The 573,140-nt window shown below is 46.1% G+C and overlaps 8 protein-coding genes, 4 long non-coding RNA genes and 5 other non-coding genes across 54 annotated transcripts; 6 read left to right on the forward strand and 11 right to left on the reverse strand.

Annotated features, from left to right (window-relative positions):
* The first annotated feature begins 525 nt into the window (after nucleotides 1–525).
* DIS3L (DIS3 like exosome 3'-5' exoribonuclease) lies at nucleotides 526–31,239 on the forward strand. Of its 10 annotated transcripts, none has more exons than XM_081511784.1 (18): nucleotides 526–764; nucleotides 2,103–2,256; nucleotides 10,398–10,526; nucleotides 10,893–11,023; nucleotides 12,495–12,630; nucleotides 14,943–15,119; nucleotides 15,879–15,957; nucleotides 17,032–17,211; nucleotides 19,263–19,432; nucleotides 20,527–20,688; nucleotides 22,595–22,842; nucleotides 23,858–23,950; nucleotides 26,756–27,289; nucleotides 28,059–28,213; nucleotides 28,317–28,495; nucleotides 29,452–29,597; nucleotides 30,377–30,551; nucleotides 30,639–31,239. In XM_081511784.1, exons 5-18 carry the CDS (start codon nucleotides 12,544–12,546, stop codon nucleotides 30,942–30,944), a joined length of 2,691 nt encoding a protein of 896 aa, XP_081367910.1. In that variant the 5' UTR covers nucleotides 526–764; nucleotides 2,103–2,256; nucleotides 10,398–10,526; nucleotides 10,893–11,023; nucleotides 12,495–12,543; the 3' UTR covers nucleotides 30,945–31,239. The 10 variants fall into 10 exon arrangements, with proteins under 10 accessions (XP_081367910.1, XP_081367903.1, XP_081367905.1 ...); XM_081511786.1 differs by lacking the exon at nucleotides 526–764 and adding an exon at nucleotides 852–1,362; XM_081511785.1 differs by lacking the exon at nucleotides 526–764 and adding an exon at nucleotides 882–1,203.
* LOC145514293 (uncharacterized) lies at nucleotides 13,087–17,554 on the reverse strand. The gene is made up of 2 exons (XR_014060024.1): nucleotides 17,392–17,554; nucleotides 13,087–17,115 (listed from the first exon to the last, which is right to left on the reverse strand). It is a non-coding gene; the product is annotated as an uncharacterized LOC145514293 (long non-coding RNA).
* Nucleotides 31,240–32,402: 1,163 nt separating the features above from the next.
* Nucleotides 32,403–70,159, reverse strand: TIPIN (TIMELESS interacting protein). Of its 13 annotated transcripts, none has more exons than XM_081511793.1 (10): nucleotides 46,688–46,732; nucleotides 42,701–42,804; nucleotides 40,992–41,120; nucleotides 40,501–40,641; nucleotides 40,306–40,384; nucleotides 40,022–40,097; nucleotides 37,791–37,913; nucleotides 37,510–37,573; nucleotides 34,574–34,780; nucleotides 32,403–33,233 (listed from the first exon to the last, which is right to left on the reverse strand). In XM_081511793.1, the coding sequence occupies exons 4-10, from the start codon at nucleotides 40,631–40,633 to the stop codon at nucleotides 33,043–33,045; spliced, it is 873 nt and encodes a 290-aa protein (XP_081367919.1). In that variant the 5' UTR covers nucleotides 40,634–40,641; nucleotides 40,992–41,120; nucleotides 42,701–42,804; nucleotides 46,688–46,732; the 3' UTR covers nucleotides 32,403–33,042. The 13 variants fall into 13 exon arrangements, with proteins under 13 accessions (XP_081367919.1, XP_081367920.1, XP_081367921.1 ...); XM_081511794.1 differs by having other exon boundaries at nucleotides 46,635–46,708; XM_081511795.1 differs by having other exon boundaries at nucleotides 46,499–46,708.
* LOC145516002 (small Cajal body-specific RNA 14) lies at nucleotides 36,956–37,091 on the reverse strand. Its single transcript, XR_014061188.1, has one exon.
* Nucleotides 70,160–70,247: 88 nt separating the features above from the next.
* MAP2K1 (mitogen-activated protein kinase kinase 1) lies at nucleotides 70,248–146,519 on the forward strand. Of its 4 annotated transcripts, XM_081511819.1 has the most exons (12): nucleotides 97,145–98,340; nucleotides 101,134–103,032; nucleotides 109,322–109,532; nucleotides 110,784–110,930; nucleotides 118,517–118,594; nucleotides 119,157–119,208; nucleotides 138,367–138,491; nucleotides 141,352–141,553; nucleotides 142,555–142,619; nucleotides 144,342–144,403; nucleotides 144,805–144,850; nucleotides 145,491–146,519. In XM_081511819.1, the coding sequence occupies exons 3-12, from the start codon at nucleotides 109,521–109,523 to the stop codon at nucleotides 145,602–145,604; spliced, it is 903 nt and encodes a 300-aa protein (XP_081367945.1). In that variant the 5' UTR covers nucleotides 97,145–98,340; nucleotides 101,134–103,032; nucleotides 109,322–109,520; the 3' UTR covers nucleotides 145,605–146,519. The 4 variants fall into 4 exon arrangements, with proteins under 4 accessions (XP_081367941.1, XP_081367944.1, XP_081367943.1 ...); XM_081511815.1 differs by lacking the exons at nucleotides 97,145–98,340; nucleotides 101,134–103,032 and adding an exon at nucleotides 70,248–70,806; XM_081511817.1 differs by lacking the exons at nucleotides 97,145–98,340; nucleotides 101,134–103,032 and adding an exon at nucleotides 80,983–81,099.
* On the reverse strand, nucleotides 142,637–151,800 carry SNAPC5 (small nuclear RNA activating complex polypeptide 5). 3 transcript variants are annotated; one of them, XM_081511821.1, is made up of 4 exons: nucleotides 151,687–151,800; nucleotides 150,345–150,431; nucleotides 149,428–149,567; nucleotides 142,637–145,696 (listed from the first exon to the last, which is right to left on the reverse strand). In XM_081511821.1, exons 1-3 carry the CDS (start codon nucleotides 151,774–151,776, stop codon nucleotides 149,445–149,447), a joined length of 300 nt encoding a protein of 99 aa, XP_081367947.1. In that variant the 5' UTR covers nucleotides 151,777–151,800; the 3' UTR covers nucleotides 142,637–145,696; nucleotides 149,428–149,444. The 3 variants fall into 3 exon arrangements, with proteins under 3 accessions (XP_081367947.1, XP_081367946.1, XP_081367948.1); XM_081511820.1 differs by having other exon boundaries at nucleotides 149,428–149,570; XM_081511822.1 differs by lacking the exon at nucleotides 150,345–150,431.
* Nucleotides 151,801–152,929: 1,129 nt separating this feature from the next.
* RPL4 (ribosomal protein L4) lies at nucleotides 152,930–157,660 on the reverse strand. Its single transcript, XM_081511814.1, has 10 exons — nucleotides 157,602–157,660; nucleotides 156,062–156,233; nucleotides 155,762–155,868; nucleotides 155,262–155,400; nucleotides 154,793–154,917; nucleotides 154,382–154,511; nucleotides 153,970–154,126; nucleotides 153,565–153,648; nucleotides 153,333–153,453; nucleotides 152,930–153,250 (listed from the first exon to the last, which is right to left on the reverse strand). The coding sequence occupies exons 1-10, from the start codon at nucleotides 157,602–157,604 to the stop codon at nucleotides 153,020–153,022; spliced, it is 1,269 nt and encodes a 422-aa protein (XP_081367940.1). The 5' UTR covers nucleotides 157,605–157,660; the 3' UTR covers nucleotides 152,930–153,019.
* On the reverse strand, nucleotides 154,253–154,322 carry LOC145515958 (small nucleolar RNA SNORD18). The gene has a single exon (XR_014061153.1). It is a non-coding gene; the product is annotated as a small nucleolar RNA SNORD18 (small nucleolar RNA).
* On the reverse strand, nucleotides 155,005–155,076 carry LOC145515957 (small nucleolar RNA SNORD18). The gene has a single exon (XR_014061152.1). It is a non-coding gene; the product is annotated as a small nucleolar RNA SNORD18 (small nucleolar RNA).
* Nucleotides 155,462–155,560, reverse strand: LOC145515962 (small nucleolar RNA SNORD16). The gene has a single exon (XR_014061157.1). It is a non-coding gene; the product is annotated as a small nucleolar RNA SNORD16 (small nucleolar RNA).
* Nucleotides 155,942–156,012, reverse strand: LOC145515959 (small nucleolar RNA SNORD18). Its single transcript, XR_014061154.1, has one exon. It is a non-coding gene; the product is annotated as a small nucleolar RNA SNORD18 (small nucleolar RNA).
* Nucleotides 157,661–157,909: 249 nt separating the features above from the next.
* Nucleotides 157,910–199,951, forward strand: ZWILCH (zwilch kinetochore protein). 10 transcript variants are annotated; one of them, XM_081511808.1, is made up of 20 exons: nucleotides 158,130–158,195; nucleotides 162,425–162,476; nucleotides 166,632–166,727; nucleotides 168,365–168,448; nucleotides 170,304–170,422; nucleotides 173,571–173,797; nucleotides 174,280–174,350; nucleotides 175,566–175,721; nucleotides 177,034–177,105; nucleotides 180,941–181,034; nucleotides 181,547–181,596; nucleotides 182,251–182,356; nucleotides 182,886–182,965; nucleotides 184,545–184,701; nucleotides 185,216–185,244; nucleotides 188,596–188,732; nucleotides 189,601–189,696; nucleotides 193,726–193,838; nucleotides 197,769–197,883; nucleotides 198,790–199,951. In XM_081511808.1, the coding sequence occupies exons 6-19, from the start codon at nucleotides 173,593–173,595 to the stop codon at nucleotides 197,855–197,857; spliced, it is 1,455 nt and encodes a 484-aa protein (XP_081367934.1). In that variant the 5' UTR covers nucleotides 158,130–158,195; nucleotides 162,425–162,476; nucleotides 166,632–166,727; nucleotides 168,365–168,448; nucleotides 170,304–170,422; nucleotides 173,571–173,592; the 3' UTR covers nucleotides 197,858–197,883; nucleotides 198,790–199,951. The 10 variants fall into 10 exon arrangements, with proteins under 10 accessions (XP_081367936.1, XP_081367934.1, XP_081367937.1 ...); XM_081511811.1 differs by having other exon boundaries at nucleotides 173,571–173,770; XM_081511812.1 differs by having other exon boundaries at nucleotides 173,575–173,770.
* LCTL (lactase like) lies at nucleotides 198,725–214,873 on the reverse strand. The gene is made up of 13 exons (XM_081511813.1): nucleotides 214,756–214,873; nucleotides 213,967–214,130; nucleotides 213,314–213,401; nucleotides 212,711–212,820; nucleotides 210,960–211,088; nucleotides 210,762–210,857; nucleotides 209,330–209,384; nucleotides 209,078–209,239; nucleotides 202,862–203,136; nucleotides 201,933–202,059; nucleotides 201,556–201,755; nucleotides 200,760–200,823; nucleotides 198,725–199,077 (listed from the first exon to the last, which is right to left on the reverse strand). The coding sequence occupies exons 1-13, from the start codon at nucleotides 214,871–214,873 to the stop codon at nucleotides 198,962–198,964; spliced, it is 1,704 nt and encodes a 567-aa protein (XP_081367939.1). The 3' UTR covers nucleotides 198,725–198,961.
* Nucleotides 214,874–220,383: 5,510 nt separating this feature from the next.
* On the forward strand, nucleotides 220,384–323,426 carry LOC145514301 (uncharacterized). The gene is made up of 6 exons (XR_014060027.1): nucleotides 220,384–220,486; nucleotides 254,103–254,212; nucleotides 265,625–265,752; nucleotides 285,931–286,081; nucleotides 287,598–287,868; nucleotides 321,466–323,426. It is a non-coding gene; the product is annotated as an uncharacterized LOC145514301 (long non-coding RNA).
* LOC145514300 (uncharacterized) lies at nucleotides 294,993–302,757 on the forward strand. The gene is made up of 4 exons (XR_014060026.1): nucleotides 294,993–295,866; nucleotides 297,434–297,647; nucleotides 297,881–297,994; nucleotides 302,485–302,757. It is a non-coding gene; the product is annotated as an uncharacterized LOC145514300 (long non-coding RNA).
* A 13,452-nt stretch (nucleotides 323,427–336,878) lies between the features above and the next one.
* SMAD6 (SMAD family member 6) lies at nucleotides 336,879–429,668 on the forward strand. 3 transcript variants are annotated; one of them, XM_081511826.1, is made up of 5 exons: nucleotides 336,885–338,663; nucleotides 346,423–346,479; nucleotides 350,164–350,241; nucleotides 427,188–427,354; nucleotides 428,162–429,668. In XM_081511826.1, the coding sequence occupies exons 1-5, from the start codon at nucleotides 337,841–337,843 to the stop codon at nucleotides 428,462–428,464; spliced, it is 1,428 nt and encodes a 475-aa protein (XP_081367952.1). In that variant the 5' UTR covers nucleotides 336,885–337,840; the 3' UTR covers nucleotides 428,465–429,668. The 3 variants fall into 3 exon arrangements, with proteins under 3 accessions (XP_081367949.1, XP_081367952.1, XP_081367951.1); XM_081511823.1 differs by lacking the exons at nucleotides 427,188–427,354; nucleotides 428,162–429,668 and adding an exon at nucleotides 411,689–412,637 and having other exon boundaries at nucleotides 336,879–338,663; XM_081511825.1 differs by lacking the exons at nucleotides 427,188–427,354; nucleotides 428,162–429,668 and adding an exon at nucleotides 411,689–412,637 and having other exon boundaries at nucleotides 350,164–350,229.
* LOC145514303 (uncharacterized) lies at nucleotides 358,090–371,314 on the reverse strand. Its single transcript, XR_014060028.1, has 3 exons — nucleotides 371,146–371,314; nucleotides 361,990–362,079; nucleotides 358,090–359,796 (listed from the first exon to the last, which is right to left on the reverse strand). It is a non-coding gene; the product is annotated as an uncharacterized LOC145514303 (long non-coding RNA).
* Nucleotides 429,669–573,140: the final 143,472 nt, after the last annotated feature.

Genomic DNA, 573,140 nt, shown 5'->3' on the forward strand with positions numbered 1-573,140 from the left:
CATTCTGTTTTTCACTTCCAGTACAGCATTCAATAAATTACATGAGATATTCAACACTGTCATAAATAGGCTTTGTGTTAGATGATTCTGCCTAACTCTAGGCCAAAATAAGTTTTCTGAGCAGATCTAAGATAGGATGGGTTAAGCTGTGATGTTGGGTAGGTTAGGTGTGTTAAATGGATTTTCAACTTGGATGGGTTTATCGGGACCTGATCCCATCGTATGTGGAAGAAGATCTGTATTATCTTCGTCTCCCTTAAGTCTTTCGCGTGGTTTCCACCCCTCCCAGGCAATTCCACCCCCAGGCAACCGTTAAGGAGGGGAGAAACTGAGGCAGGGTTAGGGGGAGACTGTGAGCTCGGCTGGAGTACCCACACCGCCGGCCTCTTGCTGCTCTCAACACCGGGCTACGGGCCGTTAGGGCGGTTTTCGGTGTGGAGCCCTGAGCGCTCAGGCCGCCGCCAGGAGGGCCTGCCCGCCTGGAGCTCCGCGGAGACCAGGCCGAGGGGGCGGGCCCGAAGCCTCGGCCTCGCCTCCGCCAGCGCGGCGCCGCGGCTGCCGCTTCCCGGCCGCTCGCGGAGCGGGCGTCTCCCGGGGCCTGGAACTCTGTCCGAGCGCTGCCAGCATGCTGCAGAAGCGGGAGAAGGTGCTGCTTCTGAGGACCTTCCACGGCCGGACGCTGCGGATTGTGCGGGAGCATTACCTGCGGCCCAGCGTGCCCTGCAACAGCTCCCTCTGTCCGCAGCCCGCCACCTGCCACAACGGTCAGGGCCCGGGGTGCAGAGGGCTGGGGGCACCGGGAGCCGAGGTCGGGCGGGAGCTGAGTGGTCGGGGCTGGAGCTGGAGCTGGAGCGGCGGGGCCGGGGTAGAGCGTCGGCCTTAAGGTGGAAGGGCGCGGCCCAGAGGCGGAGAGCGAGGCCGGGGTGGCGCAGAGTCCGAGGCCCCCCGGCCTCCGCCCGCCTCCAGGCATCACCTCCGACCCGGCTGCCGCTCGCGCGCAAGGGGCAGGCAGCTTCCAAACCTCCGAGAGCTGAGCCGGCTCCGCGGTCTCTCAACCCCGTCTCTCGACTGCTCTGCGCCGGGAAGCGGAAGGGCCGAGGGGCAGGCGCCCCCGCCGCGCAGAGGCCTGGTTTGGGGGCTCTCCGAGGGGCCTGTGGGCGCTGGAGCGTCCGGCCCACAGGCTCGCGGTGGTGAAACGAGGAGGTCCGGAGCTGTGGGCCCTGCAGTGCCAGCCGGAGCGCAGGAGCAAATGCTGCTGCTGCTTCTCGTTGTACTTTGCTTTGCTCCCCACCAGTTTCCTGACCTACCTGCACCGAGGCCTCAGACATTTACCAAGTGGAGAGCCTCTTGACTGTAGGATTTGTGAGTCGTCTGGGCCCTCGTTGTCCAGGAAGGTCATGGCGAAACTGGATTTGGGTCGGCTGCCCACTACACCTCCCTCCACTTGATTTCTAGGCTGCTGGGGTGGCCCATTTAACGATGGAGGTTGTAGGTTCTCTTCCCCGTGGTGGGAGAGGAGCTTGGTAGTCCTTTTCAGCGAATATCTGGAATCCTCAGCTTATGGTTAAGGTGAACATTTCAGTTACAGCTCGGCTAACCAGCTCCGAGACACAGGCAGGGTTGGAAGTCCCACCTCTGCCCTTGCTTGCACTGAGCATCTTTTCTAGTCAATTCAGCCTTCCTGGCCCAAGGAGACTTCTGAGCAGTTCGCAAGCTTGAAACAGAACCGACTTGAAATGCCTGGGCATAAACAAGTGGTTGACATGTTTATTTGTGGTGCCCCACTGGAACGTGAGTGTAGGTCAATGAGTTAACACAAAAAAAGTTAAGTTGTGCTTAGGATTTGCTTGTTTTTGTTTTTTAATCTGTCATCGGCACGACTGGCAACACCATAGACCACATTGAGCTTTTATTTATCATAACTTCAGAGAAATGAAGGTGCTGAATTTACCTCTACCAAAGTGGATTTGTCTTTTAAAAACTTCACAGTGTTGTTAAAGATTAGAAGTTGTTCTGCACATGGGGACACCGTGACATTGAAATCATAATAAACCAGGTTTGCAAACGCTGTCTGATCTCTTCCGTTTTGAATTATCCTTCAGATGGAAAACTCTTGTCTAGCGACGTGACTCATTACATGGTTCCAGATTGGAAAGTCGTTCAAGATTACCTTGAGATCCTTGAGTTTCCTGAGTTGAAGGGAATTGTTTTCATGCAAACGGCTTGTCAAGCTGTGCAGCATCAAAGAGGCCGGAGGTATCTGTTTTGCATTATTTATTTATTTATGGTGCAGGGTTTTTTTTCCCCTTTAGGAAAGGTCCCTTGTTGGAGAGAAGTGAAGTGTTGGAGAGAGAGGGGAGGAATTCATTATTTTCATCAGAAAGGACTTTTTGAACTAATTTGGCATTTTCTTTGCCGGTGAGGAATGCAGTAACATTCTTTTATATTTCTTCTTCAACACCTGGCCCAAAGATCTGACTGTAAATCAATAAATAAACTGCAGTGTCCCCAGGATGTGGATATTTAAGATTCTTGGCTTTTGGTTTGCATTTTTATAGTAGCAGACCTATTGCTTACTTCTGGTTGAAAACTGCGTATTATTTAATCTTATTTATAGATATATTGTTTCAGAAACGTACATTATTTTCCCCCTGGGAAAAAGAAAGTGTTTTAAAATTTGAGGCTCCTTTATTGGGGAGGCAAATTTCTTTATAAATTTATTTAATCACTTGTGATTTATTCAATGAAACCAGAATTAACTTGTTTTATTTTTAGACTACTGGTATAACCGCCAACCATAGTAATTGTATTTGCTAAACAAAGAATTTCTGATTGAACTCAGTCTAAAATGCTTGCCTTATACGTAAAGGAAGAACAGTTTTTCACCTTTTAAACAAATACACTATAAATGGTTTTGCTTCTCTTACCTTGGGAAAAGATTTATGATTTGAACTTGATGACTGTATGGAAACAGCACATTAGAATTATACACCCAACCTCTTAACACCCCAAGTTAAGCAGAAATTATGTTTATTCTTTTTTAAATATTGTAGTTTCTTCAGACATTGGTAGTAAAAGATGAAGTGTGTTTATTTATTTGTATATGAAAATGATAAGTTGTCCTTATTATGTGCTCAGTTCAAAAAAATATGCATTTAGTAGATTGTGTGCAGGTTTTTCAGATAGAATATTTTTATATGAGCTTGAAGTTGATTTTGTTCAGACAAAAAGATACAAATGTTTATACGCACCCAGGTTTAAATGCTGCTCCAGGTGTCATATTTCAATTTCTGCTACTAAAATCAATTTGCTGTTATAGTGTGAGTTGCTAACACACTGCTGAGCCTTTTCAACTTCTGTTTTCTAAATTATTTTTAATATTAAGGATTGTTTTAAAAACCAATTCCTGGGACATTTGAAAGCAAATAATTGGAATTTAAATAGTCTTTTTTTCCTGAACATTTCAAAAGTAGTTAACTTGAAAAATTACTAGTTTTCCATTACTTCACCGTGTCTCTGAATGTACTAAATGTGAAAACAAAAGCTGAAGAGTCATGGAACAGACTCACAGGGTAACACCCTGGTTTTGCCATTTGGTGAGCACTTTTTGAGCTCCTAGTTCCAGGCCTTCTGAAGTACAAAGAGAAGTCTTGGTCCCTCTCTCAACAAACTTGTTGTCTTGTTGGAGTTAGATGCGAGAAGCAAGAAGGGAATTGTGGCATACCTTGGACCCATGTAAGATGATTTAATGTGGACTGTGCAAAGTGCAGAAGTGAACATGGGCTGTGGGAGTTTAAAATGCCTTCTGAAGGAAATAGTTTTGAGACTGGTCATAATGCAGGGAGATGAACATGACTGATGGCGAGGAATAAGAAGCAGCAAAAGGAATCAGCAGGTTTGGGACTTGGTGTTTTATTTACTTGTTCGGTGGCCAGCAGGTGTATTCAGGTCGAAATAGCTAAAGGAAGTTACCTAAGCCCTGGAAAGTGTCATTTATTAAAAGCTAGCTTTATAGTTGATGACAGCCATTGAATGTGTAAGATTCAGGAGATTTGCTTGATTAATTTGGCCTTCGTAAGTGTTACATGTATGTAAATCATTTGAGTATTTGTATTTAACCAAAGGTGGCCTAGCAGAAGTGGTAAAGAACCCGCCTGCCAATGCAGGAGACATAAGAGACGCAGGTTCGATCCCTGGGTTGGGAAGATCCCCTGGAGGAGGGCAGGGCAACCCACTGCAGTACTCTTGCCTGGAGAATCCCCATGGACAGAGGAGCCTGGCAGGCTACAGTCGATAGGGTCACACAGAGTCGGACATGACTGAAGTGACTCGGCACGCTTGCGGCCTAGCAGAGGCTCTCTGGTGCTTTGCTTCAATTAATGTTGGGAAGTTTTGTTTTTCAGTTCTTCCTTAGAGATTTTTGAGATGCTGGTAAATAATTCATTCTATTTGGCATGCTTTTAGGAACATTATTGCTTAGGAAAGTTTGTCAAGTGAAAATACCTGGTCTGCTCTAGTGTCTGGAAGAAGGATGCCTTGCTTTCTCCTTTTGACTCCTTCCTAAATGCCATCTGTGTAGAATGAGTCTCAGTCTCTTAGTACATAACATAAGACTGAGATCAAAGTGTTACAGTTGGAGAGGATCTCAGAGGTCAACATGATCTAACTCCCCATCCTCCATCAATGTTACTCAACATGAGTAATGAAGTCAACTTTGTTTCTAAAAGAAATTCTCATGGATACCCACTGTTAATTTAAATTAAGTTACTTAAATATGTTTCAACATAAATTTAGGCATAAATCCTTATACCTAACTACTTAATGCAACCCTAAACCCAAATCAGACCTTCAAATTAAACAAAGCTACAAAATCAGAAAACTGCAAATGAACATTAATTCAATGGGACCAATGTTCATCTGTGTATTTGAGAGATTCTATGTTGCAGAAACTGTGCTAGCACTGAGGATACAGTGGAGAACAAAAGCAGACGTGCTCTTGATGGGGAGACAGGCAGTAATAGATATTCAGAGAAACAGATGGGGAAGTGCAGCTGTGACAAGCATGCTGAGGCGTGGGGTGGGGACTTGGCTCAGGAGAGCCCAGGCTAGGCACCGGAGGAAAAGCTTTCCTGAGTGAGAGGCTTGTGTTGAGCTCTGAGGGATGTGTGAGTCCCAGGCAAAGAAAGGAGAAAAGCTTTCCAGGCAAGGAAACTGTGCCATGCGAGGTCAGGGGGAGGGAGCACGTGGAGAAGGAGGCAGGAGAGGGCCCTGGACTGGACTAAGAGAGGGCCCGTGGGCCTCAGGGATGTGGTGAAGGGTTTTAAGCAAGGGGGATAACATGATCAGATTCCAGTTTTGAAAAGTTTACTGCGCCAGTGGAAAAGAGGCTTGGAGAAAAGAAGAGGAGGTACTTGCTTTAGTTCACATGAGAGATGTGGCTAGCTTAGAGACAGGGAGAGAAATAGACTTTTCTAAGAGGTGTTTAGTAGGTAAGATCTATAGAACTTTGTAAGTATATAACAGAATGGAAACATGTCCACACAAAAACTTGGAGACAGATGTTCATAAGAGCTGTATTCATAAGAGCCAAACTATGGAAACAACCCAAATGTCCAGCTACTGATAATGGTTACAGAAAAGGTGGTTTAACCATACAACCATACAATGAAATATTATTCAGCTATAACAAGGAATGAAATAGTGATAAATGCTACAACATGGACTTGAAAATATTAGGCAAAGTGAAAGAATCCAGCCACACACACAGAAATTCTATATTGCATGATTCCATTTATATAAAATGCCTAGAATAGGTAAATCCAAGAGACAAAAAGTAGGTTAGTAGTTGCCAGGGGCTGAGTCAAAGGGAATGGGAAGTGACTGCTTGATGGGTATAAGTTTCTTTGGGGGCTGATAAAAATGGAATTAGATAATGGTAACGGTTACATAACTCTGGGACTACACTAAAAACCATTGAATTGTACATCTTAAAAGGGTGAATTTTATGAATCGTATCTCAATAAAGCAACTGTTTTTTTAAAAAGTCTATAGGGTTTAGTAATGGATTTATGTAAGTGAGATAAGGGAGAATGTAGTGTCAAGAATGACACTAAGGTTTCTGGCTTGTGTAACCCGATACAGAGGCGGAACACTGGAGGAGGTCAGGGGTGGGAGGGTGGTCTTGAGTTTGAGGTGTCTTTGAGGCTTCCAAAAGGGCAGGTCTTGACACCAAATGGCATTGCAGCTACAATGGTCCAAAATGTGCTCCATTTAAACTGTTTTAAGAATATTGCCTAATGCAGGCAAATACTGTTTGATTCCACTTATACGAGGTACCTAGAATAGTCAAATTCACAATCAGAAAGAACATTGATAGATACCAGGGGCTGAAGGGTGGGGAGAAGAGAATGGGGAGTTAGTGTATAATGGGGACAGAGTTTCAGTTTAGGAAGGTGAATAATTTGGGAGATGAATAATGGATGATGGATGAGAGTTGCATGGGTTGACTGTACTTAGTGTCACTAAACTATAAGTTAAATATGGTTAAGATACTGTGTTTTATATTATATGACTTTTACCACAGTAAAAAAAAATTAAAAAAGAAAGAATACAACCTAATATAAATGGAAATAGAAATTTTTGAAATTCTTGTAGAAAACTTAGGGACCTCTGAAAGCAAGTCTAGGAGACCTCACCCAAGTTCTGCAAAAACTGAAGAAATGCAGCATTGAGTACCCACTTCCTTGTATATCTCCCATTGGTTGTATGATGCCCACTTCTCATCCCCAGAGAGAGGAGTCAGCAGGGGAAGGGATGTTGCGTCTGCAGATAAAGCTCACTATTGAATAAAATTAGAAAAAAAAAAAAATCAATCTAGAAAAGGTAAGTTTTGCTGTCCCCCGAGAAACTGTCTGTAGATAATGGAGATTTAGAAAACACTTTGGCCAGACCGCGAAGAGTCAGACACGACTCAGTGACTTCACTTTCACTTTTCACTTTCATGCACTGGAGAAGGCAATGGCAACTCACTCCAATATGCTTGCCTGGAGAATCCCAGAGACGAAGGAGCCTGGTGGGCTGCTGTCTATGGGGTTGCACAGAGTCGGACATGACTGAAGCAACTTAGCAGCAGCAGTTAGCCAGACCAGGAAATGAGGGTTTTTCTGTAAGACTGGAATTTTTTTAAACTTCAGATAATTTTATTGTACTTGACTATTTGAAACTCTTGTCATTCAGGCCAGATTTGTTTAAGGCACTATGATGTTCTCTGCTGGCTCCATGCAGGATGTTCATATATCTCATTCCATCATGTGCACCACCAGCCCTGACTAGCAAAAAATACAACTGTATTCTATGGATATGCTATTAAATTATAACCATAAACCCACATGCCTACAAGAGCACTTGACTGTCACACTCAGAGTGATTCGCTGTTTGTTTCCTGCTTTCTCCATTAATATTCTCATTCCATTTGTTCATTTGTTTTATCTGGCTGATAGGTAGCTGACAAATGGAAGCACACTCTAAAAGTCTAAGGAAAATATATGGGAGTAGAACTTCAAATTGAGAAAATTCTTTTTGCAAAGTGATAGATTTTTCTAAACATTGGCAAGGATTGTCATTATGCTTATTTGGTGGTAACCTCCCCAGGTCTGGCTTGTGGAGCACCAGGTATTTGGAGAGGACTGGATTTGAGAAGCCCCAGGTTTAGAGTATGGTTGTGCTAACCAATGCAGTGATGTGTGAGAAGCCTAGCAAAAGAGCAACTGGGTTCTGAAATGTCAAAGTTTGTCCCAGGGCATTTCTATCTTGTATTTGGTTCACTGTTGTTGCACTGGGTTGTGAGTTCATTGACTCATTTGAAGACATTTTTTGAGTACCTGCCACAGGTTAAGTACTAGAGATATAAGGAGGAAGCGTGCTATCTGCTCTCTCGAGCCTTCTGTCCCCTCTCTTTCCTCCCTGGGACCCTTTGTCCATTTAATGCTCACCCATCCTTCAGGTATGTTCCCTCTCTCCTGGGTTCCCATCACACCCTGCACATTGCCTTTCATGGCACTTATCCCACTGAAATGGGTTGTTCTATCCTTTTTTGTGGTTTTATTTTGTTTTGACAATTAGTGTAGCTATTTTTTTTTAATCACGGTAAAATATATATAATATAAAATGTACCCCTATCTAAGTATACCATTTGGTAGCATTGAATACACTGACACTGTTGTAACAACCTGCCTTCAGAACTTTTTCATCTTCCCAAACTGAAACCCATTAAATGTTAACTCCCCCTCCCCCAAGACAACCCCCCCCCCCGCCCCCACGCAACCACTGTCCTACTTTCTGTCTCCGTGTATTTTGCTCCTCAGGAAAATACATGTAAGTGTAATCATACAATACTTGTCCTTTTGTGACTGGCTTGCTTCACTCAGCATAATGTCTTCAAGGGTCATCTGTGTTGTAGAATATGTCAGAGCTTCCCTTTTAAGGTTGAGTAACAGTCCATGGTATATATATACCACATTTTGTTTATCCATCCATTCCTCTGTAGACACCTGGGCTGGTTCTACCTTTTAGCTAATATGAATAATGTTGTTGTTATGAACATGGGTGTGCAAATATCTCTTTGAGACACTGCTTTCAGTTCTTCGAGGTCTGTACCCAGAAGTGGATTGCTGGGACATGTGGTAGTTCTAGCTTTGACTTTTTTTTTTTTTTTTTTGAGGAATGGATGGTTGTGTTGCGTTCACCATGAGCAGGGCCATGAAGATGAAAGGCAGCATCGGGGATATCTGGCAGCATCGGGGATATCTCGATGGTTCCCCTGAGGGCGCTCAGCAGAGCACAGAGAAGGAGTTTGCTAACTGGAAGGTGTTTAGTCTGGGATAGCACAGCCAATACCTGCACTGAACTCAGGTGCTTTATTAGGGATGTGGCTAAAAGGAGCAAAGAACTGGAAGAGATCAGGAAAAACAGGCCATAATTTTTCAATATCTTCTCTGAATTAATAAATTTCAGATGTTTATAAAACCTCTTCTAGAATTTTTTATTGCTTAACAAGAAAAGTACTCATTTAAAAAATTCATACATGACAGAAATGTGTGAAGCAGAAGGTGAAAGTCCTCGCCTAACCACCTGGTAAGGAGGGTCTGGGTCTTGTTAGCACAGTGATGGAGACTCTTCTGTGCTTATTCTAAGAGGTTTTGAAAAATTATTTTAAGTGTATCTTTGTGAAAGTGGGAAAATTATACATTTAATATGTTCTAGGCATTTCCAGGGGAAAGGGCCAGCTTTTGTTTACACAAGTGGAATTCTCTTAAGGAAAGCTACCATTCACATAAATGAAGCTGAATCCTTTTGTTCATTAGGACAGTTTTATAAGTTGTAGTTACTTGATGGTTCTTTTGTTGATTCCTTTTAAAGTGGCTCAAAATTAGAATTACTAAGAATGTAAAATGTGTTTCTTGTTTTCCAGTGAAGTGTTGAGATGATACAGATTTGATAGTTAGCATTTATTTAGAGGAAAAAAGTTAAAGTTCTGCCTTTGCTTTAATGAAAAGACTCATTTTTAAAATCCATGGTGGCAGGCTGGAGGTAGGAATGCAAGGACACAAATTTTATTATATTAAATGCCAGTCATCTACCTTGGATAATTTATGTGTTAATTTAACATCTGATTTAATATTAATCCATTTTTAAATAAATAATTGATTTCCTTTAAAATAATTGTGAATATTATATATTTCATATTACCAGGACGATTAAAAAGCGCCTTCTTAGAAACTGACTTAAATGAGACTTCACATTTTATTTGCTTTGGCTGAGATTAACGGGGAGATCTCCTTATGGGGAAAATCCTTAAAACTTTCTGTTAGTTGTCTGACAGATGAAGCTAGCCTCCATTCATGTAAATGGTGTGGCTGCATCAATAAAATTCACAGATAAATCCCCAAACTTACCTTTCATGCCTTTTCCAGGTCTGCCAGCAAAAAATAAAATGTATTAATACCCAATGCCATTTATAGAATAAAGTGAAGTACAAAAATACAGCCCTAAACTCTGCTTGCCTCCGTGAGCCTTTGACTAAGGGGCTACATGAGGCAAGGTTGTATAATTACATAATAAATAGCCAGAGGCCTCAGAAAGGGAAAGGTCTCAGAAATGTAGAGGAATTTAATTGATCCACGAACTAACTAATGAGGCTCTGGCCACGCCCATTCCAGCAGGCGAAATGGAGAAACAGCAGCCCAAAGCGCACTGCACACACTAAGGCTAAGTGTTTCTTGGGTTTTAAATAATCAATCTTTCACTCTAAAATACCTCATCTTTTTTGAACCTTAGCAAGAGCTGGCAGGAGATGAGTACATGCTCCATGAGATTTATTCTTCTTCTCTGTGTCTCAGACAGTATAACAAATTGCGAAATCTCCTAAAGGATGCGCGTCATGATTGTGTCCTCTTCGCTAATGAATTCCAGCAGTCCTGCTATCTCCCTCGGGAAAGAGGGGAGTCCATGGAGAAGTGGCAGAGCAGGTATGGCCCTGAATAATAGCTGGGTTTTCACCCCATCAGCTTCTTTCATTTCTCTGTCATTGGTTATTTGGGAGTTGATCTAAACATAATGCCAGAACAAACCAACAATTATTCTGGAACTGTGATTAATACTGAAATGCTTAATGTGTCAATATTCTAGAGATGTCATTTGAATACAATTTTAGAAATTGTAATTAAGGAGACACAGGTGCCTAGAGTAAGTTTTGGGGAAGGCAATGGCAACCCCACTCCAGTACTCTTGCCTGGAAAATCCCATGGTCGGAGGCTGCAGTCCATGGGGTCGCTAAGGGTCGGACACGGCTGAGCGACTTCACTTTCACTTTTCACTTTCATGTCTTGGAGAAGGAAATGACATCCCACTCCAGTGTTCTTGCCTGGAGAATCCCAGGGACGCGGGAGCCTGGTGGGCGGCCATCTATGGGGTCGCACAGAGTCGGACATGACTGAAGCGACTTAGCAGCAGCAGCAGCAGCAGAGTAAGTTTGCCCCAGGCCCCTAAAGGCTAATAGGATCCAGAAGTCACAGCTTTAATGCAAGTGTGTGTGTGAGGCAGGAAGAGGTCCTACTTTTAAGATCATCTCACTTTCTCTGGTTTAAGTTGCTTTAATATCCCCATTAAACTCATAGTTTAATTCTAGTCAAGCTGTTTTAGGAAGTGGGGGTCATAGTTGAGTCCACCCAAATGCAGAGCCCTGAGGTAAGGATTTGGGAGAAGAGTTGTTTATGTGAGAAGCAATTCCCAGAAGCAGGAGTGAGGAACTGGGGAGAGTGATGCAGAGAAGGAGGGAAAACAGTAAAGGATGTGTTAACTGCTAAGGGAAACTGAGGCTCCATCTGCTGGGACCCTCTAAGAAAGAATGCAGAGCGTGCCCCAGAAGTCACCTCCAAGGGTGGAGGCGAAAGCACTTAGTTACCACTTTAGCGGAGGGTCATTCCCTGAGGGTGTTAACTCCAGTCAGCAGGCCCTTGAGAAGGGATGGAACCGTCACCCTGCTTCAGCTGAAGTCAGAGGCAGTCTTAGGGTGCAGGTGCTGGGCACCCATAGCTTCTGCTACACTCTTCTGTAGAAGCCAAAAGAGACTGTAGTTTTAAAATAGCTTATCCGTACAAAATATTTACATCATCTTTTTCCTTGTAATTCTATGTCTGTGTAGCCATTAAATATTTAAATTCTCTAAAGCAAAATAAGCACTGATATATACTGAGTCTTTAATGGACTAAGTTCCTACAGGGCTCAACAGCAGAAAGGGAAAAGCAAATCTTTTCCTAGATTGGGTCATGTGTGAGGACTCACACTTACTAACTACACAGCCTTGCATGCAGTCAGTACTCAGTGAATATTTTTTAATTCTAGAACTAAAGGAACCTTACATAGCATCTTCATTTGCAGAAAGGGAGACAGATGCCTACAGAAACTGACTTTCCAAGTCCATCCACTTCATTGGAAACACGATCCTTTCTTGAATACATCTCCAGACCTAGACTCCATTTTCAATTCAGATTCTCCTCAGGAAGATTTTCAGACATTTCACGTGGTACCATATTGGATTTTGTCTTTATTGGGTTATGACCTTCAGCTACTAGCATCCAGCCTACTTTTTCTCTTAGCCAAAGGCTTGTTTGTGGTGCTGTGTGGTTCATCCCTCCAATTAAAAGGTGTTAATGGTGGCAGAGCCTCATGGTTTCTAGGCCATATCAAGAAATGGATGAGGTTTCTGTGGTACTTGGATGTCTTGGAAAACAAGAAATCTCAAGCACTTTCTGATTCTTGTTTTTATCCCCCAGAGTATCCATGTTTATAATGGGTACTCAGGAAGTATGTGTTGAATGAATAAATGGTTGTCTGTTTAAACCAAAGGGTAGCAGATTGAAAGCCAAGTATGAAGTTCTGATCAAGAGCTTGGGTTTTTCTGCCTTGGGAGGGCTCATGTGCCCCTTGCCTTCTAGGAGCATCTACAACGCAGCCGCTTGGTACTATCACCACTGCCAGGATAGGATGCCCATCGTTATGGTGACAGAAGATGAAGAGGCAATTCAGCAGTATGGAAGTGAAACAGAAGGAGTGTTTGTGATTTCCTTCAAGGTATTTCCAGCTGGGGTGTGTGTGTGTGTGTGTGTGTGTGTTCATTTCCACACTGGTGCTCATAAGGCTCTGGACCCCTTTGGCAGTACAGAAAAGGGAAAATAAAGAATGAAGACTTTAAGAAGTTCCATGTCTTTATCACTCTCCACCTAATTAATCTTATCTTTGGCAAATTTGGGCAAACTCCCCATGACTGTAAGGCCTACAGTTTCTAAGACTGCAGACCAGTAAACCCCTATTGACAGTGAACACATGTTTAGAGTTATAACAATAATACCAGTAGTAATGATGATAGGTTGAATCTTATAAAATTGTCAATATTCTGTTGTTTTCGACTTAAAAATGGCAGTTTTACATGGTTCTACCTAAGAATAATGGCCAACATTTATGTATGCCAGGCACTGTTCTGAGTATATTATTTCATTTAATTCTAGCAACAACCCTTTGAGACAGGTGTTAGTATCCCCATTTTATTGGTGAGGAAACTTAAGCACGGAAAGGCTAAAGCAACTTGCCCAGCGTCACAGAGAGAAAGGGATAGAACTGGGATAGGAACCCAGGCAGTCTGACTCCAAAGCTCTTAATCACTATGCTCTGTTGACTCCAAAACGGTTTTGCTGAATATACACAAAACATAGTTTTAAAGGCCAGTCTTCTTTTTCTACTGTTCCACTGTTCCTCATACTGTTTACTTGTGACCTTGAGCATGGGTCAGTAAGGGTAAAGGAAGGGGTGACCTGTGAAGGTTGTTGGAGCAGCTTGGTGTCCATGTAACAGACAGGAGCAGCATTATCAGTGACAGTTTTTTGAGCTTTCTGACCAACACAGTTCTCCTATTTCTTAGGTACTTTTTTGGAGAATAGGATGCCTGTTAATCTCTCAAGAGATTACTGGCCACTTCTGCCTGCCCAGTTGTTCGATCAGGTTTCAATGGTGAATATTGTTTTTTGATTCAGAAACTGGAATGAGGCCCTCCATTACCTCTGTCAGTTTACAGAACATCTAGTTGGATTTTGAATTGTAGATCCTATAAAGGTTCCCATGTGCATATATTGCTAAAGATCTGCCGATAGAATTTTCTTGGCCCTGCTATAAAGAAAAAGTGTTCTGACATGCCAGAAAAATCCAGGGGCGCTGGATATTAATGGCAGTGTCACTTATTTTTTCTGTTGCAATACATCATGTCTTGTTCCTGCGGAGGACAGTTGACTAAAATTACGTTTTTCTACTTTTTGTGAAAATTACTTTTCTCTGTAGCCCAGTAGCATAGTACAGTTTGATTTTGTATAGCATTTCCTAAGCAAACTGTGTGACCGAGGGCTTTATAGCAGTGTATGATAGCAGAGAAAAAGAGATACTGTGAAGTTCAGATGAGCAGGAAGCCCAGAATTTTCTGTGGAGATGTGAAGGTAGATTGGAAGGAGTGAGGACAATAAATTCCTCTTGAAGAAGTGAGGACATGTAGCCTGGACACAGGAAGTAGATGAAACACAGGCACCCTCACCACACCAGTCTTCTCTGGGTGGTGACTTTGGTGTCTTATCTAGGGCCTCTCTGCAAGTTACACCAAGAAGTACAATAATATTCAGTAATGTTCTACTTGGAGGGGACCCTGACAGTTGTTTGGGAATTATGTTTCATACCAGGTCATCACATTGATAGAGCATCCCCACAAGTGTCTCCACATGAAAATTGTGGCTATATCTGTATAGTCACAAAAGAAGATGTGGTCCTCAGGGAGTTTGTGAGGCTGGAAGGCCTAACACCAAAAAACAGAAACCTCTTTCCTTCCTTCCTCTCTGCGCATCTGAGATTGCCTGTAGGTTGAGGGAGGGGAGACTCTGCCTTATTATACTTTACTCCTCACCATGTTTTGCCAGGTTATTCGGATTTCTTATAAATCTCAAACATTTCAAGATGAAAAATAAACATGCACATATAGGAGATTTTCCTCTCCATTCAGTGAGGGTTGTTATCTGCAGCAATGAGATCCCTGTAAAGACATGCTGCCCGGACATGTGCACATACTTGCATGTTTGTGAAGAGTGAGGGAGATCTGAAAATGCAGAGTGATCGGGGGTAGAAGCGTTCCACGGTAGAAACAGCCTCCCTGCGGTTCCTTGGGCAAGGCTGCAGGGATGAATGGGATGGTAGAAAATGAACTGGTAGCATGAGGCTTGGGAGGGTACTGCCCATTTAACACCTCTTCAAAACTGCACGCCAGCAGTTCCTGTTCGGGAGTTTTCGTAATGCTGCTATAACAGAATCTTTATCTTCTGACCATATTTCTCTTGTGCCTTTATTAAATGCAGAACTACCTGGACAATTTTTGGCCTGATTTAAAGGCCGCCCATGAGCTCTGTGAGTCTATCCTTCAGTCTCGACGAGAAAGAGAGAATGAGAGTCAGGAGAGCCATGGGAAGGAGTACCCAGAACATGTACCCCTGGAAGTGCTAGAAGCCGGCATCAAGTCTGGGCGCTACATCCAGGTGAGGGTGGTGATGGAGAATCGGCACAGGACCAGCCAGTGTGTTTCCTTCTCTTTATTTAGTTCCTGTCCCAGGCCTCTGATTTCAAAGGCTGTCAACGAGATGGCCTCAGTAAGCCAGTCGCCAATGTTCAAGGTGATGTGGGAGTCCCCTCCGTAGGCATTACCCTTGGATTTGGAGCCACTCTCTAGTGTTCTTAATTAGGTTACATACTAAGCATCACACAGGTAGCCTTTAAATACCTCCTGTGGGCTTCCCAGGTGGCATTAGCGGTGAAGGAACCACCTGCAAATGTAGGAGATGTAATAGATGCTGGTTTGATCCCTGGATCGGGAAGATCCCCTGGAGAAGGACATGGCAGCCCACTCCAGTATTCTTGCCTGGAGAATCCCATGGACAGAGGAGCCTGGTGGGTTACAGAATCCACTGGAGAGGCTAATGCTTCCAATTGGTAATGAAGTTTACAGCATTCCTGAGAGGATATTTTGGGGAAGAAGATATTGTAAAGACTTCTCATCACTTAGGTAAGATCAATCGTAGCACTTGCAACACTTGGTACAGCTAAGAGTAGGTCAAAATCATGGTCCGTTCTCTGGAGAACATAACCATTGGTCATGAATTCTTATTATTATTCCTAGAGAAAGGGATCATAAACCTTATAAGAATATAATGGGGATAATTTCATAAAATTTTTGAGCTGTACCTTTTGGAGGTTAAAACAGACAGAAAAGAAGCTTTTCATATTGATTTTGATTTTAGGGAACTCTGAATGTCAACAAACACAGAGCACAAATAGAAGCTTTTGTTCGACTTCAAGGAGCCAGCAGTAAAGATTCAGGTCCAGTATAAACCTTACGTAAATTTCCATACTGCTCTTTTATTCTGATATTACACTCTGAAGAAAGCAAAGTTGAAATTGTCACTCCACATGTGCCATGTCAGATATCCTCACATACACTGGTTGTGTGGGATCATGGGCTGTTTTTTATTTTTTCTTCCCTAGCTTTTTGTCTGTAATTTCTGATTTTTTGGTAATAACTCTAAAAAATGGTAATGGCTACTATTGTATTGAGTGCTTGTTATATATCGGATACTATTCTAAGCGCTTAAAGTAGGTATTGTTATTATTTACTGCCTTTTACATATGAAGAAATTTAACGACAGAGAAGCGAAGTAACTGTCCCAGGATGGAGTACCTGGTAAGCAGTGGGGCTGAACCTGTGAGGTTTTAAGACATTGTCCTGTACTGCATCACTGAGCTATATTGCCTCATTGGAGTCTTTTAAAAAGTAACATAGATGAAAAAAAATGTGTGAATAAATTGTATCATAATTGAGTGTACTGTCAGTTCTGCAGTGACAGGGAGAGGCTGGAGGAGAGTGAGAAGCAGTGGCTTTCTCCGGGCTTCTGCTCATCACGCTTCTAGTCCTGCAGCATCTGCAGTTCAGCGGCTTGCTGACCGCTTCCTGGCCACGTGGCCCCTGAAGGTATGGGACAGAGTCCCCGTGTGGGCTGAAACTGTCTCATGCAGGGAAGCTGCCTTAAAAGACAGTTGAGGGACTTCCCTGGCAGTCCAGCAGTTAAGACTCTACACTTCCAGGGCAGGGGATGCAGATTTGATCCCTGATTGGGAAACTAAGATCCCATATGTCAAACAGTGGGGCCAAAAAAGAAAAGATCGTTGGGAGTGGCTTTATGAAAGCACATCATACAGCATGGCCAGCAGCAGCGTTTCTTCCTTCCTAACCTGCAGAGCACGAGTTTGCCTTCAGTTTGACTTCATCTTTGAAAGCAGGGAGCTTTTATTTGCAATAATGCTGATTAGATCTTGAACATATTATGTTTGAAAGGCCTCACTGGTGTGGTCTCCCCTTTGGCTTTATGGGGTTTCTCTGTGCTGCTCCCAAAACAGATCTCATCAGTGACGTCCTAATCCACGGGATGAAGGCTCGAAACCGCTCAATTCATGGAGACGTGGTGGTTGTCGAACTGCTCCCTAAAAGTGAATGGAAAGGGAGAACCACCGCCCTGGGTGAGAATGATGGTGATGACAAGGCCTTGGGCGAATCCCCGAGTGAGCCCATGCCCACAGGTGAGCCAGCCCAAAAGCTGCCTGGTCGTCTGAGGGGACTGTTTATTTTTCCTCTCCTTAGTGCAGAAATACTGCAATTATTAATATATGATATCGTCTCTTTTCCTACATTATCAGTTTCCCCTCTCTGCAAGTTTATTTATTCTCATCAGCACCCAAATAGGCTATAATATGTCTCACCTTAAAACAAAATAAAAACCCTCTTAGGTCCCACATCCTCTCTAGCTATCGCCGTTTTCTCTGCTTCAGTTTCTGGCGAAACTCACTGAAAAAGGAATTCTCTCTTCTCTCCAGTTCCTCTCTCCCTGGTCTCTCCCAAAGCCACAACATCCAGGCACCACCCCCTCCTACCTCTTGTCCTTTGTCAGAGTCACTGGTGACCTCACTGCCCACAGTCCTCGGGACCTATAGCCTGTCAGCAGCATTTGGCTGGCAGAGCACTGCCTCCTGTTCGGCTTCTGGGCTCTTCTCCTGCACTGGTGGATTCCTCCTTACTCCTTTGCTGGTTCTTGCCCATCTTCCTGTCCTCTCGGATGCACCCGGCCTCCTCTCTGGATCTCTCACTCTCTGCACACTCTCCCTAGGAGCTGCCCTCCAGTCCTCTGACTGTCTCTCCAGCCCAGACCCCTTCTGCAGCCAGTTTTGTCTACTCAGTCGTCTGTTTGGCCTCCTCCCATGGATGTCTAACAGGCACCTCAAACTTAGCACACCTAATAACAAACTCCTGATTTCTGCCCCCCAACCTGTTTCTCTCCAACTGTTCCCCATCTCAGTAAATGGCAAGACTGTTGTTACAGTTGGTCAACCCAAGACCTTGGAGCTATCCTCACCTTATTTCACACATCAGCATGTCCACTCTAGCTTTAAGGCGTGGTCTGGATCCAGCCACTCCTGCCCTCTGCCACTTGGCTCCTAAGTCAGTGCACTAAGACCTCTGGGTGAGATTTTCCCAGCAGCCTCCTCACTGGCCTCCCTGTTCCTGTCCTTGCTCCCAGAGAGTCTTCTCTGTAAGGGAGCTGCAGTGATCTTTTTAAAATCTTTAGGTCCTGTCAGGTCTCTGCTTCTGCCACAATAACCAACTTGCCCTTTACCACCTGAGAAACAAGCTTTCCCCCAACCTCCTCACACCTCCTTTCCTCACTTCAGGTCTCTGCTCAGAAGTCACTTCATTTAAAATAGCTGCCACTCTGACCCTTCATCCCTCCTGGTCACCTTACGCTACTCTGCATCTCTTAGCAGTCATCACTACCTCACATATTTGTTTCCCACCCCCACAGACACCCAGACTGGAGTGTAAACGCCAAGAAGTCAGAGACTTTGTTCTGATACAGCTGTATTCCCTGCTAGAACCTAGAACAGGGCCTCATCCCTAGTAGGGGCTCCATAAATACTTGTGAAAAGCAAAGATAGCACTTTACTATTACACTTTGTCTTGACTTCAGTCTGTGATGATTAAAAGTTTTACGTATCAGACTTATGATTTGTGTAATTTTTCTGTAAATAATGTTGAACCAAGTGATTTTGGCTGGTAGGAAAATGCAAGACAGTGAAAATGTACAACAGAAGGCATAAGTTTAAAAAAGTGAAAATCAGGGACTCCTCTGGCAGTCCAGTGGTTAAGACCTCATGCCTCCCCTGCAGGGGGCATGGATTCGATCCCTGGTCAGGAAATTAAGATCCCACATGCCATGCAGTATGGTCAAAAAAAAAGTGAAAATCATTAACTTTTCCCAACATACCTAAAAAAGGAGATTTGTGAAGTAAGGGCCAAAGAGAAAGTGGGACTAATGGCTTCTAAAAGTCACACCACACACACACATACACAAAAGGGCATACTGACAATGTTTATTTAAAAAATTACCTATCTTTAAAAAAAAAGATCCATCCTTCTTAGAAGGAAGGCAAATGTTTGCATCTCTCAACTTGTGTGGATGTGCTTGAAAAAATTGGATGTTGCATTTCCTGTTTTCTTCCTCACTGCTGAGCTGGTCAGAGTCCAGTTAGGTGACACCTTACCAGTGAAGGCTTTCTTTTGTTTTGTTTTCCCAAAGGCAGAGTGGTAGGCATCCTTCAGAAGAACTGGCGGGACTATGTGGTGACATTTCCATCCATAGAAGAGGTCCAATCACAGGGCAAAAATGCTCAGAAAATCCTAGTTACACCTTGGGATTACAGAATTCCCAAAATCCGAATCAGCACTCAACAAGCAGAAGCCCTCCAGGTACCTCCTTCTGTTCGCCTCTTGTCTCTGTCAGCTTTTGAGCAGTACCAGGAAACATCGTTAACTTCTTTGCATAAGAAGAGATAAATTATTGATGGCATGTGGCATTCTGAGATCCTGTTTTCTAAAAATCCTAAATATATAGAACCATCTATTAAGTAGTCCTTGATTAATAAATGAAGGCCAGAGAGAAACCGTCCTAGAAAGAGCTGTGCAGGACACCTGGAGAGAACATTCATTATCCAGCTGTCCAACACAGAAACTTCCAATAGATACACTTTGCCAACGCTAACAAGCTTTCTTCCAGCAAGTGATATAGAAATACGATTGCTCTGCCCTGTGGGGATGATATAGTGGTACTTCACAGAATCGATTATCCATAAAGAAACAGAGCCCCGGAGAGAAGACATAAACAAGAAAGTTAGAAATTAACCTTTACTGTGGCAAAGGGTGTAGGCATCACCCAGTCTGATTTGCCCGATGCTCTGTAGTTTGTAAATGAGACACTGAAGCAGGGTGTCCCCAGCCAGTAACCTGTCCGTCGTGTACCTTTCCATCCCGAAGCCTCACTCAGGCTCTCTGAGACCAGGTGCAATAGCTGCTTTCCGTATCTGTGGTTTGCTGGAATATGAGGCAGTGAGGTTCAGTTCACGCTGATAACCTTCTCCCCAGCAAAAGATGACTTAAGAAATTAGAAAGTAACTCCAAAACACACAAAAATTGAAATGTTTTGTTTTGAAATTTAATCTGGACTGTGCATGGTTGGGTTTTTCCCTTGGGCTGCATATGTTAACTAGAATGTGTCACAGTTGGCTCTCCTTCTCAGGCTTCCATCGCCAGCCCACTTACTTGGTGCAGAGAGGTAACGCCTCCCTTCAAAGCACTGGGTTAAGCATTTACCTACCATCTGGCAATTTAGTAAAACAGGAAGAACCCAATCAAAGGAAAAAAAAAGAAAGGAAGATGGTCATTTGTATTGATAAATGGGCCCCTCTCTGTGGAGCTCAATGCTGTTTGTCCCTTGTTTGTTTGGCGTTGCTGATGGACCCACTTAACTCCTGACACTGGGTTTGTGTTTCCCCCTCTCTGTGCAGGACTTCAGGGTGGTCGTGCGCATTGACTCCTGGGAGTCGACATCCATGTACCCAAATGGACATTTTGTACGGGTTCTAGGAAGAATCGGAGATCTGGAAGGGGAAATTGCCACCATCCTGGTGGAAAACAGCATTTCAGTTGTCCCCTTCTCAGAAGCTCAGGTCAGACTTCCCCCAGTCCTTTGGTCTGATAAAAGACAGTTTTCTACTTTTTTGTTTGTTTGCCTTTATTGTTGTTCTGTCAGTAAGAAAGAAAAATTTTTGTACTGTGTAACAAACTACTATCTAAACCACAGCTAATAGGAAAAGTTCCCTCCTCTTTAACTCTGTGCTTGAACTAGATTGAAGTCAACTTCAAGTGCAGTTAGTGTCTTACAGCCTTATAGCTCTAAAATTTTTACATTTTCCAACTGTGCTTACAAATGGTATGTCAGTATCTTATAGTCAGTATGTATCCATCCCCCGTAACTACATGGGTACCCAGTTGTTACAGACCCACTGGGCTCTGCTCCCTTTCTTGATCATTCAACCGGAGGCCTGCAGAAAGCTATAGGAAGCAGCTTCTGGGGTATACATCTCTGACCCGTGGGTCAAAAAAACCATGCTCATGATGAAACAATTTTTGTAACCTTTACAGAAAACAAAAATTGTGTGAACATAAAACATCAGCTATTTCCATCATATTATGATCTGTTAAAAATCCTCATAAATCTTGTTTATTATTCTTGCATAGCTATATTCATAGTGCACACAGGCTATTTTTTGCTTCTTTCACTTAAAATTATTTCTGTGTGTTGACATAGCCTACTTATTTTTAATAACGATGGCAAATTACTCTATATTGATGTACTCTAGTTTGCTTAAACTTTCCTCAGTTGTTGAGCATTTGGGCTTTTTAATGTTTCAGTATTATAAAAGGTGCTACTTCAAATGTTTCATAAACATCACTTTTTTTTTAATCTTTTGATCATTTTCTTTGGAATGTAATACTTAAAGTGAGATTACCAAGTCAAAGGGCATAAAAAATTTAAATAGCTTTTGCTGTGAATTGGCAGGTTGTCCTCCAGAAAAATTGGGCCAGTTTTCATTGTCATCAAGAGCATATGGGTGTTCTTATTTTCATTATAATTTTTGACAGAATAGTAACTATAATAGTAAAAATACTTTAGAATATCTTACATTATTAAAATTTTATGTTTAACATTAGTATCTCGAAATCATTTGTTGACTTGTTTTGACAGCTTAGTGAAAATGTTGGAACAAAATAAAACATGAATTAGACTTCATAGGACTAGAATTCTTCCCTTTTAGCCTACTTAACTGCAAATTGATGGCTTGAATAGGTAATAATGCAGAAAAAAATGCCCAAGATTGATCCTGTTTTAAAAAGGGAATATGCTTTTAATATCTGGGACATGTTGATTTTTTTCAGGGCTTGACTTGAATTATAAGCTCAACTACCTTTAAACAAATGAATCATTTGAAAATGGGGTAGATATTGTACTTTTTATAAGCCACCCATTCATTCTTGCTCCAACCCTCACAACTAAAGAGACTGTAAATGCTCTGGAACATTTCCTGTTAGACTGTAGAGCCTTCAAGGGCATGCTGATTGTGTCTTTCCTATTGAGTCCTGACTTCCCAGAGCCTCACATGGCTCCTGACACATATTAGGCACCTAGTAAATAATTATTGCTCAAAAGAGACAAACATAGGTAGAAGGTAGTGAGTAATGAGGGGCTTCCCAGGTGGCACTAGTGGTAAAGAATCTGCCTGCCAGTGCAGGAGATGTAAGAGACTCGGGTTCAATCCTTGGGTCGGGAAGATCCCCTGGAGAAGGAAATGGCAACCTACTCCAGTATTCTTGCCTGGAGAATCCCATGAGCAGAGGAGCCTGGTGGGCTACAGTCCATAGGGTCACAAAGAGTCAGACACGACTGAGCGACTTAGCACATGCACACAATGAGTAATGAATGGGGTTTCTATGTGGTCACATGGAGAATGTTAGAGAGTTTTTGTGGAAACTTCTGGTGCCTGAATTGCTGAATCTTGGCCTCTGCTTGTACAGATGTGTGAGATGCCAGTCAACACACCGGAAAATCCCTGGAAGGTAAGTTCCCAAGAGGAACGAGAACGTGAAGACCTGAGGAAAACCCACCTGGTGTTCAGCATTGACCCCAGCGGCTCTGAAGATGTGGACGATACCCTCTCGGTCAGAGCCTTGGATAATGGCAACCTGGAGCTTGGAGTCCATATTGCAGACGTGACGCACTTTGTAGCACCACACTCTTATATTGACATTGAAGCTAGGACAAGGTACTGCTTTCAGAAATCAGCACTAGGGTTGTGTGTGAGTGACTATAACGTGTTCTGCAACTGTGCTAAGTCACTTCAGTCGTTTCTGACTTTTTGCGACCCTATGGACCATAGCCCACCAGGCTTCTCTGTCCCATGGGATTCTCCAGGCAAGAATACTAGAGGGGGTTGCCATTTCCTCCTCCAGGGGATCTCCCCGACCCAGGGATCGAACCCAAATCTCTTACCTCTCCTGCATTGGCAGGTGGGTTCTTTACCACTAGCGCTGCCTGGGAAGCCCGTGCTAGTTTCAGATTTTTAAAGATTTCACAATTGGGAACAGTCCTGAAGATCCTTCCAGGGGAAAAAAAAAAAAATTGAAGTCCACTTCCCCTTTTCCTTTAGAAAAGTAGTATCGTGATCAATTTACCTTTCCTTTATTTGCTCTTTGGCTGCGTGTGGGCTTTCTCTAGTTGGGATGAGTGGGAGTTACTCCCTAGTTGCGATGTGTGGGCTTCTCATTGCAGTGGCTTCTCTTGAGGGAGGTTGCAGAGGCTTAGTTGCTCCATGGCATGTGGGATCTTCCCAGATCAAGGATTGAACCTGACTCCCATGCACTGGCAGGTGATTCTTAACCACTGGACACCAGGGAAGCCCCTGCCTTTCCTTTTTTAACAAAATCTTTTCACATGTTGTATCCTATAGTGAAATGGGTTAAATTTTTCATGTAGTAATATCCTATTTTATATAAATACTGGATCATTACACTTTAGCTTTTCTTACACAACTAAGATTTGTGCCACTCTTTCTTTCTCTTTTATATCAGTGGAAGAATATTCAGCCCAAAGCAGTATCACTTAGAAAAGTGGGAACACAGGAATAGCTTTATTACCCAGTCTGCTGCACTTTATGAAAAAGCAACAGCCTTGGGGAATTGGTGCTGAGCTCTCAGCCATTTCCTCACCGCAGCCTGTGCCGTCAGCAGTTCTGCCTCTTGCTGCTGAAGGTCATGGACCTGCATGTATGTCATTCACAGGGCCACCACTTATTACTTAGCAGACCGTCGCTATGACATGCTGCCCACCATCCTCAGTGCTGACGTGTGCTCCCTCCTGGGAGGCGTTGATAGGTGAGTTTGTTCATTATTGTTATTGTCAGAACTTGTCTTGGTCCTTCTGTGATGCCTGGTGGCTCTTGCTTCTGGCCTCTTCCTCTTTCTAAGCTGCTTTCCCACCGCCCTTCCCACCCCTGCTTTCCCCACCAGTCCTCTGTTTGCGGGCAGCTTTATTTCTCTCACCTTCCCTTCCCTTCCACTCTTTTCTTTTTGTCTCCTTTCCTTCTGCCTAGCTCAGAGGCTGCTTCTTCCTCTTGTTGACTTTTTAAAGTCAAAGTCTAAGAACAAATATGTGTCACTTTGTACATATATGTTCCCTGGTTGAGGCTGTTTTCACAAGGATCATGAACTTAGGGAGTTTTGTGTTTATTTGTTGTAGTTAAAGTTTATATCTGTCCTTGAAGCTGAAAATTCACACCTTCCAAAAGATGTTTAGTGAAAGGCTCCCACCTGCCACTTTCCATCCGTTACCAATTTCTTATGTATTTTTCTAGGTACAATACTGTAACAGAAAAGCACTCTCAGTTTTCCACCTTCCTATTTGGGGAAACACCCAGTTCTTCCGTGCTATGTCTTTCTTTCCTGAAAGTCTCCTTTGTCTTTACAGAGAGCACATTACATCTGACACTGCTCGCCACCAGACATGTGGAGGTCTTTCTCCACACCAAGCTATTCTTTGCAACACCAGCTGGGTGTCCTACAATTTAATTCAATTCTGATGCGATCTTCCCCAGAGATGGCATCAGGTTCCACAGAGTAAGGGCTCAGTCTCACACAACTGTCCCCCTCTCCCCAACTTCAGACACTATCACAGGCCCAGATTGTCACCAGCTTCTGACTGACCAGCTGTAGATTAGAGCAGGGGTCCCAAACCCCCAGGCCATGGACTGGTACCAGTTAGGAACCAGACTGTCGCATATTAGGTGAGCAGTGAGCAGGCAAGTGGGTGAAACTTCATCTGTATTTACAGCCACTCCCCATGGCATTACCACCTAGGTGCCACCTCCTGTTAGACCAGTGGTGGCATTAGATTCTCATAGCACGAACCCTGCTGCTCTTGACTCATCCTGTAACCACCCCCGGTCCACCCCTGCTTTGTGGAAAAACTCTTCCATGAAACTGGTCCGTGGTGCCAGAAGATTGGGGACTGCTGGATTAGAGCTTTCCACTACCTCCTCCTTGCACTTCAGATGCCAATTGAAAGTCCACATTGTTACCTGTACTTCCGACCAACTGGCTATAAATCAGAGATACCCAGACCTCCTCCTCAGGTTCAATTAATTGTTACAGCAGCTCTCAGAACTCAGGAAAACAATTTACTTATGTTCACTGTATAAAAGTTTATGATAAAGGCTACAGACGAACATCCAGATGAAAGCGTTGTGGAGGGCGAGGTCTGTGAGAGGAACACAGAGCTTCTAGGCCTGGGGCGCCACTCTCCTAGCACCTCCACGTGTTCACCAACCCAGAAGCTCTCCACACCTCACTCACTGGGGATTTTATGGAAGCTTCATCACATTGGCATGATCAGTTAGTAACTCCATTTTCAGCCCTTCTCCTTCTTGAGAGAATGAGGGACAGGATTGAAAGCTTCTAATCATGGCTTGGTCTTTCTAATGACCAGCCTCATCCAGGAGCCCATCTCATTAGAACAAGACATGCCTGTCTCCCAGGAAATTACAGGGGTGTCAGGAGCCCTGTGTCAGGAGGTAGGGACAAAGACCAACATAAGTTTTCTGTTATTTCACACACTAATGCACATATTTGGACATGTGGTCTTTCTTTGTCGTACAAATGGTGACCATATATATACTCTTCAGACCTTTTTTAACTTAACAGTGTATCTTGGAGATCACTCCATATTAATAACAGTTCTCTATCTATGGAAATTTGGATCGTTTCCAAGCTTTTGCTATTATAAACAAAACTGTACTGAATTACTTGGAATATAGCTCATTTCACATTTTTAAAAGTACAGTATCTCTGGAAGATAAAGTCCTAGAAGTGGAATTTCTGTGTCAAAGGCTATATGCATTTGTGTTTAAAAAGTAAATCGCCTTCCATAGAGGTTACAGTTACATTCTCTGTCAATGTATGAGAGTGCTAGTTTCCCCACAACCTTGCCAACACAATATATTGTGTTTTTTTATCTTTGCCAATTTGATAAATGAACATGGTATCTTAAAAGTGGTTTTGATTTGCATTTTTCTTTCTGAGTAAAGTGATTTTCTTTGTATGCCTAACAGTCATTTATGTATCCTGTTCTGTGAACTCTTTCATGTTTTTTGCCCCTTATTCTTTTACTTTCTTGATCTATTAGCAATTGGTATGTAAGAGCTCGTCACATGTTAAGAGATTAGCTCTGTTTTTTATGTCAGTTGCAGATGTTAGAGTGATGGTGGTAAAGTCGTTCTTTACTAAGTGAACTTTTTTGCTCATGAACCTGTCATCAAGACTGATATCCTAGTTCAGTGTTACCTAAGTAGCATTCGAAAGCTTGGACTCCTCTTTGCTAGAGGGCCCAGTAGACTTAACTCTAATTCTATCAGTGCTGTGCTGTTGTAAGGAGCATGGAGAACCATCAAGTTGGGCTTGTAACAGTACGTGTGAACTCATTTCAGATTTGCTCAGAGGTCCACAGAACCTTGTCTAACCTTGTTTTAATTTTAAATATCTTTCACTTTTGCAGCAGAGTGTTGGATTGAAACATCAGACCAGAAACCCATAGCAGTGTCATTTCTTTCATTACATTTAGGCTCTAGTTCTGTTCATTTCAAAAAATGGTAGAATTAACAATGATGAATGTGACTGTTTTTGTAGGTATGCTGTAAGCGTCATGTGGGAATTAGATAAGACCTCCTATGAAATTAAGAAAGTGTGGTATGGCAGAACCATTATTCGATCAGCATACAAACTATTTTATGAAGCAGCCCAAGACTTACTGGAGGGAAACTTCAACGTTGTGAAGGATATTCCGGAATTCAAGGACCTGGATGAGAAGAGCCGACAAGCCAAGCTGGAGGATTTAGTGTGGGCGATCAGAAAGCTGACAGACATAGCCCGCCACATCCGAGCCAAGCGAGACCACTGCGGTGCCCTGGAGCTGGAAGGGGTGGAGGTTCGCATCCAGCTGGATGAGAAAAAGAACATTCACGACCTCATTCCCAAGCAGCCCCTGGAAGTCCATGAGACCGTGGCTGAATGCATGATCCTGGCCAACCACTGGGTAGCCAAGAAGATCTGGGAGAGCTTCCCTCACCAAGCCTTGCTGCGCCGACACCCTCCTCCACACCAGGAGTTTTTCTCTGAACTCCGAGAGTGTGCTAAAGCAAAGGGCTTCTTCATAGATACACGGTAATTTCTCTTTTGAAGGGGCAGGAAAAGGGAAGGGGTTACTGTACACTTATGTATTTTACAGTGGTTATTAAAATGTGACAGCCAGATCTTTGACCAAAAAGAGAAAACTTCTTGGCTTTTCTTCCTTTACTATAATGTAGGTAAAGAGGCTTCCTTTTTCCTTTTTGGCTGCCCTGCATGGCTTAGGGGATTTTAGCTCCCCAACCAGGAACTGAAGCATGTAGTTTTAACCACTGGACCACCAGGGAGTCCTTGGCTCAATAATTCTTGATTTTAAAAAAGAAAAAGTTTATTTATTGACCTATACAGGAAGTTTAAGGTTAAGGGTGATAGGAATTTAATTCGCAAGGTACCTGGCCACCCACTGTGTGCTGAGCATTAACTTCACTTCATAGGTTCAGCACATTCTTCTTCACTACTTAAGAAAGGTAGTGGAGGGAATTCCCTGGTGATCCAGTGGTTAGGACTTGGTGCTTTCACTGTGGTGGCCGTGGTTCCATTTCTGGTTGGGGAACTAAGACCCTGCAAGCCATGCAGTGTGGCAAAAACAGAAAACAATGTTATTTGAATTCTGAAATTTTCTTTGTTTAAATCTCAAAAGCAAGTTAGATTTCTGTAGTTGAAAAAAGTTGCTTCTCTGAAATGTGTCCCAAATAAACTATGGGCAGATAAGCGTATTCAGTTGGTGAATAAAGGGTTCCCCTCAAGTGTTGACTTGTAAACTATTGCTAGGGGGCAAATAAGAATTTTTCCATTTTTTTGTCAGGTCCAATAAAGCACTGGCTGATTCTCTGGATAATGCAAATGACCCCAACGATCCCGTCGTCAACAAGTTGCTTCGATCAATGGCTACACAGGCCATGTCTAACGCTCTGTATTTTTCCACCGGATCATGTGCCGAGGAAGAGTTCCATCACTATGGTGAATGATTACAATTTTCTTATGTTGTAGCCAAAGCCTTGAGCAAACTGTTTAAGAAAGTTTTTTGTTGTTGTTATTTTGATTTTTTGGTTTATTTTTTAAGGTCTTGCATTAGATAAATATACTCACTTTACCTCTCCAATAAGAAGATACTCAGATATTACAGTACATCGATTACTAATGGCAGCCATTTCAAAAGATAAGAAAATGGAAATTAAGGAAAATTTATTCAGCAACAAAGATCTTGAGGAGTTATGCAGACATATCAACAACAGAAACCGGGTAAGACGGATTTTTCATTCTCTCACCCATCATCTCTTTGCTAACAGAATATCAACTTTATTGTGTAGTGGAACGTAGTACTGTACATTCCAGCAAATGAAACTCTAGAATTATTCCAATCAGTGAGAAAGATGAAAAATCATAAAGTTTGTTGAGTAGCTCTCAATACATTTACAAATGTTCTGAAATACTTAATGTGGATTTATGAGATTCAATGAGTCAGATTTTTCCCCCCAAAATATAGAAATGTGAAAGATTATCTATCATCTTACTACCCAAAGATAATAACAATTCTAGACAATGCTTATTTATAAAAATAGCCAATCATACCTGCTATTTGAAGTAGACCTTTTTTCACTTAACATGTTATTGATAGCACACCTTATCAATAGTTACATCATTATTTTAGAAACTACTTTGTATTTTATTTCATATTGTTGTTATTGACCATGTTATACAACTTAGATAGAACTAGACCATTTGGTGATACATCAGATTGGAAACTACCTAAATGTTTAACATTATCTGTATCCAGTTAGAACACTAGTTTGATACTATACAATCTTATAGCCACTACTCATGTTGGTTTAAAATAAAAATTCAGCTCCTCAGTTGCACTAGCCACATTTCACATGCTTAATAGACATGTGTGGCTAGTGGCTACCTATGGGACAACACAGATACAGAATGTTTCCATCATTTCAAAAAGTTGGGTTAGGCAGCAGTGTTCTTGGCAATCTAGTTTACAACCATCCTTATGTATACATTTTTACAGACGTCTCACATTTTGCCTGGATAAATTCCTGGCAAAAATGAATTACTGAATCAAAAGGGGTACACAAAACTTTCAGCTTTTTTTTTAAAGACATTGTTTCTTTGGGAATATGAATCACATGTTTCTTCTGGGGTGTCAAGAAGTCCATCATCATGTTTGGGAGTTGTGCTTCTTCTTACAGGCAGCACAGCATTCTCAGAAGCAGTCTACTGAGCTCTTCCAATGCATGTATTTTAAAGACAAAGACCCAGAAACTGAGGAGCGTTGCATATCTGATGGGGTCATTTATTCAATTAGGACAAATGGTGTGCTTGTGTTTATACCAAGGTATGTTATTTCTAACAAAAAAGTTGCTACGAAGTCATAGTTAACCTTAAAGTATAGACACAGTATAGAAATGGTGGGTTCAACCCCTGGGTTGGGAAGACCCCCTGGAGAAGGGAAAGGCTACCCACTCCAGTATTCTGGCCTGGAGAATTCCATGGACTATATAGTCCATGGGGTCAGAGTCGGACATGACTGAGTGACTTTCACTTTATAGAAATGGTACATTAGATATCATTCTTTAAAGCACTTACTTTAGCAACTGTTTTGAAGTTACCATATGTACATAATGTAATATATAATTCATTATGTAAGTATAAAAAAAGAGATCCCTGGTAGATGGTAAAGAATCTGCCTGCAATGCAGGAGACCTGGGTTCAATTTCTGAGTCAGGAAGATCCCCTAGAGAAGGGAATGGCAACCCACTCCAGTACTCTTGCCTGGAAAATTCCATGAACAGAGGAACCTGGCAGGCTACAGTCCATGGGGTCATAAAAAGTTGGACACAACTGAGCGACTAACGCTTTCACTCACTTCTGTGTAAGTCATAGGATAGTTTTACTTTTTTCTTTAGCAAAACATTTTGTTTTCATCTGCTCAATGAAATAGATATTTGGAGGTAAATCAGATGTAAAGTTCTTTTTCTGTTGGGTTTGTTTGTTTTTGGAAGTTTTTTGTTGTTGCTTTTAAGCTGTAAGAAAAACTAGCATTCTAGATAAGTATACAAGATCTGCATACTAAGAATATACTATCTCTGAATTTTTATTCTAACAATAATTCAGGTTTGGGATTAAAGGTGCTGCTTATCTAAGAAATAAAGATGGTTTGGTGGTCTCATGTGGCCCAGATGGCCATTCTGAATGGAAACCAGGATCCCTTCAACGCTTTCAAAACAAAATCACCTCTACCACAACAGGAGGGGAATCTGTTACATTCCATTTGTTTGACCATGTAACAGTAAGTCTGTATTTACATTATGCATTGCTTTCAATACAACAAGCAAAGAATGTGACTTAGTAATATGCATTTTCTCCTCTATGATAGGTGAGAATATCAGTACAGACCTCACGTTGCCATTCTGATACAATACGGCTTGAAATAATAAGCAATAAACCACACATGACACCAGATACAGAACTTTTTCAGCAGAGTTCCGTCTTGCTAAAGAGTGATTTAGTGAAAGAAGTAACTAGATCTGTGGAGGAGGCTCAGCTTGCTCAAGAAGTCGAAGTAAACATCACTGAAGATTATCAAAAATACTGCCAAACGAAGGGAAGAAGCCTGTACACACTTCTAGAGGAAATAAGAGACCTAGCTCTCCTGGATGTTTCCAACAGTTATGACATATGAAAGTCTTCTGACTTCATTAAAAGAGAACTTTGTCTTACGTGGATGTTTTACTTTCTTTTAAACATCAAGATAAAATTTCCTGTGCCATTCAGTGCCACCCAATCCCTGATGGGGTGGGGGGTGAGATTGGGTAGATATTTCACATATTTGTGAAATGTTTTCTTATCACTAAGTTGCATTAAAGTACAATTAGGTCAGTATGGAAAGTGGTTTTTCAGATACTGAATCACTGAATCCTGGCTCTGCAAAACAGGTTGCCAGTCTTGTTAATAAACCCAGAATTGACTTTTGGCTAGCTTGTCTCAAATCAGTTCTTTTATTGCATTAATTTTCCAGTAATTTCTACACTGGGCCATTTGGGTCACAGGTCCCTCTGACATCTGCCAGATTAACTTTTCAGTCTCCTTCCAATAGTAAGACTCAGTCCTGTCCACGTGTCCACTTTAAAACTCTCGACTTCATATTTGACTCAGTCTCCCCTGCTGTCCCCAGCACCAGTTGGGGATGGTGCATAGGGAGTAGGGTGGGATGCACAGGGTAAGGTCTGTTCTCACACCTCCCTTCCATCCTCTCACTGAGCGGCATACTCCTCAGATGAGTTGCTCAGGCCTTGCCCTTGCTGGAGACTTATTCCTTAGCACCATCACTCTGCCAGTCTACCCCCTCTCCCCAAAAGCAACCTTCCCATGTCCTAGTTTGTAAAGATTAGCTTTGCCTTTCCCTCTCCTCCGTGGAAATCTCCTAAGAACCAGACAAACCTTTAAACTTGATTCTCAACATAGTACTGTCTGTAATTACCCCTCCACCAAGTTGATCAACTGAGGCTGGAAAAATTCCAATTAGGTCTTCCCGCCACGTGGCTCTAACACTTCAGCCTTATATCCACCATTCTCAAATCTCTTATTTCCTAGATTTTTATTTCTATATTATTGCACATGTTCTTCCCAATCCTTGGCATCTCTACCAACGCAAGTTCTCCTGTGAATCCTCCCGAGGTGCCCATGATACTTTGCAAGTCTCTCTCCAACTAACTAGTCAGTAAGGTACCAACCTTCCCTGGTGGTTCGGTGGTAAACAATCTGCCTGCCAATCCAGAAGCTATGGATTTGATCCCTGGTCTGAGAAGATCCTCTGGAGAAGGAAATGGTAACCCACTCCAGTATTGCCTGGAGAACCCCATGGACAGAGGAGCCTAGTGTGCCACAGTCCATGGGGTCACAAAGAGTTGGATACAACTTAGTGACTGAACAACAACAAAAAGATACCAAGCAACATTTGAACTTCTCTAGGACCTATGCAGGCCAGGCAATACATCAGCTTTTCACTGACCCTTTGAACGTATTAAAGTGACTTCTCAAAAGCCATGTAAATACATATATAACAACTGTAAACATTTTACCCTAAGTATATAGTGTAGCACTAAAGAGCAGTAAGAAACTTTTATAAAGCCTCTAGGGATAGTTTGTGAGATTTTTATTTAAAAAAAAAAGAACATTAGTATTTATTACACATATTTACATCTTAAAACACCACCCAATTTAGTAAAAACGGGGCATTCAATGTAACACTAGCAGCAAAAGCTACTTATTAACTACCAATCATTTTTACAAGGTCATACTTATATACAAATAAACACTAAGGAGAAAAATAGACAACAAAAGTTAATAAGAAACAAGTATAATTATAAATAAGGCCTCCCTAGTGGCTCAGCACTAAAGAATCCGCCTGCAATACAGGAGACACTGGAGACGCAGGTTTGATCCCTGGGTCGAGATCCCCTGGAGGAGGAAATGGCAACCCACTCCAGTGATTCCTGCCTGGAAAATCCTATGGACAGAAGAGCCTGGCGGGCTACAATCCATGGGGTCACAGTCAGACACAAATGAGCAACTGAGCACATAGCATAATTAAAATAATACCAGATTTTAAATAGGAATCTAAAAGTTTCACTATATAAAGATTTTCACTCAAAGCAAACAAAATGCACTGCACAGTCATCTCAAATTTGGAAGATAGCAAATTAATAGATGTTCTCAGTTGAGGCCTATCCAACTTCAGGAACATTTCTAGATGAAGCCTTAAGTTACTACTGTACATTTTAAAAGGATTGGTCCAGTTGCGTTTTCTCGACTTTTAATTCCTCCTCTTCATTTACAGTACTGGCAGCACCATCATTATGTGGACTGTCTAGAAGGTCTTTGTTAAATCCATTTGATTCTTCCTCCTTTTGCCCCTCACCTGTACTACCCTCTTCAGGTGTCTGTGTGCTGGGTGTGTTCACTAACAAGTCTGCAAGAGAAACCATTATTACCATTACAAGCACCGGATCCAATCTTACCTAGTACAAACTTCTTCACAAGTCTAGATCAATAAAAATGAAATCTATGATCACTTTAATGTTAATTATGATCCCTTTCTTCCAAATAAAGCCATTTTTATACATGTATTATAAAATCCATTAAAAATGCAAGTCAAACTCAAACTTTTGACGTAGCCAAATGCAACTGTTCCTATTCAAAAATCACAATTACTAGATAGGTTTTTAAAGTCAAATGTTCTTTTTTTTTTTCTTTTTTTTCCCACCCCTCCCCCTAAAGTCAAATGTTCTTATGAGATATATAAGTGATCTATAGTAAAAAATATTTAAGATACTCATTTCTATTCAGAAAACCTTAAAGTCATAAATAGAAGATGTGCCTTAAAATACTTATCGCCAAGTAAACTTTGATAATGACAGCAAGGAAGAACTGCCATCAACAACAGTTCATCTTCATGTAATTTTTCACAAAGTAGTATAAAACATCCATTTGTTAGGTTAAAAATTAAATTCATTCTAACCGGAAAAAAACTGATAATACCACTGAATAATTTTCACTTGAGAATTTCATTATTTTGGGTGAAACTTGTTTTATAACATGGTATCTTCACTACTATAATTCTTATTTTCCCACTTCAAAAGGAAAAACTGGACTGGAAACTGACAAAGATAAATGTGATTATGTGTGCTTCATTCAAAAGCAATTTGCAATTATTTTTAAATACAGCTTTACCAAACTTGATTATCCAGTTTCTAAACCCACAGTCTGTTTTAAATCAGCAAATTTTAAGGCAGTTTTAAAAGAGATAAGGGAATCAACAAGAAAGCAAACATGACAGCTCACAACAGAAGTGACACAATGCAACAAAAAGCATTTTGGGACCTATTCATGTCACAGCAAATGGCTCTAAAGTCCTCAATGGGTGCAGAGTATTTTATATGTTTAGGAAATAACAAAGCAATTAATGTTTTAATTATGATCATTAACATAAAATTATATGTCACATGCTTTAAGGAGTCAGGGAAGAATATGTTTTTGAAAGTTCCAGAATCAATTTTAAATGATTATTAGAATAATTTTTTAACAGATGCTTAGCTACCCAGAAAACTATCTTGAACTTGTATTCTTTGAAGATTCCAACTAGGTCTCTCGCTCACTCTCTCTCTCTCAAATATACATAAATTTAATATACTATACCATATTTTTCTATTCTTCAAGGCATTTTATTTGGAGGAATAGTAAAGATGTTAAAATTTCTAACATGCCCTTGATATATTAATGGTAGCTCATAAAATGCAGCATAAAATTTACCATTTCCCAGGGACTGACTGTTACTCAGTAGCTTTGCCTGTCTTCTTTCCAAGGCCAGTTGTTTATTTCTCTCAATTCTTTGTTGTTGTTCTTCTGTTAGGCTTCTACTTGACTCAGAAGCAAACTCTACACTTTCATATGAGCTTGTCAGAAAGGGATCTAATTCGGTAGCAGTTACATCATGGCCAGTATTTTCCTCTACTTCATCTGCAGTAGAAAAGAAAAAGTATATCTGTAGTTAGAAAAAGCTTCTGCAGCTATTGACTGAAAACCAGTTTAAAACAACAAGGTACCAGATATGAAGAAACAATTTGTGAGGTATGAAATCTCAGATGCTTGACACGCTTGACTCAAACAAGTAGAAGGAATTTTTTTTTTTGGATGGATTTTATTTATTACCCTATATCTACAATTTGAGGTAAAATATAAGCAACACATAAAAATGCCTATTTCTGCTACCATGTAATATAATTCTCCATTGTGAATATTGTGATAAAGGTAGTGAAAACTCTATGCCATCACATACTCTAGCTTTTCGTATAGCTGGTATCTTACATCTCTTACTGTTGGTGAAATCTTAACACATGTACGATTCTCCTACAAATGGCGCAGAATGTCAGAGGGTGCCTGGTCAGCTGACTGACCCCTCACTGCTCACATTGGGGCCTCAGTGTCACTGGTTCAGCCGCAGAGTAATGAAAGCAATGAACCCCCTCCCCCACCCCGAGTTCTGAGCCAAGCTGGGGTAGTGTTCCAAAGAATTCCACACCACAACCGGGCACACAGCAGTGAGGCTCTAGTGTCGTTCAGCTCGCCCCAACACTCATACCTGACCTCAAACTTCTGGTACGCCATGCATTTTATTTGGATGAAAAGTAAATGTGGATGGAAGAGGTTCTCTGTATTCCATCTATAAGCCACACGCTGAGATTACCAACCTCTTACTGGCTGTTAGCTGATCCTGATGGTTGTGTTTTAATGATGATAAAAACATATGAACCAAGTAGAAGGAATATTTAAAGAGTTATTTTAAGTCAAATGGGATACTGATTTAAAAATATGCATTAACAGAGAGCAAAAGTTCGTAGTTGCTAATGAAAGAACTTAAAGAATCCAACGCATATCCTTTTTTTACATTAAAAACATTTTACTAGCTTGCTACATTGTTGGTATGATACACAGTAATTATTTTATATAGGCTATTTTTATATAGGGTAAAACCGAGACAAAGGGAAAAGGAAAAAGAAATTTAGAGATCTGTAGACATAGTTCCAAGCTAATTTTTTTTTCAATTCAGTGCTCTCTACATTATTAGTCTTAATAAATTCTTAAAGCCCTATACACCAGTTATCTCAATGTAGGATGTTCCTAAAATGATCCACAGGGGTATGAAAAGTAAATACTAAATCTTCCCTATACTTCATTTAAGACTTAAGAAAAATTTATATTTCTTCTAACTTACATTTAGAAGAAGAACTGGCAGTGACAACCTATCACTTATCCTAAGCTACCTTCAAGGCAGAGTGGAGTTGAGTCCTCATTTTTTAAATTCAGCATATTATGACATATAGCTGACATTCTGATGATCCAGTTAAGCAAACTGACATGCTATCTATTTTAACCAAAACAACCCTAACAAAATGCACAAGTGGTAACTTTAACAGATTTTTGCAAAATAACAGAACATCTGTAGGTAGAAGATAACAGAAGTATAAGCAAGAACTAAGAAGATGGCAAGGCTGACACATCACCTTCTCTTTGTATCATTCACATTATGGAGTTTAAAAACAAAAGATAACTCATCAGATCTGACAAGTGGGGAAAAAAAATTCATATCACCAAGACAACCATTTGAAATATGAATTTACATTTACTCTCCTTTCCTGGGGGGGGGGGTGTATTGTACAGTGTTGTTGTTATTTAGTCACTATGTCCAACTCTTTTGTGACCCCACGGACCAGAGTTCACCAGGTTCCTCTGTCCATGGGAGTTCCCAGGCAAGAATAGTGGTGTGGGTTGCCATTTCCTCCTCCAGGGGATCTTCCCAACCCATGTCTCCTGCATTGGCAGGAAGATTCTTTACCACTGAGCCACCAAGGAAGCCCATTAGCACATAGTACGAAGCTCAAAAAGTTCAATGAATAAGCTAACTAACCCAGTAGGATATGCTGTGGGATTCAGAGTCTAATATCCAATTCCTTTCACATATCAAATCCCATGCCAACATTTCATACCATACCTTACCAAATAATTAAACCTTGAATTATTTAAATCACAATCTTTTACACCTTTAAGAGCAATTTATAAATAACTTTCAGGGATTCTATATGGGGCCTGTATTTTCTACCACATCTATTAAAAATTTTAAAAACAAAAAGCAAACATGTATGGAGCCATCGCACAGAAAATCTGATAACTATACAGACCCTGTCGGCAGGAACCATATGTTTTGATGTATGTGACTGCCTATGGTTGCACTGTACAACTAACAAATGCAATCAATACCAGGAACAGTCACATAAGTCTAATTAAAGTCACATATACAAGATCTGTACTCTTGTGTGAAATGTGAAGTATTTCAACATCAAATTATTCTAATTTCCCAGAACCACTTTTTTATAATGGGCATGTATATGAACACTGTATCTTTTCATATATTTTTATTAACAAGCACTACAAAAGATCAATGGGTCATGACCAACAGTTCACAAAAACTCATGTTCTTTGTGAACATGTAAAGATATTTTTACATCTCTTAATGGCATACCACTGTGTATTCTAGATGTACCAAGGCATCTTAATTCATTCCTATTTACTATACTGTAATTATATACTCAAAATAGACTAAGAACTCAGTCCTGTTAACACTGCCAACCCCAACTAGATCCATTTGTAAAAGCAAACTTATTATCAAGTAGATAAACCTATATTCTTACCATTATTGCTAACAAAATCTTCATGTAAAATAGGGAGATCAAGTCGAATTCGTTTTAAACAGGTCTGAAAATAAAAGACATTTTTACATTTTCACTTAGATTTGGGAGAAAGTGGTCACTGATTTTATTCTTAGTTTCAAAAAAAGTTGCTCAAGTAACTACTATTAACTCTCTACTAAGACTGCAAAATAAAGACCCCAAAGAGCTACTTAGCCTCAACTAAATATATCCTTACACAATTTAGCATTGTGAATGATATTCATAATAATCTCAACACCTACCTGAACTTCCTTTTTATTTCCCAGATATTCAACTCTGTCAATAAAATCTTCAAATTGCAGTTTAGGGAATAGCCTATGTGCCCAGTGCTCCATGTGTCTGATTAGTGTCTTCAAGTCCTCAGCCTGGCACATAAAAATAAAAATGCTAAATAGAAAATTCATTCTCACAAGTGACCTTGTCAGCAGATTTCAGAATTGAACAGTAGTACCAAAGTCACTGGTGTCCTTCTGTATCTATAAGGTTAATAAACTTTTGGAAGAAACTTTAAGAAGAAAAGTATGTATTAAGGGCTTAGAGGATTGCAGTTGGTTTAAAACCTGCAGTAGGCTTTAAAAATCAGAGGAAAAAAGAAACCTAGTATGAAAACTTAATAAAAGTTAAAAGATAATCAGGTGTCTTTTCAGGACCATGAAGTAATACTTGAAAGTAAATTTAATAAAATATGACAAGGCTATCTTTTAGAAATAACTATACAAACTGACAGGACCCTAAAAATCATACACAGAGAAGAAAGCACTGAGAATCAGCTCTGTGCAAATATACTTAGAAATTCCAAGGGCAAAGTACTGAAGACCAGCAAGAAAAGGGCAAACATTCTCAGACCACAGTACCTCTCTGCATTTGAAATTTCAATTTAACATTAAAAAAAAATTTTAATGAAAAACAAAATTTAATAAACCAGAGTAATGAAAAAAGTTTCAAATTCCTGATTTTACCATAAAATTTTTTTTTTCTTACAGAATTTTAAAATAGGAGAGTGGTTAAAAGCTCTGGATCAGACTGCATAGATTCAAATCTAAATTCTACCACTTAATAGCTGTGTGACTTTGAACAAATCACTTTACCTTTGTAATTTTTCTTCATGAATAAAATGAGATTATACACACCTATATACTTGTTAGGAGGATTAGGTAATACAAGTAAAGTGCCTGAGACGAAGCAAGCCCGCAAATGTCCACTATTATTGTGATGGTGGTATTTGATCTTGTCTAATAAGCTCATGGTTAAAACAATCAACTCTACCAATAACTCAATATGTAATACTGAGAACATAATGTCTTATTGTTCCCATTCTGATAAAGATAAAAGTTCTTTCAAAGGCTCAACCACCTAGGACCATCTTCCAGTTGTTGATCAGCCACCTCACAATGTCATGTTAGACCCAAGGGACAGAGAAGAGACATACCTAAATATAGTGTAAAGTCCCAAATCATATCTGGAAAAAAGGCATCAGTGATTCAACTTTGTGAGAAAACAGTAAGAATTTTCAAAGGCAAAGTGTAGAAGACTAGACAAACTCAGAGCTCACCCTCACTCATTGAAGGAATCCAAAATATTTATCCTTCATATCAGTTTATTTATCTTAACAAAGTACTTATGAAAATGATGAAGATGTCACAGATTCAAAGCGCCAGTTTATCATTACTACCTGAAAATTTCGATAAGAGCAATGAATTAACTGAGCTGGGCATGGTTTTAAAATATTTTGACTTAGGTTTAGTTTTGTGGCAAAAAAGAACACAGGCTTATATTCTTCCTTACTGTCCACCGAAACTATGAAAATGTAATACAGGTTTTTCAGCCTCCTAGGTTTAAAATTTGGGGATTTTTACTTCTGTACCTCCCAATTACCTCCAAGTATTATATGTTGTTCATCCCCCTGCTATTAATATCCTATCTAGGCTATTTCACTTTGTTCCCCTGGGAGTGAAATAGCCTCTGAATTACTGTCTGCCTCCAGTCACTTCCCTCTTTCCAACTCTCCTGAACGCCACACCAAAATCATGCTCATGCTGTATTAATGTTCCTCTAGCTGGTCCATGGAACAAAAGTCAAGGGTCTGCTCTTAACCACTGGCAGTGGAAGCTTAAAACTAAAACTCAGTTTCCTTCACTACATAATGGGACCAACACCTACCCCAGAGGTTGATAATTTAAGAACATATTTGAAAATCCTTCCTAAATTATTACAAAGCTCTACAAAGATATCATCTGCAAAAAAATTATATCTGCATTCTACAAGAAATTTTTAAATGTTCACTTGCGCAGAGATTGACAGTCCCTAGGTGTCTTCAATGTCCTTTCCACATGTCAGAGTTTCTAAAGAAATATGATGATTAATGATAGTATCTGTGAAACATTCTAAGATTCCTGAGAACACGATAATGGGCACACAGTCTTACCAGTATTTTAAGAAACAAAGGTCTAAAATAAAATCAGACATTTCTTACCTCATGACCTTTACCTTTGAATTTTGCCTTCTCAAACACATGCCTCAATGCTGGGAGCCCTCTCTCTGAAATTAATCTGTGAATAGAAAGTATTTTTAAATTTCAAGTTTTCTAAAGCCATCAAGGCCAAACCAAGACCAGAAGAAAAAAATACTATGTTAAACTGAAAAAAATGCCTTTAGAAATGTCTGATCCCAAAATCATCCCAACCAAAAGCTTATAACATAAGAGGGAAGAGATGATGGAAAGAAAAGTATAAATGTTTAAGGAAATAGTAAATGTACCTCTCAGCATTCAGCTTGGGTATATTCCTTTTAACTGTTCTCTTCGGAGGTACAGGAACAGGCACTCCTCTCCCTGACTCTGGTGAAATATACCAAGATTTAATATTACTTATTTAAGCCTCATTTATAAAATGTGTCCTTTTGTAAGCTGACAGAGGGATAGCTGAACATGGACACCAATTCGGTGTCACGGACCTTCTTCAGGTTCAGCACCTTCACCATCTTCTCTCTCTGGAGAGGCTGGAGGTGGGAACGGAGGAAAAGTTTCATCTTCTATATGCTCATAATCTGGTAGGTCAATCAAGCCATTCTCCTGTGGTTCTAGCATCTTTTCCTCTAGGGAAAAAAAGAGTAAAACGTTTATTCATACAAGCAGTTTTTCTATTACACAGTAAAGTTCCACTTGCAGCAAAATGCATGTTTTTCAGTCAGTTAAACCATATTTCAAACTCACACATCGTGAAACAAAGTGGAGAATATAACAGTTACAGAAAAAAGAACCCCAGTTAGAAACTGGAAGAACCGAGTTCTAATGGACAGCCTACTACTAAATAACTATATTGGGTTCGAGTGAAACATTTTGCCTTAACTGTTGAGTTTCCCCATTATAAAATGATTTTAACTTTTCAGAGGGTTTCAAACTGTGGTCCAAATGGGGTGAAACAGGCAGGGTACAAGAACCTCACCTCCACTCCAACCAGAGCTTTTTAAAATTATTACTGGGAATTCCTGGTGGTCCAGTGGTTAGGGCTCTGTGCTCTCACTGCCGGGGGCCTGGGTTCAATTCCTGCTCTGGGAACTTAAGATCCCATAAGCTGTGCAGTGGGGCCAAAAAAGGAAAAAATATAAACACTGTTTACATATTGGCTTTCTAGTAAAGTTTCCCTTGAAATGGAAATAATTTCTTGATTGGTAACTTGAAAGAATGCTTTTCATACCATCTCACTTGACTTCTCAGAAATATTGACACTTTTGATCAGTTCCTTTTGCTGGAAAAGTATTTTTGTTGACTTCTGAAACATAGTACTCACCTGGTTTTCTTCCTTTCCTGGACACGCCTCCTAAATTTCTGCAGATTCATCTTCCTCTAACCTGGTTAATAAGTATCCAAGATTTCATCCTAGGCCCTCTTCACTCAGTTATGCACATGACTCTGATTTATAGATGACTTACTAATTTTTTATTTCTACATAAGCATCAAATCTGAGCTCTAAATCCCTACTTCTCATTCTACAGCTCTAAAATTTTTCAAAGGCATCTATAACTTAACATGTATAAAACCAATCTTCTAAATTTTCCCCATTCAGTAAATGACACCAATCCAGCTACACAAGTCAGAAACCTGCAAGTCACCCTTAGTACTTCATTCCCCTATCCTACTTACCCTGTCCATTTACTTCCAGATTATTCCTTGAGCCTGCCATTTCTATTTCCACAACTACTTCCTAACATTTATTGGATTATTCCATTACTCCTATCCATTTTGCCCTTTCACTCCATTCTTCCGTATTACAGCTTAACTAACCTTTGGAAATGTCAAGCTAATCACATCACTACCAGGCCTAAACACTTCAATGACTTTCTGCTGCTCTTAGGATAATGACAAAACTCTAAGGCCCTGCAGGGTTCTGCACCTTCCTACTTCTCTACAGACTTCACACCATTCTCTATGCTTTGTCTATCCCTCAGGCCACTAGACCTTTACAAAGGCTCTTCTCTGACTCCTCATCCCTTTCAGATCTCAACTGTCAAATCAGGAAAATCTTCCCCAATTTTCCTAAATTAAATCCTCTATAATAAGCATTCAAAATGTCAAGCAGTAGTTTCATAGCACTTACCCAGACCCAATAGCAGGTTCTATTTGTGTCATTATTTGATTACTGTTTGTCTCCCGTAGGAGACTGCAGCCCTAACAGGGCAATGACAAGGCGGGTCCTTGGTCTCCACTGTGTCCCCAAAGCTGACACACAGCTGCTGTTGGAGAAACAGTTCTTGATCTTGGCCCTCCCAACTTGAACTAGCAGAAAACCTGGGCAGCTTTACAGCCCCAAAGGAGAGCACACCTCCCAATGCCTACTTCAAATATGGCCAAGAGGGAAATGGACAGGAAAGGGACTCTTGGAGGGCAAGGCTGGAACCCTGGAGGAAGAGAACAAAGTGTCGGGCCCAGAGAGGAACTGAAGTGACCAACTGATCTTTCTCATTTCACTGCCAGAACAAGTAGCCCAAGAATCTTCACTATCCAAATCCATGTTTACTGAACTCAGATACTGAGAGTTACTTTTAGTGAGTTCAGGTCATGGGTGGTGTAATGCTTTATCCCAATCTATCAGATTCCTGAGTTTTGGCTAACAAACAGGAGAGTTCATGGAAGAAAGATATCTCAAAAAGTTACCTGAATCTGTTCAGTTCCTGAGTTTGGACAGGGAGAGTTCTGATGGCAATGATACTTGACACTTGCAATTTCCATCTAGCAGGATTAATAACTGCAATGAGCCACTAAAAAAAACAAAAATAATAAAAAATAATTGTTGAATGCAGGAATGAAGAATTTCAAAATTTCCCCAAAACTGTAAAACTACTAGAGCCAGATGATTTCCAAAGTCTCTCCAATTCTAAATTTCCAAGACAACAAGTACATAAACACAAAACAAAGTTATCAACCATAGATTTTCAAAACTGGAAAGGCAGTTAAAGGTCATATTGAAGTTTCTTTGGTTTTTAAGTAAAAATAGAAGACATATTTTTCATTTTCACCAAGAACATTATTGAACAACGTATTCACTGTTGTTCCACTACCTTCTGCCATTTTTAAGGCACGTTTGTAATTCCATCTTCTCAAAACTTTTTATCTTTTTGAGGAAAGAACAGTTCCAGGTGCCTTTTACAGTCTTCCAGAGAATGGAAATTTTTTTTCCATTAAGAGAATTTTGTACAGACCAAAATAAATGGAAATCCGAAGGTGCAATGTCTGGTGGATGAATCAGAACTTCCCAGCCAAGCTGTAACAGTTTTTGCCTGATTATCAAAGAAATATATGATACCAGAAAAACAAACAACCCTATCAAAAAGTGGGCAAAAGACCTAAACAGACATTTCTCCAAAGAAGACATACAGATAGCTAATAAAAACATGAAAAGACGCTCAACACTGCTCATTATTAGAAAAATGAAAATCAAAACTACAATGAGGTATCACCTCACACTGGTCAGAACGGCCATCATCAAAAAATCCACAAACGATAAACACTGGAGAGGGTGTAGAGAAAAGGGAACCCTCTTGCTCTACTGGTGGGAAAGTAAACTGATACAGCCACTATGGAAAATATGATTCCTCAAAAAATTGGGAGTAGAACTGACCTATGACCCAGCAACCCCACTATTTGGCATATACTCTGAGGAAATCAAAATTGAAAAAGGCACATGTACCCCAGTGTCCTCTGCAGCACTATTTCCAAGAATTGGGACATGGAAGCAACCTAGATGTCCATCAACAGATGAATGGATAAAAGAAACAAGTGATACATATATACAATGGAATATTACTAGCCATTAAAAGGGACACATCTGAGTCAGTTCTAATGAAGTCGATGAATCTAGAGCCTATTATACACAGTGAAGTCAGAAACAGGAAAACAAATATAGTATATTAATGCATATATATAATCTAGAAAGACGGTAGTAATGCATCTATCTGCAGGGCAGCAATGGAGATGCAAACATAGAGAAAAAACTTATGGACAAGGAGGGGGGCAGGAAGGAGAAGGTGGGATGAATTGAGAGAGAAACATGGAAGCATTATATACTAGTAAAATAGATAACCAACAGGAATTTGTTTTATGACTCAGAGAACTCAAACTGGGGCTCTGCAACATCCTAGAGGGGTGGGAGGTGAGAGGGAGGCTTAAGAGGGAGGGGACATACGTATACCTATGGCTGATCATGTTGATGTATGGCAGAGGCCAACACAATATTGTGAAGCAATTACCCTTCAATTAAAAATAAATGAATTTTAAATAAATAAATGTTTTTAAAAGAAAGAAAAGAAACATGTGGTCTTGCATGCTATTTGTTTTCTGTTGACTAATTCCACACGCTTTTTGTTAAGTGCTTTCAGCTGGTCTAATATGGAAACTGGCAGATTTCATTTTCTCGAGCTCCAGAATCACTGTGGATAGTGACTGCAGGCATGAAATTGAAAGACGCTTGCTCCCTGGAAGAAAAACTATGACAAACCTAGACAGCTTATTAAAAAGCAGAGACATCACTTTCCCAACAAAGGTCCATATAGTCAAAGCTACAGTTTTCCCAGTCGTCAGGTACGGACGTGAGAGTTGGACCATAAAGAGAGGTGAGCATCAAAGAATTGATGCTTTTGAACTGCTGTGCTAGAGAAGATTCTTGAGAGTCCCTTGGCTGCAAGGAGGTCAAACCAGTCAATCCTAAAGGAAATTACCCTGAATATTCATTGGAAGGACTGATGCTGAAACTCTAATAATTTGGCCATCTGATGCAAAGAGCCAACTCATTGGAAAAGACCTTGACGCTGGGAAAGACTGAGGGCAAGAGAAGGGGCAACAAAGGATGAGATGGTTGGATGGCATCACCGACTCAATGGACATAAGTTTGAGCAAACTCGAGGAGATACTGAAGGACAGGGAAGCCAGTCGTGCCGCAGTCCATGATGTCACAAAGAGCAGGACAACACTTAGCGAATGAACATCAAATTGGGACCAGTATTTGTTGGAATCAACCCTTTGGTTTTCCAGAAAGAGCTTATAAGAGACGACTTCCTTCCAATCCTACCATATACACATCACCTTCTTTGGATGAAGACAGGCCTTTGGTGTGCTTGATGGTTCACTTCCCTTGCCCCAGGATCTCTTCCATTCCACATTATTGTATCCATTTTTAATAAAAATATCCATTTTTAATTGCCTATAACAAATAGTTTTAAAAATGGAAGGTTTTTTGTTACATTTTAGTAAAGAATTGCATGCAAAAATAAGGTCAAGAAGGTTTTTTCCACTTATGTGGAATTCAAACATCAAAGCGATGAACATAACCAAGCTGGAGCAAATGATTTTCAAGGCTTGATTTGGATATCTTGAGTATGTCAGCTATCTCCCATGCAGTATAATGTTGATTGTTCTCAATGTCTCCATTTATTCACTGGTCTACCAGACCATGGAGCATCATCCAGCGAGAAATCTCCAGCATGAAACTTTGTAAACCACTTTTAACACTTTTGCTCAGTCACAGCACCTTCTCCATACACTGTACAAATCTTTTTTTGAGTTTCAGTTGCATTTTTACCTTTCTTAAAATAATAAAGCATAATATGCCAAAAATGCTTTTTTCTTCCATCTTCAATATTAAAATGGCTACACAAAAATTCACCAATTTTGGTTAAGTTTTTTTTTAAACGCATGCTGATATGACAGCTGTCACAATACAATCTAACAAATTTGTTTTCAATTAAGTTAAAGACAACTAAGTGCTATTAGAGCCATTATACAAAAAAAAAAAGAAAGAACTTTTTGGCAAACCTAAAATAATCTAGTTTCATATCACCAAAAAGTATATTTAGTCCCAATCTGGTTAAGCCTCCTGGAAAGAAATGTGGTTCACATCTTTGAGGCCAAAAGGGAGCTATGAATGAGGTAACAAGGCACAAATCATATTAAGTATAACTTAGTCAAGCCCGGAGTGGGACTTGTCAGTAAACCGGTAGTGAATACGACAGTTTCTTGCATAGTCTCTTTTTAGACACTGATGAAGCTCTCTTCACTTCCCCCTCTAGGCCTCAGAATCACAAAGCAGTGAAGGTAACAAAGATATTTAATATACAAATTCATTCCCAGTCCTAGGTGTCCAACGTTCAACTTTTAAGTTATCAAAACGGAAGACCTTGTCGCCAGAAGTCCTACCAAACTGACTCCATGACCTTCTTTGCTACCCAGGCTTAAAACCACAAAACTTCCCATCCTATCACTCTTCTCCAATCTCCCCTCTTTCAACCGTATTCATTCAACATTCACAGGACGCCTCCTGAGTTTAGAAATCGCGGTACAGAAGCTGGAGATGCAAAAGATGCATCTGACATACGTTCCCTTCCACTAAAAGGTTTGGTTTAGAGAGTGGCAGACTCGAACGTAAACGAAGTAAAAGCGGCAGCTCTGGTCCCCACCGACCTCCTCTCTGCACAGGTCGTGGCCCGTCCGGCCTCCCTTCCCTGCAGTCCTAATCCGCCCACGTCCAAGTCATGTCCGCCTGCTTCCTCTCTCCCTCCTTGCGACTGCCCAGCATCCCCGCTCCCCCGCCTGATACCTCGGCCTCTCTCCCCGCTCAGTAATTTCACTGGCCCCTCGCCCCGCTCTCACCTCGCTCGGGCCGCTGCCGCCAAAAGCGCACAGTTCCCCGCGGCCGAAAAACCGCGTTTCTTTCGAACTCTCGCGAGAAGACTCCTTGGCGTTCGGCGCCAAATCTGCGCGCACCCTGGGCGGTGCCTACCAGACCCACCTCCCCCAGGTCCCGCCCACCCATGTCTACCCAACCTTTCCCAGGTCCGGCCCATCGCACTACTGCCCTCCGCACCGCATCCGCCTTCCTGAGTTCCTCTGAGAAGTGTAACTTCTTTGCTAGTATGGTGTTCGTGTTGCTTATGCTCTATGCACTTTAGACTTTGGAAATAGATCTCAGGTTTTTTAGAGAACTGGATTGTGGATGGAATATAAAGGATAGAGGCAAACAGAATTTTGTAAGAAACTACCAATTCTTCAGATTTACTAACAGAATTCCTTGAACATGAATTCTCAGGTGGCTCAGTGGTAAGGAAGCCGCCTACCACGGGATCCCTTGGAGGAGGAAATAACAACCCACTCCCCTATTCTTGCCTGGAAAATCCCATGGACAGAGGAGCTTGGCTGGCTACAGTCAGACAGAGGAACTCTGGTGGCAAAGAGTAGAACACCACTGAGCCACTGAGCATGCACCACGTGAATGTAACTGCCACAGTTGTAAGGCACTGACATATTAATGTCTGATTGTCCTTTTTCACGTAGGAGAAATACTAGATATACATTTTCCTTAGCAATTGCACCAGACATGTAAAAAAAAAAATAGCTTTCACATAGGCCATGTCATTAAAACTTTTAGAATTGTTTGGTGTTTTTATTTTTTATTTTTATTTTTTTTTAGTTCTACCAGTTTATTGCTACCAACCCATCTCCCTCCACCCTCATGCACGCGTGCTCAGTCATGTAACCCCATGGACTGCAGCCCACCAGGCTACTCTGTCCATGGACTTTTCCCGGCAAGAATACTGGAGTGGGTTGCCATTTCCTTCTCCAGTGTTTGGTGTTTTTAAAAGTGAATAGTGTTGAAAACACATGAGGCCATCAGTTACAGGCAGCTGCAGATGGAATTGGAAACTCTGGCTTCAGTGTGGTCAGGTTTCTCCAGTATTACCTCAATGAGCAGGGACACCTTGTCCACATGCTGAGGAAGCTTGACCCTGTGGAACAACAGACCTGCTCAGCCCATCATGCTCCATTCTCCCCAGACAAATACTTTGACACCGCATCACGAGCAAGGAACACTTCAGGACCTCCCTGGTGGTCCAGTGTCTAGGACTCCATGCTCCCACAGCAGAGGGCCCAGGGTTCGATCCCTGGTCGGGGAACTAGATCCCACATGCCACAACTAAGACTGGGTGCAGTCAAATAAATAAATATTAAAAAAGAAAAAAAGATAAGAAATACTCATCAGGCTTCACTGGTGGTTCAGTGTTAAGAATCTGCCTTGCAATGCAGGGGGCTTGGATTTAATCCCTGGTAGGGGAACTAAGATCCCACATGCAAGTGAGCCTGAGCGCCACAACTAATGAGGCCGAGCATCACAACAAGAGAGTCCTTGCTCCACAACAAAAGATCCCACACGCCGCAACTAAGACCCAATGCAGCCAAATAAATACATAAAAAAGAAATGCTTCAAGGTGCTCAGGACCAGGCAACCATGTCCCATTCTCTGAGGATCTATTAAAATTTCATGTCTCTTCAGCTGCCTGCTAGGCTTCAAGAGACTTTCTGAAACCAAACTCTCCAATCTGTGAGCCCTGAAGCCTTTCTATGACCCTTGCAGTCTCATCATGCTTATTGTGAGGCCATCATGGTAGCATCCCCTTTAAAGGGAAGATGTTTGAATCTTCTTTTCATACTTTGAATCATTCCCTGGTTATTAAAATTATTTGAAAGAGCTAGGGAAAAAATGAAGTGTTAAAGAAAAAGTAGACTATTAAAGAACAAAGATTGAGTATAGGGTGTAAAAGTTTTTCTGGCAAGCTGGGAACTCAGTCCAGAGGTGAGGTTCGAAACAAGAGAAATGAGAAAAATGTTTTAAAACTGAAAGACCATGAACTATTTCTAAACCAAATTTAAAAAGCCAAGCCTCTGTGTCTTCTCAGTTAGCTGGTGTTATTTGGGCTTATCACTTAGGTATGTACTAGAGTGGCTGGTAGTAGTGGTCTGCTGTGTACTTGAGGACTCCAGTTCAAGACTGCAGCATCAACATGCCCCTGTCATGTACATAACATGCCCAAGTTGGGATCGTATCACCCAGTCAGGTCTGCATCAGGATGAATAATCAAGGTGACCAGCCCAGGGATTATTAATTAGGATTTGGCCAGCTACAAATAACAGGGGAAAAAAAGCTAAAATAAATGAAATAAACTAAAATAACAATAAACAAGGTAGAAAGTTTGTCTCTCATGTACAAGAAGTTGGGAGGTAGTAAGTTCATTGTTGGTATGATGCTCCATGGTGTCAGGAAACTGGTATCCTATCTTCTTGCTTTACCACAAGAGCATTCCATTCTCAAGTTCACCTCATCATCTGAAATGGCTTCTACAGCTCCAACTGCATTCCAGCCAGTGGGGAGGAGGAAAGAGAGAAGGGCATGACTCAACATTTCTAAGAACATTTCCCAGAAGTTGCATACAAGTCTGGTTACATTCAGAACGTAAACCCATGGCCACACACAGCTGCAAAAGAAACTGGGAATATAGACTTTATTCTCGGTGACCATGGCCCAGTAAAAATTCAGGGTTTCTATTACTGTGGAAGAAGGGGTGAAAAGATGTTGGGGAGAAATTAGTTGACTGCCACAGATAATAAAATAGAAAAAAAAAATAAACTAATGCTTTTATTTTGCAAATCTGGAAAATTAGAGTGGTTCCAAAAATATTAAGAATATTAATAGCTAGTACTTTCACAATAAGGCATGTAAGCAATTTCAGCACAGGAAACCTATTACATCACTGTATGAGACCTTTGGGAATCTTTCCTGGACTTTATGGCTTCCCTGGTGGCTCAGATGGCAAAGAATCTGCCTGCAATGTGGGAGACTTGTATTTTATCCCTGGGTTGGGAACATCCCCTGGAGAAGGGAATGGCTACCCACTCCAGTATTCTTGCCTGGAGAATTCCATGGACAGAGGAACGACTAACACATTCATTCACATCATCCTCAAACTATAACATCAGCTCCACTGAGAACTAAAAGTCTGACCACCATCAAATCACTTTATTGCTTTGTTTGCTCCTTTGTAAGACGAAAGGTGTAGATTAGCTGATTCCAAAGATATTGTTTTAATGGAAGATATTGAAGAGTAATAAATCAACAGGTATTTATTGAGTGTTATGTGTTTTAGGTTATAAGCCAAATTGGTAAGATAACCTTCAAAACATACTTTCTATGTTTGCCAGGGAAAAACTCATCTTCTCAGAGTCCCACACAATTAGATATGTCTTGGGTACCCCAGCTCTGCAACTAAATGGGCTTCAGGTCAGAATAGGGTGAAGTGAAGATGGAGGCACTGCTTGCAGTCCATTCTGGAAAAAAAAAAAAGAAACAAGCTTCCAAGGGCAGTGAGGCTAGAGGTGCTAGTAGTCATATGTCCAGTGTCAGTGGTGAGAGTACAAGTGCACTTTTGCCCAGTGGTGGCACCAGTAGAGTCTGCACTAGAGTAGGCGAACAGCAGTTTTGACATCAGCCTGTCAGCTGCCAAACCTCATTTCCTGACCACTCAGAGACTCTAGGATCCATCCATATCCTTTAATAAATTTCTTTTCTGTTTAAACTACTAATAATGAGCCAGACTTCAACAGTATGTGAACCGTGAACTTCCAGATGTTCAAGTGGGATTTAGAAAAGGCAGAGGAACCAGAGATCAAATTGCCAACATCTGTTGGATCATCGAAAAAGCAAGAGAGTTACAGAAAAACATCTATTTCTGCTTTATTGACAATGCCAAAGCCTTTGACTCTGTGAATCACAATAAACTGTGGAAAATTCTTCAAGAGATGGGAATACCAGACCACCTGACCTGCCTCTTGAGAAATCTGTATGCATGTCAAGAAGCAACAGTTAGAAGAGGACATGGAACAACAGACTGGTTCCAGATCGGTAAAGGAGTATGTCAAGGCTGTATATTGTCACCCTGCTTATTTAACTTATATGCAGAGTACATCATGAGAAATGCTGGGCTGGAAGAAGCACAAGCTGGACTCAAGATTGCTGGGAGAAATATCAATAACCTCAGATATGCAGATGATACCACCCTTATGGCAGAAAGTGAAGAAGAACTTAAGAGCCTCTTGATGAAAGTGAAAGATGAGAGTGAAAAAGCTGGCTTAAAGCTCAACATTCAGAAAACTAAGATCATGGCATCTGGTCCCATCACTTCATGGGAAATAGATGGGGAAACAATGGAAACAGTGACAGATTTTATTTTGGGGGGCTCCAAAATCACTGGAGATGGTGACTGCAACCATGAAATTAAAACACACTTGCTCCTTGGAAGAAAAGTTATGACAAACCTAGACAGCTTATTAAAAAGCAGAGACATTACTTTGCCAACAAAGGTCCATCTAGTCAAAGATATGGTTTTTCCAGTAGTCATGTATGGATGTGAGAGTTGGACCACAAAGAAAGCTGAGCGCCAAAGAACTGATGCTTTTGAACTGTTGGAGAAGACTCTTGAGAGTCTCTTGGACAGCAAGAAGATCCAACCAGTCCATCCTAAAGGAAATCAGTCCTGAATATTTATTGGAAGGACTGATGCTGAAGCTGAAACTCCAGTACTTTGGCCACCTGAGGCAAAGAACTGACTCATTGGAAAAGACCCTGATGCTGGGAAAGATTGAAGGTGGGAGGAGAAGGGGACGACAGAGGATGAGATGGTTGGATGGCATCACTGACTCGATGGACATGAGTTTGAGTAAGCTCCAGGAGTTGGTGATGGCCAGGGAAGCCTGGCGTGCTGCAGTCCATGGGGTCACAAATAGTTGGACACGACTGAGCAACTGAACTGAACTGAGATCAGATTCTGTTATTTTCAGTGAAGAATCCTAACCTACAAGGACCGATTATAAATGATAGAAGACAAAATGTGGTTAAATGCTGATTTGCTTAATCCAAAAGTTAAGTGCTAAGCAAAGATGAACAAGAGCTGGAGAAGTTGATGAAGATCTTCTGGAAAGATCTGGAACTTGACCAGAATCTTGGAATTAGGTAGGATTTGGATAGATGTATGGGAAAGTGCCCTAAAATAAGAGAAATAACAGAAGCATAAAGAATGTTGAAAAGAAAGTGTTAGTCACTCAGTGTTGTCTGACTCTTTGCGACCCCATGGACTGTAGCCCCCCAGGCTCCTCTGTCCGTGTAATTCTCCAGGCAAGAATACTGGAGTGGATTGCCATTCCCTTCTCCAAGGTATCTTCCCGACCCAGAGATTGAATTCATGGTCTCCCACATTGCAGGCAGATTCTTTACCATCTGAGCCACAAGGGAAGCCCCCGCCAACCACCCCCCACCCCGCAAAAAAATGTTGGGGAAATAAAGGTGGGATAGCTATTTTAAATGGAGAGATCTCATCATAATTTTTTTCATAGCTCCTAAAAATTTTTAAATCTTGTTTTTACATAATATTTGATACCTAAAGAATAATATATAATGTTTATGTATATTACAAAGCACAATAATAGAATATACAAATCTGTGACCATACCATCCAATCTAAGAACTAGCCAACATCTTATTGTTGTTGTTATTCAGTCATCTAGTCATGTCTGATTCTTTGTGACCCCACGGACTGCAGCAGGCCTTCCTGTCCCTCACCATCTCCCGGAGTTTGCCAAAGTTCATGTTCATTGCATCAGTGATCCTGTCCAGCCACTTCAGCCTCTGATGCCCTCTTCTCCTTCTCTCCTCCATCTTTCCCAGCATCAAGGACTTTTAATGAGTCATCTGTTCACATCAGATGACCAAAGTACTGGAGCTTCAGCTTCAGCATCAGTCCCTCCAGTGAATATTCAGGGCTGATCTCCCCTAAGATTGACTGGTTTGACCTCCTTGCTGTCCAAGGGACTCTCAGGAGTCTTCTCTAGCACCACAATTTGAAGGCATGAATTCTTTGGCGTTCTGCCTTCTTTACAGTCCACCTCTCCAACCATCGTGACCACTGGAGAGACCATAGCCTTGACCATCCGGATCTTTGTTGGCAGAGTAATGTCTCTGCTTTTCAACACACTATCTAGGTTTGTCATTGCTTTCCTTCCAAGAAGCGATCATCTTCTGATTTCATGGCTGCTAGTCACTGTCCACAGTGATTTTGGAGCCCAAAAAGAGGAAATCTGTCACTACTTCCACTTTTTCCCCTTCTATCTGCCATGCATACCAACATCTAATATCTTTTTATCCCTTCTCTGATTCTCCTTCCTACTGAGATCACCATTATCCTGAATTTTGTATCCATCATTCCTTTTAAAAATAGTTTTTGTCTATAGTTATAGGCCTGAACAATATAAGCAATATGTTGTTCAATATTGCCTGTTTTGAGTTTTATAAAAACTTATATCAAACTGTAGGCAGTCTGCTTGGGCTTACTTTCCTAATTTCATATTTTATCTGGTGGTTCTTCTGGATTGTTTCACACAGCTGTAGTTTAGAAAATTTTTATTGCTCTGTATGATTCTTTACTGAATGTATAACAATTTATTTAACTAGTCTCTTATTGATAAACATTTGAAATGGTCTGAGACTTTTTGCAACTCTGGACAGAACAATGCGGTTTAGATTCTTGTATATGTATTTTATATACGCATTCTTAGATATGTATTGTTACATATGTATTTTTTATGTATCAAAGGAACAAAGACCTTGAGCAGACATTGGAAGGGTAAGCCTTTGAGATTTTAATTTTTTTTTTTCCCCACTGCACAACATGCGGATCTTAGTTCCCCCACCAGGGACTGAACCCATGCCCCCTGCATTGGAAGCATGGACTCTTAATCACTGGACCACCAGGAAAGTCTCAGAAGGAGATAGCCTTTGATGGCAACACTTCTCTCCACTCTAATATGCAGGATGAAGCATTTAGATATAGGTGTGTTATTAGGTTTTTGATAGGAAGTTATGGATCAGAGAAGATGATTAAGTCACTCCATGGCTGAAGTTTTCCTAGGTAAATGCAACGGAAGGAAAAAGGGACAAGAGATTTGAAGTATTTGCAGGAAATGATGAACCTTAAAGTCTGAACTGGATGGAGTAATGACAGAAGGAGACTGAGTGAAGGTTGGGACTTAATTGAAGTTGAGCTCTGGATGGGGCCTATGGTTTGTTTCTAGGAGAGCACTTGAGCAAGTAAGCCTGAGACAGAAGACAGATAGGCCCCAGGCTAGGCATTTACAACTGGGTTTCTGTTTACGTTTCTTGGGATAAGAAAAAGAGGGGCTTCAGGCTGGACACTTACAACTGGCCTCCTGTATGCATTTATTGAAGTGGATAATAGGTGGGTTCCAGGTTAGATATTTACAACCAGCCTCCTGTTTGCTCTCTGAAATGGAATTAACAACTGAAACAGGGTAAATAGCCAGGCTTTGTCTCCTGTGGACTCCTTAAGATAATAGTCTTGGTAGTAACAAAGAGAGGCTAAGCCTTGTTTGAATAAAGGATCAGGAGGTCATATATTTTCCACCCTTGGGGCAAGGGAGACATTTCACATGTGCAGAAAGGCTCCTTGAGGGTCAAAAGGGGAGGGCACCGCCCCATAATATGTGATGCTAATATGCGACCCCATAGGCCTCTGGGCTGAAATCCACCTTGAGAAAATGTTGCCCACACATGTCAGGGGCGGTCCTAGGACAGGTCAGGTGTGGAAAAAGAAACCAGACAATTGGCCAAAGGGAAGATAAAGACCCAGAAAAACTGCCATATATAAATGACTTAACTGCCTATTTAGTGCACTCCTCCTTACTTGGGGGGATGCCCACACACTTTCTCTCTGGGTGTACATGTCTGCCTTGCTTCTGTCTTAACTAGATAAATTGTTTATCTGTGTGCTTTCCCACGTGTTGTTGTGGTATGTCTCTAATGATAAACTTTGCACCTGCATTTTCAGTTTTTGCCTCCTTGAGAAATGCATTTTTCATTGGGGACAAAGATCCCAGGAAAAATAGCTTCTTGTCTCTCTCCTTTGTTGATCTGATGGCTAGGATTCTCAGTTTTCATCCAGGCTACTCAGGTTCAATTTCTGGGCAGGGATTTAAGATCTCTTCATGTCACTGATCAGATCAAGCCCATTTTGGTCAAAGGATAGAGTGTTTTAAATTTGTGATATTGGAGGTTGTACCATGCAAAGGTCCAGGATACCAACTGAGGTCTCCTTACTCCTCAAAGGTCAAATGAGGAGTAAGGAGATGAACTCAAATACCCATCACTTCATTTTCTGTGGAAGTTGAGGCCCTTCCCAAGATTTTTGTAAATCCCAGTGAGACCAAGGTCCTCAGGGTCATCTGGGACTCTGAGCTCCTGAATCTCACATCTTATTTCTGTTCTGAATTGTTTCAGTTTATGCCCTTTCTACAGTTATAACAGTAAAAGTCACTCATTCAGTAGATGTACCCCACTTTGTGGGATTCTTAGAAAAGAGTTACGTCGTATCTGGCAAAGCTTTTATCTCCGTGCCACTTTCTCCCCTTTTCTCTCTCCTTCCCATCTCCTCTGTTATGGAGAACATGCTTCCATTTTCTTAAGCTTGGCACCAATTGACAGCCTCAGGATAAGGATAGGAGGCAGTGTCTGTGGGTGTTCACCAACTTCAAGCACTTATTAAAATACAATATTCTTCCCAGCAAGAATGCTTCTTTCCCTAAGAGGACTTTAGTGCTATCGATGAAGGTAGTAAAATGTTCTTCCAATCAACAGAACCTCCATTCAAACAGAAACATACTCCAGGTGTGGTGGACTAGAAGCAAGTCATCTTAAAGACTGAGACCAGCAATATTTGACTTTCACATCTCATATTTTTACAATTATTTCTTCTGTGTTCCCAATAGTAAGGTATTTTGCACTTCTGAAAAAAATATTTGAAAAAAAGAAAAATGTTTTAGATCACTTTTGATACTTTCATAATTTTAAAATGTTTTAGGTTCAAATGCTTTAAAAAGAGCTTTCACCAGGTGAGGGAGCTGGGGAGCTCTTCCTTCAGTGTTTTCATGACCCAGGAGCATATTTTGAAGACTCAAGGCTTAAGAGATGTTATTCAAAATATGAAAGAAATTTTTCCTGATGACATTTGAATGGCAAAAGTTTCCAAGATAGAATACCAAAAAAACCCCAACTTCATCAAAATGAAAAACTTTCGCTCTTCAAAAAAAATAAATGAAAAGACAAACCTCAGGCAAGGAGAAAGTGAAAGTGTGAAAATGTTAGTTGTTCAGTCGTGTCCGACTCTTTGCAACCCCATGGACTGTAGGCCACTAGGCTCCTCTGTCCATGGAATTCTCCAGGCAAGGGTACTGGAGTGGGTTGCCATTCCCTTCTCCAGGGGATCTTCCCTACTCAGGGATCGCACCTGTGTCTCCTGCATTGCAGGCAGATTCTTTACCACCTGAGCCACCAGGGAAGCTGCAAATCACATATTTGACAAAGGATTTTTATCTAAAGTACATAAAGAACTTTTTAAAAAACAAACCTCAATAATAAGACAAACAACCCAGTTCAAAATGCGCAAAAGGTTTAAATATTCACGTCACCAAAGAATATATATATGGATATCAAATAAGCATGTAAAAAATGCTCAAAATCATTAGTCAGTGTGTGCATGCCCAGTCTCTCAGTTGACTCTGCTGGTGGGTTGCCATTTCCTTTTCCAGGAGATCTTCCCAACCCAGGAATCAAACCTGCATCTCCTGTGTCTCCTGCATTGGCAGGTGGATTCTTTATCACTGAGCCACCTGGGAAGCCCACATTAGTCAGTAGAAACGTATGAATTAAAACCACAATGAGGTACCAGTATGCATCCACTAGAACAACACATATTTTAAAGGACTAATCATACCAGATACTGGCAAAGATGTAGAACACCTGGAACTCCCCTACATTGCTGATGGGATGTAAAATAGCTTAAAAAAAAATTCACTGTATTGCATTTTTATTTATTTAAAAAATTTTTTAATCTGTGTCATATAGCTTGTGGGATCTGAGTTCCCCAACCAGAGATTAAACCAGGGCCCTCAGCAGTGAAAGCGCAGATTTCCATCCACTGGACCAGTAGGGAATTCCCTAAAATAGTTTAAACACTTTGGAAAATAGTTTTGAAATTTCTTTAAAAGTTTAACATACACCTACCATGTGACACAGCCATTGTACTCTTGAGTATCTAGAGAGAAATGAAAACATATACATATAACAACTTGTACATAGATGTTTATAGAAGCTTTATTTGTAATATCCAAAAAAATAGAAACAATACAAATATCCATCAAAAGGTGAATAAACTAATTATGATGTGTCAATAAAATGACTTACTCCTTAGCAATCAATGAGCTACTGACACACACAACTACATGGGTAAACCTCAGCAAGTATGCTCAGTGAAAGAAGCCAGACACTCTCTCCTCAGTAAAAGCACATTAAGGAGTACATACCATAAAATTCCATTAACACAAAATTCTAGTTATATATAGGATAGATATAAAAGGTCCAACTGTATAGCATAGGGAATTATGTTCAATATCATGGGATAAACCATAATGAAAAAAATTTGCATAATTGAGTCACTGTTGAACAGTAGAAATTAAACACAACCTAGTAATTCAACTATGAAAGTGAAGAGTGTTAGGTGCTCAGTGGTGTCCGACTCTGCGACCCCATGGACCATACATAGCCTGCCGGGCTCCTCTGTCCATGGGATTCTCCAGGTAAGAATACTGGAGTGGGTAGCCATTTCCTTCTCCAGGGGATCTTCTCGATCCAGGGATCGAAATGGGTCTCCTTCACTGCAAGCAGATTCTTTACTGTCTGAGCCACCAGGGAAGCCCCTCCAATAAAATGTAAAATAAATAAAATTTAAAAAATGAAAATTATAGTAGGGGCAATGGGCAGATGCAGAGGGGCAGAATTCTGAAGGGGCACAAGGAAACTGTTGGGAGGCAGTGGATGTGTTTATTATCTTGATTGTGGTGATGGTTTCTCCACATATGTCAAAATTGTTCAAATGTTATTTTTTCCATGTATGCCACCTATCATATGATTATGTCTCAATAGAGCTGTAAAAAAAAAAAAAAGCTTAAAGTATAAGAAATGTTTAAAAAATATAGAAGAAAATTCCCTCAATAGAATTTAAACTAATTTGAATGTATTTAGTGAGTTCCCAGTTCTAAAAGGTATATAGCACTGAATTTGGGACCTGTTATCTTATAGAAGGGCTTCCCTGGTGGCTCAGATGGTGAAGAATCCACTGCAGTGCGGGAGGTCTGGGTTCGATCCCTGGGCAGGGAAGATCTCCTGGAGGAGGGCATGGCAACCCACTCCAGTATTCTTGCCTGAAGAATCCCCATGGACAGTGAAGTGTGGTAAGCTACAGTCTATGGGGTCACAAAGAGTCAGACACAACGAGCGACTAAGCACAGCACAGCACCTTACAGCAAGTGAAGGAGTAATCCGTTTTTTTTCTTCATTTTTTTGTATTTTAACACAAATAAAACCAAACCAAAACCAAACAAAAAAAGAAGTGCCACAATTGTTAGAAGAAGAGGAATAAGGACCATGTGAATTGACTGATTATTTCATTTTATAATCAGTAGTCTTAATCCTTCAAAATAAGAATGCTTCTTTTTATGTTTACATTGCAAATGGCCAAAAGGCTTGAAGTAAAACAAAATGATTTCATGTGAAAAAAATGACATCTTTTTTATTGCCTATGAGGACAGAAAAGTTATGAAAGGAAGTTTTGAGTGAAAGCCTAGAAATATTTCTTTTTTTAAGAAGGTTTTGCATGGGGACTTTCCTGGTGGTCCAGTGGTTAATACTCTGTGCTTCCAACACATGGGGCCTGGGTTCAATTCCTGGTTGGGGAAGTTCTGCATGTCATGAGGTGCAGCCAAAAGAAAAGGATAAAAAAAGAGAGGGCATTGTATTACGTTACAGATGGAGCTTTTTAGAAACTCGATAAGGATTTTTCCTTCTCTATTACAGGACGATTCAATAGATAGTTTTACAAAGACTATAGAAAACTACATATGGAGGACCGATTCTTTGGTTTCAGTGAAGCCTCAGGGAGGTAACTTATTGCTATGGAAAGAGCCTGAGCAGGTGAGACACTAGACCTGGCTATGGTTTAATATTCACCATTGATCTGTACTGTAACCCAAGCTTTTCTGGCTACCAATATCTTCTATAAAGCAGAGATCACACTGGATCGTGGTACTTAATTTATATGCCCTTAGACATTGTTTACTGGATCTGTTAAGAAAGAGAAGGGACAAATTTACCCATTTAACAAATATTTACTGTCTATATGCCAGGTATGGTTCTCAGAGCCAGTGACAAAATGGCCAATACAACTGATGAGGTAAACCAACAGGGAACCAAAAAATAAGCCAGTAAATAAACAAAGAAGATAATGAAAGAAGAAAACAAAGTGGTATTGTGACAAAGAGTGACTATAGGGACAACGTAGTGAGGATGAGGAAGCAACACTTGGGCACAGCGCATAGCAAGAAGTAGGCGGCCAAGCATAAGGTCTCCACACTGAGTAAACAGGAACGACATCTGTGTTCAGAAGGAGGAAAGAAGGTCATGGTGGCCAGAGTTTGGTGACTAAGTGGGAAAGTAGAATGAAGTGAGGTCTGATGGAGGCAGAGCTGAAAAGTCTGATGAGGGTTTTGGAACTGGAGCCACCAGTGGGCCTTGAAAAGAGACTAATGTGTGTTTGTTAAGGTCCTTGAGCTGCTCTATGGAGAATGGACCTTCAGGAGGCCAGAGTGAAAGCAGAGGGCCAGTTAGGATTCCTATGTTTGGGAGACAGAACTTATAGGCAGCCCCGCCCCTGATGTTTGCAGGACCCAGGGCGAGAGGCCACATGGACGCCCAATACCAAATGCTTACTCATGCAAAAATGATACATTAAGCTTCAGGTCATCAAATAAAATGTTCTGTCCTCCTATCTTGAGAAATATACTTTCACAATAATATGGGAGTCCAGGTTGGAATTGAGATTTCTCAAATTTCCTAGAGAGCTAGAATGCACCATAGGAAGAGCTGGCCCCTAGCTTTCTTCTCACTGCTGCCCCTTCTCTTCTCCCCTCCAACTCCATCATATACTGCAAGGGCCTTCACCCCCAGGTGCGTGGACATCCAGCCCACGAGTCAAGCTCTATCCACACCTCCTCAAATAGTTCCTTGGCCCCTCTTAGGCCTGGGGGAGTCTACAACTGGGTGCAGTATGTCACTCTGTTCTCAGGAAGGTGGACCAGGGAAAGAGGCCCTGAACTGTTTGGGCAGGAAATTCTGGAGTCTTGGGGAACCAGAGAATGGTCTAGAAGTAGACTAGACTCTGTGCAGGCATGACCCTTTGGTCCTGAGGACTCCTCGCAGTGTGGTAGGCGGTATGGTCAGACAGGGGCCATGGTGGAGGCTCTGAAGCCCAAGGCCAGGAAGGACTCTGCAGTTTTTTCACAGTTTGGATGTGGGTGGTGCTTCAAAGAGAGGAAACAGGATGGTTAGAGCGGGGTGAGGGAGTGGAATCAAGTGCTCCAGTTGAAATGTTTTGAGTTTGTGATGCCCACCGAGACATCCAAGTACTAGAAATTCCAAGGAGGCAGTTGGCTGTATATGTCTGAAACTCAGGGGGCTTCCCAGGTATCACTAGTGGTAAAGAACATGGCAGCCAGTGCAGGAGGCATAAGAGATGTGGGTTCAGTTCCTGGGTCCAGAAGATTCCCTGGAGGAGAGCATGATGACCCATTCCAATATTCTTGCCTGGAGAATCCCATGGACAGAGGAGTCTTGTGGGCTACAGTTCATGGGCTCACAAAGAGTCGGACACAATTAAAGTGACTTAGCACACATTCATGTCTGAAACCCAGGAGGAGAGGTCTAGACCAGCAGTAAAAAAATTGGGAACTCATCAGCATAAAGATGTTGGAGCATGTAGCAGAGAGTGTAGACAAAAAAGGGACAGAGTCTGAGGCACTGTGCCTGTGCTTGGTCGTGTCCGACTCTTTGTGACCCCATGGACTGTAGCCCGCCAGGCTCCTTTGTCCATGGGGATTCTCCAGGCCAGAATACTGGAGTGGGTAGACTTTCCCTTCTTCAGGGGATCTTCCCAATCCAGGGATTGAAGCCAGGTTCCTGCATTGCAGGCAGATTCTTTACTGTCTGAGCCACCAGGGAAGCCCATGAGTACTGGAGTGGGTAGCCTATCCCTTCTCCAGGGGATCTTCCCGACCCAGGAATCAAACTGGGGTCTCCTGCATTGTAGGCAGAATCTTTACCATCTGAGCTACCAGGGAAGCCCTCTGAGGCACTATCAACTAACAAATACTCACCAACAAAATCTGGAAAACACTGAAAAGCACAAAATAAAAAATAAAATAATCTCACCCACACTTTTGTGTACTTAGTCACTCACTCATGTCTGACTCTTTACAACCCCATGAACTGTAGCCCCTGTAGCCTGCCACGCTCCTCTGTCCATGGAATTTTCCAGGCAAGAATACTGGAGTGGGTTGCCATTTCCTTCTCTATAATTTTACCTCCTAGAAATAAACACTGTTAGCATCTTGAAATATTTCCTTTGTCTTCTCTCTCTCTCAATCTCTCCCTCTCTCTATCCATCATATATATTTACACTGTATTTTAATAATAAAATGGTTCAGTTCAGTCGCCCAGTTGTGTCCGATTCTGCGATCCCATGAACGGCAGCACGCCAGGCCTCCCTGTCCATCACCAACTCCCGGAGTTTGTCCAGACCCATGTCCATTGTGTCGGTGATGCCATCCAACCATCTCATCCTCTGTCGTCCCCTTCTCCTCCTGCCCTCCATCTTTCCCAGCATCAGGGTCTTTTCAAATGATTCAGCTCTTTGCATCAGGTGACCAAAGTGTTGGAGTCTCAGCTTCAACATCAGTCCTTCCAATGAACACCCAGGACTGATCTCCTTTAGGATGGACTGGTTGGATCTCCTTGCTGTCCAAGGGACTCTCAAGAGTCTTCTCCAACACCACAGTTCAAAAGCATCAATTCTTTGGCACTCAACTTTCTTTATCGTCCAACTCTCACATCCATACATGACTACTAGAAAAACCATAGCCTTGACCAGACGGACCTTTGTTGACAAAGTAATGTCTCTGCTTTTTAATAAAATGGTGCTCATATGTATATAATTTTTATAAGTGCTTTTGTCACTATTTTTGGAGCATTTTCCCCTGCCGTGACATCACTCTTTTAAAGAGAGATTTTTAAACCGATGCACTAAGTTTCATCATGTAGATGTATCATAAAATCCTCTATTTTGGGCCATTAATTTCTTAAGATAACATAATTTATTACTTTTTTAGCACAGAGAAATTCAAAGAAGGGAAACAAAAATTGCCATTATCTTCCTGCCTAGGAAATACCTGTTGACATTTTCAAAGAAAATGAAAAAAAAAAAGCAGTTCATTTATATGGACAGAAAAATCTAACAAGATAAAAAAAGTACAAAATGAAAAGTAAAAGCTTTTCTTCCCACTTGGTAAGTCTTTCTTTCTAAAGGTAATTACTGTTAACAAATTCTTGATTTTTTTCTTCCAAGATGGGGAGCGGGGAATGGGGAAAAAACACTGAATTCAACAAAAGAGAGCAAAGTTAGTATAAAAGAAAAATTAATTTGTGTTTACAGCTTGTTATTATGAGTAATGCTGAAATACACATCTCTGTTATATATAAATCTTTGTGCACATCTCTGATTATTTCTCTAAAATAAATTTGAATTGTATGCATTATGGACATTGTATGAAATTGCTTTTTTTCCCCAACGGTTTTTAAACTAAGTTTGAATGACATTGAGTTTTGTCAGTTTCTAAGTTTGGCCCCAGATTTGTAGAACTCAAAAACGTGGATTACAATCTACTCAAACCATTGAACTTATGCCAAATATGGTTTGAAGCCATATTTGAAATTGAAGGTAAGAATGAAAATTAGAGAAAGAGGTGGTAGATAAAGGAACAATCATATTGTCGTTATTTATGATAAAGATAAAGATCTTTACGTTATTTACGTTAAAGATCAAGATCTTTAGTGTCATTATAATTGGAGATACTTGAAAATGTCACAGCCAAACTTACCTGATGACTATCAAATAAAACAAATTTTACCTATCTATTATTCGGCAAGGTTCCAAGAGGTTCTAGAAGATCGTTAACCTGGGAATTAGATGTGTTCCTGTTCTACCCCTAACTAGCTATGTGACCACAAAGGACACCACTAAACCCTCCAAGGCTCAGTTTTACTATTTAATTCAAGCTCTAAAGTTCTAAAATGAACTGTCTCCCACTCTCTTTACACAGAAACCCATGCTGCTGCTAAGTCGCTTCAGTCGTGTCCGACTCTGTGCGACCCCATAGACAGCAGCCCACCAGGCTCCGCCGTCCCCGGGATTCTCCAGGCAAGAATACTGGAGTGGGCTGCCATTTCCTTCTCCAGTGCATGAAAGGGAAAAGTGAAAGTGAAGTCGCTCAGTCGTGTCTGACTCTTTCCGACCCCATGGACTGCAGCCTACCAGGCTCCTTCGTCCATGGGATTTTCCAGGCAAGAGTACTGGAGTGGGGTGTCATGGCCTTCTCCCATATTGGGTACCAAACAAGGATCTAGTTATAAAGGTCTATCTATTCAGAGAAAGCACACGAAGGAGCAAGAATAAATAGCAGTATGGCTCAGTAGTAATTATAATGACACCAAATTGCTATCAGTATGATAACAATAATAATACTTTATGTTTTATGAGACTGTACAATGAAAACAATCTGGAACGTCACAGAGAAGAGATTCCTTGCTCCCTGGGAGTATGAAGTGAAAAGTGAAAGTGAAAGTCACTCAGTTGTTTCTGATTCTTTGCGACCCCATGGACTATACAGTCCACAGAATTCTCTAGGCCAGAATCTTGGAGTGGGTAGCCTTTCCCTTCTCCAGGGGATCTTCCCAACCCAGGGAGTGAACCCAAGTCTCCCACTTTGCGGGTGGTTTCTTTACCAGCTGAACCACAAGGGAAACCCAAGAATACTGAGTGGGTAGCCTATCCCTTCTCCAGAGGATCTTCCTGACCCAGGAATCGAACCGGGGTTTCCTGCATTGCAGGTAGATTCTTTTCCAATTGAGCTAAAACACACTGATGTACCAATTAGTATAATTTAAAATATCTTAAAACATACATAAACCTGAGACTACGCGTCACGCACTGTTAATTGTTGGGGATGAAACTCTCTTTAGACAAATTCTAAGCTCTCTACAAGGTGACCTGGCCTCTGAGCAGGAGTGTGAATTATAAAAAGATTGATAGATGTCACGATGACTCTACCTGTGTAAGCCCTGTGTTCTCTTATCATAGCTCTCAAATCTGTAGATTAAATGGTCACTCTCATTTTAAATTTCCTGCCTGTAATCTTTGTAAAGCACTTGACGGGAAAAGGATGATGCTGGGGTTTTCCGTTGAGTAGAAGTAAAAATGAAAAAAAAAAAAAACTGACCAGTGATGACAAGCATTCAAATAAATGTTCTGGGAAAGATTTGTTTCATCTCAGATCAGATTCGAGATTAAGAATATCCGGGATCCTGGACTGTGATTGCAAAGGAAGTGAAGACTTCCTTCCCCACAGCTGCCCTCGAGGAAGCTGGTATGTCCCAAGTATATCTTCTTTCATTGTGCTCCTCAAGGGAGAAAAGCAAAGTAGCACATCTCTCACGGATGCCAAGCCAGGGTGAGGTCCCTACCCCCACTCCCCTCCAAAAAAAGGTGCCAGATCTGACATCCTGTCTGGTTGAAGCCACATCCTTAGAGAACAACTGAAATTGTATCACCCCTCACCTTGCTGGGGCACCCTTTTCTTTAAAGGAAGGGCAAGTGACCATTAAGTGTGGCTCCCAAAATAACCCAGTGGTTTCATTGCATTTGGAATGTCTGACATGTAGAACTGAGAAAGTGGATGTACTGCCTCTGAAGGGGGAGGGGAGGGTAGTGTTACCCTTTCCACTGTGACCCTTCACTCAGTTACTCAATAGGAACAGCTGCCAAACTCACAGGAGCTTAAAAATCTAGACAATGGATTATATTCCTTAGCTGTTTATTTAAACATTAAAAAAGTCAGCCCCACCCTGCAGAATGAATTATAGGCAAAGGGAGTTTTAATGATAGTAAAAGCCTTTAATAAAAAGTCAGAGTTCTCTCATGACTAGAGAGTAGGAAAATGTGGTATAAAAATGAAGAAGGAAATTCCCTGGCGATACAGTGGTTAAGACTCCAAGCTTCCACTGCAGGGTGTGTGGGTCTGATCTCTGGTGGGGTATCTAAGATCCCACATGCTACTTGGAGTATGGCAAAAAAAAAAAAGGAAAACGTAAGGTGGAATTTCCTCATATGGATTAACTTTCGTTTACCATAACTTGACCGTTTTTTATTTTGAATTTCCCAGTTGAATTTGTCATAATAAGAGAATAAAAGGTCTTAATTTGTAAGAAGCAAATATGGACTTGCTGCTAAAATAAAACTCATAGACTGATAATATCATAAAGTTCACTGATCTTAAAATATTAACTGTGTGAGCATGGTTAACATGAATACAGGACTCCATAATGTAAATGGTAGTGTTTCATGAATGGTTCTTTATTATCTTTTTATACTATTCTAGTTTTTTCCCCCATATTAAGCTGGCACTAGTTACATAATTTTTTTTTAAACCCACAAAATACTCAGAAGGCCTATATGTTTTAATGTGAGAAAGGCCTATATTTTCTTTCAATCTGAAAAATGAAATAGAAAAAATAAAAATACATTTCAGTTGGTCTAACCTATTTTCTGACAGGAAAAAAAAATCTTCTTGTGATTTCTTTTTCTCCCATGTTTTATGGAGATGTAATTGACCTAAGACCTAAGACAGGAGGAGAAGGGGATGACAGAGGATGTCATCACTGACTCGATGGACATAAGTTTGAGCAAGCTTCAGGTGTTGGTGATGGACAGGGAAGCCTGGTGTGCTGCAATCCATGGGGTCACAGAGTCGGTCGGACACGACAGAGTGACTGAACTGAACTAAATTGACATATAACATTGTGTAAGTTTGTGTACAAAACGTTGATTTGACAAAGCAATATATTGTAAAATGATTATACCATAGCATTAACTAAGCCTTCCTTGCTGTTCCATAATGACCATTTCTGTTTTGTGTGAGAACATTTAAAATTTACTGAGCAACATTCGATTATATGCTGCAGTATTATTAGCTATACCATACTCTATATCAGGTCCTCAGAACTTGTGAATTTTATAACTGAAGTTTGTACCCTTTCACCAATATCTCCTCATCTCCTCTTCCAAAGTTTCTTGTAACCTCTACTCTACTGTTGCCCTGAGTTTGGGTTTTATAGATTTCACATACAAGTGAGATCATACAGTATTTGTTTTTCTCTGTCTGACTTATTTCTTTTAGAGTAAGGCCCATTCACATCATTGCAAATGGCAGGATTTCCTTGTATCTCATGGCTGAGTAATATTCCATTCCAGGTCTTCTTCCTCTGTTCATCTGTTGATGGACACTTAGGCTGTTTCCGTATCTTGACAACTGTGAATAAGGCTGTGTTGAACATGGAGTGCAGAGATCTCTATGAGATCCTCATCTCAGTTCCTTTGGATACATACCCAAGAGTGGAATTGTTGGATCATTTGGCAGATCTATTCATTTTTTTTAGAAACTCCACTAATTTTATGGGGTTTTTTGATGTATCAATTTGCATTCCCACCAAAAAGCCCAGGGGTTCCCTTTTTTCCACACCCTGCCAACATTTATCTGTTTCTTTTGATCATAGCCATTCTAACAGGTATTAGGTGATATCTCATTGTGGTTTTGATTTCCATTTCCTTGATGATTAGTGATGTTGGGTAAATTTCTTTTTTTTTTTTCTCTAGTAATTGTTTTATTGAGGGGTAACATAGGTCCAGAACACACATTTGTTTTATTGAAAGATAATAAAAATCATAAGTGGAACACACTTTCCTGTGATCTCTACCCAGAGCAATAAAGCAAACATTCAGTTCAGTTCAGTTCAGTCGCTCAGTCGTGTCCAACTCTTTGCGACCCCATGAATCACAGCACACCAGGCCTCCCTGTCCATCATCAGCTCCCAGAGTCTACCAAAACTCATGTCCATTGAATCGGTGATGCCATCCAGCCATCTCATCCTCCATCGTCCCCTTCTCCTCCTGCCCCCAATCTTTCCCAGCATCAGGGTCTTTTCCAGTGAGTCAATTCTTCGCATGAGGTGGCCAAAATATTGGAGTTTCAGCTTCAACATCAGTCCTTCCAATGAACACCCAGGACTGATCTCCTTTAGGATGGACTGGTTGGATCTCCTTGCTGTCCAAGGGACTCTCAAGAGTCTTCTCCAACACCACAGTTCAAAACCATCAATTCTTCAGCGCTCAGCTTTCTTCACAGTCCAACTCTCACATCCATACATGACTACTGGAAAAACCATAGCCTTGACTAGACGGACCTTTGTTGACAAAGTAATGTCTCTGCTTTTTAATATACTATCTAGGTTGGTCATAACTTTCCTTCCAAGGAGTAAGCATCTTTTAATTTCATGTAGAAAATTCTGAAAGAGATGGGAATACCAGACCATCTGACCTGCCTCTTGAGAAACCTGTATGCAGGTCAGGAAGCAACAGTTAGAACTGGACATGGAACAATAGACTGGTTCCAAATAGGAAAAGAAGTACATCAAGGCTGTGTATTGTCACACTGCTTATTTAACTTATATGCAGAGTACATCATGAGAAACGCTGAGCTGGAAGAAGCACAGGCTGGAATCAAGATTGCCGGGAGAAATATCAATAACCTCAGATATGCAGATGACACCACCCTTATGGCAGAAAGTGAAGAAGAACTAAAAAGCCTCTTGATGAAAGTGAAAGAGGAGAGTGAAAAAGTTGGCTTAAAGCTCAACGTTCAGAAAACTAAGATCATAGCATCCGGTCCCATCACTTCATGGGGAATAGATGGGGGAACAGTGCAAACAGTGTCAGACTTTATTTTTTTGGGCTCCAAAATTACTGCAGATGGTGATTGCAGCCATGAAATTAAAAGCAAACATTACCAGCACCCTCAAAGCCTCCTTCAACTCACCTTTCGATTCCTCTCCTCCTCAAGGATAACCTTTATTCCAGCTTCCACCTCCACAGACTAGATTTGTCAGTTTTGAGTAAATATATGTATTATATATATGATATATACATATATATATATTTCTCATGTCTAGTTTCTTTTACCCAACAGGATGTTAATGAGATTCATTCATATCACTGCATGGTGTTGGTGTTGTTCAGTCACTGATTCATGTCTGACTTTTTGTGACCCCATGGATTGCAGTATGCCAGGCTCTTCTGTCCTTCACTATCTCCCAGAGTTTGCTTAAATTCAAGTCCATTGAGTCAATGATGCTATCTAAGCATCTCATCCTCTGCTGCCCCCTTCTCCTTCTGCCCTCAATCTTTTCCAACACCAGGATGTTTTCCAATGAGTTGGCTCTTTGTATCAGGTGACCAAAGTATTGGAGCTTCAGCATCAGTCCTTCTAATGAATATTCAGGACTGATTTCCTTTAGGACTGACTGGTTTGATCTCCTTGCTGTCCAAGGGGCTCTCAAAAGAGTCTTCTCCAACACCACAGTTCAAACACATCAAGTCTTTGGAATTCGGCCTTTCTTATGGTCCAAATCTCACATTTGTAACTGACTACTGGAAAAACCAAAGCTTTGACTATATGAATCTATATTGACAAAGTGATGTCTCTGCTTTTTAATATGCTATCCAGGTTTGTCATAGCTTTTCTTCCAAGGAGCTAGTATCCTTTTATTTTATGGCTACAGTCACCATCCGCAGTGATTTTGGAGGCCAAAATAAAATCTGTCACTGTTTCTACTTTTTGCTCATCTATTTGCCATGAAGTGATGGGACTGGATGCCAAGATCTTAGTTTTTGGAAAGCTTTTACCCTTTAGCTGTCATTCTACTGTTTCTTGCTCAGCTTTCCCATCAAACCCTAAACAATCACTAATCTACTGTCTGGCTCTATAAAGTTGCCTATTTTTGACATTTCATGTAAATGAAATAACAAAATATGTGGAGTCTTGTGGTTGGCTTCTTTCACTTAGCATGATGTTTCCAAAGTTCACGAATGCTATGCCACAGATGAGCACTTCATTCCTTATTATGGTCAAGTTATATTCCATTGCATGGATGTGCCACATTTTGTTTATCTGTTGATGGACATTTGGGTTGTCTCCATTTTTTGACTATTATGAATAATGCTGCCATACATTTGCATAAAAATTTGTGTACAAGTTTTGTATGGATATTATGTTTTCATTTCTCTTGAGCACATAGGAGTGGAATTGCTGGGTCATATGGTAACTATATTTAATTGAGGAACTGGCAAACTGTTTTCCAAAATATCTGCACAATTTTACATTCTCATGTTAATCTTTAAACAATTTATAAAATATGTTTTAAATTGAATAAATTATACACATAATAACAAAAAATTCAAACAGCATCAACAGCTAAAAAATGAAAAGGAAACTTTACCCTCTGCAGATTGCAAATGGCTAGGTGGCTAGGGCTGCTCTGGACCACTGGGTGTAGATGCTTACATTGTTTTGCACACCTAATGCCTTTAGGACTGAATGGAAAGGGAAAGAGGAAGAGGTGAACTGAATGTGTATTTTGAATCACACAAATCATCTTCATCTTATTAAGCTCTTTATTCACATCTTTTTTCTTCAAGTTTTATAGAACTGGAATTATTGGTTGAAAGGACTTTTTTCAAAAGGTTTTAAAAATATATTCCCTATCTGGTCTCAGAAATGCTCCAATTTAAAGTCTCATCCGCACTGAATACTCATTTCCATGTACCCTTGTCAGCAGACTAGTAGTGTGTATTACCGTTTTACATGTTAACTTTCTACTTGCCAATTTGCTACACACAAGGAGTCTCTTGACAAGTTGTCTATTCCCCAACGCTGCCTCTAGAAACAGGAAGGGGTTTTTTTCTTTACTCATTTTATTACTTTAGCTCCATCATTGTGACTCGGCCCTGGGGCTACAGCCACCGTAGAGGAGGAGACCACGTGGCGACCTAACGGATCAAGCTCACCTCGACTAGCTACGGGAGCCAGGATGCACGACCTCCTTTCCCGGTGGGTCCACCTGGGAGTCTCTAGGCGGCAGAGGGCGCTGTGGAGCCAGGGCCGGACCCCGCCCCCAGGGCAGCGCGCCGCGCCCCGTGACGTATTTCCGCGTCATCTGCCGCCGAGGCGTGCTCTCATTGGCTGTTAGAAAGGCAATAGGGGCGGAGCCAGGTGGGCGTGTGGAAAACGCAGCCTCCTGGAATTGGGGGGGCGAGGCTTCCCCTGTCCCCAGCCCTCCCGCAACCCTCCCCCACCCTCCAGTCCCTCTCTGGGACTGCTGCGCTGAGCCGCTTGGAACGCGGCAGTGGCGGCGGCGCACTTTCCCAGGCTGTGGCTGGAGCAGCGTTGTGGTGCACGCGCCGGGGGACTGGTTGACTGAGGGAGAGCGGGAGGGAATCCCGGGCTGCCGAGCTGCGCCAGCGGGGAAGACCTTCGGTTCCCTGTGCACCGAGCAAGTGGGCCGGGGGTTCCCCCAGACCGCCACTGGCCCTTTGGCCCTGACGGGACCGCGCAGGGCGCGCCCCCCGAAGGCAGCCTTCGGGTTTGCGGCCCTGACTTGGCCCCGCGAGGCCGGCGCAGGGCAGCTCGGAGGAAGCTAGAGGGGCCGCCCTCAGAGTTGGGAGCGCCTTTCCTGGGTCCAAAATGCCCAAGAAGAAGCCGACGCCCATCCAGCTGAACCCGGCCCCGGACGGCTCCGCGGTTAACGGGACCAGCTCGGCGGAGTAAGTCTTGGGGTGGGGGGCGGGCTGGGGAGGCCCGGGCCGGGGTGCAGAAGCCGAGTCGGGTGTGCGCCTAGCGCGGGGCTCTCTACTGGGGTCATCACGTAAGTCTCGGGCCGCCGGGCGCGAGGAACTCCCGGCCGCCGAGGTATCGGTGACTAAGCACTGATTGTGCTCCTGACTCAGACCAGTCCGTGCACCCAACGAGTAGCGATGCCCCATCCCCACCCCTTTACCGACCCTTTCAGTCATCCCTGACCCCTGGTCATTTTCCCTCTCCCTAAAAAATAAAAACTGGTTCATCGCCCGCCTCTCCCCAGCTCTTTCTCCTAGATTCCCTGGGATTCTGGTGTGTAACGGGGGGAGAAGGGAGCCGATATTTTGGAAAAATTAAGATCGCATCTGCTTCTTGAGATCAACTCAGGATGTAGAATGTGGAGTTGGGGCCGGCGAGCAGTCCTCGCCTTCATGCTTGACACCTGTGGGCTGGGAGTGGCTAGTCGCGGCCGCTGCCAGGCCAGCGAGGACGTGTGTACACCAACACCCCCGAGGCTTTTTACTGGTCGACTTTGAGGGCTCCCGTTCCTTGGCCTTCTTCCTGGAGACTCTTGTTTTGAAGGGAGCTGCTTTTCTTTTCTTCATCTAACTTTTCATTCATTCACCAGATCTCTTCTCATCAGTGTCTCTCCTGGGCTGCTTTAATTCACCATGAGCCCTAATTTCGGACCTGAGACATGACACCATGTTCTTGGAACTCACACACAAGGTGCTCCATCTCTGCTACTTCCAGTGTTCATCACAAACCAGCAGTTTACTTCTTTAAATAGCGATGAGTCTGTTTCATGGTTGTTTCTGAGTTCGTGCAACTCTTTTGCATCCTAGGTAAGGGACAGGACTGTGTGAAGGAGAAAGATCTGGCGAGCTGGAGAAATAAACAGAAAAGATAAAGAGTTCTTAATCTCTTACCTGCACCCCTGGAAACTTTAGGAAACCAGCTGATGAGAAGAACAGATTAGGCCTGGACCTTCTGCCCTTTGGTGATTTCTGTAACCTTTGTCTCTCTCAATTTTAATAGCCTGGGGACCTGTTGGCTTGGCGGCTCTGTCCACCCCTATAATGATCACAAGGCCAGTGGTGGACAGACCTGTGATGTGAGCTCAACCACATTCCTCAGACAAACTCCTTTCAATACTGAAGTGTCTGTTTTACTTGATATTAACTTGTCCACATTAGTGGATAACTTTGCAAACATTGATGCACACTTAGTGTACAGAATTTTATCCCCTTAAAATAGTCTGAAACCATCCTCACCTGCACCACCACCACCAGAGCAGGGCAGGACAAGACAAGTTTTGACCACAGTGGATTCTGACTGAATGTTGTGTCCTGACCATCGTGCTTCCATTCGTTTTGGAAGAAGGTAGAGAGTGAAAGTGGGGCTTCCCAAGTGGCACTAATGGTAAAGAACCCACCTGCCAATGCAGGAGACAAAAGAGATGCAGGTTCGATCCCTTGGGTCGGGAAGATCTTCTGAAGGAGGGCAAGGCAGCTCACTCCAGTATTCTTGCTTGGGAATCCCATGGACAGAGGAGCCTGGTGGGCTACAGTCCATAGGGTCTCAAAGAGTCGGACATGACATGACTGAAGTGACTAAGCAGCAGCAGCAGCGGTGAGTGGAAGTACCTGTAGTCATTCTGTTGTTAACTGTGACCCCAGTGTTCTTACAAAGTGACTGTAAGAACTTACAAAGTTCTTACAACTGTGACTGTGTTCTTACAAAGGGGAGAAGGAAGAAAAAAACTCCTGGAGTTGGTGGCAGATATATTTGGTGGGACTGGGAGATTCTAAACAGTGGGTAAAAGGCTGGACTCTGGAGTCAGGCGAAGTTTGTGATTTTGTGGTCTGGGTCAGGTCTCTCTAGGGCTTAGGTTTAGTTTTTTCATCTGTGAAAATGGGTCTAATGGTAGACCTATTTAGAGTGGTGAAGACTGAATGAGCTAATAGTAAATCTTCCGTCAGTGTTCGCTGCTGGTACCTTTGTTACTGGCTAGAAAATGCTAGCCAGGGAAACTTGAAGGTAATTTCCAGTCGTGGTGGTAGATAAGATGCCTTAGCTTCTGGATAACCGATTCTCCCTTACCCAGTTTTCTGTGCCATCTGCATCTACCTCCATGAGTCATTGCTGTGTTACAATAGGAGACATCTTTGTGTAGGCTGCCTGAGACAAACAGGGACTGTTCCCCTACATTTCCTGCCTCTCTCATGGGGGGAAAGCTCTACACATCTATTAATACATCTTTCCCCCTTTTCAAGCAAAGCTGATGTACTCATGTTTCTCTCAGTAGATCAGGGCATGATTTGGCACATTATCATAAAGTGTGAACTAAAGAAAAAAGTCCATTGACATTAAAGAACTCTTGGTACTAAATTGGCAAGGTTGTTTCTCTGTGACTCCCTGGCACTTGGACTGCTCTCTAATGTAGCACTTAGCCCATTCAGACAAAGTTATGTTACATGGGACCTGAATTCTATGCAGCTTCTGGGGGTCCTTGAAGAGAAAGACTGCAAAAATGTTTCTTTTGCAAGTTTGCAAAAATACATACATAAGCATATTGCAAGGGTGCTAAATGTTAGAGTGAAATAAGTTGGAAACAAGATCATGTCATTTCCCTGTTTAAAATGTTTTCATTGGGAATTCCCTAGTGGTCCAGTGATCAGGACTTCCTGGTTCCACTGCTGAGGGCTTGGGTTCAATCCCTTGTCAGGGAACTAAGGTGTAAGATCCCACAAACCTCACAACTCAGCACCCCCCCCCACCAAAAAAAAAAAAAGTTTTCATAGTTTCATTGCAGTTAGAATAAAATAAAGTCCAAATTCTTTATATTGGGCTATGAGTCTGCTGTATCCCCCCTTCCCCGCCCCATCTCTTTAACCACATTTCCTGCTGCTCCTTTCTTCCGTTACACTGGTCTTCTTTCACTTCCTCCATGGGATGGTCCATACTCCCTCTAGGCCCTTGCACATGCTGTTCCCTTTGCCTGATATGAATCATCCCTTCCTCTTCCCAAGCTGCGAAGGAAGCAGTCTTCACCTCTGTGAGTAAATGTCATTTCCTTAGAGATGTTCACAGACCACCTAATCTAAAGTGGGTCCCTTTTTCTCATGTCACCTGACTTTTTTAATGACACTCATTCACTGTCCATAATCTTTTACTGGGGTATTTTAAATATTTCTGTCTTCTGTACACCTTATAAACTATAAGATTGGACTGCCCTTTTTTGATTTGCTGTTCAATAAGTAGTGCCTGGAATAGTACCTGGCAAGTAATAAGTGCACAAATGTTTGTGGAGTGAATTAGTGAAATTTCTAATATTTGCACAGTCTGTTTATCAAGTCTTTTAATAACTTTTCATTTTTTTTCATTTCCCCCTTTTCTTTCATTCCCTCCTCCCCACTTTCTTCTCCCCAAGACACCATCTCACTCACTCTAGATGTTTAATATAGGGTCTTATAATTCTACCTATTTGTTGGGTATATGTGTGCTTTTGGGAGGTAGATAGTATTGTTTTGTGTGCTTAGGGTGCTGTATACTATTGGGCTATTATTCAACCTTGAAAGAGGAGGAAATCCTGCCATTTGCAACACCATGGATGGACCTGGAGGACAGTATGCTAAATGAAATAAGCTAGACACAGAAAGAAAAATACTGCATGATCTCAGATTTTATGTAGAATCTAAAAAAGTGGAATACATGAAAGCATAGAGTAGATAGGTGGTTACCTGGGGTGGGGAGGTGGGGGAAATGGGAGGATATTTATCAAAGGATACAAAGTTGTAGTTAATAGGGTGAATAAGTCTAGAGATCTAATGCTTAGCATGATGACTATAGTTAATAATACTGTGTTGAACACTGGACATTTGCTGGGAGAGTAGATTTCAGGTGCTCTTGTCACACACACACCTCAGATGGTAAATGTGTGAGGAAATGTGTATGTTAATTAGCGTGACTGAAATAATCATTTCACTGTGTGTATATAGTGAACCATCATGTTGTGCACTTTAAATATTTTCATTTTTTATTAAAAATCCTATTGTGCTATAAATCTGCATCAGTTGGGATAGACTAGAAAATCTCAGTAGTTTAACATGTTTTCAGGTCAATGGGAGGCTCTTTTGATTGGATTCCAATCAGGGACTCAGGCTGAGGGAGGCACCATGTCTGAAATATGCTTAATGAGCAGGGAATTTTGAGAACCACATGCTGGCTTTTAAAGTTTCTGCCCAGAAGTGTCACTTTTGCTCCCATTTTTGTAAAGCAAATCACATGGCCATGCTGACCTTCAAAGGGGACAGGGGCCTTCTTGGAAGGAGAAGAATCAGCAATATTTGAACAGAAGCAATGACCACCCTTTTATTTCAGATTTTTTCTTTTATCTTTTTCAAACAAGTACCGTATTTCTGAGCTCTGTTCATAGTGTTCTATGTGTATCTAGTTAATTATTTCTCTTGGTTGCAGAGCAATCAGTCATGTGCATGTACCACATTTTACTTATTATTCCCCTAGAATAAGACAGTTTTGTCATTTCTAACCCCTTGCTGCTTCAAACAGTGAAGGCATCACCATCTTTAAATCTGCACTTCTTTTTGGACTCTTGAAGAGTTCCCTGTGGAATATACTCAGAAATGGGATTGCTGAGTCTCAGGGTACTTTGCCTCTCCTTCCATGATAAGGCACTCAATCTTCTTTGTGCTTTATTTTTTTTCTGTTTCCTTTTTATTTTTGAAATTGTGAAAGCATGAAAACACATTTACAGGAGACTTGGAAAATACAGAACAAGTTACATATAGTTCTACTATATATTACAATTATTTTTTTAAGTAGATAAATTAAGATTTTTAGTTGGAGTTTCAATATCAAACTCTCAAAAATTAATAGAATGAATATATAGAAAAGTAGAAGGATATAGTGGATCTGAAAGGCCCCATGAACCAAGTCAGCATAACGTAACAGTAGGATACAAAATCTATTCAAGTTCCCATAGACTATGAACTAGGAGACATTGAAACATATCCAGGGACATAAAACAAGGTGCAAAAATTTCATGGTCTAAGGGAATTGAAATCATACAGAGTCTGTTCTTTCTTTGTGTTTTAAAGAGCACTTTTAACCCCCACAAGGAGAAGCCTGAGCTTCTTGAGCTCTGAGTAGAGTTCGAAGTTGCAATGCAGGGTGCTCCCCAAGACCTCACCTTTTCTTTTACCTTAGGCAAGTCCTTTGTACTTTCTGACTTTTCCTTATCTGTAGAGTGAGGATGAGAATGGTTTATAAAATCTTTGTCTCAGTGGTCTACAAGAACAGGCCCTGCCTGATCAGGTTCTTAGTTTTCCTCCATTGTCCCCTTCACTCTTGCGCTCCAGTCATGCTGTTCTCTTTGCTGTTCCACAGTTGGTCAGGTGCATTCCAATCTCAGAACTTTTGCTATTCTCTCTGCCTGGAATTCTCTCCTGCCAAATACCCACATGACTTGCTCCCTCACTTCCTTCGGAACTCTTGCTCAAATGTTTCTTCACACAGGCCATTTTTGATCACTCTGTTTGTAACACTCCCTGTCATGCTTGACTCCCTTATTTGCCCTATTTTTCTTTGCAGCACTTACCACTAATTAGTGTTGCATTGTCTATAAATATTTATCTCCACCTCCCCCTGCCCTAAAATGTATGCTTCATGAAGGTGAAGGTTGGTTTGTTCTTGCTCAGTGAGTAGATCAGTGTCTGGCCCATAGCAGATACTCAGTAGATATCTGTTGCCTAAATGATTGAACCGTTCCTACCTTGAAGGAGTATCGTGAAGATTAAACAAGATAACACATACGGAAGTGCTTTGAAGGCCACAAGGTGCTGAATAAACAAGGTACGTTGCTTGGCCTTTGTGGCATCCACAGCTTTTTGATTTGCATCAGCACTTTCTGCCGGTTTGTAGGAACACACATCTGTTAGTGAGAAGGCCCTGAAGGAAAGGGGCAGAGAGGTTGAAACAGGTTGTTGTGCTTTTGGGGGATCTCTTACAGCCTCAGGAGCTTCCCTGATAGCTCAGTTGGTAAAGAATCCGCCTGCAATGTAGGAGATCCTGGATGGATTCCTGGGTCAGGAAGATCCACTGGAGAAGGGATAGGCTACCCACTCCAGTATGGGCTTCCCTTGTGGCTCAGCTGGTAAAGAATCCACCTGCAATGCTGGAGACCTGGGTTCGATCCCTGGGTTGGGAAGATCCCATGGAGAAGGGAATGGCTACCCACTCCAGTATGGGCTTCCCTTGTGGCTCAGCTGGTAAAGAATCCACATTCAATGCGGGAGACCTGGATTTGATCCCTGGGTTGGGAAGATCCCATGGAGAAGGGAAAGACTGCCCTCTCCAGTATTCTGGCCTGGAGAATTCCATAGACTGTATAATCCATGGGGTTGCAAGGAGTCGGACATGACTGAGCGACTTTCGCTTACAACCTTACCTGGGATGTGCATTATGATAACTAGAAGCTTTTGAAGTGGTTTTAACTGACTTTGTAGTTCTGAACTTAGATGCTTCTACTGGTTTGTTGCTGCAATAACTAATACTGATGCAGTCTTTTGAGGACAGCTTCAGGTAAAAAGTAGGGCCAGCTGAATCCTGTGTCCTTGGGAAGAATGTCTCTGCTGTTGTTGCAGCAGATACAGAAAGAGCAAAAGGTTCATAAAGATGACTTAGCCTGGGGCAAGGAGATGTGTAAGGTGCTTGTTTGAATATAAACACGTACAGCATTCTACTTTCACTTATTTGTGCATCCTTTGAAAACAGGGAGAGAATACTTCAGTAGAGCTTCCCATCTCAAGCTTGATTTTTTTCTGGTTGATCCCTTTATTGTCCTCCCATTGCCCCAGCATCATGCTTTTTACCTCTGTCTGGTCTTGCTGCTCACATGGTTTCCTTTGTCTGGAATGCCCTCCTCCACTTTCCTGTGTGATTTTATTTTTGTCTTGTATTTGCCACCACACTTTAGGTGAGGGGAGGACCTATAACTATGAGGAAAGGAACCATGACTATCTTGTGTACTGATACTTCCCCCACATCTAGTCCAGGGCCTGAAATGAATGAATGCTCTCATTTTTAAAGACCTAGAATAGAGTTCATCTTCCATGTAGCCTTTTCTGAGTAACTCCATGCTATTCTAGGACCCGAGTTTGAGACTTAGTTATGCTACTTATATATTGTTGATCTTTGGCATGTCATTTATTTATTAAAAAAAAATTTTTTTTTTCATGTTATTTAACTTCACTGAGTCTTAGTTTCCCTCATTAGTAAAGTAAGGATGATAATATAACAAACCTGTGAGGGAAGGAGGGCAGGTGAGCATCATCCAAAATAACGTTATACAAGTACTTTGATTGTTGGAAGCTGTCTACATGGGAAGTGTAATTAGAGGTGCCGGCTTTGTTTTCTTCCTTCTCAGTTGACTGCTACCTTTTGTTCTTAATACCAAATTGCAAATGTTAATAAATCATGTTAATTTGTACATTTTATATGCTGCCTATTCTTTGGAGTCTAACCCAAACCTGCATCTAATCAAGCCTTGAGATCTGACTTCCTGTTTACAGCAAATATGGGGACAGAGAAAAGAGTGAAATGACACCGGGAGGAAACAGACAAATTCAGGGTATGGAGTATTCTCTAAGACAACTGACCCAGTCCCTTTAAAAAGTCAGTGTCACGTGGGAAAAGTAAGCAAGGGTGCTGTCTTAGAATAAGAGACTAAGGAGACACGCCGATCAAATGTAGTGCATGAACACTACAGTGTTGGGCACTGAATCAAAAAATGGAATAGCGGTAAAAATGATTTCTTGAACAACTAGGGAAATTTAAATAGAGAATTATGGTTAATTTTTTAGATGTAATAATGGTATGATTATGTAGGAGACTGTTGTTCATAGTTGATGAGTGAAACTTTGAAATGGTTCAGGAAAAAAATTACACTCACATAGTAGATAAAGCAAATGGGGCAAAATTGTTCTCAGTTGTTTAGTTGGTTAGTGTATGAGTTTGGCTCTCCTTTCCATATTTCTTATGTTTGAAAAATTAATAATAAACTTTTTAAAAGTACCCAGAGATTAAAATTCACCCTAAATCTTATGTCCTTTTAAATGTTAACTCACATTTTCTCTCTCCCCCTTTGTACTCTGGCCTGCGTGTTTGTGTGTGTGCTTCGTCGCTCAATCGTGTCCTACTCTTTTAGGCCTCATGGATTGTAGCCCGCCAGGCTTCTCTGTCCATGGGATTTTTTCCAGGCAAGAATAGTGAAGTGGGTTGCTATTTCCTCCTCCAGGGGGTCTTCCCTGACCCAGGGATCAAACCCGAGTCTCCTGCATCTGCTGCATTGCAGAAGAATTCTTTACCATTGTACCATCTGGCCTATATTGTATAATAAACATCACATTAAATTCTGTATTATTTTGAAGTCATATGCTTTCTTATTCACTAAATGTTCCTTGTGTCTTTTTTTTCCTCCATTAATTTGATTACTTGGGACCATGCCTTTATGGACCCCTGGGTCTACATCACTCCATTCGCTTGGTATAGTAAATCATTATTGGTAAATTGGACAAAACCAAAATAACATTTAAACAAACTAACCAACAACAACAAAAAACTCTTCCTTGCAAGCTTCCATTGGTATGACTTGGTAGTAATTTCTACCATATCCATAGGAAGCACAGGTCAAGCAATGGAGAATCTTTCCAACATATTGAGAAAACCTGGAGAACCCACAGACTGGGAAGATGAGGTGAGCTTGAGAAGAAAGCTTAGAGTCTCAGTTTTGTTTCTCTTAGTCCCTTCTAGAAGCTGCCAGTTTTGAAAAAATCATCCTAGTCTCTTTCTGCTTCTTGATTATGTTTTTACTTCATGTCCTATGTCCTGTCTCTTTTGTCTGAAAGCCAACGAGAGCTGTTTGAAGGCTTACATACCTGATTGCTAAATTAACACCTTTCAGAATGAATTGCATTTTTGTTTTTAAAAGAGCAAATGTTCTCTGAATCCTGGTGCAGGGCCTACTGCTAAAAATGCTGATCCTGCCTCTGATTTCTTGGTGAAGCTCCCAGGGGTATCCTGCCTTGATGTCAGCAAGGGAGTCAGATAAGAAGATATTGCATGGGGGTTGAAGGAAAATCAAATAGAGTGATTTCTTCCCTCCGAACCCAACTCTTTTTTGAATATTTGCTTGCTCAAGTACAACTTTAAAAGAAAATTGAATATACCAGTACCTTTTTAAGGAAACCTGCAGACATTAAATTTTCCAGTTTAACTTTTCTTTATTCCATTCTATGCACATATAGATAACTGTGATCAGTTCATGGGTTCCCCTCCTACCCCATTTTTACTCATAGACATAGTTCTCATGCTTGTCATTTATTTTTGGCTAAAGAGTAGAATTTGATAGGACCTGGCTTCACAAATGACACTTTCTTGATTATTTAGATGGCTTCCAAAATTTTATTATTTACTGATACTCTTATGAGTATTTTGAACTAATTTGTTTTGTTCTTTTAAATTAATTCATACACCAAATCAGAGGCAATGAACCATGTTACCCATTTTGTTATGTATTACTGAATATGTTCCATAAAAAGACAGAACCAATTTACACTGTATATTTCAAATGGTTCCTCAAGCTTTAGGAAGTTGTTTTTTTTTTTTTCTTTTTTTGAAGTTTAGTGATTTTTTTTTTGATAGTTTAATAGGGCTCCTTCTCAGTCTGCTTTGCTTTATTTGCCAGGCTGTATTTTTGAAATGGGATTATTTTCCGTCTAAACGAATATTTAATGAATGCATTTTGAATGTAATTTGCTCTGCTGGATGGTGTAGATAGGTGAGTAAGATTGTTTTTGCCTCCAAGGATCTTAAAATCTCATGTATGGAGAGGTTGCAAGTTCACAAGGAGGAGGAAACAGATGGCTGTAGAGTAAGAAAAGTGCCCCAGGAGAAAGAGGTACAAAGAAAGTACTGTCGATGCTCATTGAGAGAAGGAAGAACGCACATCCAGTGGGGAAGATTAGGAGGGCCTTCACAGAGGAGATGACATTTGAGCTGGGTCTTGAAGGATGGCTAGTATTTCCATGGGAATGGGGGAGGGAGGGGGCCTGGCAGGAAGAGAGCTCAGGATGAGCAGCTTCACATAAGTGGGAAAGCTTGGGGTGTGTAGAGGAGCCGGCAACTAGTTCAGTGTGCTGGATGCATAGCTGCAGGTCGCAGGAGATGAAGCTGGAGAGGTAGGTGGGAAGGTTTTGTGGTACCAACCGAACACTTTGAAAAGTTTCATGCAAGCTTTTTTCTTCTCAGACCATTTTTTAATAGATACGTCTAGATAGCTTTGATGTGCTTTGTATTTTATTTATTTTTTGTTAGTTTGTGTCTTTTATTAGCAGTAGACAATTACTTGTCTTTTGGTTTGTTGAAGCAATAGGTCAGTGTGCTTTGTATTTTTTCAGTTTTATAAATTATGTGGCTACTACATCATCCCATTGTGATGTTTCCCTTTTATATTGTGTTACTTAGGAAAAAACACATATATTTTTTATTTTTCAAAGTATGTCTTTTGTATGGTACAACCTACTTTTCTTTAGTATTCATACATGTAGCATTATTTCATAACTAGCACGAGTATGTGGCTTCATTTTCTTCTAGCCTTTTCTGTCCCTTATATGGTCTATTTGGAATTAATGTGTTTGGGGTGAGGTATGGGTCTATGTTAATTTTTCTACACAATGAGGTCTAATATCTTCATAGAGTTTATTAGATAGGATTTTTATCTCTTGTATTTTCAGGTTTATTTTATGTGGTCTTTATGGTATTTTTTAAACCTATTTCTAAAATTTCTTTTTAACTCTTACATACTTTTGAGTCTTTTTTTTTTCTTAAATTGGGTAGGGTGAAAGAAAACTTTAAAAATTGTCATGGTGTATATTTCCATTTATTAATGTCTCCCCCTCTTTTTCTATTATGGTGTTACAGTTTCTTTTGAATAATTCTCTTGTGTCCTGAGTTAATATTTCAAATACCTAACATTTTGATGCTGTTGTGATTGAACATTTTTTAATTTGTGTATTCCATCTTGACTGTGATTTGATTTGTATGAATTATTTATATCCTGAGGCTTTATTAAATTCATTTATTGTATCTAGTAACTTTTGATTGAATATCAGTATTTCTAGATTTATTAGTGTCATCTGCAAAATGTAACTCAATTTTTCCCCTCTCAGCACCATTTCTATTTTATAGCCATTTCAACTTGCATTGCTCCCAATAGCAGTTCTTGTGTCCCAGGGGAACACTTCAAACTAATGAGGCTTCCCAGGAACCTTTGGGCCTAGAGGCTTTTCTGCTCTTCCCAAAGAGTTGTGAAAATAGGAAGCAGCTGTCCAGCTTTATAGAAGCAGCGCCTGTTAGGGCTGGCAGGGTCCTTACAGATCCTCTAGCCCTGTGCCTCCTTTTGCAGTATAAGGAAATCAGACCCAGAGAGGGGAAGGAACTTGCTGGGAGTTCACACAGCTGGAGTTAAAGAAGGTACCTGAAATTTTATCCCAACTCAGACATATTTTCATTTGGTACGCTTACTTGGTCTGAAAAATTTCTAAGTTTACCCAAAACTGAATTTTGGTAATTTTACTCAGTCTTCTTGAAAATTTTTATAAACCTCTTCAGGTAATAATCTGAAACTCTGGAAAAGGGTATCTATATATCACCACTCACCTAAGGTGTTTGAGGAAAAAGGGAATGAGGAAATGGAGGGAGGAAAGGATATTTTATTTTTGTCCAGAATCCTTAGTAGGAGGGCCTATTTTTAAGCTTCATAATGTCAGTTTTTAAAGCAGTGGTTCTCAGAATAACCACAGACAGAAATCCCTGTGAAATGAATGCCTTTCTAGAATTGACCTATTTTGAGTTCAAACCAAGAAAGGTTCAGAATTTCAGATGCTCTTAAGCACATGTACTTTTCAGACAAAGTAGAACAACTAAGTTGAGTGAATGATCTGCATAGGTTCCAGATTCTGGTTAAATCTTGAAATTTGAGGAGTTGTAAGGAGAAGACATGAGTAATCAATAACATTGTTGTACTTACATGTTGACTGGATCCAGGTTCATTATGTTTCTTTATTGAGTTAGAACTTAAATTTCCAGGTTTTGTTTTTTTTTTTAATTAGATTCTACCCTCACCATATTTGAGAGTTCCGAGTTGAAATTATTTGCCCTATTTGATTTCATATCTTCCTTCAGTAAATAATCCTTCAAGGTTGTCCTTGTTGGGGAGGCCTCAGAAGTTAGCAGGATTTCTAAACTAACTATAAACCTTTTGTCTAATGGCTTACTCAAATCCAGATTGAAATCCTACCAAGATGCTAGCCTGTATTTCAGCTCCTCTGTCTCTTTCCCTCTCTCTCTGAGTCTGTGGAATGCTAGAAAAACAAGAAGAGGGTAGTTTAACATTCCAGTAATTATTAACAGTAGAAAATACATAATGCTTATCGTAGGCATCCAGTTGAGTCCACTGATAAAACTTGGACATTGGAGCCACAGAAAAGTTCTATTCACCAAAAGAAGGACCAGCGGATCGTTGGACCAGGCTCATAACACATTATATTGGTTTAGATAGAGAGTGCAACACTTATATTATTTTACTGGAACACTTCTAAAACGTAGTCTTTTTTTTTTGCCTTATTTTATTTTGGTTACTAAATTAGTGCAGGGTTAGCCGTAAGTGCAGGTTGTAAAAAGGCAGTCCTGAAGCATTTACAAATAAAAAAGAAGTTATAAAATATTTATTAGGGGAAGTCAAGGGGAGAGTTAGCGAGGAAAGTACCAAAAAACCACCAACAGGTGTTTTGGTTGCACTGAACAAAGTTTCAGCTTGATAGGCAATCAGGGGGAAGGGTTTTGTGAATTCCTGAAATGTTAGGTGGCATGCGAGGTGGAGGGGACACAGGGTAAGCGGAAATCAGCAGTTCCGGAGACATAGAAGACTTGGGTTACTGGAGGTTCACCCCTTGCTGAGGATCTGTAACAATTCCTGAGCAGGTGGCTCTCTTGAAAAACAAGAGCTGCATCTGTAGGGCCCAGGTATGGAGTAATCAAGTATGGGTCCTAGATCAGGAAAGGCAAAAGATAGGATAAAGGCAAAAGACATAAAACTTTATCCCTGAAGGACATCGTAACTGAAAAAATAACTACCACTGATTGAGGAACTTCCTGATCTGTTTCATCCATTATCTTAAACTTGCACTAAAATTCTGCAAGAAAGGTCATAATATTCTGTTATACAGATAAGGAAAATGAGGTTCAGGAATTTGCATATTTGCCTAACTAGTAAATGGTGGAGCTAAGTTTGGAACCCAGGTTTTTCTTGCTCTAACACTCAAGCTCTTCCCACATAGCCTTCCAAAGATCGCATAAAATGTTAGAGGTCATCTTCGAGCTACTTTTGCCAGAACTGTAGCCACTAGCCATATGTAACTATTTAAATTTTAATGAATTAAAATTAAAGCTAAGAATTGGTTCCTAATTTACACTAGCCACATGGAGGACTCAGTGGCCACATGTGGCTAGTGATTACTGTACTGGATAGCACAGATTACATTTTCATCATTGCAGAAAACCTGTTAGTATCTAGAGGTTATCCAGTTTAACTCTTATTTATTTTTGTCCCTTTATTTTGCAAAGGAGAAAATGAAGGACAAAGGAAGTCACTTGTTCAGTGTCTCCAGAACTTTGGGCTGGTTGCCTGGTAGCTTTTCCTATGTTCCACCCTCTTCCTTAAAAAAAAAATTAGCAGAATAGAGATGTGCAAAAGCAGTGACTCCTACTCTCTCAGCTTTGCCTGGCCTTCAAACTAGATTCTTCCTCCCAAAGTACAGTCCTGAGTTTTCACAAGTTCAAAGAACATGTCGGGGTTAATTTCCCCCAGGGAAATGAAAGATGTTTGTTGGAAAGGAATTCCATGCTAAATGTATGAAATAGCACTTTGATTCCTTCTGGTTCTTTCTCTGCTTTCCTACTAAGCACTTTGTAATTGAACTTGCAGCTGCCAACCATTTGTCTTCCAAATAAGGCCAACTTCAAAACAGTTCAAATGACAGAGGTATATATACTTTGAATGCCAGCAGCTGCTTGTTATTTGCTGTTTATTCGAATGGCATTTGTGTTAGGGTCAAATAGATTTAGATTATGCCCAGAATTACAACAATAGATTTCTAACTTGTGTGTTTAGAAGATTAAGATGTATTAACATTCATTTAACTGATATTTAGTACATACCTACTGTGTATCAGGTACTGGGCTGAGAGATGGACAAAAAGGTTTGCTGAAAATTGGAAAAGATGACAATGTTATGACCAAGTTGAATGTGTTTTAAATTTTCTGATTTTTATTGTCGGTATTTGCCATCCATATATATACCTACTTAGTCCTAAATTCAATAAAAGCTTCAGTTTGGATCATAGCTTTGAAATAAAGTGAAGAATCACATGGAAATGTTCTTTTAGTAGATGCTATTAAAGACATTTAAATTATATATTCCAGTGTTTAAATGACAGTCTAAAATGTATGTGTGTGCTTGGGGGATGAACCTGTGAGAAAAACCAAGGCATTGTACTGGGGCAGTATTTTTAGGAAGCCTAAATGTGATGTTTGATTTCAGTTTAACAGACTCATAGCTTAAAAAATTGTCTTTCAGAAACAGAGAAATTAAAATTTGGGGCTTTTTCCAAAGGAAATGTTGAAATCACACGCATGAGTATGCTCAGAGAGATTAAAAGCAAATTTGAGGAGCTTCTGTGATGACTCAGTGGTAGAAAATCTGCCTGCCAATGCAGGAGATACCAGTTCGATCCCTGGTCTGGGAAGATCCCACATGCTGTGGAACAGCTAAGCCTGTACACTACAATATTGAGCCTGTGCTCCAGAGCCTGGGAACCACGCACGACGACTGAGCCTTTGTGCCACAACTGCTGAAGCCCGTGCACCCTAGAGCCCGTGCTCCCAACGAGAGGAGCCGCCACAATGAGAAACCCACATAGGACAGTGAAGAGGAGCCCCTGCTCACCACAACTAGAGAAAAGCCCATGCAGAAAAGAAGACCCAGCACAGCCAAAAATAAATAAAATAAAAAAACAGCAAAGAAAACAAATTTGACTGATAGCAAGGTGTCCAGGAGAGTGCCTGTCTTCCCTGAGAGCACAAAGTTGGGGCGGAGAGGACCTGAAAGATGGTGGAGACAGTAGAATGGACTCTTGGGGGGCTCTGACATCTGGTCTTTCTGTCTGAGATCAGGGGATGGGTGGGTGGGGGAGGCAGAGCATCCAGAGGACTTAACTGTATTGTTATTTAGAGTAGGGTCTAATTGCTAGAAAGTTGGGGATGGGATTATAAGAGTTTTGGAGTCAACAGACCCAAAAGCAGGATGGTCTGAGGAAGACATACAGTTCACCTCTGAGTGGTACTTGTCTTTGGTGTTACTGCAGTGAAGAACCCAGCTTCCTGATCAGATTTTGAACAAATGTTTCTGCTCCCCCACGCCAGGTGTTTCATTTGAATCTAGAGACTGACCCCTTTTTCGGAAGGATTTGAAAGTCTTCAGAATTTTCAAGCTGCAGTACTTTTGAATAATAGTACCTTGTGTAGAGCAAAAGTGTGAGATCTGAATTCCTTTTCTACAACTATTAACTAGCCACATGACCATTCTGTGCCTACTTTCCTGCAAGGTGGGGTTGGTGGTAATGCCTTCTTACCTTTCAGGGTTTAGGTAATAAGCTCCACATGACCATATAGGTCATCCCTGGGCCCATTTTCAAGTTCTAAGTAGATTGTAAGTAGGTTACATTTTATTGTTGAATCTTGGAGATCTTTGTTGCAGTCCTAATTTGGGGTAGATAAAGAATCTAGGACTAGAAGAAGACCTTACTAGAAGCTGACCTTGTCACACAGCAGGTTCTGCTTTGAATTGTGAATGACTTCTGAGTGAACATAGCCTGGAGACAGTGAGGCTCAGGGGAGAGGCCTTGGAACCAGCACTCTTGAGTTTGAATCTTGACTCCGCCTGTTTTCAGTGATTTTGTGCAAGTTTTTTCATATCCTTGAGTCTGTCTCCGTATCTGTAAAATGGGCACAGTAATCCCTACCCAGCAGAAAGGATTCATAGATACTTGGTGTGTATAAACTGCTTTTTGATGATTAGCTGGACTCATGAAAAGGACCAGGACTGGATTCCTGTCCCAGGGTACCTTATTTTCTGTCAGGTGAGAAGGAAAGAAAATTCTCACCTCCCAAAGAACTTCCAATGATGAGACTCTTCAGCTGTTCTTTATCTACACAGACTTAGAATAGAGACAACATCAGGCATACTTGCAATATCTGGGGATGTGCAGGAAGGAAAAGAATTATTTTCAGTGAAACAGGAGGCTGCAAAAGGTGCCTGGGAAACAACTGCCACAGTACATCCTAATATAGACTCCTCCCAGCGTCTCTAGGCAGCCATCTGCCTGGCAGGCACCACCCAGGAAGCTCAGCTTTCATCTCCAAGAGTTTAAAGAGGATTTCCTGGGGAGGGTGTGTGTTTGTGCGCGTGTGTGTAGGAATAGGGAGGGGTAGTCACTGTCATACAGGGAAGGTATGGCTTCCCTTTCTTCCTGTGGCTCAAACCAGATGTTGAGGGTCAGTTCCAGGTAGGTCTTGGGTTCAGCTTCTCCTTCATGTTTCTTCCAGAGGCCTTCCTCAATGGGTCCTGGCCTCTGCTCATACTGTGTCTTCTACTGGGATTCCCCTCTCCACCTTCAGTACATGTTGAAATCCTTGTTGTTAAGTCGCTCGGTCGTGTCCGACTCTTTGCGAACCCCATGGACTGCAGCATTCCAGGCCACCTTGTCCTTCACCATCTCCCAGAGCCTGCTCAAACTCATGTCCATCAAGTCGGTGATGTCATCCAACCTACTTATCCTCTGTCGTCCCCTTCTCCTCTTGCCTTCAATCTTTCCCAGCATCAGGGTCTTGTCTAATGAGTCAGCTCTTTGCATCAGGTGGCCAAAGGATTGGAGTTTCAGCATCAGTCCTTCCAATGAATATTCAGGATTGATTTCCTTTAGGATTGACTGGTTGGATCGCCTGCAGTCCAAGGGACTCTCAAGAGTCCTCTCCAACATTACAGGTCAAAAGCATCAATTCTTCAGCACTCAGCCTTCTTTATGGTCCAACTCTCACATCCATACATGACTATTGGAAAAAAACCATAGCTTTGACTATATGGACTTTTGTTGGCAAAGTAATGTCTCTGCTTTCTAATATGCTGTCTAGGTTTGTCATAGCTTTTCTCCCAAGGAGCAAACATTTTTTAATTTCATGGCTGCAGTCACCATATGCAGTGATTTCAGAGCCCAAGAAAATAAAGTCTGTCACTGTTTCCATTGCTTCCCCATCTATTTGCCATGAAGTGATGGGACCTGATGCCATGATCTTAGTTTTTTGAATGTTGAGTTTTAAGCCAGCCTTTTCACGCTCCTCTTTCACTTTCATCAAAAGGCTCTTTAGTTCCTCTTCGCTTTGTGCCATAAGGATGGTGTCATCTGCATGCTGCTGCTTCTGCTGCTGCTAAGTCACTTCAGTCATGTCCGACTCTGTGCAACCCCATAGACGGCAGCCCACCGGGCTCCGCCGTCCCTGGGATTCTCCAGGCAAGAATACTGGAGTGGGTTGCCATTTCCTTCTCCAATGCACAAAAGTGAAAAGTGAAAGTGAAGTCGCTCAGTCGTGTCCAACTCTTAGCGACCCTATGGACTGCAGCCTACCAGGCTCCTCACTCCATGGTATTTTCCAGGCAAGAGTAGTGGAGTGGGGTGCCATTGCCTTCTCCGGTCATCTGCATATCTGAGGCTATTGATATTTCTCCCAGCAATCTTGATTCCAGCTTGTGCTTCATCCAGCCTGGCATTTCGCATGGTGTACTCTGCATATAAGTTAAATAAGCAGGGTGACAATATACAGCCTTGACATACTCCTTTCCAATTTGGAACCAGTCCATTGTTCCATGTCCGGTTCTAACTGTTGCTTCTTGACCTGCATACAGGTTTCTCAGGAGGCAGGTCAGGTAGTCTGGTATTCCCATCTCTTTAAGAATTTTCCACAGTTTGTTGTGATCCACACAGTCAAAGACTTTAGTGTAGTCAGTGAAGCAGATGTTATTCTGGAATTCTCTTTTTTTTTCCTATGATCCAACGGATGTTGGCAATTTGATCTCTGGTTCCTCTGCCTTTTCTAAATCCAGCTTGAACATCTGGCAATTCTTGGCTCACGTACAGTTGAAGCCTAGCTTGGAGAATTTTGAGCATTACCTTACTAGCGTGTGAGATGAGTGCAGTTGTGTGGTAGTTTGAGTATTCTTTGGCATTGCCTTTCTTTGGGACTGAAATGAAAACTGGCCTTTTCGAGTCCTGTGGGCACTGCTGAGTTTTCCAAATTTGCTGGCATATTGAGTCCAGCACTTTCACAGCATCATCTTTTAGGATTTGAGATAACTCAACTGGAATTCCATCACTTTCACTAGCTTTGTTCATAGTGATGCTTCCTAAGGCCCACTTGACTTTGCACTCCAGGATGTCTGGCTCTAGGTAAGTGATCACACCATCATGGTTATCTGAGTCATGAAGATCTTTTTTGTATAGTTCTTCTGTGTATTCTTGCCACCTCTTCTTAATATCTTCTGCTTCTATTAGGTCCATACCATTTCTGTCCTTTATTGTGCCCATCTTTGCATGAAATGTTCCCTTGGTATCTCTAATTTTCTTGAAGAGATCTCTAGTCTTTCCCATTCTATTGTTTTCTTCTGTTTCTTTGCCTTGATCACTGAGGAAGGCTTGACATCCTAATCTTGCTCAATTTATAGGTCAGCTCTTCTGTAAATCCATCACAGACTTGTCTTCCACCCACTCCAGGTAGTGGTCATCGTCCAGAGCATGCGCTACATATCCCATCACTTGTTAGTTGTTTGGGTAACTCTGTCCAGTTGGACTGGACTTGAGGAAGTCTGGGACTGGATCTTATTCATCATTATTTCCAGTGCACATCCTGTTCCCTAGCGTCTGGTTTGGTACAGTTTTGTTGAATGACTTAAGCCTTGAGATAACAGAGGGCAGAAGACACTCCTTTCGCAAGGTCGAGACTTGGCTAACTCTTGTGAAGTCTGACTTTGACTTGGATTTGTGATTGGCTGTTTTCGGTTGATAATATCTTGGTGCAAGAGGGTCGCAGTGTTGGTGGCAATCGTAGCATTTGTTCTGCGAGGCTCTGTGTGCCCCTTCTTATTTTTACGTCTGTTTGTTTCTTCATTCAACCACATGAGGCAGGTGCAGTGTGTGTTGTCTCAACCAGGTAGATGAGGAAACTGCTCCTGGTTAAGGGCTGCATGTGTGTCTCGCAGGCAGCTAAGTGCCTTTTTAGTCAGTACAAAGCCCAGTGAGGAAACTGGCGGTGACATTCTGTGGTGTTCCCTGAGTCCCATGCCTGGCACAGAGGAAGGCTCGGGGAATGTTTGGGGCCGGATGGATTGGCAAGCCTCTTTTGCATGCTGAGCTGAACACTTATCCCCAGCAAATGCTGGGCTCTTTGATGGATATGTGACATTGGTGGCACCTGTGGCTCTTCACACTCTCCCCCCATGCCTCCCCAGGGACTGGGATAGTACAGATGGCCACAGACATAGGATTGTCAGCTCTGCATCCTCTCTGCAGATCACATTTGGGGAAAAGTTAAGTTTATGCAGTAATATAATTTCGGTAACATGGTTTCATACTGCTGGTAAGTTCTCTAACATTCTGGATAAATCACACTTAAGCAGAATTCATTTGGGAAAAGGGTTTAATTTCACTGTAGGTGGCTGTGATTCCCACCCACCAGCCCTCTTGCCCCCCTAATAAATCTAGGCTGATAAGGTGAATGCAGCACTAAGCCAGGCTATTTCTGGACCCAGGATAGCATCATGTTATATTAATCATCCTTTTCACCACCAGCACCTCTCATTCCTTCTCCTCCAAGCACAGCCACCTGTCTGTCCTTATATATTAGATGTGGAAAGGATTTTGAGAGTCGAGTCTCCTGGATGTATCATGAAGAGACTGAGGTCCAGAGAGGCTAGGAAGCTTACTTGGTGTGGTACAGCTGGTAAAGACCTGAAACGAGATCGGAGGCCTCTGCTCTTTAGAGCAGGGCTGGGTTCTGCTCTGTCCCAGTGCCTGCCTGCCCTTCGATCTGTCTTACAAGTAGGTCAGAGTCTTATATGTTCAGTTTAAAATGAGGAAAAATGACCAGTTGTTCATTGTTAAAGGCCTCTAGCGCAGAGTGAGTTCATTCCCTGTGAACCCTCACAGTGACTCTTAACATTTCTGTGGTAATGGCCACTGAAGTCTTGACAGATTTCTGTAGAGTCAGCTGCAGTCTAAGGGTAACCCTGTGTGGTTTTGACTACTAGCATTCAACTTTCTGGGAAAAAAGAAAAAGAGGGAAGTATATGTGGAGGGAGAGAAAAAAAACTGTTAATTTGGCTCTTTGGCACTAGAAGTCATCCAACTTTGATGTTTCAAATATGGCAGACAGATACAGAATCCAAGTCAGGTGTTTAGACTGCTGAAGATTAGTAAAATGTAACAGTAGGTGCAAGTCTGGTGTGTGAAAAAAATAGTGCTTTTCGTTTGTCGTGGAAGCTTCCATGTTCTACATTCTCCTGCTAGGGGACTTGAGGATGTTTGGAAGCTCAGCAGTTAGTATGTTGTCATCTGGTCTCTGGCCCTCCTTTGTTAGGGGTGGGCCTATTCCTTCTCTGAGTGGGAACTGTTGGGAGGGATACACATGCCCAGCCACGCAAAGGGGCCCGTCGACCTGTGCTGGGTTTTGTATATAGCAGGAAGTCCCACTGTAACAGCAGATGATAGTTCACTGCATAGGTTTCAGTACGTGTTCATAGTAGGTGTGCAGTGTTTATTCATTTCTTAATTTAAAGATATGTCTATATTTTTCTTTTCTTTCTTTACTAAGAAGAGCTCAAGTCTCTTTAATTAAGGGGAAAAAAGGAGCTAATGATGCCATGCTCCTCTTTCAACACCATGACTAGCTCCCGCCACAGATACAAACTCTGTTCTGACTCCTAGTGGGTGCTCTTGTTTGGTGGTGTAGGAGTGATCTGCGGAGGCAGACAGCTGAGTTTGCAGTTCTGGTTCCACTCCTGCACCCCTGTGTCGATTGGGCTCATTACTTAACCTCTCTCATCCAAGTTTGTTGCCAGTGTTTGGGAGCCTACCTCTCCTGGAAGTTTGATGTCAGAAATTATCTTGACCATGACCCTTTGCATGGTCTCCCTTGGAAAAGCTCCAGTGAAACTGAACGTGAACTACTTAGGAGACAGACCTCTTGGGGCCGGTGTGTGTGTGTGTGGTGATCTTCACATGCATCTGTTGTATTTCACCGCCTGCCCTGTGAACTTCTGGAGATCAGGACTTCAGTCTTGATGCCCCATCTTTAGCCCAGGCCTGAAGTATAGTAGGCAGTCCCTAAACATAAAATGTATGCGTGAATGTCAGTGTTACTTTACCAAGGTCACGTGGGACAGGAGGTTGGCTCCAATGGGTTTTCTCTGATGTCAGATGCACTGTTATGTGCATTGAGTTTCTTGATACTTATGCTTGAATAATTTCTACTCTTTGTTCTTTTTTACTATTAAGCAAAGCTGGACTAGTTGGAGCTCCCAGATAGAGCCAAGAGATATGGCCCCTACCTGACTCTGTGGTAGGTAAAGTGCTTAGTCCCAAGCCAGTGTGAAGAAAAGTTGGGAATATTAATTATCTGATCAAGTAGAGTCTAGTTACTAGACTGTAAATGATAGATGGTGAGCAGGGATGCCATAAATATGTTAGGGTCTGAGGGCCTGAGGAGTTAAAACTCCTCTCAGAATAGCCCAGGCAGCTCCTAGGAAGTAGCTTCTGAGGCAGGATGTGGTAAACCAGTGAGTAAATGAGAGCCTTTCTCCTTTGGAAGAAAAGGAAGTGGGTGGGGAGAAGTGAAGAGCCTGGTGGACAAGTCTTTTTTATCTGCTGCAGTAAGAGCATCCTTCTCTTTTGAATGCCAGGCAGAAACTGCAGAATTTTAACCCAAAGTGACCAAGGTCCAAAGAATGCTTCGTAAGCCTGGTTTTGCTGTCTTGTTTTTCTCTACATCTGATAACTCAAGTTTAATATGCAGTGGAGTACTGTCTTAGTAGATTTTGTTTTGTAATCTTGGTCATTCATTCTCAAAATTCTCCAAGCGAGGCTTCAACAGTATGTGAACCAAGAACTTCCAGATGTTCAAGCTGGATTTAGAAAAGGCAGAGGAACCAGAGATCAAATTGCCAACATCCATTGGATAATTGTAAAAGCAAGAGAGTTCCAGAAAAACATCTACTTCTGCTTTATTGACTATGCCAAAGCCTTTGACTGTGTGGATCCTGACAAACTGTGGAAAATTCTTAAAGAGATGGGAATATCAGACCATCTTACCTGCCTCCTGAGAAATCTGTATGCAGGTCAGGAAGCAACAGTTAGAACCAGACATGGAACAACAGACTGGTTCCAAATTGGGAAGGGAGTACATCAAGGCTGTATATTGTCACCCTGCTTATTTAACTTATATGCAGAGTACATCGTGTGAAATTCCAGGCTGGATGAAGCACAAGCTGGAATCAAGATTGCTGGGAGAAATATCAGTAACACTCAGATATGCAGATGATACCACCCTTATGGCAGAAAGCAAAGAGGAACTGAAGAGCCTCTTGATGAAAGTGAAAGAGGAGAGTGAAAAAGCTGGCTTAAAACTCAATATTAAAAAAACTAAGATCATGGCATCATGGCAAATAGATGGGGAAGCAATGGAAATGGTGACAGACTTTATTTTCTTGGGCTCTGAAATCACTACAGATGGTGAGTGCAGCCATGAAATTAAAAGACGTTTGCTTCTTGGGAGAAAAGCTATGAACAACCTAGACAGCATATTAAAAAGCAGAGATATTACTTTGCCAACAAAGCTATGGTTTTTCCAGTAATCATTTATGAATGTGAGAGTTGGACCATAAAGAAAGCTGAGTGCTGAAGAACTGATGCTTTTGAACTGTGGTGTTGGAGAAGGCAATGGCAACCCACTCCAGTACTCTTGCCTGGAAAATCCCATGGATGGAGGAGCGTGGTAGGCTGCAGTCCATGGGGTCTCTAAGAGTCGGACATGACTGAGCGACTTCACTTTCACTTTACAGTTTCATGCATTGGAGAAGGAAATGGCAACCCACTCCAGTGTTCTTGCCTGGAGGATCCCAGGGACGGGGGAGCCTGGTGGGCTGCCGTCTATGGGGTCGCACAGAGTTGGACACGACTGAAGCTACTTAGCAGCAGCAATTGGAGAAGACTCTTGAGAGTCCCTTGGACTGCAAGGAGATCCAACCAGTCCATCCTAAAGGAGTCCTGGATATTCATTGGAAGGACTGATGCTGAAGCTGAAACTTCAATACTTTGGCCACTTGATTCGAAGAGCTGACTCATTAGAAAAGACCCTGATGCTGGGAAAGATTGAAGGCAGGAGGATAAGGGGACAACAGAGGCTGAGATGGTTGGATGGTATCACTGGCTTTGGACATGAGTTTGAGCAAGCTCTGGGAGATGGTGAAGGACAGGGAGGCCTGGCGTGCTGCAGTCCACGGGGTTGCAAAGAGTCGGGCATGACTAGCGACTGAACTGACTGAATGTACAGTGGAGTACTGTCTTAGTAGATTTTGTTTTCTAATCTTGGTCATTCATGTATTCTTTAATGCTCTTTGAGGATTCACAATTAATGTGAGGTGTCATCCACAATCACACTCTTTTTGTAACCAAGAATAAGTTAGAGGAAAGGTATTCTTGTTTATTTTAGAAAAGCATCTTGTTAATGTGGCCAGCTATTTGTTTCAGAGCACATTCTCACTGTGTTCATAACGGTCTTGTAACACAGGACAAGAGTATGCTTCCATGTAATGCATGTGAGAGAGCTTGTTCAAGGTTACATGATCAGTTACCAGCAGAGTTGTTGGAGGCTCTAGATCTCTTGATTTCAAGTTCAGGGTAATTTCCACAATCTTGGTGTCTTTTGTTAAGACTGTGGTTATACATTGGAGGTAAATTATTGACAGAGGGTGCAATTCTGCAAATAAAAAAGCCCTCAGGGATTCAGTAATGCATATATGAAATAAGATGGGCAAACTGAATTTGGTGAGCTTCAAGCATAGCTGGAAAAGCAACTATCACTTATTAATGTATTGCATGGATAGCGATAATGTGAATCAGTGTTGGGTTTAGGAATCGGCTCCGGAACTATGGTGTGACAGGAGAGAAACGCTTCTGTCCTTAAAATGAGCTGGTATGCATGATGGACTTGATTTGACTGTACTATCAAAGGCTTCTTTGAGCCAGTCTTTGGAACAGATAATGAGAGGTTGATTATCTAAAAGAGAATTCCCCGGTGGGCTTCCAAGGAGTTGGAAAGTTGAACTCAGCTGTTTTTAGACTTCAGGTTTCTACATACTCTCAAGGAAACCAGTATCTTCTGAGTTGTGCAGTTCTTGACTCTTTCTGTTATGACTGCAAACTAGAATTTATTTTAAGTTGAGGTATAGTTGACTTACAATATTGTGTTAGTTTCAAGTATACAGTGTGGTGATTTGGTTTTTTGGCAATTATATTCCATTATAAGTTTTTACAAGATACTGTGTATAATTTCCTATGCTATATATAGTAAGTCCTGTTGCTTTTCTATTTTATGTATTTCTGTAGTTTATGTCTGTTCATCTCTCCTAATTTGTCCCCCTGGCTCTATATCTGTGAATCAGTTTCTGTTTTGTATATAGATTCATTTGTATAATTTTTTAGATTCCACATATAAGTGATATCATATAATATTTGTCTTTCTCTGGTCTGATTTGTTTCACTAAGAATTATATTCTCTAGGACCATCCGTATTGCTGCAAATGGCAATATTTCATTCTGTCTTATGGTTGAGTAATATTCCACTGTATACACGTACCACACGTTCCTAAGCCGGTCGCCTGTTGATGGGCACTGGGGTTGCATCCTTGTCTTGGCTGTTGCGAATAGTGCTGCTATGAACATGGAAGCGCAAGTATCTTTTCAAATTAGAGTTTTCTTTTTCCAGATGTATACCCAGAAGTGGAATTGCTGGATCATATGGTAGCTTTATTTTTTGTTTTTAAGGAACCTCCATACTGTTTTCCATAGTGGCTGCACCGGTTTCTGTTCCCACCAGCGGTATAGGAGGGTTCCCTTTTCTCCACATCCTCTCTAGCATTTATTATTTATAGACTTTTGTTCATAGCTATTCTGACCAGTGTGAGGTGGTGTCTCATTGTGGTTTTGATCTGCATTTCTTCTGCATATTGAGCATCTCTTCATGTGCCTTTTAGCCATTTCTGTGTCTTCTTTCAGTCAATGTCTGTCTAGGTCTTTTGCCCGTTTTTTGATTGGGTTGTTTGCTTTTTTGATGTTGAGTCACAGGAGATGTTTGTATATTTTATATATTAACCCTGTGTCGATTGTTTGATCAAACTAGAATTCTTTACTTCTCTAAATGTCTGCTTTGCATGAGCACGTTATTGGTGATTTGATCTCAAAAGTGCATACTTAAATTGCACTCTGGTCAAATTGTGATATCTTGAATGTATTTTAAATGTTTAAATAGTAAAACAAGTATTCTGATGGCATTTTTAGAAACTAAGATGCCAGGCTGCTGTTTATTGCTAAACCATAAACAACATCCTGAGGCATTCTGGGCTGGTGTGCTAGGGCCACTTTTTAAAAATTTTTTGACTTAAGAGTTTTTATTTTTTATTGAGATATAATTGACCTATAACACTGTATAAGTTTAAGGTATACATTGTACTGATTTGATATGTATTGCAGTATGATTACCAACATAGCATTAGCAAACACCTCTGTCATGTCACATAATTAATTATCATTTCTTTTTGTGTGTATGTGTAGTGAGAACATTTAAGATCTAGTCTCTTAGCAACTTTGAAATATATAACATTGTTGACTAGAATCACTGTACTGTGCATTAGATATGCAGAACCTGTCGTCTTCTAACCACAAGTCTGTAGCCTTTGACCGGCATCTCCCTATTTCCTCCCAAACCTAGTCCCTTAGTGTGATGTACTGTACGCTTCACAATCTTGCCCCAGCTCAGCCTCCAGCCTCATCTGGGCTCTGGCCTGGGTGCACCTGCCCTCTGATCACTTGGGACGGCTTATAAGTTTCAGTGCCCTTTTGTTCATGCTGATGCCTGAACCTGGATGGAGTGCTTTACCCTCTGCTGCAGAAACTAATATCCTTCAGTTCTATCTTCAGTGGACATTACACTTTCTGACCTTTACTTTCCCTTCCTCATCTTAGCACACACACACACACACACACACACACACACACACACACACACACACACACACACACACACACACACACACACACACACACACACACACACACACACACACACACACACACACACACACACACACACACACACACACACACACACACACACACACACACACACACACAGCCTGGTGAGGGCAGGACAACTTCTAGGGCTTCCCTGGTGGCTTAGAGGGTAAAGCATCTGCCTGCAATGCCGGAGACCTGGGTTCAATCCCTGAGTCGGGAAGATCCCATGGAGAAGGAAATGGCAACCCACTCCAGTATTCTTGCCTGGAAAACCCCATGGACAGAGGAGCCTGGGAGGCTGCCGTCCATGGGGTCGGAAAGAGTTGGACACGACTGAGCAACTTCACTTTGCTTTGCTTTTTTAACTTCTAGCATAGATGGTGCCTGTCACACCATGGATGCTCCATAATGAATCTGTGTTGCATTTTCACGGCTGTAGACAGCACAGCTGTAACCTAGATATCTACTCCCATTCCTTACACCCTGCCCTCCTCTAGATTGGGGCAGTCCTGGAGATTTAGATTCTCATGGTCACTTTGCTTCTTTGGGACTCACATTTCCCTTTCTGTGGTTTTTCTCTTCTTTTGCTCTGTGTTGAATCAACTTGGAATTTGGCCTTCTTTCTTTGGTTTCCATCAAACAACAGTAAGAACAAAATATACACAAGGCTGTTTGTGTGCATGGTAGAGTAGACTGAAGGTCTGGGGTGGGGAGAATGTATTGTAGCAATAAAGACAACATAAACTATGGTGGTCTTAGGTTTCAATGACCTTTAGTACTCTGCCATGGTGCATCCTTTTCTTCCTCTTTTGCTGCTTCACAGCCACTCCCCATAGAAGTCTCTCCCCCTGCAATGTAATCCATCTCTCCGGCTCCACCCCTGCATGCTGCTCAGGCCTGCTTCTGCCTGTGCCAGAGCTCAGGAGCAGGCCCTTCCCAGCTACGGGCCAGCCTTCTGGTCCTCAGGTATCCTCCACTCTGAGGGAATTTGTTATAAGCACACTTATTTCCCCACCCTTCACCTTCTTTCAGAAGACAGAAGCGAACACTGTCAGTTTGGGTTTTCATTAAATTTTATTCTCTCTGGTCTGTGATGTTACTTCTACCAGCTAGGTTTTGACTCTGCCAGGCCAGTTGCTCTTAAGTAGAGAGCCTGACGGGTAGTTTAGGAAGTTGAGTGCCTCCGTGAGCACATGTATGGACTTCTAGCCCTGGTCCTGAGATCAGCTTCCCTGAGATTGCTAGAGGGACCAAGGCAGTGAGATTTCCCCCAGAGGTGGTATGTGCTCATAGGTGAGGTTTGCTGACCTCTCTTGTGTGTACTTTGAGCAAGGAGAAGGATGTTGCTGTAACAAACGTGTTGTTTGTGTATATAAGGGGGGAAATGGGTCTGAAAAAATGAAAAATTCTCAACATGAACTAGAATTGGAGATGTGTTTTGAGTGCTGTTTTTTTGGACTACATCTTCCTGCTTCTGGGCGCTAGCTATTGATTTTTTTTGCCCCAAGGACTCAGCTGGCCTCACCATTTTGGGTTATGAGGTCTAAGATTGTGGTCATGTTGGATCCTTTCTCCTTGAAAAACAACCTGCACCTGTCATTCACAGAACAGCGTGGGCCATTATTATGCAGGGAGTTGCTAAAATGTCTTTCTCTAGAACAGGGAATTGTTGTTTAGTTGCTAAGTCATGTCTGACTCCTTTGTGACCTCATGGACTGTGGTGCGTCAGGCTCCTCAATGGGTAGAATCACATGCAACATTGTAATAAGGCCACTTTCACCAGTTTGTCCTTTTAAGAACAGTCAGTGAGTCCCATTCGGTGGCTACCACCAGACCACCCAGTGCTACCTTTGTTTTTCTGATGGTGACTACTGGTTTATTGAGTTTTCTACCTAGGTTATCCTTGATGCTTTCTTTCATCACTTTCTGCCCCTTCCCTGCCAGCTCTCTTCGGGCCACCAGAATGTTTACTGCTCATCCCATGTGGACACCAGAATGTTTACTGCTCATCCCAGTGTCCTATCTCTTCCCTTCCCTCCCCAATCAAATTGTGTGTCAGCCTTGGATGTTCCTCTGAAAGAAGTTTCTTTTGGGGTAGATTTAATTTGCTGTCCTCTCAGGGATTTTACATCTTAGACGAACACACTTCTTACTTCAGAGTCACTAATGGGTAAATATCTGGTGTTAGGGATGAGCTTAGTGAGAGATTTGTTTGAAGAACATGAGTTCTTTAGCTGGTGTAGGGGAAAGATCAAACTTTGGAATTCCAACCCTAGCTTTGGTTAAGTCACTTAACTACTTCTGGCCTCCATTTCCATGCCTGTAAAACAGGAACAACATACCCATTTTTAAATGTTGTTGTGAGGATTAGGTGAGTTAATGAGTATACCATGACTAGCATTTAGGAGCTCATCTCTTAACTGCGTCTAAATGTTCATTCTTTGTCAGACTGTTATATCCCTCTTTTGTCCCTATTAAGTAAAGGTGATGCATACCTTTTTGTCCTCTGTCTTCTGATCTTTTTTTCTCTCCCTCTAAACTCGATCACTTTTTTCTTTGCTTTTCCTACCACTACAGAAGACTGGTCCTTTGGAAATGAACTCACGTGTGGCTAATATGAAACACATTTTGTCCACTGGGGCGGAAGGAACCGTAGGCTGTCAGTTCTTTCAAACAACAATTTGACACGCCCTGTCTGATTCAGGATATTGTTCAGTATTTAAGAAGAGTGTGTGAGTGGGTGATGCTGTCACTCCAGAGGTTCCTGTGTGTATGTGTATGTGTGTGTTTTTCAGCATGCTTGTCTGCAGAAACATGCCATGGGAAGGTTCTTTATATGATTTCAGAAGGCAGTTTGATTCCAAGGATGAATTTGGGTTGTTTTTTTGAAGGATAAGAATATGTGATTATTATTTGTTTCTTTTAGTTAGTTAGACTCATTCTCTTGAATTTTAAAAATATTCGTTTATTGGCTTGGAAGCTATTTGATTTAAAGTGAAATTAAAGATAAACATCTGTCCCAACTCTTATTTTCTGATTTTTTTACTTTTAAATTTTATTCTTGTTAGTGTTCTTTGCTCTTAATATTCTTACTCCTAGTTCTGTACCATTGTCTATATTGTAGACCCTACTGGAATGCCCTTTCTTTTTTTGCTGTCTAAATTTTATATGTTGTTCTAGAATCTTATAAAAATTACCCTGATTCCTCAGCATATTCTGAACTACAGAGCCATTTGTGTCCTAGCCTCTTTGTGAGGATTAAGGAACCTGAAGGATAGTCTTTGCTCTAAAGTCTTTTTTGGGAGTGGTGGTGAAACCAGTAAAGGCAATAAAGGTAGTATTTAACAACATTGTGCATTTTTTCTACGTTACTACTGATTTATTGCTTGAAAACATGAAAATGCAGGGATTTCATCAGTAAAATGGGGCTAACAGTGATAATTGTGCCATGGTGGTGTTAAGAATTTAGGTGCTCATCCATATTTAGCAGAATACCTGGCATACAGCAGGTATGCAATAAATCAGTAGTAGGTACTATCAAATCACATGTTATTCTTATTAACCAACAATTACTGACAATACCATAGCAATATTAAATATTTGTATTTAATATTAAATATAAATCACTTTTGGTGATTCCGGCACTTTTTTTTTTTATATTGCGTTTTCACTTAATCTCTGAAATCACCTTTTATTTACCATCACATCATTGTCTTAATTTGCCTTTCTTTGTCTGTATTCCTTTCACTATTCACTAAGGGCCTTCTAGTGTCAAATGGCATGCATTCTTACAGAAGACCTGGGGAGATGAAACAGCTGATTTAGTATCAAAAAAAAAAGCAACAAGGATGGGATAACTGTCATTGGGGTTTTTTTGTGGACAAGAAGTAATGACTAGAGTCTCTAACTGTATAACACGGAAGCCAACCTCTGTGCTTACAGACATCTATGGCCTTGGTATTTAGCTGCAGAGTTCTATCCTTGGAATACTACAGGAAGAATCTGATACTAGGATTAGAGAATTTTAGCCCTGGAAAGGACTTTAAACACCACTTAGTTTAACTCCCATACTTTACCTGAGAAAAACTGAGGGAAAATGTCTTGCACAAGTTCATAGACCAAGTAACTATTAAGAATTGAACTCAGGTCTTCTGACTCCCAAAGCCTACACACCTATTTCTCAAGTGGAGAGAGTCTGGCAGCCACATGCATGTTTTTCTCCTTTCTAGTTTCACATGCCACTGAGAAAGACCAGCTCTTTGCTGATGCAGAAACAGCATATTTCCTGTATTTATTTCTGGCCCTGGAGTGGGTCTGGGGGCTCCTTTCAACAACAGTGACTTTGAGGGTTTTCTTACCTGCACATCTGTCAGCAAACTGAGCCAGCATCAAGGAAAACGAAAAAAAAATACTTGTGTTCAATCCAGTGAAGCACATTATGAACTATACAAGGGAATGGCTGCACTAAAACATGGCTTCTCATAGTTGCTTAAGGATATAAGCCCAAAGCTGGGCTCAGCACCAACAAACAGAGGTCTGCAAAGATCTACTATTGCTGGAGGATGTGTAGAAAACTTTTTCCTACCCAAGAATTGTCACAGATACATGGTAGAGTTTGGCTGCCATGGAGAGGAGGGGACGTATATGCTCACAAGGGCTACTTAAGACTAAGACTAGACGAGAGAATTTCCTTACTCTTCCCACAAGCGTAGCACTCTACATTGCAGTCTACTCCTGGAAGAGAGCCCAGAGCAAGGAGACAGACCCCATTCTGTGGCCAGGCGTTAAGATTAAGGGACTGCTCCGAGCTGAGGGAGGAGTAGGAACGTAGAGACTAAAAAATCCTATGCAGGACTTACCTTGTGGTCCAGTGGTTAAGAATCTGCCTGCTAATGCAGGGGATATGGGTTCAGTCCCTGGTCCAGGAAGATTCCACATGCAGCAAGGCAGTTATACCCATGTACCACAACTACTGATAACCACATGTCTGATAATTACCTCAGTCTCTGTTCTGCCATAATGTCTAATGTTTAATAAAAAATTATGAGACACAAAAATCAAGAGAGGAAAAAACAATTATTATCAAGAGAGAGGGTAATCAACAGAACCAAACTTAGAGATTACCAGATGTTGAGTTTGTCAGTCAAGGTCTTTAAAATAACCATGATTAGTATCTTAAAGGTACAAAACATACATGAACAAAGAGAGATTTCAGAAGAGATGGAAACTAAAAATAGATTCAAGTAGAAATGATAGAAATTTCATATAATATGATATCAAAGGTCAACAGGCTTATTGGCAAACTGGACAGAACTGAGGAAAGAATCAGTGACCTAAAAGAAGGGTTCGTAAAAACTATCCAAGCTGAAACACAAAGAGGAAAAAAAAGAATAAAAGGAAATCAGAACAGAGCTTCCAAGACAGATTGATCTGATTATCAAGAGATACTGAGATTGAGAAAGAGAGAGGAGACAGAACTGACTGGAACTTGTAAAGAAATTCACTTATGTGATTGTGGAAGCCTGTTAAGGCCAAAAGCTTCAGGGTAGGCTGGCAGGCTGGAGACCTGTGAAGGAGTTGCACTTTGAGTCCAAAGGCAATCTGCTGGAAGAATTCTTCTTCTTCTACTGCTGATGAGGCCCATTCACATTGTGGAAGGTAATCTGCTTTACTAAAAGTGTACCAATTTAAATGTTCATCTCATTCCCCCCCCACCCCCACCCCCCAAAACCCAGAAACATCCAGAATAATGTTTGATGAACTACATTGGCACTGAGGCCCAGCAGTGCTGACACATGGAATTAACCATCATGTGTCCCTTCCTAGTCCCTCCCCTCCCCCACCAAAGGGTAATCACTTTTTAACTTTATTTGTTTTTGTTTTTGGATTTTTAAGAAATTGAAGTATAGTTGATTTACAATGTTATGTTAATTTCTTCTATACAGCAAAGTGATTCAATTATATATATCTTCTTTTTCATGTTCTTTTCAACTATGGTTTATCATAGGATATTGAATATAGTTCCCTGTGCTACACAGTAGGACCTTGTTGTTTATCCATTCTGTATTATATCCATTCTGTATTATAGTTTGCATCACTGTTTAACTTTATAGTAGCATAGTTTAGTTTTAAATTCTATATAGATGGAATGACATAGTATGTATTCTTTTGTAGCTGGCCTCTTTCACAGAGCCTGTATACATAATCCTAGAATTTTATTCCCTCGTTAGTTAACCAGCCCTTCCCAGAGCGGCCTGCAGGGTGGAGGTGGGAGGCTATAAGCTTCTCTCCACCGTGTTGTCTGGGCCTGGCCAAGGTTGGCACATCTACACTAACACAGCTGGGCTAGTGCAGGTTGGAGTCTGAAGGTTGGTAAGCTGTGCCTTTGGCCCCTTGGCCTTCCTCAGTCAGGCCCCTTTTCCTCTCTTCTTACCTTTGTAACCCCTTGCATCTCCTGCTGCCCGTGGTTTGACTATGTAGAGACCCCTGATGCCAGTTCTACTCTTTTTCCCTCACATTCCCCCTTTCCCCTCACCTCCGCGGTTGAAGCTCCTCAGCCCTTCAATCCGAATACGCCCTCAGCCTTATTCTGCACCTCCTCAGCTGGCTGTCATGTTGACAGACTCCCTTTGAGACATCTAGACCAGTCTCCCCAACCTACTCCCCATATCCCTTTTTTTTTTTTATGGGTGTGGAAACCAAGGATCCCAGAAAAGGAGGCAACTCCCAAGATATCTTGGGTGGGGATTGCATAGGATGTAGGTCAGGGGCACATCCTTAGCCTCTGGGGGCTGTTCCCTTTCTGCCTTTCTTTCCCTCTTTCTTTCCTGCCCTATTGGCCAACTTCCACAGGAGAAGGAGATGTTCACAGCTCCTCGGGCTCTCTGGTGAGGAGACCACCTGCATTGGGGTGCCCCCTCTCCTTCCCGCACAGTGAGGGGTGTCGCCCCCTGCTCTTCCCTCTGTGCTTCCTCCTGGTGGAGGTGAGGCCTACCACCCACGGCAGCCGTGCTGAGGTTAGTGTTTGGCATGCATTTGTGGCTCATTTCTGTCTGGTGTGTGTCAGTCTAATGACCCCACTCCTTGATCTGGACATTGACTCCTTCTACCTTTCAGGTCAGCTCCCCATTGCAGCGACCATCAAAGTTGGAGGTGGCAGTGTGGGGCCTTGACAGGAACTCTGTTTCAGGAGTTGGGAGACCTGCCACCCATAAGCTGCGGGACTCTGTCCTCTTTGGACCTCCATTTCCTCCCTTGTGAAATAGGTTGGATAAGGTGGTCTTTCAGCTCTCTCCCTGTGCTGCAGTGTATACTGCTTTTTGATGTGAACATTGAGCCAGGGATGAAAGATTCCAGCTGTGGCAGTGTAATTAGGCTTAGCAGATGGCTGAGTTGAGAGGGAAGATGTTCTATAGGAGTGTCCTTTCCCCACCCACTTCCCTGTACCTTCCTCGTGTTTTCAGAACGTGAATGACAGCCCGTGTTTTTCTCCAAGTTCCTTGTTTTTCTTCTGTGTTCCCGTTTCAAGCCTGTGATCTCGTATCTGGCTGAACTTGTGTTTACTGACAGCCCTGGTGCAGAATTCACGTTGCAGTGTGGTGTTCTCTTTCTGCTGTAGGGAGTGTGCTGGGGGTTGGAGCTATCACACCTGGTCCCTGAAGAGGGCCTGGGGTGTGTCAGAGATGTATTGGGCTAGACTCCAGGTTATTTTCTTAATCCCTAGTCCTCATATTGCTGATTTCAGTTAAAACCAAAGATTGTGAGAGAGGCTGGTTCTTATCCTCTGAGTGTTGGAGATTTGTGGTGTAGTTGGAGGTGAGGGGCCCCTCTCTTCCTATTTCCTTTGCGTGAAGCATTTCACCTTGGGCGGGCACAGATGAGCCCTGTTGAACATCATCTACTCCCCGTGTGAGAGGAAGCAATACTGAATACTGATGTCTTATTGATTGATTTCTCTTTAGTGAGTCATGAAAGTCGTTTTGTGGCCAGGATTTTCCTTTCACCTTCAGATAAAATCTTTTGTCTTTCATTCTCTGAAACAGTTTTTTAAAAAAACTTTTAGAGGCTTTTAATAATTTTTAAATCACAGGAAATTAAGTTACAGGAAGGACAAAAGACAGTAGTATTTGGATCCTGCTGTTGATGCTGTGGCTTCTCCTTGTCCTCCAGCCCACTCCCACCTGCCCCCACATTTGTGCAGAAATATGTCAAAATGCCTGTATTTTGTCCTGTTAGTTTTCTGTTTTGATCCTGTCCTGGTGAAGTAAGCATCTTCTTACCCTATTTTATAGGAGAGAAAACAGACTGTCAAGTTAAATGACTTGTTCATGGTCACCCAGCTACTTGGTGCCCAATTTGGGATAAGAATCCAGGATTTCTGATTTCTATGACTCATTAATTTGGTAACACTGATCCAACCCCCAGTCGTTAGCAAAGTCTTGCCACCATAGCTTGTAGCCTTTGCCATGTCTCCTCTCTCCTTGGCTCCACCCTCTGAAAGCACGAATCAGAAGCTGGTTCCTTAGCTGATGGAGTAGGCGGAAGGACCATGAAGCATAGGAGGGAGGGCAGGGAGGAAGGTGGCACAAAGCCCAGATTCAGTTTTTCTTCCTGAAAGTGAGAGAATTCCTTATTTCTGTAGAGTCAGAAAATGAGCAGAGTCAGCATCCCTCCCACCTTCCCTCCATCCACCTCCTCAACCCCCAAATGGGTGTGGTTTCTTGTGGCCAGTGTTTCTCACAAGGCAGTTGTTCAGATTGACATACAAGGGAGACAGGATGGCATCTGAGGCAAAGTACTCTTCGTGTAGGGACACCATTTATACCATTTTTTCCTCTGATTGAGCCCTGGTGTGTTAAGTGCGCCACCCTAGGATCTCACTCATGTTTGCAAGTCACCACCCTTGAAAGTATGGAACTTTTTGAAGAGGTAATACAGCATCATGATTAAGGTTAGATTCTCTCTGCCCAGGTTTGAATCCTGGCTCTGCCACTTACTAGATTACAACCTTGGAAGAGTTACTTCCCCTGTCTATGCTTGAGTTCACTCTCTGTTGTAATTGTACGGTTGTGGATTAAATGCATTAATATGTGTAAAACACTTAAAAGAGAATACAGTGTTATTAAGGAGAGCGATTATCTTTTCATCTAGCCCCCCTTTCTTCTCTCCCTCATATATGCTCAGTGTGGGGGTGTGTATGTGTGTGTGTATGTTCTTCTTTTTTGGCCGCACTGTATGGCACATGGGATCTTAGTTTCCCAACCAGGGATTGAACCTGTGCGCCCTGCATTGGAGGCGCAGAGTCAGCCACTGGACCACCAGGAACGTCCCTGTGTGTGTGTTTTCTAGAGAGCTTTTTGAGTCTGCATTTCCAGTCAGACTACTTACCTTCCAGGCAGCTGTAACCTCATCCAAGCTTTAGCTGTGAGGTCTGTCTGCATTTGACGTATGTTTCTAAATGTTGTCATCAATGGGCTCCTTTGTGGAGAGACCGCAGAGAAAGGAAACCAGAGGGTGTGCACTGTGCACTCCCAGCAACCATGGTTTTGGCGCCCCTAACCTGAGGGCCTGACGGGAGCGTGAGACTGAGCTGAGCCTTGTAGCAGGATGAGGATATTGACCAACTGTCTTAGTCTGCTTGGGCTACATCACAAAATACCATAGACTGGGCAGCTTACACAACAGAAATTACTTTTCTCCTAGTTCTGGAGGCTTGAAGTCCAAGAGAGGACTGGTTGACTTGCCAGCATGGTTGGGTTTTGGCGAGACCTCTCTTTCTGGCTTGTGGATGCTGCCGTCTTGCTGTATCTTCACACAGCCTTTCCTTGGAGTGTGTAGGGGGAAGGCCACCTCTCTTACAAGACTGTCAGTCCTATCTGAGTAGGACTGTACCCATATGACCTTCAGTTCAGTTCAGTCGCTCAGTCGTGTCCGACTCTTTGTGACCCTATGAATTGCAGCACGCCAGGCCTCTCTGTCCGTCACCAACTCCCGGAGTCTACCCAAACCCATGTCCATCAAGTCGGTGATGCCATCCAACCGTCTCATCCTCTGTCGTCCCCTTCTCCTCCCGCCCCCAATCCTACCCAGCATTAGGGTCTTTTCCAATGAGTCAACCCTTCGCATGAGGTGACCAAAGTATTGGAGTTTCAGCTTCAACATCAGACCTTCCAATGAACACCCAGGATTGATCTCTTTTAGGATGGATTGATTGGATCTCCTTGCAGTCCAAGGGACTCTCAAGAGTCTTCTCCAACACCACAGTTCAAAAGCATCAATTCTGCGGCGCTCAGCTTTCTTCACCGTCCAACTCTCACATCCATACATGACCACTGGAAAAACCATAGCCTTGACTAGACGGACTTTTGTTGGCAAAGTAATGTCTCTGCTTTTAAATATGCTATCTAGGTTGGCCATAACCTTCATTATTTCCTAAAAATCCTCTCTCTGAACACTGGGGGTTAAAGTTTCAACTTATGAATTTTTAGGGGACATAGTTCAGTTTATGGCACCAGCCTTCTTTCCCCACAGAGTTACCCAGTGAGGAAGATTGGGAAAGTCAGCCCCGTGTCCTCTTTGGCCCCGTGTACGGTGTTATTTGTAAGGCGGTATTGGATCCTCCCATACACTGGGGAGGCATAGGGTCTCTGTCTCCTTTTCTTAAGGTTTGGAATATAATGTGAATGAAGAGTGGAAGGTGATGCTTGCTCTTACCCTTCAAGCTCAGAAAGGGTGTGCATATTGAGGGGAGGGGGGGTCACCAACTTTCTGATGTGTAATGACTGCCTGTCATGTCACCCGTGTTGTTTGTTTAGACTAAGGACAAAAATGAAACACAGTAGAAGCTCTCCTTACCACCCTTCTCTTCACAAGCTCCCAGGAGGTAATGAGCACTTTTCAGTACTTTATGTAAAACACACTAGCAGGCTGCTCTCTGCCATACCCACTCACTCTGGCACCCACTGGTTGAATTATGTGCTTACCAAGAGATGATTTATTCCCAAATTCATTTGTACAGTTATAGCTGGTATTGTAATTAAGTACTGTATGTATTTAAATATAAGATAAACTGATGAAATATTGCTGCAAACGAAGTGGTTTTCTTTTTTCTCCCCCCATGAATACTGGTTAAGAGCTGTGGAAAGACTCAGTAAGTCCAAGTCAGTAAAAAAAAAAAAAAAATACTGTCAAATTAGGTGAGCATTAAAATTGAAGAAAGTCATCCAACTCTCAAAGTTTTATTGAGATTATTATGTTGACATTTTTACTCCACTTTAAAGAATTTGGAAATGATAGGCATTGTATTCTCTTCTGGTTCATGTAAGAAAGGTGATGTGGAGCTCTTACTCAAAGACAGGGCCTTGCCCGGTGTTAGAAGGTGGGTGAATGAATGCACTTTCATGTTTGTTGCAAAAATAAAAATTTTAGGTGTATCCCTTTTGCTCTGTTTTGATTCACCTTGTTCCTGATCTGATCACATGGAGAAGGAGGGTTTCTGTTGTGATTCAGGTTAGAGCCTGTTTCGATGATGTGCTTTGGTTTCAATTTAGTGGTTTTAGGAAATAGATTGTATTTAGTTTATGGTGTTGTAAAACCAACACTCGTGGGACTTTTTGAAACTGGGGTTTTAAGGCAGAGTAAGGTGGCTCACTCTGGATTTTAGTGGATTCTCTGGTTCCTCTCGTAGGCCCAGAGCCTGTTGAGAGAGAACTCATACCCTTATTTTACAAATGAGGAGACCAGGCCTTGAGAGGGCAAGTGTGTCTGTGGTGAGTCGTGTGGGGTGGCGGAGTGAAGAGGGCAGAGCACAGCAGGTGAGACCCTCCCCCGAGCCGCCTCCATCAGTTCTCTCTCTGGCCGCAGCCTTGGAGCTCTCCACAGCAGGAGTGCTACTTTGGGTGGGCTTCTCTGATGGCGGTGTTGACCTGTGCTCCCCGCTTTGGGACAGGACCAACCTGGAGGCCTTGCAGAAGAAGCTGGAAGAGCTGGAGCTCGATGAACAGCAGCGGAAGCGCCTCGAGGCCTTTCTGACCCAGAAGCAGAAGGTGGGGGAACTGAAGGATGATGACTTTGAGAAGATCAGTGAGCTGGGTGCTGGCAATGGAGGTGTGGTGTTCAAGGTCTCCCACAAGCCGTCCGGACTCGTCATGGCCAGAAAGGTGAGGGCACTTTAAAAAAAAAAAAAAGGACTGAATCAAGCTTGCCTTGGTAGACAGGCAATTGGATTATCTCTTAGAAGACCTGGGGGCCTGGAGACAAGGGTGGAAAGAAAATTGACTTTTCATTCAGTACCCTTTTGTGCTGTTTGAAGTTTGAATTTGTGTTATCTATTAGATTATAGATAAACACACTCACAATGTGTTAGTGTATTAATCCCACTCCCCAGACTGGACAATAACAGCAGGGGACCCTTTGTTAACTCTCTGGGTGGTCTAGAAAGAAAGCTGAGATACTCATTTGCCATTTATCCAGAGCAGAGGCTGCTTTCATTTACCCAGCCCCAGGGACACACAAAACACTGACTTCACGTTGTTTCTCCGTGCTTCCCCTCCATCTCCCTGCAGTACAGCATTTTGGCTCCCCACCCTGGCATGCAGTCCTTGAGCTGGACTTCCCTCCCTGGTGACCCTGAGTCCTCCTCTTTCTGGACAGCAAATTTGGACTCTTCCATGTTTTGCAGCACACCATGTTCATTTCTGTCCATATATTTTTGCTCATGGTGTTCCTTGCATCTTTTCAAACACTTCCCATCTTCAAGGCCCACTTCCTATCTAGCTTTCTCTAGTGTCCACGCTGATAACCGCTGCTTCCGTGTCTTCTGACACTCATTGTCCATGGGTCTTTTTAGAAGCTCAGCCTTATTCGGTAACCGTTTCGTGTTTTTGTCACCTGTCTCCTCAGCTGAAACAAAGGACAACATGGGGGGTAGGGGAGATAAGGAGGCTCCTGAGGCCTTGGCTAAATCTCAACCACATCAAGTTCCTAAGGTCAAGGGGATGTCTCTTGGGCAGCTTAGATTGGCAGACCCAGTTCCTCATACCCTTCTGGTCCTACAACTCTTGGATGTCAACCAAGTTTCTAAGGCCACTTCCCCTCATCTCTCAGCTTCCCAGGTCCTTTTGTTCTTGGGAGCAAAAGGGTGCCCTCTTCCTCAGTCTTGGCTCCTGGGAGCAGAGGCACAGCTGTCCCTCCCCTGGGTATAGCTCCTCTAGTGCCAACACCTGCCTTGGTATGTTGGCACTCAGCACTCTAGTTGGCCAGTAACCTGTTTGTTGAAACTTGCCTGTTTCCTCTCTTCCTACCTCTAAGAGCTTAAGCATTTACGAAAATTTCTATCTATCCACCCACCCACCCCTCCATCCATCCATATATGTTTAAAGCTTCTCTCCCTTCCACCTTTCTTTCCCCAGCTAATTCACCTGGAGATCAAACCTGCAATCCGGAACCAGATCATAAGGGAGCTGCAGGTTCTCCATGAGTGCAACTCCCCTTACATTGTGGGCTTCTACGGGGCGTTCTACAGCGATGGCGAGATCAGCATCTGCATGGAGCACATGGTACGTGGCAGCCTGTCAGCCTCTGAAGAGCAGCCTGGAAAGTTGGGGGCTCTGGTCTGATCTTTGGTCTAAGATGTGACCTGACCGATTGCTTCCTTGTTCCTTGCTGGATCCAGATCACTGTGTGGGGCATTTAGGAAACCTGACTGTAGAAGTTGGATTAACCAAGAAAATGACAGGCCTCCTTCCTAAGTCTGTCTCTTCAGAGAGATGGCGGCAACCAGGTGTCCCTAGGTTGTACCTGGAGCACATTTCTCAGTTTTCTTGATCCCAAGGTTTTGATGTGGGTAAAGCCTGGTTAATATAGTTTAAACCCATATATTACATGCCATGCTGTGTACTAGGCACACGGTTCAGGGGTTATGAAGATGAGTGAAGGTGGGTGAGTCCCTGCTTTCAGAGAGTTTATAACTTGCTATAAGAGCAGGGTTAGCAAAATTAATACTTATGAACTAATAGTTATTGGGTATATATCATATTAAGGACTACCCTAAGCAAATTAATATTATATTTCTACAAACACCTTATTGAGCTGGGTACATTATCTGCATTTTACAAGTGAGGAAACTGAGGCTCAGAGAAATGGAATAACTTAATCAAGGTCATGAAACTGGTAAGTAGAATTAGTAAAATTTGAACTAAGGTAAGTAGAATTAGTAAAATTTGAACTAAGGCTGTCTCACCCTAGTGTACTTTGTTGACTCTACTGGATAGGGATTGGGGATCTCTTCCCATCCTTGATGGCCAGAATTTCAAAGAGAGAGGCTAGCTTCAAGGTTGCTAATCTTTTCTGTCCCTAATAGGCAGCATGGCACAGGGCACTTTGGAATCAGATGTTGGTTCGTATCTCCCTTCTTCACAAAAATCCAAGCGGACACTTAGTCTTGTTTGCCATTGTGTCTCCAAAGCCACAGCAGGCGCTCAATAATTATTTGTTTATAGATGTCACTTTCTCGTCATGTCCTTGGAAACTTTTCTATCTTTCTGATTCTCAGTTTCCTCATCTGTAAAATGGGCATTATTATACCTGTGTTGTTGTGGTGAGGATTAATTAAAATAAAAGATGTAAGTCTTCTACTACACTATCTGACTCAGAGTATACCTTCTGCAGACTTTAGCTTTTGCTTTATCCTCACTGGAGCTGACAGTTCAGAGACCAAGGCTAACATGACTGAGTCTACCTGCTTCATGGTTGCTCTGCTTTCAGTCCCTGCCTTGTGTCCCTCAGCAACTTCTCTGCTTCCTTTCTGACTCTCTAGACCTGCCCTCAACTCTGTAATGAGAGCCCCAAGGCCTGGTCTTAATAAACTCTAGGAGCAAGGCCTGGTCTTAATAAACTCTAGGAGAACCCTCCCAGGATGTTTGTCCCTTGCTGATGCCCGTGTTATCTTGAACATCTTTTCATTTTAATGATTAAGAAATGCCATACACCGTGTTTCAGGCATGTGCTGACTCTTTTTGCAGTACCATATGGAACGTAGATTCTGAAAAATGTCTTTGGTGCACCTGAAGGTCCCTGAGAAAGCTCTCGTTCCTTTTTGCTTCCATGAGAGTGAAGCAGTCTCTGTGGAAAGCATCTGAGCGTTTATGGCTTGGTCTCAACCCAGGCCTGGGTTGCTGATTATTCTCAGCTTGGTGGGGTGGGGAAGGGCAGAGGGAGGGGGCTTCTGCCTATCCTTGGGGTTTCTTGTGCTCTTTGTGCTGATGATGGTGGTTTTCCAGCTTTACCCCAAGAGTTGGATGAAAATGTGTAAATGGCAATGGAGGTCCTTGAAAACTAGAAAGGTGAGAGGGTGGAGGTGATGGTGGTCAACCAGTGGTAAAACAGGAAAGGCCTGAGCAACCTTTTTTCCTCTTGCATCTTGCTAAAATAACAGAAAATGGGTGGTGGCATGGCTTGACACAGTGGTGACTAGCTTTCGCATCTTCTACCACTTGTTGAGTCCTTTTCATGTCACGTGACTTATTAATCATATCAGCCCTGTCATATGACATGAATTGATCCCCACCCCTACCCCAAGCTGGTAGATGGAGAGAGTAAGGCCTTGAGAGGTTTAGTAATTAGTCTGTTTTATAACCAGTAAGTGTCAGAGCTGACCAGATCCACCTTCTTTAAATTCCATATTGCCTCCATTACGCTATGTAAGTCATGTACTCTCTCAGGATTTTCTCATCTCTGCAGAAAAATGTTTGGACTGGATCTTTTCTAGGGACCCCTCCCCATGCTAACATTTTGTGTTTCTGTGGTTTTTGGCCCTCATAGCCAGTCAGTTCACTACATTAGTTAATCATTAGTTAATCAGCTTCACAAGCACTTATTTTAGTGCCTATTAGTGCAAAGTGCCACGTGAGCTGCTGCAGGGATGGGAACATTGAGAGCAGTGTCACGGTGAGGGTGTCACTGTGGACATGGGGGCTCTTTGAGCACCAGATATGTGTCACCTCATACCTACTGTCTTCTGAACCATTAGAAATTCTTTCCTGAGGAACCTCCAACCCCTTTATTAGAGGGTAGCGTAGAACTAGAGGTTATTCTTCCTTTAATAGAGGAGCCAGGAGGTTGTTTGTAGGTTTGAGCATGGTTGAACTCAAGGGTGCTTGCTTCAGAGGTTAGGATCAGGCCATAAACATTGATAGTCAGTGGCCTCTTCATTTATCCAGATCCTGCTGGAACCTTTTTCTATTGGCCATATGTGGCATCTTGACACGTGGAGTTCAGTCTTTCTGTTTGTCTTAAATTGACCTCTGTTGAGACTTCCTCATACTGAAACCCTTCTTTCTTCAGTCTGGATTCAGAGATACTGATCACAGCCTCGTGCTCCTTGCCATGTTCAGCCTTTCCCTCCCAGAGGAAGCGATAACACAGGATGTCATGGGGGTTGGTACCCATTCTCTTAGCCCATTTCTAGTAGCTGCAGGTCAGTTGTTTTCCCCCATGGATTTGGCTCTCTGGGGAGAGATCCTCTCACTTAAGTTCTCAAAACAGAAGGTATCTCTGGAATTACCTGAGAAGGTAATTACCTGGGGAAGCTGAGCTTGGGAAACTAGCTGTCAGAGCCTGGAATGGTCAAAAGCTTTCTGGGCCCAAGCACAGTGTAGGACACCTATTAAGTGATATGTGTTGACTGACTGATGAGGGAGGCCAGGATGGGGGTGGGGTGTGGTCAAGCCTGGGGCTCAAGAGAGAGTTAGGGCCTCCTGTTTCTGGGACTATCTAGGCCCAGCTGAAACTGCCTCAGTACTAGTGGAGAGGCTCAGAGCTGCCAGGGACGGGACCCTGGAAAGAAGCAGTTGTGGCCTGAAGTCTAAACAGCCACGCCCCAGGGTAGCTTTCTGCTCTCGGCTGGGCACTCTCACCCCTTCCTTGGTCCCTGCGCAGGCCTCCTGCCGAAGGGCTCCTGCATTGGCTGCCTGTACCAGGACAGTTTTCTAATGGCTGGCTGCCGCTTCTCTTTAGGGATTTCTACTTTGTCTCAGCTTCCCCATTTGAAAGGCGCTGTCATGCAGAGCTCTGTTCATTAGCCATATCCCACCTTCCCAGGCTCTGTGGCCCTCTCTGTATCACAGTCTTTGCATGATGTCCTTTGTCACTGGCATTTTCCCCCAACGCTTTATTATAAAAAATTTCAGAAGTACAGAAAGTTGCAAGAATTGTGTAATGTACACTCTAAACCCACCACCTCAATTTTACCATTAACATCTTCCTGTGTTTGCTTTTATCACACCTGTCTACTTATGTATTACCCAGATAGTTTATTGGGATGCACTTCAAATTTGTCATCAGCGTGCATTGAGCCCTATCTTTTTAATGCACTTAGCTAGGGGCTGACCTTTTCTAGAAAAAAGCTGTGTTTGTACTGCCCAGTCTGGATTTTGAGACCCAAGGGGTACCTGGATGCTGCCTGATCAGAACAGGAATGTTCTTGTCTTTGGGGAGGTAGACTCCTGCCCAGGGGTAGCTGAGCAACCAGAGAGCTGGGAACTCAGGGTTGATGTTTTGAGCTCTTTTTTTTTTTTTTTCCATAAAGCATTTGTCTCTTCTATAGAAAACCTTCACAAAAGCACCACTGACTTAGTTAATAATCGGCTTCTAAAAATAAGCCCAGTTTTCAGCAGCTTTAGTCAGCGAAGGCAGGTCCTTGGCAACAGTGCAGTAGAATTGAAAGGTTGGGAGGTGAGTCGCAGGCAGCACTGGGTGAGCCTGACTGTCGTTCATGCCTCTTAAATCCCGCTCCTCCCATTGCTCATACTGTAACTCTGCTTGTAGCATAGAAGGAGGCTAAAGGGAGGAGAGCCAGCATTTCTTCCTTGTTAATAGAAATGTTTACCTATACCAAGGTACTTCACTGGGCTGCCCTCTGACTTGGCAGTGGAACCTGAGAGCCTTTTCTGCCTTGTTTGCATCACAAATTTGGGCAGAGTTGCTCTGTTCCCTAGCTTTAAGTATACAGTCTTCCCTAATAATTAGGCAAAGTCGTTCAAACAAAGGGTCTGAAATCACATTCAATTGAAAGCAAAATAGAAATAGCCGGAAACTTTCTGCACTGGAGTCCCTGTTCCTGTCAATAAGGGAAAAATTGAGAGGTGCTGTGGCATTTCTTGGAGCCTGCTGACTTGGGTGTGTTTACCTGGGCTGTGGTGCCTGCCTGATTTGGCCACCGGGGGCCTGTGGCATTGTGAAGGCAGCCAGGCTCAAAGGATGACTCAGGCACCCGCCTGGGTCATAGCCAGGGTAAGGCTCTCCCGAGGGCTCTTGGAAAATGTGTGTTTACAGAGAAGTTCTCTTTGGCTCTAGATTAATAATTCCCATCTCACAGCACATTTGAATTTTAGGGTGAATTTTGAAATCCTCCCCTGTGCTTCTTGGTTGTCTGACCCATCGTTAGGTAGTTGTGCCTAGGAGTTTTTTATGATGAGAAGTCTAATGTATTCAGGGCTGTTAGTATGCATATGAGCACACACCTGCACAATCTTCTTTTTTCATTAACATCCATGATCCATAGTTGATCTGTGATAGAAAGTCAGTGGTCCAAACTGTCCTTTCTATAAGCATAGAATTTTAAGTTGATAATCTGTGTCTAGCATTATTTTAGGTTAACTTTTAAAAATTATTTTTATTTACTTATTTTTTATTTTTGGCTGCACTGGGTCTTCATGGCTAACCATGGGCTCATTCTAGTTATGGTGTGTGGGCTTCTCATTGCAGTGACTTCTCTTATTGCAGAACATAGGCTATAGGGCATGTGGGCTTTAGTCATTGTGTTCAGGCTTAGTTGCCCTGCAGCATGTGGTGTCTTAGTTCCCTGACCAGGGATCAAACCCATGTCCCCTGCATTGGCAGGCGGACTCTTAACCACTAGACCACCAGGGAAGTCCCTAGGTAACATTTTTCAAGAGCTCTGTATCCCTGAATGAGTCTTACTTATTTTCCCACTTCCTTTAGAAAGAAAGCAGTGTTGTAGCTTCCTAACAAATTTTGCACAAACTGGATGCTCAGTAAATATCTGTTAATTGATTTATAGATTTAATTCTCCACTTTCATAAATGAGGTCAGTTTTTTTTTTTTTTTTACTTTTAAAAGGTAAAGCATTTATTTATTGTAGAAAATTTGTAAGTCATAGAAAAGCACAGAGAAGAAACTATCACACAACAGAAATCCCTGATAATCTTACTATATAGACCGGAACATTTTGGTAATATTTTTGATATTCTGGTTTTGTGTGAATATATGCACACTTTATTTTTATAAAAATGAGATTATGCTGTGTCCTTCTTTTGTTTATTACGTCATGCATTGTTCTCCAACCTTCTATTTCGTGGCTGCATTGTAGAGGCTGGGTGGTACTGGAAGCAGGATCTCTGTGGGCGTGTCTCTCTGCTCTTCCTACCCAGATCTCCCTCCTCAAAGGCTCAGGTTCAGTATCACTCTTGTTGTGAACCCTTCTGTTGGCCGCTTTGTCCAGGGATCGCTTCTTCCTCTGAATACCTGTAGTAATGTCTTTTCTCTTCATTTAACTGTTTGTTCCCTGCCCTGTTTCACAGGAGGATTTAAGGCACCTTGCCACTTTATGAATGTGTTCTGTCTTCCCAACCAGAGGGTATTATTTCCTGTCCTTATAGTTTTTTTCATTTGTAGTTCCTCACATATCCCTATGCCATACGCAGAGGTGATTAATAGATGGTAATTGATGATGGTAGCTGCCCAGGGTAGACAGGATACTTTAGAAAATCAGTCTGAGTTTGTAGGAATCATCTCTACTTCTGGGGTAATTTTATATTGTGAATGATAATTGGCTACATCCCAGGAGTACTAAGCAATTTAATGTTTCTCTGCTTATGATCTTGTTGAAATACCCTGTTCTTGGAGTTCCCTGGTGATCCAGTCTTCCACTCTTCCACCCTTTTCTTTTCTCCCCTTGCTCTTCTCCTTTTACGGGTATGGAAATCATACTCATTCTTTGAGTAAGATTTCAGCTCAAATGCTATCTTCTGAGTGAAGTCAGAATTTCCCTTCTTCTCTGGGTGTGTGCTGCACTTTTACTATATACATTTATTCTGTTTCATTGTGTTTTGTGGAGTGGTATAATTTCCTACTGCTGCTAAGTCGCTTCAGTCGTGTCCGACTCTGTGCGACCCCACAGACGGCAGCCCACCAGGCTCCCCCGTCCCTGGGATTCTCCAGGCAAGAACACTGGAGTGGGTTGCCATTGCCTTCTCCAGTGCATGAAAGTGAAAAGTGAAAGTGAAGTTGCTCAGTCGTGTCTGACTCTTCGCGACCCCATGGACTGCAGCCTACCAGGCTCCTCCGTCCATGGGATTTTCGAGGCAAGGGTACTGGAGTGGGGTGCCATTGCCTTCTCTGAATTTCCTACTAGTTTATAAATTTATTGAGGACAAGAGCTAGGTCTTTTTTGTATCTTTATCCTCCACAGAACCTCAAACAGTGCATGATGCTTTGTAGGATTTGTGGAATGAATAATTACTTTCTATGATATTTTTCTTTGGATTTTGTTAAGTATATTTCGTTAGGATAGTACCAAATGCAAGTTTTGACTTACATAATGATGATAGAATGGCAAACATTTATTGAGAACTTACCATGGGCTAAATATTGTTCCAAGGGCTTTGAATGTTTGAGCTTGTTTAATACTTAACAATAGTTCTATGAGTATTATAGTAGCCTTATGTAATTATTATCATTCCCATTGTACAAGTTGAGTAACTTGGTCAGTGTCCACTAGATAGTAAGTAACAGAGTTGGGAATGCAAATTTAGATAGTTTGCCTCTAGAGCACTCCTAGCCACTATGTTCTGTCAGTTCAGTAGAGTGAACCACTCAATTAGTAATTTCTGACCACTAAATTAGTAACTTATGGGATGGTTATTCATAAGCTTTGAGTTATTAATCATTGCTAGCTCCCACAATGTTTCACATTCATATCTTATTTGATATCTGGAGCACACCAAAGGGTGCCCTTCTAGGAAGATTGGTCATGTGTGAGATTTATTTTGCTGCTGAAGTTTAACACTTGAAAGAATAGTTAGAAACACTGTCACTGAATGGGCTGTGGTATTCTTGTTCTTAGGATGGGGGTTCCTTGGATCAAGTTCTGAAGAAAGCTGGAAGAATTCCTGAACAAATTTTAGGAAAAGTTAGCATTGCTGTGAGTATATTGAGAAGCTTTTCTTCCAAGTTCTCTCATTGATAAATAGGAGAGGGACAAGGAGGAAGGTGGGAAGTTGACAAAGGGAAGCTTTCTAAGAAAAGTTAGGTTTTTCACTAGAATTTTCTCTTATCTGGATTCTAGATACAATATCCTCTCCCCTTCACTAAAACTAGAAAATTAACTTTCTGTATGTTAAAATCTATCTTGAAAAATAGGACAGAGTATCCAACAGAATTCTCATTTTTGGCATCAGAAAGCCTTTTTAGATTGCAGATTAAAAAATGAATTCAGGCAAAGTGGGTTTTTTTAAGTGTAAATTATCTAAACGCACAATTACCAATTTTGCTTAAAAATCACATGCCATATACCATGTAAAGAGATGGTTTCTTAATAAGACAGATGAAGAAAATCAAACGAAAGAGAGAAGAAAAATAAGGGAAGAAGGCAAATTTGTGATGTTAGATGAAGTATTTTCTAGATAATTTTAAAATAGAAAGGTTGAATATTTTCTAAACACCACGCTTTCAGTTTCCATCTTTTTACATTTCCTCTCACCTAGGTGATAAAAGGCCTGACATACCTGAGGGAGAAGCACAAGATTATGCACAGAGGTAAGAAATTATTTGCTAGTTGTGATGTTTTGGATTTTAGCTGAAATCTAAAAGTTGTTGCATCCTCTTTTATGTTTTGTTTTGGTGTAAAAGTCATTTGCTGGTATTTTTTATTTTTACTATGACTCTTTGACTGTGTAGTTTAATGTCTGGAGCAGTAAGAACCACCCTCTTTTTGCTATGTGGTATGCCTGCATATTATGGCAGTATACATATGCCAGCATATTAAAAAGCAGAGACATTACTTTGCCAACAAAAAGTCCGTCTAGTCAAAGCTATGGTTTTTCCAGTAGTCATGTATGGATGTGAGAGTTGGACTGTAAAGAAGGCTGAGCGCCGAAGAATTGATGCTTTTGAACTGTGGTGTTGGAGACGACTCTTGAGAGTCCCTTGGACTGCAGAATCCAACCAGTCCATCCTAAAGGAAATCAGTCCTGAATATTCATTGGAAGGACTGATGCTGAAGCTGAAACTCCAATACTTTGGCCAACTGATGTTAAGAACTGACTCATTGGAAAAGACCCTGATGCTGGGAAAGATCGAAGGCAGGAGGAGAAGGGGACGACAGAAGATCAGATGGTTGGATGGCATCACTGACTCAAGGGACATGAGTTTGAGTAAACTCCAGGTGTTGGTGATGGACAGAGAGGCCTGGTGTGCTGCAGTCCGTGGGGTTGCAAAGAATTGGACATGACTGAGGGACTGAACTGAACTGATGCCTGTTACCTGAGACTGTGAAAGACATAGTCACCCAGGACACACAGACCAGATCCCCAGCTGGAACTTAGTTACCCAGCCCTCAGTGTCCTTGGCTGCCCACTGGACTAGACTGTAAATAGGCCCAATGCCATGACTGACTGGATATGAGTTTGACTATAAAAGAAACTCTGGATTTTATAAAGGATACATATACTTATCATATAACCATACCATTCTTAGATATTCAAGATAAATGAAAACATATGTGTATATAGACTCATATGCAGATATTTAAAGCAGCTATATTCATAGTAGAAATAACTAAAATATTCTTCAGCAGGCCAAGAGATAAGCAAATTACAGTATATCATACAATAGAATGTTATTCAGCAATAAAAAGAACAGACTCTTGACACACATAGTTTTTAAAAATCAATTTATTTATGGCTGCTCTAGGTCTTCATTGCTGTGTGGGGACTTTATTTAGTTATGGGGAGCAGGGGCTGCTCTTCTTTGCTGTGCGTGGGCCTCTCACTGTGGTGGCTTCTCTTGCAGAGGAGCACAGCCTCTAGGCATGTGGGCTCAGGAGTTGTGGCACACAGGCTCAGCAGCCCTAAGGAATGTGGAAACCTCCCGGACCAGGGATCAAACGCATGTCCCCTGCGCTGGCAGGCAGATTCTTACCTTTTATCTTATTCTTATTTCACTGTACCACTAGAGAAATCTGACACATGTAGTTTTGATGACTATCAAAAACACTTAATGTTAGATGGAAGAAGCCTGACACAAAATAGTACAGACTATTTCCATGTATGTAAAATTATAAAGAAAAAAACACAGATCTTTAGGGACAGAAAGTAGTTCGGTGGTTGCCTGAGGGCTTACAGAGAGATTAACATCAGTGAGGCCTGAGGAAACTCTCTGGGGGTGATGAAGTGTTATATCTAGATTGTGGTGGTAGATATGTGGGTATATGCATTTATCAAAAGTTAAACTTTCCGAAAAAGTGATTGCATTTTATAATATATGTGTGCGTGCTAAGTCAATTCAGTTGTGTCTGACACTGCGATCCTGTGGACTGTAGCTTGCCCAGTTTCTCTGTCCATGGGATTCTCCAGGCAAGAATACTAGAGTGGGATGCCATTTCCTCCTCCAGGGGATCTTCCCAACCCAGGGATCAAACCCACATCTCTTCTGTCTCCTGCATTGGCAGGCGAGTTCCTTACCACTAGTGCCACCTGGGAACCACTTAATAGTATATAAAGCCCTTTATATCTTAATGAAGTTTATTTTTTAAAAAAGATGAAGAAGCCAGAGGAAAGACAAATGGAAAACATAGTTCTCTGGTCATGTCCCTTTAGCTACAATATGCCTTAGCACAGGTCTAGGAAGGGATGGAAGAGAAAGAGAGGAGTGGACTGGTGGGATTTACTGCCTAGCTTACAAATCGTTCTGTATTCCCAGTGTTAGTCACTCAGTCGTGTCCGACTCTTAGTGATGCCATGGACTGTAGCCCGCCACGCTCCTCTGCTCATGGGATTCTCCAGGCAAGAATACTGGAGTGGGTTGCCATTTTCTTCTGCAGGGGATCTTCCTGACCCAGGCATTGAACCTGGGTCTCCTGAATTGCAGGCAGATTGTTTACCATCTGAGCCACTAGGGAAGCTCTATGTACTTATATAATACATTCTAAATTTTAGAATAGGTGTTTTTTTTTAATTAAAATTTTAAATTGGAAAATATATATAACATAAAATTGATCATTTTTACCATCTCAAAATGTACAGTTCAAGTAGAATAAAGAAATAAAATGTACAGTTCAGTGATATTAAGTACATTCACATTGCTATGCAACCACCACCGTCGGTAGGTATTCTTAAGATGTCAGATTTGCTTTAATGGATCTGTAGTTTCAAAGACATCCCACTAAAAATCCCAGTAGCCTTTGTAGAGTTGATAAATTGTATCTAAAATTTAAATGTAAATGCAAGGGACCTAGAATAGCCAAAACAAGCTTAAAAAGGTAAAACATAGTTGGGAGACTAAGACTACTGGACTTAAGGTTTATTATAAAGCTACAGTAATCAATAGAGTGTTTGTATTGGTGTGAAGCTAAGCATAATAGATGAAATAGAACAGAATGAAGAGTTCAGAAACAGACGCACACATATATAGTCAGTTGAGTTTTGACAAAGATTCCTAAGTAGTTCCATAGAGTAAGAAGAATTTTTTCAACAAATGATGCTAAATAGTTGGATATCCATATGCACAAAAATGAACGTCTGTCGTTTCCTAACACCATATACAATAATTAGCTCTCAGTGGATCACAGGTCTAACTGTATGGGTTAAAAGTCTAAAACTTCTAAAAGAAGACACAGAAGACTATTTTAGTGACCTCTGTTTTAGCAGAGAGTTTTAAAATGGGACACAGGTGCTTCCCTGGTTGTCCAGTGGTTAAGAGTCCATCTACCAATGCAGGGGACACGAGTTCAACCCATGGTCTGGGAAGAGCCCACATGCCACTAGGAAGCTAAGCCATGCCCCACAACTACTGAGCCTTCGTGCTGCAGGTCTTGAAGCCCGTGCACCTAGGGCTGTGCTCCAGAACAAGAGAAGCCACCACAATGAGAAGCCTGAGAACCCCAACAAAAAGTAGCCCGTGCTCATCACGGTTAGAGAAAGCCCATACACAGCAATGAAGACCCAGCACAGCCAAAAATGAATGAATGAATAAATAAATTTTAAAAGAGAAAATGGGACACAGAAAGCACAAACTATAAAGCAAACATCAGTAAATTGCGCTTCATCTAAATTAATAACATTTGTTTTTCAAAAGATGCTGTGACAAAAGTGAAAAGGCAAGCCACAGACTAAGAGAAAATATGGGCAAAATATATATCTATCAGAGGACTTTATTGAGAATATTTAAAGACCTCTTAAAACCTAATAAAAAGATAAACAATGCAGTTTTTTAAAATGGGTAGAGTCTTCCCTGGTGTTCCAGTGGCTGACTGCACTCTCAATGCAAACTCCCAGGTTCGATCCCTAGTCAGGAAACTGGATCCCCCATGTCACATCTAAGACCTGGCACGGCCAAATAAGTAAATAAAATAAGTATTTTAAAAATGGGTAAAAGGTTTGAAGAGTCACTTTACAAAAGAAGATATGTGAATGGCAAATAAGCAAATGAGTAGATATTCAACATCTTTAGTCATGAAGGAAATGTAAGTTACAGCTACAATGAGTTACTGCTACACACCGACTAGAATGTCTGTAGAGACTAAATATATGTTATTCAGGATGTGGAGTAATTGGAACTCTCAGTCACTGCTGATAGTAATCTTAAATGGTGCAGTTTATCAGTGTTTTAAAATGTTAAACATGAATCTATGATACATTCAATCATTTCATTCCTAGGATTTTCCCTAAAGAAAAAAAGAAAGCATAGGTTCAATAAGGCCCTTGTACCTGAATGTTCATAGTAGTTTTATTTGTAATAGCCAAAAGTAGAGACAACCCAAATGTCCATCAGCAGTTGAATGCATAAACAGATTGTGGTATATCCATACAATAGTATATTGCTTAGCAATAAAAAGAATAAACCATAGAAAAGTTCAGCAGTATGGAAGAATCTTAAAAGAGTGATGCTAAGTGAAAGAGTCAGACAAAAAAGAGCTTTGTTACATGCTGTGTGAATCTATTACATAATTCTAGAAATTGCAGACTAATCCATAGTGACAAAATACACATCAGTGCTTACCTGGAGAATGAAGGAAGGGGTGGAAGGGAAGAATTACAAAGGAGTGTGAGGAAATTGCGGGGGGGTGGGGCAGGTAATAGATGTGTTTATAATCATGATTGTAGGCATGGTCATATATATACTTATCAAGTGATACACTTTAACTGTAACTGTCAATATATGGAGTTTAATGTATGAAAATTATATACCAGTTGGGACTTCCCTTTTGGTCCAGTGGCTAAAACTTCATGCTCCCAATGCAGGGGGCCCAGGTTTGATCCCCAGTCAGGGAACTAGATCCCACATGCCACAACTGAAGATCCCACATGCTACAACTAAATAAATAAGTGATTTTTGTTTTAAAAAAGGGCAAAATTATATATCAGTAAAGCTGTAAAAAAGCCAAAAAAAATAGTCCAGTTGCTGAAAACTATCTTTTTATCAAGAGAGATATAAAGAGAGATTCTTAAACGCAGCCAGGGAAAGGGACAATTACTTTGGAAACAGTTTGCTATTTTTTTTTTTTTAATTAAACCATACAACCCATTTGCTCCATTTCTCAGTATTGACCTAAGAAAAATGAAAATGTTTTTTCGCACAGAGACTTGGGTACATATGTTCATAAGCATATTTATTCATGATAGTACCAAACTAGAAACAACCAAAATATTTATCACCAGATGAGCAAGTGAACAAATTCTGATATATTCAAACAACCGAAGACAGCTCAACAATAAAAACGAGCAAATTGTTGATATGCACAACTTGGACAAATCTCAAAAAACATTATGATGAGTGAAAGGAGCCTTATAGAAAAGAGTCCATACTGCATGGTTCTACTAGAAGAGTCAGAATTTATCCACAGTAACACAGGTAGCCTGAGGGTCTAAGGGGCTAGAGTGAGGGTGAACTTCAAAGGGGCATGACAGAAAGTGAAGCTGGGCCAGGAACGCATAGCTTCTGTTTTTAATACAGTCGTAAGTCTAGTCCTGGTTTTCTCTGTTGTGTGGCTTCTATGTGCCATGCTCTGTGTTGTTGGAGGAGGACTCACTTTATTTCCCTTCTGAAGAGAGGAAGGTTTCAGCTTGTTCCTGGAATAACCAGGTTGCTTTCCCCTTCCTCCTGGTGCTGCCCTCACTTCCCAGCAATTTCTTTTCTGGCTCCACCATTTATTGCTTTTTGGCATAAAGAGCTGCTTTGTGAGCCAGGCGGGATTCCGGACAGATGTCTTCATGGAGAGTTCACTCCTTGCCCAGCCAACAAGGAGGAGTCACTAGAAGGACTTCTGCTCTAGTGAGCAGAGTGTGTATGCTGGTAGCTGGGCCTGGCCACTTTGCATTTCAGACTCGTGCTGTTTGCAGGTCTTGTCCAGAAAGAACCCTGAAAGAATTCAGTGTAAGGCCTGGCCTGGAAATGGTCCTCCTCTTGCACAACTTGATTCCTTATCAAGAAGCACAATGAGTGGACGATTCCTGGAAGCTGAATTAGAGTGAGAATGAGAGAGTCTCCCTGCCTCTGTCTTTAGGCTTTCTCACTGCTAGTAAGTTCAGTAAGTTCCTCTTCTGCTTTACATATGTTCTTTTGCACTGAAATTTAAACTCCGTTTCTTCTTATTCTGTCCTTGAGGAAGAATGGGGAAGAATAAAAAGGCTTTTTGTTTGTCTCACATTTTAAAAAATTCTTTACTTTTTTTTTTTTAAATCTCTGGTGTAATTTTTTTTCTTTTTAAGAAAATTTTTGACTTTACCACTAGTGCACCTGGGAAACCCCAGAAAAGTATAGACAGGCCTTCAAAAACTGAATCCCCAGACTGTGTTGGGGCAGGGACCAGGAAGGACTGCTCTGGTTTGGGAGGCTGGGTCACTAAGGCAGAAAAGCAGCAGCCCGAGGCCACAGCTCCCACTGGGTGGTGCTGCTGGGCGAGCTGGCCCTTCTTAGCCTCACTGGGGGTGGGCTGCTGGCTCAGTCACCTCCCAGAGGAGTCCACCGTCACTGCCTCTGAAGCATACACTGTCACAACAGTAATGCAGGTATCAAGCACCCCTCCCTTCCTACTGAATGTGGGGTACGGGTTGGCACATCCATGTGCAAAGGTGACAGGATTTTTTTTTTTTTGGCCACGCCATGCAGCGTGTGGGATCTTAGTTCCCTGACCAGGGATTGAACTCTCTCCCTGGGCAGTAAAAGCATAGAGCATTAAGCACTGGACTGCCAGGGAAGTCCCCAACAGGATTTTAAATTGTTAGGTTGAAAGTGGTTTCTAGGTGTGCCTTACTCTAAGTAAAAGCTAATGTACAAAAAGTAACTGATAGCACAAGTTGTTCTGGGGGCACTTTTGCTTTTTAAAACATTGACTGGAAGATTTTTCAAATATAATTTCTCACAGAATCTTCAGGAAGGCAAGCAAAAATTTTATCACTTTGATTCAGACTTCTTTTTTAGGGGGTAGGAATATGCCGGTGATACAAACTTAGGTATACCTGCATTTCCAAATTACTTTTTAAGTGAGAGGAAGTATAGTAATTGTGTTTGGGTGAACAACTGTTTTCACGTACTGTTTAGGTCCTGTTTTTGCAGCTAGGTAGTGGCACGACTGAGTGACTTCACTTTCACTTTTCACTTTCATGCATTGGAGAAAGAAATGGCAACCCACTTCAGTGTTCTTGCCTGGAGAATCCCAGGGACAGAGGAGTCTGGTGGGCTGCCGTCTATGGGGTCGCACAGAGTCAGACATGACTGAAGCAACTTAGCAGCAGCAGCAGCAGTGGCCTCTTGAATGTTTCAATTTTCTTTCTCGAAGTGGGTGAATGTGTCCTTGTCCTAGTGAGCTGCACTGCTCTGGGTGTGCCTAGGGCTGGCTTTCCTGTGTTTCTGGATGGGAACCTAGAGAACAGCAGATGCTCACCCTCATTCCTGAAGTGCTTGGTCTCTGCCATCGTGGAACGGGACTTCTTAGGTAGGACAAGTATAACCTCGATATTCCCCGAGTCTGAAGTCGTGGCCAGCTGTCTGGATTTCATCCACAATGAAGTGGCCCACTGTGATTTGTCTGGGTGTTGTGCGGACGTTGTATTCTGTTTCCCTGAGTGTTCAAAGGGAGCAGCAGTCTGTGTGGTTCGGCCTGGTGTGTGTGGTTTATAGGTTGTTGATCAGGAGGTGGGGATTAGATCTGTGGTTCCTCTGGGAGTGTACATTTTCTCTGAACTCTGGGTGACGGTCTTGTGTAGGTGCATGCACATATCCCTCCATGTTTACTTGCCCTTGTAGGCACTTCCGCCATCCAAGAAGAGTAATTTGTATTGTAAAATATTCATTGAACACCTACCAAATGCAGGGGACTGGGTGAATCACTGAGGAGGGCAGAAAGGTGGCTTGTAAATGACTTGTGTCCTCTGGGAGCTTGGTGTCTAACAGGGGGAAGAGACATATCTGTAAGTGATTCCAATGGGTGGTGGAACACAGCCAGTGCCATTGTTTTGTGCATGAATCACCCCACCACCAACTGTCAAATAGAATCTGATGTGATGTAATTAGTCAGGATTCTTTGACTGTATTAGAAACCTAACTCAAGATTATTTAATCAAAAGAGGGAACTTATTGGCTTGAGTTACCAGAAGGTCCGAAGGCAGGGATGAGTGTGGGGTTGAAATGATAGTCTCAGGATTTTGGTTGCCACTTGGCTTTACTCCTCCTTCTGTGGTTGGGCCTCCTTTTCAGTCAGGTTCTCATCACTGGGGACAGCAGGGACCTCATAGCCCAACACTGCTAGTCCTTAGTGCTCCATGTCCCTGAGGAAGCTCTGCCTCATCTCCTCAGCATCTAGGGCAGTGCTTGAATCACTGGTTGGCTCTGCCTGGAGAGCCCTGCGAGTCCTGGGCCACTTCTTGTGTCCAGCGGACTAGCTTATGAACGTGTCTTGGGATAGGATGGATGGGGCCCCTTCATTGGCACCCCAGCAGGAACACACACTGGTGTGAGGGAACATGTCCCAAATGAAAAAGAGGAGTTCTGTAACTAGAAGATGGGAGGAACAGATTCTGAAAGCAAAAAAGGGTGAAAAGAGTTGTTCCACTGTAAATAATATTAAGCATTGGGTCAGCAAGACAGAAAACTGCTAACACAGGATCAAAACAATAATTAAGCATTGAAGGCAGGGGTGGGCAGATTGGCAGCTCGCAGCCTGCTGCCTGTTTTTGTATGGCCTGCAAACTAAGATTTGTTTTTCAGAATTTTGTGACATGTGATCATTGTATGAAATTCAAATTTCAGTGTCCATGAAGACATTTTACTGGAACACAGCCTGGCTTAAGTGTTGCCTGTGGCTGCTTTTGTACTGTAATGGCAGAGCTGAATAGTTGCTTGTGAAAGAGATTGTGTGGCCCTCAAAGCTTTAAAATATTTGCTCTTTGGTCCTTTGACAATAAAAGCTTCCTGACCACTGAGTTAAGGGGAAGAAGAATCCCCCAGCCGAGGAAGCTTTAGAATTGAAGCACAGAAGTCAGCTGTAAGATTATTAAGTTCTTCATTGAAAACGGTCTCCTCCCCATTGACGTGAGAGGGGTTAGTTAACTCCACTGGTTTCTATGTAGCCTTTCTACTTACGGTGGCAGGAAGTCAGAGGTCCAGTTCATCCAAAACTGACCCAAGTGGTTAGCCTATGAGTTAAGGGGTGTGTGTGGGGGGTGGGGGACTCAGATACAGCTGTGCTTCATACCATTGAAAGCAATGACTTGCATCACCAGCCCATCAAGCCGCTTAGCCCCCTCTCATTGTCAAGATCTTGTTCTGATTAAGACCCTGAAGAAAGATTATAGGATTTAGACCAATGCAGAGTTCATACAGCGTAGCCCGTGAATAATGCCTGCCTTGGAGTTGCTGGCCATTGAAGATCAATAAATGCTGATAACAGAGTTAAATTAAGCCTCAGCTGGGTTTTCTCTTCCTTCTGTCAGATGGAGCAGCATGTAACCCGCCTGATCTTTATACCCAGTAGCTGGGGCTCATATTTTTGAGGGAACGCCCAGCCAGACTGTGATTGGAGTGAGCTGTGAGGTTCTCTGCAGAGCATTAGAGTCGCTTATACCTTGGGGCCCTCCTGCTCAGAGTACCCTCCCAGAGAGTTCCTTATTGCCCGGGATAAAGCGCTCTGTGAAAACGGAGCGCTCAGGTCAGGATGAGATTTTAGCATTCTACAGAGACTGAGAGTGTTTTTGGATCCTAGTGGTGGGGACAGCGGAGAGTCTCCAGGTTACCTCAAGGGACCCCAGCAGCAGCCTCCAGAGGAACAGGGCCCTCACAGCCCTCAGGGTTTCAGCCTCTGAAGTCCTCCTGTCACTTCAGTCAGACTTGCTGTTGGCACTCATAGTCAAGATTTTAAGTGGCCCAAGTTTGTTTTGGTGTTTTACAAGTTGTTGGTGGCAGATTCACATATAATGGGTTTCTGAGTGGCTGCTTCTGTGACCCCTGCAAGGCACTGCACTCCCTGCCAGAGTTTTCCTGGCGTCTTGCCAGGCTTCCCCGAGGACTGTGAGGGTGGCCCTGCGGCTGCGCACAGTGCAGTGTCCTGAGCACAGTCCTCGTCCATGTGTGGCAGGGGGATGTCATCAGAGCCTCAACCGTGGGTGCCCCATGGTGTCCAGGGGCCACCCTGGCTGCACCTCAGCTTCCTCTGGCCACCAGGCTCATCCCCTGCCAGGTGGCGACAGCCTCAATGGGGCAGTTAACTTACAGGGAGAATCGATCCCTTTGGACTGTGTCTAGACCACCCCACCTTGCAGATGGAAAGAAACATAGTGGCTGATTAGTAGCTGGAATCCAGCATGTGGTCTCTGGTTGGAAATGTGAGTCACGTTCTCTAGAATTACCTCAGTGCTAGACCCACAGCGATGGATTATGTCTCCAGACGAGTTTGTTTCTTAGCATCTTAAGTGAGGCAGATGGGCCGTTGGAGGAGGAAAGTGCTTCCTCAGATCCCTTTAGGGAAGCATCGTGGAGGAGGTGGTATTTGGGCTGAGCTTGGAAACATGGGGAGAAGTTACGCAGGTGGCAGTGTTAGCACAAGGGATTCTAGGTAGGGAAACACATGAATCACGATGACACAGCGGCCGGGAAACACAGATATGTCCTTGCAGGGAACAGCCAGTCGTTTAGAATATTTAGAACAAAGGATTCCTGGTGGTAAGTGGTAGGAGTTAAGTGAGAATTAGTTGAAGCAGTTGAGGAGGGTCTTCCCCGCCGTGTGCAGGGACTGGAGTTTTATCCTGGGCAGTGGGGAGCTGTGCAGGGACTTGAGTTTTATCCTGGGCAGTGGGGAGCTGAGGGGTGCTCCTGCACAGGGAAGGGAGGTGAGCTGTCCTTGAAGGAAGAGGCCTCTGGCTGCTGCTGCTCAGGTGACAGGGAGGGGAGCGAGGTCAGCGAGGAGGCTGCTGCCGTGGTTTTAGAAGAAAGAAGGTGGGTCTGAGTCACAGTAGTCATCGAGTGAAGGGCGAGGAGGACACAGGGTGGGAGAGATGACCCTGGAAAGCCTCTAAGAACAGAGGCCGGGTGCTGGTGTGGGTGGAGGGGGTTGGGGTGGGCACAGGAAGGAAGCCCCTAGCTTTGCCCCTTGGCCCTCCCTAAGGCAGGGAGTGGAGGGGACCCCAAGGCTGGGCCTGTTCCCTTTAGGAAAGACCAGGCCGAGAGGTGATCCTGGCAGAGCTGTGTCCTGCTCCTTCTCGTGTCATAAAGCCTCATTCCTAAGGGACGCCTAGAGCCGGGGGACTGCCACTCTCCTCAGCTGCAGATGACTTCCTGGGGACTGTGGGCCCAGGAGAGCTGGTCTGACTTGGAAGTTTGGTGACCAAAGAAGGGGTAGCTTTTATTTACCAGTACCTTAGCAAGGTGGAACCCACTTTGCTCACCATGCCCAACGCTACAGTGACAACGTAGAATCTAGTGGAGAATCTCAGCTAGAGGGTGGGAACCAACATTAGGCTTAATAGCACCAAATTAATTAGAAACAAACAGGGTGGCATTTTCTTTTTCCACCAAGAAAAAGTCTTGGTTGAAACAAGGCTGGCAATGAGTAGATAATTGTTGAAGTTAATGTTGGTACATGTTTATACTCTACTTTTGTGAATGTTTGGATTTTTAAGAGGAAAAAATTGGAAAGAAGGAGGCAAAAGTACTAACGTGACAAGTGACATACATGGTAAGAGCTTCAGGGAGAAGGGAGCCTTGTGGGTGTGCAGTGGTCAGGTGAGGCTTCCCAAAGGAGGTGGGAGCCTCTCAGGTAGGATTTTTTTTTTTTACACGTAACAGAAATTGGGCTTCCCTGGTGGTCCAGTGGTTGAGAATCTGCCTGCCAGTGTATGGGACACACGGGTTCAGTCCCTGGTCCCGGAGGATCCCATGTGACGTGGAGCAGCTGGGCCTGTGCTCTAGAGCCTGGGTGCCATAGCTCTGAAGGCCATGCATTCTAGAGCGTGTGCTCCGCAACAAGAGAAGCCACCACAGTGAGAAGCTGATGCGGTGTACCTGGAGAGTAGCCCCTGCTTGCCACAACTAGAGAAAGCCCGTGCATAGCAGCAAAGACCCAGCACAGCCAGCCAGTCAGTCAGCCTAAAAAAAAAACCAAACAAACAGGTAACAGAAAGCAACTTGAGTCAGTATAAACAGAAGAGAGGACTTCCTTATAAGGATCTGGGGGACTTTCCGGAGCATTGACAACAGCCCAGATGTTGCCAGTGCTCAGGAAGGGTCAGGACAGGGATGGAAGACAAGTGGGATCCCGGGCAGCTTCTGTCCACTTTTGGCTGCCTTGTCCTGCGTGCTCTACAGCTTGGCTTTCTCTGCTGCTTTGTCCAGGGGCAGGAGGAGGGGCCTCCCACCTCCACCCCAGTAAGCATCACGTCTATTCAGACACAGTCCAGGTCCAACCCGACCCTCTTAGCCCCACTGCCAAGTCCTTCAGGATCCTAGCAGAACTCACCTGGTGCAGATAGTCTGTGGCTCTCCCTCCTATAGGGAAGGGAGGTAATCAAGAGGACACTTTTGAGTCACCTCCTTCCTCCCTTCCAACAAACAAAAAAGACTAGAAAGATGGTAGGTCATATAAATACAGAAGGCATCTGGATTAGAGACCAGCCAGAGCAAATAATTCAGACAGAAACATGCAGGGACTCCTGGGGAACAGCATGGATCCTCTTGGCACTGACAGTGGTTGGGGAGGTGGGGTGGGCGGGGACATAGGTAGGAGCCAGACCGAACAGGATCTGATTCTTTATATTGCTTGTGTTTTTTTTCTCAAACAAATGTTAGCTTTTATTCCCTGCCCCTAAGCTTCAGACTTAGATGACAAATAATAAGCTTCAGAGCCATTGAAATCTAAACTCAATTTCTCATATGTAGTTCCCCTTACTTATTGAGCCCCTAGTACCTGCCATCAAGTAGGAATTACTGCTCTCAGCTGACAGCCAAGGAATCCGGCTACAGGAGGCTCGTGATTTTGGCCGGGCTCACACAGCCTGTGCTGGTAGAGCTAGGATTCAAATCCAGATCTGCCTGACTCCAAAGCTGGTGCCACATGACAGTACATGCCTACTTACGGTAATTTTTGATGCCAGTTGATAGTAAGAGTCAGTGGATGTTAGGATTCTTGGTTGTTAGTGAACACAAATTAGCTCAAGCAGTAAAAGAGGTTGTTTGTTTGTTTGGCTTAGCTAACCAAACCCCAGGAAGACTTAAGAATATAGCTTGGCCTTATGGAAGATTGTGTCTAGGGACTCAAATGCCATTAGCTGTTATACTTCAGTTAAGATGTGCGATCAGTTCTCTATACCTGCATCCTTGGATTCAGCCAACCTGCAGATGGAAAATATTTGGGAAATAGTTCCAAAAAGCAAAATTTGATTTACATAGCATTTTCATTGTGTTTATAACTATTTACACTGTATTAAGTATTATAAGTAATCTAGAAGTGATTTAAAGTATACAAGAGGATGTGTGTAGGTTATGTGCAAATACGCCATCATTTTATATAAGGGTCTTGAGCATCTGCAGATTTTGGTATCCATGGAGGTGGGGGTTGGGGGTGGGGTGGGGTGGGGTCCTGGAACCTGTTAATTCTCGCTCATTTGTTTCTCTTCTGAAGTTGGCTTTTTCTCTCAGGCCAGCTGTCTCTACCACATGGGAACCATTGCCTCTGGCTTTAGTCTCATTATCAGAGAGGCAAGAGCTTTTCCCAGCCTCTGACAGAAAATCCCAAAGAACGCTCTAATTGAACTAATACTGGTCTTACTCAGACCCGCCGGGTCACCAGGAGGTTGGTGGCCCAGCCTGCATCAGGGGCCTGCCCCATGGCCAGGGAACAGAGGTCTCATGGTCAATCTCCATCCAAAGCAGTTGGCTGGAGTCAGGGAGGCACACTTTTCCCAAAGTTAGTGTATGTGGTGGGGGAGGGTCCTTCGCTTCTCAGTAGACGACACACGGAATGCCAGCTCTGTTTAGCTTAGGTTTGTCCTTACCTGGCAAACACACTGTCCTTGGTGTTTTCCTTCAGGGCCTGTCTCAGGCTAAGCTAGGAATGACTGGTGAGTGACCTTGATTTCACCAGTGAATCATGCTGACTGTGACCCAGGCATCAAGGGTAATGCCTTACTTGGGTGCAGCTTGGGTCCCCATAACTAGGGTGGTATTATTAGAAATTCTCTCCCACTTCCCATTTAAAACTGAAAAGATTTCCAGTCTAACTCTGCCTTTCCTTTTGGCATCTTCTTTTTCCCCTCTTTCCTTCTGAGCAAAATTAGCTTTCAGCAGGTAAAACCAGGTTTTTAGCTAATTTCTCTTTCTTGAAGTACAGATGATAATGTCCAAGTAGCCAACGTCGTTTTCCTGTCCACTGGTGGTTTTGTGATAGATTTGTGATAGAGTGCATATCTGCTTGTCTTCGGAAGTCACTTAGTCTGGAAGGGGAAGTATACTGCTCTAAGGCAGGTTCTTGTTTCTTTTTTTTTGGCCATGCCATGTAGCATGTGGGATCTTCATTTCCCACCCAGGGATCAAACCTGCGCCCCCTGCATTGGAAGCATGAAGTCTTAACCACTAGACTGCCAGCGACGTCCCTAAGGCAGGTTCTTTTCATGGGAAGGTTACTCTGTGGTCTTTAGCAAGGGGCTTCTACTTGAACCTTAATTTTCATATCTATAATATGGGGCTGCTCTGCCATATGTTATTATAGGGTCATTTGAAATGAGAGATCAGGGAATCCAGGATCCATAAACTCATTCCTTGACTACTCTCTTTCCCCCTTTTTCTTTCTCTCTCTCTCTCTTCTCTCCCTCTCTCTCTGGTTTAACCCCTTTACCTTTTGCTGAGGCTGTTATTACTACCTGATTTCAGATTCTGACCATTTCTTGGAATGGCGTGTGCTGATGAAAACCAAATCATGGCCTAATGCAACATCATCTTGTGTTGTCAGCATTTGCATGCCTTTTGGGTCAGGGATGAGCACTGCATTTGCAGAGAGGGGCACACAAAGGTAGAGAATGAAAGCAGTTCAGAACTAATGAATCATGGGAGGGAAGTAAAAATTAAAATGCAGTTCCTGGACTTGGTTGCAAAACTCTTGAAAGCAGAGAGATAAAAATAGCTGCTGGTTAGGACCTGGCACACGTGCTCCGAAGGCTCACAGTGTGAACTCACTTGTTAATCAGGAGGCTCTAGTTCCCGCTGTTGGTTCCTCTCCTGCAGTTAAACTTGCCCAGGAGGGTAATGAGCTGAAGCTGAGAAGGAGGCCCTTGCTTACTAACCCAGAGCACAGAATTATAATCTCACAATCAAATTTTAAAGATTTCAACCTACCCCAAGTCAGCTCCTATTCCTAGATAAAGCTTGTTTTATTGGTTACCCCCTTGACAGGTAACTCCCGGACTCTGGGCCTCGGTGTTTCTTGTCTGTGCACAGGGGTTAATAATGCTTGCTTCACACCATGGTTGTGAGGGTTAAAGATGACAGTGTATTTAAAAGGGCTGGCATAGTAGGTGTTCAATGAACCAGAGCTGGTGTGATGTCTTCCTACGTTAGCTGGCTTCTTATTTGTTCAATTCTGTCTCCTGTGGTGGTGGCAGCCTGGACAGGGACTGGTCCTGTCTACTCACAGCTCAATGCAGGCACTTTATTAGTGTTTATAAAAAATAAGCAAGTGAATTCTTTAATCCATAGAGGGGTAGAAAATGCTCAGAAGTCAAGTTGAAGTCATGTGCTCATGAGGGGAAAACGAAGAAGCTTTGAACAGTTATTACAAACTGTTATTTCTGGTTATTTCTGGTGCAGAAAATATCAGAAAATTCTTTCTTCCACTTAGTTTTTTCATAACGCCTTCTTATTCGTTTATGAAGAAGAGGGGTTTATCTTTTTTCATTGTTGCAGAGGCTGGGCAGGATCTGGGTTTCAGACCTTAGCATCTTATAGGTTTCCTAGGGAAGCTTGTCAGCCTGGGAGCTTAGAGGTTAGTGGATACTTCCTGTGAAATGCAGCATGGCCCATCACTTGCTGGGGCTCCTTCCAGCTTCACTCTCCTGATATTGGAGGGTCGGAAAGAAAACCCAAGGCCTGGAGAGGCCTCAGGAAGTAGAGAGGGACCACCTGGGCCTGTAACATGAACAGTGTTTGAGGCGGCTGCAAGGGAAGATGAGGGAAGAGGCCTGACTAAACCTCCCAGGGCTCCAGAGCAGGGCAGTATTCCATGTTGGGAAAGGCCTTCAAAAGAACCAGGCTTCTACCAGATGAAGGGGGAGGGCAGATGGGAAAGGAGAATGTTTTAGGTGCAGGGATTAGTTAGGCAGGCGAGCCCAAGCCCAGGCGAAGTGGACATGGAGACATGCTGCGGCAAGGAGTTGGAGAAGTGAGCAGGACAGTGGGCTTGGAAAGGCAGGCCGAGGGGCCTGGACTGTATTGAGGCAGATGGGAGCCGCTGCAGGCTCTGTGCAGGGGCGGTCCCACTGGAGGAGCGCCGGTCACTGTATGAGACGGGCTGGAAGAGGAAGATGCTGGAAGAGGAAGATGCTGGAGATGGGAGCAGAGGAAGGAGGGGCGGGGATTGTGGGAAGCAAATGCAGGAGGCTGCTAATGGGAGGAAACAGCTTCTCAGGCCTTATCTGACCTCTTTTCTGTCCCCAGAAAAGAGCCCGACTTTGCTGGGGTGCTGGGGAGGAGCATATCCTATCCTGGCAGCTCCAGCCACGTGTGCTGGAGTGGAAGAAGTTAGGATGTCTCCAGGCAGCTTCTTGTCAGGCCTTCAGGGTCACCTTGAGGGGCCCTGTGTGTGCATTTGGCTTCCAGGATGAATGTGGTCCAAGCAGGGAAATACCCCGTCCCCCCTGCATCTGCATGGGTGTCTCAGCCTCCCAGGCAGTGTTCCCTGGGGTGACTGGGGGAAGCAGGAGCTGACAGCCAGAGAGGGAGGAAAGTGGCATTATATAAGTTTGCAAAAAAGGAGGCTGGCTTGCCATGTGAACAGAAATCAGATACAAGAACCGCCACAGAGGCAGTTCAGCCTCTCCTGAGCAGCAGCTGTGACCTGGGGAGTGGTGTCTGAGCAGCAGGGGCAAGTGAGGGAGCGGGTGTCTGGAGCCGTGAGCTGCCGGTCTTGGAGTGCAACCCATGAAAGAATCCTTTTTTGTGATCCTGTCACGTGTGCACTCTTCAAATGCCCACAGTTCATTCGATGGATCCTGGTCTTCATCTGGTGAGGCTACGAGAGCTGTGGTGGTTACCACCGCTTTACTGATCCGCAGACTACAAAAGCCAAGGGCTCGCTCAAGGCTGCATGTGGAACATGTGGCAGGGCCAGGACTCAAATACAGGTCTCCTGTCTCTCTAGCCAGTGCTGCTCTTTTGCTTTTATAACAAGACCTAATAGGTCATTTCTGAACAGGCCATGGGAACATTGGAAGGTGAGGGCGCTCAGGACTTTGTGGTCAGTCACTCGGTATGAGTGATGTGGTAGCAGGGTGAGTGAGGGGAAAACAGGTCCAGGCATCACAAGGTCTGAATTCTGGTTCCCACTTTATCCAGTTTTTGCTGTGTGAACTCAGTCAAGTCCCTGGACCCCTTTGGGCCTTAGGCTTTTCGTCTCCACCATGAAGGGGAGGAACCAGATGCCTTCTCAGGCTACTTCTGACACCTGTGTCTATATGGGAGACACGGAGGAATGCCAGTGGGCTTGGAAAGATCTCGAATTCTGTGCTGCTGTATCCTGTGACACGTAGATGGCTGGGTCTTAGAAAGACAGTACCCATGGTACGAAGTGTGTGTGTGTCCCCGGTGAGTGTAGCCCCATTCATTCACAGGCATCGAGGAGTACTTCCTGTATATCCTGCTAGGTATTGTCCTGTATCTGCAGTTAAAGGGATGAGGCAAACTGCCAGTGTCCCTGCCCTGGTGGAGCCGGTGGTGGGTGGAGAGAGGCTGGAGCTGGCGTGGCTGTGGTTAGGACCTGACCCACGCTGGGGATGATGAGGGGCTAGGTGGAGGTGGACAGGCAAAGGACTTCCTGGGGTATAAGAGAGGGATTTTTTTGTTTGTTTACCCTTGGAAAGATACTTAAATGGAACTGTTAGAATCTGTGTAAGAATAAATAAACGCATTCTTGTGAGTATTGAAGGGGAACATAATAGAATCTTAATAGTAGCTCTGGTAGGTTGGAATTATGAGGGTTTCACTTTTCCCTCTGGTTCTCCAGATGTCCTATGTTTGTATTACGCCCGTCAAAGATTCCCTGTCAGGGTTTATGATTTTGCTCTGGGGTTTGGCCTGCTCTCGAATGGGTCTCCTTGTTTGCCAATGTCTGTCCACAAACCTGGTGCCTGGGGCCCCTTTACCAAGTCCCAGCCTCTGCTCTGCCTGCTTCATGGGACAGTTGTTTGAATCAGAGGAGATGATAAAAGGAAAATATTGAGAAATTTACCTCTTGGCAAAGGGACGGGCCAGTGGACTAATACTGGTGGTGGGAGCCGGGGTGGCTGTGGGGATGGGTCAAGTGCAGCGAAGGGGAACAAGGCTGGTGTTGGGGACACTGTCTTGACCCTGAGGAGCAGCTTTCAGGCCTCCCTAGTTCTCTGGCCCCGACAACGAGAGACTCTCCTTGACTAACAGGTAGGTGCAACTGTGCAGGCTCTTAGAGAAGTGACTTCAGTGAAAGAGAATCGAAAGTTGGCTCCCAACCCCTGGCACACACATTTCTAAAATCCCCATGTTCTGTGCTTGTCGGGTCAAGAATAGGAGTACCTGCCTCCATCCCACCCTCCTTTAGTCTTTGGTCTGTAGCCTCAGCAAGCATACAGGTTTTACTATTTTTTCCTTCCTTGTGATCCAGTGATAGGTGTTGTGTCTTGCCAACAGAGGTGGCTGAAGCAACAGACCTTCAGTCTTGATTATTCATGGTAACTGACTCCTTCCTGTGGGTCATCTGGCCAAGACTGGATTCTCAAAGAGCTGAAAACACTGGCTTTCTGTCTTGCTTCTATAGCAACTTGTCACTCCTCTGCTGACAGTTATTCCTCGAACCCTGAACCAGGGGGAATAGGGGCCTTGGTGTCCAGTGTCTATAAGCCAAGGGCTGGCTCTGTGATGGGGGCTGGGGTGTGTCATGGCATTCGTGGTCAGGGCTAGTCTGTCTGGGGAGCGCTTCCCAATCTACCTACGTCAATTCTCTACTTTTCTGTTTTCTTTCCCCTACAGATGTCAAGCCGTCCAACATCCTAGTCAACAGCCGTGGGGAGATCAAGCTCTGTGACTTTGGGGTCAGCGGGCAGCTCATCGACTCCATGGCCAACTCTTTCGTGGGCACCAGGTCCTACATGTCGGTATGAGCACCTCATTCCATTTCTCGAGGTTCTTGTCTGATCAGGAATAGGAGCCAAGTGGGTGTCTTCCCATATGGAGCCAGACCCTTGTGCTTGGGTGATGGGGATGGGGGAAAAAGAAATGAGGGATGAGCCTTGTGGTCCCTCCCTGAGGAGATCACAGTCTCAGGGGAGATGGGCTTGGCCTTTCACAGGCCCTGGAGCATAGTCAGGGCACTGGGGCCTTGACTCACTGGAAGAGACAGTGGATCACAGCTTCAACTCAAACCAGCACTTGGATGTTTCCAGAGCTTGGCTTTCATTCTGTAGACATGGGGCTCCAGCCACCCTCAGGACCTCTGCCTGCTGTCTTTAGACCCTCAGAATGACATGCCCAGAAATGCCCCCACCCCAGATTGCCTCGCCTTTTCCATTAGTAGTAAATGGCATCACTGTTTCCTTAGTTTCCCAGGGTAGAAATCTGAGCATCAGCTTTCAGCCTCTCTGCCCATCTCCCCATCCTTTCAGCACCTAGTGACCCTGACTCCTGTGAGTCTCTTCAGAATTCTTTCCCTGTACAGTCTCTTCTCTCCTGCCTTGCTGCATGTCTCTCAGGTATTGGCCCCCCTCTCACCACAGCACAGCTACCTGGTCCCCTGGCATCTGGTCCAGCTCACAGTCTGAGGTCACTGAGTCCTCCCTCCTGCTTCCAGCTGCACTGGCTGCCCCATCCCACCCCACCCCACCCCACCATCACCTGCACCCTCAGCAGCACGGGTGTGTTCTCTTGCTTCCTCTATACAACCAGCTCCCTGAGGGGCAGGGATAAGCCTGGAGGTGCCTCTGTTGTCCTGAGGGTCCAGTTTGGGGCCTGGGCCGTGGTCAGTGCTCAGGGAATGCTTGGCCAAGTGAGTGAACATGTGGTTGACGAATGGGCGGGAACATGGCTACACTCCTAAGAACGATTCAGAAAGGGGAAACGTGGCTTTTGGTGAGGGCTGACTGGGGCCGAGTAGAGGAGCCTTACTTGAGGTGAGTGGGAGGTCTTCGGAGGTGAAAGGAGGGGTTGGCACAGGGGCTCGGGGTGTCTTAGCACATTATGTTTTATGTGCAGTCTTTCAAGCACTTTCACATCCTGCAGTGATGATCCCATTTGAGCTGTATGGTTGTCCCATTTTAGAGATGAGGAACTCTAGACTCGGGGAGGTAAGGTGACCCATGCACTTCACCTTGCAGAGCCAGGGTTGAAAGCCAGGCCTCCCGGCCATTGAGTCCCACCTTGCACTGCAGGCCCTCACTTGCTCTTAGGTACAGGTTGGCAGCTGCTTTTGGCCCCCATGTGGCAGGTCCTGCTTACATCCTCTTCCTGCTTGCCTGTCCCCTGCCCACACAGTGATTCCAGCCACTGGCAACATGACTCACCAGGCGCTGACCCACATCTGCATCCCCTCCATTCCAGTGGCTAAAAGACATGAAACCCATGGGCTCTTCAGCTTCTTCCCTGAATGTCTAAAAACTGAGCAGCTAGCACCCTGGGCTACTCAACTGCCAGCTCTTTGAGTTTAAAATCAGTTAATAGGCCCTGGAACTTATATTGATCCTGGGTTTAGTGGTTTGGGTTTTTGTGGTTACGTGGTCAGTTCCAAAATAGTTCAGTGAGGGAGTTGGTAAAAAACCCTATGGGAGAAATGAATTGGATGTCTGTATAAGTGTATGAGTGCCTCCCTGGTGGCTCAGATGGTAAAGAATCCACCTGCAATGTGGGAGACCTGGGTTTGATCCCTGGGTCAGGAAGATCCCTTGGAGGAGGGCATGGCAACCCATTCCAGTATTATTGCCTGGAGAATCCCCATGGACAGAGGAGCCAGGCAGGCTGCAGTCCATGGGATCGCAAAGAGTTGGGACACAACTGAGCAACTAACCACATAAGCGTATGATGGTCAGAATAAAGATTTTTTGATAGGGTTCTTGAAATACATGTTTTGTTTCAATTAATGCTCAATAAAAATAACCACTGTATACTTCTCTCCCACTATTCCCACCAATAACAACTCATATTTGCATAACATTTTGCAACATCTAACATACATTTTCATTTGGTTTGACCTTCTCAGTGCCCTAGGTAGCAGAGCAGGTATTTTGTTTTGTTGTTACTATAATCATTAGCCCCATTTTATAGCTGAGGAACCTGAGACTCAGGATCACCTAGCTTTTAAGTCCCAGCTTGGGACTTGAACCCAGATCTCCTGACCCCAGATCCTTTGCCTTTTCTAGTTTTCCATGTTGTCCAGAAGAGTGAGTTAGTGGCAGAGCTGGTCTTAGAACTCAGCTCTCCTTACTCTCAAGGCCAGTGTTCTTTCTACCCACCGATACCTCATTTGTGACCCATGTTCCAGAAACTTATTTTGGACTCGGGACTCAAGATGAGCCTCTCATGCTGGGCTTTGGATGGGCTATCCTGCACATGCAAGACAGTGACCAGGATGGGCAGAGCTGGAACCACAGCTGAGGCTCAGCCAAGGTCCAGCTGGGTTGGATGCTGTTAGTTCGGGTAGGTTGGGGGGAGACAGCAGTTAGGGGTCAGAGCCACGAAGGCCAGCTAGGATTTGGTAAACAGATTATTGGGGGGCAGAAGGGAAGCCAAATTAAAGAGGTTAGTGGAGGTCCTGAAACAGGATGTGAGCTCTGCTGAGGAAGGGGCAGAAGATAAAATGTATTAGTAGAGCCAGGGCTGGGACCAGGCAGGGTAGCCCAGCACTCCTGCACTGCAGACAGGCCTCAGCGGGGCAGGAAGTCCCAGGCATTCATGAGGACTCACCCATCCCTCTCTGCATGGGCCAGGCTAGCTCACAGGTGATAACTGTGTCTGTCTCTCCTGCAGCCAGAGCGACTCCAGGGGACCCATTACTCCGTGCAGTCGGACATCTGGAGCATGGGGCTCTCTCTGGTTGAGATGGCGGTCGGGAGGTATCCCATCCCTCCTCCAGATGCCAAGGAGCTGGAGCTGATGTTTGGGTGCCAGGTGGAGGGAGATGCGGCTGAGACCCCGCCCAGGCCAAGGACCCCTGGGAGGCCCCTCAGCTGTGAGTGGCCCAGTGTGGCCCCAGCTTGGAGTGTGGGTGGTCCTTTCCATCAGGGGTTTCTGGAAGGCTGGCTCCCTGTCTCTGGATGCCAGGCCGGGGCAAGGGGGAAGCAGAGCATGGGGTTCCAGTGTAGGATATTATCATTACCAACATCTTCCTTCCTACCATTTGTTGAGTGCCCATTGTGTTCCTGGCACTGTGCTTAGTATTTTATATGTATTATCTAATTTAAAAAAGCATGACTTTTTTTAGGTAGATTTTTTTTTTTAACTGAGGTAAAATTCACATAACATAAAATGCACATTTTAAAGTGTATGGTTCAGTGGTTTTTAGTGTATTTCTCCATATCATACAACCATCACCACTCTGTAATTCAAGAACATTTCCATCACCTCCAAAAGAAACCATTTCCATTAGCAGTCACTCACAGCTCCCCTACCTTAACACCCTAAAATCACCAATCTACTTTGTCTGTATAGATTTGCCTAGCACTGTCTAATTGTAATACCAGTTCTGTGTGAGCACTATTATCATTTCCATTTTAGATATGAGGAAACTGAGGCACAGGGTGCTTGACTTGCCACATACACTTGTAAGTGGCCAAGTCTGACTCTGAGGAGGTAAGCACTGTGTAGCACTGCCCGCCTCTCTGGACTGTAAAGTAAACCCAGTACTTGGAAGATCCTGCCAGGACGTTCCTGTCTGAGGCCCACATGAGGGAGTGTATGAAGGGAGAAACAGAGCGGGCAGGGGTAGCTGGTGGTGGGTCGGCAGAGGGGCTGGTCACAAGTCTTGGGTATGGCAGAACCCAGACTCAGACCCTGGCCAGCTGTGGCTTTGGCTGGCCCCCTCCGTGTTCAGGCCTTATCTGTGGCTCTTCTATCTCTATCGTCCATGACTGTTCTAGTCCCTAAGATCCATGCCCACCCCTAGCCTCGAACTGGCAGTTAACCTTCTGTTTCTGAGAAGTGTTTTCTTTTTTCTTTTTATAAAATTTGTAGCTTATGGAATGGACAGCCGACCTCCAATGGCAATTTTTGAGTTGCTGGATTACATAGTCAATGAGGTAAGGTACTGCATGGCTTCTGTGACCTTGGAATTTATTTGTTCTTAAGGAAAAAACTCACAATTGATCCGTCTGGAAAACCTCTGAATTGTTCCCACAGCACGGGCTGTCCCTCCCCCAGGAGCATCTTCACGTAGCTCTGAGTCCCTCATCCTCTCTGATTCAGGAGCCTTCACGTGCCCATTGAATGCATCCTCATCCTTCATTCACCAGCATTTCTTTTTCCCACCAAGCGTTTCTTGTGCATTTACTATGTGCTGATAAGCACCGTGGGGTGGCGGTAGGAATGAGGTTGGGATCCAGAGATGGAAAAACCCAAGTCTCAGGTCTTAAAGACTGTTAGATTGGGTAGCAGAAGCAAGGCAGACACATGCGTTTTCTCTATATAAAGCAATGAACATAACAGGTGACAGTGTAGAAAGAGATATGGAAAATATTCACTATAAATTGGAAAAAGCAGGCTGTAAAATAGTATGTATACTATGATTGAGTATTTAAAAAAAACTATGCATATTACGTGCACATAAAAAGTCTGGAAAGTAATATGACATAGTGGTTATCTCATAGTGATGGAATTACAAGTGATTAAATTATTGCTAACCAACTTGAACACAAAGATATATTATCTGTGAAATATATATGCCAGTATGTTTAAATGTAAAAGGGATTGAGGAAGGAAGAGACTGACAAGTATTCCTCAGTATGGGCCTGGGGGAATTGGAAGCTATGAACTAGCACCGTGGTTGCTCAGAGGGTGGGGCAGGGCTGGAGGAGCTGGAGGGCAGGTAAGGCTGGCACCGCTAGCATCAGGAGCAGCATGGGTAGAGGAAGAGGAGGGACGAGCTCTGGCCTGTTTGGGAGGCAGCTGGAGGACCCCACTCAGCTGAGGAGCATGGTAACGGGCATTGCCCCATTCCCTTCTTTGAGACTAGTGGAGTAACTTTTCATGCTTTCTCGTTTCTAAAACTAGACCCCCAAAGGGTCAAAAGGTCCCTTTGGTCATTACAAATCCAACAGGGACAATCCTGGCTCACCACAGCAGTTTAAAAAATCACTGCCACTGGTTCACAGGTTACTGCGCTCATTCCAGCTCTCTACTGACTGCTCAGCTTTGTGCTAAGCACTGTGGGACCGAGAAGGGAAGTGGAGGATCTGATCTAAGCTGCATAAGGATGCAAGGAAGCTAGACTGTGTTGTATTTATATTAGGAAAAAGTCATCCTCTCCTGCTGGGACCCAACATTCTTCCAGACCCTCTCTCTGCCAGTTAATGTTTTATTAGCCTTTCTGCACTCCTTCCGAGCTCAGAAGGGGGTGAACATTTTACTGGCCCGCCTTCTGTGATACCCACAGGTGCTGTCAGGACTGGACTATGCCTAGTCGTTTGCACATCCTCCTAGCTGCTTGTTTCCCTGCCACACTCCCAGATTTATGGTGGCGGAGCCTCAGAGCTAAAAAGGGTCAGCTGAGCCTCAGAGAGGAAGTGATTTATTCAGTCATTTTTAGTCAGATTTAGACTGGTGAGTAGTCAGGACACTGACTTGGCCCCAGTTCTGACTAGTTTGAGATTGGTAGTTCCAACAGGGTAAGCTGGTAGCAGCCATTGGCCTCTCACCCCTGCCTTTCCTTGACTAGGTAAGGGCAGCACTGCCCAGAGGTGGGAGTGGAGAAGGGAGAGTTGGGTAGAGCAGGACATTTCTTAGGTCTTTGTGTGTACTTGCAGCCTCCTCCAAAACTGCCCAGTGGAGTATTCAGTCTGGAATTTCAAGATTTTGTGAATAAATGGTAAGTCATCTCCTTGTTCTCTGAAAGTACTTTGATTTTGTCAGGCTCCCCATCCCTCTTGGGGAGCACAGCTTTGCCTTTCAACCTTTAGCTGCTGCCCTTCTTCCAGAGCGCTATGACTCAGGTGACGTGTCTGACTGTAGCAGGGGGCAGAACAGCTGCTGCACTCAGCACCAACTGTAAAGGGACTGCCCTATTGCCTTTTGGCCTTAATTTAATTCAACAAGTGTTTATTAACCTACGGTGGGCATGACACTCTACTAAGAACAGGAAGGTGGGTAAGGGTTAGGCACTCTTCCTCAGAGCCTGTGGGGTGTGGGGAGGACAGGCATGCACACATTAAGTAATCTGAGTTAGAACCAGCAGCAGGCAACAGCTCACACTGTCTTTCTTCCTTTAAGCTTAATAAAAAACCCTGCAGAGAGAGCAGATTTGAAGCAACTCATGGTAAGCGATTTGTTTCAAATTCTTACACTGTCATTTGCTGCATTTCATTCGTTCTCCTGTCAGTCACCCATCCAGTGCTTCCTGAGCCCATACCCTCCTCTGCCTTGACTGCTGTGGCCCAGCTGATATGGGGCCTGCTGGACACCAAACACGTCTCCTAGGTCTTCCCATCAGTTTTGTGGAAAAGTGGGGATAACCCTGCAGCCAGAGGGGATCCAGGGAAAGAAAGGGCCAGCTCGCCCCACAGGGGGACATGGCCTTTCTGCAGTACTGACTGGCTTATTTTGTATTCAGCATCCTCACCAAGTAACTGTCTCCTATGTGGCAGCAGAGGAGTGGGAATCCTCTAAGTGTCGGCACTCACATGCTGTGTAGAGCCTGATTAGTGTAACATGCGCTTTCAAGGCCGTCAGTTCTCTTGTTCCTTCAACAGCTTCGAGGCAGAGCTGCTGTCTCCATTTCATGGAGAGCAGGCTCAGGGAAGGGGTAAGACCAGTGGAGCCGGGGCTCTAGGCAGGCACTTGGACAAGGGTAGGCTCCCAGAGCTCCTTCCAAGGGCAGCACAGCCTCCAGACCCAGGACTCTTGAATTTTCTTTCTTGGCTTTTAAGCACACTTTCTGTCCATTTCCTCACACACAGGTTCATGCTTTTATCAAGAGATCTGATGCTGAGGAAGTGGATTTTGCAGGTTGGCTCTGCTCCACCATCGGCCTTAACCAGCCCAGCACACCCACCCATGCGGCTGGCGTCTAAGTGGTTGGCAAGCAGCAGTCCCTGCCCAGTGGCATGCCATGTTGCTTCCGGGCGGCCTTCCATGCCTGTCTCTGTTCATATGTGCATTTCACCTATGACAAAGGATGAAGAACACAGCATGTGCCAAAATTCTATTCGTGTCATTTTCAATATTATCATCTTTACTCTTATTACTATTGTTATTCCCCTAAGTGGATTGGCTTTGTGCTTGGGGCTATTTTTGTGTATATTGATGATGAAAACATGTGCAATGTTGAATTACAGTGAAACTCGGGTGACTGTGGGTAGTCATTGTTACTGAAAACTGCACTGCTTTCCCACACTATGAACTGGCTGGTAGCCTCTGTTTTTGGGATTCTTTGACACTTGGTGGTACTTCATTCTTGCCAGGCATACCTTCTAACTGAGTAGGAAGGGCCTTGTAAGATCCTTCCCAGGCAGTGCATGTGAAGCATGCTTTGCTGCTATAAAAATGAGCATCAGAAAGTGTGTATCATGTTATTTTATTATGTTCTTGCTTTTGGTGTAGAATTCAGCAATTTTCATCAAAATCTAGCCAGAGCCCTTCACTGCCATGATAGCTGGGGCTTCACCAGTCTGTCTACTGTGATGATTTGTAGACTTCGGGCTGTATTTCTATATTTATTTTTAAATATACCATGTGGATATTTAGTGCTATGTCTCTTTAAGTTTGGATTAGTGTTTCTAAAATGGTGGAGTTACTCTGAATGTGACAAATGCATCAAGGCATTAAAATAAATGAGATCTACCTTTCACCAAACCCAAGTACTGATGCTATTGTAAACAACAGTGTGTATAGTGCCTAAAAACTGTATGAAAATCCTTTTACCATTTTAATCCAGATGTTTAACAAATCTAATCTCTTAATCTAATAAATATTCTATCAAATTCAAAGGATGTAAACGATTTCTGCTTTTGTGGTGGCATTTTCAGTGTCTGTAGTGGATAAATCATCAAATGATTTAGCAGCCAGGCATTAAGGAGAGGGGAAACGCAAAGACAGGAAGGAGGCTGGAAGGCGGAAATACCACACTAAGGACAAGTTCAGTGCTTTGGACCAATGTGGCTTCCTGTAATTCTAATCTTTGGACTTTGTCCAGTTCTTCTCAGCAAGCACCCTTATCTTCCAGCCACCTTTCCTGTGGACCTGTGAACAGATCCCATCGATTTCTTCCATCTCTTTATACAAGGGGAAAGCAGGAGGAGGGGGTAGGACTGGGGGGCAGCTGGAGCTGGAGCCTCCACCTGGGACTGTGCTGTGCTGCTTACTCCACTGAGCGATGGCTTCCCCTCTCACCAGTTACACCTGACACACGTTCGTAGAGAGGAGAAAAGCGTTTGGCACTGACTTTCGTGCCTGTGGGTTGGCAGTGAAATTGCAAAAACACCCACAGAGCCACGTCCTAACTGGCCACTTTTCTTTCTTTGAAAAGCAACTTTTGAGATTTAGGTCATATATGAGGCTGCCTAGTCAGCACCTCTTCCTTCATTTTCTTCTTTGAGAGGGTAGGTGATAGAAAACCAAAATAAACTTATGTTTAAATACTTACTTCATTTTCAAATTAAAAACAGTAAATCTCCTAAGTAGGTAGTTCCACTGCAGATCTACGAGAGCCTGAGATACAGCCAGGATTTTAAATACTGGTCAATACTATATATACAACGCTGCCTCAGCCAATCAATAATTTTTCCCCCTGAAAGGCTAACATCTGTTCTATAAGTCAACAGTCTAACTCACATGTTTTCAACATACAAACATTCAGATGAGGTTTAAGAACCACACCCTCCTCACACCCAGGGTCTTTTCCTAACAGGATGTCACCACCTCTGAGAATGTCTCATTGAAGTGTGTAAACTAAGGAATGATGTGACCTGGTGTTTAAAACCTGGATGTGAACACTTTCAAGCTCGGTGTTTTTTGAGTGGTGTTTTAAATCTCTATTCACTTCCAAAGGTACTGCACTTTGAAAGTCAAAAGATTTCTTCCTAGTAGTTTTCACTAAGAATGATCTCATTTGTAAGAATGATGTTTCCTACATCGCTCATGCTATGTTTTTAGCGCTCCCCAGGCTAAACTCCTTTTTCAAACCTCCTTCCTGAGAGAGAGAATACTTGGATATTTTAATTTTTTGGCTATGGCTTTCACAGTCTTCCCCAGCCAGGGACTGAACCTGGGCCCTCAGCAGTGAAAGCATGGGAGTCCTCACCCCTGGACCACCAGGGAATTACCAATAGTTGGATTTTTAAGTGATACCTCATTAGCATCTCACGAGGACCCCTGAAACTGCTAGAGCAGATATGAATACTCTCATTTTATAGACATGAGAGTGAGAACTCCCAACGAGGTGAAAAGCAAGCAACCAACTGGTCGTCAAGCTAGAATTCATACCTAACTTTTCCAACTCTTAAAAACCCAAGCTTGTATCTTACATTAGACCCCAAAATGTATACCTTGATGCTTTTTGTTGCAAAATGATATTCACACTGTGTTTTCCAAGAAATATGCTCATTTAAGCTTCTGGCTACTTCATGTAAGAGTAGCTCAAGATAACTTTAATGAAACATTGATTAACAAATATGTCTATGCTCTCTCCTAGAACAGTTATGTAAGAAGCTGTGCTTGAGGAGGTTGTGTTTTGTTTGGCTTTTCTCTTTCTTGGCAGGGCAAATTACTTTTATAAAATCAACTGCACATTTGTATATTCACTGGAAAAGGGACAATATGCAAAAATGAGTGTCAACTTAAAAATATGCTGCTGCTGCTGCTAAGTCGCTTCAGTCGTGTCCGACTCTGTGCGATCCCATAGACAGCAGCCCACCAGAATCTGCTGTCCCTGGGATTCTCCAGGCAAGAACACTGGAGTGGGCTGCCACTTCCTTCTCCAATGCATGAAAGTGAAAGTGAAGTCGCTCAGTCGTGTCCGACTCTTCGCTATCCCATGGTCTGCAGCCTACCAGGCTCCTCCATCCATGGGATTTTCCAGGCAAGAGTACTGGAGTGGGTTGCCATTGCCTTCTCCATAAAATATGAAGTTTCTCTTATTCTGTTAACTGTCAATTCCTTATTACAAAATCCAGTCTCCGAAGCCTCATGATCCTTCTTCAATGGCACAATTCCTAAGTCTAGAAATGGGTTTAAACCATCCTACTGTATCATTCACCCCAGAGGAACTGATCCTTTGGTCTGTTGTCTGGAAAGCCGCAAGCCACATGACAGCTATTTATCTGTAACTTATTTCTAAGCACATTTTTACCATAATAATGTCTCAACTGAGGTGTGATGACAGCCACACATAGCATGTAGGTAGTCAGTTTTACGATGTCACTGAGTGGTGGCAGCAGCTTGTGCTCTCAAGTGGCCCTCTGTCCTCCTCTTTGTCATCTTTCTCTCCCAGACTGTAGCCTTGCGCTGCTCACAAGGGTTCAGTGGCATGCAAACAGTGTTTAATTGGTTTTCTTAATAGAGGCATTGTTGGCTGCAAGGCTGGCTTGTATTTAAACTCTGCCCTTTTTGCAGATGCCAGACCTTCTCAATAGCATTTCAGAGGTTTTTTGTTTAGAACACAATTATTCAATTTGACCAGCCTATAAACACAGCACTACCCATACTGCTCACTACTGAAACACTGTATCTCTGCTTTTCTATATGTCACCAACTTTTGTTAAAGCACTCTGAAACCTGAGTTACAACTACACATTCTCCTAAAGTTCTTGCTTCCTTTTAAAGCAGGCTAGAGGGCCCATGAGAATTCTTTGAAGAGAGAAAGTCTCTGAGACTTAGAACTGAACTTGCATGACTAACCCGGGCTCTTCTCCCCTTCAGGAATCTGATTCTTCCTCCTCCTCTTCCTCCTCCTCCTCTTCTTCTGGCACATGGCTCCGTGTGCTCAACTCCAGTGCAGTTTGGTTGATTGATGCTTCATTGTCTACATGCACCAACATCTGCTTTAGTCAAGGACATTATGGATTAGTAGGAAGAACATTAGCCTGAAAATAAATTCTTAATGTTTTATAATAAAATCTCAATTGTATATTCAATCCCAATACTCCACTAAAAAGTGTGGCCACTTTCCTATTTCTCCAAATTCTACCCTGACCCTCTCCCCCCAACCCCCACTGCCAAAATGAGAGCACAGTAAATGCCCTAGATTTGATAGAATATTACCTGATTTACAAACATGGTTCTTACATAAGAATTATATACTGGCTTAGATGTGCTGCTTTCAAATGGTTTTAAATGCTTAATATAGCTGGGAGAACGTTCAAATATGGTTTATCTAGAAGATGATTTTCCTGAGGGCACTTGGTAAGAGAAGGCTATGAGGAGGACTACAACTCTACTTCTAGGCTTTGTGGTTGAAGCTACAGTCTATTACCAAATCCTAAGCTTACTAATTCACAGAGCAGCAGGAATTTTGACATATTCCTGCAAAGATCTTCACACTCTTCCCAGTTCACTGGAGTGACCAGAGAGAATGGAAGAGTAGGAAGGTGGAAGCGATTTAATAGTACAGCCAACCAAAGTGTACCCAGCTGGTAGATGTTCCCTGTTTAAAAGAGTAATGTACACTAGCCAGTTAATTAAACCAGAAGGTTCTTATTAGCACTCCCCAGAGTTCTTTGGGCTTGATAAGGTAATCTACAATTTCTGATCCCTCAGCAGCAATAACAGCAGAATGGACTGCATTCTCTCCCCAGGCTCACACTGATTAAGCTTACATCATGTGATGGTTCTGGTGCAGGCTGAGAAGGCAGCATCTCACCTCTTCTAGAACTAATCATCGACTGGAGGGCAAGCTCTTCAACCTAGAAAGAGGGGAGGACACTTTATTTACTATGTCACCGGGCTACTGATGTGGGTGAAATGTACTGAGCATCCTCTGACAGGTAGGCATCAGAAGTGAAAACAATGTAACCTCTGTGAAGCTCTAGGGGGAAGGGACGGGGCTCCTCAAGCCTTCCAGGCCTCTAAAGGAAACAGCATAGAAAGCTTCCTGCCCCCTTCTCCTAGGGTGAATAGGTGTTCCAGCTGAGGCAAGGTTTCCACTTGCCCAGACCTAGCAGCTCAGGGGAGGAAAACACAAGCATGCCTTTAAAAAAGCCAAGTGTCTTTTGATTCCACACGACCCAGTCTGTCTACCCCGTAATGAGATAGCGAAGGCAGGAAGAATGGAAAATGGCAGCCTTTCCTAGCCATTGTTGGCACACACACATCAGGCGCTTGTACAGGCACTGCCTGTGTCCTGAGGGAAAGCACATTATTTTCATAGGTCTCAGTTCACAAAGGGCCTTCATAACCCGAAAGTGCCCAGCAGGGATTAGGAGGAGCATCTCACTAAAGGTGGTTTGCTCCGCACAGGTCTGGGAAATGGCTCTGGTGGGTTTCAGTCTAAACTCAACAAGGCAGCTGAGTCGGTAACAGATCCGGGGAGAAAAGCTACCGGGAACTATTTGGCTTGGTCAAAAAGTTCGTTCATCTTATATCTTCGTTCATCGTTCATCTGTAGCATCTTACAGAAAACCCCGAACGAACTTTTTGGCAAAGCCAGTACTGTGGCAGGGTCTCTTCTGGCAGGGCCTTGCTGTCTCCTTTTGCACAGTGGAACATCCGCGAGTGGGCTGCCTTTGTAAGACCAGAGCTGTATCAAGCGACCATACGAGGTAGTAAAGAGAGACTAGTAAATGCTGCAGGGGCTCGGGAGGAGAGGCAGGGGACGTCTAGGCGAGCTTCGGGAGGTCGCCCTTCCTCAGCGCGTGGTGCGGACCGCCCACGTTTACGGGGCTGTAGTGGTCCGGTGGGGGTAGCAGTGTACTCGTCAAACTCAGATGAATGAGCCTCAGCCTAAATCTACGGGATCAATATTCTTAGAGGGGTGGACCCGTAATCTCAAATCCAGCCCTCCTCGGTGCCTGTCTACGTCCCCAGGTCCGAGCGCGACGGCCAGGTGAAGAAAAGCTAATCGGCAGCAGGCGGGCGCCGCAGACGCCTGGGCTCCGCGTAGAGCCCGGCGGCCTGGGGCGCGGGAACAACTGAATGGAAAAGTGGGGAGCGCGGGGTCACCTTGAGCCGGTTCAGCTGGTCGTGCAGAGCCGCTTTCAAGCGGAGCAGCGTCTCCTCCTCCTTGCGCAGCTCCTGCAGCCGGCTCAACATCTCGCCCCTTCACGCCTGCGGCCCGCCGGGTCGCTCGATGATGACGCCACCACCGCGCTACCGGAAGCGGAAAAGCGGCCTGGGAGGGGCTTGCGGCAATCGGGGGCGGTGCAGCCTCTTCCTACCGGCGCCTACGGTCGTTTCCCCTTCGTGGACATAAACTCATGGATATCCAAACTTGGTTGTAAACCGAAAACCTCAAACTCCGGGGATGAGAACTCTCTAAAGCGAAGGATGTTGGCGATGTAAAGGACCTGGAGATAAAAATGGTCAGATACCGAGTGTCAGGTACTTCAGCTGCGGTGCTGTTTTCATCGGTGGAAGCTACTTTAGCTCCTCTAAAATCGCAGACGCTCTGTCACCAGGAAACAGGACATCAGTACAAGAGCCCTACTGAGTTGAAGGTTAAGGCAGGCGGGGATTCCTGGTTACAGGAAAGGGGTTTCCAAGTAGGACTGTGCAGATTAGAGGGCAGGAAGGTAACTGCATTTTAAGCTGGACAGTGCTTTTTTATATTAAGGAACGGAGATCCCTTGACCTATAAATGGGAGGATAGACTGCCAGCGGGGCAAAACGAGATGCAAAACAAGACCTGACTAGGGAAGCACAGGTCACTTCCAAAGTGTTAAGACAGTGACCCGAGTTAAAAGCTTTGGGAAAACGTTTGGGCACATCCTCTGCACAAGCATACTAAACCTGAAATACCCAAGTGACTGTGGAAAAAACCACCTGGCAGTTTTTATACCAAGGGTGCAAATATTAAAACGTTGGCATCTCTTCCATCAATTTTATCACATAAGACTGTAACACTTCTGAAGGAAAAATCAATTTATTGCTATTCTTTTAAAAAATGCTCTCTGAATCTGCCCTTTTGTGGTTATGGAAAATGTCAAATCTTTATGGAACATGGCCCATTTTCCAAGGTGGTTTTGGGGGGAAGCTAAATAATGCGTTTCTGTGTATTTAAACCATCTGTTTCTCAAGACAAGTTACTCTAAAAATGGATTGTACACCTGAATTTATGGAACATCTCACTTCTCATTTATCTTGGACTTATACTAAACCCAAGGCTCCATTTTATACCAGACTTAAATAGAAATTATCAGTAAAAAAAAAAAAAAAAACGAACCAAAAATCACACAACACATCCAAGTCATGTTTCTCATTGTCTCTTTGTTCAGGTCTTTATTCAAAATTAGCTGTCCAAAATGATTCGGCATTTATGGAATAAACAAATTTAAGTTTATGCAGCAGCCTTCTTTTCTTCTGAGGTGGGTTTCTTTTCTGTGGGCTTCTTTTCAGCTGCTGGTTTCTTGGTCCCTGCAGCCTTTTTTCCCACCACAGGCTTTTTCAGCTTCTTAATGCCAACAGCCTTCTTTTCTTTGTTTCCCACCACAGGCTTCCTGCCCTGAATCCCCTTCTCATCTGATTTGGCTTCTAGTGCTGCTGCTGCCTTATCCATGCGGATTTTGTGCTGCAACAAATCAGGAAGAAAATCTAAGAATCAAATCTTTCTAAAACTCAACAGATCCAGCAAAACCCAAATTTTTGCTTACATTCTTGGCCTGTCGAAGAATGGTGTTCCGGCGCATGGTCTTTGCATATGGGTTAAGCTTCAACATGATTCTCAGGTTTTTCAGTGGATTCTTCTTCAGGACTCTGCGATGAATCTTCTTGCTATAAAAAAGCAGATACTCTTATTATTAATAGTTTATACATTTTCCATATTTCTGAAATAACTGATAGTGTGAAGCTAGACAAGAACTACTGTGAGTATCAAAACTTTACCGTGGTGCTCGGAGTGCTCTTTGGATTTCTGGGCTTTTCAAGATTCTGCTAAGGTCTGTATTGAGCATCTTGTGCATGGGGAGGCTGAAAGAAAAAACATTTAACAACAGAAGCTTAATTTCTATTTCTTAACACAAAGATTAATCATTTAAGCTCTACAGAACCCAATCAGAATTCCCACTATACTATACCTTCCCCAGAATCTATTTCCACCTATTGCATCTGTATACAAGAAAGAAATGGCAACACAATGCATTATTTAGAAAACATGCAAATCCATTTTGAACACTATCCACAGCATATATGTGGTAAAGTCCTTGCTGTCTCAAGTGCCAAGAGTAAGACACTACTTAGTGACTGAACAACAGCATAAGCATCTATGTCCAGCATACAAATTATACTCACTTGTAGTTACTCTTGAGAGAGGCTGCTTTACGCCAAGTGCCATACAGCTCATCTAACTTTCGGAAAGCACTTTCAGTCCAAATGCAGAAACGTCCCACGTGACCACCAGGAGCAAGTTTCAAAATGTTCAGCTTGCTTACATTAAGCAGAGTAATTCCTTTGTAAAGGGAAAAAGAGAATTAGGGATCCTGTATTTCAATAGGTGAAATGCAGATCATCTTTATAGCATCTAAGAAGTATTTTAATCACGAATTTAAACATCAGTGGTACACTTATTCAGCCAAGTATCAGAAGTTCCACAAAATCATGTGTTTCAGAAACACGGACCATAAAGTGGAATCTCATCATAATAAAAGCTGGGTAAGCTTGCATAATACAGGTAATTAAAACATGTAAGCAGTACAGTGATTACCAGGGATGTTTCTGAAGGCCTTGATGATACCATTGTCCTCATTATAGATGATGCAGGGTCCCCTGCGCTGGATACGGCGACGGTTTCTCATTTTGCCTTTGCCAGCTCTCATTCGCTGAGAGGCGTAGACCTAACAAAGTAAAGTTTGGTATTCTGATTGAGATTTGATTGAATTAAATTATTAAATTATTAAATCTTCATAGTTTAAAAAACTTCAGTTTTACAGATGAGGAAATTGGAGGCACAAATGACATGCCTAAATTTAACATAGCAACGAGCTTTCAAACTCAGGCAATATGGTTCCAGAGTCCTTGCTCTCATATCCACTAAGGTTTACTTATACTGTCTTTCAGTAACCTTTTGAAATGTAAAATCCGGCAACAAACTTGTGTGAAGAACCACAAAGCCTACCTTTTTGATATCATTCCAGGCCTTAAGTTTCTTCAGAAGCAAAACGGCCTCCTTGGTCTTTTTGTAGCCTTCAACTTTATCTTCAACCACCAAAGGAAGTTCAGGAACTTCCTCTATACGATGACCTGACAAAGCCAATTAACATTGACCTGATTACCTTGCACCCTTTGAAAAATTTAATCAAACCCACAAAATCAAAGTGGCACATTTGCCAAATCAGAATTACCACGAAGATCATGTGTTTCAGAAACACGGACCAATGAAGTGGAATCTCATCATTTTGACAAATGATGTAAAAATTACCTCATTACATAGTATTCACTGAGTTGTTAGACTGAAGTGGTTATAACTAGCATTTAGTAGAGGGAAATGTAGTCAGACACTCTAGGATGAAGAGAATTTACACAGGCCATCAGCTTCAGATATTAGAAAGATTTACAGGATTTCTAGAAAATAAAGTATCACAAACCTTTAGACATGACCAGCGCTGGTAAGGCTGAGGCAGCCAGTGCAGAGCAGATGGCATATCGCTTCTGCGTTGTATTCACTCTGCGGTGCCAACGTCGCCAGGTCTTGGTTGGTGCAAACATGCGGCCCCCACGACACATCTATTTTCCCAGTTAAGAATCACATTTCTCAAATTTTAGCAATTACAAACAGGTTATGCCTTGCTCAGTAAGAATTTTCGTCACCCTTCTGAACCAGCCTACTGACAGCAGGCAACTGTCGCTGAGAACAGAGTAAGACGCAAATTACGACATCATTGCAAGCAAAACCTTTTAATGCCAAGCCTGTAGACTTTAAGAATAACAGAAAAAAATCTTCCAAATATCAAATCTGTTTGAGAAGTGTTTAATCTGGATATTAGTGTCTTGAGCACAAATATTTTCACATCACTAAAATGAATAAGCCAGGTTCAGTTTGCCAAATGCTACAGCTGACCAGTCTAGGTGGTGCAACAAAGGATACATTTCCAAAAGCACCCTGACCAGAACGGTGAGTCCCGCCACCTCGAACCCTGGGAATTCGAGCCACAGCTCTGCCGGTACCCCAAGACTCAGCACTGGTTTGATGACCTGAAATTGTTCAGAAAAACAAGCTTTGGCTCCCTACCAAAGTATTCTGTGAGTACTGTGTACAGCAGCAAACAGCATCAGAACATCCAGGAAAATCATGTTGTTCAGAAACACGGACCAACGGAGTGGAATTTCATCACTGCTGTGAAGTACCCCTTAAAAAGTCAACCCAGGAAACAAGCTAAATCCATACCTGCTAATTCACTGACAGCATAGGGCTGTCTGTTATTTTTGCGCAAGTTGGTGTGAACAAAGTTAACAATATCGGGTCGAATGGGAGCCTTGAACACAGCAGGCAAAGTGACATTTTTGCCAGAGGACTCCCCCTTTTCGGAGTACACCGATATCAGTGGACGAGCACACGCCTGAAAAAAAAATTTTATATTGAGAAGTATCATCAAAAGCACTCTTCTCAAGCACCAACAAAAGCATTAAAGGTTCATTTACAGAAAGGTCTAGAATTTAATGAGGTAGATATCACTTAAGCCAAAAAGAAAGGCTAAGTTAGCAACACACCATCAGGTCTATTAACACCAGTAAGTACTTGAAAGACACCTAAATTTCTCAAGTTCTGCCACAGAATTTCCATCATTTTCAAAGAGATCGCTTTTATTATTAAACTTTCAAATCGGGCCTTGAAAAGCAAGATAATGAAAACCATAGTGTAAGGTTTGAAAATGCAGTTTAACGTCATCATCCAAACTCTCACTCCAATGTGACCAAATCTTATCTACCAGGGCTCTACTTCAACCATTCATCCTTCCCGGTCATCCCATTCCAAACACATCTTCCAAAACTTACTACTAAAAAACAGCCTTGTTACTTCTTGCTCAATTTGCTCCAAAAACTTACTCCCTGAAAAAAAGGTCCTAAGCATGACCTAGAGAACCTTGTCAATCTCGCTCCCCACACTCTCTTCCAGATTCTCACGCCTACACTCAGGGCCATCCCTTCTCCTTCCTCAGATTTAACAAATGTTCTACCTAAAGACACCCTTCCTTACCTAGACTCCTTCAGGTGTCTCTGATCACGGCTTATAAAGTCCAATTACCGCCTCCTCTCCAATTCCCTGTCTACAACACTACCATCGAATATTACAATGCATCTTGACCAACCCAATTACAATCGAAGTAGCATACTAGTGCTTTTGCATATTTTGTTCACTGAAGTACCCAAGGTGCTTTTACAAACGTTACTTATGCAGTAGCTACAAAACAATGAAAATTTAAAGCAAGAAGACCAGAATGCTTTCAGAGGCAATTGCTAAGATAAGCAGACAATAATAAGAAATAAGTGAAATAAAAGTTTTCTGTTGAACGAAATCTCTCTTAAAACTTAAGTATTCCTCACTAAATAGGGTATGGAGACACAAGACCCCAATTGACTCACCTAGCCTTAGTCTAACGCTCTGAGAATTTCCAAGTCTTCAGCGGAACCCATAGTTTCTAAGATCCACGAGAAGCTAGAATCCCAAAGGTCCCTCTGGCTCCAAGAACTATCTGGGGTTCCTCCGTGTTGTTCCAGACGCGCCCGGCGCCGGCCCGCACACGTTGCCTCTAAGATGGCTGCCGTAGAGCATTACTACCCACGTTCCAGCCACAAACACACGCCTTTGGTCCCCATCTCCTTCTCCTCGCTTCCCCTCCTGAAGACATCATGCTCTGAACACCCAAGCCCATTCCTGCCAAGCCCCGAAAAAAGAAGCAGGTCCAGAGGAGAAGAGTTCTGCTCACCATGGCGGGGTGAGGAGAAGGCCACGCTCCTCTCAACCCGGCGGCTCCCACAGGAAAAGGAAGTGCCTAGCACTCCCAGTCCATATGTAACCTAGCTCGTCCCCCAGGTGCCCCGCCTCAGAACCAAATCAGGGACATAAAATATCTCTATACCACGCTAAAACAATAAAAAAAATAGCATATTATTTCTACATATATGTCAAATTACGGTATTTATCTATTTCCAAAGCCAAAAAGAGCTCTTAGAACCCAGGGACTCCTTTTCGCGGAGTAATCCATGAGAGGCCGTGGACAACTCTCGCGAGACGAGTCTCTTTCCCCCTCAACCAGTATAATTTATTTTAATTTTTTCTTACGGTAAGGGCTAACTATTGAGACAGGAAAAACCGCTCTGTGCTATAAAACAATAGTTATAACTGTAGAATGGAGCCTGTTGGAGGGGGTAAAAGTAGTCCCGGCAAAGAGGTCACGACCCCGTACGTCAGCGCCCGGCGCGCATTTCAGCTTGGCGGTTTCGGGTCTTCAGTCAGACTGGGGCGCGATGTGGTCGGGAGCTAACCGAGCTGCTGAGGAATTTTACGCTGGTCTCCTGCAGTGAGTTGTAGCCCCTGGTTTTGGCTTGGCTGGCGACAGCACTTCTCCCCTGGGCTATCTCGATCCCCGCCCCAAGCCTCTTGCCGCAGCTTTGGGGCTTAGCGCCTTCCCAGTTTCCACCGGCGCGAATTTTTAAGCTGAGTCCGCTTTCCGGGGATCTTTGAGCAGGAGAGGCCGATTTTCTGCTCCATTGTGAGGTTGGCCCGGTTGGCCCTGTTGCTTATAGTCTCGTTTAGGAGAAAACATGTGTACTTTGTCGCCGGCGGTGGAAGGTGACGAGTTTTACGAGAGTTGTATTATTCAGTCTGATAATCCACATACAACTTGTGATATGTTAGAGGCATCGAACAGGATCCAGAAAACTAGATGTTGATATCGTTCACCTGTTTAAAGCCTTGCTGGTGTGAGACGTGTTTTATAGTTTATAAAAGATAGATATTTGAGCAACAGTTATAATGATAAGGTGATGGTGTGTCTGCTCTTCGAAACACTTGTTTTACAGTGCCCTAGGACTTCGTTTTATTCGTACAGTGATAGTGAAGTCGCTGAGTCGTGTCCAAGTCTTTGCGACCCTATAGCCTGTAGCCCACCAGGCTCCCCCATCCATGGGATTTTCTAGGCCAGAATACTGAAGTGGGTTATCATTTCCTTCTCTAAGGCATCTTCCTGACCGAGGGATCCAACCCGGGTCTCCCGAGTTGCAGGCAGACTCTACCACCTGGGCCAACAGGGAATCCTCATATAGTGACGTACTAGTAATAAAGGGGATTCCATCCAGTTCTGTATCCGACATAAAAATCTAATCCAGTAGTTCTGAAATTTGAGGGTGAATCAGAATTACCTGGCAAGTTGCCAAAACAGATTGCTGGGCCCACTTCCAGACTTTTTGATTTAGTAGGCCTGGGCGGAGTGGGATGAGATGGTTAGATAGCATCTCCGACTCAATGGACATGAAGCTGAGCAAACTCTGGGAGATGTGAAGGACAGGGAAGCCCGTGTACTGGGGTCCATGGAGTCACAAAGAAACAAGACTGAGGGACTGAACAACAGCAGTTTCTGGGTAGGGCTAAAGAGTTTCCCTTTCTAATCAATTTCAGGTGAAGCAGATGCTGCTGGCCTGACACCACATTTTGATAACCAACTGTTGTAATCTAACCCTTTTTCTAAATATCATACTTTTTCATTATTTGTCTTCATTGCTTTGTATCCTGCTTATAAAAGTGGTAATGCTTGTCAATTTTTTCAACATTGTAGAAAGATCACTAGCTTTTTTTAGTATTTATTTATATTTGTTTATTTGGCTGCACTAAATTTTAGTTGCAGCCCCTGAGATCTTCATTGCCACGTGTGGGATATTTAGTTGCGGCTTGTAGGATCTAGTTCCCTGAAAGGGGTTTGAAACCAGGCACTCCCTGCATTGGGAGCCGGGAGTCTTAGCTACTGGATCACCAGGGCAGTCCCTCACTAGCTTTTTCTTTTCACTAACAATGTGTTGGATAGCTTTCAGTATGACAGCCTATAGATCTGTTTTTAATGGCTATATAATATTTCATTGTTTGGCTATTTTATGTTTATTTAACCAGTCCCTTGTGATACAATTTTATTTAGACTCTTTCATAATTCTTTCATAAGTGTTAGTATTTCTCTCCACTTTGAAGCATCAGTTGTCTGTGTGTCTTCTCTTTAATCCCTCATATTACCTGTGTAGCCACCTGCCTACTGGAAATTTCCAAATGAGACCTCAAACTCATTATCTGCGAAACTGAATCCATCTATTCCCTGCAGTGTGACAGTTTCCTGAATTGTCTCTGAGTTAAGAGTTCCAAGTCCAAGACTGTCACTTTGTTCTATTTTCCGCCTCCTCCATCCCATCTAGTTAGTCACCAGCTACCTTTGTTTTCCCTCTGTCCTGACTGCTTTGTTTACCATCATCACTTTTTGAAGTACTACAAATTATTCAGTTATTTTCTGGCCTCCAAGTTTATCCCTCCACATCAGGAAGTCAGGGAGATTTTCTCATTTAAAATCTTGTAGTGAGCTCCTCTTAGCTTTCAGGATAAAGTTTAAGCCCTTCAGCAAAGTCTCTTCCTGTGTGCTACCACAGCACCCTGCACTCCCCTCTTTGAGGCTCATCACCCTGTATTGCAGTTGTTGGCTGCAGTCAAGACTGTGAACCAGGAACTATGCATTTGTTTTATATCTTAGACATTTAGTAAGAATTGTTGACTTAAAAAAAAAATGCACAACCTAAAATTACTGTTATTCAGGGGCCTTACTGAGTAGTATAGCCTGGCAATCAGCTTCAGATACCTCTAAAGAACTGTTCCTAATAGATAAGGGAGGAGCCAGAATATATAGGAGTTTTGCTGGGGGAAATAACAAACAAAAATGTAGTTGAACATCAAAAGTTTACTACTAACCCCAAGAACAGACATCTCAAGTTAATGATTATAGTGCTTTTCCATTTTTGGGAAGGTGCAGGAATCTGGGCTCACTGAAATTACTCCTTTGGTGTGTATCTTAACTGTCTAGTCCTGAATTCCCCTTAGGGCGCACCAAGGTAGCTGCAGTGGCTGATGGCTTGATGGCAGGCAGTATTGGTGGTTTATCAGAAAGATAGGCAACACTTTTTTGTTCACAGAGTGCCTGCCCATAAAACATACTGGTGAAATGATTGTTGAATGATCCTTGAGTTACACATGCATAGAGATAAACTTCTTTTCTCAGGGACTTACCATGGTGGTCCAGTGGTTAAGAATCCACCTTGCAGTGCAGGGGACATAGGTTCAATCCCTGGTGGGGGAACTAAGATCCCATACGTCTCTTGAGCTGCGCACCTACTGAGCCGACGCACTCCAGACCCAGAGAGTCACAACTAGGGAGCCCACGTGACCCAATGAAAAATCTTACGTGACTCAACAAAGATCCTCTGTGCTGCAACTAAGACCTGATACAGCCAAATAAATAAATATAGGGGAAAAAAGTCACAGTCTTGTCCTAAATGGCCAAAGTGAATCAGTCACAGGCCTAGTTTTTATTTCACTGAGTTACAGAGTGGATCAAATAATGGTATCCTGAAACTATTCTGTTGGGTTCCTTTAGGACTCTAAAGATTCTTTTCTCTTTTAGAGTGTAGATCAAGCTGATGTGCATTTTTGGTATCTTAATAGTTTATAGTTTACATGCTTTGGGATCAACTTTTTTAATATATATAATTTTATTTATTTATTTTTGGCTGTGCTGGGTCTTTGTTGCTGCTGGGGCTTTTCTCTAGATATGGTGAGCAGGGCTACTCTGGTTGCAATGCGAAGGCTCATTGTAGTGACTTCTCTTGTTGCAGAGCACAGGCTCTGGGGTGCGTGGGCTTCAGTAGTGTCAGTTCCTGGGCTCTAGAGCCCAGGCTCAATGGCTGTAGTGCATGGGCTTCATTGTCCCAAGGCATGTGGGATCTTCCCAGATCAGGGATTGAATCCGTGTCCCCTGCATTTGCAAGTGGATTCTTTACCACTGAAACACTGGGGAAGCTGTAGGATCAACTTTCTTCAATAAAATGATAATTACTATGTATCTTAATATTTTGTGCTTCCATTTTAAAAATGAAATGTTTTAGCATTATCCAGTTTACTAATTTTTTGATGTCAACTCATGAAAACAGGGAGGATAGCAATATTGCTAAAATTCATTTTAGCAATAGAAACTCAAGGCTTTGGACCCTTAAATAACTTCTCCATACTTACCCACTGATTTCAGTTATTTTTGCTTCCCAAAAGTCATGTAGTAAATTACATCTTAATAGTAATTGGTACTGTGTTTTTAAAGTTATAATAATAGAGGTAAGTGACCTAATTTCCTGCTGCCTCTGAGAAGCAGTTGTACCCAGTTTGGGGCAGCTGTCTATCTTTTTTCCCTTTTTTTTGGCCATACTTCAGGGCATGTGGGATCTTAGTTCTCCAACCAGGGATTGAACCTGTGCCTGCTGCATTGGAAGGACATAGTTTTAACCGCTGGACCACCAGGGAATTCCCAACGGGCAGCTGTCTATTAACCTTTACCACATCTCTTTTTTTTTCTTTCCTTATTAACCTAATGCTATTTTTCTGCTTCTCTTTTCCCAACTGTGCCTTAGGGCTGTCATGAGTATTCTGCATTTTTAGTTTCTCTCAGTAACTCCAGAGTTTAAGTGACAAAATACTGTCGCTTTATTTTTCACATGTGTTTCTGCATTTCAGGGAATTTGATGAAGAAAAGAAAGGTATCTGTAAAGACCCATTTATCTATGAGGTATGAACAATTTATTTGGTTTTAAACAACTCAGTCATCCTAAAATTGTTTTTAAAAGTTGAGTTTATCAAAGTTAATTTACATAGACTAAATCTCACCCTTTTAGAGTACAATTCTATGAGTTTTTACAAATGCATTTAGTCATATTACCACCTCCATAATCAAGAACATTCTTATGATCTCCAAAAAATCTCATGTCCCTTTATACTCAACCCTTTCCCCTGTTCCCTGGTAACTACTGATCTGTTTTACATCTGTTTTTTGTGTGGCCTTTTCCAAATGTCATATAAATAAAGCCATATGGTTTATACCTTTTCTGTCTGGCTTTTCTCAATGAGTATAATGCATTTGTTTTGTTTGTGTTTTTTTAATTTTCTTGGCCATGCCACATGGCATATGGGATCTTAGTTCCTAACCAGGAACTGAACCTTCACCCCTTGCGTTGAAAGTACAGACTTTTAACTGCTGAAGTCCTGAGGATAATGCATTTGTGATTTGACTGTGTTGTTATGTGTATCAATAGTTCATCCCTTTTTATTGTGAGTAAAGAGTCCATTATATGAATGTACTGCAGTTTGGTTATCCATTCACCATTCAGACTGGATTGTTTCTAGTTTTTAATAGTTTTGAATAAAGCTGCTATAAACATTTGTGAATTTATTAAGCATCTAACATGCCAAGTGTTCCATAGGTAAAACTTCCCATAGAACTTAATCCTCTAAAACAGTTAACAAACTAAAATAAATTATGTCTAAAAGACTAGCTGAGGATATCATTTCTGACATCAGTGTCATAAATGATAAGGGTTAATATCCATGTGTATGAAATATATGAAAAGCTCTTAAAACCAATAAGGAATAAAGATAATCATAATAGATGAATAGGTAGAGGATAAAAATAAGTGTTGTAAAAAACTGTTGAGAGTCCCTTGGACTGCAAGGAGATCAAGCTAGTGAATCCTAAAGGAAATCAGTCCTAAATATTCATTGAAAGAATTGATGTTGAAGCTGAAACTCCAATACTTTGGCCACCTGATGGGAAGAGCTGTCTCATTGGAAAAAACCCTGATGCTTGGAAAGACTGAGGGCAGGAGGTGAAGGTTGGATGGCATCACTGACTCAATGAACATGAGTTTGAACAAACTCTGGGAGATAGTGAAGGACAGGGAACCCTGGCATGCTGCAGTCCATGCGGTTGCAAAGAGTCGGTCGGACACAACTTAGTGACTGAACAACAACAATTCAGTCCGCAACAGTATTTGATCAAGAATGAAGTAGATACGAGGCTCCCCTCGTGGTTCATTGGTTGAAAATCCACCTACCAATGCAGGGGTCACGAGTTTGATCCCTGATCTGGGAAGATCCTACATGCCCTGGGGCAGTTAAACCTGTGGGCCACAACTGCTGAGCCTGAGCCTCCTAGAGCCTGTGCTCTGCACCGAGAGAAGCCACTGCAATGAGAAGCCCACATGCAGCAATGAAGACCGAGTGCAGCCAAAAATAATTAAATTAAAAGAATTTAGTAGATTAGAATAACAAAGCATCCTTTGCTCTATGTACTTGGCATCTAAATGCTTCAATTTCCAAACTAAGAAATTAAATAGGTTCAAGTAATGAGAGATAATTGTCAATAATAAGCATATTAGCGGCTGTTCACCGTCATTAGTTATCGAATAAATGAAATTTAAAAAATAACAAGATATTTTTTGCTAGGTGAGATGGTAAAAAATGTAAATAGTGTGTGGACGAAAAATGAGAATGCAGATATGTGAATATGACATTTGAAAGGCAATTTGACAGTATCAATGTGATTTTAGATATTCATCTTAAGAAAGTAATTAAAGGGGAACTTCCCTGTTGGTCCAGTGGTTAAGACTCTGAGCTTCCACTGCAGGGGGCATGGGTTCATCCGTGGGTGGAGGAGCTCTACATGCTGTGGGGTGCAGAGCAGGTAGTAATTAAAGAATATTCCTTATCAGTTGTTTATTATAGCATATAATTTGAAAATGCCCAAATGTTGAATAATATGGAATTAATTATGTGATGGTAGCTCCATGGTAGAAGGCAATGGCAACCCACTCCAGTGTTCTTGCCTGGAGAATCCCAGGGACGGGGGAGCCTGTTGGGCTGCCGTCTGTGGGATCACACAGAGTCGGACATGACTGAGGTGACTTAGCAGCAGTAGCAGCAGCTCCATGGTACTAGACAGCCTAAAAAAATTTAATGGCATGGAAAGAAGTTCATAATATAAAACTGTTAGAATATTCTATTTATTTATTAAGCAAAAACCTATTGCACTATCAAAATAATATATTTTCTATTTAAGTAGGTTTATTTATATGTCTGGGAAAAGATTAGGCAAAATATACACCAATAAGACTAATAGTAGTAGTGACTACTCTGGCTATGTGGGTCAAGAAGCCATAGTTAGAACAAGACATGGAACAACTGACTGGTTCAGAATTGGGAAAGGGGTACATCAAGACTGCATGCTGTCGCCCTGCTCGTTTAACTTCTATGCAGAGTACATCATGCGAGATGACAGGCTGGATGAAATCACAAGCTGGGATCAAGATTGCTGGGAGAAATATCAGCAACCTCAGATGTGCAGATGATACCACTCTAATGCCTGAAAACAGAGAAACTAAAGAACCTTTTGATGAGAGTGAAGAGGAAGAGTGAAAAAGCTGGCTTAAAGCTCAACATTCAGAAATCTAAGGGACTTCCCTGGTGGTCAGTGGCTAAAAGTCCCTGCTCCCAATGCATGGGACCTGGGTTCAATCCCTGGTCAGGGAACTAAATCCCACGTGCCATAACTGAAGATTAAAGATGCTGCATGCCACAACTAAGACCCGCCACAGCCAAAAAAAAAAAAAAACCTAAGATCATGTCATCCGGTCCCATCACTTCATGTTAAATAGAAGGGGAAAAAGTGGAAGCAGTGGCAGATTTTATTTTTGGGGGTTACAAAATCACCGAGGATTGTGACTGTAGCCATGAAATTAAAAGATGCTTGCTACTTGGAAGGAAAGCTATGACAAACCTAGACAGCGTATTAAAAAGCAGACTTTGCCAACAAAGATCCACATAGTCAAAGTTACGGATTTTCCAGTAGTCATGTATGGATGTGAGAGTTGGACCATAAAGAAGACTGAGCACCAAAAAATTGACGCTTCCGAACTGTGCTGAAGAAGACTCTTGGGCTTCGAGGAGATCAAACCTCAAGAAAGTCAAAGGACTTCAACCCTGAATATTCATTGGAAGGACTGTTGCTGAAGCTGAAGTTCCAGTACATTGGCCACCTGATGTGAAGAGCTGACTCACTGGAAAAGACTCTAATGCTGGGAAAGATTGAAGGCAAAAGGAGAAGGGAGCAGCAGAGAATGAGATAGTTGGATAGCATCATTGACCCAATGGACATGAATTTGAGCAAACTCTGGGAGATCATGGAGGACAGGAGCCTGGTGTGCTGCAGTCCGTGGGATGGCAAAGAGTTGGACACAACTCAGGGACTGAACAACAACAACTCTGGTTAGTAGAATATAGATGAGTTTTTAAAAATCTGTTAGCTATCTGTTATCAAACTTTTCTACAATAAATGTTTATTGCAATTGGAATGAAGAAATATGCAATTCCTGTAAAGTGACAAAGTTCTAAATTTCATGGAACAGATGCTCAGAAAAAATAATATTTAGTAAAGAGCTAATTTTATGGTTCCTAACAGTAAATCCAGTATGATTAGGGGAAGAGGATGTCAGTGTGATCCTAATCAAAAGGCCTTACAAGGCAGGGTGCTCTCTAGATGGGCCTTGAAGCATACAGATACAAAATATAAGAGCTAGGTTTTCTTGCTGTTTTGACCACTCAAGACTTGCAAGGATCTTAGTTCTCCAACTCAGGATTGAACCTACGCCCTCTGCAGTGAAAGTTTGGAGTCATAACCACTGGACTTCCAGGGAATTCCCCAGCTAGATTTTCTCAACATGAAAAACAACATGGGCAAAGAATAAATGAAATTGTATTTTTAAAACATTAAGTCTTGTTCAAATTCTCTTTTTCAGTTACTTGCATAGAACTGGTCTTTATGTGTATAAATATTTGTACATATATATATGTGTATCTGTAACATTGCTGGACCTTAATTTGTTTTTAATAGGCTGATATTCAAGTGCAGTTGATCAGCAAAGGCCAACCAAACCCATTGAAAAATATTCTACATGAAAATGAAACTGTATTTATTGTGGAAAAAGTGGTAAGTAGTGCTTGGGCTTTGTGGGTAATTCTTAACAGCCAAGTTTGGTTTCTGAGGGATAATCGCAAATGTACACGTTTTCATGTCAGCGTATTAGTGAGAGTGAATTCTAACATCTTTTAGTAATAAGTAGAATGCTGTCCAATAGAGAGATAATGTGAACCACATAGTAATTAAAAACTTTCTAGTAGCCTCATTGAAAAAAAAATGGTGAAATTAAATTTCATACTGTAAAATTTACTTTTTCTTTTTTTCAGTTGTGTGAATTTTAACACACTTATACAATCTTGTAGTCACCACCATAATCAGAACACAAAACGGTTCCATCACCCCGAAAACTCCCTTGTGCTATCCCTTTAAAATCATTCCTTCTCCCTCATTGTAGTGTGGTCTTTAAGAGTGTCATGAATGGAATCATACGAAAGTGTGAGTAAAAATGAGTCTGGCATCTTTCAGTATAATAATGCCTTTGAGATTCATTCAAGTTGTATGTGTTCAGTGGTTCTTTTAGTTGCTAATCCATCCCTGATCCATAGAGCTAAATAAATAAGTAATATGATCATTTTTGTACAAAGTCTTGTGTGAGCACAAGTTTTCTTTACTGTAAATAGCTAGGAATAGGATTGCCGGGTCTGAAATTATGTTTATAATACTTTTTTTAAATCTAATGTTAATCATTTCAATAATTAATATAAAAATCAAAATGAGATTTTAAGTTCTTTTCCATACTGCATCTTCAAAATTTGATATGGATTTTACACTTAAATCTCAATTTGATCTGGCCATGTTTAAGGTGTTCAAAAGCCACATGTGACTGGTGGATGGCTACTGTTACATACAGCATAAGTCACTATGACTCATGAATTTCTACTTTAATTTTCTCTTGTTAAATCTAACAAGAGGGAACTTCTTATTTTTTTCATCACTTTATAATTACAACCTTACACCTTTGTGTTTTAAATATGGGAACTGTTCTGGCAAAGCAGTAGCAGTGGTTTTAGTTGAGTGCTGATAATGCTGTCATATTACACAGTTACTTTTGGGCCAGGACCCATTCTTTGGGTTTATCGTTTCTTGAAGTAAATAGAAACAGTATATAATAGGGGAAAGTGGACATTCCTTTAGAAGGAATGCCTCTGTCTGCTTTATGTCTTCATGCTGTCTGGATGGGGATTGGGATAAATGAACAGAGAGCACTCTGTTTTAAATATTACACGAAAACTCCTTTCTGAGTAGGGGATTACTTTATTTGTTTTCTGTATTAGTGGTGCTTATCTATGGTGGACAGATGCTTGGAAAATAATTATAAGTGAATTATGTGGCTGAATTTAGACTTTTGTTATGAGGAGAGAGTGTGTGTAAAGCAAAAGCTGAAAGATGAAAACGAGTTTCTAGGGAAAGGTAAAGATGAGCAGAGGAATTTGTGGAAATTGGTTGAAATACTAGTGAGAAAACAGCTTGGAGTTGGGAGGACTTACCTGGAGTTCAGTGAGGTCCTGGCATTTTTGGATGGGAAACAATTAAAATGGCCTTCATTTCTGCAAAGATCAATAGAGCTTACAGCATGAGTTTTAGTTAGATGGATAATACTGAAAGGTAGAATGGAAGGGAAAATGACATTTCTTGGATACTTCTAGGAACTAGAAGGCCTAGAAGGGAATAAAATCTGGAATCTGGCAGAAGAAATTCAAAGTTGAGGATACATCTGGGTCAGATAACTAGTAAGTATTCACTGCTAGAAAAGCTTAGTGGACAAGAACTTGAGTTTTGAAGTCAGACTACCTAGATTCAGGGGCTTCCCTGAGGCTCAGTTGGTAAAGAATCCGCCTGTAACGCAGGAGACCCCAGTTCGATTCTTGGGTCAGGAAGATCTTCTGGAGAAGGGATAGGCTACCCACTCCAGTATTCTTGGACTTCCCTTGTGGCTCAGCTGGTAAAGAATTCTCCTGCAATGTGGAAGACCTGGGTTCGATCCCTAGCTTAGGAAGATCCCCTGGAGAAGGGAAAGGCTACCCACTCCAGTATTCTGGCCTGGAGAATTCCATGGACTGCATAGTCCATGGGGTCGCAAAAAGTCGGACACAACTGAGCAACTTTCGCTTTACCTAGATTCAAATGTGGGTTTTGCTGCTCAGCTGCTTACTCTATATAAGCTATTCAGCCAGCCACTAGCTCAGTTTTCAGTCCATAAAATAGGGTTAATAACAACGATCTTTCTCAGGGTTTTTATGAAGAATAAAAGAAAGCTTGAAACAGTAGCTGGTACATAGTACATCCTTAGGAAATGTTAATTCGTTTAATTTTTGTTATTATTGGCATTGCTGAGCTATTTCACTACTTAAACACGTGGATATGAGAAACGCAAATGAGAGCTGAGAGTCCTAAGAAGAATAGACTTAAGAAGTAAGGGCTGTGCATTAAAAAGAATGAAATAATGCCATTTACAACAACATGGATGGACCTAGAGACTGTCATACTGAGCCCGAGACACAGCGACTTAGCATGCACAGGCTGTGGGGCTCTGCTGGCTACTGGAAACCCTTAAGATATGTGTCTTCTTGAAAACTAACCAAAGTTGTTGCTGTTGTTTTAATTTTAAGAACTTTATCTGAATGTCTTTCTAAAAGATAGGTTTCTTCCTTAATATAATATACCATTGACTCCTGAACAACACAGGGCTTATCTGTGTTGTTGAAAATCCTGGTGTAACTTTACAGTTGGCCCTATGTATCTGCGGTTCTACATCCACAGATTCAACCAATCATGGACTGTGTGGTACTGTAGGATTAATATTTACCATTAAAAAAATCCACATGTAAATGCACCTGCCTAGTCCGAACTTGTGTTGTTCAAGAGACAACTGTATTGGTATAGCATAGTTTAGTATATACTACTACTAGGACATGGAGGCCTGGCGTGCTGCAGTCCATGGGGTCGCAAAGAGTCGGACACAACCGAGCAACTGAATTACTAGTATAGTATAGTATTAGTACTAGTATTATAGTATACAATTAATATTATAGTATAGTGAAATTGGGAACAATATTAGAATTATACTATTAGTATCAATATTATAGTATAATATAATATAGCATAGAATTAGTATAATATAGCAAATCGTTATAGTCTGGAACCATATACCCTACATTTCTATAATAATGAGGTAATTAATGTCAGCTGCTGTAACAAATCCTGGAGACTTAGAAAATGAGTAGAAAGGGCTATGAATCTTCAAGTTTGGGGAATGACAAAATCAAGGAGTCTCCCATGGGTTTCCCTTGGTGGTTTGTATATCATTTTGTACATGGTAGAGCACTTCCTTTTCTGATGGTGTCACATACTTCCTTTATCAGTAGCAACATAGATCAATATCTTCTTATAGGACAGTGGAAGTATTTCTGATGAATGGTGAGATTTATTAGTACCCCACTGGTTTCTAGCTATGATTCTTGTCATAACCCAATCATTTTGTGCTTCAGGGTTTGGAAATCCATACATTATGTTCTAGCATAGTGAAGAGTTGACTGTTACCTGAAGTGTTTTCTTACCTGGTTAAATAATTAAATGTTTTTAAAGCCTTTAGAAAAGGAAGAACCAAGTCATGTTGAAGAGCTACAGTCTGAAGAAACTGCTATTTCTGATTTCTCTACTGGTGAAAATGTTGGGCTGCTTGCTTTACCAGTTGGGAGAGCCAGGTAAGTTTTTCTTACTCTAGGGGTGGAGGGTAGGATTTAAATTCCCCTGGCGGGCTACAGTCCATTGGGTCGCAAAAGAGTTGAACACAACTTAGCAACTAAACAACAACAAATTCTTATAAACATTGGGAAAAGAATAGGTATTTAGCCCAGATCCCTCTCTTTCTCCTTCCCCCACCCCCTTGATGTATATATACTTAATGCTGTAAGGATAATTCTAAATACTTGACTGTCCCATGGGTAACTCAAGTGTGACTAAGATGACTACGGTGATCTTCCCTTTCTCCATTTCCTTCTACTGTTTACTGTTGTTGCTTCGTAATTATTTTCCTTATTTCTAATCTGGTTCCTTGCCAATCTTTTTTTTCCTCACTCCTACCAGAGTGATTTTATGAAAGCCTGATTGTGTTGCTTCCGTGTTTAAAAAGCCTTCCGTGGTCCTTTTGCCTCGTGATAAAATCCAGATTCCTTCTGAGTGACACAGGCCTCAAAGGAACCTTCAGCCTCCAGTCCAGTGCCCAGCAGGGATTTGGAAATATGCAGGGGTACTTTTTGATTGTCAGGATGACTCAGGGGAGCTGTTGGCCTGAGCCATGGATGGTAAATGTTATGCAATGCCTGGGGCTCTCCTGTCCAATGAGGAATTATCCCACCCAATGCCAGAAGTACCCCTGTTGGAAACCCTACTGCCTCTGTCTGCTTAGCCACCTTCACTACCCTCCCCCCTCCTACCATATGACTTTCCGTCTGCCTGGTCTCCCTCAACTCCAAAACCAAAAGTATTTGCTATCAAGAAGTCCTGTCTTTTGAGAATTATTTGCATACCAGTCTCCAGCACTAAAGTATAAGCTTCTAGAGGCCAATGTGCTCTGGCCTCTGGTCTGGTCATATATATAATATTAGAGAACAAAGGGACTTCCTGGTGGTCCAGAGGTTAGGACTTCACCCTCTGACACAGCAGGGGTGCGAGTTTGATACCTGGTCGGGGAGCTAAGACCCCACATCCCTCATGGCCAATAAGACAAAGCATAAAGCAGAAGCAGTGTTGTAACAAATTCAGTAAGGACTTTAAAAATGGTCTACATTTAAAAATCCTTGAAAAAAAAAAATACTGGAGAATAAGGACTATTGTAGTATTCAAAGTGACTTTCCTTTGTAGTGGGTTTTTTGGTTTTCTTTTGATGTGTAGAAACTTTTAAAATCTTTTGTAGTTAATCACTCTTTCATGGCTTCTTGATGTTAAGTCATATTTGGCATTTTTTTCTTTCCTCTCCCACAACTTGAGCATTACTTATGCACGTTGTTTTCTCCAGCCAGTGTTTGTTTGGATTCATCCATATGCGTATCATTTCTTTGCTCTCCATTTCTTCTTGCATATTTCAGACCTTCCTTCTGGGATTATTATATTTCTTTTCTGAAGTACAGTCCTTTAGAAATGCCTTTTCTGAACATATGTTGGTAATAAATTTAGTTTTCATCTCTTTGAAAAATTTTAAGCTGTATTTTTGAGTAACTTTTAATTCTGATGCACTCTCAAATATACAGAAAAGTTTAAAAGAACTGTGCAAGAACTTCTGTGTACACTTAACCAGGTTTCACCAAAGTTTACATTTTGCTGCCTCTGCTTTGTGATTCTATGGCTTATTCCTCCTCCCCTTCTCCTCCTCTTATTCCTTTCCACACCCCCATCTATGTAACAAACACATAGCACACACACACACTTTTGTAATGAAATATTGACAGTATGTTGGAGACACTGTGCTCTTTTACCCTTGAATACCTAACTATGTATTTCCTAAAACCTAATACCTTCTCTTATATAACCACAGAACAGCCATCAAAATCTGGGAATTTAACATTGTTAAAATAATACTATCTAATTCACAGACTATATTCAAATTTTTGTGTTCAGTGACTAATGACCTCAAGCTTCTCTTTATGTATTTATTGACTTCTTCCTTCTCCCACCTCTAGCTTTATTGAGAAGTAATTGACATATTCTGTTATTTCTTTTGCTTAATCTCAGAGCCTGCTTCCACTCCTATTGACCCTGTATCCCCACCATACTGAACTCTCTGCTTGTAGCTATACTTGGTCACTTTTTGGTGTGTGGATCTTGACCTGTCTGGTGTGCCCTGCTCTCACTTCTCCGGGTGAAACATTTCTGTATTTTGCCACTTAATTGCCAGATTTTTGTTTCTGGGACACTGTGATAGTGTGATGTGTAAGAAGAAGCATATCTGATCTTGGTCCTGGAACCCAGCTCCTAAAAACCTTTGGAATTTCCTAGGGGTTGAGAACAATAAAAGTGTCTTTTTTAATGCTAATGAGGTGGCTTTTGGACCTCCCCACTCCGAGTGAATTATGGATGGGGGCTGGTTGCCTGGGGAACCAAGCATGTGAGTAGGGGGTTGGAAGTTTGAGTCCCACCCCAACCTCTGGAGAGGGAGAGGGGTTAGAGTTTAAGTTTAGTCTCCTGGTGAGGGGTTGGGACTCAACCCCTCCCTAAGTTCAGTTAGTCACAATTGTGTCTATGTAATGAAACCTCCATTAAAACCCAAAAGGAGAGGGCTTGGAGAGCTTCTGGGTTGGTAAACATGTGGAGGTACGGGGAGAGCAGCTTGCTAGGAGAGGGCATGGAAACTCTGTGCCCTTTCCCCATACCTTTTCCTTTGCTTCCCTTCCATCTGGCTGTTCCTGAGTTCTACCCTTGTACAATAAACTAGTAATCTAGCAAGTAAAATATTTCTCTGAGTTCTGGGAGCAAATTAATTGAACTTAGGGAGGGGGTTATCAGAACCTGTGATCTATAGACACATAGATGACAACTTGGACTCTTGGAACTGGCAATACAAGTTGGAGGTGAGGCAGGCTTGTAGGACTGAGCCTTTAACCTATGGTTGCTGATGCTATCTTTGGGTAGATAGTGTCAGAACTGAGTTAAATTGTAGGATAGCAGCTAGTGTCAGAGAATTGCTTAGTGTAAGGAAAAAACCCCACTTTGGAATTGCTACAGAATGTTAGATGGTGATCAGAAGTGGGATCAGAGTCAGCATCATAGCTACTGTTCATGATATCTTTTGAAAAGAAAACTTGAATGATCAACAACCTCTACCTCTAATTTGTTCTTCCTACTCTTGTTTCCAAGGCAGTTAATTGGATTTTATACCATGGCTCACAATCCTAATATGACCCATTTGAAGATTAATCGGCCAGTTACCGCCCTTCCTCCTCTTTGGGTAAGGTGTGATGGTTCAGATCCTGAAGGTATCAGTTGGCTGGGAGCTGAGCTTATCTCAACCAGTAGCAACATCACAGGAATTGTCTTGTACATGGTCACCTGTAAAGGTGAGAGCTCACTTCTCTTTTGTGGAGGTGTGTGTATTTATTTATTTGTGTAATTACTGTTGCATGGTTTTTACTAAAACTCGATATATCAAGAGCGAAGTGCACACAATGAAGCTTGTGTTAGCCACCACGAGTCTACTCTAGTATGTAACCTGCAGCATGTGGGAGATATTTCAGAGACAGATTTCCAAAAGTCTAAATAGGAGTTTATGGCTGTTTTATTTGGGTTTCATTTCATTTACATGTGTGTATTTTTTGAAATTTTCATTGGAGGATAAAGAAGTTGAATATAATGATAATATAATTCCAATGTCATAATAGGCATTTAATTATACTCTTGGTAGTAGTATTGACCTTTGTTCCACTTTCCTTGTTTTAAAAACATTTCATCTGTGGTTTAAAACTAAATTTCTATAGTTATTAGTATTGTGAATTAGATTGTAATTTTTTAGCTGTAATGATGTAATTTTGAACTGAACCTGTAAAGATTTTTTTATCATGTCCTACAGTGGATAAAAATTATTCTGTAAATCTTGAAGACCTAAAAAATTCACACAAGAAAAGACATCACTTGTCTACTGTAAGTATTTCTCTTCTTTCATATTATTTTCTTTTAACTGCTATCAATCTGCCTTCCTAGTGTAAAGGATTTTTTTCATTCCTAATCAGTTCAGTTCAGTTCAGTTGCTCAGTTGTGTCCGACTCTTTGCAACCCCATGAACCACAGCATGCCAGGCCTCCCTGTCCATCACCAACTCCCGGAGTCCACCCCAACCCATGTTCATTGAGTCGGTGATGCCATCCAACCATCTCATCCTCTGTCGTCCCCTTCTCCTCCTGCCCTCAATCTTCCCCAGCATCAGGGTCTTTTCAAATGAGTCAGCTCTTCACATCAAGTGGCCCAAGTATTGGAGTTTCAGCTTCAACATCATCAGTCCTTCCAATGAATACCCAGGACTGATCTCCTTTAGGATGGACTGGTTGGATCTCCTTGCAGTCCAAGGGACTCTCAAGAGTCTTCTCCAACACCACAATTCAAAAGCATCAATTCTTCGGTGCTCAGCTTTCTTTATAGTCCAACTCTCACATCCATACATGACAACTGACGAAACCATAGCCTTGACTAGACGGACCTTTGTTGACAAAGTAATGTCTCTGCTTTTTAATGTGCTGTCTAGGCTGGTCATAACTTTCCTTCCAAGGAGTAAGCGTCTTTTAATTTCATGGCTGCAGTCACCATCTGCAGTGATTTTGGAGCCCAGAAAAATGAAGTCAGCCACTGTTTCCACTGTTTCCCCATCTATCTGCCATGAAGTGATGGGACCCGATGCCATGATCTTAGTTTTCTGAATGCTGAGCTTTAAGCCAACTTTTTCACTCTCCTCTTTCACTTTCATCAAGAGGCTCTTTAGTTCTTCGTCACTTTCTGCCATAAGGGTGGTATCATCTGCATATCTGAGATTATTGATATTTCTCCTGGCAATCTTGATTCCAGCTTGTGCTTCCTCCAGCCCAGCGTTTCTCATGATGTACTCTGCATATAAGTTAAATAAGCAGGGTGATATGACTAGATATTTTTCTGTAGTATCAAAATGTTTATTTTCATGTCAACTAATGACTGAAAATATATGCCTTATCTTTTAGCTAATCTTTGTGATGAAAAAGAATTGTCTCGTTTTTCCATTTGGCACAGCACTTTTTCTTCTTTGGGGAAAAGAATCAGTCATTTTGATAATGGGCCTTTGGCCTTGTGAAAGCACAGCTCATGTTCTGCTAAATGTGCTCTCTTTTACAGTTAACAGCCAGCGGCTTTGCCCAGTATGAGCTCTTTAAGTCCACTGCCTTGGATGATACAGTTGCTGCCTCACAAACGACGATCACTTTGGATATTTCCTGGAGTCCTGTGGATGAGATTCTTCAGACCCCTCCACTCTCTTCAACTGCAACTCTGGTAGGAGCCAACCCTCCTTTCTGTTGAGTTTACTGGGTGTGGGTTTACTTTGAACTTGCTAGTTCCCTGGACAGCTCTGAAAGGTTCAGCCTGAAGTCTCACCAGCACAGCCAGTGAAGGTTTTGCCAGGTTGTCTGATCCATCAGTTATCTACAGTGCTGCAATTAGTAATTACGTAACTTAAGAATTTTCAATAGGGACCCAAATGGAATCATCACAGTGACTTATAATCCCTGCTGTTCTTAAAAGAATGCAGATATTGGGAACACATCAAGAATCATTGTTCTGTTCAGCCCTTTCACCCTATATTTACATTTCTAGGATCTGTCTTAAGAAATTAATCAGAATTGGTAACAAAAATATATGGGCAAAGATATTCAGTGCAGTCATACAGCTGTGTTTTGAAAATATTAAAAACAAAACCTGAATGATCGGTAGAAAAATAAATAGATTTCCTGATGAAATAGTATATACATATTTTTAAATTACTATTTAAAATATCTTTAATAATGAAAGAAAATGCTTATTATTATGAAAAAAAAACCCCAAAAGTACAAAATTTATGTACAGTGGGATCTCAACTATGGTTTAAAAAATATGTACACAAAGTCCTGGGTAGTGTTAAAAGTGGTTTTCCCAGGGTTGTGGGCTGGTGAATAATTATATAATTATATTCTTAACACTTTTCTTTTCCTGCAGTAGGCACTGACATGCAATGGCATTTACTATTTTCTTTCAAATCTCTTCACCCCCCTTCACCTTTTTTTGTTTGTTTGTTTTATTGAGGGGAGGGAGAGTGTTGTTTTTGGTGTGTGGTAATGCTAACTTTGTCATTGAGTCTTTTTTTTTTTTAATTAAATTTATTTTTAATTGGAGGATAATTGCTTTACAATATTATATTGGTTTCTGCCATACATCAACATGAATCAGCCACAGGTATACATATGTCCCCCAGCTCTTGAACCTCCCTCTTACCTCCTACCCTGTCATCGAGTCTTGAAGTGTGTTTGTATTTCTACTCCTTGCCCTTTTGGAAATTCAGTGACACAAAGCAAGAGAGTGTGTGCTCTGTGTAGCTACAGTTGTATTGAGAGGGGTTGTGGTGGCCTGAATTGAGATTTCTGTATTGGGATGGCCAGAGTCTATATTTCTGGGGAAGGTATACCAAATGAAGTGTTGACCTAATTTTTCAGTTCGCTAGTGTTTTATGAAATATTTTTAAATGTGTGGGTAGTTTGAAATGCAAGTAACTGTGACCCTGATGGAGAAAAGATGGGATTACCAGTGAAAACTGACTCTGGGAACTTTTTAGAATATCAAGGTGGAATCGGGAGAGCCCAGAGGTCCTCTGAGTCAGCTTCACAGAGAACTGAAATTTCTCCTTGTAAGTATCCTTCTTGAATTTGTTACCTGCATTAGATCTCATATTTCCATAAAAATCTTTGCTATTTCATTGTTATTTAATTTTGTGTTCTTCAAAATTTGTTCCAAATGTTACATGCTTAGCAGTTGAGGCAGTTGTCCTTGCAATTAAAGGGAACATTTATCAGTGAGTTAATAGTTAATAATTAAGAGTTCTTTCACCTTTTCTACTGAAGTATTTGGATTTTATTCATATGATGGATTCCCTTCTTTCCAGGTGAGTCAGCTGCCAGTTTATTCCAAATGCATATATAATCTGCTTGTTAATAACTGGAATTTGATGCTGAAGATTAATGAGCATGTGTTTCAAGAATTTTGTGTTTCAGTAATTTTAGCTCCACTCTACAAATTCAATCCCAAAGGGGCGGGCAAGGGGGGCTCATTTTAATGCGGGAGAAATTCCGTATGTCTTAAGTTGGCATACAAAGACAGTTATATCCAGTCACTGACTACTTAATTACTTTTTTCTTTTCTTTTTTTAACAGCTTTATTGATATAAATTGTATCCCATAAAATACACTCGTTTTAAGTATAGAATTCAGTAGTTTTTAGTGTACTGACAGAGTTTGTACAACCATGACCATATTTAATTTTAGGATATTTTCATCACCCCCCAAAGAAATCCCATACCCATTAACAGAAACCTGCCAGCCACTAATTTACCTTCTGTAGTAGTTCTTTTCTTTTTCTTACTGAGGAACACCAGTGTATAGGTATAGTACGTTTGTGTTTATCCATTCGTCAGTTGATGGGTATTTCACTTGTTCTTACTTTTTGGCTATTCATGAATAATGCTGCCATGAATAGTATATAAGTTTTTATGTGACATATAAACTCTTAGGTGGAGTTGCTGGGTCATATGGTAGCTCTTTAACTACCTCTTGACTTTTAACTTTTTGTGTTTAACCTTTTGAGGAACTGCCAAACTGAGTGGTTGCATCATTTTACATTCCCATAGCAGTGTGTGAGGGTTCCAGTTTCTCCATATCCTTGCCTCCATATGCTTGATACTATCTTTTTTATTGATGTTACAGCCATCCTAGTGGGAATGAAGTGATATCTCATTATGGTGTTGTTTTCTTGTTTTTTGGCTGCTTTGTGAGGCATTTGGGATCTTAGTTCCCTGACCAGGGGTCAGACCCACACCCTTTGCAGTGGAAGTGCAGTCTTAACCACTGGACCGCCAGGGAAGTCCCTCATTGTAGTTTGGATTTGCCTTTCTCTGATAGCTAATGACATTGAACATGTTTTCATGTTCTTATTGGCTCCTACTTATTTCTTTAGCTTGATCTCACATCCTACTCTGCTGCATTGAGCTCCCTGCTTATGGTAGCTCCAGTCCCATCACGCCATCGCTTTCTGGTGTGTGTGTGTGTGTCTTGATCTGCCTAGTGTGCCCTTTTCCCACCTCTTTGCTGGGTTATCTGTGACATCTTCACCTGAGACTATTTACCGATTCCCCAGAATAGGTTGTGCTGCCATAGAACTTTACACACACCCCTTCTCAGAGGGTTTATCAAACAGTAATTTCTTTACTCCTCTGACTCCCCTACTAGACTTGAGTGCCAGGTACCTCATAGTGCCTTCACCTTCTGCCACAGTACTAGGCATTGTTCATACTTTTACCTCCTCTCATTACTTCCCTGTTTGTGAAAAACTTGATACCTTTTCTGCCTTTCTCATCTTTCTTCTTCCTTGAGAGCTCCTCTTTCAGGACCCTTCCCGTGGGCTTCTGTCATACTTCTAACCTCCTATCTCTGCCCTCCTCTCTCCACCCCAGCAGAGGCCTCATCCATTTAGTGATTTGACTAATGCCTTTATAAGGGAACTCCAGACTCCTGTCTTTAAGCTGCTACCACTTCCAATCTTTCCCACTTTAGTTCTCACTTGAGTAGAGGGTTCTTCCCTCCAATTCAGTTTGTCCAAAATGAAACTTGAATCAAATCTCCAGACTGGATCACCTTAATAAGCCCCTGATTTCTGTCTGTAATTTCACCATTCCTTCCATTCACAGGCTAGAAACCTTACCTTTTACTTCAGTAAGATCTAGTTACTGCCACAGCTAGAAGCTGCCATTCTACTGTGTGCCCAGTGTGTGGTGCTAGATGGTTCTGTTATGATGTCTGAGGTGTCAGCAACTGGTAAATGGAAGAGCTGGTTTAAAACTCATTGAAATATATGTCTGTCTGACTTGAAAGTCCAAGCTGTGTTATTAATGTGATCTCCCTTAGAAATTCACAAACTCTTCGATGTGCACATTGCCATTGTTTCTCCAAGTTCAATCCCCTGTATTTGTATAAATAGTATAAATAGGTGGGATTTTCTTTTTTTTCTTTTCTTCTATTCCTCATATATTTTTGCCTATCTATATGTCTCTCTGGAGTATACTTTTTTTTTTTCCTTTGAGGTTTCTTTCACTGTGCCCATCTTAGATAAAGCCCTTATCACTTCCCTTCTTGACCACTCTAATGATCCTTCACTGTTTATCCACAGGGACACACACTCATGGCATCTTGGGCAGAATCACGCTTTGTGGTTTAGGACCATTCTACACCTGGGAAGATATGTAGCATCCTTGCACACATGCCAGGTCGCTTCAGTCGTGTCTGACTCTTTGCAACCCTATGCAACATAGCCCGCCAGGCTCCTCTGTCCACAGGATTCTCCGGGCAAGAATACTGGAGTGGGTTGCTATGCCATCCTCCAGGAGATCTTCCCAACCCAGGAATCAAACAGGAGTCTCCTTTGTCTCCGTTTTAGCAGGCGGGTTCTTAACCACTAGCGCCACCTGTAGCATCCTTGGCCCCTACCAAACTAAATGCCCATAGTCATTGTGACACCAGAATTTATCTTCACATTTTGCCAAAGACTCCCTGGTGGTGATGGATGAGCTTACTTCCATTGAGAAACATCGTACTTCTTTTTTTCCTTAGACTCTATCCTGAGTATTTGTGATGGGGGAATTCTCAGCTGCTTGATCATGTCATTTTCCTGCCAAAAAATCAACAGTGACTGTTGTCTTCCAAATGAAATTAAAAAATGCTCTAAGATCATTCTTCCTGTTTAATCCCTACTCTTAGTAGTCTTATTTCCTGCTATTGCCTGGGTGTTTACTCCACTCTGGTGGAAACATCTCACCCTCTTCATCTTGTCTCCTGTTCTTTGCCTGGGATGGTTCCCCCATATAAGTCAAGCCAATGTTTCCCATCATTCCTCTGGCTATTCCAGCTTATCTTGACCTCGACCTCTTTCCTTACTTCAGTTTAGATACTCTACGTATAGGCATACATATTCATGTTATTTTTATGTAAACTTCCATTCAGTCTCTGTAACACACATAATTAAAGTTCAGAATACCATCTTTAGCATCAGACTGCTGGATATATATCCTGGCATTGTCAGTTACTAACTGTGTGACCTTAAGCAAGTTAATTAACCTCTCTTGGTCTCAGTAAAATGTGAGTGATAGTAGTATCTGCCTCACTGGATTTTTGCGAGGATTAAATAACATACTACATATGAAACATTTAGAATAGTTCCTGGCATCTCATTAAACATTCAAGAAAAATAGGTATTAGGAATGCCCTGGAGGTCCAGTGGTTAGGACTCCATGCTCTCACTGCTGAGGGCCTGGGTTTGATTCTTGGTGCAGGAGCTAAAATCCCACAAGGTGGGTGGTGCAGCCAAGAAAAAAGATACTAATATTATTACTATTGATAAATACATCTTACTGATAACTTTATATTTTGCTAACAAGTTTTGGGGGTTTTTTTTGTTTGTTTTTAAATCTCTCACAGGTTTTGGCTGATGGTTTGAGGACTGGTGTAACTGAATGGCCTGAGCCTCTGGAAGCAAAATCTGCTGTTGAACTTGTGCAGGAATTTCTGAATGGTGTTTGTTTTCCTGAGTCACACTTGGCTTTTGTTTATTTTTCTTAATTGGGAATTTATGCTTGCTATATTTAAATGTAAATTGTTTTTTTAGGCTTAGTGTTTTTTTTGGTAGATATACCTAAAGCTGTAGGTCTTTCATGGTGAGAGGGACAGCTTTCATTCTGATAAAAATTTCAGTGATTTTAAGAATTAATAATACATATTTAATTTACATTTTATATACTGCAATCATATTTGAGATTGTGGAAGAAGACGGATGGAACAGTAACCTTAGAGCACCTACCATGTGCTTGACGTGTGTCAGGGGCTTTCATTGTATCTCAGTCCATCCTCACATCCCTACCTAGTGGGTATCTATTCAGCCTCCATTGGAGAGTTAAATAATTGCTAAAATACCTGGTTATTGTTCTACTCTCCTCATTTGCCATTTGAAAACAGGATTAGAGTGGAAATAATTTGGAAAGAAGGAGAATAAAATCCAGAGTTTAATAAGATTTTGCCACTTTCTAGAGTTAAATAAGCTGAATGAATTTGGTGATTCTACAAAAAAAGACACCGAGGTAAGTGATTGTTATCAGGAAAGTACACTGAAAGAGCTTGTAAAATTGGGTTGTACTGTTGTCTTTCACATCATAAAATCTCAAATGGGTCTGCTACAGCCAAGGTAGCATTTTGAGGATAGTTTTTTGTTGGTCTTTGATGTCAGCACTAGTGATTACTTTCCTTAAAAACTGATGGATATATTTAAAGAGAACTAGTACATATTTATTATTAATTGTTTAACTGCAGAGAAATGGAAATGACTATGTTAATATACTATGAGGTGATATTATTATAGCATGTTAATAGGCTATGAGATAGTACATTATTATGCCATAGGTGGTATTATTAAATTGTGCTAAACCTGTTGTCATTTGACAAGTAGGAAAATGGAGACCAAGGTAATTAAATATTTTTCCAGGGTAAGAAAGTCAAGTGCTTGCTTTTAGGCATCAGAGTTTGAAAGCAATTTTAGGGGTTCTGTTTTTCACTGCCTATTTACTTGTATCTCCTCATTAATGGATGAAGTTGTAGAAGATGCATTCATGCCTCTTTTTATATGTGTTCATGATCCCACCTTTTCTCAGAGTAGCATTTGAAAGTTTACTGGTCTTAAACTATTGTGCTTTTTAAAAAATAAATTGAGTATTTTCTGGCACTCAATTCTTTTCCAGATAGTAAAGCATGACGCTGCTGCAGTTGATGGGTCTATTGAGTGTCTTCTCACAGTACGGGGTGATCTCGATTTTGCTGAGCAGCTGTGGTGCAAAATGAGCAGTAGTAGGTATCCATCAGCATTGTGAAATAAAATTTTTCCTGTTATTTCTTAACGTTTACTTTTAAGTCTTTTGAAAATAATAATGTGTATTGCTAGCCTTGTATGGATATCTGGTTTCTGTTTTATCAAACTCAGTTCTAATAACGCATTGGCATATTTTGCTCAAGAATTATACTAAGACCAGGCAATTCATAGAACCTGTCCTTTTCTCTTGCCTGAAGATTTAGGTGGGTTCTATGCTGTATTTGTATTAACTAAAACATATCTTAGTGAAATTATAATTATTAGGAAAAGGAAAAGATATTCCATAATATTTGACTGAATATATTATTTTATGGCAATGAGTTTAATTTCTTTCTTTAAAAGTGCTCCCTTTGGAGGAGGGGAGGGCTTTAATTTCTCTCTCTTTTCACCATCCATAAAATTCAGATACTTGTCTTCCCTCTTCATTTGTGTATCCTTAAAATGAATGATATGTTTGATCTGCAGAAATAACCATGAGAATAATGTTAGACTGACTTGCTTTCCAAGGTGTGATTTCTTATCAAGACTTGGTGAAGTGTTTCACATTGGTCGTCCAGAGTCTACAGCGTGGTGACATACAGCCGTGGGTAGGTTTAGTAGTGTGTGTGCTCCTTTTCTCAGCAGCAGAGCAAACCGATGAGGGGCACAAGCTCTGGAGCAGACTGCCTGATTCTGAATTCTAGTTTTGCAACTTTCTACCTGTATAAACTTGGCCAGGGTCCTTAATTCATGTGAAGCACTTAGGACCTAGTTCATAGTTTAGTGCACAGCATTTGTAAGTTACCTCTATTGTCATTACTGTTGCTGTGAACAGTCCTTCTCATACACTACTGATGAAAGTATGGATTGGAAAGCAATTATGACAATGTACTGAGATGCTCAAAATGAATCCATCCTAAGGCCATATGCAGAAGTATGTGTCAAGAGTTTACATATTGGGGGCTTCTCTGGTCTCAGAAGATTCCACGTGCAGTGGCGCCAACTAAGCCTGCGAGCTGCAGCTACTGAAACCCGCGGGCCTAGAGCCTGTGCTCTGCGACAAGAGCAGCCGCCACAGTGGCTCCACAGTGGAGAGTGGCCCCCACATGCTGCGGCTAGAGAGCCTATGTGCGCCAGTGAAGACTCACCATGGCCAAAAGAAATGAATCTTTTTAAAAAACGATTGTATCGGGATAGTCATTATAGCCTCATTTACAGTAGCAAAAATTCTAAATGAACTGACTGTTAATGGATGACTAAGTAAACCATGAAACAGCCACATAATGGAACATGTTAATAGTTGCTACAGATGATGTGCAGAAATGCTTACAATGTTCAGTAAAAGATTACACACTATTGTATGAAAGATAGAAATTTTGGAGAGAAAAACCTCTGAACAAATACACTAAAATACGCTAGTCCCTTTTGGTGGTAGGGTTACAAATGAGTTTCTCCAACTGCATTATACATTTCTATATTCTATGGATTTTCCATAATGAATTTATAGTTTTATAATGAAAAAATTTAAGTTAAAAGCTAGAAACAAAAAGATTCCTCATTTAGTAGGAATTATTTTAAATAATGCAACTGCCAATTCATAACAAGATAGAAACTTTCCTAGGTGTGAATAGAGATACACTCTAGAGCAGAAGCTTGCAAACTCTCAAATAGATTTGATCATTCTGTGCATTTTAGTCTTGCCCATTGAATTTTTCTTAGTTTCTGTTTGTGAGATATTTACAAGTGTATCATACCATGTGCAACAAGTGCAAAATGAAAATAGTATTAAAAAAGAAAAATGTAAAGGATTGTGTTGGAAATGAGAGTTAACAGAAGGACAGTAAATGAGAAAATGTCAAATGTCAAATATTTTAGGTATGTTTAAATTTAATTATTTAGCATTTGGAACACATGTTAGATCTAGTAAGTTCACAGCTCTTTTTATTCTCCAAATGATTGAGTTAGTCTTTTGGCTACTATAGCCAATAAGGAGGTTTTTGGAATGGCATTTTAGAAACTGACAGGTTTGTAGCTTAGATGCTTTCATTCAAATAATTTATAATGTCAGGAGATGAAAAATGTGATTTATAATTTTTTAGTTTTTAGTTAATGCAGTTTGCTTCTCGTTCACTTACTTGACTTTTTATATTTTTAATTGTGGCTTTATAAACTTTTCCCAATTTCTAGCTTCATAGTGGGAGTAACAGTTTACTGAGTAAGCTCATTCATCAGTCTTACCATGGAACCATGGACACAGTTTCTCTCAGTGGGACTGTTCCGGTTCAGATGCTTTTGGAAATTGGTTTGGATAAACTGAAGAAAGATTATATCTGTTTTTTCATAGGTAAGTCCCTTTCCCAACTCAGAAAATTAAAAGCAACATCATAGTTGTCAGCCATAGGTATGCTCAGATTTTATCTTTGTACTTGTCCCTAATTATTTGTAGTCCTGGCTTTGCCTCTGGTTCACTATGAGACAGGTACTTTCATTTTCTGAGCCTTATTTTTTTGTTTGTTAAATATATTAGATTAAAGATAACTACAGGTTTTGTTTGTCTTTATTTCAAACGTTTTGAGATTCTTTAGGGTTAATGTAGTAAATAAAACCCTTTTTTAAAATGACATACTGTTTTAATACTCACCTTGTTTTTATTAGGGGCAAACTATGATCAGTTTTAGAATAAGTATTAATTTATATTTATGGTGTAATGTACAAGAAAATTTGGTGATTTGTGAGAAACTGTTCAGCTTGAGCATTTCTTATATATATGAACTATGAAATGTTTTTCTTAGCTTGTTTGATTTGTAGTAGATAAAACCTAAAGCTTATTGGCATCTCTTCATTTTTTTTTTTGATAGGTCAGGAACTTGCATCTTTGAATCATTTGGTGAGTTTTTGTTCTCAAGTTGGTTTTTCTTTTATTTGGTCATTCTGCCATACAGTTATTAAGTGCCTATTCTGTGCCAGCTTATGTCCTAGGAAACAGATACATTAAGACAGGCAGTTAATTACACTGTCTAGTAAACCAAACAAAAAAGTAGCCCATTTAATGTCACTCCTCATTCTCTGTAGAAGTATGATACTGACATAAGGTTGTATCTTGCTTAAGCCAGTGTACTTCCACAATTCTTCATTTATCTGAAATGGTTAGAAAATGCCTTTCTATGTTTGGTAAGCCCTACAAGGGAATGTTTGCTTTATATTCTTTTGACCCATTTCTTTATTTGTTTTTATTTATGTATTTATTGGTTGGGCCTGGTCTTGGTTGCAGCACGTGGAATCTAGTTCACTGAGCAGGGGTCGAACCCAGGCCCCCTGTGTTGGTATTATGGGGTCTTAGCCACTGGACCACCAGAGAAGTATCTTGACCCATTTCTTTTACACGTAAAGGATTACTTTCCAGAGAATTTGCTATGCCCTTTAACATACTGATTCAAAAAATGTTTCTGGGTTTCAGGGTCATGATTATGAGCTTTTGTATTTCCCTAGTATCTTGAGTTAGAAAGTTAAGGAGATTAAAGAGCATCCATAATGACCTTTGACATTTGTTGGAAGATTCTTCTAGAAAATAGATCTTCAAATGACATCTGGTCTCATAAAAATACAAGATAGGATAATTCCAGCTTCATCTATTATGCAATGTAACAATCAACGGGATTCTGTTGAGGTTAATTTTTGATATTCCAAGTTTAAACATTTTACTAAAGGTGTACGTTTTTAGTGGAAACTTTTTTATGCATTTTTTTTAAGCTTAGAAAAGTAATAACTTTTCCAAAATAAAAATATAATGCAATTATACCCTTAATCTCATCATGCAAATGTGAGTACCCTTATTTTTATGAATTCCCCTCAAGTCATTTAATATGCCTGTTTTTTCAAATACGCTTTGACTTCAGACTTTTGACACAGTAGTTCTTAGACTTTGAGAATCTCCTAGAAGACTTGATAAAATGCTAATTCCTAGACCCCTGACTCAGTAGGTCAAGGGCTCTGGAATATGTGGTGTTTTTTTTTGGCTGCACCACATGGCTTGTGGCTCATTTCCTTGACCAGGAATTGAACCCTGGCTGTGGCAGTGAAAGCCCAGAATGATAACCACTAGGCCACCAGGGAACTCCCTGGAATATATTTTTTTAAACAAACCATCTCCATCTCCAGATGATTCTGATGCCGGTGGTTTGCAGCAATATTAGTTTTCTATTGCTGCCATAACAAATTACCTCCACACACTTAGTGTCTTAAAGCAATGCACACAAATGCATTACTTTATAGTTCTATAGTTCAGAAGTCCAGTCTGGGTCTCACTAGGCTAAAATCAGTGTGTTGGCAGGCTGCATTCCTATCTGGAGCCTGCCTGTAGGGAAAGATCCATTTCCAGCACATATGAGTTATTATTAATAGCAGAATTCAATTCCTTGTGATTATAGACCTGAGGCTGTACTGTCTCCAAGTAATCAGGAACTTCAAGCTTTATCACATCTGTGTGGGGTCTTGGAGACAAGCAGAGGTAGACCAGCCTGGGTTGTAGCATGAGCAGAGAGAATCAAAGGGGAAGGACAGTCTGGATCTGTTCCTTGTTAAAAAAAAAAAGACCTGGGTGGTCCACTTCCAGAGTGGTCAGGGGACCACTGGGAATGTGGGTGGCAGCTGCAAGGAATGTTGTAATTTGTTGTCAGTGGTGAGTGGGACTGTTTAGGGTCCTCCCTTCCTGGGACCATGACTGTTTTCCTACTTGTGTTATTTTCACATTTTGGAATAACCTGGGTCAGCATTTTAGCTGGGTCCTCTGCTTGGGTTTCACAAGGCTGAAATCAAGGTGTCATCTGGAGACTTGATTAGGGAAAGAACCACTTTCAAATTCCCTCGCTTATTGTTGACAGAATTCATTAACTCGTGACCCTTTGATGAAGGTTCCCATTTTCTTGCTAGCTGTTGGCCCAGGACCATCTCCACGTCCTTGAGGTTACTTGGGGGTTCTTCCATGTGGCCCTCTCTGCAATGCGACAGTTTGTTTCTTCAAAGCCAGCAGGAGAGCATCTCTGATGCTTAGAGCTCACTGACAAGGTCACAAGTAAAGACCAGGAGATTATCTCTCTTTTGATTAATTCAAAGTCAATCAGTAACCTAATTATGGGAGTAACAACCTACCATATTTACATATCCTGGCCTTACTTAAGGAGAAGGGATTATGTAAGATGTATATTCCAGGGGGTGAGAATCTTAGAATTGTAGAATTCCACTTACCATGGATTATTTCCTTAGGATTGATTCTCAGAAATAGGTCTGAGCGTTTTATGATGCTTTACATAACCTTGCCAACTTTCTTTTCCAAAAGGTCATACCAATTTATCAGTAATATACGTTAGTAGAAGCTTACCAATGCACTTGCTTTATTTCTTGGTACTTCAGGTTTACTATCTATTTTTAGAGGTGAATATGCCCATCAACCTAGCAAGCTTATTGAAGTTAAGAATTTTTTTTTTAATTTTTTTAATAAATTTATTTATTTTAGTTGGGGGCTAATTACTTTACAATATTGTAATAGTTTTTGCCATACATTGACATGAATCAGCCATGGGTTTACATGTGTTCCCCTTCCTGGACCCCCCACCCACCTCCCTCCCCATCCCATCCCTCTGAGTCATCCCATTGCCCCGGCCCTGAGCATTTGTCTCATGCATCGAACATGGAATGGTGTTCTGTTTCACATATGATAATATACATGTTTCAGTGCTATTCTCCCAGAACGTCCCACCCTCACCTTCTTCCTCAGAGTCCCTAAAATTGTTCTATGCATCTGTGTCTCTTATTCTGTCTCGCATATAAGGTTTTCGTTGCCATCTTTCAACTTCCATATATATGCATTAGTATACTGTATTGTTGTTTTTCTTAAGTTAAGAATTATCTTGTGGGTTTACCATTCTTTCCATCTAGAGAGTTTGGTGGGTGGTACTAGTTACCTACTTGGACCTCCTTGGTGAAGCAGTTCTGTGATTTGCCTTTACCAGAGAATATGCATAATGGTTTGCTTAGAACATTCTCAGCGAAGACTTAAGAGTTTAATTTAAGGAATAGTATTGAGAGGAGGAGAGCTACCTAGTGGCCTCTTCTCCCTAACCCCAAGCCCCCACCTGTTAATCAAACATCCCCACTCAGGTGTAGTAGGCATAGTTAATTCTTTCCAGAGATGCCTCTTGTTCTTTAACTCCTTATTTCCCATGTCCATTTTTTATTCCAGGAATATTTCATTTCTCCATCAGTAGATACACAGGAACAGGTTCATCGTGTTCAAAAACTCCACCATATTCTTGAAATAGTAGTCAGTTGCATGCTTTTCATTAAACCTCAACATGAACTCCTCTTTTCTCTAACACAGTAAGTATTTCTGTTGTTTACTTCATAAAAATGTACTCTCTTCCGAAATAGTTGCAGCCAAAATAAGTGCCCTTTTTATTATCAGTTAGGATAGAATCTGTGCACCTAACAGAAAGGTTCTAAGTCACTACCATGAGAAGGAAAGACTTTGGATTCAGAAGAAATCAAGCTGGACACTTGTATCTGGCACTTCCTTTCTAAGGAAGTTTCACTGCATCTTGTTTTTCATCTGTAAAAACAGTGTAATATATATAAAGTACTTGACATTTAGGTGCTTAATAAATACTAGTTCCTTTTCTTCATATCCGTATAAATTTGAGTCAAGCTAATCATTGCCAGCCATCTATTTGGTGACTGAATGGAATCAGATTTTATCAGACCTCTGTCAATAGTGTTGCTGAAATTTTAGAGGGTCTGTCAGTTTGGCTAAAAAATAGTTTGGAGTAATCTTTGCACATGGATCCTGTATGTCTTATTTGTATTTTTTGAGGCTTCAAACTGGAAATAAGTGAACCATTGAGTGGAAGAACTGGGTTTCTTTTTCCCTGTGAAAGAAAATGTACCATTGCCTTTTCTAGAATTAGAATTTGCCTTAGTTGTAAAGGGAAAAGTTTGAAATTGTTACTAGGATTTTTTGTTTGTTTAGGGGGTGTTTCTTCCCATTAAAGATCAGTAGTATGGGTGAGTTAACTCTTTAATTCTCCATACCAGGAAAACAGTGGAGGCTGTATCTTTGTCTCTCTTTTGTCTTACTCTGTCTTTCCGATACCTTTCTCCCCACTTACACCTTTACTTGAGCTCAACTAAAATGTATTTTATATTTATGAGCACTACTCATTTTTTAAAAGTGAATTTTTTTTCTCTTTAGATCCTGCATAAAATATTATGAACAAAATCCTCTTGATGAGCAGCACATTTTTCAGCTGCCAGTCAGACCAACTGCTGTTAAAGACTTATATCAAAAGTAAGCAATTTAACCATTAAATTATACTTCACCAGCCTTGATTCCAATTTCAGTATCAGTTCCATGGCACCTCATGACCCAGGCCTGCTTCTTCTCTGAAACCAGAATCATCTGATTCCCATTCTCTGAACATAGTCTGATAGAGTCCTCCCTCTCCCTTCTCCCAGGCCTTTGATCTGCTCTCTGTAGACTGTTGGTCTGCTATATTCATGTTTCTCTGAATTTGTAATTTCTTCACAGAATAGGGCAGAAATTTTAGCCAGAAGGGAAGTGACAGATTGGGAAGAAAGTGATTAGGTGATGACAAGTTTTAGAAAAGGCAGAGGAACTAGAGATCAAATTGCCAACATCATTGGATCATCGAAAAAGCAAGAGAGTTCCAGAAAAACATCTACATCTGCTTTATTGACTGCACCAAAGCCTTTGACTGTGTGGATCACAACAAACTGTGGAAAATTCTTAAAGAGATGGGAATACTAGACCAACTGACCTGCCTCCTGAGAAATCTGTATGCAGGTCAAGAAACAACAGTTAGAAGTGGACATGGAACAACAGACTGGTTCCAAATAGGAAAAGGAGTTCGTCAAGGCTGTATGTTGTCACCCTACCCATTTAACTTATACGCAGAGTACATCATGAGAAATGCCGGGCTGAGATTGCCTGGAGAAATATCAGTAACCTCAGATATACAGATGATACCACCTTTATGGCAGAAAGCAAACAACTAAAGAGCCTCTTGATGAAAGTGAAAGAGGAGAGTGAAAAAGTTGGCTTAAAACTCAACATTCAGAAAACTAAGATCATGACATCTGGTCCTATCACTTCATGGCAAATAGATGGGGAAATGATGGAAATAGAGACTTTTTGGAGGGGGTCCAAAATCACTGTAGATGGTGACTACAACCATGAAATTAAAAGACACTTGCTCCTTGGAAGAAAAGCTATGACCAACCTAGACAGCATATTAAATAGCAGAGACATTACTTTGCCAGCAAAGGTCTGTCTAGTCAAAGCTACAGTTTTTCCAATAGTCATGTATGGACGTGAGAGTTGGACTCTAAAGAAAGCTGAGTGCCGAAGAATCGTCGCTTTTGAACTGTGGTGTTAGAGAAGATTCTTGAGAGTCCCTTGGATTGCAAGGAGATCCAACCAGTCCATCCTAAAGGAAATCAGTCCTGAATGTTCATTGGAAGGACTGATGCTGAAGCTGAAATGCCAATACTTTGTCCACCTGATGTGAAGAACTGACTCATTGGAAAAGACCCTGAAGCTAGGAAAGATTGAAGGCGGGAGAGGGGGGTGATAGAGGATGAGATGGTTGGATGGCATCACTGACTTGATGGACATGAGTTTGAGTAAACTCCAGGAGTTGGTGATGGACAGAGAAGCCTGGCGTGTTGCAGTCCATGGGATCGCACGAGTTGGACACAACTGAGCGACTGAACTGAACTGATGACAAGTCAAAGGCGTGGCTGTGGGAGTGAGGGAAGGATTTGGTATTGGGGATTTTGGAGGAATGGAACTGAGGCTAAGACTGGCCATCCATGCAGACACTGACGTTACCTCAAATCATGGTCTTCCTGACTCTTCTCTCAGCGTACAGTAGACTTGAAATTTCTTTCATACTAAAACTGCTCTCTTTATATCCTTCCTCTGTATAAGTTCCCTCTTAGCCAGACCTCATCCCTTCCCTGAAATTGTTAATCAGAAGTTGCCAGTGGCCTTCTAATTGGCAAATCCAGACAACACTTTCCAGGAGAAGAGTGTTTCTGTCCCCTTAGATAATTAGCTGGCCCACTGGTTCTTTCTCCTTCCGTTAGCATTTGTAATGCTCTGTGGCATTTGACACTACTGCTTTCTTGAACCCATCCCCTTCCTTTATTTTCTTGACATCACATTCTGTCTTAATTTTTAAAATTTCTTTATTTTTGGTTGCCCTGGGTCCTTGTTACTATGCTTGGGCTTTCTCTCCTTGCAGTGAGCAGGGGCTACTCTTTGTCGTGGTACGCAGGCTTCTCATTGCCATGGTTACTCTTGTTGCCGAGCACAGGCTCTAGGTCGCTCAGGCTTCAGTAGCTGTGGTGCGTGGGCTTAGGTGCTCTGCAGCATCTGTCTTAATTTTAACTTTACCTCTCTGGGCCACCTCCAAGACTGAGAATGGTCCTCTTTTCAAATTCTTCTTCCTTTGCTTTATCCGTATGTGAGTATCCACCGGAACTCCACCCTCTGCCCTCTTTTCTTACTTTCTGTCTTCACTGGGTGGTGGTGTTCACATCCCAATCATCAGCTCCTCTGGGCTAATGATAATTCGTAACCTTTGTCTCCAGCTTCTCCTGAGTTTCACCCCATGTTTCTAGGTATCTGTTAAACACGAATCCTCAACTTCAATGTCCGGTAGGTAGTTCAGACTCTAAATCCCAAGTCTTCACTCCCCTTCCCAACACTTTCCCTCCTCCTGTATTTCCTCTCAAGTAGCCATCATTAATCTTCATCCAATGCCTAGAACATAAACCTAGGACATATCTTCCACTCATTGCTGTCACTTTCTCCCTCCTTGAAATGATTCCCCAGTCCTGACCTCCTTGGAAGCTCTTGAATCTGTTCCTTTCTCTGCACCTTTGCATGTGTTGAATATTTCACATCTGCTCATTTCATCCCTGGACTAAGTACAGTAAAATCCTTTTTCCTAACTGCTCTGTTTGCCTCCATTAACTTCTCTGTGTCACCACCAAAGTGCTCTTCCTGAAATTCAGATCCCATCATAACTTCCTTCTGTTTAAATGGCTCCCTTGCCTTTAGGATAGTGTTTCATCTCCTCGGTGCGGTCTGTGCACGTCCTCTGCCTTTCTGGTGCCCCTACACCTTACATGTGTCATGTTTCTTCGAGTCAGAGACCCTGTGTTCTTGCATTTCCTCAGGCACCACACATGCTTACCTGACAGTGCCTCCACCCATGTCTGTTCTTCATCCTGGATCTTTTCTGTTTAACTAACTTCTCCTTCTAATTTAGTTATAAGCTCAGCTCAAAGGCCACCATCTATGAGAATTCTTTTTCAACTCTGCAGCCCCAATCTAAGTCAAATTACCTCTTGTTTATGGCCCCCTCTTGTATCTGATATTTCTTTATTACAACATTTTTCAAAATTGAATTGTTATTATTTATTTCTATTGAATATAGTTGATAAACCGTATTGTATTAGTTGCAGATATATTAGCAGACTGATTCAGTTATACATATGTATTATTTTCAGATTCTTTTTCATTATAGGTTATTATATGATATTGAATATACTTCGCTGTGCTATATAGTAAGTCCTTGCTGTTTATTTCTTTCATATATAGTGGCCTATATTTCTTTTATATATAGTATCTGTTAATTCTGTACTCCTAATTTATCCCTCCCACACCCCTTTCTCCTTTGGTAACCATAAGTTTGTTTTCTATGTCTATGTGTTTATTTCTGTTTGGTAAATAAGTTCATTTGTATTATTATTTAGACTCCACAGTTAAGTGATATCATATATTTGTCTTTGTCTGACTTACTTTACTCAGTATGATAATCTCTAGGTCCATCCATAACACTGCAGATGGCATTTCATTCTTTTTTATGGCTGAGTAGTACTCTGTGTGTATGCGTATGTGCACATCTTCTTTATCCACTATCTGTTGGTGGACATTTAGGTTGCTTGGCTATTGTAAATAGTGCTGCTCTGAACACTGGGATGCATGTATCCTTTCAAGTTAGAGTTTTTGTCTTTTCTGGGTATATGCCCAGGAGTGGAATTCCTGGATCATCTGGTGACTATTTTTATTATTTTTTAAGGAACCTCCATACTGTTTTCAATAATGGCTGCACCAAGTTGTAATCATTTGTGTTCTTGTTTCTCGCACTCTTTTGACTGTGCTTCTTAAGGGTGGAAATTGTGACCTCTCCACCTCTCCTTCCTCAGTGTTTATCGCAGAAGGACTTCGACTATACCAAGAAGGAATTGGATTGTTTTTTCTTAGATATTTTTTTTCTTTCCTTAGTGAGAAGCCACAGAAATGGAGAGTGGAAATAAATAGTGGTCAAAAGAAGGTGAAAACAGTTTGGCAACTGAGTGACAACCCACCTGTAGACCATCTGAATTTTCACAGACCTGGTAAAGATGGTTTGTCGTCCATTCATGTAAATTATTCCAATAGAAAATAAACAAAGTTTACTAATAGAGATTATTATTAGAGCCCTTGTGCGTAGTTTTAAATAATTTTCTTGAACTCTAGATATAAACCTATTTATTCTAGGGAAAAAAAAATCATGAAAGAGGGCTTTTTCTCATTTTCCTGCCTAGAGGAAATTTTATTAAAAGAGGCCAAGCAATAGGGACATAGGTGTGAAAATAGGTTATGAAATGGAAATGCCTTGAGGAAAAAAAATGAAAATGCTAGCTCATACTTCACACTTGTGTGTGCTGTTTAAAACAGTGATGACATTTCTGACCTAATACCTTCTCTGTATCTGAAATAAGGGTTGAGATTTCTCGTATGGTATCCAAGATGTTGTCTGTCCATGAAAGGATGTCTTTTTATGCCTGGTATAATTAGCTGACCCACTGAGTGTTCCTCCTTCAATGCTACTGCTAAGTCGCTTCAGTCGTGTCCGACTCTGTGCGACCCCATAGACAGCAGCCCACCAGGCTCCCCCGTCCCTGGGATTCTCCAGGCAAGAATACTGGAGTGGGTTGCCATTTTCTTCTCCAGTGCATGAAAGGGAAAAGTGAAAGTGAAGTCGCTCAGTCGTGTCCGACTGTTAGCGACCCCATGGACCGTAGCCTACCAGGCTCCTCCGTCCATGGGATTCTCCAGGCAAGAGTACTGGAATGGGGTGCCATTGCCTTCTCCGCCTCCTTCAATAAGTACCTGTAAAACTGTTGTCTCTGTGCACATGGATTGTGTGAGGCTGTCATGTCTTATTTGTATAAGTCTTAAATGGCTGATTCAAAGATTGCAGAGATATTCAAAATGAAATCTGATAGTTTTACGACAGAATTCAAGAAGAATTTGAAAGGCTGGGAACACAAATAGTTCTATTGTAGTGATTGATATGTTGCAAAATTATTTCCAGAAATTGTTTACTCTCTCCCCCCCACACCCAATATGTTTTGATTCAGATGTAATGAAAACTTCTCTTAAGTAGAATAGAAACATTTCAATTCACATGGCTGAACTGGAAAAGTCCTAAAGAAACTGAAATTTCCTAAGAATCATCAGTTAAAATTGTGCTATCTTTTCTAAGTGTGATATAAAAGCTGGAGCTTATAACAGATTAAAAATGAACTATATAAAAGTAAATTTCTGCCTGGCAAAAAATGCCAGAGGTTAAACAACAGACAAATGATAAACTAGCAAAAGAAATTTGCAGCTCATGTTCAGAAAAGGGGTGACATTCCCCAGTATATAAAGAACTTTCAAATCAGTAAAAAGAAAAATGAGCAAGTAATATGAACTGTGGCAACTCACCCCAGTATTCTTGCTTGGAAAATCCTGTGGACGGAGGAGCCTGGCAGGCTAACAGTCCATGGGGTCTCAAGAGTCAGACTTGACTTAGTGACTAAAACCACCACCACTACCAAAAAGGAAATTCAAGTGTAATCTTAAAAATAAAAGGTGCTCAACCTCACATATAATAAGAGAAATGCAAATTTATATTATGTAGATACTTTCACCTGTCAGATTAGCAAAGATCAGCAGGTTTGGTGTCACTGTGCTGCCCTGGATTTGGGAAAATCTTACACACTGCTGGATGGAGTGTCAAGTTGTATGGCTTCTGTGGAGGGCAGTACCCACCAAAAAAATTTTGGTGAATAAAATAAAAAGAATACCTTCTTTGGACCACCAGTTCCATTGATAGGAATTTATTCCACTTATATAACCAGACATATGCAAAAAGGCCTAGAGACCAGATTACTAATTGTGGTATTGTTTGCAGTAGCAAAAATATAGGCGCGGGGCATAGCAGACCCTCTGAAAAGAGACAATTAAACTTAACCCTGAGGTGTGAAATGATGAGGGCAAGGGTGGGTCTCAGCTTTGATCATTAGAATCATCTGGGGAGCCTTTAAAGCCCTAATACCCAAGTGAATCAATCATTGGACATCAGAATTTTTAAAGTTCTCCAAGTGATTTCACTGTGCCACAAAAGTTAAACATCATCAATTTAAACATTTTATCTACAGTCATTGTTTCAGGTTTTTTTTTTTTTACTTAAAGGCAATTCATGATCTTGTTTTATTTACGATTTATGATTTTATGATTTTATTTATGATTTTATTTTATGATTTTAAAAGTTTAAAAGGCATGAATAAATGTGATATATTTTTCAAAAATGCCATTTTAAAATTTATTACATGAAGATTAAACCTCAGGAGATGAATGCAAGATTAAACACCTTTTCCAATGATGCTGAATAAGTGAAGTATACAGAACCTATTTTCTAGAGTCTTCGATGCTTCAAAAAGAATGCAAAATATTTTGGACAGTAGAGTTAAATCTATTTGCTAATGTATTGGTCCAGTGATGACTTTTATGAAAATAAGGAATTTTTATGAAATCATATATTTGTGTGCTTGGAAACACACTCAAACTCCATTTGGCTTGAACCTTATTACCTCGTCTACCCATCATGTATTATTGATGTGTTTGTCTAGAAATTATTTAGTGACCTTTGGCCCAAAGGAAGACCCACTGTTAAAGGAGGACCTCATTTGTAAAAGTCACAGATTATTCACACAAAGCTTCAGTTGTAAATATTAAAGCCCAGTAAATCATTTCTTTTTGGCCAAAGATCATAGGCATTTACAAAATTAGACTTTCTGTTTCATTGGATTGAACACTCAGGTCAAATACTAGCTTTTCAAAATACCTAATGGTATGATGCTCTTGAATAAAACAATTGACATCAAAAGCAGGAAGACTGAAGAGAGAGAAGTGTACTGTTAGCTGCCCCGGGAAGAGAGAATAATGACTTGGAGTTAATGGGGGTGGGGCTGAGTGTCCAGTAGAGTGCTGCCCACCCAGTGGGTGCTTGGCAAATGGTTGCTGGTAATGGTGGGAATATGGAAACCAAAACGTTGACCCACAAGGAAGTGGACATGGTCTCGTCTAAATGTTGATTGTATCACGTATTTTTGAAATACAACAGTCTTCAGGAGAAAAAAAATGGATGTGTTCCTAGCCCTAAGACTATAAATCCTAAGTAGAAAATGTTTTCTGAAATATATATTATGATTAGAAAAAGACAATTGTTTAACTGTAGTGAAAGAAGCACAAAAATTAAAGCAGTAGGTTCCCATATTTAAAATATATATATATATTTTTGACTATACCACACATTTTGTGGGATTTTAGTCCCTGACCAAGGATCACACCTGGGCAGCCTGCAGCGGAGTCCTAACCATTGGACCACCAGGAAAGTCCCCAAAATATATAATTAAAAAAATTTTTTTATTGGAATATAATTGCTTTACAATGTTGTGTTAGTTTCTGCTGTACAATATGATTTTCAAGAATCTAGTTTATCTCTTAGTTTTTTTTTTTTCATTAATTTTTATTTTTTAATTTTTTTTTGCCTATGCTGGGTCTTCATTGCTTCTCAAGCTGTTTTCCTCTAACTGCAGTGAGAGGGGGCTTTTCTCTGGTTGTGGTGTGTGGGTTTCTCATTGCCATGGCTTCTCTTGTTGTGGCTCCTGGGCTCTAGAGCACAGGCTCAGTACTTGTATCTTTGAGACTTAGTTACTCCACAGCATGTGGCATCTTCCTGGACCAGGGATCGAACCCATGTCTCCTGCATTGGCAGGCAGATTCTTTACCACTGAGCCACCAGGGAAGCCCTCTTAGTTTGTTTAGTCATTGTTTTCAGTGCATCAAGAAGGTTAACTATTTAAAGAAATTGTCTTTGCTGATTTTTGTCTAACAGATTCTCTTCAGGTAGAAGACACATCATTCAGACCACCTCTTGATTATTGTAAAATTCAGCAGTAACTTAGTAGAAAAACTGGGTGGTAATCAATTTTGATCTCTCTCTCTGGTTATAGATTTTTCTGAATTAACATTAAATGGTAGCTTGGAAGAAAGGATATCCTTTACCAACATGGTTACCTGCAGCCAGGTGCATTTCAAGTGAGGCGTGCTGCTGAGGCCCTCTGTAAGGTAGTGTGTACATTCTTTATTCTTTGAAAGTACTTTATAATGTCCTCAGTACTTGATGTTTTTTCTTTTTTTCTTTCTACGAGATAAATGCTGATTTCATACATTTGAAAAAGGTTTAACTTGAGGTAGTATTAACCAAAAGAATGAATGGAATAACCCTTTCTATGATCTTACTGTTTTTGTGTTTCACAAATATTAAAAAGAGTCCGATAGTGAATGAGTTTTGCTTAACATTCTTTCTTAAGCTGTGTTTTATACCCAATAAATGGATATTAATTTTAGCATTTTAGCATAGTTAAGAATAAAATGGACTTTAAAAAAACTATCCAGTTACAGAGAAGATATATGAATTAAGTATATAATATTTCTTTGAGGTATTTCAGTGAGTAAAGGATACTCCTTTAGCAGAAGAAAATTTCTCTTAGAAAAGTATACATCCTCATTTACTTAGTCCACATCTAGTGCTTTTGCATGATTGCCTGAAAGGGGTGTCATCTAAAGGATTGAGTTTGTCTGTCATATGTAGCGCAGTCCTAATGTGGTAATCATTTCTACATTAAAATAATATTTCCAGACAGATTTTATTTTTTTTTTTATTTTTTATGTTTTTGGGTTGTTTTGGCCACAAGGCATGTGGGATCTTAGCTCCCCACCAGAGATCAAACTTGCACCCCCTGCAGTAGAAAGTGGAAGTGTTCACCACTGGACCACCAGCGAAGTCCCAGGACAGATTTTAAAAAGAGACAAATCATAAAACCGTTTGTGCAGTATGATCCCTTTCTGCAAAATAAAAATCCGTGCATAATATACAGCAAAATACTAACACTGACTTTGAGAAGGGTGAGATTACAGGTGATTTTTATTTCATTTACACTTTCTTTTAATTTTCTAATTCTTAAATCCTAGCTCAAACCACCCCCCCAAAAAAAAATGGAGAGAGGTAATGGGAAGGTAATTATCACAAAACCTGAAAACAGAGATGTGCCTAAACCTTTAAAGGAGAAAAAGGAGAAAGATGCTGAAGAAGATCCTGACGGTTCTCTCTGAAAGACGCAGCTGCACCACGAGTGACCATGTCTCAGCCCAGACTCCGCAGGAGAAGCATCAGGAGAACTGCAGCGATTAATATACAGAGGGTGCAGACTGTCGGTACCACGATCTCTGTCACGATCTGCATGTAACTTAGCAAAGGCTCTGCAGTGAGTGGGGAGAGACCAACACAGCAGATGAGAAGGTGAATGCAGCTTCATCCTGAAAGCTTCAGCTGTCCGGAAAAACTTGGAACATGGCATCATCACACTTGCTAATTCTTCTCATTTGCTATAAAAATGAGAACCTGGTATACTAAATGTTGTAAAAAATTATGTAAGGGCTTTGTAAGATATTTTTGAAAATATGGATAAAGAATGCTGACTCTTGGTTCTTCAGTAGTATGATAAAGTCTATATGTATGTCAATGCTTGTGCTTACTCAGAATATTAGCAGCCATATTCCTCAGCTTCTATAATTCTTATTGGGGCGATTTAGATGATATTGGGTGCGTTCAGGGTGGTATGGCCGTGGACTCATTGGAGGGATTTAGGGAAAAAAATTCCTTGAAAAATATTTGCAGCTTTTCAAAGGTGTGATTGTATATCTTAAGAGGTGTAGGAATTTCTATATTTAAAAATTTTATGGTAATTCTTACAATAGCTAAATAATTTTAAGAGTTAAATGATAAAGATTATTTCATGTGCATTAATATTGTGGTAGACATTTATGAAATGCCTGCTTTTAGGTTTTGTGCCAGGCACCCTTGGTTACTGAGATAAATAAGGCACAGACCCTGTTCTCATGGAGCTTGTGGGCTCAGTAGTAAATTCTACATCATGTTTCTGTATTATTTTTAATTTAATGGAATATACATCTTTAATATTGCTTGATGATTTAGATGGGGGGGGGACAGTGGTATATTGGCCTGTAAAAATAGCTGAGTTGGTAGGATTTGAGCTAGCATTTTCCACCTCTGATACCACATTCAAGATGAATTTGTTAAATGTGCGTAACAGTAAAAAAAAGTTTGTTAAAACAGGAAGTGTATTTCTCTCGTTGCCCTTATGTATGGTGGTTTAGTTGCTAAGTTATCTCTGACTTTTGCGACCCCATGGACTGTAGCCTTCCAGGCTTCTCTGTCCATGGGATTCCCAGGCCAGAATACTGGAGTGGGTTGCTATTTCCTTCTCCTGGGGATCTTCCCAATCCAGGAATCGAACCCCGGTCTCCTTCATTGCAGGCAGACTGACTGAGCTACAAAGGAAGCCCCTTATATATAAAAACAAACTACAAAGAAACAGATGATATGCTTTGGCATTTCTTGATGCGTGTTTACTATCCTGCTTATTCTACATCTCTGACCCTTTTAGATCCTGTTGCATTAGAAATGCCTTCTGTGAGAGCAAGGACCTTGTTTTGTTTATTGCTATGTCCCCAGGGCTTAAAACACCCTTGAGCCAATAGTGATTGTTTAATAATTACTTGCTGAGTGAGTGAATATAATGTCTAGAGTGTTCTTGGATTTTTCTTCATTCCGTTTGGTAGAATGGTTGAATTTCTCCCTCCTTCCAACAGCCCACTATAACAGTAGTAGATTTATAAATTTACAGTATGATTCAGATTTAAACTAGAGTAGATAAAATATTTCTTTTTCATGGTAGATTTTTAGAAAATATTTTAAATGGTGATAGAAATTTGACATTGCTTCAAAGTAAAGGGAAAAAGTCCATTTCTAATCATGTGGTTTTGGAAGATTGGCTTAAGGTGGGTCCACATTTTGAGATTTTGGTAATACTACTACATTCATTAATTACATGGTTTAATCATCAAAGACTTAAACTCACCTGCAGCAAGCATCTGGTTGTTGATAGAGCAAATTTCCAAGGCTTTGAAGTACCAACTTTCCACCTAATAAAAACCCACTTGGTAAGTAAAGTTGTCTTAGACTATGTTTCCACTGTTTAAAATCATTTTTGGAATAGTGTGGGGTAAAACATTTTTTAAGAATCTGCTTATAGTTTAAATCAGTTAATATTTATTGAATGCCTATGTGCATCATTGTGAGGCAGCCAAAGAACAGTCTTTATTCTTATAATCGAGCTATCTTTTTCTAATAATGCAATTACTATCTTTTCTAGTAATGCAAAAATAGTGAGTACCTGATAACTATCAGTCACTGCTTCTATTTATAGTCCAACTAGGCTCACCCTAAAAGAATGTTGATAAACAAATGAGATTTTTTCAAAAGAAGACACTCTAAATTACAACGTACATTCCCTGCCATTGGGTGCAACAGCATAGAGAATAGAGAGCTGATAGAAAAATGTGTAGGTTATAGAAAATGGGAGGTTTTATAGAATATTTTTTATTATTGTAATCTCATTTTGGAAACAGTGCACTTGTTTCCCACTGTGCCATTTGGTGGGAAAAGAAGTGAAAAATTTTAATCACTCTAGTCTGCTCTTAATGCTCTGTGTGCTAGGATTGCATTGTCCTTACCCCCATTCCAAGCAAATAAGCAAGGAGGGGAAAAAACACCGGGCTCTGTTCCAGATACCCCTGTGAGGTGCTTGCTAAACTCTGTACTCCAGTTACCTAGTTCTAAAATCCAGAAAGAATAACATTGAGAATTATTCCTACCTCTCTAGGATTGGGAAACCCATTGGCGGTGATAATCCTCTTGTAATATTCAACTGAAGCCTTTGGATAGCGCGGTCTATTTTTCTTGTTGAAATCAATATAGTAGAATCCATATCTATCTGAGTATCCTCTCTCCCATTCAAACTTATCCAACAGAGACCAGGAAGTATACCCTTTTACATTAGCACCGTCTTTGATAGCTGCAAAGACATTTTATTCCATTTTGAATATGTTTTATTTTCTTTGAAAAACAGTATTGTGAAGATAACCTTAAATATTTTCATTTATGAGATTTAGAAACAACTTTTAGTCAATCAGTGATATCAAATTTTGCCCAAGTTGAATAAAAAAATATGTGAAGACAGTTTGTATCTTACCTTTTAGCATTTCATTTGTGTATCCTTTAATATATTGAATTCTCCACTCATCACACAATTGGGTACACTGTAATTTTTGAGATGCTCCATTTTCTGTCACATATATGAGTGGATTGCCGTATTGAGTCTGGAAGGAATCATGGCAACACATATTGAAGCCTGCCATATTCTAATTGGGCATGTTTGGCATTTAGTAGATGCCAGTTAGCATGTTTATTTAGAGGTGAATGTAGGTAGAAGGCAAGTTCATATAGAAAAAAATTATATATATATATGTGTATATTTATTTTTGGCTGCACCATGAAGCAAATGGGATCTTAATTTCCTGACCAGGGATTGAAACTGCCCCCTGCATCCCTGCACTGGAAGCATGGAGTCTTAACCACTGAACCACCAGGGAAGTCTCAGAAGAATTCATTTCTTGACAAGCCATCATTTTAGAGAAAATATGCTTCAGGTCTTTTTTTGTCCATATATTCCATTATAGGTGAGAAGGGCAGAAAAATAAGTAGGAGATTTTTGAAGTTTTATTTATAAATGTATATAGTATCTATCACATGTAATCATTGTTATATGTGATATATATGCATATTACATGAATATAATTTATATAAGATATAACAACCATGTATAAGATCTCTATAGATGATTATTAGTAGACATTCATCTTTTTTTTGGCCATGCTGTGTACCATGTGGGATCTTAGTTCCCTGACCAAAGATTGGACCTGTGACCCCTGCAATGGAAGTTGAGAGTCTTAACCATTGGATCACTAAGAAAGTCCACATTAGTCTTTCTTTAAGGCCTATATCTAGTAGCTTCTGAAGTGTAACTGGGTTTTAAAATTAACTTGAAGATGTAGGCACTTGAGCTTATGCTGTAAAAACATGAATTCAGGTAAAAAATGTCCTTCAGCTTAATGTAGTCACCTGAGCAAAGTTGAGAAGCCTCCGAAATCCCCATGGCACAGAATATAGCCATTTAGATCCCAGATCAGGCCAGTTTGGGTCAACCAGTTCTACCAAGTCACGATCATTCTGGTAGCTGGGCCCCTGGCCAGAGGGATAGTTCCTTTCCGTGATGTACCGGGTCGTAAAATGACCTAAGCCCAAGAAGTCAGATGTGCCTTTAATGTAGCTCTTCTCCTGGAGTGAGAACACTGGCAATCTTGACATTTCCAGGCCTTGCTCTGCACTCTTTCTTCCTAATGAGGAAAAAAGTAGAATTTAACCAAGTTTTATTTTCTCACAGTCATTCTGTTGTCAGGTACCACGATGATAGTGGTGTGTTCACATGAAAGCCATTATCCAGATCCTGGGCTTTGGAATGCATCAGCATGGAAATCATACTCTTAGCCTTTCAAACTGGAATTTCGTCATTGGAATGCTAGCCAAAATTTTTTCAGTTCATATTGCTTGAAAGTAATATTTTCACAGATTACTCAGTAAGTGGTGTATGGAAAATTGTGCAGCTATCTGGAAAAAATGTAGAACTAGGTTATTCTTTACATCAAAAATTGGTAATTTTGTTTGCCTTTGGGAAGGAAGGGAACTGGAGGCCAGTGGTACTCTGGCCAGTGGGGGAGAGACAGTCACGTTCAGGCCTCGTGGTGGTGTTAGCTGGTACCACCTCTGTGTTGGGCAGTGTCCTCGCTTTCAAAATTGTAAAAGTGTATGTCCTTTCACTGACCAATTCTAAATCTACTTATCCTACACTGCTCATGTAAAAAGATGTATGTACAAGGATCTTCATTAGCAAAAGATTGGAAGCAACCTGAAGGTCTGTCAGGAGAGACTGATTAATAAGTAAGTGATGGGATGTGTTACATCAGTACCATACTCTGCAGCCATTAGAATGAATGAGGCGGTGTTTCATATACCAGCATAGATGAGTGCCAAGATGGATGCTCGAGTGAAACAAATATGGAGAGCATTATGAATATATAAGTATGTACACATACCAAGCAGCAGTGTTTTTTGCTTATGCATGCACAATCCATCTCTGAAAGTGTACTTCCTTCTTGGGAGGACAGGAACAGTGAGGTGGGGGAGGGAAGGAAGCTTAACCTTTTCACTTTTTGTAGTTAAAAAAAATTTTTTTTTAATTTTCTACACTAACATTGATGTTCGCACCATCCTTAAGGGTAGATTCACCATTATGTTCAAAAAAAGAAATATTTTAGAGACAAGTTCCATAGTTTGAGGCTTAAAGAAAGACATAAATTAAGGTCAGAAGTTTGCTGCCTCCAAAACATACAAAATGAGTGCTCAGGTTAAGACTTTATTCATAGAAAGCTTAGTAAACGGCTGTCATCCTCACTGTCATGACCCTCACCATCATCTTTGTTTTTACATCATTCTGTTTCATTCTGTGTTTCTTGAGAACTACACCTAGATGTTCAAAAGATATACTTTGAAACATGTCCTTGTATAAACTACTCAAAAAAAGTTTAAGTCAATGTATAAAGGAAAGTAACATTTTTATGAGTTGATAACTAAAATGCAGTCATAAAAATGTTTCCAAAGAGGTTACTGGTTTAGATTAAATGAGTGAAAAGATTGTATTATTAAATCCATTTAAATATGAAACATTATTTTCAATTATATTTAGGAACTTGAGAAAAACCATAGGAATTGTCACTGTAGTGTCTACTACAATAACCACTCACCATATGTGGCTATTGGAATATGGCTTAATGTGAGTGCATCTTCAACTCAGTCACACTGAAGGATTGAACTTTTAATTTTGTTTGATTGGAATTTAAATAGACGCAACTGGCTACTGGCTCTCATATTGAACAGCACAGGTATAGGGCATGTAGAACATTTACATGATCACCAAAAGTTCTGTTGCACAGTACTGGTCTAGAATTACCTTTCTTCATGTATTTATTGTGAATGAAGGAGTGCTTCAGAGATACCTGGGAGTAATTTGCGAATGAGATTTCAGGCAGAGTGCTTTCACTACTAAAGAAAATATTTTCTGGCTAATCCTGTTATCTTAAAATGTAAATTATGGGAGTAGGTCTGTCTTTTACAAGGATTATATAACAATAATGTATCCTGCCTGAGGACAGTCTCTGAATTAAACATGGCTAATCCTGTTATCTTAAAATGTAAATTATGGGAATAGGTCTGGTGAAGTCTTTACAACCTCCAGACATTCTTTTGATTCATTGGAGAGTATATAACTCCACTGCTAACACTAGCCAAGGGGGTACTCTTTCTGCCCCCTTCTGATGCCTATGTCAGAAGCTTTCTCTATCTCCTTTATACTTTAATAAAACTTTATTACACACACACACACAAAGAAAATATTAACTTTTGTCAACTATAGTCAATAATGCTGGAGAAAAAAAAGAAAAAACTACTTAGAAGATCCTTCTTTCCACATTGTATAAAGGAAAAATTGAGCCCTGTTCTCACTTGAATTATCAGAGTTGGAGTTGGTGGGGTCTAGGTTTACTGACGTTAAGCCCAAGAACTTCTCTAGGATAAGTAATCAGTTTGGCTCTTTAATACAATCTCGTGGCGCCTGCAGTGGCTTCTGAGGGTCCCGAGAGCAAACACAGCATGTGAATGATGGGGTGTGTCTGTAGGAATGTTCCATGTGGGCACTGTCCCATCTGAGGGCTTTTTTCTTACACATCTTCAGGAATGATTTTCTCAAGATTTTGAGTGTATATTGCACAGATATGTCACAGAACTGGTTGTTGTCAAAAGATTTTTAGAGATTATTTTGTCTAATTCCTTCACTTTTTTTTAACTTAAAGTTTCTTTTTGTTTTAATGTTTAACATAGGCAAAATTATTTGTAAGTCAATACATTTTTAAAGAATTCTGCATGTTCTGGTTCTTTCCACTGGCAATCACCTTAGTTCCTCCAGTCATAATTTCCAAGATAATACAGCCCTTTCAAAAAGATTTGCTCAATCCACAGCTGTCATGTCAGTCAGCCCACAGTTCTTTTAGTTGGGCCTCTTTGATCTCCATTGGAATAGATACACACTTCAAAACTCCCCACCTATAATCTTTGAGATCCATTTTCCTCAAACAATTTATTTTAGGACCCTTGAAGTTAAAGATAGCAAGTACATTACTATATAGTCCTTCATCTTTTCTAATATTGAAAAGTCTTGTTATATCCAATTTTTACTCATTAGCCTAGCAAAAAATGTTATCAGTCTTACTCACCACTTCAATAGAATAACAATGATGGAAGCAAAACTTGCATTCTTAATGTGGCCACATTAACAATTTATGGACACTAATCCCTTCATTTTTAGATGATAAAGAGACAGGAAGAGGTGAAGCACCTTGCCCAGAATCACTCACTGGTTAGTGACCGAGTTGGAATTAGAACTTGCTGCCAACTCATCTAGAGAAGTCTGATAAATAAAGGGGAAATTTTTGATACATTGATGCAAACATTCTTAGTCAAACATTAAAATAATGTTGATGTGTGAGATTTTAATCTATTTCACTGTCATCCTTGCCTTTTTCTAGGGAGGCTGAAACCAAATCGTAAGTACATGTTTTAGATTGGCCAGACACCACTGGCTGCCTATCCAGTAGTCCCATGCTGGTCTGCTTCCATGTTCTCCTTCTCACCCTCTTTCCCAGGGCTACATCCTTTCTGTAAGTCTTAGTCGTCCCCCGCCCTCCCCCCCCCCGCCCTGCCTCTGAGGCTCTAGTCCTGGTGGTCAAGGGCACCTTAGGGCTAGTGACAATTCTGTCCCCTGAGGCACAAAGGGGACAGAGAACTGTACAAAAAAGACTTTCATGATACAGATAACCACGATGGTTCGATCACTCACCTAGAGCCAGACATCCTGGAATGTGAAGTCAGGTGGGCCTTAGGAAGCATCACTACGAGCAAAGCTAGTGGAGGTGATGGAATTCCAGTAGAGCTATTTCAAATCCTGAAAGATGATGCTGTGAAAGTGCTGCACTCAAGATGCCAGCAAATTTGGAAAACTCAGCAGTGGCCACAGGACTGGAAAAGGTCAGTTTTCATTCCAATCCCAAAGAAAGGCAATGCCAAAGAATGCTCAAACTACTGCACAATTGCACTCATCTCACACGCTAGTAAAGTAATGCTTAGAATTCTCCAAGCCAGGCTTCAGCAATATGTGAACCATGAACTTTCAGATGTTCAAGCTGGTTTTAGAAAAGGAAGAGGAACCAGAGATTAAATTGCCAACATTCACTGTGTCATCAAAAAGCAAGAGAGTTCCAGAAAAAAATATGTATTTCTGTTTTATTGATTATGCCAAAGCCTTTGACTGTGTGGATCACAATAAACTATGGAAAATTCTTCAAGAAATGGAAATACCAAACCACTTGACCTGTCTCTTGAGAAATCTGTATGCAGGTCAGGAAGCAACAGTTAGAACTGAACATGGAACAACAGACTGGTTCCAAATCGGGAAAGGAGTACATCAAGGCTGTATATTGTCACCCTGCTTATTTAACTTATATGCAGAGTAAATCATGAGAAATGCTGGACTGGGTGAGGCACAAGCTGGAATCAAGATTGCCGGGAGAAATATCAATAACCTCAGATATGCAGATGCCACCACCTTTATGGCAGAAAGTGAAGAAGAACTAGAGAGCCTCTTGATGAAGTGAAAGAGGAGAGTGAAAAATGTTGGCTTAAAGCTCAACATTCAGAAAACTAAGATCATGGCATCCGGTCCCATCACTTCATGGCAAATAGATGGGGAAACAGTGGAAACAGTGAGAGACTTTATTTTTTGGGGCTCCAACATCACTGCAGATGGTGACTGCAGCCATGAAATTTAAAGATGCTTACTCCGTGGAAGGAAAGTTATGACCAACCTAGACAGCTTATTAAAAAGCAGAGGCATTACTTTGCCAACAAAGTCCATCTAGTCAAGGCTATGGTTTTTCCAGTAGTCATGAATGGGTATGAGAGTTGAACTATAAAGAAAGCTGAGTGCTGAAGAATTGATGCTTTTGAACTGTGGTGTTGGAGAAGACTCTTGAGAGTCCCTTGGACTGCAAGGAGATCCAACCAGTCCATCCTAAAGAAAATCAGTCCTGAATATTCATTGGAAGCCCTGATGTTGAAGCTGAAACTCCAATAATTTGGCCACCTGATGTAAAGAACTGACTCATTTGAAAAGACCCTGATGCTGTGAAAGATGGAAGGTGGGAGGAGAAGGGGACGACAGAGGATTAGATGGTTGGATGGCATCACCGACTCAATGGACATGAGTTTGAGTGGACTCCGGGTGTGGTGATGGACAGGGAGGCTTGGCCTGTTGCAGTCCATGGGGTCGCAAAGAGTAGGACATGACTGAATTGAACTGAAATGAGGCTCAAATTGAACTGAAAGTCAGCTGGAAGTAGAAGCTGTTTCTTAGGAAGATTTTCCTTGTTCTTAAAAACATGATAGTACTATTCCCTTTTTTTCTGCTTCAGAGTGTTGATATACACAGATGTGATGCCTGGAGCTGCTGTAGCCATCTTGTGGCCTTGGAAAGTAGATGATGAGTTAGCTAAAAGTGCCAGAGTGGAAAGATGAAATGAATCTGGGTTCCCAAAGACATCCCTGAGGGCTGAATTAACTACCTGTGGATCACCCTTTTCTGGATTTCAGGTAAGATGATAAATCCTCTACTTTTCAATCCATTTTATTTGGAGTTTTCTATGAAGTGGCAGTTAAAAACGTTGAACCTATAGCATTGTCTTTATTCTCTTCCCTGACACTGTGAAGACCAGAACTTGGAAAGTATTCCTCAAGGGACAAAAAGAACCAGCAATAGGATTGACTCCACCCAAGACCGTGTCTTTGACTCCTCACTCCTACTTCGCTGCATTTGGATGGAGTGGAGTGGGGAGGAGAAGACAGGACAACAGAACACAGAGGAGAGCAGCTCAGAGAATTGCTGTTTTTCCCCTGGATTCTGATATTCTCACTTTCCAGGTCTAGAAGCTTGTTTGGGTGTCCCTCACCCTTCCGGTTCAAATAGCCAGTTCTCATTTCTTTGGGGGCTGGGTTACCCCTTGAGCACTTCACCCAAACCAGCCCAGTGTTCTCTCCCCCTGACTTCCCATCCTTTCGCTCGAGCTCCATACTGTTGCTGTAGTATCTGGAGTCTGAAAAGGTGACATGGCTCACCGATATGGTCCTTCATGACTTGAGGGTAGTCACCGGCGTAAATGGGGTTGGCAAACCAGCCCAGGCAGAAATGTAGGTATCTCTCGGCAGCCTCTATGTCCTTGGGGTTACTAAGGTCCACAGGTTCCCCCCAGTCGCAGTTTAATGAAATCCCCACCAGACCTTAAAAGAAAGAAAAGCGGGTGACAGGCAGAATGACACTGCTCCCCTGGTCACTCGTCGGTTCTCAGTGCTCTTGGTAGTAAGACTCACCTTGCTGCTGACTGCGCCACGTGTCATTGTAAGCATGCCAGACTTGGGCGTGGGCCTGAAAGAGAAAGGAGTCCTTCGGAGGTGCCTACCTTATCCATTTCTCTCCTCCCTTTCAACCAAAGGTGGGCTTTCTCTCCTTTCTAACTCTGGAGATCATTTTAAATTTTATCCTTTTCATGAGTCCAGTACTGATTAGCCCAATCTATAGTCTCCCTTCCTCTGACCTCTGTTTTCTTTGTACTATGGAGGAAACTTGGTCTAAATCTAGCATGAGCACATAAGCCACCACTTTGGGTTATTTATTGTTTCTAAGATTTTTGCTAACATGTCTGTTTTGTTCCTGGCTGTCCTGTGCTGTCACTAGGCATTACTTTCAACATACATACTCAGGAAATTAGGAAAACACCAAGCATCTGAAACAGTGTTGAGAAATAGAATGCAAAATGTGCCAACCTGCCTTTTCTCCACATTCTCCCCCAGGGACCCACTGATGTCTTCAGAGCTCTGCCCTTTAAATATTCACAGTTAAAGAAATCCTAAGCTAAATAGGCAAAGAATGAGAAAGTTCTCTTGCTGACATGAATTTGAGGGTCCGGTATGTCCCCAGTGGTCCCTTGCCTGCCCACTTGATCAAATTGTCCACCCTCTGTTGAGAGACCATTGGGGGCCACCCCATCATGCCTTGCATCCATTCCCCAGTCATCATCACCTGGACCCTCATATATGTCCTGGAATGGGACCCATTCCTTTGCCCGCTTCTCAGGCCTTTCTGATAGTTTATAATTCACCTTCAGCATCCCCTCTGTGTCCTCCTCAGTTTTTGCCCTAACTGAGCCTGGCTGCCGCTACAGACCACCGCAGCCACTGCAGCTCTTTCCAGCAGATGCCATTTTTTCCCCTCACACCCCACATACCTTAGGAGAGTGTCTGCCTTGCTCTTTGTTGTTGTTTCCAAATGATTTCTCCTTCCTCCTCCAAAAACTCCAGATCCTTTGAAGTCCATGCTATCAGACAAGCACTCCTAACCCCTTCCTTCTGCTGTCCTTCACCAACCTCCTCTTACTTCTGCTCATGCACTGAAGATTTTTGCCCCAGCTCACTGTCATCCCCCTTTCCTCCTGTCACCATGCCCCACAAGACAGTTTAGACCTGTAGGTAACAAGTTTTCACACTCATAGGCTCCAGCCCCTTGACCAGATTGCCAGCTCTAGGGAGCAGTCCTGGCATCTGGGCTGCAGTGTCCAGCAGAGCACTGGACGGGACCCTCCCTCATAGGTGCTCATGGAAGGGAAGGGGACAGTGCACAGGTGTGAAGGTATGAGACGTCCGAGGACTAGGCTCAGACTCGGGCCCCTGCGGCAGGCTTAGCTGTCACTGGGGCTCACCGCTCCACCTTGACCCCGGCCTTCACTCCCAGAAGAACCCACCTCACCTTAATGACATGATGTGCCGCCTTGTACAGGCCCGTGCCCTGGAGTTTCAGGCCAGGTGCGTGGTGGCCCGTCTCGTAGCCCCTTTCTGCCATTGTCTGCAGGGATGGCAAGTGGGGACCACAGGACCCGTGAGAAGTGATAGGGTGCACTCTTGGCTGGAAAGTGGGTTTTCCCACCTGGAGTGGGGGTCTGCTTACCCGAGGATCACTGAAAGTAACCCAGTGTTTCACACGGTCCCCAAAAGCCTCAAAGCACAGATTGGCATAATCACTGAAGTAGTTGGCCATGCTCACGTTCTGCCACCCGCCGTACTTGGCCTGGAGCAGCTGCAAACAGAGGGGCAGAGAGAGAAGCAGGTGCCCCAAGTGTCCATCTCCAGAAAAGACTTTTGGGGTCAGTGGGCCAACTCTGTGGGAGAAACTTGGCTGACTGAAGCTACAGAGGATGTTTAGAGGAAAGGGGAGCAAAGATGCAGGGTCTCAGGCATTAAAACTTGAAGATTTAGGGGGGTGGAATGGGTCAGGTGGGAGGGAGGTACAAGAGGGAGGGAACATATGTATATATGTGTAGCTGATTTACTTCATTGTACAGCAGAAGCTTACACAACATCACAACTTTGTAAAGCAATTACACTCCAATAAAGAGAGCGAGAGAAAAGACTTGAAGATAGTGGCAGTGTTTAACTGTAGAGAAATATGGAGACATATTATACCTTACACAAACAAGAGGGAGGAAGCAGAGAAAGTTTGAGATTCTCATGCTTAAAAAGAACTGTATAGAATGAGTATTTAAGAAAAATTGCCAGAGGAAAGAGGTCTGCTCATGAGAAAAGAATCTTGATTATAAATTCTGAAGATATAAAACACAATGCTGGGAATGGGGACTCTGGTTAGAATTTTGAGGGCCATTCAGGGTCTCAGAAACCTCCCAGAATCCTCTGTCATGAGAGCAGTACTGCTTCCTTCAGGGCAGGGCTCTCTCCCACCCAAGGGCATTTGCTCATCATGCAAGATTTCCCCAAGATTCATCGCTCCATCAAGATTGCCTACTGAACTCGTCTTGGAGGGTTTGAGGGAATGCTAAAGGGGCAGTGACAGTGATTAACCAGGGAGGAAGTTGGAAGGTGGTTTCCAGTTCAGCTCCCTAAAGCCTGCTCTACACCCCCAGCCCCAGCTCAGAGGCCTTCCTCCCACCTCATGCCCAACCCTCCAAAGCATCGATGGAGCTCCATCTTCTCCCTCACACCTCCCTGAAGCCAGTGTCTTGTCCTCTGACCTCCCACCACCCTGTGTCACAGGGAGGTACATAAATGACTCCTCTGCCAGCTGGGCTCTGAGGAACCTTGTGGAACAAATGAAAAACACTTCTTGAATCGTGATGCCTAACAGTGAGGTTCTTACACAGATCACTTGGGAGGGTGGGAGTGCTCATCTTTTGTAAAATTTTTTATTACTTTAGATATTTTTTTGGCATGTGGGATCTTAATTCCCTGACCAGGGGTCACACCTGTGCCTCCTGCATTGGGGGCACCGAGTGTTCACCACTGGACCACCAGGAAAGTCCCAAGGGTGCTCACGTACAAGCACAAACAGTGCTAATTCTAACAAACTAGGGAAAGAAAGGCTAAATAAACTTGTTAATGCCATGAATTCTTACTTAAAAGAGACTTCTTTCTTTATAAGTTTGAGTTGTTGCTTCTAGGTTAAATGTTTTGGGAAACATCAGAATCTTCACTTACCACTTATTACAAACATCAGTTAAATCAGTGTGACCGCCCTGCCATGGGCAAGTTGAGAGATTTCTTCTTCACTTCCTGCCATCTTCCCATCCTGAGCCAGAGCCCAGACTCCAGGCTTTGCCCCTGCCTTGGCCATCCCAAGTGCCCAGAGCAGGCTCCCTCCTGCTGAGCTGAGCTTCCTCTTGGGCCTCTGAGCCTGCACAGCCTCACCTGTGGGAGATCCCAGTGGTGCAAGGTCACGATGGGGGTTATGTTGCTCTTCAGAAGGGCATCGATGAAGTCACTGTAGAATTGGATTCCCTTCCTGTTCACCCCGTCAGCTGAAAGGGAAATAAAAGGGAACTTGATGAGAAAGGATGTTGGCTTTCTGAAGTGCACTATGCCGGGACCCTGGAGCTTTCTGCAGGCCTGAAGGCACACTCAGTCCACCAGCACTTGGGTCTCAGATGGTGGAATAGCTCCTCCTGGGAGTCCAGCCAGGGGTCCCCAACCTCGAGGATCTAATGCCTGATGATCTGAGATGGAGCTGATGTAATAAAAATAGAGAATGCACAGTAGATGCAATGTGCTTGCATCATCCCAAAACCATCCCCCAGAACCATCTGTGGAAAAATTTTCTTCCACAAAACCAGTCCCTGGTGACAAAAAGGTTGGGGACTTCTGAGCCCAGCTACCTTCGGAACCTGCGAGAGATGTGCTGGGGAAACTGTGCCTGTGGGCTGTTCTCCCCACCCAGGACTTGTGGGGTCCCCACCAAGCCAACATGACCAGAAGAGGCCACTCTGGGGCAGAGATAGGGTGGCCTTAGCTCACCTCGGACACCCGTGGGCAGGAGCCGGGGCCAGGAGAGGGAGAAGCGGTAGTGGCTGACGTGCAGCTCCCTCAGCAGAGCGACGTCCTCCTGTGCAGACGGGGGTGGTGCGGGCTGGGTCAGCCGGGCCCTGCCAGGGCGCCTCCTGTCCACACCCCGCATCTACACAACGGGGGTGATGCCACCTCCCCCTGCTTCCTCCTGGGACTATGCCAGGAGTCGAGTAAATGGCAGGATATGGGGGTGCTCTGAGAAATCCGTCAGGGTGCTGGACCCCCAATCCAGAGAGGAAGGTGGGTGCTGGGCAGAGGGAGAGAGGATGAGCTGGCCCCACTGTCTCCATGGGGCCGATTCCCATACAAGGGCCACGATGACCTGTAGGCCCTAGGGTCATGGCCTCGGCCCTTCAGCTGCCCATGGCTCAGGTGGAGCCTGCTTTCTTTTCCTTCTACATCCCACTTACTTTCCCATATCCTGGCACCCCCTCCCCAAGCCCCAGTCACCACCAGCCCCTCCCTGCCCAGCTGCATCGGGGTTGAGGGCGTTCAGCAGAGCACCTGGTTGACACTGTCACTCGGGCTCCCCCAGTATGTCACCTCCCAGCTCTCGCTAGGTGCTGCTCAGTCACACATGCACACACACACCCATCACTCACTTGGACCTTGTAGTAGCTGTTGCAGGCCACGTCTGCTGTCTCGTCCCCGAGCACGTTCCCCTTCCCGCTGTGCGTGAAGGTGTCCCAGATGCTGGGCCCTTTCCCATGCTGGTCCCAGGCACCCTCAGTCTGGAAGGCGGAACTGCCCACACCCCAGGAGAAGCCTGCAGGGGGGAGACCCCAAGCTGGGCACTGAGCCCTCTACCACTCCCCACAGGGGACTGGGATCCTGGGCTGTGCCTCCGGGGCCACAGGACAAGCCCCCTCCCTGGCAGCCTGCCCTGTCTCCCTAGGGGTAGGGGTGGGAGCATGTGTGGCAGGGGGAGGGGAGAGACATAATACATTAAAAGCATTATCTGCACTATTTTAGCTCTGATTGGCATTTACTATCTATATAGTAACTTAAAAAACATATGTTAGGCACTGTAAACACTACATATAAAACAGATAACTAATGAAAAGCTACAGTATAGCACAAGGAGCTCTACTCAATGCTCTGTGGTGACCTAAATGGGAAGGAAATCCAAAAAAGAAGGGATATATGTATACATATAACTAATTCATTTTGCTGTACAGCAGAAACTACCATAAGACTGAAAAGCAACTACACTCCAATAAAAATTAAAAAATCTGTTAGGAACTTTTATTTCAGAACAACTACATGGAGTTATTTTCACCATCCTACCTATAAGGAAGCTGAAACACCAAAACTCCTTGACAGGTCAGCCAGTGTGGGCAAGCTGACAGACAGATGGACAGATGGACAGAGCAACTGAAGAGTGGACATACCAAGTGGGAAGTTTCCATAGTAGAAGGAGGCCTCTTCTGGGGAGTCCTTCCTGGTGGCCCCCAGCCTGGACACCAGCAGTAGCACCCAGCAAAGAGTAACAACCTGCACTGGCTTCATGGCACCCGGCCCTCCCCCATACCTGAAAAAGCACATCTGACAGGTGTCAGCCCGAGCAGCCAAGATTCGGGGTAGGGGGTGCAGATCCTGGCTTGAGGGCAAAGACAAGAGAGGAGGAAGTGGGACTAGGTGGGTGCACTTATCTAATGAAGCATTGGCTCTTTGGGGGGCAGATGCTCCATGGTTTTGCTGGGACACACCAGCACAGGCTGAGACTGGGCTCCAGATACAATACTCAAGTTAGATACTCAGGAGGACAAAGACTGGGCTTGGGGAGCTCTGGGTCTGATGGGCAAGGCTTCAAACCATCCCGTGTCCCTGCCTGACTGGGGAGACCCAACCTATACTCTGCGATGGCTTCAACCCAATGAGGAAACCACTCTGGCTTAGGGATGCTCTAGTCTGACGGGGGAGACAGAACAACCCGCAGAACCCTTGCAGCACCCCATGTACACAATGCGGCCTATACAGAGAGTCAGACCCCTCCCCAAGCCGGGTGTCATGAGAAGCGTCGCCATCCCAGGGTCTTCAGTCCTAAGGGTCAAGGCAATTCCCTTCCCCTGGACTCCCCTCTCTGATGCCAGCCTAGTCAACTTACCTGGGATTATCCTTGGTCCCAGACACCCCCAGAGTAGCAGCTGGTGTCCAGGGCACTCTCCAACTGACCCCCCTAGTGCCTGTGTGCCCCCCTTCCTGACAGCAGAGCCCTCAGTGCAGCGAAGGCTCTGGGTTGGGGGTGTGACCAGTCGCCTAACCCCCCTACAAAGAGCTTCAATAGCCCCAATTCAGTAGAGAGGGCAGGAATGCTGAGCTGGCCAGCAGGGCCTGAGTCAGCAGCCCAGTAACTTGGCCCTGGGCCCAGGGCATCCAGTCAGCCCCTCCCACGGTAAAGGGGAGGCCACCCAGTCCCCTGGTCCCTTCTGGACCTGATGCACCACCTCCAGCCCACCTTAACCTGTGAAACATCAGTTGGGGGCAGCTGGGTAGGGAGCATCATGTGAGAGCATCTCTCTCTGTCTCCACCCCACCCCAGCCAGACAGAGTTCACTGTAGAAGGTAAGTTTGGTTTTCCCACTTCTCCTTCCTCTCTTTGGATCCCTCATTCATTCCTTTACTCACTCACTCATTCAATCACAACTGCCTGAGAAATTCTCTGGCAGTCCAGTGGTTAGGCACTTTGACTGCCATGGGCTGATCCCTGGTCGGGCAACCAAGATCCTGCAAGCCTCTTGGGGTGGCCAAAAAATAAAAAATACAAAAAAAAAAAAAAAAAAGTGAGACTTCCCTGGTGGTCCATTGGCTAAGACTCTATGACCCCAGTACAGGGGGCCCAGGTAACTATAGTCCACATACCACAACTAAGAGTTGCATGCTGCAACCCAACACAGCCAAATAAATAACTATTTAAACAAAAAACAAAAAAATCACCCACCCTCCCTGGAGTCTCAGCACCTCCTGCTCCCCATCCAGGCTGCCAAGCCCCTGCCCCATGCTTCCTTCACTACAGAGTTCCCACCTTTCACTCTCACTACCCACTCCCTCACCCCAACTCCCTGCATCTCACTGAATGACCAGCCTCCGTGCCTTCAGCTAATCCCCCTGTGGCTCCATAACTGGGCACTTCCTGCACCTTTGTAGTTGATTAATTTCCTTCTTCCAGAGTGAAATGGGACTTTGTCTGAGCCCCCCAGGGATTCAGGGTCTTGTGGGGAAGGGGGCAAGATGGAGAAGAAAAGTTGTACAAGTGATCAGGGCTCTAATGGACAGATGGACAGAACTGTAGAGGTGGGGCTTGCGTCACCAGAAGGGACATTGGACAAGATACTTGAAGGATGTAGGGGCACTTGCTAGATGGTGTGAAGCAGGGAGGGTGTGGGAACTGACAGAGTTAACAATATGAGCAAAGGCTCTGAGGGGTGTATGGGGATCTGGCAGCTTGGTATCTTCTCTTCCCTTGCATCTGTCCTGTAATGACCAGGCAAAACTGTGTCCTCAGGCAAGCAGATCGTTGGACCTCATCCTTCTGGCCATCTCTTCTGCAGGTGGAGGGCTGTGAGGGTCTGAAATAGGTGGTATGCTGTTTGCACTGGTGCCACTGCCTGCCTCTCCAGGCCTGTGAGCCCTGGGGACCCTGCTCTCCAGGCTGAGGTTGGCAGGAAACATAAAACTTTAAGACCTGATGTCATCTCTGAAAAATGTTCCCCCTTCTCTGAGAGCCAGGGGCCTAGTGTTTGTGTTGGGGGAGGGGCTGGTCATCTTGGCACGGTCAGGGCTGCTTGGGGTCTGTCTGCAGACCCAGTCTCCACCGTCTGATCCCCATTCTCCCCACAGGCTCCAAGCTGGAAGGGCCTGGACCTCAGAGCTGGGTGATCACCACCCCTCTTTCTGCCTCCAACCCCATCCCATCCGGGGCTGTTCGGGCCCTGCCAGAGGCTTGGAGCAAGCATGATAGAACCCTTTCCTCAGGTGTGCGTGTAGGCAGGGGGGGGGCGGTGGGACAGCGGGGGGCGAATAGAGGTGGGGTGGGGAGTATTCTGAAGGCCCTGGAGGCCAGGCCTGGCTGAAGATGAGGTGTGTTGGGGGATGGGTGGGCCTCTGCAGCTTCCCCCTCTTTCCTCCCTGCAAGGAGTTGCAGAGGTGGAGTCCCGTCTGCCAACAGCCTCTGTAGGGCCCAGTCTTTCAGGAAGGGACGTGGTAAAAGTAAAATGTCTGGTCTTGCATCCTGGGGAGCACTGATGGGTCCCAGGCACAGGGTCAAAGTGGGTGTGGGGATGGGAGAGGCTCAGTTCAGCCCGCTCTGTACCTCAGGATTCTTCAGAGGGAATCAAAGGGCAGGTGTGGGAAGGACACTGGGGATTCAGGAAACCAGATTCCTGCCACCAGGAAGTGGCTCTGGGATCCGGTAACAGTGACTGAGGCTCCCTACTTAGAACAAGAGCTATTATTTAAGGGTGCACCCTGATGACAGCCAGGGCCCAGTCATTCGCTTTCCTGGCCCTAGGAGTCAATCCTTCTCTCTCTGGGGAGGAAAGGGGTCTCTAGGTCCCATCCACCCTCTATCTGGTGGCTGGCTACCAGCTGTCTGGAGTCTTTAGCTCTGGAGTTCATTAAAGAGGTGACAGGCTGTTTTCAGGTTGTCTTGTCTCTGCAGGAACTGGGCTGAGATGGAGGGGGCAATTTGCAGGGATGAGAATAGGGTTGGTTGAGCCCATCAGGGGATTGGTTGGTGTGTGTCTGTCTATGGGTATATGTGTGTGTATCTGTCTGCAGGGAGTGTTGGGGAAGGAAGTCCATCATGGGGTGCAGAGTTGATCTGGGTAGTACAAGGACAGGAGTGAGGTGTTTGGTTTATAAGGAGCACTCTGCACCCAAGTCAGACTTTCTCCTGAGGATGGAGCAGACAAGTCCTCTGTGACAAACCCCTGGAGGATCAGTGGCCTGTGGAGCAGAAGAGGGTATTGGTTAGGATCAGAGACACTACAGTCAAATATATCTTTGAATCCCAGCTCAGCATCTGCCAGCTGAGTGTTCCATACAGGTTACTGAATTTCTCAGAGCCATTTTTCATATACAAACGGGGATGACAATAGTATCTGCTTCATAGGGTCTTTAAGCATTAAATGAAATGATAGGTGTAAATGTTTTGTGCAGTGTCTAGCAGAGAGAAAAGCCTCAAAAAACCATCTCCATGGGAGTTCCGTGCTGGTTCAGATGTAAAGAATCTGCCTACATTGCAAGAGACCTGGGTTCGATTCCTGGGTCGGGAAGATTCTCCTGGAGAAGTGAATGGCAACCCACTCCAGTATTCTTGTCTGGAGAATCCCATGGACAGAGGGGCCTGGTGGGCTGAAGTCCATGCACCACGAAGAGTCAGATACAACTGAGCAACTAACACACACTAGTGTTTAGGATTCAGCTCTTTCACTGCCATGGCCCAGGTTCAATCCCCTGTCCTGGAACTGAGATCACACAAGCCTCATGGTGAGGTACAGAAAGAAATAAAATGAAACAAAAACAAAATCACCAAACCACATCTGTCATCGATGCCATCATATCATGAAGGCTGAAGTCCACCTTGACCACTCACAAGGGCCCTCTCAGCGAGTCACAGAGCCTCAGAGGGGAGATGCTCCCTGATGGTCTCACAAGGGCTTTCCATGATCTGAGAGCTTTGTATGGGAGATGCCAAAATCCCTCCATGCTGTGGGCTCTGCAGGAGTCAGGCCTCTCTGTCTGTTGAGGCCAAAACTCTGCACCCCAGAACCCCAGTCCCTGCCTGAGGGCAAGGTGCCTAAGAGGTCAGGGGATTCTGAGGCTGCTGCTAACTCTGGCTAACAAAACCCAGGGTCTTTTATATTCTGAGTGTTGATGGTCACTTCTAAGGCCCACTTCATTTCTCTGAGCCCCTCCCTACCTTTTATTAATAAAAATGTGCAGACACACAGAAAAGTGGAAAGAATTATATTGCCCAGACCCTGTCCCCACCTCTGAGATTATCCTTGCTTTATCACACGTCCATCTCTCTTTCTCCACCCAGCAATTCAACTTACCTTTTGGATGCATTTCAAAAGTAAGCTGAGAGCATCAGGTCACTTCATCCTTAAACCCTTCAGTAGGCATATCATTAACCATGTTATGGTTCTTTTCTTTTTGAGGTAAAATTTGCTTGCAGTGAAATACACAAATCTTAAATGTACTATTCTGTGAGTTTTGACAAAGGCAGTCACGTGTAACCAAACCACTGTTAAGATACGGAATGTGAATTTGTTTCTTTCTAACTCTGAGTCATGCTGCATCTTTCTGAGGATTTTGGGGGAAATTCCCATGGGTCTCAGAAGCAGAAATCCATGTCATCTTCTTTCCCTCTTACTTCTGGCTGCTTGGAAATTCCGAGATACATTAGTGGCCTGCCTCCAGCATGTACACAGGACATGAGTTATGCATTTCTGTGTCATCTTGCTCTCCCTTCTCCCCGATTTCCTTGTCTGTTATTTTTAAATCCTGCTGAGGTATATACGACTCTACAAGCTGGTTCTCAAATCCTTTTTTTGGAACGAGACTGAAGGATTTCTGCATAAATAATCATAGTGGAATTTTCAAGATATTTCAACGGTCTGTGGTGGCCAAATATGTGGAATTGAGGCTGTTCCAATAAATCTGGAATGAATTGACACTCTATCCACAGAGTATGAAACTGTGTGTAGAGTATGCATGTGTACACACATAGGAAGAATTCTTTTCTTGTCCAGACACTGGCATTGGCAGCGCAACCATCAATTCTAAACCAAAGGAGCCCCCTCACCAATGGCCTTGCCGCCCAGGAACCCTGCAGGGCAGAAGTTGGGGAGGGGATGGCAGTCTGAATAGCGGTCTTGGAAGGCTGGAAGCTGGCACCTGTGAAGAAGCAACAGTGATGGTGATGCATCCGGAACCAGGCTGCCCAGCCAACCAGCTCTTTCCCACCGGAGCTCTTTGCTCTGGGCTCCTCTGCCGGTGATTTCCCAAGTCTTGCCTTGCATTTTCTCCCTCATCTTCACATGTGGAGAGCCCCTGGCCAGCTGCTGAAGACCCCCAGACAAGCCTTCAGGTTCCAGATCATGGAGGGCAACATGGGTGAGAATATGGGATGGGGCGGGGGTGGGGGGTGGGGGAGGGAGTCTCAGTGAAAGTGTGGGAGAAACCGCTTCAGTTTTTCTTTCCTCAGAACATTCTTTGGGTCTGTCTTCCAGACCATGCAAGACAGGGACTTCCCAGTGGTCCAGTGGTTAAGACTCCGTGCTTCCAACGCAGGGGCCACAGTTCTATCCTTGGTGGAGGAAACTAGCATGCCTCGCGGTGTGGCCAAAAAAGGAAATTTTAAAAAAATCCCTCCCTGCCCTCAAAACAGGCAGACCTCATTTCATTTCTATTTAGGAGACTGATTAGAGTCTGCCTCTTTACTAGCCTCTAATCTTGCCTGTTTTTATCTAGCATTGACTACTGTTTAAGGAATGAAGGTTTTCTTGGCTGTGTTTTGTTTTCCCTCATCCTTGCACAGAAGGTGTGAGAGTAAGCTCGAGGGTTTGTCCAAGGGCAGGGAGCAGACCTGAGGCGGAGGCTGGGGTCCCCGTCTGACAGGCCCCGGTACTGGGATGAGGCGCCATCTTGGAAGCGGGGAGCCTGGGTCCTTCTGCACAGGTGGTCTCACTGAACCCTGCTGGCGACTCCCCCTAAGGAGGAAGTACCCACGAGTACCAGAGATGGGAGCAGAAGCTTTCTGAAACAGCCAGGGATCCAAAATGTCAAAGACAGTGAAAGATTCTAAGGCTTATATAAAAATATATCCGTGCCTGCTAAGTCACTTCGGTCACGTCCAACTCTTTTCGACCCTACGGACTGTAGCCCACCAGGCTCCTCCGTCCGTGGGATTCTCGAGGCAAGAATATTGGAGTGGGTTGCAACGCCTCCTCCAGAGGATCTGCCTGACCCAGGGATCCAAGCCCTGTCTCTTGTCTCCTGCATTGACAGGCAGATTCTTTACCACTAGCGCCACCTGGGAAGCCCATGTAAACACATAGGTGTGTTAGTAGCTGAGTTGTGTCTGACTTTTTGTGATCCCAGGGACTGTAGCCCACCAGGCTCCTAGGTTCACGGAGTTCGTCAGGCAAGAATACTGGAGTGAGTTGCCATTTCCTTCTCCAGAGGATCTTCCCAGCCCAGAGATTGAACCTGGGTTTCCTGCATTGCAGGCAGATTCTTTACTATCTGAGCCACCAGTGAAGTCCTATAAACATATATATAAACATATATGTGTTTATACATATAAACATATGTAATCTATATATTATATAAATATGTATTTGTTTAAATATATATGTGTTTTTTAAGTTTACAAAATCATACAGAAAATACATGAATATATTCACATTTCAAAGAAACGGCAACCATCTCTGAAGTATGTGGAGTAAAAAAGGTTAAAGTCTTTTTCATTGTCCCTTTCTCCCACCATCCCTCTCCTAGGTGGCCACTTCTGACAACTGGCCACTGTCCCTCCCTGCATTTCCTCCCTCTTTTCATGCAAATTGGGGATATACAAGTTGCTTTGTTTGATGTTCTATTAGTGGAGCTAGACTGGTAAGTGTTTGGCAACTTTTTTTTTTTTATAATGTATATTGGAGACCTTTCTGGATCAGTGCACCCAGCACTGCCTCATTCATTTTAATGCCTTCCCAGCACTCCAGTGTATGGATGTTCCATGGCTGATCTTACCAGTCCCCTGTGGATGGACGTTTTTTTCTTTCCAATGCTTTACTCTCACAAAGAATGCTGCAATGAATATTCCTGTTCATGTAATTTCATACCCATGTGTGTATATTTATTCCTAAACATGGAATTGCTGAGTCAATTGTGCTTTCAATAGATGTTGCCAAGTTGTCTTTCTTTAGAGGTAACCTCATTCTTTTTAACTGAAGTATACTAAACACCAACATTTAACTAACATAACCAGTCAGAGATGAGATGAAACTGTGGCTCAGTATGTGGGACCCAACCGTGCCTTCTGCTTGTGACTGGGAAAGGACTTGACTCCTGTTGGGAGCTCAGTGGCAAGAAGGGTGGGTGTATTTGCTCTAGTTAATCCCTGAAGAAACCATCACTGGTCCACAACTTTACAGTTTACAAAGTAGATTTCTGTGCATAATCTATCTCACTCCTATTAAATGAGGGAGGGCCACATTACTCATTTGCATCCCAATCTATAGATGAGAAAACTGAGGCTTGAAAGAGTCACACTCAAATGACTGGCATGACCAGGATCTAAGACTCCACCTTCTAGGTGTTTTTCCACTGTGTCAACAGCCTTCCCTTTTTTCTCTGGGTCACTTCCTCTGTCTCCCCAGTTCTTACCACCCCCTATATACCAGTTCAGTTCAGTCGCTCAGTCATGTCGGACTCTTTGCGACCCCATGAACTGCAGCACACCAGGCCTCCCTGTCCATCACCAACAGCTGGAGTCTACCCAAACCCATGTCCATTGAGTCAGTGATGCCATCCAACCATCTCATCCTCTGTCGTCCCCTTCTCCTCCTGCCCTCAATCTTTCTTAGCATCAGGGTCTTTTCAAATGAGTCAGCTCTTCACATCAGGTGGCCGAAGTATTGGAGTTTCAGCTTCAACATCATCAATCCTTCCAGTGAACACCCAAGACTGATCTCCCTTAGGATGGACTGGTTGGATCTCTTTGCAGTCCAAGGGACTCTCAAGAATCTTTTCCAACACCACAGTTCAAAAGCATCAATTCTTTGCACTCAACTTTCTTTATAGTCCAACTCTCACATCCATACATGACTATTGGAAAAACCATATCCTTGACTAGACGAACCTTTGTTGACAAAGTAATGTCTCTGCTTTTAGTCGAGGAGTAAGCGTCTTTTAATTTCATGGCTGCAATCACCATCTGCAGTGATTTTGGAGCCCCAAAAAATAAAGTCAGCCACTATTTCCACTGTTTCCCATCTATTTGCCATGAAATGATGGGGCTGGATGCTATGATCTTAGTTTTCTGAATGTTGAGCTTTAAGCCAACTTTTTCACTCTCCTGTTTCACTTTCATCAAGAGGTTCTTTAGTTCTTCTTCACTTTCTGCCATGAGGGTGATGTCATCTGCATATCTGAGGTTATTGATATTTCTCCCGCAATCTTGATTCCAGCTTATGCTTCCTCCAGCCCAGCGTTTCTCATGATGTGCTCTGCATATAAGTTAAATAAGCAGGGTGACAATATACAGCCTTGACGTACGCCTTTTCCTATATATACCAAATCCTCCCCAAACATTACTGCTCTCAGAATCACCCCCAACCCCAACTCCTAGGGCTTTGATAAACCCAGGAATATGCAGTGAGATTAGAAGTGGTTCGGATTGGCCTGGAACACACCCCTGAGGCTGTCCCGGTGGGAGAATTTATAGCATCTTAGTGCTCAGTTCAGTTCAGTTCAGTTCAGTTCAGTTCAGTCTCTCTGTTGAGTCCGACTACTTGCTGCCTCATGGACTGCGGCATGTCAGGCTTCCCTGTCCATCACCAACTCCCAGAGCTTACTCAAACTCATGTCCATCGAATCGGTGATGCCATCCAACCGTCTCATCCTCTGTTATCCCCTTCTCCTTCTGCCTTCAATCTTTCCCAGCATCAGGGTCTTTTCAAATGGGTCAGTTCTTCGCATCAGGTGGCCAAAGTATTGGAGTTTCACCTTCGGCATCAGTCCTTCCAATGAATATTCAGGACTGATTTCCTTTAGGATGGACTGGTTGGATTTTGCAGTCCAGGGGACTCTCAAGAGTCTTCTCCAACACCACAGTTCAAAAGCATCAATTCTTCGGCACTCAGCTTTCTTTATAGTCCAACTCTCACATCCATACATGACTACTGGAAAAACCATAGCTTTGACTAGACAGACCTTTGTCGGCAAAGTAGTATCTCTGCTTTTTAATATCCTGTCTAGGTTGATCGTCTTCCAAGGAGCAAGTGTCTTTTAATTTCATGGCTACAGTCACCATGGCTGAAGCCCCAAAAATAAAGTATCTCACTGTTTCTATTGTTTCCCCATCTATTTGCCATGAAGTGATGAGACCGGATGCCATGATCTTAGATTTCTGAATGTTGAGTTTTAAGCCAACTCTTACTGCTCAGACAGGCTCAAGGACAGATGTGAGGCCTGGACTCCTTTCTACCCACTCCCTCAGCCCCTGGGCCAGAAAATCGGTTACTTAAGTTTCAGTTCAGTTCAGTTCAGTTGCTCAGTCACGTCCAACTCTTTGCGACCCCATGGATTGCAGCACACCAGGCTTCCCTGTCCCAGAGCTTCCCAACTCCCAGAGCTTACTCAGACTCATGTCCATAGAATCAGTAATGCCATCCAACCATTTCATCCTCTGTTGTCCCCTTCTCCTCCTGCCTTCAATCTTTCCCAGCATCGGGGTCTTTTCAAATAAGTCAGTTCTTCACATCAGGTGGCCAAAGTATTGGAGTTTCAGCGTCAGCATCAGTCCTTCTAATGAATATTCAGGACTGATTTCCTTTAGGATGGACTGGTTTGATTTCCTTGCAGTCCAAGGGACTCTCAAGAGTCTTCTCTAACACCACAGTTCAAAAGCATCAATTCTTCGGCACTGAGCTTTCTTTATAGTCCAATTCTCACGTACATACATGACTAATGGAAGAACCATAGCTTTGACTAGACAGACCTTTGTAGACAAAGTAATGTCTCTGCTTTTTAATATGCTGTCTAGATTGGTCATAGCTTTCCTTCCAAGGAGCAAGCGGCTACTCCATGGTGTCACAAAGAGTCAGATGCAACTGAAGAATTAACACTAACTAACCAGGTGCTAATGGTACCTGGTTTCAGGACCTACAGAAGCTCAGGTTCTTGATGTCTGATTGCAGAAAGAATTCAGTGAGAGACAAAGTGATAGGTAAGAATTGGATTTATTCAGATTCACCAAGAAGCACAATGCCCAAGACAGACTGTGGACCATTGTAGAGGACGATTGAGGCCACGAAGTGTGGTGTGGTTAGTTTTTATAAGCTGGGTAATTTCATATGCTAATGAGTGGGAGGATTATTCAAACAATTTTTGGGAGTTAGGTTCAGTTCAGTCACTCAGTCGCGTCCAACTCTTTGTGACCCCATGGACTGCAACACACCAGGCTTCCCTGTCCATCACCAACTCCCAGAGCTTACTCAAACTCATATCCATTGAGTTAGTGATCCAACCATCTCATCCTCTGTTGTCTGGGTTTTGGCTAGATTTAAGTCCCAGTCACGTGGGTTTGAGTCCCAAGCAGAGTTTCAGCAGGGTTTGAGTCCTAACCATGTGGGTTCAAGTCCTAAGCAGAGTTTTGGCTGGGTTTGAGTCCCAGCACATGAGTTCAAGTCCCAGTCCCAGTCCCAGTCCCAATCTGAGGTAAACGGTTTCAGCATCCCTATACAACTGCCAACTCTTCATGAAACCCAACATAAAAGCACTCAGGGCTTTTTTTTTCAGGTCTTCATTTCCTTGTGCAGGCTCATGTCACATAAAAATCTAACTCTATGGGCATGCTTTTCTCCTGTTATTGTCAGTTTAATTTTCAGACTCATTCAGGGACCCTAAGAGGGTCAGGAGAATTCTTCCTTTCCCTAAAGTTCCTGGGTATTCTCAGGATGCTTATGTAATCTTTTCCCCTTGAACCTGGTCTAGACCTAGTGACTCACTTCTAAGGAAGAGAATAAGGCAGACGTGAGGAGAGGTCACTCCCAAGGTCAAGTCACAGGAGGACTGAGTGTCTTCCAGGTCACTCACTTGCCCTCAGGAAAGCCAGCTGCCATGTTGTGAGCTATGCCACGGAGGAGCCCACAAGATGAGGAACTGATGAGCCAGCAAAGACCTGAGATTGTGAATAGCCAGGTGAGTGAACTCAGAAGTGGATCCTCTCGCAGTCAAGCTTTGGGATGACTGCAGCCCCAGCCCACTCCTAGATCGCAGCCTCATGAGAGACCTTGACCCAGAGGCATCCAGCTAAGTTGTACCTGGATCCTGAAGCACAGAAACTCTGAGATAACAAATTCTCATTAGTTAAGCCACCAAGTTTGAGGGTAACTTGCTACTCAGACAAAGGTAGCTAATGCACTTTCTACAGTCTCCAGTTTTCTATTGCTGGATGTCTGGGCTATGTTTAACTGCTCATTAATATAAAACCCACTTTAGTGAATATCTTCCTAACCAATAAACCTTTTCTGAATTTAACGTCACTTTGTAAGAGTGATCCCAGCAGGGAGATGATTGAAACCATGATTCAAATATGTCTGATTTTTCATGTGTGTTAGTTGCTCAGTCATGTCTGACTCTTTGCAACCCCATGGACTGTAGCCCGCCAGAATCCTCAGTCTATGGAATTCTCTAGGCAAGAGTACCGGAGTGGGTAGCCATTCCCTTCTTCAGGGGATCTTCCTGACTCAGAGATTGAACCCAGATCTCCTGTACTGAGGCAGATTCTTTACCATTTGAGCCACCAAGTACCCCCAAATTGCTGTCCTCTAAGGAAGCGAGTGATCCAGTTGGGCCACCAAGAGCATTCAGGTCCCCATTTCCACACACCCTTGGCCACATCTTTCTTGGTCTCCTTGATCATCTATAGTCAGCAGATAATCATAATACTTTCCCCACCTACTTCTTAGGGTTATTGTCTGACTTGAAATCAAAATTATGTAAATAAAAAGTGCCCTGGAGCATGTACAGTGCTCTTATGGCTGAGAGAGTTTAGGATTTTTCTTAGAATCTCAGGATTTCTCAGAATTCAGCCCCTCTGCATTTCATAGAAGAGGAAGCAGGAGCTTGGAATGGCCCAGGGCTGTGCTGGGGGTCACACAGTAATTCATGGCATGGCAGGGCCAGGACAACCCAGGTCCTTGGCCTCCCTGTGTGGACATCTCCTGACCTATTCAGTCTCCCAGATTGCCTGAACCAAACATTCAGACAGAACCACAGGGCTCTCTTTCAACCTCCGAGGACTCAGAAACTCCTCACATTTTAAGGAAAGCTGGGCCCCAGCCCTCCATCCCTTTGCTAACCAGGCTACCAAATGAACCACCTCATCTTCACCCCCAGTGGCTCTGCTCAGCTCACTCCTTCCACAACTCAGGGAAAGGGGCGCTCAGCTCCCACCTCCTCCTCTCTCCAGGACCCCTGTCTTAGGCCATGAACCCCGGCCCAGGCTGCTTCCAACCCCTTGTCATTGTAGCCAAGAAAACAGGAAGTGTCTGAGTCACCCACTGTCCCCTGGGCTTTGGCTGTCTGGACCCGAGTTCTGGAGTCAAGGGAGGACAAGGAGGGAGCATGTTGGCCTTATAGAAGCCAAGAATGTCTGTGGAGCCCGCGTGTCCAGCACTTCCTTGCAGCTTGTGAGACCCCAAAGAGCCTATGGCCCAAGAACCACCCCAGTTCTTGGGAAGGAAGAAAGTGTTCCCTTATGATGTACAATTTTTGTGTTGGTTCTACTTCCAAACAGTTATGGGCCATGGACTTGTCTGATGGTTCTCAAACTTGGTTATATCTTAGAATTACCTGGGCTCTACCCAGAGAGATTCAGACTTAAATTTTTTTGAAACTCAGGTCTTCCGTAATGGTTCAGTGGCTAAGATTCTGCACTCCCAATGCAGGGGATCTGGATTCAATCCCTAATCAGGGAACTAGATTGCACAGTCTGCAACTAAAGGTCCCGAGAGCTGCAACTAAGACCTGGCACAGCTAAATAAATATTCTAAAATAAAGAAATTAATAAAAGCTCCCCAGGTGACTTCTAGGCACATCCAGCCTTGATAATAACTGGGCTATCTTATTTACCTCCTTAAGCCTCAGTCTCCCAACTGTCAAATGGGGCTAAATGTGCCTACTTTCCCCAGCCACTGAGCAATATGCATTCCTAGGTGTGTGCAAGCACACTGAATAAGCAAACACTAGTGGAATATGTCTTCATATGTCCACCCATGCGAGAGCTTGGGCAGAAATGAAGCACCTGCAAGTTTGCTTGCCTTGGGACCCAGGTCAAAGTGACACTGGCAGGACCTTAACAAATGTGCTCAAGAGCCTTAGCAAGCCTGTCCCCTGTCCCTCAGTGATCATCCTCCAAAGTGCCCAGCACTGAGCAGAGGATATGCAGGGTGAAAACAACAGTCACCTCAGGCCCAGCCCCCAAAGAGCTCTTGGTCCAGTGGGGAGAAAGGCAAGAACACAACCACCCAAAATACAAGGCAGGGGGATAAAAAGGGTTCTAAGAGAGGAAGATGAAAAAGGAGAAAGAGCTGTATTCTAGCTGGAGGGAGTTGGGAAGCCTTTCTTTAGGAAAGGGCACAGCAAGCATCCATCCTATTTGGGTGTGGGATCCCCGATGGAGGGAACCACAGGAACAAAGCTTTGAAGAGAGGAAGGAAAGTGTAATCAAGACTTCCTAGGGTCACCTAGGGTGTGAGTGGTGAATGGAGGGGATGTGACAAGCAGGAGGCCAACGTGCAGCTCTCTTCTAGCCCTTCTCCTATGAACATACATGTACATACTGTATGATTTCACTGATGAAAAACAGCAAGCACTTTTGTTTGACAGTGTGATCTGATCATGTTGTGTTGTTGTTGTTCAGGTGCTAAGTTCAGGCTTTGCAACCCCATGGAATGCAGTCCTTCCCTGTCCTTCACTATCTCCCAAAGTTGGCTCAAATTCATGTCTGTTGAGTTGGTGATGCCATCCTACCATCTCATCCTCTATTGTCCTCTTCTCCTGCCTTCAATCTTTCCCAGCATCAGGGTCTTTTCCAATGAGTCAGTTCTTTGCATCAGGTGGCCAAATTATTGGAGTTTCAACTTCAGCATCAGTCCTTGCAATGAATATTCAGGACTGATTTCCTTTAGGATTGACTGGATTGATCTCGTTGCAGTCCAAGAGACTCTCAAGCGTGTTCTCCAGCACCAGAGTTTGAAAATATCAGTTCTTCAGCACTCAGCCTTCTTTATGATCCAACTCTCACATCCATACATGACTACTGGAAAAACCATAGCTTTGACTAGACAGACCTTTGTTGGCAAAGTGATGTCTCTGCTTTTTAATATGCTGTCTAGGTTTGTCATAACGTTCCTTCCAAGGAGCAAGCATCTCTTAATTTCATGGCTACAGTCACCGTGTCTCAGTATCTATTTTCAGTATCTACTGTTTCATCTGGCCATTGGTTGTGTTGTCTTGTCACCTTTCATGCCTAGTTTTGTTCGATAGTAGGATGGATGTTTGAAGGGTGACCTTTAGAAATTACTTGAGAGAATTGCCTGGTGGCCCATCAGTTAGGACTCTGCATTCTTATTGCCAAGGGCCCAGGTTCAATCCCTATTCAGGGTTCTAATATTCCACAAGCCTCTGCTGCTGTTGCTGCTAAGTCGCTTCAGTCGTGTCCGACTCTGTGCGACCCCATAGATGGCAGCCCACCAGGCTCCGCCGTCCCTGGGATTCTCCAGGCAAGAACACTGGAGTGGGTTGCCATTTCCTTCTCCAGTGCATGAAAGGGAAAAGTGAAAGTGAAGTCGCTCAGTCGTGTCCGACTCTTAGCGACCCCATGGACTGCAGCCCACCAGGCTCCTCCGTCCATGGGATTTTCCAGGCAAGAGTACTGGAGTAGGGTGCCATTGCCTTCTCCGCACAAGCCTCTAGATATGGCCAAAAAAAAAAAAAATTACTTGAGGCCTAAAATGATGTCATCATCCTTCAATTAGGAATTTTAGTTAGCTTCTGCTGGGCATCTAAGGCATCCCATGATCACCTTAGTCCAGTTTCAAGGCTGAAGACCTCATGGCTTTTCCAGATAAGCAAAGCCAACCTGTGGAATTTGTGAAGACCAGTTTGTTTCTGGTTCACTCTTACACTTTTCTTCTTCTTCTTCTTTTTGACCATGCCATGTGGCTTGTGGAATCTGAGTTCTCCAACCAGGTTTTGAACCTGGACCTTTAGCCCACTGGACAGCCAGGGAATTTCCACCATTACTCTTTTTTTTTTTAATAGTTACTGTTTATCAAATTTTGTATCAACTAATCTTTGATATTGGTTTTTTAAATGTTTTATTTATTTTTAGTTTTGGCTGAGCTGGGTCTCCGTTTCTGAGTGGGCTTTTCTCTAGCTTCGGCAAGTGGGGGCTACTCTCTAGTTTTGGTGCTTGGGCTTCTCATTGTGGTGGCTTCTCTGGTTGTGGGGCATGGGCTCTAGGGCCATGGGCTTCAGTAGTGGCGACATGTGGGCTCAGTAGTTGCGGCTTCCGGACTCCAGAGCACAGGCTCTAGAGCACAGTCATTGTGGTGCATGGGCTTAGTTAGTTGTTCTGCAGCATGTGGGATCTTCCTGATGAGGGATTAACCCATGTCTCCTTCATTGGCAGGCGGATTCTTTACCACTGAGCCACCAGGGAAGCCCTTCAACCCTCACTCTTAAATCAAAGTGTTTTAATTTCCCAGTCCCAGTTCTCTGCCTTAAGTTCTGTTCCCTGACTCCCACCTCAAGGCTCTCAGAGATTCTGTGCAGCTTCTCAGCTTCCTCCCTGATCGGACAACTCTACCATGGCAGGAGGGCCTCCCGACTCTGGGCTCTCTAGCTGGGCAATTTCTTCACATATGGTTAGCTTTTTGATGCTTTTAAGATTATTTAAAATATTGTGGCCAGTTTTTTTTTTTTAAGTTTTCTTTTTTAGCAAGGTGGGTCTGAGTCATCTAAATCTGCCTTTAAGGAAAGTAAAGGTCCTCTCTAATTCAATTCTAACATGACAGTGTTTCTACTTAATTTTTTGATCCTATAACTGTACCCTTTTTATACTGAAAAAATTATATCTAAAATATATACTTATTTGATTTTTCTGACAATAAAAAAAAAGTTCAAAACAACAGTACCAATATGACTTTAAAAACTGCAGCCAGAGGCATCCATCCAGCACCTTCTGATGAGACTCGGTCTCTGCAACTCATTGGGATCTCACTCTAGTCTTTCCTCAGGCTGTGGTGGCTGCCCCAGCACAACACCTCTCCTCTCTGGGCCAAGGGGCAAGTGAAACTAGGGGTTTGCTTCTAGACTTGCAAACCTTGTTTTTCTCTTTATATGCAGCAAATTTTAACAACCTCCTTTGAGAGGTCTTGGAATAATGTTTGGTCCAGTTTATAAACTCAAATATCTTAAAATATTTTAAACTTGGTTTAAAAATGAGACTTCCTATTTCAGTACTCTGTTCCTAACTTAACCAAGAAGAGCTTCCTTCCTACTAGGTAATCCTTACGACCAATTAAGTTAAACTCATAAAAAATTTAAATTAAATAATAGTAAATATTAAAATGGCTTCCCTGGTGGCTCAGATGGTAAAGAATCTGCCTGCAATGCAGGAGACCCAGGTTCACTACCTGGGTAGTGAAGATCCCCTGGAGAAGGAAATGGCAACTCACTCCAGTATTCTTGCCTGGAGAATTCCATGGACAGAGGACCCTGGCAGCCTACAGTCCATGGGGTTGCAAAGAGTCGGACTTGACTGAGCAACACTTTCACTTTCAAAAATTATGGTGAATTTAAAGTTCTCTTATGGGTTCTAGTTTTGTATATAAACTTGATAAGAGTTCAACCTAAAACCTTCAGTTTAATTTACTCAATTTTAAACTTTCAATTATTTGTTAAAAGGCTGTCATTCTAGAAGGTCAAACTGTCTTATAGATTACAAGCATTATAAATACCAAACATGTAAAAATTGCTTCTTTTTTTTAGGATTTTTAGTTGCAGCTTGTAGGATCTTTAGTTTCAGCACGTGAAATCTTAGCTGCAGGCTGTGGGATCTACTTCCCTGACCAGGAAGTGAACCTGGCCTCCTGCAGTGGGAGCATGGAGTCAGCCCCTGGACCACTAGGGAAGTCCCCAGGTTACTTCTTACTACAAGAATATCAGTGTTGTGGTCAAGGCGCCCAATCTTTGGTGCCAAATTTCTCACATACCTCCTAGTTCTTCTGGTGCAGCACCCCTCTCAGGCTGATACCCTGATTGCATTTTGATTCTTAAACTGGGTGTGGTGGGCACAATAATACCACCCCCTGCCAAGATGTCCATATCCTAATCTCCAGAATCTGTGAATATGTAACTTATGTGACAAAAGAGACTTTACAGACATGATTGAGTCAAGGATTTTGAGATGGCAGATTCGTTTGCATTATCCAGGCAGGTCCAGTGTAATCATAGATCCTTATAAGAGAAAGAGGGAGGCAGGAAAGTCAGAGATAGAGTGGGGGATAACAGAAGCAGAGGTTAGAGTGATGTGATTGCTGGGTGGCAGGAAGCCATGAGCCAAGAAATGAGAGTGGTGTCTAGAAGCTGGAGGAGGTATGGAAGCAGAGTCTCCCCTAGAGCCTTCAGCAGAAACGCAGCTCTGCAACACCTTGATTTTAGCCCTGTGAGACCCACTGGGGAATTCTGTTACCCAGGACTGCAAGATAATAAATCAGTATAATTTTAAGCCACTAAGTTTGTGATAATTTGTTACAGCAGCAGTAGGAAACTAATAACATTATACAATAAGTCTCTTGCATACGAACAAGTTCCATTCCAAGAGCACATTCATAAGTCTGATTTGTTCTTAAGTCCAACACAGTTAGCCTAGGTACCCAACTAACACAATCAGCTGTATAGTACTGCACTGTTATAGGTTTATAATGTATGCGCTCAGGTGAGTCCAACTCTTTGAGATTTCATGGACTGAAGCCCGCCAGGCTCCTCTGTCCATGGGATTTTTCAGGCAAGAATACTGGAGTGGGTTGCCATTTTCTTCTCTGGGGGATTTTCCCTACCCAGGAATCGAAGCTATGTCTCTTGCATCTCCTGCATTGGCAGGTGGTTTCTCTACCATTAGCACCACCTGGGAAGCCCCCTTTTCACATAAATAATACATAAAAAACAAACACAAAAAGTAAAAAAAATATTTTTAATCTGACAGTATAGTAATTTGACTATGTGGATCACAGTAAACTGTGGAAAATTCTGAAAGAGATGGGAATACCAGACCACCTGACCTGTCTCTTGAGAAACCTGTATGCAGGTCAGGAAGCAACAGTTAGAACTGGACATGGAACAACAGATTGGTTCCAGATATGTAAAGGAGTACGTCAAGGCTGTATATTGTCACCCTGCTTATTTAACTTACATGCAGAGTACATCATGAGAAACGCTGCGCTGGAGGAACACAAAGCTGGAATCAAGATCACTGGGAAAAATATCAATAACCTCAGATATGCAGATGACACCACCCTCATGGCAGAAAGTGAAGAAGAACTAAAGAGCCTCTTGATGAAAGTGAAAGAAGAGAGTGAAAAAGTTGGCTTAAAGCTCAACATTCAGAAAACTAAGATCATGGCATCCGGTCCCATCACTTCATGGTAAATAGATGGGGAAACAGTGGAAACAGTGGCTGACTTTATTTTTCTGGGCTCCAAAATCACTGCTGATGGTGACTGCAGCCATGAAATTAAAAGACACTTACTCCTTGGAAGGAAAGTTATGACCAACCTGGACAGCATATTGAAAAGCAGAGACATTACTTTGTCAACAAAGGTCCGTCTAGTCAAGGCTATGGTTCTTCCAGTGGTCATGTATGGATGTGAGAGTTGGACTCTAAAGAAAGCTGAGCGCCAAAGAACTGATGCTTTTGAACTGTGGTGTTGGAGAAGACTCTTGAGAGTCCCTTGGACTGCAAGGAGATCCAACCAGTCCATCCTAAAGGAGATCAGTCCTGGGTGTTCATTAGAAGGACTGATGTTGAAGCTGAAGCTCCAATACTTTGGCCACCTGATGTGAAGAGCTGACTCATTTGAAAAGACCATGATGCTGGGAAAGGTTGACGGCAGGAGGAGAAGGGGACGACAGAGGATGAGATGGTTGGATGGCATCACCGACTCAATGGACATGGGTTTGGGTGGACTCTGGGAGTTGGTGTTGGACAGGGAGGCAAAGAGTCGGACACGACTGAACGACTGAACTGAACTGATAGTAAGTTGAAATGTACAGTAGTACAGTACAAGAGCTGGCATATAGGGGCTGGCATCAAATGGACAGGCAAGAAGAGTTACTGACTGTAGAAGGGAGAGGAGGTGGGAGATGGTAGAGCTGAAAGATCATCAGCAACAGGAGACAGAGGGCGAGCTGCTGTCTCACTCATGCCTGATGTTGAAGGCACAGGTTCTTATTTCTTGCTGGATTCTACTCTATCCACCGTCTAGAAAAAAATGATCCAGTGATGTCTAGGTAGTTCACCTCTTTGAAAGTTCACACCTTGAAAGTTTGTATGTAGGGTACTTCCTATATAAATAGAATTTTTCACTAAACCCTAAGGCCTCTGAATTCTATGTGATCCTAAGATATTCAAATATCCATTCTATTGAACGCTGAGGACTTTTGAATGACCAACAGTGAAATCATTGGATAAATGGGAGTTCGAGGTTGTCTACACAGTTGTTTGCGCAGCACAATGCCTTGTTCTGTGTGCCCGTGTAAGTGCTTACTGATATGTGATCATTTCAGCTTGTTTCTAATCAGAAGGTATTTGCATTCTACAGCTGATAGTCCTACGTTCTTGGAAGGTGGTGTGCACAGCTACTGTGCTTCATGATATTCAGGAACCTAAGGACAGTTGAAGTCAGTTCTGGTGGCCATTTGATGAGACTGGTTCCGGTTCCCTCCATTCATTCCTCAAACACTCTCAGAACACTGTGCCAAGAGACCCAGCAGTGAAGGGTGCTGAGTCTGGACCCTTAAAGCCCTCAGCTGAAGTAGAAGCCGTGGACAGTGATCCTGACATGGTACTGTCAGGTCAGAGCAGGGACGGCCAGTATGCAGAACATTACCCAGCGTCGAGGGGAGGGGGACAAGAGGGGGTGGTCAGGGATATGGAACTCAAGGGCTGAGAAGAGACAGCACAGCAGGTTGCTTGACATCATACCTGGTCAGCCTGAGGGGCAGGGGGAAGACGGATGAGGAGACCCAGGCTGGAACGGGTGGGCATCAGGCTGAAGCCTGGTCCTTCCATCAGCTTGGACTCAGGTATGCTGGATTCCCATCCTGGCCCTGGCTTGTGACCTCAGATTCTTCATCAGAACAGAGTCATTCATACTAGCATCATCCCCTCCACAGGGAGGCAGGAGACCCCTGGGAGGGCAGAGCATGACCTTTGTCCAGGAGGCTGGACTACCAACTTCAGAAGGTAAGCCAGGCCCCAGCCAGTATAATCACTGGGTGTCTGAGCCCACCGCTCATCTTTGAGGAAGTCCCCTGCCTGTTTCCCGCTCCTCTAGGCCCAGATCCAGGCCTTAACTTGCTCTGATGACAAAACTGGCACTGCCCTTCAGTCGTGAAGGATGTGTGAGAAACAGGAGCTAGGTTCATCCTCAGCTGAAGGAGCCAGCAACTGGGGGTGGGTGTGGGTGTGTGTGTGCGGAGGGGTAGTTCTGGGAATCTCAACCCTAGAGGACCCTGGAGCCCCACTAGGGCCCAGAATTCGAGGTTGGATCCACGTGGGCTATTCCTGAACCATCCCCTTTCACAGACAGGCACACGCCTAAGGCCTGGCCTTCACTGTAGTATCATTTTCCAAGTGTGCCTTCTCCTGGTGACTTTGGAGTTTGAGCACGGCCCCTGGACACACACTCAGTGTCCCTATATTCACTCAGTTGCGCTAACGATGTTGTGTCACACATAGACACATGGACTTGTGTTCTAAGGAGGGTTACCAGGATAGCAAATAAAAACGCAGAACACCCAGGTATATTTCAATTTCACACAATTTCATACAAGCAACTTATACTTTTTTAGTGTAAGTAAGTTCCAAGGATTACATAGGACATATTTATTCTAAAAATATTATTTGCTGTTTATCTGAAATAGAAATGAACTGGGCACTCTGTATTTTACTGGTAGCCCCACTCTAGTGGGGCACCTTCCTGGTTGTTCAGATATACTCACGCCCCCCCTAGACACACACTGATGCTGTAAGCTCAGTTAAGTGGGGGGCTGTGGGGGGCTGACCTTTCTGCCTCTGCCTGGGGAGATGCTTGCCTAGCCTGGGCCCAGCATCACTGGCCAAAGTATCCAGGGAGGACTTGCAAGAGATAATGGCCTTGAAATGGCCTTGAGGAGTGAGAATGAAACCTGGAAGTTGTCCCCCATCAAGGAGGCCAGGCTGGGAGAGGCCTACCTCTGGGCTCCAAAGTCCATTAAGTTCCCATGAAGGGGGATGGGGCCAGCTCCACCTCCCCCCTCTCCCACCCCCTCCTGTGCCTCTGCCCAGGTCCCTAGTATGGTAAGAGGGCTCAGGATCAAATGTGGTGAATCTGGAGGGTGTTTTGGAAGCAGACATGGCAAGGTAAGAATCCTCTGTCCCAGACTGAATCATCAAATCCAGGGCTTCTTTCCGCCCAGCTGACAGCCTGCAGAGGGCGACCTACCCCCATGGAGCCCGATGCCCACCTCTCCATGCTGGTGGTGGTGGTAGGTGATGGGGTGAGTTTGGGAGATAGGTCAGGCCCAAGAGGAGGGCACCCACCCAGGTTTGAGGTTCTTAACTTGTCAGACCCATCACCCTCCTTATATAAAATACTGTGGATGCCCCTTTTATCATTCTGAAAAGAAATTCACAGATATTACAACCAATTCAGACACATAATAAAATATGTATATATATATATATATATATATATATATATATATATATATATATACAGCTCTAATTGTAAAATAAGGGAGAAATTAAAAGCTATTGAGAATAAAATGTAGGTCAGGAAGCAACAGTTAGAACTGTACATGGAACAACAGGCTGGTTCCAAATAGGAAAAGGAGTACATCAAGGCTGTATATTGTCACCCTGCTTATTTAACTTATATGCAGAGCACATCATGAGAAACGCTGGGCTGGAAGAAACACAAGCTGGAATCAAGATTGCTGGGAGAAATATCAATAATCTCAGATATGCAGATGACACCACCCTTATGGCAGAAAGTGAAGAAGAACTAAAGAGCCTCTTGATGAAAGTGAAAGAGGAGAATGAAAAAGCTGGCTTAAAGATCAACGTTCAGAAAACTAAGATCATGGCATCTGGTCCCTTCACTTCATGGGAAATAGATGGGGAAACAGTGGAAACAGTGTCAGACTTTATTTTTTGGGGCTCCAAAATCACTGCTGATGGTGATTGCAGCCATGAAATTAAAAGACGCTTACTCCTTGGAAGGAAGGTTATGGCCAACCTAGATAGCATATTTAAAAGCAGAGACATTACTTTGCCAACAAAAGTCCGTCTAGTCAAGGCTATGGTTTTTCCAGTGGTCATGTATGGATGTGAGAGTTGGACTCTAAAGAAAGCTGAGCGCCGAAGAATTGATGCTTTTGAACTGTGGTGTTGGAGAAGACTCTTGAGAGTCCCTTGGACTGCAAGGAGAGCCAATCAATCCATCCTAAAGGAGATCAATCCTGGGTGTTCATTGGAAGGACTGATGTTGAAGCTGAAACTCCAATACTTTGGCCACCTGATGTGAAGAGTTGACTCATTGGAAAAGACCCTAATGCTGGGTAGGATTGGGGGCAGAAGGAGAAGGGGACGACAGAGGATGAGATGGTTGGATGGCATCACTGACTCGATGGACATGGATTTAGGTGGACTCTGGGAGTTGGTGATGGACAGAGAGGCCTGGCGTGCTGCGATTCATGGGGTCGCAAAGAGTCGGACACGACTGGGCGACTGAACTAAACTGAACTGAACTGAGAATAAAATAAAATGTATTTCAGTCTGTAGTGTTTAAACATCACCACACTAGGAAGACCTTGGCATGTTTAATTACCCTGGCTTTAGCTATAAATAGAAGCATTAAGAACATGACAGGTAAAATACGGGCGGATACAGGGGTGTTGTTCTGATGAGTCAAATACCTGACACAGTTTTCTGAAAGAGGAATATTTCTTGATAAAATTCCAAACTAGACAAAGTATGCATGTTCCCTTGATTTATGTAGTAGTTGTGTATTCCTAGAAAACTCAGTGTGTGCTTTTAAAGCCGTACAACAAAACACTGTGTGTTTATATGTAAAACAGAGTCAGGTTCCAACTTGGAGATTTAGAGACAGGTTTTCTACAGGTTGGGGATCTGGGACAATTTGCTGTTTCAGGACCATCCCCTGGCCCCACTAATAGTGCCCCACATCCCTTCAGTGTGGCAACCAACACTCATACCCACAACTCTATAAAACCTGTCCTGGAAGCAGTATCTGCTCCCTGAGGGCCAGCATCAGGAGGTCATGCAGGGAACCCAGACCCCCGGCTTCCAGCTAAAATACCTGCATCCAGTTTATAGACACCCTCTGGATTCAGCTAGCCCTGGGTCTGTGCTGAAGGTGGTACTTGGAGGTTGTTGAGGGTGGGAGAAGGGAAGCCAAGGATACAGGGTTGACTCAGTCTCTAGGTTTCCTTCTCTCCAAGGACTGTGCCTGGAGCAGGTGGGGGAGGTGAGAGCCATGTGTCAAATTGTGGGGGACAGAGCAATGCAGCACTCAGATCCTCCTTCTGAAGGACTTGTTGCCCCAGCTGTTGGGAATGCTGTCAGGTCTTCTGGGATGGCTCCAGCTGCCAATAGATGCTTCACTAAGGTTATACTCCTTCCCGGATCACCTGACTTACTGAAGCAGGGGTATAAAGGCCTGGGCACCTCAGCTCTACTCAGGACCCCTCTCAAGGGCACATGTGCTCCAGAGCGCCCATGGTGTTGGACCTGCACCACAGCTCAACTTCTCCTTCTACCCACTCTTGCTTCTTCCTCTCCCTGCCACAGATGTTGATCCCAGGGCCCTCCTTAATAAACACCTCAAACTCCATCTGAGAGTCTTCTCCAAGAACCCAAGTTGTGACACCTGGTAATGAGCCGTGTTGATGAATTGTGTGACCCAAGTCCTAGAAGGTGAGCAGAGGAAAGGGGTGGGGGGCTCATGCCTGCTGGGAGCATCTGGGAGGGTCTATGTTAGTCAGGGTTCTCCAGAGAAGTAGAACCAATAGAATATACAGATAGATATATAGAAAGATTTATTACAAGGGATAGGCTGATACAACTGTGGAGGCTGAGAGGTCCCACAATCTGCCACCTGCAAGTCAGAGGCCCAGGAAATCCAGTAGTGACGTTCCAGTCCAAACCCCGAAGCCTGAGAACCAGGAGCACCTATGTCCAAGGGCAGGAGGAGATGCATGTCCCAGCTTAAATAGACAGAAAATTTACCTTCCTCCGCATCTTTTTTTATTTGTTTATTTTCCTATTTTGCCCCTTAATGGGTTAGATGATGCTCACTGAATTGGTGAGGCATGTTCTCCACTCAGTCTCCAATTCCAAAGCTAACCTCTTCTCGAAAAACCCTGAAATAATACTTCCTGAGCAATTTGGGCATCCTTTAGCCGTATCACGTTGAAACATAAAGTTAACCGTCACAGGCCCCCAGAGGAGGTGGGAAATGGGTTGTCTAGAAGGACAGCCAGGACTTAGAAGAGGAGGAAGAGAAGATTGTTTCAGCTGATCATGATCATCATCAATGATAATAATGTGCCTTTGTGATAGGTGTTTTATTTACATCTTTCACCTGTGTGGGGAGGTCTGTGGGGAAATGATGAGGCATAGGGCACCACTGAGGCCCCCGGGGGCTCTGACGGAAGGGAAGCCTGGACTGAGCGGGAACATGGGCTTTATTTGGAAGGCAATAGGGAGCCACTGAAGGCTGTAGAGAGGGAGAGGTGTGAGGCTGTTGCTGACTTCCGAGTGAGATACTCTGAGATCTGCCCAGATGCACATGGGAGATGACGGGTGTGGGGGTACGAGAAAAGGGAGGGTCAGAGACAGTCCAAAGCTCAGCCCCAGCCCAGAACTGAGCATGTGGAGAATGCCACTGGGCAGATGTGGACAGCTACGGGGACCTCCTTGGTCTTCCCCAGTCAGGGGAGGAGGGAAGGTTATCTTTTCCAGCGGATCCATCAGACCCGAGGTCCCCCCAATGTCTCTCTGTGGTTGGCCTGAGGGGAGGGGCCAGGAGAACAAGGGCTGGTATATCGAGGTAACAACACTAACTAATGTAACACAGAACACCCCCCAACACCCCACCCCCCATTTAAGTGAATTAAGTGAAAGAAAAATCACTCGGTCGTGTCTGACTCTTTGCGACCCCATGGACTATACAGTCCATGGAATTCTCCAGGCCGGAATACTGGAGTGGGTAGCTTTTCCCTTCTCCAGGGGATCTTCCCAACTCAGGGATCGAACCCAGGTCTCCGGCATGCAGGTGAATTCTTTACCAGCTGAGCCACAAGGGAAGCCCAAGAATACTGGAGTGGGTAGCCTATCCCTTCTTCTGTGGATTTTCCCAACCAGGAATCCAACCGGGGTCTCCTGCAATGCAGCGGATTCTTTACCAGCTGAGCTATGAGGGAAGCCCTAAGTGAACTGACCCAATAACAATGACTTTCTCATAATGGTAAAATGCAGGTGTTCTGGTTGGCTGGTGGTTCTTCTCCATGGTGACCAAGGCTCCTTCTAGCTTGTGTCTCCAGGAGCTTCTAAGTGCCTTATTGTTCCCTGTATTCAGTGGATGGATGGGGAAAGAGAGGGACACACCCTCTTCTTAACAGCTTTGGCCAGGAAGTGGCACACCACTTCTGCTCACATTCCACTGCAAGAACCAATCATAGGGCCATACTGATGCAAGGAGAGCTGGGAAATGAAGTTTGGGGTGAGGCAGCCACTTCCCAGGGGTGTCCTGAAGAGGGGGAGCATGAGTGTTTGGTTGAAGGTAGCCACCTTTGACCTAGCTGGGAGAAGGCCTGGCAGCAGGAAATGCCCTCCATCTCCAACAGACTTCTCAGAACACTTTCCACAGTGAGTGTTGAGGGTGCTTTGAGGCACCTGTGGGTGGAACGGACCCACAATGGACTGGGTGGTTGTGGCATGCATGGAGAGTAAACCTCATATGCTCCATGGGTGATATGGCACTTGGAGGCTGGTCCTTGTGGGCTCTGTGTGTTGTGGACAAGGGCTGAATTAGTTTTCCGTGGCTGTGTAGTAAATGATCACAGACTTAGCAGCTGAATCCACATGTATTGATTAGCTCACAGTTCTGTAGGTCAAGAATCCAGGTGGGGATGGTTGAATTCTCTGTGTAGGTTCCTGTAAGGCCAAATGAAGGTGCTCAGTTCAGTTCACTCACTCAGTCGTATCTGACTGTTTGCGACCCCATGTACTGCAGCATGCCAGGCTTCCCTGTCCATCACCAACTCCCAGAGCTTGCTCAAACTCACGTCCATTGTGTCGGTGATGCCATCCAACCATCTCATCCTCTGTCATCCCCGTCTCCTCCCGCCTTTAGTCTTTCTCAGCATCAGGGTCTTTTCCAATGAGTCAGTTCTTCACATCAGGTGGCCAAAGTATTGGAGTTTCAGCATCAGCAACAATCCTTTCAATGAATATTCAGGACTGATTTCCTTTAAGATTGACTAGTTGGATCTCCTTGCAGTCCAAGGGACTCTCAAGAGTCTCCTCCAACACCACAGTTCAAAAGCATCAATTCTTTGGCATGAAATGAAGGTGTGACTGGGCCCTTATCTGGCTGTCCCAGGGAAGAATCCACTTCCAGGCTTATTCAGGTTGTTGGCAGTTTTCAGTTCCTTGTGATTATAGGACTAAGATCCCATTGCCTTGCTGTCTGTCATCTGGGGTAGCTCTCGGCTCCTAGGAGGACCTAGGATCTCAGCACCTAGGACCACTCAGTAGTTCTTATATGGGACCTTCCATCTTTAAAGCCAGTGACAGTCCATTGAATTATGCTGCTTCTTCAAATCTGCCTCATTTCCCCTTCTGCCACCAGCTGAAGAAAACTCTGCTTTGAAAGGGCTTGAATGGTAAAATTAGGCCTACCTAGTGATCTCCCTTTTGTCATATAATGTAACATAATCATGGGAATGATATTTCATCATATTCACAGATAATACCAACACTCAAAGGAAAGAGGAATCCTACAAGATCAGAGTCATTGGGGGTCATTCTTAGAATTCTGCTTCCCACAAGGGCTGAGTCTGAATGCGTTTTGATCCTAGTTTTCTCAGTAGATATAAAGGTACTAGAGGATTACATATTTTCACATACTTAACAGGTATTTGTTGAGCACCTAATGACAGCCAAAGATGGCATGTGCATGAGGGGCCCCAGCAGCACCTCTGACATCCCCACCTGTGCTCAGGCAGGCGTCAGAGTCCCTGGCTTTACAATGACATTTATGGCCTTCATGCCGAGGCCATTTCTCTCCCCTGGTCTCCATGCCCTCACTTTCTCTCTTCCTCCTACCACCTGACACAGATAGCCTCCTGTGCCTTCCCCCAGGCCCAGGAGAAGACATCTCCCTGCCACCAGGAGGACACAGTTGCTTCCCCTGAACTCAGGCATGCAAAGTGACAGCAGAAGCAGTGTCTCTACCATCAACTCTAGCTAGGGATTCACAGAATTCTTCCACAGATGTTTACTGGGACATTTAAAACAATTAAGAAAAATACGTATTGACTGACTTCTACTGGGTCCACTTTCTCCAGGCAGTCTTCCCAGACTGCCTGCAGCAGGGCATTGTCCCTCTGGGCAACCACAGTCTGACCTGCTTCTCTCTGGCAGCACTTTACCCCTCTGCCCCACCCCACTGGCTGTCCATATCTTATCTCCATTCCTGTTCCCTGGCTGGGAGGGCTGCTAGGGAAAGTTGCCTGGGGAGACCACTGAATTTGCTATTGTTCAATTACTCAGTCCTGTGGGATTCTCTGTGAACCCATGGACTGCAGCAAGCCAGGCTTCCCTGTCCTACACCATCTCCCAGAGCTTGCTCAAACTCATGTCCATTGAGTCAGTGATGCCATCCAACCATCTCATCCTCTGTTGTCCCCTTCTCCTCCTGCATTCAAACTTTCCCAGCATCAGGGTCTTTTCCAATGAGTCAGTTCTTTGCATCAGGGTGCCCAAAGTATTGGAGTTTCAGTTTCAGCATCAGTCCTTCCAATGAATATTCAGGACTGATTTCCTTTAGGATTGATTGGTTTGATCTCCTTGCAGTCCAAGGGACTCTCAAGGGTCTTCTCCAACACCACAGATTGAAAGCATCAATTCTTCAGCTTTCAGCCTTCTTTATGGTCCAACTTTCATATCCATACATGACTACTGGAAAACCATAGCTTTGACTATACGGACCTTTGTCGGCAAAGTAATATCTCTGCTTTTTAATATGGTGTCTAGATTTGTCATTGCTTTTCTTCCAAGGAGCAAGTGTCTTTTAATTTTATGGCTGTAGTCACCATCTGCAGTGATTTTGGAGCCCAAGAAAGTAAAGTCTGTTGCTTTAGTTAGGACCACTGAATGGAGCCCTGCAATTTCCAACCTTGGCCCCCCTCCCAGCACTGGAGAAAACTGGAGGTCAGGATAGAGGCTTCTGCTTTGGAGTTGTAGTTCCAAGGCCCTAAGCTCTTCCCTTCTGAGTGAAAGTCACTCAGTTGTGTCTCTGTGACCCCATGAACTGCAGCCCACCAGGCTCCTCTGTCCATTAAACTCTCCAGGCAATAATACTGGAGTGGGTTGCCATTCCCTTCTCCAGGGGATCTTCCAGACCCAGGGATCAAATCCAGGTCTCCTTTGCAGGCAGATTCTTTACAGTCTGAGCCACCAGGGAAGCTCCAAGATCTTCCCTATCCCCCCTGCTGATCCAATTTAAACAGCTCCTATTCCATATCTACCTCACTCCCCTTGAATCCCTCTCTTTTAAATCTTCAATCCCAGTCCTATTCCACTGCATGCTGTCACCCAAACTCAAAGACCTTCTTCATTTCCTCAGTCCTAAAAAAATCCTGCCTTCCTTCCACCTCACAGATGTCTGATTGAATAATGGTGGCTGATGAGCAATGTGGGGAGAGGGCCAGCTTGAATCCTGGCTTTGGCACTGCCTGACTACGTGACTGTGGGGCCATCACTAAGTTCCCCTGAGCCTATTTCCACATGGATAAAATAGGGAAGTTTACGTTCTTTGTTGTGCAGGCCTTAGAGTGAGCTGGTGCTGCTCAGAGAGCAGACCCAGTGGGATGCAGAGCTGTGGAGGGGGCCCTGGGGCCTGCTTGCATAAGAGTTAGAGAAGGCTCCTGGACAGGAGTTGGACTGAGGGACATAGCCCAGGACAAAGTTTGACTCTCAGAGGGGAGGGGTCACTTGGGCACCACGAAATTCCTTAGGTTGTCACTTGTTCAGAGGGCTTCTTAATTCTGGCCAACGGAGGCCATGGAAGAAGGGTACCCTCTTAAAAAGGCAGAAAACTTTTAGTTTTTGTGTGGACCATTTTTTTTAATGTCTTTACTGAATTTGTTACCACACTGCTTCTGTTTTATGTTTCGATTTTTTTGGCTAAGGGGCATATAGGATCTTAGCTCCCTGCACCCCCGATTTAGAAGACATAGTCCTAACCCCTGGACTGCTAGGGAAGTCCTCCGGTAGACGTCTAGTAACCTCTTTAGTAAAGGAGCAAAGCCCTGCCCCAGATGCTTCACCTCTTTCTCTGCTACCAAACATAAGCTGCTCAGGGAAAAAAAGACAGGGTTCAGGGCACAGAGGAAGGTCTAGTACAGATGGGGGGAAGAAAATAGAAAGACTCCTGTATCCATGGAGAAAAGACAGATAAAGGAGTGGGTCCAGATCATTACAGATTTCTTACTTCACTGGGAGGGACAGGATCACTGAGAACAAGAAACGTGAGCACCTCCACCCCTCATCACCAAGCTAGCAAGCAATGAAAAACCAATGTCAACAGTAAATTGCTGGAGGAAAGACATTCTGAGATGAAGCACAAAGGGAAGACCTAAAGCAACAATGTCCATTCTTATTGTTCTCTTCAATATTATAATGGTGGTTTCAGACAACACAAGGCAAGATAAGATAAACAAAGGCCCATGGATTCAGTTTAGTCACTCAGTCATGTCCGACTCTGCGACTCCATGGACTGCAGCACGCCAAGCTTCCCTGTCCATCACCAACTCCCAGAGCTTGCTCAAACTCATGTTCATAGAGTTGGTGAGACCATCCAGCCACCTTATCCTTGGTCGTCCCCTTCTCCTCCTGCCTTCAATCTTGCCCAGCATCAGGGTCTTCTATAATGAGTCAATTCTTCGCATCAGGTGGCCAAAGTATTGGCGTTTCAGCTTCAACATCAGGGCTTCCAATGAATATTCAGGACTGATTTCCTTTAGGATGGACTGGTTGGATCTCCTTGCAGTCCAAGGGACTCTCAAGAGTCTTCTCCAACACCACAGTTCAAAAGCATCAATTCTTCGGCGCTCAGCTTTCTTAATAGTTCAACTCTCACATCCATAAATGACTACTGGCCTGTGGATTAGAAAGGGAAAAATAGCAATATTCACATATGATAAGATTGTCTTTATAGAAAATTCCCACCAAATCTACAGAAAAGCTACTAGTACCAATATGTAAGATCACAGGATATAGGATCACTGTACCAAAAAAAATTATCCTAATACTGTATACTAGCAATAACATGGAGAAGGAAATGGCAACCCACTCCAGTATTCTTGCCTGGAGAATCCCAGGGACGACGGAGCCTGGTGGGCTGCCGTCTATGGGGTCGCACAGAGTTGGACACGACTGAAGTGACTTAGCCGCGGCAGCAGCAATAACATTTGGAAATTGAAGTACATTTTTAAAAAGCACTCTCGACAACAGCACCAAAAACCATGAAATACTAGTTGCAAGACATATAGGCTGAAAACTACAATCCCGCAGGACGTTTTCCATAGAAATGAACAAGTTGATTCTAAAATTTATACAGAAAAAAAGAACTAGAAAAGCAAAAACAATTTTGAAAAAGGACAAAGTTGAAAGATTTGTACTACCTGTTTTCAAAACTTATTATATAGCTAAGTAGGAAAGAAAAGAGAGGGTATAAAACTGATGTTTATTAGCTTTTCTTTCCTGTGAGATCATATGAAATAGCTTTGGGAACCTAAGACACGGGAGAACTTGCCGAGGGATTGGACAGGTGCCCTTGGCAGGTGGGGACCTTGGATGGGGAAACATGGGTGAGTGATACACAGATCTGAGCTCTGAATGACATGGTGTCACCAATACTGGCCTCCTGTCATGAGAGCAGGGGCTGCTGCGTCTTCCTGTTTGTGGGTCCTGTAAGACCCAGCTAAATGCTAAGTCCATAGTGCGTATTTGTGGTTATAGATAAAGGGGAAATATGTATTAATACATGCATACTTTGTGTGTGTGCTGATCATCTTTTGGAGGACCATTTCTCTGTTGCTTTTCCTTCAGCCTAGATAGTAGGAGAAGGCAATGGCAACCTACTCCAGTACTCTTGCCTGGAAAATCCCATGGACGAAGGAGCCTGGTAGGCTGCAGTTCGTGGGGTCTCGAAGAGTCGGACACGACTGAGTGACTTCACTTTCACTTTTCAGTTTCATGCATTGGAGAAGGAAATGGCAACCCACTCCAGTTGGAGCCTGGTGGGCTGCCATCTATGGGGTCGCACAGAGTCAGACACGACTGAAGGGACTTAGCAGCAGCAGCAGCAGATAGTAGAGAACTGACCCAGTAGAATGGATCATCGAGTATGTGTAGGTTCTCTGTGACTGGCCAGAGCAAGAAGCTGCTGACTTCAGGGAGGAGGAATGCAGCCTGTCTGAAAAGTGCATGATTATGGATGGAAGGGAAAATACTGCATTTTTTCCTAGCAGAGAGCTGCCAGGAGTGAGCACATGTGTGTCTGTGTGTGGTGGGGGTGGGATTGGGTGGTAGGGGGGTGGATTGTGTGTGTGTAGTTGTAGGAACCCAGGAGAATGACATTTCAGTAGCTGAGCTCCAAGTCAACTCCCAAGAAACTTTTAAATTCAAAGACACTGGGTCTCACTTCCTGCCATATTTCTACTCACTGGCTGGCTGGCTGGCTCTCAGGTATTAGGGCAGAGTAGGCAGTGCTGTTAGGGCTTCTCTTTCTAGTGTCCTTGCCAGGTGCCCTGCTTTTTGCAGAGGCCACCTGAAGCTCCTTTTAGTTTGTGGTTCTGCCGTTCTCAAGGGCCAGCCACCATCTTGAAGCTGAAGTTGACTGTTCATCATGCCTCAGCAGTGGGAAGGGTAGAAGATGTACCTTTCCCTGTTAAGGGCAGATGAAAGCCATGCCCATCACAAGTGCTTACACCTGTGAAGCCAGATTTCAGTGCTGTGGTCCCACCTGGCTACAAGGCAGACTGGGAAAGGGTAGCCCCAGGAAACAAGGAGAGAGCTGTTAACTTAGAAACTGATGCTTCCAAGCTGGAGCTTGGAAACAAGGTAGAACCAGCAATGAATAGGCAGGATTTTAGGCAAAGCAGAATTCACCTTCGTGCGTGGGGAAGGTGAGGTAGGACTGAGCTCTCATAGAGAAGGAGGCAGGCCTTCCAGGTGAGTAAGAAGAAGGACCCGGCTTGGAGGCGGCCTAAGTTATTAGGAAGAACTTCTAAGGTGGCAGTGATGGTCATGGTGCAGCAGAACAAGCCCTGGCATTGGAGCCAGATGGTCCTGAGTTCAAATCCTGACTCTGTGATCAAGTGTGGGCTGCTGTGGGGGCGGCCGGCAGTGTCACCGGGGGCCTTCCTTCTTCTGGGAGGAAGAAGGTCAGGAGGTTTTCTCCAAATGCCCACCTCAGAGTGGGGAAGCGGAGCTCAAATGAGCAAGACTCCTGCCTCTAAAGAAACTTCTTTTGAACAGTTACTTTTCCCACTGTTCTCTGTTTTTTGGCTGGTCTCCTTTTCTTAACCCTTTTTTCTACCTCTCCTCTCTTGACCTTCTCCTGGTCCCCTCCCAGACAGGGCCTGACTCTGCTGCTCCTGAGTCTGCTCAGCCAGCCCCCTCCACCCGGAGGTCCTGTTCCCCTTGTCCCACCTGAACAATACTCTCCTTTCAGATACCACCTCCTCCTCTCCCTCTTAGGGCCAGGGTTGGTCTGGGAGCACGTTGTCCTGGGTGACAAGTGTATGGACCTGATCTTACAACTGCTTCCCAGACTCAGTGCTGCCCCTCTGCCTGGAGTTCAAGACCTTCTGTGATCTGTCTCAGACCTTATTCCCACTCAAACTGCCCTCGATGCCCTCAGAGCATTCACAGCCTAATAGGAGAGGGAATACTTGAGCCAACTCCTGTCCAATAAAAATATATAGTTTAAGCCACAAGTATCATTTTAACTGCTTTATAGCCAAATTATAAAAGTCAAATGAAGCAGGTAGAATTAAGTTTAAAAATGTGTTTTCTTTAACCCATTAATGAGATTTTATATTCTCTTTCCTCTACCATATCTTTGGGATCTCATATGCATTTTACACTAACAGCACCTCTTAGTTCGGACTGGCCATATTTTACGTTCTCAATAGCCGCACATGGCAGGTGGCCCCTATGTTGGACAGCTCAGGCCTAACTTAACCCTGACTCCTGATTCTTAACCCAAAACTGCATACGTAACTACAAGGTAAGGGTAATAGAAGGCCCTATTGGAGGTTAAACTTATGGAGCTTCTTCTTTTTTGCGTTGATTTCTCAGAGAAGAGGGAAGTGTCACCTTTGCCAAGGGGAGTCACACTTGTTGGAAGCTCCATGTGCATCTGAGTCCTGCACCCTGGGAGGAACAACAAAAACTCATCCAGCAAGTGGGGGATGGTCAGCACTGTGTGTGAGAAGGTCAAAGAGGAGAAGCTATGACGTGGGTCCCCAGAAGAGAACCAAGTGGCTTCACTAGGGGAGGGAGTTTCTGTGGGCCATTCATGACCCAGGAGAACAGGGCTGTGGGCTCTTGGCAGAACTCAGCTTTGAACCAAGTTCTGCCTCCCTGTGGAGTCCCGGCTGAGGGCAGCAACTTCCTGTGATGGGCAGCAGGGAATGGTTCTAGAAGAGTGTGTGAGCTCTTTTCTGCTCCTGTCAGCATCTCTTTCCACTTTTTTCTCTGTCCCCTCCCTGTCCTGGCTCCAGAGTAAAGGTGAGTGCCCCACTGAAAAAGCCTGTTTCTGGGATCAACATGTACACACTGCTATATTTAAAACGGATAACCAACAAAGCCCTACTGTATAGCACAGGGAACTCTGCTCAGTGTTATGTGGCAGCCTGGATGGGAGAGGAGTTTGGGGGAGAGTGGATACATGTATATGTATGGCCGAGTCCCCTTGCTGTCCACCTGAAACTATCACAATGATGTTAATTGGCTATATTCCAATATAAAATTAAAAGTTAAAAAAAAAAAGTGAAGAAGAAGCTTGTTTCTCCTTGAATACCCAGACTCTGGTTGGCTCTGGACGATATCCCTCAAGTAGTGCTGGCAGATGCTAGATTCCCTCCACCTGAAGGCCTGACCTCACCTGAGTGCATCCCCGCTTGTCCATGTCTTATGACTGGGTGGGCAGCCCCGCCTACCTCTCTGCGGCTTCAAACACCAGCCCCTTCCACTCAGAGTCACTCAAAATGTGTGTGAGTGTGTGAAGGGGGACTCTGAGACTGAGGGTGGCACTGGGATCTGTCTGGGGTGCAGGGTCGATGGCTGGGATCTCCAGGACGGGTCTGGTATAAAGGGTCATTCATTCCTGACAGGTGTGTGTGGGGTGCGGGGCCTGGCCAGGGCCAGCCAGAGCTTTCAGCAGGATTTAATCAGGGCTGAGTGGGGCCCCCTGAAAGCTGGGATTGTGTTCTATCAGAGGTCACTGTTTCTGGAGCCCTGTGGGGATACAGAAAGACCATAGAGCAAGAGGGCACCTGGGTGACCAGCTGCTCAGGGTGCAGCCTGCTCAGGTACGAGGGCCTGGTGGAAGGAGGAAATGGGTTTGGATGAGGGTCAGTCTATGGGAATTAGCACATTTGTAACTCAGAAGCTTGCTGAGCCTGACACAGGCTCTTGGCTGATCAGTGCCCTAGTGGGTATTCCAACCCCTGGACAGTGATGCAACTGTATCTACTCAGTTTTTCTATCCTTCCTTCGGGGCTTTGTTTGGTGGAGTTTGGGGACTGGAGGGGAGGATTTCAGGGTGTGAGTTGAGCAATGTGGCTGGAGTAAGTCTCAGGCTAGCAATTCAGTGAACATCAGAGATAGAAATGTGTTTTTCTCTGATTCTACTTACTCTCCATTGGAAGCCCTCCATGGGGAGTGGATGTAGGGGAGGGGAGTGGTAAAAACTGGTTCTCAGGTGGTTTGAGTTCTTCCCTTTCTCCCCAAGGGAGAGTCTCACGTCCATCAAGCAGCAATCTCCTGACTTTGGTGCCTCTGTTGGGGCTAGAGAAACATTCTGCTGATTCTGAGAGTTTGCTGGGGCCTGGAAATTTCTGTGAGGTGCTCACAGCTCTGTCTGACATGCTCCCCTAGAAATCCCCCTGCTTGAGGGGTTCCCCTTAGTGCCCAGATGCTTAGCAGCTTCCTAGGACATCTTGGATCTCATCATTTGTTTCCATTGTTTTTCTTCTCTCTGGCCCTGGGGCTGGGGCCTGGGTGGGCAGCGAGGGAGGTTATCCTCTGGACTCCTGGGAGCTGCCCACCAGCGCTGCTCCACTGACAAGGTAAGGTAGCATGTTCTGAGGCTCCTTGAGGGTCGGTGTGGCCTTTATTCTCTTTCTTATGGAACAGGTCACACACTGCTCTGATGTCACTAGTTAACTGCGTCCCCCAGGCTCTGGGGGTTGGTGGCCCAGCTCTGCTCTGGAAGTCCTGATCAGGACAGGGAAGAAGGGCCGGCTGGCTGCCCTGAAAGGGAAGGGTAGTCCTGGTTTGCCCAGACTGGAGGGGGCGGTCACTGGGATGAAGGACTCTCGGTTTTAAAACGGGGACAGTCCTGGGTAAACCGAGATGAGCTGTCACCCTTTTCCCCTCTGCTCTCACTCATTCCCTCTCTCTCCCTTCCCTTCCCTCAGCCTGGTATTACTGGCAGGAGGTTTGGTGTAAGGTGGACAGGGTGAAAGGGCCCTTCATTTCTGTGCTCTATGCTTGGGACAGGGTGCCAGGCAGACAGGACTTGGAAGTTGATTTGGGGGGATAAGACTGCTGGGTGAGGCCAGCTCCAGTCCTCCCCACCCCGAGTAAAAGAGTAAAGTTTGTTTTCGGTACCTCCTGCCCCCATGCTTGGAGCCTGCCATGCCTGGCTTCCATGGAAGGTGGTCCTAGGGGCTTATGATCAACAGGACCTATCCTTTCTGACTCAACCCATGAGTCCAACCCGCCTCACTGCCTGAAGCAAACTGAGGCCCACAGACGGAGTGCAGATTGTCCAAGGGAACACGACAAGTGATGATCACCCAGCAGGCGTTAGATGCCTGGTCTCCTGGCTCCTCAACAGGGTGTCTTGCCCCTTCTCAGGGTCCCTCATATTACTAAGTGCTCTTCATGTGCAGTGTCTCCTCCTCCCAGCTCCTCTTACCCAGCACCCCTCAGCTTCCTGAACTAGCAGCACTTGGCCCCTCAGACTTGGTGGGACCCCACAAACACGGAGGGGGTAGTGATCAGCTGTGGCTCACCTCTGAACTGCTGGAGGCACTCTGTGGGTCGTGGTGTCCCAGAGTCAGGGAGCTGGGGAGTGGCTGGGGAACTTGAGGGTATGTGTAGAGCCTGGGTTCCTAATGGGTGTGGGGCTTGAATCCGAGTTATTTTGTTTAGTGGGGTCGCTAAACAACTAAACATTTTGTTTAGTGCGGTCGCTAGGCGCCACAGAGGTTCTCAGACTTTAACACCTAAGACTTTCAATAATAATAGCAATGACAGTAGTAGTAGTAAGGAACGATTTCATCTGTTGGGTGCTGACTCCTCCGGGCTCTGTTCTGAGTGCTTCTGGTGTATTTAACCCGAACAACAGTCCTGTGGGGCAGGAAGTAGTGTTCTGAACATCTGTGTTTTGACTGTGTGCAGACTTTCTCTAGTTGTGGTGAGTGGGGGCTCCTCTTTTTGGTGTGAGGGCTTCTCATTACGGTGGCTTCTCTTGTTGAGGAACACAGGCTCTAGATGCACGGGCCTAGTTGCTCTCTGGCATGTGGAATCCTCCCAGCCCAGGGATTGAACTCAAGGATGACCATTTTATAGCTGAGAAAACCTGGCAGAATGGGGTCAACATTATTACATGGTCACCCCCCTGAAATCAGGGCAAATAAGGTCCTATTGTCAGGAAACTGAAATAGCTTGAAAGATTTTCTCCTAAAATTTAGAGCAGAGTAACAGCCATTTTAGAGCATTGTAATTCCCATCTTTGACAATTTGAATTTAAAAACAGGTTTTTAAACAACAACTCTTCTCCACTAAATCTTAATTAAATGCCAGGGGAAGTGATGGCTCAGTATTTCCTGGGACGCTTGGATGAATTGCCCCCAGGGGGCACTCATGCACCGCCTGGGCTGGTCTGCAGGCCCCTCAAGTAGTGATTCTCCTAAGGAGTGGGAGAATGCTTGGGGGGCCACTGAATTCAGCTCCAAAGTGTGATTCCCCACCCCATTAAGGGAGGCTCCCTGGGAGGGTCTACCACTGCCAGGCGTGGTGAAGGATGGGCTTAAGGAATTTGTGTGCAAAATGATATGAGGGGATAAATAGAATACAGTAAGTCCCCTGCATAGAACAACTTCTATTCTGAGAGCGGGTTCATAAGTCCAATTTGTAAGTCCAGCAAAATTAGCCTAGGTATCCAACTAGCACAATCAGATATATATTATCGTATAGTATTGTAATAGGTTTATAATACTTTTTACACAAATAATATGTACTTAAAAAACAAACATAAAAAATAAAAGTTTTAATATGACAGTACAGTACCTTGAAAAATACAGTAGTACAGTACAACAGCTGACATACGGGGGATGGCATACATGTTTGCATCTTTGAAAGTTTGCAACTTGAGGGTTCATGTGTAGGGGATATATATATATATATAGACCCTGATGCTGGGAAAGATTGAGGGCAGGTGGAGAAGGGGACGACAGAGGATGAGATGGTTGGATGACATCACCGACTCAATGGACATAGGTTTGGGTGGACTCTGGGAGTTGGTGATGGACAGGGAGGCCTGGCGTGCTGTGGTTCATGGCATCGCAAAGAGTCGGACGCGACTGAACTCACTGATATATATATTCTTAGAGGGTTCAAGGTTTCTATTAAGTATCACAAAAAAGGCTGGTACCCCCTCATAGTTAGAAACTCTGCTCTGGGCACCAGAGTCCCAGGACAGGGTGCTAACTCCTGAACCAGGGCTGGTCCCTCTGGCATCCTCTAGACAGGGCAGGCAATGTGAATTTCTCTGAGCACCTTGAGAAAAAGCCGATGGAACCCCCCACTCTCCTCCCCTAAAGTGAAAGCTTGCATAAGATGCACCCTGTTCCTGTTGCTTCGCCCAGCCTGCCCCTGCCCATGGGGTATCCAGACCCTGATCTGGAGGAAGGAGAAAGTCCAGTCCAGATGCTTACTTGCCCGGCATCTTCACCTTCTTTGGCCTCAGTTTCCTCACTTGTAGAATGGGGATATGAGTATCTGCTTGGTAAGGTGGTTCTGAGAATCAAAGGAGAGGATTCTCATGGGTTGGGGGCTATTACCCCTGCAGGGCTGGCACTGGGGAAACTTTGGGGCCATTCTCAACTGATGCTTCCTTTCCTCCAGGGACAAGGCCCGCTGGCCTGTACAGCATGGACATGGGCAGAACGGTTTTTCCTAACCAGGCCTTCTGGGTTGCAGCAGGACGGCATGTGTCTGCTCCTCAAATGAAACAGGTAGGTATTGGGATTAAGCGAGAATGTCAGCTCCACCTGAGTAGGAGTTTGGTTTGTTTTGTCCACTGCTGTCTCCTCAGGGTCTCGAACATTATCTGGCAAATAGCAAGTATTCAGTAAGTATTTGTTGAATGACAGATGGGGCCATGGGGAGGGGGCAGCCAGGCATGATCCAGAAAAGTGTGGGTAGAGGCTGTATGTAACATTTTCTCACTCAAAGGCCCAGTTTCAGCTCGGCCACCCACTTTCTGGGTGACCCTGGGCAAACCCCCTCTCCTCTATGGACCTGTTTTCCTCTCTATAGAATGAAGGGATTGGCCGAGGGGGTCTCCAGGCTCTGTCTGGCTCTGATGCCCTGTGCATTGGCAGAAAACAACCTGCTGTGTCTTGAAGGCAGGATTTGATAGAGGGCAGAGGGACCTCAAGGGGCTGCTCTCCCCTGGGGTAGCGACAAGAGGGTACTCATCCTATGGTGAAATCAGATCTAGGGCTCTGCAGATGGGGCCCATGGGCAACTTTCTGCTGCCACCCACAGGAGCACGTGTTCCCGTTCCTGTCCCCAGCCCTTCCTGCTGCAGGACGCTTCCCCTGCTCAGCAAAAGGAGGAGCTACAGGCACTCCTTTCTCAGTTTGTGGATAAAAGTCAAGACTCCCTGCTGCCCTGCTCGAAGCTCTGAATCTGTCTCTGGCTGGGACCCTCCTCTACCCCTTGAGCCCTTCACAGCCCCTGGACCCTGGGAAGACAGGGGGTAGACACCATGGAGCTTTTATGTAGCTCCATGCTATCATAAGCCATTAAGCACTACATCTGCTGCTACTTTCCCTTTGTCTTCTCCCCTGAATTTCTTCTGGGAGTGAGCTAATAGTTACTTTTAGTTATAGCCTGATACAAAGACATATCTAGGCAGACTTCCTTGGTGATTCAATGGATAAGACTCAGCCCTTCCACTGCAAGGGGACTGGGTTTGATCCCCTGGCCAGGGAACTAAGATGCCATGTATCGCCATATGTGGGTGCCGTATGTGGGTGTGGCAAACCCCCCAAAAAACAGACATGTCTAGGAATATAATTAGTGTTTTATTATCTAATTTAAACAATGAATTTCATTAGCAACAGAGCATGTATTTTGTTGTACTGGTGGCCAGTGGACTATTAAAATGAGATTCCTTGTGTCCTTGTGCGAAGTTCCAATGTGTTGTCCCCACCAGCCCCAGAACTGCACTGCCTTTAGCAACCCCTGAATTCATAGGAAGCACAATCCAATTGCATTGAAAAGTACTTATAACCAAAGTAGTAGGTGCTTTTAGGTGAACATCACAGAATTATAGGAGATCTTTTTTTTTTTAAGTGAAATCTGTCCTCTTCCCTCTTACTGTCTAATACTAGCAGCTGAGAGTATCATTCCGGACATTTCTGTGCATATGTCAACTATGCACATGAACATTTGTAGAATTTTTTTGTACAAGTAAAACCATAATCTATGTACTGTTCTGCAATACGTAGACCCTTCCAAGCAGGAGCATGTGAGACTTTGTCATTGTTTGCATGACCACATTAATGGACATTTGGGCCCTTTCCAGTTTTCCATTATTGCAAACAGTGCTGATATGACCCTTTGTACCTAATCTTTGTGCAGGTGTATGAATTTATCTGCAAGGTACCTTTCTAGAAGTGGAATTTACTGAGTGAAGAATATACAAAGTGAAATTTTTGTACATTTACTTGTTCACAAATATAATGTGTGTGTAATTGCTTATTTCCCCACAATATGGGGAGGACCTCTTTCCGATCTTTATTTATCTGATTGTTGAGAGTTGTATCCCAGTGTTTAAAATTTGCTTTTTTTCAACAGTAAGTGAATTTGGACATATCCTCTAATATTTATGGGTATTTTATACTTTTCCTGATATTCATTGCCCACTTTTAAGTTGTCTGTTTCTTATTGATTGTAAAAATGCTTTACATATGAACAATATCATCAAAAGAAACTTTGACATGTTATAATTACTGGAAAATATTTTTTCCTTAATTTGTTTATGTTTTATTGGTTTAGGTCCAACATCTATATAGTAACAGGTATCAGTATCCCTTTCATGGACTCCTGGTGTCTTGCCAAGCTGCATATTTAATACTATAATCCCAGTGTCTGAGAAGATCCTGAATCCACATTTTGAGATTGAGGGGAGAAAGAGTTTTTCCATTTGCAGTTGAAAAGTGAGGGCTTGTCCTTTGCTAGGTCTGACATTTGGAGGGAGATAAAGTAGCCGAGAGACAGCTTGCTGTGTTGGAGAGCCATCCTAGACCTTAGTGCTCCTTCTAGCTGTCCTGTCCTCCCTCAGCCTCAGTTTTCCTAGATGCAAAACAAGGAGGGTTAAATCAGTTGGACTCCAAGATCACTTCCTGTTGGGAATTCCCTGGTGGTCCAGTGGTTAGGACTCTGTGCTTTGACTGCCGAGGGCCAGGTTCAATCCCTGGCATGGCCAAAAAAAAAAATCACTTCCTGGTTTAATATTTGATGATCTGTTCATACATGATTTGACCTCAGACAGGTTGCTGTCCCACTTGGAATCTATTTCTGGTCCTCCATAAAAGGCAGCAGTAGGACAGGGTAATGAGTAAGGTCCTTTCCAGGGCCAAGGACTCCATGGCCTTCACTTGTAGAGCTCCAACCTTCACTGTGCCTCAGTGGCACCTAGGAGCAGTCAAAAACATGGATGCCCAGCCCCACCCTGCCCCAGGAAAATTAAATTGGAACTCCTCGAGGTGGGATTTTGATAGCTTTTAATGTTCCCAGCTGACCAATGCTCCGTATGCCTGGGGTTTCCCTGAGATTCTGCATTTCCACTGAGCTCCAGGTGATGCCGATGCTCTGGTAAGGCGGGCAGCACCAGCATCCCTGGGAAGCTGCTTAGCAATGCAGAGTCTCATACCTATTCCCTTTGGCTTCCCCAAGTGCTTCTGCATTGATTATGTGAGTATACTTATTTTCAAAAACAGGGTTTTGGAGGTTATATTGTTGTATTTGCATTTTGATAATTCATTGAACTATACACTTATGATCTTGCCTTTATGACATTACAAGGAGAAAGGACAGGGCAGAAGTAGGTCATCCTAAAGCCCAAAAAGAATCAGGAGCCCTGATGCAGCCGTACTTCGCAGTATGGGCAGCACACATAGGGCATAATTATTTGGAAGTTGAGAGGATAATGCCGTTGGGTGCTTTTGCTCTCTTTCTTTCCTTTCTCATTCATTTCATTTTTGAAGTATTGTTGATGTACAACATTATATAAGTAACTGTTCAGTCAACAAGTCATGTCTGACTCTTTGTGACCCCATGGACTGCAGCATGCCAGGCTTCCCTGTCCCTCACCACCTCCTGGAGTTTACTCAAGTTCATGTCCATTGCATTGGTGATGCCACCCAACGATCTCAACCTCTGTCACCACCTTCTCCTTTTGCTTTCAATTTTTCTCAGCATTAGGTTCTTTTTCAATGAGTTGGCTCTTTGCATCTGGTGGCCAAAGTATTAGAGCTTTAGCTTCAGCATCAGTCCTTCCAATGAGTATTCAAGGTTGATTTCCTTTAAGATTGACTGGTTTGATCTCCTTGTGGTCCAAGGGACTCTCAAGAGTCCTCCAGCATCACAGTTCAAAAGCATCAGTTCTTAGGTACTCTGCCTTCTTTATGGTCCAGCTCTCACGATGGTACGTGACTACTGGAAAGACCATAGCCTTTACTATATGGACCTTTGTTGACAAAGTGATGTCTTTTCTTTTTAACACACTGTCTAGGTTTGTCATAGCTTTCCTGCCAAGAAGTAATCATCTTTTAATTTCATGGCTACAGTCACCATCCACAGTGACTTATGTAAGTTATAGGTGTATAATAAAGTGATTTATAATTTCTAAAGGTTATAGTCCATTGAGTTATTATAAAATGTTGGCTATATTCCCCACGCTTTACAATATATCCTTGTTGCTTATTTTATACGTAATAGTTTGTACCTCTTAATTCCTTGCCCCAAATCACCCCATGCCCTTCTCTTTCGCTTTTTTTTTTCTTTTATTTTTGTCATGCCACTTGACCTGTGGGATCTTAGTTCCCTGACTAGGGACTGAACCCTGGCCCTTGGCAGTGAAACTATGGAACCCTAACCACTGGACCAGTAGGGAATTTCCAGCTTTTGCTCTCTTTCCAACACAGAAGAAGGGAGTGAAGGGACCCCACTCAACTACTAAAGAGTACCCTGGGCCTATGGGTATTTAAAGTGAATCTTGGGTGAGCCTCAGTTTCCTCATCTGTACAATGGGGCTAGTGATGCCTCCTTCTCTGAGTTATTCAGTTTTAAGTCAAATGACACTCCAAAAGCAGTTGGCCTGGCACATAGTAGGTGCTCAAGTCAATCCAGTCCAGCCCTCAGTGGGGGCTTACTATGAAACAGATAATGGCCAGATCTTGGTGATGAGTCATTCATTACCCTTCGTGGAGTCAGATGGACCTGGTTTGCCCCTCACTATTGTAGGAGCTTAGATGAGTCATTTCATCTCCCTGCACTTCGGTTTGCTTGTTCGTCAGTGCAGACAGTCAAGCCACTTTGGCAGGGTTGTTGTAAGGATTAAATGAGGTCACACGTGTGAAGCGTGGAGGCCTGTGCCAGGCCTGGAGCCAGCCTGAGTTCAGGCTGTGGGTAGCCACCTCCTCCCACTCTGGGGGAGTCCTGGCTTCAGAGAACAGTGTCCCCTTTGACTCTGTCGGCCACCGCGGTCACTATACCACAATCACAGAGTGCCAGAGAGCAAACAGCTCCTGTCAGGCCTGGCCTTTTTCTCGGCTGCTGCTGCCCTGGCCTGCCAGGTTTGGGTTGGCGGGCAGGCCGAGTGGCTTGGCTTTGATGTGAGCTGTGCTGAAGCTGGGAAATGGGGGCGCGGGGATCCCAGCCTGCCTCATTGACTCAGGGCCAGCTCCTAGTCTTTTCCCCAGAGCCTGGAAGAACCCTGCTTGGGGGCAGTGGAGGGAGGCAACTTGGCACCAGGGGGTCCTCACACCTTCCCTAAGACATGGGTATCTATTTTATAGATGGGGAAACCGAGGGGATTACACCCCAGCTCTGGTGACCACCAAGGTGCCTGGGTGGACAGGAGTGCCTCCTGATTTGCTGTAGATCTGAAGGTCCAGCCCATTTCTTAAGAGTGGCCTGGTCTCCAGGAGACACCCCCTGCCCCATTTAAATGAGTACGTCAGGCCCCACAAACAGGTTTCCTGGGCATCTGATTCATGCCTGGCCCTGAGGCTGGCCAAGGGAGCAAGGAGGATGCACCAGACATAGCCTGTCTCAGGCACAGGTTTGAACCCCAGCTCTGCCACTGGCCAGCTCCAGGGACAAGCCCCTCTGGGCCTCAGTTCCATCATCTGTAAAATAGGATGTAGGGAAAATTGAAGTACTGTGTGTGAAAAGTGATTTTTAAAACTGTACTGTTTATGCAAGAGAGGGATTATTAACATTCCTGAGCTAAAACCCCAGTCTCTGTCACTGAAGAAAAGCTCAGGAGAGAATGGATAAAGGGCTTTGGCAGGTCACACAGAAGGGATGTACTTCTAGTCAAGAGCCTGGAAGGGGCAGAAGGTTACTCATTTTTCAGAGGAGGAAAAAAGGGCCCTAGAGAAGGGTTTTGCCCAAAGACTGGAGAACCAGGAATTGACCCCAGCTCTTGGTGGGAGTCCCTAGTCTGGACTGCTGTGCAACCCTGGGAGACTGCAATAACCTCTCTGGGCCTCAGTTTCCCCTGTGCCAATCACACAGAGGGACTGCTGGGAGTGTTTTTCTTCTAAAGCATTTGTGCATCATCTGGCTTCTCTGACTGCTCTGGACAAGGTGGTCCCAGGTCCTTAGGAGGTGAGGACGGCAGTGAGAACCCCAGTGGACCATCCCAGGGTGGGACCCAAGGCAAGGAGAGAAGTCCAGGTTGCAGGCATGCAGGCCTGAGGTGGGCAGGAGGAGGAAGAGGAGGAGGGAGGGGACTGTTGCCAGCCAGGAAATGTCTGCTGGCTGGCATCAGGCATGCTTGAGCTAGCATGCTTCCTGTAAGCAGTGCACACGAGCCTAGTGACCTCACCCCTCAGACATTCTGGGACAGCACCCCCAGTCCAAAGAAGCTGTCCCATTGTCCCATGGAACAGCAAACGGGTGGCAACGCCGACCTCTCGGCATCCAAACAACGTCCATTCATTCATCAGTGTTTACCAAGCACCCATTCTGGGAAGGCACCGTGCCAGACACCGGCACGCAGAGACTTGGGAGCCAGGGCAGTGGGCTCACATTTTCCAGCTGGGCCCCCTATACCTGGAATGGGCACCAATCTCCTTGCATGCTCTTTGGATTGGGACTCTGAGGTCATCATTGATGAGTAAGATCCTGGAGAGTGTGTCAACCTTGGGGGCAGCAGGAAGATGACCCGTGAACATTGATTTGGCCTCAGTGGTAGCTGAGCACTGCCTGGAGGCAGGGTCTGCATCTATTATCTCATTTACTTGCCCAACACTGAATAGGCCATCATCCTCATTTACAGAGATATAGCCTCAGGTGAGTGACCTTGCTTCAGGTCACACAGTTCATGATGGTTTCAGCCAGGATTCAGATCTGGTTCTTTCCTGGGCACCAAGCCCTCAGATTCTGAAACTAGTACCCCTGAACCCCTAATCTCAGTTTGGACCCTCAGTTGGAAACCACTCATTAGCCTAGTGGCTTCAGGCAAGTTGCTTAGGCTCTCTGAGCCTCCGTTTTCTCATTTGTCAAGTGGGGCTGAGGGGGATTAATTCTTAGGATGGCTGTGAAGTTTAATTGGGACAGTGGATGTAAAAAACAAAAACAAAAACAAAAAAAACTTGTTCACTGGCTGAGGCAAGTGGCTTTAGGAGACCTCATCATTCAGGGGTTTCACCTCCCAGAATTCTCTGGCCACAGAGGACTTGGAAAACTCCCAACCCCTTCCTCTGCCTCCAGGTCTAATCGCTCTGAGTCATCAGCCAAAATTGACGGCGTACATCCCAGTTTGCTCGATGTATGGGCAGGGACAGAGAGGGAGGAATGAGAGGAGAAGGTACAGATGAAAAACAGGACACTGTGGCTCTGTCCCCTCCCTCTCCTCCCTCAGGAATTTGAGGATCTTGGGGGGTGAGGAAGGATCGTTCTATATGAAATAATTAGACCAGTACAAGCCACCATAACGACCTTTTCTGCTCCCATTCCATTTATGAAGATATCTCATGTCTTCAGTCATTTCACAGAGGCTCTGAATAGCTAATATTATCCCCATTTTGCAGATGAGCAAATGAGGAAACTGACACTTGGGTAGGTTTACTTGAGGCCCCTGAGTTAGTAGGCAAGTGGGATTTTAGTCTGTGCTAGTAACCCTGACTCCTCTGTGGAGACTTCCAGAGCCAGGCAAGGGAGGGGGAAGGTCCTCAACAGAGAAAAGCAGAAAGTCTTGCTTTTTATAGCTGTGCAGAACTCTTGCAAAAGTCTTGAGGCAGGTGAAATAGAAGCCACCAGAATAAAAAATCCTGCAGATGTTTGTCCCTATCCTGCACCCTCCAGAAAGGCCTACATCCCATCTACCCTAAAACCCTAAAAACCTCTGGCTGAAGTTCTCACAGCCTCGCTTGGGCTGATAATCTGGCTTTTCCATGGAACTCACCAACCTGGGGCTCTCTACAGGTGCTGGGGTCCTGACGAGGGTCTTGGCTGCCACCACTAGCTTGATGACCTTGAGCCCATCACACCTCTCCAAGCCTCAGTTTTGCCATCTGTTGAACAGGTTTATTAATGAATGTTGTAATTGGAAGATTGCAGTGGGCACAACCTGGAATGGCTGGCACAGCAAGCTTCTAAAGTTGACTTCCATTCTTCCTCCTCTCTGGGGACTTATCCCTTCCCTTTTTCTTCTGCTGAAAAATGGCATCAGATAAAGGGGAGGCAGTTCGATTCCTTAAGAAGAATCCTAAGCATTAGCTGCCAATAGCTGAGCTTAAAACCCATCTCTAGGGAATTCCCTGGTGGTCCAGTGGTTAAGACTCCATGCTTCCCGTGGAGGTGGCACGAGTTTGATGCCTGGTTGGGGAACTAAGGTCCCACAAGCAGCCTGGCCAAACAAAACAAACAATCAAAACCTGTCTCTCCTTTGTACCAGCCCTGATCAAGTACATTGCTTCTCTGAGCTGCAGTTTGCTCATCTGTAAAATGGGGATATAAGGTCAACCATCCAGAGGGAACTCCCTTCTTTCACCTGGAGGTGGAGAAGGTATGCTTAACTGAGAAGAATGCCTCAAAGTTGGGGACATCTCAGGAGTGGGGAAGATGTTTCTGAGTGAGGTTTGGAGGAGGGTTTCTAGCACTTTCTGAAATCAAATCCTTTACATTATAAGTTACTCAGATATAAAACCTGGTTCAGATATTCATAAAGAGAAACCAGTTTCTCCAAGGAGTATGGCTCCCAGGGCAAGAATACTAAGGCAGGATGGGGACAGAGGACCCAAAAGAGGAGTGGGTTGGAACTTGGGCTCCTTCTAGTTTGCCTGCCTCAGTTTAATGTAGGTCAATGCAACGAAAATTTTTGAGCTTCTACTGTGCTCAGGAACCATACAAGGCACTTTTTAGGATGAGGGGGATCATGAAGGAGACATTAACTCTGTCTGCCCTTAAGAATCAAAAGAAGTAATGATGATATGAATAGGATATTTCCATGTAACCCTAATAGGCACCTTGCACAGAACCTGGTACATGTGAGTGCATGCTCAGTCACTTCAGCTCTGTCTGACTCTTTGCAATCCTATGGACTATAGTCCACCGGGCTCCTCTGTCCACGGGATTCTCCAGGCAAGAGCACTGGAATAAGTTGCCATGATTTCCCAACCCAGGGATAGAACCTGTATCTCTTGCATCTCCTGCATTGCTAGTGGATTCTTTACCCACTGAGGCACCTGGGAAGCCCCACAGTAGGTGCTGAATATGTGTTAATTGAAGGTAACAAAACTACAAACTATGATGGGGGGGCGCAGACCCTGAGTGAGGTGATTTCCCAGAGGAGGGGTCATTTATATTGGGCTTTGACGGCAGCCTAAGAGTCCTCTTCTCCATTTGTCCACTGATCCTCCATCAAGACTGATGAAGACCCCAGCAGAGCAGAACCCTAACTTCTCCTCACTCCTGCCCACCAGCCCTCATCTGAACTCTGAGGAGTCTCCGGATGTGAGGAGGAAGTGGCCGGGCTGCGGAAGGCAGGCTCATTTCCAGTGCGGGGCCGGGCCGCCAGCCCCAGGTCCTGTTTACACAGCAAGGCGGACAGGCCGACAAGACTTGGCGGCAAATGCGCTTCTGCCTCTGAGAACAGAAGGGTCTGGCAGATCCTGGCCAGGCCAGGCGCGGAGTGGCCTGTGCCAAGGGGAAAGTCAAATGTAAAGAGTGTTTCCTCCTGGCCAGGCGGCCCCAGACTTTTGTCTCCAGTCTGCAGGCAGTTCCTCCAGTGATTCATAATCAGCGGGAACTTATAAATAAACCCCACCTCGACCTCGCACCACAGCCTGGCTGGGACCTGGGCGGGAGCGAGGTGGTGGGGGCTGAGAAACTGGGAGGCCGAGGAGAGGCCCTGAGAAGGCTTGGGGGACTGGGGTGATGCTGGCCACTCAGCAGGGGTACCTCTGACTTCCTATGGAGGGATTGCATGGGTGTTACCAGCAGTCATATCCCCGACGAGGCCTTGGGCATGAAGCAAGGAACGCTGAGAGGCTGGAATTTTCATCTGCTTCCCAGGAGGGTGGTAGATGAGACTAGGTGGAATTTTGAAATAACTGGCTTTTAAAACCTTTTGGGGGATATAATTTCAAATTCATGAAAAAGTTGCAAAAAAACCTGTATAACTTATAGCCAGGTTCATCAATTGTTTATATTCTGTTCCATTTTGCTTCATCATTCTTTTTCTCCTATCTTTTCTTTTCTGGAACCAACTAAAAATAGGCTTCCAATTATGGAAAACAGTATAAGGTTTCTCAAAGAAACTAAAAATAGAACTACTATATGACCCAGCAATTTCACTCTTGGATATATAGCTGATGAAAACAAAAGCACTTGAAAAGATACGTGTACTCCAATATTCATTTTTTTTGTTCATTCTAAGTCTCTTCATTTGTGTCCAACTCTTTGCGACCCTATGGACCGTAGCCTGGTAGCCCGGTAGGCTCCTTAGTCCATGGGATTCTCCAGGCAAGAATCCTGGAGTGGGTTGCCGTGCCCTTATCCACAAGGCCAATGTTCATAGCAGCATTATTTACAACAGCCAAGGTATGGAAGCACCCTCAGTGTCCATCAACAGAGTAATGGATAAAAAAGATGTGAAAATAAAAAAGATGTGGTACATATATACAATGAAATAGTACTCAGCCATAAAAAGAATGAAAGGTTTATACTTGCAGCAACATGGATGGACCTAGAAGGTAATATGCTAAGTGAAATAAGTCAGACAGAGAAAGACAAATACTGTATGATATGATATGTGAAATCTAAAAAATACAACGAATGAATATAACAAAAAAGCAGACTCACAGATATGGAGAACAAACCAACAGTTATCAGTGGCTGGGGGCACAATATAGGGGTGGGGGAATAGGAGGTACAAACTATATTGTATGTAAGATAGGCTCAAGGATATATTGTACAACATGGCAAATACAGCCAGCATTTTGTAAATGGAGCATAACCTTTAAAAATTATATAAAGATAGTAAAAATAGGCTTCTAGCATCACACCTCTGTGCCCCGTTTGCCTTCACTGTGCATTTCCTGACACAGCTATTGTTTGGAATTCTGATCAACCATTTACTAATGTATTCCAGGGCAAGATGTTCAGGTCTTGTGTCCTCTGTGAAGCGGGGCTACAAGGACCCCTTACCAAGGAGAGGGTGAGGAGAAGTAACAGTGGAAATATCTATCAGAACAGTAAAGATAGGCACAGCTCATTATTTTGTGCAAAGTAACTTGCATACATTATGTGATTTGACCTGCACAGACGAAACAGGCTCAGAGACAGTATATAATTTGTCCAAGGTCACACAGCAGGCTAGGCTTTGATGTATACAGTAAGCCCTGAGCTAATCCTGGGGCCTGTCCTCATCCTTATTTGCTGCATGATTGTGATCAAGGGTTGGGTTCCTAGGCCTCTGTTTCCCCTTGTGATATGGGCACTGGTATCTCCGGGATGCTGGGTGGGGAGGGAATGCAAGATGATTCTGTACGCAGCCCAGTTCTCCAGTTTCTTGGAAGAAACACTTCCTGTGGCGTGGAAGCTGCTCCAGCAGTCAAACCAGCTTCTCTGAATTCTTCAGGTCGCCTTATGATCCAGGCTTAAACAAATCTCTCTTGCAGATTGTCTCTGGAAACTGGGAAATCTGACCAGAAGGCCCTTAGCCTCCCAGGCTCTGTAGCTTCTGCAGTGATGAGGTCTGGCCACCAGATGGCTCCACAGAGGCCACTGCGCTCTCAGGGAAGAGGAGGTAGGTGTTCGTCCAGGGGTGGTTTTAATGTGACTACTCCCCTTGGGAGTGAGAGCAACCACACTGCCTTCCCTTTGGCTTTGGGTTGCAGAGAAACAGGAGAGGAGCAAGTCTCCACGGTCACTTGGCTTGCACTCTCTGCTTCACAGGGTTGTTACCTTGTTGAGCATGGCCCTAGACTGGAACAGTTGCTGGATTTCTCTAGAGCTCAGTTTCCACATTTGCAGAAAGGGGCAAGTCCCTTCTGCCTGGCTTTCTTCACGGGGTCTGGATGGCAGGTCAAACACCGAGCCTCCATTCCCACATCTGAAATTGGTAGAATAGTAGAGGTTGTTGTGTGTCATCATGAGGATGAAGAGCTGCCCACATGAAGAGATCTGAGGGTTAAGCCTGCAGCCACCTACAAGTGAGCTCTGGGATCTTCCTTCAGCTTCCAGAACAGCTTCCTTTATAAACTGTAGTGCAGGACTTCAGAGTGGGAGGCCTCAGGGCTCATTTCACCTGTACCTTCCATTCCTCAGACAGAGGAAAGTCCAGAGAGCAACAGTGGACTTGCCCATGGTCTTACCACCCCATCTGACCACACTGGAGACCACACCCACTAACCCTGGGTCAGGGGACAGCTTGCATTAACTCTTCTCTCCTCTCTGCCCAGAGACCCAGCAGAGAGACCCAGAGTTGGGAAGGGCTGGTACAGCTGAGACAGGAATGGGCACAGAGTGGGCCACCATGAGCTGAAGACCGGGCTGCAAAAGAGCTCAGTTTAGAACCCCAGGTACCTCCCTTCTCCTGAGGGACAGCCAGCGCCCCTGCCCCCACCAAGGTCTTCCATGGAAAGCCCCTGGGGGCTCACCTGCCCAGACCCTGGGAGGGGGAGTGGATTTTTTTTTGAGCTTTGAACACTCTACAGGGAACTTGCTGGATTTCTATTCCTACAGTGTATCTACGCTTTTATTTATGAAACAAGGCTTCTGTTCTCGGTTAATTAGTGGGCTCCTATAAACCCTCTCCCCCAGCTCAGGATGTGGAGGGCAGGGGGAAAAACCAATAAAAATATAAAAATATGGAACTCCAGATGCACTGGGCAGGACCAGCCTTTCTGCCTGGAGAGAGGGAGGGACGTATTACCCCGAATTAGTAACTGCCAGAATCCCAGGCTGATAACAGGCATATTTTGGGAAGAACATGCTACTAACTTGACCTCATTCATACACAACTGTAACAGACTGATGGAGTGGCTTTTTCTTCAGCAAGTTTGAATGGGGGAGGGGAGAGGGGTCCTGAGAGCCTGGGAGTGGGGTGAGGAGGAACTGGGCAGAAGTTGGGGGTAGGCAACAAAGAATGGAAGCTGAGGGCTCCAGGGACTGACAGTACTGCCCATGTGCCAGAAGGAAATGGACCACTGACTTTCAGGAGAGGCCTATCTGAGTTGGGGGGGTGCGGATGCTCAATTTCCATGAGTCAGTGTTTTCTCCTAGGGGAGAAAAGCAGGGTACGGTAACCTGCAGTTTCCCCCAGAGGAAGGGTTCCTGCAGGCCCAGCCTCATGCCTGGCTCTCTGCAGAGCCCCTCAACTGCCCTGGGGGAAGCAGGAGCTGTCATCTCCATTGTAATCCAGTAGACTGAGGCCCAGAGAAAGAGAGAGACTTGCTCAAGAGCTGAGTTAGTAACAAAATGCCTAGAAGAACCAAGGTCTCCTGGTCAGTTGCCTTTTACTCACATTCTGCCTGAATCTGAAGTTAGGCCAAACCAGTATTCCTGGCTCTGTGATCCTGGACCTTGCCAAGCTCAGTTTTCCTCATCTGTAAAATGGGAGACTATCTCTTATCCACTGGTGTTGTTGACAGGATTTGGTACTATACGAAATGGCCTGGCATATAGTTGGCATGCAACCAGTGGTGGCTGTAATACAGAGGAGTCCAATTTTACTTCAGGGCATAGTTCTTAATGTCATTTAATGCCAAGACTGGAAGATGGTGAAGGACAAGGGAAGCCTGGTATGCTGCAGTCCAGGGGGTCGCCAAGAGTCTGATATGACTGAGCCACTGAACAACAACAACAATGCAAAGAACGAAACAAAACAAAAAATAAAGACCAAACCCTTGAAAATCCTTTAGGAAGTCACCGAGAAGAGGTAAATACTTATTCGGGGTGAGTGGGGAAGAAAGTGGAAGGCTTTAGGATTGCCAAGGAGCCAAAGGGTGAGACATTGTGACAGGCAAACTGTGTACAGTGGAAAGGGTGCTGTGCAGGCCTAGCAGGTACAGGAGGGTCAGTGCCAGAATGGGCAGGGCCTTGAATGTCAGGTAGAGAAGTCCGGACCGGCTTGCTGCTGTCAGATGTTTAATTTTGGCAGTGGGGTGATTAAAGGGAGGTTCCCTGTGTGTGTGAATTTCCACCCACCCCCAGGGTTGTTTCTCTGCTGGAGAGCGGGGCCAATTTATGGCTCCTGGCTGCCCCTATGCAGCCTCTCCCAGCCCTCCTCCTCCCTGACTGTCTGGCAGCCAACGGAGTATTATGTGGGGAATCTGAGGAATTTGAAAATGCAGAATGCAAATGCCACTGTTGGAGATTTCCTTGTCAGCCTCCAGAGGGGAAAGGCCCCTCCTTGTGGGTTAAGGAAGAGTGGCTCTCTGGGTCCCCAACCCTGTGGGGATGCTCAGGGGCCAGGTGGCCAGGGCCAGTTCCTTGACCCCCATCTGTGAGAAGCAGGCAGTGTCACCATAAACAAGCACTCTCCTCTGGAGCTCTTGGAGAGCCAAGCTGGGTAACAGAGAGAAGTCCTTGGACACTGTAAAGAGCCTGTCACACGCCCTGTGTTGAGACATTAATGACGATTCCTCAGGGCCCTCGTTTAACAGAGGAGGGAATCCACAGAGGAGGGAATGGGGCGACTTTTTGTCTGGGGGTCACTGGGGCCCACCTGGACAGAGGCCAGGGCCCCAGAGCTGATGGGGACCGGGTGGCGGCCTGGTGCCATGAGGGCGCTGAGGTCGCAGGGCGGTCCCGGACCTTGCGCGTCCCGAGACCCTCAGGGCCGTGGGCGCGCCCACCGCCCCCGGATCTGCCCCTGCTGGTGTGTGTGTTTCTGTAGGGGGGAATGGTGTGGGGCTGTCGGGAGCTGGGAACTGGGAGCCGGGAGCCGCGCCCGAGCTCGGGCGCCTCTATCTCCCGCGGCCACGGCGTCTCCGAGTCTCGGCGGCCCGAGCGCCGGGCGTTATCTGCTCTCGCCCGGCCGGGCCCCTTCCCGCCTTCCCGCCAGGCCGGGGCCGCCGTGGCGACGGGCTGCTCCTGCCTTATCATCGGCTGCCCCGCCAGCGAGCTGGGGCCCGAGTCTGACCCCCGCCCCTGCCGCTCCCCGGGCGGCCCCCTCCCCTTCCGGATAGCCACCCACCCACCCAGATGCCCGCTCCCAGGGTGGCCCCCTCTCCGACGTCCCTCTCAGAGCTGCCCGATCCGGGGCCAAGCTGCGGGAGTGCTTTCCCCAAGGCGCACTGCATCAGAAAAGGGTGTTTGTCAGATTTATCCTTTTCTTAAAAGACAAGCCTAACTATGGTTAATCCCATTTTAGTCACGTTTTAAAGGATTTCATAAGAGAGGCAAAGTTATGCAAAACAAAACAAAAGCAGTCAATCCCTAAACCCACTATACATCAGGGCTGGGCAGGGGCGGGGAGGGATAGAGTGCTTATTCATCAGATCGCTCTAAACCACTTCTGCTCAGGGCTTACTGTGTTAAGTGTGACACCTCTTGGAAGCAAAGTTTTCCCACCTAAGTACTGGAATCTGTAGGCCATAAAGCTTCCCGTAGTGGGGGTGGCAGAAAACATGGGTGCAGCCCTTTGTAATAGCAATTTGGCAGTATAGACAGAAAGCCGTAAAAGTATTCATACACTTTGACTCAGTAATCTCACTCTGGGAATGTATCCCAAGGAAATAGTTCAACAGCAGTGAAAGAAAAAGACAAAAGCAGAAAACTGTGGGTCCATCCATGTGTTATTTGTAAAGCTAGTGAACGTATCTTTCTGAGTGAAAAGCTGGAGTACACAAATTGCAGGGAACTGAGTTCGTACTCACCATGGTCCCACCATGAACCCATCAACAAACCTCAAATAAGTGTCTTAACCTCGCTGAAGTTACGTTTTTGTTTCTGGAAAGTGGATAACCTCACCACTCAGAGGACTTTTGTAGGAATTCCAGGAGACAGCCTGTGAAAGCACCTAGTACAGGGTTTGAGGACAGAGGAAGAACGTAAGAAGTGTTTATTTCCCTCCTTTCTTCATCCTTACAGAAATGAAAATATGGAGTATTTCAAGTCACATTTGTAAATACTAGAGAAAGTGTGTGGGGTGCATTAAGAGCTTGGGATTTTTGAGTCCTTCAAACTTGGATTGGGCTAGAATCCTAGCACCACTTACTTCCTAGCTGTGTAATCTTGACAAGATGTATTTCCTCATTTATTAAAAAATGATTATAGAATTCACCCTGTAACTGTTGTGAGGGTTAAATGAGGTAGTATGTGGAATGTGTTTAGATTTGTGCCTGGCATATAATAAACACTCAGTAACGGGTGGCTATTATTATTATTAAATAGTATTTAGAACTAACTTCAATATGTCCAAACACTCCAAGTTAAGTGTCATTATATCTTTTGTGGAATATGATGCAGCATTTAAAAAGAGTGAGATAATCAATATAAACTGATGAGGAATGATGCACATGATAAGTAAAAAAAAAAAGACTTGCCTCTATCTGGATAAGTGACCAAAATATGAAAAATTAGAAGTAAAAATGTAAGTTTAGGGAAAGTCTTATACAATATTGAGAGTAAGGAGGATGTTCTCAAGAAAGCCAGGAAACCAGGACCATAAAGGAAAAGACAGATTAGAACATATCAGGTATTTAAATGTCTCCTTGGTCAGAGGCTCTGCAAACAAGTCTAGAGGCAATCGTAGATGAGAAGTATTTGTTACATACAGATAGAGAAAAGCTTCATTTTCTTCATACCCCTCAAGACCCCTCATGCAGAATTCCTACAAACTAATTGGGAAAAGTCAAACAATAGAAAAATAGATGAAATCACTTCACAGAAGAGGAAATGCAATCACGAGAAAGGCAGACCTCCTCCCCATTTGTTGGGGAAATGCAAATAAAACCATAAACAAAATACCATTTTTCACCAGGCACTAACTATTAAAATAGAAATGGGCATGCCCTTTGTCCCACCAATCCCACTTTCAGAACTATCCATAAGAAATAATTGTGTTGTGTTTTGTTTTTTTTTTACTGTAGTGTTCTTCATAGTGACAATCCCAGTGTCTACCTCTTAGGGCATGGGTGGGTGAATTTGGTTACATCCATGCCAATGGATACAGTAGACTTCTAAGAAGGAGCTTGTTGAATCTGTGTGCAGTGACTTGCAGGGTTGTCTGTTTTATTAGGTATAAAAAGGCAATTATGTAGTAGTGTGTAAAGTATGATCACATTTTGTGTTTAAAGAAAGTGTGTGTGTGGTGTGTATGAGAGAGAGAGAGAGAGAGGAAGCCTCCAAGCCTTCACTAGGATAAATGTTGGTTATGTTTGCTTGAACCTAAAGAAAAGTGGGTATATATACTGAAAGGGACAAGAGGTTTTGTCCAGTTTTCTTTTCTTCCAGTTTTATTGAGATATAATATTATACACGTTCAAGGGGTACAATATAATGAATGAAAGTGAAAGTCTGTCAGTTGTGTCCGACTCTTTGTGACCCCATGGACTATGCAGTCCATGGAATTCTCCAGGCCAGAATACTGGAGTGGATAGCCTTTCCCTTCTTCAGAGGATCTTCCCAACCCAGGGATTGAACCCAGGTCTCCCGCATTGCAGGCAGATTCTTTACCAGCTGAGCCACCAGGGAAGCCCAAGAATACTGGAGTGGGTAGCGTATCCCTTCTCCAGAGGATCTTCCTAACCCAGGGATCCAACCGGGGTCTTCTGCATTGCAGGCAGATTCTTTACCAGCTGAGCTACCAGGGAAGCCCAGGTGGCACTAATGGTAAAGGATCCGCCTGCCAAAGCAGGAGATGCAAGAGGTATGGTTTTAATCCCTGGGTCAGAAAGATTCCCTAGAGTAGGAAATGGCCACCCACTCCAGTATTTTTGCCTGGGAAACCCCATAGACAGAGGAGCCTGGCGAGCTACAGTCCATGGGATCGCAAAGAGTCAGACACAACTCAACGAAACAACAACAATAGTATTTTACATATATGTGTACATACACACACATATACGTATATATATGATCACCATAATACATTTAGTTAACATCCATCACCTAACATATTTTTTTCTCATGATGAGAACTTTTAAGACCAACTCCTTGAATATTTCCAAACAGCTTTGTTAACTAGAGTCACCATGCTGTATATTCCCAGAGCTCATAACTAGAAGTTTATACATTTGACCACCTTCACCCATTTCTCCCACCCTCTGCCTCTGGGAACCACTGATCTGTTTGCCCATTTGTGTAGTTTGACATTTTCTGTTTCATTTGTAGAAATTCTGAATGTGAGATTTACGAACCCTTCCTTCCCTGCATGTGAGCCTGTGGAGAAGTTCCTGCCAGCCTGTTCTGGGATTCTTGGTAGTGGGAGGAGAGAGGGAGTGTTCTCAGGTCCCCATCTCTCTCTGACCTCTGGCCTGCTGCAGCAGCATGTGTTGTTGGAGTTTGGGAAAATGACAAACAGGTTTGATCACACACAACAAAACAAGAGAGTTTGCAAGGCAAAATGATCCCTGGTTGAGTTTTTGTGAGAAGGAACAGCCTGTGTTTGTGAGTGTGTAGAAGAAGGGCTGGGAGGACCTGGCTGACTGTTGAAGTGGGGTGTGCTGAAAGGGGTTTTATTTTTGCACGTCTCTTGTTTGCATTTTTTTACACTGTGCATTATTGCTTTTGCAAGGATAAAACAATGGAGTATCTTTTCTCCTGAAGTATACTGTCATATTTTTGTACTGCGATTGCAAGGAGAAAGTGTGGACAAACACCAGAATTTGGGTTTGGATGATGGGACCCAATCCCACTACTATTTTTTTTTTTTTTTTAGATTTGTGCCTTTTATTTTATTTTATTTTTTATCGTGGTAAGTAACACATAACATAAAATTACCATCTTAACCATTTTTAAGTGTACAGTGCAGTAGTGTTAACTATCATATAACAGATCTCCAGAACTTTTTCATCTTGCAAAACAGAGGCTCTATACCAACTGAACATATTCCTGTCTCCCTCTCCCCTCAGCCTGTGAAAACCACATTCTATCAATACTTTCTTTCTCTATGAATTTGACTACTTTAGAAACCTCACAGAAGTGGAATCATGTAATATTTGTCTTTTCGTGGCTGACTTACTTCACTTAGCATAATATCCTTGGGGTTTGTCCATGTTGTAACTTATGGCAAGATTTCTTTCTTTTTTTAAAGGCTATATAACGTTCCTTTGTGTATATATACTACATTTTGCTTAGTTCTTCAGAGGAAATTTAAGCTGCTTTCACCTCTTCAGTATGGTGAATAATGCTACAATCAACACAGATATGCAAATATCTCTTCAAGATCCTGTTTTCAATTCTTTTGATATATACGGCTATGGGCTGAATGTTCCTATACTTCCAAATTCCTATGTTGAAATTCTAATCCTAATGTCATGGTGTTTGGAGATGGAGCCTTTGGGTGGTAATTAGGCCATGTGCCCTTATCCTTATAAGAAGAGGCCAGAGAGCTCCCTAGCTAGCTGCTCTCTGCTGTGTGAGGACACAGTGAGTAATCGGCACTCTGCAACCCAGAAGAGGGCTCTCACCAGAACCTGACCATGCTGATAGCTTGATCTCTGATCCCCAGCCTCCAGCACTATGAGGAATAATTTTCTGTGGTTTATGAGCCACCCAGTCTATAATATTTTGTTATAGCAGCCCAAGTAGACTAAGGCATATACCAAGATGTAGAATTGCTGGATCATCCACTCCAGTATTCTTGCCTGGAGAATCCCATGGACAGAGGAGCCTGGCAGGCTACAGTTCATAGGGACGCAAAGAGTTGGACGTGACTGAAGAGACTGAGTATGCACACATGCACATGCTAATTCTATTTTTAATTTTTTTGAGGAAATATCATACTATTTTTCACAGCAGTTATATCATTTTACATTCCCACCAACAGTTCCAATTTCTCCACATCTTTATCAGCACTTGTTATTTCTCTTTGTTTTTTGACAGTGACCATCCTAATGGATCTGCGATGACATTTCGTTATGTCTTGATTTGCATTTCTCTGACGGTTAGTGATGTTGAGCATCTTTTCATATGCTTTTTGACCATCTATATATCTTCTTTGGAGAAAAGTCTATTCAAGTCCTTTGTCCATTTTTTAATTGGGTTATTTATGTATTTATTTGCTATTGATTTGTTATGGTTATTAACCCCTTATTAGATATACGATTTGCAAATACTTTCTCCCATTCTGTATGTTGCCTTTTCACTTTGTTGATTCTTTTCACTCTGTTTCACTCCGTGTGAAAATTTTAAAGTTTGGTGTCTTCCCATGTGTCTATTTTTTGCTTAGGTTGCCTGTGCTTTTGGCGTCATATCTGAGAAATTATTGTCAACTCCAATGTTTTAAAGTCCCTTCCCTGTTTTCTAAGAGTAGTTTTATAGTTTCAGTTCTTATATTTAGGTATTTGACCCATCTTGAGTTGATTTTTGTATGTAGTGTAAGATAGGAATCTAAATTCATTCTTTTGCATGTAGATACCCAGTTTCCCCAATACCAACTCTTGCAAAGACTATCCTTTCCCCATTACATAGTCTTGGCATCTTTGTTGAAGATCATTTGACCATACGCAAGGGTTTATTTCTGGCCTCTCTATTCTATTCTATTGGTGTAAACATCTGTCTGTATGCTATTACCATATTGTTTGATTGCTGTAGCTTTGTAATATATTTTGAAAGCAAGATGTATGAGGCCTCCAACTTTGTTTTTCTTTCCCCCTTTATCTTAATGTGGCAAATTTCCATCCAGTAAATTTTGAACTGTTATCCCTGTTTAGCAGGCTGGGAAGATCCAGGGGAGGGCATGGAATTGGATTCTCACCTGGGGAAGCTCTGGTAAGCATAGACAGAGCGGATGACCACTAACTGTTTGCCCACCCAGCCATCTGCCACTATCTCTCTTGGTCTGCTCAGCCGGCACTACCCCACATTGGTTGGCTAGGGGAGGTAATGTTGTTTCCTTTTTCATCTTTCATTTCCTTCTTTTCTTTCTGTCTCCCTTCCCTCCCTCCCTTCTTTCCTGTTCCTCAGTTATTTCTTTCCCTCCTCTTCCTTCCTCTTTCTAGCCCAGTTAAATTGAGCGACTTGCCCAAAGCAACTAAGGAGTGACACAAGGCCCAGATTTACTGACTTTTGTTACTCTCCTCAAGGAAGAGGGAAGTACCATGTCTGTAACCCCTACCATTGTCCAGGCTTCAGGCAAGGTACTTTGCTCTAAAGCATGATGTGAGCTAGGTTTATTGAGTCCATTTCCTTATCTGCAGATCTGTAGATGAGGACAGTGACGCTTAGCTGGCTGGTACCCTGCATGAGCTTTCACAGCTGTTGTTTCACAGGCCTTTGTTTGAATCATGAAATGTGTCTTCCTAACAGCATTCTGAGGATGGTGCTTGTTCCCCCATTTTCAAGATGAGGAACAGGTGACTTTGAGCCCAGAGTCACCCAGGAAGTTTACACAGGAGCTGGGATCCAAACCGAGTCAAACCCTTGATCCCATGCTTCTCATCACCACACACTGTTCTGGACTCTGCTCAGGTGCCCCCCACCCCAACCTCCTGAAAGAAGCCACTTGGCCAGATCTCCACAATCATTGTCATTGTGTTCCCAGTGGCCATTTTATTGTGATTGATTAGGTTAAGAGTTGATTGTGTTCTCCTTGTCCTTTCACTACAAATGATAGATGAGGCTACAGCTTCTAAGGTGCAGAGTGCCCCATGATCTCAGACGCATAAGGGCAGGTGTGAAGCCACAGGTGCAGGAAAGCCTTGAAGAGTATTTCATCAAGTTGTGGGGAAGGGCATTCTAGGAAGATAGGACACCATAAGCTTGAAATAGTACCATCAATCAACATCTACCCAGCATTTACTCTATATATACTCTGTGCATGCATGCTAAGTTGCTTCAGTTGTGTCTGATTCTTTGTAACCCTATGGACTGTAGCTCACCAGGTTACTCTGTCCATGGGATTCTCCAGGCATGGGATTCTCCCACCTACTGGAGTGGGTTGCCATTTCCTCCTCCAGGAGATCTTCCTGGCCCAGGGATCAAACCCATGTCTATTATGTCTTTTACATTTGCAGGCTAGTTCTTTACCACTAGTGCCATTCTGTCCCTGTGACTATTCTTGGGCTTCCCTTGTGGCTCAGTTAGTAAAGAATCTGCCTGCAATATGGGGGACCTGAGTTCAATCCCTAGGTTGGGAAGATCCCCTGGAGAAAGGAAAGGCTACCCACTCCAATATTCTGGCCTGGAGAATTCCATGGACTGTAGAGTCCATGGGATCACAAAGAGTCCAACACAACTGAGCGACTTTCACTTCATATGACTATCCTAAGTACTCTGTATGTATTAATTCATTTAATCCACAAACAGTTCCCTGAGGTAGGTACTACTATTAGTCTCACTTTATAGATAAGGAAAGAGCCTCAGAGAGGCATAGGAACCTGCCCAAAGACACACAGCTAGTGTGAGGAGGGTACTGAGCCAGGCTGAGGCCCCAGGACTCCAGGTTGGAGAAAAGGCTGTGTGTGTAGGAAAGGCATTTTTTTTTTCCCAAGCAAAAGGGGGTCCTTTGTTGAAGAGGCAGCTGTGCAGAGTGCCTAGACCTTCAGAAGCCAGGTTATGAACCCTCTGTAAGCTCCCCTGCAAAATGGGAACAATGATCATTGTTCCCCTAATTTTCTCTTTCCAAGCCTTCCCCTCTTCTGCAGCAGAGAGAATTCTCAACTTTGCAGCAAAGCTCTGAGGTACCAGGCGTGTTGATCCCAGGGGGACCCTGCTCCCACAGTGCAAGCCTAAAGTGGGGCCTCTCCTCAGATCCCATTAGTTGTGTCCCTGGCAGTGCTGCCCACCACAGGACTGGGGAACTGGGGGGTTTCTTCCTGCATAGCTCCCCCTCTGCAGGGGCCTGTACATGTCAGGCTCTGAGACCCAAGAATAGCCGTGCACCCAGAGTGGCCTGGGTAAAGACCCTCGAATCCCTGGCTCCGCCCCTCACTTGCCCTGTGCCCTGGGGCAAGCGTCTTAACCTCCTGGAACCTTTGTTGGCTTCCTTGGGTTGTTATGAGAGTAAATGAGTTTATCTGTGTAAGGCTCTCAGAACAGTGCCTGGCACAGAGTAGTTGCTGCATAGTGGGTTATTGTTTTTATAATGCCACAAATACTTATGGAGCCCCTGGGTGCTGGGGAGATGGGGATGAATAAGGCAGAGCTTTTCCAGGCCCTCACGGAACCCAGCATCTAGTAGGGTAACCAGCTGTCCGTTTTACTGGAGCCCTTTCCTGGGATGTGGGCTTATCAGTGCCCAAACAGGGAAAGTCCGTGGAGAGCAGGACTGGCGGGGCACCCTACTATCTAGTAGGGATGCAGATAATTAAGAGGCCATCCCAGGTTGTCTGGCAGAGAAGTTTGGGAGTCACGGAAGCACTGAGTTGGGGATGAATGAAGCTTGGGATCAGGGAGGGCTTCCAGAAGGAGGAGGACATTTAAGCTGAGACCTGGAGGATGAGAGAGGATGAGCTGAGTGAAGGAGGGGTGCGGGAGAAGGGAGTGGAGGAGTGTGCCAAGCAGACAAACGCATGTGGGCAGAGCTGGAAGACAGTGAGAATGTGGCCCCCACGTGGGTGTTCGGGGAGGATGTGAGGGGCAGTGTGGATGTACATGCATATATTTGCTTATATACAACGGTTGTCTTTTAGGAAGAGCACTGGGGGAAAGTGCGCTGGAGAAAAGGGTTGGAAATCCTATGGAGATTTTGTACTGTGAGAATGTAATACCTACACCAAAAGATAAAATAATCTAAACCAACAACCACGCATGCCTGTGCTTACCCGTCCCCCACGCCCAGCTCATTCCAGCTGGGAGCCTGCAGACAGTGACTGCAGGACCCTCTGATAAGGGGTGTCCCAGTCCCGGGGGCACCAAGCCGGCCCAGGAAGGGGAAGAGGGCGCAGCCAAATGTCTGCCTCCTGTGCCTTCCCCCAGGCCAGCCGTAGACAGAACTAAAGAGGCCAGCTTATCAGCTGTTGCCACTATGTCCCACCCGGTGGAGCTGGGCTCATTGCTGGAAAAGTGGCCCCCAGCCCTTTGCCAGGGACAGCACTGGCCCAGGGTGGGGGACCAGAGGAAGCATTTTCCCAGGGGTCAGCCTGTGGTGGGAGGTCTGGGGGAGTGTAGCGAGCCAGGCCTGGGGTCCAGGAGTTGATCTGCTGCAGACTCACTCTGGGGTATTAAAGGATTAACTTTTTGTGTTTTAAAATTATACAAATATTGAGGGTGAGAGAAGAGGCAGAGAATGAGATCGTTGGATGGCATCATCGACTCAATGGACATGAATTTGAGCAAACTCCAGAAGATAGTGGAGGACAGGGAAGCCTGGTGTGTTGCAGTCCATGGGATTGCGAAGAGTCAGATAGGACTTGGCGACTGAACAACAACAATCTCCCAAAATGCATTCTCTTTGTAAAATAATCACACAGTTCTTCAGCGTATGAAATATAAGCTCCCTTTCTGTGGAAATGGATGTGTTAGATACCAGGTCTGGACTGTATCTGTACAGTACACACTCTCAGTCAGTCCTCACTGACCCATGGGGAGGTGGGTACCTTGTGCTCATTTATCAGATGGGCAAATCGAGGCCCAGCTGGTGAAGGTTTGTTCTTGATCCCAGGGCAGGGGAGTGGCAGAGCTGGCTCCAAGACTCCATCCCCACCAGTCCTTCCCATAAGGCAGATTGGGACAGAGGGCCTGTCCTGGGGTCAGGAGAGCTGGGCCCCCACCTGGTCTTGAAGGCTGTGTGGCCTTGGCCCCCCTTGCCCTCTCCGCTTCCCGCTGAGGAAAGGTGTGGGTGCCAGCTCTGCTCTCATGTACTCTGCTCCAGGTTCTGAGCCCAGTCCTGGGCCACCAGCCCTGCCTCTTTTCCATAGACCTATCCCTCCCATTTGCGGGAGGCTGGCCTTGGACTCTGGACGCTTGCCCCCTTGGAAGGGGGTTTTGTGTGGTTTGGGAAGGACAAAGTACAACTTCCATCAACAGGGTAGGAATTACATGGTGGGCATTCCTGGCAGGCATTGGGGAATGTGATGCTAGCCCTAGGTCCAATGCAGGCATCATTGAGCCATGGAACTGTGTTTCTAATTACAGCATAAATGTGGGTAGCTGGACCCAAATATTTTGCAGGGACCTAGTAAAAGGTTGCTAACCAGTTCCTCTCATGGTGATTGGTTGGAGCTGGGGGCTGGGGGAGATGGATTCACAGGTTGGAAGGGAAGTCAGGGAGGAGGGGCAAGGCCTTCTCAAAAAGCAGTGAGGGGTGATGTGATATGAAAGCGAAGAGGAACAGAGCCCCTGCTTTGGGAGGCAGACAGGCCTGAGTTTGAATCTAAGCTGGCGGCCTCCCGGCTGTGTAACCTTGGGCGAGTCACTTAGCCTTATCGCCTCTCAGAGTCTTAGCTCCTCAACTCCAAAATAGAGACATCCTCTTTCTTGCAAGGATGTCATGAAGACTATAGTGTGTGGGCTTCCCTGGTGGCTCAGATGGTAAAGAAATCTGCCTGCAATGTGGGAGACTTGGGTTCCATCCCTGGGTCAGGAAGATCTCCTGGAGAAGGGAATGGCAACCCACTCCAATAATCTGGCCTGGAGAATTCCACAGACGGAGGAGCCTGGCGGGCTACAGTCCATGGGATTGCAAAGAGTCAGACGTGACTGAGCGACTAACACACACACATATAGTGTGTATAGCATTTAGCATAGAGCCTTTACATGGAGGTGTAAAGAAAGAAACTCTTTATGTCCCAGGGTAAGAATGAAAGCTTGGAATTCTGTTAATTTTATAATTTTGAAAACTAGTTTCTTTCTCAGTTCAGTTCAGTCGCTCAATCGTGTCTGACTGTTTGCGACCCCATGAATCGCAGCACGCCAGGCCTCCCTGTCCATCACCAACTCCCGGAGTTTACCCAAACCCATGTCCATTGAGTGAGTGATGCCATCCAACCATATCTCATCCTCTGTCATCCCCTTCTCCTCCTGCCCCCAATCCTTCCCAGCATTAGGGTCTTTTCCAATGAGTCAGCTCTTCTCATGAGGTGGCCAAAGTATTGGAGCTTCAGCTTCAACATCAGTCCTTCCATTGAACACCAAGGACTGATCTCCTTTAGGATGGACTGATTGGATCTCCTTGCAGTCCAAGGGATTCTCAAGAGTCTTCTCCAACACCACAGTTTCTTTCTATAAAGCAATATATGATCATGGTCAAGATATTAGTATATAGAGATAAGGAGAAGAAGCCACCAGTAGTCCCTTCATCAATTATTATTGTTATTATTTATTACTAGTAAATGTTAGTGGTGGGATTTAAGGCATCAGAGAGAGGCTGATGGCCTAAATAATCTTCCCCCAAAGGAAGGCAGTCTGGAGGGCGGCTGACCCTTGCCTTGGTGATGTTGGCAGCCGCCGCTTCCCTGGAGCACACCAGACTCAGCCTGAAGGTGTGCCCTGCTCAGCCCCTCCCAGCAGCATGTCTGTGAAATGTGACTGAAAAGAGCAAAAAAGTAAAGGATTGGAGCCCCGCAGACCTGGATTCCAACCCGGCTTTGGCTCTAAGATGCTTTATAAAAAATTTTAAAATCCTTCTGGAGAAATAGTACAAAGGATCGTAATAAGTTTAGTAAAGTCTAAGGAGAAAACTACAAACTCTACCACCCAGAGGAGGCCATGGTGGCCATCCTCTGGGAGCATCCTTCCTGTTGTAAGTGTGCATTTATTAGATTTCACATAAGCAGGGTCACGTGATGTATGCTCTTTGTGTCATGTGTCGTGGCAACTGCCTAATTCAGCAGCCCCTGGTAGCTCAGTTGGTAAAGAATCTGCCTGGAATGCAGGAGACCCCAGTTTGATTCCTGGGTCGGGCAGATCCACTGGAGAAGGGATAGGCTACCCACTCCAGTATTCTTGGGCTTCCCTTGGGGCTCAGCTGGTAAAGAATCCACCTGCAGTGTTGGGAAGATCCCCTGGAGAAGGGAAAGTCTACCCACTCCAGTATTCTTGCCTGGAGAATTCCATGGACTGTATAGTCCATGGGGTCGCAAAGAGTCGGACACGACTGAGCGACTCTCACTTTTACTTTTCACTTTCACATAGAGAGGTAGAGAGGAGACAGACGGCACCACCACACTGGGGCCTCTTGTGGGGTTAACACTGAGATACTGAACTCGTATTCTGTTTGGTTTTTTTGGGGGGGAGTGGGTGGGAGGGGGCATGCCACACAGCTTCTGAGATCTTAGTTCCCTAACCAGGGATTGAACTCAGGCCATGGCAGTGAAAGTGCAGAGTCCTAACAGCTGGACCACCGGGGAAGTCCCTGACCTTGTATTATTAATGTATTCCCCGCTCTGCTGTGTCCCAGTCAGGGGCTGGGAGTGCTTCATACACACAAGAAGAGGAACAACAGGAAGGCTTATCAGCTGGGACAGGGATCAAGGGTCCTATGTATCCTGGACCATTCTCCTGGGAGCCAGCACAGCACAGTGGTTAAAGAGTTAATGCTGGCACCAGGTCACCTGGGTTCAAATCCCAGCTCTGTCCTTACTGTCTGCCTCACCTTGGGTGTGTGCCTTGACCTCCCTGTGCCTTGGTTTCCTCATTGGCAAACCAGGGGATAATAATAGAACCTCCCTTACAGGGCTGCCTGAAGTTTAAATGAGTTAATTCAAATAAAGCACTTAACATTCCTGGCACAAGGTGAGTGATTCATAAGTGGTGGTTGTTATTAATGCCACCCTTATTATTCTATGGCCACATTGCTCAGTCGGTGGAGCCAGCGGGCAGCCCCGGGTCCCTGGGGGCCAAACTGGCCTGGGGCCAGGTGCTCTAGGCTCCCACATGGTCCTGCCCCTCCCTGCTTGGAATTTGCCCTCTGTGGATCTTGTTCACCAAAAGCACCCAGCCTTTAGCAAGGTTTGGGGGAGCAGCGATTCGAGCCCACGTAAGCCCACTGTTATTCTTGGCTAAGCTTTCCATCCCCCAGGCCAGAAGCAGAGCCAGAGAAACTGTTGTTCTTGTGGTGGTTGTTTTATAAAAACTGGCCATTTAGGGCCCTCTCTCTGACTTCCCATTTCACATAGAGGAAACCCGAGGCCCAGGCAAGTGGAGTGGTCCCGTCACCTGCTGCTCGGTGGAACAAGCCTCCAAGTGCAGAGTAAGAGCTCTTTTCCAGGCCCCGGGTGGTGATCTGCTCAGACTCGACTCGGTGTCCATGGTGCAGCCTTGCTGCTGCCTGAACTTGGCTTGAGTCTCTGTTAATGCAGCTCTGGGCTCAGCTAGTGCTCACTCTCCAGGACTGTGGAGGTGTGTCTCTCACCCTCTGTGTTACAGAGGAGGCAACTGGGGCCCAGAGAAGGGGACTGGTTAGCAGCTCTGGGTCTCACCATGAGCCAGGACGGGGGAGCCACAACCCAAGGCTCCTGGAGCCTGGGGCAGTGCTGGGTCACTCCCCACCCCACCTTTCTGTCCCGTCATGCGCCATCTGAGCACACCCACAAAGGAGCTGGGCCCTGGGGGAGTGAGTGGGCACCGGAAGAGGCGCAGGGAGAATGGCTCTAAAGCCAGGCCTGAGACCAAGGACAGAGACTAGAATGTGGCTCAGGCCTGGACTATACGCCAGGAGGGGGCCCTCTATCCACCTTAGAATGAGGGGTGGAGAGGGAGAAGGCCAGGCCTGTGCTTCTGCAGGTGGGGAGACTGAGGCAGAGAGCTTCAGAGCAAGCGAGGGATTGACTGGGTCCGGAGGAGCCCACACCAGTGCCTTCTGCTCTCAGCTCTCCGGCGTCCAAAGCTCTAGTCCAGGCATCCCACGTCCCTGAGGGCACCCCCAGACCAGAGGGGTCTAAAAGCAGGTGGTGAAGCCCACTCTGCCTCCCATTTGCAGGGTCACTTTGGGCCAAATCACAGCCCTTCCTGGGCCTCAGTTTCCTCATCTTCACAATGCATTAGTGGTCATCACTGGCCCCTGAGGACTGACATAGCGGATGTGACTTTTCTTTGAAAATTATAAAGCGAAGGGCATGTGTGAGGTTCATGAAGAGAACTATGCAAAACAAAACAAAACCAGAGGGTGGAGGCTAGTTACAATCATCTAAGAAGAAAAGTTATTATGTGAGTGATAGTCGCTCAGTCGTGTCCAGCTCTTTTCGACCCCATGGACTCGAGCCTGCCAGCTCCTCTGTCCATGGGATTCTCCAGGCAAGAATACTAGAGTGGGTTGCCATTTCCTTCTCCAACAAAGTTATTATGGGAGGTATCCAAACTCTCTCTATATTTTTAATATTATTGTTCACATTTGCTTATAAAGTTATTTGTCTTTTTATTGCCCCTTAGATAGACTTTACCCCAAGTGTAAGGAAACAGAAGCAGAAAAAAGGAAGAACGAGAGAGAAGAAAGAAGGAAAAGGAAGAAGGAAGCGAGGGAGGGAGGGAATCCATAGTTAACCTTTTGGCGGAGCTCCTTTTTTCTATGCATGTGTCTCAAAATAGCTACATGTATATGTATGCGGAAGACTATAGAATAATATTTTATATATTGCTTTACACAGTTTTCTCTGTTTTTCACTTGCCAATATTCAGTAACATTTCACCTTGACAGCAAGGGTTTATGTGCAGTGCTCAGTTCCTTCACTGCTGTGGAGAATCTGTGGTGAGGGGGACACTGTGGTTTGGTGAAGCAGCCACTGTAGGTCTAAGCAGTTTAAGTGACAGATAGTGTAACACCCCAAGGTCCCTACCTCCAGGCTTCTTCCCAGGCTGGGAGGCTGGGAATGGAGCCAGAGGCCTAGGAGGCCCTCTGCAGATGAAGCGACAATGCTGGCTGAGGCACTGTTGGAAGGGCAGGGGGCACTTGGATGGTGCTGAGGGGAAGAAGCTGCACCCAAGCCCTCCTCTGCCAGCTCACGGGGCCTCCTGCCCCGTGACCTGGGGATGGCTTTCTCCCCAGAGACTTTACCACTTTGCAGAGCCCACAGAGTGCTACCCCTCCTGCTGGGGGCTACCCCAGTGTGGGCCACACAGCGTGGAGGGTGCAGGGCAGTGCCTGTAGCTACGGCTGGCCTCACTCCCTGCTCTGCCCTCTAGATCACGAGTCCCTGAGAGAAGACTTTGTTCCATGGCAGCGAGGTCCGAGACTACTCTTGGGGACCTGAGGATGGCCTCAAAGGGGCAGGGAAGAGGGAAGGGGGTAGTTTGCCTGGGACTCAAGGCATCCGATCTTACCTGTCCTATGATAGCTGGCGACAGTGAGGCCCAAGCCCCCCGGCAAGTGATGGAAGTGCCAGGCCAGATGACCAGCCAGGGTCATTTCACGCCATCTCCTCCACGGTAGAGGCTTGCTGCCGACATCACAGTCCCTGCGGGAAGACTGCCTGGGATTGATTCCATGGGCACACTCACTGTCGGGTGTGTGACTGCAGGCCAGTTACTTAACTTCTCTGGGCCGCTACTACTGCCAAGTCGCTCCAGTCGTGTCCGACTCTGTGCGACCCCACAGACGGCAGCCCACCAGGCTCCGCCGTCCCTGGGGTTCTCCAGGCAAGAATACTGGAGTGGGTTGCCATTTCCTTCTCCAGTACATAAAAGGGAAAAGTGAAAGTCAAGTCGCTCAGTCGTGTCCGACTCTTAGCGACCCCATGGACTGAAGCCTGCCAGGCTCCTCTGTCCATGGGACTTTCCAGGCAAGAGTACTGGAGTGGGGTGCCATTGCCTTCTCCCTCTGGGCCTCAGTTTCCTACAAATGCTTGTAAGAGTTGTCACATACTCCATAGGACTGCTGTGAGGCTTAAACCGGTCAACCCATGTGAAGCGCTTTGAGCAGTGCACGCACACAGGAAGTGCACATCAACACAAGCTGTTTGCTTTTCAGTTCCCCGGAGAAGATGTAGGCCAACGTATGTCCCCCTCCCTGCCCTCACCAAAGCCTTGCTTCCCCTAATTTTCTGAGCCGGCAGAATGCAGCAGTGTGACGCCATTGTCGGTGGGTGCCCTCGGCTGAGGGACTGGAGATGGGCCTCTTTCTGTTGCCTTCTCCCTGGGTGTGTCCTGCAGGAGGCTGTGTACCATGGATACTTTTCTTCGCTGTGTCACCTGGGAGAACCATTTACCCTCTCTGGAGAAACAGCTGGACTTCAGGACAGGGACAGCTCCTTCCAGGGCCAGGTGGAGGGTTCTGAGATACAGCCTGGAACGGGGTGGCTCGGCAGATGGGACGTTGTGGGCGTTATGGGCTGAACTGTGCACCCCCACCCCCATTCATATATTGAAGTCCTAACCCCTAGTGCCTCAGAATATGACTGCATCTGGAGACAGGGCCTCTAAACAGGTAATTAGGGGGACTTCCCTGGTGGTCCAGTAGCTGACTCTGCTGCCAATGCAGGTGCCCAGGTTTGATCCCTGGTCAGGGAACCAGATCCCACATGCCGTAACTAAACAGCCCAAGTGCTACAACTAAGACCCACCACGGCCAAATTAAAAAATAAGAAATATTTTTTCAAAAAAGTAATTAGGCTAAAATAAGGTCATTAGGGTGGGCCCTAACGTGATATGACTGGTGTCCTTATGAGAAGAGATTCTGTAGGACAGACACGCATAGAAGGACACAAGAAGACAGAGGAAGGAGGCAGCCGTCTGCAGGGCAAGGAGGGAGGTCTCGGAAGAAGAAACCAACCCCACTGACATCTTGATCTTGGACTTCTAGCCTCCAGAAGTGTGAGAGGCTTAAACAAATTTCTGCTTTTTAAACCACCCTGTCTGTGGTTGTTTATTATGGCAATTCCAGCAAATGAATGGGTTAGAGGTTGTCTGTCTAGCCCCATAAGTACTGTCTTTGATATACCAGGTGTCAGGACCTGTAGAAGGTGAGGACCAGGAGCCCCGATGCTTCCAAAAGAGGAGAGAGTACTTCGTTGTTGAGCCGTGGGCCCTGGGATCTCTGGGGTGATAAAAAATAGTGCTGGCCATTTCTGTCTTCGCCAGTCTAGATCTTCAAGGTAGGTATTCTTAGTCCCGTTTCTCAAAAGGAGAAACGGAAGCTTAGAAAGTCACCTGCCCAAGGATTCCTGCCTTGGTCTGCCTGTCCCCACCCCACATTCTTTACTGCACACCCTAGTGCTTCTCCATGAAGGCCTCCCACGGCACCCCAGGTGGGCCTGGGCCCTGTCACTGGGAGGAAGGGGGACCCCGGCCCCCTGCACCCTGGGGCCAAGGGAGAGCTGGGAAGGCCCAGCTTGGGGCCGGAATGTGCACCCCCAGCTTTCCTCAGCCCTTTTCTGTTGTTTCTTTGCTCAGCCAGGCCCTGTTATCTTCCTCTGAGTCTGACGCCTAGTTCTTCCTGTTTAAAATTCAGACTCTGGACTTTTCCTTTGGGGGCGGTTGTGTGTTTGTTTTGTGTTTTGGATTCTCCCTCAGCCCCTGTCTCTGGCACTTTAGGTCACCAACCCCATTTTCAGTACCCCAGAGCCCCGGCGAGTGAGGGGTCCTCTGCCCGATGCCCTGGCTGGGGGCACCGGAGTGGCAGGGAGGAGGGAGGAGCCTGTCACTTGTTCCCCGGCTGTAACAAGCAGGGTCGTTTTTTCCTGCCCCAGTGCCTTCTTCTCACCCGTGGCCCCTCCTGTACCCCAGCCCAGGCCGAGTGTCTCTGGGTTCCCTGCAACGTTCTGCCTTGAGCCCAGCACCTCCCGGGGAAGCAGATTCAGCCACAGAACAAGGGAAAAGGGTATGGATGTGAGGTGCGCTGAGGAGCTCTACTCCTGAGAGTGGAGACAGGGCCCTGGGGAACATGGCCTGTGCTACCTGTATGGAAGGGAGCGCTGAACCAGGAGTCAGGAGCCCTGGGTTCGCACACTGGCTTTCCACCGTCTGCTGTGTGAGGTTGGGCACACCACGTTCTCTCTGGACCTCAGCTTTGTCACAGGAAGGTGGCTGAGGACTTGAGCCAGCCAGCCCCTGTGGGCCTCCCAGCCTGATGAGCTGGGATATTTTAGGGGTCCACCCCATGCTCCTAGGGACTCCACATGGCATGATTGTGGGAAGACACAGGGCACAGAGAGCTGTCAGGGGGTGGGGTGTGCACAGTCTCCAAGAAACAGACCCAGCACCACCTCCTTCAGGCAGACATCCTTCTCTAAGGCTCTCCGGTACTCCCCCGTCCCCACCCCCACCAGCAACATCAGGAAGGCTTCAGGCTTGGAGTGAGACTGTGGGGAGGTTTGTAACCTCCCCAGCCTCAGTGGTGTGCATCTTCGTCAAATGGAGATGATGTCTGTTTTGTAGGGCTGCTGATGACTCCCAGAGCACGGGAGAGACTGTGTGAATGGTGGGTCTGGTTGTCATCACCTCCTGGTGGGAGAGTGTAGGTGAGGAGCTGTGAGTTCCTAGAGGACAGGCGTCCTTGTAGCCCCTTGGCCCAGGGACCACTGAGTGAGACAGGGTGTGCCTCGGGGGACATGGCATCAGGCACCTCTCGAGTCCCACCTCACATCCCCTTGTCTTACCTCTGTATTCCAGCTCCTGCCAAGGCAACCAGCTCTGCTGCTGCTGCTGCTGCTGCTGCTAAGTCGCTTCAGTCGTGTCCGACTCTGTGCGACCCCATAGACGGCAGCCCACCAGGCTCCGCCATCCCTGGAATTCTCCAGGCAAGAATACTGGAGTGGGTTGCCAGTTCCTTCTCCAGTGCATGAAAGGAAAAAGTGAAAATGAAGTCGCTCAGTCGTGTCCGACTCTTAGCGACCCCATGGACTGTAGCCTACCAGGCTCCTCCATCCATGGGATTTTCCAGGCAAGAGTACTGGAGTGGGGTGCCATTGCCTTCTCCGGCAACCAGCTCTGCACAGCTGTAAAGTCATGGCCTCTTGCCTCGCAGCTGGCTTAGCGCTTATCTTTGACCCCAGGTGATGAGAATAAGTGGATAATATTCCCCTTCCAACCTGAGCTGCCTTCTGTCTTCTGAGAGTCCTGGCAGGGCGGAGCCCAGTTGCCCTCAGTTTGACTAGCTTGCTGATGCCCCTTCGGCTGACTCTTCTTCCTCCCTTGTTTCACTCATCTTGGCACCTTATTTCTGACTTTGGGGTGTGGCTGAGAGAGGCCAGAGTCCTTGAGGAAGGTCCCCAGGGGTTGCGGTCAGTGTGTGAGCAGTGGTCAGTGTTACCCCAGGCTGAAACTTCAGACTAAACCCAGCCGTCCAAGCTGGAGTCTCAGGATGGCGTCTATTCCTGCCCAGAGCCTCCAGCCAGATTCTCTCTGTGCCTCTTCTCCCCCGCCCTTGGGCTGCATTGCCCTGCCGTGTGGATGGAGCGCCTGGATGTAACGGGCAGATTGCCTGTCCACCCAGGTGTCATGCATTCCATTGGCTCCCTGAGGAAGGACCAGACCTGAGCCAGGCTGCACCCCTTTTCTCCTTTTGTTGGCAGGTTTTAGAATATCTTTTCTGGTTATTGACTTTAGAAAAAAACAGCAGCTAGCTATTTTTCTCCATCTCTCAGCCCTTCCTCTTTGAGCCCTTAGAGAAGGCTGCAAAGCTCAGGGGCAGGGGTCTAGGAGGCTTTCCACCCCCACCCCAGAGCCTTGGAGCCATGGCCAAGGGGACAGCTGATTCCCTAAGGGCCTTGTAGAGGCCCAGCTGTTAGGAGCACGGACTTGTTACTTAACCGCCTAGGTTTCAGTTTCCTCATCAATAAAGGAGGAACGATATAGCCCAGTCCACCTCAGAGGGCCTGAGGAGACTAAGTCAGATAACATAGAAAATCGGCCTGGTACATCGTGAGCTGGGTCTACTGGATTTCGGTGTTCTGAGTGGGTCCCTGCCTCCTCAGATGACAGCATCAGGTTTTGGCAGACTTGGGTGAGGAATGAGAAGAGAAAGAACCTGGACCTTAGAGCAGAGAACCAGCTCCCAGCCTGGCTTTCCTCTGGCTGGTGGTGGGTCTCTGGCCCTGTCAGAGGCTCCAAGATACCACTTGAGCTCGGGATAATTGTGGAGAAGCTCCAGTGAGACGGAAGGACCAGTGCGCTGGGGCCTGTTCCTGCCCCAGCCGGCTTGGACACTTGGACAGGCGGGCACAGTGATCGCTGGGCAGCCGGCTCCCAGCAGCCTGCCGCCAGCTCCCCAGGCCTCCGTCTGCACGTCCTGCCCTGCCCAGCCCGCCGGGGTGGCTGAGGGTTTGGAGCCGATGGAATCAGCGTGCCCTTCCCTCCTTTGTCTGCTGGTGCTTCCTTCCCTTCACAGCGTGCTTTCTTTTTTTCTGGTTTATCAGGCCCTGGGGAAAGCCGGGGCCAGTCAGACTCCCAGCCGAGCACCCTGGGAAGCCGCCAGCCAGCCGGGAGCACAGCAGACGGCTCCGTCTCTGGGGCAGGCAGCTCAGCCATCCCCTCCTCCACCTGACCCTGGCAGCACCCGCCTGGCGGATAGCCCCTCTCCCAGCATGGGGGAAGCCACTCAGGGGCCTTGGCTTCCAAAGCCTCCTTTTCAGAGACTGGAAGACTCAGGGGTGCCTAGGATACACAGAGGTCTCCCTCCTTACTTTAGGAGGGAGGAAACTGAGGCCCAGGAGCAGGAAGTGCCTGGAGGGCCTGGCTCCCAGCTCAGGGCTCCTACTAGCACATAGCTGCCTGTCTTCTTCTTCTAGGCAACAGGAAAGTCAAGGGATTTGTGTCCTGAGAGTCCTGGCTATGCATCCCAGCCCTGCCACTCACAATGAACACCTGTGCCTTGCCTCAGTTTACAAATCTGTACAATGGGGACTGTGGTATGGGCCCCACAGGCTGTTTTGAAGACTATAGGCAATAATACAGATGACTGCCCAACCTAGAGCAGGCATTTCCATAGGGACCATATTGCCCTCCAGGGGGCAAAAACTGGTTCAGGAAGAGGGTATGAAAAGAATCTCGAATCATGGATATACATACGGTACTTAGACATACAGTATATCTGGGGTATTAGAACTTTTTAGTGGGAAGAGAGTGGGAAAAACTGTCTACAAAGTCTCCTAGAGTGCAGGGGTTGGTAATGAAACAGGTGGAAAAGCACTGCTGCTGAGTCAGTTTGTGCCTCTGCTCAGTTTCTTCCTCTCTTCTCTTGCTGGTCCTGGCCAGCACGGGCTTTACAGTAACGTCAGGAATCAGGTTATGCTCATTTTCTCAGAAACTGCTGAGAATAAACAGTGGGATCTCTCAAGTTTTGACACTGAGAACTCACTCATTTGTCCATGCAGTCATCCACTTGACCTTGGCCTGAGGTCACAAAGGTACACCTTAGACCAGGGTGCAAGGTGGCAATGAGCCTGGTTCCAGCTCTCAACAAACAGGGCAAATGGCAGGGCAATGTATAGCCTGGACTGAAGGAAGTACAAAGCCTGTGTGCAGGCTAGGTATGGTGGCAAACTTGTCCAACTAAGAGAGGAGGGGGCATTGAGGGTAGGCTTTGATGGATGTATATGTACCTCCTTCCTCAACCCCTTAAGGGTCTGTGGTCTGGAGCCTTGCCCATTGCTTGTGTCTCAGCATCTTGGTGTCATTGGCCTACAGCTGGTATTTGATGTGGCTCAGCTGGGAGGGCTGGGTGCACCCGTTTATTTGGCTTGGCTGGCCTGCCGTGGCGCACAATGCTGCCTTAGTCTAGAAAAGCTCATGGGCGCCTGAGGAAGTGGGATGGGAAAGGCTTGACCCAGTCTAGAGATTCTGACTGCACTCAACTGCCTGGGTAACCAGCAAGCCCAGCTGACCTCCTGGCCATCAAGCACATCTTGGGGTGCGATGGGGGGAAGGGCAGCAGGCACAGAGATCTCCCGGCTGATGCTGGAAGCCATCAAGCCTCGCCGGCCGACAGAGATGACTCTGAGAGCACCTGCTTCAGCCCTGAGCTTAGAATACAGACAGGGAAACTGAGGCATACAGTCAAGAAGGCCTCTGCCCCAGAACCCATCCACTTGCTGGAATCATAGAAGCCGAGTGGCACAGGATCTCAAAGGTTACTGGGTCCAATTCTATGAATTCTTTTTCTCAACATTTGTCTTAAAAAATGGGGATGGTCTGGAAAACCACACACCAGTTGAGTATCACCATAACTGCCTTTAGTGGTTGTTATATGTCAGGCATGAGGCTAAGTGCCCTGCTTCTAGAATAGAGCCCATTTTGTAAGTGAGGACAGTGGGGCTCAGAGAAGTTAAGCAACCTGCTGCAGGTCGCAGAGCTGCACAACCAGGACTGAATTCAGATCTAGGCGGATGCGTGTGCTTGTACCCCTGACCGCTTGGCAATGTGGCCTCTTGTTGCTCAAGGTGGACTTGTGGCTGAATTACATCACTTGATTCTTGCTGATTTCTATTTTCTAATTTGTCTTCAGTGACTATAAAATCCTTGTATAGTAATCAGCTAAATGAGAACATTAGTTGTATCTATGTGTGTATTTCAGTGATTCTAAACTAATATCAGGGAATTTCTGCAGTTCTCAGTGTCTGTGGGCATCTCTGTACACCCCCTCCAAGCCCACCATATCATTTTTTAAGCAGCAGCTCCCTTTCAAAAGTTATTAGAGCCTTCAGTCTTTCCTCCCTACAACTTAAGCAACTGTAAAGTCACTGGTGCCTTTTGAAAACACACTTAATTCTGAAAGTTTCCACACCCAGATGCTGAGGCTCTAGGGAAAACGCTGGCCTGGGAACCCAGGATCCTGAGGTCTGGCCTATCACCCTGCTCCTAAGCAAGCCCTTATCCAGCTCTGGGCCTCAGTTTCTCCATCAGTCAAAGACAGGTTGTGCCAGATGAGCTCTGAGGACCCGACATGCCCTCACAGTCCTGTTAGAGAAGTGTTCTGTCAACCACAGAGAGTCGGACACCTTGAGTTTTCCCAGTCTCCAATAACTTTACCCGCCAAGCTATCTTCCAGGCCACGCATTCTGGGAAATAGCCCACTGGGTAATCCCTCCAACGTGAGTCTGTGAACACACAGTTCATCAGGGTTCTGCTTTGTGTATACAGATGATGAAACATAAATACCCTCCTGCGGCGCAGCCTTAGACCTCTCACCAGCTTATCAGACTTGGATGCTGTGTCTCAGGAGTTGATCTCTAAGGGGGATCTAGCGCAAAGGGCTGTTTCATGTATGTATCCCTTCTTGGAGGATTTGCAGTTGATCAGGAAAGATAAGAGGACAATGCTTATCAAAAGGGAGAGGAGATCTAAGGGGATTTTCAGAATGAGGGACAGGCACTGCAGGATGTCTTCCTGAGGCCTCCCGCAGCCCCTCTGTGTCAGCCAGTCCGGCTGGCATGAAGGGGTCTGGCCAGTGGTGATGTCTCCATCTTTAAGCAGGCTCCCACTGCAGTCACCCTGCTGGTCTAGCCTAGGGCTGTGCTATTACTCTCCGCCTGTCCCTGATGTCCCATCTTCCTGTGGCCATAACTCCCTCTTCGGCATGATGCCTGTGTGAGTGCGAAGTCGCTTCAGTTGTGTCTGACTCTTTGTGACCCCATGGACTGTAGTCTTGACCATATAGGAAAGGCAAATTTCTGTCTTTCCCATCCATCACCAGCACCAAGTGGAGAAATACAGGGAGCAAGCAGAGCCGGGAGTCAAGGGAGGCTTCCCGGAGGAGGTCTCTGAGCAGAGTCTGGTGATCACTAGGCAGAAGAAAGAGCCTGTGCAAACATGTGTCTAGAGAATAGCAGTGTGAGAGCTGGGGAGGGCTGGTGGGAGATGACACTGTAAGTCCTGGACCTCAGAAGGCATGGAAGCTGTGCCAGGAAACCTGGGCTTGTTCTGAGTCTGATCAGGAACCAGAGAACCAGCATGGAGAGGAGAGCAGAAGACAGATCTGTGTTTTAGAGAAGCAGTTGGTATGGGAAGGGAGAAGAGCTGATGAGTTTGAGATGAGAGGGGGATGGGTAGAGTCAGGTGATTGTGAGAGAGAGCAGGAGGGGTCAAGGAAGACTCAAGTTTCTGGCTGGGGGTGGAGGGTGCAGGATCTAAACAGGTCCTCCGGGGGCAGGATGCCTTCAGGGAGACCAAGAAAGTCAGGTGGGATGTCCACTGTGCAGCAGACAAAGGTATTTGGACTGAGGGTGAAAATATTTGAGAGTCATTTGTGTACAGGGGTGGTTGAGTCTGTGACCATGGGTGAAGCTGTCTGGACAGAGTGTGTGTGTGTGTGGAGGGGGGGGCAGGCAGGGAAGTGAGCCTGAAGTCAGCATGATGCTGGGCACAGAGTGGGCATTCAGGAAGGGAAAGGCCAGCAGAGAGGGTCATGTGGGGTTTGGCCACATGGATGTCACCTATGAACCTGTCAAAACCAATCCAATGGAGAGATAAGGCAGAAGCCAAATGGACCAACTGAGGCCCTGGCATCTCTTTCATGGGCACCTGCCACAGCCTCCTGTCTGGCCCCCACTCTTTCCCAACCCCTTCGAGTCCATTCACCACACAGTGGCCAAAGGACTCTTAAATATACCCAGGTCACGGCGCTCCCAGATTTCTAATGTTCTCTGCCATCTCATCACCATCCCTACCATAGACCACCAGTCTTTGATGCCTTTTGGCCTCTACCTACTGCCCATTCTTGTTCAGGGCCCCTGTTCTGAAAAGGGGGCCTGTTTCAAGTTTCTCTGACCTGTGGGGGTGCCCTATCCCAGCTTCAGCATCTTCACACGGGAGATCCTCATGGCCCATACCTCGTTCTTTTCTCCTTAGTCTGCCCAGCCTTTGGATCTCTGGGCAAATTGCCTTCTAAAGGGGACTTCCCTGGTGGTCCAGTGGTTAAGAATCTGCCTTGCAATGCAGGGAACACAGGTCTGATCCCTGGTTGAGGAACTAAGATTCCACGTGCCATGGAGCAACTAAACCCACAAGCCACAACTAGAGAGTCTGTGTCCCCGCAACAAGTTTACTGCAATAAAAGATCCTTCATGACAAAACGAGGATCCCATGTGCCAAAACTAAGACCCAACCCAGCCAGATAAACAAATAAATATATATAAACTACCTTCTAAAGGAAGTGTCCTTGAACCCCGCACCCCAGTCCAAAATAGGGAGTTCTCTTGTTTCATATGCACTGTACCCCGCTGCAAAACACTCCTCAGAGCTGCAAATAAGTTTTTAATTGTGTTTGTTATCTGTCTTTCTCTTTTGAATGTGAAATACTGTGGGGGTCCGGGGCCAGTTCTGCTGTGTCCTCCAGAAACTGCAACGCCAGGCACGATGCCTGGCATGGAGTAAGTGCCTAGTAAATTTGCATGAATGTGTATTAGTGAAGAAAAACACATACAATAGGATGAAAAGAAGTATACGGAGCAAGGGTGGCCTATTGAGCAAGAAGTTGTAGAAAGACAGAGTGTGATCCTTGGAGGGAACAGAGGTCTTCCTCAAGCCTGTCTCTCAAGTCTATTTCAAAGAATAATAGTAATAATTGTTGGGCACAGTGTGTGGTCAGTCCGTGCTGGTAAGCAGACCTTTGCCAACCTCTGGAGTCTTAAAGTGCACCCCTACTGGGCTGCAGCAAGGTCCCACAGAGCATCCTTTCAGGATGAGGAGTCCCTCAGGGCAGGAAGCCTCTATTCCTGACCACCACCCCAATGCAACTGTTCTTTGGAGCCCAGCACCTCTTTCCCCCAGTTGAGGACAGCCAGCTGACAGTGGGGTGCTAGGGTCTCCTGTCTTCAGGCCCCTCCATTCAAAGTTCCTAGCAACCCCTGCCTGCCCTAGTTCCTGGACCACGGAGCCCCCAAGATTGAGATCCTTGTCCTAGGCCTGTCCCAGTGGGATGGACCCCCACTGGGTAGGGTGGATCCCCAGCCTCTGGGAGGCAGAGGCAGGATCCTAATAGGGTAAGCCCAGGGAAGGAGTACCACGCTCACCATTCGAGCCCCAGCCTCCAGCTCTGCTGGCCCTCCCCGCGCCTGCCCGCCACCGGATGCTGGAGTTCGGTTTTCTTGACCCGGTGGGGCTGGGGAGGGGCCACCCGCTGAGCCGCCGCCTTATCGCGCCCTGTCTCCACGCTGTCTCCTGCCGCCAGCCCCGGGCTGGCCAGCCTTCCCCCCTAACCGGCTCCGGCTCCTGGCTCCACACTGACGGGCTGGTCCCTCTGGGCTCCCTGAGGGCAAAGCTGGGGTGGGGGTGTCCCACAGATTAGAGCTGCGCTTCTCTCCACCCCCCACCAACCCCTCCCTGCGTATCTCCCTGGGGTCTGGGGAGGGTGTGGGAGATGGGGCTGCTGGTGGGTGGAGGGGCCTCTGAGAGGGCAGGGAGCCCCAAACCGCCCCCCACCCGCCTTGGCTGCTGATGTGGGAGGAGCTGGCCAACTTGGAACTGCCGCAAGGGCGTTTTTTTGGGAGATTGCCCCATCCCCATTTTATAGAAGAGATACTTGGGGCCCAGAGAAGAACACCACTGGCCAGAGCCACTCCCCGACCCCTGTCAGGACCTTCCCCATCCGGGGTCTAGAGAGGCATTCCTTTCTCAGTGGCTGGGTGCCCTCAGCAAAGAGGCGGGGCCTGCTGAGCCCCTCAGGGTGCCAACCTCCAGTGTGGTCTGTGCAGCTGGGTCCCCTCCTAGCAGGTCCCTGTCTCAGCACCCCTGCCCCCTTGCTCTGGTCGCTCCCTCTGCTTAGAATGCCCTCTTCATCTTAGATTACAGGAATCCTCCTCTCTCTCTTTAAAGTGCCACCCAAAACCACCTTTACCCCCTAGGTAGTGGTGGGACTGGAATCTTATACACGAAAGGAGGACAAGGAGGCACCTCTCTGCCCCCTCCCTGCTGCGGGCCTCTGAAGCAACCCAGGAGGTCACAGGTAAAGACGCTTGGGATGGGGGCAAGTGATCTAACCTGCTCTCTGCGGTTGTAAGGGAGGTCAGTCCTGCAGTGGACAGCTGAGGGTGAGTCTGAGTACAGATTATGTGCAGCCAACCACAGACCCCCCCTGCCCACTGCCAATGCTGTGGGGCATGAAGAGCTTAGAGGCTGTGATGAGGAACTCCGGCAGGGATAGAGCAGGCATTGTGGAGTTCTGGGGGAGGAGTGAAGCCAGGGATCACTCAGGAGGGGATGTTTGAACTGGTCTGGGGCGGATAAAAGGAAGAAAAGAGGAGGAAGGCCGAGGGCCCAGCACAGGCAAAGCCTGGAGGCCCAGCCGTGGAAGGATGGAGGGGCATTGGGGGAGGTGGTGATGAAAGGATGAGCCGGGGCCAGATTGAGAAGGTTCTTACACCCCAAGGCAAGAACAGAACAGCAGGTTTCATATTACGTGACTCTTAGTTTACCACACTAAAAACAAAAGATAATAATAATGATAAATAGTAATAATAGGTTTATACTCATCTTATAGTCAAGCAAACTGCAGCTTGGGTAAATGACTCGGCCACGACCACATCAATAACTGGGAGATCTGGAATTTGAGCCTAGATCATCCTGTCACAGAAGCCCGGGCTGCTGCCTTCCTGCCGGAGCCTCCAGAGTAGGAGTTGTGGGGAGGCCTTGGCTTCTACATGTCCCTCCCTCCTCTCACCCTATTTTTATGAATAAGAGCACCAAAGTCCTAGAGGGCCAGGCTTAGCCTCAATGTCCTTCTTCCTGATTTGACTCTCCCTAATTTCCCAGGCCAGGAGCTGGTGAATAAGGCAGACTTTCATCTCCTTGTCCAACTTTCTGCCTTCCCGCTTAGTGAGTCCTGGGCAGGGCCTAGGACTCTGTATTTTTGGTGAGCATTTTGGTGATTCTGGGTCTGCCATTTGCCCACAGGCATTTGGGGCCTATTGTAACTGTTTCCCTCAAGTCTCTCAATGGCTTCCTCCCTTCCCCCTCAGCTTACCCCCATTCCCCTCCACTTGGTGCACCCCAGGCCTTCCTCTTCAGGCGCCCCCTCTCTTAGAAAAGTGAAAACACATGGTTTCCTAGGCAACCAGATCCCTCCTCCCTGCTTGCCCTGAGACCTCCCAGTGTCTCTCAACTGTTCAGAAGAATATTTCAAATACCAGCCTCACCAGGCAGGGTCTGACAAAGGCTGAGTTCCTCTCAGAGCCTTTGCTCTGAGGGGCAATAACCCTGCTCCTGTCTAACCTGAAGGCCTGGGGTTTCAGGGGCAAGTTCCAGACCACTCCCTTGGTTACCACCTAGGTCCACTCTGTTTAGCAGAGGAACTCATTACTGTTTGGCCTTAGAGATCCCTTTAGATGGGGAAAAAGTGTGAAAGTGAAAGGAACTCAGTTGTGTCCGACTCTTTGCAACCTCGTGGACTGTAACCTACCAGGCTCCTCTGTCCATGGGATTCCCCAGGAAAAGAACACTGGAGTGGGTAGCCATTTCCTTCTCCAGGGGATCTTCCTGACCCAGGGATCAAACCTAGGTCTCCCACATTGCAGGCATATTCTTTACCTTCTGAGCCACCAGGGAAGCATTAAATGGGGAAGCTGGAGCCTAAAAAGGAAAGGGACTCACCAGCTCACATGGCAAAACTGCAGTCTGAGTGAGGGACTGAAGGAAGAAGAGGTAGGATGGATTGTGCCTGCTACCTGCGAGACACAGTGCTAGATGCTCTGGAGACATGAACATTATCCCTCCCTCCAACTCTGTGAGGTCAGTTTTATTCCCATCTTATACTTGAGAAAACTGAGGCTCAGAGAGGTGAATTACCTTACTCTAGGTCACCCAGCAAATGAATGGCAGAGCCAAGTTTCAGGCACCCTGACCCGTCTCCCCAGTGAGCCCACAGTCTTTATGCTTAGATGGTGTTCTTCTCGTGGCTGGGCAGGGATTGGGGGAATGATGTAGAGTGCTTCCTGATTGTTATTTTTACCTTCCCTTATTAGAAGATTTGGCTCATCTTCTTTGGAGGCTGGGCTCCTGATGAATTTCTCTCTCCTGCCTTCTCTCAGCCTTGGATCCCTACTCAGCATTTCTCATCCCAAGACATCTTTCACCAGGTGGGGAAGGATAGAGAAGCACCACTTGTGCAATTCATGCTTTCTGTCTGGGCCTCAGTTTCTCCACTAGTAATGCGAGGGGAGGTTGGAAATGAGAACTTGCAAGTTCAGTCCTAGCTCACATATTCTTGGATTCTCACATCAAGCATATGTGTGTGATTGTGTGTGCATGATTGTAGGCAATTAGGTGTGTGTGTGTAATTACATGAATGACTGTGTGTGGTTAGTGTGTGATTGGATGTGGGGGATGGTGAGTATGTGGGAATAACTGCACATGTGAAGGTAGATGGATTATGTGTGGATGGTTGTATATGTGGGTGTCGATGATCAGAATGTGTGTGTATGATTATATGTGTGTATCATCATCTAAGTTGCTTCAGTCATGTCTGACTCTTTGTGATCCTATGGACTATAGCCTGCCAGGATTCTCTGTCCATGAAATTTTCCAGACAAGAATACTAGAGGGGGTTGCCATTTCCTTCTCTGGGGGATATTTCCAACCCAGGGATCGAACCTGCATCTCTTATGTCTCCTGCATTGGCAGGTGGGTTCTTTACCACTAGCGTATATGGAGAAGGGTGATTGAGAATATGTAGATATGTGCTTGGGGGTGAGTGGATGTGTGTAATTGTATGTGTGCATGTATGTGGGTTGTGATATGTGGGTCTGTGTGCAATCTGGGCTGTCTCTATGTTACTGTGAGAGATTATGTGTTTATGTGGACTGTGTGTATGTGTGTCATTGTGTGTGTGGGAGGGCCATAAAGCCTCTTCTCAGCCTAGTTGATCAGCAGAAAGGGTGGGCATGACCCCTCCTCCCTGGCCGCCCATGGGTGTGGTTCAGCCAGGCACAGGAGGGGACCCCATAGGCGCCCACAATGCCAGCTGGGCAGCGAGTATATCCCTCCTGTAATCAACTCCAGACGCAGCAGCGTCGCCGCCCTCTGATGGGAGGGTGCTGGAAACACATTCTGGCCTTAGCCAGGTCTCTTTGGGGGGAAAAAAAGGGGAAGGAAAAAAATCCCCGAAAGGCAGATCTTTATTGAAATTTTTCATGACACGCACAGCAACTAATTGATTTCCTTATTAGTAGCAGATTTTTCTCCCAGCCTCTTCTGCTGCCTGAACTTATAAAAATGAAGGGTGGAGCGCCGGCTTGGTACAGACCCAGAGCCAAGTTTCTCCCTGCATCCTCCCAGGGCCAGGGAGGCAGCAAGGGCGAGATGTGTGTTTGCTTTTCCAGGTCTAACTGTAGGTAGAGGGGGTGATCACCTGTGGGATCAGGTTTCAAAAGCCTGGAAAAGCCCCCTTGCTATCCCTTAGTTTCCTCTCCCACCTTCTTGGCCTCAAATCACACCATTAACGAATCATTCTGTTTATTGGGTTAGCCAAAAATTTTGTTTGGGTTTTTCTGTAACGTCTTATGGAAAAAAACCTGAATGAACTTTTTGGCCAACCCAATACTTTGGGCTTTCCTTCGGGTCAAAATACCTTGGACTTCCCTATTGGCTCAGACAGTAAAGAATCTGTCTGCAATGCAGGAGACCCAGGTTTGGTCCCTGGGTCAGGAAGATCTCCTGGAGAAGGGAATGACTACCCACTCCAGTATTCTTGCCTGGGGAATCCCATGGACAGAGGAGTCTGGCAGGCTACAGCCCATGGGGTCACAGAAGAGTCAGACATGAGTGACTAACACTTTTGGGTCAAAATGCTAATGAGTGCAAGCAGGATCTTGGAGTACCCTTAGTCATCTACACATAGTTCACACTGTGGGATTCTGGGAGCCTTAGTTTTCTCATCTGTTCAATGGAAGACTTCTGTGATTGATGTTACCAATACTTGTGGAGATGAAAGATCAGATTTGTGACTTCCAAGGCTCTTTATAAGCTGTTCCCCTGTTGATGACAGGGCAGCACATACATCATGCACAATTCAAGGTCTGGTAGTTTACAGGGGGGGACGAGTCTTGCATTTAGCAGAGGGAAAAGGGGTTGTGCAGCAGCCAAATTCAACTGAGGTCTCTCAGGAGACCACCAACCGGAAAGTTAGAGCTACTCCTCTGTCTGGGCCAATGACAGGTGGTCACTCAGGCTTCATCTAAGAGTTAGTGAAAAGAGAAAGACAGACACTTTGGCCAGACGGTTCCAACTGATGCTTTAGGCGGCCACTGTTCACCACATTTGTCAGGGGAGGAAACTGAGCCACAAGGTGGTTTACAAACACCACAGAGCACTTAACTATGAGGGGGCAGCAGGGATGTGAACCCGACCCTGATGGGCTGTGGACATACAGGACGCTTTTTATGCATTTAACATAAAAGTGCAGCCCTTCTCACTGAGGTGAAGCTGAGAGAATCCCCAGAATATCTTGAGGGTCAGACAGATAAGGGAATAGGTGTTGGGGATAATGAGGTGACAAGTGCTATAACAGGGTTAAGCACAGCCACTGGAAAGGACACCTAATCCTGGCTGAAGGGGTCAGAGAGGGCTTCCTGTAAGAGGTGGCACCTGAGTAGGCAGAGGGGGCTGAACCCTCAGGGCTGACCTTCAGCAAGTATGTGTGGGCATGGCCATTCCAGTGGTTAAAATATTGATGCACTTATATATGTGTTGCAAATAGTTATGGTCCCCTTCCTTCTCCTGTGCTCAGGTTGCCTGGCCCCTCCCTCAGGGCCTGGACCTTCCCAGATCCAGAAACCTTAAGGGCACATCCAGGACTCTGCAAGAATAGTGGGTGACAATGTGACTCTAAAGGCACAGAGGGAGGCCCAATGCCTGGCTAGGGTCCCTTGTTCTGATCTTGTTACCACCCTCGGGCACGGGTTGGGGAAGGGGAGGCAGGGACTTGGATGCTGGAGGCTGGGCTGGGCAGACAGGCCTGCCGCTGGACACGTCCACTTGCATTCCACGTGAACTTCCTGGGAATGACCAGGGGCCTCTAAGCAGTTCCTGTTCCCAGCGGCTCACAGTCGCCAGGCCCAGGGAGACAAAACGTCCCTGAATGTGGTGGGTAAGGAACAATATGGGGCGGGTGGAGGAGGGCCACAGGAAGTATGTCGGGGAGCTGGCCACAGAGCTGGGGGTGACTCAGGGACTTGTGACTTGATAAAGTAAGATGACTCCAGAGGAAAATAGCTGGAGTCCAGGGATGCCGAAATGGCCCACAGGACAGGATTTCTGGCTCCTGTTCAGACATTAGTTGTTAAGTCCTCATGTGTCTCCACACAGTAGAGGTCCTTGAACACCATCCAACAAGATATGTTATAGTCATTGACCCTGTTGGATCGGTATTAAGATCCCGGCTTCACAGAAGAAGAAGGTGAGGCTCAGAGAGGTAAGATGACATCCCCCAGGTCACACAGTGGCAGTGGAGTCAGGATGTACAGCAGAGAACTCTGACTCTGGAGCTTGCATGTGAAACCAGGCTTCCAGGCACCGTTGCCCGCCCCTACCCCCAGGAACCAGGCGCGGCTGTATTAGAGCCCAGGGCCCCTTCCTGGGTCTTCACCTCCCCAAAGCTACCACCCCCTGAAAAGGTTTCCTCCCAACCTGATACCACCCCCAAAGCTATCACACACCCTGAAAAGATTCCCCCAACCCCTGCCACCAATAAATAGGGCCACTTTGCCCTTAAAACTGAGAGCTTAAGAAAATGTTAGAAACTGGGAAAAAGAACATGTCTTGGCTTTCAGACACAACAAAAACACTACAAATAAGGTGAATAATCAGAGTAAAAATCAAAATCGCTATAGAATCCGTTGGTTTAATATGCCTTATATGGAGTCGGGTGGGATCTCCAGAATAAGAGAGCCTGGTGTTGAGAAAAAGCTTTAAAGTGTCCTGCAACCACCGGTCCTCCAAACCCTCTGTGTGTGTGTGTGTGTGTGTGTGTGTGTGTGAGTGTGAGTGAGTGCGAGTGAGAGACACACTCCAGGGGCATGCTGTGGCTGGGAGGAGAAGGGGGTGCTGTTAGCTCTTATCCTTGGAGCAGTAGTCTTTTCACCTTTCTCAGCCTCCATCCCCCATCCCCACCCTGCCCCAGTTTCTTACTAGTAAAATGGGCCCTTGTAACTAGCTCATACTGGGGCCATGGCAGGGTTAAGCATGATAAAGTGTGCAGCAAGAGCCTGGCCCCGCAGTTGGGGCTCTGCTATTGTTCTTGCCTCCTTAAGCTTCCCTGCCCAATTTCAGGAAGTCTTTTTTGGCTGGAAACATCTTTGGATGAAAGAATGTTGGAGGGAGAAGGCATTAGAGATAAGGCAGAGCCAGTCTCTCACGTGGGAGGGTGACTTTAGGAACTCAGAAGGCTCCCCGCCTCCAGCTCAGATTCCCGTCCTCTGCGCTTAAACTCTGCCCTTCCAGCTTCACCCTCCAGCCTCAGGCTTTGATTAGGTTACAATGCACAGCCCTCCTTCCCCTCCCCATCAGGGTGCTGGAAGCAGAGGCCAGGTCACACTTATCTCTGTTTCTTTCTTTCATGTTTTAAAAACAGCTCTGTTGAGATGTGGTTGACGTACACGAAATTGCACCTACTTACAGTGTACAACGTGATATGTTTTGACATATGTTTACAGTCATGAAACCATCATCATAATCAAGAAAATGAACATGTCTGTCACTGCCAAAAGTTTCCTCCAGCCACTTTGTAATCCTTCCCTCTCTCCCTACCCCCCACCTCAGTCCCCAGGCAGCCACTGACCTGCTTCAGGTCACTATACATCAGTTTGCATTTTCAAGAATTTTATATAAATGGAGTCAGACAGTATGTATTCTTGTGTGTAAGGCTTCGTTCACTCAGCACAATTATTTTGAGACTCATCTATATTGTGGAGGAGGAAATGGCAACCCACTCCAGTATTCTTGCCTGGAGAATCCCATGGACTGGGGAGTCTGGTGAACTACAGTCTATAGGGTCGCAGAGTCGTACATGACTGAGTGACGGAGCACGTCTATATTGTGCATGTATCAGTTATTCAGTCCTTTTATCGTTGAGTGTCCATTGAATGGATATCGCACGATTTGTTAATCTATCTGCTGATGAGCATTTGGAACGTTTCTAGGTTTTCAATTTTATAAATAAAACTGCTATGAGCATTTGTGTTCAAGTCTTTGTATGAACATAAGCTTTCATTACTCTTGGGTAAATACCCAAGGAATGGAAGGCTAAGTCATATAGTAGATGTACGTTTAACTTTTTAAAGTAACTGCTAAACTGTTTTCCACTGAGGTTGTACTATTTTCACTGCAACCAGCAGTGTAGGAGAATCCCAATTGTAGGAGAATCCATATCCTTGCCAACACTTGGTATGACTGGTCTTTTTTGTTTTAGACTTTGTAGTAGCTGTGTAGTGATGTCTCACTATGGTTATAATTTATATTTCTCTAGTGACTAATATATTGAGTATCTTTTCATTTGCTTATTTGCTATCTGTAGGTCTTCTTCGGTGAAGTGTCAGTTCAAATCATTTGCCTAGTTTTCTTTATTTTTCCTTTAAAAAAATTTATTTTTGGTTGTATGGGATCTTCATTGCAGTGCGTGGGCTTCTCATTGCTGTGGCTTCTCTAGTTTTGGAGCATAAGCTGCAGGGCATGAGGGCTTCAGTAGTTGCAGCACACAGGCTCAGTAGTTGTGGCTCGAGAGCTCTTCAGCTGCTCCTCAGTATGTGGAATCTTCCCAGACCAGGGGTTGAACCCATGTCCCCTGCATTGGCAGGTGGATTCTAAACTACTATACCACCAGGAAAGTCTACATTTGCCTGTTTTTAAATTAGGTCGTTTATGTTCTTATTATTGACTTTTGAGAGTTCTATATATGTTCTGGGTGTAAGTCCTTTATCAAATATCTGATTTGCAAGTATTTTCTCCCAGGCTGTGGCTTATCTTTTCATTCTCTTACCAGTGCCTTTTCCAGAAGTTCAAAGAGCAGGAGTTCTTATGTTGATGAAGTTCAACTTACCATTTATTCTTGTATCAATTGTGTTTTTGATGAGTATTAAGAAATCTTTGCCTAATCTAAGGTCACAAAGATTTTCTCCTGTGTTTTCTTCTTAAGTTTTATAGTATTAAGTTTTTCATTTAGGTCTATCTTGAATTTATTTTTATATATGATGCAAGGTATGGATTAAAGTTCTGTTTTTGTTTTTACATATAGATAACCAATTATTCAGGCTTACCCGGTGGCTCAGTGGTAAAGAATACATTTGCAGTTCAGGAGACACAGGTTCAATCCCTGGGTCAGGAAGATCCCCTGGAGAAGGAAATGGCAACCCACTCCAGTATTCTTGCCTGAGAAATCCCATGGACAGGAGAGCCTGGAGGGGTACAGCTATGGATGGCAAGAGTCGGACACAACTTAGTGATTAAACCACCACCATCTAATTACTCGAGTAACACTTGTTGAAAAGACTCTTGTTTCCCCATTGAATTGTCTTGAAACAATTGTCAAAAATCAGTTGTTTATGTGTAGGTATATTTCTGGACTCTATTTAATTTCCTCTTAGCAATGTTTTGTACTTTTCACTGTACAGATCTTGCACAGCTTTTGTCAGTTATATACTTTTCATATTTTAAAATGCTATTTCATATTTAGTTAAAAATTTTTATTGAAATAATTGATTTATAATATTGTTCCAATCTCTGCTGTACAGCATATTGACTCAGTTATACACATATAGACATAATTTTTAAAATATTATTTTCCATTATGGTTTATCATAGGATATTAAATATAGTTCCCTGTGCTATACAGTAGGACCTTGTTTATCCATCCTATTTATAATAGTTTACATCTGCTAATCCCAAACTCCCAGTCCTTCCCTCCCTCAACCCCCCTGCCCCTTGGCAACTGCCAGTCTGTTCTCTGTGTCAGTTTCTGCTTTGTAGATGGGTTCATTTGTGCCATATTTTAGATTCCACATTTAAGTGATATCATATGGTATTTGTCTTTGTCTTTCTGACTTCACTCAGTGTGATAATCTCTAGTTGTATCCATGTTGCAGCAAATGGCATTATTTTGTTCTTTTTTATAGCTGAGTAGTATTCCACTGTATATAGGTACCACATCTTCTTTATCCATTCATCTGTTGATGGACATTTAGGTTGTTTCCATGTTTTGGCTATTGTGAATAGTGCTGCTATGAACTGGGTTATGGGTATCCATGTGGTGCTAGTGGTAGAGAACTCTCCTGCCAGTGCCGGAGACTTAAGAGACCTGTGTTCAATCTCTGGGTTGGGAAGATCCCCTGGAGAAGGAAATGGCAACCCACTCCAGTATTCTTGCCTGGAGAGTCCTATGGACAGAGGAATCTGGTGGGCTACAGTCCATGGGGTCACAAAGGGTTGGACACGACTGAAGTGACTTAACATGAACATAGGGGTGCATATATCTTTTTGAATTAGAGTTTTGTCTGGATATGTGCCAAGGAGTAGAATTGCTGGATTATATGGTAATTCTATTTTTAATTTTCTGAGGAACCTCCATACTGTTTTCCAAAGTGACTGCACCAACTTATTGTTCAGTTGCTAAGTTGTGTCTGACTCTTTGCGACCCCATGAACTGCAGCATGCCAGGCTTCCCTGTCCTTCACCATCTCCCAGAGCTTGCTCAAACTCATGTCCTTTGAGTCAGTGATGCCATCCAACCATCTCATCCTCTGTTGCTCCCTTCTCCTCCTGCCCTCAGTCTTTCCCAGCATCAGGGTCTTTTCCAATAAGTTGGCTCTTTGCATCAGGTGGCCAAAGGATTAGAGCTTCAGCTTTAGCAACAGTCCTTCCAGTGAATATTCAGGGTTTATTTCCTTTAGGATTGACTGGTTGGATCTCCTTGCAGTCCAAGGGACTCTCAAGAGTCTTCTCCAGCACCACAGTTCAAAAGCATCAGTTCTTCAGTGCTCAGCCTTTTTTATGGTCCAACTCTCACATCTGTACATGGCTACTGGAAAAACCAGTAGTTTTGACTATACAGATGTTTGTCAGCATAGTAATATCTCTGCTTTTTAATGCACTGTCTAGGTTTGTCATAGCTTACATTCCCACAGTGTAGGAGGATTCCCTTTTCTCCACATCTTCTCCAGCATTTGTTATTTGTAGATTTTTAATGATGGCCATTCTGCCTAGTATGAGGTGATACCTCATAGTTTTGATTTGCATTTCTCTAATAATTAGTGATGTTGAGCATCTTTTCATGTGCCTGTTGCCATCTGTATGTCTCCTTTGGAGAAATGTCTATTAAAGTCTTGTGCCCATTTTTCAGTTGAGCTGTTTGGTTTTCTGTTGTTAAGTTGTATGACCTGTTTGTATATTTTGGAGATTAAGTGCTTTTCTGTTGCATCATTTGCAAATATTTTCTCCCATTTTGTAGGTTGTCTTTTTGTTTTGTTTATGGTTTTCTTTGCTGTGCAAAAGCTTGTAAGTTTGATTAGGTCTCATTTGTTTATTTTTGTTTTTATTTCTATTGCTGTGGGACACAAACCTAAGAAAACATTGGTATGATTTATGTCAGAGACTGTTTAAACCCCATTTTATTAATTTATTGGCTGCTCTGTGCAGCCTGTGGGATTTTAGTTCCCCAACCAAGGATTGAACCTGGGCCCTCAGCAATGAGAGTGCTGAGTCCCAACCACTGGATCACCAGGGAATTCCCTTAAATGCTATTTTACATAGTAATATTTTTGCCCTCAACTTCTAATTCCAATTATTGACGCTTTCACTTGAAAAAAAAAAATCCAGGAACTTAATTTACCCTGCCATCTAAAACAACCAAAGAACCAGACAAAATATCAAAAACAGTGATTCTCAAGATGTTGGTTATAAGGCAGTAGAGGACAGTGATGGAAACAAAAAGGGGTGCGCTATGATTGCCCCAGCTTACTCTGGAGAGCAGTTCCGTTCATGGCAAAGGGAGAGTGATTTATGCAGAGCCCAGCAGTCATCTTGAGAAGATGAACTGCGAGTCCAGAGGAGCCAAGGTAGCTAGAATTCACAGGGAAAAATATTAGAGAGGAGAGAGCTACATAGGGAGAGAAAGTCACAGTTTCCTCTAGTATTCAGTGTGAGAAAGCTACCCAAGGCCATCAAAGAACCCCCAAGGGTTAGAGAGCAGTAACTGAGCTCCACAGGGCTCAGGATAATGCTTGTTTCCAAAAGCCACAGTGTAAAAGATCATAAGATATCCAAAACTGGGCACCTGCTAGAGTGCTATGAAAGTTCTTATCTCAGTAGTGGGGACACTTAACCCTGGACTAAATGCTCCTTTTGTCCTGCCTAATGAAGCTTATAATCAAGACCTAGAAGGATCAAACTCTTTCCAAGTAACTTAACCATGTTCCAGAACTAATTTCAAGAATAATTTTAGGAATACAAAAGGATTTTACCCCAAAAGGTAAAAGTCACAATCCTTAACATTTCATCAAAATTACCAGGCATACAAAGAAGGAAAATCAAACACTCAGTGAAGAGAGGGTCATTAATGCATAATGTAGAAAGGGTATAAAAACAGGTACTATACCCGTATACCATAAGTTCAAGAAGCTAAGGATTGAACGTGTTAATTAGAGATACGTAAACTTTCTAAAGATATATCAACTTTCTAAAGATGAAAATCACAAAGTGTAAAACGAGAAAAGTACTGGGTAAGATTAAGGAGAGACTGGAGGTTATAGAGGAAAAGAATAGTGAGTTCGAAGACATAGTTAAGGAAACTATCCAAACTGAAACACATCAAGAAAAAGAATTAAGAACAATAAATGGAACATCAGTGAACTGTGGGGGCAATTTCAAGAAGCCAAATGTATGTACAACTACAATTTCTGAAGGAAAAGAGAGAATGAGACTGATAAAAGATTTTTAAAAATAATGCCTGAAGAATTTCCAAATATGATGAAAACCATAAACCCACAGATCCAAGAAGTCCCAGAAAGTCCAGCGATCGAAACATAAAGAAAACTAAACCAAAGCACATCAGAATCAAACTGCTTAAAACTAGTGATTAAGGGAAAAATTTATAAGCAGCCAGAGGAGAAAAAGACACATTACATACAGAGAAACAAAGCTAAGGATAACAACAAATATTTAATTATAAACAATGCAAGATAGAAAACAGTAAATATCTTCAAAGTATCAATAGAATAAAACCTCTACCTAGCAAAAACATCTTTCAAAAATAGTGGTAAAAAGACTTTTCACAAAAGTCTTTATGAGTACTTTTAAAGATATATAAAAATAAAAAGAATTCATCACCAGTATATCTGTCCTACAAGAATTCTTAAAGCAAGTCTTTCAAGAGAAGGAAAATGATGCCTGATGGAAGCCTAGATCTACATAAAGGATAAATAACACTGGAAATGGTAACTACAGTTATTACTACTTAATATATTTAAAACATAATTGAATATTAAGAGGAAAAATAATTATAACGTATTGTTGAATTTGTAGCAAATTTAAATAATATCTGGCAACAATAGCACAAAGGCTTAGAGGAGACAGATGTAATTATACTGTTATAAGATTTGTATACTCTAAAGTGGTACAGGATTATTTGAAGGTAGACTGTGGATAAATTAAAGAGTTACACACCAAAGAAACCACTAAAACATCACACAAAGAGTTAATAAGCTAGCAAAGGCAATAAGATGGAATCATAAAAAGCTATTTAATAACAAAAACACAGAAAACGGGGGAGAGGGGGAACAAACAAGAGTTGGAACAATTAGAAAGCAAGTACCAAATGATAAATTTAAACCCAACCCTATCAAGAGTCACATTAAATGTGGTTAAATGTGAACACCCCAAATAAACCCAGAATGTCAGATTGGATAAAAGAGAACCCCCCAACCTATGTTTGTTATCTAAGTTACTCTTATTATTTAACTTTAACATAAAATATCACTGTTTAAAAAAACAGAAGAGAGACCCAACCATCTGCTGCCTATAAGAAATATTAAGAAAAAAATAGCTTAAAAGTAAAAGGATAGAAAAATATATACTGGGACTTCCCTGGTGGTCCAGAGGTTAAGACTCTGAGCTTCCACTGCAGGCGACATGGATTTGATCCCTGGTCAGGGAACTAAGATCCTACATGTCATGTGGCCCCCCCAAAATAAGAAATAACATATATATACACTCCCCATACTAATACTAATCAAAAGAATATTGAAGTGGCTATGTTAATATCAAATAAAGTAGAAATCAGAGCAAAACAAATACCAGGTACCTATGGCTGATTCATGTTGAGGTTTGATGGAAAACAACAAAATTTTGTAAAGCAATTGTCCTTCAATTAAAAATAAATACATTTTTAAAAATTACGTACAAAAACCCCCCGAAACAAATACCAGGGATAAAGAAGTTCACTTCATAATGATAAAGAGGAAAATTCATCACAGTAAGGTAACAGTCTTAAATGTTTATCCATCTAATAACCACATTTCAAAATACACGAAGCAAATAGCAGAACTGCAAGAAGATATAGACAATCCACAATTATAGGCAGATGTCAACACTCCTCTTTCAATAATTCATAGAACAAATTGACAGAAAATCAGTGATATAGAATGATATAGAAGTTTTTAACAGCACTACCAACTAACTTGAATGGGCTTCCTAGGTGGCTCAGTGGTAAAGAACCTGCCTACCGATGCAGGAGATGCAGGAGACACAGGTTCAATCCCTGGGTTGGGGAGATCCCCTGGAGAAGGAAATGGCAACCCACTCCAGTGTTTCTGCCTGGAAATCCCATGGATAGAGGAGCCTGGCAGCTACAGCCCATTGTGGGCAAAAAGATTCCGACATGACTTAGCCACTGAGCACACACACACCAACTTGACCTAATTGAAATTTCTAAAACAATATATCCAGCAGCTGAAGAATATACATTCTTTTGAAGTATATACAGGACATTTATCCAGACACACTACTCATTTAAACAAGTCTCAATGAATTTAAAATGACTCGTCATACCAAGTATGTTCTCTGATTACAGTGGAAGTACAGTTGACCCTTGAAAGACAGGGGTTTAAATTGTGCAGGTCCACTTATAAGTGGATTTTTTTCAATGGTCAGTGCTAAAGTACTACACAGTCTGTGGTTGGTTGAATCTGTGGATGCAGAATTGTGGATACAGAAGGCTGACTATAAAGTAATATGTAGATTTTTGACTATGTAGAGGATTGTTACTCCCTAACCCTTGCATTGTTCAAGGGTTAACTGTAATTAGAAATCAACAAAGAAAGATCTTTGGAAAATCCCCAAGTATTGGAAGCTGAGTAACATCTAAATGAACCATGGGTCAAAGAAGAAAGCAAAGGTAAATTAAAAAGTATTTTGAACTGAATGTAAATGAAAACACACTGTATCCAAATTTGTGGGGTCTATCTAAGGCAGTATGTAGAGGAAATTTTATAGCACAAAAATGCCTCTATTAGGAAGAAAATGCCCACAATCTATTATTTCAGTGTTTACCTTAAAGAATCAGAAGAGAAGAGCAAATGAAACTCAAAGTAAGTAGAAGAAGGAAAATAATGATTAGAACAAAAACCAATGAAATAAAAACAGAAAAGCAATAGATTAAAAATGACCAATATTAAAAATAAGTATCACAAATTCTACAGATATTACAGGGATAATAGGGAATGTTATTAATATGTACAATATGTGACAATATACTTGACAACTTAGATGAAGTGGACAATTTTTTTGAAAGACACAAACTTCCAAAACTCACTCAAGAAGAAACAGACAACCTTAACCCAGGATCTATTAAAGACACGATTTGTAGTGAAAAAACCTTCTTACAAAGAAAATTCTAGGCCCAGATGGTTTCGCTAAAGAATTCTACCAGACATTTAAGGAAGAAAGCATTTAATTATACACAAATTCTAGAAAACTGAAAAGGACGGCTTACTTCCTACCCCATTCTATTAGACTAGTATTATTACTCTTACAAAAACCAGTCAAAGACATTACAAGAAAAGTACAGACAAATATTCCTCATTAACATAAATGCAAAAACTAATAGCAAAATTTTAGCAATTGAATGTAGCAGTATATGAAAAGGATAATACATTATGTCGGAGGGGGGGTGGTTTATCCCAGGAATGCAAGGTTAGTGTACTCTTAAGAAATCAATGTAATTCGTCACATTAACAGACTAAAAGTGAAATATCACATGGTCACTTTAGTAGGTGCAGAAAAATAATTTAACTAAATCTGACATCCATTCCTGATAAAAACTCTAAATAAATTAGTAATAGATGGGAACTTCTTGTCCTGATAAAGGGCATCTATGAAAAATATACCTAACATCTTAATAGTGAAAGATGGGATGCTTTCTTGCTAAGATCCCTAAAACAGGATGAGTTTTATCTGCTCTCACCATTTCTATTCACTATCGTCCTAGAGGTTCTAGCCAGTGTTGTCAGGAAAGAAAAATAAGTAAAAAGCATCCATATTAGAAAGGAAGAATCCAGCTGACTGCAGGACTACAGGCTTTTCCTGGTCTCTGGGGAGGGTGGCAATGTATGCGTGTGTGTGCATATGCATGCACATACATATGCAAACCGTGTTGCGTTGGCACATCTGGCACCTTGCTTCTCTAAAACACCCCTTGAGATAGAGGAGCAGAAAAGATTTCACAGACACCAAGATTTCACAGACATGACCTGTATAAACCCCACAGTTTCTCTTCGGTCTGTCTTTTTAAAAAAAATTCAAATGGTTTTTTGGCTTAATTTTATTTATGATTTTACCTAATAATGTTTGTGCTATTTTAATAAAGAAGGCATATGCTAGGTAATTTATGCTCAACAAAGCATCGCAAGGGGGAAGAAAGGTCTTATTTATGTGATTGCCAGAAGCCTGGCCACCAGGATGAGGCCAATACCCAACTGTGAGAAGCAAGGTTCCTGGAGAATGAGCACAGGTTCAGAGAACGAGCATGGACGTTGCACGTGAAATGCTGGGCCGCCGACCTCACTTTCCTACACTTTAAAGTGGGGATGTGAATCACTTCATGGCCTCCCACTGGGGATTAGTGAGCTATTGGTAACAGGTGGAAATTATCTGAGGGGCTACTCTCTCGTCAAGCAGTGGACTGCAAGTCCTCAGCCGACCCCCACGTATTCTCTTTGTGGGCTGTGAGGGACTTCTCTGGGGTGAGGGGCAGGCTGTTCCACTGCGCATGCTTTGAGGGCTGCTCCAATAATTTTACGGGTACTTAGGGATAAGGAGTTTTGAGGAGCAATCTGAGCAATCTGAGAAACCCCTGTGAGGTAGGCAGACTAATCCCCCACCCTGACAGTGTCCACGTTCTGACCTCAGAACCTGTGAATGTGTTAGGTTACAAGGAAACTGGGAATTAAGGTTGCAGATGGAATTATGGTTACTAGCAGCTGACTCTAGCATGGGAAGATTATTCTCAATTATTTGGATGGGCCCAGTGTAGCCACAAGAGTCCTTACAAGGGGAGGAGGGAGGCAGAAGAGAGTCAGAGGAAGAGAAACAGTGAAGGAAGCAGAGTCAGAGTGGAGCGACACCAGAAGGTCAGGATCTGCTGTGGCTGTCTTTGAAGGTGAGGCCACCAGCCAAGGAATACAGGAGGCCTCTAGGAACTAGCAAAGGTGAGGAAGTGAATTCTTCCCCAGCATGCTAAGGAGGAACACAGCCTTGATGACACCTTGGTTTTAGAGACCCACATCAGACTTCCAACCTGCAGAACTGTAACATAATAATTTGCGTCATTTAAAGCCACTAAGTTTGCAGCAATTTGTGATGGCAGCATCAGGAAACTCCTGCCCTGCCAGCTCTCGCCCCTGTACTGGAAGCCCCAGCAGATCCAGAGGTACAGGCTCCATATGCCAGACTTCAAGACCACCAGTGCTCTGTGTGCTGACTCTGAGGCCCTGCAGGCCTGTGGGTAATTGGGAAGAGATTCCAGTCAGCCCATGGGGAGGCCAGAGTTCTACTCAGGGCCCCAGTGGGGAACAGGCCTGCCAGCTGCTGCACGTGGAAAAGAGCACTTGCTTTGGAGTCTGAAGGACCTGAATCCAAATTCTGAATTTGCCTTTTACAAAGTGCATGACTGTGGACAAGACACTTAACCTTTTGCTGCCTTAGTTTCCTTCTGTGTAAAATGGGGAGGGTGGTACATGCGTTAGAAGATTGTTGGATTAAGAAAAGAGAAGAAAAAAAAAAGATTGTTGGATTAAATAAGTTCACACAGGTAAAGTGCTTAGAACAGTGCCTGACACCTAATAAATGCTCCAAAAAATGTGAGTTATTATTAGTATTATTTTTGTTAAATGACCATGACATAGTTGATGTCTTTAGGTAGTGAACAATCCAGTGGGAAGAGACCCTTGGGATAAGAATAGTATTTATTGGGGCTTCCCTGGTGGTCCAGTGGCTAAGAATCCACCTTCCAATGCAGGGGGCTCCGGTTCAATCCCTGGAGGGGGAAGTAAGATCCCACATGCTATGGGGCAACTAAACCACAACTACTGAGCCAGTGTGCCACAACCAGAGAAGCTGGAACCCTGCGAGGAAGACCCAGAGCAGCAAAAAAAAACAACAATCTATTAATATCTATAGGGTTGTGGAGAGGATTGAATGAGTTAATACATGTGAAGTGCTTAGACAGTGCCTGGCACCTTAGTAAGGGCTGCAAGCGTTTGCTGCTTCTCCTCCTACTTTTCCCACAAAGGGAACAACAAGGGTAAAAGCTGTGAGGTGGAAAGGGCATGTAATGTTTCAAGAAGAGCAAGTAGGTCAGGAGTAAACAAGGGAAGTGTGGCAAGGGGCGGAGTTAGGAAGGTGCGGGGGGGGGGGGGGGAGTATGGGTCGGCCGAGGCAGCTTCCGGCTGCACGTCCATGGCCTTTCATCGTCCAGGTTCAGGTTTGTTGACCCCTTTACTGCTCAAAAGCCTACTACCATGGCTCCCGACTTGGGCGTCCGTTGCCAGGGCACCCGGCACTCTGCACAGAAAGGTTTCTTGGGTACCTCCTCTTGGTCCATCCGGCCTAGAACTTTGCGCAGCCATTTTGGGTTTGAAAACTGGCCCCCCCAAAAGGGGGATCTCTCTGAGCAAGCGAGGTCGTGACAGCAGGCCCAGCAGACAGAGCAGGAGCGCCGCGCTTTCCTGGAAGTATCCCACCTGGCGTTGGCCCCGCCCACCCAGGTCCTGCTCCATCTCACCTCGCCCCTTGCCGGCCTTGCATCCCTCTCTGCACCCGATCTGGCGAGTGTGGCAGCCTGTCTCCGCTGGTCTGAGTTAGGCTCAGGCTACTGTAGGCATACTAACCCAGGACGGCTGGACCTGGAGACAGAATGAGCAGGAGAGGGAGGAAGGCGTGTGGACAGGTCGCAGCAGGTCCACCGGGCTCGCCACGGGGGCATAATCTTGAAGGGCTGTGCGGTGTTGCCTATGGGAACTTGCTGAACCTCTCTGGAGTGCATTCATTCAATGAAAATTTACTATAGACCTGGTCTGTGCCAGGTGCTGGGCATGTGGTAGTGAACAGGAGCCATGTGGCAGTACAAACCTTGGTGAAATGTGATCCCTGAAGCCCTGCTTTCTATCCTACTGACCAGGTGACTTTGCACAAGAGACTCAGCTTCTCTATACTTCTTATCCTGATCTGTAATATGGGAGTAAAACACCCACCTCATAGGGTTGTGATGATTATATGACTGCATACTTATAAAGTTCTAGGAATAGTGCCTATTAAGCTTTCTTATTAAGTGCATAACAAGCTTCATTATTAGCTATTGTTATCTGTACCTTCTTGGAGCTTATATTCACTGACTTCCTCTTATTTTTTTAGAATTCAGGATATTGAAAACAATTAATTAATTAACTTTATTTTTGGCTGTGCCGGGGCCTTCTCTATCTGTGGTGAGCAGAGGCTACTCTTGGTTTTGATGCTCAGGCCTCTCATTCCAGTGGCTTCTTTTGTTCCAAAGCACAGGCTCAAGAGCATGCAGGCTTTCAGTAGTCAGCCTGGCTCCCAGGCTCTAGAGCACAGGCTCAGTAGTCGTGGCACAGGAGCTTAGTTGCCCCATGTCATGTGGAATCTTCCCAGACCAGTTATCAAACCTGTGTCCCTTGCATTGGCAGGCGGATTATTAACCACTGGACCACAAGAGAAGTCCATGACTTTATCTTTTTTATTTAAAATTTCCTTTTCATTAGGAATTATTTGAGACATATTAAAAAAAAAAAGAGTAGAAACAGTGTCCCCATCATCCTATTTAAGAAATAAAGCATCATAAATACATTCTCTCTGCTCAACTGTAGTCAGAACTTCATATCCCATGTCCTAGAGGCCTCCACTCCATTCTCTATACTGCTCATGGTCTGTGAGAGATCCAGATAATACACAGTCAGATCCTGCCATAACCCTCTTGAAAACCTCCACTTAGTAAGATAAAATCAAACACATCCCCTTGACATCCAGGCCCTTCGCTTCTGACCCCCACTGACCCTTCCTGTTTGATCTCTGCCGCCCAAAGTCAAAATTCCCCTTGGCATTTCTTTTCTTTTTTAAAAAGAGATTTATTTCTTTTATTTTTTGGCTGTGCTGGGTCTTCATTCATACATGGGCTTTCTCTAGTTGCGGCACATAGGGGCTCCTCTTCGATGCAGTGTGCTGGCTTCTCATTGTGGTGGCTTTTCTTGTTGCAGAGCACAGGCACTAGGCACATGAGCTTCAGTAGTTGAGGGCCACAGGCTCAGTAGTTGTAGCTTACAGGCTTAGTTGCTCTGAGGCATGTGGAATCTTCCCAGACCAGGGATACAACTGGTGTCCCTTGCATTGCAAGGCAGATTCTTAATTACTGGGCCACCAGGGAAGCCCCCCTTAGCATTTCTTAAGTGTCCCTGCTCTTTGCATATGTCAGCTCCTCTGCTGGGGGGTTCTGTGTACTCCTTCTCTTGCCTTCCTCCCCTCCAGGAGGAGCAGCATCCTTTGATTCCTCAAGACTCCCCGAGCACTGTCTGACTGGGATGCATGTGTGTGTCTCCCCTTGGCGGTGGGGACCCCGCGGCAGGTACATGACTGATTCATTTTCATCTGCTCCTGGTAAAGGAGAGGCATACACTGGACTCTGCGGCTGTAGTTGAGTGTGTTTGGGGCAACTTGCTAAGGTGAAGTATGGATGGTCATCCAGTGACTCCAGCCCCATGCTTTTCCCTGGGAACTCAGAGTCCTTCAGCTTTGAAAGCCCTGGGGAAGAATCCAGAGGTCATTAAATGGGGGCCTCATTTTAAAGAAACTCCAGAACAGTGTGATTTCCTGCAGTGCCTGGTTTCCCCTACTCCTTCCATCTTCTCCTTGGTTCCCCATTTCCTCTCTTTGAGTTCCTCATGATGAGTGGATCATCCCTAAGACTGAAGGTGTGAGACATTTAGTGACCATGCCATGGATCCAAGAGACTTGTAGGTTTGGGGAAACCAAGTGGATGCCAAGTCTGGCTCCAGAGAGCCTAGGAGCAAAGAGGTTGCTTCCAGAGTGGGGACTCCTGGCCTTTTTTCATAACATCAGGTGTATCTGCAATGCAGATTCCCTTCACAGAGAGAGGAGAGCCTGAGTATCCATTGAAAGTAAACTGAGAAGTGCATTCTGCCTCTAGGGAGGAAGCTGAGTGCCTAGCAGGAGGGTGGGGAGAAGAGGGACACTTACCTCTATAGACATTTTGTTCTATGTTCACGTCTGATCTTTTTTTTTTTGTATGAAAACATATTGGATGGTAATCAGAAGAGCTGGGTTCCAGTATTGCAAATACCAGTGACCAGCCTGTTCACCTTGGTCTCTCTGAGCCTCACTTTAATAACCACCCAGTTCTCAAGCTCAAAGAACAGACACAAGGGAGACCTTTGTACACTAGATGGGGCTGGGTGCACTTAATTATTATTTACTCTGCACTCAGTTCATCTCAATAGACAATCACCGAGGCCTCTCTATTGACCATAGTGTGTGGATCTCTATATACAAGTTTGGGTGTGTATGTCTGGGCATAAGGGTGTGGGTCTGGGTGTGTGTGTCTGGACATGTCAGGGTGGGGTCTGAGGTGACTATGAACTTGACCATTACAGGGTTTCTGCCCCAGGGAGCTCCTGGTGCAGCAGGACAGGTGACCAAGTGAGCAACTTCCTCTAACACACCTGGACTCTGTCGCTGTTGTTTAGTCTCTTAAGTCATGTCCAGCTCTTTGCGACCCCAAGGACTGTAGTCTGCCAGGCTCCTCTGCCCATGGGATTTTTCAGGCAAGAATACTAGAGTGGGTTGCCATTTCCTACTCCAGGGGATCTTCCTGACCCAGGGGTCGAACCCGCATCTCCTGTATTGGCAGGTGGAATCTTTACCACTGAGCCACCAGGGAAGCCCCTCCTGAATTCTGCTCAGGGCCAAATAAAGAGATGAAAATGTGGGTGCACAGAAAAGGCAACATGGAATCAAACAGGGGCCTTTGCCCTGGCTGTTCCTTCTGCTTGAAATGTTCTTCCTCAGAATCCTTAAGGTCCACCACCTTGACTCCTTTGACTCTTTGAGCAAATGTCACCTTCTCAAGGAGGTCTACATGATTATCCCACTTAATAGCAACTCCACCCTACACTCCCCAAATCCATCCTGGCATTTTTTTTTCTAAACCTAGGCCCTTACTTTCAATGATAGTGAATTTATCTATAATAAAACTCACTTAAAATAGTCTCATACTTTACGCATTTGTTTTGTTTAATTGTCTGTTTCCATCCTTTCCTTCATTAGAATGAAAGCTCCATGAGGGAAGGGACTCTATTTTGTTTGCTGCTGTGTTCCCCCCTCCCCCGCCAGGGCCTGGAATGGTATGACTGGTGCAGAGAAGACACTCAGTGAGCATTCATGAGTAAGGGCGGTAACAGGGCAGGTGTTCAGGGGTGGGTGGCAGAGAGACCATAGCCTCTGTGGACTAAAGGGGTGCCTCGTGATGTGGGATATGGGGGCCCTGTGGATGGTGGGAGTAGGACACTCCAGTGCGGAAAGGGGGAAGACATGGCCTGGAGAAAACTTTAGACATTTTGGGAGCCATTCTGTATGTCCCAAATTCCAGCTCAGTGTCCATCTCTTCCCTCTGCCACCCGGAGAATCACAGCCTATGTTATGGGGGAGGGGAGATTCGAGGGCCCAGCTGGTTTGTGGGGGAGGTGATGGTGGACCCATTCATGAGAATCAAAGGCAACCTGGAGGTCCCTTGGCTAGGAGAAGGTACCTGTGGGGACATGGGGGGAGGTGCATTTAGAAGAGAGAAGGCAACAGAAGCTCCTGAGATGGTGATGGTGGTGGTTGCATTGTAGACTCAGTGAAAGTGGAGATGTTTCTGTGAGTGTTGGTAACAGAGAGCAAGGTCCAGGCAGAGGGCACTCCTGGGACCATGAGCTAGACAAGAGCTTGAGCGGGGACTGAGGCCAGGTTGGGAGGGCCTCAAAGCCAGGCGAAGGAGTCAGGATAGAATCCTGGGAGCCCTGGGAACACACGAGGATCTGGAGCTGAGAGTAGGAGGTGGCAAAAGAAGGAAGCAATTTTCAAGAAGATTTGCCCCTCGGGGGTCTTTACCACTGTTAGCTGTCCAAAGGGGAGGAGGAGACATGCTCCCGGAGCCTCATAGACAGAGAGGAGGACAGAGTGTCCATTTCACTTTGGTAGTCCATTCATTGACTCACTCACTATATCAGGCACTTAATGTGTGCTGGACTCCATACTAGGATTTGGGGCTCCCACGAGAAATCAGTCCCAAACTTTGACCCCATGCAAGGGAGAGAATACCCCAGCAGAGAAGTGACAGCTCCAAGGAGGGATGGTTGTGCCCAACTGGGAAACCAGAGAGAGGGATTCTAGGAACAGGAGTCATCTGAACTGGGCACTAAAGGATGGTCAGGGGTTTGAAATTCATCTGATCAGGAAGAGAAAGCATTTTAATCAGGAGCTCCAAACCAGAGGTTTTAATGTGTACTGTTTCATTTAGTTCACCCAGCAACTCTTGGAGGAGGTAGCCAGGGCAGAGAAGGTGACATATTATAGATAAGGAAGTAAAGATCTGGGGACCAAGCTCAGAGAAGGGAAGTGCCCAGGCCCACCCAGGTCAGCACCCTGAGAACAGCAGAGTTGGGACTGGAACCCAGGGCTGTTGTGCTCCCACTCAGTGCCCATCCTGTGGGTTCACAGCCTCACTGGTTGTTTTGGAGTCCATTCACAGCTGCTCGCTAGTGCTTTGAGTGCTGCAGAGGAGCTGTCAGTCCGTCCCCACCCCCAGGATCTTGATCTGCCTCTGCCTGACCCCAGAAAGGATCCAGGACACGGACCCAAGACCCAGTGCAGGCTCTTCTGTGGTTGGCTGTGGGCCCTGGTGGCTCAGAAGGTAAAGAATCCACCTGCAACGCAGCAGACTCAGGTTCAGGTTCGATTCCTTCGTCAGAAGATCCCTTGGAGGAGGGCATGGCAACCCACTCCAGTGTTCTTGCCTGGAGAATCCCCATGGACGGAGGAGCCTGACGGTAGGGGCTACCGTCCATGGGGTCCCACAGAGTCGGACATGACTGAGCAACTGAGAACAGCAGGACAGCACAGTCAATGGCCAGGATGAAAAGGGATTTGTCGGACTTTGAGTCTGAGGGCTTGGGGCTGGTTCCAGCTGTGCCACGTGCTGGCTATGCAGCTTAGGCAAATCACCGCACCTCTCTGGGCACTTCAGTTCCTGCCTCGGTCAGATGAGAATGCTGTTCACTCTAGTATTCCCCATGTCCAGTCAGTGGAGAAACCAAGGACCTAATGGGTATGACTAGATAAAAGCTAGCTGTTATCCTAAGGGACTGGGGGTTGTCTGCACCACAAGAATGATTACAGGAACACTACTACATTGTGTCTTTGCAGGGTGAGTTTCTCTGAGTCCTTACCAAGCCCAGTGTTGAGCATTTGCTGTGTATTAATTCACTGAATGGAGTGTGGATGGGAAAATATTGTGGGTAAAACGATCATCAATATGTATGGTCTGTAAATATGATGATGATGAGGGAGAAGGAGGATAAAGATATCTTTTAAAGCCATGTAATTAATAGGTTCAGAAGTCTTGGCCAGCTCCTGGGGGCTTTGCAGACTCTGTGGCCTGGCCCCTTGACAACTCTGGCCCTTTGCTTCCTTCATCTGAGTGGCTAACATCCTCAGAGCTCAGGCATCCAGCCTCCCAGCCCCTGGATGAGGTGTTTAGGCCCCAAGCCAGGCCAGCCCCAAGATTCCTATTCTGGGGCAGCCCAGCTACAGCCCCAGGAGGGCCGCCAACAAGGGGCCCAGCAGCTTATCGCTGCGTGGGGACTCTCCAGCGGGCAGACTGTCTCCACTGCTGCTGAGCCAAGCTGATAAAGAGGACAGACCCTTGTGTTTACAGTGGCTGGGAGAGTGGGGCCTCCTGGGGGCGGCCCCATCTCCTGTGGGAACAGACTGTCTGTTTGCTGAGATACCATCGCATTCCTGCAGCCCCAGGATGGATAGGGGCGGGCTGGGGTGATGGGAGGGGAGGAGGAAATCTGACAGCTGCCTGCTCTCTCTCTGTTCCCTGGGGCCCCACGTTGAGAAGGGCGACACTGGGTCTTCTGGTGGGTCTGTGGTTTCCCAGGCTGTTTGTTAAGCACTTCATTAAGGTCACTGATACCCAACGTGGGCACTTCTCTCTACAGTTTATAAAATATTTTCTCAACATTTATCTTTTTTTGGTCTTCCAGAGAACCTTCTATTTAATTAGTTTGGGGTCATAATGTTTCACAGAAAAAGATGCCTTTCTCTCTAACAAGACTGGAGCAGAGGACTGGTGATGTGACCGGACATTGGGGCAGGGGTCCTGCATGATGCTTAGCTGACAAGGCCACCCCAAAATTAAAGCTACGCTTACATACTGCTTGCTGTGGGGCAATGACTGTCAAAAGTACTTGAGATGCATTAATTCATTTAATCTTCACAACAGCCCTTGTGAGATAGATGCTATCATTATACATTTTACAGTTGAGGAAATCAAGGCATAAGTCACACAGGAAGAAAGTGAGCGGGCTGGGATTTGAACCCCAGCAGTATGACTCCAGCATCCCCAGTTTAACCACTGGGCTACACTGCCAGCTTAAATTCAGTTAATGATATTTATTGGGTTGGTCGACCAGTTCGTTCAGGTTTTTCCATAAGATGTTATATCTCTCCCATGCTTACAAAGGCAGCAAGTGTTGACAACCACAGAGGCAGGAACTGGCTTTGGAGTTAGGCCTGTGTTCAACTTCCAGCATTGACACGAATGACCTCGGAGGCTGACCCTCGCCTCTCTGAATCTCCGTTTCCTTCTCTGGAAAGTGGAAACAAGACCAGCCTTAGCAGCCTTAACTCTGACCAGGGTGTCAGAGTTGTTGTATGTGAAGGGTCTGGGCCAGGGTAGATTTTCATTAAATAACTACTCTTATTACTTTGACAGCTGATGTAGGGAGGTGGCCTGCCCAAAACTGAAACTTCAGAAGAGTATCATTTAAACAAGAGAGGCCCGCCACTCAGCTATGGAGGCACAGAGGAGGGGTGACATCTAGTTGAACAGATCTGGTGGCTTCACAGGATGCAGCATATGGTTGGGACCCTGGCTTGAGTTGGACAGCCTTGAGTTCAAATTCCAACATGCAGCCCTTACTCTCTGGGTCGAATTGATTAACTTCTTTGTAAAACGAGAACATGAGGAGAACCATCCTCCTAGGGTTGTGAAGAACGGATGAGATTGCTCAGGAAAAGAAGCCCTGGGCACACGGGCAGGTACGTGGTAAGTGCTCAATAAATACTGCTGACATTATTGCTCCTGGGGTGGGAGAGGGGGTGGGAGACAGAATAAGGCTCCCCCCACCAAGGATGTCTGTGTCCTAATCTCTGGAACCCTCAACTGTGTATTCTAATCACTGGAACCTGTGACTGTGTTAGGTCACGTGGCAGAGGGGAATTCAGGTTGCTGGTAGAATTAAGGTTGCTAATCAGATGACCTTGAGATGGGGAATTATCCTGGATTATCAGTGTGGGTCCAGTGTCATCACAGAGCAGATGAGTCAGGATAAGCTAGATGATGCTGTGGTAACAAACATTCCCCCAATCCCAGTGGCTTTACTGTAACCATTTTTGGGTACTACCTGATGAGTTATCAGGACGCTCTGTTCTTCAAAGTCACTCAACCGTCCAGCTGTAGGAAGTTCCATGTTGATATGTTTCCATAATGACAGCAGCAGGGAAAAGAGAATATGGCAAATCACACACTGGCTCTTAAATTACCTGCCTAAAAGCATTGCACATCACTTCTGCTCATATTTTATTGGCCAAAGCAAGTCACATGGACATGTTTGAGTTCAACTGGGTGGAGAAGCACAATCCTACTATCTTCCCAGAAAAGAGAGAAATGACTATTTATCAAGTCTTAATACCTATCATCAACAGTATAGTCCATAGTGGGGCTTGGGTTGAATGCAGTTCAGACATAATTTGTTTGGCATGTTCTGTATTTTAGATAATTATGTAAAGTTTCCAATATATATGACATCAAACTATGTAATATACAGGTTCATATAATCTGGCTAAATTTGAAAGGTTGAACTATTGTGATAGTGAGCCCATGTGTATTAGTTAGAATTAGGTTGGGCAGATTATAATAGAAAATGTCAAAATAACAGTAGTTTAAATAAGATACATGTTTCTTTCTCATGTAAAAGCAGCCAGGAGAGAAAGAGGCAGCTCAGGCCTGGGTAGCTAGATTCAAAAAGCCATCGGGGCTTAGGCTTCTCTGTTCTGTTGTCTTCAGTGTACAGGTCCCATTTGCAAAGGTTGCTTCATAGTCCATGATGGCTTCCAGGGTTCCAGCCATCATATTCACATTCTAGGCCAGAGAAGAAAAAGTTGAAGTCAAAAAGGGGGCCTCCAGATGAGCCAACTCCGTTTATGCAGCCTTCCCATAATTCCTGCACAACACATCTACTTACAACTTATTGTCTAGATAGTTGCATGGCTATACCAAGGGCAAGGGAGGATACAGATGATCATGTAACTGTGCTCAAGCCAAAGTAGTCCTTTTCCCCCAGGATGAAATTTTCCCAGCAGCAAATAAATCATCTTTCTGCTATTAAAAAGAAAGAGGAAGAACTGAGGTTGCTATTGGCACTTAACAGTCTCTGCCAGGAGCCTGCAGTCCTGATTGTCTGGAGTGGAATAGTAGATCCTCATTCACACTGGGCCTGAATGCATCAGTTTCCCACAGACCCCACCACTCCCTGATGCCTCTCCAGCACGCTGTCCATTAACTATTTATCACTGGGCTTGTGTTGGCTGTTTTGGTTTTTTTTCTTAGCAGAATTAAGAGGAGAAAGAAATATTTCCTTTATTATGTTAAAAATCAGAAAGAGCAAAAAAAATTCCAAGAGAATCATGAGAGTAGAAGCATGCTTCTCCGGGGAAGAGGAAAATATTCTTTTAAAAAAATTTTTTTAAAATATTAAAAACATTTTTTATTGGCTGCAGTATGCAGTATTTTAGGGATTGAATCTATGCCCCTTGCATTGGGACTGTGGAGTCTTAACCACTGGACCACCAGGGAAGTCCTGCAAAAAATATTCTTAGCTGGGTATCATGCAAACAAAGTGTATTAAAAAGAATGCAACTTAATACAGTGTTCTGAAACAGCTGACTTGCTTTAGTCGCCTCTCTGGCCAGGCGTTTGACTGGATGTATAGCTCCCTGGGAAGACAGTGGGCCTGCAATCCTCCTGGTTTTGCACAGCTCATCTTCTTTTTGGGAGGAGAACAGCCCCATTTTGTCCAACATCTTTTACCCCTTATTTGGGATGACCCTGCCCTTCTTTATATTCGGGACTTATTTTGAGCAAGTTCAAAACTGTCTTGTAAAGTTCAAGATCATTATGGCAGGCAAAAATGCAGTGAAATAGCACACCACTGTCAGTTAATTACTAAAAATCCTTTAATAGCTGACATTATTATAAATTATATACCCATTATGACAGGGACAATTGAGCTCTCTGTTTTTCTTGCCCTGCATTGGAACCCCAAACAATGCTGTCTTGTTGGAGAATGACCTGGAAAATGCTCCTGGAAGCAAGTTGGGAGTTTACATGGGCTACCTATGCTGACCACAGCAGCCTGTGGGCCTCTGAGGACACCCTGTTGCTGGGTGGGGATGAGGCAGCTACCTGAAAAGGCCTCAAAAACAACCATTTTCCTGTTCCTACCTGCCTCCCCCACTGCTATGGCTGCAAGAGTCTCTTCCCCAGTGAACCTCCCAACTCCCTCTGCTCTGTTCCCTGTTCTTTTCCCTGTTCTAGACCTAGCTCAAAGAGCCCCTCTTCCAGACAGCCTCCCCTGATTCTCCTTCCTAAAGCTCCAGGCACATGGTTGGTTAGTTCTCTTTTGTTTTTGCTTTTAGGTTGAGCACATAAAGTACACATATTAAATGTAAACCTTGGAGGTTTTTTTTTTTTACCTATGTGTACACTGTGTAGCCTCCTCCTGAATCAAGACATGGACTATGGGTCCTCTCTTGACTCAGAAATGTACCTGTGCATGAGAATTCCTTCAGGAGAGTGACAGATGCAGCCTCTGGCCTAATCCAGAGATGTCAGTTCAGTTGATCTTGAGTGGCTCAGGAGTGCAGATGAATAGCACTCAGGTCCTCAAGTAGAGGGGACTTCCCTGGTGGCTCAGTGGCAAAGAATCTGCCTGCAATGCAGGAGACCTGGGTTCAATACCTGGGTTGGGAAGATCCCCTGGAGAAGGGCATGGCTAACCCATCCAGTATTCTTGCCTGGAGAATTCCATGGACAGAGGAGCCTTGTGGGCTACAGTCCATGGGGTTGCACAGAGTCGGACAGGACTGAACTAGGCAGCAGCAGCCTCACGTGGAGGAGGTCTGCAGCCCACCCTGGGGAAACCTACTTAGTGCTTGCAGGGGTAGGTCCCCTGTCTTCTTTGTTACCCGCCCTGTCAGATGGGGGCATGCTGTGGTCCGTTGTCTTAGGACCCAGCAAGGTTCTGGGCTGAAAGAGGCATCCACAGGGGTGGATCTCGGCTGGGTGAAACTATGCAGTTTGGGAGGCTGGCCCAGCGAAAAAGAATACTCTGATGGGTGCGGGGCCTTGGAAGGGCCTCCTACAAGTTCCTTTTATCCCACTTTCAATCTACTTCTGGCAGCCACTTAAGAGTTCATGGTCTTAGATGTTGTGGGGGTGAGAAGTCTGCTGGATGAGACAGCTTACTCCTTCCATCCGCAGGAATGGCCACGGGGATGCTCAGCCTTGCTTCAGATTAGAATCACCTGGGAGACCTTAAAAAAAACCCCACATACCCAGCCCCCCATTAGATATTCTGATTTGATTGGTCTGGGGTAGGGGTTGAGCTTTAGTATTTTTTAAGCTCCCAGGTGATTCTAATGCACAGTCAAGGCCAAGAACCCCTGAGCAGAGGCCTGGCTCTGAATTTTAATCTTTATCTGCTCCAGATATATACTGAGTATATAGCTTCATATATACTGTATATAATGTATATATACTTAGTATATACATTTATAGTCTTATATATTTATACTCTTAGTATATATACTGTTATATATAATCTTTTATATGTCTAAAAGTCTATGTATATACTTATATAAAAGATTATATCCATATATGAGTTTATATACTAAGAGTATAATTAAAACCAGGTAAAGGCATGTCCTCTCACCACCTCCCTTCTGCCTCTCCTGAAGGGGCCAGGACTTCTGACTGTGGTTGTTGTCATCCAAGCCGACCATGTCCCTCGGCTACCTTCAGAGCACTCACTCCCTCCTGGAGACAAATCAACTAATAATATTGGGCATTTATGAAGCATCTTCTGTTATATTTCTAATCCTCATGGCAATGTTGCATTTCAGCAGGAAGGAAACTGAACTCGGGAAACCTTAGTGATTGCCTTCGGAGCCTCAGTGGGTAGGGACTGGAGCTGGGATCACACCTAGGCCTTTAGGGTTCCAAAGGCCACGTGCATTTCCCTGACCAGGCTGCTCCTGGAGGCAATGCCTGTTTACTGAACACCAGCCATGCCCAGGGCACAGGCCTGGGGCCCACTTACCCATTAGGCATGGCAGACATGGTGCCTAGGGCCCATGGTAATTTTAAGGGGCCTAGAAAATGTTTTAATTTTCATTTTGTTTGAAATCAGAAGAAAAGAAATAATAATGATAAACATACAATGATGAATCCAGCCTGGATTACATTTGTCTTTATGCCAAAACACTTGTAAAATAAATTATTTTTTTTAATGGAAGAAGGTACCCATGAAGACAAAAGTGTCTAGGGACCGTGGAAGTCACAATGCAGCCCTGTGCAGAGTCCTGGGTCCTGGAAGCTGCTGACCATTGTGTCCCCCAGTCCTTCCCAGAGCACAGCGAGTGCTAGTGGGGACTGAGGCAAGAAATATTTATTACACACCCTCTGTACGCCAAGCTCTGGGAAGTAAACAAAAGCAACAAGTGTGTCCTGGTCTGGCTGGGAAGAGACGATGTGCAGACAGGAAGCCAAGAGCAGGACAGGACAGGATGCCCTCTCCCACTGTGGTCAGTTCTTACTTCTATCTCTTATTTTTTTTTTAACGTTATTTATTTGGGTCTTTGTTGCTGCGGAGGCTTTTCTCTAGTTACGGCAGAGGCTACTCTCTAGTTGGATTGTTTCCATGTCTTGGCTATTGTAAATAGTACTGCTATGAACACTGGGGTGCATGTATTTTTTCGAATTAGAGTTTTCATCTTTTCCAAATATATGCCCAGGAATGAGACTGCTGGATTATATAGCAGTTCTACTTTTAGTTTTTTAAGGAACCTTCGTATTGTTCTCTATAGTGTCTGTACCCATTTACATTCCCACCAGCAGTGTAGGACTTCCTTTTCTCCACAGTCTCTCCAACATTTATTATTTATAGATTTTTTTGATGAAACTATTTGATTGATATTGGTTTTTTGATATAGGCTTTGTGGTTTTGATTTGCATTTCTCTAATAATTCACAATGTTGAGCATTTTTTCCTGTGCCGGTTGGCCATCTGGATGATTTCTTCAGTGAAATGTATATTTAGGTCTTCTGATCATTTTTTCATTGAGTTGTTTGTTTTTAGTTACTTAATATCTTGATCTTTTCATACTGAGGGCTGCCTCATTCTTTTCAATAGCTGGATGATATACAGTAATTGATTTAACTAGATCCTTTATTGATAACCTTGTTTCCAATCTCTTTGTTATAAAGCCAGCTTATGGAGCATAACTCCCACTCTTCCAATTGTGCATTAAATAACTGTACATATACATTATTTCACTATGTGCATGCACATGTGTATGTCTGTATATAAAGTGGAATCACAGCATCAAGAGGTGCAGGCACTGTGAGGGAGGGGTTGCTGTTTAGTTGTTAAGTTGTTCTCAACTCATTGCAACCCCATGGACTGTAGCCCACCAGCCTCCTCTGTCCATGGGGTTTTCCAGGCAAGAATACTGGAGTGGGTTGCCATTTCCTTCTCCAGGGGATCGACCCAACCCAGGGATCAAACCTGTGTCTCCTGCACTGGCAGGCAGATGCTTTACCACTGAGCCACCAGGGAAGCCCGTGAGGGAGGGGAAGTTGGGACAACTTCCATGGCGAAGCGAAAGTGGCCATATTTATCTACATTAAATTCCTCCTCCCCAATTTTGGGAGCACCTCCTGGGTGCTGGGCTAGGGGTTCAGAGGGGAGGAGCACTCACACTTTGCTCTTGGGGGCCTCTCAGATTGAGACAATCACTTGCATTCCTGGGAAGGAGGGCTGTACAGATGCCAGGATAGTGAAAGGAAGGCAGCCACAGGCCTGTCTCTTAGGAGAGAGAGGAAAAAACTGGTGGAAAAGAAGGAAGAGCATTGCAGGTAGGTGAACCATCCTGTGCAAAGGCTGGGTGTCAGTTGGCAGGAAACAGGGGAACTTTGGGGCTGTTTTGGGGCGCAGGCCTTCTCTTGTTCAGGGTCCAAGTGGTGGGAGGGGAGATGAGATGGGACCTACACCTAACCTGGCTGGGAAGTGACTCTTTGCCCTGTCGGGTCATGGGGCTTGATGGGTTCTCACTCAGTCTGGGAGCCTCATGATGAGAGAGAAATGCTAACAACCTTTTTCTGGCTGTGGTGTGGAGGAATGATTGAATAACAAGGACTATCCAGTATCTCCCAGTCCCTGAGGGGCAGGCTCCTTGTACTAAAGGCCTTTGACCCATAGCAAGTGCCTTATAGAAACAAGCAGCTGAATTATAGTCAAGAACTCAAATGAGCCATGTTCCCAGGCATTGTCTCTGAGATGAGGGCTCCTGTATTTGGCTGAAGGCTAAGGGTAGTGAGCTTCCTCCACCAGGAGGCCTGGACTCAGGCCGGGGGTCAGGTCTGGGGTCACAGTCTGGCGCTGCTTACAGTGATTGTGACATTCTTTAGAAGTCTCTCATCTCTGTTCAAAGAAAAAAAAGCCCCTCCATTTTGCATACTATTCCCTGATACATCTAAGTTAGCTTTAATAGTAAAATGGGATAGATTGCAAATATAATATAAAAGTAAATTTCTCCAACCTCTTTGAGTCAAATTAGCCCTCCAGAAAAATCCTTTGACTTCAAGAGATTCACCTAGTTTGAGAAGGATGGACGAAGGCAATCCAGTTTCATTGCAGCAAAGCTACAGTCCTCACCCAGGTCTCTGTGTAACTACCTCTGGCCCTCTTAACAACCAGGAGACTTGCTGCACTTCACTTATTCACGCCTCTGAACAGAGGTATTTTCACCTGGTATTTCTGAAGCCTGATAATGTTCAGGGCATTGCCCTCTCCTATGACACTCAAAAGGAGCAAAATAACAGTAGCAGCTCTAATGCTTTGCATATATGATATCAATCAATACAATGACCCTACAGGGTAGGTACTATTATTATTAAATCCATATTATAGATGAGGAAACTGAAACTTGGAGAGGATAGGGAAAGAGACCAAGGCTACCCTGTAAGCACCAAGATTAAAACCAAGATTACAACCAGGCAGTCTGACCCCAAGGCTGCCCTTTTATCTCCTGTTCTGTATACACTGCACAGTTAGGGTGAGAAGCCTTAGGCACCAGGATAAGGGGCCAAGAGCCCTGAGAGCTAGAAAACCTCAGGTCAACCTCTGGCTCCCTCCAAGCAGCCCTGTGATCTTGGACAAATCACTCTCTTTTTCTGGTTCTAGAATCTCCTCTGGCTCCCCTCCCTGTCCTGTTCTGAGCTGTTTAGACTATTTAGATAGTGGAGGGTTAAGTGCAGCGCAAGGGGTGTGACCAGCAGCATTGGGAAGGGCAGTTTCTCTAGATTCCCAGGAGCTGCTGAGTCCCACAGGGTGCCAAGACCTTATTCCTGCCGCAGTCAAGCAGGCCCATTTTATCGATGAGGAAATTGAGTCTCCCAGAGGTTAAATAAAACAACTAACTCCTTGCTTATTTAGCTAATGTGCGTGCTCAGTCGCCTGATTATGTCTGACTCTTTGCGACCCCATGGACTGCAGCCTGCCAGGCTCTGTCCATGGGATTTCCCAGGCAAGAATACTGGAGTGGGTTGCTGTTTTCTTCTCCACGGGATATTTCCAACACAAGGATCGAACCTGCATCTCTTGCGTCTTCTGCATTGCCAGGCGGATTCTTTACCACTGCGCCACCAGGGAAGCCAACATCTCCCGTGTGCTGAGCACCTATTAGGTACCAGACGATGGACTAAGCCTTTAAGTCTTCAAAACAACCTCCCAATATTATTATTACCAGTTAAGTGTCAGGCTCCCCGTCTGTAGTCTCTAATCTGGGAATAATAATAGCACCCAACTGGGGTTTGTTTTAGGAAGTTAAGGAGGTTGCCCATGGTCACACAACTGAGAGGTAACTGAACAGGATTTGAACCTAAGTCTGTTTGGTTCAACAAAATGATGGTTAAGAACCATTACCCTGTGCTGCCCAAGCACAGGCTGCCTGGAGTGGTAATGGAAAAGTCGGCATTTGATTCACAGAGGCTGTGGTAATAATAGGTTCCATAGTTGTAGACAGGACCAGGAAAAGTCCTTCTGAGAGAAAGTAAGATGTGAACAAACAAAAAACCCTAAAAGTAGGTGAAATTAGGAATTCGTTAAACCGGTGTTCCCAACATTGCATGTATTCAGATGGTCATTAGGATAATTCAGGTGATACACAGATAAACTACCTACTTTTTAATGTACTATGTATATATGTGTTTATTTTGTAAGAAATGCTTTATTTTTAAAATTTTTTTGGTCACACTGCACAGCTTGTGGGATCTTAGTTCCCCAATCAGGGAATGAACCTGGGCCCTCGGCAATGAGAGCATGGAGCCCTTACCACTGGACTGCCAGGAATTCCTGACTTTAGGTATTTGTTTCATTATTATTAGTTTAAAAATGTATTATTTATTTTTGCTGTGCTCTTTGTGGCTGTGCATGCTTTTCTCTAGTTGTGGTGCATGGACTTGCAGTGGCTTCTGTTACTGTGAACCACAGGCTCTAGGATACATGGGCTTCAGTAGTTGTGGCATGTGGGCTCAGTACTTGCACCTGCCAGGCTCTGGAACACAGGCTGAGTAGTTGTAGGATATGGACTTAGCTGCTCTGTGGCATGTGGAATTTTCCCGGACCAGGAATCGAACCTGTCTCTTGCACTGGCAGGTGGATTCTTTACTACTGAACCACCAGGGAAGCCCCTATCGTTATATATATATTTAAATTTGGCTGACCCAGTTTTTAGTTGTGGCATGTGAACTCTCAGTTGTGGGTTGTGGGACCTAGTTCCCTGACCAGGGATCAAACCCAGGCCCTCTGCATTGGGAGTGTGTTATCTCAGCCACTGAACCACCAGGGAAGTCCCTTTATATATTTATTTTAAAGTCATAAATTTAACTAGCACATTTGTGACTCCGTGGCTATTACTGCTTATGACAAGTCTAAATAATAGTGGTGAACTGATTTTTAAAATTACGTAAATAAGCATCAATAAGGTGTCTACACTGTTCAGACGTTCTCTCGCACTCTCAAGTCTGTGTAACAGCAAGTCGCACTGGTTCTGTCTTCAGATATGTCCAGGATCTGACCTCTTCTCCCCATGCCAGCATGGTCTCTCCTGGGCCACTGCAACGGTCTCCCACTAGGCCGCAATCTCTGCCCTGCTGTCTATTCTCCGTGTGGCAACTAGGGGGAGCCAGTCAAACAGAAGGCAGATTATGGCCCTCCTCTCAGAACCTCCAGGGGCTCCCGGCTCAGAGGACAAGCTGAAGACCCACCAATGGCCTGGGTACCCTATAATCTGCATCCCCGCCCCCCCCCCCCCCCAGTATTTGTCTCATCTCATGACCTCTTTGATGGTCCTGGGATATGCAAGCCATGCTCCCACCTCAGGACCTTTGCACTTGCTGTTCTCGGAGCAACATTCATCTCCCAGATAGTGTCAGACAGTGTCACCATCAAGACCTTGCTCAACTGTTACCTTCCCAGAGAAGTATCCCCTGACCACTTTCTCTGAACCACATCCACTCTCTCCTGGCATTTGTCTCTTCTTATTTTTAACATTGGCACGTTTATCTTCCAAGATGCTGGATACGATTATTTTGTTTATGGTCTGTCTGTCCTCTCACTGGACTCCTTGAGCTCAGGAATTTTTGTGTTTTGCTTACTGCAGTATCCCCAGCACCTGGAACATGGCCTGGCACCCAATAGGAACTAGATGAGTATGTGTCATGTGGGTGAATACATGCCTGTGTGCATTCTTCAAGACAGAAAGGGTCTGCAGCATTCATCAAAGTCTCAGAAGTGTTATCCATCCCCAAAGGGTACCCATGCTCCCTCACTTGGAACCACATTGCCCAATGAGATTTAATCTTCTAAAGGGGCAGATGATACCACTTAGCCAGTTGGGCCTATAGTTGTTTTCCTGAGAATTAATAAGGGAAGCCTTGATTTATCCATTAGTTTTCTGTGAAGTGGGCTAGGATGACTCAGTCTCCCTGCCAGTCCGTCTCACCATAGCAAGAGGTGGCCAGACTCTGTCTCTGATGCCTCTGTTCATAAGCAGTAGCCCCTAGAGCCTGGCTCTTCCCACCACCAAGTTCTGCCTTGTATTCTTTTTGCTGTTTCATGCCTTGTGAATTCCTAGCTAATGTGGAAACATCCGGGCTTCCCAGGTGGCGCTAGTGGTAAAGAACCCGTTTGCCAATGCAGGAGACATAAAAGTTGCAGGTTCGATCCCTGGCTTGGGAAGATCCCCTGGAGGAGGGCATGGCAACTCACTCCAGTATTCTTGCCTGGAGAATCCCTTGGACAGAGGAGCCTGGTGGGCTACGGTCTATAGGGTCGCAAAGAATCAGACACAACAGAAGCGACTTAGCATGCACAGGCTTGGAAACATCCCAAAGGCAAAAGACCGTGTTTCCTTTTTTAGGGCCAGATACTAAGAAGAAGAACACTCAAGCAGCCCTGGGTTCAAGTCCCATCTCTGTCACTTGTCGGTTGTGTGACTAAAGACAGATTACTTAACCTCTTTGTTTGCTTTAAAAATGATTTTGTAAGAATAGGAACAAAATCGGGGGGTGATTTGATGAGAGAGTGCATACAAGTGTTTGGTCCAGATGATCATGAGCATGGAGCTTGGTGAAGCAAGGGGTTTTAAACCAAGCATGTCACAGATATAAAATGCCCACTGTGTGACAGGTGTTATACTAAGGACTGGGGAGAAGAAATGGGGTAAGTGCTGTCTTGTGTGAATTAGCTTCTCTGATGGTACATACAGAGTGAGAGTGAGTGTGAAGTCGCTCAGTCGTGTCCAACTCTGTGACCCCATGGACTGTAGCCTACCAGGCTCCTCCATCCATGGAATTTTCCAAGCAAGAGTACTAGAGTGGGTTGCCATTTCCTTCTCCAGGGGATCTTCCCGACTCAGCAATCGAGCCCGGGTCTCCCACATTGCAGGCAGATGCTTTACCGTCTGAGCCACCAGGGAAGTTACGATGGTACAGACAGAGAGGCATCAAATGGCCTATTTCTGACTCGCTCAATGGAGCTGTGGGTGGCCTGTGCCTGACAGTTTCCCCATCTCTAACCACGTGGCACTTACATTCCAGAGACAGAGGAGAATTGTCATCAGGTTGTATGGGTTTATTAACTGTGAGAAAACACAGGGTACTTTGGGGGAATATTAGAACAACAGGGAAGGAGCAGGTTTGAATCTGAGGGGTCAGAGTTACTTCTTTGTGAGTTACTTTGTGAGTAACCTGACTGTGGAAACCTGAGGAGCAGCAGCTAGGACTCTACATTTCTCCTCTCCCGTACCCCCAGGAAATTGGGGCTTGTTCTCCAGAGGGGCGGTTTAGGAGGGTGTCCTTAGGCTGCTGGAGAAGACTCTTGAGAGAGCAAGGAGATCAAACTAGTCAATCCTAAAGAAAATAAACCCTGAAGATTCATTGGAAGGACTGATGCTGAAGCTCCAATACTTTGGCCACCTGATGGGAAGAGCCGGCTCATTGGAAAAGACCCTGATGCTAGGAAAGCTTGAAGGCAAAAGGAGAAGGGGGTGACAGAGGATGAGATGGTTAGATAGCTTCACCAACTCAATGGACATGAATATGAGCAAATTCTGGAGACAAGTGGAGGACAGAGGAGCCTGGTGTGCTGCAACAGTCCAAGGGGTCGCAGAGTTGGACACAACTTAGCAACTGAACAACCAGCACCTAAGGCTGAAGCTCTGAGGCCCTGCCCTCTGGGCACTGCCACACGCACCCTCTAGTGGTCACAATGCAGGCAGGCACCAGGCTGGATGGGCCCTGGAAATCCAAGGACAAGGGGACTAACTGTCGCCATCCTTCCCTTCCTGATACTATCGCTATTGAGACGTGGTCTTCCTGGAATGAGGGATGACCCTGGGACCTCACGTCATTGAACTTTGGTTACCATCTGTTGCACGATTCCTATTCTTACAGTTGAGAACCCCAAGGCTTATAGAGCCGAGGGAGGTTAAGCAGGATCAGTACTGAACTCAGGCCTACCACACTCTGGTTTCCGTGCTCTTCAGTTGTCATCTAGCTGGCACCTAAAGGCACCCCACCCCCCATGCCTCATCTCTGGGTGAGCAGAAGGCAAACTCTGTCCAAATTACTGCTCAGGGAAGAAGGCAGCCCTCCCCAGGGAGGTTACTATTTCAGTCTTCCCTTGCTCTGAGGCCTCAAACACAGACCTGACATCCCTCAGGGTGCTCCCCCAGGAACCCTTCAGAAAGGGATGTCCTGGTACCTCAGGGAGGAATTGGGGAATGGAGGGGGAGGGAGACATGGTTTGACTCCAGGGGTAGGTGTTGAGCATTTGTGGAAGCCCTGAGGGGTAATCTGTCTGCTTGCTGTCCTTTCCCTTTTGCTTCCTATCACATACACCCCTTCCCCCAAACTGGCTGGGTTGAAATCCAGCCTCTGCCACTAAATATGAGCTTGTACAAGTTACTTTAGGTCTTTGTGCCTCAGTGTCCTTAACTATACGTTAATGGTTAATAACCACGCCTACCCCCAAAGTGTTGTTAAGTGGAGTCTGGGGCCTTACCCCACAATGCTTTGATTCAGCAGGCCCAATGGACCACAGTTTGAAAAGCACTGTCTTCAAGGATATGCTCTGGCAACACAGACCCACATCATTTCCTTGCTGTTAGGGTGAGCGCACATACCGGTTGATACCTCTGTAGTGTTAGCATTTTATCACTTTGAAGACTGTCTTCATTTCAATGATTAATTCCTGTTCCTCAGTTTCCTCACCTGTGAAATGGAGGTAATAGTGTCTATCAGGGCTGTTGTGAGAATGACTAAAATCTCTGTAATGCTTGAAACATGGCCTTGCCCACAGTAAGCGCAAGCTATTATTGTAATCCACAGCCAAACCAGCGGATACCCTGATAAAACACTTTACATTAAATTTCTCCTCCTATTTTAAGACGCACTAATTTCCCCAGGGGCCAGAAGTGACTGAAAAGAGGCCTCAAGATTCGTTGTCCTCTCAGTGTTGCTTACACTGGTGTTTTGTTCACTTGTGAAAATTCACCCTGTTTGCTTGCGGTTTATATACTTTACATGCACTTATCTCATAGGGTCTTCATGGTCCCGTGAAAAACGCAGGACAGGCATCATCATCTCCGTTTTTCAAACAAGAAACTGAGGCCAAGACAGCTATTCTGACTTGGCTAACGCAGAAGGGGATGCGGGTGAGGAAGCTTCTAAGTCCGGCCCTCCATTCGCCAGAGTAACCGCCCCTCCCAGAGGGCGCAGAGTGAACAGTACCGGGTCCAGGTAAAGCTCAGCAAAGGCTTGAGCCCATCCAGCAAACACTGCCCTTCCCCCAGCGCACACTTAAGTCGGGTCGGCCCGGGGGACTCGCACTGCGGCTGCCTCACAAGGCCAGTCCCACACGTGGGAACCCCTGAGCGAGACCCGCGCGCCGGCGCCCCCTTCGCCCCTGCGGGGGAATGGCGCCCAGCCCCGGGCCAATGAGAGTAGCGGAATTTATTTCATTCAGTGCGGGGCCGGGCTCTTGCCCGGAAAGGGGCGGGGCGCCACGCCGGGGGCGGTGCCGCCGCGCGCCCTGGAGAGGGCGGTGCCCGTCCCGTGGCCGGGCCAATCGGCGCCGCGCCCGGAGAGGGAGGGGGGACCAGGCCTTTTTTCCCTCCGCGCGGGGCCAATCCCGACTTTACAAGCTTGAACTTTTGCCACCCTCGGACGAGAGAGCGCGCCCGAGGAGGTACCCCGCCGCGCCGGCTCCAGGGGCAAGAGCGGCCTTAACCCTTCCCGCGCCAGGCGGTCCGCTGCTGCCACCGCGCCCCACCAGCTTGCCCGGGATCAGAAGGGATCTGGGCCCCCAACCCACCCCCATTTCCATGGTGAAACGTCGCTGGGGAAATCACGAGCCCTACCCACATCCCTCTTTGTGGTGCAGAGAATAAACTGGGGAAGGAAAGGGGGTAGAGGAGTCACCCAGCCTCGAGGGGGCCCGGACGGCTGGCGGTCCGCCTAACTCTGAGGGAAAGACTTGGCGACCGAGAGGAGCCCGAGAGAAGACATTCCCCGCCTCCACCCCACCCTCAGTAACTCCCTACCTCGAGCAAGCCTAGAGTCCCTCTGCGTGAGGTATCCCACGCCCCCCGGCTGGCCCAGCGGACTACTCCCGACTTTGAACACGGGGTGTGGAAACCTCGTGCTATCATGTTAGATCCCGCCACCCCAACAAATCAGCCGCCCCCTACTGCCAAAAAACGTAAGCCAGGAAAGCACACACGCACACCCATTTTTATTAGCCTTCCCTAGGATGGGGGTTTGTACCAATTCTAAAGTGCAACGTGTGTTTGAAGTTTGTGCACAAGCCAAGGAGAGGCAAAGCGCCCCGTTTGCGTCCGAGTCTCAGTGGGTCCACCAAGCTCTCGCGCAGCCAGCCTGCCCGTGGTTTGTGTAACCGTGTGTGTGAGTGTGTGTGCGCGCGCGCTCGCATCCGTGCCCGCGGCGCACGCGAGCCAGAGAGCCGGCCGTGGCCGCTGTCAGGCCCTGGGCGGGGGAGGGGGGTGGTGCTGGGGCAAGCGTGGGGCGGGGGCCGGGACTCGGCCCGCCCCGGGAGCCGGCCCCTTGGAGCCTCGGGCCCTGCAATGGGACGTGTTCTCCTTTAAGAGTTAAGAAACTTGAAACCTTGTTTGCGCAACAATCAGCGCCGCGGAGCCGCCAAAGTGTCTAGACTGGCATATGATGGGAGGCAGCCAATGACTCCGCGGCGCTCCTCCGGGGGCCCTCAGTGTGCGTTTGAGGAGAACAAAAAAGAGAGAGAGAGAGCCGAGTGGGGGAGCGAGCGAGGGAGTCGAGCCGAGAGAAAGAGCCGCCGGGCGCTGCCTCGCCAGACCTCGCCGGGACCGCGGGGCCACCGGGAGGCACTTTTTGTGGAGGGGGAGGGGGGCGACCTCTGCAGCCGCAGCGTCCTGGGCGTCCGAGTGCAGCGTGGGGCGGGCTATGACCTCTGCCTCGGTGGATTGCATTTTAATTAAGGATTCCCAGCAACTCTTTGGGATTTTTACAGTTTCCACTCATGTGTTGACACCGCGTTCAGGAGAAATTCGCTCCAAGTGCATCTAGCGCCTGGGACCTGAGACTGAGTTGGCCTTTCGTGCATGCAATTCCAGGGATTTTGGTTTTGTTTGGGGTTCTTTTTCTTTCTTTCCTTTTTTTTTTCTTTTTGCAGGGAGTAAGAAGGAAGCCGAGGGTATCACCAACAAGCCTGCCTTTTGGATCCTGCAGAAAAAACCCATGTAGTGAAGCGCTTGGGTTTTAAAGGCAGGGCTTTCCAGACACATTTGGGGAGTTCAGCTCGAGCGCTTTGTGCTCATGGACCAGCCGCGCAACTTTTGAAGGCTCGCCGGCCCATGCGGGGTCTTTCAGGAGGCGCGCCGCCTGCAGTCCCTCTAAGGCGCCGGGGCTGGAGTTGCTGAGCCTCCCGGCTGCCGGGGTCCATGTAGCCGCGGGCCGGGCGCGGACTGCGGATCGGCGTGCGCGCGTTCCCCGCCGTCCAGCCCCGGCGAGCTCCCTCATGTTGCAGCCCTGCGGTGCCCCTTCGACGACAGGCTGTGCGCGGTTTGCACGGCGCCCGGCGGCAGAGCTTCATGTGGGGCTGCGGCCCGCGCAGCCGGCGCCTCGCTGAGGAAACGGACCCCCGGTAACCGGAGACCGCCTCCCCCCCCTCCCCCGGCGCCAAAGGATATCGTATGTTCAGGTCCAAACGCTCGGGGCTGGTGCGGCGACTTTGGCGAAGTCGTGTGGTCCCCGACCGGGAGGAAGGCGGCGGCAGCGGCGGCGGCGGCGGCGGCGGCGACGAGGATGGAAGCTTGGGCAGCCGAGCTGAGCCGGCCGCGCGGGCACGAGAAGGCGGAGGCTGCAGCCGCCCCGAAGTCCGCCCGGTAGCCCTGCGGCGGCCCCGGGACGCAGTGGGACAGCGAGGCGCCCAGGGCGCTGGGAGACGCCGGCGCTCAGGGGGCCCCCTGAGGCCCATGTCCGAGCCGGGGGCCGGCGCTGGGGGCTCCTCGCTGGACGTGGGGGAGCCGGCAGGCCAGGGCTGGCTGCCCGAAAGTGACTGCGAGACGGTGACCTGCTGTCTCTTCTCGGAGCGGGACGCCGCCGGAGCTCCCCGAGAAGCCGGCGAACCCCTGGTCGGGGCAGCCCAGGAGCCGGAGGGCGGCGGGCGGAGTCGCGAAGCCCGCTCGCGGCTGCTGCTGCTGGACCAGGAACTCAAGACGGTCACGTACTCGCTGCTGAAGCGGCTCAAGGAGCGCTCGCTGGACACGCTGCTGGAGGCGGTGGAGTCCCGCGGCGGCGTGCCGGGCGGCTGCGTGCTGGTGCCGCGCGCCGACCTCCGCCTGGGCGGCCAGCCCGCTCCGCCGCAGCTGCTGCTCGGCCGCCTCTTCCGCTGGCCTGACCTGCAGCACGCCGTGGAGCTCAAGCCCCTGTGCGGCTGCCACAGCTTCGCCGCCGCCGCTGACGGCCCCACCGTGTGCTGCAACCCCTACCACTTCAGCCGGCTCTGCGGGCCAGGTGAGCGCGCCGCGCCCGGCGGGTTCTCGCGGTTCCCCTCCAGCCACCATCTGTGGCTTTCTCTCTCCCCTTGACACTCGAGCGGGAGGGCGAAGCTGCAGGTGTTCCCCCGGGTGCCCCGGAGCGTGGGAGTTCCCAGTGGAGGCGCCTCACCCTGGCAGGAAAACCGGGTAGTGGGTATGTGGGCGCACACGTCAAATGGCAACTTCATCTTAAGGCTTCAGCAGACTCAGACTGGCGCGCTGCCGTCTATGGGGTCTCGAAGAGTCGGACAAGACTTGGCGACTGAACAAACTCAGGTGCACATTGCACTTTTCTCTGTGCGGCTTCAGGGACTTAAGGCAAACCCCAACTTTGTAGACGGTGGGAGAGAAGAGCAGGTCTAGGAGAGGCCAAAGACACCCCCCACCCCCCAATTCATTTACCCCTAGTCGGAGCCACGGCCTGAGGCATTTGTGTGCAAATGCCTATACCTGTGGTATACTTGGTCGGATCCAAGTAGATGCAAGTTGTAAATTCTGGTGTAGACAGTTCATGGCTGGAGTCAAAGGTGTTCGTAAATTGTCCCACTTGTTCCTGTCTATACTTCGGAGCAAAGCTTTTGCAGGGTAACCTTTCTCAGAGTGAAGACTCGGTCATGTTCTGATTGTTGCCAGCATCCCTTGGGTGTCAAATGCCAGGGCCTTCTGTCATCATCATTCTCAATACTGTGTCCAACTTTTCTAGAGAATCAAGAGTCCTGGGGGTGTGTAGGTAGGGAAGGAAGTACCTTTGAGAACCGCTCCCCTTCTTTGTTCTGTTCCTGGGATTTTCTGCACACGTGATCTACCCAGTCCTGCTTACCTGAGCAGGCTCTGGATGCTGGAGCAGAGGTGAGGACAGATGGAGACTCCTGCATCCTCACCCCCTTCCCCTTGCACTACACAGATCACACATTTTAGCCTGTATCATCTTCTGGATGTATGCATCTTAGGGGCAGGGGTTCGGGGGGGGGCGGGGGGAGAGGGATGTTCTGCAGGGGTGTCGGGTCTGGGCAGGCCCTGAGTTCTTCCAGTCTGGCCCTTCTAGGGAGAGACAACACCCAGCCTGGGGGCATTTAAGAGGGTCAAATCATACAGGTCTCCTGACTCCCAGTGTGGAAGGGAAGGGTGGGGCTAGAAGCATGGATGTGTCCCAGGTGTCTTGTTTATGTCTGGGGTGGTGGCTGGAGGGGAAGGACAGTGCTTCAGTGGTGGTTCCTGAAGAGAGAGCACTGAAGAGGGCTGGGGAGAGGCAGCGTTGATCTGACTGCCTGTTCCTCGTATGGTCATTCCAGGCCGGATTCTCAGGCACTTGGGCCATCCCTTATCTGTGTCCCACTGCAGGCCTTTTGTGTTCCTTGTTCCTCTCTGACAGCTTCCCCTGGAAGTGGATTTTCCCACTCTTCCTCTCAGACTTCTCCCTGCCTCTGATGAGTAGGACCTAATTGTGGTTGCCCTGTTCCTGGTCCCTTTTTTTTTAGTGGGAGAGAATTGGTGGGGTTCCCTCAATTCTTTCAGAAGGCCCTGCTGGGCATTTTCTTTCTCACCACATCAGTCTGCTAGGGGATATTTGTTGAGCACTTACTCTGTGCCAGGGACCATGCTGGGTGATGTGGTGTGGAGAGTGGAAATTTGAGTAGGATCCATGCCCTCAAGAAACAGAATCTTTGGGTAGGGGTCGGAGGAAAGATGGGACAGAGATGGGGGAAGTAGGGCCAGGCCAGGGCGTCTGGGGTGCGCATGTAACAGGAGCTCCCCTAGGAGCCTTGCAGGATGGATGGTAAAGGGAGATGAGTATTGAAGGGGAGGAGGAGGGGGCCTGCTGAGAGTTAAGGTGCCAGGCAAGTTCAAGTGTGTGGGTGGGAAGAGATGGGATGAAAAGATTGGAGACTGGCAGTACCCACCCTGCCCATACTTTTTGGATAAGTCAACTTGGGTCTTGGTTTGAATTTGGTGAACTTTTAAGTTAAAGGGCAAACTGCAGTGGAATGGTTCTGACCCATAGACCTGGTCCTAGGCTCTGTCCTGCCAGTATGACAACTTGACCTTGGAGGGGGAGTAATCTCCCCTCTCTGTCTCCCTGTGGGTCAGTGGGGTTGGCTCTAGAAAGTTCTGACATCAAGTTCCAGACTCAGCATTGGCACTTGACTCCTCTCTTTGTCCCAGAAGGAGGCGATATTGCAGGGGCTGTGCCTGTTCTCCTGCTTCTTCACTAGCTCAGCGGTGCGCCCCGCCCTCCCCACCCCCCCCATCCAAGCCACCCCAGAGGCATCTGGGAGGACTGGTGGTCTGGGAAGAGTGTTCTATAGGCGCCAGATTGACCCTTTTGCTTCATCCTCTGCCTGATGGCTTAGGCCACCAGGACTGAGAACTGGGGGTCTTTGGGGGGGGGATGTGAAGCTCTTTGCTGCCCACCCCACCCCCGCCTCCTGGCCGCCAGCCTGACTCGCTGAGCTGGGCGGGTGCATAGCTGGAGCTCAGCCGTGCGCGTCCTGATAAGGAGACTGCTCCTTCCAGGGCTCTGGGGGAGAGGGCTGGGGCACCAGGGCAGGCAGACAGACTGACAGATCCACACACACAGCAGACACACAGAGAGTAGGCTGGAATACTCAGCAGACCAATGAGGGACACCCACTTGCACCCCAGTGCCCCCTAGCAGAGGCATCCCTAGTGACAGGCGGCCCCTTTCTGGGCAGTGTGGCTCCCTGCTGCTCAGAGCAAGCACTGCTCCATCCTTCAGCTTGCTTTGGGACTTTGGGCCCAGTTTTCTTTGGGCCTCTTTTCTCATCTGTAAAGCGAGGGGGCGAACAGCATCCCTAAGGTCCAATGGGCAGATTCCAGGTTACTCAGGCCTGCCCTCTCCCCCATGCCTGTCTCAGAAAGTGGGGTTCCCCCATACCTAGCTCTGCCCTGGGCTTCCTGCTCCCGTGGGACTCAGGCCCTGGCTTTCCCTCCCTCTGGTATATCTTTCTGTCCCAGGAAAAGCCAGTTCGCTTAGCTTGGTGCCTATGTGGACGGAAATGTGGAGAAATACTTTAATCACAGTTCTAACCTGTGTTTATAGAGCTCCTTTCTCCCGAAAGTATCCATTAACTTTGGAATAAATCTCCTGCTCTTTGCTTCACCACTTTTTTTTTTCTGTAATTATATTCAGTAAATTACTATTATCCAAATTGCGCCAGGGAAAGAGACAGAGCTAGGGAGAGAACTTCTAAACGACTGGAGGAGGCCGCCTAGGAAAACACAGGGTTCCCAGGCCAGGACTATAGGAATTAGAATGGGCTAGAAAGTTTTCCTTTTATTTGGCCTGGCATTATCCCTTTGAAATGAGATCAATTTCAAGTTGGGCTTCCAAGCCCCCGCCCTGCCCCTCTGGCGGCCCCTCGGCGGAGCTCCTCCTTGGAGGTGAGGAAGGGGTGATAATGTGCAGTTTGCCTCTTGCTGGCGCCAGCCGGCCGCGCTGTTTATCTGGCTGCCGGGGGAATCTGGGCAATTAGGCTCTGCCGGCCTTAAAGCGCCAAGAGCTTCTTTTCAGCATCTCCCACCCCAGGGCTTGGGGTTGATCCCTCAGGTTCTGGGGGTGGAGGGGACAGGCACCTGGGAGGCCACTCCTCCGGAGGGTGAAAACTGGGAGGCCCAGGGAGGCACGTGAACCTTTCCTAAGAAGATGCTAGGCTGCACAGATGGGGTGGAAGGTAACGTCTCCAGTTGAAACCTTACCAGGCAGTGGGGAGAGGCTGTGAACTCTTCTGGCTTTGCAATTAGGGTCTAGATCTCAACGGCTCAGTACCTCCTGGGGGCTAACCAGAGGCTTGTCTAGGCTGAGCTGAGCTGACCTGAACTGGGCTGAGCGTTAGCCTTCTGATACACTCGGCCCCTGGCTGACTGCTCTTACTTCTGAAGGAAGTTGGAGGAGATTCCTGAAGTTAATGTCTGAGGCTGGCTGTCTGCAGAGGCTGGAGTTTCTGATCTCTTTCTCTCTCTCCCCTCCCCCACTTCCTCTCTCCCTCCCTCCCTCCTGCCCGTGATCATTTCTTTCCAAGGGGCCTGTAGAGCCCTAAGAGTGCTCCTCTCGAAGTTCAGAGCACAAAAGTTATTATTTGGAAATCAGCACAAGTTTTCTAAGTACTAAGGTAGCTTCTAAGAGGGGAGTGTGGACAGAGGGCCTGGAGGCACCTTACGCTTCCTCTTCGGACCTTCTGTCCCACCTGAGTTCTTGACCTGGGGCTCCATCCTCCCAGATCCCTGCGGGGAGGGTGGATGTGTTGGAGTGAGGTGGAAGTGCCAGTGAAAGGTTTGCGTCTAGCAGCAGTTTTGTGTATAGCAGCATTTATTCCGTAAGAGCCAAAAAGTGGAAACGACCGAATGTCCATTGGCTCACAGATGGATAAACAAATTGTGGTATAGCCATCCAGTGGAATAGTATTCAGCCATAAGTAAGAATGAAGTATGAAAGGACACCATGGTTGAGCCTGGAAACCGGTATGCTAAGTGAAGGAAGCCAGATACAAAAGTCCTCATGTTATAGGAAGCCGTTGGTGTGAAATATCCAGAACAGGCAAACCCATGAGAATAAAAAGTAGGTTTGTGGTTGCCTGAGGTTTAGGGATTGGGAGGAATGAATGACTGCAAATGGGGCAGGGTTCCTTTTGGGGTGATGAAAATGTTCTGTAATTAGGTGGTGGTGTTGGTCTCACAACTCTGAATGTACTAAGAACCACTGAATTGTATATTTTAAAAGAGTGAATCTTAGGGTATGTGAATGATAACTGATTTGTTTTGTTAAGTAACTTGGTGTTGGTCCTGAACTGGCCTCCCCCTTTGTTTAGTTGAGGTAGAATGACATCGGCCTTCCTGTGTGGCCTTGGGTGGGCCCTTTACCTGCCTCCACCCCACTTGCCCCATCAGTTAAAAGAAGATGAGTTGGGGGGAACCTCTGATATTCTAAATCCTGGTGTCTTGGGGCTGGAGTCTCTTTTTAACTTGCCTAGGATGAAAGTTAGTGATGTGCTTCCAGTCTCTGTGCAGATGGTTTTGCGAGAACGGAGGAGGATGGGGGTGCTGGTAAAGTCCCTGCTGAAAGCTTTGCACTTCCCAGGTCTGTAGACTTGCTTTCTGCCTCACTCCTGTGTTAAGACGCCCCAGCTCAGGGGTGTCTGTGGGTGGTGAGTCTCGTAACTCGAGGCCCAAGTGGCTCCTATGAGGGGGATCTTCTTGAGCCCCTCTTCCCGTTTCCGGGTCCCAGGTTACAGCCACTGGAAGAGATGCTGGGGTTGATTACAGTGGCTTGACTCCAGCCAACACAGCCCATTGCTGCCAGATTTCACTTTTGGGGACAGATCTGGGGGCAGATGTCCAGACTTCCTGACCACGTGTAGCCTGGGCCTCAGCCAATCAAGTGTTTGCAAGAGGAAGCCTGACACAGGAATCGGAGGCCTTCTGAAAAGTTAGTGGGGAATAGTGGGAAGGGAATGAGGCTGGGGGTCAGGAAACCTGGTCTCTGGTTCTGCCTCTGGACCAGCTCCCTGTCACACTCTGAGGGAGTCACTTCTACTATTCAGGCCTCAGTCTTCTCTGTACAATGGAGCACTGGCTTCAATTCTCTTTCCCCATGAGTCTCTAGCCCTTCCTGTGTTTTGCCTCTTGTCCTGAGAGTCTAGTCCTCACTTGAGTCTGGTCTTTAGCTCTTCCAAAGTTGGTGGATAAGGGGGCTCCTACTGAAGGAAGCAGTTCCCCTCCTTGAGTCTTGTTTGAGGTCTCTCTTGGGTGACCCTTTTGGCCCCATAGGTCCTCTTTCTCCATACCTTTGTCTGATGCCTCCAGCTTTTCCATTAACGTTATCACTGTTGTCTTCACATATATCTACTGAATGCTTTCTGTGCATGGGATGTACCAGACCCAGCTGGGATGAAGGAGTGGAAGACTGAGTGCTGCTTTTTTTTTTTTTAATGTGGACCATTTTAAATCTTTTATGAATTTGTTACACTATTGTTTCTCTTTTATGTTTTGGTTTTTTGGCCACGAGGCATGTGGGATCTTAGCTCACCAGCCAAGAACTGACCCTACACGCCCCTGCATCGGAAGCGAAGTCTTAACCACTGGACTGCCAAGGAAGTTCCAACAGGGTGCTTCTTGATTGCCTGTCTCATTGGGGTGTAGAGTAGAGGCAGGCCTGGGCTCCGATCCCAGCTCCACCATGATTGGCTGGGGGGGTGGGGCACTGGAAAAGTCAGTTTTCTCATCTGTGAAATGGGGATGATAATGGTCATCTTCTTTATTTTTGAGAAAGGATCAAATGAAAGTAGGCACCCAATGAGCATGATTAACCACTCTGCACCTAAGGTTCAAAGGAATAAAATACAGTGAATGAAATGGAAAGGTCCCAGCACAGAGAGAGACACAGGGTAGGCATTCAGCAAATGTTTGCTTCGCTCCCAGTGGCTAATCCATGATTCATTTTCCTTCTCCCCAATCCGGTCCACAAAAGATTCCCTGTTTCTAGACTTTGTTGAAGTCATTTCTAGCTGGAAAAGCCGGGTTAGGGAAGAGGTGAAGCTGCCTGCTCCTACAACTAATTGTGCCTTATTATAATTGCGAAAAACACTTATTACCCCTTGTGTCATTCCTGATACCTGCCTAATAATAGTTATTACTGTTTTACTACCACTGAGAGTTTGTTTTAGTTTGCGATTTGATGGTGTTTAGTTTCATTTACAGAAAATGAAGGGTCATTTCATTCATGCAAATTGTTACTTAGTTTAGCAAATTGTTACTTCCCAGAAAGCAAGAGGCTAAGGAATTCTTCTGAAGACAAAGTATATGTTTTTAAGGACAAGTATTTTAGGCAAATGAAAGGAAACCCCAAAAAAAAAAATGCCATAGACAATAAGGAATCATAGAGGGTCTGAGGTGGGCAGCCATGGAGGCTGTGTTCTGCCCCGTCTCTTTATCGAGGGGGAGACTGAGGCCGAGCACTAGCAGTGACTGGTGTAAGGTCTCCCATCTGGGGAGCTGGGTTTGGCTTTTTGGGCTAACCAGTCATGCCCGTCTCACCCTGAAGGACGTTTGCTCTAATGTAGCTTGTTTGGAAGTGAGCTTCTATGTCTCTGTGGGCTTCTGCACTCACTCAGTTTTGGCTAGAGTTACCACGCTTAGCAAAGAAAAATACAGAATGCCCAGTTAAATTTGAATTTCAAGTAAATCACACGTAATATTTTAGAATAAGTATGTCCCAGATATTGCAAGGGACATACTTATACTAAAAGTGTATGCCATGTATATCCAAAATTCAAATTTAACTGAGCATCCTAGCTCTGACTTTACCTGTACCCATGTTTCTCTCATTATAATAATAGCTGCTGTTTGTCTAGATATTTTTCTGCAGTTCCAAGAACTGTCTTGAGCATTTTACATACTTTATTTGCTTTTGTCCTCCTGGCAAACCTAGAGAGTCTCTCTGATTATTTTCCCCATTTTAGAGCTGAGGAAACAGGCTCAGAGAGGTAAGGTAGCTTGCCAGCTGTCACACAGCCAAAGGTGATAGAGCGGGGATTGAGCCCAGGTTTATGGCCTAAGATTGTGGCTTTCCCTGTGCTGTTCCAGGGGATTTGGGCAGCAGAGGTGCTGATTTCCTGGGAGCTGGATTTATTATTTGAGGAAATCAGTCATCAAAAACATGTAGAACCCCTCTGTGTCAACTTTCTCATCCCAGCAGTGACACATTGACTCCTGTCTTCCAGAATCACCGCCACCCCCCTACTCTCGGCTGTCTCCTCGCGACGAGTACAAGCCACTGGGTAAGTGTGTCCTCCTTCCGACCCTTGGGGAGGTGTGTCCATCCCAGGCTCCCCCAGGGCCCCGCCTTAGTGCTGAAAAGCCCAGGAGAGCAAGGGGAGGAAGGGATCCCCAGCCTGGTTGCCTTTGAAATGGGGTGGGTGAAGTTTTACAAACACACTCCCAGTTGGGCCAGAGCCGACCCAGCCTCTGCAGCGGGCTATTTACATCTAGAAATTCCTTGCTCATCATTAACCTCTCGGTGACCTTTAAACATGAGCCTGTGGGAGATGAATGGGTTTTGACTTCAGCATCTCATTGGAGGTGGGTTAGTGTTTCTGTCTCTTTTCCTCTCCTTCCCTCCCAGCCTTAGGTGGTTCTCCTTTGATGTGTATTAATTAGCACCGTGACAGATAGGCTGCGCGTGAAGTCACTGTTGAGAAGAGCTGTATGTGTCGTTCTCCACCCCCACCCCCCCACCTTTATTAAGCCAAGAAATTCACCTGGGCAGAAAGAACAGTTGAAACGTTTAGAAGCAAGTGTCTTGGTACACTCAAGCATGGAGGGTACCCCTCAGTGGTAATGTCATTGTTGGCAGGTCCCATTCAGAGGTAGGATGTGTTTTCTGTAAAGCCTTGGGGCGGAATGCTTAGCCTGTATGCTGGGGTAGATGCATATGGTTTTAAAAGTAGAGATGGCTTGTTTTCTGGCCCTCCTGGTTCCTCCAGTGGAGAATCCCTGTGGTGGGGTGAGTGAGTATGGCCTTAGTAGCACCGGGAGAGCGATTTGGTGACCCAGGCAGCTCCCATGGGACCTGAGCTTTAAAAGTCAGATGGCGTGGCAGTGATGCTAACACATTCCACCAGTGACCACAAAAAGTGGGTTTTGTTTTGTTTTTGGTAAAGGCCTCTTCCCGGTAGCGTGTGTCAGCACCATCTGGGAGGTCACTTCTGAGTGTCATAAACTTGCAGGCATCCAGTCCAGTTTTCCTTCCAGCCCCCCCACTGTGGAGACAGAAGTGCCCACTGGTTCCCTTTGGGAGTTTGTCCTCCGTCTAGGACGACAGAGGCTGTCCCATGATGGTGTATGAGTCAGTGCCTTAATGGTGGCAACTTCCTCATTGCTTTTCCTGAAGTATGGTCATCTCGTGGATGGAGGAGCTTGATTTAGTTCTCTGAGGAACTGGAAAGGTCGTCTTGGGGTACCCTGTCACTTGACAAATAGGTAATCAGGCTGCCCAGCTGATAACCAGTGGGGCTGAGGCAGAAACCCACAGTAGCCCCTGTTCAGCTCAGCGGTACCCCACCCTTCCCTTCCAGGCCTGTCTCAGCATTTTCTAAGTTAACATAATTATACTAGTTGCTTAGACGATCCCTAATTCAAAAGATGGGGGAAAAGAAAAACCAAAACCCTCAAATGTTCTTAGTAAATGCAGCACCTGAGTTTGAGTGTCGAGGATCATTGCCCCGAGGAATTGTGGGTCAGCTGGTGTTAAAGCCACAAAAAATCAGGACCCCGTCCAGTGAGGTAGAGTGACCATTTGAAGATCAACAGGTGTCCCTGCTATTTTACAAATGGGACAACTGAGATGGAGAAAGAGGAAGTGACATTTGCTGGTGCTCAGGAGTCAGAAGACGACACCCCACCATTTGTTTTTGTGTGTGGTTCATGAGCTGAGAATGGTTTTTACTTTTTAAAATGGTTTAAAAAAAATACAAAAAAACCCCCACCCAAAGCAGAAGACTCTTGTGACACGTGAAAGCTATATGAAATTCACATTTCAGCATCCATAACAGTGTTCTGCTGGAAGCTGGTTGTGTTGTCTGTGGCCAGTGCCACAGGACCACAGCAGAGGTGGAGAGTTTCAGTGGAGACTGTATGGCTCACAAAGCTGAAAATACTCACTTTGGGCCCCTGGCAGGCAAAGCTGGTGACCCCTGATTTTACCAAGAGTGGAGGTGGGACTTGAACCCTGGGCTCTAGCTTCCAAATGGGGTTCCTCCCTGGGACTTGAGCAGTGACCGAGGTGGGGAGTGTTCTTTTCCTACAACAGCCTCGGAGGGCCTCACTAGAAGCACCAGATGTGAGGGGTTGGAGAGTGCATGGCAAGGACTTATAGCTACAAGGGATGGAAAACACCCATCACCCAACCCCTGGAAAGTTCACAAAGCTGGCTGTGTTGGCTCCACAGCGCTTCACTAAGAAACAGGGTTCAGCCTGGGATGTTACTGCTTCAGACAAGAAGTGGCAACAAAACTTGGGGAAGATTAGGTATGAAAAGCAAAATTCTTTTACGAGGTTCCTACTTAGGCATTAAGGTATTATCTTTTTTTAAAAGAGATTTTCCATATGTCCCTATTTTCCTCCAAACCTGTTTGACCAGCAGATAACTTTTTCAGGCCCTGGTAAATAGTCTGAGTTATTTTTTTGTATTATTTTCTTTTCCTTGCATTGTTAGTTTTTCATAAACAAAAAGTCAGTTCACTTCTAAGCCGCTGTGATCACATGAAACCAAAAAACAAAATAAAACCCAGAACACCCAGTCAGCATCTGGCAAGTGGGAAAAGAAAAAGGAAAAAAAAAATAGAGAAAGGCCAAATTGGTTAATGTTTCATCTTCCCGCTCCCCAAGCCATGTGGTAAAAGGAAAAAAATTCCTACAGGATCGAATGGAATTCTAGCTCGCGAGGGCCTAGGCTAACGGTTTTTGTCTCAGGGTTTCCCCAGCTTGGAGTGGTTCTCCTGAGCCAGTGGGACCAGCTGAGCCACACTGTGCTGGGTGAGAAGATGAAAGATGCTACAGGCCTTCTAGGAAGAACATGCCTTCTGACTCCTGGACAGACCTGTCCCTTAACGGGGATAACACCCCATTGCTGGTGGCAGAGGCACAGGCCCAGGAAAAACTTTCCAAGTCAGCCTGTCCCAAAAGGCACTGGCTTGTCCCACTAGCAGCTCAGTGTTCAGGAGAAAACGTGCAAAAGAATTTCCCATCTCCCATCTAAGTTGCACTGCAGAAAGGGGAAAAGAAATAGTGCGTGCCGTGTGAGGTACTTAAAACTACTTAAACAACAAATGAATGCCTTGAAAAAAGAAAAAAACATTCCAGACGTTGCAAGTTCCTCTGGGAGCAAGTTTGGATGTGAGAGAGTCGGGGAGAGAGAAAACAGTTAATCTGGGAGCCAACACTTGAGCCCTTAATTAGAGGGGTGTAAGCAGGACAGAGTGAGGATGGCTGGTAACTTGTTAAAACAGAGTTTCCCCAGCTCCAGCAGGAGGAAGGAAGGAAGGAAGGAAGGAAGGAAGCAAGAAGGAACAGCTTCAAGAATTTTAATGGTTGTAATTAAGTACAGCAGCTATGAATTGTTTAGGGGCTTAATTTAACCTTATCCAAGGAGGCTCCAAGTTACTACTTGCTCAGTCCACTGAACTTGGGTTATTTCTGTGGTCAGAGCAATTGAAACTTTTTCAGGTGCCAGGGCTGCAGCAGTCAGCATTTTCCAGAAGAGTTCCAGGGTTGGCTGGCCTGGTCTCGTGCGATCGTGGGACGGGGAGTGGCAGCAGAAAGTTGTGAGGCACAGGCTGCCCTTTGCAAGCACCTGCATGCCTACATGTGCACGCGCGTACACACACACACACACACACACGCTTGAGAAATAAGAGAGGAACACCCCACAGCCAACTAAGTTCTCTTTCTCTTCCCTCCTGCAGATCTATCTGATTCCACATTGTCTTACACTGAAACAGAGGCCACCAACTCCCTCATCACAGCTCCAGGTGAATTCTCAGGTTGGCATTTCTTTTTTCCTTGCATGTTTCTGTTGTGTTGAATTTACAGGAGGGGGTCTGGTGGCAGGGGCCTGATGGAGGTCTTGTTGTTGTCCCTCCTCCTTTCCTTTTCCCTGGGCCTCCTACCCCTTGAGGGGAAGACTGCCAATGTCTTCATCACTGGTGTTCTTGGGGTGAAGAACAGTCTGTATGAATGGGGCCTACGGGTGAGAACCTGTCCAGCGCCTGGCAATCCACACTTTAACCAGTTGTCTCTTGTGGAAGTGATAAGAACCCAGTCCAACTCTCCATCCCGATTTTGAAGGGATCCTTTCCCCCAGCTGCCGAGAGGCAGCAAAATGGATATGTTTGTTTTCATTGTCTATGTAGGTTTCTCTTATCCCCGCCTCTGGGGAAGGACTGATGTGAAAGGTCAGAAGAGGGGGAAATGGAGTGGGTAGAACATTCATGAAGTCTGACCAGTGAGGAGTTTTCCAGAGGTTGTGGTTTCCATGTCTCTCTCTGGGCCCTGGATGCTGGGCTAGGAAGCAGAGAGAACTCTGGTGTAGAGCCTCCTCCCACCCCCAGCGTTTAAGTATTGGCCATAGGGACTTCCCCATTCTGGGGAAGACGTAGATCAAGCTTTCCTTGAGAAATGACAGGTTGGTGGTGATCCGGGGGTTTCAAGGGCCAGGAGGGATTCAAGTGTCAAGGTCCGTGGAGCCCTTTGGGAGCAGGGTGTCTAGGGGGCACTGTGAGGGCAGCTGGGGCTCATGGCCTGGCTCTGCTGCATTGAGTGACAGCCCACTGGGCTAGAGATGCTTCCAGAGCAGGCATGGCTGGATCTCTGCAAGAAGGCCTCTGTCTGCATCTGAACCATCCTTCCCTGACCCCACCCCCATGTCATAATGGCAACAACAGTCATCATAGCTATTTATTGAGTGTTTACTTTGGGCCATATCCTGTACTCAGGCCCTTTTATGATCATCAACTCACAACAGTAGGAAAGTGACTTGCCCAGGTCATGTAGGAGCAGAGCCATCTGCCACCATGCCTCTGTGCTCCTGACCACGGCTCTGTCCCCCATTTCTCTGTCAAGACTGGATGTACCTCCAATGAGCGTGTTTCACACGGACTTCTGTCATTTCTCATGTACTCTCTCCTTGACTTAAGGGTGTCTTGATGTTGGCTGCTCGGGGCTGCCTGCTCAGTTCCTATGTCCAGAGCCCTTCGCCATCCATTCCATGTTTTCTGTCACAACTGTGGGAGAGCACAAGAGTGTGTCTATTTGGAAGATAGGGAAACTAGAAGCCAGAGCAGGAAGTGACTTGCCCGTGGGCACAGTGGAGCTCATGACATGGCTGGTACTGCGGTCCACGTCTTCTGGGTCCCACTTGCCTTCTGGTCTCTGGTGGCCCCTCTGATTAGGCCACTTTGTTTTCATCCCTGCCTTTTGACCCTACTTCTTAAAATGTCCTTGCCCCGAAAAATCTAACTAGAGCACCACAAGAAGTTGTTGTTTTAATCCCTTCTTTTTCCTCTGTGCCTATGTGGACGGAAGCCACATATATTTTGAAGCAAGAGGCTTAAAAGTATTCCTAAATGCAGGATTCTATGTCCGTGCCAACCATCAGAGTGTATTTCATTTGGATGGATTGCATTGGCCTCAGTTGCATGGTCGGATGGATAGTTTTTCAGCATCCCTTTCCCTTGCTAATGGTGGAAACTGCTGTGTGTGGAGGTGCCTTACGGGTTCATGCCATGTTCACAGACGTCGTCTCTCTTGATCGCTGTCATCCCAGAGCTGGCCTAGTGTGTGGCTCAGGCTGGAAGGAGCAGAGCCCAGAGAACCTGCTGGAGGCCCCTCCTTTATCTGGTTCCCCGGAGGGAGCACCCTCTAGAGGCTGGGAGGTCTCTGGAGACCCTGAGGCTGTTAGATCTGGCTGCCTTGGGGCCCAGTGGGCCCGTGTTTGGGATTCCCACCCAGTTATCCCAGAGGGGTCTTTGGTTCTGACTGGTGGGATAGCACTGATGTTCTTTATTGTGGATGAGGATCACGTGGCTCTCATGAGCAAATCTGGCACCCACCGCCTGGGGATTGTTAGGGGCTGAAGGAACTGGGGAGGACGTTTGGGATTTCCTGTTGGGGGGTGATTGGTCTGAGTTGCAGGTGGTCTCAGTAGGCGAGTAGAGTGTCACCTCCAGTGTGATCATCCAAGCCCGCCTCAGGGATGGCACAGGTCTCCTGCTACTTGGGGGACTCATGGTTCAGCTTTTCCAGCTTACTCATGCCGTGGGGATCCCAGGACCAATGGGGCTGGCACTGCCCCTGCATCTTGGGAGTGCGCAGAGTTGGGGCTGTGGGTCACTGTCACCCTGGAGGACAGGCTCAGGGAGGGAGGCCCTGCAGGATGAGAAGGTCCAGAGAGGTCTCAGTGGATGGTAAAACAAGACTCATCCTATAAAGATGGATGGTGCATGAGGGCAGGGCGGGAGGTGAGGTGAGAAAGATGAAGGCTCCAAGTGGGTAGAATGTCTTGGGCCAGGTGCGTGATGCTCAAGGACAGATGATAAAGATGCTGATGCTGACATGTATTTATTTAACATTTGACGTTCACAGTTAGCACTTCGCTGACTGCTGGTTGTTCTCCATCTCGTTGACTCATTACCCCAACCCAGTGACACAGATGTGATTCCCCCTGTTTCACAGGTGAGGACACTGAGGCTCATTGCCAGGCCACTGCCGCAAATTCCCAAACCGGAGGTGGCAGGCTTGGGATGGGAGCCTGAGCAGTGTGACTGCCCAGCTCACCCATCGTGTAGGGCCCACCCAGCTTCCCATAGCAGCGATCCCCATCCTCCTCCCCCAGCCACACCTGGCCAGGTAGAGTGAGCCACCTGGGGTCACCCTGTCCTGATTGAAGCAGCAGGGACAGGGCTGGGACCTGGCAAGAGGCACCTCCCTACCGGGTGAACCTTGCCAACCACCCAGAGACCAGCTCAGCCACTATCCCAGTCCCCTCTGTCTCTCTGCATCCCAGGGGGCACCGCTGTCCCTGAGAGCCTGGCCTCTCTCAGCATCCTGGGACCAGTGTCACTGGAGCAGGGTGTCTGCAACCCAGGCTGGGGACCACCCTTGTTTGTCTTGCACAATGACAATGCCAGCACCCGGCTTAAGGCTGGCTATTTTTATCCAGCTCCAAGGTCTCTCTGCTTCATTTTCATGTCCTGTTGTTGAGGCCGCATTAGGGGGAACAGGGTGGGGGTTTTGAGGCTCAGTCATAGCTGGGGCAGTTGAGGACACAGCGGTGGGTGTCGTGGGGGCAGCAGGACACACATCTGTCTTGGTTCAGCCTTTTGCTGAATGCTAGACACTCTCTCATATGATCTGTATGTCACCTCCTGATGTTGATACGTCATCCACAGCATTGACAACTGAAGCTCAGGGGGGCAGGTGACTTCACCAAGATCACCCAGTAAGGGGCCAGAACATGGAGCTGCCACTGAGTAAAGGACCCTTACACCTGGAGTCTTCAGTGGGATTTAGGAAAACCTGAAAGACTAGAAGTCCCTTCTGATGTGCCTTCAGGTCCTTGACACTATGGTTTCCTTGCCTGACTGCTGCCCCTTGACTGCCTAAAGCCCCCTCAGGTCATCCTCTTCTTTTCTACAATATCTCCACCCCACTCCCATTCCTCTGATTTTGATTTAGGTTGGGGAGGAAAGCAAGATTAGCTCTAGTTAAAATTCATACTAAAGTGTGAGTGACTGGTAGGCAACTCTTTCTGGCAACTTAAAGGCAAGATATGCAATAATTCAAAGAAATTGTAGGATAAAGGGCTGCACGGGAATGACCATTCTGAGGGCTAGGTTCTCTGGGCTCTAGATTAGAAGAACAGAATGAGCAAGACAGAAGGAGCTTTTTGCCCTGGATGAGGAGGGGCAGCCAGGCCAGACTCGGTGTTGGGTGCTGAGTGAGCTCTGGGCGTTGACCAAGGCTTGAGGTGATGCGCTGTTTTAGAAGCCAGGCCTGCCTGACTCCAGTGCTTGGGAGCTGGGGTATGGAACACTGGTTCTGCAGAAACCAAGTGACTCCCCTCTAGAATAGAATATCCCATTCTAGTGCCTATTGGATAACTGTTCAGGTGCTCTATTAAGCACTCATTATACGTGAGTCACGGTGTAAGCTGCCTGTCATGGGCACCAGGCAGTCCTTTGTCTGGTACCTGACTCTGTGTACCAGTATCTCATTCCTTGGAGCATGCTGGTTTCTTTAGAGCTGCATCAGTGAGGATGAGCCTCTCATTTTGAAGAGAAGGCCCGGGAAGGGAGAGAGCTATGTAGGACAATGTGGAGAGCTGGAGGTTTAGCTGGATGTGGATGTCTTTCCTCCACCGGTCAGACTGTAAGCTCCTCAAGGGCACAGATCATTCTCTAGGATTTGTGCATTCTGCAGATTGGCAGAACAGAGGCTGCCTGTTTTGGAAACAAAGGCTCAGAAAGGCCAGGAGAGTGGCTGAGGGCCACACAGCAAGCATATAGCAGGTGGATCCAGGTCACAACTTACACAGGTCCATGCTGCCCACCCACCTGCCTCCTTTCCTATCGTTGGTCCCTGAGGAGGTTCCCCTTTGGGGCTGGTGCTTTCTGATATGTGTCAGTGCCTACAGAAGTCAGGAGGGGAGTGAGTTAATTCAGTATTATGTCCTGCTGCTGTTTCTGGGCTCAGGCATGCTCGCCTCGGAGACCCTGGTCCAGCACAGACCGTAGACCTCCTCGTTCTCCAAGGTCCTCAGCTCAGCTCTGCAGTGTGTGCTGAGCCTCTACAGCAAGGTGGGCTGAAGAGCGTGGGCTGCACAGCAGCAGGCCCTGGGTTCAAGTCCCAGCTCTGCCATTTCCTAGCTGTAGGACTTGGGGCAGCCATTTAACCACTCTGACCCTCAATTTTCTCACCTATAAAATCAGGATGGAAATGACAACATATCATCTATAGTGAGGGTGAAATGAGGTGATGCTAGGTGAGTCAGCCAAGGCTTGGCATACATGTGGTAGGTATGGCTGTTACAATATGCCAGGCACTGGGCTTGGGCTGGAGATTCAGACATAAAATCACATCATCTCTGCCCTCAAGTGCTCACAAACAGGTGAAGACACAAATAGTAGTCATGAAAAGTGGTATAAGAGGCAGTCAAGAGGAAGAAGGGCTTAGTGACTTAACTCTTGGTGTGGGAAGTGGCCCAGGAAGACTCTCTGGAGGAGGTGATATCTAAGTTGGGTTTTGCAGGATAAATAGGAGTTTACCAAAGAAACAAGGTTTAGGATTGAGGGATACAGTCCAAGTAGAAGGAATATCAAGTGCAAGGGCCTGGAGGTGTGAAAACTGTCTGATATTGAGAAACCAAAGGAGGGTAGAGGGGTTGGAAAGCAAAGTACCTGATGTTAGTGGGAGATGAGGTGTGAGGAGGTCAGGGCCTGGGTAATATATATATTTTTAAAGACTTTTCATCTATAATATACCGAGTATACAAATCAGTGTCCAACTTAGTGAATTTTTACCAACCAATGGCACCTGGGTGACAGGCAGGGCCTGGATAACATTGTTGCACATGACTGTGCTCAGCCTTGACATGTGACAGTGCGCAGGGCCTGTGGGTCTCGGGGGCCACGTGTTGAGTGAGTGGTTTAGAAGAGAGAGTAAGAGGGCAAGGGGATCGACTTTTAGTTGAAAAGAGGGTTTCATTTGGCTTTGGAGAGCAGGAAGGATGTGTTACTAGAGTTTGGGGTAGATGGTGACCTGATTAGTTCTCCTTGAACCTAGATCGGAGGTGCCCTTGCGTGTGGCCCACTCCTGCTCCTAGATCGGAGGTGCCCTTGCGTGTGGCCCACTCCTGCTCTGCCTACCCCCCAGGTCAGGCACCAGCTTGGACATTTGTGGATGGGGACTGGCGCTGAGCTCCTGGGCCAGGACCAGCTTGCCGTTTCCAGTTCCGAAATGGCCCCAGACTCCTTGCCTCCTCTTGGGGTGGGGGTTGGGGAAAAGATGCACTCCCCTCTGGTTCCAAAATCAGCAGCATTTGGATTTTAACATCATATCTCTGCCATGGGTTCTTTTGTTTGTTTTTATAATTTTATTTTTTTTGAAAGGTTCTAAAAACTTTTATTTATGGCTGTGCTGAGGCTTTCTCTGGTTGTGACGAAAGGGGGCTATTCCCTAGTTGTGGTGAGCAGGCTTCTCATTGCAGTGGCTTCTTTTGTTGTGGAGCACAGGCTCTAGGGTACACAGGCTTCAGTAGTTGTGGTGCATGGGCTTTATGTGCCCCACAGCACGTAGAATCTTCCTGGACCAAGGATCGAACCTGTGTCCCCTGCACTGGAAGGTGGACTCTTAACCACTGGACCACCAGGGAAGTCTGTCTGCCGTGTGTTTTGTTTCTGTTATAGCTTTGATCTACAGAAGAAAAAAAAAAAAGGCCGTGTTTCCTCCCTAAAACCTCCCAGGTATCTCATAGAGGAACCCATTCTTCCTGGGCTGGTTGTTTGGGGTTAGAAGAGAAGCGGTGAGGGGATCGAGGGCTGGAGCAACAGAGGTGATGCCAGCAGACCTGGGAGGACCAGGCAGTGTGAGGAGGCCTGGCCAAGATAGTTTGCCAAGAAGTATGTGGGGGTGGTGAGCAGTGCACTTATGTGGGTTCCAGGCTTGGCCTTGCCCTTTGCCCTTTACCCTTTATCCTGTGGTGTGAGCTCTGGTAAGCTCCTCGCTCCCTAGTCTCAGTTTGCTCTCTATACATTTGGCCCACTGCACCACTGATCTCAAGGGCTCCCTGATGCTGATGTGTTCTGGGTAAAGGGTATCAGTTCCTGGACCTTGAGGGGTTGTGCAGAGCTGGGACTTCTGGCCTGAAGCATCTTAGCTTCTCATCATTGTCTCATCAAAGTAAAACTACAGCCTGGAACAAGGCCATGCAGAAGGAGATGGTTGGTGTCCTGGACTCCCCACCACTCACCACTCTGGCAGTCCTAGTCCCAGAGTATGAAAACTTGGGGACTAGAGTGGGGGTACACTTAACGCGTGACAAATCCAAGGCCCAGAGAAGGTGACTGATTCACCAGAAATCACACAGCTTTTACACCCTCCAGAATCCCTGACAAAGGACCCCAGGGCTGGCATGTTTCCTGACTGTAGGCTTTGGGATGACGAGTCAGTGTATTGAACACATATTAAGAGCCTGCTGCATGCCGGTGCAGGTGCTCAAAGTGAAGAAAGCCAGGACTTTCCCCTTAGAAGCTGATGGTCTAGAAGGACAGGCAGATAGCAAGCAGAGAATGGTGAGTGATTGTGCTAAGTGCTGTGGAGATGTGGACAAGCCTTAGTACAAGCACAGAAACAAGAGCAGGGGACTCTCTTGGGATGGGAATGAGGTGTTCAGGGAAAGCTTCAAGGAGAAAGTGATTCTGAGTTGGGCTTTGTAGGATGGCTAGGTGTTCACCAGGAGGACAGTAGGATAGAGACAGTCTGTCAGAAGGAATGAATAGCTTGTGCAGAAGCAGAGAGATATGCAAATAGCATTGTGTGTTCTGAGTTTATTCGTGGCGGAAGGTTAACACATGAGAGATGGGGAATAGGGTAAGTTGAATCCAGAGATGTCCTGAACCTGGAAGAATGGCTGGAACAGAGGGGTAGTAGTCACTGGGGCCAGGGGATCTCTGGCGTATACTTGGAACTGAAGGGGCTCTGGACCTTGCCTAACATCCAGCACAGGTCCTAGCCAATAGTTGGAGGTCATCATGGCATGAATGAATGAATGAATGAATGGACTTTTGCCTGGGACAGAGAGATCTAGAAAAGAGAGAGAATACATAAAAATAAAGACAGATCATAACATTTTAATAATCACATTTATGAATCCCCCCAACAGGTCTGTGAAGTAGCTACTTATGATCCAAATTAAAGGACAAGTAACTGTGGCTCAGAGAGGTTAAGTAGCTTCCTAAGGTTACTCAGGTAGAAAGCAGTGGAACTGGGATCAGACACAGGCAGTCCGGCCCCTTATGGGTTCCTTGGAGTCTGGCATGGTGCCCTCTCTGCCCCTTGAAAGATACAGGACTCCTCCAGTTCTTGCTCGTCTGGGGCTTCTGTGTTCCTGAGTCTCCGAGATTCAACGTGAACAGCTGTCATTGGGTTTTAGCGAGCCTCTGCTCATCAGTGGTTGCTGGATGAGTAAATGAGTACATCAGTGAGATGGCGAGGAGTTGAGCTTGTGAGTGGAGGCTGCTGAGCGGAGAGGGAGCCCTGTGCCCGTCCGTCCAGGGCTGTGTGCCTCTGAGCTGGAGGCAGATGGCCCCTGCCCCTCATTCTGCCTCGGGTGGCCTGCGTCACCGGGGGAACCGGCAGGTTTTCTGAGGAGACCTGAAATTCCAGAATATGCACTTGGTTGCATGCAGCCTAATCACAACCATCTGTCTGCTGGGTTGCACGGCTCGCCCTCCTGTCCTCGCTGGCACGCTTTCCTCCAGTGTCGGTAACAATCGGGAGCCACACTCGAAAGTTTCCTTGTCAGGGTAGAGCGCCTGTTGCCAAGAGCTCCTTCTTTGATGCAGAAAATATATCCTGAAGGTACTTTGTCAGATGTTTTTATATTAAACATTCTCCGTCCATGGCCCTTGGCCGCCAAGGGAAGCAGAGATGCATCGCTTTTCCAGTTGTCCTTTGTGGAAAGAATTCCTGGTGTTCACGGGCCCTTTCCCTGTGCCTTCCCCCCACCCCCCAGTCAGGGCCTGGCACCCCCAGCTTGAGAAGGTAAAGCCCAGGGGGCTGGCACCTCTGCAAAGCTGTGGCCGCCCTGGCCCGAGGGAGGGACGCTACCTTCACCCCATGGTAGAAGTCTCTGGAAAAACAGAGGTCTCAAGTCTGGAGCAGACATCAAAGGCACTGTCCCAGACTGCAAGGTGAATCATCGCCAAGGCTTTAATTGATCTTTAAAAGGCAAGGGGTAGGCTCAGAGATAGGAGCCTGGAAGCCGTTTTCATCTCTGAGTCGTCCAGGGTAGTGCCAGCTCTGGACAGAGCAGGGAGGGGCTGGGCCACCCGGTCTTCTGGGCCAGGTTAAGGGAGACGGTGGAGGGGGACTCTGTTGCACAGTCACACAGCGTGAAATTCGGAGGAGAAGGGGCGGGTGGGTGGGGCTGAGCCAGAAGTGCAGCCCTGGGAAGCAGCTGAGTGGGGAGGAGTCTTTGCTGGGGGCAGGCATGGTGAGTGGGTGTGATGGGAGAGGGATGGGGGCAGAGTGTGGCTGGTCTGGCTCCAGCTCCAGTCTGCAACCTCTTGGGGGTGAAATGGGGCACCCGACAAGTCCTGGGCGAGGTCTTCCCCCTCCACTCATCTCTGCCTACCTTCCCCAGCCCTCTGTCTACCACCTTCTGTCTGGCACTGAGGAAACAGGCTCCCCAACCCTGTGTTAGATCCCAGCCTTCTTTCTGCTCAGCCGCTGTGTGGTCTTCCACAAACTGCTCGTCTGCTCTGGGCCTCAGGTTCTGCCCTGCTGAGCTGAGGGGTGTGCAGGGTCCCTCCCAGGGCCACCTGCAGGGTCACAGGAAAAGAGGGGACAGTGTTTGCAAAACAAGGCTGCTCTCAGAGGGCAGAGGTTGGGACTGGGGTTTAGGGGGCTTGGCTGTGAGGGCCGCACCTGGGTCAACCCCACCTAGCACCCAGCTCAGGGCCTGGCATGCAAAAGGTGTTGGGATTGTTTTGTGATTCACAAGAGCGCTCCCTCCCCCAACACCCCTGTCCCCTGAGATGAAACAGATTCCACAGAGAGGCTCTGGCTTCATGTCCTGGGACCCTCAGCTCATGTTGTCTGTCTCAGATTCAAGGAGACCCTATTTGGGTTGAGGGGAGCCTTGTTTCTGGGACTTCTGCTGCTGTTTGACCTGGGAGAGGGGCCAAGGAGGGCAGAGAAGGTCCAGGTACTTGCGGAGACAGACCTGTCTCCTCTGACCTGGCTCCCCAGCTGTGTCTTAGCTCCTTGCCCTCTTCCTTGCAGAGCAAAGGTCAGGCAGAGCCCCCAGGGCTTCCTTTGAAGTTATCACATTTCACCTGAGGGCCAGGAGATCGGGGTCCCAGTCCTGACTCTGTCCAACATCTCCTGGTGGTCTCAACCTGCTTCTACTTGACTTCTCTACCTGTAAGATGGGTCAGTTGATCTCCCACATTGGCTCTCAACCCTCTTTTGCACATTAGAGTCTCCTGAAGAGTTTTTGAAAAGCTCAGAGCTCACTCTAGAAATGATTGGGGAGGGACTGCACAACAGGGTTTTAAAAATTCCTCAGGTGGTTGTAATATGCAACCAGGGCTAAGATCCCAGAGCTTGACAGGCCTAGAAGGGATCTGGAGTGCCTGGGCCATCTTCCCCTCAAGTCAGGAGCCTTGATCACTTGATCACTTCTGGGATGGGCGTGCCTGGCAGCTTAGAGCAGCTGGATCCATTCGTTGGCTGCTCGGCTCTCGTCCCATCAGCTGCCACATGTGATCTGGGGGCTGGCAGTGGGAGAGCACCAGTGCGTCACGTCTGACCCTCCCTCTGAAAGTCACCAGGTGCCTGCACGTTGGAATCTCCACACAGCCTGGTGAAGTGGGCATTGTGACCTCCAGTTTTCAGGGGAGATAAACGAGTCTGGGAGATGGTTAATTCAATGCTTAAAGACACTCAGCTAATGGCGAGTGTCTGAGCAGCACCTCCATGAGGAGGTTGCCTGTTGCATCTTCTGTGGGAAAGTGGGCTCTTTGTGGTTGCTCAGGAAAGCTGGAGGCAGCCCCACCTGAGCCCTGAGTCCCTCTCCTTGTTGCCCTGATGCCTCCCTTGGGTCTGAACAGCTTTACTAAAAAATAAAATAAGCCACTTAGTCCTGCCCTGTCCTGCTTCTAGACCTTGGAGTAGGGATGTGGAGTGGGGGATGAATGACGAGATGCTTGTAGACCCAAGAGGGCAGAGGTGAAAAGCCCAGGCCTTGGAGCCAGAACAGACCTGCAATTTAAATCACTTAGCCTCCCTTTTACAGGCTCACTTTACTCCACTTGACAAGTAGGCTTTGCAGCCCCTCATGGATGCCACAGAGACCCTACCTATACCATAGGTAGTGAGGCAGCTGGAGCACATTTACCTTTCTGTAAATGGTAATTAAACGAATTGGTAACCGCATATTAGCATGAGGGATAGGACTATGTGAAGCACATATCCAAGGTAGGACCTTCCCAAGAAACTTAGAATCTAATTGGGAAGATTGGGGGAAAGATCACTTCCTAGAGAGGTGGGGAAAATGCTTTTTCCTAAGCGCACAGTGTGGGCTGAGAGACAGCCGCGGCCCAGGGTGGCTGCTGGGGGTGTGTCGCCAGGCTGGGGGTGGGGAGGGGCAGCCCGGGCCCGGGGGCATGCTGCACAAAGGCACGGCCATGTGAAGATGCTTGTTCTGGGAAGGGGAGCAGTCCTGGAGGGGCAGTAAGAAGTGAGGCCCACGGGGAGGGCCTTGAATGCCAATCAGGGAAGTCCACAATTGTCTCTATGGTGGGCCATGGTTGCCAACTCCAGAAATACTTTTGATTGACAGGTGGACTGCCCGTTGCTTTAGAGGAAAGGTTTGTATGGCTCTGTCTTGACTTGGAACATCATTGACTAGTTTTCCTATTTTTGAAATTGTTGCAAATGGAAGCAAACACTGAAGGATCTTCCTTTTTCTTTTTTAATCGGGATATAATTGGCCTATAACATTGTGAAACTTCCCTGGTGGTCCAGTGATTAAAACTCCAGGCTTCCACTGCATGGGGGTGTGGGCTCAATCCCTGGTCAGGGAACTAAGATCCTGCGTGCTGCATGGCAGGGGCAAACACACGAAACATTGTATTAGTTTTAGGTGTACAAGGTAGTGATTTGATATATATATGTATATATTATGAAATGATTACCACATAAATTCAGTTAACATCCATCACCTCATAGTGACAAATATTTTTTACTTTTTCTCATGATGAGAACTTTTAAGATTACTCTTAGGAACTTTCAAATATACAATACTGTATTATTAACTATAGTCACGATGCAGTACATCACCGCTCCAGGACTTATTTATCATATAGCTGCGAGTTTGGACCTTTTGACCTCCTTTATCCACTCTCCCCCACCCACGCCTTTGGTAGCCTCCAGACCTGTGGGCTTTTCTTCTTTCCAAAAATGGAATGTTTATGAGGCTCACCCATACTGTTGGGAACATCAGTGGTCACTCATTCATTGCTGGGTAATAAATACTCTGTGGACACAACCATGGTTCTCCCAGGCTAATGTATCCATTTTACTCCTGATGGGCACTACGGCAGTTCTCAGTTTCTGGCTCTTACCTGTGATGTTACGAATAAATATTCTTGGACAGGCCTTTCTGGGAACATAAGGACATGCTTCTCTTGGGTATATACCTGGGAGTGGCCTTGCTGAACTCTCCATCAAACACTGTCAGCTTTAGTCCACACTCTGCCCGACTAGCGTCCAAGACCAGGACACTCAGTCAAACACTTCTAAGGGGGTTTTGGTTCGTCCCATCCACTTTACAGATGAGACCAGAGAGGGCCAGTGCCCGTCCTGGGCCCCACAGCTCCCAGGTGACAGAGCCCGGTCCGGACCTGGGGTCTCCCCACTCTGTGTCCACGCCTCTGCCCACCACTCAGATAATCTGACTTCAGGTCCCCTTCCCCACCTCCCTGCTTCCCCCCAGGCAGGATTCTGGCTCCATATCCTTCCTGAAGGCCCTGGGCAGTGCACTCTGGGAAAAACAAAAAGGAGAAAAGAGTGAAAGGAAACCAAACATTGGAAAAGAAGTGTGTTTCCAATAAACTGGGCCTTTCACCGGTAGCCAAAACATTACATTCCTGTACCCCGGGAGCAGCCGGTCGGCTCTGCCTCTCTGGGCTGTAAATTTTGCAGGCGCTGGGCTGGAACTCTTGCCTTGTCCGGGGACACAGATGGACAGTGTCTTTGGGGGCTTTGGATCCCTGGGCTTGGTGGGGAGACATGTCACTTTTTCATTGGGCTGGCTTGGCCCCCACGGGCTGGGCAGCCGGGTCCTTCTGAGGGAGCAGTGTGAGAGTTACCGTAAGAGATTTTCCTCGCCTGCCCGCCCCCTCTCTTGCTTGGGTGCTTTGATGGGTTGGAGGTGTTTATAGGCTTGATTCACGACCGAGTTACCAGGGTTTTCCACGGAAATAACTTATTAAAGGGGAGGTGCACACAGCGACATTGAAGTCTGGAGAGGGGCGTGCGCATCAAAGGCGCCCGCGGCCCCGCCAGGCAGCCCTCCCTGGCTGGGAGCTCCAGACAAGGGCCAGGAGGGGCAGGGAAGGGGCTGGCCTGGGCTGCGGGAAAAACACTTGGACTTAAGCAAATACTCCCCAGACAAACCCAAATTCAAGTCCCTGGAAAAAAAGAGGGGGCTGGAGTGAAAGCCTAGCGTCCCTGGGCAACCCTCCGTGGGACCCTCCTGCTCAGATGTGGGGACACAAGTGAGTGCCCAGATGACGCATGGTACCCGGACTGACTGCTGTCATGCCTGCTCCTCCCGTTGGCCCAGGGCTGGTCCTTGGTAGGAAATGCTGAGGCTGTGGGCTTCCAGCTGCCTTTTACCAGGAGAAAGGGTGAGAGGGGTAGAGAGATTTTTCTCATTCTCCCCCTTCCTGATGGTGCCTTTCCTTTGGTTTAACTGCATCTGATTTGTCCTTTGTGGCTCAGGGACAGCCTGCCTTTTCCAGGAAGACTTCCGGGATTGTGTAGTTCTGAGTGGCTTCTTTCTTTTCTGAACTTCCTGTAGCTTTCATCCCTGCACCACTCCGTTGCTGTGGGTTGATTTTGCACGGATTTTGTCTGCTGTTTCCAGCCGCACTGTGAATGCCTTCTGGGTAGGGCCTCGGCCTGCCTCTCAAGGGAAACTGGTGGTGCTGGTGCTTGTCATTGCTCACCTCGTGCAGGAAGATATGGATCGAAGTCATTTCCTGCAACCAGTTCTAGCCCTTTGGCAGTAATAATGACAATAGCAGTACGAAAAGTAATAATAATGGCTAAAATTTGAGTATAGCAAAACATGTTTGTTATTCTTTAAGCTCATTCGGTCCCAATAAGGTAGCTTCTGTTATTACTTTGCCCTCATTTTTCAAATGAGAAAACTGAGGCTCAGATGGGAGAAGCAATTTGCCCAGGGGTGGCAAACAAGCTAATAAGTGGCAGCGCTGAGGTTTGAACACAAATCCACCTGACTTCAGAGCTTGTGTTCTTGGGCAAGTTACTTTACCTCTCTGGGTCAAAATAACCCCCACATTATCAAACCGGTTGCAGAAACAAGACCAGCCCTCATGAGGCTGAATAGGGTTTGTTTGGTTTGATTTATTAAGATACAATCTACATGTGGTAAAACTGTTTGAAAGTGTACTGTCCTGTGAAATTTGACAATCATGTAACATTATCATAATCAAGAGACAGAACATTTCCATCACCCCCAGAAGTTACTTGGTTATTTCTTGTGGTCAACTTTTACTCCTCTTCCCAGCTGCTGGCAACAACTCATATGTCTTCTGTCTTTCTAGTTTTGCCTTTTCCAGAACATCCTACAGATGGAATCACATTGCAAGTGGCCTTTTGTAACTTTTTCTTTAACTCAGAATAATGCTTTGAGATTCATTTGTGGTGTTGCATGGATGGATATTTGGATTATTTCCAATGTTTTTGACTATAAACATTTTGTACTCAGGTTTTTGTATGAACATAAGTTTTCACTTGGGTAAACTAAGAGTAAGATTATTGGATGTATGGCTAAAGGTATGTTTAACTTTATAAAGAATTGCCAAATTGTTTTCCAAAGTTTGTACCATTTTACCATCTCACAGGCAGCGTAAGAGAGTTTCAGTTACTCTTCTTCCTCACCAGCCCTTAGTATGGGCAGTTTATTTTTGAGTTATTCTAATAGATACATACTGGTATCTCGTTGTGGTTTTAATTCACATTTTTCCTATTGATGAGTGATGTTGAACTTCTTTTCATGTGCTTATTTGCCATCTATGTCTGTGGTAGAGTGTCTGTTCAGATCTTTGCACATTTTTTTTTTATATTGGGTTGATCACTTTTTTTATTGAGTTTTGAGAGTTCTTTTATATATTGGTTATCAGTCCTTTAAAAGATAAGTATTTTGTAAATGTTTTCTCCCAGTCTGTGGCTTATCGTTTCCTTTTCATAATGGAGTCTTTTAAAGAACAGAAGTTTTTAATTTTTGCTGAAGTCCAGTTGATTAATTGTTTCTTTTCATGTTTTTGTGCTGTATGAAGAACTCTGCCAGACCCAAGGTCACAAAGATTTTCTCCTATGTATTCTTCTAAAAGTTTTTTACTTTTCAGTTTTACATTTAGGTTTGTAATCAATGTTGGGTTAACTTTTGTACAAAGTGTGAGCTAAGGTCTAGTTTCTTTTTTCTTCTCTTTTTTTGCCTGTGGAGGTGCGATTATTCTACTACCATTTGTTGAAAAGACTACCCTCTCTCTTTTGAATTATGTTGGCCTTTTTGTTAAAAATCAGTTGATCATTGATGTGTGTCCTCTTTCTGGACTCTATTCTGTTTCACTGTCTGTGTGTCTATCCTTTTATCAATGCCACACTGCCTGGATTATTGTAGCTTCATAGTGAGTTTTTAAAAATTTTTGTGTATTTATTTTTGGCTGTGCTGGATCTTTGTTGCCGCACATGGGCTTTCTCTAGTTGCAGAGAGCAGGGGCTTACTCTTCATTGCGGTGCCCGGGCCTCTTGTTGCAGTGGCTTTTCTTGTTGTGAAGCATGGGCTCTAGGGCACGCAGGCTTCAGCAGTTGCAGCTCCCTGGCTCCAGAGCACAAGCTCAGTAGTTGTGGCACACGGGCTTAGTTGCCCCGTGGCACATGGGATCTTCCTGGATCAGGGCTCGAACTCATGTCTCCTGCATTGGCAGGCAGATTGTTTACCACTGAGCCACCAAGGAAGCCCCATAGTAAGTTTTGAAATTGGGTAGCATGAGTCCTCCAACTTTGTTCTTTTTTAGTGTTGTTTTGGCTATTACAAGCGTTTGCATTTCTATACTAATTGTAGAATCAGTTGTTGATTTTCTACAAAATCCTGCTGGGATTTTGGTTGGAATTACATCGAATCTATACATCAGTTTGGGCAGAATTGACAGCTTGATATTATTGAGTCTTCCAATCAATGAGTAGGGTATGTCTCTCCATATATTTGGTCTTTGATTTGTCTCATTGGTGTTTTGTAGCTTTCAAAATATGGATCATACACTTTATTATTAAATTTATTCCACTTTGTTCACATTTCTTGTTACTATTATAAATTGTAAAGCATTTTCGTATTCTTTATTACTAGTATTAGAAACAACAATTAATTTTTATGCATTGACCTGGTATGCAGAAGATTTTAATGGCTTTGGTGCTTGGTGCCATGTTTCAGAGGTAGAGTTGCAAAGTGGAGAATTTTTTTCTCCTGGACTCTCCGGAGCATCACCTATGCCCCGTGATTTTCCCTGAGATAGTCGAGTGTGAATTTATGCTACCAAGACACATGTGACACTTTGGGCGAGTTGCCTCAAACTTTGGGTGTCAGCTTTCTGTCTATAAAATGGAAGGCAGTGGAGAGAACTGAATCAGATGACCTGGAGAGATCCCTTGCAGCTCTGAGCCTGCTGCTCGCCGAAACCACAGGGTGGGAGATTTGGAAGAGAACTGAGTCCTTGCTTCAGGGACTCCTCCCCTGATTTCACAGAACAGAGAGGGTAGGGGACTTGCCTGGGGTTGCACAGTAGTTGATGAGAAGACAAGTCTCCTCTTCTCAGACCCAGGCCTTTCCCTGACTTGGATGGGGAAAGACAGCCCAGTAATGGGGAGGGAGGGAGAGGCTGGCGAGGCGTCCCTCGGTGCCAGCAGCCAAGAGGCCGCCAGGAGCTGTGACCCTCAGAAGTAGCCAGTTCACGTTTGGCTGTTTTCAAAGTATAAAAGCGCCGTGCTTGGAAATGCGGGTTTTGGCTGACCTCGCCTCGAGTGTGGAGTTTAAAGGCCTTTGTAACTCTTTGGTTTGGAACCGGGTCTGGGCACGGAAAAGGGAAAACGCTGGAACCCGTGAGTGCTCGTTCCAGTTGCTCTGCCTGTGGGAGACGGAAGCAGCCTCCTCTAGCCTTCATCACTTCAGGCAGCCCCAGATCCTAAAGGGTACCAGTGGGGAGGGGTGGGCAGTGGAGGGAATGGGCATCCTCTGCCACAGAGGCCCCTGCCTGGCATGAATCTAACAGCCCCAGGAGCAGTTCAGCACTTTATCCTCAACAGCTTTGATTTTCATGGCACCTGTCTGAGTTCTCATCCCATTGTACAGATGAGGAAACTGAGGCTCAGAGAGGTTTCACTTACCTGCCAGGGTCGCAGAGAGAGTAAAGAAGTTGTGACTCAAACCCAAGTTTTCTCTGAACTCAGAAGCTGGCATGAGGGGAGGAGCTGCTAATGGGCACAAGGTTTCTGCTGGGGTGACGAAGAAGTCCTGGAACTAGATAGTGATGATGGCTGCATAACCTTGTAAATGTTCTTAATGGCCCTGAATTGTATGTTTAAAAATGGTTATAACGGTTAACGTTTATTATGTGTATTTGTGATCTTTCCCCCATCCATGCTGCCTCCAGCATAGCAGACTCCTTGGCGTGTTAGAGAGTGTGGACCTTTGCTGCTGTGCCTTCTGGCTGGTAGGACTGCCCAGGGTCCAGGCAGGAGGGCAGGTGGGGGCTTTGGCCAGTGGCTCGCCATGACTGGGCTGGCCTTTCCATGCCGTCCCCTTCTTTAAGAATAGAGAGACACTTAAACCCTGGCGGCATCCCCAAGAAGATGCTGGGACACTGTTCCAGAGCTCTTGATCCACACAAAAGAGGTGGGACCTGAGTGACCATGGCCTGCCGGCCACCAAAGCCACGCCATAGTCCAGGGCTGGGCTGGAGCCGGAATAGATGGCCTGGTGCCTGCCTGGTTGGCCTCTAATCTCTGTCCCTTGGCACTGCTGAAAGTTATGACTCTTTCCCCCACAAGAGCCTTCCCCTTTGGGAGGAAAATTAGGGAAGGAAGTCAAAACCTTAGAGGCTCACATTTTTTTTAGACACACATAATGAAGGATGTAGGGGGAAATGATGGGAGGTACTTTAGCCAAAACAAACAAGCGAATAAATGAAAGGGGCTAAATGAAGCAATCTTCATCATTGTTGCACGAGTGAGAGTTAGCTTAGATTGGCTTCTGAGAAGCAGAGCCTGAGATGGGGATTTGGACACGCTCAGTTTACTAGGGGGCGTGTTCTTGGGAGAAGCGAGTGAGGGAAGTGGGATGGGGCGGCAAGGGTATGGGCTCAACTGGAGTCTAGCCTCAGCCTGTTCCCCGGGGAGCTCTGGAACGGGCACTGCACCTCAGAGTTGGGCACACCTTGAGGCAGGGGGTCAGCTTTCTGTTCCCATCTCAGTCAGTCATTGGCTGCGGGTAGGTGTGCACACAGACGCACGTGCACACACACTGGGAGGGACTATAATCACCTGACCAGGACAGTTCTTCCAGTAAGGGGCATCTGTGAACCATTAGCAGCCCAAACCTCCCAATAGCTGGGGACAAAGAGAATCTGGGCGGGGCGTGTAACAGCATCCACTCCATGGGTATAGAGGAGTTTATTGTTACTATTCTTGCTGCTTTTGCTGTATGCTTAAAATGTTTCATAATGAAAGTTAAAAAAATCTCTTCTGGGACAAGGTTCTGAGAAGAAAGGAAGAAAAGGGTAACTTTGACCCAGTGAGGACTGGCTTTATGCCAAGCATATCACTGCCTGCTTTCACCTGGGTTATTTCCCCAATGCACTTGGAGAAATTGACTTGGGACATACTTACACTAAAAGTTATTCGTAATTCAAATTTTAAGCAAGCATCTTATATTTTACCTGACAACCCTACCTAGAGCACATTATCTTGTAAGTGGTGGAGCTAAGATTCATACTCGTAGGGGACAGACACCAAAGCTTATGTGTTTCAACCTGGATGGGTACAGCACCAACAAAAGGTTTTTGCTAGGGCATCACAAAGGTCTCCACTGGGACCTCCCTGGTGGTCCAGTGGTTCAGACTCTGTGCTGCCAATGCAGGGGGCTTGGGTTTGATCCCGGGTTGGGGAACTAAGATTCCAAATGGCCATGAGGCATGGCCAAGAGATTTTTAAAAAAGAAAGGTCTTGTCCAACAGCACAGCCCAGTTAGAATCAATCTGGGCAGCTTTGAATAATCTTGATGATGCCTGGGCTGCTTTCATTATTCATGAATGTGGAAAGGAATACACAAGACCGAGAGGGAACCTTGGTCTCGTACCTGGAAAGTACCCAGGGTCCCTGCCCTGGCTTGGGCCCAGGAATGTGCTGGGGTGAGGCAGGGAGTCTGGGCCCCCATTCATCACCTCCCCAGTTCAGCATCCTCCCACGGCTCCCTGCCACCAGCAGGCGGAAGTTCAGCCTGGCACATGGGCCCTGTCCCAGACTGCCAGCATGCTAGGCTCTTTCACAGCCCCCAAGCCTTTGCTGCGCCCTTCACTTGGACTGCACTGCCAGGCTGTTTTTGTCCATCTGGCCAGCTCCTCCTATTCCTTCCAAAGGTCCAACTCATGTCACTTCCTCTCTGGCACTTGCCCTGGCCCTCATGGCAGAGCTGGTCACCCTATCCTTCATTGACTCATGGCGCAGACTCAGTGATAGCAGTTCACATCTTAGCAGGAATGAGCGAGGGGTCTCCTAGTCCCTGCACTGCTCGCTTGGTACTTCTCCATGTCTGAAGGTCGTGCCTGGCATGGGGAGTAACTTGGTAAGTGGGTATTGAATTGAAGGCAGAAGGAAGGATTTTGATGAGGGAGTGGGGTTCCACCTTTCCTCCCCATCCCATTGTCCTCAGGAAGGTCCCCCTTCCTGACCCTCCTCGTCTTGGCTGGTACCTAAGTTCATGTGCCTGGAGCCTAGGCCCTTTGTAGCCTAAAGATAAATAGGTTTAAATGACTTGAGGGAGGTAAAAAAAAAAAAAAAAATACAAGTGAGCCAGGAAGTTGTGTAGTGCCAGCTCTGGACCTGGGTAGGTGGAAAAAGGCCCCGATGGCAAACCTGGAGCCTTGGAGCCAGGCCCCAGCCAGCCTGGGCTGAGCCTCCGCTTCCCAGAACTGCACTCTGGATAAACACGCAAGTGAGGAGCACGACCTCCCCGCTTTTGAGACGGGCTGTGGCCCGGAAGGGGGCGGAGGAGCTGGGAGGAGGATGGGGAGCCAGGACCCCACTTGGAGGAGGGAGCCCTGAGGCACTTGCTCTTTGAGCATGAGAAGAATGGCTTTTAAAACAATTGTTGCAAAACACACAGAATGTACAATTTACCATTTTAACCATTTTTAAGTGTCTTCTTCAGTGGTATCAAATACATTCGCATTGTTAGGCTATGCATCTCCACCCATCCATAAACTGTCTCACAAAAGGCTGTTTTAAAGCCTTGTGTTACATTTTGTTGAAAATACACACCTAGATGCTGTTTTCACATCACCGACTGGGGACGTAAATAAAACAGCTACTGGCACTTAGGGAGCCCTCTTTCCTGTGGGACAGCTAGGACCGAGGAGCCAAGGGGGTGGGCACAGACGAGTGGTGAGGGCACGACTGGATGTGTGTGGTGGGGCGGACCTTGCTGGTCTTGGACTCTGCACAGGACGCTGGGTGGCGGTGCACATGGGCCGCTCATGAGTACGCCTGTTCAGGTCTTCCCGTGAACTCACAGGTGGTGGTGCATGAAACGAGTGTCATGATAACCCGGGAAGCTCAGAAATAGGAAAAAAAATGACTCTTACCCACAATTGCCATGCCGTGGTTCCCCCCTGGCCTTCAGTAGCTTGTCTCACGGGTGTATTTTCATGAGTGCAGTGGCAAAGAAGAGAACATTTTCTGCCCTCCTCACCAACTGTCATCTTAGAACCACTTTTCCAACGTTGCACCCTCTCCCACCCCAGGCTTTGGAATGTTTATGAATAACCCTGCTTTCTCCAGGGAGCAGTTCTACTGTTCCCCCTCCGAGGGGTGGGGTGGGAGCGGGGTGCTGCTCCATTTGGGGCCAGAGGACAAGCTCGAATGGAGGGGCTGAACTGTAGAAGGAGTAGCCCAGGTGCTTTGGCAGCTTGTGGGGCACCTTCTTTTTTGAGTAAGCTGATGGATGGTGGATGCTAGGACTATTCATGCAGCATCTTTGAGCCCTTGCATTGCACTCTCAGGCACCCCTCTCGTGGTCCTATATCACCTGTAGGGAGCTACGGCCCCTGCCTAGCTGCACACAGAACCCAGGTGTGGATTGCTCAACCCAGTAGCCTTCCAGGACACTAGAGATGGCCGAGAAATGTGCGGCTTTATGTGTCCATCTTTCTGGGGCTTTGGATTGGCACTCCCAGGGCCTCCAGAAGAAGAGGGCCTCAGCCAGCGTGTCTGTCTCCCAGTGCAGCTCCTTCATCCTCTGCACAGAGGGATGAGGGTCGGGGGTTAGGGGTCAGCAGTGGCATCATTTGGGTTCACTTAAAACACACCCATTTGCTTTTGTTTTTCAAAGAAGCATATAGCTCATTAATGGAAAATGTGGAAAGCATAGAAAAGCTCAAAGAGGTAATCCTCCCACTCCCTGGGATAACTACTGGAAAAGGTTTTGGCTTATTCTGTTTAAATTGTTTTTCTGTTAAAAAATGCAACTTTGTGTCCTGCCTTTTTCCTCCCCTCAGTATTAGGTAAACATTTCCTTGTGTCCTTAACACTTTTCGTAAACGTTGTTTTTGATGGCTGCTTCTATTCCAGCCTACGGATCTACCCAGGCTGATTCACTCGCTCCTCAGCAAGACACCTGACCTCTCAGGTGGGAAGATGAACCCAGGTGTGCGGAGGGCTCTGCCCACAGGGCAGGCAGTGGTTCTTCTTCCTCTACTGCTCCTCTGGGCTGCATTGTTCCCTAACTGGGCCTGGCCCAGGGAGGTGGTCACCCCGAGTGGGTGGTGCTAACCACTCCCTCCTTTGCGCTTGGGCAGCCCCAGACACGGATGGCGTGCCTGTCTCAGGTCACCTTATTGGAAGCTTTCTCAGGTAGCCCCACCTTGGGGTGGCCAATGGGTGCTTTCCCTCCTCTGTCAACTCCCAGGAAGGAGGAGCCTCGGCACACCCTGCCTAGATTGTGTGCGTGTTTCCAGAGTGGGCATCGACCCTGCCACGTTTAGCCACTTTTCTTACTGACTTTAGGGGAAGGCCTTAGTATTCCCTAGCTGTGTACTTTGGGGCGGGTTCCTGAACGTTTCTGAGTCTCGGTTTCTTTGTAAACGAGAGTGGTTAATAAGGTCCTGTTTGCCTGGTTGTGGTGTAAATGAAAAGAGATAATGTATGCCAGGTGCCTAGTATCATCCGGGGGCCTGCTGGGTGTTTGGGCAGTGGAGGGGGTTGTTCTGAGTGACCCTGAGAAATTGTACTGTCCTGCTGTCTCCCCATTTACCCACAGGAATGAGCAGCCCTGGTGAAATGGTTGACCTCGTCTGTGGTTGACTCAGCCACAGTTGAATGAACTACCTCTGTTCCCTTTTCTCCTGCCCACACTCTGGTTGGGGAAACTGAGGCCACCCTGAAGTTCCGCCTACACTCGGTGTCCCTTGGCAGATCCCATGAGGGTGGCTTCGGAAACGGCTTTGGAGATTCAGGAACACACTGGATGCATCAGTTGGTGAGCCAGGGAAATTAGCAGTAACGAGCTCATTTCGATAGCAATGAGCTGAGTCTCCCTCCAGCTGCCAGACATTTATGAGGCTGGCTGGGTGCCGGTGGCCGGAGGCCTCCGATGGCCCTCACCCCTCTGCCTTCCGGCTGGAAATAATTTGTATTTAAAAAATAACAATAATAAAAAGAAGGATCTCCATCTCCTCTGGCCTTCTGGTTCTTTTGGGTCCAGGTGGGGAGATGCTAGATGCCTTTGCCCTGTGAACTCTGTGTGGGGCAGTCAAGACAGGAAAGGGCCCTTTGCAGCCCCAATGCCTGGAGTCTCAGGGGCCTACAGCGTGTCTAGCCAGCCCCCTGGGCAGGAACTTTAGTCCCAAGAATGGGACTCAGCCATTATGCCCTTACTGGTTGCCCCTTCCCTAGGGGAAGACTCTGTGGCACCCTCTTCCATCCCTGCCATGTAGCTGGTGGGTCTCAGGTCATGCCTGGCATTTCTGACCCTGTCCATAGTCGGTGCCCCCTCTGGAGCCCCGGCCTTACTTAGCGAAGCCCGGTGGGTCGTTGGCCATGGCCTTTCCTCCAAGCTGCCCACTCAGCCCTCTGTCCCGAGACCTACCTCTGCTTCTGGCCTTGGGGTGAGGGTGCATTTACTGAGTTCTTGCCTGAATCCTCAGCCCTGAGATTCGTTTTCTTGGAGCCCTCCACCTGGAGATCCTGCGTTCCAGAGCTGCTGTCCCTCCACGGTCAGCACGCGGGAGGCCATGCCCTGGCAGCGTGACTTTTCCCTCTGTGGGCCTCAGTTTCCACCTCAGGACGTAACCATACTCTGCTCTTCCATGAGTCACCCTGGCTGTGGCAGCTGCCCAGGGAAGGCTGAGCGAATGGGTGGATGCATCTACCAGCCAGAGACCCTGCAGGGCCTACTCCCATGGGATTCTGAGAGTCCCCTGCAGTGAAGAATGTAGCAGCTGAGAGTGCCCTTTCTTAGAAGGGTCGGTGGCTCTGCAGTGGGGCAGGTTTCTCCCAGCTTCCCACCCTACCCCCTACTCCCAACCAGTGCTGCAGGGTTCACATGGGCTGTGTTCTCTTGGGGTGGCTGGTGGTGGGGCTTAGATGGTGAGCAGAGGGTCTAGCATGGAGTCAGTTTCTGTATCTGCAAAGTGGGTGTCTACCTGGAAGGGCTTTGGGTGGCAAGGGAGTGATGTACAGTGCCTGAGCAGGTATTGTCCTTCTAGCTATCAGTGTCACTGACGTCCTCCTTAGAGGAAGGCGCCTACAGACATTAGATGGCTTGTTAGTGAAGGAGCCGGCCCAAGCCCCGCCCAGTAGCATTTCCTCTTTCTTCCTTTTTTAAAGTAATATATGATGAATGCAGAGCATTAAAAAACAAGAGAAGCACATAGGAAAAATACATTACCCTTAGCTCTTACCAGCCTGAAAGGAAATTATTATTATCTAACTAGCTTGCAATAGTATTTTTCTTGTCATCCTCTTTCTTAGCAAAAGATGGGAAGTATTATAGAAATCTGCTATATAGGTATATGTACATACTGCCAAATGAAAAGAAGGGAGTTATTATTAGTGACTGAACTGAGCTGAATTAAAAGTATATATAGCCATTTGTAGTGCTCTGTTTTGCTTTTAGCAATATTGAGAACATTTGCTTAATTCAACATATATTCTGTAGGCTTTTTAATGTCTACTTAGCATTTCGTGTCATGGATGTGCCGTATTTTCCTTACCAGTCTCCCAGACCTGGTTGTTGCAGTGATTTTTTTTTTTTTTTTCTTTTTTGTAAACTTAGAAACATGGCCTCCTAGTAAGCGCTCTCGTGCACATGTGCACATCACTGGCTATTTCCTTAGGATAAATTCCTAGAAGTGGGATTGCTAGGTCAAAGGCCATGCAGTTTTAAGGTCAGAGTGCTCTCCGGAAAGGCTGTACCCATTTTCTCTCCCAGCAGCCGTGAAGGAGAGAGCCCGGATCTTGTAACTCACAACCCTTTGCTATTTCCAAACCACGAGCCCAGAAAGAGTTGAGGGGGGAAAAAAAAAAACCACGGTGCTGGGAGCGACTTCCTGCCAGAGGAAGGGAGGCACTTGGTAAATAGTCCACTCCCAGTGTTTGAGTGGATGCTCTGCGGCCTGCCTTGGGAGGAGAGGAAAGAGCTGAGACCTGTCCATGTCTCAGGTGGCTTCTCATCCCCCTGGATGGGGAGGAGGATGACCACCTGAAAGGCCACAGGAGCATGAGTGCAGGACATGTGCCTTGGCCGACCCTGGTGTCTGATTCAGGCACACGGACCAGACCTGTGGTGAATGTTTGTTGAATAACAAAAAGCAGCTTGTTACCAGCGGAAGCTGGTGTGAACTCTTTGAAGTAGGGTTTGAGTCTTGTTCACCGCTGGCTACGCCCCGAGCCTAGAACCTTGTCCCTTCTCCGTAAACACTGGCTGGGTGAAGGAAGGCTCCAGGAGACAAACGCATCCAGGAACGTGGCAGAAGAATGGTCCAGATTTCCACAAGGAAACCAATGACCCATTGTGTGGCCCATACATCCCCTGCCCCCCTCCTAGGTGCTGGAAAGGGCTGAACAGGGAGTCTGGATGCCAGTTTCATGCCCCTCTCCTGTGTGAGCAGGGGCAGTTGCCTCACTGATTGAGCCTCAGTACCCGCACCCACCAGCACCAGCACTTACTGGCATGTGGGATCTTAGTTCCCTAACCCGGTATTGAACCTCTGCCCCCTGCAGTGGAAGCTCGGAGTCTTAACCACTGGACCACCAGGGAAGTCCCTTAGCCTGTTTCTTAAGGGACTAGGCTTTGTTCTCAGGGTCCCACTTCTGTGGTCAGGATGTGGGTGAAGAGGCTGTCAGTCGGCAAGACTCTGGCCCCACATATCCAGCCAGATGGGGGTCCTCCGGTTACCTCAGGATGGAGGGTACCTACTGTCCCAGCCTGGTCCCTGCCACTGCTTCCTACCCACTGGTCTTCAGGGCCCTTGAGGTAGCTGCTGGCACTCCCCTGGGGAGGGAATATGGAAATGAGATGATCAGGCCCTTCCCCAGCACGCCCCTCTGTTTTGAATAAGGTTGTGGATTGTTTGTTTATTTGAGAGAAGAGAGGCCCCAGCCAAACATCCTGCTTTTAAAGTCCGGAGCTCCAGCCCCAGGCCATCCAGCCCCACCCTCCCACCCAAAGAGGCCCCGCTTTTGCAGCAATTTTGCAGCACCCACTTGACTGGCATGCCTTCTGCCCCTCAGCTTGACTCCCCCATCCCTTCCCCACCTCTCATCTCCCTGCCTGGAGCCCACAGTAAAACAGCTTTTGGGGGCTCTCTTTTCCCTCCTGCTCTGTTCCGCTCCACTCCTTGCCCTAAACTTCCCCTTTGCTCAGGCTAAAAGAAGGGCTTCCTACTCTAGGAGGGACTGTTATTTTAGCAAAAGACTTTCCCATCTTAGATTTGTATCGTCGAGGTCTGAGTACAAAATCATTTTGTTGGTGAGGACTTAAGAAAAGCAAAGCCCTTCCCTCAGGGCACATGGCCCAGCAGCAGCCTGGCGCAGGACAGAGAATCAGGTTGGGAAAGCTGGGACTCCAGTGTGACCTCTGCCTCCAGCTTCCTGTGTGACCTTAGACAAGTCTCATTCCCTCTCTGGGCCTCAGCTTGCTCATACACAGTGTGAGTGGATGCGCTCTTGAGTTCCTTTCCACCCCTGCTTCTCTAAGTGAGAATCACGTGACATCAGGTGGGGAGGCCCCTTAGAGTGCCTCCGGAGCCTGTGGCACCCCGACCCCTCCCTTGCGCCCCACTTCCCGCAGCCAGTTTGGAGCCAGAGACAAAAGCGTACTCTGGGCGGAAGGTGCGGCCAGTGGGGATGTGTGCTGGTGCCTGACTGGCGGGCTCTGATAAGAGGCCGAGGCTCCCCATGAATCAGCTGGAGGTGCTGGAGGTGGGGGGAGATAGGGCAGGCTGGCACTGGTCTTGCCAGTCTCTGCCCGCATCCTCTGGGGCCTCATACAGGTGAGAGGTTTCAGGGCACAGGCAGACAGAAAGGGACCCCAGCAGCTGTGCCACTGTGGTGACTCTTGTCCTATTTTGTGTTTGCAAGCCTGGGATTTTTCTGGCCCCAACAAACCTGGGAGCTTCAAACAGCCACGTGACCCTGAGGCTCTCTCCTGGTCGTGGGACAATGTGTGGGATGGGACGTGTGTGGTTTCTGGAAGTTAAAGGTCTCCCTTCCCGGCGAGCCAGCTCTTTGTTCCACATCCTCAAGGACCCTGACTTCAGCCTATTGTTCCTGCTGCTGACACAGAGGCTCCGAGTTCCTCTCTGGACTTGGGCTGGGGTGGGGGGTTCCTGGTGTTAGCGGTGGGGGCCTGGGGGTTGGGAACTGTGCATACCTGCTTATGAAAAGGCATCCTCTCATTCAGGGAAAATCTCATTTGGGGACACCCTCTTGCTGTGTGGGAGGCTGAGACAGCAACTGCCAGGCTTTTGTGTCTTTTGAGTTTCGTCAAACTGAGGCTTGGCGACTTGTGGCTGCGGCTGATTCCGTGCCCTTGGTGGGCATGGTAATTAAAGTGCTCGGGTGGACACTCAAGGACTAGGTTCAGTTTGACAGTAGCCGATGGCGGCATTGCGGAGAGGACCCATTTCTGGATGTGAACGGTTATGATGACCCACTAGCAAACCCAGCATGTCCCCTCAGTGTGGCTTCATTTGAGTCAGAGTTCATTGTGAAGATCTGGGTTCTCCAGAGTTGGGAGGATGGTCTCAAAATGCAGAGACCTTGGTTCTATAGGTTTAGTTTTGTTTTAACACATAAGGAAGGGAAAGGCATCTTTAAGTCACTTTCAGTGAACGCTATGCAATTGGGCGTTTATTACGTCAGTTATTTGTACGACAGTACTAATACAAAATTCCTTCTGGCCTGATTTTCAATTTACAAAGAACAACCCAGTTGATCCAGTTGATCTTCCATGAGAAAATCCAGCCAGGAAGACAGAAATTCTTAGCTCCACTTGGCAGGTAGGGATACTGAGGCTTGGCTGGAGTCGCACAGTTTGCTGAGGGCATGTAGCCAGCCAGTGGGATGTGGATGGGCCCTGGGCCTCTGGCTGCCAAGGCTGGCCCTTGCCGCCACACCTGCCCTTCACTTGAGAGCTGCTTCTGCCCCTGTAAGCCAGCTCATCCTTGATTAGGGTCCCTTTGGTCAGTGGAAGGTTCTGGGCAGATGCCTCAGCTCCCTTGGGGGGAAGCCAGCCTGCCCATGCCAGCTGGTCTTTGAGGAACCCTGTCCCCATCTTCTTGGCTGTTCCTTGGGAGTAGAAAGTTTCGTGGTTGGGGCTGGAGATGCTGTTGACAGAGCCCACTGGGCCAACGATACCTCCTCCTCTGCCCACAATGCTTCTTCACCTGAAGATTATTCATAGATGGTGAAGTCCAGATTACTTTCCCTTGGCACTGGGGTTCCCCCCTAGTCATATATACTTAGTAAAAGTTGAAAAGTGAGCAAGGTAAATTGGATAGAGATCAAATGAAACACCCTACCTTAGGATGCAAGGCGAACGCAGGTGGCTTGGGAATCATGAGACATCAGGGATATCTGTGGAGGCTCCAGCCACCTTTTCCTCAGGGGGCTGAGTGCAACCACCTGTTCTGTGCAGGAACCACTAACTCACCCTTCTCACCCCTGCAGAGATGGCCTAGAGTTTCCCCTGCGAGTCCTTTGGGTTCTGCTGTATCACACAGCTGCCCCCGTCTCCTAAGTTGCCCCACTGCAGCCAGCCCCCTCCTCGAATCCTGCCTGAGCTACATAAATCACCCTAAGAGCACATTCCTTGGGGGATTTGTAAAATAATCAAAATATTTGGGGGAAAGACCTTAAGATTACTTATGGCTATTAGTGCGATCCATATATTTTGGCACCAAGCATGGCTTAATTGAAAAAATATGTGCGCTTGGTGATTTCTTTCTTTCCATCTTTTTTTTTTCTTTTTTCATAAGGAGTAGGCCCGGAGAAAAAGAGTGGTTAAGAAAAAAAAAAAAAACAGAGGAATTGAATATCAAAAGGGTTTGTGTAGAGGAGCTGTTTACAGAATTTTGGAAAATATAATGCTAAATGGAAAGTAAGCCCTGCCTATATAGTCCAGAATTATTAATAGAACGGAGTTACCAGGCACATAATGAAGCTTTTAAGAGACCTGGGACAACTTTCCCCGTTGCAAAACAAGTTTCCTTCGAATAGCACCATTCACGCAGCTAAGGGCATTGGGTTACAACAATAAATAAAAATGAACAGTGCCCTGAGAAATTCAAGGAATGCACCAACGATTCAGTGATTTAGTATGAGAAAACACTACTTAAACATTTAATTGAATCGCATACTTTCATCTTTAAAACACCAGCGTTTGAACTGCCACCTGAATCTTTCTCTTCGCTTCATTAGATGGCAAGGCTCCTGGGGGAAGGGTCGTGCTCCTGCCCCTTCACAGGTTTTTCCCTTCCCTGCTGCGCCCTAACTCGCTTTTTCCCCAAGATCATCAGGAAAAGGCGACTGGATGGGAGTTTCCTCGTAAAGCTATAGAGAGAGGCCTGTGTGTGGGATGTGCTTTTTCAAAAGCTTTGTTTGCGAGGACTTGGTCTTAGCTTTGGGCTTCCCAGATGGCCCCGAGATATAGAATCTGCCTGCAATACAGGAGATGAGGGTTCAATCCCTGGGTCTGGAAGATCCCCTGGAGGACGGCACGGCAAACCACTTCAGTATTCTTGCTTGGAATATCCTGTGGACAGAAGAGCCTTGTGGGCTACAGTCCATGGGGTCACAAAGAGTCCGACACGACTTAGCAACTGAAACAACAAGAACAAGGTCTTAGCTTTCGAGCCCTGTCAGTCACTGCCCCTCCCTCCCCAGAGGCCGTTTCCCCCTCTGTTTAATGAGGGGCTTGCATCCGAGCCTCTGATTCGAGGGCTTTGTCATGGTACACATTGTACATGGTGCACCAGTACTGTGCCTGGTGCCCAGTCTGATTCAGCAGCTTCCTTAGCTGCTCACGTTGTGCCTTCCTGATTAAGATTTCCTGGAGTAGGTGCTCCCGAGGGCCCTTCCAGGTGTAGGAAACCTGAGGGCAGGGATGCAGTGACAGCAGGGCTCCTCTTGGGGCCAGGCCTGCTGCACGCAGCCTCCCTGGATCCTCAGGTCTAGAGACTTTGTGATTTGAATTTCGGGTTGGGCTGGGCTGATACTGGGAGGCCTGGACCCAGGTGACGTCCTAGAGTCAAGTCTGTGTGCGTGGACAGTGGTTCCGAGGTGCCGGGTCAGCGGAGCCGGCCGAGGCCTGCCGACAGAATGGGTTTGGCATCTGGGAGAGCAAGGGGAGACTCTGGGTCTGCAGCACAGTTTTCAGACCTGGCCGGGGGCTGTCATTCAAGGTTTCAGGGTGTACACACCGTACACACTGGCGATCACTGCCTCAAAAACGTTCAGCGTGGCCGGGGCTCCCGGGCTCTCCTTAAAGATTCACCAGTGGCTCTTTACTGATTGCTTGCCTTGTCCAGACCATGCTCTGAGCTGCTGTGCAGGGCACAGGGTAGGGGGAGGGTGGCTCTGCTCAACCTTGCCCTTGGTGAGCTTGTAATCTTTTTACGCTAAGACAGAAGAGCCGTGTGACCTTAGGCAAGTCAGTGCGCAGTAAGACTTGTGACCTTTATCTTGACACCTAGGAAACCCCCCAGTACCAAATACTTGTTTTTGTGTGAGCATCTTCACGGACTGCTTTATACCTTATCTCCCACCTAGACTGGGGCCTTGTCAGGACAAGGATGAGTGTTCTGTGTGACCATCACCCAGTGAACGAGCCATCTCTCGTGTTCATTCTGGTCCATTTACGGGCACCTCCCTGCAACCCAGCCTGTGCCTGATGCCGGGACACAAAACAGAGAAGACCCAGCCCTGGTTCCCACAGCACTTCTTGTCTCTCTAGGAACTTGGGCCTGGGAACAGCTACTGTAGCTGTGATTTGTTTGGTGCTAAGGCAAGGTTTTCTTGTTTTGAGGGGTCCCCAAAGCAGACCGTGAGATAGGAATTTGAGTACATGGTTTATTGGAGCAGGGGGTTGACCCAGGAAATAGCAGTGGAGAGTGGGGAAGGGATGGGGTGGGAGAGGCCAGGGCAGGGAGCATTATATGAAGCCAGTTACCTCTGTGGACACTCGGAGCGGAATCCTCCTGGGCACTTTCGGAAACAACGTGTAGTTCACCTCAGAGTTATCCCAACTGAGGAGGGGTACCATTCCATCACTCCTGGGGTGTTCATTCCTCCTACTTCCAGCTCTCAAGGAGAGGAAGCCCACAGCAACCTCTCAGGAGTGTCCTGGGACAAGAGCAGGTCCTGGCATTTAGTCGAGCTGTGCACTGAACTGGTGCAGGCTGAGAGGGACATGGACAGAACACCAGCAGGGTTCGTGGGCAGCCTCCATGTATCAGGCCCCTGGTGGCCCTGGGACCCTGCCCTTGGCCAAAGTTTGTTCTCAACAAAGGAGAGCCTGACAAGCCCCTACCCTTTTCAGGGCCAACACTGAGACAGGCCCTGGGTTTGAGATTCTCTGGGTGAAAGTGCTTTGCACATTGTTGAGTTCTATTCTGCAGGGGAGGGTGGGAGGATGATGGTGGATCAGGTGATTAGGTGATCATAGCTCTGCATAGAGGTCTCAGACCACCTTACTCCAAAATCAGAAGACAGGGCCAGTCGGTACTTTATGGCCTTGGGGAAGCTACTGAACCCACCTTGCCCACTTACCATGAGCCTGAAATGGGAGCCAGTACAGTGCTCAGCCTGTTGCCAAGGATAAAGATGCTCAAGAAGAGGCCACTCCCACTCCCATCCCTCACAGACTGAGAGCTTGTGCCCTCCTGCAGCCCTTCCAGCATGCTGTACCGTGGCCAGTGGGAAAGGTTCTGTTACTGCCTCTTTCGCAATAGGAAACTGAGACTCGTAAGAACTAAGACTGAACCTGGGTCTCCTGAGCCCCCAGGGTCACACTGTTTTCCTGATGTGACAGGTGTGCGTCGAGGTCAAAGCAAACCACAAAGCCAACCTGGGAGCGGGGAGGAGATGGACTGGCCATGTGCTCTGGCCGTGGCACTCACCTGTCTCAGGCAGGTCCTGGCATCAACATATTGCATTGGCCAAAAAGTTCATTTGGGTTTTTTGTAACATCATATGGAAAACCCCAAATGAACTTTTTGGTCAACCCAACATTTAGGCTGCCTGGGACTTGAGCTCCTGATCTGTGCACGCTGCCTTCTCGGTGCCTTGACCGTGCTGGGCATGGAGCAGGTTTTTAGTGCCAGAGGGGCTTTGGCGGTCAGCCAACCAAACCTTTGTTTTGTTGGGAAGAGGAAACGGTCCCAGAGACACCAGTGACTTCCCTGAGACACAGTGACTTACTGACGACCAGAACTGCAGCCAGGCCCCGGATGGCTGGCGTGCTTTCTTCCTACGCCTTCCGTAGGAAGCTGCTGTGTAAAGCCCGTTTTATTATAGTTGCTTATAAACATAATAGAAATCCTTTACATTTAATGGTGCCTTTAAAAAAAAAAAAGCAGTTTACAACACAGCTTTTCACTTGCTTCTTAGGAAACCCATTGAGGGACAAACAGGCATCACCCGTTTTCAAGCTGTAATAACTGAGGCTCAGGAAGCCTGCCAGGGTCTTGAGTACCCCAGGGCAGTGATCTTTCAGCCGTACACGGATTTTAGTGGGTCAGTGTTGGAAGTCTTGGCTGGGAGGTGCCCTCCCCTCTTTCTGACAGACTGTAGACGTTTTGGGGTGGAGGGATTTTGGGAGAGAACCCCAGGCTGGTGTCCAGAAGGGGTTCAAAGCCACCTCTGGCCTGGCTTGCTGTGTCACTATAGGGAGTCCCCTCACCTCTGTGCTTGGAATTCTTTACACTCGGCTAGGTGGTCACATCACCCTCAGTACTCACAGTTTGATGGTAGCAGGCATGTAATTTAAAAACCACATACAGAACTCTTTATTATAAAGATCTGAATAGATTGCTCTGGGATCTCAATGGGGGTTGCCTAGGCAAGTGTGGGAGGGCTTCATGGAGGAGGTGACCTTTAGCCCTGGCTGGGGATAGTGAGGGAGAACTACAGGGGGATGGCAGTAGCCTTTGCCAAAGGTGTACCACGTGCACTGTGTTTTCATGTATTGTCTTGTTGAATTCTTACAACACACCGCCCTGGGAAGGTTGCTTAATTATTGCCATTTGGCAGATGAGGTCATAGAGCCCCAGAGAGGGCGGGTAGCTAGTTGGGGGCCACATGAAGCAGGTTGTAAAGCCCTTTTGTCTTCTTTCTACCTCTCTGAAGCCTCCCACACCACTGCCACAAAGGCCCTGAGGCCCCGATCAGACTTTCTCAGCACTTTCAGGATGTGAGGTCTGCAGAAGGTGATGAGGTTCAGATGGTGTGCCCAGACAGGGAGTGGCAATCCAGTGTCCACCTCAGTGCCAGCAGCCTTGCTCCCCAGCCTGCCCATATGTCATCCCAGCTGTGGGATCTGGGCAGAATTGAACCTTCTGTGAGTCAGGCATCCATCTACAAGGAGCCCCCGGGGCTCCTCCCTGCCCCCAGACTCCTCAGCACTGCCCCTTGGTGCCTTCTCTCCACCTCTGCTGTCCTCCTGCCTTGGCTCCCTCGAGAGGCCTCCAGCATACACCAGGGGTGAGCATGTTGCCTCTGCGTGCCTGCCTCCCTCTCACCTCTCTGGGTGGCCTTTTTTTAAAGGGTCCTGCCTTATGGGTGTGAAACATCAGGGTCACTCAGCTCAAGATTTCTTTGCACAGATGGGGTAGCCGCGGCTCTCAGAAGTGAAGTGACTTGTTCAAAGTCACACTGCATTAGGGGCTGGGCCAGAGCTCCTGGCGAGGCTTGGCCAGGAGTGACTGTTGGGGACTCTGCAGCTCACTGCCATGGTAGGATGGCTCACGGGATTCAGTACACACTACCCACCTTTTGTGACTCTGGTGCCTCACCCTAAACAGCCTTGTGAACTTGAGAAGGAAACTTAGAACTTTTTCCTCCTCTTGCTGCAAGGGCTTCTTTGGTCTTTTGGAGATTTGTGGGGACAGGGTGTTGCTGAGGGAAAAAGCCCCAGCCAGGTGATGCTTCCTGGCACTGCCTGCCTTCACCATCAGAGGGCCCGAAAGGCAGCATGCGGGGTGCTTGGGGATTCAAGCTCTGGGGTCAAATGTCACAGTCACAGTGGGTGGTCACGGGCTCATTTGTCCTCCTCTATAAGAGTGGGGATAATGGGAGCCCTACCTCAGGGGCCTGATTTAATAACAGGCATGTAGGAAGAGCTCCATGAATGGGTCATATTGTTATCTGGTCCTCGGAGACAAGGGGGGCACTTCTCATCCCTCCTCTGTCTCCATCTGACTCTTGTGTTCTCCGAACTCGCTCACTCTTACCGAGTGGCCTCTTGCTTGTGCTGTCTTTAAATCAAGGCAGGGGCCAAGTTCAGAGTCATACTTGCAAAAAGGTCGGAGTTTGCCAGGCTCCAGGTGACCCTGCCTGGGGCGTTGCCTCATTGCACTGCTCTGAGAGTTGGCTGCAGTTTGCAGTATGCAGGGGTTCACACCCACTTCTTCCCTGGCTGTCCTCCCCTGGCCCAGGAACACACACACACAGTTCACACAAATCCTCATGAAAGCACAACTGGTGGTACTTGGTAGGAGCTCAATAAATGCATGTGCCCATTTTATTTTCTGTCCCTTGGTGGTGATGTTACCAGGTAGGTGCTCTGTGCTAAGCATTAGAGGATTGAGCAGAGTAAAGCTGAGCGCGGAGTTGGGCATTTCTAATCAAGTGTTTCCCATGATTCTTGTAACCACTGGGAGTGGGAGCAGTATAGTTCTTAATCCCCATTTTACAGGTGGGTTCACTAAGGCTCAGAGAAAAGGCACATGTCCACTTAAGGCAACAGTGCAGGGGTTAAAAGTCCATTTAATGATACAGATGCACTTGTTTACAAAATAGCAATAGTCTCACAGACATACAAAGCAAACTTAGGGTTACCAAAGGAGAAAGAGGGGAGAGGATAAATTAAGAATTGGGATAAACAGATACATTCTACTATATGTAAAATAGACAAAAACAAGGATCTAATGTATAGCACAGGGATCTTGTAATAACCTATAATGGAAAATGATCTGAAAAATTATGTGTGTATGAATTACTTTGCTGTATGCCTAAAACATTGTAAATCAACTGTACTTCAATTTAAAAGAACTCGTGTTAAAAAGATGATCTCATAAAATAAAAAAAAATCCATTTAAGACAAGAGGGCACAAAGGATAGGATGAGCCTCATGACTGCCTTCAGAGGCAGCAGTAAGGAGCTGGAGGAGGGAAGGGGGAGCCCTGTGGTTTGGGGGTGCCGTGTGTCTCACCTCGCCAAAGGGATGACTTCAGTTGGAGCTAGGGGTAGGCTGCTTTGTCCTTGTCCCTAGGCCCTCCTCTGCTGTTTGCTTGCTGTGTGGCCTTAGGCAAGTGTCTTTCCCTCTCTGAGTCTATAAGGACTGCTCGGTCATTCACTCTATTTTTGAATTTTCTGGAAATGGGCAGCTAATCAAACATGTTGGTTCTAGTGCTGTCCTTACTTTTCAAAAACTCCTTAGGACTGTGGGGGTCATGGCCCAGCTCTCAGGGTGACTTTCATGTTGAGTAGTCACCACCAGGCTGGGAAGCTGTCAGAAAATTCCTGTTTGCTCACAGGACGGTCCCAAACATGCCCGCATGGATTCCCAGGCCCCTTCAGCGTGCATGCAGGACCACACTTCCCAGAGTCCCCGCCTGCCCTGAAATTAACAAACCATGGTCCATGACTGTTACTGGTCCTCAGTTTCCCCCTTTTGTACCAGGAGAGGAAACAGCTTGGATCTGTGCTTTTCAGACTTTTTCAGGTGCTGCTCTAAAGCATAAGGGAAGGAGTAGCTGTCCTTTTACCTGTTTTAGATCCTGAGACTAACAGTAAGATTCTATATGGGAGACAAAGGTCAGTGAATGTTCCATTGCTAAAGAAGAAAACAAGCGTTAAGAACCGAGTAGATGATACTTTCTGTCTCAAGTCCATTGTGATGAGAATATTATTATGCTAAGGTCATCCTTGGATGACCCCAGGGCCCTGTGATCGCCACTGGAGCCTTCTGCTTATCTGCAGAAATGGCCCTACCTGGGCTCCAGGTGGAAGAACCCACAGCATGTCCCTGGACTTTGTGGGTACTCTGTGGCTGACAGGGTGCTCACTACTGATCTCCTAGCACTAGCCTGGATGAGGCAGCTGCTGTTACCACCCCTCATTCCTTTTAGGGATGAGGAACTGAGGCTCGGGGCAGGAAGAGCCCGCCCAAGGTGAGAGGCCGGGCCATCGCAGTGGGGGCCGGGTGGTGATGTCCCGCTCCTTGGGCCAGGCTGGGCTTGGCCCCCACCTCTGCATGGGGCTTCCAGCCAGCGGAACCCACAGTGGGGTTAAACAGAAAGGCCTCCTGGAGGAAGGAAAAGATTCCCAGAGTTCTGTGCTTCAAGCCATTTTGGTTAAAAAAAACCTAATTAGAGGTGACAATGGTGACTTTGTCTGTGTGCTCACTTTTTCCTCCCTCTTCCCCACACCTCCCCCTTCTCTCTGTCTCTCATTTGTTATATCCATGGGAAAACTAGGTAACGTTATAATTACTGAAAATATTGTGGGTCCGTGGAAGCTAGGGGGAGGGGCCCCATGCCTGGGAGTGCAGGAGGCCCTTTTTAAAAAAAAAAAAAAATTTTTTTTTTTTTTAGGCTTTATTTTATTTTTTTCCTTTCGTTTGGAAATGGAGCCCTTTGCAGTCATGCTGTCACAGTTAAAATAAGGTTTAAATTACAGGCCAGCCCGTGGCTTTTCCCCTTTCTTTCAGAATTTTTGCCAACTTGCAATTTACTTAATGAAATCCTGCTATTCCGTTTAACGGGGATATTTTTTGCAGATGTTGATTTAACTTAGCTTTGCAAAATATGTGAACTGTACCGTTTCTTTTCCTATTTTTAACGGTTTCAGGATTTTAGTTCAGCAACTCCACTGGCTCTGCCCTGCCAGCCATGGTGTTTACTCCCAGCTCTTGAAAATATTTGTTTTCCATTGCGCTGTCTGCCCTCCCGTCCATCCCACATGCCCACAGAGGGGAGGGGTCCCATACACAGCAAATTCTTCCTGAGGAGACTCAGGCGGTTTCAGTGGAAATGGGCTGAAATGGGTGGAATTGGGCTGAAGGGACACCAGAGTTTCTTACAGTCCAACCCCCTTGTTTTGAGGGAATGGATGCTCAGAGTGGGGAAGTGACTTGCCTAAAGTCACACCGCAAATTAGGAGCATGGTGGCTTGAGACATGAGCTGGGTCCTCTGGACGAAGGTGAGAGTGGGGAGTCAGGGTGTTTTTGCCTTGTGGCTATTTTGGCTGGTTCTTCTCTCTAGGAAGAGATCCGTGCCCACCCACCCCCCACCCCTCACTGGGGCAGGGGTGGTTTGGGCTTGACTCTCATGTGCCAAGGGAAGTTCTGCTTCATGTTTACCTGAGGCGGCTATGGCTAGTGGAGAAATACCCCAAGAGTTCTGAGACTTGGAGCTGTGGGGAAGGGCTTCTGCTGCTTGGCTATCTTCTGTGACCTGGGTAAATTATTTCCTCTCCCTAAGCCTCAGTTTCCCCATGTGTACAGCATAGGTGAGAGTCCTTGTCTCCTCTGTCAGGATCTAATGGAGGAGGCCAGTGTGAGAAGCTCTGGCCTGAAGCCCAGCAGGTGTTAAGGGAATGCTTTTATAACATCCTCACACACTGCCAACTTGGGTCCCCACGGGAGGACACAGGAAGAGAGATGTGACATGCGAGTGAACCTGGGGTCTCTGGGTACCAGGATCTGGGTCAGATATAGCAGGACACGCCCCTTCTCTTCAGTGTGGGAACCTGCCACCCCCCCCCAGACACCCTTTCTTTAATGAGGACTCACCCAGAATGACAAGGACTCCCGTGGTGTCAGGAGAGAGTGGGCAGATTATTTCTCTGAGTGGGGGCAGAGGCCCAGATTGGCAGGGGACTTGCCAGGGGCAGAGCTCAAACCCAGGGCATCACTCTTGCTGGCTCCTGTGGTGACGGGGTCGGGGGGTCAGGCCCTGAGGATGGGTCTCTCTCTGAGTCCCCAGGTTGGGGGCTGGTACATCTTGACCCTGGCCCCTTTCAGGGCCTCGCCCCCAGTCTCGTGGAGGGCTCGCCTGGCTCCAGCCTTCTGGAGCAGGCTAAAGGAGATTCTGGAGGTGGGGCCAGCTGGGAGCGTGGGGGCAGCGGTTCAGTGCTGGAAGGCGCCTGGCTGGGCCTGCCCCGATCGCCGCATTCCGCACACACGCCCTAGATGCTGGAATGTCCACTGAGCTGCGAAGGAAGTGCTGGCAGGACAACAGAGCTGCGGGTGGGCGGAACGCGATGGGCCCGGGCACTGGGGATCAGGCCCACTGCAGACGTGGAGATGGCCGGGCTAGGGCCAGGGATGGAGGGACAGCCTCCTTGGCAGGCTCGGTGACCTCAGGGAGCAGTTTCCCGCGGCCTCGAGGGGCTGGTTTCTGGTGAGGCTGATGGAGAGGACCAGAGACCCTCCTTGAAGCCAAGTCCACATTATACAAACCCCATTTATATAAAGTGGTTGTTGTCTTTGTGTATGTCTGCGGGTGGAGGTGGTGGGAAGGGAAGGGTGACTGGAACTTTTGTTGCCTGAAGAATTCATCACATGGATCCTTGTATATTCATGACCCTTGGTTCCTTAACACTCTCCCTTTTATTACTAAATATAAAGTAGCATGTCATCACACAAGCAATGCAGTTACAGCCTCTTTTTGTAATACTGAAAATATACTGGCAAAGCAGAAGTCTCCCCCTTTTCCCCTGTGACTTTCCTTCTGGGGGTTAAGCGCAGCAGGATGAAAACAGCAAGGAAACAAGGTAGATTAAAAGGTAACAACACGGCAAATCTGGACACTAGTGACAATAATGAAAACGTCACGAAAGCTCTCAGACTGTTTTCATAAATCCAGCTACATGCTGAATTTCCAGGAGAGACAGAGCTAAACAAAATCATACAGGGAGGTTGAAACTGAAGAAAATTGGCAGAGGCGGGTGGCATAGGGAGGATAATCTAAATCAATGCTAAACAGAGAGAAAGCAAGTGCAGCAGTATTAACACAAGGTAATATAATTCCAGGCAAAAGAGCATTAGAAGGAACAAAGAGGCAAATTTTACAAAGATCAAGGGTTGGCAGACTTTGCCGTAAAGGGCTAGATAAACATTGTCGGCTTTGCAGGCTGTTCTGTCTCTGTCCCACTGCCGAGTTCTGCTGTTGTGGCGCGCGCGCACACACACACACACACACACACACAGACACACACACACACAGACACACACACACAGACACACACACAGACACACACACACACACACACACACACACACACACACACACACACACACACACACACACACACACACACACACACACACACACACACACACACACACACACACACACAATGCTTGTGATTATGTTCCACTAAAACTTCAGTACCCCAAACAAGTGGCGGGCCACAGTTGGCATTTGCTGACCCTTGACATAGGTCAAAGCTACAATGGCCAGAAAGATATAATAATCAAGAATCTTTATACACTTAGCAACATAGTTTTGAAACCTCTAATAAATCAGAAGATGGATAGAGCTTCCCTGATGGCTCAGTGGTAAAGAATCCGCCTGCCAAGCAGAAGATGAGGGTTCGATCGCTGGGTCGGGAGGCTCTCTTGGAGAAGGAAACGGCAACCCACTCCAGTAATCTTGCCTGGAGAATCCCATGGACAGAGGAGCCTGGGGGGCTACAGTCCATGGGGTCACAAAGAGTTGGACGTGACTTAGCGACTTAACAAGAACAGCAACACAAAAGATAGATAGAAATAAAAAGGGAATTTGACAAGCCTCCAGAAGAATGGGAGTTTGTAGTTTGTAATGGGAGTTTGTAGTTTCCGAAGTTGGCAGATCCAGTAGACAAGAGAGAGAAAGAGAATTTTACGAAGACCACTGCAAACATACTGCACTATGTATGTTTGTATATTTACTGGTGTGTGTCCTATTGTCCTATGCCAGGTCCCTGTTCACCCTTCAGGTTTTTTAGAGTGGTCCGTCTTGTCTCTAAATGGACTTGATGGATCAAGATAAGGTGAAAAAAAAACTCTGCCTCTTCAGCATTATGTGCTTCGTACAGTTGTGTAAGCCCCACCTACAAAATCCACCTGTCTCCCAGTGTTAAACACACCCAGTTGTAGGCAGGGTCCCCGCCCTGAATGAGCTAATAGTCAGTGGGATGGAGGGATGTGTGCCCTGACTCTCCTTGCCCACCACCTTCCTGTGGCCCCTCATGCCCACAACACCCCAAGGGCGCAGCCCTCGCCGACACCTACAGACCCTCTTTTCTCCAGAAGCCCTTCTGTATTCTGTGATCTGGCCTCAGCAGGCTGCTTTTGCCTTGACTTCTGCCCATGTGCCTTTGCCCAGCCCAGCCCTCAGCCCTGAAGTGCCACTCCCCACCTCTTCCACCCCTCTGTGGTCCCCCTCAGCATCCTCTTCCCCTGGGTGAATTTGGTGGCCCAGCCTTCTTTGCCTCGCTGCCCCTCATTTGTGTTCTTGGTGGTCGTGTCCTCTCTTCCCCAGGGTTGGAGTTCTGAGGGCAGAGGTGCACCTGGTCCCCTGACCCCCGGGAGACCAGCCTTGTGCCCTGTGGGGGCTCTGGGTAGTGACTGGATATGGAAAGGGGCATCCATGGAGACAGAGCCTCCCTGCCTCTTGCACGCCCCCTGGGAGCAGAGGTTAAATTGCATGTTTGTGAATCCCAGCACCACCCCTTCACCAATGGGTGACCTTGGTTGAGTCAGGAGGCCTCAATTCCCTCCTTGTCCAGCAAACAGGCAATTAATAATATTCCCCCCTACCCCACTCCCTGCCCACCCAGAGCTGTTGTGGGAACTAGATGCCTGCCATGGGATGAGCTAGCAGGACACGTCAGCTCCTGGCTCAGTCGTTCCCTATCTCATGATTCTTTGTCCTGGATGCTCTTGATCCCATTTCACAGATAGGGAGCCCAAGGCCCAGAGAGGCTAAGGCCACTCATCCCTGACACACAGCTAGTAAGTGGCAGAACTGGGTTTCGAGCTAAGGCCCCTGATGCCGGATCCCACGAGGAGGTGCATGCTGTCCCCAGGGCCTGTCCTCAAACACGCCCAGACACACTGAGTCAGGGCCATTCACGGTGGCTCCAGAGTGTCGCCTTCCCGGCCGGTCTCTGGGCCTGGCGCTGGGACCGCCACGTCCGTCTAATGCTAGGAAGTCGATTTGGTTTGGTCTCCTTCCTGCCCCTATCATCCGTCCCCTGGGGAAGCCAGCTCTGTCACTACTATGCCAGGCTGCTGAACCCTCTCATGGGATCGTGACATATCAGCCAGAAAGGGGCCTCTTAAATCTTGTGAAAAACATAGATTCCTGGGCTCCACCCAGGACCCATGAATCAGAATCTCCAGGGGCGGGGCCTGGGAATCTGGACAGAAGGGCCCAAAGCAAGGGAAACACTAGTTCTTTTAACCCTTTTATTTTTCATTGAAGAAGCTGGGCTTCAGAGAGGAGTCTGCATTGCAGGGAGGCTCAGAGAGCCTGGGGGCCTGAAAAGCCTTCTCTGGACCCTTACCTGGGCCACAGCTGCTGCCCCTTCCTAGCGCTGGTGCCCTCCACAGCCCTCCCCTCCCCTGGCCCCAGCCCCATCCCTTAGCCTCGGACCTCTAGGAACCCTGCACAATGGAAGTGGTTGCGAATGGGTGTGCAGAGACCTTCTGGAAACTCAGGCTCTGCTTGGAGACTTCCTGTGTCTTACAATGTTATCTTCAGAATAGGAAACTTTGCCCCATTTTTGCAACGCACATCCTTTGCCTGAGAGTCTGTGGTGGTGCCGGCCAGCCGGGGCGGGTCACTTCTCAGGCAGAGGCGGGGAGTCGTTCTGACAGCCATGCGAGTAAGACCTCTTTGCCTGCTACCCACAAGAACAAACAAACAGACCCTTTTGCAAAAATAATTCCTGTTGGCCAGACTCATCAGGAGCATTTGTTCCTTGAGCCCAGTGATACTGAGGAGCAAGTCGTTCCTTAGAGACAGGCTCCCTAGCCACGAGGCCCAACTCTGCTGCCTAACCTCTGGCAAGTGATTTCTGCTCTCTGAGCCTCAGTTTCCTCTTCTGTAAAGGGAGGAGGTTGGGCTGGATAAGTTCTGACGCTAACAGTGAATAGCTCCCCAAGGTTCCTTTTGATTCCTTTACTTTCTCCAAGTTTCTCTTTGAAATCAGCATGCTTTTGCTGTTAGACAATATGTTCTGGAGTACCCTATAATTTTCTGAGTTTCCACCAATCCAAGACAGGCATGCCCCTCCTCACCCTCAACTCTGAGACATTCATGTGACCCATTGGGGTGGTGGGTGGATTTCCCGAGTGACAGGTTGCATTTTGAACTGGGAGCAGGGAAATGCTGCTCGGAACTCAAAGGGAGCAGACTTTCTCCGGGCTTGCAGTTAGTTACACGCCCGGTCCAGAACTCACTTCCTATGGGCCAGCTGCAGAGAATGTTTATGCAGTTTCTTTTATTCCCCTCAGACTGGAATTCTTAAGGAGGACTCTTGGTTTGAGGGGAAAAAAATGTGTGTGTGTAGCCCACTAAATAACTTGGAACTGACCAGAAGGACTGATGTTTACAGAAATGAGAGCCTCTCTGATTTCCTTTGACACACACTCCTTGCCACAGGATTGATTATTCTTGCTTCCAGGGAGTCCGGGTTGGTGCACCCTTGCACACAGTAGGCATGAAGTGAGCATGAGAGAGGAGCCCCACCTCCTGGGCAAATGCTGTTCTTGCCTCTCCGTGGCACTTCTGTTGGCTGGACCCCAAACCCACAATGAGTGGTTCTTGAAAACATCCTTCCCACTCTTTCCCCTCAGGGAATTGCTTTCAGGGTTTCAGGGTGGGGCCCTACATATTCCAGGCCTGGGCAGGGCAGCTCTCGTGGCTGGGTGGGAGCAGTCAGGAGGGGGGTGCCTTGGGAAGGTAGAGATGGTCAGACTCTGGCATGAGTGACCTGCTAGGATGCGGTTCTTGGTGGGTCTTTGTAAGTAAGTGAGTCGGTCTGACTGTTTGATGGTAAAGGCCATGAGGAGGGAGAGGGTCAAACCTAGTGGATGCCTAGATTCCAAACATGGGTGAAGATCCTTCTGGCCAAACTGTGGGTCAACTACAGAACCCATGGTGACCATGGCAGGATGTCCATCTAGGAGCAGAGGCAAGCATATGGCAAACCCCAGCCTTCATTTTTTTGTTGGTCTTACCTGATAGCAATATGTGAAGCCCAAGGAAGGGGTGCAGGAGTGCAAAGGGATTGGTAGGGAGAGGGAGAAAAAGCATCCCCCAGCGCACCTGGCTTCCTCACCCTGCAAGACACAGGATGCATCTTCCCCATGGGACACAGCCGAGAGGCCCCTGCTAGCCTAAGGGGCACCTCTGAGGCTGGTTTCATCACCCAGTGGGTGATCCAGAGTCTTGGTGAGCCAGAAGATGTCAGGAATGCACAGAGGACTGGAGCCGCGGGGGGGTGGTCTCAGGATGGGGGGCGGGGGCTCTGCGGGGCAACTCTGGAACTAAGAGATGGGGGATGGAGAGAGAACACTCTTTCAGCCTCAAAGCTGCGCCTGAGGTCAGTGCCCCTTGGGGGGTGAGCTGGGGGGAGGCTCTGCCTTCCTCTGGGGTCCCTAGGCGGGCAGGCTGCAGGGTAGCGCCAGGACAGGGGCGCCCTGGGGAGGCTGGCGGCTCCAGGTCTCCCTGGCACGGCTCCAGCCCCCACGTGCCCAGGGACACAGGCAGTTGCTCCTGACTCGGTGGCCTTGGGGACCCACCCGGCCGGAACCTGCCATTCCCCCGTCAGTGCCGCCTCCCTGACTTGGCAGGGCCATCTCCTCGCGCTGGAGCAGCCCTCGGTATTTCCAGCTTGGCCCTCTGCCCGTCTCGCTGGGGCCTCGCAGTCTGTCCTCCCAGGCCAGGACCAACACACTCTCTCAGCTTGCCGGCTTCCCAGCCGTGCCCGGGCCTCTTCCTGCCACCCCCGACTCCCTGAGCCGAATCTTCAGTCCCCTCACCTAGCCTGCTTCTCAGCAACCATCAGTGACCACCCTCTACCCCTAGTCCCCGGAGGTGAAATGCACTTCCTCCCAGGGAGAAATGCGGGGCCTGGCTCATTTAGAAATCACCGAGGAAGCCATAAACATCCCGGGTTCCCCTGCTGCAGTTGATGCCCGAGGGGTTTCCACGTGGAGTGGGGCCCCTGCCCACCCGCTCTCACGTGGAAACGCCCCAGTTGGCTGTGTCCCCTGGCCACACGCCCTAGGAAAAGCTGCTTCTTTCAGATGGGCACGGAGATAATGGGGTGGCACATTGGCTTGCGGGAGCCAAGGGCTCCCTCTCCTTCCTGGGCGGCCACTGAGGGACCTGGGGGTGCTAGAGGTGTAGCCCCCCCAAGTGGCTTCCTTTCCAGAGGCACAGAAAGGGAGCACTGACAACCCAGGGGCTCACCAATTCAGGCGATTGGGTGGTGGGTGATTGGAAAGGTTAGCATCTGGGAACCGAATTTTGTGATGTTCAAGTACCACAGACGGTGATGCTAACCAGATAATGTTTCCCGTTAGAGGTCATTTGGAGATGTGCTTTAGTGCACAGATAAGAGTGATTTGTAATTGGTATGCCCGTTGTTTATACAGTGCTAGTAGAATAAACAGTTCTCCTGAACCTTATTTATATTTTGCATTTGTTTATCAAAACTTTTTTTTAAACTTCAACCCAGCTGCTTTCGGAATTATTACAAACTCTGGATTTATGGGTCCTGATTAGTGATACTTTATGTATGTGTATGATAATTTATCTTGGCAGCATGCGTGTTTTATCCAAGAGCCTCAGTGCATAGGGTAAGGGAAGCCAAAAGTGTCCCTTCCTCCCCAGAGTGTCAATGCTATAGGAAGGCTTGGGAGACAAATGTTTGTCTTATCTGATCAAAATCATGGAGTAGATAAAGCATGAGATTTCAAAGTGCCTTCCTAGACTAAACTCTAAGGGCTTGAGTTCCCAGAGCTTTACTGGGACACTGTGGGTGAGGTTGACATACTGTGGGATGTGTATGTGGCCAGTGGAGGATGGAGGAGAGGAGGTGACCAAAGGATACTTGACAGCAGTTTCCAGCAACAACAGATATTTCTCCTTTATCTATGACCTGATATGTTGTCATTGTTCAGCTGCTGTCACGTCCAACTCTTTGTGACCCAGTGGACTGCCGCATACCAGGCTTCCCTGTCCTTCACTATCTCCTGGGGTTTGCTCAGACTCACATCTATGGAGTCAGTGATGCTATCTAGCATCTCATCCTCTGGCACACTCTGTTCCTTTTGCCTTCAATCTTTCCCAGTATCAGGGTTGTTTCCAATGAGTTAGCTCTTCGCATCAGGTGACCAAAGTATTGGAGCTTCAGCTTCAGCATCAGTCCTTGCAATGAATATTCAGGACTGATTGCCTTTACGATGGACTGGTTGGATCTCCTTTCAGTCCAAGGGACTCGCAAGAGTCTTCTCCAACACCACAGTTCAAAAGCATCAATTCTTTGGTGCTTAGCTTTCTTTATGGTCCAACTCTCACATCCATACATGACTACTGGAAAAACCATAGCTTTGACTAGACGGACCTTTGTCGGCAAAGTGATGTCCTTGCTTTTTTAATACGCTGTCTAGGTTGGACATAGCTTTCCTTCCAAGGAGAAAGCATGTTTTAATTTCATGGCTAACCTGATATGTACTCTCTATCATTTTTGTCCTTCACTGGTCTTACAGCTTACCTTTGACATTCACCCACTAGCATTGGCATCAACCCTTCAGCGTGACTTCTAATCAAGAATTAATGGTGCCACTTAGCCCAAGGCTTTGGCACTGATCTCAGGAGAGCTTTGCTCTGATTTCACAATTGAACCTCACTGTTACAGGGAACTGCATTTCACACGAGGTTGGTCACCTTGTTCTGTTGATCCCCACGTTTCTTGGGGTGTTTGTACAAAGACCTCCCAAAGACTTGACCCAAAGAGGGGCTCACACTTCTATCCTCTTCCTCACGCGTGAACTCACGCGAACTACTTGAATAAACCTGAACACAGCTGTAGCCTCTCCTGCCCTCTGCTTACCAGCTCCCATCATTTTTCTTCATCATTTAACCTTTTCCTAAGGCTAAAGTGAACAGGTGAAGTTACAAGCAGCACCTTCCCCCTACCTACCAACCTACCTACCTACACACACACACACACACACACACACACACTCACACACACACACACACACACACACACACACACACACACGCACGCACGCACACACACACACACTCTGAAGGGGATGTAGCCCCGTTTGACAGATGGGAAACTGAGGCACGCTGTGGTTTTGCACACAGGTAGGGTAGACACTCTGGGATGGAGTTGGAAAAGAAGACTTCTGGATGTTTGGGTTTTCTGCTGTTATTTTTAACTCTGGTATGAAGCATCCTTTCTTGCAGTTATGGCCACAAGATAGGGCTGGGATGTTGTGAGACTCTTGATGTAACTGAAAGGGCTTGGCCTGTGAGTTCCTGACCAGGGAGGAAGTGGTTAGGTGGCCAAGAATGCAACCTGCACCTCCCAGATTAATTAATAATTGAGCGCTGGCCCCTGGCCAGGAGGAACCAGGAGAGATACAGTGAACCAAGAGTGGTTAACTGCGGTGGGGGAAGGAAAAGTTTGACTTTGCCTGTGGCTAAAAGGGAAATTCACAATGGCCATGATTTATGAGCTGAATTACTTTGGATCCTCCTTCGTGGGCCCAACTTGGGCCTGCACTCCAGGAATGCAGAGCCAGTTGTGCCCATGGGGAAGGGAGGTGGGAGGAGTGGGGGGCAGGCGCCAGCCTCGGTGGAGGAGGCGTGGGTCAGACCGCTAGGAGAGGACCAGGAGAGAGGCTGGCTAACCGCCTGTTGGAAGTTGTGTAGGCTAGAAGCTGAGTGCCCATCAGGTCACCCTCTGCAAGAAGGATGGGAGGAAGAGTGGGTATGGAGTCTGGTTCTCCTGGGTTCAAATTCTGGCTGATTGGCTTTGTGACCTTGAGCCCGGGGCTTAACTTCAGTGACCCTCCATTTCCTCCACTGTAAGATTCTGCTGACCTCCTAGGGTTTTTCTCAGGGTTAAATGAGATGGGCTGTGGGGACAGACAGTGGCTAAGAGCCCCTGAATTCCCATGGGATGAATGGAGGCCTCAGTATTGACCCAGCAATGGCAGGATCATTACTTAGCAAAGTTCTGCTAATGTTTGCTGGGCCCATGCATGTCAGGTGTGTGCCACTTGTTAAAGTAGACAGGATTATCCAACCTCCTTCCCCTACTAGAGCTGCTTCAGATTCCCTGTGATTCAGGAAAGGCACTCCTTCCTCCCCTTGTCGGGCAGGTCCCTGTGGTTGCAAACAGCCCTATGGAGGAGGGGGAAGTAGTTCTAGAAGGCACTTGGGTGTTGCCATCTGTTGGGTTCAGCCCAGGTATCTACCTGGGCTCTTTGTCTTCCATAGAAGACGTTAACAATTATGAACTGGAGACTTCCCTGGCGGTTTAGTGGCTAAGACTCCAAGCTCCCAGTGCTGGGACCCAGGGTCGATCCCTGGTCAGGGAACTAGATCCCACATCCTGAAACCAAGAGTTCACATACTACAACTAAAGATCCACATGCCAACAAATATTGAAGATCCTGTGTGCTGCAACTAAGACCAGGCATAGGCAAATAAGTAAAGGTAAGTATTTTAAAAAGAATTAGGAATTGAATCATGGCAAACAAGCCTTGTACCCCTCTCTACTGAAAAAGTTAGCCTTTGGAATAGGAGACCAAACAGAAGCACAGTTGAAAGTTGTGACATTGCTCCCACATTTTGCTGCATTGACTTGAATCGTGCAACTTGAGTGCCCATATGTATCTGGACACAGACTAAAGAATTACTTTGAGGGACTTACTGAGCCGATGGCTCACTTTCCCAAGATGCTTGGCTGACAGTGGAACGGACAGTGGGAGGAGCACCTTTGGCCTCCAGAGACAGGGGTGAACCCTGACCCTCCTTCCTCATTAACTCTGTGGGCAGTCACCCAGCCTCTCTGAACTTTATATGCTGTAACCTAAAAAGGGATCATTTATGAATGGACTTGGAGAATTGGAAAACCCTCCACAGTTAGAAACAGCATCCCACCATCACCACTGATCGAGGGAGAACCACCTTCTTGACTTGGTCTTATAGGGGCTTTGAGAACCAAGCTTGGCTGCCTCCTTCTGCTTTGGAAACTGACCCTGGACTTGGGGTTGAGGCATGGGGCGCACGTCTGTGAGTCTGTGTCCACCTGCAGGCCTGCTGTGATGGACGGTTGCCTGACTTGCTCCTCCTCCACACCTCTAGCCCCATATCAAACAAGCCATCCCTTTCCAGGCAGCTTGGAGCTTGGGCAGGGACGGCACCCAGCAGCTCCAGCTGCGCACAGTAGCGCAACTGCAAACAGGAGACCGACTACCGGAGATGAGATTCTGCCAAGTCCTAGATCATTTTGCAACATTTTTGTAAGGAACCTTTAAATCTCACGTTACTGTGTTCTTTACAGCAAATATTAATATTTAATTGTGGCTTAATGATCTCTCCAGTCAATATTAGCTTTTTGCTTATTATAAAGCATCCTTGTTTGCTCCAGAAACGTGTAAGAATGATTCAAGCAAGCCTCACTTTAAGAAAATCCAGTATGTAGGACCCTGCATTCACTAAAGAGGTGTGGATTAGGTACCTTTATGTTTAAAGAGAAGGTTTCAATGCAAGGATTATTTGTAAATTGAATGCCTCTGCCCCTGGGACTTTAATTTGGGGGTGTTTATCCTAAAGTGTTAGTTGCTAAGTCATGTCTGACTTATTTCAACCCCATGACTGTAGCCTGCCAGGCTTCTCTGTCCATGGAATTCTCCAGGCAAGAATACTGGAGTGGGTAGCCATTCCCTTCTCCAGGAGATCTTTCTAACCCGGGAATCTAACCTGGGTCTCCTGCATTGCAGGCAGATTCTTTACTATCAGAGCCACCCAAAACGCATCCCAAAGCACATCTTTAATGTAAATAAGGCATATTTAACTTGCAAAGGTCACATGATACTGGCTCATTGGTAAATAACAACAAGCTGGTGTTAGATGAGGCATATCTTTGAGAGCTTTGCAGATAAGAAAATCAGCTCCCATCCTGTTCTTTGGCATTTCCACGGAGAGCCATGCTCCCTGTTCCGTTCACCCTCGCAGACCTAGCAAGCCTGAGAAATTAAGTCCACCCCCATTGCCAAACAAGATGACTGTAGGCTTTTGGTGATTTTATTTTATTGAAACAAGCGTGGCACATAGCGAGCTCATCTGGCGTTCCATTGGCTGGGTTGCATGGTGAAGATCAGCAAATAGGGATGTTGCTTCTCCCTCCCCGGCTCCATGCCCTGGCTTCTGGTCCTCCGTGGTGTCATCTGTTCAATGGGAATGGCATGGCTGCTGCATTTTTTCCAACCTGGGGGAGATCTGATGATTTCCCAAGTGCCCTCCCAGACCTCAGATGCGAAATTGCAGTCATCTCCTGTTATTCAGAGTGTCTTGGTCAGGAGGCAGGGTGCCTGGTCCCAGGGTGGGAAGGGCAGAGGCAAGTGAAGCTGCATCCCCGGCCAGCCTGCTTGCAGGTGGGTGAGGTGGAGACACACGCCCTCCTGATGCATCAAACAGCATCATGGAGGAGGGGCTGAGTGGTTCAGACCCAGGGACTGAGGAAGGCTTTTCAAAGGAGGTGACATTGGGGCCTTGGTAGTTGAGTAAGAGTCTGATGTACTTTGGGGAATGGAGGAAGAATCTCATGTTCATCAAGTGCCAGTTATTATCATTAGGGCTGTCATGAACCTGCCCCCCAGCCTTGACCCCTTGGAGTGAGTTACACTGGCTTCATGGGTGTTCAGTGATGTGTGCCCCACTCAGGGCCTTGTGCAGAGAAGGGGCCTCTGCTCAGTTTAAGGCTCTGCTTTCACTACTGAAATTCTGAATACATTTTGAACACGGAACCCTGCCTTTTCATGTTGAACTGGGCCCCCCAGTTCTGTAGCTGGTCTCAACACTCAGATGTAGTCACCTGCTCACAGTAACCCAGTTGTTAGGATCTGCACTAGCTCACCTCTCTGCTGCCTGTGGTCTCACGGAATTTTCCAGATCAAGAGAGAGTGGGATGGACAAAGTATACAGGGGGTAGGGGGGAGGCGGCGGGGAGGTGTTCAAGGCACAGGGAGCTAAAGGATCCCCCTCAAAGGGGACGGTGGAGCCAGGGATTTGAGGGGCCCGGGTTGTCAGGGCCTCCCCTGATAACCCCCTGGGATGTTTCTGCAGCAGTGTAGGTTCCTGCCTCAGAGACAAGTTGATTGAGGGCAATTTTAAGGTACTTTGCTTTTATGGCTTTACATTAGGTCCAGGTAGAAGTCTGAGGCAGGAGGTTTGCCAGTAAAACTCAAATTGTATTTGGGAAATAAAAGAGAAATGGAGGTGCCCTGAATTCCCCCTGCAGGGCAGAAGCGTGTCCCCAAATGGGCTTCCTTGAAGCACATCGCCAGTTACCAGAGACCACTTCCCCCCACTTCTGATGCCTGCACAGGCTGTCCCCATCTGAACCCCCAAAGGGCCGACTTTGTTCTCTGTGTTCTCGGATTCAACAGGGAAGTCAAGGTGGGGTTGAGTCAGTGAACTTTGGCACCTGAAGGCTCAGGTGAAAACCTACTCTCCATCAAGACAGGAACCCTGAAGAGCAGCCAGGGACCTGGCTCCTGTGAGAATTCAGGAGTTCAGCCATCAGCAAGGCTGACTCGCAGGCAGGGAGGATGGGGGCCCCTTCCCTTCTCACAACTGCTGCCCCTCTCCGGGGGACCCAGGTACCCAGCTTCGTTATTGTGCACACACAGTGCTTTTTTAGAATCTTTCCAGGGTTAATATGAAGAGCCAGGCTTTCCCACCCCAGGGGGTCTCTGGCTAAGGAAACAAACAAACTTACTCAGAGTCCTGACTTTGTGATAAAACAAAAGAGGACCTGGAATGGGAGCAAAGTTCAGAGGCTTTTGTTGCAGAAACTGGTTCCTTCTGGAAAACGTGGGGCTGATTTTATAAGCTGCTTATCGCTGGCTCTCCCCTACCCTCCCCTTGCAGATTGACGCTTTTCACCGGTCCTTCCCTCCAGGATGCAGGGAACCAGAATTCTCCCACCTAGACTCGGACTTCTACCTGAAGTCTGAGAGGTTCTCCCGCCCAGCCTCCTTGTTCAGTCACTAAGTCGTACCCAACTCTTTGCCACCCCATGGACTGCAGCCTACCAGACTTCCCTGTCCTTCACTGTCTCCTGGAGTTTACTCAAATTCACGTCCATTTAGTCGGTGATGCCATCCAACCGTCTCATCCTCTGTTGCCCCCTTCTCCCCTTGCCCTCAATCTTTCCCAGCATCAGGGTCTTTTCCAATGAGAGTCGGCTCTTTGCATCAGGTGGTCAGAGTATTGGAGCTTCAGCTTCAGCATCAGTCCTTCCAGTGAATATTCAGGGTTGATTTCCTTTAGGGTTGACTGGTTTGATCTCCTTGCTGCCTCTTTGGGGTCTTGTCTTTTCTGGCTTAGGGTGTTGGGGCTTCCTTTAGGACCATTGGGCCAGGCCAGGTAGGCCTGCTGGTGTTTCTCAGGTACAGTCTGATGCTCAGCTCTGATGGAGAGTGATCTGATGGCAGCCTCAGTGTGGCTCTCAGAGCTGGGCCTGCCTGCAGAATGTTTTTAAGAAGGAAGCTTGTACCACAAAGCACCAAGGCCTGGGGAGAAAAGCCACAGCCCCCGGGCCCAGCGAACCTGAGAAAACCTTACAGGGGCAGCAGGGCGAGAAGGATGCTGATGGAAGTGGTAGGTCCTGGTAGGCTCCGGGGATACTAGGTGTGGAGGAGACTGAGCAGGCCTGTGTAGTAGGGCCCAGATGAGAGCTTGTTTTATGTCAGGGTTGCAAGAGGAGCTCATCTTTTCAGGATCCATTCAAATACTGCAGGAGATTAAAGAACAGAAACCTTACCCATCTCAGCCTAGGCCGCCACTCGGTTCTGCTGGAGACATGGGGCTGAGCAGGCAGGGGTCAGGGTGCCAAGGGTGAAAGAATCCCACTGGGCCCAGCAGGACTGTTGTTAGAGAAGACCAGCGACACTCAGCAGGCTGACCACTGACAGTGCTCATACTCCCTCTAAACCCCTCAGGGCGGCGGCTCCATGGACCTCCCAGAAGAGCAGAGGCAGCATGCAGGGCCCAGCAGAGAGAAGCCAGGCTTGGAGTCAGGCCATCCGGTCAGGATTCCCATGTGGCCTTGCTCTGTGGCCTCTGTGACTTGGGGTCTGTCCTCAGAGAATGGGGGTGATCCTGCCTCCTGAACTGGGTGCAGAGCAGAGAGCACCCGGCACCCCCTACACCCTCCAATTATTCAGCCAGGGTCAGCAGCCCTTTGCTGAGGTCACCCTCCATTACTGCAGTACATGGAGAACATGCTCCTTGTGTCGAGGAGGGGAGATGGGAGTGCATGGGAGAAACTGTACTGAAACACCAAAAAAATATATGTTTGCAGGGCTGCATAGGGGTCTATAGATAGTTGTTAGAAGGCATGGTCTTTGAAAACCCCCAAAAGGTGGGCAGTGTCTATTGGAGCCTCCATATTGCCACAACTAAAAGCCACTTTTAACATCCAGTCTTTATAGAGCCACCAAGTTCCGGCTTGGAGTGGACATGGATGGGCTGTTACAACACAGACTCTGTGCCATTACCCTGCAGGCCTCTAGGGTTTTGCAGCTCATAGGTTGCAACCATGAGAGAGTAATGCAAAGTCCCCAGTCTCCAGATAGATGTGAGCTTGGATCCCAGATTTGCAGCTTCCTAGCTGAGGACTCTGGACTCACTACCTGACTTTCAGGCCTCAGCTGCATCTAAAAATGGGAATTACTAAGAGAATGAACAGTAAGATGAGACAGTGCATTTAAAGTGCTTCATACTCTGCTTAGCATTTGGTAAAAGTTCATTCGATGTTGGCTGGTATATCATCATCATTATTACTACTATTACTACTGGCTGGTTTATTTTATTGTTATTACTACTAGTGCTCCTCTTCTTAGCATTTCCCCTTGATTCTCAATTCCACTGGCACGTTACCTAACCTAATGTGAATACCCTTATGAACTATACAGACTGAGTCAATCTATTAAATAATTTATACAATATAGAGATAAAATATACAGTGATAATAATACTAGTGAAAAAGAATAGCTGCTACTTATGGAGTGCTTATTTTGAACCAGGCATTATTTGATGCACTTGAAATTAATCCCAGCAGCCCGAGGCAGTAAGCGCTGATTGCATCCCCATTTTACAGATTAGGAAACTGAGGCCCAGGGAGTGAAATCACTCACCCAAGATCTCACTGCTGGTGAGTGGCAGGGCTGAGATTTCACACACACAGGCAGCTTTGCTCCTGGACCCTGTACAGGAGACACCCAATGGTCCTAGCTGCCAGTCTATTGTGAATTTCTCCTGTAACCCTGGCCAGTTCCTTTCCCTCATGGGGCCTCAGTTTTGCATCTGTAGAATCCTGAATTTTGGCCACATGGACCACGAATTTCCTGCACTCCCTCTTCCTGCTGTCATTTTCCCTTTGCCTGCTTCACTGCTGTCTAGGGGGTAACCCCCCGCCCTCCTGCCCCCAGCAGAGCGGCTAGTCAACTGTCTGGAAAGTGGTGGCCAAACAGTCCTTGGCCCCAGAGACCGGCGGCTCAATGAGCCCCTGAGGTGGACCCCGTGAAGGCGGCGGTGGTGGCCAGACCGCCCGTGATGTAATGACCGATTAGGAACTTCCTCTTGGAAGCCTGGCTTCCTCCAGGGGCCAAAGGTGCTGGAGTTGAGGTGGGGGTGGGGAGGGGCGGGTGGGAGCGAATAAGAGGAAACTCCTGTCAGCTGGGCCCTGCTTTTGGAAAGCTTTCAGCGGAGAGGCTCGTTCTAAGCTGTTGACCATTAACATGGCCCTGTGCACATTCCTTCTCTGCTTTTTACTGCCGGATCCCAGTGAATAAAGGACGGGTCTCCCCCTCCCTTAACAAAGAAAAAAAAAAGAGCTTCTAATTAATGCTGCATCTTTAGACTTGCTGCAAAACCTAAAGCCATTTCTGCAGCTTAAAATGACAAAGGAAGGTTAAGTGGAAACTTCTTTTTCCCTCTTTAGTTTGATAACAAAAACTACTTATCTAATGGGCAAACAAGGCTTTTAAAGGGGTGTTAGGTTAACCAGATGCAGGGCCACGTAATTACTCCCAGGCCTGGGAGCCTCAGATGAAAAAGCTCCTGGTTGGATGGGAACTTAAAAGCCGCGGGCATGACATGGGACAGAAGAAAGGAGTTTTCCAGGAGGGCAGGTGGCCCCAGCGGGGCTCTGTGCAAAGGGGATTGGTAAAGCCAGCCCTAGGTTCCTCCTTGGCTCTGCCAACTTGCTGGGTGACCCTGGGCAAGTCACTTAGCTTCTCTGAGCCTCCTTTCCCAGCTCTCGGTGGGGTCTGCCCTTGTTTCATTGTTCATTTAAGGTGTGGCTGGGCCAGCCCCCGGAAAGGCAGTGAGGCTGCTGTGGCCCAAGGGGGTGTGAAGCAGCTGCCCAAGCTTTGAAGGCGGAGGAGCCTGGGCAGCCTACGTAGGCCCTGCAGACTGGGGGACTCAGGGCCAGCTTCCTGCAAATGCCCTGAGCCTTCATTTCTCCCTTCCTTGGAGTCTAAGGGATTGGAGACTTTAATCTGGGGACTTCTCTGGTTCGCCTCCCAGGGTGGACGAGTCCAAGGCAGTCTGGTGCAGTGGAAAGGGGGAGTCACGAGGGAAACGGGCTACATTGCGTGTGTTCAGGCTTTTGGAGTGTGCGGCCCACGGGGGAGCACACAGGAACGTTCCTGCCCTTTGTTTTGACAGAAAGCTGCTGATTCAAAGAAGCTAAAGGCTTTCCTTGGGATTTCAGCTTTCCCCGCCTTTTCCAGACTACAGTTGGCCCCCTAGGTGCCCCAGCACCCCCACAAAATTACACATTGGGCTTGCAGGACCCTCACTTGGTCAAGAGGCCAAGAAGAAGGAATGCCAGCCATCGGAGGGGCTGGCTGCAGTGCAGGGGAGAGGACCTACTGCTGGGCCAGTCTCCTCCTGCCCACTACAGACATCCACCACCCTCTGGTGGCAGGAATGTGGGCGCCACCCAGAGGCCAGGCCACCCTTGTCCGGCCTGGAAACACAGGTCTTGTCCTGTGGGCCTCCCTGGGAGCCCTGCTGAGACCACTTTTAGGACAAGCCACAGAGGGCGGGCCTTGCAGCACATTTCTACTATCTTTGTTGTCATTCTTTCAAGACGTCATACCTACAATGAATTGCATAGCTCTTTAGTGCATAGGTCATGATTTTTGATAGTGTGTATACCCGAGTTCTGGCCGTTCAAGATAGCAAACGTTTCCAGCACCCCAGAAAGTTTCCTCATCCACACTCCCCAGAGGTAATCCCTGTTCTGATTTCTGTCACTGTAGCTTCGTTTTGTCTACTTAAGAACTTCATATCAGTGGAAACAGCACATCTTTTGGGTCTGGCTTCTTTCAGATGCCAGATGCATCTGAGATTTACCCACATTGGGGTGTGTTTCACTGTGTTTTTTGCTGGTGAGTCGTGTTGCACTATTTTGCATGCATGCTCAGTTGTGTCTGACTCTTTGATACCCTACGGATTGTAGCCCGCCAGGCTCCTCTGTCCACAGGATTTTCTCAGCGAGAATACTGGGGTGGGTTGCTATTTCCTCCTCCCGGGGATCTTCCCAACCCACGGATCCAACCTGAGTCTCTTGCGTCTCCTGCATTGGCAGGTGGGTTCTTTACCACTGCACCACCTAGGAAGCCCTCTTGTAACTGAATGGATGTGCCTTATTTTTGTTTATCCGTTATCATAGTCTGTTTGGTCTCCAATCACAATGATACCCTAAATTGGGTGGCCTAAATAATACGTATTTATTTCTCACAGTTCTGGAGTCTGAGAAGTCCAGGATCAAGATGCTGGTAGATCTGGTGTCTAGTGAGAGCCATTTCCTGGTGCATAAATGGCCGTATTCTTGCTATAGTCTCACACAGTGGAGTGAGGGGGCTCTCTGGGGTCTCTTTTAAAGGGCACTGATCTGTTCATAAGCTCATCACTTCCCAAGGACCCTACTTTCTAATACTATCATGTCGGGGATTAGCATTTTCAACCTCAACTTGGGGAGGAACACACACAAGCATTTAGTCCATTATCATCCATCCTCCTGCTGATGGACATCTGAGCTGCTTTCCAAGTTTGGGTGATTACGGGTAGAGCTGCTGTGAACATTCATGAAGTCACAGAAGCGTAGAGCTCACTGTTCAGAGGGGAAGACTGAGGCCGGGAGAAGAGAGAGAGCCTGCGGATCAGGGCCAGGAGACAGGACACCTGGCTGCAGGACTCCTGACCCCCCTGGTCTGGTGCTGCTCCTCCAAATCTGCCCCAGACATCACGCCAGACCACGCCTCTCCTCTGCCCCCGGAACCCTTCCAGCCGGGACCCAGAGTCTGGCTGGGAACTAGGCCAGGCCCTGAGCAGGGGGTAGCGAGCAGGAGTTTCGGTCAGAGAGCGGTCATCTTTGATGTTGTTCACTCGGGTCTGACTCCCTGGTATTTATTTGCAATTAAGGAGCTGGTTCCTAATTAGGCTGATGGCGGGACCACAGCCTTGGAGCCATGAGAAGAAAAAGATCTTCTGCAAGAGGCTGTCCCCTCGCATCCTGAAAGGCAGCCCAGGCTGCAGATGAGAGGCATGGTGGGTAGAGTGGGGCTCTGCGTCTGTGGGGAGTGCAGAGGGGACCCTGGGTTTGGGGGTGCCTGCCTGCTCACTCACATAGAGCATTGTCAGCTTGTGAACACACAGCAGTAGATCTGAATACACGTGTGTGTGTCAACAGAGCCGCAGGAGCACTTTCTTTGTCCCTCATGTTCAGTTATTCATCGCTTCACTTTGATTTCTTCACTTAATGAGCACCTCTTTACACTTCAGGTACCAGACTGGGAGCTAAACCTTAACATTGGTAAAGTGCTTTACAATTTGCAAAGGCCATTGCTGTCCATTGTCCTATTGTAACCTCCCACGGTGGTGATCCTGGGTCATGACCCCCAACACCCGTAAGGAGCCCTGGCCTTGGAAGGGTTAGGCCAGCATGGGGACAGATAAACAGCTGCTTCTTTCTGCTCCAAATTGATCAGCTGCTGGAGTTGCCAGAAAGTTCAAAGAGGGACTGTGTAATTGAGGTACTCAATTACGAACACGTCCATTTTACAGATGGGGAGATTGAGGCTTGGGGACATTCGGTGACTTGTTCATGGCCATATATCTGGTCAGTGGTGAGAACTAGATCTGTCTCACTTGGAAACCTTTTGGATCATGGGACAAGCATCAGGTTAGAATTCTGGGGTCTCTAGTTCTGGTCCCACTTCTGCCACCCACTGCTCTATGTCCCTGGGCAAGTCACCTGGTACCCCCGGGGCACCATCTTTGGGGCACAAGGACACTGGACTCAGTTGATGGTTCCCACAGGCCAGTCTCAGGACTGAGTTTTCACTGGTCTGTGGTGAAAGAAACAAGAAAATTTCTTACAATGTAAATGTATTTTTAAATTTTTTGATTTGATTTTTAAAATACTCTGTTTTTTGAGAATCAATTATACTTTCTTTTGTGCTAGTGACAGTAGATGGCCTTGGGGTTTTTAATAAGTCTGTATGTGACAAAATAAAACTGTAGTAACCTTGTGATATTCCCACCCCACCCCACCCCCATTAAACAGTGTATTGGTTTGTGAAATTCCAGAGTATTGGGGCTCCCTGGATGAAATGGTGCCGGGGGACCCTCAAGCTCCGGAGCCCAGAGACCCTAAGAGCTAGGTGGGGACGAGGAGGCCTCAGGCATGGTGACGGTCTCACCTGCTGGGCTGCTGTCTCAGGATCAGACCTGAGACCCTAGACCTTGCCCAGCCCCCTTCAGGCCTGAGGCCGTCAGCCCCACCTACTGGGAAGGATTCCAGTAAGGGGTAGGGTGAGGGCAGTGTGCCAACACTTGGCATATATTCTATTTCCTTCCTCCTTCCCTTGCAGGGTGTTCCAAGAGCACCCTGGGGATACATGCAGACTTGGGACAGACACAGAGAAGACTAAGACCCACTCATTCCTCCTTGAGAGGCGAGGCCAGCCGGGGACACTGACCAACAGCACAGACACCTGCTCAGGCCAACAGCGAGGCTGCATTTGAGGCTGTAGGCACACAGGAGGGAGAGGTCAGAGAGGGCTTCTCAGAGGCGGCAGTCCATCCCTTGCAATTTGGAAGACCTGGCCCAGAGCCCAGGCTTGATGAGGTGTTACTGCTCATCCAGCCTGCTCATCCAGAGGCCGCAGGAGGTGAGGCCTGGACTAGGCAGTGTCCCTGAGCACCACAGCTGGGGCAGGCTGGGCCCCAGGGCAACTCGGGGGTGGGTGGTTTATCCTCATGCATAGGGTTCCATCCCCCGTGCGGAGCACTGACTGGGGCAAGACCAGGGACACAGGTGTTGATCGGGGTTGGGGGGGGGTGGTTAGATGGTGATGAGGGCACAGTTGGTTTTGCTTGGCAGGGGTTGGAGGTGCTGAGAGGGAGGGGGACAGGAAGGCCCACTTGGCCTTGAATTAAAAGCCTTTTAGGAGCTGGGAGGGAGGAAGTGCCCCACCCCCAGGGTCCCATTACTCTACTCTTTGTTAAACTGCTTCCTAACCTTTTACAACTGAGTGTCTACACCCCGGGGCAGAGCTGCCCCTTTATGACTAGGGTGGCCCCTCTGTGCTTATCTGTAGAGGCGGGACAGCAGTGATCCCTCCCTCAGCTGAACTGTGTGAGTCTTCAGGGGATGAAGACCTTTCATTTGCGGGGTGGGAGGGGAGTGACTCACCAGCTTGTGGGTAAGCACTTCTAGGACTCACAGACCACGAGAGCTGTCATGGTTACAGATAGGGAAACTGAGGCTCTGAGCAGTCGGGGCATCTGTCTGGAGTATGGAGAAGAGCTCCCCTCGAGAGTGTGGCGTGGCACTGATGCCAGTCCCAGCACTCTTGAGTGTGTGCCCTTGGCCAGTTATGGCACCTCCCGGGGCCTCAGTTTCCACACCTGTGAACAAGGCTGGTAACAGGTGCACCAAGGCCATTGTGAAGAAGTCACCTGGCTTATGGAGGGCACTCAGAGATGCCTGTCACCTGTGTTGTCACCCTCCAGGTTGCCTGTGTGTCATTTTCCAGGCACAGCTTCTTTGCCTCCACACCTCTCTGCCTAGTGCACTAACGGAGTTCTCGTTTAATGAGAAGGTTGGTTTTGGAGTTTCACAGCCAGGCTGGGATGGTGCTTCTCCCCTGCATCTTGAGAACTCTCAGACCAGTGACAGATGGATGGATGGAGAAAAGGATAAGGGCATGGGGTACTCCTGGCTGCCCACCTGCTGGGACTGGCCTAGTGCCCACTGGCTAAGGGGCAGGTCAGCTGAGAGCAGAGAGAAGAGCCTATTTCCCCCACTCTGACCATAGCTAGAACCATGAGGGGCCTGCATAGGGACCATGAGACAAAATATACATCCTCAGGGGCTAGCCTGGGGCCCTGTGGCTGGGACCTTAATGCCACACAGAGAGCAAGGGGCACGTCCTTTGAGACTGTGCCCAGCCCCAGGCCACAGCAGAGCAAGCAGCCTAACAGGAAGCTCCTCAGGTGCACAGTTTCCTGCTAGGTGGGCCTCCCAGAGCATGAGGGAATGTCAGGAGCTCTGTCACTCTGCTGCTCTGGGGCTTCTAGGCGGGACTGGACGGAAGGCAGACAGAGCTGACCTCACCCAGGCTCCTGAATGAAGTTGTTGGCAGTGCTTTTCTCCCTCAGGTTTGACTGGACTTTGATCTGTTTCTCTGGGAGAAGCTGAGCCATAAAGGGCCTCACTGTGTTCTCATTAGGCCCCCAGCAGACCTTCTCCCTCTGCCAAAGCCCCAGCCAGGGGCCTGAGTGGGAACACATCACCCCACCGGGCAGTCTGCTTCTCAGAGCCGTGAGCTCAAAGGAGAGCCCAGGCGTCAAAATGCTTCAGAATCTCAGGCCGGCCACGCCTGAGAGCAGTGAGGAGGGGGCTGCCCTTCAAGACGGGGCCCTTGCCTATTCTTGGTTTCAGGAAATTGTTACATTCACGCAGATGCATAGAGGTGCTCCCAGCTGCAGTGAAAAGGGATTACAGTCATCATCCAGGCCACATCTTTGCTGTCACTGGGGAAAGTGGGGTCTGGAGAGGAGCAGCTGGGAAACTGGAGCCCTTGAGGAGTGATCGCCTTTCCCACTTAAAGACCCTGCGTTTCTCTGTCTCACGGAAGCGACTGCAGTTCTGGTGAAAACCTGCATTTCCTGCCAAGAGAGCCAACCTGAGGAGCTGGGGCGGGTTACCGGGAGACTCTGCATCACGCGCGAGGCTGAGGCTGGGGGCCGGCAAGAGAGAGATACTGGCAGCCACGTCCCCCACCCCAACCCGCCCTGCCTTCTGATGCCTGAGTCCCCTCCAAGGGGTGATTTATACCCCTCCATTGCCTCACCCGGGTAGCTCACACAGTAAAGAATCCACCTACAATGCAGGAGACCTGGGTTTGAGTCCTGGGTCAGGAAGATCCCTTGGAGAAGGGAATAGCAACCTCCTCCAGTATTCTTGCCTGGAGCGTCACATGGACAGAGAAGCCTGGCAGGCCACAGTCCATGGGGTCGCAAAGAGCGACTAACTTGCCCCTCACCCCATTCTGTTCAAGTTGAGGCTTGGACTGACTGGGTTCCAGTCCTGGTGGTGTCACCCGCTAGCTGGGTGGCCTTGGGCTGTCAAGTCTCAGATCCTCATCTGTAAAATGAGAAGGTGGCCTCCTCGCAGTTTCGGGAGGACCCGGAGAGGCACGTGCGGAGTGAGGAGTGCAGAGCACAGCACCCAGAACAATGTAGGTGCTCACCGTTCAGCCCCTCCCGCAGGTGTGTGGGTGTGTGTCCCTCTTCCGCTGGCTTGTAAAACTCTATGGGCAGGAGCTGGGTGTGGCTCGTGTTTGGGTGCCCATGGCACCTGACACAGTAGGTGCCCTGCCTTTGTGTGTGTTTGTGGGTGGGGCTGGGCGAGGGGTCCTGCGGGTTAAATTTGAGGACAGCCTGGCCCGCAGTAAATGCTCCCCATCTGTGGGGTGCTAGAAACTCCACCCACCTCCCCCTTCTCCCCGGGCCAGGCAGCCATACCACCTCTGCTGCCCAGGAATAACACCTGCGTGCCCTGTGCTTGCCCCGCAGACGCCAGCATGTCTCCGGACGCCACCAAGCCGAGCCACTGGTGCAGCGTGGCCTACTGGGAGCACCGGACGCGGGTGGGCCGCCTCTACGCGGTGTACGACCAGGCCGTCAGCATCTTCTACGACCTACCTCAGGGCAGCGGCTTCTGCCTGGGCCAGCTCAACCTGGAGCAGCGCAGCGAGTCGGTGCGGCGCACGCGCAGCAAGATCGGCTTCGGCATCCTGCTCAGCAAGGAGCCTGACGGCGTGTGGGCCTACAACCGCGGCGAGCACCCCATCTTCGTCAACTCCCCGACGCTGGACGCGCCCGGCGGCCGCGCCCTGGTGGTCCGCAAGGTGCCTCCCGGCTACTCCATCAAGGTGTTCGACTTCGAGCGCTCCGGCCTGCTCCAGCACGGCCCCGAGCCCGACGCCGCCGACGGCCCCTATGACCCCAACAGCGTCCGCATCAGCTTCGCCAAGGGCTGGGGGCCCTGCTACTCCCGGCAGTTCATCACCTCCTGCCCCTGCTGGCTCGAGATCCTTCTCAACAACCACAGATAGCGCCCCCGCCACCTGCCCTGCCGCCGCGGGGGCCCCGTGCCCAGAGACATAGCCCCCACGGACGAACCCCCCCCAGATATCATCTACCTAGATTTAATATAAAGTTTTATATATTATATGGAAATATATATTATACTTGTAATTATGGAGTCATTTTTACAATGTAATTATTTATGTATGGTGCAATGTGTGTATATGGACAAAACAAGAAAGACGCACTTTGGCTTATAATACAGATATATTTTCTTTCTCTTCCTCCTTTCTCTTTATGTTTTTCTTTTTTAAAGAAAATGATACAGCAGAGCTAGGTGGAAAAGCCTGGGTTTGGTGTATGGTTTTTGAAATATTAATACCCAGACAAAAAGCTAATACCAGTCACTCGTTGATAATAAAGTATTCGCATTATAGTTTTTTTTTTTTTTTAAACTGTCTTCTTTTTAACAAAGAGGGATGTGCAGGGTTTCCGTGGGTTTCTGACCAGTCAGGCATCTTGCAACTTGATTTCAATCTTTTAGCGGTTAAAGAGTAGAGGGAATTGCATTGAAAAGGAAGGGAGGACCTGTGTTTGTTCTTTCTGTTGTTCCTTCCCTCCCATGGCTGTGGGGTGTCCACAGGATTCAGGGGGATGGGGGGGAGTTTGTGACCCATCCATCCTGGGTAAGCTCTTCCGATCTGATAGGGGAGGCTCTTGCTCTGGCCTACGCCAGCTCTCAGTCTGATGGGGAAGACGTGGGTCCATACCTCCCATCTCTGAGCTATCTGCAAACTAGAAGACTAATTCTCACCACTTTGGGGAAATGACCTGTGGAAGAAAGACTGAGATGGTGGGGGTTGGACCCACTTAACAGCCTTGTAGAAGCCTCCTGAGCCCCAGGGTGAAACTCCCTTTTAGGATCTAAATAAGCTACCCTCCAATCCCTCACCAAGTAGGTCAGAACCTGCTCGTCTGGGGCTGTAGTCATGATTGATGCAAGGGCAGGTGGTTTCTTTCTACTCTATAAAAGGGAAAAAGTTAAAGGTTCTGGAGGGTAAATGACTAGCTCATGAAACAGACCAAGGTTAGAAGTTAACATCTAATTGTAGGACCAGAGCCATATTAAATCAGTTTCCTCTCTTGAGAAAACTCAAAAAAAGAAGGCCTTCTTGGCCAAATAACTAAGGGGAATGTTACATTGTATATCTTCTTTCTTGGAGATTTACATTAGCCTATTAAATGCTCTGAGAAGTCCTGTGTATTATCTATTGCTGCGTAATAAATTATCCTAAAACTTGGCAGCTTGAAACAACTACCATTTATTATCACACAGTTTCTGTGCTCAGGAATGCAGGAGCCAGCTTAGCTGGGTGGTTCTGATTCAGGGTCTCTTGAGGCTGCAATCAAGCTGTCGGCCAGGGCTGTAGTCATCTGAGGCTTAACTGGGCCTGGAGGACCCACTTCCAAGCCTGCTCACGTGGCTGTTGGCTGGAGGCCTTAGTTCCTCACCACGTAGGCCTCTCCGTTGGGCTACTCATGACGTGGCTCGCCCGAGAGCAACTGATCCAAAAAAGAGGCCAAGTGTGAGGCTGCTGTCTCTCCTAACCTTATCTCGGAAGCGCCATTCCATCACTTTTGCCATGTTCTATTGGTCACACAAACCACTCTTGCTACAGTGTGTGTGTTGGCGGCAGGTGGCGGCGGAGGTGGGGTTGCTACACAAGAGTGTGAATGCCCGGAGGTGGGAATCATGGCCACCATATCCTCCAAGAACTACCCTATTTTTACTTCGTTTGCCAAAGTTCTGTGCCAGTGGACTCCTTTCCCACCCCTCTAATTCTGTCCTCAGACCCAGGTCAGCCAGCCCGGTCCCTTTCACTCCACTGCCACCTCAGACCCAAGCTTCCCAGGAGTCCCCCCTTCCTCTGCTGTCCCCGCTGTCCAGGCCTTGGTTGCTACACAAGAGTGTGAATGCCCGGAGGTGGGAATCATGGCCACCATATCCTCCAAGAACTACCCTATTTTTACTTCGTTTGCCAAAGTTCTGTGCCAGTGGACTCCTTTCCCACCCCTCTAATTCTGTCCTCAGACCCAGGTCAGCCAGCCCGGTCCCTTTCACTCCACTGCCACCTCAGACCCAAGCTTCCCAGGAGTCCCCCCTTCCTCTGCTGTCCCCGCTGTCCAGGCCTTGGTCCTCCTGGGGCACGGTGAGCAGAGCTGTGCTGTGTTGTGCGGATGGGCTCAGAGTCACTGTATCTGTCTCCTTTTCAAGTCAGTGATTACTGACACAAACTGTTTCTGAGTCCTTACTATGCGCGAAGCGAGAACCTCTGCCAGGGTGTTCTCGGCTAGTCCCCCTTTCCAGATGGAGAAATGGATGCTTATGGGAATACTGTCCTTTGCCCAAGCTCCCTGGGGGACAGGACAAGTCTCTGCCTCAGATGTGGGCTGGGGGTCCTGTCCCACGTCCTCTCTTGTGCTGGTTGTGATTGGCTTTGCTGGAGTGGGCCTGCCCCCTGGGGACCGTCCTTGAATCTGCAGGGCTGAACTCTGGGGACCCAGGGGCCTCAACCTTGCAGCAGTCTTGCTTCCAGGCCTGCCCTCTGCCAATGCTGAGAACCTCCCTGAGGTCCTTGGATGGCCTCAAGTGTTGGGGAGAGGCCTCATGGCTGACTTTCTTCGCGGGGGTCTGAGGCTCCAGTTCTGGTCCCTCAGTTCACAGAGGGAAACCGAGTCCCAGACAGGACAGGCTGAGTTGCTGAGGTCACAAGTTGCAGCAGGACCTCCATCCTCCCCCTTTCCTGGTCGTGGTGCCGGCAGAAACTTTGTGGTTTCCCCCAGACCACCCAGGGATTGGTGACTCAGGCTCCAGAAGACACTTTCTAAACAAGGCCCTGTCTCTGGAGAGCGCGGTGGGAGCCGGGTCCCTGCAGGCTCTGGGAAGTGCGCTGGGTGGGGCTTACTGCCTGCCCCCAAGCCCAGGCCTAGGATGAGGACAGAAGGGGAATGGATTTCCTGCTATTGGCTAGATTTGTGGAGAGGGGTTATCCCTCCTTTGCCCCTTTCTCTCTGCTTCACAGCCCACCCCCATGTCCTGTCCCTTCCCTGCCTTAGTCTCTGAAAGTGTCTGGGTGTGGAAGGATGGATCTATGAGCCAGAGAAGCACAGCTGGAAGGGGGAGGGGTCCTGGAGATCTTCTGTTCAGGCTTCAGGTGAGAAAATGCAAGGCTCAGAGAGGACTATGAGGAGCCCAAGGTCACACAGCAAGTTCAGGGCAAAACTGAGCCTGAACCCCAGGTCTCAGAACTCCTGATCTGGCTGCTTCCTCAATGACTGGACACAGATTCCCTCATTACTCCAGAGGGTGTGCACACACCTCTGTTCACCTCTGGGAACTCCCCCCATCCCTTCCCACTACCTGTCCCAGAAGCTTCCATCCCACACATTTCAGGGGGCTTCATTGTTCTGGCTGTTGTTGGCTGTAACTGCCTTGTTCTAATCCAGACTCTGCCACTTACCACATAAAGTGATCTGAGGCATGTTACTTAACCTCTCTGTGCCCGAGTTTCCTCATCAGAATTACAAGAGTATTTCCATCCTAGGGTTGTCAGGAGGATTACATGAATTAATGCCTGTTAGGCACTCACAACTGGCATGTATTAAGCTCTCAGCAAGTGCCTTGAGGCCTAGAAAGTAGCTCAGGTTGGTGAGGAAAGCTGGGGTTAGGGTCTCAGCATGTATGAGGTCTCCAATTCAGATCTCCTAACTCACTCCTGGCTTGGGGCAGTCAGCTGACCTGGGAGAACCTCACTTTCTGCAGCAGGAATAGTCAGTGACCCACTTGAACATCCATAGTCCAGGATGCCAGGGCCTCCACCAACAGCTGCTGTGGCCTCTTGAATAGGCCTCCTTTCCTCTCCCGCCCCTTTCAATCCACTCCTCACCCAGAGTCATGGTCTGCACCCAAATCTTTTTTTAAAAAATAATTTAATTAATTTATTGATTTTTGGCTGTGCTGGGTCTTCATTGCTGCTCGGGCTTTTCTCTAGTTGCGGGGAGCAGTGCACAGGCATTTCGTTTCAGTAGCTTCTCTTGTAGCAGAGCGTGGGCTCTAGGGTGTGTGGGCTTCCGTGGTTGTGGCTCCCGGGCTCTAGAGCACAGGCTCAATAGCTGTGGTGCATGGGCTTAGTTGTTTCGCGGCATGTGGGTTTTCCCCGATCAGGGGTCGAACCCATGTCTCCTGCACTGGCAGGCAGATTCTTTACCACTGAGCCACCAGGGAAGCCCCTGCACCCAAATCTGACAGTGAACCTCCTCCACATGACGGTGACCTCTCCAATGACTGCCTGTGTTTTCAGGATATAGGACTGTCTCTGAGAGGACCTAGCCCTGCCCTGAGTCTTCTTGGCCAAGTACCTTCAAATGCCACACTCCAGACCTCTCTCCCCCGCCGCTAGGCCTTTGCCCAAACTGTCCCCTACTTCTGACAATGCCCTGGCCTGCCCAATGCAAGATCTGGCCATGCTGCCATCCCCTTTCTCCTCCCTGGGAGTCTCCTGGAAGCCAGAGATGTCTTATGTCCCTGGTCTAGCCCAGTGCCGGACACAGGGGATGGGCTTTCTGGTTGTTTGTGGAGTGAAAGGGTCATGGGAGTACTAGATGTGGGTGTGTTTTATAAACTCTACAGGAATGAGCAGGCATCCAGAGGGGGGTGTGTTTATTGTACCTTGTGTCTCCATGACAACCCCAGCTGACTTCTTCTAGGCCTCTTAAGAACCTTCACGCCCTCCACTAGCCTCAAGCCCCAGCCCTATAGTCTTATTTTTACCCTCTTGAGGCTGTGAGAGCAAGAATTCCTGATTTGGGAAGGGGAGACATCCCTTTAATGATTTAGAACACAGACTTGGAAAGTGTCCAGAGTGGGAGGGCCCTTAGAGGGCATCTAGTTCCATTACTGTCATAGAACTGATGCTCAGAGAGGTCAGGCTGCTAACCAGGATCACACAGCAAGGCAATGGCCAGTGGAGGCCAAACCCTTGACCTGGGGCTCCTTTCAGCGCTGACCTCTCAGAGATGCTGTGAAGGCTTCTGTGAAACCTGGATTAGTCTGACCAAAGCAGAGGAGAGGAAAATGATAGAGATCATTTTTTGGTTGTGTTTGTTTTTAACTGTGGTTAAAAAAAAGAACATATATAGGTGAAATTGACCAATTGAACCGTTTTGAAGTGTACAATGCAGTGGCATTAAGTACATTTGCACTGTTGCACAATCATCACCACCAACCCTCCCTAGAACTTTTTCATCTTCCCTATGTTTTTGTGGTTAGTGTTATTATTGTGGTAAAATACACATAACAGAAACTTTGCAATTTTAACCATTTTTCAGTGTGTGGTTCTGTGGCATTAAGAACATTCTCCTTGTTATGTTCCCTATGCTTTTTAATAAAAGGCAAATGAAGACAAAGTTTTACAATTCTTCACCCTGAGATTGAGGGTTTTGCTGACTTCTGGCAGCCTGGATAATCCAGAGGAAGCTGTGTGTCACCTTGGCCTGGTTGGGGGCTTGGTAGAGGATACTGGCAAAAGGGGTGTCCAGTGTAGGCTGTCACCAGGAATATGAGTTGAAACAGCCTCTCAGCCTTGCTGTTTTCAATGCAGGTCATAGCGAGGCTAGTGGAGTGTAGATGAAATGCCTAGAATTTCTGAGTGTGAGACCAGGAGCTCATGGGCTGAGCAGAGGATACAGATGGTTTTTAATGTGACCTCCTTGACTCCCTGGGGGCACTGTGGGAGACCTGGCTGAATGGTGCTAGGAAAGGCCCCTCCCTGGGCTTTAATTTCCCTTCGAAAATGAAAAGTCTAAACCAGATGTCTGGATGATGCCTTCTGGAGGAGCCCAGGGGTTCTAGAGATCCCTTGCTGCTCACCCCAAAATCTAAGGTGGACTTTCTTTTTTAAAATTTTTATGTATTTACTTATCTTTGGTTGTGCTGGGACTTGTTTGCTGTGCCAGCTTTTCTCTAGCTGCAGTGAGCAGGAGCTATTCTTCTTTGCAGTGTGCCGGCTTCTCATTGCAGTGGCTTCTCTTCTTGCAGAGCACAGGCTCTAGAGCACTGGATCAGTAGTTGTAGTACACAGGCTTGGTTGCTCCAAGGCATGTGGGGTCTTCCTGGACCAGGGATCGAACCTGTGTCTCCTGCATTGGCAGGTGAATTCTTCACCACTGAGCCACCCAGGGAAGCCCTAGGGTGGACTTTCATATTGGATCTACTGAGAGGAGCTGGGACACTTGCTAGTAACAGAACCCTTACTTTGTTTAGCAATAACCATAACAGTTTTCATTTATTAAGGGACTTGTTATTAATATATACTAAAGTGTTAGTCACTCAGTCATATCTGACTCTGTGACCCCATGGACTATAGCCCTCCAGGCTCCTCTGTCCATGGAATTCTCCAGGCAAGAAAACTGGAGTGGGTTGCCATTCCCTTCTTTGAGGGATCTTCCCCACCCAGGGGTCAAACCCAGGTCTCCGCCTTGCAGGCAGATTCTTTACATCTGAGTGTTATATACTAGGCACTTTGTATTATCTCATTTAATCCTTATCCCTGATTTATAGATGAGGTTCAGGAAAGTTAAGCAAGTTGCCCAAGGTCACACAGCTAGTAAGTGTCAGATGGAAGATTCCCACCAAGATCTCTGGTTCCGGAGCTGGTGTTCCTGCCTACCCACCCCCAATCCCCCCATCCTGTGAATGAATGGCGGCACTTCTGAACTTGACTGAGCACACAGCGTTGGAGGCAACTCCCGGGGCTCCAGGCCCAGCGCTGCCTCCAGCTAAGTGACTTCGGATAAGTTATTTAAGGACTCTGTGCCTCAGTTTCCTCATTTGTTAGAATGGACACCTCCTAGGATGGTTAGGAAGATGAAATTAAATGGGTTTCTATTTGTGAAGCAGTTAGAATAGGACCTGCTTATAGTCCCTTTTAGCATTTGTTGAACTTTTAAAATACTATGTTTATTGCCAGCTTTTGGGGGTCAGTTTTGCTTGAACCAGCACATTAATTGGGAATGTTTATTTATCATAGTTTCACTTTCTAGTTCTCATCTTTGAGCAATGAACAAAATGGAGCTTTAGGAATGCCTAGAAAAACACACATATAAACAACACTGCATACATGCATGCAGTCCAAGATGTGCTTTCCTTAACATTGCAAACGAAACACATCTATTCATGAGTTTTTGTAGAGAAGGAGGAAAAAAATCTCCATTGGCCATAGAATGTTGGCTAAGCTCCTTAAATTGTCTAAAACGGGCAGCATTTTGGTGCTTTCTGAGTGTGTGTACTGGAAGCAGATCCTTTGGAAGTGGCGACCCCACCCCACCCTGTTCCCTCTTCCCTCTCCTCGTCCACCCATGGAGCAACGGTGGTTGCCGTTTCTGGCCCTCATGACAGCTCTTTTGACTCTTTAAGAATCCCCAACTTTGTGCTGCCCAACATATAATGTCAATACACGTCAAAAACCACATCAGATCCCCAGAAAGCCGAGTGGCGCCTTGGTGACAGGCCTCGGCTGGCTCCCAAGCTCTGTTCACTCCGGGGCTCCGGGGCTGAGGTCTGACCCTTGGGCCACTTGGCCCCATCTGGGCGCACAGCCAGGGTCTCTGCCAGGCTCTGGCTGTGCTGAGGGGTGTCCCTGCCACGACTTGCAGGGAAGAAGAACCAGCTTGAGCCACACAAGGATTTTTAAACTGAGGAATTAGTCTGCATATTTGGGATCCCATTCTATCAAGTCTGAGGCTGGAGATTCCCAGGGGTCTTCCACTCAGGGAGGGCTCTGGCCGGCCTGGCCCTAGCCTAAGCAGGCGATGTCATCAAACATCCCCTGGGATGGTTTCTAAGCCTCAGGGGTGGGCTCCCAAGTGACCAGAATAAGCCAAAGCCCTTTGAGGTGAGTCTGTTCTGGAATTTGTCATGGTTGGGGTGAGAAGAGGCACAGAGCCACTGAAAACCATCTCTGAATGAGAGATTTTGCCACCTTCTCTGTCAAGCCTTGTATCTGAACTGCAGTTGCCGAGGAATTTGGGCCAGTTTTGGAGAGAAGTGGAAAGCTTTGATGTTTGAATCCTGGCTCCACCATTTTCCACTCTCTCTGAACTTTTCATGTGTTTCCTCTGGGCTGTGGTTTTCTCATACATAAAATGAGAATGATATCCTCTATCACGTAGGGACCGAATGAGAAAGCTTGTAGTGTGGGGAGATAATTCTCCATGGGACTCTCTAAGAATTTTGGCAGCAAATGCACAGACTGCCTGTATTCCAGACTCTTTCTTCAAGGATATACGATAACCAAGAGCCTTAGAGATAGTGTCTCCCTCTGGTGCAAAGGACAGGCATTTTACTACCCATTATAAAAGATGTGGGTTCCCTGAGCTTGGGATTCTGCTCCTATAAAGCACCCTACTGGGTGTGACGTTGTCACTTGTCCCTCTTTGCACCACAAGAAAACCAATGCAGACATGCTGCCACCAATGCCCTGAGTACTAGAAATCTGTCATCTTTGAACCAGGAGTCTCGTGTCTTCCGTCAGCATCCAGGAAACAGGGCAAGCTAACTTATTGTCTTACAAATTGGGTAAAATCTCAGATCCTTCATAGACTTTGACAGTGATGCAGAAGGGATGTTGAGAGAGACATGGCTTTCTGGATGAGGAAAGAGGAGGGTCTTACAAGCCAGTTAATGGAATTTTGAGGAAGTCCATGGAACTCAGTAGCAAATATATTGATCAAGATGTATGGCCAATTAGGCAATAGATGTCCCTGTATTTCATTGCCTTTTATTGAGGAGGATTGGGGAGGTGGTTTCAGGCTGAGTACTAAGAAGGAGGTTCAAAGACAGCTGCCAAAATGTTTCCCTGACCATGGTTAACTCTCCTCCAGGTAGTGGGCCTTCCTTGTCAAGGTAATGCCCAATCTCAGTTTCCCCCATCACAAAGAGCCACCACTAGGGTGTCTCCTGGGGGATTGAAGTTGCTCTTGCCTTTTAGATAGCGGTTATGGAGATGGGTACTTACACTGAGAAAGGAGAGAAATTCACCACTGACATGGACAGGAACCAGAGGGATCCTTAGAACTTCAGCTGATTTACTTGAGACAAGAGGGTGGGACAGGTCATGCTCCTTAGGGAAGAATGATGACTCAACTCCTCATGCAGTGTGTCCTACCAAGTTTAGATCCAAGCAGAGATGACAGTCAGAAGTCTATAAGTGGGTCCTGGCTGCTCTAAGGTAATTTGGACTTTCTTGGGGAAATTTCCCTGAGACAAACTCCAGGAGGAAACCATAGGTGGATAATGGACTGGTATCAGGGCTCTTACTACTACAGGTTGGGTTTGCCCCAATGGTATCCACTGGGCGGCAGCAGCTACTCCACCTCAGTGTGCCAGCTCTGTGAATGGGCACAGCCACTCTGCTCAGTGGGCAGAACTCAAGACTGTTCTCATAGCTCCAGCCAACACTCCTCTTGATGGAGCTTGTTATAGTTTTGCTGTCTCTTGAATCTAACCAATGACCTGGCTGTTTCATTTGTCACTTGGAGAACTACAAACTGGCAAATTAAAGACACCTCTCTATAGGGTCACAAACTGTTGCCACTAATTGAGGCTGCTGATTGAACTTTGTGGGTCATCCTGCAGACGCCTGTTGGAAATGGTCCATTCTCTGATGAGACTGACTGTCATGCCTGCCTTAGCCAGCCTGCTCCCTGTGGCTGCCTGAACCTATCCCCTACCAGACATGACTACCCTCAGAGACCTGAGCAAGGAAAGGATGGCATGTTTCTACACAGTCCACCAGGTCTGAGACTGCTGCCCAGAGTTGACCTGTAAGCATGAACCTTGACTGCTTATGGGAGATTGACTGCTTCAGACCTTTGACCCCGTCTTGGGGCTGTGGGTGTATGCTTCCATGCTGTTGACACAGTTTTAGTTTATGTTGTCACTGGCAGTAAGATCAGCCAATTCCAACCACAACATTGTGGCCCCGAAGCTGATCTGGGTCATGTTTTCGCATTCAGGGCCATTTACAGTTTAACAATGGTGCAAACTTACTGCAGAAGGCACTTGACAATGGGTTGATGGTCAAAGTGTTCATGACTGTCCCTGCTCCCTGCCGTTCACAGGATGGTCTTGGTTGGGTCAATATTCCCAACTTTCTCTCCCTCTCCTCTTCTTGGTCCACACACCTGAATAAGGTAGCTTAGTCATTGATTGTGACTGTCCCCAGAAAGGGATCACCCAACTCTGGGTCACCTCCTGGGTAACAACCAGGATGAAAAGGGTTGGGGAGTGGATTTATGGAGATTCTGCCCTAACCATTCCTGGGCCAACTACTTCTTAGTTCCCTTGAATGGCCAGCCTAGTTAATGCAACCTATGCTTGGTAGTCTGGCCAAAAGGGGATTCAAATGGAATTCTCGTTAGGTTTTATTAAAGTGCCTTGCCACTCAGTGTACCTGGTCCTTCTTCTGGGTGAAAGGTTTTGGTAGAAGTAGAGGATGAGTGCAGAAAAGATGGAATTATAGATACTGGGAGAGAACATATAGCTTTTGTGGTGGTGGAGGAAAAGCAGCAACCCAGCACCTGGGAAGGGAACACCTTTCATATCAGGACCTTCTTCACAATGGGCAGCACCCCATGTAGCCTGCCACATTGGTGCACGTGCCTTAAGTGTACTGCTGGATTAGCCACCCACCACCAAATAACAGTGACCATGATTTGATCACTATTTCTCTTAACCTTCCCAAGCCAAGAAGTTATGGGAAACAGCATGAGATATCCCCTATTCCTGTACCTCCCATGCAGAACACCTGTCAGCACCTTGGAATGTCTGCCTCACCCAGCTCCAATCACTCAGGCATCTGGTGAAACTGATGGTGTTGACAAATAAGACAGGTTGGACTGACTAGTTTGGGGAGATTGTCTTTCTGAAAACAGTGTAGTTTGTTACACAGCAGTAAATAACTGATACACCATCAGTTCTCTTGTTTCACGCTCCCAGCAATGCTTTAGCATCTGTGGGATGATGCCTATTTTATAGATGAGAAGCAAAAACTCTGAGAGGTCAGGTGATTGCCTAAAGGTCACACAGCCAAGTGGTGGTGCTGGGTTGTAACTGGGTCTGTCTGACTCTTGTTCCAGTACTCATTAGCTTTCCCTCACCTAAGGTGCTGGGATTCTTTCATGTGCCTCGAAGACCCTGGCTTATAGAATTTCATGCCTCTCAGCCAGTATCCTGACTCTGAACACCATGGTTGAGAGGCTGAGAAGGCTGGGGAAGCATAAAGCAGCCAAAGGGCTTCCTACCACCTTCTCCCCACAAGGGAGTGGTCTCAGTTTCTTTATCTATGAAATGGGTCTAATACTTGTTTTGACAGAGTGGTTGTAAGGAATAAATGAACTTGGAAGCAGGAAAATGCTTTGGAAAACAAGATGGGAACTGATGCAAGCACTGATGTGGTCTGAGACATGACCTAGAAGAGAATAAGGGCTTGATAGAGGGCTGGGAGGGCTTCCCTGGTGGCTCAGTGGTAAAGAATTTGCCTGCAATGCAGGAGACATGGATTCAATCCTTAGATCAGGAAGATCTCCTGGAGGAGGAAATGGCTACCCACTCCAGTGTTCTTGCCTGGAGAATTCCATGGACAGAGGAGCCTGGTGGGCTACAGTTCATGGGGTCGCACAGAGTCAGACTTGACTGAAGGGACTAAACAGCAGCAGCAGCAGCAGCAACAGAGGGCTGGGATGGAAAGAAAGCAGAGTAGAAAGGGCTAGTCAGACGCACATACTGGCCCAGTGTTCTTTTATAAACTGTTGTTTATCCGCTATGATGCCACCTGACTTCCTGGCCCTTAAACCTGGCCACTCCTTTGGGTTAAGCAGGGCCTCTTCTAGACTCTCCTTTAGGGCAGTGGTATGGTACTGACATAAATTGAGTCCCCCTCCCACTAATGGAATACTCACACTGGACTCTCATGCTACCACTTTCTACAGATATGGCTGTCCCATTTTATAGATATGGAAGAATGAGGCTAGCAAGAGCTCAGTACTTTGCCTGAGATCTCACAGGAGATAAGGGATAGAGCTAGTGTTCGACTGAGATCACTCCTGCTTCAAAATCTGGTGGCCTTTGGGCTCCAAGGTTTTTCTATCCTAGACTTTCACCCCCAGAGAAGCCAAGCACACCAAGACTGGGACCAGGGCAAAGGGTCTCGGAACCCTCCCTTGTGGGTGGTATCTCATAGTGACTGAAGGCCAGGTGCTCACTTGTTCAAGGACAGACTTTCAGGCTTGGAAGGGGCAGCCCCAGGCCACCTTGGCTGTGTCACATGAGCTTTCTGTGACAGTGCCATCGCCCCCTCATAGTGGATCCCTCCACAGGCCTCTAGGAACTCCCTTTGTTCCCCTGTCTATGCTGCGGCCAGATGGATCTTCCTAAAATGCAGCTTACTAAGTCGTTCCTCTGCAAAAAGCTATCCTTTGGCTGCCCATCAAAGTCCAAGCCCCTTATAGGATGTATCAGGCCCTTCTTGGTCCCCTCACCCTCCCAAGTCTGAACCAACCATGTTCCCTAAATAGGCCAGACTGATTTGTGACTCCAAACCTTTGCTCATTTAAAAAAAAAAATTATTATTTATTTATTTGGCTGCACTGGGTCTTAGTTGTGGTGCACAGGATCTTTAGCTGCGGCATGTGGGATCTAGTTCCCTGACCAGACCTCGAACCCCCCAGCCCCCTGCGTTGGGAGCGTGGAGCCGCTGGATCACCAGGGAGGCGCCTCCAAGCCCCTGCTTATGCTGTTCCCTCTTGTAGATGCCTTTCACCCGCTCTGGTGCTTCATTGTCAAACTCCTTTCCTTTAAAGTTTGGAAGATCTTATGAGTATTTAATGCATTAGGAGATAAGCACATGTGTTATAAATGGCATGGTGAGGATTGCCTTCTCCCACCCAGGCCCCCTTGGGTCACCTATTTGTTGAGTGCCTTTGTGTACAGAGGGTATTGCTGGAGGACTGGGGGCATCTTCAGGTGATGATGGCACAGTATCTGGGGCTGCTACACTTTGCAGAATCCCCTAGAAAGGACTTCCCTGGTGACTCAGACAGTGAACAATCTGCCTGCAATGAAGGAGACATGGGTTCGATCCTTGGGTCGGGAAGATCCCCTGGAGAAGGAAAAGGCTACTCCAATGTTCTTGCCTGGAGAATTCCATGGACAGAAGAACCTGGTGGGCTACAGTCCATAGGATCACAGAGTCAGACGTGACTGAGCAACTCACACTTTCACTTCTGGAAAGGAAGTTTTGCTTTATGAGTGGTGCCTAGAAAACCAAGGAGATGGAGTTGTAGTGGGCAAGAGAGAGAATAGCTCCCTCTTCACCTCACACTATAGAGCAGAATAAATTCCAGATGGCTGAGACTGCAAAATGTGAAAACAATGAAACCATGAAATAACTAGAATAAAATGTTCATGATTTTGATCTCTGGATGGGAAGGGTCTCTAAGCACCAGCAATAATGTAAGAAATTATAAAGAAAAAAGATGTATGTATATGTTTGTGTGCTTGAGATCGGAAACTTCTGTATATCAAAACATCCCATAAATAGAATCAACATAACAACACATATGTAAAGAGCCCTGGCAAATCAAAAAGAAAAAAATTTAAGAACCTCAATAGAAAAAAAAAAATGCACTATGGGCATGAAAAGAAAATTAATGAAGGGGAAAAAAGGTGACCAAGTTTATGTTTATATTTGAAAGTGTCTGAAAATATGTTTAACTTCTTTACAAAACAAAACCTCAATTAAAACTGCAAGATGTTATTTTTCACTTATCACCTTGGCCAGACTATAAAAATAATAGCACTCAATGGGGCTGAGATGGAGGGAGGTAAATAAGATGAATGTACTTCTGTGCTGATGGGCCAACAAACCGGGTGGCGGGGGGGCGCAGTTTTCAGGAAATCAGTTTCTCAATATGGATCAAAAGCCTTAAAAATGTTATGCCTTCTGTGCCAGCAGTTCTGCCTCTGGGGATTTTTCCTGAGAAATATTCATTTTGTATGTCAGCAAAATTTTAAAACAATCTAACTGCCCAATATAAGGAATTACAGAAATGATGGCACATCTATGTGACAAAATTTTATGCAGCCTTTAAAAATCATGTTTAATTTTTTGTCTATGTTTCATTGTTGATGGCAATTGTGCCTGAGAAAATAGGAGGGAAGATCAAAGTGAGTTGGGGGAGTTTTTTCTTTCCAATTTTCTGTTTTTCTGAACTATTTATCCTACCATCAGCATGTGTTATAAAGAAAAATATCATGTTTTAGAATCTTTTCAATTATTTGGAAAATTTATGACAATGACAAATGGGAAAAAAAACCTAGTGATAAATCTATACATATGTAAAGTACTTCATTTCCATATGTACATAGATAATACAGTAAGCACTGAAATTCCATCCCTGACACATATATATCAATATTGTGATATTAATGCATATACATGTATATCAAATATACCCAGTGAATATTTCTAGGTTGTGGAGTTAGGGGTAGTTTTAGCATTCTTTTTTTAAAAAATACTTTCCCATGTTTTTTGAATTTTCTACAATAAGCATGCATTATCTTTATTATATTAAACTTTATTATAAATTATAATTATAAAACCAGACTCTCCACTATAAACATTGAACCACAGGGGATTTGGTGTTAAGTCTTAATTAAACATTTCTATCTGCCAATATTCTCGTATAAGCCCCACACTGTGGCTTTAGGTGACTGGGCCACAGCATGGCTTTCTCACTGGGCTTCCTGGCCTTGCTGTCATCTATCAGGTACAGGTGGGAGTTGGCAAAGTAGGAGGGGAAGAGAGGCTCATGCCCACAGTTCCCAGAGAGGTGATGGGGCACATTTCCTCTCTCCCTTGGCTTTCAGAGAAGACTTTTCATCTGCTCTTCCTGGAAGACACCACCCTGATCAATGAGGCTGCTGTCCCTCTCGACGCCGCACAGACCCGCCCTTCTCAGCTCAACAGTGGGTTTGGCAAAGAAAGGACATTTCCTTGGAAGAACAGAAGACCGTGTCCTGCAGATGCTTCCAGGGTAACTGCTTTCCCTTCTTTAAGTCGTTAGGTTCATGTGTGATGGGTTTCTGGGGTGTTCGGGGTGTAGACGGTTCTGTGAGCCTCACACCGAGACTCTAGTTCACAGATAGACTGATAAACCTTTGAGGGAGAGGGGACACAGCTCAAGCAGGATTGTGGGGCAACATTGCATTAGACATGTTGTTGCTACATGCTAGAGACCATGACATAAAAGAGAGTCTAGAAAGAGAATAATAAGGTGGATGAAGAGAAGGAAGTAACTATTATTTATTGAGCACTATCTATTATGTGCCATCTGTAATCTCATTTAATTATCCATCATCCCTGTGAAATAGGTAATGTTATGTCCAATTTACAGATGGTGAAACTGAGGGAGGTAAAGTAACCTCCAGATACTCAGCAAGTAAATGGCAGAGTTGGAATTCAAATCTAGGTGTTTCTTCCCCCTAGACTAATGTCCAGAACTTGCCTGGCATGTAGTTTCTCAGTGGGAGTTGTTTGAAATAGATGGATTTAAGGAATATCTTCTGAAGGCCAAATCATGGCTCAGGTGCTTTTTACATGATATCTCATTTAATCTCCATAACAGCCTTTATGGGGTATGTGTAATTATTACCATTTTATAAATGAGAAAACTGAGGCTCAGAGATTTGTCCAAGGTCAAACTGAGCCAAATAAAGGCTTCTTTTAGGGAAGCACTCCTGGGGAGAATGATCAGGAACAATCTGGACCCACCGGCCAGAAAGGACTACGGAATGGGGTGGGGCAGGGGGAGCTGCTAATTGGATGCTGTTTTCACCCACAGGAGGCAGTAGAGGGCCCATGGTTAACTATGATTTTGGACAAGCCACCCTGGCCTCAATTTCTTCATCTGAAAAATGGAACCACCAATATCTACTATATCTGGGCTTCCCAGATGGCGCTATTAGTAAAGGACTTGCCTGCCAACACAGGAGACTCAAGAGATGTGAGTTCGATCCTTGGGTCTGGAAGATTTCCTGGAGGAGAGCCTGGCAACCCACTCCATATTCTTGCCTGGAGAATCTCATGGACAGAGGAGTCTGGTGGGCTACAGTCCTTGGGGTCACAAAGAGTTGGACATGACTGAGCGACTGAGCACACATATTCCCTACTATATAGGGCTGTCAAGAGGATTAAGTGAGATAATGCACATGACTTGCTTAGAGCAATGCCAAGCTCACAGAGAATGGCAGACAAATGTGAGACCCCGCTCCCTCTACCGAGGTCACTTCCCCTTCTCTATTGGTCTCTGTCAGCTGGCCAATATTCCTGATATCTGGAAGACCACTTTGGCATACCATCTACCATTCCCTGTCCCAGACCCACACCAGTGTGTCATCAGGGTTTATGGACTGAGACCCAGCTGAGCTGCTCCCTGGCTATTTGACCTTGTGTGGCTTATTTACTGCTCCCCAGGTGGCTCAGAGGTAAAGAATCTGCTTGCCAATGCAGGAGACGCAGGAGAGGCAGGTTCGATCCCTGGGTCGGGAAGATCCCCTGGAGGAGGAAATGGCAACCCACTCCAGTATTCTTGCTTGGAAAGTTCCACGGACAGAGGAGGCTTGTGGGCTGAAGTCCATGGGGTTGCAAAGAGTCAGACATGACTGAGCGACTGAGCACCCACCACTCAGCTTATTTACTCTCTCTGACCCTCAGTCTGGGCTTTCAGGATTGGCCGGGGGTAGGGAATGCTGCCCGGACCATCTCTGGGGGCCCACCATACCCAGGTGAGCCACACAGTGCCCCCACACTGGCTCTCTCTCCGCCAGTCTGTATCTCCTCCGCCCTGACCCTGCACACGAAGGCTCTGGAGGCTGAACCAGCTACCCACTCCCCAGGGGCCATCCTAGAGGCTGCCTTCCCTACATGTGCCAGCTGACAGGCCAATCCTTCTTTCTCCCACAGCCCCTGGTAGGGTCCCTCCCACTCCAGCAGGGGACAGGAAAGTGACTCAGTCCCTACAGCCCCCTCCTCAGACTCACACTTACAGTCTTGCTTTGGAAAAAGGGTGGTTTTCATTTCTTCTTCTTTTTTTTTCTTTTCCTTCAAGTGTCCCTGGGCTTTCTCTCCCACGGGCCTCTATGGTCTGGGCCAGGAGTCTGTGGCCAGCCCTTCTCCATCGGCTCCCTGTGGAGGGTCTCGCCATCAGGGCAGGCTGTGTGGCCCTACTGTGCGTGGTGGGAAAGAGGCTGGCCTCTGGAGGCCCCAGCTGGCCCCCTATTATATTGGCTTCTATTAAACTGAAACACATAGCACATCTATTACACAATAAACCACAGCTATTTCATGGATCAAATTAAGTTTTATTTGGGCAAATTACAACCTTTCCTACAGTCGTGCCTTTGTGAGGCCATTCCTTTTTAATAAAAGCAAGCATTTCTGGGGCTAGCCCTCCTGGACCAGAGCTCCATGGTGGGTTGGGGGCTCCGGCCAGGGCTGGCAAGGGTGTCTGTGTGTGTGTGATGGGAATTCTTGGGGCCCCTCTTGGGAATGGATTTGTCCACCTTCTCCCCCTGCCTCTCCATCCTGAGGTTGCCATGGAAGTCTGCAGAGAACTTCTCATTAAACAAGAAAAAAAGCAGCAGCAGCAACAGGAGGAAAGCATTTCCCGGAATCCGGGAGGAAGCGTGAGTCACCAGGCCTGCTAAGTGAGCCCTGCGTGGCCACTGCAGCGCCTGCCCAGGAGGCCTGGGGAGCAGGGCCAGCCGTCAGGACTGCGCCAGGCCTGCCCGCATAGACATGCCCACTGCCCAAGCTGACGCAGGCTCCAGGAATGCAAACAAAGCTGGGTGGAGGGGCCTTCTGAGGGCCAGGGCGCTGAGCCAGGCAGGAGGGAACCGGCCTGGAGGAGAGGCCTGCGGAGGGGCCTCAGGCCACTGACGAGCCCCTCTCTGGTGTCCTTGGAGCCCAGGCTGCTGGAAAGGTACCCCCTCCTGGTGTGACTGCCCTGGAACTGCCAGCTCTGGCCTGGCCTCTAGACTCCTCCTTTTGGGATAGGGACAGGAGTTCCCCTAGGTCAGAGGGTTTCCAAATTAGTCTCTGAATCAGTGGCATCTGCATCACCTGGGGACTGGTCAGAAATGCAGTCTCAGTCCCCCACCCCAGCCCGCTAGATCAGAAACTCTGGGGGTGGAGGCCAGAGAGCTGAGGTTTAACAAGCCCTCCCAGGTGACTCCGATGTGCGCTCAGGTTTGAGGACCGCTGCACTTCGTTTTCTCCAAGTCAGCTTCAAACCCACATCTGCTGGTTATTTATTGACCAAATTAAGAGGTAATGCTTAAGGAGCGCCTCCTGTGTGCCAGACCCCAGGCTAACCGCTTGACGCACGCTTGCTCATTCACTCCCCACGTCAACCCCGTGACATCATCTTCTGTGATTATTTCTCCATCTTACAGGTTCCATAAGCACTGCTTTTTAGCCAGAAGCCAATGTTATGGGACCTTGTAGGTGATGGGAGATGCTGGGCTCAACTCAGATTTGGCCCATGTTGATTAACTGATTTACAGAGTCCTATCCAACTCTTTGTGACCCCATGGACTGTAGCCCCCCAGGCTCCTCTGTGCATGGGATTTTCCAGGCAAGAATACTGGAGTGGATTTACGAGGCTGACCTTTCCCTGTGTAACTTTTCTTAAATGCCCTTCAGAGACTGTGCTGCCTCCTGAGAGGTGGTGGTGGGGAGAGCTCTCATTCCAGAACTGGGAGGGATCAGGCAGGTGGAGCCTGAGATGCAGGGTCCTGTAGTGTCTTGTTTCTCCAAATGTGGTCCTTGGGCCAGCAGGGATCAACATTACCCAGGAGACTGTTAGAAATTCAAAATCTAGGGCCTTGCCCCAGACCTGCTGAATCCAAATCTGCATTTTCATAAGATCCTTCTGGTTTGTGTGCACATTCAGGTTGGAGAAGCGGGGTGAGGCACACAGACACGTCCCCCAGCCTTGTCCTGCCACATAGAGGGACAGGATCTGGGATCTGCACCTGCCTCAGCCCAGCTCCCACAGTCTTGTCTCCCCTGTTAGCACAAACATCCCCTGAAGACCCTGGAGGGAGCCTCCAGCCCTTAGAACCCACAGGCAAACTAGTACAGTGGGAGGGACTCTCCCTCTGATGAGCCCTCTTCCCAGGGTTGAGGATCTTAACTCCTTCTTCCTAGAATGTGCATGTGTGTGTGCGCGCTCAGCTATGTCTGACTCTTTGCGACCCCAAGGACTGTAGTCCCCCAAGCTCCTCTGTCCATGGAATTTTCCAGGCAAGAATACTAAAGTGGGTTGCCATTTCCTCTTCTAGGAGATCTTCCTGACCCAGGAATCAAACCCACATCTTCTGTGTCTCCTGTATTGCCTGGTGGATTCTTTACCGCTGAGCCACCCAGGAAGAATATGCACTCTGGGTTCAAACCCAGACCTCGCCACTTACTATGATTGTTGTTGCAAACTTCTAGTTCCTTGGTTTTCTTTTTCCATAAAATAGGGTAACAATATTTCCTGGATCATACATTTTTGTTGTGCAGATTAAATCTGTGAATATGTATTAAGTACTAAGAACGGTACCTGGCACATAACTACACGGACATTAGCTACTTGCTTTCAGCCTGCCTTCTCTCCCTCCTTTGGCTGGCCCTTGGGCTGGGGTGGGATGTAGGGAAGGCAGGACTGACTTGTGAGGCCCCAGAAGTGCAGTGACCAACCCAAGGCCACAGTTAGTGAAGGATGGGGCTAGAGCTGGAGGCAGTGTGCTTGGCCAGACTGCCCTCATGACCCCATGCTTTTGCCTCTACTACAGTTTAAGCCAGTCCCTCGAGGAGATAGAGGGATCCAGGAGGTCGGAACTGGCAGAGGATTGGGAAGCAGATGGGTCCTAGGGATGTGGTTCTAGGCTCTTTCTTTAGAACCTCAGTTTCCCCTGGTGGTACCTCACTCTTGCAAGGAGCAGGCAGAGTCTTCTTTTTTTTTTTTCTTAAATTAATTAATTTTTGACTGCTCTGGGACTTCGTTGCTGTATGCCAGCTTTCTCTAGTTGTGGCAAGCCAAGGCTACTTTCTACCTGCAGTGCGCGGGCTTCCCATTGCAATGGCTTCTCTTGTTGCCGAGCACAGGCTCTAGAGAGCAGACTCGGTAGTTGTGGCACATGGGCTCGATTGCCCTGTGGCATGTGGAATCTTCTCAGTCCAGGGATGGAACCTGTGTCCCCTGCATTGGCAGGTGGATTCTTAAACACTAGACCACCAGGGAAGTCCCAGAGTGAGTCTTCTGGGCGGACCTGTACTGAGGTTAGCTGCTCCTGGCTTTGCACCCCATCCCAACACAGTTGCCTGTCCCCGTGTGCCTTGACTGGAAGGCAGGCTTTTGGCAGATGTGTTAAGACCCCAATGAGGGGACTTCTGGCTTCAACACCCATGTATAAAAAGAATTGGAAGATGTCCCTCTCATCCTCACAGCAGGAAAAAGCTGAACAAACTGAAAGTCAACAACTTTTAGATCCATCAGAGAATTAAGGTCCCAGGACAGACTGTAACTCTGAAATCTGGAGAGATAGGTGAATATAGAGGATCACAGCTAAGATCAGCTTACCTAAGCAGAAGCCACCAAAGCCAGTAACTATTACGAACACTTGAATGGTAATTTTCTTTTTAATTAAAAAAAATTTAAATTGAAGTATAGTTGATTTACAATGTTGTATTAGTTGGTAGTATATAGCAAAGTGATTCAGTTACACATATACATATATATGTATATACATTCTTTTTCATATTCCTTTTTAAAGATTTTTTTATTTTTAAAATTTTATTGAAATATAGCTGATTTACAAGTTTAAGTTCTGCTGTACAGCAAAGTGATTCAGTTATACATACATATACATATGTATATTCTTTTTAATACCCTTTTCTTTAATGGTTCATCACAGGATATTGCGGAGAAGGCAATGGCACCCCACTCCAGTACTCTTGCCTGGAAAATCCCATGGACAGAAGAGCCTGGTAGGCTGCAGTCCATGGGGTCGCGAAGAGTCGGACATGACTGAGCAACTTCACTTTCACTTTTCACTTTCATGCATTGGATAAGGAAATGGCAACCCACTCCAGTGTTCTTGCCTGGAGAATCCCAGGGACGAGAGAGCCTGGTGGGCTGCCGTCTATGGGGTTGCACAGAGTCGGACACGACTGAAGTGACTTAGCAGCAGCAGCAGCACAGGATATTGAATATATTGTAGTTCCCTGTGCTATACAGTAGGACCTTATTTTTATCCATTCTGTGTATAGTAGTTTGCATCTGCCAACTCTAACCTTCCACTCCATCCCTCCCCAAGCTCCTCCCCCTTGGCAACCATACATTGTTTCCTGTTTGTGAGTCTGTTTCTTTGTAGATAAATTCATTTGTATGTATTTTATATTCTGCCTTAAGTGATATTATATGGTATTTGTCTTTCTCTAACTTACTTCATTTAGTATGATAATCTTTGGATTCATCCATGTTGCTGTAAATGGCATTATTTCATTCTTTTTTGTGGCTGAATAGTATTCCATTTGTGTATATGTACCACATCTTCTTTAGCCCTTCATTGGTTGATGGGCATTTTAGGTTGTTTCCATATCTTGGCTATTGTGGATAGTGCTGCTTTGAGCATTGGGGTGCATATATCTTTCTGAATTATAAATTTGTCTGGATATATGCCCAGGTGTGGGATTGCTGGGTCATATGGTGATTCTTTTTTTAGTTTCTGAGGAACCTCCATACTGTTTTCCATAGTGGCTGCACCAACTTACATTCCCACCAACACTGTAGGAGGGTTCCCTTTTTCTCCATTTGTAGACTTTTTAATGATGGCCTTTCTGACCTGTGTGAAGAGGTATCTCATTGCAGTTTTCATTTGCATTTCTCTAATAATTAGCAACGTTGAGTATCTTTTCATGATTGTTTGACCATCTATACATCTTCTTTGGAGAAATGTCTATTTAGGTCATCTGCCCATATTTCTTTCCTTTTTTTAAATTAATTTTTATTGGAATAGAGTTGGTTTACAATGTTGTATTAGTTTCTGCTATACAGCAAAGTGAATCAGTTATACATATACTTATCTCCACTCTGTTTTAAATTTCCTTCCCATTTAGGTCAGCACAGAGCACTGGGCAGGGTTCCCTGTGCTAACCAGCAGGCTCTCACTAGTTATGTGTTTTACACATAGTAGTGTATGTGTACAGTGCTAATCTCAGTTTCCCAGTTTGTCCTACCCCACACCCTTCCAGGTTCACATGGTAAAGATCAGAGGAAAATACCCTCTTTTAAGCAGGAGAAATAAACACTTTAAAATATGCCATAACGAAGACCTGCCCCTCAGGAGAAACATACCTTACCAGAACCTTGTCTGACCAAGAGGAAGGGCAGTTAAATAACTGCAGCCCTCTTTAGCCTTACTGTCTCATTCAAGAGGAAAAGAAATAAAGGCTAAGATATACTTAAAAATGTCACAGCCCAGGGACTCAGATCAACTGAAAATCAGAGATTTAGTGATAAGAATATAGACTGTTTTCCCTTCCCAACATCTTCCTGCTAATATAACAGATCATCAGTATTATAACTGATTACAACTGAAAGAGCTGCAAGACACAGCCTCTTTTTAAGAAGTGGTTCTTAGGGAATCTCAAAGATACTGGGGGAGGAAAAAACAAGCAAGGAAATTCTAGGGAACTGAAGCCTTGTCACCTACACCGATAGCAAGCCTTACACACAGGTCAGCTCCTAACCAAAAGCCCCACACTAAAAGCCTCATTACCTAAGTTCCTATAACCTGATATATCATGTCTGGCTTTCAACAAAAAATTAAATGGCATGCGAGAAGACAAGAGAAAACAGTATGAAGACACCAGGCAAGTGTTAGAACCAGACTCAGATATCACAAAGATTTATGGAATTAAACAGATACAGGTTTTAAAATATTGATAACTTTGATTAGTATTCCAATGGAAAAAAGTAAATAACATGCAAGACTACATGGAGAATGTAAACAAAGAGGTGGAAATTCTAAGAAAATATCCAACGGAAATGTGAAAAATCAAAAACATTGTACCAAAATGAAGAATGTCTTTAATGGGCTCATCAGTAGACTGGACATGGCCAAGGCAAGAATCACTGAACATGAAGATATGTCCTTATAAACTTCCCAAACTGAAATGCAAACAGAAAAAAGAATGGAAAAAAAAGAACTGTGGGACAATTACAAAAGGTGTAATATATGCATAAAGGGAATACCAGAAGGAGAAGAAAGAAAAGAAGAGAAATTTTTGAAGTAGTAATGGTTGGGAATTTTCCAAAATTAATGACACCAAATCATAGATCTAGGAAGCTTGGGAAATACCGAGTAAGCAAAATATAAAAGTATCTATACCTAAGCAATGGAGAAGGCAATGGCACCCCACTCCAGTACTCTTGCCTGGAAAATCCCATGAACGGAGGATTTTCCGTCCATGGGATCGCTAAGAGTCGGACATGACTGAGCGACTTCACTTTCACTTTTCACCTTCATTCATTGGAGAAGGAAATGGCAACCCACTCCAGTGTTCTTGCCTGGAGAATCCCAGGGACGGGGGAGCCTGGTGGGCTTCCATCTATGGGGTCGCACAGAGTCGGACACGACTGAAGTAACTTAGCAGCAGCAACATACCTAAGCAAATCTTGTTCAAACTGCAGAAAACCAAAGACAAAGATAAAATCCCAAAAGAAACCAGAGGAAAAATACACTTTATCCACAGGTGGGTAAAGGTAAGAATTACATCAGGAAACCGTGCAAACAAGAAGGGAATGGAGTGGAGATTTTAAACTATTGAAAGAAAAAAAAAAATGCATCAACCTGGAATTCAGTATTCAGCAAAATTATACTTCAAAAGAGAAAAGTAAAATTTCTCAAAGAAACAAAAACTGAGGGAATTTGTCACCAGCAGCCTGCCCTCCAAGGTATGTTAAAAGAAGTTCTTCAGAGGGGAGGAAAATTATGTAGGTAAGAAACTCAGATCTGCATAAGCAAAGGAAGAATATCAAAGAAGGAATAATGAAGATAAAAATCTTTTATTTTCTTATTCTCAATTGATCTAATAGACAACTGTTCAAAGTAAAAATAGGAAAAATAATAGCAAAAACCGAGCAATATAAGTATTGGGTGATTATAGTATATGGATAAGTGAAATAAATACCAGCAATGTTATAAGGGATAGGAAGAAAAATTGGAAATACCCTACTATAAGGGACCATGAAGCAATATAGTTATTGAAAATGGACATAGATTAGTTGTAAAGGTATATTGTAAACTCTAGGGCAACAACTAAAAGGGTTTTTTAAAAGAAATTTTAATTGATGTGCTAAGAGCAGGGAGAAATGGAATCATATAAAACCAGATGAGGCAAGAGAAGAAGAGGAAGATTAAAAAAAGAAACAAGTGCAACAAATAGAAAACAATTATAAACATGGTAAATATTAATACAGTTACATTAGTAATTACCTTAAATATGAATGGTATAAATATACCAATTCAAAATAGAGACTATCAGAGGCACAACTAAATGGGACTCAACTATCTGTTGTCTATAAGAAGCCCACTTTATTTTTATTAATTTTCATTGGAGTATAGTTGCTTTACGATGTTGTGTTAGTTTCTTGCTGTATAGCAAAATGAATCAGTCATATTGTACATGAATCCACTTTTTTTTCGATTTCCTTCTTATTTAGGTCACCATAGTGCATTGAGTTTGAACATTCTTTGGCATTGCCTTTCTCTGGGATTGGGATGAAAACTGACCTTTTCCAGTCCTGTGGCCACTGCTGAGTTTTCCAAATTTGCTGACATACCGAGTGCAGCACTTTCACAGCATCATCTTTTAGGATTTGAAATAGCTCAACTGGGATTCCATTACCTCCACTAGCATTGTTCATAGTGATGCTTCCCAAGGCCCATATGACTTCACATTCCAGGATGTCTGGCTCTAGGTGAGTGATCACACCATCATGATTGTCTGGGTCATGAAGATCTTTTTTTTGTATAGTTCTTCTGTGTATTCTTGCCACCTCTTCTTAATGTCTTCTGCTTCAGTTAGGTCCCTACCATTTCTGTCGTTTATTGTGCCCATCTTTGCATGAAATGTTCCCTTGGTATCTCTAATTTTCTTGAGAAGATGACTAATCTTTCTCATTCTATTGTTTTCTTCTATTTCTTTGCATTGATCACTGAGAAAGGCTTTCTTATCTCTCCTTGATTTGGAACTCTGTATTCAAGCGGGAATATCTTTCCTTTTCTCTTTTGCCTTTAGCTTCTCCTCTTTTCTCAGTTATTTGTAAGGCCTCCTCAGACAACCATTTTGCCTTTTTACATTTCTTTTTCTTGGGGATGGTCTAGATCACTGCCCCTGTACAATGTCACGAACCTCTGTCCATAGTTCTTCAGGCACTCTGTCTATCAGATCTAATCCTTTGAATATATCTGTTACTTCCACTGTATAATCGTTAGGGATTTAGGTCATACCTGAATGGTCTAGTGGTTTTCCCTACTTTCCTCAATATAAGTCTGAATTTTCAATAAGGTGTTCATGATCTGAGCCACAGTCAGCTCCTGGTCTTGTTTTTGCTGACTGTATAGAGCTTCTCCATCTTTGGCTGCAAAGAATATAATCAATCTGATTTCAGTATTGACCATCTGGTGATGTCCACGTGTAGAGTCTTCTTTTGTGTTGTTGGAAGAGGGTGTTTGCTATGACCAGTGCATTCTCTTGGCAAACTCTGTTAGCCTTTGCCCTGCTTCATTCTGTACTCCAAGGCCAAATTTGCCTGTTACTCCAGTTATCTCTTGACTTCCCTCTTTTGCATTCCAGTCCCCTATGATGAAAAGGGTATCTTTTTGGGGTGTTAGTTCTAGAAGGTCTTGTAGGTCTTCATAGAATCATTCAACTTCAGCTTCCTCAGCATTACTGGTTGGGGCATAGACTTGCATTACTGTGTCCTTGAATGGTTTGCCTTGGAAAGAAACAGAAATCATTCTGCTGTTTTTGAGACTGCACTCAAATACTGCATTTTGGATTCTTTACTATGAGGGCTACTCCATTTCTTATAAGGAATTCTTGCCCACAGTAGTAGATATAATGGTCATCTGAATTAAATTCACCCCTTCCAGTCCATTTTAGTTCACTGATTCCTAAAATGTCGATGTTCACTCTCGCCATCTCCTGTTTGACCACTTCAATTTACCTTGATTCATGGACCTAACATTCCAGGTTCCTATGCAGTATTGTTCTTTACAGCATCGGACTTTGCTTCCATCACCAGTCACATCCACAACTGGGTGTTGTTTTCGTTTTGGCTCCGTCTCTTCATTCTTTCTGGAGTTATTTCTCCACTGATCTCCAGTAGCATATGGGGTACCTACCGACCTGGGGAGTTCATCTTTCAGTAGACTGTGTGGATCACAACAAACTGTGGAAAATTCTTCAAGAGATGGGAATACCAGACCACCTGACCTGCCTCCTGAGAAATCTGTATGCAGGTCAAGAAGCAACAGTTAGAACTGGACATGGAACAACAGACTGGTTCTAAATTGGAAAAGGAGTACATCAAGGCTGTATATTGTCACCCTGCTTATGTAGCTTATATGCAGAGTACATCATGCAAAATGCCAGACTGGATGAAGCACAAGCTGGAATCAAGATTGCTGGGAGAAATATCAATGGACTCAGATACTCAAATGACACCACCCTTATGGCAGAAAGTGAAGAAGAACTAACGAGCCTCTTGATGAAAGTGAAAGAGAGTGAAAAAAGCTGGCTTAAAACTCAACATTCAAAAAACAAAGATCATGGCATCCAGTCCCATCACTTCATGGCAAATAGATGGGGAAACAATGGAAACAGTGACAGACTTTATTTTTGGGGGCTCCAAAATCACTGCAGATGGTGACTGTAGCTATGAAATTAAAAGACGCTTACTTCTTGGAAGAAACACTGTGGCCAACCTAGACAGCATATTAAAATCAGAGACATTACTTTACCGACAAAGGTCCATCTTGTCAAAGCTATGGTTTTTCCAGTAGTCATGTATGGATATGAGAGTTGGACCATAAAGAAAGCTGAGCACAGAAGAATTGATGCTTTTGAACTGTGGTGTTGGAGAAGACTCTTGAGAGTCCCTTGGACTGCAAGGAGATCAAACTGGTCAATCCTAAAGGAAATCAGTCCTGAATATTCTTTGGAAGGACTGATGCTGAAGCTGAAGCTCCAATAATTTGGCCACCTGATGCAAAGAACTGACTCACTGGAAGAGACCCTGATGCTGGGCAAGATTGAAGGCAGGAGGAGAATGGGATGACAGAGGATGCGATGGTTGGATGGCATCACTGACTTGATGGACATGAGTTTGAGTAAGCTCTGGGAGTTTCTGATGGACAGGGAAGCCTGGCGTGCTGCAGCTCACGGGATCACAAAGAGTCTCAGACATGACTGAGCGACTAAACTGACTGAACTGAGAGCACTGAGTCGAGTTCCCTGTGCTATACAATAGGTTCTTCTTAGTTGTCTTTTTATACATAGTTGTTTATATCTATCAGTCCCAATCTCCTAATTCATTCCACACCCCCTCAGGGAGCAGGTGCGCTGGCTCCTGGCTGGTGGAGGGTACAATGTGAGGCTGACTCAGCTCAGCTGAATTCAGGGACACAGGGTGGGAAGAGTTCCCCAGATGGAGCATTTGGAAATGTCCCAAAGATGGGGGTCCATTCCAAGCTGAGAACACAGCCTGAGCGAGACTTGGTGGGTGGCTAAAGCAGTGTGTTTGAGGCATGGTGAGCAGGCTGGAATGGATCATGGACCCCAGAGATGGTCAAGGTGCAGAGGTCATTTGGCCCAGTCATCTTGACATAGAGATGAGGAAACTGAGGCCCAGGAAACCTCCCAGTTGTCACACTACTAGATTTACTTCCATCCTTGGACCTCTCTGAACTTGGAGAATGAGAGTTTTGATTAGAAAGAAGGATAATTTAGTGATGATAAGGGACTGGTTCTTACTGACTGATGAATATATGTCAGGCACTGCTGTATGGGCTTTACAGGGGATATGCAATTTTATCTTCGCAAGTAAACCTGTGAGTTAGAAACTATTATCTCCATTTTAGAGTTGAGGAACTGAGGCACAGAGTGGTTATTAATGAGTCCTCAGTGCTTTCGGGACTTTAGCAGATACCGCTCACTGCCTCATCCACAGCCACCCTGGCATTTCTCCCTTGCTGTCTCAGCAGCTTCCCTGTTCCCCTGTCCACCTGTCCCACCACTGCAGCTTCAGGGAAGCCAGCCATGATAGCCCACCCCTCCTGCAAGAGATTGTTTCAGGGATACACATAAGATGTCTTCTGGCCTGTTAGAGATGGAGGGAAGTTTGGGGAATTCTGGAAGGAGTTCCTTAATTGTAAAAAGGAGAGAATGAGAGAGAGGGAGAAACACAGAAGAGAGAGAGACCCATGGAACATACAATGGCCCCTCTTCCACTTCTGAACATTGTGGTGTCTGCATGTGATGTTGGGATGATGGCAACCACTTTAGGTCCATGAGGAGACAATTCTGACACACAAGATGGCAGAGCAAAGGCAGGAATTAATGGAGACCTTGAAGATGTGGATGAGCTGCTGAATTTACTAACCCAAGATGGGCTTCCTCTCATTGTCTTGACACAGGGGAGCTCACATCTCCTATTTGCTAACCCAGCTGCATCACTGTCTTCTGCTCCTTATAGCTGAAAGCATTTTTGTTGGTGGAAGGATGAACCCCAAATCTCCTCAAATGTCATTCAAGACTCAGACTCCTGGCATCCTGTTTCTTGTCAGCATCTGCTGTTCTAGCCAGAGTTAAAGACTGGCTAATCCCAGGATGGGCCATGTTCTCTGGGGCCTTGGAGTGTTTGTATTTGCTGCTTCCTCTGCTGTAGGTGCCCTCCTATGTGCAGGTTTTACACACTCCCTCTTCTCTCCTGAACCGGTGCCTTTAGCACCTTCTGTGCTGAGTCCCACAGCACCGGTCTGTGTGATGATGATGAGCACTGCTCTCACCACCCAAGTTTTCCCGTGTCAGCTTATGTGTCTGCCCATTCTCCTGGGCTGAGCTCTGGACTGAGGGCAAGCCCTGGTCATGTCTGTTTCTGGGCCCGTGTCACCCAGTACAGGGCCCGGCCTAACACACATACTCTCTAAGTGGCTGTGGGATAAATAAGGGCGTAGGAGCTCTCTGGGTACCCCAGAACTCCTGAGGGGGCCTGCAGACATCAGCAATATTAACAGTGATCATCAATGAGCTGCCAGATGTTCCATACACATTGTCTCCTGTGCTCTTCGTGGGATTGCCAGTCTTCTTTTACAGTTGAGGAAAGTGAAGCACAGAGGGCTAAAGTGATGTGTTCAGAGCTGGGATTTAAATGTGAGTCTTCGGCAAAGTGAAAAAAGCTATACATAGAATTACCCATGTATGATTGTGTATGGGAGCATTGAGTATGTGTGTGTTTAATCGGAGAAGGCAATGGCACCTCACTCCACCACTCTTGCCTGGAAAATCCCATGGACGGAGGAGCCTGGTAGGCTACAGTCCATGGGGTCGCTAAGAGTCGGACACGACTAAGCAACTTCACTTTCACTTTTTAGTTTCATGCATTGGAGAAGGAAATGGCAACCCACTCCAGTGTTCTTGCCTGAGAATCCCAGGGACGGCGGAGCCTGGTGGGCTGCCATCTATGGGGTCGCAGAGAGTCGGACACGACTGAAGCGACTTGGCAGCAGCAGCAGCAGCAGTGTGTTTAATTGCCCTAGGATAGTATGAATATTGGCCATTGACTTCCAGTTTTCTCAATATTTTTAATTTTGTTTCAGAAGCATAATGGGGGAAATTTTTAAAATATATAACCAAAGGTTTAGAGAATTAACTTTAGGCTGGGCTATGTGCCTGGAGGACTTCATTTTCTTAAAGATTCTGTGGTGGAGCAGGAAACCCACATCACTCTGTATTCCTGAGATGTGATCTGAACCGTGTAATATCAAGATTTCCTGATCCTCTGTTCTCTAATCTGTACTGTCATGAATTTGGGGGATTTTTATTTGTTTTTTCCTCCTTCCCTTCCTCCCTTCCCTGCTTCTTCCTTTCTCTTTTTCTTCCTTCCTTCCTCTTTTTTTTTGCCAGAAAGTGAGGATAAAGAATAAGCAGTGTTGACATTTTTCTAGCACGACTTACATTTTTCCTACTTAGAAAAGGTTAAGTCGTTAGGTCATTGGCATGTGGATAGGGAGATAGGAGGAAACTCAGTTCCAAAAATCCACCTCCTTTCTTTCTTATTTACATGAAACTTTGTGCTGAAGTCTTCTCAGGGGCCCAAGAACAAGCACACAAACAAGATCAGGTCATAACCATTCTGTGTTCTCTGCCCCTCGCCCAGCTGGATCCTGGGCGGAGCCCCAGGACAAAGCTCTGGGGGGCTCCCGGCAGCAGAGCCAGCCCACCCCAGGAGGGAGGCCCCGCTGCCCTGCTCAGGCTCAGAAGAGGAGAGAAGCCGCTGGACTGAGTAGCCAGGCTCCCCCCACTCCAGACCAGCAGAGAGTCTGTGCTCAGAGAGGGGAGGCCGCAGTCCCCGCCTCCACGAGATGGGGCTGTTGTGAGAACCCAGTGGGAGGACGCAGGGGCCCAGTGGGAGAGAGGACCAGGCTGGGCCAGGAGCTCGGGCAGTGTGGGCTGAACGCAGTCTGTGAAGAAGACAGCCTGGGTAGGGGGAGTTTTTTCAAGTCAAAAGGCATGTGTTTTGAGAACCCTTCATTCTGTTCTTGGCTTAGGGATCTCACACCCCTGTGGATCACTTCTTGCAGCCCTGGTTGTCTCCTCATCTTGTGTTGAAGTCACATGAACCCCTAGCATCCCTTTCTGCTTCCCCCTGGCCTGGCCACTGGTAGCTGCCTGTCTATGCCATCTTTTTTTTTTTTTTTTTAATTTATTTACTTACTATTTAATTTATTTTTGGCTCAGTAGTTGTGGTGCCCAGGCTTAGTTGCCCTGTGGCATGTGGAGTCCTCTGGGACAAGGGATCAAACCCATGTCTCACAGTCCTGCCACAAAGCTACCCTTACCACCTCGGACCTCAGCCCCCACCCTCCCAGATGGGACATCTGGCCTAAATGTCAGGAGGGGCCTTCTTAGCTCTGTGGTCTCAAGGGAAGGGCTGAGGCATCTGGAGGGAGGCTGGCAGGGAGCTGAGCCCTCTCTCGCTGGCCCCCACTCCATCCGGCCCAGCTCCCCGACAGGGTTCGAGGCAGTGGCGGCTACTGGGTAACGCAGACCAGATGCAGCCCTTTCCTCGGCCACGCTCGGCGGCCTTCCTCCTCCAAGGCCTTGGGGATATTTGAAACCCCGTGGAGTTTGGCATCAGAGTCTGGAGTGGAAACCACAGCTCCATTACGTGAGCACACATGATCTCCCTGGGAGAAGAGAGGCAACCGGCCTCAGAACATGAGACACGAATTGGAGGTTGCTAGCTCCAGAGGACACTTAGGACGGTATCTGGGACCCCAGGGAGGTGAAGTCCAGTGCCCTCGGGTCAGATCCTGCTGTGACCTCAGAGTGGTGGGCTGCCTGAAACCAGAGGATGGAGCAAAGGCCAGGGCCCCTTACAGCAGAGACTTGAGCCCCGAATGAGAGCTGGACGTCCACCAAGGAACCATTCTATCTCCCCCGCCCCAGTGGATTGCATGTTTTGAAAGCTTTGTGTTTGCCACACAAATCATTGAGGAGAGAAAAATTCCACTGAAAGGGAATGACTTCCCCTTCCCCTCCCCCAGGGCAGAACAAGCAACTATGTCTGCACGAATTAGTGAGAGATGATTTCAAAGTCACTGCCAGTTAAGATATTCCAGCTTCTGCCACTGCCTAGTTGGGTAACTTTGGACCAATAATTTTGTTTTCTTTTTTCCTTTTTTCTCTTTTTAGCCTCAAGGCATATCAGAGATGGAACCTGCACCCCTTGCAGTGGAAGCATAGAGTCTTAATCACTGGACCACCAGGGAAGTCCTTGGGCTAATAATTTAGTATCTCCAGCCTCAGATTCTCATTTGCCCAGTAGAAATACTAAGCCTTACCTTGGGGTGGGGGTGGGAGGCTCTTAAATATGCATGAAAGGTCCTAGCAGAGGCTCACAGAGGCAGGTTGGTGTTACCCTCAGATGACATAGATTAAATCCTCATATCCAATATCTAATAATCCAAGATCATCATAACTGTCCATCAGCAATGCAGTCAACAAAAATAACTGAGACACCCCTTGGGGGTGGAAGTGGTCAGGCTGAGGCATCCAGTCAGCCAGCTTGAGTGTAGCACCTCCCAGCTGGAGTGACGGTCAAGGGCGGGCACTTTGAATGCTGCTGATGCTCAGCAGTCATGACCCTTATGGGCAGAAACCAGGGCTGAGGCCATCTCTGCTGGCCCTTCCTGAAGTTCTTTCTCTCCAGGGGTGGAAGCTCAGGCAGGGCCCTGGGTCCCCCAGCTTTGGTTCTGCTCAGGGTCCACTCATCTGGGGTGCTTTAATCTGGTTACTTGGCTTTTTCTGTGTGGTGCAGAACTGATCTGCTAGATCACTTAGCAGCCTCAGTTTCCTCCTCTATGAAATGGGAGCAGCAGGCACATCAGTTCCCTGGCAAGGTGTTGTGAAGGATAGGGAGAGCGGTCAGTGGGTCTGGTTGGGTGGAGAGACCTCAGGCTTCAGGGCACCAAGGAGCAGGAATACAGAGCAGTCAGCTCTCCTCAGGGGTCAACTCCTAGGAGAAGGTACAACCCCTGGCATGGAGTCTGGAAGTGGGTAGGGCAGGTTCTCAGTAAATCTAAGATTTGTGGAAGGAAAGAGATTGGACTTGGTAATGGACTTTGAAATAGGCCACCTAGGCCCAAATTACTGCATTAGCAGATGTTTCTGCCCTTGCCGAACCGTGCCCTTCCTCATCCTTGTTCTCACCCATCTTTTCATTCATGTAGCTACTTATCCCACAAACACTTCTCGGGCACTCTCTCTGTGTCCTGCACTGGGATACAGCACAGAGTGTGGTGCTGGCCCTCATGGAGCTCCCACTATACTTGGGGGAAAAGACCTTAAACAGATAGCTGGGGGGCTTCCCTGGCGATCCAGTCATTAAGACTTCACCTTCCAAGGCAGAGGGTACAGGTTCGATCCCTGGTTGGGGAGTTAAGATCCCACATGCCTTGTGGCCACAAAGCCAAAAAACATAAAACAGAAGCAATATTTTAACAAATCAACAAAGACTTTTAAAAATGGTTCACATCAATAAAAACCTTAAAAAAAGACCAAATAGCTGGATGCATCAGTATAAAGTTACAACACTTACCAGGAGCCAGGAAGGAAGAGATGGGCTATTGCCAAGTTTGCAGCAAAGACCAACTCCTCCTGAAGGCCAGGACTTGCTTCATGCCTGGCAGGGCCCTAAGCCCTTGACATTGACTCACGGGATCCTTGCCACATCCCTCTGGGGTGGGAGCCACATTACCTCCATTTACAGGAGAGGAAACTGAGCAGAGCCCAGATCTCAATCGTTCCTCTAATTCTGTGCCCTAGGAGGGCAGGCTTCCTTCTTCCTTTTTCTGCAAATGAGGAGACTGAGACTTTGGCCAGAGTAAAAAGTTTTTCTCAAGGTGACAGATAGGAATGGCTGAGTTCTCCGGTCCTTCTCCTACCAATGTCCAATCAACCTAGGACAGAATTTTTAGCCCAGTGAAGAGAAATCATCCCTCAAGGAATGAACATGTGATCTAGTTGTAGAGACAGACATTGTGGAAGATCAATTGTATTTATGGTCCCACAGTTCTTCACCCCTCCCTGTATCCACCTCTTTTACCCAGTAAGTCTGCAATGCTCTCCACCCCGGGATAGAATGTTCTGCCCAGTCTTTGATGCTGGGCTCAGTTCTGTAACTTGCTTTGGCTGATAGGATGTTAGCCCACTTGGTGCAGAGGCTTGACAAAGCACTCACAGTTTCCTCTTCTGCTGTGGTCATGAGAACATGCCAGCTAGCTTGCTGAGTGACTAAGGCATGTGGCCTATCATCACAGCCAAGGCCATGGTAGGTCAGCAGCTGACCCCAGCCAGAAAAAGCTGTTCTAACTGAATGAACCAACTCATGAGGTTAAGAGAATGTTTGCCACTGAGGTTCCGGGTTGTTTGTTATGTGGCATTACTGTGGCAGTCAGTGACAGATGTAGATGTGTATGCAGCCAGTTTGGCTGTAGATGTTGGTGCTAAGGGCTCTGCAGGAGTCTGCACAAAGCAGGAGAAGAATAATTCATTCTGAGCCTAGAGGTCAGGGCATGAGTCATAGAAGAGTTTGAGTGAATCTCCAAGAAGTAAGACGGTGTCATAGGCAGATAAAGCAGGCATAGGCACGAGGTGTACAATTATAAGGCGTGTTTGGGGAAGGGCAAGTCAGCCACCCAGTGTGGCCAATACATGTTGGGAAATGTGGGAAGTAAGCCTGGACTGCTCCATCAAGGAGCCCAGTGGTGGCAAATCCTGAGTGCCATGGTCTCTAAGTGGGCAACAGGCAGCCATGGAAGGTTGACAAAATGTGAGGGAGTACAGCGGATTGAATGTTTGTGTCCCCTCAAAATTCACATGTTGAGGGACTTCCATGGTGGTCCAGTGGGTTAAGAATCTGCCTTGCAATGCAGGGGATGCCAGTTCGATCCCTGGTTGGGGAACTAAGATCCCACATGCCGTAGGGCAATTAAGCCCCATCGCTGCAACTACTGAGCCCATGCATCACAACTAGAGTTTGTGCATCTCAGTGAAAGACGCTGCATGACACAATGGAGATACTGCATACTGCAACTAAGACCTGATGCAGCGCCCCCTAAAATTCATATGTTGAAATCCTCACCCCCTCAATGTGATCGTCTTAGGAGGTGGAGCCTTGGGAGGTGATCAGGTCAGACGGGGTGAGCCCTCACGAATGAGATTGGTGCCTTATAAAAGAGACCCCAGAGAATTCTCTCACTTTCTTTCTGCCATGTGGGGCATGACAGGAAGCTGGCCATCTGTAGCCCTGAAGAAAGCTGTCACTGGAACTCAGTCTCGCTGGCACCCTGATCTTCCACCCTCCAGAACGGTGAGATGTAGTATATTTCTGTTGTTTTGAAGGCGGGCCGTCTATGATACTTTGTTACAGCAACTCAAACTCAGGGAGCTTGACACCTGTTCTGCCCCTCTATTGCCAGGTCCTCCGTATTTGGTCCATCCTTTGTGTCTCCCACCTCCCTGCCCTGATCCTGACCTTCTCAGTGGGGCTCTTGCTCATTCTCTACATGGAACCCCGGACCGACCCCCAACAGTCCCTCCCTAGAGAAAGGATAATTAGAATTCGCGTCTCCCCAGAGCCTTTCCTACCATTAAAGTCAAGGGACTCATTTCTGAGGCTCCTCTAGGACAGGCCTTTGCAGCTGGGGAGGCCATGACCTCTGGAGTCTGAGACTACCTGCGTGCCAAACTGTGTCACCATGTACTGAGGCCATGACCTTGGGGAGCCCCGTCCCCTCTCAGAGCTTTCCTAGCCCTCACTGCCTTGAATTCTCACTGCACCTTGGGATGCTGGTATCCCTGAGTCTTAGAGGCTCAGAAAAAGGTAGTGACCTTCCCAGGGTCACACAGCAAGATGGTTGGGCCAGGCAGCATAGGACCCAGTCTTTCTGTCCAAGTGCCACGTCCTTCTGGGACTCTTTCCTGAAATTCTGTGAGGTAGGATGGTACCTTCTCCCCAAAGGCAGTTGCCAAGGATTTCTCCCTACTGAATACACACTGTGCTTCTCCCAGAAGGAGGAGGGCCTGTTTTCCCTCCCCTTGACTAGCCCTGTGACTTTCTTTGAAAAGAGAACACGGCAGAAGTAATTCTCCAGTTCCAGCTCTAGGCTTCAATGGCCTAGGCCTTCTGCTTTCTCTCTCTATTTTTTAAAAATTTTTTAAAGAATATTTTGTTATGGACCATTTTTTTAAAGTCTTTATTGAATTTTTTAACAATATTGCTTCTGTTTTCTGTTTTGGATTTTTGGCCGTGAAGCATGTGGGATCTTAGCTTCCCTACCAGGGATCAAACCTGTACCCCCTGCATTGGAAGGTGGAGTCTTAACCACTGAACAGCCAGGGAAGTCCCTCTCTCTGTTTTTTGGAGTCCAGCGGCCTTGCATGGCAACCTGAGCAGACAAGAGTGTCAGGAGCCATGTGGGAAGAGAGGCCACATGTAGGGGAGCTGAGATGCCCTAGCACAGGCCTGAGAGGGAGGCCTCGTGGACATTTCAGCCCAGCTGAGCTCCCAGCTGGAAATCGCCATGCTGATGCCACAGGAAGCAGGGGATACACCCAACTGACCTACGGACCGTTAGAACTCGTAAATCAGTTGTTTCAAACCACTAGGCTATGGGGTGGTTGGTTACACTGCAGAGATAACTGAAACAGGTGGCCTTGTGGATGCTTGGCTTCCATCAGTCCCTGGGACCTCTAACCCCCTCCAGAGCCCTGAGCCCTGGTTGCCATGGTTCCCAGGCAGATGGTGAGGGCTCCTCCTGTTTTACTCATTTTAATGAAGGTGAGGGGAGTTGTATGGTTCCCCCACATCCCATTTGAAGGCATGCCTATCACAAGCTAACAGAGCTCCTATGACAAGAATGACAAACTAAGAACTTGAACTCTGAAGTCAGACTCCTGGGATTTAAGTTCAATCTCTGCCAATTTCTAGCTGTGTGGCCTCGGGCAATTTACTTATCCTCTCTGTGCCTTGCTTTTTTCATCTTCATTTTATAGTGAGGTTAATACTCGTGCCTATCTCATCGAGTTCCTGTGAGGATTAAATGAGATAATATACATATACTCTTAAAATAGTGCTTGACTCATTGTAAGCCCTCAATAAATATTGTCTATTGTTTCAGTACTATTAGTATTACTAGGTTCCAGGGCTTCCGAGCTGGATATTTCAGTGTTCTGGAGACATATAGCTGACACCTAAACAGGAAAGTTATAATACAGAAGGATAAAAATAAAAATAGGAATATGGTCATATCTGGGAGGGATTTATTTTACCTGGGATTTAGGAAGTCTTCCTGAGGGAGGTGACAATTGAGCTGGGTTTTAAAAAGTTTTAAAGGAGTTTTCTGACTGTATCAATTAGGTTTACACTTGGCCCTGAATGAAAACAAACACAAAAATAACAGTGACTTAAACCTGATAGAAGCTTGTGTCTGACTCAAGTTGAAATCTGGTGGTGGGAGGCCCAGGGCTCATAAGTTGCTCCATGGTGACAGGCACCCAGGTTCTTCCTATCTTCTTGTTCCACACGCTTGACCTTGAGCCTTCACTCTCCTCCTGGTACAAGGTGGCTGCCGGAGCTCCAGCAGCCATGTTTTTAAGGACGCTCCTGGAAGTTGTACACTGCACTTAGAAGCCATTGTCAAGGCTCAATCCCATGGCCCATCTAACTGCAAGGGAGGCTGAGAAACATATTCTTTATTTTGGGTGGCATATGCCCAGCTAGCTAACACTTGGGGGTTCCATTGCTAAGGAGGACTTGGGGAATAGACACTGGAGGTCATAACTGGCCAAGTTTGCCACATAGAGCACAGGTGATAGGAAAGGACTCCCACTAGAAGGAGCAGCATATGCAGAGGTCTGTGTACATGAAATACATGACTGATTCTGCCTCCATAAGATCTTCCAGGATCTTCCTCCTTCTCTCCTGAGGCTTTCGCTGCTTCAGCCTGGCTGCTTCCATGGACTTGCCTTTAGACCAGCTTCTCGCCAGGCAGACACGTCTCACTCCCAGCTCTCCTGTTGCTCTGGAGGCTCCCTCCTACCCAGTGCCTCCACGGGAGAAACTGCGATGCCCAGAGGAGCTTGTGGTCACTAAAGAGACAGAGTTGTGAGTGGAGGGGCCTCAGGGAGAAGGACCTGGGCTCTCCTCGGGCTTCTGACCTAAGCCCAGACAGCTGGGGCAGGTGGCTGAGAGGGGACCCAGGCCAGGGAATGCTATAAACCAAGGCCAGGAGGTGGCTCTTAAGGCACTTAGGGGGCCGTTGAGGACAACTGTCCCTGCTGGTCCTGGGGGCCTGAGGCCTGATGGGCTGGATGCTTGGGGGAGGAGAGCCTGTGGACCCCTAGGTCATGTCTCACAGAAGTGCTAGTCGTGGTGGACTGGGGCCATGGGGTCCGTGCTGTGGAGAAGACTGGACGCCACAGAGAATGGGATCTGGGAATGGGCAAAGGGAAGCACGGGCCCCACCCTGAGCCCCCTCTGGGCCTGGAGGCAAAGAGTGGGAGATGCACCTGGCACAGGCCTTAGTGTGGAACTCCACTTCTGCCTTAGACATGCTGGGTGACTGGAAGCCTCCGTTTTCCCATCTGTAAAGTGGCTGGCTGGCTGCTTCTCAAGGGCATGCTGAGGGTTCCAGATGATGGGTGGGAAGGACCTGTGTGAGAGCTCAGGTGCTGTGCGCAGTGCCTGTTACCACGGAGATTTCTGAAAGAAGGCCCTCCCACAGGCATAGGCTTCCAACAAAGCAGGATTTCATGGTCTCCAGGACCCAGCTGGAGCCTTAGCTTCTCAGGCAGCTGCCTTGGACCACCTCTGCACCCGTGCCCTCACCTCCCAGCCTTTCATAGCCTCTGGCTCCAGAAAGCCTTGGGTCAAAGTTTGGAAAGTAAACTTGAGCCGCAGCCCAGGCCCCACTACCAGGCCATATTCCATGAGCCTGGAGACTCAGGCAGAGGGGACCTGGTGGCTAGAACACCCTAGTGCTAGAGGAAATACTCACCCAGCGAGGACTCACCACTCACACGCCCACAGGGACTAGGTAGCCAACCTGCATGGACAGTGGCTCAGGAGGTAGCATGCAGCCTCTTTCATATTGGGGAAAGTGTGCCTAACCAGCTCAAAGGAAGTGTTTTTATACACCCCCTACACAAAGCACTAGCACTGAAAGGTAGGACTGAAGATTGGAGGCTTTGTGATCTGGATTCCCAATCACCAGTGCCTGCTCTGTAATGTATTAGGGGGTAGGGAGGCTTTTATTTATTTATTTTTAACAAACCAATAAAATCAGCCCAGTGTGGAAGAGAGCAGTGCCCATCTGCTTTGCTTCTGTGATGGAGGTGGGGTGAGAGTCCTGGGTCTGACCAGGGGGACGGTACCCAGAACAGGCAAGAGATGACTGTTGTTTTCTTTGTCCAGTGTTGTCCGCTTGTGGGAGCTGTTCCCCATCATCATCGGCCATAGGTTTCCTACAGGATTTGCCATATTGATTCTCCCCAGGTGGGGATCACCTGACCCACGCTGAGCCAATCTCTGGTTTGTGCAGAGAATTGGGAATCAGAATCAAAAGACTTCAGCTAAGGCTGGCTGTCTTTGCATCTAGAGGCCAGGAGCTATTGACTGCCATGCTTTTTACTATTGGTTAGAATGGTGGACAGAGCCAGGGGCTGAAAGGAAGATGAAGAGACAGAAGAGGGCAGCAAGGTAAGAGGAGGGGAGCCGTGCTGGGCATCCACAGGGCTTTTAGCCCTGACTGCACCCTTTCCTGAGACCAACTGGGTCCTGGTCTAGGATTCCAGAAGGTACCCCAGGCACCTTTCTGTAACTTCCATGCCCTTCCCCCAATACCTTCCTTTTCTTGTTGTAGCTAGTTTTATTTTTTTAATATTTATTTTAATTTTGGCTGCTCTGGGTCTTTGTTGCTGCATGTGGGCCTTTCTCTGGTTGCAGCGAGTGGGGACTACTCTTCAGTTGCTTCTCATTGTGGGGGCCTCTCTTGTTGCGGAGCATGGGTTCTAAAGTGTGTGGGCTCAGTAGCTGCGGCTCACGGGCTTAGTTGCCCTGTAGTATGTGGAATCTTCCCAGACCAGGGATTGAACCCGTGTCCTCTCCATTGGCAGGTGGATTCTAACCACTGGATCCACCAGGGAAGTCCTTGCTGTAGTAGTTTAGGCAAGTTTGTGCTGCTACTAAAATAATCCCAACTGATATGAAGAAAAGCACAATAAGACCTATTTTTCTATGACTGCCACTTACTGAGCCAGCTGCGTTGTTTCGTTGTATCCTTATGATGACTTTATATGGTAGGTAATATTATTATTTCCATTTGGCAGATGAGAAAATTGAGGCCCAAAGAGGCTCAGCAATGTGTCCAGGGTCACACAGCTGACAGGAATGAATCTGGGCTGGCTGATTCTAGAGGCTGAGTAGGAGTCTTCCTGTGCACTTACCTTCCCTTCTAGAAGGGGTTGCATTCAAAAGTTACTGGCTTGGGGGTTCTGTTGAGCCTCGTATAGAGCCTGTGATTTTCTGTTCCATTAAGTAGGTTTGTACATCTTGAAAAAGAGTCAAGCTTGTTGGGCTTTAAGTTCTCAGTCCTGGGCTAGAGGTGGCCTCCTTGGGGAACTCAGCCAGGGCCTGGCTGAGCCCCCAGTCTAGGCTGGATGAGAATGCTGCCATCTTGTCCTGCCACAGCTTTGAGCCCCACCTCTGAGTCACGGGCTGACCAGCCTCAGGCAGATGGTCCTCCCCCAGACCTCAGTCACCCCCTCTAGGAGGCTTTTTCAGGTGGCTCTAATCTTCTTTCTTCTGTTCTCCCTGACACTTATTTTGCCATGGCCCCAACTCAGAACCCTTGGCTGGGTTCTCCTGCTGAAGACTCATGCAGGACAAAGCTGACACCTGGGATAAGCTCAGCCCCTGCCCTCACCCCAGGTGGGGAAGGAGGCAGTGCTTGTCCTTGGAGACAGAGAGAGAAGACCCAGCACTGCCTGGGCTGTGAGAACCCACTAAATTCTGGAAGAAATAGCAGCACCTGGCAGCTCCTTCAAGAGACTCAGGGAGCACTTTCAGAGATGGGCCTGGCTGGGTGCAGACAGGCGGAGAGAGAGACAGAGACCAGCTGTCCCCACCCTTAAAAAATCTTGAAAATTTGATCATTTGAATTCTATGTATGTATAGTTTTCAAAGTTAAGTGAGATCATATGATGTGTTTTATATCCATCTATCTATATCTATCTATCTGTAGGTAATGGATATCCTTCCAAATGAACAATCACTGGACCACCAGGGAAGTCCCTAGATATAAGAATTCTAAGTAAAATGAAATGCATCCTCACTTAAGTCCAGAGCAGAAAAGGCTCATGGTCCAGCCCGTGACTGTTTTCCATGTTTGTCCAGGTAGAGTGGAGGAGAGTGGGGCTCAAGGGCAGTGGTGGAGGAACTGGTGCCTATGGCCTCTGGGCTTTCCTCTGTCTGGAGTCCCTTTGCCGGAGGTGAATTTACCCCAGAGCTAAAGCAGTTTCAGCCTCAGAGCCCCTCACTCACAGCAGCCCTTCCAAGACTCTGTAACGAACGCTCAAGTCACTCAGTCATGTCCGACTCTTTTGTGACACCATGGACTATAGCCCGCCAGGCTCCTCTGTCCATGAGATTTTCCAGGCAAGAATACTGGAGTGGAATACTGGAGCCATTTCCTCCTCCAGGGGATCCTTCCCCCCCAGGGATCGAACACAGGCCTCCTGTGTCTCCTGCATTACAGGCAGATTCTTTACCACAGAGCCATTGGGAAAGCCCTCTGTAACCAATACTATATTCCTAATTTGGTATTCTTTTTCTTCAAACAGCCCTTGAGCTGTAGAAGCCTCAGGCCCTCACACCTGAACCCTCCTGACTCCAGCTCAGCTCTTTCCCCCTGGATTTTAGTCACCTTGAGTTCCCAGCACCCAGCCTGCTCCTGGCCAGGCATGCAGAACAGGTTGTGGAGTGAATGAATGAGGAAAGCAGAGGAACGTGACTTGTCCAAAGTCACTCTGAGGTCAGTAACAGAGCCGAGACCAGAGCCCGGGTCTCTACTCCCCCTGTGCAGGGCCCTGCCCACCTCACCAGGTGACAGCTTGGCCTGAGGTTTGCCCTCATGACATCCAGGAGGTGCTGGGAGCATAAACAGGGTTGTGCTCTGACCTTGAGTAACTGGAAGGAGACCCAGCTGAGGGAAGACACCCAGGCTGCCCAGTGCATGGAGCTGCAAGGCTGGCATCTGTGTTCCTGACCCTCCACCTGCTGTCCTCTTAGGGTCCTTGTAGCCAAGCATCCTGAGAGCCACCCTCTGGGCAAGCCCAGTCCCCCGAGTCCTCTCCCTCTCCAGGTCCTTCAAGCCATGTTGAGTTTCTGTCACTTCTGGGGCAGCCTTGAGGGGGGTGGTGACAGGCAGAACAGATGATAAACATGGCCACATGCCTTCCCTACTCAGGTTGTATGGTGTTGAATGAAAACAGCAGCTTAGACAACAAGATGATTCCCTTTTGGGGAAAATAAGTCTGTATTGATATGTGTGTATTCACGTGAGGGCAAATCTAGAAAGAGAAACACACAGAAAGTTAACAAAAGTGATCTTGAGATAACAGAATCCTAGTGGATTTCTTCTTTTGACTTTTAGTTTTCTGTGGTTTCTAATTTTTCTATCATCATTATGTATTACTTGTGGAGAGGCAGCAGAGTGCAGTGTTTAAGACTCAAATAGGGCTCGCATCCTAGCCCTCGCTCATTTTTAGCCGTGTGTGTGTGTGTGTGTGTGAGAGAGAGAGAGAGAGAGAGAGAGAGGGAGAGAGAGGGAGAGAGTGAGGCAGGTCACTTGACATCTTGAGCTTTAGGCTATTCATCTATATGATGAAGCGGAAGTGAACATTAAGCACCTGACTTATTACAATGGAAAAACCTGGTGGACCCCAGTAGTGATAAAATTTAATACCACCAATAATGGGGCAAACTCACCTGAGAAGCACACAGCACCGAGGTTCCTGGATCCAGTATTGAGGAAACGTCAGACACATCAAATTGCGTGACATGCAGCAAGGCACCTGAACTGGATTTTCAAAACATGCCAATAGGATGAAAGAAGGGAAGAAAGAAAAAGTCTGGAAAACTATTCTAGATTAAAGGGGATGAGAAAGGTGATCCTTGATTGGATTGTGAGTAGGATGGGGAAGCTACGAAGGGCATTATTGAGACTGTTGAACAAATTTGCATATAGAGAGGACATTAGATGATAGTATAACAATGTTAAATTTCCTGAGTGTCATCACTGTATAAGGATGTTACAGGGAAATATCCTTATTCTAAAGAGATATTTGCTGAAATACTTAGGGGAAGAATACCATGATGAATATACCATGCTGTCTGCAACTAACTCTCCAATGGTTCAGAGATAAAGTCCGTGTAGCAAAACTGAATTAAATACAATGCTCAGCACAGGGTGGATCTCAGTCCTGACAAGCCACTACTCCATCTTGCCTAGGGTTGCCTCTGCCCTGTTTCCCCGAGATGCCCCTTGCCCTTCCACCCCCTCCCCTGAGCCCCCTTTCTCCCCCTCCCCATAGGGGAGGCTCTGGGAGAATAACAGGAGTCAGGAAACAGCCATCTCCCTGAGATTCAGTGCTTCTCCAGACTCATGCTCCTAACAGCCTCATTCTACCTCTGCCCACTCGCCCTGGACCCTCCTTATTACAGACACACATGGGTTATCTTCCTCCTCCAATTTGCTTGCATAGTTCTCTTGGCTTAGAAAGCCATCCTTCTCTTTCCTGTCAGTAAAATCTGACTTATTCTTTAAAGAAAGCCCACATATGTGCTCTAAGGCCTACCTCTCTTCCAGCCCAAGGAAGAAGCATGCTTTCCTGGAAAGGCTCTTGGGCTGTTATCCCATTCTGTGATGCTAAGTTCGGTTGGTCACCTCCATGAGCCTAGGAGCTCCAATTCACAGAGAACAGGTTGCAATTACCTGTGTCTGTAACATATCCTGAGCCATAGTAGACAATCTCCATGTGTTTATTGCCCAAGGATTAGATGCCAGTATGAATCTACGAATCTGCTGCTTTGGAGACATATATATATATATATATATATATATATATATATATATATTTTTTTTTTTTTTTTTTTTTTTTTTTTTTTTTGGCTGCATGGGGTCTTAGAGCACATGGGATCTTTAGTTGTGGCATGCAGGATATTTTTTAGTTGCGGCATGTGGGAACTTTGATCTTTGTTGTGACATGTGAACTCTTAATTGCAGCTTGTGGGATCTAGTTCCCTGGTCAAGGACCAAACCTGGGCCCTCTGCATTGGGAGTGTGGAATCTTAGTCACTGGACGACCATGGAAGCCCCCTTGGAGACTAGTTAAAAATACACATTGGTATGTTCAAGTAATAGAATACTTATGCAGGTATCAAAAGAATGACTTGGATTGGTATGGAATAATCCCAGATGTAACAGTAAGTGAATACAGTGAGCTACTTCTTATTCGTGTAAGAAGAAAAGCGTGCATACTTGTAGTAGCAAAGATTGCCTCAGGAAGAGGGGAAGTGGGGGCTGGGAGGACAGAGAGGGGTGAGAGTTCTTGAGTTTGTGCCTTGCATATGTGAACCTGCTGCTGCTGCTGCTGCTAAGTTGCTTCAGTCGTGTCCGACTCTGTGCGACCCCATAGACGGCAGCCTACCAGGCTCCCCTGTCCCTGGGATTCTCCAGGCAAGAACACTGGAGTGGGTTGCCATTTCCTTCTCCAATGCATGAAAGTGAAAAGTGAAAGTGCCTACCTAGGTGTAACAAATTACATGATTTAGATTTATAGTAGAGGACACTCTCTCTGAGGGAGACAGAGGAAATCCTAGGAGTTGGGTGCTGAGGAAAAAGAAGAGAAGCAGGTGAGCATTGCCCCTGGGTGGAGGAGGCGTCTGGTCTCTTGCCTGTGGCTCTTGCTAGAGGACCCAGACTGTGAGCCGCATGGCAGCAGAGAGGGGCAGTAGCCTCCCAGAAGCCTCAGCGCCACAGGCATCTCTCACATATTTAAGTCCCATCCTCTGGGCCCTGCAGCGTCTCATGCCACCCACTTCCACAGAAATGCCCCGCCTCCATTTTTCACATGCAGAGTCCTACTCAGCCTTCAGGGCCCCACCCAGTTCCTGTCTCTGTGCCAGTGATCTCCTTACCCCCTTATCAGAGGCCTCCCTCTTGCCATCTTGCTCACCAAGGCCCTCAGTGTTTGCTCCAAAGGCCTCAGGGCTGAGTGGGCCCAAGTATGAGAGCAGGAGAAGGAGGGAAGGGCATTTAGAGAATTCTGGCCCCACTGGCCTTTCTCAGGCTCAAGGCCACCTGCTGCCCAAGCCCTTTGCTTGTTCCTGTGTTGGGCAAAGGACTGCCCACCCCAAGCCCACACTCCCCTTTCATTACCTGAGGAGCAGTGAGAATGTCATGCCTCCTGGGACCCCCTTTGCACAGGGAAGGGATCGGAACTTGGATATCACAGGATGCATGGTTAAAGGAATGGGCTTCCTTGGTGGCTCAGTGGTAAAGAATCCACCTGCAATGCAGGAGCCGCAGGAGACACCAGTTCCATCTCTGGGTTTGGAAGATCCCCTGGAGAAGAAAACGGCTACCCACTCCAGTATCCTTGCCTGGAGAATTCCATGGACAGAGGAGCCAGGTGGGCTACAGTCCATGGCGTTGCTAAGAGTCGGATATGACTGAAGTGACTTAGTGTGCAAGCACATGGTTAAAAGAAAGTTATTCTACCATTTGTTAAAACAGTTAAAACAATAAGGAAGGAAGGCTTTATTTAGGACTATTGCGAGAGATGTTAAGACTTCACAATAGCGTGGAGAGATCAGGCTCAACTCTAGATACAGCAAAGACAGCGAGGCTTAGAGCCAACAAGCGGATGAGGGGTCAGTGGATGGAAAATGACTAAGAGGAGACATCAAGGGTAGGGGTGATTCTTACTAAACCAACTTAACTGGACTCTCGCGGAAAGCAGGAAAGGTGGTCAGATATCGAGGGTGAGGGATTCTCACTAAACCGATTTAGCAGAATCCTCACTAAAACTGGGCGAGGCAAGCCAAAGACAAGGCCCAAAGACAAGACCTGGTTGAAAAGAGGAGCCTGTCTGAGGTTTGATCAAGGAGAGAGTCTTTGTCACATGTTATAAGATCTTGGGAAAATTCCCCCTTTATAGTGAGGAAATGGAGGAGGCTCAGAGCAGTCATTTGGGCGTTCTGCTTTAGTTTACCTTCCCCCCAACAGGAGGCTCAGCCCCGAGACTCCTGCTGCCTCTGCCCCTGGCCCACAAGCTGTAGTTGAAAGGACCTGGGCTCCAGCCCCACTGTGACTGCTGACTCAGTGCTGTGTAACCCTGGTTTAGTCTGGCCCATCTCTGGGCCTCTCAGTGTGACCCAAGAACAAAGCCACCAGAGTCCTCTGGCCAAGCACTGGGAGCTCAGGGGAGCCGGGTGGTCCAGGCCTGGGCTGGGCAAGGCAATAATTAGCTGAGAGCGCCTCTGGAATGTTAAGTACCCAGCCCTGGAATGCAGCTCCTGCTGGCTGCAAATACCCCCCACCATCAGATAGGCCCCACAGTGAAGATAAAAATCAGGGTCAGCAGGCACAGGGATGCTGTCTTAAGACACCACCCCACCACCACCAGGAACAGTTCTCAGGCTTCTCCCAGGGTTGGGGTTCCCTCCATCTTGGGGCTTGCTTGGAACAAGTCTTTGCATATGTGTTGTTGTTCAGTCACTCAGTCGTGTCCAACTCTTTGAGATCCCATAGACTGCAGCACACCTTCCTTTCACTATCTCCCGGAGTTTGCTCAAACTCATGTCCATCAAGCTGGTGATGCCATCCAGCCATCTCATCCTCTGTCGTCCCCTTCTACTCCTGCCCTCAATCTTTACCAGCATCAGGGTCTTTTCTAGGGAGTCAGCTCTTCGCATCAGGTGGCCAAAGTATTGGAGCTTCAGCATCGGTCCTTGCAATGAATATTCGGGGTTGATTTCCTTGGACTGACTGGTTTAATCTCCTTGCTGTCCAAGGGACTCTCAGATGTGGTAGGGGCTTCTAAGATGACCCCTGCCTCCTGGCACTAATGCCCCTGTGTAATCCCCTCTCCTTCCATGTGGGCTAGCCACAATGAAGGCTTCTGACAAACCAAAGACAGCAAAGTGATGGAACATCACTTCTGGTATGAGGTTACAAAAGTTTGGATCACATCTTACACACTTTTGCTCTCTCTGTGGGAAGCTGGTTGCCATGTTGTGAGCTGCCCAACAGAGAGGCCCATGCAGCAGGGCTCTGGTCAACAGTCAGCGGGACCAGCAAGGCCAGCAAGGAATTGAGGTCTGCAGTCCAGCTACCCATGAGGCGCCAACTCTTGCCAACAAGCCCATCAGTGAGCTTGGCTGCAGACGCATTCCCCAGGTGAGCTCAGATGACTGCAGGCCTGGCTGACAGCTTGACTGCAGCCTGTGAGGAACCAGGAGGCAGAGGGCCAGCTAGACTTGGCCCAGGCTCCTGACCCACAGAAACTGGCTTGCCCAAGGTCACAGAGCCTTGGGACTGCCAGGTCCAGGAGTAGAACCAAGGTTTTCCAACTCGCAGCCCCGTGTGCAGGGCCCTAGGCCCGTGGTTCTCAAACTTTAGTTTGCATCAGAATCATCTGGAGGGCTTGTGAAAACCCAGACAGCTGGACCCTACTCTCAGAGTTTCTGGTTCTGTAGGCCTGGTTGGGGCTGAGAATGTGAATTTCTGACAAGTTTCAAGTGGTGCTGATAAGGCTGGTGGAGGACCACACTTTGAGAACTGGTGCTCTAGTCTGTCTCTCACATCACTCTCCTGATGGGTCCCCATAAGCATAGACCAAGGGCAGTTTGCCACATCCCGAGTGCCTATCTGGGCACCATTTCTTCTGAGGGAGTGGGGTGTGTGTTGAAAGAACCACAGAGGGCCGTGTGCTCTCTTGTTCATCTTTGCAGCTATTTCTGACCCGTAACACTCATAGATGTATACGACATTCCAGGATTTTATAAGGTAACATTTTTGGAAAAAACTAATTTCTTTTTATCAATACCATACCTAAAGTATTTTATTTTGTTCAGGTGAATTAAGTATTATATGCAGAAATAGTTGTGTTTAGGAAACTACTAATAGGATTTCAATAGGAAGTGAGATCATTCTCTCAGCTGTAATGTTTTGTGTTTCCATGTTTTGCCACTGGGGGCTGATTTTATCCATTATTGTATTTTTTACCTTTTGGGCACTAAAGTTTCTATCTATCTATCTATCTTCGATTTTAAAATACTTATTTATCTGGCTGCACCAGATCTTTGTTGTGGTATGTGGGATCTTTAGTTGTGTGTAAACTCTTAGTTGTGGTTTGTGGGATCAGGGATCTATCTATCCCTGATCAGGGATCAAACCTGGGGCCCGTCCATTGAGAGTGCAGAGTCTTAGCCACTGGACCACCAGGGAAGTCCCTAGAATGTCTATCTTGAAAGCCAATGCTTTGGATATTAGGTAATTGGTGGATCTGTTTCTATAGATATAGATTGATATGTGGATGTGGATTCAAATATAGATACAGCTGCAGATATAGATACAGATGAAGATGTAGCAGTGATGTTCCCTAAGTGGAAAGGACATGCTCCCTCCCACCTCCCGCTCCACCCAAGTGGGGCGAGCCAACTTGGACACATCAACACGTCAGAGCAACAAGGTGGAAGGGGCCTGGGTGCCTGGGCAAGCTCATGGACTAGTATCACCATTCCAGTCCTAGACAATCTACCCCTAGGTCATCATAGGAGAGAGAAGTAAACTGTATTCTGCCCTGGCTCTCATCCATCACACACACATGTCCCCCCGCAGACTACAAGCTCCTTAAGAGTAGGGCCAGAGATTCCCTCTTTTGTCCCACATCTCCCAGAACAGGGCCTAGCACATTTCAGCTCTGGTTCTGCCCCTTAGTAGCAGGTGACCCAGGGCAGATGACTTCCCTGGCCTCCTTCCTCTTTTACAAAACGGCTAAAACACATTTTCATAAGATTCTCATCAAGCTTAGTGAGATGATGTGCTTGAAACACTTAGTCCTGTACACCTAATAGGAGATAAATAAATGGTGGATATTATCAGCTATAAGTGTTCAGAAATCAGATCATCCCCTCCCTCCCTGTTTTTAAAAAATATTAATTTTTACTTCTTTCTTTGGCTGTGCCCAGTCTTAGTTGCAGCACATGGGATCTTCAGTTGCGGCATGAGAACTCTGAGTTGCAGCATGTAGGGTCTAGTTCTGTTGCAGGAAGGGGGACCCCTTCCAGGGCCCCAAACTGGGCTCTTGTCTAACACTCGGAAATAAATTGTCCGAGGAGACACATGTGCTGACAAAGCAGGAGATTTTATTGGGAAAGGACGCCCGTGTGGAGGGCAGTAGGGTAAGGGAACCCAGGAGAACAGTTCTGCCGCGTGGCTCACAGTCTCGGGTTTTATGGTGATGGGATTAATTTCTGGGTGGTCTTTGGCCAATCATTCTAATTCAGAGTCTTTCCTGGTGGCGCACGCATCGCTCAGCCAAGATGGATGCTAGCGAGAGGGATTCTGGGAAGTGGACGGTGTCTCCTGTCGACCTTTCCCAAACTCTTCTGGTTGGTGATGGCTTATTAGTTCCGTATTCCTTAACAGGATCTCCTGTCATAAAACAACTCATGCGAATGGTTACTATGGTGCCTGGCCAGGGTGGGCGGTTTCAATCAGTGTGCTTCCCCTAACAGTTCCCTGGCCAGGGATTGGTCCCCGGCCGCCTGCTTTGGGAACACGGAGTCTTAGCCACTGGTCCACCAGGGAAGTCCCTTCCCACCCTTCTTTGCTCCCCTCCCAAACCATTGCTCCCAGCTTCCCTTAAGGTAACATCTAACCTCCCTACCATGGCCCCTAAGACCCTTTACGATCTAATCCTGACCACCTCTCTAATCTTATCACACACATTGTGAACTCTACAGCCAGACAGAGTTGCTCTGGCATCCCGTCTTTTCCAGGGACCTGTCCTAAGGTCAGAGGGAAAGGTGAGAGATGTGCTAAGTCCAAATGACCCTTGAAAATTCCTTAAATGCCCATAGGTACAGTATCCAGACCTAGAATTTCTCAATGAGAAAAGCTCGAAACAGGTTTCCTCCAGTGTAGGAAAAGAAGGCTATATCTTCTGTTGAGCATCAGATAACATAGCTGGCTTATGGTTACAGGTCTCATGAGACCTAAAATATGTGTCTTTCATTAGTTTCACATTCAGAATCAAACATTCATTGATTCTCTTCTTCTGTACTCCCAGTTCTTAACATGCACTGCCTCTTACCCCCAAGCCTTTGCACATGCTGTTCCTTCCACCACCTTACCCTTCCTGTCACCAGCTCCACTTGGCCTGGCCAATCCTCATTCCTCTTTCGAACCTCCGTGCAAGTGCCACTTCCTCAGAGAAGCCTTCCCTAACTCCCTCCTCTTTTATGGGCAAGCAGAGCACCCTGAAACTCCTCTGTTTTGTGCAGCATGGCTCCCACTATACAATCAGCCCTCCCCCTACCTGTGGCGTCTCCATCTGCAATTCAATCAACCCTGGATGGAAAGTATTTGGGAAGAAAATCCAGAAAGTTTTAAAAAGCAAAACTTGCTGGCTGGGCAACTATTTACATAACATTTACATTATATTTACAACTATTTACATGTTATTTACTTGGCATTGTATTAGGTACTATAAGTAATCTAGAGATGACTTAAAGTATACAGGAGGATGGAAGAGGAAATGGCAACCCGCTCCAGTATTCTTGCCTGGGAAATCCCATGGACAGAGGAGCCTGGCTGGCTACAGTCCATGGGGTGGCAAAAGAGTTAGACACGACTTAATGACTAAACAACAATACAGGAAGATGCCGGTTTGTTATATGTAAATACTCTCCTACCTTTTATAAGGCACTTAAGCACCTCTGGATTTCGGTAACAGCGGGGATTCTGGAACCCATGCCCCTAGCCCCCCCACGGTTGCGATGATTGTACATTTCTGCATGACGGCTTGTGGGTCTTTTCTACCAAGTTCTTCCTTCTCTTCTGTTTAATGCTAGGTCCCCGGCGCCTAGCACAGAATTTGGCGGACAAGCAGTGCACACTACGCGCTCATGGAATGAACTGGCCCATGAGGGAACTGTGGCCATGGTGAGGGATTCCTTTGCCTGCATCCGCCAGCATCCTGCGGAGGGCAGGAAGGGGGCAGGGAGCGCTGCGGGGGCCTCTCCGCCCCGTCGTCCTCCCAGACCCTTTCCCTGCCCAACAGGGCGCCACTGGCCTGTCCCACACCCTCTCTGCCGCCTGCCCAGTGACCTAATTATTGTTTTTTCTTCCAGCCCCGCGGAGGGGAAAACAGAAATTCCTGGTGGATGACACAGGCCCGGCGGCCGCCTGAGAGCCGAGCACGGGACCGGCTGGGCCGGCTTCGCCCGCCCTGAACCCGCCGCCCGCCCCGCCACCAGGGCCGCGGGAACCCGTCATCAGCCTAAGTACAGAGCGGGCGGCGGGGCGGGCGGCCGGGAAATTGCCGGTTCCCGCTGACCCGCGGGGCCTGCGGGCGCCCGGAGTCTGGGGGCCCGGGGCGGGCAGGCAGGGGGAGCCTGGGGGGCACGAGCGAGCATCTCGGCTGGGCTGGCCCGTCCTCACCGTCCGCCACCCGGCCGGCCCCGGGAAGGGGAAGGATGGGGGGATCGCGAGGGCCGCGCGAGGGCCCCAGGGGCGGCAGGGGGTGGCGGGAGGCGCCGGCGCGGGGGTGGGAGGGGAGGAATTCGGGCGGCTAGGCCCTGGGTGCGGCCCCGGCACGAGGCCAGGGCCCCGTGGCTCACAGCACAGCCCAGAGTGTGCGCTGCGAGCACGTGTGTGGGGGCAGGGTGTTGCCACCCCTTCCCTTTCTGGTCGCTAACCCCCACTCTTACAAGGAGCATTAGGCTCACGGCCAGACTCATGGGGTCGTGCATTCCCACCCTGATGGACTGCTTCATTTGCCATGTGCCGTCTATGGGCCCTTGATGCTGGAGGGAGCCTCAGTTCCCCCATCTGTGAAATGGGTTAACAACTAGGGATGGCTGCGAGGTGCGCGGTTCCACCTTCTTCTCTCCGCCCAGCAGATAAGAGCTGCTCCGCTTTCTTTCGATTATTAGGGGAAAAGGCACTCGGTCTCTCAGAGCCTTTCCTCAGCCAGTAGGAATTGAACTCCTACTCTGTGCCAAGTTTGTCTTAGGCTTTGAGGTTATAGTGATGAGTAAGAAGGACAAAATCTTACAGTCTCAGAGGAGACAAACAACAAGTAAACAATAGATGGATATTCACATCAGATAAGATAATCCTACAGGTGGTGACAGGTGTTACTATAATGGCTACAGAGAGTGAGAAGAATGATTCTGTTTAGGCTCAGTGGTCCTAGAATGAATGTCTTCGTGTGCAGTGCCCTTTGAGCTGAGATCTGAGTGAAGAGTGAGGCACTTATCTAGGGGGAAGGCTTTTTGGATAAAGCAAACAGCAGGTGCAAAGGCCCCAACTCCCCTACTCACCCCTTGTTGGCAGAATCCACCTCTCAGGTTCCTGGATTTCTGAAGCACAAAATCACTCCCTTTTGTCCCTCAGTCTGCAGGCAGGAAGCATAAACAACAGATCTGGAGTCGGACAGACCTAGTTTTAAATCCTGGCCCCACTACTCACAGCTGTGTGACTTTACATAAGTCACTTAAACTCTCTGAGTGGTAGTTCTTCCATGTGTCAAATGAGAAAAATGGTGTGTTCTTTACAGGCTTGTGTGCGGGGTCAGTGAGGTAACACTGACATGTGGCAAGCCCAGACTTGGGCGTACCCATGTGCTTGAATGAATGATCTGTGGGATCCCTAGAAAAACCTCAGTTTTCCTCATCTGAAAATTGGGTCTTTCTCTGACTTGGGCTAGTCTTTTCCTGGTCTTGGTGGTAATGGGGAGATGTGGTAGAATTGTGAGCAGTGTGGGCAAACTCTTGGGGACAGTGCCTAGCTGTGGTCTGGTGTTGGTCACCTTCTGAGACTCAGAGCCTTGTTTGCAGAGAGAGAAGCCAACCACAGCTCCCCCACCCATATTATCCAAAGCCTATCCAGGCATTCAGAGGGGTTCAGAGGGGAAACCTCCAACAAGTCTAGGTCAGAGCAAAGCTATTTCATTGGCAAAGTTTGTATTTGATGTCATCACCCTCTTTCCGTGGCTCTCTCTCCCTATATCCCTGGATAAACTTGTCCCTCCTTTGGGAAGAACAGAAGCTCAGTCATACCTGAGGGAGGATTTCAGTCTCTGGAGATCGTTCTGCCACATTCCCTCATTTGACATGTGGGAATCTGAAGCCCAGAGGGGGCACGACCTAGCTAGAGAACGCACAGCAGTCTTGAGGTATGAGAACTCATACCAGCAGACGTTTGATCCAGAGTTGTTTTCTTCACTGTACATCATGGACAAATTTCACTCCTTTTACAGAAGGAAGAAACTGAGGCCCAGGGTGGTAATATGAATCAGCAGAGGCTTCCCAGACCAGCAAGTGGCAGTGAGGAATGGAGAATGTATTCCAGACAGGGGTGGAAGGATGTGGGAATTTTCCTGGACCCATCGCATCATTCCCAGGCCCATCTGTTTTGAAGATAATCTTTCAGACTCCCTAAGGGAAAAGTCATTTGGGGAGATCTGTGGCCATTGCTTCCTCTTCTTACTCAGGAATATTAAATTCCCCATCCTGAAGGGTCAGTCCAGCAGGTACCCAGGTACACATTGGTACCCTTGTCCCTCTGGCTCCACCGAGAGCCAGCTGTGATGGTTGAGTCCTGCAGTGCCTGGAGGCCACCGTGGTCAGCGTGGGCATCACCTCACCCTGCCCAGTGGCTCTAGACTGCTGTCCTGGCCTATGGGAGCTTTATCTCAGAACGTAAACATGGCAGCTGGGTCTGACAACAAAAGCCCCTCCTGGCCTGCAGTTTTGCCACCAGCTGCTCCAAGTGGTTGGTTTTCATTCCTTCATTCATGCGCTCAGGGCCTATCAGGTGCCGGACACTGCTCCACATAGTCAAGGTAGAACAGCAAACGAGATTGTGAGGCTTGGACCTCTGGAGGTCACATTCTAGGGTAGGGGACAGGCAATACACAAATGTGCACAAAAATATTAGGTCAGATGGAGGTGAAAGCTGAGGGGTCAGCGAGTGATGGGGTGCTCTTTTTGATTGGGAAATGAAGCAGAGGCCCCAAAGATGTTGGGGAGGTGCCACGTGGCTGTGTGAGGCAGGAACAGTTCTGAAGGTGGGAGCTGAAGGCGGGAAGGCCAGTGAGGCAGGAACCTGGCTGGCATTTTCAGGGCATAGCAAGGAAGGCAGTGTGGCTGAAATGAGTGGGGTTGGGGAAGGGTGAGGGACCGGACTGCATTCTTTTTGGCTCTGAGTTGCCACATTTCTTCTGTGTCTGCCTGGAATTGCAGCTGTGCCCTCCCAAGGCGGCCCGGACATCCCAGGAGCTGATTACAGAGCAGGCTGTCTGAGCTACCCCTTTGCTTCCCCTCTCTTTTGGCTCTCTCCACCCTTGCACCCCCTTCACCTGTTCTACAAAGCAAGATTAAAAGGAGTTTGGAGTCTGAAATCTCTGGATTCCAGAACAGGCTCCATGACTTAAGTGATTGTGTGAGCTTGGTGAGTGATTTAGACTCTCTGAACCTTGGCTTCTATGTCTGTAAAATGGTCCTAAACATACATACTGCCTAAATAGCTATGAAAGCTAAGTGTCCACCCATCCCCTGACCCAGTGGGTGTGCTCCTAGGTACTGTGTCACCAAGAGAGGTGAATGTGCATGCCCTAAAGGCACAGGGCAGGGTGACCCTGGGAGTGGGTTACAATAGCCCTGAAATGGAATCAACTCTGGCGTCCATCAGCAGAAGGAAGGACAGCATAAGGACAGCATAAGGAAACCATGGACAGACAGATGCAGCAGTGTGAATGATACTGACACGCTGTTGAGTGAAAAAAGCCAGGTGTAAAGAATAAGTCTATGTTACTCCATCCGTAAGACGTTCAAGGACAGGTAAAGCTAATCTATGGTGAGAGGGGCTGTGGGGGTTGTGGACTGAATGGGGGCTTGAGGGGCACCTCTGGCATGTTGGAACTTCTTTTGTCTTGATCTGGTTGTCACATAGGTTTTTATTTTTTTGGCTGCCTTGGGTCTCCATGACTGCGTGCAGGCTTTCTCTAGTTGCAGCCAGCAGAGGCTACTCTCTGGTTGTGGTGCTACTCTCTGGTTCTCACTTTGGTGTCTTCTGTTGTGGCAGAGCATGGGTTCTGGGAGCCCAGCTTCCGTAGTTGTGGCGTACAGGCTTAGTTGCCCTGTGGCATGTGAGATCTTTGCGGACCAGGGATTGAACTGGTGTCCTGTGCATTGGCAGGTAGATTCTTAACCACTAAACTACCAGGAAAGTCCCATCATATGGGTTTATATGCATGTCAAAGTTCATTGAACTTGAGCTCCATGAATGACTTGAGATTCGTGTGTGTTGTCCTGTGTATATTTCAATTAAAAGGTAAAAAGTACACTACCTGGAAAGCTGGTGAAGAGTAAAGGAGATGGAGAATGTAGTTGTGCCTGTCTCAGAACTGGCACCTGGGGACATTCCCTGCTTCCCAGTACCACTCTGAGAGGCAAGGACTGCCTTCCAGCACTGATGTCCTGCTATGGTGGCGGTGGTGGTCAGATTGTGTCCAGCTCTTTGCAACCCTATGGACCATAGCCAGCCAGGCTCCTCTGTTCATGGGATTTTCCCAGCAAGAACACTGGAGTGGGTTGCTATGCCCTCCTCTAGGGGATCTTCCTGGCCTAGGGAGTGAACCCACATCTTCTGCATTGGCAGGTGGATTCTTTACTGCTGAGCCACTGGGGAAGCCTGATGTCCTGCCATAGACCAAGCCTTAGCTAGGATCAGATGATGCTGTTAGAAATGAGGAATGAAAGGGGACTGGATCTTCTTTTCTCATTCATTTGCTTTATCATTAAATGTGATAACTCACTGTGGTGCTCAGATCCTCGGCCTGGTGTGCAACAATGACCCTGAAGTGGGGAGCACTTGGCTTTCCTGGCTGGGGGCCAATGAGATGGCATTGAGAGTGACCCTTCTATTTGTAGATGGGCAAGATTCCTCAGAGAGAGCCTTGAGGACCCCAGGTTCACCCTGCAATGGAGCGGCAGAGCCCCACTTCGACCTCTCATTGACCTGCATCCAAAATGCCCCCAGGATCAACTGGCTGGAGACGACTGTACCACTTCAATCCTGTTCCAAAGTCACTGTCCCAGTCCCGGAGAGGGAAGTGACATCTCCAAAGCCACACAGGAAGTTTGCAGCAGAGCAGTCAAGGCCGTGGGTGGATAGGAGAATGAGAGGCTCATGGCTGGGGTTGCCAGCCAAGCTTTTCCCGTATGCCCATGGGGGCATGGCTGGGGGTTGTGTTCCTCTTGCTCTGAAGAGGGAGGGCAGCCATAGTTGTAACCAGGGAAATATCCGACATGACAGGGGCTTCTCTGCCAGGTACCGTGGAGGGTGAACCCCAGCCCTTCAGCTCTCTGAGCTCCTCCAGGACAGGAGCTAAGGCTGTCTCGTTCACTGCTGGGCCCTGGTGCCTGGCACACATGTGAGACAGTAGATGTTTGAGAGAAGAATAAATGAATGCATGAGGAAGGACTTCCACAGCAGGCATGTCGGTGCCAGGGAGGGAAGGATTCATTCTGGTGCACAGGGGTGTGTGTGTGTGTGTGTGTGTGTGTGTGTGTGTGTGTGTGTGTGTGTGTGTGTGTGTGTGTGTGTGTGTGTGTGTGTGTGTGTGTGTGTGTGTGTGTGTGTGTGTGTGTGTGTGTGTGTGTGTCTGTGTGTGTGTGTGTGTGTGTCTGTGTGTGTGTGTGTGTGTGTCTGTGTGTCTGTGTGTGTGTGTCTGTGTGTGTGTCTGTGTGTGTGTCTGTGTGTCTGTGTGTCTGTGTGTCTGTGTGTCTGTGTGTCTGTGTGTGTGTGTCTGTGTGTGTGTCTGTGTGTGTGTCTGTGTGTGTGTGTGTGTGTGTGTCTGTGTGTGTGTGTGTCTGTGTGTGTGTGTCTGTGTGTGTGTCTGTGTGTGTGTCTGTGTGTGTGTGTGTCTGTGTGTGTGTGTCTGTGTGTGTGTGTCTGTGTGTGTGTGTGTGTGTGTGTGTGTGTGTGTGTGTAGGCTCACCTGGGCTGAGCCTGTCTGGTTGCAGGGGTTTCAGAGAGAGCTGCTCTAGGTGGGGAAGGGCAGGAGGACTCTCTTGCAATCCCAAGCTGTTGGGGCCGGAGCAGGGGAGGTCCCTGCATCCAGAAAAGGCAGCGCCTTGGTCCATGATGCAGGAAACCTGGATTCCCACCCTCCACTGCACTCCGAGCAAGCAAAACTGGAGAGGTAATCCTCCTCCGGGGGAGCAGAGGCAGCCCAGGCTTCTCCCTCTGGGCACGCTGGCCCTTGGACAGGGACTCTCCCTTGGGACTCCTCTCCCTGGGAGGCCCTGGAGGACCTGTAGCCCACCCCTTAGAGAGAGCCAAAGGCCTGCCCTGGGTCACTCAGAGAGGAGGAGCAGAGCAGAGACTCGCTTCCAGCCTGGGGTCTCCAGCTTCCACTGTCTACCACGTGTAAGGGCCTTATTCAGCTCAGTCAGCACAGAGCAGGTAGCCCCACCCAGAACCCCATACTCTCTTCAGTTAAACTGGGAGCCCGGTGTCCCCATGCAGGAGCAGAGCCACTGCTATGGGGGGGCCTCTTCTCTGCCAGTGCTTGCAGCCTGTACCTGCTCACCGGCACCAGGCTCAGGACGAGGCGAGGACTGACTTCAGAGAAGCCTGTTCTCAGGGCCTTGGTTAAGGTGTCTTCTGATCCCCAGGGCAGGGCCTCTGTCTCCTCCACCAGATCTAAGACTTATGGTCTCAGTTCTCTAGCCCTTGGGCACTGAATCTCACCCAAGGGAGCCCAGGGCTGGCTAGGACCTCTCACATACCTCCTACTGCAGGCCAGGCCCCTCTGTAGACCTGGGGTGCCGGCCTGGGTCAGGTCTGGCTGGGGTAGATCTTCCAGCACCCTCTTCCTGGAAGCTTCTGTGGTCATGTCTTATTTGTTCCTGTGTCATCCTAGACGCCAGCATAGAGTAGGGTTTTGTGATATTGAAAGAGGTGACTTGGGATGTCATTTGAGAGGCTCTAGGAAGAGATCCCAGGCCCCCGACTCCACCATCCCCCTAACTCCCCGGGAGTCACAGTCTGGAATTCCACAGAGAGAGGCACACGCCTTGACATTCTCTTCATGAGAGTAAATCAGAGGATTGGTTTATTTTGCTCTTGGGCCCAGAGGCCTCAGGAACTTCTGAGAGCCAGACTGAAGATATGGGTGGGGAGGGGTCTGCTAGCCTGTTCTTCAGCCTCTGGAAGAGAAAAGCTGAGATCTCAGGGAGGGGTGGACCTCTGGAGACAGGCTTGGGCTGCAGGGGCCCTTGGGGCTGGCGGGAACAGCAGGGCCTGTCTGGGAGGGAGCCTCTGACAGACGCTTTATCAGGCTCTGTCGCCGGCGTTATCTGTGGCTTCTCAGCAGAGAAAGAGCCACGGTCCTCAGCCACCCTCAGACCACTCCAGGGCTGGAACAAAGCAGCCGAGTCAGCTGGCGGCCCCATGGCTCCACTGTTAGACCATGGACTGTGCAGCCCTGGGGCCCACGTGGGGTATTCATGGGGGTGGCTGGCCTGGCCTGGCCTGGCGACAGCCCGTCTGCTGGGACTCCTCCGCCAAGTCCCCACTGCCGCAGGGACCACCTCCCTGGAGCCTGTCTGCAGAATGGGGATGGGGCACCGGGTCACCCCAGCCCCTGCAGGGCTCAGCTGAAAATGTCAGCCACAAAGGACAGGACACAGGGCGGCCTGTCCAGGAACAAGGGCCAAGTGTTGGCGTGGGATGATGGCTGGGGCTGAGCTGGTCAAATGTTTACTTGGAATGGTTCCAAGTGGGCACCCTCCAGCCACGGGGGCAGCTGGCGTCTGGCATTGAGCCCTCCTCTACCCACCACCATGGGGCAAGACAGGAGTTCAGATCCATCCCAGATGGGCTCGAATCCAAAAGCGCTCAGAGGGGACTGCTAGTCTAGGCCTTGGCATTGTCACTCCCTCCTGGTCCCTACCCATTTTGGGGGAGAGAAGTTGCTGGGAGGCCAGTTTCAATTGCTTCCATTCTGCAGTCAAATGCTCTACCACTGAGCTATACCCCCTCTGCTAATTGCTTCCATTCTGGAAGCACCTGTTTCTCTGGCTTCCTGCAGGGCTGCCATGTATGGTTGGGCAGGTTGTGCACTGCAAAAGGACACCTTGCCACTGAAGTAAATGGACCTGAAACCTTGCAACTGGGCATGAGCTGCATCAGCTCAGAGGGTGCTTTTCTGCAACTGTCTGCTAGGAGTGGGCACCTTTGTGTGCTGAGCATTGGAGACATTAAGATGACAACCTGATTCTCTTGGTAGGACTAGCTCATAGTCTGTTACAGATAGGGTTGCCTGATATAATACAGGATGCCCAGTTGGATTTGAATTTCAGATAACAACAGATACTTTTTAATATGTATAATTGTATCCTCTGCCATTTTATAATGTTTGAGTGTCATGGGTGAATACTCGCTGCATGTCTGCATGTACTGGGCCCTGTGCTCAGTTGTACCTGACTCTTTGTAACCCCATGGACTGACTGTAGCCCACCAGGCTTCTCTGTCCATGGAATTTCCCAGGCAAGAATAATGCAGTGGGTTGCCATTTCCTCTTCCAGAGGATCTTCCCAACCCAGGGATCAAACTTGCATCTCCTGCATTGGCAGGCAGATTCTTTACCACTGTGCCACTTAGGATCCTCTCTGACGTCTGGCTAAATCAGACCTTCCCTCAAATCTCCCTCAGCACATAGGGCCCTCAGGGTCATGAAGGAAACTGTGGGAGGCTGAAGAGAGGCCATTGTGGCTGGAGAGGAGCTGGAGAGGTAGCAAGGGTGAGATGGAGTGTGGACTTGGAGGCCGGAGTTCTCTGAGTGAGATGGGGCCACGGGAGGGTTTGAGCAGGGACCTCACATTGTAACAGGCTCCCTCTGGTGGTGGTGTTGAGAATAGGTTGGAGGGGCCTGACCAAAGCAGGCTGGCCTGTGAGGAGATTGCATCCATGCAACGGCTGGCTGCAGGGCGGTGATTTTGGAGCTAGAGAGAAACGGCTGATTCTGGACATAGGAACTTTTTGTTATGGAAAATGTCAAACACATACAGAAGTAACAAGGATAATGCAAGGCGCTCCCATGGCCCCATCACCCACTTTAACCATCATCAGCTCACAGCCAATTTTGTTTCATACAGACCTTTCACCCCTCTTGACAACTGGATTATTTTGAAACAAATCCCAGATATCATGTTATTTCATCCATAAATATGTCAGTATATATCACTGAAAGATAAGGCCTGGGTATATTTTGAAGCAGGAACCACCAGACATTTGCCCCAAGACCTCAAGCTATTAAGAGAGAGGAGGCCCCTGACCTCATGAAACCCATGGCTCAGCAGTTAGTTCCCTGGTCACAGGACCATCTCTCGAAGGCCTTCTCGTGTTTTCCCCCTCAGGCCTCCTGCCTACCCCCCTCCCGTCTGTGTGCACTCCTAGTGCGATGGTCCTCAGGCTGGGGCCTGGGGACACTGGCATGGACTCACTTTTGGAAGTTCTTGCCTTCTCTCCAGACCTCACAGCAGCCCGGAGCCTCTCTTTCTGATCTCTTGAGAACAGGGCGGTGCTGTGTCTGCAACTGAGGTTCCCGAGGCCCTCACAGATGGTCACTCTCTGCAAACTGAGGAAAGGCAGACAGCCCCTGTGAATGTGAGGGAAGCGCTGGGAAGTCACAGGGTGAGAAACAGGGACACAGATTCAGACATCAAAACCCCTTGAAAGTTCAGGGAGGCTTTTTGCTCTCAGAAGGCCACCCTCTCTAGGAAGCACCCGGGCTTACCTCTAATGTGCTGGGAGACTTTGCAGGGGTTCCTTCCCCTCTCTGGGTCTGGTCATGCAGGGCTTCTGAACCTTCTCCCCTCCTCTCAGATTCTGCTTCCCCTAAGTCCCCCAGATGAGGGGAGTTGAGGGGCAAAGGTGGACTTGGGGACAGGCTGGGAACATGCTACCCTCGGACCCAGCCACCCACACTTTGACCTCTGTGATGCAGGCATAGTATCCCCACTTTCCAGAAGAGGAAAGTGAGGTGCAGAGAAATAGAGACACTTGACTAGGATCCCCTAGTTTGTAGGCAATACAACCAGGACTTGAGTCCAAGACCAAATGCCCAGCATTGCTGCCCAGGTGCCCTCATGGTTTTTGAGGTCCCACTCCCTGGTAGAGCCCTCCTCAGTAGGCCAGGCTTCACCAGTGCGACCCAGATTCTAGCCACTCTGCCACCTCAGAACCTCCTGAAGCCTGTGCTTCGCCTAGCCCCCTCACGGTGACACTGGGAGGCTGACCGACCTTCCTATTCCAATCACCTTCACTCCTGAGCCCTGCCGAGGGCTGGACTTCATGGACACTGGATACACCAACATGTTTCTCTTATTTAATCCTCACAGCAACTGAGTGAGGTATTATGCCCATTTTACAGATGTGGAAACTGATGCCCAGAGAGGAGCAGTGACCTGCCCGAAGCCACACAGCCCCATTATGGTGGAGATAGGACTGAGACCAGAGTTCTCTGACTCCCTGCACTCCGTCTACTACCCTGCAAGAAACTGGCTCAAAACACCTAACCCAGTGCCGTTTGGTTGTCCTGGCTTCTGGCAGCCTTTTGTTTTCTTCCCCAAATAATTCCTTTGTCTTAGTTTCACCTAGGTAGTAACACTTGATCTTTCTAATAATTGTGGGAGAAAGGTATGATGATTGGTTTTTATAGGTGAAGTGCCACACATGCCTCCAGGGAGACTGTGTTTTGAAACTTCCTAAAAGTTCCGCAAAGCTTGAGTTATTCCCTAGAGCTGCCCACGGATGCTTACGTTCTTCTAGCTCCCCCTACAGCCTTTCAACAACATTGACTCACCCTGCAAAACTGCAAAGTTTTCTTTCCCCTTTAAATCAACACCTCCCGCGGTTACCACATCTGGACCTTCTCCTCACAAGTTTGGACCCACCTTGTCCCTCCTTGCTCCCTGTGTTCAACAATAATCAAAGCACTTTTGCCTTTTGTAACTCCATCTTCAAGAAACTAGGATTTGTACAGGCTTAAACTAGGGAGGCTGTCAAGTGTGAGAATTACAAAAGTGTGTCTGGGTTTCCGTCAACCTGAGAGCTGTTTGTGGGAGAGATCTGTGTTCTCCAATTGGATTACACTAACAGTCTTTCAGGGAAGGGACGTTGTCTCCTCCAGAGTCCCCAAGCCCTGGGTCGAGGCCCCTGTGGAGCAATGACTATGACAGTGAGTGGAGAGAGGTGGCTCGGGGCTCTGCTCACCACCAAGCCTGTGGGTAGCACCCCGTGTTTAACGCAGAAGGATGGAGCCTCTGTTTGCTGAGGTTCAGGCAGGACATAGGGAGGACAGGAAAGACCTGGTGGGGAGGCAGCTTTGGGTTCGCTCTGTGCACCCGCCTATCTCAGAACCCAGAGGAACTTGAACTTAGGCCGCAGCGAGATTGAGTCCTCCGAAGAGTGAGCGTGTTTGGGTTGAAGCTACTGTTCCTGGAGGCAGTAGCCAGGGACTGGGCATTCACTGTGAGGAGGGGCAGGGTCAAGAGAGGGAGGGAGAGTAGAGGTCAGCTGATGTCAAAGGACCTGTGGTCTTGGGGACTCCACCCTGAATGTCCTGCTGTCCCTGGTCACCCCAACTCAGGGGTCCCATAGGTCCCCCAACCTCCTTCTCAAACAGGCACATTCCTGCTCTCACCTACTCCTCTTTCTGGGTTCTCTTTGTTGACTCATCCATCTGACTTTCAATCAACATTTAATTGATCATCTACCAAGTGCCATGTTTTTGTTTGTTGGGGGCAGAATTTACTGAGGTACAATTTACATATTGTAAACTCATCCCTTTTTATTGTGTGAGGTTTGACAAATGTTCAACAGTAGTGTAAACACCACCATAATCAAGCTATTGAATATTTCCATCAGTATTTCCTTCCTGCTCCTTTGTCATCAGCACTTCCTCCTACTCCCAGCCCCTGACAGCCTCTGATCTATTTTTTGTCCCTATAGTGTTGCCTTTTCCAGAATGCCGTGTAAATGGAATCATATAGCAGGTAACCTTTTGAATCTGGCTTCTTTTACCCAGCATAAAAGCTTACGAGAATTACTTGCGTTCGTCTGTGTATTTGTACTTGGTTCCTTTTTTATTACCCAGTGAGTTTTATTTCCATATGAACTGTGTAGATTCAGAGTTGTATAGGTAATTTATTTGGGCTTCCTCAGTGGCTCGGCAGTAAAGAATCGGCCTGAGGTGCAAGAGATGCAGAAGATTCAGGTTTGATCCCTGGATCGGGAAGATCCTTTGGAGAAGGAAATGACAACCCACTCCAGTATTCCTGCTTGGAAAATCCCATGGACAGAGGAGCCTGGCGGGCTACAGTCCACGGGGTCGTAAAGAATCAGACACGACTGAAGTGACGGCGCACAGGCAATTTATTTCTCTGTTCGTCGGTTAATGAACATTTGGATTGTGTCCAGTGTTTGGCAATTATGAATAATGCTGCTGCAAACGTTCATGTGTAGGTTTTTGTGCAAAAAGAAATTTTCATTTTTCTGGGGACGATACCTTGAAGTGGGATTACTGAGTCATAAGTGTATGTTTAGCATTCTAGGAATCTATCAAACTGTTATCTGGAGTGGCTGTACTATTTTCAAAATAATAATAACCTTCTAAAGTCTAAACTCTAACTTGAACATCTTGACAAATGCCAGCAGGAATTCTGTTCCCAGCTGAAAGCATCTCTTTTCTGGGCAAATGTAAGTTTTCATGGGGTCACGAAGAATTGGACATGACTGAGCGACTGAACTGAACTTTCTAGGTAAATATCCAGAAGTGGGACTGTTGGACTGTGCATGGATTAAGTTTGTCATAAGAAGCTTCCAGACTACGTTACCACTAGTAATGTGCAAGTTTCAATTGTTCCACATCCTTAACAAGTGCCAGGTTTTTTTTTAATGTTTCATTATGAAAATTTCCAACATCTAAGAAAGTAGAAAGAACAGTACTTAACTGAACCTCCACTTACTCATCAGCAGTCTTCGGCAACTACCTCCTTATCAGCCTTAGATCATGTTTCCTCACCACTCCCCCATGACCTAATTATTTTTGAAGCAAATCCCAGTGTCATATCATTTTATTCATAAATATTCAATATTACCTTTCCATGGTACCGTCATCACGTCTAAAACATGCCATTATCCCAGTTAATATATATCCAGTCAGGGCTCACATTTTCCTGATTGTCTGCTGAATGTCATACTTAATTTTTTTAATTTTTTTGCAACTTGGGTGTTTGAATCAGGATGCAAATAAGGTCCGGACATTGTGATTGGTTCATATGTCTTTAAATTACTTTGCTAGAAAGTCACTTGGGATAGTTCTTCTCTTTGTGGTTCTGTCACTAATTCAATGTGTAGATTTATTTGCTTCATTTTACTTTCAGCTTTTATGAATTTATTGAAAATTTTATTTATGGTTACAAAGTCTATCACACAGAATTTATTTACAAAGGTCTGGCTTTCATTTGTGCCCTCCTCATCCCATCCCCCTTTCCTCTAATTATTAATTTGAAAAAAATTATGCTTTATCCTTCAGTTAGGTTCAGTTCAGTTGCTCAGTCGTATCTGACTCTTTGTGACCCCATGGGCTGCAGCACACCAGGCTTCCCTGTCCATCACTAACACTCGGAGCCTGCTCAAACTCATGTCCATCAAGTCAGTGATGCCACCCAACCATCTCATCCTCTGTCGTCCCCTTCTCCTCCTGCCTTCACTCTATCCTATCATCAGGGTCTTTTCCAATGAGTCAGTTCTTTGCATCAGGTGGCCAAAGTATTAGAGCTTCAGCTTCAGCATCAGTTCTTCTAATGAATATTCAGGACTGATTTCCTTTATGATTGATTGATTTGATCTCTTTGCAGTCCAAGGGATTCTCAAGAGTCTTCTCCTACACCACAGTTCAATTCTTCAGCACTCAGCTTTCCTTATGGTCCAACTCTCACATTCATACATGACTACTGGAAAAACCATAGCTTTGACTAGACGGACCTTTGTCAACAAAGTAATGTCTCTGCTTTTTAATATGCTATCTAGGTTTGTCATAGTTTTCCAAGGACCAAGTGTCTTTTAATTTCATGGCTGCAGTCACAATCTGCAGTGATTTTAGAGCCCAAGAAATACAGTCTGTCACTGTTTCCATTGTTTCTGCATCTATTTGCCATGAAGTGATGGGACCGGAGGCCACGATCTTCGTTTTTTGGATGTTGCGTTTTAAACCAGCTTTTTCAATTTCCTCTTTCAAGTTCATCAAAAGGCTCTTTAGTTCCTCTTAGTGTGATGTCATCTGCATGTCTGAGCTTTATCCTTCCATTGATTTCCATATGTGTACACACAAATGTGTGTATGTGTATATAAAATTCGTCAATATACACATATATTCACATCCCTCCCTTCTTTTGTTAGGTAAGTGTGAGTACACAGCCACATTCTCCCCTACCTTGTTTGATTCACATTACATCTTGCCCTGCAATATCTCCCACAGTAGTCTGTTGAGAGCTCCTCTGTTCTTTATCATCAGAGTCCTCCTTTGTGTGGATAACCACAGTCCCCTGCTTATGGACATTTTCCTTCTTTCTAGTCCTTTGCTGTTACAAATAGAGTTGTAGTAAAAAGCTCTGTACTTCCATCTTTCAGCGTATCAGTTGGAGTGTATTCCCAGCAGTGGAATTCCCAAGTCACAGCTTGAACATAAATGATGGTTTTGCTAGCTTTCACCCAGTTCCCCTGCAAAGGGATTGTACCATTTTCCGTTCCCATCAGCTGCACAGGGCTTGTTTCCCCGTAGTTTCCACAGCAGAATGTGCCAAACTTTCGGATTTTTGCCAGTCTGATAGGTGGGAAACGGTATCTCTGAGTCATTTTGATTTGCATTTCTTTTACTTGATTGAGGTTGATCACCTTTTCATATGACTAAGGGCCATTTGCATTTCTTTTGCTGTGAACTGTCTGGCAATATTTTTTACCCATTTTTCTAGGAGGTTGTTGGTTTATTCCTTCTCTACTTTTAGAGGCTCTTTATAAAAGACATTAATCCCTTAAAATTTATAAATTAATATAAATTAATTATAGGACTTCCCTGTAGCGCAAATGGTAAAGAATCTGCCTGCAATGCAGGAGACCAGAGTTCGATCCCTAGGTTGGGAAGATCCTCTGGAGAAAGGAATGGCAATCTACTCCGGTATTCTTGCCTGGTGAATTCCATGGACAGAGAAGCCTGATGGGCTACAGTCCATGGGGTTGCAAAGAGTTGGACATGACTGAGCGACTAACACACACAATCCCTTGAAAAGACCCTGATGCTGGGAAACACTAAGGGCAGGAGGAGAAAGGAGCAACAGAGGATGAGATGGTTGGATTGCATCATCGACTCAATGGACATGAGTTTGAGCAAACTCGGGAGATAGTGAAAGTCAGGAGAGCCTGGCATGCTGCAGTCCGTGGGGTCACAAAGAGTTGGACACGGCAGAGTGACTGAACAACAATCCCTTGTCTATGATAAAAGTTCCAGTATTTTCTTCACTTGGTCATTGGTCTCATTTGTTCATTCATTCATTCGTCAGTCTCAAGCCACCAGATGCTGGGGATGCAGCAGTTGTGAACAGAGTGGCCCTGAGTGTGTCCACTGCCTTGTGACACCCAAGCCAGAACCTTGGGCTGATCTTAGCCAGTCCTTTCCCAGGCTATCCTTTCTGCCTCCTGACCTTTCTCCTGCCACACAGTGACCATCCTTCCTGAGTCCTGCCTGCTCAGGCCCTCAGCCTCTCCCAATCTGCACTCAGTGGGAGTCAGAAGTGGAACTGAGTATCTCTCTGTCTCCCCTGACATGCCTGATACCTAATGACTGAGCGAGTGAAGAAAGCAAGTCAATGAATGACTCTTAGGAGAATGACATAGACTCTCAGTCCAGGAAGCCAAGTGCTTGGTTTGGCTGCAATTTTTGTCCCTGTTTTACTCCTTCCTGGAGTAGTGGTGGTGTGTGCTGGCCCAGGGGATATCTCTTTCTCAGTCTTAATCCTGCTGACTTTCTTTCTTTCCTTCCTGTTAATATTTGTTTGGCTGTACCGGGTCTTAGTTGCGCCACACAGGATCCTTACTTGTGGCATGCAAACTCTTAGTTGCAGCATGTGGGGTCTAGTTCCCTGACCAGGGATCCATCCTGGGCCCCCTGAATTGGGAACAGGAGTCTTAGCCACTGGACCATCAGGGAAGTCTTCCTATTGACTTTCAAATGGAAGTTTATGAGCCATCTGCTGATGACCAGCTGCTGAGGTAGCCACTCCCTCCTCCCTCCCTCTGACCACATCACCCTGCTCTCTAAGCCTCCGTTTCCTTACATGTAAGATGAGGAAGGTGAACTTGTTGGCTTCTACAACCCTTCTGCCTGGGGTGGGTTCTTAAGCCCACTGTGGGCGCTTTCTTTACTGGGATGCTGGAGGTGCCCTCTGGTGGCCAATATTGGCCATGCAGCCAGAAATGGACCTGGCAATCCACATGGCCCTCTGAGTGGGTTTGTTTGTGAATGTGTAAGTGTGCCTTTGTATTGGAATGATACACAGGGAATGTGTGACAGGCTCATGATACATACAGTTCAGAGCTTTACTAGATCTCTGATGAAAATGCAGAGAGAGAGGTGAGACCATTTAAAGGAAATGCAAAAGCTGGCAAAAACTTTCTGGCATCTGCTGGGGACACCTAGGGTTGCAGAATGCCTTGGGGCATCTATCTCACTAATACACATTGAGAACATTACTCCTGTGCTCAAAATCTCATCCTTGTTGTTCCTCTGCAGAACAAGGTAGATATCAAACTCCTGACCAAGAGCATTTAGGGCCTTCAGAGGCTGATCCCTGCTTGTTACCGATGGCCCCTTGGCCCCATTTTCCACTCTTGTCTTTCTTTTCTGTCCCTCTCCAGGCAAGCTACCTGACCCATTCCCATCTCCTAGTCTCTGCTCATGCTGGTTCTTTTCCCTAGAGTGTCCTACCTTCTCCCTTAGTCACCACAGCATCTTTCAAGACTTGGCTAAATGCAACCTCCTCTAGGAAGACCTCCTGAATTTTTCCATTTGGATCTGAGGTCTCTTTCCACTGAACTCCCCAGTAACTACATCTGTCTCCTGGTATACAGACAATTAGTGTTTATCTAGGTAACTCGGGTTGAAGATGTCCAGTTGAGTAGCCCCTCCTGTAGGACTGATTCCATGTCTACTCCATATCTGAGTTCTTCTAAACACTGAATCCTCCCCATTGGCATACAAGGTTCAGAGCCCTGACTCCCATCCTGTCTTCCATCTCCTCTGAGCGCTTGGCTTTAGCCAGAAGAGGCTTCTTTTGTGGAAGGAGGTCTGCTGGTAGAGGAGAAAGATGTGAGCCTTGGGACAGACCCCTATTGGACCCTGCCCTTCAGAAGGCAAATGGCTGCCCAGTGCACAGGCTCTAGCTGCTGAGCTGTGTGTGGGAGGCTGGTCTCCGGGTACCCAGAATAAAGGATCAGATCCATGTCATTGCCTGGCTCTTTCCTTCAAGGGCAGAAGTCATAGAAAGATAGTGCTAAGTCGTGTCCAACTCTTGCTGTCCCATGAACTGTAGCCTCCCAGTTCTGTCCATGGGATTCTCTAGGCAAGAATACTGGAATGGGTTGCCATTTCCTTCTCCAGGGGATCTTCCCAACGCAGGAATTGAACCCAGGTCTCTTGCATTGCAGGCTGATGCTTTACCGACTGAGCTACGCAGGACTGCAGCAATTGGAGGCAGATTCTTTATTGTCTGAACCATTGGGGAAGCCCAAGGTGTTAGTTCCTCAGTCGTGTCTGACTCTTTGTGACACTATGGACTGTAGTCTACTAGGCTCCTCTGTCCATGGAATTCTCCAGGCAAGAATACTGGAATGGTAGCCATTCCCTTCTCTGGAGGATCTTCTCGACCCAGGGATTGAAGCCGGGTCTCCCACATTGCAGGCAGATTCTTTACCAACTGAGCCATCAGGGAAGCCCCCTGGCACTAATATTCCTGATCAATTGTAGAAGTCTGCTTTTGTCAGCCTGTTGTGCTCTCTAACATGAAATTCTCATATAATCCATTTGTAGATGAGGAAACAGGATCAGAGAGGCTAAGTAACTTGCTCAAGGTTACAGAGCTCTGAGTATGAATGCTCAGTCTCTGATTTCCAGGTATCTCCAAATCCTGGCAGTTCCTGGAATATTCTGCTGTCACTGTGTCTTGCACATGGTAGGTGTCTGATGAATTCCTGGATAATAAAACACAGACATAATGTCTGTATAACTATCCCTTTCTGCTAGTCTTCCAGTCTGCCTCAGGCCCACATGTTCACCTCTGTGTGTGGGAAGAGCCCCAGAACTGGGATTGTCCAACAGGGGCATGGCTCTGGGGCTGAAGGGGTAGTGACACCTGGATCCCAGGAGAAGTGAATTCCCTGCCTCTGGGCTTTAGGGAGAATAGGTCCTGGGCTTGGCGAGCACTGGCATCTGCTGGCCCACTGGGTGTGCTGGAATGCTGTGTGTGCTGGGCTGCGGGGGTCCCTCTCTCAGCTTTAATACTACTGACTATCAGACTGAAGTTTGAGAGCCGTCTGCTCATGTCCAACTGTTGAGGTCGTCCTCCCTCCCCTTGACCACATCATCCTCTTCTCTGAGCCTCAGTTTTCCCACGTGTAAAATGGTCTTTAAGGCCCAGAGTGCAGCTCCTGAAGCCATTGGTCGGTTATGTTCCCCAGGTAGAAACCTGAAAGGCCTCTTCTCATGGCCACTGTCCTGGCCTCCCAGAACCTTCTGTCCCCAGCCTGGCCTGGAGGATGGCCCCAGGTGCCACAGCTGGAGGGAAGACTTGGGGCCACTGGAAACCCAGGAGAGAAGCTGATTGGCCCAACCCGGGTCAGGCGTCTTCTTCTGGTCCAATCAGCTATGGCTATGGGTGGAGCCACCTGCCATGCCGTCTATTCAGCGGGGCCTTGGAGCCTGCTTTCTGAACTGCAGGTGCCCATCATGGGGCAAGCGCGCTGGCTGGGCAGGTGCGGGAGTGCAAGGTGTTGGTCGCATTCTCTTGCTGAATGTGTCAGTGTGACACAGCCGGTGGCTCCACAAGGCCAGGAGCTGGACTTGAAAGGCACTATGTCTACCTGATGGCCACTGCCCCAGGACAGGAACATGGGGATCCCTCTTCCTGTTAGCTTGGGACCCCAAGTAGGCAGGGAGCCCTGAGGTTAAACAGCCCCAGATGTAGTCTTGGGTTTGGGTCCAGCTCTTCTACTATCTTGAGCAAGTCGCTTCTGTCCTCTGGCCTCAGTTCCCTCATCTGCCAGATGGGTGTCATCATGAGCTGGTGGGGAAGCGACTGTGTGGTACGGAGGTTTGGGGCTCAGTGTTCAAGCTGACTTGAATCCAGTTTCTCCAGTTACTTGCTCTGTGACCTTGGGCAAGTTACTCAATCTCTCGAAGCCTCAATTTTCCCATCTATAAAAGGGGATGAAGAAGAATCTCTCTCTTTGATTCTTCAAATGGTAATGTGAGACTGCTATATTTAAAACGGATAGCCAGCAAGGACACATGGAACTCTGCTCAGTGTTATGTGGCAGCCCGGATGGGAGAGGGGTTTGGGGGAGAATGGATACATGTATATATATGTATGGTTGAATCCCTTCGCTGTTCACCTGAAACTATCACAACACTGTTAACCAGCTATACCCCAATACAAAGTAAAAAGTTTAAAAAAAAAAGGTAATGTGCTATGTACCACTCACTCATCTCTTATCCTCTCCTCTTTCCTGGCTCCAGGACTCACAGCTCCCTGGCTAATGAGTCAAGCAGTGATGGTGTCAGGCCCGCAGTGAGGATTCAACCATACAGGAAGAGTGATATTGTGCTGCAGACCTCTTGCCTGAGTGGCCTCAACCTTGTCCAGTGTTTATGGAATACTTCCTTCCTGGCAGGTAAGTCGTGTCCCTGAGGGGTTCTCAGGCACTCCTGCACAGGTCAGGCTGCATCCTTCTTTGTGAAGGCTCACTGCAGGCTTTAGAGGAGCCTGTCTTGGATGTCTGGACATCTGGATATCAATCCTTTGCCACTCAATCCCTGTGTGCCCCCCCACACACTAAATAAAGATTCCATGAGCTGATGAAGGAGGAGACTCATGGGGAAGTGAGAAGAGAGGACAGATACCACAGTTAGGTCTGGGGAGTCCAAGCATGGAAAGGCCTTGGCCTCTGGGGCAGATGAGGAGGTGGGAGGGGCCTGGACCTCCTTCTGCCATGACAGGTGCTGGGGTAGAAGCAGAAGTCATCTGGGGGGCGCAGCCAGGAAGGTGGGCCTGATGTGTCCTCACAGAGCTCCCAGGAGCAGTGGAAGGCTTCCGTATGCCCACAAATATTTTCCACAGCCTGGAGAGGTGTGGACTCAGCAGCATGCATCTGATAGGCTCAGGAGTGTGGTATAGGTGAGGCCCAGAGGGCAGGAGGACCCGGAGAGGCTGAGGTGGAGCCCAGAGGGAGGCCATGTGTGGTCCATGGACCTCAGTGTCTGATGTCCAGACCTCTTGGGGGAAGACAGCAAGGCAGATCCCCAAGAACTGAATCTGGTTCGTGTTCCCCCCCGCCTGCCTCAGCACCGCATAATCACCACCCCAACTCAAGAACTGCGATGTAGTCTTGACTAAGATGACCTGTCCTCCATCCAAGTGACATGAGGGCTCAAAATAGAAATACAATTCAGTTAGATAAGGAAAGTTCTGTTTATCATATACCTTGGTTTGTAGCCTGAGATTTGTACCTGCCACCCAAGGATAAAGGGGACATGATACAGGTTCGTACAGTTGAGAAGAGGTGGCTTTCAAAGATAATCAAACTAACTTTAGTCTTTACATCTGTAAGGCTCGGCCACAAAACTTCCACAGATTACCAGGGTAAAGATTTGTGATTCATGTCTTTGCCCCAGTCAAGATACCGTTGATTCTGTGAGGGAATTTTGGGGGTGCATGAAGACTGAACAGGGACTCCCCTGCTGGTCCAGTGGTTAGGGCTTTGCCTTCTGATGAAGGGAGTGTGGGTTTGACCTCTGGTCAGGGAGCTCAGATCCCACATGCTTCGTGGCCAAAATAAGGAAAAAACCAGTAGCAATATTGTAACAAATTCAATAAAGACTTTAAAAATGGCCCACATCAAAAAAAAAAGTCTGAGAAAAAAAAAGACTGAACAAAATACTCATACCAAATGAAACTGGGGTAAAAGAGAGATTTCAAGACACAGGATGAAAAAATATATAGGGAATATTTGATATATAAGAAGAAATGACTACATGTAGCTAAATCTAAATGAATGATGATGTGATTAATAATTTGTAATTTTTAAAGTAGGAATTCTTGAAACAAAGCCATTCTATAAGGGAAAACTTATTAAGTCAGAAATGAAATAAAGTTTACAGTGTCCAGTGGGGTAGCCGCTAGTCATAGGTGGCTTTTTACATTTAAATTCATTAAAATTAAATACAACCAAATATACAGTTCTTCAGTTGCACTAGCCACTTTTCCCATGTTTTATGACCACACATGGGTAGTGGCTGCTGTACTGGACATAATTTCCAATATTGCAGAAAATTCTTTTGGACATCATTGGTCTAAACTATTGGCAAATCCTTGGAAAGGAGAGGATGTTTTGGAGAGTAGGGAATAAAAGTGTTGTAAAGATCTTCTAGGACTTCCCTGGTGGTCCAGTGGTTAAGAATCCACTTGCCAATGCAGGGGACACAGGTTTGATCTCTGCTCTGGGACAATTCCACATGTCACAGGGCAGCTAAGCCCATGTGCCATAACTACTGAAGCCCATGAGCCTAGAGCCTGTACTCCATGACACGAGGAGAATGAGAAGCCCACGCACTGCAAGTAGAGGGTAGCCCCCACTAGCAGCAACTAGAGAAAGGCCTGTGCTTAGCAATGAAGACCCAGTGCAGCCATATACAAAAGAACGCTTTTAAAAGGATAGGGGAGAAGTAAACAGGCAAAACCAGCAGTAAAACTGAAAAGCAGAGGAGAAGTTCTGAATAAGCAAATGATGATGGTGGTGAAGCAATTTGACATAAGGAATAAAGAGAAACTTGACCAAGCCAGGGATAGGGAGGAAAATATAATCAGTAGTAACTACGAAACCAGGTGTGAGAAATAAAACTAAGTTCAGTAACTATTACAATAGCTATGATCTGGGTGAATTCCCCTATCAGAAGTCACAGATGTCATTTCCAATAGCTATATATAGAGAAATTCCCTGGGATATAACACCTAAAATGCTGAATAAATCTTTAAAAATACTTTTCAAGGACATAGCTCAGATGACAGAAAATAAGGGAAATGTCAAAGTTCAGAAGCATCAGGAAATCTTGAATCCACAGAGGTTTTGGAGCCAATATTTGCCCCAAAAGATAGCTGCCTATCTCTGGTGACCCAAAGTCTGGCTTTAATAGGCTACACAGCTCAGGGAAGAGAAGATAATTCTTGGGACCCAACCAAAGTGAGAAAGCGAGCTCCTGCATAAACCTAGGATCCCCAAGGGCTACAAAACTAAGAAAAATGATATCTACAGAGATTTGTCTGCCTCTGTCTTCACTGGGGTTGGAGCAAAGGAAAGAAGAGTCTTCCCTGAGAATCTCCAGGACAAGACCAGTTTCAAGTGTGTGTGGCGCCAGCATCACACTGCCCATATCGCTTCCTGTGCTCCCCTCCTCCAAAGAAACTAACTAAAAAAATGCATTTTAAAGTGTTCCCCAGATGCCTGATGAAGTAATTGTAAATGCTCCCTGGAGAAACACACTTTAAATCTAGGCTTCAAAGAATTCACACAGATAAACTTCTGAGGAACAGAAGGTCGTACTAAAAAAATCATTAAATAGAAACTACATGAAATGAGAGTCAGCAGAAAACAACACTGCTGAATCAGACCAACAACAACTGAAGATATTAGAATTATCTGTTATAAAATATGAAGTAATTATGTGTAGTTTGCTTAAGAAATTAGAGATGATTGAATCTATGACAAAAAAATGGGAGTATCAAAAGTGATCAGATGAATCTGAAAAAGAACCAGATAGAACCTCTAGAAGTGACAAATATAGTTGAAATTAAAACCCAATGGCTAACACAACATTATAAATCAACTATAACTGGATAAAATACGTTTTTAAAAGAAACCCAATGAATGGCAGACTAGTTCTGGGAAAGATGGAGTAAATATACTCTACCTGTCCTCCTGTGGAATGCAGTTATAAACCCTGGATAGGATGTATGGACCAACTATTTGAGGACTTAAAAGGTAAGTGAAAAAAGTGAAAGTTGCTCAGTTGTGTCTGACTCTGTGACCCCGTGGACTGTAGCCCGCCAGACTCCTCTGTCCTTGGGGATTCTCCAGGCAAGAATACTGAGATGGGTTGCCATTTCCTTCTCCAGGGGATCTTCCCAACCCAGAGATCAAACTCAGGTCTTCCGCATTGTAGGTGGATTCTTTACCATCTGAGCTACCAGGAAAGCCCCCAATATTTATTTTATTGGGCCATACCAGGTCTTAGTTGCAGCATGTGGGATCTAGTTTCCTGACCAGGGATCAAACCCCGTGCCTCAAGCATTGGGAGTGCAGAGTCTTAGCCACTGGACGACCAGGGAAGTCCCAAGGTAATTGGTATCCAATAGAGGAGAGAAGGAAACAAGAATTTGAAGTACAAATGAACTGGGGTGAGTATCTCATTTTCTTCCCTCCAGTGTTGCCTGGCCTGGACTCAGAGGCAGACTGAAATCTGGAAGGGTGTACCAGGTACAGACAGAAAGAGCTTCAAGATAGAGCTCTCTTTCTGGTCTGAGGAGTAGGAAAGGGCCTCCTAAGGATAAGAGGGAGAGTTTTCCTGTGTGTTTTTTTCATTTTTTCCCAAGGCCTCCCATCCTAGCCTCCAGGCAGTCTTGCAGAGGTGGTAGTGGCAATGGTGATAACACCATCAGTCAAGAGGGTACCTAAAATTCTGAGAGAAAGAAAACCTTCTCTCTGCCAGGAGACCTGTGAACACAAGTGAAAGGAGTAAAAGTGAAAGTTGCTCAGTCGTGGCCGACTCTTTGCAACCCCATGGACTATACAGTCCATGGAATTCTCTAGGCCAGAATACTGGAATGGGTAGCCTTTCCCTTCTCCAGAGGATCTTCCCAACCCAGGAATCAAACTCAGGTCTCCCGCATTGCAGGCAGATTCTTTACCAGCTGAGCCACCAGGGAAGCCCAAGAATGCTGGAGTGGGTAGCCTATCCCTTCTCCAGGGGATCTTCCTGACCCAGGAATTGAACCAGGGTCTCATGCATTGCAGGTGGATTCTTTACCAACTGAGCTATCAGGGAAGACCACAGGCAAACTGTTTTTGCTTCCCACCACTCCTACTCTCTGTCCTCCCATTGCTTCACCCCAGACACAGATGCTGTCATAGTACATAGCAGAACTGGGAACCTAAAGTCCCAGATTTCTGGCTGGAGGATGAGGAAGGAAGCCCCCACGGATTTAGAAAGTGTTGGGTGATTATGGAGAGAAGAGAGCACAAGAAAGTGATCCTGTAACTTTGTGTGTGAACTTCTGGGATCACTTCCAAACTGTGGATGCGTGGATATGATCCCAAACAGAATGTAAAAGGTTTTGAGAACTGAACTATGGGGCAGACTGCCACCCAGGTCCCAGACCGGTCACTGATGTTGTACATGTACGACACACTTGAGCAACACTGCAAAAGGCTTTGAAAACGCAACAGATATTGGAACCAGAGCCCAGAAAATGGGTTGAAATGTATGGACTGAATCTAGTCTAGATCAATTATATGTATATAATATTACAATATATATTTATATTATATATATTATAAATATTATATATTTTATATAATCTATAATATATATATACACATACATAAATATATGTATGTGTGTACCAACATTCTCCTTGATAAACAAAACCCAGAGTCACATAACATGATATATAAAATGTCCAGAATACAATCTAAAATGACTTAGGATATAAAGAATGAGAAAAATGTCAATTCTCAGTTAAAAGGCAACCAATAAACGTGAACCCTGAGAAAACACAGATGTTGAAATTATCACACCAAGACTTTAAAGTATCTATTATAGCTATAAGAAGTAAGGGGGACTTCCCTGGTGGTACAGTGGATATGAATCTGCCTGCCAGTGCAGGGGACACAGGTTCGATCCCCGGTCTGGAAATATTCCACATGCCTGTAGAGCAACGGGTCTGTGTACAGCAACTGCTGAGCCCAAGGGCTGCAACAACTGAAGCCCGTGCACCTAGAGCCTGTGCTCCACGACAAGGAGTGGCCCCTGCTCACCACAAATAGAGAAAGCATGCAGCAGTGAAAACCTGGCACAGCCAAAAATAAGACAAATTAAAGAAGGAAGGGTGAACACTCTTAAATGAAAAGATAGACAGTCTCAACAAAGAAATGGAAGATACGAAGAGGAGCCAAGTGGAAATTACAGGACTGAAAAATTCAGTGACCAAAAATTTTAAATAACTGGATGGATGGACCTCAAGATTATCATCCTAAGCGAAATAAGTCAGAAAGAGAAATACCATTATGATATCACTTATACATGAAATCTAAAATACGACACAAACGAACATATCTACAAAACAGAAGCTGACTTACAGACTTGTAGTTGCTGGGGGGTTGGGGAAGGAGAGGGTAAGAATGGGATTTGGGGGTTAGCAGATTCAAACGACTATATATAGAATAGATAAGCAACAAGGTCTTGCTGTATAGCACTGGGAACTATATTCAATATCCTTTGATAAACCATAATGGAAAAGAATATGAAAAAAATATATGTATAACTAGGTCACTTTGCTATACAGCAGAAATTAACACAACATTATAAATCAACTATACTTCAATAAAATTTAAAAAATAAAATAACTAGATGGGCTCAATAGCAGAACAGAGATGACAGAAAAGTCAGTAGTCTTGAAGATATATCGATAGAAATTGTTCAATCTGAACAATGAAGAGAAAAAGATTGAAACAATTGAACAGAGTCTCAGGAACCTATGTTCAGTTCAGTTCAGTCGCTCAGTCATGTACGACTCTTTGTAACCCCATGGACTGCAGCATGTCTGGCTTCCCTGTCCATCACCAACTCCTGGAGCTTGCTCAAACTCATGTCCATCGAGTCAGTGATACCATCCAACCATCTCATCCTCTGCTGTCCCCATCTCCTCCTGCCTTCAATCTTTCCCAGCATCAGGGTCTTTCCCAATGAGTCAGTTCTGCCCATCAGTCCTTCCAATGAATATTCAAGACTGATTTCCTTTAGGATTGACTGGTTTGATCTCCTTGCAGTCCAAGGGACTCGCAAGAGTCTTCTCCAAGACACATGGACCACAAGAACCTATGGGACAATACCAAAAAGTCAAACATTCATGTCATCTCAGTCCTAGAAAGAGTGGAGAAAGAGTGCAGTTCAGGAAGTAATAATTGAAAAATAATTGCTGAATATTTTGCAAATTTTTAGGTTTAAGAAACTCAACAAATCTCAAACAGGATAAATTCAAAGAAATCACCTCCTAGATATATGAGAATCAAAGTTCTTTAAAAACAAAGAAAAAGACCTTGAAATTAGAGAGAAAAGCACATTATCTTTAGCAGAACATTTATTTGACTGTTGATATCTCATCAGAAACCATAGGGACAAAAAGGAAGTAAAACAACTGTTTTTAAAAATTGAGGCATAGTTAATTTACAGTGTAGTAGTTTCAGGTGTATAGCAAAGCGATTCAGTTGTATGTGTGTGTATATTATTTTTCAGATCCTTTTCCGTAATAGGTTGTTATAAGATATTAAGTATAGTTCCCTGTGCTATACAGTAGGTCCTTGCTGTTTACCTATTTTATATATTGTAGTGTGTATATGTTAATCCCAAATTCCTAATTTATCTCTTTCCCCCTACCCCTGCTCTCCCCTTTGGTAACCATAAGTTTGTTTTCTATGTCTGTGAGTCTATTTCAGTTTTGTAAATAAGTTCATTTGTATCATTTTTGAAGTGCTGAAAGAAATGAACCACTAACCCAGCTTATCCAGTGAAAATATCCTTTAGGAATGAACATAAAATGAAAGTATCCTGAAATGAAGAAAAATTAAGAGTCTTTGTTGCCATCACACCTGTTCTAAAATAAACACTTAAGGAAGTTCTTCAGGTGGAAGGGAGGTGATACCACAGGGAAACTTGGAACATCAGGAGTGAAGGATGAATGACAGAAATGATACTCTCTGGGTAAATAGACTGTTCACCTTCTCTTGAGTTATCTGAAATATGATTGACAGTTGAAAGCAAAAACTATGGTGTTGGTAGAGGAAGTTTTCAATGTAGATCTATTAGATGACTTATAAAGGAAAGAGGGTAAAGAGACTTATATGGTAGTGAGATTTCTACATTCGATTTAAGGTGGTAAATAAAGTATTTCTTCTAAGTAGACAATAAAAAGCTAAGTATGTATATTGCAATCACAAAAAATTTATCTGAGAATACAGTAAAAATACAAGAAATAAACTAAAATGAAATACAAAAAAAATGTTTAATCCAGGAAAGGAGGAAAGGGGAGACAGAGGAAGACAAAAACAGAGCAAACAGAAAATAAAATAATGAAACAACAGAACTAGCTCCAAACATACCCATAACAACATTAAATCAAAATGGACTAAACATACCAATTAGTGAAATGATCAAAATGGATTTAAAAGGATACAACAATATGCTGTATATAATTATAATGATATAGATAGGTTAAAAGATTGAAATATGTGTACTATAAACCACTGAACAATATTCTTTAAATGGGTAACTATATGACATATGAGTTATATCTCAATAAAGCTCTTAAAAATATTGAGATATACCATGGAAACACCAATCAAAGGAAAGCTGGAGTGGCTATATTAATATCAAAATGGACTTCAAAGCAAAGAAAATTACTCGGGATAAAGAGACACATTACATGACAATAAAAGGGCCAGTTCACCAGGAGGACACAGAAATCCTAAATGTGTGTGCATATAATAACAGGACTCCAAAATGCATGAAGGAAAAATTGATCAAACTGAAAGGAGAAATGGAAACTCCAAATGGAAATTTGGAGACTTCAACTTTCCTCTCTCAGTAATTAATAGAGCAGATAAATAGAAAATGGCAAGGATATAGAAGAATTGAGCCATAAATCAGCTGGATTTAATGAAGGTTTATAGAACATTCCATCAAAATCCAGCTGAAAATAAAGTCCTTCCAAGTGTGCAAAGAATCTTCACTAAGAAAGACTGTATCTTGGGTCATAAAACAAGTCTTAACAAACATATACTGAAATCATACCAAGTATATTATTTGATTAAAATGAAATTAAACTAGAAATTTATAGCAGAACAATAACTGGAGAATCTCTAAAACTTGGAACTTAACACACTTTTAACTAACTCATGGGTCAAAAAGAAAGTCTCGTGGGAAATTAGAAAACATTCTGAGCTGAATGAAAATAAAACATACCAAAATTTGTGAAATGCAGTTTAAGCATTGCTTAGAGGAAAATTGATAGCATTAAATGATTATATTTTTAAAAATCTCAAATATCTAAGCTTTCACCTTTAGAAACTAAAATAAGAAGAGAAATATAAACCTAAACCTAAAGCAGGCAGAAGGAAAAAAATAACGAGCAGAATTTAGTGAAATGGAAAACAAAACAATAGAGAAAGATCAGTGTAACAAAAATTTGCTCTTTGAAAAAATGAATAAAATTGATAAAACTTTAGTTAGACTGACTAGGAAAGAGAAAACATATATTACCAGTATCAGCAATGAAAGATGAATTATAACAATAGACCTCACATGCATTAAAATGGTAATAAGGAAATAATAATACAAACAATTCTACAGAATAAACAACTTAGACGAAATGAATGAAATCCTTGAAAGTCACACACTGTGAAAAACTCATCCAAGAAGAAAGAGGTAATATGAATAGTCCTATATTTATTAAAGAAACTGAATTTATAGTTGAATGCCATCTGAAAAATAAACTCCAGAACCAGATTTCACTGGCAAATTCTACCAAGTGTTTAAAGAAGACATTAAACTGATCTTTTCACATATGCTATCTTCCAGAAAACATATGAAAGGGGAATACTTCCCAACTCATTTTTTAAACAACCAATATGCTATGTTCTTTATTATTATTATTATTAATTAACTAATTTTTGGCTGTGCTAGATCATCATTGCTGCACAATCTTTTCTCTAGTTGCGAAGAGCAAGGGCTACTCTCTAGTTACAGTGTACAAGCTACTTATGGCAGTGGCTTCTCTTGTTGCAGAGACAGGTTCCAGAGCATGCAGGCTTCAGTAGTTGCGGCTCCAGGGCTCTAGAGCACAGGCTCAGTAGTTGTGCAGTGTGAACTTAGTTGCCCGTGGCATGTGGGATCTTCCCAGACCAAGGATTGAACCCATGTTTCCTGCTCTGGAAGGCATATTCTTTACCACTGAGCCACCAGAGAAGCCCCCAACTCATTTTTTGAGACTAACTTTATTTTGATGCCAAAACCAGACAAAGATAATACAAGAAAAAGAAAACTACAGATCAATATCCCTCATGAACATAGATACAAAAATCCTCGACAAAATGTTTCCTAATTGAATCCAGCAATATGTAAAAAATAAGTGTGTCTTATCTCAGGAATGCAAGGCATTGAAGATCAATCAATGTGATTTACTATATTAACAGTCCAAAGATGAAAAACCACATGAGCCTATCATTCAGAAAAAACATTTAATTAAATTCAACATCTATTCATGGGCATCCATAAAGTACTTTTATAATATCTACAAAAACTCATAAACTAGGAACAGGGGACTTCCTTAAACTGATAAAGGACATATACAAAACAACCTGTATCATACCCAGTGGTAAAGACTGAATGCTTATCCTCTAGCTTCAGGAGCAAGACAAGGATATTCATTCTCATCATTCTTAACCTTGTCCTGAAACACCTAGTCAGTACATTAAGTCAAAACAAGCAAATAGAAGGCATACAGGTTGGAAAGGAAAAAATAAAACTATTATATTGGCAGATGACATTTCTATATGGAAAATCCCAAGGAATTTACAAAAAAATCTAGTGCTTTTAAGAGATTTTAGCAATGCTGCAGGATACAAGATCAACCCACAAAAAAACAATCATATTTTTACATACCAGCAGTGAACAATTGGAAACTGACGTTTAAAAACTGTGCTTACAACAGTACCCCCAAAATGAAATAATTAGGTATAAATCTTACAAAATACTTGCAGGATCTGTGTTGAGACTGCCCCCTTTTAAGGGACTTTCCTGGAAGTCTTGTGCAACATCTGCCCTCACATGACATTGACTGTGTCACACGGGTATCCATGGCAAGGGTGCAAGGGAGGCTGGGGAATGCTCCACAAGGACTTCATTAATTTTCACTGTTACGGTTCTGAGGGGGTTCCAAGACCACGTAGGCAGAGGCTGGCAGCTTCCTTTGGATACTTTGGGAATGTTGTCTGTCTCACAGTAGGTAAGAGGGATCACTAGGAAGGACATTTTTTCCTTGCCAAGATATCTGGCTGAATGGACATGGAGAGCAGCTTCCAGTAACAGAGCTGAGGGCATGAATGTCAGATGGGCAACCAGGAGAGAGAAGAAAGAGCTGCCTGGAGGAGGAGTCACTGAGGCCTGGCAGCAGTAAGTGCTGGCTGGGCCAGGGCCACCAGTCAGTGCCCACTAAGTCCATCGTCACAGCCCCTCCTAAGGAAAATGTCCTATGCCTCAGGGAACCTCGTTCTGTCCTGGGTTGCCTTGTGCCACCCTTTGCACTTTGGTCTCAGCTGATTGGACTAAAGCTTGGCACCTAACCAAGGAGCAGCCAGTTCACAGGAGGGTCAACCATCCATGTCTTGCTCAAAAAATTGTCTAGCCATTCAGATTCCCTGTATGGAAAAGAACTTGCAGGTGGGATCAGAACAAAGACATCGACACTGGGCCACTGGGGGCCAGGTCTTGTCCTGGATTCCTGTGGTCTCTCAGCAGTTTGGACCAGGGCACTCCAACTCAGATCTTCATGAACTTCCCTCCTGGCTCCTGGTACGGTCATCCCCACCACCAACCCTCTCCTTCAGAGCTGGAGGGCCTCTGCTGCTTGCAACTAACATACCAGCCCTCAGTTGTTTTAAATCAAGGTCCTCAACCACTTCCTGTAGAAATTCAGTAGATTTCAATAATGGAATCAAAGTCGAGCTTTTGAGAGTTCGTTCTGGGGAACGTGAAACATCTGACATTATTGTAAATATTCTTGCACATTCATTTTAAAAAGTTCAGCATCAAAGATAGAATTCTTTGTGCTTGCAAGGATGAATATAAATTTTAGTAGAACACAGCAGCATGGTAAAAACAATATTCATATCCAATTAGGAAATTCATGGAGCAGAAATGAACTTGGAATCGGTGTGGTGCAAATATAATTGAAAATTGGGATAAAACAAGCTGTGATGGAATATCAATTGAAATGGAAACTGTAGTCATTTGTATGTACATATGCATACATAAAGAGTAATTACACTACAATAGTTTTTTGGCATAGGTGTTTAATGTAAGACATATTTCAATATGATCGCAGGGCCAGGACTAGGAAAGGAGAGGTACAAAGTTTAAGGGGGGCTTCCCAGGTGACTCTAGCGGTAAAGAACCTGCCTGCCAATGCATAAGAGACATAAGAGAGGCGGCTTCAATCCCTGGGTCAGGAAGGTCCCCTGGAGGAGGGCATGGCAACCCACTCCAGTATTCTTGCCTGGAGAATTCCATGGACAGAGGAGCCTGGTGGGTTATGGTCCATAGGGTTGCGAAGAGTTGGACACGACTGAAGCAACTGAAGCACAGCACAAAGTTTAAAGGGTAGCAAAAAACTCAATAATCAAGACAAATAGCATTTTTCTACATGTATTTTAAAAACAAAAATTAATGCAAAAACCATGATAAACAAAATATCCAAAGTTTAAAGATAGGATCAGTATTATCAATTTTCTTTCTGCCTCAGGTTCCAGCATTACTTGGCAGAGCCTTGCATAGCAGTATGTTTTCTCATTTGCTGCCTGTCATCAGTCAAATTTTTCAACTGTTTGAGCCTTTGAAGAATTACTTTGTAAATCATTTTAAGCGATTATAATGGAATCGAACATTTTGTAAATGAATCCTCTAAATTTTGTTCAAAAGCAATTGAAAACCTTTAGTCAGAGTGTTCAACAAGCCTGCCAAAATAAACTTTAACTTTTATCAAATTTAAGGTACTACAAGCAAAGCTTTCGTCAAATTTCAGTTATTTCACACTGGAAAACATTTTCACATATCTCTCAAAAGCAAGGGAGTTGCTGAACAAATTAAGTAACTAGAACATGAATGGTGGCCAAGATTTAATTTAGAGATTCTCAAATTTTTCTTTAGAATGCCTTCATTTGTGGGAAGACTATTTTGATGGATTTCCTACCTTAAATTGAGAAAATTTATATTTTGTACTTGGATTGAAGAGAAGACAGAAGTTTATGGTTTCGCAGCATTTACAACTGGCAAAATATTAAAAAGAATTGTAAAGTCAACTTATATGAGAGTTTTATCTTTGTATGACATTTGTTAAATGTATTCTAAATGGAAATACACTATCTGTGAAAATATTGGGGCTGAAATAGTTGATCATTCCCACCTAAATAAATTAGAATGGAAAATATCCTCCATTTAGCAGAATCTTCTCTAAGCTTATCAGGTACCTCTGCAGAAAAAAAAAAAAAACCCCAACTATATTCTTATTAAGAATACTGTAATCTATAGAGAAAAGAGGCCATGAAGGGTGTCAACAACTTCTTTTCCACAGTTCTTAACCACTGGACCATCAGGGAAGTCCCAGGGCATCCCAATTTTGAAAGTATATGATGCGATCAGGAGGGCAGATGGATCAGCAGTTTGTAAAACCCCAAACCCAGCTAAAGTAGGATGGGGGAGACTGGTGGTATCCAGAATTGTGACCAAATGATTCCCTGTGAATTCAGACAATGAGCCTGCCGTGGGTTTGCTGTAGGAGCCCATCAAGGAGCAACTGAACGGAGTGACTGCTGAGGTTGGGCTGGGGCCACCTTCCCACCTGGGACCTCCACTGCCCAGCTCCCCAGCACAGGGCTCCCCAACCCTCCACTCTTCCCTGGTCTCAGCTGGGAGGGAAAGGTGACCTTGCTGGCTGCAGCTAGGCTGCAGAGGGAGGCTTTAAGGGGACAGTGGCAGATGGCAGCTGCACACTTGACTGTGCTGGAATGCTGTGTGCATGGAGGAGCCTTAGTTACCAAGTGCCCAGCTCCACAGACTCTGCACACACACACACGTGCACACCCCTCCTCCCTAAACGTGCTTCCACGTGTGATAGGAAGAATAATGGCCCCCAACGATGTCCGCATCCCAATTGCAGAACCTGTGAGTACCTTTACTTACCTGGCAGAAAGGGACTCTGGATATGTGATTAGGGGTCTTGAGATGGGAAGATGGTCCTGCATTATCCAAATGGACCTAACATAACCACAGGATCCTTATAGAGGAAAGAAGGAGACAGGAGAGAGGTTTTTCAGTTGGCTTTGGAGATGGAGGAACAGGCTGCAAGCCAAAGAGGGCAAGCAGCTTCTGGCAAGTGGGAAGGACAAGGAAGCAGATTCTTTTCTAGCATTCTTCAAGGGACAGAGCCGTACCAACCCATCGTGGACTTCTGACCTCTAGGACTGTAGAATAAGTAATTTGTTGGTGGTTTAAGCTACTGTGGTATAAACCATTAAATGTTTTAATAAACCTTTTATAGTCAGCATGCAGATTGGGAAACAGAATGTTGCCAGCCCCCTCAGAACACCAGTCATTCACAGATCACCTTCCTGATTTTTGACTCATCCACATACCACTACATGCCACCTCTGGAGTTTTCCTTACAAATGTTAACATTTTTCTTTAAATATTTACACTACTTAAATATTTAAATATTTACTCTACTTAGTGAAATCTATCTGAAAAGAAACTTTCTATCACTTTGTGGAATGTTAAAACTATTTTAATGACCCAGTATTTATGGCAAGAATTCTATTTGAAAGCAAGCATGAAAATAATTGTTACCCACTTCCAGCTAGACCCTTCTCCCTGCTTGGAGGCTCTGGACCTGATGGCTGCTCTATTAAAAACGGTGGTTTATTGGGAGAGTTTGAGAGGTGTTGAGGACTGATGCACACCAAGCCCAGGCTTTCACTTATATCCAGTCATAAAGATTGAAAGACAGATGGAAGGGAACTTTAGTTAATACCATTTAACGACAAATCTGCATCTGCTCCCTCACTTATGTCCCAGGTCACCAGCATTTACCCTCACCTCATAAAAGAGCAGAGGGCTTGTTTCTGACTCCTCTCAGAGTGACCTGCAACTCACTGGCTCTGCAAGCCCAGGTGAGTGACTTAACTTGTCTAGGCCCTACTTTCTTTACCAGCAAAGAAAGAAAACACACCTGATTCTTGTTATTCGTGGTAGTCATGTTCTGTAAAGTAGCTTGGAACACTGAATTAACAAATGTGTGCGTGTGTGTGTGTGTGTGCGCGCGCACGCGCTCAGTCACTTAGTTGTATCTGACTCTTTGCAACCCTATGAGCTGTAGACTGCCGGGCTTCTCTGTCCATGAGGTTTTCCAGACAAAAATACTGGAGCAGGTTGCCATTCCCTTCTCCAGGGGATCTTCCTGATCCAGGGATTGAAGCTGCGTCTTCTGCATTGGGAGATGGATTCTTTACCACTGAGTCACCTGGGAAGCCTGAATTAGCAATACTGAGTCATTATTCCTAGGGAAAATACAGGATTAGGTTTTTGTGAGCCTCTGATCACATTTTTTTCAGTTGATCAAACTTAACCTTGCTTTATGTGTATTTCTTCTCAGATACATTACTTATATATTGTTGATTCAAAATGGACACACCTGCTCTAACACACCTGTTTTCTCTGTAATGCACATCACAGCTTTCTTACAGTTAGGAACACTTGTAGTTAGAAAGCACTTCAGCACTATGTTTGGGGCTATTTGAAAGAGCAAATGAAGACGGCAATGGCAACCCACTCCAGTACTCTTGCCTGGAGAATCCCATGGACGGAGGAGCCTGGTGGGCTGCAGTCCATGGGGTCGCAAAGAGTTGGACACGATTGAGTGACTTCACTTTCACTTTTCACTTTCATGCATTGGAGAAGGAAATGGCAACCCACTCCAGTGTTCTTGCCTGGAGAATCCCAGGGACGGGGGAGCCTGGTGGGCTGCCATCTATGGGGTCGCACAGAGTCGGACACGACTGAAGTGGCTTAGCAGCAGTGGCAGTAGAAAGAGCAAAATCACTCACAAAAAGCACAAAATTGTGAAGAACCCTGCACTAGATGGATCACGGAAATGACATGTTAACAGTGTGAGCTGAAACAGGAAGGTGGAGCATCAGTCAGCTTGCTGGACTTCAGCTGGGAATTTGCACGTGGGGCCACTCTTCGAATGTCCACCAGCAACCGTGAAGGCATGGCAAGCATTGATGGGGGTTAAAGTACATTTCTTTTTTTCCCCCTCTTTTATTTTTTAAAAATTTATTTTTATTTTTTAATTAATTTATTTTTTAATTGAGGAATAATTGCTTACAGAATTTTGTTGTTTTCTGTCAAACCTCAACATGAATCAGCCATAGGTATACATATATCCCCTCCCTTTTGAACCTCCCTCTCATCTGCCTCCCCATCCCACCCCTCTAGGTTGATACAGAGCCCCTGTTTGGGTTTCTGGAGACATACAGCAAATTCCTGTTGGCTATCTATTTTACATATGGTAATGTAAGTTTCCATGTTACTCTCTCCATACATCTCACCCTCTCCTCCCCTCTCCCCACGTCCATAAGTCTATTCTCTATGTCTGTTTCTCCACTGCTGCCCTGCAAATAAATTCTTCAGTACCATATATGTGCACTAGTATACGATATTTATCTTTCTCTTTCTGACTTACTTCACTCTGTATAATAGGCTCTAGGTTCATCCATCTCATTAGAACTGACTCAAATGTGTTCCTTTTTATGGCTGCATAATATTCCATTGTGTATATGTACCACTTCTTTATCTATTCATCTGTTGATGGACATCTAGGTTGCTTCCATGTTCTAGCTATTGTAAATAGTGCTGCAATGAATAATGGGATACTTGTGTCTTTTCAGTTTTGGTTTCCTCAGGGTATATGCCTAGGAGTGGGGTTGCTGGGTCATATGGTGCTTTTATTTTTAAAGGAGTCTCCATACCGTCTTCCATAGTGGCTGTATCAATTTACATTCCCACCAACAGTGCAAGAGTGGTCCCTTTTCTCCACACTATAAAGTACATTCCATTGAGCAGGTGCATTGGCAAATCCGTGATCTGTGAACAAAGAGGATGGAGGGCAGCACCACCTTCCCTGAACCACCGCCACTGTTAACAAGGTGACAGGCCTTCAGCAGCTTCCCCATGGTGGGTTCTCAACCCAGGGAATCTTAAAGCTTGTTGTTTGTTGCGCTCTGGTCCTGTGGCTTTATCGCCTCAGACTCAGGACAGGGAGGTACCGGCTTTCACAGTGGGGCTTCTCTGAGGCCAGGTGACAGGATGCCCAGGGAAGCTCTGCACTGAGCTGACACTGCAAGGCTTTGTTGGGCCTGACTTGAATTTTGTGTCATACCTTTAGTTCAGCCTGAGCAGCCCATAGGTATGCCTGCTCCTGTGCTGGAGCGGCCGAGGATAGCCAGGGAGAGGGATGGGCTGGACCCCGAGAGTGAGGGCCTTCATAAATTTTGTGTTCTGGACATCTCTCCCCTCAACCTGGTACTGGCCATGGCACCTACCGGGAAGGGTTTTCTGGAAAAGCTGGTTGAGGCCAGGTGGTGGAGGAAAGCTGGGTTTGCAGAAGAGTTTTATGTTCAGGGTGATGGGGAACTATGGAGGTTTGTGGAGTGGGCCCATGATGGGGATGAATGCATTTTCTGAAGGTAGTTCTGGTAGCATGGAGGAGGGAGGCTGGAGACATGGGTCGGGGAGCCTGCTTAGTGGGTGGGAAAGGCCGAGGGAAAGCAGCTGCTGAGGTCTCCTGTGTCTTTCGAAGCCTCATATTTTTCCCTGAATGGTGGCCTCCGGGAGCCCTCTGATGAGGGTGGGATCAGTGAGTGCCATGGGCCTGCTTGTCTCCCTGGGGCTTCATCTGCTAAAGCCACCAAGCATGCAGACCTCCCTGGAGCTTGACAATCATTCGTGTTTGCTAAATTTTTCATTAAGAAAAATGGTCACCGAAGTGGCGGGTGAGTGAAGTTTCACCAGCACTCCTTGGGATGTGAACCAGCCAAACCCAGCGGGGGTGCTTCCCTCCAAAGTCTCCCACTGCAGGTGTGCACTGGCCACACATGTGCGTGTGCATAGCACCCCTGAGGGCATGTATGTATGGGCGCACCTATCAACACTGGCAGATGGATTGATTCTAAGTGTATAACGCACGTAGAAATACTGTGCGCCACACCCACAGGCTGACATGACACAGCACATCTCAGGGCTTCAGAGCCTGAAACTTACCAGGGAGTTATTAATCTTCCCAAGCCTCAATTTTCTCATCTGTACAATGGAGATAATAATAGAGCCTCTCTCAGATATCTGGTGGGGCTTCCCAGGTGGTGCTAGTGGTAAAAAACCTACCTGCTAATGTAGGAGACATAAGGTACTTCAGTTTGATCCCTGGGTCGGGAAGATCCCCTGGAGCGGGAAATGGTAACCCACTCCAGTATTCTTGCCTGGAGAATCCCATGGACAGGGGAGCCTGGTGGGCCACAGCCTATGAGGTTGCAAAGAGTCAGACACGACTGAAGCTACTTAGCACCCGTGCATGCACAGATATCTGTTACAAGGGTCGAAGGGGATCATCCACATACAGTGTTAAGCATGGTGGCCTGGCCCATGATAAGTGCGCCATCAGTGGCAACTGTTAGCATTTCTCATTATGATGGTAAGGACTCCTACACTTTTATAACCTCTGCATGGGGAAAGACTTAATGGGAGGACCTGTGGTTATCTTAGCAGCTTTTGACCACCTGTTTAAAAATATCACTTTAAAAAATTGTTTATTTGTTTTTGGCTGTGCTGGGTCTTCATTCCTCCTTTGCTTGAGCTTTCTCTAGTTGCAGTGCATGGGCTTCTCATTGCAGTGGCTTCTTTTTTTGCAGAGCACAGGCTCTAGGCCCACAGGCTCAGTAGTTGTGACACACAGGCTAGTTGCTCCAAGGCATGTGGGATTTTCTCAGACCAGGGACTGAACCCGTGTTCCCTTCATTGGCAGGCAGATTCCTATCCACTTGACCACTTACTTTAAAACTGTGCACAGTGGACTGTCAGTTTCTCACTTTGGAAACAGTAGATCTCTCACATTAGGGGGGTGAGAATAAACTTTCATTATAAAATCCTACAGAGAGAGGAGAAGGAAGCAGGGCTGAGAGATGAAGGGGAAGCCCAGTGGGGGAGCCGTGTCTGGTTGTAACCCTTCCTAAGGCCAGCTGCAGCGCCGTGGGCCCCTCTTAAACCATGTTCATGACCTTCCAGCAGATTCCCTTTCCTGATTAAGTAGCTTTAGTTGGATTCTGTTACCTGTAGCCTCTAGTCAAAGGTATGGTTTTTCCAGTGGTCATGTATGGATGTGAGTTGGACTATAAAGAAAGCTGAGTGCTGAAGAATTGATGCTTTTGAATTGTGGTGTTGGAGAAGACTCTTGAGAGTCCTTTGGACTGCAAGGAGATCCAACCAGTCCATCCTAAAGGAAATCAGTCCCGAATAGTCATTAGAAGGACTGATGCTGAAGCTGAAACTCTGATACTTTGGCCACCTGATGCAAAGAACTGACTTATTTGAAAAGATCCTGATACTGGGAAAGATTGAAGGTAGGAGGAGAAAGGGATGACAGAGGATGATCAGATGGTTGGATGGCATCACCGACTTGATGGACATGAGTTTGAGTAAGCTCCAGGAGTTAGTGATGGACTGGGAGGCCTGGCATGCTGCGGTTCATGGGGTTGAAGAGAGTCGGACGTGACTGAGCGACTGAACTGAACTGAATAGTTAACTCCTTGAGTCTGCTCTTTGGAACTCAGGGAAGCCTAGGAGACCAAAGTCTAATTCTACAAACATGAAATGGGACATGGAGGGGGCTTTTGAACCCAGGAGAGCCCTGAAGGGTGCTACTCAGGTTTCAGTCCCCTCTTCTCTTTGATTATTCTTCAATCCTGAAGGGGTAGGAAAAGAAAGAGAATAAAGTTTTGGATGGAGAGATTAATCATAGTTTCAAAGTTATAGTAAAACCACTCCAGTCCCACCCTCATCTTGCCAGCAGACCTGCTGAAACTCAGCCTGTGCTGCAGAGAGGAGCCTGTGCCCCGAGCAGCCAGGAGAAGCCTGTTAAATACTTACACGCCTTTTTTATGAGCTCAGCATCCTGGCTCCAGCCCCATGGTGTTATTATCCTCACGATTCCCCACTCCTTTCCCAGACCCTGTTCACTCTTTGTTTACACATACTTCTAGTAAGTGGAGTGGCGGAAAGAGCAGAGATCAGTCAGAAGTCTTAAGGCAAGTCTGTTATCATCTCTCTGCGTCTCTTCCTGCATCTGGAAAATTGAGATAAAAATATTGCTTCAGCACTGAGGTTTTCCCTCAGGTTAGAGAATCATAAAGGTCGTGGTATCCTTCATAGAACACTACAACATTTTGACATACTCAACTCCATAATACAAAAGCACATTTGTGGAAGAAAATATAACTATATATCATGTCTGCAGGATAGTATGTCTTTTTTAAAAGAGACATTGAACTTAAAATCAAGAAACTGTTTCTCCCTTTTTTAATTAGAGTATAGTTGCCTTACACTGCTGTGTTAGTTTCTGCTGTATATTGAAGTGAATCAACCATATGTATACATACACTCCTCCGTCTTGGACTTCCTTCCCATCACCCCATCCCACCCATCTAGGTCACCACAGAGTACTGACCTGAGCTCCCTGTGCCATACAGCAGGTTCTCATTAGCTATTTATTATAAACATGGCAGTAGGAAAATGCCTACCTTTAATTTTTTTCCTTGTACACTGGGAAAGTCTCATTATATGATGTTTTAGACAGGACCCCTGGGTCCAGCTCATCCCACAGGTGCCTGTTTGAGAAACACTGGGGTAGGTGGGGACTTCCCTGGTGGTCCAGTAACTAAGACTCTGTGCTTCCAATGCAGGGATCTGGGGTTCAATCCTTGGTCAGGGAACTAGATCTCATGTGTTGCAACTAAGACCTGGTGCAGTCAAATAAATAAAATACTGGACTTCCCAGGTGGCACAGTGGTAAAGAATCTGCCAATTCAGGAGATGCAGGAGATGCGGGTTCGATCCCTGGGTCAGGAACATCCCCTGGAGGAGGAAATGGCAACCCACGCCATTGTTCTTGGCTGGGAAATCCCATGGACAGAGAAGCCTGGCGGGGTGCTGTCTGCAGTGTCACAGAGTCGGACACAACTGAGTGACTGAGCATGCTTGCATGAGCTGGAGATGGGAGACTAGTCCTTGCCTGTCCAGTTGCCTTGCTGTGTGACTTTGGACAAGTCACTCACCTGTTGTGGGCTTCTGTTTCTCCTGGATACAGTAAGGGGGTGAGGGTACCCTAGAAACCATCTGAGGTCCTTTTCAGTTCCTGCCTTCAAGGATGGTGTCAGTTCCTCCATCTCAGTATCACGTTCAGGATCCCACCTTCCAGGGGCAGATGTGAACCCATCTTTTCCTCCAGTTCCCCATCTGTGCATCTGTTCCTGCCCGGTGGGAAACCATACAAGAGGGTCTTGGGCCAAGGAAAGGCTGCTCCTTCCCCTCAACGGAGACCCCGTCTTCCCAGTCTAGGGCCTTAAGCCCCCAAAGAATTGTCTGAAGGGGATCCAGGCTATTAAAGTAATTTACATAGTAATTAACAAGGTTCCATTAGCTGATTCCTGGAGCCAGAACACTCTGCCTCCATTTCCCTTTAGGGGTCCCCGGTCCCAGGCTGGGACTGAGGTTTGCTGGGGTTTGACTGGTGGAGTGGTGAGGGGAAGAGTTTTCCATGCTCACGTGTCTCAGCTCCACACCCAGGGAAGAGAAACAATGACTGTGCAAGAGCCCCAGCTGGCTGGGTAATGAGGTCTGGGGCGAAGGGATGCCTCGTGAGCACTTAGGGCCTGAAACCCCAGAAAGAAAGGCAACCGCAAGTCTCCTACCCATGTGTCTGTTCTGCAGCCCAGAACCTAGCCCCTCTAAGAGCTCCTCTTTCAAGATGACACAAAATTTCTCATGTCCTCCTGGGCCTCCTGATGACAAATTTTATGTGTGACCATAGTGAGGTGTAAAACTTCCTTGGTTATCACCCTTTGAGCCTCTCAGCAGCCCTGTGAGGCAGGTGTTATCGTCTCCATTGTGGGGATGAGGAAACCTATGCCCAGAGAGGTGAGGTAACTTGTCCAGAGTCACACAGCCTGAAACAGCAGAGTGGGATGAGAACCTGGGTCTTCAGACATAATCCAGCTGCTGCAACTTGGCCAGTGGTTTCAAAACAACTCTGTGGAGTCCTGGAGGACTCTCAGAATGGTTTGCCTCAGGATAAGGGGTCGTTGGGAGGACGGGCAACTCTACCCATGTGTCTCCCACTTCAACTGGGACAATATTTACATGTTGGACATCTTGTTTGGATTCCACAGCTAGAAAAGCTTTTAAAATCACTGCACTTCTAGAAAATTGTCCCAGGAAAGCACCTATCACAGGACCACTCCCTTGAACATCTCTTGACAGTGAACAGAGGCCCATGGAGCTGCATAATGTGGCAGAATTGGCTCTCTGAGGTTCTGGGGGGGGGGGCCCAGATTCCTGGTCTTGGTCTCTCCATCAGGCTTCCTGCAGGTTAAGCCCAGGACCCACTGCCTGCTCAGCCCCTCCTGCTCCCTCCTCCTCCCACCGAGCCTGACTGGCCTCTCTCACCAGTCCTGCAACGACCCCCAGCAACCTTCTCCCTGCTCTATAAGAGCTGCTCTTTGGCTCCAATGTTTCTATGACCAACCAAGGAAAAAGAGACATCAAAGATGGGGAAGGACAATGGTTCTGGGGTTTCTACCTGTTTCGAATGATTTTCCTACACTTGTCACTCAGCAAACATTCTAGAGCTGTAAAAGCCAGCATCTGAGGATAAAAAAAGGTACATGAGGGGACTTCCCTGGTGTTCCAGTAGTTGAGACTCCACGCTCCCAATGTAGGGTGCCTGGGTTCGATCCCTGGTCAGGGAACTTAGCCTGCATATTGCAACTAAGACCCAGGGCAGCCCAATAAATTTTTTAAAAAGGTATGCAAGCCCAGGTCTGGCCCTCAGAGAGCTACGGGGGAGACATAGTACAGACTTGTCATACTGGCTCCCCAGCGACAACATGCTGGAGGGGTGCAGTACTGGAGGGTGTTCCAGACCCCTGTGCAGGGGGTGACTCCTGATGGGAGAGCGTGGTGGATGTCAAGGAAGGCCTGGAGAGGCCTGAGCTCTTTGAAGGTGCAGGAGGAGTTGGCTGCGGGGGAGGGAGGGAAGCACCGTTTCGCTAGAGGGAGCGGCAGGTGTGGGGGCTCGAGGCAGGCGAATTGAGGGCCTCTCGTGTGGTTTCACCTCTGTGTGTGACACAGAGTGGAAGAGAGGGGCCTGGGGAGAGGGGACCTGGGTCAAGGTGCTGAGGGAGGGGCCGAGGCCCTCAGGCTGCGGCTCGCACTCGCTTCTGTAGTTCTGCAGGACCCCTGGGCTCAGGGCTTCCCAAGGGGCCACTTAGGGCCGTGGTCAACAGGGGACTCATAACCCAGGGGCTCCCCACATTGGTGCCTGACGCCCCTGGACCCTGGGCCTGACCTCCTGGGCCTTGTTCCCGGCTAGAGGCAGGGCCAGTGGGATTCATGGCTGCTCTCCTGAGACCTGGGGACGAAGCGGGAAGGTCATAGCTAGGGAGACAGCGGCTCTCCTTTGTGGGCCTCGATCCCTCCTTCTATGCAGTAATGGGGTTGTCACGAATAACGGTCGAAGCCCCTTCTGGCCTGGATTCCTCCTTTCAGACAAGGAAAAGTTTGGCTCCCCCCAAGAAGCAGAGCACCAAATGGGGTTTAAGTGCAGATAGGGGGAGGAGGGCACAGCAACCCACTCCAGTGTCCGTGCCTGGAGAATCCTGTGGACAGAGGAGCCTGGCAGGCTGCAGGCCATGGGTTGCACAGAGTTGGGCACGACTGAGCACACACATGCACACAGGTTATTTGGGAGGTGATCTCAGGAAGCACCAGTGGGGTCATAAGAGGGGGAAGGAAAGGAGAGAACACGGGGTGCTTGATGAGCAGAGGATCCTGTGGGTAACCGGGGCTCCAGTAACGCACACCTGCAGAGTTGTCCTGGTGAAGGGGACAGGAAGTGGGCTCTTTATCTCCACTCCTGTCTCTTGTAGAGGGCTGTTCCTGGGGGTCTGCGCTCCTGGCACTTCTGGCCTGCCCCACCTGTGGGTGCTTCATCCTTCTGTGGCCAGAGGAGGCCTTCAGGCAGAGAGTGGTAGAGGCTGCAATAAGAAGCCACTGACATGATGGCCATGGTGCATAGCAGACAACACTTCTAAAGGAGGTTGTCCACACATGGACAGTGTGTTCTTCAGAAACCAAGACCTAAAGGGACTGAAGTGACTTCCTGGATCCCACTGTGAGTTAGGCTGGACCGAGGGTGCTTTCTGTCACATATCTCTCCCCTCCCCCACCTCCCTGTGGTCAGGTCTGTCACTCATCCTTGCCCCTCCTCCTTCACATGGTTTAATAAGAAAACTTTGGTGGCAGATACAGCAGTACCTTGAAAAACATCGATTGGTTTAAATCTATGAAACTTTGGAGCCCCTCTGAAAAAGTCCCTCTCAGAAAAAGACCTTCTCTCTGTCTTTGCATCCCCATCTCTGCACGTGGCAGGTCCTTTGTACACAAAGGATGAGCTGAAGTTTTGGTCATTTGTGTAGAATGGTGTGATGCTTATGTCTTTATGACTCTCAGTTCCCAGTTTGAAAAATAGTCTTGGGATGCCAGCATGCTGACATTCTAGGCTCATTGTATTGGATGTTCAGCAAGATGCGTGGCACCTAGTAAGGGCTCAACAGCAGTCTGGACTGCTGAAGAACAGGTAGAAAACCACATAAGCTGTTACCCTAGAGGGAGGGGTGGTCACTGTGTGAGCAGGCAAGAACCATCATGAGTAGGACTATCGTGAGCCCAAGGATCACATTTCACGCCCCCCCCTCTCCCCACCCCCGCCCCCGCAGGACACCCTCGCCTCCCCACACCCACCCAACTGCAAGTCTGAGGTCAGGGGTCAGGTTGCCCCCTCCCAGCTGCACATTCTCGCATCCCTGAAGCTCTGAGTCAGGTTTCCCGCCTCCTGCGATTTCACAGCTCCCCGCCGGCCAAGCTGTTTTGCAGACCCAAGTTGGTAATGACAGATTCTTCTCTCCTGGCCCTCCACTGGTGAAACCACGGAAAGTATTTGAAACACGCAGCCCCGGGAATGTGCAAGCTTCCATTCGCTGGGCTTGGCAAGGGCCAACAATTTCTCAGCCAGCGCTTTTGACTAAGACTTGAACGGCTCGGGTTTCCCAGGAGCTCGTCAGCTCAGTTTTTCAACAGCATTTATACCTTTTTTTCCCCCTCCTTCAGCACATTAACCCTAAAGTAGGTTCTGGATCCTACAATCCCTGGTAGCATGGCTCTCTCTGTCGGAGGCGTGGTTGTGGATGGGCCTCAGGAGAGCTGGCCTTGGCCTGGGAGGGGAAGCTCCTGCCCACCAGGGTTGCTTGGGCCTGGACAGCATGAATCAGAGAATTCTCTGCTGAAAGGGATCCCTGGAGGACTTCCAGATCTTCTGCCTCCAGAGAGATCTGGTTAACCTATTCCAGGCCTCTGTAACTTTGATTTTAAAATATCCTCCCCTGGGGTTGAAGGAAGGGAGAGAGGAAGGAAAGATCCCAGAGTCTGGACCTAGATGCACCTACATGTCAATTGCACATCTCCTCCCTTTGGAGTTTCATCATCTGTAAAATGGCAGTAATAATACCCATCTCAGGTTATTGTGAGGTTTGTTTATTTTTTAAATTTATTTATTTTGGCTGTGCTGGGTCTTCATTGCGGCATGTGGGCTCTCTAGGTAGGACGCACAGGCTTAGTTGCCCCTCGGCGTGTGGGATCTTAGTTCCCAGATCAGGGATTGAACCCCAGTCCCCTGCATTGGAAGGCAGATTCTTAACCACTGGACCATCAAGGAAGTTCCTATCATGAGGTTTAAAGGGCAGCACAGGAAAGCACCTAGTATTAATTCCTGCACACAGTAGGTACACAGCAGTTTCCTTTCTTCCTTGTTCTTGGTCACTGATTTTACAATCTCATCATAAAGTTGTTTGGTGAATGAATGAAAGTCTTGATCCATCTAAACACCCCCTTCTTCTCTCAAAGCAACAGTTCAGAGCCATGGAACAAGTATTTCTTGAGCATCAGTTCTGTACAAAGAGCAGAACTAGGCCTTTTGGTGATACCCCTGATACCTAAGCCCCGTCCCTGTTATAAAGGAGTTTCTGGTCTAGGGGGGGAGCTGGCACCACTTGGAAAATGGCAGGTAGATAAAATGCTGTCTATAGGAGAAATAGTCACAATGATTTTGCTCACTTGTTTACATATATTCACCCATTCCTGCAACAAGCGTTTGCTATAGGAAGAGGGCTGGCCACCCTTGACCCTGATGGTGGTTCTGGGGGCTTCTAAAGCAAGCTCTTCCCACTCTACCTGCCTGGTTCTATTTGCTGTGATGTGATACTTGAAAGTGCTTTGGAAATCCAAGGGCGTACTGTTACCTCTGCCGAGAACACCCTTCCCAGCTCACCCACCCCTTCCTGAGAAGCCCTACCTGACTCCCTGAGATATGTTTGTCGGCTGTCTCTCTGAGCCCCCGCCCCCAGCACTTTAGTCATAACAGAGTATTGCTCCCTGCACACTGTGTTTTGAGGGCCTGTTTCTGAGTCTGCTTTTGAGACGATAGCACACAAGCACCAGGTACTGAAAGGGAAAATGGGGTGCCGAGGTTGGGCTCCTTAAAAGCAGAGCCTGAGACGGAGATTTGGACACACACAGCTTATTTTTTTTTTTACATCCTTAAGAAAGAGCATTTATTATTTATCATCATTTTATTTTTATAGCTAGAAAAAATGTTGGTAAATGATTAGAGGAAATATGTTGTATACATCTGTGTGGGTGTAGGAAAATGCATTGCCCACAATATGCAATATTTTTATCTACTTAGGGCAATCATTTCAAATCTTTTTTTAATTTTAATTTTATTGGAGTATAGTTCATTTACAATGTCATGTTAGTTTCAGGTGTACAGCTAAGTGATTTAGTTATACACATATGGGCACACAAGCCTGGCAGCTGCAAAGAGTCAGACATGACTGAGTAACTGAGCATAGCACATATGTATATTCATTCTTTTTTAGATCCTTTTCTTATATAGGTTATCATAGAATACTGAGTAGAGTTCCTTGTGCTACACAGTAAGTCCTTGTTGGTTATTGATTTTATATATAGTAGTGTGTATATGTTCGTATACATTTTCCTGATTTATCACTCCCCTCTGTGTTTCCCCTTTGGTAATCATGTCTGTTTTTGATATCTGTTTAAGTCTGTTTCTGTTTTGTAAATAAGTTCATTTGTATCAATATTCAAAAATTAGATTACATATGAGTGATATCATATATATATCTTTCCCTGTCTGATTTACTGCACATAGTATGATAAACTGTAGGCTTATCCATATTGCAGCAAATGGCATTATTTCATTCTTTTTATGGCTGAGGAATATTCCATTGTGTGTGTGTGTGTGTGTGTGTGTGTGTGTGTGTGTGTGTGTGTGTGTGTGTGAGTGTGTGTGTGTACACATACCACATCTTCCTTATCCATTCATCTGTTGATGGACATTTAGGTTACTTCCATGTCTTGGCTATTGTAAACAGTGCTGCTATGAACATTGGGCTGCATGTATCTTTTTGAATTAAGAGTTTTCTTCAGATATATGCCCAGGAGTGGGATTGTTGGTAGCTCTGTTTTTAGTTTTTTTACTTGCATACTGTTTTCCGTAGTGGCTGCACCAAAATACTTTCCCACCAACAGTGTAGAGGGGTTCCCTTCTTTCCACACCCTTGCCAGCATTTATTGTGTGTAAACTTTTTGCTGATGGCTATTCTGACCCATGTGAGGTGGTACCTCATTGTAGTTTTGATTTGCTTTTCTCTGATAATTAGTGATGTTAAGCATCTCTTCATGTGCTTTTTGGCCAACTGTATGTCTTCTTTGGAGGATTGTCTAGTTAGATCTTCTGTCCATTTTTTGATTGGGTTGTTTGGACACACTCAGCTAACTGGGGGTTGTGTTTATGGGAGAAGGGAGTGAGGGAAGCAGGATGGGGCAGCAAGGGTGTGGGCTCAGCTGGAGTCCAGCCTCAGCCTGGCCCACAGGGAGCTCTGGAGTGGAAACTACACCTCGGAGTGTGACCCTCCACCCTTTTGGTCAAGGGGGCCAGTCTTTCGGCCCCTGAGTCATGTAGTCTGATGTCAGAGGGGCAGGCAGGGGTGACCTCCCAGGCGAGGTGGCTCCTCTTTGGCCAGAGGCAATTCTCTGTGGAGGAGGGTGGGTGTCAGCAGTAGCTGCCAACACTCCTAGCAGTGGGGGCTGGGTGGGGGAAGGGAGGGGAAGGATCAGGAGGGAGCATCAAGATCTCCACCAGAGCTTTCCCAAAATGATGTACAAGTTCTGTGCACTCGTCCCCCATCTTTGTCATTTGTTAAAAGGACTCAGAGGCAAGGACAGAGATGCACAACTGTGGGTGGGGGCAGGGCCAGCCCCTGGGAGCTCTGGGCGTGGGAGGGGCCTGAGAGGGGCAACAGGGAGAGGGTGGATCCTGGCTCATCACCACTCACCTCACCCTGTGCCCCGCTGCCCTTTATGCACCGGTGGCCCTGGCCTTTCCCCGCAGACCCAGGCCCACGGGGTCTTTCCATCCTCAGTGTACCCTCCGCACTTGACCACAGACCAAGCAGGTTGTGAGGACTTGCTTTGTCTCCCTGAGCCCACTGTAAATTCTTTCTTTTAAAAAAAATTATCTATCTATTGGCTGTGTCAGGTCTTAGGCTGCGTCACGCCACGGACTCTCTAGTTGTGGCGCGTGGTCCAGAGGGCGCACAAGCTCAGTAGTTGTACCACGCGGGGTTAGTTGCCCACATGTGGGATCTTATTTCCCCCGACCAGGGAGTCCCCTGCATTGCAAAGTGGATTCTTAGCCACTGGACCACCAGGGAAGTTGGTTTGAATTCTTAAAAGCAAAGGCTTCATCTTATTTTGATTTTCCAAGTGTCTATCTCAGTGCCTTGGCGTATAATAGGTGACCAATAAATATTATTGAGTAAATAACCTAGGTCGATGCCTTAGTGTTTTTATGAGGTGGTGAAAGGGCCTGGACCCCTTCCGATGGCAGCTATGGCCAAGGATGCTCTCGTGTTCAGACGAGAGGCCTGGGCTGTCCTTGCCCTTCCCACCACTGCACCCTGAGCCCGACAGGGCTGCAGCCTCTGCTCGGCCCTGCCCGCGTGCTGGGTGGCAGCCTTGGGCGAGGGTGGCCAGAGGGACATGGCGAGGACGGGGCGTCCCTGCTGGCCTGGTGTACAGCCTCCTTGGCCTTCATTTATGTGCCATCTGACTCCATCCCTCAAAGCCCGTGTCTGGCCTTGGTCGGTGCAGGTAATGATGATATAGGCTCATTTATGCAAGATTATCCTTTTATCACATTTCCAGGCTCATTTATGAGGCTCATGTTTCTCCCCGAGGGCATCATCAAGCAAGTTAAGTTGTACTATTTCCCTCCCGCAGAGAACTGGCGGGGGCCTCCCTCGTTGACGGATGAGGCCCGCTGCCTTTGCCAAATAGGGTCGGCGTGATGGATCTTTTACTTGTGAATATTATAGCTGGAAATTAGCATGTTTATTGAGGTAGAATGTGTTTGTTTACATTCCACTACCCATGGCATTACCTCTTATGACCTGACTTATTTAGTTGAGGATAAGCACAAATGATCCGCATTTTGGCACCCACAAAAAAATTAATGAACTTCCAGATATAGAATTCAGCCTTAAGTAAACACACCAGCAGGGTGGGTGGAGGCAGAGGACTGGGGAGGGCTTTGGGGGTTTGGGCGGTGAGCGTGGTGGAGCATCTGGTACTCGAGGGATCGGGGGCAGTGGGCTCAAGTACCCTGTGTGGTACCCAATGCTGGCACCCAGCCTGGCTTCCCAGTGGAGGTGACTTCTGTGGATGGAGAGGGAGGGGAGAGGCAGAGGACCAGGATCGTGAGAATTCCCAGGGATTCTCCTGGGCTACCTCTTTTTTAAAAAAATATTTTATTTATTTATTTATTTTTGGCTGCACTGGGTCTTCATTGCTGTGTGCAGGGTTTCTCTAGTTGTGGAGAGTGAGGGCTACTCTCTAGTTGTGGTCTGTGGGCTTCTCGTGGCGGTGGCTTCTCTTGCTGCCAAGCACAGGCTCCAGGGCACAGGCTCAGTAGATGTGGCACATGGGCTTAGTTGCCCTGCAGCATGTGGCATCTTTCTGAACAGGGATCTAACCTGTGTCCCCTGCATTGCCAGGCAGATTCTTAACCACTGGACCACCAGGGAAATCCTGAGCTACCCCTTGATTGTCTTGATGCAAGAGTAAGAAGGACGGCCCAAGTGTGGGGACTCAGGGAAGACAGGGAGTATGCTTGGCTAGGGTGATGAAGACCCAGGTGAGTGACGATAGGTCCCAAGAGGCCAAGTTATCTCCTGGGAGTCTGCTCCCCTCCAAACACGTCCACCTGCGACAGCTTTGAACCCCAACTTCTCTCTCCACCCCTTGTTGCTGGTAGTCCACACAATCTGGGATGCAAGCACTCAGTAACCCAACATCCTCTTGTTTTATTTTTTAAGTTTTTGGCCACTCTACGCGGGCATGTGGGATCTTAGTTCCCTGGCTAGGAGTTGAACCTGTGCCCTCTGCATTGGAAGCACAGAGTCTTAACCTCTGGACCACTACGGAAGTCCCTCCTCTTGTTTCAGAGAACTGGAAGGACTTGGCCAAGGCCTTAGAGGCAGAGGGAAACCAGGAGCCTCACTCCCAACACCGCTGCTGCCTTCCTGTGCCTTTAAGCCCGATTCCTGTCTTGTAAGAAGGCGCAGAGAGTGTATTCTCTAGGGTATTTCTTCATGGACCCAGGGAAGCTTTGTCCTCTGTGCCTGGCCAGCAGAGGCCTCAATTTCCACCCTGGAAACCAGCTACCTTTGTAGTTTAAATCGCTTTAAAGAGCAGTTGTTCCTGGGAGGGGGGCCTTGTTCTTGGTCATTGCCTCTCAGGGTACAGAAGTGACCTAGGAGAGACTGAGAGAGACAGGAGAGCTCACGGTTGAGGGCCAAAGCCCCCAAACAGCATGACTGAGAGCCCCAGGAACAAACTTTTCCACTTACATAAAAATTTTCCAAGTAAGCAAAGCCATTCTCTCTGTCCCCCAACCCTAAACCCTGAACATAAAGAGGGGAGAGGCAGGACATCCTGTCTGGACATGAGAAGCAGACAGACCTGGCTTCTAATTCTGGTCCCACCTCTCCCTAGTTCTGTGACCTCTGTGACCTTGGATGAGTCCTTTGATCCCTGTGGTCTCCATTTCCCCAGCTAGAAAATTGGGCAGGGGGATTATAACACTCACTTGTCATCGTCGCTGTAAGATTAAACGAAGAAACACGTCCGCTGTGCTTAGCACACAGTACACTTGGTAACTGTCAATGAGTTAGTGGTCATTAGTATCATTATTTTCCTTCCCAAACGAGGTGCTGTCACCTACCGTAGCCTTCCAACAAGTGAGAATTGGTGGAGGGGATTGAAAGAGACAGGGAGAGCGAGATCAATTTTCCCCATACTCCCCATCCCTTTCCTCTCATTGGGTTCTAATGTGGGTGTGTGGACCCTTCCCATGGAGCCTGAGGAGTGCCCACATGGTGGAGTGGGTCAGCACGAGGAGCCAGACTGGAGTTTGATCCGTTTCAGCCTCAAACCTGGCTCTCTGGGGAAGCTCAGTGGTTCTAGACCTCAGTCTTCTCATCTATGAAATGAGGCCAGCCTCAGTGCTAACCTGGGAAGCAACTAATTTGTCTCTGAATCACCAGCACCCAGCAGTGTCAGGCATGCAAGAGTTGTTCAGTGATGATGAGATGATGAGCAAATAGACTGGATGCTAAAATCAGGTTTCAGAAAACTTTCTGTGAAGGGCCAGGTAGTAAATATTTTAAGGTTTGCAAGTCATGCAAGCTCTATTGCAACTACCCAACGTTGTCCCTATAATGCAAAAGCAGCCATAGACAAGGTATAAACAAATGAGTGTGTCTGTGGTCCAATAAGACTTTATTTATAAAGTCAGGTGGTGGCTGGATTTGGCCAGTCTTGACCTCTGTGTAGTGAGGCCATGGTGGTCTTTGGACTCAGCTGGGCTCAACTCCCAGCACCTCCACTGTTTAGCTGTGTGGCCTTAGGCAAGTGACTTACCCTCTGTGAGCCTCTGTTTCCTCCTCTGTGAAATGGAGGGCACTGGCTTGTGCTTTTTTGGTATTCCCCTCAGTGTGCCTACTAGGGCTGGCCTCAGAGAAGGAGCTCAAGAAAGACTTGTAGGATGGCTAAAAAAATGGTCTCTGAAAATAATCACAACTCCTGATAAGTGTATAGTAAGTCCCCTACATACAAAGCTTCAAGTTGCAAACTTTCAAATATACAAATGTGCATTTGCATGTCCAATCAGGTATATTAGTTCACATGTCTGGCATACATTTGGCCTGTGAGTGCATCCTTAACAAGTGTTTGTGCTTTTGTGTATAGAGTATACTTCCCAGGTGGTGCTAGTGGTAAAGAACCTGCCTGCCAATGCAGGAAACACAAGAGAATTGGGTTTGATCCCTGGGTCGGGAAGATCCCCTGAAGTTGGGCATGGCAACCCATTCCAGTATTCTTGCCTGGAGAATCCCATGGATAGAGGAGTCTGGTGGGCTACAGTCCATGGGGTTGCAAAGAATCAGACACGACTGAAGCGACTTAGCAGGCATGCATGCACTGTAGAGAGTACAGCATCTATTTTTCAAACCCAGAATGTCCAGAAACAAGAATAAAAGCAGCAGTGATATAGCTGGTATTGCTAAGAAGCACCAGCTGTTATTACTGTACTAACTATACTTTTTAGGGTACTGTACTATAAGATTAAAAATGTTTCCTGTATTTTTTGTGTTTTCTATGTATTATTTGTGTGCAAAGTATTACAAACCTATTACAGTACAGTACTATATAGCCATTTGTGTTGGGTATCTAGGCGAACTTTTTGGACTTAGGAACAAATTGGACTTATGAACGCATTCTCGGAATGGAACTCATTCATATATAGGGGACTTACTGTACTTCACTTTTGCCTCACAGTGCATTTCACATCCATCTCATTTCCTCCCCTCACCCCCTATAGAATGGATACAGTATTATTATTATTATTATACTCACTTTACAGATGAAAAAACCAAGGTCTAGAGAGACTTAGAGACTTTCCAAAAGTCCATTTGGGCTGCCATAACAAAATGCCATAGACTGGGTGGCTTATAAACAACAGAAATTCGTATCTCACAGTTCTGGAGGACGGAAAGTTTAAGATCAAGGTGCTAGCAGATTAGGCGTTTGATAAGAGCCCACTTCCTCACAGAAGGCTGTCTTTTCACTGTAACCTCACATGGCAGAAGGGGCTGGAGGCCTCTTCCGTAAGGCCACTAATCTCATTTATGAGAACTCTGCCCTCATGACCTAAACACCTCCCAAAGGCCCCACCTCCTAATACAAAACATTGACCATTAGGCTTCAACATATGAATTTGGGGGAGGCCCAAAGATTCAGTCTATAACAGTCAAACAAGTGAGGGACAAGAACAGGGATTCAAATCAGATATTTCAGCAGCAAATCCTTGTATTCTCCACTACACCAGAGCTGTCATAAATAAACCTCCTCCCCAGTCTACCTCCTCCTGCCGTGGGCAATCAGCAAATGGACTGGCTGTACAGGAGCTTGAGAAGTGTGTAGACCAGGGCCTATCTCTCTGTGAGAAGGGGTTATTACTTATCTCCTAGATTTTGAGACTTACAGGCTAGAAATATGGGGTTCTTGGCTAAGTAGTGGAGATCCTGAACCGGGTAAGCAGACTGGGCTGGAGTCATTGTTTCAGTCTGAGGGGCCCCTCTTGATGCAGAAAGGGGGTGAGCAGGCAGTTCTCACCTGCTCAGAGATCAAGCTTTTAATATTCTGAGAGAGAAAGAAACCCTGTATTAGGTGAGGAATAGAATTTGGCAGCAAGTAACCATGATCCCTCAAAGCTAAGTGTTAGCAAAAATAAAAGCAAAACAAAAGATAAGGCTTGTTTTTTTTCTCATGTGCTATGAACCACCAGGGTGGTTAGGGCCAGAGCAGCAACTCCACAATGGCATCTTCTGTCTTTCTGCTCTGCAAGTGGCTTCTACTCTTAAGGTCACCTCATGGTTGCAAGGTGGCTGCTGGAGTTCCAGCCATCCAGGGCACATTCTAGGTGGGGAAGAGGGGGTGGAAAGGTGCTTGCCAGCTGAGTCAACTCCTTTTTAAAGGAGATATCCTGGGAGAGGAAGACCACCATCCAAGAAGAGAGCAACAACTTTGGCTTTCATCTCATTAACCGGAATTTGTCACGGACTAGCCCTAGCTATAAGGGAGGTTGGAAAAGGTGGATATAGTACTTTGCTGCTCCAATCAGGGCTGTGCTAGCCAGGAAGAAGGGGAGAATGGATTTAAGGTGGTAAACCTCAGTCTTTGCCTCCTTCCCCTATTTGCCATCTGAGTAAATTAAGGCCCAGGGATGGAAGGAAGTTGCCCAGTATTGCACAGAAAGCTAGGAGCATGCCTGAAACCAGGCCTCAAAGTTTCTGACTTGGCAACAGATGCTTCTTCCACTGTCTCTCCTGCTTCACTCTGTAGCCACACCTGTTCATGAATACTAAGGTTATTATTATTTATCAGGCATTAACTATGTGCAAGGTACTATGCTAAAGGCTTTCCAGGCTAGTTCCATTAAGGCTGCTACCAATCACTGAGGTGGGCATTTCTGTTATTCCCATTTTACAGAGGATGAAGCTGAGGCTCAGCTAAGTGAGGTGACTGCTCCAGGTCCCAGAATTCCTAAGTGTTGGAATGGGCTTGAATCTCAGGTTCCTGACCCTGGCTGTGAGCAATTCAGTGTGTGTGATTGAAATGACACAGCAGCAAGACTCCCACTAACCAAGGGGGTTCTGGTTCCCCACCCACCTGGCCAGCCTCCATGTCTGCAGCTCCTCATTCCAGCCAATTACTCCTAATGGAGTGATATGAAATGTAACTAACTTGGGGAAATATCTGTATACTTTAATTAAATCAGTTTGCAATTAGCCATCTGAGTAATGAGGCTAAGGTGTTTTATCTCCCTGTGCGCCAGCGGGCCAGGGGAGCTAAAAGGCAGGGGGATTTTGCGCGAATAGCGTGGTCCTAGAGACAAACTCCTTAGGGGTATGGAGGCAGGTGTTGGAAGCCCCAGGAGAGGATTTGGCCCAAATTTACTATGATTAAATAAATATAGCACCTCAGAGAGGAGCTACTAATTTGTGGGACTAAATTTTTAATGGCTACAGCCGGTTTTTCTTATTAAAGAAATACCAGGGCCTTTAATCCAAACACCTCATGGCAAAAGGCTAAAAATTACACATGTATGCTGTATGACCCCCAAGTCCCCAGACGTGGTAAATGCCTGGCTGGACAGGTTGGCTGTTGTCCAGCAAGTCTTGCTTAAGGCCTCCAGGGGCAGGGCTGGGACCAGGGTAGGGCGGGTGAGGCCTTTGCATTGAGTAGAAAATTCAAATGAGTATACAAATACTCAGTCTTGAAATAACATTTTAATGTAGTGTATTTTTTAAATAATCAAAAAGAATGCAAAAAAAAAAAGATAAATGAAATTACACAGTTTAAATAAAGATGGGGTTAATATCAATGCCATGCCATCCTGAGCCATTTCAGAGTCTGGAGCCAAGGAGACAATCAGTAATACTGTTGTCTTTCTTTAAAAGTTTGAGATTTGGGGGACTTTCCTGGCAGGTCAGTGGTTAAGATTCCATGTTTCCGTTCCGGGCTGGGGGGGGTGGGCGTGTGTTAGATCCCTGGCTGGGGAACTAAGATCCCGCATGCCACACGGGACAGCAAAAAAAAAAAAAAAAAGTTTGAGATTTTGTTCATTAATGGACTTTTTTTGCATTGATTTTGATTTTTTAAAATGTTACCTTAAAATATTATATATCATGTTTATTGTGGTTTTTGATGCCTCCTTAAATTGTATTCCCAGAGGCTAGGGCCTCAGTCTTCTGACCCTAGTCCCAGCCCTTCCAGCTGGGTTGTTTCTCAGAGTTTGTGTTTTATTTGGTAAAATGGCCATTCTGTGTGCCATTCCAGGTCCAAGCTGGGTTCTTAGGACCTCTAAGTGGCAGACTTTATAGGTGGCTGAGACAGGGGTATCACTTGGCACCCTAGACCATTAAAGCCAAGAGCAGCCTCATGATGGCTCCAGTGAGACCCAGAGACCAGAAGCAACTGGCCTGAGGTCACCCAGCAGCTTAGTGGCAGAGCTGGAACTCAGTTTACTGATTCCCTCCAGGGCTTTTCTACTCATCAGAGGAGAGGAGAGCCTTTAAGATGACCCAGGGTGGGACTTCCCTGGCAGTCCAGTGGTTAGGACTTTGCCTTCCAACGCAGGGGGGTATGGGTTTGATTCCTGGTCTGGGAGCTAAGATACCACATACCTCATGGCCAACAAGTCAAAATGTAAAACAGAAGCAGTATGGTAACAAATTGAATAAAGACTTTGAAAATGGTCCACATTAAAAAAAAAAAAGGATCATCCAGGGTGAAAGCCATCACAAAGCCATCCTTCACAATGGGAGGTCCTAACAACATGACCCAGGGTGGATGGTGTTGACTGGCTGACCCAGACCCCACACACAACCCCTTCCTTCCCCCAGTGACTAGTGCAGAGGTGGCCATGTGACCCAGTTCTGGCCATTAAGACACAGAAGTCATTGGGTGGGGCTCATGGGGACAGACCCAGCTGATGATCCTTTGGCCATTTTTTTGCCTGTTTCCCTTCCCCTTTCATGTCTTGAACTAGCCCTCTGTGTCTGGAGGTGAGCAGCTGCTCCATGACCTTGAAGACAAGAGCCGCGTGCTAACGATGGCAAAGCAGAAAGACAAGAGGAGTCTGGGTCTCTAGGCCACTTTAACCCTCTGTTCTAGTCCTAGGCTGCCTACTACATCCCTGTTTTGATGAGTTGAAATTAATGCCCTCTGCCCAAGCCAAGATTAGCTAGACTTCCTGATGCTCACTCTTTTTTATTTTTTTTTAAATTTTTGGCTGTGCTGGGTCTTTGTTGCTGCGTGGGCTTTTGTCTAATTGCGATGAGTGGGGGCTACTCTCTAGTTGTAGGGCACGGACTTCTCATTGTGGTGACTTCTGTTGTTGCGGAGGATGAGTTCCAGGGCATGCAGGCTTCAGCAGTTTCAGCTCCCAGGCTCTGGAGCACAGCCTCGATAGTTGTGGCTCACAGGCTTAGTTGCTCCATGGCATGTGAGAATCTTCCCAGACCAGGGATCGAGCTCATGTCCTCTGCATTGGCAGGCAGATTCTTTAGCACTGAGCCACCAGGGAAACCCGATGCTCACTCTTGAATGCAGCTCCATCACCCACAGCGACAAGAGAAGCTTTTGGTGAAATTCATTTGATATCCACGTGGCTCACTTCCTGCTTCACTTAGGTCCTTGCTTCCTGTCGTCGCCTCAGAGAAGCCTTCCCTGACCACCCGATCTCCCATCACTCTCTTTTCCTTTGTCCTGCAGTATTTTTTATGGCCCTTATCAATCATTACCTGACATTGTTCTATGTAATTATTTGTTTTTGCCTCCCCCATTGGAATTAGCTCTGTGCAGGCCAGGTTCTTCTGCCTTGTGTCATGGCACTATCCCCAGTGCCTAGAACAGTGATTGGTACATAGTAGGTCTTTAGTCAGTATTGTTGAATAGGGGGTTCTTCAGTGATCCAGCAGCTGATGCCACACTCCCAATGCAGGGAGCCTGGGGTTTGATCACCGGTCAGGGAACTAGACCCCATATGCGGCAACTAAGACCTGGTGCAGCCAAATAAATAAAGTAAATAAATAAATATTTAAAACACATTGTTGAGTGAATGGACCTACTCTGAGCCAGTCAGGCTGTGACCTTTTACCAGCTCTCTGTGAAAGCAAGTCAACTTGGTCTCTGGAATTAGGATTTCTGCTTCTTCTCGGGCTGAGCCTTTTAGAACCCAGTGTGAATTCCTATTATCAACCCCCGGACACCCAGGATCCCAACCATCTTGCCCCTGGACTCTGCAGCTGCCAGACCTGCCTCATGGGATACCCACCCCGTCCATACCCAGTGGTGGCTGGGCACCCTCCCTCATGTCCTTCTTCATCCTCACTGTCCATGTCATTGTGCTTGTGGGGTCCCAGGCAGTGATGACATTGTGTGAGAAATGGCTTTCCTGTTGACAGTACATCAAAAGCCATTAATTACCTCCTGGTTCAGATTTCGAAGATGGAGCCTGCCTCAAAGAAAAGAAAATGAATGGGTTTGGTGTGCCAGACCCCATTAACTGACTGCCTGAACTAATCAACGACAGAGATTCAAGGAAATTGCTAGAGCAAATTGAGACACCAGATTATTTGGGTCTCTTGATTGAGATTGGAAGAATAATTGTTTGAGGGTTCCATTTAATAAGCTTTATTTACTAACCCCCAGCTCCTGTTTTGATATCTCTGCCTCAATTACTGGGGGTAGGCCCGCTCTGAAAGAGTAGTTCTGACCTTGTTTTTGATTGGAGCCTTGGAGTGCCTTTCATTTTACAGGTGAAGAAAATGAGAGAGGAAGGAGCTTCCCAAGATCCCCAGAGATTAGAGACTTAATGCCTCGGTGCTTCTGAGAAAACCAGCAGGAGATTCAAGGAGTGTCAGAGAAAGTCCTTCTGACACAGACCATCAGTGCATCCTGAAGGGGTGTAAAGAGCTGAATCTCTTCATTAATTAAGGAAGCCCATGGACGAATATGGTGGAAGAGGGCAGCATGTCACTCTCTCCAAGTCTCCAAGTCTCTCTCCCGAGTCTTCCTTGGAAGGTAAAATGGCAGCCATATAGGCATCCTCTTCTGTCAAGGATCCATCTTTACCTCTAGTTACTGAGAACACCATGGAGTCAAAGTATTACAGAGAATCCCCATGTGTGAAGGTCAGTCTGGAGAACCTTCCATGAGCCCTGGAGAGGAGACTGGAATTGCCCAATTCTCTAGCAGCCAGGGCTGGAGTCCTGGTCTCCTGAGTCCCCAGTCAGGATCCTGTTCCCGACCCCACTCTGCCCAGTCCAGCTCATAGCACCAGGGTGTCAATCAGTGAGGGTCAGACCAGATGGCTGTCCCTGTAGGTGCCCCCCAGTTCCTAGGGGAGTCAGGGAACAGGGTATGGAACAGTGAGTTGGGGAACCAGAAGAAGCAAGGACAATGATGTCCCAGTGTAGTCAGGGAGGTTTTCTCAAAGAGGAGAGGAGGCTCTGCCTGTGAAGAAAGAACAGAATTTATGGACAGAGGGGTGTTCGTTATCCATGGAAACAAGTGGGTGCATGACAGGTGTTCAGAGAAAATTCATTCTTTCTGCAGTTTGGGGGGAGCCTTTATTATGTGCCAGGTTTTTTTACTTTTGCTATTTTTTAAAATCCTCACAATGACCTTATGAAGGAGGCAGTAGTGGATATTGTTAGTTATTATGTTATGTGCTCAGTAGTGTCTGACTCTTTGCGACTCCGTAGACTGTAGCCCACCAGGCTCCTCTGTCCATGGGATTCTCCAGGCAGGAATACTGGAGTGGGTTGCCATTTCCCTCTCCAGGGGATCTTCCCAGCCCAGGGATGGAATCCACGTCTCTTGCTTCTCCTGCATTGGCAGGTGGGTTCTTTACCACTGTGCCACCTGGAAAGCCCAGATATTGCAGGTGTGAAAGTGAAAGGGATGTGGTCTTTCCCCTCACAGTTGTCCATCAGGGACTAGATCTCTCCTGGTTTCCTTCTGTAGCTCAGCCTAGAAGCTTACCCAAGTCAAATGACTGGAGCATCCTGACCATCTTGATCGCTCATCCCAGAGTCCTTAGTGGGTCTAGCACCACCACCATGCTTACCACACTTGCAGTAATACCACCTAAGTTGGCACTAGTGCTTTTAGCAGGTACTGCTGCTGCTGCTGCTAAGTCACTTCAGTCGTGTCCGACTCTGTGCGACCCCATAGATGGCAGCCCACCAGGCTCCCCCGTCCCTGGGATTCTCCAGGCAAGAACACTGGAGTGGGTTGCCATTTCCTTCTCCAATGCATGAAAGTGAAAAATGAAAGTGAAGTTGCTCAGTTGTGTCTGACTCTTAGCGACCCCATGGACTGCAGCCTACCAGGCTCCTCCGTCCATGGGATTTTCCAGGCAAGAGTACCGGAGTGGGGTGCCATTGCCTTCTCCTTTAGCAGGTATACCCCATCTTTAGTAAAGAATCAGTTTGTGTATTATTGAAACCACAGAGAACATCAACAAGAAAAGTGAAAGTCGCTCAGTCGTGTCCAACTCTTTGTGACCCACGGACTGTAACCTGACAGACTCCTTTGTCCATGGAGATTCTCCAGGCAAGAATACTGGAGTGGGTTGCCATGCCCTCCTCCAGGGCATCTTCCCAACCCAGAGTTTGAACCCAGGTCTCCCGTATTGCAGGCGCATTCTTACCGACTGAGCCACCAGGAAAGCCCCCATTGTCAAACTAAGTATTTCCCATCTTATGCTTGTCCAACTGACAGGTTAAACTTAAATGGAAAACTTTACATTTTTATCTGTTAAATGTCACCATAATGCATCCAGTCTATTTTTCATAGCCTATTAAATATTTTTTCCAAACTATATTTGTCACCGCTTCTGCAATGCCTTGGAAATGTGGAAAGTCTGCTTTGAAGAGTCTTCATTCAAGGCAGTAAAATGCAGAATAGAACAGAGATAAAGATTTCACTAGAGACCTCCTTCCAATCAGTTGCTCCATATTCTTTGTGTGGGGTTGATTAACCAGCTGTGAATCTGCATATCTAAATCTTCATCTTGCTCCCTCTCTCCATTTTGCTCAAAGGCTGACAAGAGAGACTTAGAAAATGTTTCGCAGAAATCAAAATGCATTATTTGTAAAGCATCCCATCAGAAGGGAAATCAGGTGAGCTTGGCAGGGCTTTTCCTAGTGAACGTCCACTAATTTATAGTGCTCGCCGATTCTTTTTTTTTCTTTTTTTCTAACTGCTTGTAAACTAGGGGAATACTATCGTTGTAAAAGGAAGTTCTACAAAGGGAAGCAATAGCTTTGCAGATCAGGGATGACGGGATTCTATTGCAGCTGGAAATCCAGCTTCCCCCACAGGCAGCAGGAGGAAATGAAGACATGGAAGATACTAGCAAAGGAAGCTACATCAAGGGGAAATTTCCAAAGAACAAAACCACAAGAGGTTTTCCATGGGAGCAGGATTTAAAAACCGAATCTGGGAAAAGATAGTAGAAACAGAATGAGCTGGAACATTTGATCTCAGCTCGGAATCCCGCCCATCCAGGACTGCTAGAACTCTTTGTGTACAGGTTACACGCAAGAAGACCTAATGCAGCCTTGTTGAGCTGGAGCTCCTGTTACCTGGAAGCTAACGGTACCAGAGGGAACGTGATAGCAACCAGATGTGGGGTCATCTTCAGGAGCAGTTCCCTTTGTAGTCACGGAAAGGAGCTGGCTTTTAAGTACAGATGTGCCTCCTCAAATTCTGGTTGATGGTCACCTAGCCACCTTGCTTGCAAATCTCACTACAGCCACCAGAGGCGGTATTTGCCTTATTGATAAGAGGTTGGGTTTTTCCAAAACATGCCACCTGGTGGCTGCTACTGGAATCACAAGACCAGTGTTTTGGGTAAGGCTTGGTAAGGATAAATGCAGAGGATAAAAGATTCCATTTACAAGCAAGCGTGCCAACTTGTTTTAGTGTTTGTAAAGTCACAGTAGCTATGAACAATTCCAGGTGGTGAGAAATCACTTGTGGAGGGGAAACAGAAAAGACCAATGGAAAGACACGTAATAGGCGTATTTATGTGCGTTCGGGATAGGTGGAGGGGGTTGTCCAGACAAGACAGAAGAAAAGAGGGAGAGAATTAGAAGGAAAGGAAAGTGGACCAACTTAATGAGATTGGAGGAGTTCCTGATGTATGCCTTAGACCTCAGTTAATCCTGTTCCTCTTAAGGATCTCCCTCACTTTACCATTTAATTTAATTTAACTGAATTTAATTCAACAAGCCTGTATTGAACACAGAAGTGCCTCACAAGATGTGGGCAATCCTGAGTGATCAGAAAGAGCTGTGCTCACTTCTTCCTCAAGCTACTCAAAAGAGTTTAGCCCCTGAATTGTGTGACATGCTTAGGGTTTGGGGGAAGATGTGTTCCTACTTCATACATTAAAAAAAATTTTTTTAAGTGAGTAAAATACATATGACATAAAATTTACTACTTTAACCATTTCTGAGGGTATAGTCTGTAATTTTAAGTACATTCACATTGTGTGTAACCATTATCACCATTATCACTTCAGAACTTTACTCATCTTCCCAGAGTGAACTTCAGTAACTATTAAATACTAACTCCCCATTCCCCCTTCTTCCCCGCCCCTGGTGACCACCATTCTACTTTATGTCTCCATGATTTTGACTGTTCTAGGTACATCATATAAATGGAATCATACAATGTTTTTGTGTGTGTGTTTGTGTGGCTGACTTACAGTCACACTGTCTCCAAGGCACATTTATATTATAATTTGTGTCAGAATTTCCTCCCTTTTTGAGGCTGAATAATATTCCATTGTATGGATATACCTCATCTTGTTTATCCATTCATCCCTTGATAGACACTTGGGTTGTTTCCACCATTTGGCTATTGTGAGCAATGTGCTGTGAACATGGGTGTGCAAATATCTGTTTGAGACCCTGCTTTCAGTTCTTTTAGATATTAATATAACCAGAAGTGAAATTGCTGGATCGTTTGGCAATTCTATTTTCAAATTTTTGAGAAACCATCATACTGTTTCTACCACCCCTCATGTTTTTTTGTGAGGAAATGCCACCCCTACTTAAGCCAAACATAGAGTCCCCCAACAAATGAGAATTGGAGAATTCCTGAGGTGGAACTTCATCACCATGTGGGAAGGAAGGGCTTGTGTTTTTCCCAAATTCACCTCTTGCTTCTCTCCCTGGTGCCCTCTACCCTGGACTTGCCTAGCACCCACATATTTAAGCCAAATTTCACATCCACCAAGGCTGGAATGGAGAAGAACCTTGACTTTCTCAGTGGATCGAAAGGGGTAGGGGCCCTGTTTGTGAGTTGGAGGGTGATGCCCTCTGTCCATGTGAAGCCTAATCCTCTTGATCCTGGGGAATTTGGGGTCCAGGCTGAGGTCTCATCAGAAACAGAAGGAGAATCAAGCCTCAGTGTTGAAGGAAAGACTCACAAGACTATCATCATCCCTCACAGTGCCTGCCCTGCCGCTGAGGATAGCTCCCCTTGGAGCGAAAAAAAAAAAGCAAACAAGAGAGCCCATTCCTGCCATTACTCAGTGTGTCGTGCTGGGGCAGCCTGACACGGAGGAAGGTGGCTTTGGAATGGGAGAAACCTGAGTTTGAATCCTTCTTCTGGTGCCTACTGGTCCTATACCCTCAGATGTGTTCCTCAGTTTTACTGAGACCCATTTCAGAGTGCACAGACCAGCGATGAGCACACCGACTTCTCCAGTTTCTCACTGTAGTAAAGAAGGCGTGACACGGCAGGTGCTGAGTGCCAGCTACAGCCCCCAGAGCGTAAGGGCTCCACGGACACTGCCCACCTTCCCTCCTCACCAGTCTTTCCTCAGTTACTGACTTTGATCACGTTCCTCCTGAGTTTCCATCTCTCTAATCTACCAGGGCCAGCCTTCTGGGACTGTTCTCACCAAGAAGGGCTCCATCTTTGATTATTTCCAGTTGAATTCTTGGTCCAACTGGTCTTCGTCAGATTAGCTCAGACACATACCTCTCAGGCCTCCAATTCAATACAAATGGGGAGGGAGTGGGAAGGGGCACCAGCCCGTATTGGAGCTAATGCCAAAATAGGGCACGTGCTCGTCACTATCTCATCTGACGACCAGCTCTGAATGAAGGGAGGTTGCCCAGCCCCAACCTTGTCTGGCTTTTGTTAAATTGTGTTACAGCCTTAACGTTACTTAACTATAGAGGACTTTGGGATGTGTGTGTGTGGATGTGAGTCTGCGGGTTAATAGCAATTTGTGATAGATGCCTTTGGCGCCCTCATACTCAATAACACCCACACTCAAAAAAAAGGGGGGGGAGGGGAGTTGTTTTTATGGGAGATAACATAACTGCTTGCAATTTGGCTATTCATTGTATCTTTGGCATTTTATGTACTGCATTAGCGGAGGCAATTTCATGCATATGGATATAATGCATTAAGTGGAGGCATTTAAATATAGTGAAACTAATTTTATGATGATTAGTTGAAGGAAAACATTGCATTCGTATCATCTATATAGAAGCCAATTTGCATGAAAATGCCCAAAGTTGCTATGCCAACATTTTCTGTGCTGCTGGTCGGGGTCGTCTCCGAGTCAAGACTTTGTATTAAAAATCGGTCTCCAGTGCCCATGTCTTTTAATTCATTGCAAGCTGTAGGCCATTTGCTCACAAAGCGCTCGCAGTAAAACAAATGAATAGCTAAAATACTCATTTGCATGATTCCCATTTGAAAACGATTCCCCTGAAATTAAAAAAGCGTGTTACTCGGTTGTGAAGATGGATGGGCCAGTGAGGCGGGCAATTAATATTTTCAGCGTTCTCTTTAAAGCCCTCCCAAGACTAGGAACAGCACATGCCAGACAAATTGGGCCCCAGAACAGTTTCAGGGCCTCGGCGGCAGCAGCTTGCTTCCACTGTCTCCCCTTTATTGTCTCACTTACATTATGCAGTAATTAAAACTATTTACCATTCCTACTTATCCGCCATCTGCTACCGTGGGAGGTTCCTCTTCTTTAGGAAGCTTCTTAAAGAGCAGCAAGAAGAAGGCGAAGGTTTGGCCCTGACTACAGAAAGGGGCTTCCGGGGCTTGTCTTCTCCTCCCGGCCAAGTCCCCCTGTCCCTCTGTGAAAGGAATGAAGGGATGACGGGAGAGGTAGTGTAGTGATGCTGTGTTTCTGAGCGAGTTGGTCTGGGTGGTGGGAGTACTAGAGCACAGCTTGCTTTCTCCCTCTTTTGGGGGGAGTCCTGGCTTAGATCTGGGGCGATTCATATGTCTAGGGGGAGCCTAAGCCTGGAACTTTTCACCAATAATGATGGCAAAGATCTGGGGGTTTTGTTTTTTTAAAGCTTTTGGCCAAGCCGAACGGAATGTGGGATCTTAGTTCCCCAGCCAGGGATCACATCTGTGGCCCCTGCTTTGGAAGCACAGAGTCCTAATCACTGGACCACCAGTAAAGTCCTAAGGTCTGGGGGTTTTGGCCACTTGATTGGGGTCTGGGGCAAAGCCACTAACTATAGTTGTTCAAGTTGTTTATTGCACAAGTGTGCCCAGCCCATGAGGCTGTAAAGGCTGATGTCCCTCCTGTGGTCCATGTGCCAATCTGGGGACCTATGGAGCCATATATATGCCAAGGGGGTGCCTTCTTCAAATTCACACAAAGACACTCTGTGATCTCACTGTGCTTCATTTGAGAGAAGCCATTTTTTAAACATTTCTTTTTAATTTAAATTTATTTATTTCGGCTGGGTAGCTTGTGGGATCTTAGTTCCCTGACCAGGGATTGAACCCTTGCCCCCTGAATTGGAAGGGCAGAGTCTTAACCACTGGGCCACCAGGGAAGTCCCAAGAGAAGCCATTTTGAAAGCAACCAAGTTGCTGCCTCTTTTCTGCCGTGCCTCGCAGACTGGTTCAAGCACGGGACCTGCTTAGCACTTGTTTGCAGAGGCTGAGCTAGGGTGTCCACAGACCAGCCTACTCTATGAACGTTTCCGTTTCCTCCAGGGCCCACCCCCCACAGAGCAGCACAGACAGAGAAACCAAACTGGGCAGGAAACGGGAACTGACTCGCTCAGCAGGATGAAGTGGGCCCCGGAGTCTAGAGACTTTCAACCAGTGGCTGCCCCGGGCGGACAGGGTCTGAATGGAGAACACCTGCTGCTGCTCTCCTGAGCCCGCCTGGTGCTGGGCACGTAGCCGGTTTTCCGAAGTACTTGCTGAGTTAATCCGACAGTGAGGCTATCTGTCTTGACGTCACCGCCCAATCATGATGCCTGCTCTGAAGCTTCATCCCACAGGCCCTCTCAGCTCACATCTCACCTTCTTAATGGTCTTTTTCTGGAACTTAACCAAAGGGTTTGGATTAGCCCAGAGCTCCACCCCTTGGCTGTGACTTTTCTGGCTTCATTACTCACCAGAGGCCTTGGGACCACGCTCACAGCACATGCGTCTGCCCTAGGCCTGGAAGCTCCTGCCCCATTTTTCCTGTCCTGTAACTTCACCTCTGCTGCTCTGGGACATGGGGCCTTGCCTGGCCAGGTCCACAGAGATAGCTCTCTTGGCCTTCACCAGCTTACGTATTAATAGGTTGGCACTTGGCATGGCTATCACATCCTCCCTCTCCAGGTGACCCTGGAAGCTCTTAGAATTGGGTAGATCAGAGAGCATGCCTGGACACTTGTAACTGGGGGCTTCCCCAGTGGCTCAGACGGTAAAGAATCTGCCTGTGATGCGGGAGACCTGGGCTCGTTCCCTGAGTCAGGAAGATCCCCTGGGATGGCAGTGGCAACCCACTCCAGTATTCTTGCCTAGAGAATTCCATGGACAGAGGAGCCTGGCTGGCTACAGTCCATGAGGTTGCATAGGATCAGATACGACTGAGCGACTAACACATTCACTTTTTTCACTTCATTAATGCTTTACTGACAATGTTGGTTTGGGTTCTACCAGGAAAGGTAAGTTTCAAACCAGAGCTTTGTCCAGTCAATGTGTTGGCTGTCTCTGAAGGCAGTGAGTTCCCCATGTCATTGTCACTAAAGATACGATAGCATCTGGGAGTCACATGACAAAGTCTCCATCCCCAACACAAAGGCCCCTGCCAGGTACTAGGAGCTCCCCTGCTGTCTAGACTAACCAGAAACTCATTCTCACTAACGGGATAGAGAAGGAAACTTGGTGGATGATGTGGCCCATATAGTTAGAGTAAATAAATACATATGTGGGGAAAAGGCCAGACTTAACCTAGAGGATGATTCTCTCTAAGCCTTGGCCACAGTCAGAAAGGGAACCAGGGGTGCCTTTCAAATGCTGTCGCATCCGCAGCTGTTTATACCACAGACAGAAAGCACGTTTCCTGCCCAAGCCTCAGCCACCTATGGACCAGCCAGGGAGCCCAAGGCAGTCAGTGTGCAAGAAAGGGCACTGACCTTGGAGTTGGTAGCCCTGGGCTGGGCTCTCTTCTTGGCCATCAGTCGTCTTACGTGAGGGTGGTCATCCAAACTCTCTGCCAGTCTTGGTTTTCTCCTCCATTAAATAGGGTTTCACCGCTGCCTGTCTTTTGACAGGTTGTCTTGAGTCCATCGGTTAACATTGTATTTTAGCACCTAGTCTGTATCCTCAACGTTCAGAAAACTAAGATCATGGCATCTGGTCCCATCACTTCATGGCAAATAGATGGGGAAACATTGGAAACAGTGTCAGACTTTATTTTTTTGGGCTCCAAAATCACTGCTGATGGTGATTGTAGCCATGAAATTAAAAGACGCTTACTCCTTGGAAGGAAGGTTATGGCCAACTTAGATAGCATATTTAAAAGCAGAGACATTACTTTGCCAACAAAGGTCCATCTAGTCAAGGCTATGGTTTTTCCAGTGGTCATGTATGGATGTGAGAGTTGGACGGTGAAGAAAGCTGAGTGCCAAAGAATTGATGCTTTTGAACTGTGGTGTTGGAGAAGACTCTTGAGAGTCCCTTGGACTGCAAGGAGATCCAGTCACTCCATCCTAAAGGAGATCAGTCCTGGGTGTTCATTGGAAGGACTGATGTTGAAGCTGAAACTCCAATACTTTGGCCACCTGATGCTAAGAGTTGACTCATTGGAAAAGACCCTAATGCTGGGAAAGATTGGGGGCAGGAGGAGAAGGGGACGACAGAGGATGGGATGATTGGATGGCATCATTGACTCGATGGACATGGGTTTGGGTAAACTCCGGGAGTTGGTGATGGACAGAGAGGCCTGGCATGCTGCGATTCATGGGGTCGCAAAGAGTCGGACACGACTGAGCGACTGAACTGAACTGTATTCTCAGAACAGATGTGTGCTCCTCTGGAGCAGGTGGAAGCATCTTTGTACACAGGAGAAGCTCTGTAGACATAAGTATGTGAGATGTTGGTCGCCCTTAGCATGCATCTGAGCATTGCCCAGCTCTCCAATTCAGAGCCGGGCACTTGAAAGACAAGACCAGCCCTTGTGAAGGAAGGACAATACAGGTGTATCCTAACATTGCTAAGGGCCCACTCTGTGCCCAGGCCCTGTGAGTGACCTCCTTCCAATTTGTACGTCTTTATTCTAATGGGAAAATTGAAACTCAGAGGTTTGGGGTTGAGTCCCAGAGTCCAGTGCTCTTCCTTACTTGCTGTGTGACTTTGGGCAGGTCACTTGACCTCTCTGAGCCTCCATCTCCCCATTTCTAGCCCACACCTGCTGCAATTCCCCATCCCACACAGCCTTGCAAATCCCCCATTGGCTGCTACACTGCATCTCCTGGTAAATTATAATTGTAACTGTGCAGCTTTGCTGTTAAGATGTGAGTTAGAAAGAAACATTCGTAGTTGCTGAAGTAGACATCAATAAAAGTAAACCAGGAAACAGGAATCAGGAAACAAGACAGAGGGGCAGAAAATGCAAAATCAATCCCAGGGAGACCTCCACCTGCTTCGAATTTGGAGGGTATGGCCAGAGGGGACGAAGGAGGAAAAACCAGCTACGCACTTACTGACCACCACTAAAGATCAACACTGGGCCAAAATAGAATCCCACATAGGAAACGATCTTGCTTCACAGCCCCGGAAAAAAATTTTTTTTAACATAGAGAAGCCATTTAAAGCAGAAAAAATATTTGTATGTAAAAGGAAATATTTTAGGTAGGAGTTGAATACCAAATGATTTTGGGTCTCTGCGGGGAGTAATGAGGCATAGCAAACACACAATTCTATATGCATGTAATATTATCATCGCACGCCTCGGAAAGCTTTTAAATCACAGAAATGCAGTTAGGGACCATTGTACAAAATAAACATCCCACTTGGTGTGTTGCCTGCCCTAAGTTCCTTGATCTAGAGCAGCACTGCCAGATTTTTACAGCCCCATAAATTAACGTGGTGCTGATTTGATTGAGCTAAATTAATAAGACTTGTGCTTTGTTGCAAAATAACTATTACAGTATGTTGTGGGGATGCGCTGCCGATAAGGAAATTGCTGCCTTTAACAATCCCACTGAAGTTTCATGGAGGATTTCAAAACCGATTTTAATTAAAACAAAAGCCGATGTGTGGCAATAATGTGGGTGTTAAGGAGAGAAAATGCAAAATGTCTTTTTAAATCCATTTTAATATGTCTTAAGGACTGGATGATCGATGTGGTAAGAGCTGGCAGCTGACACGACGCTGGTACCCGCCCCTGCTGCCTGCTTCAGTGACAGTGGCACCTCGGGCCCACCCTCAGGCTGGGTGCTCGTTCTCCACTTCCGGCTCAGGGCTCAGCTCCTGAGCTGGGGCTCCAGTGGGGAGGACTTCCTTTTCAGGTGCTTTCTCAGACCTTGGTGGAGTCCTGTTCTCCTGGCTACTCCGGACTGGAGCTGAGAGCTGAAGATCATAGCCCCCAGGCCTGGCGATGGCCCTGAAGACCAGGTTGCCTCCTGTTCCCCACTCCCCACTCCTGTAGCCAGCTGCCTGGGTGCTACCAAGTGCAGAAAGTGCTGAGGAGTGGGGCTTTGAAATAAGAAGCAGCTGGAGTGTGGTAGCATGAGGTCGGGTAAATGCGTGAAATTACTGGGCCAGAGCAGTCAGGCAGGGCACCTGCAGACAGCGCAGCTGAGGCCCAGGAGGCTCAAAACTGGAGCCACTGGGGGCCTTGGGGGCAGAGGAGACCCTGAATCAAGGTACGGAGCGTTGCTGGTGTGGGGGCAGAAGTGAGAGTCAGCTAGACAAGCTCTGTAAGTCTCAACCTCCCATTACCTCAGTTTTGTCAGCTGTAAAATGGGAATAATAATAGACTTTACCTCACCCAGCTGCCGTGAGGGTTAAATGAGGTTGGTGCCTGGCACACAAATGCCTGAAAATGTTAGTCACTGATATAGAAAAAACAACAATAACAATACTAGCTTCCTTTTTAGGGCTTCCCTGGTAGCTCAGTCTGTAAAGAATCTGCCTGCAGTGCAGGAGACCTTGGTTTGATCCCTAGGTCAGGAAGATCCCCTGGAGAAGGAAATGGCAAACCACTCCAACTTCCCTGGTGGCTCAGATGGTAAAGAATCTACCTGCAATTCAGGAGACCTGGGTTGAATTCCTGGGTTGGGAAGATCCCCTGGAGGAGGGCATGGCAACCAACTCCAGTATTCTTGCCTGGAGAATTCCATGGACAGAAGAGGCTGGTGGGCTACAGTTCATGGGATTGCACGAGTAAGATACGACTTAGCAACTAAACGACCACCACCACAGCTTCCTTTTTACTTGTCATGTTTTTAGTCAGAGATAATTAGCCCCTGACTTGGCGGTCTTGATATGTAATCTACGCAATGCTAACATACAGAAGAGGCAGCCACGTTTGGAGGTCCTGTGATCTCCTGGGTGCCTATTCTGAGCAGCGTGTTCACATGTGCTGTCTCATCATTCTCAACTGCAGGGAGGCTCGGAGGTGAAGAGATGCAGCTGTGTCACATGGTGTCATAAGTGGTGGAACTGGGTGACCCCAAAGCCCTGCTCTAGGCCACTAGGTCAGTGGCCTTCAACTTTCTTTGAAAAAAATGATTTTCCACATGACCTAGTATATATACACACACTAATAACTAAAGTAGAATTTTCACAAAATAATACTCTTAATTCACAGGATGCATGTAATGTTTTTATTCTATTTCCTTTGTAAAAGAAATTGTTCATGACAGTAAATTCTTTGCAGCCCACACTTACAACTCGACCTGCAGTGCGGAAAATGCTGCACACACCCGTTACCATGGGGGAGATTTTCTATGTGTTGTCTCATTCAACCATCCCACCCACCCCGGGAGTGAATGGTGGTGTGCCCATTTTACAGATGAGGACCTGAGGTGGAGGAAGGAGGGCTGATTTGGTCCCAGCCCTGACCATGCAGCCTGTGACTGCTCAGCGTGTTGGCTGTCCCCATACCACATGCTCCACAGGGGACGAGCCACATCTGCCTGGTTCCCTCCCAGAGTCCACCTGGCGTCTGACACCGAGCAGCCCCCAGTAACTGTTCATTGCTTAAATGGATGGGTGGTGGGGCACCAGGGCACCATTTCCGGTACTTGCCCTCCACAGGCCCTCAGGCCCCATTCCAGAGTTTTCTCCAGCTTCCCTTGGGGGCTCAGCCTCCCTCCTTGAGGAGGGGCTTCCTATGTCTCCCCAGAAGCAGAACTGGCTTGATCCCAGAGGCCCCTCCAGGTCAAAGGTTGTAGCTGAGAGAACTGGAAACACTTTGAGGGAGAGAAGACTTCTGGGCCCTCTCAGGGAGCTGTTACAGCCCACCCCCCGGGGGCCGGTGAGGAGTGACGGGAGCAAGGTGTGACCCTTCAGAGGAGGCAGACAGGAAAGTTCACGGAAAAGCAGAGAACTCGATTGTCTCCGGGAGCCTGTGGGGAGGAGGGGTCAGGTCCACATGTTACAGGATGGAGGCTGAAGTGGCCTCATCCACCTCTGAGGGGATGGTTCCAAGGCAGGAGCAGCAGCCTCTGCTGGATGTTTGCCCTTGAACACCGAGGGAACTTGGTCTGCCCCTTGACTTCACGGGCCAGGATTGAGACTGAGCCTCGGAGTCGTAAAGATGCAGACATGGTCTGGATCTGGTGGGAGGCCCAGGGGAGAGGCTGGAGTGGGGAGTGGGGCGGCAGAAGTGTGTCCTAAATGCCAGGAGTCAGCTAAGGGCTGGGGGCAGATGCATCAGAGCCGTGTCTCACAGCTCCTGGGAAGAAGATGGTGACAAGAATGAACTGCAAGTGGACAAGGCCTCCTAAGAGGCTATCCAGGGCTCCGGGCCCAAGGCTCCTTCCCCACAGGGAAATTTCCACCTCCCTTTGCCAGGAGACACTAGTCCCTTGGCTGTTTCTTCCTTGGGTTTTATTCTGAAGAGGCTGTTCCGTTCTGTTGTAGATTCCACTTGTCCCAGCACCAAAGCAGAGGAGACCCAGAAGGATAAGCCAGAGTGTTGGATAGCTGGGTCCCCACCCCAACAATAAGGTAAGAGCACCCCATCTGTGCCCTCCCCACACCATGGCTGTCTCATTCTGAGGCCTCAAACATACCTATGTGGCATGCTCAGTCGCTTAGTCATATCTGACTCTTGGTGACCTCATGGACTGTGGTCCACCAGGCTCCTCTGTCCAAGGGATTCTCCAGGCAAGAATACTGGAGTGGGTTGCCATTTCCTTCTCCAGGGGATCTTCCTGACCCAGGGATCGAACCTGAGTCTCCTGCATTGGCAGGTGGATTCTTAACCACTGAGCCACCTGAAACAAACCTATACCAGTGGACTTTGGAATCCAGGGTCATTTCCTCTCATTCACCTCATAGCAGATTGATGAATCTCACCATTTTGAAGTCAGAATACCTGAATCTAAATCCCACCTCAGCTCTTTCCTGATTGGGCAACATTGGGCAAGTGATTTCAGCCTCTGAACCTTAGTTTACCCACCTATAAAATGGGATAATAATAGTCCTTAGCCTGTTGGAGCTGTTGTGAGGGCTGTTGTGAGGGCTGTTGTGAGGATTAAATGACCCCATGCAGATGAAGCAATGGCATCTACCAAGCACTGACAAGAGGTAGAATTCCCATTTTTATTTCCTTCATCCCTCACACATGCAGTGACCAGGGTCTCAGTAAGATTCATGCTGGGGCCTGGAGTTGGGGCGGGGATAAAGTCCTACAAAAGGGCAAGCACCTGCCTTCAAGCAACTGAGTGCCAGGGAACTAGAGAGATGGTGAAAAGCTGAGGAAGCCCTGCTCTGGGATCCTGCTCACGTGGCTACAGTGTGTGGCTGGGTTTCCTCATGGGCAGGGTGACTTAGATGGATGGTTGTGGTTTGGGGACTCAGGAGGTGGCAACAGCCATCTCCCCCTGCTGCCCTGTTGAACAGCTCTTGCTTTCTTTCTTCTAAAATATGTTATTTATTTATTTATTTGGCTTACTGGGTCTTAGTTGTGGCACGTGGGATTTTAGTTGCAGCATTGTGGGAAATCTTCTGGTTGTGACCTACAAACTCTCAGTTGTGGCATTTGGGATCTAGTTCCCTGACCAGGGCTTGAACCTGGCACCTTCCACTGGGAGTGCAGAGTCTTAGCCACTGGATCATCAGGGAAGTCCCCAGCTCTTGTTTTCCACTTTCTGCTGCGTTCTGGAACCCTATAGACTCAAACCCAGGTCTTCAGCCTCCAGATTCAGTGCTTCCCCTAAGAAGCCAGAAAACCAAGCTCCCCAGTCTCCTGCTTGCTGCTGGCACCCATTTGCCAGCCCAGACAGCACAACAGAAGGAACCCTGTGCGTATCAAGTTGGTGCTATTCTCCTGTAGCTGAGGAGACTGAGGACTGGAGGGAAATTAGCTCGGGCCCTGCAGGGATGCCATCAGACCCCACTGGGACCCAGTCCCCCGACTTCCAGACTAGGGCTCCCTCTGCCACCTCACAGCACCCCCTGTGCCCCTCTGCCTGCTGCACTGGGAGGGTTTGAGGGTAGAGGAGTAGGCACCTTCCTGGCCAGGCACACTCACTCTCCCCAGGAGCTCGAAGGCCCAACATTAACAGGATTTTTCTATTTTATTGTCTATCTAATTTTTCCTTATCCCACATTCCCGTTTGGATCCCATTTATCAATCCTCCCGTCTCCTGCACTTTAAACAATTAATTTATTATCACTTTTAACTTTTTGAGTTGGAGCTACTCTTTCAGTTGCTCCTAGTGAATCACTCTCAGTTTTAGATTTTTGGCATTTTATAGCTAAGGTTCTAATATTTTATTTTTTTTAAATCCAGTTGATTTTATTATGCATAAACTCAATATTTTCAGATCCTGAATTTCTTTTAATATTTGTTTTTAAGAATTTTTGTCATCTTATTCTCAACTTTGAACTTTTATGGTTCTCTTATCCTTCCTTTATTATGTGACTCTATTCTTCATTTCTCCTCCTCGTACTCCCTTTTTGTAGTCGTCTTTGCCTGAGGATAGGTGTTTACACCAGGAAGCAAGATGAATAGATGTAGGGGAGTCATGACGTAGAAGAGTCCAACCCACACTTAGAGATGGCTGGATGCCTTGCACCAGCACCCCCCAACCCCCACCCTGCCACTGCCTTTGTGGTTGTCCATCTGGCATGGCCACTTAAGGAAGACACTTCAGATCCTTTATCCAGGGAGTCTCACAGTCAACTCTCCACAGGCCACAGTTTTCAATGTGGTGACAGGACTGGTTCATTGGAATCAAGTTGCCATTCATGTCAACTGAGCCTTAAGAAGAGCTGTGCCTCTTAAACCTACAATTTTCAATTATGTCAAGTCCAGGACCACATGCCAACAATGTGATGCTTGTTGATGGTACCTCCTGATATCAATCAATCGTTTACTTCTTTCTCCCTTCTTGACCCCAGTCCAATCTGTCACTATATTTCACCTTGACCACCATAACAGCCTCCAGATCTCTCCATCCAAAGCGATTCTGTCTCTAACCCTTCTTCAAACAATTGTTGTTTAACGTCGCCAAGTCATGTCTGACTCTTTGCGACTCCATAGACTGCAGCACGCCAGTCTTCCCTATCCTTCAGTATCTCACCGGAGTTTGCTTAGACTCATGTCCATTGAGCTGGTGATGCCATCCAGCCATCTCATCCTCTGTCGCCCCCTTCTCCTCCTGCCCTCCGTCTTTCCTAGCATCAGGGGCTTTTCCAATGAGCTGGCTGTTCATATCAGGTGGCCAAAGTACTGGAGCTTCAACTTCAGCATCAGTCCTTCCAATGAATATTCAGGGTCGATCTCCTTTATGATTTACTGGTTTGGTCTCTTTGCTGTCCAAGGGACTCTCAAGAGTCTTCTTTAGCACCACAATTTGAAAGTATCAATTCTTCAGCACTCAGCCTTCTTTATGGTCCAACTCTCACATCTGTACATGACTACTGTAAAAATCATAGCTTTCACTATATGGACCTTTGTCAGCAAAGAATAGCCACAGCCATCTTTCCTGGAGTGATGTGTGATTGTGTCATCATCCTGCTTGAAAGCTTCCAAAGACCTTGGGAAGTTTAGATGATCAAGATCATCCTACCTGGAGAACACAGACCAATTACTCAGGGGCATGGGCAGGACTCATGTTCAGTGGGTAAGGAACCATCACCATCTTTAGGAGGATCTTTTGCACAACAGCCACCACCCCATCACCTCACCACCCACTGGACTAAACCATTCCACTTCTTGTTTTGGTCACTTTAATTGAGAAAACAAACTAATCTAGAGTTGTGGGAAAAGCACATAGCAGACTTCTATTGCTAGTAATATGGCAGGTTGGGTTATTTAGACCAATGTTCATGGTAGAAACAACTAGAAATGTTGAATAAAATGAAAAATATTTTCTTAACAGCATTAAAGGCTGACAAGATGGTAAGAAGCTACAAGGCCAAAAACTATATGAGAGTGGGAACTCAGAGAGCACTGAAGCTCCTTGTACCCTGTAGGTATTTGCCCAACAAGCAAACTTGAGTTTCAGTCTTGACATGACCGAGGGTATTTGGGGAGAGAAGACAAAACCCAGGGCCAGCAAATGTGGTGAATCTAATAGGATGTCCTTTCTCATAAAGGTTGGACTCTAAAGGGAAACCCTCAGGGTATGTATGAACCAGAGGAAGACTGCCTCACCGCTTGCACACTCAGGGACAGTAAGAAAAGTTGCCTTGATTCTGGGCAGGGCAGGAGGGGAAAGAGCCACTATTGAAAAGTAGATTTGCAACCCAAGTTTGTGTTACCTGAAAGGTCAAAATAACTATAGCCATGAACTTAATTCGCTGTCTTGGATCAGTAATGCCTTTATGGTACCTGACAGAAGTAAGCACAGATCTTTTCATTCCAAACCTCATATTTTGCCAATATCCTGATTGCAAGCACATGGGAGACCCTGAGCCAGAACTAACCCGCTGAGTTGATCTCAAATTCATGTCACACAGAAACTACGAGTCAATAAATGTCTGCTGTTGAGTTTGAGGATAATTTGTTACACAGCAAGAGATAACTAATACACATCACTGATATGCAGGGTAGCTAAGCTGCATTTCCTTTCTGGGTCTCACCAGCATGGTGGAGAAATTGGACTAGGTTACGAATGGCAAATATATTTCATCCTGCCATAGAAATGCCAATGAGTTGGTGCAGTTTGAAGGATACTGAGACTTGCATTTATGTCAGGGTGACTGAGTACATTAGTTGGCTGGAGGAGAGTAGCAGTTTGTTTGCCATGTGTACTCCGTCCTAGATTAAAGGATCACTAAAACCTACAATCCATAGCATAGAAGTGACAAAAGCAGCCAATTTCCTTCTAACACAGGTGCCTTATCCTCCCAGGTCCTATGTCTGAAATCACTTGACTAAGAAGCATTGGCCAGGACTCTGGAAATGAACCTGAGATCAAATCTTATCTGTCACTTAATAGTTGTATGACCTTTAGTGACTTAATTCATCTCTCTAAGCCCCAGCTTCCTCACCTATAAAATGGAGATTTTATCAAGGATTGGGTGGGACTCATGGCAGCTAGTCAATCTGTTCATCTGAGTCATTGGCTCACATACCATGAGCCCATCCTTGAGCTAGTGATATCTCGAGGGATGTAGGGGAGTAGCTCAGAGTCCCTGCCTTCAAAGAACCTGCTGTCTGTTTGAGGAGGGAAGTGTTGGCCACATGCTACTATCAGAGAACCTTTCAAGCCAGTACAAGCACAGTGCCTCACGGTCTGGAATGGCTGCATATGCTCTAGTAGTTCTCAAAGTGTGGTCCCCAGACTGTCAGCATCACCTGGGAACTTATTAGAAATTCAGAGTCTCAGACCCCACTCAGACCTGTGGAATCAAACACCCTAGGGGTGGGGCCCAGTGATCTGTCAATCTGTGTTGTAACAAGCCCCCTTGGTTATTCTGATACATGCTCAAGTTTGAAAACCCCTGCCCTAGGGGTTCATGAGACAGAGGGACCAGGAGAGGACTAATGGAGGATCTGGAATTTGAATTTTATTCATTCGTTTATTTGTTTATTGGCTGTACTGGGTCTTCATGGTTGCTTGCAGGCTGTTTCTAGTTGTGGGTGGGGCCTACTCTCTAGTTGTGGTGGGCTTCTCATGGCTGTGGTTTCTCTTATTGCAGAGTGTGGGCTCTAGGCATATGGGTTTAGTTCCCCTGAGGCACGTGGGATCTTCCCGGACCAGGGATCCAACTGATGTCCCCTACATTGCAAGGTGGATTCTCAATCACTGGACCACCAGGAAAGCCCAGATCTGAATTTGAATCCTTAGGAATGATTAGTATTTGGATAAACAGGTGAAAGGATACATGTGGGTTCAGGTAAGGGCAAATGGCATGACCAAAGGCAAGGAGATGGGACAACTTGGCATGTTCTGGGCCTGGGGTCGGGGGAAGAGCCGGACAGAACAGAGTATAGATATTGGAAAGAGCAGGAGCTTGGGTCGGGTAGGTGGGGCCTCAAGTGCCAAGCAAGGAGCTTGGCCTTGACCGAGCAGGCCACAGGGAGTCCTTGTAGGTTTTTAAGCAGGAGAGTGACAACAGTCTGTCCGCTCTTTTAGACCCACAGGCCAGGTCTCACTGGGCTCTTGATGCAGAGCAGTGCCTCCATCCATCAGCATCCTCTAAAGCCAAGGAGACCCTGCTTCCAGGAGGCAATGATGAGGCTGTGAGGGAGGAGGTGGCCTGCAGTAGCAGTACATGGCTCCCTCCTGCAGAGGACCTCCAGCCTAACATGGGCCTTTGCAGGTATTGAATTATGAATGGAAGTTGCCCAGAAGTAATTGAGAACATTATTGCCCCCACACATGTGTCCTCTGCAAGGCTGCAACAATAGATTTTGTTGCTTCAACTCTCCAGGGTCGATATAAATTAGACCTCTCACATTAACAGCGGGGACAGGGAACCTGTGGAGAGGGAATCCCATCTGAAAGACCTAAAAGGGACAGACCTCTCAACTGTATGCATTGGTTATCCTCAACTTTTCCTTTCGCTTGATCTATTCCACCCGTCCTTATTAAATAACTAATTATTTAACATCTTTTAAAGCTTTGTTATATATTAGAACAGGCAGGACACAAATGAGTGCTTTTAATAATATAAAAGCCCATTAGCTTCATTTACTGTTAATGTTAAAATAAACATGAGGCAATTTAGATATACTATTCCAATTTCATGGAAACTTTGATGTTTTTCTTCTCTAGTCACATAATTAAGGGAAAAACTACTAATGATATTAAGTTTGTACAGTGTTAATGACAGAAACAGGCACAAGCTGAAATTGCAGCCATTAATATGAAAAAATAAAATATTTAACAGGGGAGATAGATGAGTGCAATTTTAATAAACCAAAATGAAGAAAATTAATTTTAGAAAGTTCCACAGTCTTTCACATGCTACCATCACACAAGCCACCAATGTATTATTTTTGTGGTCTGGATTATTTATCGATGGTCCAGAGGAATGCCCTGGTTTTTGCATATTGTTTTGTGGATGATGAAGACTTTGCCTTCATTTGTTTAATTTTTTTTTTGCCTTTCCCCTTTGCTTTACCACCAGTCCCTAAGTGGAAAAGGCTTTATTTACAGTGTGTGCTTTGACAGACAGACCTTACCAGCAACCTGTAGGTAGAATGCAAGGGGCCATCATGTAACCTCCTGAGAGGGTCTGTCAGTGACTGCTGACCTTCAGGGCCTGGGGGGTTCCAGGGGCTGAAGTGTTGAGGTGTCCCCACAGGTGACAGTTTGTGCCTGAAGGAGCCCTTGTGTCGGGCAAGGCAGCCGCTGTTCCAACTCAAGCTTTCCTCTCTGGATCTGGATCTTGCCACCTACAGTGTTAAATGGTGTCCTCCCCAAATTCATATCCACCTGGGACCCAGAATGTGACCTATTCAGAAATAGGGTCTTTGTAGAAGTGTAATTGGGCTTCCCAGGTGACTTAGTGGTAAAGAATCCACCTACCATGCAGGAGACATGGATTCAATCCCTGGATCAGGAAGATCCCCTGGAGGAGGAAATGGCAACCCACTCCAGTATCCTTGCCTGGGAAATCTCATGGACAGAGGAGCCTGGGGGGCTAGAGTCCATGGGGTCACGAAGAGTTGGAAGACTTAGCTACTAGAATACCATCAGAAGTGTAATTAAGGTGAGGATTGAGATGGAGGTGGGCCCTAGATCCAATGAGAGACAGAACAGATACACAGAGACACAGAGGAAAAGGCCAGGAGAAGACATAGCAGAGACTGGAGGCATACTGCCACAAGCCAGGAAATGACTGGGTCACCAGGGCTGGAAGAGACGAGGAAGGTTCTCCCCTAGGACCTTCAGAGGCACCGTGGTCCTGCTGACACCTTGATCTCAGACTGGCCTCCAGAACTGTGAGAGAGTAAGTGTCTGGTGTCTTAAGCCACTAGGTTTGTGGTTGTTTCTTATAACAACCCTAGGAAATCAATACACTGCTGAAGAGCAGCTCTGGGAGTCAGCACCCCGACCCATCTCATGGAGGCCAAACAGGGTCCAGGGACAGGAGGGTGCTTTAGGTCAACCTCATCAGGCTCCAAACAGTGGGGCCCCACACTAGGCCCTGTGGGGGAACACAGCTAAGACAGGACTGTGGCTGCACAGATGTCGGGTCAGTTATGGGACCCGGAGGGGGCATTATTTTCTCTCATCACATGAAATCTGAGGAAGGGCAGCACCCTGGTTTTTCATGGCAGTGTTGTAGCGCTGTGGTCCAGGATTCAGGCACTCTCCGTTTGTATCAGTTCTTAGGCTGTTGTCTCAGCTCCTAGCCCACCTTCCGCTTTATGACACGAGTTGGAAGGCCACCAGCCCCATTTCTGCTTTGCCAGCGGCTCCCTGCCAGTGTCGGTCAATAGGGGACACTGGAGGTAGCCCTTGGGGCTGTTATACCCTTCCCAGGGCTTCCTGCTCCTGCCCGCTTCCCTCTGGCACAGTCTCTTCACCACTCAGAGGCCATTCCTCTGAAGGCTGAATGCATTTGCTGTTCTTCCCACTCTCACAGACACAGCGTCGTTGTGTCTTCTCTGCAGAAGCTGGGTCCAGGCCCCAGTGGACTTGTCCTTTGAGCTCAGAGACACCTGCACCAGCCATGCAGTAGCCCCTTCTCAGAGGTCGGTGTTTCAGCTCCACGCACCCCTCCTCTAAGTGTTACCGATTCCAGCTTCTTTCCTTTGTTCTCTCAACCCTAAAAGTAGTGTCTGGCTACCTTCCTTTTTACCCTTTCTGTTACCTGATTAACATCTTCTACACCTAGTGAGCAATTATTCACCATAAATTCTCCCGAACATAACTGGTATGATTCCCACCTCCTGCCAGGACCCTGCCTGATAACAAATTTTTCTGCCCTCCCACCCCCAATATATAGGTGATATCACTCCTCAGGGTGACAGGGTGGCTGAAGCAATGCCAGTTGACAAGTACTGATGAGCAGGCCCAGAGGCAGAAAAGTACCCTTTTCCTTTTTTCCCTGTCCCGTGTGTTTTTAAGCAGAGAGAAACATGCAAACTTCCCCTCATATTTTATTGGCCAGATTTAGATCACATGACCCCTCCTCAGCCAATACCAGAGAGAGGAATAGAATACTGTGATTGGTGTAAGCCAATCAGGCTTCATCTCCCTGGAGCTGCACTGTGATGCCAGTTGCTCTCAGGAGGTGGCCAGGCAGAAAAGGAGCAGCTGAACAAAAGTTGGGCTCTAAGCAAGAAAGAAAACGGGGAGGTGGGGAAGGGGGAGATGGGTCCAATCGGCACTGACTGCTCCATCATCCCACCATCCAGTGGGAGGTGTTGGCAATTACAGGTCTGGATGTTAGGTGCTGAGATGCTGAGCAGGGTGCTGGGCCTCAGAGAGCAGGTGGAGTGTGAACTGAGATATGAAGGATGAGGTGGGCTTTATCAGGTAGCAGGTAAGACAGAACTTTCCAGACAAAAGTTATGGTCCTTGCAAAGGCACATGGAGATGGAGAGAATATGGGACAACTGGGAGCAATATTTTTGGATGAGATTTAATGGGAACAATGTTTTTGGATGTGATTTGAGCACAAGGGGACAAAGGGGAATGGTGAGTGATGTGGCCTTCCAGGTCAGCAGGAATGGAGCAGGCAAGATCTGGTAGGGTACCTGGAGGCATGAGGTGTGTGGCTACAGTACCTGCTTCAGACCAGGAGAGTGTGGAGCCAGGGCTGCAGGTCTGGAAAAAGGGTCTGTGGGAGATGCATGCTGTGGGGGCAGGGAACCGAATGGACCCACAGCTCCTGTCTCCAAGCCTGGTGGGCCACTGACCCAGAGAAGCCCTTCTCTTTCTCTTCCCCTTCTCTCCACACAGGCATGGCCTTTGTTGTTATAACTGAACAGAGTCCAAAGAAGTAAAAAATGCAGGCCCTGACCACAAGGAGTTCAAAGCTTGTTTTTTTTCTTCAGTTTTTTTTTTTTTTTTACTGTGGTAAAATATGCCTAACATAAAATTTATTGTCTTAACCACTTTTAAGTATACAGTTCAGTAACATATAGTCACATTGCACAACCATAACCACCATCTGTCTTCAGAATTCTTTTCATCTTCCCAGATTGAAGCTCTGCGCCCACCAAACAGTAACTCCCATCCCTGTCTCCTCGACCCTGGTATCCTACTTTATACTTATTTTTTTTGGTCTTTGTTGCTGCGAAGAGTGTTTCTTTAGTTGCAGTGGGTAGCGGCTGCTCCCTAGTTGCCACCCACAGGCTTCTCATTGCGTGGCTTCTCTTGTTGCAGAGCATGGGCTCTAGGTGAGTGGGCTCAGCAGTTGTGGCGCACAGACTTAGTTGCCTCTCGGCATGTAGGATCTTTCCAGACCAGGGATTGAACCTATGTCCTCGGCGCTGGCAGGTGGATTCTTAACCACTGGACCACCAGGGAAACCCACATTATACTTTTGTTTCTATGTGTTTGACTATTCTATATACCTCATATAAGTGAATCCATATAATATTTGCCTTTTTGTGTCTTATTTCACTTATGTCTTCAAGTTTCATTCATGTTGTAGCACATACAAGGTGGAACAATATTCTCTTGTATGTATATACTACATTTTGTTTATCCATTCATTTCCATCTTTTGGCTAATGTGAGTAATGGTGCAATGAGTGTGGGTGCGTAAATATCTGAGTTCCTGCTTTCACTTCTTTTCCTTTAAATTTATTTTATGTACTTGGCTGCACTGGGTTTTAGTTGTGGCATGCAGGATCTTTAGTTGCAGCAATGTGGGAAATCTTTTCGTTTTCCGTGAACAGCCATAAGGAGGAAGCAGGGAACGTGCAGATGGTAGAGGAGTGTGTGAGAAGTGAAGGATACTTCAGATCCAGGAGGACATGACATCCAGGAGGCAGGGACCTCAGGGGAAAGTCTGGCCTCGGTTACTGCCGGGTCAGGGGATGGCCAGTCATGGGTGTTGAGGGCCAGAGAGGAAGGCCATGAATTCACCAGTGGGGCCTGGACCTGGGCTTCTCTCCCAGCTGAATGATATTCCCACCTGACTTAGCCAGCTCACAGCCTTTCTCTGGGGCCTTGCTGTCCTTGGTCCCTTCTCCATCCTTCCTCTTCCTCTTCTGCAGTGATATTCCCTAGGCCCTGTCTGGAGTCTGCACACACAGGAAGGAGGAGATGATGGGTGAAAGGATAGTAATTAACCCCACTGAACAGACAAGGACACTGAAAGGGGAGCTAGATCTCATTTCACAGAGGTGCTGTCCAGGCCGGGTTTTCATGATTCTCGTGAGCTCTGCACCTCATCCCTGCCCCTGAGGGAGGGAACCACCTGCTTCAGATATCTGCTGCACACATTCTGCACAGCGACCATCCCACTCTCCCACTCTGAGCACTCCCTCATTGGGGCAGGCCAACCACTTGTGGCTTCTCAAATGAAACTCCCCATGGAGAGAGGAGACAAGGATTTTCCTCATGCCCACAAATTACAGGAAATAATTGATTATGGGAATTAATGCATTAATATGCATTAATAATAGGAGATACTGGAGAAGGAAATGGCAACCCACTCCAGTATTCTTGCCTGGGAAATCCCGTGGACAGAGGAGCCTCGAGGGCTACAGTCCATGGGGTCGCAAAGAGTTGGACACAACTGAGCGACTAAACAACAACAGTAGAAGATATCTAAGTAAATTACTTTCACTTGCATGTATGTAACTACTTGTTTGGAGGGCTCTGCATGCAAGGGAGAGGGTGAAAAGGAGAGTGAGGCCTGCCAGGCAGCTTGCACAGTGGGCACAGAGTCATCTGTTTCCTTCACTCCACTGTCTATGCATCAGGCTCTTACCTGGAGAGCAGGACCTCAGTGGCATTCAGTGAGGCATTTAAGCTGTAACGTATAACAAGGTGGCCGCCCTGTCCCCGATAGTCACCAAGATTGACCCACAGGCCAAAGGGAAACACGTTAACCGATTTAATTGTCTAGAAATCCAGCATGATGGACATCCCAAGGTATCTTGTTACTAGCTCACTGTGGCTCGATTTCAGTTCAATTCAGTCACTCAGTCATGTCCAACTCTTTGTGACCCCATGGACTGCAGCACTCCAGGCTTCCCTGTCCATCACCAACTCCCGGAGCTTGCTCAAACTCATGTCCACTGAGTCGGTGATGCCATCCAACCATCTCATCCTCTGTCGCCCCCTTCTCCTCCTGCCTTCAATCTTTCCCAGCATTAGGGTCTTTTCCAATGAGTCAGTTCTTTGCATCAGGTGGCCAAAGTATTGGAGTTTCAGCTTCAGCATCAGTCCTTCCAGTGAATATTCAGGACTGATTTCCTTTAGGATGGACTAGTTTGATCTCCTTGCAGTCCAAGGGACTCTCAAGAGTCTTCTCCAACACCACAGTTCAAAAGCATCAATTTTTCATCGCTCAGCTTTCTTTATAGTCCAACTCGCACATTCATACATGACTCAACATTTATTAACATTTAAATTTTTCTGAAGTTAATTCTTGTGTGGGAATGATGCCACGAATGCAGGCCTGGGACAAGGATTCAGAGTCGTGCTGTCAGTGACATGTTCAGAGCCTCAAAGACCTGAACCATTTGGTGTATTTCAAGACACTGCTACTGAAGCAGTCTTATTAAGCTGTGTAGGGGAGGTGGGGCAAAGATGACTTTGAGACATGACAACAGGGGTGAAGAGGCTGTGAGGGGTGTGCTGACAGAAAGAGCCCTAGGTGATGCGTCCAAAGATTGGCCTCTCTTTTTGCTGCGGGAAGAGGGACCCCTTCCAGGGCCCCAGAGTGGCTCTTGTCTAACACTCGGAAATGAGTTATCTGAGGAGACACACATGCTGACAAAGCAAAGGCATTTATTGGGAAGGGGCACCTGGGTGGAGAGCAGTAGGGTAAGGGAACCCAGCAGAGGTGCTTTGCCACGTGGCTCATAGTCTTGTGTTTCATGGTCATGGAATTAGTTTCCAGGTTGTCTCTGGCCAAGCGCTCTGACTCAGGGTCCTTCCTGGTGGTGAAAGCATAGCTCAGCCAAGATGGCTTCCAGTGAGGAGGATTCTGGAAGGTTAGTAGGACATACGGACTGGAGTCTCCTCTCTTCTTTTGACTTTTCCTGAATTCTTCTGTTTGGTGATGACTTGTTAGTTCTACGTTTCTTACCAGGAGCTCCTGTTGTAAGATAACTCATTCAGGTGGTTTCTGTAGAGTCTGGCCAGGGAGGGCAGTTTCAGTCAGTGGTTCCCCTCATATTTTCAGGCTATTGCTAACTTGTGGTGTGACCCAGAGAAAGACACTTCATCCCCTTTGGGTCTCGATTTCTTTAGTAAACACTGTTACTGCTCCCTGGCCCCAAACATCCCCTGAAAGTACTGTGACCCTATCTACTTACTGTTCTTCTGTACCAAGGTTTCTCAACCTTGATGATCTTAACATTTGCGGCTGAACAAACCTTCGTGTGGGGGCTGTCCTGTGAACCAGAGGTTATTTAGCAGCATCCTTGGCCTTCAGATGCCAGTGGCCCCTTCTTAGCCTTCCACTCCAGATGTGACAACTAAAAATGTCTCCAGACATTGCCTGGTGTCCCTGGGTGGCAATATCACTCTGTTGAGAGCCACCGATCTATACATGGATGTGGGCTCTAGGTACTGCCTTCATTCATTTTTCAGATACTGTGAAGCAACTCCCCTGTGCCAGGTACTGTGGGTAAAGAGTGCATTCTTTACAGTGCTTCTCATGCAGTTCGTGATGCAGCAGGAGAGGCAGGTCACTGGGGAGGTGATGGCCAAAGAGTCTTTGTCTGAGTGGCCCCTGTGCCCTGAAGCTCCTTCTTGAGTCTGAATCTTGCAGTGCCCACTCAAGGTTCACCTCCTCCTGGAAGCCCACCAGTGCCAAAGTGAGCTCTACCTCCTGGGACCTCTCCCAGCCCATTGCCCACCCCATTTAAGGACTGAGTTTTCTCCCTCTGTCATTAGCCATGTCCTCAGCCTAGATCCATGGCGAGACAAAAGTGCCTGAGTATAGGAGTCAAGTGTAATCGATCTTACAATGCTTGCCTAGAGGCAAACCCAGTGAGGGTTTGTTCACGGACCTACCGAGTGACCATGGGCAGAGACGGGATCTCTGACTCTGTGACCCAAAGCAGAGCCCACTTGGTATAGGGAAGTGAAGAATGGAAACTGACATCTAGCATTAACTATGTGGGAGCACGTAACATATTATCCATCTTCATCTTCAGAGTAAACTCTGGGGCCTTTGTTATAACCTCATCTGACAGATGAGCAATGTAGGCTCAGAGATGTTAAGCTGCTTACTCAAGGTCACACAGATAGTAGGAGCTGAACTGACATTCAAACATCTATCTGTGTGCTTCCAAAGTCTATGTCTGTCAACTATCCTGTGAATTGGTCTCAGGAAATCTACAGTTCTGGCTAGGCTGTATGAGTCAGTGTGAAACCAAGATTTATTGAGCTAAATTTTGAGGTCATCTTGTCCAGCTCCTTGCTCTTACTTCTGGTTAACTGAGATGGAAGGAGCAAAGAAATGACTTGCCCGAGGATGTGGCAAGGCCAGGACCAGATCCTGAGTCTAGGTGACATTAAGGCCCAGTCCCTTTCCTCTACCAGACTCAGCAGAGCGAGAAAGCCCCTAGAAGGAAGGGGAAGCCACCCTAGAAGGAAGACCCTTGCCATGGGCAGGGAAGGGAAACCTACCATGCATCAGGCAGGAAACACACCACCTCCTGTAATCCTCCCAACAGCCCTAGGGATCATCTGCATTTAACAAGGTTAGGAAAAAATTGTGAAAGTCTTTGTAATGAGCCAAAAAAGATTGCTCGATGCCTTGCAAGGCTCCTTTCTGGGTGATCTGTTCATTTTATTGTCTTTGGGCTTTTTTTTTTACAACTCTAGAAGTTGTAGCAAACTGATAATAATGCAAATAATTCTTGTCCAGGGATGCAAATAAATTTTTCCTGTTGGAATGCAAATGACTATTGCCCTGAGGATATTGACCAGTTTTGCAACTGCTTATAAATTCATTTCAGATTGCCTTAGGTTTGTAAGGTCTTTGAATTCTCCTTTGAACCAGTATTTAACACCTTACTGCTTCCCTCATTAATTAGGTAAATAAAATCTTTTTGACATTTGTCCATGTTTACATTTGTATTAAAGTGGTTATTTTTTTTTTTTATGTATTTTTTTTTTTAATTTTATAAATTTATTTATTTTAGTTGGGGGCTAATTACTTTACAATATTGTAATAGTTCCTGCCATACATTGACATGCATCAGCCATGGGTTATTTTATGTTTTAAGAATTATCCCTGAACATTGATGGCAAAACTTAAAATGTAAATAACTTGCCCAGGGTCACAGCTTGTAAGAGCTACAGTGCAATTCAAAACCTTACTTCTGCTACCCACCTCCCATAGCCAGCTTTACACCTTTCCTTCTTCTTTTTTTAAAAATTTATTTGGCTGCACTGGGTCTCAGTTAGGCACTCAGATCTCTAGTTGCGGCAGGCCGGATCTAGTTACCTGATCAGGGATCAAAGCTGGACCCTCTTCATTGAGAGCGTGGAGTCATAATCACTGGACTGTCAGCTAAGTCCCTCACCTTTCATTCTTACAGCTCCTGGATTATAAGGGTACAGCTGTGTGGTCCCTTTAACTTCTTGGACCTTCAGTTTCCTCAGTTGTCAGTTCAGGATCTAAAACCTTCGAAGCTTACTATAATTAGTCAAACAGAGTCACATGTATGGAAGCACCCTGAGAAAGATGAAAGCCAAGTAAGTGTATGCTACTAAGGAGGCCTGTGGGCTCTGGACTTCAAATTAGGAGGTCTGAGGGTAGGCAGATTCTGGCTCTTCCACTTGGCAGCTCTCTGACCTTTTTCAAGTCATTCAGTCCTGTCTTTGACCTTCCAGCCCCTGGACTGTCAAATGGTCCTGCCCTTACAGAGGTGTTGTGAGGCTGGAGGGAAATGATGGGTGACAAGTGTGTTATACATTAAATGCCATAGAGAGGTTGCGCCTTAGTTTGAGTGTGACTGCCATTGAGGTTGTTTGCACTCTGACCACTCTAGACGGGATGGATGAGGAAGTTTGAATCCGAGACTTCCCTGGGGACAAATTAGCACTGCTAGGAGGAGGGGAGTGGGAGGATGGGGACTTGGAGTGGGAGCGGGCCCCCACCTCCAGCTCTTTGCCTCTCAAACTCCTCTCTGCATCTGTAGCCAAGTTAGCCTTGGGTGTGGAGTCCACTTATCCAGAGGCATTTTCCCAATGAAAGTTGGACAGGGATACATTTTCCCAGGCCCTTTAGTCGCCTGCTGGGCCAGTGAAGGTGTTCCATGATAAGATCATTCACAGAACCCTTGCATCAGCTTATAGGCACTACTCAGTTTATTTCTAGCTACTTGAGGATTGTGGAGCCCCGTCTACCTGGCTGTTTCCCCAAGATGACTTTTCACCAGGTGTGAGCTTTATCCAGCTCAGCCAGCTAAGTGACTGTGGAGCTCCTACTTAGTCTGGGGTGAAGAGCAGAAGGCAGGCCCAGTCTCCCACCCTCCCCTCCACTGGGACAGAACATCACAGAATCTCAGGGTCAAAGGCAGGCTGAGATTTTCCAGTCCAAAAGCCTCTAAATCTGGCTGCTAGTTTATCAGAATCACCTGGGAGGCTTTTAAAATCCCAAATTTGAAGACCCAGGCCCTCTAAATCAGAATCTGAAAAGGCAAGTCATGGCAAGCTTTATTTTTAAAATCTCTCCAACAGCTTGTGGTGTTCAGCAGTCTGCTTTAAAAAGACTTTTCCAAAGCAATATTCTTTCTCTGAGCAAGGAAGAGCCTTTGACCCAGGGATATGAAGTCAAGTGTCAAGGTCACCCAGACTACCTACATCCCCTTTTGGATCCCTTGTTCCAAAGGGACAGGTTCGTAGGAGGTTGGCATTTTCTCTGAGTGAAGCTGCTTGTAGGAGCTGCTGCAGGGGTTGTGGAATGGGGAAGGAGCTCTTTGTCGATTCTAGAGCGGATCTGGCTGTGAACAAATGAGGAAGTGCTTTAGTGTAAGCCCGGCTGAATGGATAATTAAACAGACAGCAAAATGGAATGCTGTTCCCCATACCTCCCGGGAGCCGGCTGGGGGGGATAATACGCTTTCCTGTCGTCAGAAGGCACAGGAGGAAAAACAACTGGGCCTGGCCGTTGGCCATTTAACAATATTGCTTTTGTAAACAAGTTGAAAAATCCAATAACTGTTAAACTTATGGCATGTCTTTAAAAGCCTGTGCCTGTATTCCCCATAAACAAATGAGCGTTTCAACTGAAGGTGTTCTAATTAAACAGTCCACATCCCCAGGGGGATGAGGTCATCCTCTGGAAGGAGGGTCTGATCTCTTCCAGTGACCTCAGGACTGGAGGTGGGGGTGGTGAGCTTGGGGCGCATGTGTGTTACAGCTGAAAACTCTCCTCCTCTTCCTGTGCTCAGTCACTAGAGGTGAAGTGAAAGTGTCAGTTGCTCAGTCTGACTCTTCGTAACCCCCATAGACTGTAGCCTACAAGGGATCTGTGCATGGGATTCTCCAGGCAAGAATACTAGAGTAGGTAGTCATTCCCTTCTCCAGGGGATCTTCCCCATCCAGGGATCGAACTGGGGTCTCCTGCAATGCAGGCTGATCCTTTACCATCTGAGCCACCGGGGAAGCTCGACCACTAGAGGTGCCTCTGAAGAACCATCCAGCACCAAGTCAAGGAAGCAAACACTTAAGATGGAACCGCAGCAGTGAGTGCTCCACCCCCACCATAGGGGCCCCACAAACCAGAGCTTCAGATGGAAAAGGGGAAGGCTATTCAGTTCATCCACAGAGAAACCGTTTGGCGTTGGAAGCAACAGAATGGTAGATAGTTCCAGGCCCAGAGGAGTTCACAGCCTTGATGGGGAATGGACAGACACACACACACTCTGAAAAGGACACAAAGAGGAGAGAGTCAAGGGATGAGTGAATGGAACAGACAGTGTAGGGAGCAGGTGTTTGGGGGCTGGCAGTCTTTATGGAGGAATCACAGAGACTCAGGGCTAGACAGGACTCCAAAAGCCATTTGACCCACCAGCCAGCTCCCACTCTCTGCCTCCCTTTGCCTCATGTCCTGGGACTTGGGCCACAGTTCACAGATTGAGGGCACAGTCCTTGATAAAGCTCTTATTCCAGACACCAGTGGCAAGTTCAAGGGTTCCCAGGGCCACCCTTACTCCGACCAGCTGGCTACAAATTCAGGAGTTCCTATGACCACCCTCAGGTTGATAATTTGATAGGAAGACTCACATAGAAAAAGCTCAGAAAACTGCTATATTTATGATTGTAGTTTTTTTTTTTTTTAATTGTGGTAAGATACACATACCCAGGAGCTTCCCTGATGGCTCAGACGATAAAGAATCTGCCTGCAATGCAGGAGACCTGGGTTCCATCCCTGGGTTGGAAAGATCCCCTGGAGAAGGGAATGGCAACCCACTCCAGTATTCTTGCCTGGAGAATTCCATGGATAGAGGAGCCTGGTGGGCTGTAGTCCATGGGGTCACAAAGAGTTGGACACAACTGAGCGACTAACATACATACCCTAGAAGTTAGCATCATAACCATATTTTAAAAATTAATTAATTTATTATTTTTGGACATGTCAGGTTTTAGTTGCAGCATGCTGGGTCTTTCCGTTGTGATGCACAGGCTTTTCTCTAGTTGTGGTATGCGGGCTCAGTAGTTGTAGTACAGGCTTAGTTGCTCTGTGACATGTGGGAGCTTAGTTCCTTGACCAGAGATCGAACAAGAGTCCCCTGCATGGGAAGGCATATTCTTAACTACTGTACCACCAAACGTACAGTTTAGTAAAGTCCATTTGCATTGTTATGCAGTCCATCTCTAGAATTCATTTCGTGTTGCAAAACGGAAACTCTGTACCCATTAAAAACTAACTCCCCATTCCTCCCTTCACCCAGGCCCTGGTAAGCTCTGCCTCTATATGTTTGATTACCCTAGATACCTCATATGTGGAATCATAAGTGTTTTTCTTTTTGATGATTTTAATTTTATTCTATTAAAAGTTTACAAATCTGAGCAAGCCAAAGGGACAGACATACAGGCGAGGTCTGGGAGGGTTCCAGATGCAAAACTGCTGTGCTCCTCAGGGAAGTGTTACCCTGCGCATGAAAGAGCAACAAACTCAAGAGCGTACTGCCAACCAGGGCAGTTCACTGAGCTTGGTGTCCAGAGTTTTTATCGAGGTTTCACTATGCAGGCGTGATTGGTCAAATCACTGGCTACATCATTGAACTCCATCTCCATGCCCCCCCACCCCACCAGATCAGGCTGACATCACAGACTCAAAGCCTCAACCCTCCAATCACAGGCTTGGTTGTTCTGATCTAGTCAGCTCCTACCCTGAGCCATCTCATTAGCATAAATATGGGGAGAACAATTGTGAATCATCTCATTAGCATAAACTAGCAGGTGTGGTCTGAGGGCCCCTCTGTGAATAATGGAGACACCCCATCACTGGGAAGGAGACATTCTATCACTGGGGAAACTCCAAGGGTGTTAGGATTACCTCCCAGGGACAGGGGTCAGAGGGCAGCCAAATTCTTTATGACACATCATCCCAACATTGCTGTTTTTATCCCATTCCTCCCAGAGGTTTTTCCAGAAGACCACTGACTGATGGGTTCAGTGTGAACAGCCTGGGGACCCAGTTCTGGGTCTAGTCTAGTCACTTAGCTCCACGTGGCCTTGGGTGAATTACTTAATCTCTCTGCAACACGTCAGCTCTGTGAGGGCAGAGGTGTTTGTCTTGTTCACTGATGAATCCCCAGGCCTGCCTACAACAATGTCTGACAGGTACAAAATTAGTGCTCAGTCAATGTTTGTTGAATGAATGAGTGAATATATACTTCAGTCACTTTACTTGAACCATGAGGATTGTTGCCAGAGTCCAATGTGTGAGGGTCTTTGGGGAGCTGTGAGGCCTCAGGCAAGGTTGAGGGGCAATTACTGGTAGTCTTACCATAGCTATGATGGGGCCAGAATAGCCCGTCCCAGGTAACAGGTGCAGTCTTATCAGAGGGGCTTTCTAGAAATCTCATGCTTTGACTCAAGGAAGTGCAAGGGAGCCAGAGACTGAATAGGGTCCTGTGACCTTCACAGGGGACATGGGGGTGTTTTTTTAACAGCTCACCAGGCCCCTCTGCCTCAGCCCAGTTTCCAAAAAGGCCTTATTAGTTCCCCGGAAAATGGGTGGGAACGTCAACCTGCTTTTTCTCTTAAGGGACAAGAAGGATTAGGAAAACATGTTATTTCCTGATATTTGCTAGGATTTTTTTTTGCCGCCGTTACTTACTCCTTCAGGTCTCTGTTTGGCAGATAAGGATGCTGCAGTTCAGAAGTCAGGCCCCATAGGGGTTGGTGGGAGGGTGTCCATGACTCTGTGTTCTGTCCCTGCAAGAACCTGGGGCTGGGCTGGGGTGAGGTGAGCAGAGCCCCTGTAGTGGCCTGAAGAGTGGCCCCCCAAAGATATGCCCACATCCAGCAACTGTCAGTGTGACCCGATTTGAGAAAAATGATCTTTGCAGATGTAATTAAGGATCATCCCGGAGTAAGCTGAGGTCATCCCGGACTACCCAGGTGGGTCCTAAATACAAGCCAAGTGTCCTTGTAAGAGACACAGGGGACCTGGGGTGGGGGGCGGAGGGGATGGAGGGGAGAAGGCCGTGCGAGGACAGAGGCAGAGACAGGAGGGATGTGGCCACAAGTCAAGGAACAGCTGGAGCCACCGGAAGGAGGGAGAGTGGAGAAAGCTTCTCCCCTGGAATCCTCATGGGGAGTGTGCCCTGGGAGACACCTTGGCTTTGGCCTTCTGGCCTCCAGAACTGTAGGAGAATCAATTTCTGTTGTGTTAAGCCACCAGGTTTGTTTTAGCAGGCCTAGAAAACAAATGCAGAGACTCTAAATGGTACCCTGCACTTCCCACGGCCTCCCCTCAGGACTAGGAGGGAAACTGAGGCTGGCACCCAGGCAGAGAGGACAGGGAGAGGCTGTGGCAGATGTGGGTGACCGCCCTGCCTATAGGCTTCTCCGACTTCTTGCTGGTGGGAGAAGGCCCAAGGCCTCTGGTGTCTACCCTCCTCTGTAAAGGAAAGAGACTCCCTCTTGAATCATCTAAGCCACTCACCGTGAGCCTTGTCTCTTTCGCCTGTGATTGGTTAAGAGGTGGGCATATGACCCTGTCCTGACCAATGAGATGTGAAAGGTGTCTTAACTTCTATAAAAGGGATGTATGGGACTAGACGGGGCTTCCCTGGTGGGCTCAGCAGTAGAGAATCTGCCTGCCAGTACAGGAAATGCAGGTTCACTGCCTGATCCGGGAAGATCCCCTGGAGAAGGGAATGGCAACCCACTCGGGTATTCTCACCTGAGAAATCCCATGGACAGAGGACCCTGGAGGGCTACAGTCCATAGGGTTGCAGAGAGTTGGACATGACTTAGCGACTAAACCACAACAATGGGAGCAGACAGTCCCTCATTCTCTTATGAATCTGTCAGGAGTGGATGGAGGCCAAGTAGCCACCTTGTGACCATGGTGACAGTGAGCTGGCTCACTGAGGACGGCCTAGGGCAAAGGGAGAAAGGAAAGTACCTGACTCCCAATGATGTGGTCTGGCAGTGATTAACTGGCCCTGGTCTTGCCCTTGGACTTCTTGGAGTGGTGATAATAAATCTTGTTGAGCTTGTTTGAGTCAGAGATTTTTGCACTTGCAGCCAAAGTATCTCCACTCAGTACAAACAGTTTTCAAATGTTGTTTTGTCAAATCTCATAGTGAAAACATTTTACACCGGAACCCAGTCATGTAGAAAACCGAGACAGTTCATAGGATAGTATGTGAACACATTCTGGTATTTTTTTTTTTTGGTCTGCTTATTTAATTGCTGGTCACAGTCTAATTCATTGATTTTGTGACCAACAGTCATGATACACAACTTGTAAAACTGTATTCTGACAACACACAGAAATAGGTGCCAGAAAAAGAGAGATAGAGATAGAGTTAGAGTCAAACAGCCCCAAGGAGGCCACATCACACAGACCTGGCCTCAGACCCAAGACGTTACAGATGTTATCGAGGTAGCTCGGGCATCAAGAAGGTGATGGAGAGGTAGAAGCAGGGAGAGAGATGGAAGGGAAGGACCAAGCAGGCAAGAGCCACTCATCCACAGACGCCAGGGAAGGGCGGAGGAAGAGACAGATGAAATCAAGTGGAAAACACAGAGGCCCAGGGACGAGGAGTTGGAGACAGAGAGACAGGAGATTAGCAACGTGTTGCTGGGGCAGAAACACACACAGGCTGGGAAATGGAGATTCTGAGGCAGAGACTAGAGATGCTTTGCTGCAGATGTCGCTGAGAAGATGGAGCTGGGCTCGTGTGAGGGCAGTGGTCCTGGGGGACAGAGCCTGCATTCGGGGACCGTTACTCATGGGCTCTGTGGCCTTGGTGGAGGTCACATGGCCTCCCTTGGCCTCGGTTCCTCCTCTGAGAAATGGGGCTAACATTCTCTTTCACACGCGCGTGGAGACGGTCACAGTGGGCACTGTCCTCTCAAACCCCTGCCCTTGACCGGATGGAGAGTCTTCAGCGGCCAGATCCCCTAGACGGCTCCAGTGTCCCCCCCTCTGCAGCCCCTCCCCGACTCCTCTGCCCAAAGAGGGAAACCCATTTCCCAGGGAACAGCTGTGTTTCCTCCACAAACAAATGTTCCCTTAAAACGTTGCTGAGGAAGAGCGGATGGTAATGAGCGCACATCTGGCCCATCGGCACACTTTCGTTTTGGCAGCTCCAGAGCCCGCCAAGTGACTATTCCCTAATGTTCACCACGTCCTGGCACCTGCTATTCCCAATCAGGCTTGTACCACTGTGCCTCAATTAGGAGCAGATGTGGGCTGAGCGAACGGAGAGAGAGAAACCCCTTCCCCAGCGTCCCGTCGCTCTGCTCAAAAGCCAGGGGAGAGGTCTGGGAACCAGCAAGGGCACCGCCTCTGCCTTCGCTCTTCCCCCTCTCCCTCCCTCCCTTCTTTCTTTCCTTCCTTTCTCCTTCTCTTCCTTCCTTCTTTCACTCAACCAGCTACCTGTGCTGTGGCCTTTGGGGATGCAGATCCGAATGGCACATCCTTGCCCTCAATTTGCCCTCAAGCTCCTAGACAGACAAGCTCCTCCCTGTAATCGGGGTGCTGGGCGGTTCTTGACAAACTTGTTTTGCACAGGGCCAGAAAGTCAGTATCTGGCTTTGCAGGCCACACAGTCAATGGTACAACTCTTCTATTCTGCGGTCTATCACAAAAGCAGCCGTGGACAGTACATCAGTGAATAAGCATGCATGTATGTGTGCTAAGTCACTTCAGTCATGTCTGATTCTTTGTGACCCCACGGACTGTAGCCCACCAGGCTCCTCTGTCCATGGGATTCTCCAGGCAAGAATACTGGAGTGGGTTGCCATGCCCTCCTCCAGGGGATCTTCCCCACCCAGGGATCAAACCCGAGTCTCTTACATCTCCTGCATTGGCAGGCGGTTTCTTTACCACTGGTGCCACCAGGGAAGCCCTGTGAATGAGCATAGCTATATTCTAATAACGTTTGATTTATACAAATGCTGGCAGGCTGGATTTAGTGCCTGGGTCATAATTTGCTGACCCCTGCTATACCCTAAAGTCAGGTAGTCACATCTTGAGATATCTGCCTGTATTGTCCCTCCCATCCATGCATTACATGAGCCTCACCTCCCTGCCCCCAGCTGCTGAGGGCACAACCGATTGGACCAGGGTGACACCTGACCCATGCTGGACCAATCAGAGTCTCTCCTCCAATTTAGCAAGGAGGCTGAGAGGGTCAGCTTGCCTCCGGAGCTGATCTCACTGGAGCGGAAGTGTAGCATCTCATTTCTGTTCCCTGGACGGAGAAGCAGAAAAGCCTGGGCTCCAGGCATGTGGATGAAGCGGCGCACGTGGAGCAAGGCTGCCTGGGGTGCCAGTGCCCTTCCAGACTCTACAGCATACCTTCCCGAGCCCTGATCACATCCCTACCCTCGGTTCCTAGAAGCCCCCCTGGACCCTTATTAGGATGCCTGCCTTTCTGAGTTTGGCAGCTTACATCGGTACCTGCTTCTCCTAACCAAGCAAAGCATCCTGAACCACTTTCTCCTTCTGAAAGCCATTCAGGCTCTTTTTGGACATTTGTGCCAGGGCTTGGTGGACCCAGATAGGAATGGGTCATGTCCTTGCCCTCTAGCAGCTGATGGGTAGGCAGTCCTGCTCCTCACCCTAGCACAGCCCACAGTGGACTGATCAGGGCCACCTCATCTGCCAGGGAGTGAGGGGCAGGGGTGGGAGATGGAGGAATCTGAGAGCCTTGGTTGCAGAGGGGCCGTTGTAGCCTTTGAAGAATGAGTTGCCTGTCATTGGGCAGAAAAATAAGAGATGGCATGAGGGGAGAACATCATTTTCCAAAGCATTTCTGTGGGACACCAACTCCAGGAGTTTTATTGTATCCACCCTCCCATTCCTCCTTACCCAGAGACCTCCAATTCCTTCTGGGTGATAATGGGCCTTTAAATTTACTCAACCTTTCAGGCTCCCTTGTAGCTAGGGTGCTCATGTGACATGCTTCTGGTAGCAAAAGTCTGCTGGGGGAGCTTCTGGGATATAAAGGTTTCGCTCCCCTTTGCTCTTTGCGTCTTCCTGCCTGGAACGTAATTGTGGAGTCTGAAAGGGCTGCAGTCATTTTGCCATCATGGAGGTGGAATATAACTGCGAAGGATGGCAGAGCAGGAGGCTAGAAGGAGCCTGGGTCCCCGGTGCCATGTCTGAGCCACTACATCAGCTCTGGATTGCCCATCTCTGCTGGTTCCTGGCTGCTCCTGAGGGGCTGTTTCTCTGCCTGCAGTTCTGCACATTCCTAACTAATGCATTGTTTTACGGTAAAAGGAGACTGTGGACCAATTAAGTGTGAGCACACCAGTTTCCACTTTCAGAGATTTAAAAAATAGATTATTAAACCTCCAAGAAGTCTTAAAGGTGGTTGTCTAACTCAATGCTTCCCAAAATATCTGTTCACCAACATCCCCTGTCCCCACCCTTTCCGGGACCCTGATGGACACCCCATGGAATACAGTTTGGGAAACAAGCTATAGAGAAAATAATTTGGGCTTTGGAGTTGAGGAAGATCTGGGTTGAATGCTGTGTGGCTTCAGACATGTCACTTACCCTCTCTGAACCAGAGATTCCTACTCCATAAGAGGAGGGAGGGTCATATAGATTAAAGGTAATCCAGCTAAAGCACCTGGCATTGTTCTTGGTTCCTGCTCAATAATCAGCAGTTCTCATTAACAGTGGATCATATTTTGGAAAGAAACTGGCATTAGAGATAGAAGATCCTGTCTTGTAGAATAGTTCTACCATTTTCTTTTGAGATCCTGGGCGAGTGACTTCGCTTCTCAGGGCCTCCGTGTTCTGAACTGTTAAGTAGAGAATATAATGTCCTCTTGGGGAAATGGAGGTGTGTGAAAAAGTCTGGCACAGAGAAGCCTCACCCAACATCAGAGGCATGTCTGAGCCGAGCTCTATCAGACCCTGTGGACCTCTGTCACCACCCCCACTCCAGAAGGCTACATACACTGAGCACTTTAATGCAGTAAGTCAGGGAGGATGGCTTTGGCAGTTTCATTCTGCCGGGTGTCTGCCTTGCCTCCCGGCCCACCTCTCCATCTTACTCCAGGGTCACCACTGGGCCCCCGGGGGCTCTCTGGGGCAGACCTCCGCTCCAGGCCACTCAGACGCCTTGTTGCCCAAGCCTGCAGGGCTCACTGCAGCTCCCAGCCTTTGTCCAGCTGGGTTCCCTGGATCACAAGATCTGAACCACAGATGTGGGGTGGAGTTTTGATGCTGTCTTGGGGAGCCTTGGGGAAATCACTGCCCCTCTGAACCTTGGTTTCCTCCTCTGAAAAAGGAGAGCTTTGCAATGTATGGGCTTGAAAATGAAGATGAGGAGCTGTTAAGATTTGCTTCACAGGGTTGTAAGGAAGACTGGGAAAACACCCGTAAGTGTTTGTAATTGATGACTTGTGCGATACTGGTGGGTCACTCCCACTATCCTTTGTCATCCTGCTTCCCTCTTGAGGTCTTTCATTGTCTTTAGGTGCCCTCTCCCCGCTCCAGAGCCCAGAACTTTGCTCTCTCTCGAACATTTATGGTGTGCTAACTGCTAACAGATGCTTTCCCTTAACTCACAACCCCCAGGCTCCCAGACCCGCCCTCCACACACCCAGAGCATCTTTCCATGGATCTCTGTGTCTTCACTCCTGCAGGACCTGCACAGAGACCTGCCCCCACTCTTTCCATGGGAAGCCTTTCAATTCTCACCATCTTCACCAGGCCCCCCAGCCAGCCCTGAGCGTGTTTTCTCTCTTTAATGCTCCCTGGTGCTCTGAGGTGCGTGCAGCATGTGCTCAACACTGCTAGGGACGGGGCTCTCCCTGTTGCCCCAGTTCTGCCCACGACCGGATGAGGTAGCTACCCTCTCACTCATCGCAGGCGGAAACCCAAGTCAGAGCCTTGGGAAGAAACACACCTGAAGGTTCCTGACCGCCCAGCAGTGGGGGCTGGGCTCACCCTTGACCGTGACTCTTGCCCCAGCACTTTCAGGGCTGCCCACTCGGGCCTCGTGATAAAGATATGTTTCCCAGTTGGTTATTTTCATGGGGAAAGTCTCGTGTTTTGGGCAGGGAGGGATTGGCAGGAGAGAGGGGTTGGATGGTTGGATGGCATCATGGACATGAGTTTGAGCAGGCTCTGGGAGTTGGTGATGGACAGGGAAGCCTGACGTGCTGCAGTCCATGGGGTTGCAAAGAGTCAGGCACGACTGAGTGACTGAACAACGACAATCAAGCCCCCGGAGCCTGTCCCCAGGCATGGCCAGCTCTCCCGGGGCCTCCCCTGCTGTGTCCCGCAGCCCCTACCCAGGAAGGGAGGCTCTGTGACCTCCTGGGCAGCATGGAGGGCCCTTCAGGAACAGGCTGACAGCAGAGAAGACAGGGAACCAGTGGGAGAAGGACCTTCTCCAGAGTTCCACCCCAGCCTCTCTTCCCTCTGGATATTAGAGCCAGAGGCCCAAACACCATCACCACTCACCCTGGGCCATCTGCCTTGGCCCCAGACCCTGGGCAGGAGGGGCCTGCAGGCTGCCCGCACACGTGTGTTTCATGTGTGAGGGGTGGGCAGGGAGAGATGGTTCCCAAAGACACGCAGCTGGCAGACCCTCTTCCCCACATCAGCAACCCCCGAGGCGAGGCTCTCAAGTCACTGCTCGGGGTTGGGGTGTCAACCTGGCACCTCTGCTCCCCTCTAAAGCTCAGAACTGCCCTTCCTAGAATAGACTTCCCTGCTGGGTTTGAATAGTAAGATTTGCAAGATGGAAGTGAAGTCCAGAGTTGGGGGTCATGCCAGACACATGGAAGTCCCCCACTGGCCTCAGCGTGTCCTGGCTCCCCTCCTGTCCCATGTCCAGCCTGTCTTACTGACTGCTTCAACCACCAGCGGACCCTGGGCCACCACCAGGCACAGGGCAGCAGCCTCTTCAGACCTCTCCATGCACTCTCTCTCCATGGCCCCACTTCACCAATCTCCCCGTAGGCTTTAGCCCAAGTCCCAAGGATGTACAGGGACTGAGGGGCAGAGATGGCCTGTGGCTCCTCTCAGAGAGAGTGTGGGGTGTAGTGGCTGGAATGCAAACAGGCTAGCTGCAGCCCATCACTGACCTGCCTGTGGGAGCTTAGCCGAGACCCCCGTCCCATGCCACTGTTGCCCCATCGATGTTTTGGATGGTAGTGATTCTCTACAGGGTGGTTGTGAGGGTTTGCGAGCGTGTTCTAAAGCTCCTGGTCATGGAAGGTACCCCTTAAATGATCGGTGAGATTACCCCTCGTGTGAACATTGATATTACTTGTTTTTCTAAAACGTATGCCCTTTTCACCTGAATGTACATTTTTAAAATCTACATCCTGAATGTACATTTAAAGAAATAAAGAAAAATGAAGCTTTAACTTCAAATATCTGCTGCTCCCCACCCCCAGCTCCCTAAGGGCCTGGCCCCTCTCAGAGGAACCCATTTGGTGTCTGTGGCTGCTCCCTCCTCTACATTTGGGTTCTAGAAATCTCACAGTTCTTTGTTTTCCTAAATCCAGCTCAACCTGAATCCACATATCTCCTAAACCTGTTTATAAAGGCCAATTTTATGTATTTCTGTAGCACCCTATTTTCCACCCCTTTTGTAGATGCTGTAGAAAGTCTGATCATATGGTGTGTGGAGATGTAGAGTAGGGCCTGGCCCGTGGTCTGGGCTCTGGCTGTTTACGCTGTCCCTGCCCCCTGCTCTGCAGATGACTCTGTGGTCTTTCTTCTCTGTCCCCTGATGCATGGGGCTGGTGGCACTCACAGCCGCTGAAGACCCTATCCAGCCCCCTGACTCCCACCACCTGCCAATCAAGGCTCTGCCCACATGTGGAGCAGGCATAGGACACCACCTTTTACAAACTCCTCCTCTCATTTCCCAATAGAAGAGGCAACCACCTCGTCCATGGAGAGGCAACCACCATTCTCTATGTACTGGGTTCAGTTCAATTCAGTCGCTCATTCATGTCCAACTTTTTGCGACCCCATGGGCTGCAGCACGCCAGGCCTCCCTGTTCATCACCAACTCTCAGAGCTTGCTCAAATTCATGTCCATCAAGTCGGTGACGCCATCCAACCATCTCATCCTCTGCTGTCCCGTTTTCCTCCTGCCTTCAATCTTTCCCAGCATCAGGGTCTTTTCCAATGAGTCAGTTCTTTGCATCAGGTGGCCAAAGTATTGCAGTTTCAGCGTCAGCATCAGTCCTTCCAATGAATATTCAGGACTAATTTCCTTTAGGGTGGACTGGTTGGATCTCCTTGCAATCCAAAAGACTCTCTAGAGTCTTCTCCAACACCACAGTTCAAAAGCATCAATTCTTCAGTGCTCAGCTTTCTTTATGGTCCAACTCTCACATTCATACATGACTACTGGAAAAACCATAGCTTTGACCAGATGGATCTTTGTTGGCAAAATAATGTCTTTGGTTTTTTTTAATATGCTGTCCAGGTTGGTCATAGCTTTTCTTCCAAGGAGCAAGCATCTTTTAATTTCATGGCTGCAGTCACCATCTGCAGTGATTTTGGAGCCCAAGAAAATAAAGTCTCTTACTGTTTCCATTGTTTCCCCATCTATTTGCCATGAAGTGATGGGACTGGAAGTGATGGGACTGGAAGTGATGGGACATTTGCCATGAAGTGATGGGACCAGAAGTGATGGGTCAGAATGCCTGAAGAACTATGGATGGAGGTTTGTGACATTGTACATGAGGCAGTGATCAAGACCATCCCCAAGAAAAAGAAATGCAAAAAGGCAAAATGGTTGTCTGAGGAGGCCTTACAAATGTACTGGGTTACTGCCTCTCTGATCCTCAAGGCACTGTAGCCCCAGTGCTCTCTCCCCCCGCCCCCTGGGAAAAGCCAGGTCCACCCCCTGGATGGACCAAACCTGGTGACAGCCCTTGAAACATACAGAGGCTGTTACTCTGCCTACCTCTCCCTGACCCTGGGACTCAAAGTTGTGAACTCTCCTTCCTGGGGAGATGGCGAGAGATGCTATCACTTTCTTCCATCACAAAATATGATACTAATTTTTTTCAATAGATGACATGTAACCGAAACTTCTAAGGTCCCTGGGGCCCACCTACCTGCCCAGATTCCTGCTTTCTGGCGAAGGAGCCAGTTCCCAGCTAGCCGGTGTCCAGCCACTTAAAATGGGCTTAGCTCAGACCAGAATTTGCTTTCTGTGATTGGCTAAAAGGAGTGTGCACCCATTTCTCCTATAAGCATCACACTCAGGGGAAGGGGTGGAAGAAGACACAAAGGTTCAGAAACCTGAAGGCTTTGGAAAACGCATTAAAAGAGAGCCCAAAGGTGGCTGGTGGCCATTTAATTTACCATCCACTTGGTAGTGACCAAATGATTTATCATTCAAACTGAGATGTTTGAGTGTGTGTGTGTGTGTGAGAGAGAGAGAGAGAGAGAGAGGGAGGTCATTAGTGACAATGCCAGGCAGCAGGTGTAAATCAGGCTTTTTCCAGGCACCCTTGGACATGTGGTCATCCATTAAGTTGAAACTGGGATCTATTATTTTTATCTCATTAGCTCCTGTGAAAGTCTGGGCAAGTTCCTGGTCTCTAATGCAGAAATAAAGAAAATGAACTTGGGAGTAGGGAAGTGATGACCCCAAGGCCAAACAGACCATTAGGGGCAGCTTCACACCTTCCACCTAGGCTCCATCTTCTACAGCCTTTGTCACTGGTCCAGCCCCTCATCACACTGGTTTACTGCTCCCTGTCTGTCCAGAGAACCTCCAAGGAGTCCAATCCTAAGGGCAGTTTCCAGCATTAGGGCCAGAAAAGGACACTTCTGGAACTTTGAAGACAGAGGACACAGGTATTTTTATGGTTTAAATAAAGAGTAACCATGGCCTGAGACAGGGGACCGAATAAGATGACCTTTGAGGACATCTAAATCTGGGAAACAGGAGCAAAATCCCAGACCCAACCTAGTGCTCGGGTGCTGCATTGTACTACAAAAAACCACAAGAGGGCGCCCTCGCACCAACGAAGAGCTGCCTTAAACCGTTCTCCCACAGCTACTGAGCCAAGAAAGGTCTATCACTTTTTGTTACTTGTTTGTTTCGCTTTTAATATTTTTCATTTTGAAACAATGTCCTACATAAACCAAAGTTGCAAATACTTTAAAAAAACAAGTCATTTTCCTCCCTGAACCATTAAGAATAAGTTGCTGAAATGATTCCCTAAGTCCACCAAATTCTTTTTTCTTTTTAAAGATTTTTTGTGTGTGTGTGGGCCGCTTTTTAAAGTCTTTATTGAATTCGTTACAATACTGCTTCTGTTTTATGTTTTGGCTGCTGAGGCATGTGGGATCTTAGCTCCCCAGCCAGGAATTGAACCTACACCCCCTTCATTGCAAGGTGGAGTCTTCACCGCAGGACCGCCAGGGACGTCTGAGTGTGTATTTCCTACAAAGACATACTCTAACCACACTAAAGCCATCAAAATCAGAAAATTAACAGAGAAACATTGCTACCACCTAATCTGCAGCCGCCTTTCATGTTTTGCCATGGTATTCTTCGTAGCAAAATATTTAGAACAGAAGCATGCTTGCAATTAGTTGTCAAGTCTCTCCTATTTGACTTTAGGACCACTAGGCTTCTGGAGGAAGTCCCTCCATCAGGGATTCTCTAATGTTTCTCATGACTAGATTCAGGTCCTGCATGTTTGGCAGGAATTCCATAGCACTCTTCTACGATGCTATCTTCTCATTGCATCCTACCAGGTAGGAGGATGGGACAGGATTCAATTTGTCTAATTCATGATGACATTCACTTTGATTCCTTGATTAGGATGGTGTCTGCCAGACTTCCCCATTGCAATATTATTCTTTTGCCATCTGTAGTTGGTAAGTATTTTGTGGGAGATACTTTGATATCTTGTAACTGTCCTGTTCAATTCTCTTATTATTATTTTAAATAATTTTATTTATTTATTTGTTTTTGGCTGTGCTGGGTCTTCATTGCTGTGTAGGTTTTTCTCTAGTTGTGGAGAGTGGGGGCTACTCTCTAGTTGTCGTGAAAGAGCTTCTCCTTGCAGAGGCTTCTCTTGTTGCAGACATGGGCTCTAGGGTGCACGGGCTTCCATAGTTGCAGCTCCCAGACTCTAGAGCACAGGCTCAGCAGTTGTGGTGCATGGGCATAGTTGCTCCGCAGCATGTGGGATCCTCCCAGATCAGGGATCAAACCCATGTCTCTTGCATTGGCAGGGAACTCTCCAGCACTGAGCCACCAGGGAAGCCCTATTCATTTATTTATATGAGTATGGACTCAGTGTTGTTATTCTGCTCAATGGGTTATAATCTGTTACCAACGTTATATAAATTGGTACTCAAATTGTCACAGATTTGCCTAGTGGGAATCCCTCCAGGGTGGCCTGTGTGTCCTTCTGGCAGGTCCCCATCATTCTTTGAGTGCTTCCTTGCTTTCTAGCACCACAAGATGGTTCAGGCTCATCTGGTACTTTCTCTAACCCAGTTCGTTTTTCCAAGGAGCCCTGGGTCCCAAAGTGGAGAATGGTATTCAGAAGCCAAGACCTGGGTGCTAGATGTACTTGTTGCCATTGGAACGCTGCTGCTCCCAGGCCCTTTCCATGGTTGGAGCTATGGTAGGGACTAGTTATCCTATACCATGGTAGGGAATATGTGTGTATTTCTACATGTTATGTCAATATACACCTGTTTACATCCATCCATCTATCTCTCTATCCATTTATCCACCCATCCATCTGTGAGTTTAATCTGAAACTTCCCATTCCACTCACCAGCACAATTTCATCTAGTTCTGTCCCTTTTCATAGTTGTAACTCCCTTTTCTGATGGTAAGGAAACTACTCCCATTATCTTAATTCTTCTCTATGTAACCAGTCTCCCCGCTCTGCCACCTCCCACCACCAAAGCCCCCCTCATCCCACCCAGGCCTTGACACCCCTCTGTAGGTTCCTGCAGCCACCTTCCTCCACAGGTATTGTCCTCCGCTGCTCACCAGGCTACCCCTCCATGGGGGTACCCATCTCATCTCACATGGTTTTCAACGCTCTGTGCAGCCACCATACTCACATGAGTGCCCTCCTCATGCCACACAGGCTCCACCTCTCTCTCTGGGCTACCCCGGCCCCAACCCCAAGAAGACACTTGTTCTTCAGCTCCACCTAATGGCCTTTGAACTATTGAGGAGGGGCCGAAGAGAAGGGTAAGGAGGAAGAGCTACTTTTATATCTAATTAACTGTTCTCTTTTACGGTATCCTGTTTTTGTTTCATGATTGTAATCTCATCTTGTATATTTTATTTCAGAGGGTAGTAATGATAGCTTTTGCTTGTTTTGCAGTTTCTTCTAACTACAGAGTCTGATTCCTCCAAATTTTTGTTTGTTTAGTAGATGGAGGTCTTTCAAGTCAGGGGCTCTCTTTAGTGTCTGAGAATCCCTGGCCACAGGCTCACATGTCATGGTGAGGAATTAACCAGCTTACTGGAGGCTCTGAGAGCTCATCAATTATGAGAATTCCTGTGGGTGAGCCACTGGGTCATTTGGTTGGGGAACTCCTGATGTCTGGACCTTTAAGCCACTCTTCTTCAGCAGCTTAGATTCTGCAGAAAAGACTTCTCCAGTCCCTTCCTGGAACGGGAAGCCGGCTGCCAGGGCTCCAGGGCTAAGGGGAGCAGAGGGCTGGGGCGGGGGATGTTCGCATCATATGATAACACTCCCTCAGTTCTACAGGGGGTGCTATGTACCCTGCCCTCCCCTTTTGCTGGTGCTCACCAGGTGGCGCTATTGGTAAAGAACCCACTTGCCATGCAGGAAACGTAGGAGAGGTGGGTTGAATCCCTGGGTTGGGAAGATCCCCTGGAGAAAGAAATGGCAACCCACTCTAATATTCTTGCCTGGAGAATCCCATGGGCAGAGAAGCCTGGCAGGCTACAGTCCATGGGGTCACAAAGAGTCAGACACAACTGAAGCAACTTAGCATGCACCCATTAAGAGACCCTCTGATGTTAGCCCTTCAAGAAAATAACCCAGCTGTTTCGATGTGGAGAGAGAGAAGCTGGATCTGTCTTTTCCTCAGACTTGCCCTCAGTTCTCTTATGTTGGCCCCTCTCTTCTCTGTCTCTCCAGGGCTTCTGGAGGCTCCAGGTCCTGAGCCTCCTAGAGATTCTGCCGTGCAAGCCGTATCGGCGCCTGGCTTTCCCCACGACTGTTACTGTTCCATTTTCTTGGATTTCTATCTTCCAGTGTTTTCTGGCTGCTGTTTTTTTTTTTCTCCTGTCCTTCCAATCTTTGTATTTTTTTCAAAAAGTCATCCTTTCTGGGTTTTGTGGTGAGGACTGAAGGGGCAGCAAAAAGAGACATGGGTGTCTAATCTGCCACGATGACTCACTCCCTTCCTCGCCCCTACAACGGACTGACATTTAGGTTGTCATCTGTCTCCACCTCGGCTCCCCAGCTGTTCTGTGAGACTCTAGCTGGACATCCAGGAGAAGCTCAGTACACCTCTGATAGACAGATTTGTCCTTCCTGCAAAGGATTTGGCCAAGAGGGGGTCTGTGACATCTTGCCACCCATCATTCATTCAGCACTCCACAAATTAGAGTATCTGTACGAGGGCTTCAACCCCAAGGACCTATCCTATGCCCTAAAGATTCTTCAACCAGTTTCAGACTGTTCCTGGACCTTGGGCAGCCCCTCTCAAGGGCAGGATGGTGCCAAAGAACGAGCCCAGCTTTGCAGTGGCCTGAACGCATTAGCTTCCAGCCCCGAGGCTCCCTTGCATACCCTTGTGGTCTTCTAATTGCCATGCCTACAAATGTAAGATGGGGGAGATGAAAGCTTTTCTCCTGCTTCCAGATGTTTTTCAGCACCTGTGAGCTTGAGTGGGGCCATGTATCTAATGTAAGAGTCTCATTCTTGGGGCCCTGTTTTTTCTGCAGTGCCCCTTTCAACCACCTTGACGTCTCTCCTCCTTCTTGATGATGATTTGTCAGCTAAAATGATGTGTGTAACTTCTGAGCTTGATTGTACAATCACTGATACAAGGACTTCCAGAGCTTTCTTCCTCTGCTGCCATGGTTAGTAGTATTTCCAATAGTGGTTGCTGTATCAGTCTGGGTCACAGAGTGAGAGCAAGGGTGAAGTGGAACAACTTGCCAAACTGCAGAGTCGTAAGTGAGAGACAAACCTGATGTAGACCATGGAAAGGTGAAGGGCTCTTTGTTACTGCCACATAACCTAGTTTCGCTGACTGATACACCTCGCAGACTTATGAGGATTATTTAGCAATGTATGTGAGTGTGCACAGGCTCTGCCTGGCACTCAGCAAGTACTCAAAAAATGTGATCTTGGTGACTCAAGGAGAGCTAAGGGGGAGTGTATGACTCAGGCAGCCTATTCCACATCCAGATATAAGAAGCAAAGTTCCTAGGGGGTTTATATGGCCAAATAAATGTACACATTTTAAGCTCCAAATTCAGTGTATTGAGCCAGTACTGTGGGGTAGGCCTGAGGCCAGTGCTCATATGAAGACAGGGAGGCATGGTCTCGTTGGGTCTTAGACACAGGGAACCAGCTCATGTGACAGTGACATGAGGTCATAGAAGTAGTTCTGGCACTTTCAGGGTGCTGGCCCCCTTGGATACTCCAGCGAGTTCTGTGGGCCTCCTTTCTGGGAAGTCATGAGCATCTGTACACCCCGCTCCCCACATTTTGCATATACTTTCTGAAGGGTTCCAGGCCCAGGTTAAAATGCCTACACCGGGGAAGCCCAGAAGCTTGTGCAGCTAATGTGCATTTGGCCACGTGTGACCTCGGGAAGGCTCCTTATGAAGGAGCCACTGAGGCTAAGACCCCAGGCCTCTGTCCCCAGGAACTCTCAGTCTAGGTATTGGGGAGAAAACCTACTACCTGGTTAAAGAGCAGTGGCCCCTGGGGACATTGGGTTTTAGGGAGAATTGAAAGGTGAGAACTAAGTGGGACCAGTGCATGGGGAAGAATCACCCGAATTTACTTGTTACTTGTCAATCTGAAAGCTCTTGAGTCTCCATATCCTCAGTTAGATGCTGGCTGGGGAGTTGGCACAGTAGCTACGGAGAACCCCACTCCACAGGGGTAGAGGCCGAGGCCCAGGGAGGGGAGCAATATACTCAATTCAGTTCAATTGGACAAACCTTTCCTGACCAGCAGTGCCCAGCCCTGTGGCAGGTGCCAGATGTCTGAGCATCACCGGACCAGACATGTAAGTGGTAAATTGATATGAGGGATGAGTGTGGAGCTAAGAATGAGAGGTTTCCTGCTTCCAGCCCTGAACCCCCTACAGTAGTCCCTCTGGGAGGAAGGGAGGCTCCTACAGAATCAAAGATGGGCCAAGGAAAGGTGTTTGTGGCTGGAGGACCAGAAGAAGTGAGAGCACAGAGATGGGCCAAGTGTGGACAAGAGAGGGTGTGTGAGGACACACGCAGATGCAGGGACCGCTGGATGGAGGAAGATGGGCAGGGCCCCACAGCCGGAGGGTGGTGGCTGCAGAGGCTAGAGTGTGCAGCAGTCCTAGCATCTGACCCGGAATGCTCAGATAGGGCCTCCCCACTGCTCCACCATCCAGGGCCATGGCCAGGAGCTTGCATTTTGTTCTATATCTCATTCTTGTGGCCCTGTTTTTTCTGCAGTGCCCCTTTCCACCACCTTGACATCTCTCCTCCTTCTGGTATCATTGTGAACAGAGAGTAGGACCTGGAGTTAAGTGCAGGCTTCACCACTAACTAACCATGTGACTTTGGGCCTCAGTTTCTTCATCTATAAAATGGGGGTAGTACAAGCACTCACCCTGCCTACCCCATAGGAGCCCTAGAAAGCTGAAATATGAAAGTGGGTGTGAAAGGCCTTTCCAAATGTGGCAGTCCTTTAAGAACATAAGTTTATTTTACAGTTAAATCTTACTCTTCCTAGGGAATTAAGCAGAGCAGATGATTTTATCCCCATTTCATAGATGAGGAAACTGAGGCACAGAGAGATTAAGTGATGTGCCCACAGTGCCACAAGCAGTGAGTGGCAGAGCCAGGGTCACAATCCTGTGAGTCTGAATCTAGTCTCTGCTTCACCAGGCTTTCTCTACAAAACCCCCATGAAAAGAAAATCCCTCTGGAGTCCACCCAACAGGAACAGACTTCTCTAGGCCTCAGGGTCCACTGTTCTGGAAGCAAATGAGCAAGTAATCTGACATCACTGCTTATCAGACATACAAACAGGAGGATGAGACTCTAACTATCCTGACACTGAAATTTAGGGACAGAGTGAAGCCCATAATGAGCTGAAGCTGGAATCTGCCAAGATGTGGCATAAATGGTTAATTTGGCTGCACATCCTAACAGGGTCAGGCCCTTGCCGATCACAAAAGGGACTCTGCCCTCAGTTCCCTGTGCCAGGGAGCTGGGTGACTCATGGTGCCCTTGGCCTGTGGCTATTAAATATGTCATCTCTCCATATGCTCCCCAAACTCAGCCCCTGTGCAGCCACCTGTGACTAAGCCTGCCTTAGTCAACAAGCAAGTCAACATGCTGGGGACATTTGGTGGGTGAAAGCTGTCGAGGATATCAGGGGGCTGTGTGTTTTTTCTGGCACCAGCATCAGGGTGACTAAGAGAGGCATGCATAACCATAGGAACGACCCCTCCTACTTATTCAGTCTCGACAATCTTCAGAATGTTTTTGTACACACGATCTTGCTGATGCCTGCTGCTGGGAAGGCAGAACTATTCACCCTGGGACTTAAAGAGTACAGAGATAACAACCCCCCTGCTCTTAGGCCTCACTCTGCTATTCCCTTGCTCATGGCAGACATCATTAATCAATCACATCACTCTTTGCAGTTCAGAATCTTTTTCTACACAGCTCTTCAAGTAGTCACTACCAATCAATTGATGATTGCCACTCCTGATGCAGTGGATGCAGGTCAATTACCTACACAGCTGGGTGACCCAGGCCAATTCTTGTCAGTTTTCCCATCTGAAGAACAGGAAGGTAGACTAGAAGTCCTGTGTTTCTGTTCATTGATCTTTCTTCCTTCTCTGCTCCCTGCAACACCAGGGAGCTCTGTCTCGTGTTGCCTCTGCAGGGACTCCCTTCACAGGTCTTCTCTCCAGGCTCCAGTATGTTGTGGCAACTTGCCAACATGCTCTTCCTGAATTTCTCGGCTCAAGGACTTCTGAAAGTCTTCTGCAATATTCTCAAGACAGTCCACTCCAGGGTGTCCATGATCTGGACCTTCTAATCATCTCCAAACTTGGTTTCCAGACTCCTCT

This window comes from Giraffa tippelskirchi, chromosome 7 (assembly GCF_054371585.1).
Source record: "Giraffa tippelskirchi isolate mGirTip1 chromosome 7, T2T-mGirTip1v1.2.pri, whole genome shotgun sequence".
In the NCBI taxonomy this organism is placed as follows: Eukaryota; Metazoa; Chordata; class Mammalia; order Artiodactyla; family Giraffidae; genus Giraffa; species Giraffa tippelskirchi.

What these genes read in the sequence shown, in the direction of transcription:
- DIS3L (XM_081511777.1), top strand. Translation starts at nt 626, where the DNA reads ATGCTGCAGAAGCGGGAGAAGGTGCTGCTTCTGAGGACCTTCCACGGC. An exon ending in AGTCTGGGCGCTACATCCAG is followed by an intron (nt 15,120 to 15,878) that starts GTGAGGGTGGTG and finishes TTTTGATTTTAG; the next exon opens with GGAACTCTGAATGTCAACAA. An exon ending in GGAAGAGTTCCATCACTATG is followed by an intron (nt 28,214 to 28,316) that starts GTGAATGATTAC and finishes TTATTTTTTAAG; the next exon opens with GTCTTGCATTAGATAAATAT.
- TIPIN (XM_081511791.1), bottom strand. Translation starts at nt 40,633, where the DNA reads ATGCTAGAACCACAGGAGAATGGCTTGATTGACCTACCAGATTATGAG. An exon ending in CCCAAGCTGAATGCTGAGAG is followed by an intron (nt 40,098 to 40,305) that starts GTACATTTACTA and finishes TTCTATTCACAG; the next exon opens with ATTAATTTCAGAGAGAGGGC. An exon ending in AGATTTTGTTAGCAATAATG is followed by an intron (nt 34,781 to 37,509) that starts GTAAGAATATAG and finishes TTTCTACTGCAG; the next exon opens with ATGAAGTAGAGGAAAATACT.
- MAP2K1 (XM_081511815.1), top strand. Translation starts at nt 70,727, where the DNA reads ATGCCCAAGAAGAAGCCGACGCCCATCCAGCTGAACCCGGCCCCGGAC. An exon ending in CCCTGGGAGGCCCCTCAGCT is followed by an intron (nt 141,554 to 142,554) that starts GTGAGTGGCCCA and finishes TAAAATTTGTAG; the next exon opens with CTTATGGAATGGACAGCCGA. An exon ending in CAGATTTGAAGCAACTCATG is followed by an intron (nt 144,851 to 145,490) that starts GTAAGCGATTTG and finishes CCTCACACACAG; the next exon opens with GTTCATGCTTTTATCAAGAG.
- SNAPC5 (XM_081511820.1), bottom strand. Translation starts at nt 151,776, where the DNA reads ATGTTGAGCCGGCTGCAGGAGCTGCGCAAGGAGGAGGAGACGCTGCTC. An exon ending in ACCAGCTGAACCGGCTCAAG is followed by an intron (nt 150,432 to 151,686) that starts GTGACCCCGCGC and finishes CCCTCTTTCTAG; the next exon opens with GTTGAAGAGCTTGCCCTCCA. An exon ending in CACCAGAACCATCACATGAT is followed by an intron (nt 149,571 to 150,344) that starts GTAAGCTTAATC and finishes CCTTGACTAAAG; the next exon opens with CAGATGTTGGTGCATGTAGA.
- RPL4 (XM_081511814.1), bottom strand. An exon ending in GTCAGGGTGCTTTTGGAAAT is followed by an intron (nt 155,401 to 155,761) that starts GTATCCTTTGTT and finishes CTGGGAAAATAG; the next exon opens with ATGTGTCGTGGGGGCCGCAT. An exon ending in TTCTTCGACAGGCCAAGAAT is followed by an intron (nt 153,251 to 153,332) that starts GTAAGCAAAAAT and finishes GATTTGTTGCAG; the next exon opens with CACAAAATCCGCATGGATAA.
- ZWILCH (XM_081511803.1), top strand. Translation starts at nt 158,143, where the DNA reads ATGTGGTCGGGAGCTAACCGAGCTGCTGAGGAATTTTACGCTGGTCTC. An exon ending in TTACCAGTTGGGAGAGCCAG is followed by an intron (nt 170,423 to 173,570) that starts GTAAGTTTTTCT and finishes CTTGTTTCCAAG; the next exon opens with GCAGTTAATTGGATTTTATA. An exon ending in TTATATCTGTTTTTTCATAG is followed by an intron (nt 184,702 to 185,215) that starts GTAAGTCCCTTT and finishes TTTTTTTGATAG; the next exon opens with GTCAGGAACTTGCATCTTTG.
- LCTL (XM_081511813.1), bottom strand. Translation starts at nt 214,873, where the DNA reads ATGAAGCCAGTGCAGGTTGTTACTCTTTGCTGGGTGCTACTGCTGGTG. An exon ending in CACAAATGAAATGCTAAAAG is followed by an intron (nt 201,756 to 201,932) that starts GTAAGATACAAA and finishes ATGTCTTTGCAG; the next exon opens with CTATCAAAGACGGTGCTAAT. An exon ending in GGTTTCCCAATCCTAGAGAG is followed by an intron (nt 200,824 to 201,555) that starts GTAGGAATAATT and finishes GGTTTTTATTAG; the next exon opens with GTGGAAAGTTGGTACTTCAA.
- SMAD6 (XM_081511823.1), top strand. Translation starts at nt 337,841, where the DNA reads ATGTTCAGGTCCAAACGCTCGGGGCTGGTGCGGCGACTTTGGCGAAGT. An exon ending in CAGCCGGCTCTGCGGGCCAG is followed by an intron (nt 338,664 to 346,422) that starts GTGAGCGCGCCG and finishes CCTGTCTTCCAG; the next exon opens with AATCACCGCCACCCCCCTAC. An exon ending in CGACGAGTACAAGCCACTGG is followed by an intron (nt 346,480 to 350,163) that starts GTAAGTGTGTCC and finishes TCCCTCCTGCAG; the next exon opens with ATCTATCTGATTCCACATTG.